Source organism: Vulpes vulpes, chromosome 1, assembly GCF_048418805.1.
Source record: "Vulpes vulpes isolate BD-2025 chromosome 1, VulVul3, whole genome shotgun sequence".
In the NCBI taxonomy this organism is placed as follows: Eukaryota; Metazoa; Chordata; class Mammalia; order Carnivora; family Canidae; genus Vulpes; species Vulpes vulpes.
The window spans coordinates 193,813,710-194,390,425 of record NC_132780.1 but is presented as its reverse complement, the minus strand read 5'-3'; the positions used below and the strand labels follow the sequence as shown (position 1 = coordinate 194,390,425).

Genomic DNA, 576,716 nt, shown 5'->3' with positions numbered 1-576,716 from the left:
GGCCTTCAAAGACACTGGCTGTCCCGACTCCTTCCCTGCTTCATTGGAAGAATGAGAAGTGATGGTGGGAGGCTAACCTGGGGTGATGCATCACAGCCCGTGAACGCTCATGTCTCTCCACACATTTGCTCTGGAGTAGTAGGCTGCCGGCGTGTGACGTCTTAGATCTCATATTTAACTACTATGTGTGTTCTAGTGCAGAAAAACTAAATATAGGTTCTGAACTCAGGAATCTCAAAGGGATACTGAAGTAGCATCAGTGGTGAGCGCCGGAGGAACTGTGAGTTGGAGAGCTGGGCGCCGGGCCAAGAGGGTGGGCTCCCCCCTGAGGACCCGCTCCACGACCAGGGTGTGCCAAGACAGAAAAGAACAGCTTCGATAACTACTGAGAATGAGCATCCTCCCTCCCTGCACTGTCTGAGCAGAGCTGCAGTTCGGTCCTCACACCGAGTTCCACCCAGAACCGTGGAGGCCATTCCTCTCCCCAACCCCGACCCCGGGATCAAATACACCCCTGAAGCAGAAGGGCTGTCCACTCCACTTACCCTCCGGGCCTGAGAACCCAAACACAAAATCTGGCCTCCTCCCTACATAGACCGCTGCCGCAAATCAATGCAGGGGGTGGGGTGGGGGGAATGGTCCAAACCAGGCCACATATGGATCCCATCTGGGCCCTTGGGCATGGGTATGCAGCGGGTATGAAGCCAGAGCTAGAGAGAGAAAGGACGTGCAGGGAGCTTTTAGATCTAAAACAGACTGTGGTTATCCCTGGGTAATAGGGTTATGGAGGACTTTTCCATGTTCTCATCTGCAATTTCTAAATTTCCTAAAAGGAGTTTATGTTGCTAATGTGTAGACTGACGTATTGTGGAAAAACTAAAAAACTTGTCTTGCTGTTTATAAGATATTTCGTTGGATGCGCTTACCCTGATAAGGACCACACCAACCAAGACCAAACAGCGAAGGACTCACCTGGCAGGCAGCTGGAGCTTGAATCCAACACACGGTGCACAACAACGGCCACGTGTAAAAGAGCTTGGTGATTCGGTGTTAGCTTCGCCGGACAGGCACACCCTCTCACTCGCCAAATACAAACAGCCAGAGCCCTAAAACCCAAGAGGATGGGAGAGATGAGAAAGCATCGAAGGCAGTCGTGGTGATGTTCTCATGGGGGAGAGGACACTTAGTGGCCTCTCCAGTCTATGATTCTCCATCTGGAGGATGGAGCGTCCTCCTGGGATTTCCCTGTGAGCAAAAGGTGACGTGACATTGGGGTGGGCCCATATCTCAAGGATCCTGGGCCACCCACCCAACATGTTTCATTTTTGACACTTGGTTCAGGCTGTCGAATTTGAGTGCGGTATCCAAAGTGCCACGCGAGCTTTGACCTGAGCTTTGAGATCATGTTCAAAGACCTCTGGTCTAGGATAAACACATAATGACCTCCGATCAAGGGCAGGGCCTAGATAAAAATGTTAAACAAATGAAATGGATCTTCCGACATCTCCCTAGAAAGGAAAGAGCAGCTACTTCTTACCACGGGACCCCATTTAGCAGAACTCCATGCAGGTACCCGCTGCCCTCCTCCTCCCACCTGACGTCCTGTCTTTCAGGACTCCGCCCCTGGATGGGCTCCTTAATCTCAGTGACTCACACACACGCTGAGGAGGTAGCAGCCCAGTGTGCTCACACCTCTCGCCATATTGAAACTGCATCTGAGCTCGGACCTCTTTCTAGGGAGACATGGCCTTACCCACATAAACCAGATGCTAATGATAGACATTTTAGGTTGACCTGTAGGATGCTAGTAAAGGAGAATTTGGGGGATAGGGTAAAAGGTCAGGAGTCTCTCTAGAATAACAAGACTTGACTTAAACATGTCAACAAGAATGTTGACTTACTGGAAGAGTAAGCCACCTTAAATCCCTCGTGGAACAAAACTTTTAAATGACAAGGAGAAAGGAGGGAAGAGAAGAGAGAAAAAAGGAAATAAGGAGTTAGTAGGATGAGTTACTGATTCTTAAAACACATCTTCACATTGTTTTGTTTGCTTTTCTCTCTTGTCCTTTGCAAGGGGCAAGATAAGACTTAGGCCCATGATAATGCGCTTCGAGTCTTATTTCTTAAATATTATTTTCTAGGACAGCAGTTCTCAAAGGATGTTCCAGGGAACCCAGAGTGGGGGAGGCCTTAGGCCACTTTGGGACATTGTTGAGGTCAAAACTATTGTCCTAATCCTAAGACCCAATCTGTCTTTTTCCCTCGATGGAGGTTTCCAGAGGCCTCATGATACGTGATGACACCATTACATACATCAAAAAGGATTCTCTGGTCCAAAAACTTTAGCACATGCTTTTAGACATTCTTAAGAGTATTCACAATGTCCACTAGCATATTAAAGGCTCTGGGAAGTTCTGTAGTAAAACAAAAACAAAAGCCTATTTAACATGCTTTAATACAGTGTCGCAAATTTATTTGACCATGGAATTTATTCCTGTTTTTGTTTCGGTTGTTTTAATACCTGTTGCTATCATGTTTTTGGCAAATGCTCTTCCAGGGGTAAGATATTAAGCCAGTAATCCTCCGGCCAAGGAACTTATTAAAGATCCTTCATCCAGACCTGGAGCGACTAGTCAAGGACAGGACATCAGTATGTCAGTACGATGCAGCGGTCGAGAACAACGCCATGTTGCCTGAGTTCAGATCCTCCCTCTACCACTTACTAGCTGTGACTTTGGGCAAGTTGCTAAATCTGTGCCTTATAATCTTCATGCATGACATGGGAAAGATATGCAGGCACAAATATGCACGTGCGCACACACATATCTTGCAATGGATCTTACACATAATAAACATTATATAAAAATTCACTATCATTTGTTCCCGTGCCAAACATGCTGGCCTAGGGCCAGGACCTCAGCCAGCGATGTGCCCTGACACAGGTCACCTCTCCGCCATGGACTTCAATTTATCCATGTGTCCAATTAGAAAGTGAGATGATGGGATCCCTGGGTGGCGCAGCGGTTTAGCGCCTGCCTTTGGCCCAGGGCGCGATCCTGGAGACCCGGGATCGAATCCCACGTCAGGCTCCCGGTGCATGGAGCCTGCTTCTCCCTCTGCCTGTGTCTCTGCCTCTCTCTCTCTCTCTGTGTCTATCATAAATTTAAAAAAAAAAAACAAAAATAAATTAAAAAAAAAAAAAAGAAAGTGAGATGAGGCGATCTCAGAGGCTGCCTCTACTGCTGATATTCTCTGATTCCACACATTTGCTGAAGGCAGCACTAACCCGGAGCATGACAGGAGAAGAATGTTGGGGGGTAAAGGGGTAGTCTAGGAGCCCTCAGGCCCCCGACAGTATCATCGGGGGCAGGGGGGTGTGAAAGGGTCTACAAATGATGGCAGGCCTTTGAGGATGGGGTTCATCTGCTCCAGAGTTCTAACACCCCCCGACCTGGCTTCTCAGCCCACCCCGGTATGAAGCAGAAAGAAGGCGGGTTTGCTATTTCTGCCACCACCACCTCCACGGCACCACTACCACTTAAACTGGCTGCTTGAGATGAGAGCCTGGCTACAAAGAGGCGTAGGCTCTTTAAAAGGGGGGTTCGTACCAAATGGGGCTTCTGGCTTTGTGGGCAGCCTTTTCTGGCTTCTTCCGAGGACCCTTCCCACTGCCCCAGCCCCAGAGAAAGCTTTTGGACACCTACTCCTGGTAAGACACCACAGTGACGGCCCCTGTAAAAGCTCCTCCAACGTGACTTCACCACAGTTGGGAGTGAAGAGAATGCACAGACCAAAATCACTAAAAATGTCTGTAGAAAAGAGAGCTTTGAATTGCTGGCAGCTGTGGGCCAAGGTAGAGGCGCCCAGCATTATGCTTAACGGGCTAAATTGGGAACATTTGAATGCTTGGTTTTACTTGTGCTTAAAAAAGCAAGTAGCATCTCAGCTGCCAGATGTTGGAGAACTTCAACGTGGAGCTCATGGCCATGGTGTCAGCAAGGCTTCTGCAGGTGACTACACGTCAAAGGGAAATGATGACTTGCTTTCCTAAAACTGCTTCTCGGGAGGGAGCCCACTGGCTTTCGTGTTTCACTTTCACTGAAGAAGCTAAATTTGGGAACACCAAAAGGGATGTCACTTAACTCAGAGAAGATTGACACTAGGGCTTGTCAGCAAAGGGAAAAATTCTGAGAACTGTGGCTTCAGAAGAGCTCGATTCCCTGTAGCTAAGGCCTTTGAGTATCACTGAACCACCTTCTAATTTGGTGTATCGATTAGGATTGCATCTGGCTGCTAGAAACGGAAACCCGTCTATAGTGGCTTAAACGTACAAAGGCTCTCCCCACCCTCCCATACGTCACGAGAAAGGCAGATTGGCTAATCACAAGTTCAATCAAGAAATCTGGAAAATCAGGCCTGAGTCTTTCTTCCAGTCTTTTCTTCATGGCCTCAGTATGGCTGTGGCAGCTCCAGCCATCAAATCCACACCCCAGACAACAGGAAGCAGGTAGGATGGAATGGCCAAAAAAAAAAAAAAAAAAAAAAAAGCTTTCTCAGTAGTCCCATCCAACAATTTCTGCATCCATCGTCTACAAGCGAGTAGAGAAACAGTCTTTTCCCTGGACATGTGCTACCTAGAACGGCACCGGGACTCTGTGACACAGAGAGTGGAAGGCACTAGAGTTTCCTGGCACTCTCTGCATGGGGCTTCCTAGAGAGACGTGCTGAGACAAGAACTTGCTGCCTGGCCTGAGCCCTCTGGGGTAGCTTGTTACGTGAAAGCGCAGGTATGTGGGGGAGCCTGACTTCACCCAAGAAACCAAGGCTCCTCCCAAGGCTCCTTAGCCAGGACAAGAGGATTCAGAAACCAGGGAAATCTCTGCGAAGTGGTGGCCTCACTTCTTGATCAGCGACAGCCTGCGGGGACAGAGAGAGTTGGATGTGCTCATAGATGGGTAGGTGTCATTTGTGGATGGAGTGGGGCGGGCGGCACATGCAGGGCACATGGTTCTGAACCGCCACGATCCTGCAGCTTGGGAGAGACAGAAAAACACGGGCCCGGTCGGAGAGGCTGCTGGTGGTGAGTATTTGTGCCCTGCGCCCCAAATTCGTCAGTCGCAATGTAGCCCCCTAAGGTGATGGTACTAGGGGGTGGGGCTTCCAGAAGTGGGATGGGGTCCTGAGACTGGAGCCCCCAGGTGGAAGGAGCGCCCTTATTACCCAAGGCAACCCCCAGAGCTCCCGTGGCCCTGGGGCCTGTGAGGGCACAGCGACAAGACAGGCCGTCCACAGGCGGTCCACGGACGTGGAATGGGCCGGCACCTTGATCTGGGACTCCCCAGCTCCCAGGACTGTGGGAAAGAAGTCTCTGCTGCTGGTAAGCCAGCCTCCCAATCTCTGGCATTTCTAATTCCAGAGGCCTGAACAGGGTGGGGGGGCTCTTACACCTACGTGTAGGGGGATGGGGTCAGGGAAAGGGGATGCTTCGTCCTGGACTCTCTTCCCTCCTTAGATCTGGGGGCAAAAACAGCTTAGCAGGACAACGGCGCTGCGGGCTGCGGGTGAGGCGGCCAAGTGGGGAAGCGCCAGTGGCCGGTCTCACCCCGAAGTCTCCACGTTTCCAACTGCCCTTCCGTGCTTCCAGCAGTTACCATATGTTCACGGATTTTTAAATCTCAGTAAACGGCAGTGAGCTGCTATGGAATCATTCCCACCTTTGTTCATTTTCCAGCACCTCCCATCAGATCGCATGGCCTAAATGAGGGCCCACTGCGCCCCAGCGCCCCCCAACCCCGACCCCCACCCCCGGGCTGGCACGCCAAGGTCACAGCGCCCCCGTGTTCACGGCAGTGGCGACGGCCAGTCTTCCCCGGGTGGGAAGAGAGCAGGCTTGCGCACTGACCGCTGAGCTTTGGATAGGTCGTGACCTGTGTAGTCGCTCAAAGGACTTTCTCCGAGGGTCAGAGTTTTAAAATATCTCCCCTCTCTGGAGGCATCTTTTATCGAGCAAACGATCACAGGCTCAACAAGAGCGAAGACCGAGGCCATCGAGTCCTCAGTGCTTGGTTTGCATCCTGAGACGCAGGTGACTCGGGAGGGAGTTGGGGCAGTGCGCTGGCCGGGGCCTATCCAGGTGCAAACCCTGGCTCTGCCACTCATCCGCCGCGTGGAACTGGGCATCTTGTGGGACCAGCCTCTGCTCTGAGTTTCCCATTTGTAAAAGGGACCTGATAAAAACGCCCACCGCAAAGCACTGCGAGGATGAAGGGCATCGATCCACATGAAGTGACCAGTGCCGGGACCAGAGGCCAGTTCTTATTATGGAATGACTAGCCCTGAACTAGGCACGTGCTTGTTTACCTCTGCGGCTTCTTCAAGCTGAACTCCTGCAGGGAACTGCAGTGTGTTCGCCCAGCTGGGTCCTGGACCAGGAAGAGGCCTGGCCCTCTGCATACGTCCCCTGAGCCTTCCCTTCCCAGCCCCAGCCCCAGCCCCAGCATCTTCGGTAGTAGCTGGAGGAGGCCTGCTAGCCAGGGGCAAGTCACTGGCTCACCTGTGCTCAGCAGCAGGGGGGGATAGAAGAGACCCAGGGACGGCATACGACTGAGCGGCGAACAAAAGAAATGTCCTGAGCAGAAATGTCCCCATGCAGAGCACATGGTTCCGAACTGCCACGATCCTACAGCTTGGGAGAGACAGAAAAACACGGGCCCGGTCAGGAGGTTTTCTTTTTTACTTTTCTGCAAGCCTGCTCGAGTTGCCACCTTACCCCATGGCCTTCTGTCCGAGGCATCCGATTATTTGTACATCTGTTTGCAAAGCAGCCTGCTCTTGGGGGCAGGGATGAGGCGGCCTGGCCCCGCTCCTTGTGACACCGAACGGACTAACACTGCTCTTGGGATCCCTGCCCAGTGGTCCGGCCTTGGAGGAGCTGCCAGCTACCCGGAGAGAGCTGGATCTTTTCCATGTAATGAGATTGACTCAAAAAGAACAAAGTTGCTCTCAACACCTGCTCACCCTCTCACAGCTAGGAAGGCCAAGGGGGGAATGGGGAATGGCGGACCACAGGCAATGAAAGACAAAGAAGGGAAAAAAGAATCAGCAGCCCGTGGGTTCACGGGAGGAGACGGATGCCGAACTCGCCGGGTCTGCCCCTGGGTGGAGAGCTGGAAATGGAATGGCTCACAGGGCAGCAGGCGGAAAGGATGGAGGGATCTGGAAAAGGCAGCCCCAGAATAACCTCCTTTTTCGCTTAAGCTGGCTTGAGATGAGTTTCCATGACTTGTACCCACTCTCATTTATAATACACTTTGGTAGAACTGCAACACAGTCCCCCTCGGCATGAGCAGGATAGCCATAGGATCTCTAAGGCACCCCATGGGCCTCACCTCACCCACAGATGGGGCCCTCCCACTTTGGCCTCAATGCCTGGCCATGGCCAGCTTCCGCAGAGCTCACATGTTAGAACTTACAGAAGACAACAGGGACAGGGACACCATGAAAGGTGTCCCTTAAAACCAAATCTTACTCTTTCATTGACTGTTGTAATCCTATCACCAGGTTTTGCACAGTGGTTGTAGAGGGTACCTCTCCTGGAACCTGCCCAGCTCATCCTCTCAGTGATGGCCAAAGGATGGCCGAGTTCATCTCATGTGACTCCTGCCCACACCGGTGACTCTCAGATAAGGGGTAAACCTCCAGCCCAGGCTGAACCAGTCTGAATTAGGACCTGATATAAATGTCTGGGCTCATAGCTTGAATGTAGGGTGTGCAATCACAGTGCCACAGGGTGACCATATTTGGGTCTGTGAGCTAGAAGTACAAAAGCCAGTCTGCAGAGAGAGAGAGAGAGAGAAATGAAAGCCAGGGGAGCCAAAGGGAGTGAGCTGCCTGTGGTCCCAGCCCTCCAGACTCCTTTTCTGGATCCAGTTTTACTTCCTGCCCAGTATCCTTCAACTCAGCGCCTTCCTTTTTGTGTGTTTGTTGGGTTTCTCTTACATGCATCCAGAAGAACTTCCACGAAGGCAGACAGTGATTCACAGTTTACTGAACACTTTCACATGTTATCTTGTTTGGATTTTGTTTCTCATGCTGCTCTAGGGAGAAGGCAAGGGAAGTATCATCATCTGCATTTTATGGCCAAAGAATCCCAGGTGTTGACAGTTGAAGGTCTCCTGGGCAGGGAGGTACGTCTTTGACCCAGACCCAGCATCACCTCCACCTTGAGACCTTGACATTTGGCGGTGTGCTTCCAGGAACAGGGACTCTGGCCTCGAGGTATAATCAAAGGTGAGCTGCTGCATTCCTAAGCACATCAGAGATTCCAGAAAGGAATGGGAGCTTCAGCTTGATCATTAGTTGCCACACCTTCATGAGCCTGTACGGGCAGAGCTGGCCATGCCTCTGACTTTGAAAATAAAGTACATTCAGAAAGCAGAACTGGGCATGAACTTTTGGTGGGGAATCTTCCCTCTTGCAAAAACATGTGGAGCCTGTACTATTATGGTGTCACTCTAGTGTTTACTGTGTTTTATGTCTTTCTTCCTCTAGGGCCCCTGTGAACAATAGGCAGACAGGCTACATTTCTCATCCCTACCTTTGTCTGGTCCTCACAGACATTTTCTCAGAAATTGGCAGTCTCTCCTGTTGCCACACATGTGTGCACACAAACACACCCACACACCCACACACACAGCTTGTGGATACCATTTTTTTAAAAAACAGCTTTTTGACATTTAAATTCAGATACTATATAATTCACCCATTTAAAATATACAGTTCACTCAAACTGTTCGAAAAAAAACAAAACAAAACAAAATAGGAAGGGAAACTTCCAAATTCATTCTATGAGGTCAGAATTACCCTCATAGCAAAACCAAAAGCAGTTCATCTGATGAACATAGATGCAAAGATCCTTGACAAAATATTAGCAAACTGGATCCAACAATACATTAAAAATATCTCTACCCATATAGACAAATGGGATCTATTCCCGGTATGCAGGGGTGATTCAATATTTGCAAATCAATCAATGTGATACATTACATCAATAAGAGAAAGGGTAAGGACCATATAATCATTTCAATGTATACAGAAAAAGCATTTGACAAAGTAGAATGTCCATTCGTGATAAAAACCCTCAACAAAGCAGGTTTAGAGGGAACGTACTCACCATAATAAAGGCCATATGTGAAAAACTCACAGCTAACATCATATTTAATGGTGAGAAACTGAGAACTTTTCCCCTAAAGTCAGGAACAAGACAAGGATGTCCACTCTCACCTCTGTTATTTAACAGAGTACTGGAAGTCCTAGCCACAGAATCAGGCAACAAACAAAAAAGAAATAAAATGCGTCCAAATTGGTAAGAAAGAAGTAAAACTTTCATTATTTGCAGATAACATGATGCTATATATAGAAAACCCAAAAGACTCCACCAAAAAACTGCTAGAACTGATAAATGAACTCAGTAAGTTTGCAGGACACAAAATCAATGTAAAGACACCTCTCGCATTTCTATACATACTAATAATGAAGCAGCAGAAAGAGAAATTAAGAAAACAATCCCATTTACAATTTTACCCAAAATAATAAAATACCTAGGAATAAACTTAACCAAGGAAGCGAAAGGCTGGTACTTTGAAAACAATAAAACACTGATGAAAGAAATTGAAGACACAAACAGAAAGATATTCCATGCTCATGGATTGGAAGAACAAATATAAACTATTGGAACTATTTCAAAATAAAAAGCTTCTGCACAGCGAAGGAAACACTCAAAACTAAAAAACAACCTATTGGATGGGAGAAGATATTTGCAGATGACATATGCAATAAAGGGTTAGTATCCAAAAATGCATAAAGAACTGATACAACTCAATACCCCAAAAACAAATAATCCAATTAAAAAATGAGCAGAAGACATGAAAAGACACTTCTCCAAAAAGACATCCAGGAGGCCAACAGACATGTGAAAAGATGCTCAACATGACTCATCATCAGGGAAATGCGAATCAAAACTACAACAAGGTATTACCTCACACCGGTCAGAATGGCTCAAATCAAAAACACAAGACACAGCAAGTGTTGGCAAGGATGTGGAGGAAAAAAAGAACCCTTGTGCACTGTTGGTGGGAATGTGGAGTGGTGCAGCCACTGTTGGAAATCAGTGTGGAGGTTCCTCAAAAAACTAAAAATAGATCTGCCCTATGATCCAGCAATTGTACTACTGGGTGTTTGCCCAACGAATACGGAAACACTAATTTGAAAAGATATATGCACCCCTATGCTTATTGCACATTATCTACAATAGCTAAACTGTGGAAGCCGCCCAGATATCCATTGATAGATGAATGGATAAAGAAGATGTGATATATATGTACACACACACACAGGAATATTATTCAGCCGTGAAAAGGAATGAAATCTTGCCATTTACAACAACATAGATGGAGCTAGAGAGTATTATGCTAAGCTAAATAAGTCAGAGAAAGACAAATACCATATAATTCCACTTATATGTGGAATTTAAGAAACAAAACAAATGAGCTAAGGAGGAAAAAAGGAGACAAACAAGAAACCACTCTCAACTACAGACAACAAACTGATGGTTACAGAGGGGAGGTGGGGGGGGGGGGTAATAGGTGATGGGGATTAAGAGTACACTCATCGTGACGAGCACCGGGTATTGTGTGGAATTGTGGAATCACTATATTGTACACCTGAAATGAATAGAACACTGTATGTTAACTATACTGGAATAAAAGTAAAAAATCTTAAAAATTAACATAAAAATGTACAGTTTGATGAATTTTGGTATAATATTTTTAAAATTGTGGTAAAATATACATAACGTAAAATTTTCCATTGTAACCATTTTCAAGTGTACAGTTCATGGCATTAAGTACATCCACAGTGTTGTGCAACCATCACCAGTATCTACTTCTCATGGGTACCTTTTTTTTTTTTTTTTTTTTTGCTCTTATACTCCTCTCTCTCTCCCTTTCTCCCTTCTTTCCTTTTTGTTCTTTTTTTTTTTTAAAGATTTTATTTATTCGTGAAAGACACAGAGACACAGGCAGAGGGAGAAGCAGGCTCCATGAGGGGAGCCCAATGTGGGACTCGATCCCAGGTCTCTAGGATCACACCCTGGGCCGAAGGCAGGTGCTAAACTGCTGAGTGAGCCACCCAGGGATCTCCTCCTTTTTGTTCTTAAGGAGAGAAGGAAGCCCATCTCCCCCAAGCCCTGGCTTCCCCAAGCAGGTGATTCCCCACTGAGCAGCTTCACTCTACATCCCTCTACTGAACCAACATAGAAAAGACTCGAAGGCAAGATACGGACTTGATCATAGGTGAATTTCTGCTGCTCCCAAGTCTCCATGACTCAGAGAGGACATAATTCTCCTGGGACACTTCTGACCCCAAGCTCCTCCACCTGAAAGGCAACTGCTTGAGTGGGGGGCTATTTATCCTCAGTCTGAACCCCTGAATTCACCGTAGGGGCTCAGCGAAAGTCTGCAGAATGGCCTTGGGCTCCCTGAAGCTTTCATCGTGTGGCCCAGATGCAAGCATCCACAGGGACTCCTGAAGGAATTTCTTCCCAACTGAATGTTAGAGTTTGCTCTCTCTCCTCTTCAGCACCTTTGCTTGCCTCCTGTTAACTTCTTGCTTGTCCTAGCTGGTAAGAGAAAAGAACCTTCTAGGAATTTGGTCTATTTGGATGTTAATGAGGGCTCAGCATTTTGATACCCTCCCCTGTGGCTGAGAGGGGAAGGTGGGCCCTGAATGGGTATTGGGTGCTGGATCCTTCTTTCTGGGTTCTGCAGAAGGTGCACCCCCTCCTATCAATCTACTGGGAGGGGAAGAAAGAGAGGAAGGATGGTGGCTTTCCGGATGGGAAAGCACGGCTCTCAAGCAGAGCCTCGAAGTCTCTCTGCACAGGGCTGACTTGTGGACCTGTCTGGAAGGCTCCCAACAAGCCCCCTGTCTGGCGCTGCTGCCAAAAGCCATCCTTTGGGGGATGTCATTACTGTCATTCAGCGTGCATATGGGCAATCAACGGCCGAGTCTCTTGTGAGGAGCTTTTGTGTAATTAAATGTACTAGGCTGACAGCCCCCAAAAGAGGGGTAGTATCTCCTAGAGGTAAAATGGCTTTTCTCTAATCCTGAATGACGGCATGCTGTTGCTAGGTGCCTATTTTTCTGCCTTTCAAATAAAAAAGTGACTAATGGGGTATATTTCATAACACATCTGCAAGTATGTAGTTATTCTTATACTTCAATGCCCTTTAAAATATTATTATCTGCCAACACTCGGACTATGTGCTGGTATGCAAATTAGACATAATAAAGGAAGAAGGGAGAAGTTTCTTGCTCTTGAAAAATCATATTTATAAGGTTAACGAGATTTATATATTACATCAGGGAACCGGGGTTAGAAAGCAAGACTTTTAAAATGTAAAGTTGGCAACTCTAAAGATCCTCTGGTGTTTTTCCCCGTACGAGATCAAAACTTTTCATCTACGCCGAGGTTTAATGAGATGAAAAAAATTCCCACAAAATCAAAACACACAGAATCCAACTTCAGGAACAAGGCGGACATTCTAAGTTGAAGGTTTCTGACAGGCAGTGCCGGGAACAGGAGCGGTGTTTTAAAAACATATGACTTTGCATTTAAAAAAATCAAGTTAAATTAGTCATTTCAGTGAGTTATCCATTGAAGCCAGAAAGTGAATACGTCTATTTTTTTTTTTTTTTGATAGAAGGGAAAATAGCAGGAAAATTCAATCTAATAAAAGAAAATATACAAAAAAGTGGGAACAACTCACACACACACACACATACGTATCCACCTTTTGTTGACTTATGAATTACTTTGCAAACAAACAGAAAAATGTTCAGAACTCAGTCTTTCAAATAATGCGTTGTTAGGATTTAGCATATATTCTGATGATAGGGAACCACTTCCGTCTCAGAGCGTGCATCTATTTAGAGTCAAGATAGAAGCATAAGGAAGTTTGTCCTTGCTAAACAATCGGATACCAGCAACGTATACTCAACGCTAAAACAGTTCAGATGATTAAGTTATTAGCAGTGACTCCAAAGGCATGCTGGGATCTTGCAGCAATTGGGACCATTATTACAAACATGAAGCTCTGTCTTTGTAGTCACGCACCCGTGAAGAATAACAGAGTTCCAGCTGACAGGATGGGGAAATAATAAAATAGAGATATTTCAAGAGGTTTCAAGAGGCCAGCATGTGGTGGATCCACCCAGCGTACCCAGAAGAGGGCTGAGTCCAGCCCAGTTTTGCTCCTCCTGGGCACACTGGTACATGCTGGGCGATTGAGGGATACATATTATGAATGAATGGATTAGTGAATACCAGGAAGTTAAATTGGAATGTTTCTGTTGTTTGATGCTTGAAGCTGAGATGGATAACAAGTGACCCCATATTCTAAAGAGATGCAGCTTTCATCCATGTTGGACTTGTTAAGGGAATTCTAGCAAGACGTATTGGGCAATTATTTTTCTTTTCCTCTCAAGTTGGAGGAGGGGAGGGAGTGTTCATCCCATCATCGAGCCAAGTAAAGATAGCCCCAAGAGGACCATTCAGCGAATAGGGGAGCGTGCCAGGAGCGGAGACTAAAATCTCCCTTCCTGGTAGATGCTCGCTCAGCTGCATGGTCTTGTAGGCCTGCCCTGGCTGCCACCACCCTGGGGAACAAAAGTCCTGGGGCAAGGCCTACACTTCCAGAGTTTGCTGCGGCAATGGGTGGAAAGCTTCTCTGTGGGCCATGTGGACTCTACAGATGGTAGCCAGACTTAAGTCCTCTTGATACGACCAGCCAGTGGCCTTACTGCCAGGGACAGGTGCGCCTGGCTTTAGATGGCCATGTGGAGGATCCCAATTGGCACCAGAACTGAAGGGGAGTTATAAGAGTCAACCAGGGAGGGCATCATTCGGAGTGCAGACATTTTAAGGCACCGGCCCTTGGCTGGATTGGGGGGGGGGGGGCACATCCGAGGGACCCAAACTGTGTCTTACAAGAGAAAAACCAGTATCTGAGCATCGGTATTTAGAGGACACCAATGGCTGGATTCCAACAGGGCCCAGCTAAGGAAAAAGCCAATTTTGCTTCTTTTCCTGTTCTCCCCACTTTCCGCCCTACCTGGTGTGGGGTCAGAAGCAGCTAATGAAAAGCCAGAGACAACGCCATGATAAAAGGCAGACGGTGCCACCTTTCTGAGCTGGGGGAAGGGAAATGGCTTTGGGTTCGATGGGAAACAGTTGTAAATGTACAGTGGACTAGGGTTTTTAATATTCCAGCATGCGAACAGTTCGCTAACACCTGAAAGCGGCTATTATGGGATCTGCCTGAGATGCTGACCAGTGAAAGACAGTTTGAAAGGACAGCGATGAAAGAAAAAAAAAAAGAAGCCACTTCCCATTATACCCCAACAAGTCCAGCCCATTGAGTACCATAGCTGTAACCCAATGGAAGGCTGCATGCGTGCACGAACAAAAGGAGTCATTTCGGTGAAGCTTGGTTGGCTCCATGCCCACCGTCCAGGGCCCGCTCAACATTCACCCAGATGACATCCTCCCCTGAGCTGCCAGCGTCGGAGAGGATGAGACCTGGGAAAGGTGTGGCCGGGAAAAGCCACGACGTTGGTGACTCATGGAAGGCTGACCTCCTGCCACCCTTGGTTCTCCCAGGTTCGCTGTGGGTTGATCATTCACCACCCCCTTATCAAACACTAATTACTTTAGTGTGACTTTGGCCCCAATAAGAAACAATTTTCAGCAGGCAAGTGAGCAAGGTGCCCAGGTGTGACATCACCTTCCTTGGGTGCACTTTGGGTTGCTCAGCACTCTCTCTGTACAGCAGGACTCGCTCTGAACCCTACAAAAGTGTACTAACCTCTCCCCCTGGGGCTCTGCATGCTGCAGAGACCAGCCCTGTGTGCGAAGGCCGAGTGGTTCTTGCTTTCAGCACGTCTCCCTAAAGAGCACAGCACAGGCTCTTCTGCAGAGGCGGCAGGGAAATTAAGGTGGCCAGAAGGTCCCTTCAGTCTCTGCTATTGGAGTGCAGGGCTCATGGTGGCCTCCGTGGCTTCATCCCATTTTTCTGTTGTAACCTAACTGCACTGCCCTGCAGCTGACCAATCACTTGCTTGTGTCTTCTTCTAGGGCAGAAGTTTCCTTTCATTCATACCCCTACCCTGAGTGCCAGGCACAGCATAGACCCTCAGCGAGTTGGGCTCAGTGGATGGATGTGATTGGCTCTGATGGGTCTCCCTAAGACAGGTGCAGTCACAGAGCACACCCATTTTCCCGAGGGAATAGCTGAGGCACACAGACAGGTGGCGTGCTTTGGCCGAGGTCCCAGGTGTAGCAGAAGGACAGGTGAGACTAGGACAGCATGAAGTGCCTTGAAAAATAACCGGGGAGCCAAATGTCTCCGCAAACACCTGCCAAAAGCGAGTCGCCTGGAGGCCAGGGCCCTTTCCCGGGGCCCAGACCCTTACGCAGAGCCCCAGATCGTCATAAGGCCACCCACCTCTGTCTGAGAACATTTGATAAGTCACCGAATGTTTTCCTGGCCATGGACCCTCTTCTCCTCCCAGCGATCTGCAGGGCGGGAGAGCTGATGTTATCCAGACCCCACAGGTCCAGGGAGGTTGGGTGACGTTCTGAAGGATGCGCAGCTGCTACAGGAGGAAGGGCGGTGACCCCAGGTCACTTGGGCTCCTCCCCAAACCTGATGGGTCTCCCCAACTGTGCAAGAGCAGTGGCATGAGTGGGCCCCTCGGGATGCTCCTTGCACGGCCCAGGCCAGTGCCGGGAGCTATGTGTCCCCGCTTCCCAGGCGGGTCCCCCTGGTGCCCCCTGAGTGGAGCCTCCGCAGCCTGCGTGGCGTCCGGGGAAGGACAGCTTGCCGGGGTCACCGGCCGCAGAAGTGGCTCCGGAGCCAATGCCCTTGCCCCGTGCAGGACATTAATGTGCCAGCTCTGTCACCTTCTACTCCAGGATGTCGGGGGAGATGTGAGACCCACAGCATCCATGCAGGGGCCTCCGTTCCTACCCACCTGGGCCGCCCAGGGGTCCCCTTCTTTCGGGAGCCACCAAGAGACCTCCCGACATTTGGCATCATCAGGGTCTCGTTTACAAAGCTGGCATCAAGAAGACGGAATGGCTCTCGAGGTTTTGTTCAGGCCGTTAGAAGAGATGCCAAAAAATGTCTTTTTTGCATCCAGTTGGCATCATCTCTTAGTGTCAGTAGCAGCTTCGTGCTGAAGGTACGATGACACCCGGACCGTCTTGCCCGGTGACTTTTTAAAAGCAAATGGAGGGGGAGGGCCTGAAATTACTTACTTGCTTTTCGGGTTTTTGTTTCTTCATTGCAAAGCATACTTAGACAGACTAAATGTGGCAAAATAAATACGTAAACACGAGTTCAGAGACTTCAATTTGCTGAAGCTCATTTTAAAAAGCCAGAGGAGACGGGAAAGGCAAAACTTCCACTCAAATTCAAACAGTTTCCAAGGAAAATTCCCGTAACCTTGAAGAATAATAAAGGCTCACGGATATATTTGGAATTTCTGAATGGTAGGACTGTTTCCCGAGAGCATTTTAAACATCCCAAGTGAAAAATGAGAACAAGGCCTAAATTGTTTGGTAAAGAGCAAAAAGAACCCTTTGGTTTCAGAAAAAAGAGAGAGACTGAAAGAGTCAAAAATGCTATAAAGGCCTGGAGCTTCCCATGAAATATGAACGACAGTAGCTTTTTGCCAGAAAACATTTTACTCTACGCCATATGCAAAGAATGTATATTACAATTTTTTTTCCAATCCATCTCATGCCATCTTGCACCCTGTGGGTTTTCCTTTGCTTCTGGTCCTGCACAGGGTGTCGGGATCTGGGGCTCCGCTGGTGGTTGGGGCTGGGGCAGTGGGGAGCTTTGGCAGCACACACAGCCAAGCCCCCCTCTCGCATCTTTGTAGGACTCCAGGCACCGGTGGTTAACAGGCCCATCCCTGCCCAGATCCCACCAGTCTCGGTAGTTGAGATTTTTCTGCCATTATCATTTATTCTTGCCCACATTTCCCTAAGCCCCTCCAGCCTCATAATTGGCCATTTTCCTGGAGCCAAGGACTATTCATAGTGGGGACACATGGGAGACTGGGGACACCGTCTGCCCTCAAGTCACTTGTCCTCCATTGGCGTGGACAGATATCGCATGACACAGAAGGTGACGTCCTAGCCGGCATCAGATGATGAATATAGGAGAGTCCAAGCACTTGGAAGTTGTTAAGAAGAGAGCAAATACTTCCAGCTGAGAGGGCTGCAGAGGCCCTGGCCCAAGCAGCACGTTGCAAAGGAAAGCTGAGAGGTGGCTGGGGCAGGGGCAGGGAGGGCAGGTGGCAGGAACGCCGGCCCCCAGCCTGCGTGTGGCCACAGCACAAGGAGCTAGGGAGGGAGGGGGGGCCCTGCTGCTGGAGGTTGGAGCACCGTGATGGGGACTCAGAGTTGATTCTGGAGGGGAAGTGAGGCCAAATCTTTGAGAGCAAAGGAATTACGAAGTGCTCAGGACCCACGGGTGGGCTCAGGGGAGCCAGGAAGCCCCTGTATACGTTCCCGTGCTCACGCAGCTAGCTTCCCTAGCTGTTCTGAGGCCACAGTCCAGGGCCACCACCTGTCTCCCCAGCTCCCCATCCTCAGCCCAGACACCGGGCACACAAGTCACTTGGTCGCCTCCCTCCTTGGACACAGATCAGCCGTTGAAACGGAGGCCCGGGCTGCGGCCCTGGGCTCCAGAAGCAGGTGGCCCCACCGGGCCCCTGGGACCTTCTGGGTTACTGGGTTTCCAAACTACCCAACGGTGTTTATTTACACACACATCTTAAGGTCAAACGAGTGGAGAATTGCCGAATAACTCCTGCCACCAGGTTCAGATTTCAAACTTTCCCCCTTTGGCAACATCATCGTAATTGTTGAAAGCAAAGCAGCAAACTCCAGCCGTGATTTCCGGCTCCTCCAGCGGCTCCAAACCAGACCCTGGCCTCTCGGCCTGGCCTCCGCCCTCACGGCCGCCCGGAGCCACCACCGGCAGTCCGCTGGGCCTTTAGGATTTTTCTTTTTGTGAGAGTAAATGTGGCCTCCTCCGCTTCACCCTACTCCTCTCACGCTCCTTCTCAGCCGGCCAGCCTGTAAATCGTGTCCTCAGATCCCTCTGCTCCACAGACCACAGTAGTGATGGACTTCTCCAGAACAAAGCCCATGCCCCACCTGAGATTAATTTTGTCTATTTTACTGCCACCACTGCCCATGGTTGCAAACAGCAGGCCTTGGCTCATTAGAAGCCCTCGGCCTCTAGAGCTGGGGCCAAGAATCCCCGGCCACGGGCTGCGGGAAATGGGAAAGAGGTGCCACAGGATCTGGGGGAGGCCGAGGGCCTGTTTTGGGTTCGAGTCAAGGCCCCCATGAAGACTGGAGAGAGAAGGGGCTCGTCCAAGTGCAGCTTCTAACGTGGGTTGGCTGATTTTTGAAGTACGGAGGCTGGATACCGGAAACACCCTTCAGAAATCTTTGATTGATGGGACACCTGGGGGCCTCAGCGGTTGAGGATCTGCCTTGGGCCCAGGACGTGACCCTGGGGTCCTGGGATCGAGTCCCGCATCACGCTCCCTGCATGGAGCCTGCTTCTCCCTCTGCCTGTGTCTCTGCTTCTCTCTCTCTGTGTCTCTTATGAATAAATAAATAAAACCTTAAAAAAATAACTATTAGATTGAAAACATGCAAACTTAACGAGCAAGTGTTTTATTACCATGCGGATGTGTGCGCATCCGTGTGCACCCGATGGCAGGCGTCATTTCGGCCCCGAGCGCCACCTGACTATGACTTTGCAAGGTGTGGGTGCTGAGTCACCGGGACACTCCTCCTCCCCCGGCAACGCAGTCCTAGGTATGGGCCTTGCACACAGTAGCCATCAGTGACTGTGTGCTAAAGGGAATTTGCTCACTCAGATGCTTGTTGAATTCTCATTATGTACTGGACACCACATCAAGCCCTGAAGACCGACGTAGATAAATAAAGCCAAGTCCCTGTGCTCCAGAAGGCTCTCTAATCATGGCAGACGTGAAGAAGAGAGCTAACATTTAGATTAAATGACCTAAGACCTAAACAAAGGAGGAAGCGAACAAACAAGGAGGCACAGAATGGGTCTGGCCAAACTTAGCCTTGACTGGCAGGGCTAACCTGCTCGGGTTGCCTGGGACTGAGGGCAAGGACCTATTCTACTTACTTCCTCTCCTTCTGGTGGAGCCAATGGGGAAGGAGAAGCACGTCTTAGCCCCAGCAGGAGGCCGTTCCTGGACACCAGCCCCTTCCTCTCTCCCATCCCACCTCGGTGGCTCTGGCAGCTGGGACCCTCACCATCACGGTTTTGCTCAGAAACACAGAAAGGTCAGGACACCCCAAGTGTCCCGGGAACAGATTCATTGGAACAAAGAACACAGGAGGAGGTTGACTGGTGGAGAAAATTCGGAGGCAGAATGGCAAATTTTTAGAACTTTCCCAAGGTTAAACATACACACACACACACACACACACACACACCCTCTTATCTATCCACCCACCCATTGCTTTTTGCTTTTTAGAAGTCAAAATAAGAGAAAATCGAGAACTAGAGTATTTTGGGGGGTGGGAGGAATTGGGGCGGGGGGGAGCTTCCTATTTAATATAAAGTGTAAATGAAGGACCACAGCTCTCTCCTCACACTCTCCCTGGGAGCACATTCCCCCCTTTGCTCTTCTTACAAAAGTCCCTGCCTTTTATGAGAAAAGCAAAACAAAACACATATTACAAAATCTGTACAATCCCATCTAATTTGAGTTTCCTTCTGAGTAACTACCATCATTCCTACACTCGTCACCACATGCCCCCCTCCCCGCAATACTTTCTAATTTTAGAGCTAAGAGCATGGAACTTGACACTGGATATGTTTCCATTTACCATGAAAGGCATGTTTCTCCACAAACAACTGGAGGGCAGGCTTGGAAAACAGGTTTAAAGACCAGACTTGTGGAACTTTGGCACGCCAATTCTCTGGAAACGTCTACCATCCCACCAAGAGGCAGGAAGCATCGAGAACGAATATGTGTTCTGGCTTCTTTCAAATGAAATGATTTGATTTTAAGAGTTTCAATTCATAAAACAGCCCCAGCTAATTTTCTAAGGAAAACGAGCATATTTTGTTTCTCCTCACCCTTTAAAGAATATTGGGGCCATGAAAAGAATTTATACCAAAGACGAAATTGGGCAACGTCGTCTTTGAAGGAATATAGAATGATGAAAGAAAGCAAGTTTGATGGGGAGACAAACTTTTGTGATTTAGAAATTAGAAGTCAGTTTAGCTGCCAGGATATTCACAAACAAAAAAGAAACCAGAAGAAAATTCTTTTGCACGTTATAGTTCATTTCCATCGTTGCATAGAGGTATGGTGTTAGGAGTTATTTCTACAGAAGGAAAAGCAAAGTCTTTATCTGTGAAGCAGATAGTTTCATACCTACATGCATGTCCTCTCTGCCCCAAACTGTCAACTCCTTTTATTGCCACATATATATTCAAACATTAAACATCACCTTATCGGAGTCAGAAAGTGTGGTCAATGCAGTTAAAAGAAAAAAAATCAACAGGACTCCTACCTGTTCCGTCCCCCTGTCACCTCCCTCTCACCTGCCCACCCCCTCCATCACCTGTCCTTCCAGGTGGGCCACACATCTCCTGGTACACAGGCCCCAGGCACTTGACCTGCTTTTCTTTCCATTCCAGAGCTGCTTTCAGGACAAAGAACACTTTTCTTCCCCCATGACCAGCTCCTGGGCAAGGCACAGTCTCCTCAGCTCCTCCCTTCTGCCTCACTCCTCAAAACAAGCAAATCAGCCATCAATTCCCCATGAGGCTAAGGAACTTACTTGCTAACCCCACTGTAGAAATGATGGTGGGAGCCCAAAGTGACAAGCAGGAGGAAGCCGCAGCAGCTTAAGGGATCTCCTCAGCTCTCTAAGGCACGTCCCTGATTGGAGCCTGACTTGTTCTTTTCTATGCGGCCTCCAGGAGCTTCTTTCAGGTGACGGTGGATGTTGGACAAACCTGTGGAGATTGGAGGCCAAGTTAAATTTGATCTGGCTTCTCTGCTGGAAAAATCAGTTGGGAGAATTCTTGGCTATTGTGTAAGGTACACCAACCCAGGATGCCAGATACTGCTGCTCCTTCATCCTGAGCCCACAGCAGACCCAACCGAACAATCGCAGATCTGTTTCCTGGGAGCCTGGAGGATGCTCCCAGAATCCTTCTTAACAAGGTGCTAACACGGCCATTAGAGATTCTTTAGGTTTGGCTATGAGACGAACTTATTTGTCATTCCCATCCCACCCTGTCCCATACCCTCGGTGCTCCGAGTCAGATACATCCATCAGCCAGTTACAAAGGCTGGGCCCACCTTGCGGGAGAGCTTGGCCTCTTTGCCTCTCAGTCTTAAGGGTCTTCCAACAAATAGGCGTTTGGCCTTCTTGCTTCCACTCCACTGCTTGGGTGTGTCAGGCCTGAGGTTATTAGCAAATCTTAACATTTACCAAAATAGTGCATACAAATTAGTCAGGGAAACCTGAGACATTTGGTCTCAGCATGAAAAAGGAGCTCACCTGATTGCAGAAGGAAGAGTTTATTCACATGAATGGAGAAGGCAGCTGGGCCCACTTCCTGCTGGGGCCTCATCAGAATACGTGAGGACCTGGGAGTCAGGCTCCTTGCTGGTAGGAAAGGTTAAGGAAGTGATTAAGGAGGTGAGTCAAGGTCCCCACTGCAGCCAGTTATGGGACACTTGGAAGAAGCGAAAGCAGGTGTGCACATCCAGTCTATTTTAATGCAGGCAAACTCGGAGAGATTTACTAGGTGGCTTCCATCAGCATCAGCATCCTCTCCTGTGGCCCATGTGGCTGTACCTGCCTACGATGATATTGATGACCCGAACGTGCAGCACTGAGGCCGCCGGGGGAAGGAGAGCATCCCTAACGTGAGCGTGCAACTACACAGGCTTCCAGATTCACGTGCGCAGGTGGTTCGAAGAGCAAACAGGAACAGCCTTTCTCTCCCATTTCCAGACTGCTTCGGGTGCCACAAAGTGACAGACTCGAACCACTGCAGAGCTATTGGGTGGAAATAAAGTCACAATTTAAGAAGAGAGTCGTAGATGGAGTGATGTGAATCATGCATAGGCTTCTCTCCCTGCCTCTGGAGTTAATGCGCGGGGGTGTGGCCGTATCACCAAGGGTCTACCGCATGAGGATGACTCCGTTTCATTGGACTGACCACCTAGATGACAGCACAGTTCCAAAAGCCTGAAGATACATTGAAGAACAAACAGTACTTGAACCGTCTGCTGTGAGCCAAGCTCTCTGCCTCATGTATATCAGAGAGCAGCTCGAATAAAGTTAAAACTCGCCACTAGTAACGTAAATCGACATCCAGAATTGAGATTTTTTTTTTTGTTTGTTTGTTTGTTTAATACATCCCATAGTTCTTGAGGATAGTCTTCTAAATACCAATAATCTCCTGACTTGGCCACATCTGATTAAAGAGTAGCTCGAGGCTTCTAAACTCTATAACATGATCTGAAGAAGTGCTTTGACAGTTGTGTTTCTAATAAATATCTACATCTTTGACTAGCTAAAACCGTTTACCCTTAAGACATTTTATGCAGCAGCATGCATTACGTATGGATTTCTGAAAGAATGGCTTACCAAAAAAAAAAAAGAAAGAAAGAAAGAAAGAAAAGAAAAATTTAAACCTTTCTCTCAAAGTCATGCCTGGCCTAATTTTTCTGGATTTGATATATTCTCAATGTGTTTATTCGTTTAACTCACTTTTCTTTCAATTTCCAGCCAAATAGTTTTTATTTAAATTCACTATGTCTTAAGGCTTAGGTTCCTGATTCCAGTGTGGAAAGAAAAGTCCTTATAGCTTCACTGCCATGTGCCAAGCTGGGATGATTGGCACATCCTGTGACTAAGGAGGGCCAGCCTTTCCAGTTTCAGATCCTTAGCCCCTCCTCCCACCTAGGGCCCCCTCAGGTTTTTCTAGAATGACTCACTCTCTTCCACCTCTTATTCCTCACAGGCCCTTCTTCTGGAGGGCTTCCTCTCCTCCACACAAGTGATCCTCTTAAATTACCTTTTAGTGGATATAAATAGAAGGAAAAAATGAACTTTTCTACCAAGAGAAGGAGAGTCTTTTCAGCATATCTTAAAAAAAAAAAAAAAAAAAAAAAAAAGATTTGAGAGAGAGAGAGTGTGCATGCGACCAAGTAGCGGGGAGAGCAGAGGGAGAGAATCCCCAAGCAGACTCCTCATGGAGCACAGAGCCCACCATGAGGCTCAGTCTCACGACCCATGAGATTATGACCTGAGTGGAACCAAGAGTCTGACGCTCAACCAACTGAGCCACCCAGGCGCCCCTTCTCGGAATATCCTTAACAGAAATACCTCAGTCTTTATTCTGAAGCTTCTAAGGACTTGGAAAAATTCCAGTGGTTCATTCCATCTACCCTCTGCCATCTTGCCCTCCATTCCTGGACCCTACATGAGTCCTGACTGGCATTGTCCATCCTGCCAGGCAGAGTTCTCTGGCTTTTCTGGCTTTTCTCCAATCCCTGATGAAGGGATCTTGAGCCCCTAGAAAATATGGCACCTTTCCCCATTCTTACGTATAACAGGAAGAATGGGGAAAAGAATTTATTGAAAAAGAATCCCAGAGAGTACATTCCTGGCTTGCTACTAACTCCCTTGTGGCATTTAGAAGGTCACGTCCAGGGTCTCTGGTTTCACTTCCTCATCTCTCACAGGAGGTATTAGACCAGAAGACTGCCAAGGCCCCACCCAGGTCGAGCAAGATAGAATCTACCCTCACTTGGAGAGCCATGGAAAGTGGCCTCCATAGAACTGAACCCTCATGGCTGTAGGGATCGAGTGTCTGGTCCTACTCTGTGAATGTGGTGGAGGGGCAGTAAGAGGCAAGAGCAGAATTACAGAAGTTGGTGGGACAGCCAACAAATCTTTTTTAAAAAATTATTATTCATGAGAGACACGGAGAGAGGGGCAGAGACATAGGCAGAGGGAGAAGCAGGCTCCCTGAAGGGATCCTGATGCGGAACTCGATCCCAGAACCCCAGGATCACACTCTGAGCCAAAAAAGGATGACCCTCAACCACTGAGCCACCCAGGTGCCCACCGACAGAAGCTTTGAAAAGGGACAAATAAAACAATACAGAGGGAGAAAGACAAATACCGTACGGTCTCACTTATATGTGGAATCTGAAACACCAAACTCGTAGAAGCAGAGAACAGAATGGTGGTTGCCAAGGGTACGGGGAGGGGAAACGGATGAAGATGGTCAAGAGGTACAAACTTCCAGTTATAAGATGAGTAAGTCCTGGGGACGTAACGTACAACGTGAGGACTATAGTTAGCAATATTATATACTTAAAAGTTGCTAAGACAGTAGATTTTTTTTAAAGATTTTATTTATTTATTTATTCTTGAGAGACACAGAGAGAGAGAGAGGCAGAGACACAGGCAGAGGGAGAAGCAGGCTCCACGCAGGGAGCCCATGTGGGACTCAATCCCGGGACTCCAGGATGCGCCCTGGGCTGAAGGTGGCGCTAAACCACTGGGCCACCGGGGATCCCCTAAGACAGTAGATTTTAAAAGTTCTCACCACACATGTGACATGATGGATGTCTTAACTAGCCTTACTGTGATCCTCATTTCGTAATATGCATGTGTGTGCACACACACTGTGTATAAAATCACCACCGTGTTGCACACCTTAAACCTGCACAGTGTTCTACATCAATTATATCTCAGTAAAGCTGGGGGAAATGGGGTGCCTGGGTGGCTTGGGCGGTTAAGTGTCTGCCTTCGGCTCAGGTCATGATCTCAGGGTCCTGGGGTGGAGCCCGGCCTCTGGCTCCCTGCTCAGTGGGGAGTCTGCTTCTCCCTCTTCCCCTGCCCCTCCCTCTGCCCATCCTCTCTCTCTCTCTCTCTCTCTCAAATAAAAAAAATAAAAATCTAGGGGATCCCTGGGTGGCGCAGCGGTTTGGCGCCTGCCTTTGGCCCAGGGCGCGATCCTGGAGACCCGGGATCGAGTCCCACATCGGGCTCCCGGTGCATGGAGCCTGCTTCTACCTCCGCCTGTGTCTCTGCCTCTCTCTCTCTCTCTCTGTGACTATCATAAATAAAAAAATTAAAAAAAAATTTAAAAATCTTTAAAAGAAAAAGTTGGAGGAAGAAAATAAGGTTGAACCTTGGTCTGATACTTCACAGTTATGCCAGGCTTTCATTCACATTATCTCATTTAAAAGTGGAGAAGCACTTTATGGAGTATAATCCCCATTTTATAGACCATAAAACTGAGACTCAGAAGCTACGTGAGCTGTCCTAAGTCACATGAGGAGGGGATGGTAAAGCAGAGTCTAGCCTACAAGCCTGCCATGCTCTTTCCATGGGGCCAGGAAGACTGGCTAAGTTTCTCCTTGACTCTCCAGCTGTTAAACCCCTGACCCCAACCCCTGGGGAGCCAGTAACCTTCACCCTGCCAGGCCACAGGGTGCTTTGTGGAAACATTTCTCTCCTTCTCTTTTGATACGTTTTTACTCTAATTTATTATGATTTACCTTTGATTCCATTCCTCCAAGCTTCTCATCCTGTTCTTGTAGCTCAATTTCACCTCTGTAAGAAAAGTTGTAGCACTTGGGATTTGCCTTCTCCATCTCTAGAGTCCCAATGCCCAGTTATTAGGGTCCTAAAAGGGGAAGTATAAATAGAGCTTGTCTTAAACATAAAAAGTATGTCTCTCTCTGGTTAAACAAGCAAACAACAGCAAACCCTCAAGCCTCTTAGTATCGATTTAAATTATTTTCACCAAGTTTCTTAACTGTGTCCAAACTAAATATAAGCTAGAGTCAATACGTAATCAAAACTTCTTAAATTTTATGGCTGTCAGGTTAGTGTCTGGCTTTGCTGCAACTAAATTGCCAAAGCTAGGTTAAATGTGTGGGTCTGCATTTGTTTCTGCATTTGGCCTTAACTACCACTATCAGCAGATGGTCCCAGGGCACTGGATATATTGTGGGGAAATAGCATTATTCATAACCACAGGGCTCTTTTGCGCCTTCTGGGTCCTCAGACTCCTACTTAACCAAAGCTCTGCCGGGAGCAAGCCTTGAAAGCAACTCTAACTGCGGCCTCTGAACCCTCTGCCTTTTCCACTTGAAGATAAAGTTCACGTCCTGCTGGCCTGTTCTTGCTGCAGGCTGTTAGATAAAAAACAAGGGCAAGATACGGATGTGTGTGACATATCTGCACGCATGTGACTGTGGGCTTTTGAGTCTGGCAGGCTTTTCCTGCCATGGGCTCTGGGCAGGCCCAGGTCTCCCTCACCAGGGCCGATGCCTTCACAGACACAGATGCACTCAGGTCTTGGTCGTCGACCAGGTGATCCGAAGAGGCGCCTATCATTTGAAGGCATCACCTTGGCAGAAATCCCAGTCCTGCACGGACCTGTGGAGACACAGCACTCCAGGGTACAAGCGGTCACATCTTGGGTTCAAGTCCCTGCCGTGCTTTTTGATATCTCTGTCACCCGATCACAAGTCACCTAACCCCCTGCACATCAATGCGTTCATGTAAAAGACTGAAACAATAATGCCTGCTCTTCTAATCCTACAGGATTGCTGCAAGGCAGTGGTTCTCCAGGTGTGGTCCCCAGAACAGCAGAGGCAGCAGCAGCACCTGGGAAATTGTTTAAAATGCAAATCCTCAAGCTCTCCCAGCCCCAGACCTACAGAATCAGAAACTCCGGGTTGTGGGCAAGCAGTCTGTGTTTGAATGAGGCCCCCCCGGGGGGATTCCAGTACCCTCTGATGTCAGAGAAGCACCTGCTACAAAGCCAGGAGGTCATGAACGTGAATGGCGTCTGCCAACTGCGATGCCAACATCCTCACTTTGAGAACCACAGCTCTACAGAAATGTTGGTCGCTACTGTGTCACCCAGGCTCTTATGAAAACACAGACACCCCTGAGGTGACACCTTATGCTTTAACGGGTGTCAGGGACTTGCAACAGGTGTAGCAGGCAGTGAAGAATAAACACGCTCCAAAAGAAAAACGAAGGCTGAGAGTCTCTGTGCGGTGGGTAAGGGGGCTTGGAGCTCTACAGACTCGGGTCAGGTTCTGGCTCTGCTGCTCACCAGCTACATGACCTCAGGCGAGTTACTTAAAGGACACCATCATCACGATAATGACCTCCATAGGCTCACTGGATGAAGTGACACAGTGCATGCAAAGCTCTCAGAACAATGCGTGGTTCACGCAGGCATTCAATAAGCGATACCCATCATTAGTAGGCATCCTGGCGACCTGAGGCTACCACCCAGGGCCAGGCCTCTCTCCCATGTTGCTCACCACCCCCTCCATACCAGCCCACCTATTATTGCTCTTACTATCATCATCACCGCCAACACCCTTCTGCCCACCCCCATCTCAGGCTTCAGACTGCACCCTAAGGTGTCCTGGAAAGCCCAACCTCCAAGCTAGGACAGGCAGGGGCTATTTGGCATGGCTCTCTCAAAGGGCAGCCTGGTCTCCAGAGGTGACACTGGTATGTGCCACAGTTCGAAGCCAGAAAGATGGCAGGTTACCAGAGGAACAAAGTCCTTCCTCTATGTCTGTGCCCTTTTCTGGTCTGGAGGTGTGGCAGGTACGGCCTGAGGTGGGCAAAGCGGGCAGCCTTTGTCCATTGTTAACCACCGGTGGATCCGGCCAGCCCAGATTTTATCTCTTGGGTGGCTCCAGACACCTGTCTGCCCAGGTTCAGGCCTCGGAGATGGGTCATGTGGGCTTGTCTTGTCTTCCTTGAGATGACTCAGGGCCAGGAGGCCAACAGTCGCCCTCAGGTCCCCTCCCAGTAATGAGAGGTCAGATTCCTTCGGATTTAGTAAGGGCACTCCTTGAGGCTGTCTTTTGTCACTCACCCACAGTGGGGACTTTTTAATGAGCAGTGAGCCACGCCCTTCCCCCAGAATGGGGGGCAGGTGGCCATTCCAGGCACGTGAGCAGGGCTGATTTCACAATGGCCAGCCCAAAGGTGAGGGACCGAGGGCAGGCCTGGCCTGAGAGGGACCCGCCTCCTGGGCCTGCTTGGCCGGCCCTCCCCAGCCTCCCTGGCCAGGCTGGAACTCCTCCACACCCCACCTGCCCAAACAGCTCCAGGGGGATGCTGCTGCCGGCGTGGGAGGCAGAGGAATGGTGGAAGAGCTGGGGTACTGAGTGCTCAGTGATCCTTGCCTGGAAACCAAAGTTGCCGCTGGCGAGGCCTTGTCCCACACCAGGGCTCTAGCCGTCACCCCACTTAGAGCCCCAGAGAGGCCTTATCTTCATGCAGGGCCCTATCGTTTACATGTTCACACACTGTCTCACCTCGATCCAGACCCTCCCGACAGCAGGAAAGTAGAATGAACCCTCTCTGCAGCTCAGGGCTATTGAGGGACACACTGGGTCACATGCTGGTAAGGAAAAGAATTTGGATTCCAACCCATCAGGCCTGACTCCCAAACCTATCCATTGTCTTCTGCTACACCATTGGTTTTTAAACTTCTTTAAAAAAGATTTTTTCTTCTAGCATCTCCGTAAAAAGAACGCCTCTCCGTATTATCTTTGTAACTTCCTGTGAATCTAGAATAATTTTAAAATAAAAAGTGAAGGGCACCTGAGCATCTGCCTTTGGCTCAGTCATGATCTCGGGGTCCTGGGATCGATTCCCACATGGGGCTCCCCTCAGGGAGCTTGCTTCTCCCTCTGCCTGTGTCTCTGCCTCTTTCTCTGTGTCTCTCAGGAATAAATAAATAAAATAAATAAATAAATAAATCTTTTTTAAAAAGTGAAAAAATATCTCTGCAGGGCTTGATATATAAAATACATCAGTGAGATACTATGATAAGTCAGAAGAGGGGCTCCCCTTTCGGGGGCAGCGTTGAAAAGGAGCATGGGGGCTCCTGGGGCCTGGAGATGTTCTGTTTCTGGAGCTGTTCTGGTTCTGCAGGTGCATGCAGTTTGTAAAACCCCACTGAGCTGGAGCTTTATGATCAGTGTGTTTTTCTCAATAAATGTTAAACTTGAAAAATTAAAAATCAAAGTGGAGGTGCTCTGGTTGAGAAGGAAGGGGGGCTGGGATCTGCTCAGCTCTCCTACCGTCTCCCCTCCCATAACCCCCTGAAGCCCCCAGGGTTCTGCAGAACCCAGTTTGGAATCTGAGTCCTGGTTCTTCCTACTATAATGTAAATGACTGGGTCAAAGGCCCTCAGCTCCCTGGGGCCTGCGCTGGCTGTTCTATTGCCATTTCCGGTCACCTAGTTACATACTGTGGCCTTCAAGTTAAAAACTACCATTCAGACAAGTGCGATGAAGAGCTTCATCCTGGATGTGGACGATGCCACAAAAGGATGCTGAGTGAGAAAGGAAACAGCAGGCTCTGGGTCTCCCACAGAAAAAGCTGTGGGGCCCCTTGGGTGGGGCAGCCTTAAATAGAAAGCATAAGCTTAGAGTGAAGGATACCCAAAGAAAACCCAGTTTTTATTTTTTTTTAAGATTTTATTTATTCATGAGAGACACAGAGAGAGGCAAAGACACAGGCAGAGGGAGAAGCAGGGAGCCCGATGTGGGACTCAATCCCAGGACCCTGGGATCATGCATGACCTGAGCCGAAGGCAGGCGCTCAACCACTGAGCCACCCAGGTGGCCCGAAAACTGGATTTTTAAAAGAGGCTTTATTTGACAAAAGAAATCGGTTCAGACTTTCTCTAATTACAGGAGCTGGGAAGAATAGCCATTCAACATTTTCTGTAAGTAAAAGGCAACCGACAACATAAAACTAGCAAATCTCACTCACGTTCAAACAGTTGGCCACATACTTCATTTCCACTTGATTTGGCTTGGATGAAGATTTCTGGGGGGATCGTGCACTTCCGATCAGCATGCCTCAGCCGGGTTGTGTGTTCCCTCCCGCTTGGAGGACATGGTTAACATTCTTTCCTGCAAGACCCTAAGTTAGTTGCCATTGTTCCCTGCCCACTACTGTACCTGGAATCAGCGGCAGCTGCCAACACACAGCTAAGGGCAGAAGTTAGCCCAGTGTGAGGTTAATTGGACCAAAATGAAGCCATTACAGTTTAACAGACCCTCTCAGAAGCCTCTGGGAGGATTGCTTACGTGGGCTCCCCCAACACTTCCGAAAGTTTGGAAGTGAACTTGCTCTCACTATTTACAGTAGTCGGGGCTGCTGTGTTTGTGTCAAACGGCCAGTCTCTGGGGCTGCTGTGTGATAAGGCTGTGAGACAAAGGGAAATCCTTTATGAGCTCCTGTTTCTAGAAGAGGCTATTCTCTGAGGTGTGAGGAAATGATAAAAACAGTACATCAGACCAGTGACCCAACCTCGGAGGGGAGGGGGGGTGGGGGAAGAATAATGCATGCAGGTGTCAGGGTCTTCTTGGTTTCATGGCTTTTCTGTGAGGTCCTCTCAGTTCAATAACACTGCACCGAACCTCAAGAACACAGAGTTTTGTTTTACTGAAATTTCAGGATAAGTGGAAAATTCTTGGTGGATATTGCATTTGTCATGGGAGAGCCAGGTACTCTGTGATTCCTGCTCAGAACACTCTGTACCTTGGGACTCCTCCTCTGCAGGAGAATGGCAGGGAAATCCCAGTTGGTCAAAGTATATAAGCAGCCAATTGCAGCACCTAACACTTAGTATCCAATCCCACTTAGACTATCCATCAAAGGGTTCATCTAGCAGAGTAAGGTAGGAGTGTGGTCCCTCTATGCGTTCAGGACATTCGGTTTGTTGGGTGCAATTGTGGGAGTTTATTTTAATGGTGACATATTAGAATTCTTCCAGAAAAGAGACCAGTGTGGTAAAGTATCTGGGAGCTGAGTCAGTTGAAGAGAAGGGGAAGAGGAGAGGAGAGGAGAGGAGAGGAGAGGAGAGGAGAGGAGAGGAGAGGAGAGGAGAGAGGAGAGGAGAGGAGAGGAGAGGAGAGGAGAGGAGAGGAGAGAAGAGAAGAGAAGAGAAGAGAAGAGAAGAGAAGAGAAGAGAAGAGAAGAGAAGAGAAGAGAAGAGAAGAGAAGAGAAGAGAAGAGAAGAAGAGAAAAAGAGAGGAGAGGAGAGGAGAGGAGAGGAGAGGAGAGGAGAGGAGAGGAGAGGAGGAGAGGAGAGGAGAAGAGAAAAGAGAAGAGAAGAGAAGAGAAGAGAAAAGAAGAGAAGAGAAGAGAAGAGAAGAGAAGAGAAGAGGAGAAGAGAAGAGAGAGAAGAGAAGAGAAGAGAAGAGAAGAGAAGAAGAGAAGAGAGAGAAGAGAAGAGAAGAGAAGAGAAGAGAAGAGAAGAAGAGAAGAGAAGAAGAGAAAAAGAGAGAGAGAGGAGAGGAGAGGAGAGGAGAGGAGAGGAGAGGAGAGGAGAGGAGAGGAGGAGAGGAGAGGAGAAGAGAAAAGAGAAGAGAAGAGAAGAGAAGAGGAGAAGAGAAGAGAGAGAAGAGAAGAGAAGAGAAGAGAAGAGAAGAGAAGAGAAGAGAAGAGAAAAAGAGAGGAGAGGAGAGGAGAGGAGAGGAGAGGAGAGGAGAGGAGAGGAGAGGAGAGGAGGAGAGGAGAGGAGAAGAGAAAAGAGAAGAGAAGAGGAGAGGAGAAGAGAAGAGAGAGAAGAGAAGAGAAGAGAAGAGAAGAGAAGAGAAGAGAAGAGAAGAGAAGAGAAGAGAAGAGAAGAAGAGAAGAGAAGAGAGGACTTCTCTGGGGATGGGGTAGTTCCTGGGGAAAGAGCTAGGACTCTTCTGGGTAATGGCCATCTGAGTGATTCTAATGAGGGCTTGTCCAGGACAAACTCCTAGATAGGGTTTCCCATGACCCAGTCACTGATCTGAACACTGGACATGCTATGAACTCATTTAATGCTCCCAACAGCCTTATGTTGTTATCACCCTCATTTTACAGTTGTGGAAACAAACACAGAGAACTAAGTGACTTGCCCAGTGTCACACAACTATAAATGACTGAGCTGGAATTTGCACCCAGCTTTCTTACTAGCTCAGGATTTTTCAACCTTGGTGCTACAAACATTTGGGGCTGGGTGATTCTTTGTTGTGGGGGGATGTCCTGTGCGTTGTAGGATGTTTAGTGACCTTCCTGGCCTCTATCCACCGGATGCCGGTAGCACCCGATGTCGTAGCAATGGAATGTCTCTAGAAATTCACAAATATTTCTTGGAGGGTGAAGTTGCCTTCAGTTGAAAACTAGTGTTGGGTTGGAACAGCCGACTTCGTGCAGGACGGGATCTATGCTGCTGCCTTCCTCTTCCATTCAGTTATGGGGGCTGTGACTAGGGAGGCTTTATCATGCTCCTCCTAACTGTTCAGAGGAGCTCCACCACTGCCTAGGGACATCCTAGCCCTAGAGGTGGTTTGATTTTTAACATGTCCAATATCTCCTAATTTTACTACTATCTGCCTCAGTGTCCCAAAAGTCAAAGGCCAGAAAGCAATTGCAACTCGTTGGGGCAAAAGCTGAGGGAAGGTGTAAACCAAAACCCATACACGTTTTTACAGGGTGCAGGTGGAGGCTCTCAGAGATAAGCTCAGACAAGCAATGCTCACAGTGACACACAGGGACATGGGTAGCCTGAGTGGGAGGGGTGAGTGTGAGGGCAAAGGGTAGGAGGCCTGCTGTTTCCACCCTCCTGGGAGATAGCTTAGTGTCCCAGGCTACTGTGACAGGGTCAAGGACAGGATTAAGGAACACACTATCCAACTCAGGCCCTGGCCCTCTCTCTCCTGGGCCATCAGCCTCCTCTGCCTTCATTCTCTCTCCTTGAAATCCCAGAGCAATCTATTAAAACTCTACACCTGACTATGTCCCTAAATCCTTCATTGCTGCCCTTCTCTCAGAGAGCCAAAGCCCAAATTGTCCAAGGCCAGACTCATCCAGCCCTCTCGGCTCCCCTAATCCCCCTATGCTCTCTCCTTCTTGCTGTTCTGGAATTCCATGTTTTTTTCCTTCTATGTCTCCATGTCAAATCAAGCTTTTGAATGGAATGTTGGTGAGTATATCAATCTCACCTTTCTTGTTCACGCTCCAGTGGCTAGGTCATCTCCTCCATGATCTAACAGGTAGAGTAAGGGCTCCAACTTTGTTCTTTTTAAAGTTAGCTTTGGTTGTAAAGTACATGTCCACATACATTTCCAAATAAGCTTATCAATCTTCACAAAAGATCTTCCTAAGTTGGGGTTTGTTTGTTTTTTCCTAAGATTCCTAAGATTTTTGACTGAAAATATGTTGAATCTGTAGATCAGTTCAGGAAAAATACTGAATCTTCCAATCAATGAACATAGCAGAGTTTCCCATTTAATTATATCTTCTTTAATATCTCCCAGCAGCGATTTGTAGTTCTCAGCCTGGAAGACTTGGACACTTTTATTAGATTCATTTCTTTTTTTTTTTTTAAATATTTTATTTATTTACTCATGAGAGAGAGAGAGAGAGAGAGAGAGAGAGAGAGGCAGAGACACAGGCAGAGGGAGAAGCAGGCTCCTTGCAGGGAGCCTGACGTGGGACTCGATCCCTGCTCTCCAGGATCAGGCCCTGGGCTGAAGGCAGCACTAAACCACTGAGCCACCCAGGATGCCCCTATTAGATTCATTTCTAACTACTTTATGTTTTGTGGTACTATTGTAAATGGAATTGCTTTTTAAAACTTTCATTTTCAAGCTTTTTGCTATCAGTATTTAAGAATACAATTGCTTTTCCTGTAATATCTTTGTATCCTACAACCTTATTAAATTCACTTATTAGTTCCACTAGCTATATTGTAGATTCCTTGGGATTTTACATATAAACAATCATATCATTTGCAAAAAGATACAATTTTATACGTTTCTTCTTGGTTTTTATGCCTTTTATTTATTTTTCTTGCCTGATTGCAATGGTTAGAGCTGCCAGTACAGTATTAAATAAAAGTAAAAGCAGGTATCCTTGCCTTGCTTTTGATCCTAGGGAGAAAGGATTTAGTCTTTCACCATTAAGTATGATATTAGCTGTTGGTTTTCTGGAACTGCTTTTTATCAACTTGAAGAAGTTTCTAATTGCTTAAAGTTTTTGTCATAAAATGGGTGCCGAATCTTATTAAGTGCTTTTTCTGCATTGATTGAAATGGTGAAATGGTTTTCCACCTTTACTAAGGGTCTGAGTCCATTCAGGCTGCTATAACAGAATATCAGATTGGCTTATAAACAATAGACATTCATTTCTCGAAGTTCTGGAGCCTGGGAAATTCAAGATCAAGGTGACAGTAGATTCGATGTCTACTGAGGGCTCACTTCCCGGTTCATAGATGACTGTCTTTTTGTTTTGTCCTCATGGCAGAAGGGACAAGGGAGTTCTCTGGGGCCTCTTTTAGAGGGATACTAATCGCACTCATGAAGGCTCTACCTTCACAACCTCATCACCTCCCAGAGGCCCCATCTCCTGATATCACCACATTGGGGATTAGGTTTCAACATATGAATTTGGGGGGTTCACATACAGTCTGCAGCACTAAGACAGCTAAAATTTTACGGAAGTAAGACAAACGTATGGCACACCACGTAGCATCTAGCACATTTAAACAGTAGACACTGGGGCACCCAGTTAATCATGTGACTCTTGATTTCAGCTCAGGTCATGATCTCAGGGTCAGGGGATTGATCCCCACCTTGGCCAGGGGGGCAGGGGGGCTGGAGTGAGGGGGTAGAGGGAGTGGTGGTCCGTGCTCAGCAGGGAGTCTGCTGGAGATGCTCCCTCTCCCTCTGCCCCTTCCCCCTTCCACTCACATGTTTGTGCTCGCTCTCTCTCTCTCTCTCTCTCAAATAAATAAATAATTATTTAAAAGAATTGTTAAATAAATTAACAATAGACACTGTTGCTCGCATATTCCACTAGATGTGAAACTCTGAGGCATTGATCCTTGAGAGTGAAGATCAAGGGTGCACAGCCCTAATGACAAACACCCCAAAGCACCTTCAGCTCAGGGCAGAGAAAAATACATACATGAATATTTGGATAAAGGCTCCACTATTTCTTTCCTGTGTGCCTTGATGGTCCTGAGTAGCAGGCCAATTCGATAAAAAGCCATTGACATCAAAAAGTGACGTTGTTTTCAATTAAACAAAATGCTCAGATGCTGGAGTATCTGAATCCAAAAGGTGCCAAACCCATGTTTTGCAAGAAGGCCGTCTTTTTAAATCATAGATTAACGAAAATTCCCGATGACCAAATATAGAGAACACTCCCACTTTGGATTTCCAATTCAATTCAAACTCTATCTTTAAAATTATCACAGCAATTAGTGTCATCCAATCCTTGCAATAGCCTACGCTGGGAGGAGGGTAATTTAGCACATCGCAAAGCGTTACATCAAATCAGGGATATTAACAGTGTGACATGAAAAAAGGGTCCTTTTCCTTAAACGGTCAAATAAATGTGCAAATGCAGAGTTAACCGTAGTAAAACATTCTTTTTAAATCACAGGACTTAAAAAAAAATAAATAAATCACAGGACTTGAAGATACTAATGCGCAACGCCAACTTCCAAGAGGAATATATAGGCTGCAGAGTTTCCCCAAACATCACATTTGATTTCAGAACTCTTTTGCAATCACCGTCTCTTTGATTTTTTTTTTAATTTTTATTTATTTATGATAGTCACAGAGAGAGAGAGAGAGAGGCAGAGACACAGGCAGAGGGAGAAGCAGGCTCCATGCTCCGGGAGCCCGACGTGGGATTCGATCCCGGGTCTCCAGGATCGCTCCCTGGGCCAAAGGAGGCGCTAAACTGCTGCGCCACCCAGGGATCCCCTCACCGTCTCTTTGGTTCCAAAAGCACAAACTTTAGGAAAGCCTCGTGCAATTTTACATACGTCTTAGTAACATTATACTTCAGAAGTTTCAACCTCCAAATCAAACATTTTTAGAAAAATTCATGCACGTTCACTCCTTGCAGCTTCCCACACAACTCAACCCTTAGGAGGCTGTTAATAAGTAGGATTATATTGTCGTCAAGTATTACCACCCCTACTTTACACGTGAGAAGACACTTAACAAAGAACGCTAACCACGTGATGTATTTCATCTAAGTGAATCGGCTCAGCATCCGGGTCAGGTAGGCATCACTATCGCCAGGTGACAGCAGTGGAAGGAAATTACATGACTTGTCCAAGGTCACACAGCTAGTGGCAGACAGTATGAAAAGGAGTTATCGTTGCCTCCATCCATCCACCCGAGGTGAGTGGGCCACTGGGGCAGAAACGGACACAGATGCAGATGCAGGTGCTGCTGACTCACCTCCACCCAACATCCCTCCAGGTGGGGCTTTGGGGAGAAGAGAGAATGAAGGTGTAGGTGTTCAAGAGCTTTGAGCTACCGGAACAAGAGGGCTTTGTTTCCTGCAGATCCCAGATAGTAGCAAGGAAACCATCACTCAGATCTGCAATTTTCAGATTTGTAAAGCTTATGTTTGTTTATTTATAAAAGATTTTATTTATTTATTTATTATTTATTTATTCATGAGAGAGATCGAGAGGCAGAGACATAGGCAGAGGGAGAAGCAGGTTCGCTGTAGGGAGCCTGATGTGGGACTCGATCCCAGGACCCCGGGATGACGCCCTGAACCAAAGGCAGACGCTCAACCTCTGAGCCCCCCAGGTGCCCCTGATAAAGCTTTTAATGCAGCCCTCGTTGACCTGACTGCCTAGAGTACCTGCCTGGGACACGGAGGAAGGAGGTACGCAGAAGGCCGTCACCACCCCCAGCCCTGCCCGGTTTTCAGCTGAGTAAGGAGAGGAGAGAGAAGAAAGCCCGGGCCTTGAAAATTCAGGAAATTGTGGGTGGAGGAGAGTGAAGAAAATGTACAACTTGATATTTAAAATGAAAAGTCGTTCACACGGCGGTTACTCGATTGTATTAATTGGCAAGTAATTGCCAGGGTGCGGGGAGGAAAAGGCCTCGTCGGGGGGAGCTGAGTGTAATTTAGTAATCCCACCGAGACACGAAGCAGACAGGGCCCTCGGATGTTTGGAAATGTGACTTTAAATGTAGTTTGGGGGGGGGGGGGACTCGTGTTTGCCTTTATTTTGAAGACACCAAGTGAACGTGTCCACACGATTCCAGGTTTAGACGGGAACATTTTAATACTGGGCCGGGGAGGAGAGGAAGGCAGTGAGGTGTTAGCTTCCCAAACACACGATGCAGTTTCTTTCTAAGCTGCAAGCACAGTTTGATAAGTCATCCGGCAGTTTCCTTGGGTCCAGATACCAGAGCCACCCAGAGTAAGGGGACAAAGCTGAGATGAAAATAGAAAATTAATCAGAGCTTATAGAAATGGACCTACCAGGTGAACGGCACCAAACCCCCAGGTTGGCATTTCTATCTTCTGTAGGGTCATGGATCCACATGGGAATCTGATGGTCATTGATAGAAATGCACAGAACTTTGTGTAAACCTAAGGCACTCACGGTCTGTGGCCTCACCGTGGACCTCTTGGGCATGTAGATACTAGATGAAGAGGCCCTAATCTTGGCAGAAAGCAAACTTAACTGGCAAGTGGCATTATGACTTTCTCCTTTAGTTTTGAGATAATTAGCTGAGACAACTTTTAGAGCAATCTCTGGGACCACTCCAAGAAATCATTTCACTTAATCATCTGAGGTAGTCTATTAAATATTGGCTGTTCTGAAAAATTGGCCTGCAATCTGCCAATTCTGGTGACTTATTAGAAATGATAAAAGACAATCATCTGTAGGGCAGATTTAGATTCCATTAACCCCTGCCTGGATGTGGTGCAAATATTGACCAGCGTGCCCTGGTTTAACTGAGATGGGGTTTGGGATGGGATCTTCAAACACCAGCAACTATTGATTGCTGGGGAATTGATTTTGTCCTTGGCAAAGCACACAGCAAAATAGGATGTGAATTCCTTATACTTAATTTGAAAAGAGTCTTCTTCTCCCATACAGGAGGTCATCAGCAAACACTTGGGGGTGGGGAGAGCTCAGGCTCCAGGGGAAATGTTCGGGGTTCTCCTCCTTAAAGCGGAGCTGATTCTCCCTCCACTTCTAGGCCGTGGACCTCACCCAGATTCCCCACCATGGCCGGGTTGGAAACCTGAAACTGATAAGCTTTACCAATCCACTCAGAGGGCCTGGCTACCTTTGGGGTTGGTGTAAGGAGTGATGGAGAGAAAGAAAACATTGACCAGCAACAGTCTCTTTCCCCATACCTGGGTAAGGAAGGCATTTCCTATATCCTTCCGATGCTTCTAGGTCACTCCAGAACAATGCCCTCCAGGATGTGGGTGGGTCATCCTACCTGGAGCAGGTTCCTCCACCAAGAGGCGGGCTGGGAGGACTCCCGGTCTGGTGTGCAGCCGTAGATGCGGAGGGTCAACGAGCTGGGGCCGGGCTAGTCTGGGACTCTGGGAGTCACCATAACCGCCCCTCACCACGTCTTCCCTCCTAAGATGGAATCTGAACGGCGCATACACGCAGGCGTCTTGGCACACTTCTGAAGCCAAGGGTTTGTGAGCTTGTTTTTAGGGCAGAGTGACTGGAGCCCTGCCACTCAGTGGCACACCTTCAATTATTCCTAAGGAAACTCAGGATAAATCAGATGGCACCTCACGCTGCCGTCTAGATCCTGGCCCACATAAGCATGGCAGGCGATTTGTAAAGAAGAATTAAATAAGAAAATTCTTGAAAATGAAGGAAATTATGCCATGAATCTAACTTCCCACTTCCTCCTCCCTCTCTCACCCCCTCCCATGAATCAGGAAAAGGCCCAAGTTGTTTGCCTTGGGAACAAACAAATCACCCCAATCCAGCTTGTGATGCATGAGCATCGGCTGCGAGCCATTGGTTTAAGGTTTTAAAAGAGAAGTGAAGGAAGAAAACAGAGAGAGAGAGAGAGAGAGAGAGGAAGGGGAGGAGAGAGAATTATCTGCATTGGTATTACACGGATTAAATCTAAAATTGCCTCGTTTTTAGCAGGCATTTCCTTTCAGCCAAGCTTCTCACGTCTCAAAAAACCATAGTGTTTCACCCAGCTTGCCATTCAGCTTAACAATTTAAATCTGTTTCCAGCAGTCTGAATGGAAGTCTGGGGTGGACTCCGTGAGATTTCTTTCTATGCAGATTTTCTGGAAATACTTAAGATGAGAATTTTTTTTAAGCTCTATAAAGTTATTTACGCCTTCCTAGCAATGAGGAGGAGGCTGCTGGGTAATTGGGGTGGTCAGAAGCCACCCCCACCCCAAAACTCTCCTTCCACTGGCTTCCCACACTGCCTCGAATGTTTCCCAACACATTGCCCAAGCAAACACTAAGGCATATTGGAAAGAGAATAGGCTTGGGGGAGAAGCAAACTTAGATTCACATCCTGGCTGGTCCACCACTTATCAGCTGGGAAATCTTAGAAACGTCTATCTGTAGCCTCTTAGACACTCAGTTTTCAGGGCACCTGGGTGGCTCAGTGGTTGAGCGTCTGCCTTTGGCTCAGGGCATGATCCCGGGTCTCAGTTTTCTCTCTACATACGTAAATACTCTCTGCATTAGTGTGGGTCTGAATAGTAAAACTGATGATATGTGAAATCAGGAAAACATAAACCACCTTCTGAGGATATAAAACAGGAGGAATTGAATGTAAGGAATTGATTTCAAGGTGATAAAAAGGTGAAGAGGTCAACGGTGGGGGCAGCAGGGGGCTGGTGATGCAGCCCAGAAATCAACTACAGCTGGATGCCACCAACCCCTGAGGCTGGAGTGACACAGGCCGTAGGCAGGCTCTCCAAGGGCAAGCTCGAAGGTCACCCGAAGGAAAAGTGGGGCCACGGCAGGAGCCAGGGTCATAAGAGAAGCACATGTGCTGCCAGGGACGGCACCCAAGGCAGAGGAGGAGGAGGAGGAGGAGGAGGAGAAGCATGCCTCCTCCTACCCCCAGCCACCCTCCCTTCTCTTGCTGAAGCCCCTGGCCACTGACTGGCACCCCCGGAGTGCTGCCCGCAGGGCCTGCTCCCTGCCTACAGAGCAGAGCTGGCCTCCCAGGAATGTGCCTGAAGACAAGAAGGCCCTCGGCTGTCGCCAGGGACCCGGAGTCCTGACATCCTCGGGCCTCGCCCCGCAGAAGCCCTCAGGGCTCAGGGCCATGTCCCCCTGGCTGCAGGCCCCAGGCATTGCCCCTCTCTCTCAAGCTGTCACCACCGTCTATCTTTCTCTGAACTGACCCTAGGATAGATAGAGTCCCCGTCCTCCTCTAGGCAATGCTCCCGGCAGGCAAGCATATGCCCCCCACCCCCGCCCTAACTCAAGGTGTTGGGCCAGGTAGGCAGGGTCAGCCAGGCCGCAAGCACACCGGCTTTGGCCGGTTCCCAGGCACAGTGCTGCCCTCGGGCTCAGGCTGGGGAGCCCCTGCTCTGGCCTCCTTTTCAAAGGCCAGGATTCTTTTCTTTTTTTTTTTTTAAGATTTATTTATTTATTCATGAGAGACCCAGAGAGAGAGGTAGAGAGAGAAGCAGAGGGAGAAGCAGGCCCCACACAGGGAGCCCAAGGCGGGACTCGATCCCAGGACCCTGGGGTCACGCCCTGGGCCCAAGGCAGGTGTCCCAAAGGCCAGGATTCTCTGGAGCCAAGGGACACTGGCAGCTCCAGTCCCCTCCCTTGTTCTGGGTGTTTAAGACATCAGATTGCCCCCCCCCAGCCGGGAGCACAGTTCCAGGGCCTGACTGCTCTTCCTTCCTGCTCTGTCCTCCTGGGGACGGAGCAAACCTACGGTGCCAGCAGCCTGAGAGCCGAGGCTACCGGTCATGGGGGACGGGGAGGGACAGTTACGGTGACATGGGCCACACCCCACATGCCTGGCCTGGCCACATACCTGTCTGCGAAGTCCCTCCAGGTGAGGGATGCGCCGGGCCGTGCCAGGAGGGGGACGGGCTGCCTGCCCGGGGCTGGGAGGCCGGGGCTGCTCCAGCTCTCCACCTGCCACGATGTCTGCTCTAGAATTTGCAGGCGCTCCCCCTCTGACCCCGGCCTTCCGAGCTGTCTGAAGGTGTGGCCCCCGAGCCCCAGGACAGAACTTACTGCCCTTAGAGGTTGTCGGCTTCACGTGGGACTCTGTGTATTGGGGGCTGCGTGCGTCCTCTGGCCGCTGTCCCCACACTTGCTAAGCGTGGGCCTGGGCCTGACGTAGGCTGGCTCCCAACCCGGAGGGGAGCTCAGGGTGTGAGGGTGTGGGGCTCAGGCGAAGAAGGGAGGAGAGGGCTCCGACCCGCACGTGCCCACAGGCCAGGGGTGCGCACGGGGCTGTCCGCCCACACCGGGTGCCAGGCCGGGCCTCGTGCCCCTGGCACCTGCAGCGCTCCTGAGCAGACTCCTCCCGGCTCTGCAGGGCAGCACGCCCTCTGGTATTCCTAAGCCAACACTCACGGAGTATGGCACATGTTGTCCTAAACACATTCCACGTATTGTCACATAATCCTCCTGTGAGGCAGATAGTATCATTACCTCCATTTCGCAGATAAAGAGACAGACAGGGAGGCTGAGCAATTTGCCCAGGGCACAACCAGGATTCGGGTCCATGGGTCTGAGTCTCAAGCTAGACTCTTAACCACACCCTACACTGCCTCCCACTCCATGAAAGCGTGTGTGTGTGTGTGTGCGCGCGCGTGCGTGTGCCCAGAGCTTCACTGAGTGCTTAAAGAAGTCTCTCCCCCTCCCCCCTAGACAGTGAGGGACCCCCTGTCATTGTCCCAAACATTGAAGGATAGCTGCTGTGTCCTTGGCCCAGCTTTCTCTTCCCTGGCTGGACATCCCCGTCCGTTTGCCTTCCTTCCCATGATAGAACATCTAAACCCTTTACCACCCAGCTTGGGGGTCCCTCCATCCTGTCCCATCGCCTCTTTTGAAGTGTGGGACCCAGAACTGAAATCTGTACTCAAGTTGGCCGATCTTCCCCGTGTGAGCAGAATTTAGGAAATCATTTTTTCCCGTCATTCTTGTACAAACGTAGCAAGAGGCAGGATTAGCCCTTGGCAGGACCCCGTGCACAAGCGTTCACTCTGTGACTGAGAGAGCCCTCGTCCTCGAGGAGTATATAGTCCAGTGCAAGCGACAGACAGGGGAATTGGTCATCTGAACAAAATGTGAGTCACGAGGGGGCCCAGACGAGCAAGCGTTCTGCGGCAGGGGTGGTTGGGAGATGGGCGTTAAAGAGTAAATGGGAATCCATCAGGTGAGCTAGAGGAGGTGGGAACAATGGGCGCAGAGGCGGGGAGGTGTGCAAGGACATGGCACATGCCAGAACCTGTTGCATGACTTGGTAGTCAGACCACATCTCGATCTGATCCTTTGGAGGGATCTGACCTCCTGAAGGTCGAGGGGAGCCATAAACCTTTTACTGTGGCTTAATTTCTATTAATTCATGGAGCTTTTTAAAAGTCCTTTCACCCTGCATCATTGATTTGTTAAACTAAAGCCCAGAACTTTCCATCTATTCCAATTCGGTTTCATCTTATTAGATCCCACCCATTGTTTCAGTCAGTCTGGATCCCATTTCTGCACATCCGAACTCTTCGTCCTCCTTGCCAATGCTGCATCATCTGCCCTTTCTGATATTGATAACAGTATCCAAAGCAACAGGCTTGGGCAGAGACTCGTTGCCCACCCCACTACGGACTTGCTCTGAGTTACCGTGAGTCAGCATCCCTCAGGCTAGGAGCTCTTCTAAATAAAAGGCACATCGAGCTCACAATTTTCCACTTTTGTCTACAAGGAGGTCACGAGAGAGATCGTCAGCTGGTACCTCTGAGTTCTGGATATACCATCATCAACATCTCCCTGGCCTACCCGCCCAACGACCCCATTAGAGCAGGAAATGAGTGAGACCAGTGTGACTTGTTTCCCTGCAGCTCCTATCTCTAGGGTGCGTAAACCATCTGCTTAATTAATAGCGTGGACCATAGTTGTGGTGGGTTCTTTGGTGCTCCCCCTCACACCTGCAGGTATGCAGTTTGCAGAATCCGAGTCCTCTCCCTTTTGAGAACGAGGACTTTTGCCCACCCCAATCTTTGGGTCGCTCTCACATTAGCTGCGGTCTATGAACGATCAACAACCGCCACAGAGCGAGCTGGGCTCCTGTTTTCCCGTGGGCATGGCCGGGGCTGAGGAGCGCTAGGCGGGCACCTGGACTCTCCTCCAAGCCTGTCATGGGCATCTTTGCCCCAACCTTCGGCTCCAATTCCAGCTCAGTAGGGTTACTGTTCCCTTTCCAGACTGAAGATCATTCTTTTTTTTTTTTTTTCTGAAGATCATTCTTGAGAGAGAAAAGAGCAATAGGAGTTTGGCATTTTGTCATACTCTCATGCTCTGCTTTGCAGGCGGAAGAGTTTGAATTTGATCGGGTAAGTAATCGCTGAAGATTTTTGAAAACAGGAGTGATGTGATCCTATTTTAAGGGGAGCGTTCTCAGGTTTGGGGCTCTTTTGCATCAGAAGTATGTTGCTCTCGGCACCAACATTTAACACTAGCAATTGCCTGTAAGCGCAGCAGGCAGAGCAAAACATACTAGCCAAGCACAGTCGTAGAAGATCATTTTATCTTCAGTGTGAGGCAGGAAGGGGAAGCAGCGAGTAGAATTTGCAGCCTGACAGCCCTGGGTTTAAAGTACCAACTCCATCATTTCAAAGCTAGAGGCCTTAAGCAAGCACCTCTGCGCCTCAGTTTTCTCCTCTGTGTAATGGGAACAATAATTATACCCGCCAACTGGAGTCAAATGTAAAGTGCCTTGCTCCATAGACAAAGTGCTCAAGAAGTGGTCCTTTATCCAAATCCATCATCTCTAGGTGCTATGATTACACAGTGGTCACCTTGCAGGACCCCAAAGCTCCCCCAAACCAGGGCACATCCTCCCGAAGTAGCCTGAGGACAGTGGGGTTGTGAGCTCTGTGCAAGGAGATGCCTCCCAGACACAGAGGTGGCGTCTGCTTGCTGCACGGCTCTGAGCTGCCTGCCGAGGCCCCAACCCCGAGTGACCTGCAAGGGAGGCCGGCACCAAATTCCTAGAGTCCTGAGTGCGCATCCCACCCTAATTAGCTCCACTTCCCTGTGTGTTTTTGTCAGGAGTTGCAGGGTTAATAGCTGGAAGAACCGGTTTTAAAATACACCCTCGGGAGCTGGTCTGGGTGATTCTTCAGAGGAAACTGGAGCCTGGGTGGGAGGCGCCAAGGCCCAGAAATGGCAGGTGTCCCTCGGTCCCGCCTGAGGTGCTGGCAGCTTCCTGCACGTGTGGCCCATCCCCTCCCACGCACGGGGCCGCCCCACCCACGGGAGGCACAGTTGGGGAAGTACTGGCCACCTCTCTGTCCCGCTCTCATTCCACCCTGCCCTTCGGCTGGCCTCCCAAGGCTGAGCAAAGTGGCTTTGGATCCTGCACGGTGCCACTCTGCCCTCTGACCTGGGAGTAGCCACATCTTCTTTCCTTTTTTTTTTTTTTTAAGATTTTATTTATTTATTCATGACAGACACACACACACACAGAGGGGCAGAGATACAGGCAGAGGGAGAAGCAGGCCCCATGCAGGGAGCCTGATGTGGGACTCAATCCTGGGTCTCCAGGATCACGCCCTGGGCTGAAGGCAGGCGCTAAACTGCTGAGCCACCCAGGGATCCCCACATCTTCTTTCCACATGTCCCCCCAGAGACCCAGTTCTGCAGACACAACACAAATTCTCCCATCATGCTTTGACCCTGCCAAGAATCCCTGACCTTCCTCAGCATTAACGTAGCACATCGAGCAAGAGTTTGAGGGTTTTCGTAGGATAAGTGTTTAGTCCTCGCTCTATGCTTATGATGCGGGTATTACTGCCCGCATCTTACAGATGAAGAAACTGAGGCCCTCGAGAGCTCAGGGACATTGCTGAAGGCTGCATTGCCGAGTAAATGGCAGAGGTAGGATTTGAACTCATGACAGCTTGCTCAGCATGATATTCTATTTCCTCTCTTGTGATAGAAAGTTGGGGACTTGGAGACCTGGCAGGGACAACCACCAGGCCATGGGCCCCAATTCACTTTGCCTGGGGCCTAGTCCAAGTACATATTGCCCCAGACTCTCTAGAGACCAGGCTAATTTCAACTTCTAGGACCTCTGAAGCAGGATGGAAGCAGAGCAGAACCCAGTCCCTGCCTGCCCCGAGGACCCTGCACCCACATACACACACACACACACACACACACACACACACACCCCTCTCACCTCCTTTTGGGTCCAGGAAGAGATCACAGCCCTTGGCCACTGGAGCCTTAACTCTTTTTTTAAATTGTGGTAAATATATATTATATAATATGTTATACATACCATAACATTTAATGTCAATACTTTTAAGCGTCTATAGGGTTAAGTATATTCACACTCTTGTGAAACAAAACCCCGGAACCATTTCAACTTGCAAATCTGAAACCATACCCGTTGGACAGCAGCTCTTCTTTTCAGTCTCCTTCTTCTCCAGGCCCTAGAAAATACCATTCTCCTTTCTGTGTCTCCAAGTTTAACTATTTTAGATCATATAAATGGAATCATACAGTATTTGTCTTCCTGTGACTGGCTTATTGCATCTAGCTCAAAGTTCCCAAGGCTCATTCGTGTTGTATAGTATGGGATAGGGATTCTCTTCCTTTTTAAAGGCTGAATAATATTCCATGGTCTCTCTATACCGCCTGTTGTTTATCCATCTGCCCGTTGGAGGACATTTGGGTGACCTCCGTCCCTTGGCTATTGTTAATAATGCTGTTATAAGCATGGGTGTGCCAATAACCCTTTGAGATCCCATTTTCGGTTCTTGTGGTTGTAGATCCAAAAGTGGGGATTGCTGTATCACATGGTAATTCTACTTTTAATTTTTTGAGAACCTGCAGGCTATTTTTCGTAGCCATGGCACCATTTTACATTCCTACCGATAATGCACAAAGATTCCAATTTCTCTACATCCATAAGTGATGTTTTTTGTTGTTGTTGTTTATTTTTGTTTGTTTTGGGTAGTGATCATCTTGATGGATGTGAAATATGGAGTCTTACCTTCTGAGCACAGGGTCCAGCTCAGACTGGCAGCGGCCTTGGGCCTCCCAATGCCAGGATTGAGACTCACCTGTGACAGCAATAGGTCCCCAGCAACATTTTTCCCCGTGGCCAAAGAAGCCAAGTGATTCTTGCTGACTTGCTGAAAATCCCTGGGCAGGTTACATCTTCGTCTCCGAGAATCCCTGAGGAACTGCTATGGTGCCGTGGACTATTCCCGGGTGAGCAGTGTTTTCAGTAGGTGTTAAGTAGATAATGATCTACCAGGATATTAATTATGATTTTACATTCTACGATCATTATGCTATGAATGATCGTAGAATGGTAGCTCCATGCAGGCAGAGACATTTGTCTTGATCATCTCTACACTCCCAGCACTTGGCACACAGTCAGCGCTCAGAAACTATCTGTTAAATGAACAAAGAAAAGAATGAACGAAGAGATGAACAAAGAATAAACAAAACAGAGGAATGAATGCTTAGCTTTCCAAGCGTGTACAAAGCAGTCCCTCTGAGCTAAAGTGGCCCAGTGGTGACCGTTAGAAGACCGCCAGCTCCTACCTTTGGTGGCTTGCAGACTCTTTTTCATAGAAGCCACAGCTGTCCCTCCCTCCTTGCGGAAGCATCATGTACCTGGCTTCCAGCCACCAGCCCAGGCCTGTCACTCCTCTCTCTCTCGAAGGACTCGAGACTTTGTTGTTCTGATGGGGCTGTCAAGGAGAGGGTTTAAAATATTTGAGAAGTGATGCCTTAGCAGAAGATTTTGGCAGGCAGTGATAAATTGTCAGCTTTGCTTCAGGAAAAAACAAAATGTATCTCTTCTCGCTCCTCGCAGGGGAGATTTTTAAGGATCTCAGCACTTTTTTGTGCAAACACTGAGATCTAGCAGCCCACCCACCCCACCTCCAGAGAGAAGACACTTAGTGGAGAATGAGAATGAGGGTTTCAAGCGAACACAGGCACAACAAAACTTGTTTTCTCTAGTGTGGCATAAGGAGAGGGCCACAATCATGAGGAGAGTGTGCCAACCCCAGTGCCACACTCTGATGTCACAGTCTGTAAGAAAGGCAGGGAGATAATACTTGCTATGTGCCTGGCACCGTTCTGAACCCTTTACTGACTCGTTTAATACTAACTCATTTCATCCTCTCGTTGACCTTGTGGGATGTCGCACCCATTATACAGATGGGAAAACCAATCTACTGAGAGGTAAGCCCCCAGCCTGTGGTCACATAGGTCCTGGGATTTGGATCCAGGCTTGGGTTCCAGAGTCTAGGCTTTTACGCTGAACTGTACTGGATCTCTTTAGTCATTCATCACCCTGTTTGTTAAGCGAACAGCATTCATAGAGAGCCCACTATGTGGCAGGCTCCACCCCAGGAAGTGAACAAAACACAAGCCTCACCTCCAAGGCTTTTAATCTAACAAAGATGTTCATTCCATATGTGTCTTGTCTGTAAAACTCAACCAGGGTAAGTGGGAACCCAGACTCACAAATTGCCCAACCAAATTCAAATTCACTGAGTGGTCAAGATTCCTGACAAACTACTTCTCAGGAGCCACAATTTAATCTTTTTTTTTTTTTTTTTTTTGCAGAAAACAGCTCTAAGGGTAGGTATGTTTTGGTGACTCTGGCTTCTGGAAGGGCTTTTAGCACATTTGAACCAATAGGAAAAGCTGTTGATACCCTTGCAGTGCCCTTCACCTGGGCACACACCTATCTACCCAAGAACCAGGTAAAGCCAGGGTTTTCCTTATGAAAATAAAGCCATTAGTAATATCAAGTGATACTAATATCAACCAAAGTCCTGCACTGGAGTAGGACCAGTGGAGTTTCTGGGGCTGCCCCTGCCTTCCCTGGAAAACCCAGCCAAGTAGCATTTTCTTGTTGATTCAAATAAGCTATAGATTCTGTGTGTGCAAACTTAAAAACCAGAATGGCAAACACCCTGCGGGCCACAGACATACTGGAGAGAGACGGAACATTTATGGGTCCCTCTGGTTACAGTGTAGTAGGCAGTTCGGAGCTTAGGCCTAGATGAAATCCCAGCTCTGCAGCTCACGCAGGCAAATCACCTTCTGTCCCTCCATCCCCACATTTGTGAAATGGGACTAATAACTAATAACCCCCCTTGTGCATGGGGTGGATATAAGGATCAAAGGAGGGAATCTTGCGGAACACTCAGCACAGCGCTGACCAGAGAAATGCACCCGAAGCATTAGCTATGGTTCTATGACTGTTGACCCTCGAGCACCATGGTTGTACACGGATTTGGGGGGATAAATACAGTATAGTACTATAAACGTATTTGCATCAGTCGACTGTTCACGTTATCGATAAGGCTTCTAGTCAACAGTGAGCTATTAGTAGTTAAGTCTGGGGGAGTCGAAACTCATTCATGAATTATAGACCATGCAGGGTGCAGGAGGTTGGGGCAAAGCCCTTTAACCCCGTGTTGCTCGAAGGTCAACTGTATCTTATTACGATTATCTGCAAATGATTAAATGATGAAAATTCATTACATTTAAATAAAGGTGCTGTGAGTACCTTATGAGACTATTTTCTCTATGTTGCTCGAAGTTACACATTATCCCTGTCAGACACAGGGTACGGCTGAGGCCCCTTTTGGGGGTTTTCAGTGAGGTGACGATAGTAGCATGACCCTACCCTCCAGTGTGAAGCTCTCCTCGGTAGCTCAAACTTCCTTTCTTTCACCCTGACTTCAACCCACCTCACATGTCCAAAATGGGAGCGCGGTGCCCACCCCACATGTCACGCCTTCCAGGCCTGTCTTCGGTTGGCTCCCCCACACCCCAGAAAGCAGATTTGAGGCACAAACAAGTCTCCAAGGCAGTGCTCCCGGAGGTAACCAGTGAGGGCATAGGGGCCTCAGAACAGGGGAAGGGAGAAGACCAAGCAAGAGTGAGGTCTGAGCTGTCTGACAGAGGCCAGCTCGGGCTGCCCCGCTGGGGGACCTGGAGCACGTGATTGTCCCCACCTGAGGGGCAGGGGGGAAAGAGGGCAAGCAATGGAACGGGAGTGGCCCTGTCCCCCATCATCCCGGGGACCTACTTGGGAGAAGTTGTGTTTCCCACTTGCCACAACTCCCTCGGATCTGTGGGTGGTCTGGACGCCCTAATTCCCAGAAGGGTGATGCCACAAAAAGAGTCCCACTAGAGCGAAATCTGTGCAACCACTTGGTCATTTGGAGGCTTGTCAGGCTGGCAGACCGGAGAGGAAAGGAGCTGCCGTCCTGGCAGGGCTAATTACCGATGGGGACGAGGCCCTGTCCCTGCAGGAGCCTGTGGAACTCGGGGCCGGTGTCAGCGGTGACCCGTCGATGGCAGCGAGCGAGCACAGCACGGGAACAGGGGCCCTCGAGGACGAAGGGCAGGGTCACCCCGCCAGGGACCAGCCAGCGGAGGTGCCAGCCCGCCCCGGGTGAGGCTGGAGGACGGCCACGTGACAGTCAGGTGCTTTTCCAGGCCAGCTGGGTGGGGGAGGCCTGCGAATGACCCCACCAATCCTCCCCCTCCACGCTTTCCGCAGACTGTGGTCAAGTCCCCGTCGTGGAGGCTGTGAACCGGACTGTGGGATGCTAGCGGGATCCTCTTCTTTTTGGGGTTTGGTTCCCTCCTGGCTTCCGCGTGCTCCTCTTCCCAGCTGCACTCCTGTGAGCAGCTGCCCCTGTCGGGTCCCCCCGAAGCAAGGCCCAGACAGGGTTGGCACCAGTCAGGGCTGGGGAGCCTGGGGCCTGGCTCTCCCCGCAGGCAGCCAGGGCAGCCCCGAGCCCTGAGGCCCATCTGCCAGAAAGAACCACGGGGCTGCCTTGGAAGCAAAGCACGCCCAGGCCTGGGTGCACAAGAAATGGCAGAAAGGATCGGGGCCGGGGGTGTGGAGGGGGGTGGGGGTGGGGGGTGGGCACTGGCACTTTCTGCTTTCCTGCGGAAATGCTCTTGGAGTTGCTTCACCCTCATGGCAAGCACGACTTCAGGCCCAGGACAGGGCACCCGGGGGGAGAGCAAGTGTGTTCAACAGAGCAGGAGACCACACGTGCCCGGCCTTGCCTCTGAGGGCCAGGGCGCAAGGGAAGGTGTTTCCATGGCCCTGCCCTCCAGAACGTTCCCTCCAGCTGCGGAGGGGAGGAGCCACCTACAGGCTTTTTAAACCCCAGGCCAAGAAGCCCCCGGGCAGCCAACCGTGACAGGCCAGAAGGGAAGTACGTGACCCAGGACATGACAGACTGGGCAAGGTCACTCTGAACCCAAGAGATGAAAAAACAAATAAAATAAAGAATTGGCATTGACAAGTTCATGACACAATTTGTTTCTTCCAATTACACTTCCTCAGTCGGATTGGAGTCATTTTCCAGCCAGGCCGATTTCCAAGGGTCAAAGCTGTTTGGAGAGCGACGGTGCCCGTCGGTTACTTCACTGCCTCTCCTTCAGGACACACTGACGCAAGACCTGCCCCGCAAGCAGGCGCTGGGCTGAGCGGAGGCGGCCGGAAAGGGACACACTGGCCCTGCCCTTGTGGAGCTTATGGTCTAGCAGGGGGACAGTCGCTGAGTGAGTAGACACACGCACAGATATGGAAGTCCCCTTGGGGACCGGTGTCTTGAAGGAAGTGTGGGATGCCATGGGAGGGAACCGCAGGGTGAACTAAACGAAGTTGATTTTGTCAGAAGGACCCCTCTGAAGAAGCTGCGTGGAAGTTGAGGCCTGAAGGGCGAGTGGGAGTTAAGCCATTTCCAGAAAGGAGCCTGGGTGTTGGGTGGGGTGGCCCACTGGAGCAGAAAGAGCAGCCCGTACTACGTAAGGCCTGCAGTTGGGAAAGACAGGGGCCGGCTCGAGGCTGGAACCGAGCAGAACAAGCAACCGAGTGAAAGCACCCCATTTCCCCCAAAGGATCCAAGCAAAAGTTTGAGCGTGTTTCTGTGTGTGCAGTTGGGCCGTGGGGCTCCAGGAGGGGAGTGGGAGCCTGGAGTGGTGATAAACTTTAGGCCTCAAACCTGCTCTGGGTCGGGTACTTAAAGCAGACAGAAATAATGAACCTTCTGAGTCAAGACAAAGTCACGTGGCCTTGGCTCCCAGCACTGCACAGCCCGGGGGGCCACGCACACTGCAAGCTCCATGAAGAGGAGGACCTTCCTGGTACTGGGTAGTGCCGCCATACTATGCATTGGAAAGAGAGCTTGTGGGAAAGAGGCTCTTTGGAGATCACTGGGGACAAAGAAGTTAGCTTAACAGTTGAATTTTTATTTTCTGAAGAAGCTGGAAGCCAGTGAGGCAGGACAGCAGAAATTACAAGGGCGAGATGTATGGAGAAGATATTTTTTTTTTCCTACAACAAAAAATATTTGGGAAACGTTTATATTGAGTCCAATAGGCAAGGCCCTGCCGTCCCCGCTGCCCCAACCTTGTCATCTAGTGAGAGGAGAAAAGACATTAATTTAAATCACACAAAAACAAATGTGTTGGGGCACCTGGGGGGCTCAGTCAGTTAGGCGTCTGCCTTTGGCTCAGGTCATGATCCCAGGGCCCCGGGATGGAGCCAGTGTTGGGCTCTCTGCTCAATGGAGAGTCTGCTTCTCCCTCTCCCTCTGCCATTCCCTCTGCTTGTGCTCTCTGGCTCTATCTCTCTGTCAAATAAATAAAATATTTTTAAAACAAAACAAAAACAAATGCGTAATTGTGGGTTGAGAAGCAGCATGCAGGAGAGGCCCGCGGTGGCAGGGGTGGTTGGATGTGTGTCAGGACAGCTTCCCTGAGGAAGTTGAATTCAAGTGGAGATCTAAAGGTTGAGCGAAGGTTATTTAGGCCAACTGAGTGGAGTGGGGGCCAGGTGAGAACATTCTAGCCATTGGGAAGGGCATGAGTGACGCACTGTCATGGGGACATAAATCAAAGAAACCTGGTTGACCAGGCCACAGAGAATTAAGCGCAAGAAGAAGTGATAAGAAGGTTTCAGGTAGGAATCAGACTTGGATCCTAAAAGCATATCATACTTGCTCATGGAAGGTGGAATTGAAGGGGTGGGAGAGCAAGCAGGGAGACCAGGTAGGGAGCTCTTAGAGGGGTACAGGGTGGCCTGGACCGGGGTGATGACCACAGGGCCTCAGAGAATGGGATGGGTTGGAGTCATATTTAGGTGTAAATTTGGCAAAAGAAAAAAAAAAGCAAAATAAAAAAACCTGTGCTTAGCTGAATGTGGAGGCAATAAGGGATGCGGGGGAGGGAGGCATGAAGGTTTCTCCCTGGGGAATTGGGTGGGTGCTGGGGCTGTTCATTAAGTTAGGGAACCCTTGAAAAGAAGGTACTGATTTTAGACATTTCGGACAGATTAAGCTGGAGGCGCCCTTGAGACCTCCAAGTGGAAGTAATGGGGTGACTAGATCTGAACCTCAGGGGAGAGGCCTGGAATAGCAGTGCCAGTCTGGAAGTTACTGGAGTATGAGGGTTATTGAGGTTGGGGATATGAATGAGGCCACAAAGGCAGAGTATGAAAGTATGAATGTGTACAGAGATGTGGCTTCATTGGTCAAATTTGTCTGGAAAACACGGGGTTAAACATACTTAAACTGGATTCTTTGCAGCAGGACCTCTCAGAGGCCTTTAAAAGGCTGTGATGGGGGCGGGTAACTGGGTGGCTCAGTCAGTTAAGCGTCTGCCTTCAGCTCAGCTGGTGATCCCAGGGTCCTGGGGTCAAGCCCCACATCAGGCTTCCTGCTCAGTGGGGAGTCTGCTTCTCTCTCTTTCTCTCTCTCTCTCTCTGCCCTCCACCTCGTGCAAGCTCTCTTTCTCTCAAATAAACAAAATTAAAAAATAAAAAATAAAAACCTAATCACTGTTTGTATTTCTGGAGGGGATAAGAAAGACTAATGAACACTGGGAATCTCTAAATGCCAAGACACCTTAATTCAGAGATTCCTGAACTTTTTTTGATCACAGAATCCTTCAGTCACAGGGCATCTCACTGCACTAGAAAACTCTTCCTGACAGTAAAGTACGGCAACCAGAGCACTATCTTTTATTTCCTTTGAGGATAAAACCAATAGCAACCCTCACGTTCGAAGTGTGCCACCTTTGACTGAGTGCTTTCATATCACTTCTTATTCAACTCCCAAAATAACCCTGTTCTGGGGGGTGGGGGTGGGGGGGTCTTAGGACCCCAACCTACAGATGAGGTTCAGCTGTGTTACGTGGCATACCCAATGCTCAGTGTCTCAGGCTGGTGAGGGGAAGACCTGGAATTAAAACCAGGACAACCAGGTCACCAAGTTCAATGTCGTGTTCAGCTTTATGACCTTGGCTGTTCCCACATGAAAACACGTGGGCCTATAACGATGTCATGAATTTAATAGTTGTGAGGCTGATGCTTGGATCCTCAGAGCCTTCATCTAGTAGCTGAAAAGCCTCTGCTTCTGAGATGGCTGCTGGCTGGCTTCCTCTTAACAACCTAGGAATGGGGGCCCCTGGGTGGCTCAGTGGTTGAGTGTCTGCCTTTGGCTCAGGTCGTGATCCTGGAGTTCCAGGATCGGGTCCTGCATCAGGTGCCCCACATGGAGCCTGCTTCTCCCTCTGCCTATGCCTCTGCTTCTCTCTGTGTGTCTCTCATGAATAAATAAATAAAATCTTAAAAAAAAAAAAACACACACAACAAATCTGAGAATGGCTACACTGAATCAGACCCAAGGTTCACTGACAGTGGAAGCACCTGGTTGTCCTCAGGAGCTCAACGTGAAAGGCGAGAGCCATACCTCCAACATCCCGGCTTCTCTTTGATAGTCAATTATGGATCTAACACCCATGAATTTATCTAAAATGTACAAAAACTTATTTATTATTTTGATCTTGTATCACCTCTTGAGATGATGAGGTCTCTAAGTTCATCCTTCCTGCTATAAGACCTTTTATTAATCTTTTGTATGTTGATTAAAAATTAGGCTATGAGAAGAAATACATTTCTCCAAGAGGGAAGATTAGCCTTAGAGATAGACAAGCCAAGACTACCGTTCGAACATGAACACAGGACTCCTCTTTCCATAAAATTAAATATATGCCCCTACTAGTGATGTCCTTAAATAGCATCCAGGAGTTACTCCTCTGCTCAGCCAGTCTCTCAACAGACAGACACAGGACTCCTCTTCCTGGCGGAAGTCTGTGCTGGCTGTAGTGGGGGAACATAGAATATATTCCCCATTAAGGAATTTTTGGGATTTTTTATTATATAAATTTTTGTGGAAGTATATTTTCAGAAAGGTACACAATCATAAATGTTCACAAAATACCTATGCTCATGTAATCACCACTCACGTCAAGAAATAGTGTTTATGGGCTCCCCGTAAGCTAGCTGGGCCCACTTCCCAACACCACGTCTTCCCTTCTTCCTAGAGGTAACTGGTCTTCTGACCATGTATTAGCTTCCTATTACTGCTCTAATAAATTAGCACAAACTTCGTGGCTTCAAACAATATTCTCTTATAGTCCTGGAGAACAGAAATCCCAAATCAGCCTCGCTGGGCTAAAATCAAGGTGTTGTTGGCAGGCTTCATTCCTTCTAGAGGCTCTCGGCAGAGTATTTCCTTGTCTTTTCCAGGTTCTGGAGGACACCTACATTGCTTGATTTACGGGCCCCTTCCCACATTTCCAATGCCAGCATCGTAGCATTTTCTCTCTGACTGTGATCCTCCTGCCTTCCTCTTATTAGGACCCTTATAATTAGATTAGGCCTACTTGAATGATCAAGGAAAATCTCCTCATCTCGAAACCTTTAATTTAATCACATCTACAAAATCTCTTTTACCGTATACGGTAATATACTCCAAGGTTCAGGGGATTAGGACACAGATATGTTTGGGGAACCACTGTTCAGCCTACCACAGACCGTAGCACCATAGACTCACGGTGCCTATTTTGAACCTTACGTCAATAGTCATACACTCCTTTCACGAGGTCTTTTGATTTTAAACAGTCTTCAGGTTTAGAGTAGTCTAATTTATCAGTCGTTTGCTTTAAGGTTAGTGCTTTTATGTTTCTTTAAAGAAATATTTACTTACGTACCCCACCCCCCAAAACGAAGATACTCTATGTTTCCTCTGCTTGTTATGTTACCTATCATTTTTAAACCTACAATCCATCTAGAATTAGTTTTTGTGAATGCTGTGAGGTAGTTACTAAGGTTCATTTTTTTCCTGATGCGGATACCCATATGATCCAGTAGGATTTTAAAGACTGCCTTTCCCCCACTGGTCTGCATTACCCCTTTTATCTTCAACATCTGTTTAGGAACCATACCATGCTATCTTAATCATGGTAGCTTTTAAGTAAATCCACATAACCACTGGTGCAAGTTCTCTTATTTGGTCATTCTCCAGTATTATCTTGGCCATTTCTGGCCTTCTGTATTATCATATAAATTTCAGAATCAGTTTTACCAGTTTCTTGGAATTTGACTGGGACTGCACTGAATCTGTAGATTACGTGGGAAAGCATGTTTATTGTAATACCTACATCCTCTAGTCCTTGAACATTTATTTGGGTCTTCTATAACTTAGTTCAGTGACATGATATTCTTTTTGCACAAAGAAAGGGGTTGCACATCTTTCCCTGGATTTATTCTTAGGGGTTTACTGTTTGTTATGTTATTAGAGTTATTATCATTTAAAAGTTTTATTTTCTGATTTTAGTATATATAATGCAATTGATTTTTCATATTGATCTTGTACTCGGCTATCTTGCTAAATTCATTCGCTAATTTACATAGTTTGTAGGTTCTTTTGGATCTTCTCTCAATAGCTATAACTATATAAATATGTATGACTACATACTCATATATATTTCTCCTTAGTATCCATGATGCTGATGAATAATGGCAGTTTTATTTCTTTTTCATTCTTATTTTTCTTGTTTTATTGTACTAGCTGTGAATCTCCAGTGAATAGATGTGATAACAGATATCTTTGTCTCATTTCCAAATTAGGGAGGGATTATGATGTTTGCTGTAGGGTTGTTTACAGATGTCTTTATAAGATTAAGGAAATTCTTTATACTTCTAGTTGGCTAAGAATTTTTTTTTAATCATGAATGAACACTGGATTTTTTAAAGATTCTTCATTCATTTGAGAGAGCAAGTGAGAGCATGAGAAGGGGAGAGGGGCAGAGGGAGAAGGAGAAGCAGGCTCCTCACTGAGCAGGAAGCCTGATGGGCTCAATCCCAGGGCCCCAGATTCATGACCTGAGCCGAACTTACCTGATGGAGCCACCCAGGTGCCCCAATATTGAATTTTTAAAATTGTTTTTTCTATATCTATTAAGATAATCATAAGGTTTTCCTTTTTATTTTGTTCATGTGATGAATTTACATTAATTGAGTTATCTTGCTTTTTAGGTTGAAATAATTTTAGATTTATGGAAGAGTTGCAAAAACAGTACAATTTCCTTATACCCTTCTCCCAACTGCTCCAAATGCTCATTTATACAACTATAGGACAACTGTCAATACTTAAATAACATTGGTATATAATTTTTAATGATACTATGTCCTTTATTCAGATTTTACTAGTTTTTTTCATGAATGTTCATTTCAGGATGGCATATTGCGTTTATTTATTTATTTATTTATTTATTTATTTATTATATTTATTTATGATAGTCACAGAGAGAGAGAGAGAGAGGCAGAGACATAAGCAGAGGGAGAAGCAGGCTCCATGCACCTGGAGCCCGACGTGGGATTCGATCCTGGGTCTCCAGGATTGCGCCCTGGGCCAAAGGCAGGCACCAAACCTCTGCGCCACCCAGGGATCCCGCATATTGCGTTTAGTTGTGGTATTTCCTTAGTCTGTTCTAACCTCTGACAGTTCCTCAATCCTTCCTTGTCTTTCTTGACTTTGACACTTTTGAAGAGAATTGGTCAGGTATTTTGTTAAACTATCCCTCAATTTAGGTTTGTCTGGTGTCTTCTCACAATTAGATTGAAGGCTTTCATGCTTGAGAAGTTTGCTGCAGAGGTGATGAAGCTCAAACTGAGAACCCCTGAGATCAAGAGTTGCATGCTCCACTGACTAAGCCAGCACCACTCCTCACCCCCACCCTCCCCCGGCCCTTGTATTCTCTTTAAAGGTATGATCTTTAGGCAACTGGGTGGCTCTGTGGTTGAGTGTCTGCCTTGGGCTCAGGGTGTGATCCTGGGATCCCAGGATCGAGTCCCACATGGGGCTCTCTGCAGGGAGCCTGCTTCTCCTTCTGCCTGTGTCTCTGCCTCTCTCTGTGTCTCTCATGAATAAATAAATAAAATCTAAAAAAAAAATTAAAAAATAAAAATAAAGGTATGATCTGTGGTGAGGTACTCTTTTTCATTCCTGATATTGATACTTTGTTTCTCATCTTTCTGGATTATTCTTGGTAGAAGTTTATCAGTATTACCAATCTTTTTGTGGAACCAGCCTTTGGGTTTGTTGATTTTCTCATTGTACATCTGTTTACTATTTCATTCATTTTCTGTTTTATGTTTATTGTGTTTCTACTTTCTTGGCTTTAATTTGCTGAGTTCCTCCTTCCCCACCCAATTTCTTGAGATAGATTCTTAGATAACTGATTTCCAGCTTTTCTTCAGCATTTGCATTTAAAGCTACAAATGGCTGTCCCTACTCAAGCACAGCTTGAACTGAATCCCACATGTTTTGATATGTTATATTTTTATTATCATTTAGTTAAAATGTTTTCTCATTTTTCTTTGATGCACAGATAATTTAGAAGTTTGTTTTCTAAAGATGTGGGGATTTTTCTAAGTATCTTTTGCTATTGACTTCTAGCTGATTTTTATTGTGTTCATAGACCAGAAATTCTCCCAAAGAAATAAAAGGTAAGAACACTTACATTCATTTTATGAGAGCAATTTAACGTTAATACCAAAACTGAACAAAGATATTATGTGGGGAGACAAAAGGAACGGAAAAGATGATTTTTTTTTTTACCAGAGGATATGCTCATTTATTCTTCGCGTGAAAAGAAGTAGTCAGGACAGGATGTACGGAGAGTACAAGTCAACTGGTGTTAGTCTTAGCTGCTCAACTCAATCTGGAAGTCAATTTATTTGCAAAGAATCTACCATCATGAGAAAACATTTATGAAAATCTTCATCAGTACAAAGCCCAGAAGCTCCACTTAGGGGCAACAAGCATGGCTGTGATGCTGAACAACTCTGGTCTTTCCCATAAAACAAGTAAGATCTAACTGACAGAGTATACTGACCCTTGAAGCAGCAACCCTCAGGTTTCAATATAGGCCTGGGTATTTTTAAATAAGTAAGGCTAGAATGAGCTATGGAGTTTTTAAGAATATATTGAGTGATAGATGGCAATTACATTGGGTGATCTGAACCAAATGATACTTCCTCTGGGTATAGAAGTTTAGGTTAGCAGTTATTTTAGCCTTTTGTTTTTATTTTTTGAATAGAAAGCTATTTATTGGCCACTTTATTTGCAATAAAGTAAACAAGATACAGTTGGATAACATTCTGACTCCTACAAAGTTAATTGTTTTTCCTAGTTTCCACTGAACCAGGAACTCAAATACTGAGAAATTGAACCTGCATGTCAGGAATAAGTTGCCATAAAGAAAAAACATGCAGGTAAAGAATTTAGATTATAGGAGTTTGTTCACCCATTTATTCCAGCTGGTCCTAAATTGCAAACACCTCTAACCATCTGATTATGATTAGGTTTCCATGAAGGAAGTCCTAGACATTCCATAAATCATGATCTTTTAGTTAATACTGAACAGAGATTTCAACTTCTTGAAAAGGAGTGGTTCACTAAGAAGGAATCTTTAAATATCCGTTTAACTAAGTTTTGCTTACCTAATTAAAACACACCAGGACTCGTCTACTTTTCTCATTTGGGTGGGGTGGTTGTTGGTAGTGATAAAATTTTCCTTTCAGGGATCTTGCAAATAAACTTGTATATGACTATAGATATGGATATGGATTCTGATACAGCTGCTTTAAATTGTCTGATTTAAATTGTTTACATTATATTTAAATTTTCAATTAATTACAACATTTGAAAGGTTAAGGCTTCAAGAAAAATTTCAATTTACTTCAAGTGATTTATTTCTTAGGTTGCTAAAAATGATGGCATCTCAGAAACATGGGCTTATCCATGGTTATGAAATGCCATTTATATTTTGGTGAATGTTTAAAGAAAAAAGAAAAAGAAAGAAAAACCATTTATGTATGCATTTTTTTTAAAAAAGATTTTATTTATTTATTCATGAGAGACACACAGAGAGAGAGGCAGAGACACAGGCAGAGGGAGAAGCAGGCTCCATGCAGGGAGCCTGACGTGAGACTCAATCCCAGTCTCCAGGATCACACCCTGAGCTGAAGGTGGCACTAAACCACTGAGCCACCCGGGCTGCCCATATGTACGCATTTTTATGTACACACACACGTACACACACACAAAATAAAATAAACAAAACACCCAGAATAGTCCTTAGGCATATAGGAGTTAAACACAAATTCTGATTGACTAATGATTTTGAAGATTTCCCCCAACATTGAGAACCATTAGGTGTTCTCGAATGCAGGGGAATAACATCCCATAGTCTCAAATAGTCTCCTATCATAAAGGAAGCAACTACAGAAAGCTTTTATTTTTTCAAAGTAACCAGAGCTATAGATGCAAAAAAACCCCAACAACTCTCCCAATAGTTCTTTAAAACAAGTGTATCAAACTTGATTTTCATTAAAATGTTATTTCTTCACACTAATAAATCAAAAAAGAAGATTCGTATTTTATTTATATGTATATAAATTATTGGAAATGGAAATAATTATTGAGCTTCATCTTCTGGATGAGAATGGCAAATTAGTCTCCCTTCATAAGAAACAATCACCCCTCAAGGACACTCCCCACTTGCCTCTTCTGCCAGCACCAGCAGGGCTTCACCTGAACCTTTCCATTTCAGGACAGACATGAATTCTCTACCACTGCCAGTGGCACTACTTACTCCTTCAGGATCAAGAGCTCTGGCAAAGCTCCTGGGGCTGTCCGCAGAGTCTCTTTTTTTTCTTTGATTTGCTATCATCAGATTCCCGGTCAGATAGAGACTGTCTTCTTGTACCATCTTTTTTTTACCCCCCAGCTTTTTGAGAAGTAAGACATGCTTCAATTAACTCTGGACAATCTAAATTTTCTCCAGGTTTCCAAGTATTGTCAGCAAGTCTCTTCCACTTCAGGGAATCCTCTGCCTTCCCATTTACTATCCCTTGGTCCAGTACATTCCCCCCACAAATTCTTCAGACTTTGCCTCTTCTACTTTTTTTACTCTTTTCTTTCTGTTTCTTCCTCATTTTTTGCAATGTCTTTTTATGGGAGGCCTTTTTTTTTTTTTTTTTTTCAGGTTTGAAAAGCTATTATTCACCAGCCCAGGGCTGTCGCATCTCAGGCCCTACACACCTCAAGCTCCAGCCACATCCTTCTTTCAGCCTTTTAAAGATATCCTTTCATTCTTTGGCTTCCATCGTTTTCAGTGAAAATTTGGCTCTTATTATTGTGCCTCTGAACAAAATGTGTCTTATTATTTTTTGCACTAGCTGTATTTACAGTTTTTATCCTTGATTGGTTTTCACCTGTTTTACCCTGATGGCTCTACTTGTAACTTTCCTTGTATTTATCTGTGGCTCTATGTCTTTTGTCAGTTTTTAATTCTCAGATTGTTTTCTCTTCAAATACTGTTTATGCTGCATTATCTCTCTCCTTCTCTTCCAGGACTCTAATTACACAAATGTTTACACTGGGTCCCATGTATCTCTTAAATCTTCCTTTTCTCTATTTCTTAAAATTTTTATCTTGCTGTAATTGTAGTGAGGTCTATGTGTGTATTTTCTTCTGGTCTATATTCCAGTTCATGAATCATCTCTTCAGTTGAGTCTAATCTGCTTTTAAATCCTTCCACTGAGTTCTTAATTTCAGTCCTAGAATTTTTATTAGGCTATTTTTAAAATATATATTCAGCACGTCTCTTCAAATGACAGCATTTTTTTCTCTTGGTTTTCAGTTATTTGTTCCTATCTCTTGATATGATATGCCCAATTTTATTGTTGTTTAATGCCAGACACCATGCACGAACAATTGTAGTGATAATCTGAGAGTCTGGATGATATCATCTTCCCCCAGAGAAGATTTACTTTGGTTCAGGCAGGCAGTTAGCCAGGAGAATATCTCCTTAGTCTAATCTGAGACTGATTTGAATCATATCTGAGTCTCTGTGAGTGCTGGTCTATTTTCAGACTAGCTTTATTACCAGGGTGTGGTTCTTCAAGGTTCTCAGCTAAAAGACTGAGCTGTTTACCGGGATCCCTCCTTCTGGAAAGCTTTGAATCCTAATTTATGTCTCCTAACCCCTAAGACTGCTGGTAGCCCTGCTCAGCTGCTCAGCATCTCTCCATACGTATTCCGAATCATCAGATGCCTCATGAAGGAAAGTAGCTAATTATGTTAAGCTGCTCACCTCTCTGTATTTCCTTTTTCTCTAACACCTTAGAGATAGAGAGCACAGAACGTGCCAATCCCACTCCAACTTCAGCTCTCAGCCAGCCAGTTTCCAGGGCCTGGTGCTCCTCACCCCTTTGTATCTTTGAGCCTTGGTAATAAACAATGTGAGCCTCCTTCTTGCTATTGGATGGAATTCTATCCAGCTTCCTCTGTACTCCAAAGAATTTTGTTTCCACTGGTGGAAGCCGTCTGAGGTGGGAGACGCAGAGGCTATAAAATAAGTCTGCCTTAGTTCAAGTCTTGGCTATCACTGTCACTTACGGGACTTTGGGCAAATTGTTTAACCTCTCTGAGCCTTGATATTCTCATTGTGAAATGGAGAAGATGATAAAAATAATCAAGATGACATGAGACAATGTTAGTGGAGTGCTTAGCAAAAAAAAACAAAAACAAAAGCAAAATAAAGGTTGACTACGGCCATTATTTAACTTAATTTAGGGTCCTGGAGTGTGTAGGAAGATCTTAGATGATTGTCATTGGATTCCTCGGTTGAGAGGCAGCCTCGGGAGTGTTGTGGGAGGGGAGCGAAGAGGTGGAAGACAGGAGGTTCTGTGGTTCCACGGGTGAGCAGAAGTTTAATCCCATAGTGATGGTGCTCCTAAGGCTGGGATCCAGACCTTTTGGGAGAAACGTTGCACAATGTATGACTATGGGGAGTCATTGGCCAGGTTTCCGGTTTGCGCTTCTCCTTAGCAAGAAACTGGTTCTATTTCAGAGACGTCACAGGTCTCATCTTCCCTGCAGCTCCTCACTCCAGAAACACTGCAGCTGCCACGGTCCGAGGTTGACCATGAATGGATGAGGCCTTCCACCTCGTGTGGTCAGAAGTGCTCCTCCACGGGGCTCAGGGGTCTCCTACTCACCGAAATGTCTCCTCGGGAAAGTACTAAACATCTATTATTTAGCTCTTCACGTGAACCGAAGTCATGTGTCATTCTGCCCGAGTGTATTTGCATTCTATGCCTATTTTTGCTCCGGAACGAAAGCCAAGAGTCAGCAGGAAGAAGGGGAGCCCTGGAAGAGCCATCTTCCAGGCAGATCCTCTCCCCCCATCCCCACTTCCAGTTCTCATTAGGCTTTGGGTAATTTATTTTTCCTCTATCGGCCGTGACATCCTCATTTAAGGGTCTTGGGTTTCCTTCCAGCTCTGAAAACCTTATCCATGAGAGTGGTGTTAGGTGGAGGACCTGAAGCCGGCCCAGAAATCACGCACAGTCACCCCATACCCCGCCTGACCGGGTGTGAACACCCCCCCTCCCTCGTGTGCCCTCGTGAGAGCACACTGCTCCTCCCCCACCCCAGGTGAGTCTTCCCCCTCCTCCCTGAGGACAGGCCCCCCCCCCAAGCCAGGCTCTGAGGGTGGTGGGAACCAGCCCGGCTCCCCATCCCGGTTCCTGTCTAGCAGATTCACAAGGCAGTTCAAAGAAGGAAGGGCTGATAGAACAGCCCTCCTGCTCCCTCCGTCTCCCACCTGGCTGAGGCTAACTGGCCCGGGCCCGGTGGTTTTGGTCTCCACAGCCTCCCGTAAGTAAAAATACTCCAGGCCGCAGCCTCCCGCCTGTGCCATGGCCTCAGCTCCCCAACCCACTGGCCAGGCTTTCGCTCGTGGGCGGGAAGGAGGCAGCCCTGGGCCGCGCTGGAGTCTAATTACGTGCTGAGGAAATAAACCGTGGGCTTCAATTTTAGTGCTGAAAATAGCTACGGCCTAGGATTCCTCTGTCCGGCCTGAGCCGGGGCGGCCCAGGGCTCGCCCTCCGCGCGGCCTTCGGGGTGTGCCACGGAAGCCAGGCGGTGGGCAGGGCAGGACAAGGGTCCGAGGAGCGGCGGCCCACAGAGGCCCCGGGGTTCCGAGGTCTGCGGAGAGGCACACTTCGGGGAGCCGGGACTCGGGCCCAGGGCTCAGGCCCCTCCACACCCCGCATCCCCACTGTGCCTCCTAGCCCCCGGCTCTAGAATGTTCTCGCTCTCGGCCTGCAGGGCATCCAGGACTTCGGGGTCCTGCTGAATGCACCTCTGGAGCCTCGTGTGGCTAAGAATGCGAGGCTCTGGCCAACGCTGAGGTCGTGGTCTAGGCAGGTCATAGGACACACGTCGCGGTTTCGTGTGTGGCCAACCGTCTCGGGCAAGGAGGATGAGGGGACATCGGCAGATGGGCTTGTGGACAGGGAAGCTTCTGCAGGTCTACGGAATGCCTGGGCGGCTCAGACCGGGTCCTGGGCCCCTGGCCGCCGCCTGTGCCTGGAGGGGAGAGCCGGAGCGGCCTGCCGGGGCACAGGCTGCCACCCGGGGCAGGGGCACCACGGGAATGGCACGTCCACAGGGGGCGTCGGCCTTGCCTTCGGGGGTCCTGGGCCGTTGGTCCCAACCCAGCTCTTCTCACAGCTCCGGGTCACCATGAGCTGTCCCCGGCCCGGGGAGCCCGGACAGGGCCCGTCCCCTCCGCGCCCTCCCTGTCACCCAGCGCACGGCAGGGCCCGGCTCCGCGCTTCGGCTCCTTGGCAGGCGCCCGCCCCAGCCCGCAGCGCTGAGCTGCCTCCTGCCGGCCCGCGCGCTCTCACCTCAGCACCGCAGGGCCCGGCCTGAGGCCGCGGCCAAGGACGAGGTCAGCGCGCAGTGAACAAGCGTCCCGGGCCGCCCGGCCGACTGCAGGGGACAGCAGAGCCGAGGGGGGGGCCTTGCCCGCCGTGGCGGCGGCGACAAACATGGCGCGGGCCCACGGCCAGGCCAGTCCGCCCTGCTTCTGGGGAAGGGAGTTTCAGGGCAGAGCACCCTCCAAGGACACCCCAAGGACGGCGGGAGCAAGCGCGGCCGACCGGCCACTCCGGGGGAAGGCAGAGGAGGCCGGGCTCCCCCCGGATGCCACCTGCACGCGCCTCTCGTCTCTTCAGTCCCTCGGCCTCTCCAGCGTGTCCAGAGCAGCTGCCAGAGCTGCACGTGGCAGGTGCTCTGGGGGCGCAGCCAGCCCCCCGGGGTGACGAGGGCTGCACGGAGGAGGGGACACAGGGCCGAGGGCGGGCAGGCCGGAAGGCGCCCGTGGCCGCGTGGTGCACGGACGTAGAAGGTCTCCCAGAGGGTCCTCGGGCCCCCTCCAGGCCTGTCCACCCCTTGACCCCTTGACCCCTTGGCCCTCGCCCAGCGGCCCTTGCTGTGGGACAGGCGGTCAGAGGACCCTGGCAGTCACCCTGGCTCCCTGGTCTCCTGCTCTTGGCTGTCAGGAGGCTGCTGAGGGCCCCGCCTGTCCTCCAGCCACCCCCCCCCCCCCCCCCGGGCCGGGGTCTGAGGCCCCAGCACAGGCTGAAGCTGCCGGGAAGGCGGCAGAGGGACCCCGCTCTCCCCTCCAGCCGCTCCCTGCGGGGAACCGTCTCAGCCCCCACCTGCGCGTGTGGAGGCAGCTGCCTGGTGGCCAGACCACAAAGTCCCCATTTGGAAGATCCCGTTTCCTAACCACCTTGGCCCAACATCAGTAGCAATATTGCCCCACAAGGAGGGCGAGCCATTTGCTGCGGGAGCCACCAGCGCCAGGGCTCGAACACCAAGTCCAGACACGAAGGTCTCCCCTCTGGAGTTAAGGCCGGTTCAGGAAGGAGAAGCACAAAGCTTTCGGCCCAAGTCTCCTCCACGGAGGCCGCTCAGGCCCCCGCCCCCCTCTCCTTAGAACCCAGGGGTCCCCAGCCGTGCCAGCTTCCAGGCCTCCTCTTTAACCCCTTGGTTTCCCCCATCGCTCCCAGAGAAAAGTTAGGCCTCAGGAACCCCGGGGGGTGAGCAGGGGCAGAGGGCACCCACCACGCGGTGCCCGTGGTCTGCGCGCTCTAGAGTCTCTCCTAATTAACACCAAATTAATAATAATTGCAGCCACTTACGGAGAACCTGGTATGACTTACCCGCCGGCATTATTAGCTCGTCTGAGACCTCTCAGCTTTGAGCGCTAACGAGGAGGGAGGAATTGCTTCATCCGTCTTGGGGGAGCATTGAGGCCATGCAGCCAGCAAGCCAAGGTGGGACTGAAACTCGGTTTTGCTCTCTTTCTGCCCACCCTCCACTTTGAGCAAGAGTCGGTTGTCATATGTGCAGATTAAAGACATACTCACCGCTCTTAAAAAACAAACAAACAAACAAAAAACAAAAAACAAAAAAAACTTTAAAACCAGAAAACACTGGATTGAGGATTGAGGATTGGAAAAACCACGGTTTCTCCCTAACCAGGGGGCTCATTGACTTTGGACAAGTGCCAGCTTCCTTGAGCTCCCACAACCTTATCTTCAAAATGGTGCAAGTAAAAGTATCTTCCTTTCTTCCCTCTTGGGCTTGTTGGAAAGTCAGATAGATCCAGTTGGGCAAAAACGTCATGAACCGTAGAGAAAGATGCTTGATGACTGACTCCGCCATGGGACACAGCATCTTCTAAGACAACAGAGGTCCACCCGGGTGATCTCACAGTGACTTCTGGGGCCTGCACGCCAGGAGCCTACCGTCTCGTTTGTCAGAAACAGGCTCTGAGGCACTCTGTAAGACCCTGTTATTTTTATGATTTGGAAGACCAGAGGTTTATCATAAGGACAAACAAGTCCTCTATGACTGAACCTGGCCCATTAAACAGGTGACCCGTGGGATGCCTGGGTGGCTCAGCAGTTGAGCATCTGCCTTTGGCCCAGGGCGCGATCCTGGAGTCCCAGGATCGAGTCCCGCATCAGGCTCCCTGCATGGAGCCTGCTTCTCCCTCTGCCTGTGTCTCTGCCTCTCTCTCTCTCTCTCTGTGTGTGTGTGTGTGTGTTTCTCATGAATAAATAAAATATTAATAAACAAACAAACAAACAGGTGACCCACTGGCAGGAGCCAGATGTGAGCCATTGTCTTCAACCTACAACCCTCCCTTATCACAGGCACCGTTTGAGACTTTTTTACTCTCCCATGGAAAAGAATCAGTTAGTTAAACTTGGATCATTGAGTTTATCACCAAAGCCCAGAAACAACCCCAAAGTCCTTGGGTTGGGAGGATAGACTCATGGTACACTCACACCACAGAGTATTATCAGCAAAAGGGATGAAAGACTTTTACATGCAACAAATGCTTTATGCAAAACGAAGTCAGACTGCAAAGGCTCTGTATTGTATGATTCCATTTATATGACATTCCGGAAAAGGCAAAACCATAGGACGAGGAACAGATCAGTTCCTTATTACCAGAGGTGAGTTTCAGGAAGGATTTGACTAGAAGGGAGTGACACAAACGAGTTTTAGGGGGTGATGGACAAGTTCTGTGTTTTGATTGTGGTGGGGTTAACAGGACTCTTCACATTTGTTAAAACTCCTAGAACCAGGGGCACCTGGTTGAGCATCTGCCTTTGGCTCGGGTCATGTTCCTGGGGTCCTGGAATCAAGTCCAGCATCGGGCTCTCTACAGGGAGCCTGCTTCTCCCTCTGCCTATGTCTCTGCCTCTCTGTGTCTGTCACGAATACATTTTTCTAAAAATCTTAAAAAAAAAAAAAAAAAGAGGAGGAGTTTATTAAAAACAAAAACAAAAACAAAAAAACTCAGAACCATATACCAAAAGAAGTGAATTTTAAGGCAGATAAATTAAAACAAGATTTTTTTTTAAAAGTTCACAAATAAACTACTCAGAATCTTTACAAATGGGTCACCAAGAAAGTAGAGCCTTTTGGCAGGGAGTCCCATAGTATAGTGTGACGTTGTATGAGGTAGAGTAGTGTAGCCTCGAATAGTGGAGTAATCTGGGGATTTGGCCACCAGTTCTCTGGCTTGGGTTGGCAACAACCATCCGGGTAGGATGATAAGAGGGCCCCATTCCCAGGTGACCTGGTTCTCTGGTAAACCCTGGAGTCTACATTTTATTTTATTTTTTTTATTATTATTTATGATAGTCACAGAGAGAGAGAGAGAGAGGCAGAGACACAGGCAGAGGGAGAAGCAGGCTCCATGCACCGGGAGCCCGACGTGGGATTCGATCCCGGGTCTCCAGGATCGTTCCCTGGGCCAAAGGCAGGCGCCAAACCGCTGCACCACCCAGGGATCCCCTGGAGTCTACATTTTAAACAAGCTTCCCAGGTTGTTTGGGTTCAGGTGGCTAAGAGCCCACATTTAGAGGCCCACTATTCAGCTTTTCTTCATTATTTGGGAATTAAATTCTTTTGTGAGCAGGAAACTCTTTCTATGCCTTGTAGTGTCTACCAGTAAGATGAAGCCTCTCTCCTGCTTTACGGGGACTTGGGCTCGAACTCACGACCCCAAGATCAAGAGTCACATTCTCTTCTGACTAAGCCAGTTAAGTGCCCCTCCCCTTTTTTATTTCATCTTTTATTGAACAGACCTACATTTCCCCATTTCTGATGCATAAAGCTAAAATAGGGCTTAAGGGGGCTGGCTCTGTCCATACCCACGTTCAGTATAGAGATTACTTAAAAACAAATCTTGTAAAAAATAAAATAAGACTTTAAGAAGGGGATCCCTGGGTGGCTCAGTGGTTTAGCGCCTGCCTTCGTTTGGCCCAGGGCATGATCCTGGAGGCCCAGGATCGGGTCCCACATTGGGCTCCCTGCATGGAGCCTGCTTCTCCTTCTGCCTGTGTCTCTTCTTCTCTCTCTGTGTGTCTCTTGTGGATAAATAAATAAAATCTTAAAAAAAAAAATAAGACTTTAAGAAGGTCGAATAGTGGGGCACCCGGGTGGCTCAGTCGGTTAAGTGTCTGCCTTCGGCTCAGCTCATGATCTCAGCGTCCTGGGATTGAGTCCCACGCAACGGGGCTCCCTGCTTAGCGGGGAGACTGCTTCTCCCTCTCCCTCTGCCCCATCCCCTGCTCATGCCCACTGACACATGCTCTCTCTCTATCTCAAATAAATAAAATTATAAAGAAAGGAATGTTGAATAGTAAAAGGGGGGCAGTGAAGCCCTATTCACACATTTAGTGAGTAGGCAACTAGGAAAATATAGCAATTTGGGATGGGAGAGCATTCAGGTGTGTGTTGAGGGTGTTCCAAGTGGCAGGGGCTTGGCAGCCTTGACGATCTGCTCCTCTGGGGCCTGCACCCCGAGCATCTCTTCCAGGAACCTAACATCCTGGAATTTACCCAACCTCTTGGAAGTGGTAGCTTTGACCTTAAGGGAATAGTGTTAAGATGAAATTTTCTCTCTCTGAAATGCTTTGAGTTTTTTCACAGAATGAGGTTCAAAGCCAGAGGCATGCCTTCTGGGATCACCCTAATTCTGAGCTCTAGGACTTGAGGCCAGGGTGAGAACCTGGGCTCAAGGCTCTCAGTGCCATTGTTTATGGTCTGTATGGTTGTGGGCAAGTAATTCCATTTTTAGAACCTCAAATTCTTACATTCAAATATTTCAGGGGCTGATAACTGTACTGGCTTCGCAGGGATACTGTGGAATTTGAGAGACATGTGCTGAGGTATGTAGAGGTGTTAGGATGGCTCAACTGCCCAAAGATTTGGCAAAAACAAAACCATATCAAGGGCCTGGGTGGCTCAGTCGGTTAAGCATCTGCCTGCAGCTCAGGTCATGATCTCAGGGTCCTGGGAGGGAGCCCTGCTCAGCGGGGAGTCCTCATCTCCCTCTCCTTCTCCCTCTGCCCCTCCTCCTGCTCTGGAGGCGGCAGACAGAGAGGGAGCAGAGAGGGCTGTGGGCTGGTCCAGGGCCAGAGGAGCTCAAGGAGAGCAAAGGGGTGCCAGAGTCCGGGCAGTGCCCACTCTCAGGGGGCAGTGTGGGCATGAGAACCACCTTTCGTGTTCTCCAGAGAATCGGGGAGTGGGGGAGAGGAGTGCCCCCCTCCACTTGGGAGCTCCTGCATGTTCTTTTCCCTTCCATCAGGGTTCTGGGCATATGCAGGTGCTTCAGGCTCTCCTGGGTGAGGTGGGAAATGTGAGGGGATCCCCTGGGCCTCTGGCTTGTGCGCCCCCACCTGCACCCAAGCCCTGCTCCATAGGTGTCCTGAGCACCAGACAATAAAAGAGCCATGGGGACCGCCCTGGGCCGCAGCGCTGGGCCCCTTCCTTGGGCTCTGCTCGGTCCAGGCATCCCGTCCCCTCGGGCCCACGCCCGGGCCTCACGGGGCTTCCGGATGCCCAGGCCGGCATCCAATGCACTTGAAGAGGCATCCAACATCTGCCTTCCTGCTGCTGCTGTAGCAAATCACCATAAACTGGGGCCTTACAGCAGCACCAGTGATGATGAGCCTGGAGGTGAGAGGCCCAGAGCGGGTTTCATGGGGCTAATCCCCAGCAGGGCTCTGTTCTTTCTGGAAGCTCTAGGGGAGAACCCGTTTCCTCGCCTTTTCCAGCTCCCAGAGGCTGCCTACGTTCCTTGGCTTGTGGCCCTTCCTTCACCCTCAAAGCCAGCGGAGTCTTCCTCACGATGCCCTTCCGCTGGTTCTGACTCTTCCTTCTCCCTCTACTCCAGTTACGGACCCGTGGAGTATGTTGGGCAGACAATCTGCTTGTTTTAAAGTTCACTACTAAAAAAATAAAAAATAAAAAATAAAAAAAAATTAAGGTTCACTACTTAGAGCCTGAACTCACCCCTCTAACCCTGACACATTCGCAGCTTCCAGGAACTCGAACATGGGCATCTGGGGGTGGCACATGGTTCTGTCCACCGCAGAGAATGCCCCTCGGTAGAGGAGCACAGTGACCTTTTGCCCCCAGGAGTTTTCTGACTTTAGAATCATGGAAAACATTTGAAAAGACAGAAAGTCGGGCCCCATTGGAGGCTGATTCCGCACTTCTGAAATGGACCCAAGGAATTTTTAGCAGACTCCCTTCATGCTTTCCTGATACACATGCTCCAAGGGGCACATTTTGAAAGATCTGCTTTCCTTTGTCATTGGAGGGGTATAGTGACTACATTTTAAGGACCTAATTACAAAAATCTATGGTCGATGATTTATTGCATGATTCTGATGTATTAATAAATATAACTAAGTTGATCTAGCACTTACCCTGTGCCGGATACTAAGCGCCATCGTGTATCATCTCATTTAAAGCTCACCGTAACGGGGCCAGGTAGGACAGTTACAGCCATCGCCACCTTGCATGGGTGTAGGGGTGAGGTGACCTAACTAGGTTACACAGGCAAAGCCAACTGCCCATCCATCTCCCTTCTTTTCTTTTTCTAAAGTCTGAGCTCTTTTTTCTTTCTTCTTTCTTTCTTTCTTTCTGTCTTTCTTTCTTTCTTTCTTTCTTTCTTTCTTTCTTTCTTTCCTTCTTCTTTCTTTCTTTCTCTTTCTTCTTTCTCCTTCTTTTTTAAAATGCAATATTCTATGGAGCAGAAGCTCCATGGTGATGAATCACTAAAATGAAAGACCTGAGCTCTTGACCACTAACCAGTCCAGTGCTGCCACATAGTAGGTTCTCAGTAAGTATACGTTGAATTATAGGGTAAATAAATAAGCAGGTGTTTATATGAGTTAACGCTGATCGTCCTAAGAATCCTAAAGAGGGCATTATTATTATCACCAGGAAACAGACCAGGACCCAGAAGATGAGTGGAGAGGATCGGCTCCATCCCCGAGTCTGAGTCCACTGAGTCACTACACCAGGGGCCTTGCAAGCAGCAGTCCACAGGCTCCCACAAAGCAGTATTTTCAAATCCTGCATTTTTTATTATAGAGACTTCTTACTCCTGTAAAAGTTCAATTTGCTTTGGGGTGTCTGGGTGGCTCAGTGGTTGAGCATCTGCCTTCGGCTCAGGGCGTGGTCCTGGGGTCCTGGGATCAAGTTCCGACAGGGCGCCTGCTTCTCCCTCTGCCTGTGTCTCTGTACTTCCCTTTATGTCTCTCATGAATAAATAAAATCATTTTTTCAATATATGTTCTCATTCATTTGGGGAATATAAATAATAGTGAAAGGGAATAGAAGGGAAGGGAGAAGAAATGTGTGGGAAATATCAGAAAGGGAGACAGAACATAAAGACTCCTAACTCTGGGAAATGAACTAGGGGTGGTGGAAGGGGAGGGGGGCGGGGGGTGGGGGTGAATGGGTGACGGGCACTGAGGGGGGCACTTGACGGGATGAGCACTGGGTGTTATTCTATATGTTGGTAAATTGAACACCAATAAAAAATAAATTTATTAAAAAAATAAAATAAATGAGAAAAAAAATAAAAAGTTAAATGTGCTTTGAGTTCTGTAGTTAACAATGGCCTCTATCAACAAGCACCTGAATGTACAAATCCAGGCCCGAATGGCAGCTCCAGCACTGGGGAAGCTTTTGTTGTTGCTCTCTGTCCCTCCATCGGAGTGGGGCTAGCCCCGGGCAGAGCCAAGCCTGATGGAAGAGGCCCAAGGGAGGAGGCCCGAGGGAGGAGGCCCGAGCTCTCACACACAGGGAGGTACAAGCACAGCGATTAGAGGCTTCAGACCACAGGGTAGGTTCTCTCTAATTCAGTTCTCCAAACGCCGGGCAGGGCCCCCCAGCGCCCTGGGCAGGAAGGGGTCTGTGGGGGTGCTGTGGCGGCCCATCTGGGGACAGCCACTCAGAGGCCTCTTTCTCCACACACACACACACACACACACACACACGCACACACGCACACACTCAGGCCCCGGGACAGCTGCCCTTCCTGCAGGCCGCCCCCTCTCCGCCCTCCCTGCCCTTCCTCCCGGGCCTTGCGGGCCCCTTCATCCCGCCCTCTCCCCTGTCTCCAGTTCTTTCCTCGTCTCCTGAGGGTGCTCTGGACCCCCCCCTTGTCCCCCCTCCCCCGCTCTCCCAGCCTAACGTGCGTGGCCTTGGAGGCCTCAGGCGGAGGCCCGGGGTTGTAGCAAGAGACGGGGAGCCTTGACGCCCCCTGGGGCTCTGCCTCGGTGTCCCTCTGGAGACTGAACGCATTCACGTTCACTAACCTCCGACTCCAAAGAACACCTGTGGGGCTGGTCCCCGGCTTTGTGCTTCGTCAGAGGTGTGCTCCGCGCCTGGGCGCATGGTGACAGCCCCACGACGTACGGGATGCTGGTGACTAGATGGGGAGGGTGGGGACACTGAAGTCCAGGGGGCGGGGGAGGACCCCCGCAGGGCCACACCTTGTTTAGGGGCCAAGCCGGGCCGAAGAACCAAGCCTTTCAACACTCTCTTTGTGATAACGATGACGACTCCGTGGTACCCAGCGTGGGCCACGCATGGGCCGCCAACAGCTCCTGAGCAACATCAAAGAAAATGAGAGCAGGACAGCCTTACACGCTGGCTGCCTTTCAGGTGTAATTACCTCGCCATCTAATTACACTGAGGGGGGTCATTAATACGTCACGGTTTGTTTTATGTTTCTATATGATAAAAACCAACACCCACCCCCCCCAACAAAGCAAATGAGCAAACAAACAAACAAAAAGCAGAATCAGACCTATAGATACAGAAAGCAAATGATGGTTTGCCAGAGGGGACAGGGCGGGAAGACAGGACAGGGGGTGAGGGGCAGCGGGAGGCCCAGGCTTCCAGTTGTAGAGTGAGTAGGCCGTGAAAATCAAAGCACAGCACAGGGACCACAGTGGATGGAACTGCGGTAGTGTTGCTCAGTGACAGGCGGTAGCTACACTGGCGGTGAGCGTAGCATGACACATAAACCTGTTGAATCGCTGCATTGTACACCTGGAACGATTGTAGTATTGTGTGTCAACTATATTTCAATTAAAAAAAAAGGAATCCCACATCCCACAGTGTTTGGGCCAATGAGCTGAGTGTGAAGAGACACCACGCTTGGCCAAGGTCTTCTGCTGAGGTGGAAGCGTGCTGCCGAACTTCGCTGGCACGCTCTCAGGGGATCCGCACAACTCACAGCCACACTGGAGGCCTTGTTCCCATTCCACAGAAGAGAAAACAGAGGCCCAGGGAAGCCAACTGACTCACCTAGCATCATTCAGCTAGAGACTAGACAGGGCCGGGTGCAAATCAAGATCCGTCCCATTCCAAAGTTGAGTTTCCTCTCCTACTCCATGATACTGGCTCCCCACAGAGACATCAAGGGCTTAGTCATCAAGTGACTCAGTTTCCTTTTGTGTAAAAGCCTGCTCCTGGTTTCTGTGTTCACTGAGGAGAGCCCCCACCCCTCCCACCCCAGGGGCCCACTGCACGGTAGGGCAGAGGGAGGGCTCATGGGGCGCCAGCCTGCAGGAGAGTGTTGGAGCTGAGCCTTCCTTCGGAGGAGCAAGTTCCCTCCACTTAGGAGGACAGGCCAGTCGGCCCTCTGAGTTTGCCAACCCCCCAGGGACAGCCTTGCTCTGAAAGCTGGAAGGCCAGCCTGGGGCACCGATGGGTCAGGGCCTGGCCCACACGTGGCCCCGCCCTCCCTCCCCATGCCCAGCCGGGCTGCCCTCCAGCTAGTTGTGCAACCTTGCTATGAATAGGTCTAGGTGTGTGGTTTGGTGCCAAAGAGACCAAACTTGTTTCCTTCGGGTGACAGCTCCCTTCTGGAATTCTGGGAGGTGAGGGAGCACAGCTGTGAGGTCAGGCTGCTGACCCTCAGGCTGGGCGGTCCAAGCTGGTGGCGTGAGGGGTGGAGCCTGTGGCCAGACTGGATGGGCAGGTTGGCAGCAGGGTCCCCAGCGTGCTGGCACCAGGATGGCTGCTCAGCTCTCAGTGCCGAGAACTCCTCCTCCCTCCCCAGCAGTCGCCAGGCTGCCAGAGTCTGCCTCCCTGAGCCGCTCCCACCTCCCATCCCTCCCTGTCACCAGGCCCTCGCTACCTCAGCTGGGACTTAAAGAAGCTTGGAGGGGGGAGAGGGAAAGACAGACTTGTTTGTTTGATTTTTTAAGATTTTATTTATTCATGAGAGACAGAGAGAGAGAGAGAGGCAGAGACACAGGCAGAGACAGAAGCAGTCTCCATGTGGGGAGCCCGACGTGGGACTCGATCCTGAGTCTCCAGGATCAGGGCCTGGGCCGAAGGTAGACGCCAACCGCTGAGCAACTGAGGCGTCCTGGAAAAGACTTGTAATTTCATTTTTAAGACCTTAAAAAAATATGAGAAGGTGGGGAAACAGGAGTGCTATATTGTTGGTGACGTGACTTGGGAACTTGGAGGGCAATTTGGTCAATCTTGGTTAAAATCGCAAATGTATGTGTATGCTCTGGCCCAGCGATGCCAAGTTTGACCATTAATCCTACAAAGATTCCTACATGTGTAGGTGATATACACAGATTATTCACTGCAGATGCTGGTAATAAGAAGCAGCGAGAAACAACGTTGTCTGTCAATAGGGGCCCATGGTTCCCTGAGCTACGGTACAATAATACAATGGAGTACTACGTAACTATAAAAGTGAGGAGGCCTCCTCCCGACTGGTATTTTTTCCATGTGTGACAAAATCATTAACAAAGTAAGATGCCTGGATAGTGTGTATGATGTACTTCTTGTGTAATAAAAAAGGAGAAAATAAGAATTTGTGCTTTTATAGCTTGTAGGTGCAGGAGAAATTCTGAAGGGATGAGCAATAACCTTTGAGGGGAGAGGAAAGAGGCTGAGAACCAGACAGGGATGGGAAGGAAACATCCCCTGGGTATCCATATGCTTTTAGGCTTTTAAATCTTGGGCCTGAATTACCTTTCAAAGTATTTAAAAATACAGTGCAACAAAAGGAAAATAATTTTGACAAAAATTTTCATGACCCAATTGCCAGATACAATGGACATTTGTCTTCTGGGGACAGGTCCTTCCTACTTGGAGTGACCCAACAGGTGCATCCCAGTGGGAAGAAGGGCCCCTCCTCGCCTACTGGAGCAGGACTCAGTTCCCGATAGCCCCTGTCAGTGGGGCTCCCACAGCTGATAACTCAGGTGCCCTCTGACTTTGACTCGGTTGGAGAAGCTGAGGAACAGTTCGTGTTGGCAACGGTTGAGGTCCTAAGTGCAGTGTTGAGGACGAAAATGTCCGGGACACAAGAATTATTTCAATTTTTCCTTTTAGGACCTCTCCCCAGCCATAGCTTACACTGGCAGCACTACTTCTATTCTGCTCTTTATTTTTCTTATTAATATATAAGGTTACAAGATGACAGCAGTAATTACATTTCTAAGAGTGTATCTGATATGAGCATTTTCTATATATATGAATAGCTTTCATAATTACTGTTTTAATTGATGCATAATATTCCTTTGTTCTGACGAGGTATTTCCTATACTCATATTCAAGATGCTAATAGGATGAAATTATGGAAATCCGAAGTTATGGAGACACTGCTTTGCAATGATACTATTCACTTATCGGATTCCTTTGAAATAGTGCAGCGACCTCGTTATCTCCACTTTTACACCCCAATACCCTTCTCCCACCTTATTCCTTATTCTTTACGGTCTTAGAAGAGGAATCAAGGCCGGGCTCCGGCCTTTCCACCTTGCCTCACGGGAACGCAAAATGTTTACCTTCCAAAATATTTAAAATTACAATGCAACAAAATGAAGATAATTTTGACCAAAAATTCCATAACCCAACTGCCAGATACAATGGATATTTGTCTTCTGGGGACAGGTCCTGACATGAAACTGTACGTAGGAAAAAAGAAGAAAAAAAGAAAGAAGAAAGAAAGAAGAAAGAAAGAAAGAAAAGAAAGAAGAAAGAAAGAAGAAGAGAAAGAAACCGTATTTATCTTTATAAAAGTAACACACTACAACTTTGATAAAGTAAAATCGCACAGAAGGTAGAGTTGAAAGCCGAAGTGCCTTGCCTGCATCCCACAGACTTGACCAAGGTGTGCGTGTGTGTGTGCGTGTGCATGTGTGTGCATGTGCATGTGTGTGCATGTGTGTGTGCATGTGTGTGTGCATGTGTGTGTGCGTGTGCGTGCACTAGATCGGGGCTCTCGCCTCAGTTGCAGGGTGCAAGGGTGCAGCGAGCTCCTGACCGTCAGCCCTTGGGCGGCCCCTGGGCCTCGGTGTGGGCCGGGGCCTGGGCAGCTGCGCCGGCCTCCCAGCGGGCAGCGCACATCATCATCTTCTGTGGGCAGCACGTTGTGGAGATGGGTCCAGGAGCCCGCGCCCCGTCTGCTCACCATCCGGTGCGCCCTCCGAGAGGCCCTCTGGACTGCCCCGGGCCCTGCCCTCTCCCCTTGCCCGGAGCCCAAGCCCCTTCCTGATTCCCCGGCAGCCGCTCTTGCCTGACTCCGCACCGCTCTTGGGGCCCTAAGCCCCTCAGGCCGGCGCCCGCTGTCTCCCAGACGTGCCCAGACGTGCCCGGGCCTTCCTGGCGGCAGCGGGGAGCCCGACCTGCTCTGCCCTTGGGCGCGCGGGCCCTTCTCCGACCCGCACCTCCGCGGCCTCCGTGGGGCTCGTGCCCGGGGCCACTCCCGCCAGCGCCGCTTCGGGCCCGGCCGTCCGGGCCAAGGCCGAGCCGAGGGAGGCCGCGCTGGGAGGCGGCCGTGCCCACGTGAGGAGGGCTTCGAGGTTCTTCCCGGAGCTGGGAGCGGGCATGTTTGTGGCGTTCCCAGAAAGTCCTCAGGGAGGCAGGCAAATGTGGGGTCGAGCCATGGTGACAGGCCAGACGCGCCAGAAGCACACAGCCCGTCCTGGCCAGGCCCCGGGATTGCGGGTGGCTTTCCTCCTCCCACCTCCCAAGAGGCCTCTTCCTCCCCAGGTCCAGAGGGTTCTAGTCCTCAGACCCAGCACCACAGCCTCCCTTCCGCGGAGACCAAAGCAGAGCCAGGGTGGGGCCCCTCTTCCCTGCACCTTCCGCACCCTTCCCCGGCCGCCCCCTACCTCCCCGGCCTCCCAGCCCCGGGCTCCCGCTGAGGTGTGCTGACTGGGCTGCCGCGGGTGGGATTTGCTAGTCAAAGGTTTACCCTCCTTACTTGATCTGCAAAATCGAATCCCTGAGGCCTTACAGAGAGGAGTTCAAATTCTCCCTCTTTCAAGCAAGAAGCTGAAGCGGGGAGTCAGCAGGAGCCCCCCTTTATTCGTCATCGTGGAGCAGATACCTGAGTACAAACTCATGGGGGCAGGGCCCGGTCCTGGTCCTCCTGGTGCTCATCACAGCTGGCCCACGGCCACCCTTGGCTTAGTAATTGTTGATCATTAACTTTAATTAGCTTTTTGGTTGAATTTTGACTTGGTTTGGGAGAACTCTGTGAATCTTATGATGGCCAGGATTAGATTTCCATCTTTAATCTTTTGGGAAAACAAAATCAAAACTGGGGAGCAATCTCGAATGACACACCTTCTCCCAGATGGCCTTGGTGTTAGAAGACGGTGAGGTTTTACCTTCGTAGGTAATTAAAACAAGGACATTTGTTTAATAGACACTTTAAGGACACTCCTGACAGCATGACTCTCCACCAATATAAAACTCAGCCCAGAGGGCAAACCTTTGATTTTATTTTCCAAAGGGCACACGGTAAAATACTTACCTGATCTGAAATGAGTCCATCACGTTCCTTGGGACTTTGAACCCGATCCTAGGGAGTCTCTAAAACTGAATAATTTGTGTATTAAAATGAAAAATACCACCCAGGCTACGAGGGCTAGTTTTACAATAGGGCGGAGCTCCCCCTCACTTCAAAGAGAGGCCCTAAATGTACAGACCGAGGAAGCATCTATTCCGTTGCCACGAGAGGCCTGATTTCCAATATGCAGGGGCGCCCTGTCGAGGACCCATGTTCACCTGCTGCACTCACATGAGGAGGACCTTATTAGGGCCAAAGCTTTGATAGGTCAAAATCCGACACTCCGTGAAGGCAGAGTCTACATCCCGCTCCTCTCCTTAAAAGCTCCTCCAGGGCAATGTGCCTCCATGGACACCAAAGTGACTATCAGCCACCATGAACAATGCCATAGATCTGATCTACTTTTATTAAATTGTCTGGTTGTCTGCAGAGCTCAAAGATTGGCTGGAGACAAAGTTTGCTAGATCATTCGGTTTAGAGAGCTCATGACAGAGGCTCTCAGCTGCCTGCCTCGACCAGCCCATGAAGTAATTCCACACCAAGACCTTGACGTAGATGCAGCCCTTCCACATCTGAAGTTAAAGGGGGAGGGGGAACAAAAGACTTCTTGGAGTGAGACAGAGTGTCACTGATGCTTTATTTACATGCGTCACCATCTCTTTTACAAACTAGATTACGGTTTTAAATGGAATACACAAGGCAATATCTACAAACACCAAGGAAAGTTAAGTACTGCATCTCTATTTCATTTGGAAAGGGGAAGATTCCCAAATCAAATTGGTTTTGATTCTTGAGAAGAAAGGTGGTAGAGTTAATTCATGGCAACATATGGTTGGACAAAATCCTCAGTAAGAATGCAATATGATAGTGTTCGCTTGGAAAGAAAGGATGAGGTGCTTCAAACCAAAGTATCAACTGCTTGACTCTTAGGTGTTAGAATATGGCCATGCACCATATTTAATTCTAGTCTGAATGGGGTATGAGCAAGAAATTGAAACAGGTAAAGACAATTTTACAGATACTGTATACAGATTTTTTTTTCCATTCATGCAACTTTTTTTTCTTAAAAAAAGTTAAACATGTGAAGCCAAAACGCACAATATATTTTTTTAATATTAACTAATTTTTCTGGTCCTTCTTCACATCTGTTTACATTTCCCGGGTACATAATGTGCTAGGACAAGTATACGAGAGAAGTCTGATTGCCAGGCAATGAGATAATTTTAGAGAAATAAGTGACCAAACACACAGTTTTTTAAAGCGGCCACACAAATTAATTCCGGAGTGTGCCAGAGGCCTCAGAACCAATCACTCATCAAAGAAAAATACACACAAATAAAAAACAAGAGGAAAATATTTCATTCATTCAAACTGCGTAAAATCTTATCCACCGAAGATTTAGATCAAATAGAATATACCCTTTTCAGTTACTTGGCTGTCTGCGTTAAGATCCTAGGTGCAGACGGGACTTCACAAGGGCCCCACATTCCCCTCATTGTGCCTGCTGCCCCCAGTCTTCAGGAGAGGCTGGCTTTCTCGTACCTCTTTGCCAGTGATTGCATTTCTACAAAAAAACTCTGCTAACTCAAAAAACAAAAAACACAACAGTAGGCCTAATCGTACAATGTTCCCCCAAATACATCGAGAAAAAGGAAATCAGGTATAGAGCTATCAGGGTTCTGCTTCTGCTTTCAGAAAGGGTGACATCTGTATTTCCCCTTAGCAGCCCATGGCATCAGCTGTTGGACTGCTTTCCCCTGGACGGTCTTCCCAAGAGATCCAAACGGTCCTTCTTCTGTAAGCGGGGTCCACCGGCTGTAGGCGCAGCCTGTCCCTACCGTCTTTAACCGGATCGCAGCCACCTAAAACGGCATCCTGAGACTGGACAGCGCTGTCCTGAGCTGTGAGCCACGAGGTCCTCACCTCTGGGTGGTGACGTGAGACACACATAATACCCAAACTCAACACCAAACACACACACACACACACACACACACACACACACACACACACAAAGCCCACCTTGTGTCACGTGTGTGTGCACCACCCTCCTGTTAACAGGAAAGACAAACTTCCGAAATTTTTAAAAAATAAGTGTTTCTGCACTCATTACATTGCAGGGGATGCAATAAAGGAGATGGAGCTCGGCTCCATTCACAGTTATCGGGTGTGCTGAACCTGGCAGGCGGGTCTCACGCCAGGACAGGGCAGGCTTATGATAAAGCTCTTTTCTAACTTTGGTCAAAGGTGTCTGGTTCTGGAGCCCGCAGAGAGATACAAGAACCCCAGAGCGCATGTCACATATTCAACATTAGTTACTCTTCTAATTTCCCAGCAAAAAGAGGAAGGCTCCCTAGAGCAGCGTGTTCAGAGGCTGGGGACGGCCTGGAAGAGTGCTCACCAGGATGCAAGCCCTAGAGCTGTCGGGCCCCTGGAGGCTACCGAGTGCTCCAGCTCAGAAAACTTATTGAGGGACCCGTGACACTCAGAATCCACATGGGGGCCAACAGCTGGCCCTCCTTGAAAGCAGGGTCTTGGTATAAGAGACAGAGGCCTTACGCTGCACCTCGGCCCTGTCGGACCCCCGCAGCACCTGGCGAGCCTAAGGGAGCCTGGCCTCTGGGCGGATGGCCAGCTGGCAGTAGCCGGGCTCCAAGTGGCGCTGCTGTGACCCTTCTTGCCGGACTCCCTCGAAACTGAGGCTGGCACTTGACTTTGTCCTGATCTCGGCTCCCCACAATGCTCTCTCTACATGTAGATGCTATTGGCATTATTGAAAACACAAAGCCAACACATTTAAAGCACCCCCCCACCACCACCGCCTTCATTTTCCTGATGCACTCTGTGGCTGCCCTGCTCTCATACCTCCTCTGTCCCTCCCTCAGCTGTTTTAGATTAAATTATAATCTGGTTCTAGGACATTTTGTAAGACATTCTGCCTGAAATCTAACAAACACTGAGAAAAAAGGAGAATAAATGAGATGCCACATGTCCGAAAGGAATTCAACATTTTAAAGTTGAAACATATTTGAGAGTTGCTTTTCTGACTCCCAAAGTAGCTCCCAGGGTCTATAAAACTGCAGAGGCAAATAGCTAACTTTGTTAGTTTGCTTGTTTGTTTGAGTTCAGGAGAGAAATTCTCAGGGCCCTCACACTGTAGTAAGCGCTCTGGGTTCTCCACGTATCTGACCTCCCTCCACCCTTCCCTCCCCTCAGCTGCTGCAGCTGGGTCCCAACTGCATCCCCGACCCGGGCAGCATCACCTAGGAACCCAAGAGGTAGCCTTCTTTCACTGATACCAGACAGTTCCTGTGTACAGCGGACTACCGAAGAGTCAAGGAAGTGGCGAGCATTATCATAAAGGAACACAGTAAGCAAAACGTCTGTCTCACTGACAAGCAGACCACGTGAATAGAATACATATTTTTAAAAATTATACATACTTTTAAAATGAAGATTATAAACGTGTAGCAGTTTAGAAAAGGCAATATGCTACAGGTCTACTATAACCACAATTGCACGACAATTTACAGATTCAGTAAAAGGCAGGGTGAAATCAACAGGGCCATCACTCAAACAGGACGACCCCGGCGAGGCGGGAGAGACGTGTGACAATACCAAATGGAACTTTCATTATGCTAGGAGCTGTTATCACCACCAATATCACCCCCAGAGGAATTATAAAGCAAAGGTGCACAAGGGGGCCCCTGGCGGCGGGTGGTAGGTGCAGGGGGTCGGGTGGCACGTCTGTGTTGGTGGAAGGGAGTCAGTGCCCACTGCACGGTGCAAGCGTCAGCGAGAACTCATGCAGGGAAGTCTGTGCTGAAATACTAGCCTGTATTCCTAACGTCCATGCAGAATGTTCCATTTTTGTACTGTACATGGTAAAATTTATTTATACATTTATATACCTAATGCTTTTTATGCAAAGAAAAGAGTCTTCATATATCACTTTGGAGAAGTATGCATACGCTGTGCTAATCAGAGCTTCATTACATGTACCAAAGGTGTTCCCAACTATTCGGTCTACCAAAGAGAGTAACTAACATAATCACACTTTCCGGGTTAAACAGAAAGCACCTATACAGCACCATAACTTCTTGAAAACAAAACAAAATGAAATCCATAGAAGCAGAAAAGTGGGGGAAAACAAATCAAAACTGCCCTACCTTGTACTTCCATTGTGTCATTTGTACGATTACAATCTAAGCTTTTATATATATATTAGATTGTGTGTGTGTATATATATATAAAAATCAGTTTGTATGCTATTGCCTCTCACTCACACATGTCTAGTAGATCAGATTATACACAGCAAGGCTGAAAATAATCAAGGGTGTTTTAGGAAAATAGTGACTCTGGTTTGTACTTTTCACACATTGCTCGCTGTAGGCTTAATGCTCACCTGTAAGTTCATTTCTTCTGCAAAGCAAAACAGGACTACCTTTTTTTTTTTCTTTTCTCCTTAAAACTAAATCCTTTAGTGGCATTTGGCAATGAGTGGGTAGCTGAGCTGATTTCTTTCTTGAAAAGATCCTAATTTCTAACCACCATACACCTTCACTATTCACTGCATTAGCTGAGGATATTGCCAGGAGACCGGAGGCCCTACTGATCTGGCAACTGCAGACCAGGTGCTGGGGGTCTCACCACCGCCCCCCATCGCCCCCAACCACCTGGCTCAGAACGAAAACACACTGGGTGGCATGCTGCACTCCATTCGTTGTGCCTATGCAGGGGTCAGTCCTGGACTGGTGCGCAAGGCAAACAGTGTGCCATTGTTCAGTTTTTAGAAAAGGATAGTTTTTCTACCAAACAAAAGAAGAAAGAAAATCCCCCTCTGGTTTATGTAATTTGTTAGTTTATGGAGTTCCAAGGGCTCAAATGCTTGTGATGCCCAAAGCCAGAATAGTAACTGGTACAACATTTTCCTTCTGTTTTTAAATTTGCCAGGGGAAGGATGATTAACATTTTAACATAAAAATACTGCAAGTTAATGCATGTGAAAAACTCAGAAAGTCAAAGGAAAACAAACACAAAAACGACACTTAAAACATCCCATAAACCATCGTGATATGAATACACCACAGAATTGCCAACAGGAGCTCACGGTGTGCTCTGAACGAGGGTGGGTGGTGCTGACAGGGTGCTGTCCTTCGCTGGCAGGTGGCTCATCACCCTGTACAAGGAAGATTTTGCATACTTTATATAGAGAGTTCTGTTCCAAGGGTAAGTGCTTCACCCGGGGTAAGGAGCCATTAACAGTCTCTGCTGGGTTAGGAAAATGGTGCAGGATTCACAAAGGTGTTAAGCTGTAAACGGTATCACTGTCCACTTGCTGAGAGCAGATTTGGCAAAGGGTTTCTCTGTAGGTCTTGTGTCAGTTTGAGGGTCTGCAGGAGGAGAAACGAAAACCAGAGATGATTAAGGACATTCAAACAGCAATCGTAGGCACCACTAGGTCATGCTTCACCAGCCTCCTGTCTCCTCTCCTCACCTTCGAACTAAGGGTACTCACAGTAAAGCTGTTCTGCTACACTAGCTTCAAGTCTGAAAACCTAAGGACAAAGCATGGCGACTACTTACCTTATTTCTGGGCTTGATTACAAGATGCCCTCAAGTTGAAAAAGCCTAGAGGAAATGAGGTCAATCATTTTGGGAGGGGGTTAAGGTAAGTTAGGGGTGTTTTAGTAGGCCCTTTTAAAAAATCTTTTTTAAGGATTTATTTATTTACTTGAGAGAAAGAGAGAGAGAGAGAGAGAGAGAGAGAGAAAGAGAATGCAACTGGGGAGAGGGAGAAGGGGAGATGATGAGTCTGTGCTGAGCACAGAGTCCAATGCGGGGCTTGATTTCACTACTCTGAGATCATGATCTGAGCCAAAACAGAGTCAGATGCTTAACTGATTGAGCCACCCAGGTACCCCATTAGTAGATTCTTTTAAGTTAGGGAAGTCCAGGGTGCAGATGGGGTTTTGCTCTAGACTTCTGGACTGAGGGGTGTCCTAGGACATGGAACTTTCGTGATAAAACCAGAAAAGTGGAGCACCTGAGTGGCTCAGTTGGTTAAATGTCTGCCTTTGGCACAGGTCATGATCCTGGGGTCCTGGGATCAAGTTGCATCAGGCTCCCTGCTCAGTAGGGAGTCTGCTTCTCCCTCTCCCTTTCTCCCCTTGCTTGTGTTCTCTTTCTTGCTTGCTCTTGCTCTAATAAATAAATAAATAACATATTTTAAAAAAAAGTTTTAGAAGCCCAGAAAAGTTGGTCACCCTAAGCAGACCAGCTAAGCTTTTCTGGCTCTCTTCCACTGGCTATACAGACTAACCGACCTTGTTCGCCAACAATACCAGGGGAGGGTCACTTTCCACAAAGGCTTATTAATCAATCTACATTCCTGGGTAGAGATCATCTTAACTTCCCTCACTACTAAAGGAGTAAGCAATCTCTAAGTGGTCTTAGGAAATTTTTTTTAGATTAAAAGTCTGCAGAGAAAAAAATTCTATAACACACACACGGCCAAAAAACTCTCCCACAAAACATCCCTTTAACAGTTAACAACCTATTATTATTTTGCCTTCAACAGTCTTTGATGGTGAGACACAAAAGAGGTCCTCTCAGGCCATCTGAATTTACATGTCTTAGCAGACTTCACGTGGCCTCTGAGCCCAGAAAAGGTAAAGGATTAAAAAAAAAGTATACTCAGAGATGTACCTAAAGGAACGGACATAACAGACTTCAAGACATAAGACCTTTATTTATGGAGACAGTGTCAGTTGTCATGGTAGGGAAAAAAAAATGGCTCTAGGCAAAGAAATGGATAGAAAAGTGGACCCTACCTTCTCATCAGAGAGGGAAAGCAAGTCATGAAATGTGCACCAGAAGCTCACATACATGTTACGCTCATCTGTCCCCTCTTTAGACCAGATATTACCGTGAGTTCATTTGGAATTTTCACAAATGTACTTATGACTTCAAACTCTTCTGTGGCTGGACTGCTTGGCAACCTTACCTTTCACTATCAATATTCACAGGACAGCAGGGCTTAGTATTTGTAATGATACATACCCAAGGTCACAAGTACCCCTGTTATAGTTCTAAATAGAAGTACTTAGGTGGTTTTATCAGAGGCAGTGACAAGAAAGAAGGAAAAAAAGGCCCCCCTCCTGCCCATCTCCAGTAGATAGTTTCCCTGGCTGATGGGGATTTTTTGTTTTGTAAAGGTACTAGACAGTATTATCCTGAACTGGTTGATTTCAGAGCAAGAAAAAGCTAAAACAGAGGTTCCTGGCTGCCTCAGTCAGCAGGGCATGTGATCCTTGATCTCAGGGTTGTGAGTTCAAGCCCCATGCTGGAGTAGAGGTTAAAAAAAAAAAAAAAGCGGCTGAAACACATACCAATCTAAGTATCCGTGAGGAATTGGCCTCTAGAGTCAGCCAGTGCTATTCTAGCTGGGACCCTCTGAGGAGTGAATGGACAGGGGTACAGACAGACACGGTTCTTTGGAAGGGTAGGATTTTTTCCTTCACGATAACACTTCATAAGCCACAATCTAACATCACTATGCAATTAGTCATCAAGGGACTACGGTCCCCAGGTGCCAAGGGAGAAGCTGTAAAGCATTACCTAATTCAGGCCCCATCCCATCCTGGTTCCCTCTGGTATTAATTATTCAGCCATGGAAACCAGTGCACACTGGGAAGGTGACACACTTCATTCCCCAAGTATAGAGGCAGAGCATGCTGAAGCTGGGTCAGCATAGGAGAAAAGAAGGCAGAGGGCACCTATAACCCCCTACATGGCATCATCCTAAGCAGAACAGGGCAGCAGCCCTGAAATCAGGGGCAAGAGGCCCACACTGGGCAGTCTGGAGCAACAGCCAACAACAATCCCGAGGCCAAATACACATTCCCTCATCAAAAGGCCCCAAATCTTCAGGGAATATCATCATTAAAAAGGAGATGCACTGATCAGGACTCCTTCCATTTCTGCAGAATGGGCTCAGGGGCCCCTGTGGCACTGAGTCCTGGTGCTCCCTGGGGGTCTCTCAGGCCATGCCTCCCAGCCTGCTCAGGAAACCTCATGTGCTTAGAGGGGAGCCAGGAAAGGAGATGCTCCGGTTCAGAGGCAGCTCTCCCAAGGACAAATGTAATAAGGAAATCCCACTCCATAGGACAGAAAGGTGACCTGTTTTCTCTGCAACAGAAAGCAAACAGACTGTTAAAATATTGTGAAAATATAAAGAAATCAGATAAAGGCTGAACAGAAATACAAGTATTCTTCTAAAAGGAACACAAGAATCATCATTCAGTAGGAAGACCTCATGATTAAAAATAGTCACAAAGAACCCAGCTCCTTATCCGCCTTAGATTTTCAGATTTTCAGCCGTTCTTTGGTGGCTCGCTGTGTGCACATGTTTATCTGACTCCGTCAATGACTGAGAGAACAGAGGGAGACTTTAAATCATGACACCAGCTACTGAGCTGGGAACTTAACGATCCTCAAGATAGGGACAGGTTTCAATGAAGTCCCCCATTCTTAAACGTTATTGAAAGTTAAGATATTTAAGTAAACGGAAGTCTAAGTATGCCGATTCTAAGTTTAAAAACACATCAGATTAAGCAAAATTTCTGGAAGGAAAAGGAAGTGTACAGCTGAAAGGAATTATAGCTATCACTTTGCAGTTATAGGCAATAGGCCAACTAACAATAAATATGAAAATGTCTGAAAAGAAAAGAAAAGAAAAAAGAAAAGAAAAGATAGAAAATATTGTCTTGTCCCATCAGTGACTTTCATTACTAGGGAGAAGATCCCTTCTCTTCCCCCTCCATGCCCAATAAATAAATAAGTTTGAAATCAAACTGTTGATGCAAGGAAAATGAAATGGGGAAGCCAAATGATGAGACTCGTTCTAAAAATATCTATGGATGCTGTCATCTGGTCTCTGGTGAGAGTAAGTCCCTCTATAATCTTGGCATCTGTAGGGAAGACAAGTTTCTGCCTAATTATCACCACTAAATCACATGATGTTCTAAGAAAGGGCAACGCCTCCAAAAAACTCTACACAAAACATAACAACCCCAATCAACTTTAATCTGGGAATAAAACATAGAAGTTCCTAATGCTGTCCTCCCACAACTTAACTCCACTGTGACAAATGTGGATTTCTCAGCAGTGTTTTTATCTTTTTGGCACAGAAGAAAGGAACAGGACCCTAATACCAAATATGACATGGAAGGAAAACACGCCAGTAGCACGAAACTCTCACATCCACAAATTCATGAAGGTTATCCGCTGCCTTCCTAGCTAACTAAAGATGTTTGGAGGAAGTCTGCCTGAAAAACAAAATTAAGGTGAAACACCACTTTCCCTACTCTTTAAACATAATTTAAGCCAAACTGACAATCCCCAGGACAAGCTGGGGACTAAATATGGAACATCCAGGACAGAAAAGCTAATGAATCAATGTTCACTCAATCTGACAGGGAAACCTCACGTGGAGAGGAGAGAACAGGTGTGAGCTCCAGACTATGAGTGTTTCACCCCTGAAGAGAGAGAAAAAAAAAAAAAATGCCGGCCTGCCACCATGTCTGCTTTGCCCTCAGAGGGATCTCTGGGACACCCAATCCATCATGAGCCACAGCCATCTGCCACCATCCACCTAGGCTTTTGTAGCTGGTGTCACCCCGGGAAAAATAGCATTTCTGTGGGTCCTGGGTTGGGCAGTCATGTCTAATTTTGGAGCACGACAATGGCAACAGTTCCCTTGGGGTCTATCTTCGCAGCCAAAACACGGAGCAGCTCAAGAAAACACCTAATGGGTGCAACACTTCAGCCTAATTTGGTAATTTTTCAGCATCTTCCAGGTGGAATGGAAGACAAAGATCTAATGGAAGCATCTGAAAGCCCACCTGGTGGTCACTGTTGACAGTAGGAGCCTGAAAGATTAAAATCTAGCCCTCTGCCTGCCGTGCTGGCCAAATAGTACCATCCTCCATGACTGCCAGAGAAGTGGAATTAGGTGGTGCAGCTCTATAAAAATACATTTTGACAAATGTCAATTTGCCACTTCGGACACTGAATAATAGTTCATGACTGAAACAGAGTAGGCACGGAGGTTTTGGCCAGGCTGGAGGGCAAATCTGTGTTGAGTTTGAGGAGCTTCCGCAAAGGGAAGTTTCTAGAAAATGCAGTCCATGGGCTCTGATGCCTTTTTTCCCTAAAGATTTATTTTATTTATTCTAGAGAGAGCACGTGTGCAAGTGAACTTGCACACATGAGCAAGGGGTGGGAGGGGCAGAGGGAGAAGGAGAGAAATCTCAAGCAGACCCCACCCCTCCCTGAGTGCAGAGTTGGATCTCACAACCCTGAGATCATGACCTGAGCCAGAATCAAGAGTTGGATGCTCAACCGACTGAGCCACCCAGGTGCTCAACTAATGCAATTTCTAAAAAAATTAAAAAATTTAAAACAGTATTTAATATTTACTTTCTCCCATCTTTTCTGTATATCCTACCATATGCATCTCCTTTATTACCCCAAATTTATGGTCTTGCTACTCTCTCAAATTGCTATCATTGCTTTCATGATTCACTACGTACAAACAAGAGGTAACTATAGTACAGGAAGAAATGCATAGAGCCATAAATCATGACCTGAATATCCCATGTTTATGTTTGCCTGTGTGAGTCTTCACTGCATTTACTGGCTGAGGGAGGGGAGATTGGGAGTGTGGGGCTACCTCTTAAGGCTGGGGATGCACTAGATTCCTGGGACTTGGGACTGCGAGTGTAGGTCTGGTGTGCCAGCCCATCTAAGGGTTCCACAATCAGGTACAGAAGAAAAGGGTCTCCAAAGTCTTCTTTTCCTGCTTTAGATACACAGGGTTTTGAAGACAATCTAATTTTTCCAAAAGTGATTCTGAAATTGAAAACACAAAATAGGCTATTTTAGTTCTACCAATAGTCCAAACCGCTCGTCCACCGGTAAGGTACGACGAGGACATGCAGGTGACACAGGTGGTGGCCAAGAAGCAACAATCATACCAGTGCAACAGAAGAAGGAAACCAAGAAGGGAACTGAAAGGAGGGTCTCAGGTGGCTCCAAGATTGACAGAGACAAAGAACTGACCTGAGGTCAGCAGTCTGGCTAGGAGTGTAGACTCCAGGAGCGAGGTAAACCGACACTTTGTATGGCTGTGGGAGGCCCTCATGTCCCTGGCTCAGCCTGGTTAAGGGCCTGGAACTCCCTTCCATGGGGGCCCCTACCCCAGCCAGCCTGAATTGACTAGGACTGAGGCATTCGGGCAGCAGGCAAAGGGACACCTTCTAACAGTACATATGTTGGGCGGTACTGCTTTCTGATTATTTCTGAATGTAGAATGACCAATGGAAGCTCCAATTAATTACAGTGGCATGTATACATGGAGACCCACTGGAAAGTAATTTAAAATTTCAACCTCAGAATCTCTGGCCTTCTCTTCTTGGCCATTGAATTTCTTTAAGGAGTCAAACACTCCACAGACATGAATCTTAGGATCCAGACTTCATCAGAGAGAACGAGATGGAGGAAGGAGGGGGGAGGGAGGAAGGAGAGAAGATAGACAGATATGCAAACCTTCAATCAAGCCAAGACTGGCAATTAACGTTTTATCCTTTGGCAACACTGGAATTACCTTCTGGGGCTTCCATGACTAAGTAATTCTCATCATTTAATAAATGAGTATTAGAGATTTTAGCAAAAAAAAAAAAAAAAAGAGGTTATTAAAAAAAATAGAAAATCCAGAATTACAGAGTACAGTCCACATCTATCCCTGGGGGAGAGGAACAGAGCACAAGACCCGCACCCAAGTGCACAGCAGTTCTTCAGGGAGTGGTGTGCTTCAGTTCCAAGCCGAGTCCCGCTTCTTTGGCAGGAAAGCTCCTAGAGAAGAACAGCCCATTTTCTCTGAGTTTTCACTGAACTTATAATTAGAAGAGATCTTAAGGGCACAGTGACCACAATTTCTGAATTCCAAACTGTGTCACATTGGCCAGTAAGGGGGTAAACCACCAGCCCCAGGGGTGGGGGTGTCCGTGGCCAGACCACTGCCAGCATCAAGCTATTTATTGTATGGCAACCTTTCGGCTCTCAAGAGAGCCCTAGGAGGCTGGAACAGCTCTTTATTTCTCGGCTTTATTTCTGTGGCTTGGGATGAGCTGGCAGTGGGAAGGGGAAGATCAGATTTCCAGGCTCCCTCCCAGCAGGAAGAGGCCACACTACGGGAGCAGGGAAGGGGCAAGGGGAGGCCCTTCCTCAGCGGCGTGCTACCAGCCTTCTGCATACTGACAGGGGGCCCCAGGAAAGCCGAAGCCAGACAGCTAGGACTTCTCAGGCCATCCTTTAAAGACGCTAAGGGAACGCTTCAGGCACCACATACAAACCTCCTCGTTCCACCGAGGTCAGAAGCTCCCTGTCAGTGAAACAAAGGTTTCTCTGGTGGATACCTCCAAACTGGTAGGCAGGACTTCTAGGGGACATCAAAGGTTTCACAGAGCAGGCAACTGCTATACCTTTTTAATAAAAAGAAACCAGACTAATTCTAGTTTATTGGGGAAAGTACTTGCTCTCTCCGCCAACAGTGTAAGATTGGCTTGGTTGCCTCCTTTATTCTGTATTAACCTCTGGAGCCACTCTAAGTGACAATAAACATTAAATAAATTTTTTGAAACTTGCCAAAGGACAGTAGGAATAGTTCTGTGAGGGGTAGGTTTCCACTTTAACTCCATTTCACAGATAAATAAACGGAGACTGAGGGAGATGAGTGACTTGATTCTGACATATAGCCATGAAAACGGCAGCCTTCTGCTACAAATCCCACCGCTCCTCTGCTATGCCACAGGGATGGTACTCAACTTGGAGTGGGTTATAGGGAGAGGCTTTTAAAATCCACGGTTCCCATCAGAGCAGAACCCCAGGGACAGTGAGCTGAAGTGGGTAGCTGGCTCATGTCTTTAGGGGTTTTCTTAGACCACTGGTCCTATGGTTTCTTAGAGAAAAAAAGATTTAACTCAAGATATCAAATAAATTTAGGAAACACTTCAATCCTCTCCCAGAAGGTTCATATAACATCTATTTAACTTTTAAGGCTCTGAGAAGCCCAGCTGGCAACAACCCTATTTCCCTTTGTTTACCATGGTATTCACAGAATGCATTTTCTATTTAATACCCAAGAACACCTTGAGGATCTACTGTCCTATGAAACGCTTTGAGACACGCTGACTAACAGGACCTCCAAATATCAGAAGTGTCACACTAATTTTCAAAACAAAATTTTAATTCATTTTAGTTTTTGGAACCTTAAACTTCAAAACAATTTGGAAGATGAGGGAAAGCAATATTTTACATCAAATGAACACATCAACAAAACCTGGGTGAAGTGGATGATGTCTCTTACAAGATGGGGAATCTCCATCTTGGAATGAAAATCCAGTGTTGAAACCTGCATCTCCAAGTCGGGAAGAGAAAGCAGTCCGCAAACATCCTTCTACCTGCCCCAGAAACAAGGCAGGACCCTGGCCAATCTCTCCAACGACAGCACAGAGGTAGATCCTGACAAGTCCCTTTCACCCATCTCCATAAAGAAAGGGAAGCCTAGGAGAAGCATAGGTGGCACCTGGGGGAAGACTATACTTGAAAAAACGTTATTTATAATATGTCAAATGCTGAGCATTACGAACCCTGGAAAAAGAAGCATTTAATGGGAGCTTAAAGTTTACAAGAATTTCCAGCAGTAATTCAGGTGATTTTTACCCCATTTATTCATGCTCCCACTAGCTCTGTGGCCAAAGAGACCTTGGAGAAAGCCAAGTACAAATGCAACTGCTTGAAGTGAGAGCCACTCAGGCAGAGGTCTCTCCCTGTGTCCCGGAAGAGCAGCCTCAGTACTGCATAGCACTGCTTTCCAGGGAAAAGAATGTAAGTAAGAAGTGTACCAACCTCTACACAGAAAACCCCTTTTCACAGCTGTGTCAATCTTCCTTTACTGTTGTCAACACTAAAAAGATCCAGACAGCCATGCTCTCAATGAGTGACGGTTCAGACTTCAGACTTTTTTAAAAAGTAAGAATGAAGATCCCTGCAGATGCAGAAATTCTTGAGACTGGCATATTGTAACCACAGACTAGACTACAGCCACAAGTGCAAGTAATTGAGTATATTCTCCATGCAATACATACAGATTCATATTTATCATACCTTACATCGCCTAACACAGATATTTCTACATCAAGAAAAGAAATGACACAAATAGCCTACATTGCCTATATTCGGTTAGAATTAGTCCTATTTCCCAACATGAATACGAAATAGAATCACAGCATTCAAATATCAGTTCAACAAGTATCAAAAATTTGCTCCTTTTGGAAAGCAGCCTAAATATGAATTCTAAATGGCCTCCAATACGAGATCCTGCTGTTTCCACACTACTATGCCACTGTATCTTAATAGTTCTGCATCATCACGTATCTCTAATAGGGCCACTTCCCAGACAGAATGTTAGGTTTCGGGTTTAAAATTACGTATACTATGCACTTTTGAAAGCGCATGATTCTACGATTCTATCCTCATCCGACAGATGAGAAACCTACCATTGTGAGATTCGTTGGTGGTGTAGCAGAAGCAGGAAGACTACTGCCCCTCCGCTCCCTGAGCCTTTTCCGGTTGAGGTTTTCCAATCTTTATCACAGAGTGGTTTAAAACTAAATAATGGGCTGCTCGCTAATGGGGTCTCCCAATGCCAAAAGATGAAGATGAATGAAAGGGCTTGTGAACTTAGGCAACTTTTGATCTCAAAAGAATGAGACTAAGGCTGCTTGTCCTCTGAGGAGACACACATCAGACATGGGAGGGCTCACCGGAAGCTTGGTGTTGCAACCGCCATACCAGCTCACAGACATCTCTGCTGCCAATTTGAAGGTACATGCATCAAGCTTTATGACAGAAGACAGTGCCCTTCACACCCCAGTAGCTGGCACTCATAAAAAGGTACGGTTATTTTTTTTCTTTTCCAGATAGACCCATGGGTCAGAGGATTTTACACATGGTCTAAGATGAATGACGTGTGTGAAACACCCAGCCCTCCAGAGAAGCACCTCTCCACGGCTCTCTGGCAAGACTGTCTGTCAACTGGATAGAGCTGCTCCATTAACTCCACAACTAGAGGGTTCTAATTTAGGATCATATGACCTTCTGTTAAGCCAGGAAGGGAGTCTGGAGAATACCATGACTACTAGTTTAAAAAAAAAAAAAGCCAAACCAAAAAAGTCATTATAGAACAACTCTTGGGAAGCTGGGGTGCTTAATTCGGGAGAAGGGCGATCTGAGGTTGTGGCCTCAGGTCTCTTTTGTGAGTTTAGGGGAGGCTTCAACATGATAGCCACAAGCTTAAAAGTAAAGAATATACTTCAGGCCATTTGTGCTACTGGCTTTTTAGAGGAGCAATTTATTCCAAAGCAATATGGAAATCTTAACCCCAGAAACCAGACTCCCTCAAAGCCCTCCCATTGTCTTTAGGATGCTTCTTTTCTTGCTTTAATCACACAGAGCTGGTTCGCTGTTAGGAAATTCTGGTTACTTTTCATTTTCAAATGAAGAAGTTATCTTCTCAAAAAAATCTACCCCAAATGTTCTGAGAAAAAGAACACGACCCTATGGTTCCATTAGGGCATAATAATAAAACACATTATCCCAAAAGTAGTTATTTATCATACAAATAATAATTCATTAAATGTGTTTTTAAAATGTAAGTGTTTAAATATCCCTTAAACTATTTTTACACAATCTTTTAGAATCATACATATACAAGAAAGGTATGCTATTCAACTGCACTTGAAAAAGTAGACAAGAATGGGTAGTACATTTTCTTCAGAATTACCTCTTCTCAATGATTCAGAAAGTGGCTTCCTTACAACTACACCAAAATTAAAACTTACTTGTGTCATTAGAAGACACAATCACATTCCACTTTTTAAAGGAAGACAAACTATTTGTTCTTCTAAGAAGGCAAATATCTAAATTTCTCAAGGCAAGTCTTCCTGAGTCTGAGTTCTGTTATGGTACTGAACTGGCTGGCATGCAAGTGTGTCACCCTATTTAGCTTCCATTACAGTCTTTTTACCATCTCAAGGGCTATTAAATGACTGAAAACAGATGTCTGAGTTCCATTAGGGGCCTGCTTATGCCTGAGAAAGCTGAGAAGCTTTAGCATCACAACACTCTTGACACTCCCCTTTCGACAACTACCCAGTGAGCTGTGCTGAGCTCACCATAGGAGACCCTTGTAATTCCTTCACCGGGGCAGAGGGTTAAACAAGGCTCAGGTCTGAAAGGCTTTGAATCCCATTTCCCTTTTACACCATTTAAAGAAGGGTGTAAACGGCTTGCTGAGATGTTTTTAAAAGAGGAGCTGGGGCACAGAACACAGCCCTTGAACATGGGTAGGGTCTAGGGGTACAAACCTGTCCACAAAATACCCCAGTGCTCATCTTACTTCTTAAGGAGTTTCAGGGCAAGCCGGTGTATTTTCTGCGACACTAGCTCCAGTTCAGAGCACTTCCTTTTATTTATTTATTTATTTATTTATTTATTTATTTATTTATTTATTTATTTATTTATTTATTTATTTATTTATTTATTTATTTATTTTTTTGAGCACTTCCTATTTTTTTCCACCCTGAGAAAATTAGGAAAAACTACCACCGTTCAAGCCATTCAAGAAATACGGATTCTAGGTCCAGCTGTGTGACGTTTGGCAAACTACTTAACCCTCTTGGGCTCCCTGCTTACTCATCTGTCAGTCAGTATGTTTACCTAATTACACTATACATATTTCAGCCCACTGCAGTTTTACAAAGTACTTTCACATACTTCAGGGCATTTGATTCTTATAATAATCCTGTGAAGGAACAAGGGGGCAATTATTCTCTCCTGATAATTTCTAGCCAGAAAGTAGTAGCAGTGGAACTGAACCCTTGATTTCCGATTCCAATAAAATGTTTCTCTTACCACATCATGTTGTATGATCTTTCTGGTTCCAACAGTATTAAAATGCCACAATTAAAAAAAAAAAATCTCTGCTCCCAATCCATGTCACTGTTTGGAACCTGCTATCACTTGTACTTCAGGGAATGAGAAGCACATGAGCAAATGCTCTCCTTCTCACATAAAAACTGTTTTCAACTCAAATCTTTTGCTATTTTATTTTATTTTTTTCTTTTGCTATTTTAAATGCTTAAATGCTGAACACTTAATCAATAAAGATGATTAGGACTTTGGTGAAGAATCTAACAATCTTGCCTTTGGTGGAAATACTCATGTATGAAAGAGTCAGAATATATTTTCTACAGTTAAATTAGAAGTACCTATGAATTATTACTTTACTGAAAAAAAGATGAAGAAACCACAACATAGAAGATCAACAATGGCAGTGTTGGACCTGAGGGTCTGAGAATGTTCTCTGGCTGGGTCCTTAACCTTGAAGTTTGTGTGACTTAAGAACTCCCTCCCCTCCCATCCATCCTCATCCATACATCCAGTAGGGAGACCTGTGTCATGGGTAAGCAAGGGTGACTGGATACAAAGAAGAATAAAATCTCTGAATGTGTGTATGTTCTTTTTACTGGCAGTAAAATTCCTGAGCTGTCAGCAAATTGTGGGGAGGGGCACTTGATGGCCCCATTTGACTTGGAGATGAAATGGTTGGGAGCCACACTTCTGTGTACCACTGCTCCATGGTCCTCTATTTCTCAATGTGGAGGAAAGTTCAAAGTAAATAAAAGTCAACCTCCCCCCATCACCCCCACTTTGTTATTAAATGCCATAGCACTGGGCACTGACCTGCTTTGCCCACTTCCCCTTTCCTCAGTGATCCTTCAGCCTGGCACCCAGCTCTGAGATGAGGCCTGCTTAGCACCAGTGAAGTTCCCCACGTTCAAACCAACAACATTCTGTGTGGAGATGAGGGAATCAAAATTAAAATCCAACCCATCAGCATCCATGAGTTCGCTACGGATAATGGACTCCATGTCACATTCCAAGCTCCCATTGAACATGTCCAGGTCCAAGTCGCTGGGGAACTTCTCATGGCCCATGACGGGAAGGTTTGCACTAGTTGAGTACAAGGAGGAGCCTGAGAGAGAGTCCGAGAGGGTTTGCATAGACTGGCTGACAGGAGACTGTTGCTGGTGTTTAACCGACCCAAGGCTGCTGGAGTCGCTCAAGCCCATGTTGCTGACAGAATTCGACAAGGCACGGCTGCCACCGAGAGCGCCCTGGGTTTGGTGCTGGTGGTGGAGCAAGTTCTGATTGACCAAACTCCCCTGGTTAGGCTGGGCGGCAAAAGACATCATTGGGTCATTTCGAAGCATCACGTTCCGGCGGGAGTTCTGGGCGGACACAGCGGTGCTGGCCTGAGACATCAAGGGGTCCGACTGGGTCATCATGACATCGCTGTGGCTGAGTGAGTCTGAAGTGAGCAGGTCCTGGAGTGTCTGGTTGCCATAGTGTGACATGGAAGAGAAGGTAGCTGGCTTGTTCTCTTGGATGGTCTGCATGGGAGACTGGCGCAGGGAATTCAGAGACGAGGGTCCGAACACCGTGCTGTTAAAGGAGCTAGTTGGAGAACCCAGGCCGGAGCCCTTGGTGGTATATGGGAAGCTAGAGCTCCGCTGCATGAGCCCTCCAGTGGGCGATGGCTGGGACGATGGGAGTGTGATGTTATCCAGCAGGTCATCCATGAGGTTGTCAGAGAGCCCATCATTCAGATTCATGGTGCCTGCCATGTCGGTCAGCCGTGGTAGCTCCACAGTGCATGGCTTACTCACAGAGGGTGAGAGGCTAGCTGAGCTGCTGTAGAGCATGGGGGAGAGTGGTGCGTCATCATCCTGGACGTCATCCAACTCCGTGCTTGCCAAGATGGGTGACAGGCGGCCACTGACGGTGCTGGCATTGGAATTGGTGCGCGAGCGGAAGTCCGTCCACGCATCCAGCTCATCGCTGCTGCGTGACGTGGGGCTGCCGGGCCACTTGGAGAGCTGGGAGGGACTGTCATCTGCTGACTCAGGGGCTGTCTGCAGGGCTGCCTTCTTCTTGGCTGCACGGCCACGGCTCTTGGTATACTTGTTGCTGTTGTCCATGGAGACAGCCCGCCGCCGGGGTGCCTTCCCGCTCTTTCCCCCATCAGGGTTGATGATCCACCAAGAGCTCTTGCCAGTCCCCTCATTCTGGACTCGCATGAACCGACTGTGCAGTGACAAGTTGTGCCGGATAGAGTTCTGTGGAGAGAAAGGAAAATGCAGAATATGAGATAAAATAGCCCCAAGGTAGGCACTCAGAAGAAGTAGTCAATCAGACTCATTTTTGGGGGGGGGGCCTCCTTAATTTTGGAGATTAAAAAAAAGATAAACATTTGTATGATATGCCCCCAACCGGTTGGAATTCAAAGACAACACTGTAAATACACACCAAGTTTGAGGTTTAGGAGGTGGGAGATGGTTTTGTATCCAGGAGATGCTGGAATGTTTAAGTTCAATGATGTTGTTTTCCCCAAATTCCTAAATTTTGTTGTCCTTTGTAATTGCATTTCCTATACCTATACTAAAGTTCACACTTATAATTTATTACCACTGCACTCTCTCCCTGCACTTTGCAACAAACCTCCCTGGCTCTCTAAGGGTACTTAATCACTTGGCGGGGGTGGGGGTGGGGGTGGGGCATTTTATTCTCTTATGGTTTTCTCCTCTGCTAGTATAAAGGCAGCATCCACCTTTTCTCAACCACATCTAATAAACTCAGAACCGGTGTGAATTGTTACTAATCCTTTCTTCGACGTCATCTCTTCCTGCCATAGTTTCACACCTGTCCAACAGGCATAAGAAAAAATGGTAGAGTAGGATTCACTGAGTTGACGGAATAGGTTAAGTCTCCCACTCAGAACAATTCTGAATTGTTTATATAGATACCCTCCCTCGAGGCAATGGTCTGAGCATAGTAACTTCCTTCCAAAGAGTATAGTATAGAAAGGAGAGGCAAAAGTAACTTTAGGGGAGAAACAAACACTATCTCCGGTCATCAAGATCAACATCATTAAGGCTAAGTCATGTTGATAACATACATTCTTGACATGATAAAAATGGCACCCTCGTTTGTAGTCTTCGTTCCAAAACCCATCACCCCAGTCTAATTATGAGAAAAAAACATTAGACAAATCCCAATTAAGGGACATTTTAAAAATGCCTATTCAGTAGTCCTCCAAACTGTCAGACCCATGAGAAATAAGGAAAAATGATGACTAAATGTAAGGTGTATCCTGGATGGGATGCTGCAACAGAAAAAGAACATTAGATAAAAATGAAGGAAATGTGAATAAATATGGGTTTTGGTTAATAACAATAAATCAATTTGGGAACATTAATTGTGACAAATGTACCAAATAAACCATAGATTAAGATAAGATGTTAACACAGGGGAAACTTGATGCTGAGTATATGAGAACTCTGTTCAGTCTTGTAACTTTTCTGTAAATCTAAAACTATTCTATATTAAAGGGTTAAAAAAAGAAATTGGCAAAATATCATCAAAATCCCAACAAACTGCAGCCACCTTGCAAGATCCTCCTCTTGGCTTGGCAGATAAACTTGGTTGGCTAGGATGACCCAGATCCAGTCCTATCTCTGCTACTGATCAACCATGTGACCTTGAGCAAATCATTTAAGCCATCTGCAACAACTTTACTTCTCTATCTTCATTATTGCCATAATAACATCCAAACCATCCCTCCCTGACAGGGATGATGTAAGAATGATATACGATAATATACTTCAGGAACCAGTCATGCTACCAAGTCAGGGAGTTCTTATTGCTATAATAAAACAGAGTCCATGGTGGGAAGAGCTCATCACCTGATGTGGGCTCTTCTAATCTATAAAATGCCTCAGGTGCAGTAAAAGAGAGGAGTTGGTGGTATTCTCCACATCTGCAACAGCACCTACAGGCCAGATTAGTTTTTACTTGCAGGTTAAAGACAAAAGGTATTGCCTGATGCTATATATTAAATACAAACAATCCTAAAAATTACCATAGTTTTCAAAAAATTGGCAATCACCAACTGTATTTATGTAGAAGATGCAAATACATGTGTTCTACCAGAATGTTTCTAAAACACAGAAAGAGAGCAGAATTTTATCATAAGTAATAAATCAAAATACTCAGTGTTTGCCATGTGTATGTTCCCATGCAAGAAGGGCCTCCAGTTCAGGCTGGGCAATGAACATTAACAACCATGGGTCATATGTTGGCACTTCTATGATGGCCATAAAGAGACATCTGAGAGAAAAAAAAAAAAAAAAGCAGGGAACACGGTGAGTATCTGATGAGACAAATGTTGCCCAGGAGACTATATACTCTGATTTCCCTTTACTCTTATGGTTTTTTGAAAGGATAATGGGATCTCTACTAATGGTTCAGAAATCACGTTTCTTTAAAAAAGCAAAATACGTTATAAAATAGATATGAGGCATGCTCTTAAAATTCACTCTGCAGGGTTCAAAAAGCAGGCAAGTGCAAGGTGGTTCTACTACTGAGTACTCAGATGACTAGACCTATTAAATAAAAAACCTCAAACTTCTTGGTAAAAATCAGGAAGGTTCTGAAGCTATGGGGGAGCAATGTGCAACCCTAGGCAGTCCTCTTTGCTCTAGATTTTGGAAAGAGTTCATACCACCAACATCTAAGATTAACAATGACCAATCTTATGTATCTGGTTATCCCCCTTTTAAAAGCACTTAGGGAATAATACATCTTTTTTAAAGACTGTATTATCTGTTTATTTTAGAGAAAGAGAAAATATGAGCAGGGGGAAGGGCAGAGGGAGCAAGAGAATCTCAAGCAGACTCCCCACGGAGTGCTGAGCCCAACATGGGGCTCAAATGCCTGGAGCCTGAAATCATAACCTCAGCCAAAATCAAGAGTCAGATGCTTAACTGAGCCATCCAGTTGCCCCAACAATATATGTTTTTAAATGTATTTTTAGTTTCACTAATTCCAAACCAACTGGAAAAAAAAAAAAGTAATACTTACAGAACTTCAAAATGCCTATGTGGATTTTCTAATGGTCATCTATTACTATAACACTAAACCTCAATGTATATGCATAATTTAATAAAATTACAAGCTGCAATTGGTTAAAATTTGGAGACAGAAATTTAGCTTCTGGAAGGGCACATGGTAAAGGGGCTAAAAAACCCACATCCAGGACAGAACTGCAGGGTGTCAGGGCCCAGGACCCTGATCCCAAGGGTAAAGAAAATGAGAGCCTGCCTGATTAATGCAGTGCCAGTTACTGGGCCATAACTTTTAGATTCATGGTCTCTAATCCTCATAATAAACCTGCAAAATTGGTATCAGTGCCCTCATAAAGGCTCATGCTGAGACATATTAAATAACTTACACTAGGCCACACAGGTAATATATATATTTATAAACCAAAGTAAAATTTGTTTTCCAAACTCCAATGTTTTAACTGTAACTTTTCACAGCTTTGTCACCAATTTAGAAGTCATTGTTTGAGCTATTTGTGCCAACATTTTAAGAAACATTAAAGAAAGAAAGATATAAAAGCACAACCTTATTCTGCTCAGAGAAAAAGATGCCTTTTGTGGCGCCTAGGTGGCCCAATCAGTTAAGCGACCAATTCTTGATTTCGGCTCAGGCCATGACCTCAGTGTCATGAGATGGAGCCCCATCTCTGGGCTCTGTGCAGGGCATGGAATCTGCTTAGGATTCTCTTTACCCCACTCTCCCCTCGTCCCTGCAGGCTCCCACTCTCTTCCTCTCTTAAAGAAAAAAAGGGAAAAAAAGCACAACCTTTTACTATAACTTTATGAAATAGGGATGACTTGATAGGTCTTTCCTAAAGTAAAAATAAAATTCTTTTTTTAAGAAAAGTCTTTCAGAAGAACCAACCTGAAAGTGAAGGCCCACACAGCCCATGTTCAAGTTTCTTTATTAAGATGGCCATAATAGCATTCATTCTAGGGAGAGGGCATTAGCCACTATACAAACCAATGTTAACTTGCCCTTAGACTCTGAAACAAAACCTGACTTCTTAAACCGGTGGTTCAGTTTCCAATCTTTGCTCTACTCTTATTTTAAAGGTTATGAGTAGTAGAATGCATGCCCTAAAGCATATTACCTACATAACACTCAGGTTTTTCCAGTTACATTACTAAGACAACACAAAAACTGCCACCACCATTGTGACAGTCCCAGATTTCAGCAGCTTCTATCCATACAGTCTGGTCTACTTTCCATTTATAAGATCCATAATCTGAAGTTGGGCCATTGACAGAAGCCAATTAATAAGGCCCTTCTGTCTACTTGCAGTTCAAATGCCCCACACCCTAACAAGGTCAGATGCCAGGAATAATAACCTTCACTGGGAGTTGAAAATTATTTGGTAGATTAGCTAAATCAGTAAATTAGATTCTAATGTAAATGATCAAGGCCACAGAGATAAGTAGGATCCCAAAGCGAGTTTAGGAGAGGAGACCTCAGAGGTCATGATTGTAATCACTAGTTTCTTTACCAAAATTTTGGTGAAGCAGGAAAAGGTAAATAATTATAAATGCCAAAATAATATGTCAGAACTGCAATGTTTCCCCACACCTTACCTAATAACAAAAGTTAATGGTGATATGATTTCTGTAAGGTTTCAAAGTGCCTCTCCCCTCATGTCAGTCCCAGGAATGAGAAGTGGGATTTATAAAAATCGACAAGCCAACTGTGAAATTTTCTTATGATCGGTAAGTTAAGTTCTCTAAAGACCTCTGCATTAGGGTCTGTAGTTTCCAACGTACTATGTATATTTTAAACTATAAAACCACTATTAAAAATGTTTTATGGTTTTTCCATTAATTCATTTATCATACCTGCCTATATTTCTAAGACTGAACATTAGTTTGGCAATTGAGAGCTGAAGTAAAGGAGGAATGGTTTAACAGGATTCCAATGAATTTTCTAATATACACTTTTAAATACCTTGTGAGGCAGGCCATTGTTAATTGGCTCAAGCACTAGTGATATGTTTTCATCAATGCTAACGTGGTAAGGTAAATATTAACAACCAGACTCAAGGACAGGCCATCCCGTCATCACATTTACTTATTACTAAAGGAGCCAAGAAGCTACAACAAGCTCAACCAAAATTATGTGAATAGTTTCAGTTACTTAACTCCACTACTAAAATATCTAGATAGTGATGAGTTATAAAGAAGCAAACATCTTCTAAGAAGAAACTTTAGTGTCAGGGACAAATACACCCAGTTTTTCTCCAACCTGGCCCAAAGATTTAGAAAATCCTTGAAGCATCTCTAACACAATGTGTCTGAAGAGAGAGCAGAGATAAGAACACTCTTCATCCCATTTTCTGTCAATGCTTTTTCACAAAATGACTTACACTGAGGCAAGCCCTGTACCAGGCAGAAATGCTTCAGATACAGTCAAATAGTAACAGAACCGGCAACTCTGTGTTCTGTGCGACTGCAGCTGCATTTAGTGGCCTAATCCTTCAAGGAAGTATGTACAGAAGGTGTATGAAGGAGGTAGCATGAGGGAACTCACACTTCACAGTCCTGTTGATGGAGGACCACAGCCTAGAGATTTCTTTGCTTGGGCCTCCTTGAAGAAATTAGCATAAAAATGACTATACTTATCAGAATCTGTTAATTATTTTTCTTGCTATCCTGAAAGACGATTTTCTACTGTAAGATACATTTATTGCTAATATTAAAGTGCACACGGTCACTACAAATATGCCAACGGGTTGGGTTGTGAAGACAGACGGACCCGCAGCAGAGTAGATTTGGCGTCAGAGAGAAGCTGCCTGAAATGAACAAGGATTCTCCACTGACTTTACAACCCGGATAATTCACACATACAGTGTAAGGTGGCCGGGTGGGGAGGACAGTGGGATGCTGAAGGGAGATTACAAGCTTTGGTATCAGTCGGGTCCAGGCTGGAAACCTGGCTCTGACATTTGTCCAGTGACCTTGGGCAATTGAGTTAACCTCGCATGCCTCTTTCATGAAACGAGGATAAAATTACCCTCTCTGCCTAACTCTAGGATCTTCGGGAAGGTTAAATGAAATTACGCATGCAAAGTACCCGTTGGAGTGCCAAGCACAAAGAGGCTCTCAACTGTCAGATCCCACATACGGAAGCAGTGACATCACAAACGTTCACTTACTGTTTTCCGAGCATCGTATAATTTAAGCCAAAAGGTGAGAGGGTGGCTCCTTCCAGGAAAAGATTTCAAACTCTTAAAAGTATTTCAAAGGTGCCATGTCAGTCAGGAGTGACTGGTAATTTCCTAACTGTTGCTGCCCTGTGTCCACTCCAGCCCCTTTCCAACCCGTGTTTACCTTGTGGAGACTGTCCACTAACCCAGACACCAGCTGCATGTGCTTCCCCTGGAACACAGAGAGGGTTTTGTCTGGAAGCAACATGTGGTATCAATTTATCTTTCTCAGCAACAGCAACAAGGAATCCACTGACTTTAAAAATAAAAAGGGAGTTGTGTAATTTAACTCTTAAAGGCCCCTGCCCACTCTCCTTTTTTTTTTTTTTAAAGACAACCCCTCCCTCTCCCTCTTTTTTTTGGTGCTATCTCAAAAGCAGAAAAATGAGGGTCATGGCTGTCAGCTCCTAAGCCAGACCCACTGCTTCCCACCAGGCAGATTGCAGGCATCCACCTGGTCCTTCCAAGGGATTTCAATGGGGACAATCTGCAAAGGATTGCCGTTAGACACAGTACTCATCTACCTTGCACACGGGACCAGCATTTCAAGTAGGTCTCACTGCTTTGACTTGTGGGCAATGACACTTCAGGATGAGGCTGCCAAATGCCGGAATTCTAATATATGCATCTCCTGAGCAGTCGATGATAGAGGTCACGTGAAAAGCCCAATGCAAACCACAAATCACGAGGAGACCCAGGGGGCTGTGTGCCACTGCAGAGTAATGCGAAGATATAGCTTCAGGAGAGGGCCTGGGAAGCTGTCTTTGATTTATAATGACAGGCTCTTTTAAAGGCAGTTCTCTGGACAAGGCCCTGACTTCTCTTAAGTATTAATTCCTCCCCCAGACTGCCCATTAGAATCACCTGGGGAGGCTTTACATACTCTTGCCTCACTCCTAGAGATCTTGATTCAATTGGTGTGGGTAAAGCCTGGGTAGAGGCCAGATTATTCTAATGTGCAATTAGAGCTGAGAATCACTGGAATTTCCCCCTTACCCTTCCACTGACTGAGACTCTAAATCCAATCTAATGGTCCCTACTCTTCCTGGATCTAGTAGTACAGCACAGTTGATGTTGTCTAAGTCCAAGTTCCTCCTATTTAGAAAATAAGGGCAGGAGCCGGGGCTACAGATTCAGGCCGGGATTATATGTGCAGAGTAAAACAGAGCAAGTACTCGGGCCACTGGGATCCAGATATCTTAAAAAAAAAAAAAAAAAAAAAAAAAAAAAAAAAAAAGGGCAAGGGAAAGGATGAAGGGTCCTGGACCTTGCACTGTCTTGTGGGCAGTCATCTCATTCTGTCCTGTGTCACTTGTCCACCCAGCACCAACAGGTATGGAACAGAAAAGAGGGTTATGTGGACATTCACAAAACTAAGGATTGACGTAGGCTGAAGAAAGGATGACCTGCGACAGTAACTGATGCCTATAATTTTCAGGAGCCTCCCTGAATTAGCATGCAATCCCATACAATCTCTTTCACAGACTATCCTTCAAGCAAAATGCCAGAAAGATAGATTGGGTAAAAATTACTACTGAAAAAGCCATACCCTAATCCTTTTTTTTTTTTTTTTTGCCATACCCTAATCCTGAGGTACTTATTAGCTCCCACTGTTAAGAATACAGCAAAGTATTACTTAATGAACTTCCCTGAGGACATATTCAGCCTCAAAAATAACAACCACATACTCCTGTTTCTCATTCCTTCTCATTCCTCAACTGTGCAAAAACACTACAGCATTACATTCGGTGCAAAGATCCCTGGGTGCAAAAAGCCAAGCAGTGCCACCATCTGAGGGAGAAATGTGAAGCTGGTCCTTCCTGTTAGATACCAGTAGAGTCTAGGTTTTAGCTGGCTTATCTTCTTCCACTAGATTTTATCTTCTTTGGGGCTAACTTGCTCAAAAGCAAGTACAGAAAGTATGATAGCACAAAACAGACTTGAAATCAGAAACAACTATTATTTCTGACAATATGGAATACCAGTTGTAATAGCCAAGCAAGCCTTTCAGACTGAGAAGAAAACTTAAATAAACATTCACATAAAGGATTGCACAATCAACCCTGATGTGTAAGACAAGTTCCAGGCTAGCTCTACTCTTTCTCTTGTCTAAAACACTAAGTTTAAACCATTAAGGGACTTATTTTAAAAAGATGATGTTCTAAAATAAATATTGTCAGGAACTTGGCTGAAGGATTAAGTTTCCAGCTAGAAACAAGATTTCCGTTAAATTTGCTAACAATAATCCTCTACCCACAGAGATCTCTTTGAAAACTAACATTTGTTTCAAGTTTTCATGCAGTAAGTGACAGGTTCTGGTATCTCTTTAGAAGACATAAAATAGGGGCGCCTGGGTGGCTGAGTCCCTTAAGCATCTGCCTTCGGCTCAGGTCATGATCTCAGGGTCCTGGGACGGAGCCCCACATACAGCCCCACATACAGCCCCACACATCAAGCCCCGCATTGGGCTCCCTGCTGAGCAGGGAGTCTGCTTCTCCTTCTCCCTGTGTGCTCATGCTCGCTCTGGCAAATAAAATCTTAAAAAAATAAAATTATAACACTCGTCTAATAAATAGCATAATGAACCCATTCTCTAAGCAAAGTAAGTGAGATACATGAGGCTCTCTTAGAAGAGGAAGGGCTGGGCAGACTATCTGTCCTGCCACCCAGTGATAAGAAGAAATTTCTCTTGAAGAGCATGAAAAAGATGGCTACTACTCCACTGCAGTTTTGCTGGGATTTCTATGTGGGTTTTATTTTCATATTAATTTTTTTTTTCACTTAGTAATCTTCTTCTCAAGCTCTTCCACAGCTGTTTCTGTTCTTGGAGGGCAAGAGGGAACATTCCATTCCTTACAGCCAAACCTGCACTTCCGGCACAAAGAACCCTGGCAGCCTTGCAACCTCTGCCCACACCCACTCCCTGCAGCACCCTGCCCCTCCCCACAAACCCTCCTACTTCCAACCCCCTGCCTAACCTCAGACTGAGGGAGAAGGACCTCAAGGCATGCAGTCAACAGAATGATAGTCCCCAGAAAGCAGGTTAAAGTTACAGCATTTGGCAGCCCCTGCTCTCTTCCTCCAAACTTCTTCCCCAATGTTACTGGATCCATTTCCCTTTCCTATGAGGGGCTCAGTAAGCACATGCTATGTAAATTCCCTGGTAAGACCATGCATGACTAGCCACATGGAATGGATGCTTCAGAGGGTTAAAGGCCATGAAGCTGCAGAACAGACTGCCAAGTAGAACAAAGTAGAACAGAAATAGTTTTACTATTAACATGATTTTCATTTAGATTTAAAAAAAAATAAGGTTGTAAATTTTTCCAGTTTGAAAATTTATTGTGGCTGTAAATAAAATAAAAGGGCAATGGAAATACATGACCATAATTCAGGAATACATTAGAGAGTTTAATCACTTTCATGGCATCATATAAGTGATCAGAGCAGAAAGTTCAGTAAAAAGTAAACTAGGGAAAATGGAGAGGACTGTGAAACCCGTCTAGGATCAAGCAGCCTTAACTTCATAGTGAAAGAAACAAAGGACCAAAGATGCAGGGGAGTACCTGAACTCAGCTACCAAGTGGACTCCAAGCTGAGATATACTCCAATCCCCCAGCCTTAAGGTATAATACCTTACCACATCAATTGAAGGGATGAAGTGCAGGGAGCACAAACCTGGGGAGTATCTCCCACCAACCCATCCATCCATTCACCCACCCACCCACCCACCCATCCCATCTACACATCTACCAATCCAACCTCAGTCTGCCTTATTTTACAATCTGAGGAATAGAGGTCTGTCTCCCCCAACACGTATCAAACTCTGTACAACCTGTCACCATATTATAGCTTTAGCATCTAGCACGGGGCCTGGTACATAGTAGTTGCTGAAAAAATGTTTGTTTAATTAATGAATTGGTGGGAAAGGAGCAGCAGTCACAAAATAAATGTGAATTATACTTTGAAATGTTAGAAAACATAATAAGCTCCATGAACAATCCTCAAATGAGTGAAGATGGAAGTAAGCATCCATTGTGAAATGTGAAGTAGCAAGTCTCTCCCTTGAGTATTAACTTCAATTATACAATCCAATTTCCAAAAACAAGATGATAGTCTAATTAGTAGACTTAAGGTTTTCTATAATAAGAGATGCTAAGAAGAGCAAAATGACAGTACGTGAGCTACCTGGTAGAGCAAGAGCTTGGCACAAAAGTCCCATGTCCATCTAGGGAGAAGAGCTGACTCCTTACCTGTCTTGGGATGCTTTGGAGCCTCATTACTTGGTAATGAAGTTGGCCCAGAGCCCTCAGAGGTACACTCAAAATCACAGATAACACACTCCGGTACTAAATCTCCTCCAAGGCACATTCAAAGAAAAACAAGAACAAGAAAAATCCAAAATAAGAGTCTATTTCACCTGCAATCTGAAAGAATTTAATGTACTTGATATCTACCAGGACCAATGCTCTGTGCTTGACAAATCTAATCTCATTTTATTTTCACGATAAGCCTGTCAGGTGGAAACTGAGGTACAGAAAAGTTAAGTAACTTGTCTGGTAGGTGGTGGTGCTGGTAATCAAGCCCGAGGCTAACTCCAAAGTGAAGCTCTCGCCACTGTTCTATGTGTTTCCCTCTGATGTCACTGAAGTGCCTATGGAGAGAGGCATCACTAACTAGTGACCAAGGAACATGTGAGAACAAGAAAAAAAAAAATCTATGTTATTGAATTACCTGTACCCATGTCTAAGCCTCTGCACGTGATCCCTAGGATTACAAAAGCAAGAGAAAGAGTGGAAAAATGACTAGCCATGAAGCGAGCCTTGTTGAAATCAGATCATCTTTAGAAGTGACACCTTTTTTCTCAGATACACCCCAAAAGAGACACTACTGGCATGTCCTAACCTGACCTGGGATCACCACTCTTAGAGAACAACCAAACGTGATTACTGCCACGTTTTAATATGCTATTAAATACCCAGGCCTTCCTCAGTGATGTGTCTGGTGGCTTCTGTGCTCAGAGAATATTAACCGGTGAGTCAGGTCAGTACTACCTGGCTATCCTTGGCAGACGTATCCCGGCCTTCAAACAGCTGGCACCATACTATGGGTCCTCAAGCCAGAGACATCGGGCAAAGCCAGGCAAACGTCTGCTTTGTCCTGACCTTGCTATTAGGAGGCTTAATCTGAAACAGGGACTCAGCTCTGTACTATTTTAAACATATAATTAGTTTATTACAGAGCCAGAAAAGATTAGCTTTCTTTAAATCTATGTGAATTTTAAAAAATGCTTTTTGCCTGCCAACGGACAGCATGATCAGAATGCTTCTGTTTAACCTCAATCAAAAACTAGTCGAACATTGCTTTCAGGTTGTTTATGCACACTATTTTATTATTTGTCTTCTGGCAACAAAACCTGCAGAAACAGAAATCACTGACAATGCATGCAAGCACATTAAAGGGATGGCTGTGGAGGTGCTAAGTGGGTGAGTTAAACAGCTTGAGAGTTTGTCATCTGAAATCCAGGAAAACGGCTTTTCTGTTCTTAGTTTACAATCCCTTCCTTCACATGAAATTCACTGGCTTTAGCATCACGCATACAAACACAACTGTTTCCAGCTCTTCAGATGTTATGGCTCAGAAAAGCCATTCTTTTTTGTCTCGTTATTTCGAGGGCAACTGATTTCTTCTGGGTGGCTCTGAAATATATGCCAGCGTGTGGGCACAGTCACACAGCTAAGCAGAGCCCACACCCTGGAAAGACTGGGAGGGATAGAGGCACATTTTTCAGCTAGGGAAGGAAAAAGTTTGGCCTAGGATTTACAAAACAGACAAGCGTGTATCCATTTGGAAGCAGGCTCTATTCCAGATGTCAGTGTTAATTATTCTAACAGTCATCAAAACTCAAGATGATACTGGTTAAAAGCAGAAGACAAAAACATAAATGCCACATAACAGAATATCTCTGTTGGCTACTGCAAAGAAAACAACTGATGGACTTTCTCTTTATAGGAATAAAAAGCACAGCAGTCAATTCTGAAAAATGACTTAGGCCTACAGTACCCTTCTTTTTGCCTTCTACACCCTAATGCAATTCAGCTAAAAACGAAGCCTCCTGAGGAACAGCTTTCTCTACCCTGTAACCTCACCTGCATGTGCAGCATTTCGTTGTACTGGTTTTGCAAGATTTCTTCTTGTTTAAAACCACAGGGTGCAAAAGTGGCTGATGACCAATGTAATGATACTGCTAAATGCCAAGTGAATCAACTATTCATTCCAGGGCACTTCTGGGTGCCAATTACACATATAGATGAGCACCACACAGCCCAAAAGTCCACATAAAATGATCAAATACAGAGAGAACACTTTCCTCAACTAAGGAATCAGGCACTCATGCCACTGTTCTGGAGGCAAAAACATTTAGATACCCATGCATTTTTAACTTAAAATCTAGGATGTTCTTCCTAAATGTACAAGTGAGTAATAGCACCACTCTCCTAACCATAATGAATTAAAAAGGCTGAATGTACATGGGATAAGTCACAGTTTTTCAAAGGCCATGATAGGAACGCAGTCCTTTTGTATTAATATGTACTCAGCTCTAATCTACTTTGTGTGTGCAGGTGAGCTCAAAAGCACTTTAGAAACTGGCAACAGGAGCATCAGTAGTATAGTATCTATCACCCAAAGGGCAGCAGGGATAATATTAACTGGCAAGGATAAACACATAAAATATGTCTATCTCAGTATGGTGGAGAGTTAGGGGGTGAGCCCACTCCTCACCCAGCAGGTGTCACAGGGCTCCAGGGTTCACTGGTCCTTGCATACCAGCGGTCTGTGATTCCAAGGCCATTCTTGAGGACACAGGACCCCCTGGCCTTTTACCTGCCTTTCTGGCTGAGTCTGACTTGGTAAGTTTAGTACACAGATTTTCTCCTGAACTTCCAGGAACCCATCACCGGGCTCCCTGAAGTATCCAACTCTTTCCCCTTAGGTTGTTCGTCTGCTAATAGGAAATGTGTGTATGAGCTCACAGAATGATCAGATACTAGATATTCCCCTAAAGCATAACAAATCATCGTACATACAGGGGCCTCTGCGATTAATCCCCTCAAATCAAGACAAAGGAAGAAAAATACACAAGGACAGATGTGTTGCTGAGCTATTTTCAGGTTCAAAGGTACCTTCAAATAGTACACTTCTAACTCTCTGAGGCATTATCTGGAGCAATATCACCCTGTATTAGCTTTCTCCAGAAAGTTCATCAGGTTCTTTCAAACAGCCATGATCTCAGTAGCCTTTCCAAGTAAGAAAGAGAGCTGAGTCCTGATGTTAATTTGTGGACAGAAAGAGAAGTCACACAAGCCTCTTATAGGGTTAATAAATCCAAGTTGAGAGACAATTCTCCAAAGGTCTCTGGTGTTTCTGCATGTCTTGCAAGTGAAGTACTAATGGTCTTCTCTTCTGGATTATATTTCTAGGATAGCATCTCCCTCCAGAGTAATGTACAGATACACTTACTGCCCATTATAAAAGATAAAGGATCCTAAACTCAGGGTTCTCCTCCTGTTAACAGAAACGCACCACACTGCAGAGGCATAAATGTGGGCCCATCTGTGGTCACTCCTATGGGACTTGGGGACAAAGAGGAAACTGATGCAAAATCTTCTGCTGCTTGTGCTGTTTGCTGTGCCGTCTGTAATTGATTCCTTTGCCTTGGACCTAAGAGTCTCACAGCTAGTGGGGTCAAATGCAAAAGATGTAACTTGGCAATTCATCTCTAGCTAACCTTCTCCACCCCTACGTAAATGAGAAGGAACACAAGACAAGGGGATGAAGAAGGAAAATGAAGTCACAGGAAGGGGAGGCAGACATGCGTTAGCTTCAGCATTTTGAATATTCTAATCCGGCTCTGCTGAGGACCCATAAGGCTTTATGAAAACAAGCCATTAATAAAAGGGCAGCTCCCCAGACACAGTCACTTTGCAGTGTTTCATCTGCATCAGGTCACCATCTTTTTCAGCTGTTGCTTGATGCTGCTGTTTGCTTGTGAAGGGCAGAGCTGAGTGGGTAGCAGTTTTTGGTTTCTCTTCTTGCCTTTCTCAGCCAAACACAAGAGCAGATCATGTTATGTCCACTCTCTCCATCTCCCTGACAACAGACTGCCCCATCGCATGGCAGTCCTCTAGGTAACATCTGTTGAGTTTCCACGGGGTCCAGATCTCCATTTTGGAGGCCTGGGCCATTCTTGGGAGGAAGGAGCTTCTTAGTCCCCTATACTTGTCTAAGGGCTGCCCCAAATTTAATCCTGATGAAAATGCTTTCGGGCCTTTCTCCTTCCAACAGTGACTTTGTTGTTGTAACAGGTTACACGTGTAGAAACCCAGGATTCCCTCCTCTAGCCATTTTAGCTCTCCCATATCCATTTTCTTCATTTCTCTGAAAGTATTTAGCAGCTTTAGACCTGTAGAAAGGATGATGAACTAGGCAGTGCCGGTGAACCAAAAGCAAACACATGCATATATATATTTATATACCTTCTCCAAGTTTCCAGAAGAGAGTTAATTTTCTAGCTTATTAAATATAAACCAGAAGCCTCTACTACAAAATACAAAAACTTTACAAGATTTCATGCTCTACAGTTTAACTAACTGATTTAAGCCAGGCCTGTTCTGGTACATAGGAAATTGATATTTTCTTTTCCCTACCCTTTCCTCTTGGATAACCTACTTCCATTCTTGGCAAAAGGAGGCATATATTTACTACAGTGTTCACATGCACCTACACGTCTATTGCCTCTGGAATAATACTGAATTGTTGCCACACGGCCAAATAATGTGCTCTTTGAGAAATAATTATCAATTAGAGTGCTATAACATGGGCCAGCAGTTTTACTCGGCTCGCACTGTGTGGTATTTTGGCCACCAAACACAACAAGCTTTCTTTGGTTACTCTTTACATCCATCAGAAAATTACATTAATTTGCTGTGACACTATTTGTGGACAGACGTGGAAAAGAATGCAGACATCCAGGAGTAAATTAGAGCCAACTCACTCTACTTGGGCAACAGGTTCCTCACCCCCCCACTCCCCCAGTTACCGCAGATACTGACATTTTACAGGGACCCCAGCTTGGGCTGGGTGACAAGGGCTGCATAAAAAAGGAAACTATTAGCAACAACTTGCAAGTAATCAATTTCTAGTACTTTTAGCCTAGAGTAGCTGCCAAAAGAACTTGGCAAAAGCCATCATTTAAAAAAACAGCAATTTAAGCTTACAGTGTGGTATTCTTACTACAGTAAAATAGGTTTTACTTTGTCTATCTCAATCTATATATGAGGTCTAAAAATAGAAAAAAATAAAAGTTTAAAATTTAGATACCACTCGGACATTAAAAAAGCCTTCTGGCTTTTCTTTCTTCCTGGCAGTTCTCTTTTATGCAGTATTATGTTTAGTGATGATTATTAAAATATTTCTTGGAAGGAAAAGGTGCATAAAAACATGAATAACTCATATGCATTTATATAAGAAGGCAACTAGGAAGTGTTAAATTGCAAAAGAATGCACAACTACTTCTTATTACTGCTAAAGATGCCTGATATATGAAAGACTCTCATTTCTTGAAATGAACTCCTCTTTTATTTTCTCTTTTGAATTAAACTGCACTGAATAAAGTTAGCACCTGCAATACAATCCTGGAAGTCCAGCTTTAAAGAAATAGACTCTCTTTTCCCAGGTTCTTCATCTCCAAAGAAATCTACGTTCAGCATTGAAAGTCATAGTAAATAAAGCATCACATTGTAAAAAACTAAGCTATTGGCCTTAAACTTCAGAAGCAATTAGAAGTTTATAATGTGGACATTATTTGTTTTATTAGAAATCCTCCTCACGCCTCCAATGGACAATATGATTCAAATACAGGAGAAGATAACATTTTATTTTTAATCACGATTCAGGATTTTTTTAAACTGTTTCAGGATTTTTTTTTTTGTTTCAGGATTTTTAAAAAAAATGTTTATTTAATTCAAATAAACATCTGGATTAACTGGCAAAAGTATTAACCGAATGCAAACTTCAAAAAAATATTGATACCTACTGATATTAAAAATGTACATAACCTCAGACTTAGTGGAACAGACCATTCAATTCTTCTTTCTTATTAACAGAAGGCTGATTTGTAGCTGGGCACATGACTGTCCAGAAGAAGAGAGACTAAATTCTCCACCCTTCCTTGCAGTAAGGTGTGGCCTCACAACAGTTCCAGCCTATGACATATAAGTGGGAGTCCTACAGAACTTTCAGGAACACTGTTTAAAAGTAGCTGACTCAGATGAGACATAGTCCCTTTTGTTCTGCACTTCTTTTTTCCATCTATATCTAGATGAACCATGAGGGGACCTTCAGAATGAAAACCACCTGCAACGACGGAACAGAATCTCAGAGATGAAACCTCAATCACTTCTTAGAATTACTCTAACAGTCCTAGACTTCTTTTACATGAAAATAATTCACTATTAAATATGAGTTCTCTGTTATACATAGCCCAAACCTAATCCTAATTGATAAACCCAAAAATTCTATTTTTAGGAATCTTACTGATATGCCCTTCTACATGTGTTGTCCATGTGTTTTCTCTTTCTCTCAACTTCTGCACATATTGATAAAAATAGCTGATTACAAAATTCCAAGTATTAATAATGGTAATTAGAGGTTCCTATTCCTAATCACATCAAGTAAATAATGCAATAGACACACACACTTAGCAAGAAAGGCTTTTCTGTGCCAGTCTCCCATCTACCTTGATGTACATGTCATCAGGCACTTTGATAGTGCTTTTCAGTGAATGACTGTGTATGTGCTGGACACTGTCATCCTCGATGTTACAAGGTTGGCAGGGTGAGTAGTGATCCTCCTGGCCCCAAAGAAGCTTTGATGTGGAGACCACTGAGGATAGGGACTCAACACATTTGAGTTGAGTGAATGAAGAGGTGTATTATCATGAGGCTCTTAAAACTTGTTTTAAGTCAACCTGGATTTCAAGAGAAAAGCATTTTGGGAGCCATGATACATAAAAATGAGTTGTGGGAAAAATGGCTGAGAGAGACCTATGGCCTTAAAATGCTACTTCTACCAATCGTGGGAATATGCCTGGGCCACTGAGCCAGCAACAATTTTCACAAAACTATCAGAAATAATATCAACAGCCAGTGAGCAAAGAATATATAAAATATACCACAATGTCATAACTTGTACAAAGGTTTACATTCTTCTGACTCTGGAGCAACAAGATATGAGCAGAAAGTAAGGCAGGCATAGTGATGTATCAGTTTTCCACTCAAGCCCAGAGCATCAATTCTAAAAAATAAAAATGCTATCCAATAAGGAAACCAATGGCCTCATATCTGGACAATGTGGGATAGCATCCAGTAAGAGTATTAAAAATAATTCTATATTCCCACTGAACCAAATTGTGGTTAGTTATCCTTCCCTAAAATGAATTTTCAAAAATCAGGAAATGAGCAAATGAAGAAATCTGTCAGAAAGCCATTCCAATATTCTGAATAATGAACACTATACAAGAATAAAAACTATTACATTAAGATACCATTCGACTATCTCAATTTTTCATGTCTAAAATCTAGATACTAAAAACAGTGTCTATGAAGGCCTAGTAAGCAGTGCAGCACTAGGAATATTTAACTACGCTGCCCAATTCTGTCAAAATATAAGAAAGAACATGCCAGGGAAACAGTCCTAAATATTCCTAGTTAGGTATGTACCTGCTGGGTTATAGTCACTGACTGTTAGTGACAAGGCCATCCCCAGGAGAAGAAGAGAAGATGGGCCATTTACTCAGAGGAAAGGGGGTTACTTAGTAATGGATATATTAATTTTTTACTGATAAATACAACATAGTTGTTCTCTAAGCCTCTGTGGAATGAAAAGGGTTTATTTCAGAGTTCAGCTGTCCTCTTGACACCTCTTAACCTCTTGTTATGCTATTGACTCCACTTCTGGCATGTGATAAATAAACCTGTAAAGTCTTGGTTCTGAAATGGCCCCTATGGCACCAACATCCTTGCCGAAGTGTAAGGCCACTGGGCCAGGAGCACCAACTCCTTTGGTGTCTCCCATGAAACTCCTCACACAGGACTGGGCACAAATGTTCTTTCCTAAAGTTAAAACCACACCAAAGGAAATGTTAAAGGGGGAAAAATCCTACAAGTCACAAATGTTTGATGAACTAACAGCTAATTTTGGAAAGTGATGTTAGTTCATTAATATTTTGTCGTTAGGTATAAATGCCCTACATCAAGTCCTGAATTCCTGTTGCTTAGGGATTTCAGCAAACCACCCAGGATGTTCCATCCTAATTGCTTCCCAAGAACTAGCACCTGGTGCTTCTTTTAGTCTTCTGATCATTAACTTTGAGGCTTCTAAAGGAAATGACACAATTCCATACGACTTCCTCTGACACAGAGGTAGATCTACATTGGCACGGAGTAGAAAGAATAACAACAAAGGCTTAGCCTCTCCCCAGTCTCATCAGAACTGCCAGGGCTGGAGCCATGGGGGAAGAAGCAGAGGGGCTTCCCATACATACACAGTATTCAAACAGGTGTTTACTGATGTCCTTCCATGTACCAGGTATATAAGAACAAGTGAACAGACAGAGTCCTTGGTCTCATGATAATTTTGTGGGGTGAAGTTGGAAGTGAGGGACAGACATTAATTACAATGAACAAATACATACATAATTACAAACTGTAAAAAGTACTCTGAAGAAAAACAACAGGGTACCATGAGAGAAAATAATGGGTGGTTTGGATGGATCTAAGACTTAAACTGGAAAGTCAAGAAAGACCTAAGACCTGGAGAATGAGCAACCAAGTAACAAAAGTCATCGGGATGGATGAGTTCACCTAGAGGGAAAAAGGGAGAAGACAAATCTGAGTTTTCTTTGAAATCATGCAACATGAGGTCATGTCAAGATAAGGACCAAACAAAAGAGAAGAGGAGCCACCACACAGGAGGGGACTGTGGTGATCATGGCCATAAGAACATAGTACTTCTAAAAGGAGAGAGAAGTCACCAGTGAAAAATGTAAAAAGAGGAGGAGATGAGTGTCCCTGAGCTTTGGCAACAAAGAGGTTATCACTGGTGACTGAGTGCTAGCGGCAGAAACTGGGAAGATGCCAGCAAGGAATCACAAATCACAACAAAAAAGCTAACATTTATTGAGTGCTTATTACATACTAAGCATTATTCTAACAATGGGGGTAACATTATCCTTCATTTCACAGATGAGAAAATTGAAGCTTGAGGAAAACTTGCCAAGACCACAGGATATGAGTGAAGGATCCAGGACTGGAACTCAAGAGGTCTAGCTCCAGAGCTTAGCACCATATAATGAAGGCCTCAGGGGGTGAGGGAATAGGATACAGGGCCTACAGGTAGGGACTGGCATTGTCCTGGCCTTTGAGTGACACACAGGACTTTCCAAGCAGAGATCATGAGATGAGGTAAGAAGATTCTACAGGCAGATTTTACTGGTGCAATAGCCATGGGATTGTCCTTTCATCTGGAGAAAATAATTACTGTTTAAGGGCTGGTACATCCCAGAACACACACCATGGCAACTTCCAACTTGCTTTTCCACCATTAATCAGTGAGGGATTTCTGAAAATAATTTCAACCTAGAGATGACCTACGGGGCACATAATGCTGCACTCCACACTGAAGTCAGCTGTTATGGCTCCTGCCCCATGGACTCAGTTCTCTGCAGTTCAGCTCTGAACAGTATTACTTTTAGTCTGTGGGCTCCACTGCCAAGGCTGGGCAGGAACAAAGCAAAGCAAAACACACGGCATCGTTCTGGCCATGTGTCCTTTCCTTACATGGTTTAGGCAGGAAGGAAAATGGAGCAATGAGAAGAAAGTGATGGATTGCTGTGGAACAGCTTTTCATTCCATAACAAACACAAAACAAAACAGAGCAGCTGTGCATTTCTTCTGAGGTCTGCTCATCTTGTTTTCAAACCCCAGCAATCCCACGGCCTTCACTTCCACCTGGAATAGTTTTTAGGTACTTGAGAGGAGAGTGCTAGTTTCCGAGGCAACCTCAATGGTGCAAACCAGTAATGAAAGTAAGCTATGGTCCCTGCGTGGCTTCTCTAAGCCTTCCCATTCCCCCTGCCCTGCCTGTCCTTTCTGCCTTCAGCCAGTTTAATGTACACTAAGTCCATACAGGTCAAGCTTGCCCAGGGTAAAGAATTTATTGTTTATACAATAAAATTGTAAGAATAAACAACAAAAAAAAAGAAGTCATCTGCTATAGAACAGCACTGCATAAAAACCAGGGTGAAACCCAATTCCTCCTGAAGTAAAGCTTCCCATATATTACCAAATGTTCTACCAATATGTAAAATATATTTAACATTTAATAAGTTGGTCTCTTTGGATTAGGAAGTAGAGAGCATGGAGAAATTCTTTAGCTGGGATGGTTAGGCCTGTACTTATTATCATGTGAAATCCACATTATGTTTAGATTCTTAGAAATGAGCTCACTCTGTATGCAAAGGATTAGAAACAAACTACAGCAATAACAAAAACTGAAGTTGCAGTAGCTGGGGATGGATTAGCTTTCTGGGACCACTAAAGAGGCTGCATGCTACTCAGCGGGAGAGGAATCAGGCAATCCTATCTGTGACTTTTCTAGCAATTGTCCAAAATGATGCATGTTAAGGGTTAAAATTCTCACCCTTGTGAGAACAGTAATTTAGAGTGCAGTAATTTAGACTGCCATACACAAATTATTCTAATTTTTCAAAATTTTTGTTATTTGCTAGCCTCAAATTGGGTAAAAGTGCTGAACTTTTGTTTTCAGTCTTTAACTTTCCTTTGATTACCAAAGTAACACATGCTTATTCTAATAATCGAGCAATCAGAAAAACTCTGTCAGTTGCTAAGTTAAATGTTATTACCTTATTTAATGCAGAAGAAAAATGGCACAGGGAAGATGAAGCAGAATTCTGGAATGGGAAGAAACATGAGAGATCAACTAACACTGACACTCAAACTACTTAGTGGAGCCGTGGAGGTTCTTTAGGGCTTTAGGTGAGGGAAGCAGATCAACTCACTAAAATTCAATGTGCTAAATGTACCAAAATCCATTGCTTTCAAAGCATTTACAGAGATCTTTTAATACCATTAGTAGGAATTTTTGGTTTTTGCTGTTAATGATGAAATATTTTAAAATAAATTAAATCAATACCTTAAATTCAAAGGCATCACAGGGAAACCAAAATGAGCTAAAACAATCCCATCTCACTAAAATGTTGAATTTTGTTTCTAATCAGTAACAGCATAGAAGGGTCAAATAGATACTTGTTAAATGAACTTATGAATGAATTCCCATTCATTCATCCATCAACTTTGTAGAAAAACCTAGCATGAAATGGTAAAATAATTCAAGGTAGTAGAAAGGAAGTCTGGAAAGTATTAATGAGCTGTGTGATTAATAACTCAAATTCCCTATCTTCTAATTATACATATGAAATTGTGCAAGATCAAAAAACCCAAATTAAAAAAATGCCCTAAACATGTTATATAATGGATGCTAAAAAGTTTACACAACTGAAAATGGATAAAAAAATTTTAGACGTCAGAATAAGTGGAACAATATCACATGAGATACTGACATTTCTGTTACTGATGAAGCATTCCCTGTGAATTTATTTAATATGTGCTTAGTGTTCATAAAAGTCTAGTATGCTGCTGTTAAAGCACTCAGTGTCCTAACACAGAAGCATATGGCTACCTTGAGGGCAGGGGTGAGGAGGAGGGGTACCTCCATTTCAATTCAGCCTACGTGTATTGCTGTCCAAATTATGTCACCTGAAATATTCTATCTTAATGCCTACTGCGCGACAGCTAATCTTTTCTGCAGTCTTGCATGTGTTTTCAAAGCCTCAATCCCAATTACCACATGATGACATCATATCTACCTTTCTTCTCCAAGGAAACCCGCTTGCTTCCTTCCATGAGTCTCTCCGGGAGCACTGCCTCTCCTCCTCCTCATGCCTGTTACTTCCTTCACATTCCAACTTTTAAAACTACTTGCAGTAAGACTGGCTCCATCCCATTCAAATCACGGCTGTGCCCCTCTGCATCTGGAAGCAGGTACCTCATTTTTAAAAGCATAACTGTCTTATACTCAGTGCTTTGCAGTGTTGAAATAGTTTCACAGATGTAGGTTTTTCTGGTTAATGCTGCCTTTCCAAGTTGATTGTAAACGGACACCAACAAGCAAGTTTTCTACCTTTCTGCACCTTGGAGTGAATGACACAGTCTGATGCACATGCAGTGTGGTGTTCAATATATATTCAGAAAGTAAAGCCTATGGTTTTATGCCAATGACCAAGACCTCAATATACTGATCATCTAGGTTCTGTTCTCTTAAAATGGGTTGTATTTTTCAGGGAGAGTTAGTCAACACTTATTCAGGTTAAATAGAAAAGGAAGGTGCCTAAGTAGCTGGATTCTGGAGTGGGGGTTGGGGGAGGAGTGTTAAGCTCAACCTGGGAGCAAAGTCAAACCCACCCAAGACAGGTCCAGCTCCACTTGCTCCTTTCTGAAGGGCCTCTGTTGTTGCTGTCACCTGGGGTCGCTGCACCCATGCTTAAGCAGGGTTTTCTGTCCCCGGAAATGCTTTCTGAAGGCAGAATATAGTAAGAAAACCATCTCATTTGGCTCTCATTTCAGTCCATTGCACTTGTGACCAACTAACTGAGCTTTTTGATTTTGTCTACAAACCACATACTTTATGTACAAGAAGATGAAAGCTTTTCCCCAAATCAAAAAACTAATGAGTGAATTAGTGTAGCAACCAATGGAGTGCTTGTTTCCTTCCCCAGAGGCATTCTGGTGAAGACTTCATGCTTTGCATATGAAAGGGAGCAGGATCCAGGCCTCACCTGCTGTAACTGTGAGAGGCAAGGTCTAAAGGGGGATGCCCTATCCTCAGGTTAGAGGAGCTCTGGATGCCAGGGCTCCAGGCATCTCCAGGGAAAAAGGACAGATCCCTGAGGTCTACTACCCTTCCTCTTGGTCTATTAATGGGAAAGGTCTCCTGTTTTAGACCTGGATATCAGGACAGCCTCCTCACATCCATCTATGGCCATCTAGATAGCACTGACACAGCAGTGGGCAAAGATTCTGGAAATGGACACCCGAGACCTCTTAGCCAGGACAGGGTGCCATTGTTCTGGCTCCTTTCCTACTGTCGATTTGGCATAATTTTAGGATGAGAGAAATCACTGTCCACTTCTAAAGAGCCTGGGCCTCTAATCTAAACCAATAAGTCATCTTTAAAAACAGCAATGCACATTATTGGGCTGGCTCCTATCTCCTCTTGTCCCAACCACATACTCCTATTAGAAAACAAACCACAAGTAAAAACCTCCAGATGGGGGCAGCAGGAGGAGCCTGGGAATCATAGCCCTCTTTTCCTTTTTTAACATCATCTGAATTTAATCCTAAAATGTCAGAGCTATAGGGGACCTTCAGACATCACTTTACCCTAACCTATCACTTCAAACATGGGAACACCAGAGTCCAGAGACCTGAAGCAACCTGCACAAAGTCACACATTGCTGGTTAAGGGTTGGGCCAGGGCCCACGCCCAGGTTCCCTGGCTCTGATGCCAAGATTCACTCTTCTCTCTGTAACAGCTTAGTCAAACCTTGACATATAGTACAAATCATAGTAGATATGGTCTGGTTAAAGGGGGGGGGGAGAAGGCCCAAACCCCCCTTCTAAAGCCCTGCCATCTTCCTTCAGGGTCCTGCAGCCCCCTCTGAGGATTTCCGGGGTCTCTTAGGTCTGCATTTGAAAACAACTCCCCTTACACCACACTCCTTTATACTCCACAGTCCCACACACCTAAAAATGCCATATTGATTGGGGGGGAGTGGGTAAATATAAGCACACATATCATATTACTGAAAATTCAAAAAACAGAGTAAAAGGTTACTCAAATTCCAACTACCCTGCCTTTACCATTGTTGACAGTTTGATATATTCTGTTTTCATTTTTTTCCTTCTAAGCATATTTGTTTTACAAATTTGAAAACATAATTTTCTGTCCTGTTTCCCCAACTTGACATTGGACATATATTTACTGAACAAATTAAATTTTTATTAACATTCATGAGGATTTCAGGATGTTCTTTTTGATAAATGGCTATCTTAGGAAATATGTCAGAAAACTTGGACATTATAATCATGCAACAGAAGTGAGGGGAAAATTTTTAATAAAGATAATATTAGCTATAGCAGAAGATAACCAGAAAGCTGCTGGGGACTGACGAGCCCAGGACAAGAGGGAAGGACATACACTGCTGACTGTCACATGGGGAGAAAGACAGGGGGAAAGAAAGAGATGCTAAGGAAATTCTTGCTGGAAACACAGTCTAACTAGAATTCTAGAAAAGGAACCATCTCTATCTTTACCAGGAATCTGATAGGTACGGTAAGCCCATACAGATTTAACTTATCTATCTTACTTCCATACATCCATGAAAACATTCACAGGCTAAATACAACATTGTTATTAACCAACTTTGTCCCTGCTATTCTGGAGAAAGAAGCACTAGATTTAGATACTTTTAAATCCATAACAAGGTCAAGCAACGTGAGACTTCAGGACAAAGCCCTCTGCCGAGTTCCTAGGCTAGTTTCTAGCTAACTTTGTGGTCTATATTGTGTCACTGGACCCAAGAGCACCTCAAGAAGCTACTGATTCACATGTTCGTATGGAACTCATTAAGCTTAAATATAATTTTTTTCCAAGTGGTGCTAAAGTAGCCAAGCAATTAAGGAAGACAGAAAATAGGTAACAGAAAAATAACCTCTCAGTCATATATGTGTATGTTTTTAATGCCTCAATTAATTTTATTCTTTGCCAGCTTTGGGGAAAACTGTGATAAAGGAAGACATAAAGCTGAGAACTACAGTAAAGGCCAAAGGCAATGTAACCGAACCCTGCCCAGCACTCAGAAACCCACTCACCCTGCAGAAATCTGCGCCTCTCCCCAGTTCCTTCCTGTATATCAAAGGATCTTCCAATCCCTTTACAAGGCTGCTCACTGGGAAGAGCTGGGATTTAAACATGGGCAGTGCAATGGGAGGAAGCTGCAGAGCTGCCTGGGTCTGAGAGCCTCTCAAATTCTTCCAGGAAATGCAAATAAGCCTAGAGAGGTGCAGAACATGTAGTACCCTCAGAAACAGAGCTTCCTCAGTGGCTGCCAGTGCACATGGTCTTTACTTCCTATGGCTTCACACTTGCCATACACCAAAGGTCCCTTCCCAACTGGTGAGCTCACTCCAATCCTCATCCTCACAAACTTCCAGAACATATGCCTAGAGGCCCCCATCCCTACTGAAAGGAGGAGGCCACTTCCAGGACACATAACGGTGAAAGGCAGGGCTGGTCTTCAAGTCACTGGCTTCCTCAAATTCTAGGATACTAAGAAGCACTCTCTAGATGCCTGGTCTCCTGCCCCGTGCACCCCTTTTCCCCAGCCCAACACAGGCTCAATATAATAGGGTGTGCTCTATTAGCAGAATGTTTCACCTGTAAGGCATGTGGGGTTTATGCTTTTTCCTTGTTAAATGAGGTCTCTCAAGCCTAGGAAACAATGATCTCCGTGAATAAAAATACCAAAGAAGTATCTTACATCTGCAATTCCCCAAGAGATCAAGTTAACATTTTATGTGTGCATACTCATATGCTCACTTCCTCCAACATCTATAAATATATTAAATCACACAAAATGGGACCTGGGCACAAGGATCACTCCAGCCTTCAAGTCTTCAGGCTGGGAGGCACAGAGGCACTAGCCACGTTTTGGAAGCAAGCCATGAAGCCAGGCCAGAGAACAATTGGTCTTCTTACTCCCCAAGCTGAGGGCTTGCCTCTCTAGCTGAGGGGTGACACAGCTTAATCCCGCTTTGTGTGGGAAGGCTGACGAGATTACACATGGACAACCAATCAGTAGTAGAAGTCGCTTTCTTTTTTTCTGGTAAGCCTTATCAAGGGAACCAATTATTAAATTATACACAAAAGCTATGGTTTAAAAAAAAAAAAGTCTCCCTTTTTCTTGTTGTCTCTGAACACTGGAGTCATTATAACCAACTCATCCCCCATGACTTAGCCCAAACCTTCTGATGAAGGCAATAGGTCAGCATGTTCCAGAAAACACTAACTCTGCCATGGCTAACTTGTCTTTACTTCTGACTCCCCTACTACCATTTCTCCTGACCCATGAGGGCTCTTCTCCCATTATGCAACTCCCATTAGGGTCAGTATGGAGTAACTGGCCATTTCATTACCCCTGCCAAGTGAAATGCCATGACAGGATGTGACTCTCTCACAGAAGGGGAAGGCACCCCTCCCCTCATACCTCCTACAGCTTGGCTCCTGACATACCTAAAAACACTAGTTGCTATAGAATCATGGCATTTTATTATTCTTTTTATTGTGATAGATTTTAAACACAAAAAACAAATTATACAGAATGTGACACATATCCACATACCCACTACTCAACTTTAACCCAGCTTAGTATTTGCCATATTTGCTTCAAATAACTTGTAAGGAGAAATAAAATATTAGAGAAACACACCATGTGTTCCCTGCTCATTCCACTTCTCTTCCACTCTCCTCATGGGCAATGACTATTCTTAAGTTAGTAGGTATTTTTATAAACTTTAACATTTTTACTACATAAGTATATATGCATAAACAATGCAAATTCCTTGCAGGGTTTAAAACTTTACATAAGTGGTATCACACTATAGCTAAGTAACTTGCATTTTTTACTCAATTTTTACTTTTTCTCATAAAAGTTTCAAACATATGCAAAAGTTAAAAGGTTATAATAAACCCCTATGTATTTATCATCTAGCCTCATGACCAATCTTATTATATCCATATATATAAATTACATCCAACTCCCACTCACTCATCCCCTTCCTGGCCCCCCAACCACTCTGAAATAAATCCCATATAAGTAAAACTTTTAAAGGTCTATTTTCTACTGGAGCTTTCTTTTTTTTTAAGAGAAGCCAAGGCAGAAAGGGGGAAGGGGGCCCTAGGTGGTTTCAACCACCCTAGGAATTATAGCTTAAATCATTAAGCAAATGGATCCAATAAGGCAAAAAGGAATGCCAGCTTTGGTTAAGGCCCAGGAGTCTAAGCATGAGCCTCTCCTTTCCCAGTGGCTTTGAGGCAGGGAGGTCATCTGTGAACCTTTCCACTGCCTACCGTCTTCAGCTCAATCTTCTCTCTGAACACCTTTAACTTCCCAAGATAGTATCTTCTTGACATCTAGAGAAAAACTCCATCCTCCTTCACATACTCAATACCTGAACTGTATCTCCAAATACATTTACACATACATACATGACGGTTAGTTGCTAATGTTTATCATGTGCTTTGTGCCAGGCTCTTTTTTTTTCATGCTTCAGGTTGCACTATTAACTCATTTTACAGATGAGGAAACTGCACAGAGGAGCTAAATAATTTCCCCAAGGTAGCTAATAAGTGAAACCCGATATTGAACTCCAGTGGACCAGCTCCAGGGCCCACAGAACAACCCACATTGCATCCTAAGCAAAACAAACAAACAAACAAACAAACAGTTCCCAGTGGAACTCAAAGAAGCCACATACTTGATGAATGTTTAGAAATCAAAACTCCACCAGCAAATATGTGATAAAAATATGAGTAACTGAGCCAGACTGAAGGTTGGCAATGGATGCTCTGGGCAATTGGTTCTCAGCTCCATGACATTCTTCAACTTAATATTCCTTTTAAGAGGTCACAATCAAATTGACTTCTGTGTAAGAAAAGTAAAAAATTGTACAAAGGTAGACAAAAGCCATTCATTAGCCATTCCCCTCTCCACAGCCACTTACAACACAGAACAGAAAAAGAGATCATGCTCTTAATGCCCCAAAACACGTGGTGACCTTCCTTCATCTTGAGAATGTGGTATCTCCATATCAAAGAACACATTGTACCGCATGCACAAAAAGGGGCAGATTTATAATGACCTAAGTATTTGACCTTTATGCAGTAGTAAATGCATCAAAGTTTAGTGTCTAACAATTTTTGGTCATTTATAATAAAAATTGGTTCCTCAGGAAGAAATGTCACTTTTCTTTCAAGAACAAAATGCAAAATCTTACTCAGCAGTTTTTTAGGCTGTGTATATTAAATGCTATTTCTTTTTATCAACATATAATCTCAAGAAAAAAATCACTTAGCAGATAAATCTTATTTGCCACTGTGCTACACACACACACACACACACACACACACACACACACACACACACCTCTAAGCAACCCTGAATGCTTGAGCCAAAGTTCCTTTACCCAAGGTGGGCTATGGATTTTTTTCATGATCATATTGTTTTCTTGCAATATCTAAGCAGAGTAAATACTATTGCCCCAATGCCTCACTTTATTTATCAATCAGTATTTATTGAGCACTGAGTATCCAGCACTGCATTAAGTGTTGAAATATATCAATGAACAAGATACTCCTCAGGGAACCTTTATTTTGAATACAGACAGGAATTTCCTTTTGCTTAAGTTCTTGACTTATGAATCCTTAACTGAGAGGACATCTTAGTTGAAATTTTACTTTCTTATGGGAAATAAAAATTTACAAGGGGGTGAGGATTGGATAGAGAAGACACAGTAAAAAAAGAAAACAACTATGCTATGATAACATATTCTATTTCATAGGTTTTTAAAAGTTTTATAAAGTCCACATAAATTATTTTAAAGCTTCAGCTTTGATAGTGTAACGTCTCCATAATATCTCTCCAAAAGAAGGGAAAAAGGGAAAAGAAATACTAAGGTAGGTGTTCACTAGAAAGTTGGAAGTTTCTTACACTGTACTATTTGCATGCTCTAAATTAACATAAGTCAGGCAGGCAGAGATGGAGAAACAGCCAGCTGACACTGATGCATCACCAGTTCAAACACGGTGCCAGTTTTCTCTTTTATGGTGAACTTCGCTTGCCTTTTGTATTCCAATGACGAGATATGGGAAGTTATAGGGATGTCTGCAGGTCTTATCCTGACCTAGGTACACTTTAAAAAGCACCTATAACAATGTTCAAATACTTTGAATATGCCTAACGGGGTTAAGGAAAAGATAAAAAATATTCAAAGAATTATGTAAAACTGTCTATAGAAAGAACATAGCTGCTATTATAGACAGAGTTATTCTTTTCTGTATTAACTTTTTTGGAGTGCTAAAATTTCAAAGGTTTCTTAGGCAACCTCTCTTGATAAGAGCTATTTACTTACTAGTTAACTCTTGACTTCCTGGACCCTGGCTACAATTTTCTTATGATCTGTCATGCTGTTGGTCATGGTCAGCTTCCAAAAAGAAATTTGAGGCAACTGGGACTATACTTTCTTCATCTCTGTAGTCCCCAGACTGCCTAGCACCATGTCTAAACCAAACTCTGTGTTCAGTCATAAAATTTTATTTAATTAAGGCAGCTTTCCTTGGTGTGAAGCAATGTGAAGGACATAGCACTATGCAACTAAAACGCCTAAACCTGTATCTAATCAAGCCTCTAGAGCTAATTTCCAGTTTCAGGAAATTCAGGCACTAGAGGAACAAGATAATGGCACTACAAGAAGACAGATATATCCATTCTGTAGGACAACTGACCCAGTTTCCACAACAAGTCAAGGCATGAAAAAAGAAAGGGGGAGCGGAACTGGGGGCTACTCTTGATTAAAGGACCTAACATCTACACCCCATGTGTGGACCTTAATCAGATTCTTATTCTAACAAAAAACACTGTAAAAAAACACAAATATTTTTACACAATTGAGAAAAGCTTTTTTATTACAAACTGGATATTAGATAATACCAACAGAATATGGTAGATATAGTTATGATAATGGCACTATGGTTATGTAAGATTATGCTTATGTCTTTTCAAGGGGGCACTCTGAAGTATGCAGATGTGAAATAACAGGCCTAGCATTTGCTTTAAAATCCTCAAGGAAGGAAAAAAGAAAAAGAAAAAATAGATTAACCAAATGAGGCAAAATCTTAGTAATGTTGGATATATACTCCATATTGCTAAATTTATGTGCTTGAATTTTTTCATAATAATTTTTAAACTTTCAAAAGCAGTAATTCAAAATTATTTTATACAAAAAAGCAAATATTTTCAAACCTAGAAATGAGATATGTTCATTACATGAATAAAATAAGCTTTCTTCTCTGGATTACCTCTACCAAATATTTTTTTACAAGAGCGTGACACTTTACATGCTATCAGATGAATAATAAATAGTAATGCTGTAAGTAGTGTCCATCCTTACACATGGTGTCTTCAGTAGACACTGGCATTTCCTACACCAGGAAAGACAGCAAATATACCCAGGCCTCAGGGGGGCAACTCAAAGAGAAATGCTAAGTACAAAGCAGAAGAAACTTAGGCAGGGTGAGAGAGTGTCACAGAAAGTAGTTTTTCCCTCCTTTTAACTGAAGTATAATTGGCATAGAACATTTTATTAATTTCAGCAAAAAGTACCTTATTGTAGGCACAGCACCATACTTTTCATGGGCTTATTATTTAAATTCTTATCAAAGGTGCTTAATGACAAGTGCTACTTTATTCATTAAAAAAACTTTGGAAAACCACATAAAAACTAGTAGATTCCATACTTAACGATTTCTGTAAGAAAATATGTGTGTTTTTTAAAAAATCATTTAGAGTATAAAAATCCTAGACAAATACTATCCTGTTTTTATGCAGATCAACATGTGCCCTCCTCCTTATTCCCTCTTTCTACCCCTAACCCCAAGAAATAAAATCCCAAACTGCATATGGACTGAGGGACTAGATGTTTGACCATATATGTAAGATCCCTAAAAAGAGAAATACTCCTGTTTACCTGGAGGCAGCCTGACAAAACTGGCACTTTCTACCTTATCCATCCACATCATCATTCAGATATAGACTTAAACTCCAACAGTGCAGGGATGGTGTCTGCTTTGTTCACCGCTATATCCCCAGGTGCCCAGCACATAATACACACTCTGATGAAGGTAAGTAAATATATCCACAATCCTAACTACCTCAGTCTCCTCTTTTCTCAAAATCAGAAGACTTAAAAAATACTGATGTCCATGATGATAAGCTAAGTTCCAGAGATTCAGAATAAAAAAGCAGAATAATTTAATACATTTTAGAAAGTTACTATTAAAATAGAAAGTTACTATTTTCATTTTTTAAACTTCTAATTTCTATAAAAGGGCTGGGGCACTTGCATATGTTTAAAAAACAAAACAAAACACTAAACCTTTATTGAATGAAATGCATGATCCTCAAGTTCATGATTACCTTATGCATTCTGATCAATTTATTAACACACACAGACTTTTGGTAATGGCTCCCGGAGAGGGAGTACGGTGACCCTTTGAGGCAACAGGAAGACAGCAAGGGAAGAAAGGGTAGCAGAACTTGGGAAAGCCTATTCAAGTTTCTTCTTCTTTAAAGTGAAACAAGTCACAAAGAGTGACAGAGAGAAGTGGCAAGACTTACGCATGAGTTGGTCTAAGTTAGAGAAAGGAGGTGGAAATGTAGAACTAGCTGACCCAACAAAGGCACGCCTGAGTCACAAGATCACAAGAAAACTAACATAAAAGGACAGGCAGAGCTGCCTTCTGCTTCCACCTCACTCCAAAGCACAAAAGTTCAGGTGATCCCATTAGACACAAATGCCTAAGCACTGCCTTGCTCAACCATGTTCTGAAAATCACCCTGAACACCCCCCAACTGTGCAAATTCCCTAGGAAGCCTCTTGACTATGAAGCATCCCTTGGGCACTGTCTCCCGCAAACCTAACATGTTCTCCTTTCCACGTTACCCACCTCTACTCTTTCATTTGAACTTCACCTCTACCATTCATAGCTTCTCTTCCTCTATTTTCGCCATCCTGTCCCTCTTCCTCCCTTTCTTTTGCAACCTGCTCTCCCTCTTCTTGATACCTTTCTTACTCTGACAATGGCTCCCACTTTTACTTGTAGCCCCCAAAACTTTCTGTATCTACCCCCCTTTACAGTCCACACCTAGAAGCCATTTCCTGAAGCTAACTGTGTCTGTGACTAATGCAAAACACATACATACACACACATATGCACATACACAAACACAGAACAAAATAAAAAAATTTAGAAGGGGCAAACATGGAGTTTAAACCAATAAAATATTTTTAAAAGTTGGTCATATTAAAAACCAGCTTAAGCAATATCAAGGTTGACCTGGAAAGTAGTAAGGAAGCCCACAAAATTTCGGGAGGGCCTTTCCTTTCTCGGGGCCAGAAGTGCAGAGTTTCTGTAAACATGAGAATGTATCTAAATCAGCCTCTGGTCTGTATTTCTAATCCTTTTATCACAGGTTCATTATCAAGGCCACAGGGACTTACAGATGAAAAAGATCTTTTTTCCCTGGTTTATGATTTAAATTCCTATTCAAAGGTGCCTAAAGACAAGTGTTACTTTATTCATTTTTTAAAAGCCTGAGAAAAGCACATGAATAGCAGATATCTCGATTATTTAATGTCTCCCATCAATTCAAAAAAAAGTTTTTTTAAGATTATAGAATAAAATTGCTGAAAGCTTTTACTACGAAGCAAAAATATTATCTAAATAAAGTGTCAACCCCCTCCTAATCCCTTCTGAAAAGATTACTGCTTATAATATTACCCTTTGACTCTTCAACGGCATCAGAGTACAACATGCTGCGTAAGACCATAAGAGGAGAGAAGTTACAAAGGACTGCCCTCCAAATGGACACTGCAAACTACTAAACCTCTCCCTGCTGCCAGTTCTCCCCCTACCCCTACTAGGTCCCACTGGGTCTCAGATCTTAAGAGACTCAAAGGAAGAAGGTACCAAAAAATTATACAACCCTCATCTTCAACCTTAATTGCCTTTTCTACAGAACAGAACTGAGAGAGGGTTTTAGAAGGGTCCTTCATAATCTAAAAGGCGATTTTGATCTCTCATCCTTGAGAATGCTGTTTCCTGTTCTATCTGTCCTCCTTGGCGCCTCTGATTATCACTGGTGATTACTACGATTACTACCGACACTAACATAAGTTTTCACTTATTTTGCTAGAAACTATGCTAATAAACCCTTACTATGTATACTTTCAATGTAATCCTCAATTGGGATTTTACCTATGAGAAACAGGGGCACAGGGACGCCTGGGTGGCTCAGTGGTTGAGCATCTGCCTTCGGCTCAGGGCATGATCCCGGGTCTGGGGATTGAGTCCCATATCGGGCTCCCTATGAGGAGCTTGCTTCTCCCTCTGGCTATGTCTCTGCCTCTGTGTGTGTGTGTGTGTCTCTATGAATAAATAAATAAAATCTTAAAAAGAAAAGAAAAGAAACGGGTACAGAAAGCTTACAGAACTTGCTCAAGCCAGTAAGTCAAGAAGCTCCAACTGAAACCCAAGTCTGGTTCTGAAACCCAAACTTTTAACCATGACATAACCTTACCCAAAAAGGACCCTCTATGCTTCCATCCCAACTCCAGAAATTGAAGGCCCCCAGAGATCAGAAGACCATCCACACTCACTAGTAAAAGCCTTTACACCCACCCGAGGTTCCTCCCATCTTTTGTGTCCCTTCCTCACAGGGCCCATCAGGGGCCTCCTCATCCTGCCCTAGCGTCGAGTGCTATTCCACTCCTTCCCTATTATATCTGGCTGAGAGTGTAGGTTTAAACTCTTTTAGCACCATGGAACCTGCTTAGATTAGAGCCTTGATGAAGCCTGCTTTCCCATCTCCGTCTCTACCTCACATTCTGGGTAAAGCCAGTGGACCTGGAGGAGAGTCACACAGCAAGCCACAAAGCTCTAAGGTGAAACGGGGCTCTTCCTCCCCACCTCCCCAGTCCCTGTGGGTGACATTCCTTTCAAGGACCACCAAAATGTCCTATCACTGCTAGTTCTTCTCCTGTGTGGGAGAAGAAGATGGAGAAAATAAGTTACTGTGGATTAGCCATTGAAAGCCCCTGCTGAGCTCATGCTTTATCTCAGCTAAGACTTAAATAGGCAAGCCCGAGACTTCAAGCTCATAGAGAGCTTCCAGAGAGGGAAGAGTACATGGAGGTAATCTTGTCATTTTTCTTAGCATGGAGCAGCCCGGTAACAAATGCATATTTTGTACTAAAAAGTAGATTCTGAAACCGAAAGCAAAAATAGATGACTAAAATACAGTCTATCTTCCCATAACTCTACAGAGGGAGAACCAAACAAACTTAGAGCACGCAGCAAGTCTTGTCAGACTCTGTGCTAGGTGCTTTAAGAGAATATTTCACCCAACCTTCACAATTCGGTGAAGCTCTAATTATGAGGAGGAAATGGAGGCTTAGGGACTCTACCCCCAAAGCAATTATATAGCACTTACTGTGTGCCAAACTCTGTTCTAAGCATTTTAAATATGCCTATCTTGACTCACTGAATCCTCCCAACAGCCCTATGAATTAGGTGACACTTTTAACAGATGAGCAAACTGAGGGAGGGAGTCATTAAGTCACTTGACCAAGGTCACATGGCTGATAAATGAAGGTAAGGATTTAAACCTAGGTACTAGGGGATCCCTGGGTGGCGCAGCGGTTTGGCGCCTGCCTTTGGCCCAGGGCGCGATCCTGGAGACCCGGGATCGAATCCCACATCGGGCTCCCGGTGCATGGAGCCTGTTTCTCCCTCTGCCTGTGTCTCTGCCTCTCTCTCTCTGTGTGTGACTATCATAAATAAATAAATAAAAAATAAACCTAGGTACTAAGGAGCCAACATCTGTGCTCTTAGTCGCTGAGCTTTACTACAAATATACACTCCCTGTGTTTCTGTTTTACCATTTTGGGGGGGTGGGTGCTATTTCTCCAACAAGAATGCAAGTTCTGGGAGGACAAGGAGCTCTTTTCACATCCCACTCAGCAGTCAGTACTGTGAACCAGCTAAGGCAGGGTCATCAGTAAATAACCGAGTCTGGTACAATCTACGGGAGGGAGCTTCTCCCCGGCTCAGACCCCAGTCCCTAGCTCCTCCCACCCCAGCAGTCCCCAAAGCCTCCTGGCCAGCCTAAGTGGGTCCACTCTGGGGATATGTGAAGGCTGGTAGAGATGGAAAACAGCCTGATATCAAGATAGGATTCCTCTACTCCTCCCACTTCCAAATCACTGGAGAGCAAACACAGCCACAAGACTGCTCCATTCCCCCTGCCCAATGTCCACACAGCTCAAAGCCCCACTTCCTGTAGGCCCAGGAGTGAGTGACCTCAGGAGCCACCACTAACCAGCACATCAGCCTGCAAGAGGGCAACTACCAACCACCCCTGCCTACAGTAGAAAGAACAAAGCCTCTGGTCTGACACTCTGGGCCTCTCACAGGCTCAGTTTACCTTTGGTTGGTCTGTCCCCTATCTTCCCACCATCCAGCCTTACCTGGGAGTCCCACCACACCATCATTTACTCCTTGGACAGCTCTCAGGGAGTAACCACCGTATGCCAGGGTCTCTGTTAGGGGCTGGAAACACATGTGAGCAAGAGACATGCTTGCCTCATGGACCTTATCCATCCTGTTCCACCTTTAAAAAGATGACATTCAAGGCTCAGCCACCTCCTATGGGAAACCTTTGGCGATACTCCTAGTTTTAAGTATCTGAATGATAGCAAGTTATATCAGAGTTTACAGTAGATTTAAAAATCACCTAAAATCCTAGTAAAAATACTGGCATAGCTAGTTGAGGAACATAAAATTCCAGATTAAAGATTAGTAAGATTATCCTCACAGGACATTTCACTCTGAAATATGCAGAACGGTAAAAGTTAAAAAAAAAAATCCATTAAATCGATGATGCCTGAGGGGGAGGGGGGAGGATCTGAGAAGGCAAAGCATCCTGAACCACTGTAACTTATAAACTGATTTTATCTTTCCCTCTCTGGCTGTATAGTTGTTCTTCATCTCAAAAAAAAAAAAAAAAATCAATGACCTGCCTGTCTGTTTATCTCTGATATATGTGCTCAAGTCATCAAATAACCCAGGAACATGGATTAAAATATCATGGCTTGCCTTAAGGTAATGGCACATATTCCCGAAAACAGGGACCACTTGTTGGGAGGACAATGTGCCACAGGTATCAGAGTTGAGTTCTGACACCCCAGGAAAGGAAACTAGCCTCTTCGGAGATCACACTGGTAACCATGATTCAAACTCTGCCCAGGCCAACTGACACACCTTACTTATCTTCCACCACAGGAAAATAAGGGAATTACACATTAGTGAAATTTTCAAATAACAAATGCTTACTTTTCAATGCCAAAACATTAAAATACTAGTAACTTTAAGAGTGTGGACAAAATTTAACGTTTTCTGGGTGTCCAGGGTCATACTAAAGTGTGCTTCACACTAAATAGCCCCAGACTACTTCCTCTCTTCGGCACCTGCTGTGAGCAGCTTCCTCTCGTCACCCTCAGCCCCACCTCCCTGTAACCAGCTGTGTACCTAGGAAGAACTGAAAGGAAAAGCAGATAACTAAGCTTATGCAACACACCAGCTGAATTGAGACACAATCCTAAACAAAGACGCTCTGGCTCCCCCCTTTACAAGGGGGTTGAAGGCAGGGAAAGAGCCATAACATACCTAACACCTGCACAGGGGAGGCATCACATCAGTATTCCATTCTCTCCATCCTCCCACTGACACAACCCAGCCCATAGCAACACTATCTCTACTTTAAAGATAAGCTGCTGGCTCACCCAATGTTGCACAGATGGTAGGTGGCAGGGTGGGGCAGGGTCCCAGCCTTCTGACTCCAAGGAGCATCATCCTTCCATTACACAGAAGCTGAATCACAGAGGAGTGAAGGCCTCACCAGGAGACCCTGAAGCAGCTCAGAGTGCTCATCACAGTCTTCCAGAGTAAGGATTTCTTTAGTTTTTGAGAAATCCATTTCACTATTACACAGGCTTCCCCCCTTCTTATCTAAAGTTTATTGGTTAAGTGCAAAAAATTGCTGTAGTGAAAACTATCTCATACGAGACAAATGCACCTTTAACAACTGTGAACAACTTACATCTTCACTAGTTTTCACCAAGAAACCTAAATGAAGTAAACTGTTATGACAAACCCAAGAGGGGAGACCATCCACCTAATGATCCAACAAAAATCAGTTTTTCGATCATTATTTCATGATTAAACACTTGAGCAAACTTGCAAAAGAGAACAGAGGGGCTGGGAATGGAACTTTTCACAAGAAACTAACAATTTTAAGAAAACCATAAGTACAAGTTACAGTCACTATGTGTAGTTTTATCAGCACTCCAGCTTAAAGTATAACAAATACCAGATAAAAAGTTTAATCTTGTGCACATGGCATGTGTTCACTAAATAAACTTTTTAATCTGAGTTTTTAAAAATATCAGGTAAAAAATTATATATGTGAGAAACACCAGTACCCATTTCCACTCAGTTGAAGATGCTCTTATGATTACCTCAGCCTCTCCTTTTATACATGGGGGGAAAAGTTCATTTTCAGAAATATAAAATACATCTAAAGCTTTACCAAAATGCAATACTAACTTTAATTTTTTACATTTTGATTATTCCCTGCAAAAATCAAGCAGCAATCTAAATTCTTTCCAAGCCCACATACAGGACATGCCCTACAACTACAAATAATCTTTTCGAAAAAGTCTACTCATTCTGCACCCATAGGCTTTATTTTTTGCTACTATTTATTACGCAAGCAATCTATTGATCTGAAAAGCTTGATACGTTTCCCCTCTCATCTTGAAATAGAATTATAAAACCTAATTCTCACTTGTATGTCCTCAGATTTGTGTCCAAGGAGCTGTATCTTCCTAGAGTAAAATCTAGAGGGTTTTTTTTTCTTTTTTATCATTAGTCTATGTTATAGAAATGTCTCATCAGAACAAAGAAAGGAGATACACCCTAAATTCCATCATCTGTGGGCTTCCAAGTCTTTGGCTCAACACAAGTCCTTGAGAAGCCCAGGTACAACATGATCTGGATTGAAATTCTTTTGCTTGCTCACCAAGCAAGTAAAAAAATTTCCCTCAGAACATTCCCAAAATATCAAACATGTTCATGGAAAGAATAAAATTCCCTTGTCCTTGTGGCCCCAACACTATCTTACAATGTTTTGTCACCATCTCTATACAATCCAGATGTCCGAATCTTGGTAGCATGATGAGTCCTATCCACACCATTTGACACCTATTTTTATTAAGGAATATACATTTCTCTATTACTTTTAAATCCATTTAACAAGGGAGCCAACACACATAGGTCTCTATTTTTTAGCCGAAAGGTAAAAACTCTTGTTATCAACTGTTCATAAAGGAAACGTTAAGAACAGTTAGCATCATCAAATAGGAAAATTTCTCATGTTAAGTCTAGTTTATGAACCCACAGCCCAAGACCTGAATTTCCTTCCTTCCCACATCATTTTAGTAGCTGCAATTCTTTAGTCTTTAATCAAACAGTATAAACTGGTAAATACTTTATTACAACTTTGTTTCCTATAAAGGTCGGAGGCTCCAGAGGGATATATTCCTTTCCCTTCCCCAAAACAGACTGTGATTTTATATTGTAATGACATTAAAAAAAAATACCCAGGACAAAAAGTCTGAGAAGGCCTGCCCAGGGCAAAAAACACGCTTTTCCACAACTGAAGGCCAGGCCCAGCAGTCCACAATGGGGCTGAGCCAGTGTCTATCAGTCCTGAACCTGTGACAGCACTTAATAACCCTTAAGAAGGAACCTAGAGGAGGTGAGACATTAATGAGGAAAGGTTTCACTAAAACCTACCTGCCACGAATATCTTCTACTCCACAAAATATCCCATATTCACCAAGGACCCAGAAATCATGAAAGAAGGCCAGTGTATAAGCTCATTGCAGAAGGCTCCCAAGACATCCAGGACTCCAGATGTCTGCCCTGACCCCTCCTGAGAGAGAGCCTTGATAACACTCCAGAATCTTCCCCTAAACCAGATGCTAGAAGCCATGAGCAGATTCTGGTAGGCTTCTGAGGCTGCTTTTGGTCCTATGACATGGCCAAGATAAGAAAAGGAAGCGTGCCACAAAAGGGAGTTGGACACAAAAGCATCTGCCCGGGCTCAGACCTTCTGTGTCCTCTTCTGTGTCTCTCCCACTGTCCTGGAAGTGACTGACCCTCCTGCTGCTTCCATTACAGTGCAGGGAGGGGAACATTTCCAACTTTAAAAAAAAGGCCCTCTTACACAGGATTCTCTAACTCCAGAGAAGCAAGTTCCTCAAAAGAATGCCCGAGTGGGAGACACAACACAAAGGAGGCCCTGGCTCTCACACACATCATGCAAAATGAGTCACTTCATCTACGTATGCCACTGCTGGTGCTGCTGCCACCCGTCCCCAGAGTAAATGAGTAAAGCAGATGGATCCACATAGATCTATGGAAACTGGACATGTAAGATTATCACAGCAACAGGGAAGGAGGAGTCCAGTGAGAATGCCTGCTGCTTCAACACATGCTGGCTCCTTCCCTACAGGAGCAGAAAGGCTCTTCTCAATATCTATCTGGTTATAGGGGAGGAAGAGGAAGACAGGGAACAAACTAGGAAAGGTAGAAAAGAGAGATGTTGAAAACAAAAAATATCCCAAAGTGTTTGTGTGTGTTTGAAAAAACTCTCAACTCAAACAGCTCCTCGATAATTCCCCAAGGGGCAGGGACTCTGTCCTCTGATTTTGTCCCAGGGGGAAATTAGTCTGGACAAGATCCATCTTCCTTCCCTCCACTACCTTCTCCTGGCTGATTCAAGTGGATTGTCAGGTACATAGCAAACCAGGACAGAAAGCTTCCGCTCTCCCTGACTCTCTTGCTCCCCAAGAGGAATTTAAAGAGAGATGCCTAATCACTCCTCAAAGTTTCAGATAAACACGACTGCATGAGACCCAAGGTCAAATTCAGGATTCCTTCTAGCATGTCCTGCCATTAGACACTGCCTACCTGGCAAGCACTGAAGTGGCCTGACTTAGGAGAACCAAATACCTCTTACCTCCCATCTTCTCCCTAACAAATTGTGAGATGACCTGTACCCTTCACATTGAAGGCAAGGTTTCTCAGCCCTGGCACTAGTGACACTTTGAGCTGAATAAATTTCTCTTGCGGGGGATCCATCTGATATGGTTTAATATGTTTAGAGCATCTCTGGTCTCTACCTACTAGATTCCAGCAGCAGCCACCTCCCCCCCCCCCCCCCCCCCCCCCCGCCAATCTGGTGACAATCAAAAGTGTCTAAACGTCACCTGGGGCAAAACCATGCACACACACCACACATACCTGCCCTGCCCACGTTGAAAACCAATGGCTTAAGGTATCAGCTCTGCATATTCTCTTTGTAAAGTCTCATATTCTTAGAGGAAGAAGTAAGACATGAACAGCACTCCTAATGACTAAGACTTCAGTATGAATTAACCTATGCTCTGAGAAGAATACAGCTTCTTAAGGATATGACTGCACTGAGAGGGCTCGGCCTTTGAGGCAGGGCTGAAGAAGGGCTGAGTAAGGGAGGAGAAGGGAGGATGTTACCAATAGAAAATGGTACAGGAAAGACCTGACCCACCATTCACAGCACAGGACCTGAAGCTGCTTTTCCCCCAATTTATGAGGGAATGGAACTTAATTCAAATCTGTCTTACCAAGGAATATGGACTGGACACTTTAAAAAGTTACAGAACCTCAGAAGACTGAACCTCACCAAACACCCATGACTAAAAGGTCAAACTCAACCTGGCCAATAAAACGAAGCCAAAAATTCCACCATCTCTGCCAGAGAAATGTCTCTAGGAGCACTTGACAAGTGCCCTGGTGCTCCACATAGAAAAACTAGAATAGCTGAAGACACATGCCTTCGATGTAGAATGATTCAGGGACTCAAGAGCACACTGAAAAAGCAACCAACAATTATTATTCTAGGCAATCTACATGATACACGAAAGAATAAGACATGGTTCCTGCCCTCAAATTGCTGACAAGTGCAGAAAAGATAAATTACACATTCACCAACGTCTACACCATCTAATAGCAACAGCTAAAGTTATAGGAAGCTCATAATGCGCCAAGAGGTACGCACACTTCATATCTACCAAGTGGTATGTGCATTTTATATCCATTATCTCTTTTAATTCTTACATAAACCCTTCAACACAGGGATTATTACTATCCCTATTCTATAGCTGGAAAAAAAATTGAGGTTCAAAGAGACGAGGTGACTTGCCCAAAGTCACAGAGCTGATTCACGGTGGAGCTGGAATTCAAATACAGATTCCTTCCATTCCAGACTCATTTAATTCAATGCTAAAGACCACAACACTGCAGGAGTACACAAGGGCCAGAGCGCTCGGTGCTTGTAGACCACTGGAATTCTCAAAGGAAAGCCAAGCCCTAGGGTTGGCAAAGGAGAAGAAAAAGTACTTCCAAGGCAAAAAGTTCTTTAAAAATTAGCTCCATGTCTCACGCAGTAGCCTACAGCTATTGCAAACATTATTGCCCACAAAGGAAATCAAAATTCTTCCTTAAAAGGATTCAAGGCTTGGAGTGAGTGGGGTGTTGCAGGCAAGAACAGATGAAGGTCGATAAATGCTCCTTTTTCTACCAAGGAGGAGTACTGCACTTTCTATCAGATTTAAAACTTTAACTTTCTTTTTACAACCATACTCATCACTCTGGGTCAATGGATCTTCAACATGTGGATTCCTCTGAAAGTCCAGTGAATGCTACGCACCCACTTCCCAGAAAAACACCCATGCACACATCCTCAGCATACCATTTTAAGAACACTGAAAAAACTTTTACACATTACAAGGTCGGAAGGATATGAATACCTAATTTGGCTCCAGGTTTGGATTTCATTTTTTCAGGCATTTTCATCCTGATAATCCATCTAGTTTTTCCAAAACAGGTTTATACTGGACTGATGAGGCCAATGTGGTGAGAGATTCATTCCAATGATCTTGCACTGCAGTAGCTGAGGTACATCATGCACTACACATATAATTACATTTTTTCTTCTGGACATTGCCTTATTAAATAATTGTATTTTGAATGTGATTCCTGTTGTGGCCTTAAAAATGGCCAAGGAAGGTCCTGCTGTGGTTTGATGGCATCTGATGCCTTTGCAACTCACATCAGCAGTCAGTCAGCAAGGCAACTGGCTCATTCACGTGAACACAGGCTCAACGCGTCACCCCAATGACTACAGCCCAGATGAATTGCTGCTCCTCATGGGCAACTCCTAGCTTTTCAGGCAGAGCAAGAACATACAAGCCTGGTTTCCAAAATGCTTAATGGCAATTACACTGGGTTGGTGATTCACTAAGCAGTACAGGATGTGCCCAATTATACACTCTATTTTTTTCCAATCTTATTTCATAAACTCTAATTTCACAAGAACATAGATTCTCCATCCAAACAAAATTATCCAACTTAAACAATTGAAATACTAGTTATCCTCAAAATTCTCTTTGGAAGTAGCAGCATATAAGGTATAATTTTAATAAGCATTTGAATATTTTTGGTTGTGTCATCCACTCAAACACTTAAGTACCTACACTTTGGATACTGTGGGAGGTTTTCTGGATGTGTCATTCATTCAAACATATAAGTACTACATTTTGGATATTATGGGAGGCCGCAGGTACAGAGAGGGAATCATTTGCTGAGTGTCAGTAATAAAAGGGTATGTAATAAAGACACCAGCTGTGTCAAATAAAGCAACTTTTATCAAGTAAAAACATTAAAGGTATTAATTTTGTTCTCCCCTAATCCCACCCCAGATTAAAGACTACAACTTGAAATCTTTAGTAATAAACTGCCAACAGCTGCTATTGAAAAATAAAATTCTTACTATAAACAAATTATTAGTTCTCTCCAAGATAAATAACAAGGTGGTACTCTCATCCTTAGACTCAGAAACATGGCTTCATAATACAAATGATCCTAGCTCCTCCAGAAAAGCATCACACCTTCAAACATACACAACCCCCTTCCATCTATAAAGTACTATGGTTGAAATGCAGGGGTCCCGTCTGCAAAAAAACACTTAACTTTAGTTTTTAGGGGAAACATCTACATCCCATATGAAATAAACTGAGGCCATTTACCATCGTATATTTTCCTCTTAAACAAACTGTCACCCTCTTATTTAAGGAACGGACAAAAAAATATCTACGTGTTAAAAAAAAAAAAAAATCTACGTGTTAAATGTGTTAAGAAAAAATGCTTCACACATAAAAACAAATCAAAAGGCAGCATGAAACCATGTAAGACCTCTAAGAAAGTAATTAGTCAATGATGCTGTGTATTTCTAGGCTCCTGAGTACAAGCATGGTCTGTTTTTCTGACTCCAAAAAAATAATGAAAGGATTTAATTAACTTAAAGATTTAAAAGAGGACACTGTTAGAACTGGGTTTAGGAAATGAACCATGCTCTTAGGCAAAGAATGCTACTTAACTATTCTGTTCCAAGAATGATCTGTGAAGATTTCCTATGAATCCTTGCAAGCTTGGTCCTGTAATTTAACCTGTATGGAACCCAGACAGGCTTAGGAAATGAGGCCCCAAGAAGGCAGTGACTTGTCTTAGCTTGGCATGTACAGAAGACTCATTTGTAAGGCTTTGCAACCAAGCTTAAGTGAGATTTAGGAGTAAGACACGCCAAATTAAAACTCTTAAAGGACCATTAATCACACCCTCATGACTTCAGATACAGCAATACAACATATGCTTATGTAGGTCTGGTCTTTATTCTTAATCAGAGGTATTAGCTTCCTACTGCAACAGCCCTATAGGAGGAACTATTTCAAAAGTGGGGCAAGCATGGTTCAGCCCATTCATTATTTTAAGTAATTAAATAATACAGATATGGCTATGAAATTTTTGTTATTCTTGGAGACAAACAAACAGATGGCCAGTGAGGAAATGAGATCAACTTTACAGCTGAGAATATACTATATTCCTCTCTCCATTTCTGAATGTCAAAGCCTGAGAGATAAATCCAAGAATCTAACTGGTGACCAGAATAGCAAAATTATTTTTATTTCATTTGTTTGGCATATTCCAACTGCTAAGAAGTAAGAATAAGAAATACTGCCTAGCATAGCACCAAGTACTCTGTGGACATTTAATAAATATTACTTGGACGACTACAAGGGGCAATTTTTAAACAGTGACTACTGTGTTGAAAATTCAGGTAACTCTTCTTTAAATTACAAATGCCCTAAATTAACAAGTAAAGGTACCATTTCTAGTATATAGGCAGAACATTGGCTACCTTGGCCCCACAGTTAACACTATTCCTCTTTTTCTCCCTATAACAGGCTCTACTTTAAATGGTTAATGTAGTGGCAGACTTTGGCACTGACATCACATTTATCATGGATTTCAGCTATGATGGAGTAACAGTTAGAAAACCAGATAATATATGAAACCATTATTTTCAGGCACTGAGCAACAGGCAATATAGGACTTAATTCCTGAGGAAAGTTAAACAAATGAGCATGCCCTATGATTGCCTGACTATTGCCAAGAGACAGTTTCCAAACCACAGAACAGAGAAGGGAAAACTCAGAGCATAGCACGGTGGCCATACTGACTTGGGGGGCAGAGATCACTATTGAGGGAGGCTGCACTGGCTAGAATTAACAGGGAGCACACTTAGGAAGGGGAGGCAGTGCAAACATCCCTTAGAATCTTGGTTGAGTTCTGATCTATGTTAGAGAAGACCATCTAAAGTCAGGGAGAAACGCACCAAAAGCAATTTGGTCTAAAACTCAGAGCTCAAAAAGAGCTAGGAATAGTTCATGTTTCTACCAGCAAAAGTAGAAATAATTCATAATATCCTCAGAAGAGTATTGTTTCAGTATTGGAGCTAAATCATCCCTAAACTAATGGCTGCTCTGGACCTTCCCTAATAAAGCCTAACAGCTAGCTTCAAAAATGATACAATGTATTTTCAGTAACTTAACTGCATGCCAGAACAAAGTCAAGTACTATTTAAGGGAATACAACAAAATCTAGCATTCAACAACAGCATCCAAGTCAAAATTACCAGGCATGCAAAGGGAAAAGAAATTATGACCCATAATTAGAGAAAAATCTAAAGAAACGGACCCAAAAATGACAAGAGATGATAGAATTAGTAGACAAGGGCATTAAACAGGTTATTATGAAAGTATAGCTTCTTTGGAAAACAATTAGATAGTTCTTCAAAAGGTTAAACACAGAATAACCATTAGACCCAGAATCCCACTCCTAGGCATATACCCGAGAGAAAGAAAATGCATGTATTATTATGAATAATACAAAAGTATTATTCATAATAGGCCCCAAACTGAAACAATCCAAATGCCCATCAACTTTGAATAAAATGTGGTATATCCATACAAATGGAATATTATTCAACCATAAAAGAATGAAGTACAGATACATGCTACAACATGGATGAACTTAAAACCATTATGCTAAGTGAAAAGAAACAGTTACAAAAGACCACATATTGTATGATTCCATTTATAAGAAATGTGCTGAGTAATCAAACCTATATAGAGACAGAAAGTAGATCAGTGGCTTTGTGAGCTCAAGAGGAGTGAGGGGAATTGATGGGTGAAGAGAGTTTCTTTATAGAGTGATGAAATGTTCTAAAATTAGATTGTGATCATGATGATTGCACAACTCTGTTAATATACTAAAAGCACTGATATATATACTTTAAATGGATAAATTACATACCAATGTGAATTATGTCCCAATACAGCTGTTAAAAGTCATTCTGAATATATTCCAGGTAGAAAAAGGAAAGAGAAAGGATAGATAAAATAAGCAAATCCAGTGGCACCTCCAGTGAAGAAAAATATAATATCTGAAATAAAAAATGTACTAGATAGGATTAACAGATTAGACATTGCAGAAGATCAGTAAACTTTAAGACACAACAGTTAAACTATCCAAAATGAAGCATAAAGAGGAAGAGGCAGAAAAACAAATTAACAAAGTATCAGTGACCTGTAGGACAAATTCAGTTGTTTAACATATGTGTAATTAAGGAAGGGGAAAGGAAAAATAACTGAAATATAAGGGCTAAATTTAAAACATTTTTGCTAAAAACTATAATCTCACAGATCCAAGAAAACTTAAACCCCAAATAGAATAAATATAAACAAAACCACACAAAAGCACATCATATCAAAACTAGTGATAAGGAAAAAAAATTAAAAGCATTCAGAGAAAAAGACACCCTAGGAATAAAGAATACAAAAATACTACTTTAAAGAGATCCATGCACCCCTATGTTTACAGCAGCATTATCTACAGTAGCATTACCTAGGAATTATGGAAACAGCCCAAGTGTTCATAGATTGATGGATGGATAGAGAAGATACAGTGTACACATACACATACATACACATACACACACATTCACACACGCACAATGGAATAATTACTCAGCCAAAAAAAAGGAACACAATCTTGCCATTTGCAACAATACTGATGGAACTAGAGAGTATTATGTTAAGTGAAGTCAGATAAAAACTGTATGATTCCACTCTTACGTGAAATTTAAGAGAAAAAATAAATGAGCAAAGGGGGAGAGAAGAGAAAGGCAAACCAAGAAACGGATTTTTAACTATAGAGAATAAACTGATGGTTACCAGAGGAGAGGTGGGTGGGGGAGGAGTGAAATAGGTGATGGGGATTAAGGAGTGCACCTGTGATGAGCACCGGATGACATATGGATGTGCTGAATCACTATATTGTACACCTGAAACTAATATTATACTGTATGTTAACTATACTTGAATTTAAACAAAAAAAATTTTTTAAGGGTAAAGAGAATGACAGCAAAGTACTTTTCATAAACTACCAAGATAGAAGACAATGGAGGAACACCTTTAATAAAAGAACTAAGGAAACAGAAGCAGCAGCATCCTAGAATTCTATATCCAGTAAAACTATCTTTCAAAAATGAAAAAGTAAAGACTTTCAGAAAAACAAAAGCTGAGAGAATTCACTGCTAGCAGAGTTGCACTGTAAGAAATGTTAAAAGAAAGTTCAGCAAGCAGAAACAGAATGATACCAGATGGACATCTGAATTTAAATAAAGGAATGAAGAGCCAGAAATTATCAGCATATAGGTAAATGCTTTGTTTTTCATTGTTAATCTTTTAAAAAGATAATGACTATTTAAAGCAACCTAATAATATATTGTTTATAACATGTTTATAATATATAGAAGTAAAACAGAACTAAGAATGGTATAGGAGAAATGGCAGCTTATTGTTTCAAGGATGTTACACTATAGGTAAGGTCTTACTTGAAGATTGACTACAATTGGTTAAAGATATACAAACACTAGAACAATGGTTATAAAATAACAAAAGAATGTGGCTAATAAGCTAAGAGTGGAGGTAAATAGGATTCATTGAAACAACAGTAACAAAAGAAAGCAGGAAAAGAGGTGAACAAACACAAAAAACACATAGGACAAATAGAAAACTAATAATAAAATAGTAGATATAAAAAATAATTATATGAAATGGTCTTTTTAAAAGCCTCCTAATAAAAGACAGAGAGTGTCAGACTGGATCAAACAACAACCAACAAAAATAAGACCCAACTATATGCTGTCTACACACATATAAGACAAAGACAAGTTAAATCTAAAGACCCAGATAGATTGATTACATGTATAATACATGTATAAGAGGTACCATACAAATACTACTAAGAGAAAGAGTAGTTTACTAATTAAAAGTAACTGGAGTAGCAGTAGTTTATGAGTTTTATTATACAGATTAAAAAAAAGAAGATTGCCAGTATAAACGGGGACATTCCATAAGAAAAGAGCCAATGTATCAAGAGGATATAGAACAACCTTAAATGTTTATCTGCCAATAACAGAATTTTAAAATACATGAAGCAAAAACAGAACTGAAAAGTAGAAAAATCCACAATTACAGCTTGAATTTCAAAATTCATTTCACAGTAATTAATAAAACAAGTACTCACCAAATAAAGTTGACCACCTTGACCTAACTGGCATTTACAGAACAAATCACCCAAAACAGCATATCAATATTCTTTTCAAATACACAAAACTATTCACAAGAAATACCATATTCTAGGCCACAGAACAAGTCTCAATAAATTTTTAAAACACCAAAATCATACAAAGTAGATTCTCTAACCACAAAATGATTAAGTTAGAAAACAGTAAGAGATGGGCACCTCGCTGGCTCAGTCTGTAGGGCATGCGAATCTTGATCTTAGGGACTGTGAGTTCAAGCCCTTGATTGGTGAAGTTTACTTAAACAATAATAATAATAAAAAGATATCTTGAAAATTCTCCAAATACTTGGAAATTAAATAATTCATTTCTAAATAAATTATAGGTCAAAGAAGAAATCACAAGGTAAATTGGAAAGTATTCTGAACTGAATGTAAAAACAAATACTGTCAGATGTAGCTACTAGAGCAGTTGTTTGCAGGAAATTTATCTTTCAATATCTGTATTAGGAAGGCCTCAAATAAATGACCTCAGCTCCCACCTTAAGTTACCAGAAAAAGTGCAAATTAAACCCACAACCAGCAGAAGAAATAATAAAGAACATAAATTAATGAAACTAAAAACATAAAAATAATAGAGAAAAAAATCAATGATACCAAATGTTGATTCTTTGAAAAGATCAGTAATATCCTATGGCTCTAGCCAGACTAATAAGGAAAAACAGAAGACAAATTATCAATATTGGGAATGAAAAGAAAATCACTACAGGTCATACATGTGTTAAAAGAAAAATAAGGGAATAATATAAACACCTTTATGTTAAAAAATTTGACAACCTAGATGAAACGGACAAATTTCTATAAAGACACAAACTGTTAAAAGTCACTCAACCAAAAAATTTAAAAGCCAATAACAACACTTTTTTAAATAAATTGAATTAGTAATTCAAACCTCACAAAGAAAACCCCAGGTTCTTCAGGATTAACTATTGAATTCCACCAAACATTTAAAAGAGAGAGAATACAAATTCTACCAGAAAGCAGAAGACAACGATTTCTAGCTTATTTTGAGACTATCATTACCTTGACATCAAAACCAAACAAAAATACTATAAGAAATTTATAGATCAATACCCATCATGAAGACAGATACAAAAGTCCTTAACAAAATTTTAGCAACTTGAGTCTAGCAACACAAAAGGTAACACACATATCATGACAAAGTGGGATATACTCCAGCAATGCAAGGTTGGTTTAACACTGAAAATCAATGTTTCTTCATATTAAAAGACTAAAACAAAACAAAAAATCTCAATAATGTGGAAATCAATCTCAATAAATGTGGAAAAAGCATGTAATAAAAATCAATACCTGTTCATGATTTTTAAAAAAAGAAAAAAAAAACACTTGACAAATTAGGAATAAAAGAAACTTCTTCAATCTGAAAAACTCACACCTAACATCATACTACAGTAAAAGACTGAATGTTTTCCCTTAAGACTAGGAACACACAAGTATCTCTGCTGTCACCACTCCTATTCAACAATGTGTCGGACATCTTGGCCAGTGAAATAAGGCAAGAAAACAGAAATAAGATCTCTCTCTCTCTTTCTCTCTCTCTCTCTCACACACACACACACACACACACACAAGAAAACAGAAATAAGATATCTCTCTCTCTCTTTCTCTCTCTCACACACAGAGTATAAAATAGATACAATAAATGTTAAATATATAATAATATATATAAGGAAAGGAATATGTATGTGTATGTAGGTAGGAAAAGAAAAGGAAAACTTCTATTCACAAACATGATCATCCGGGACGCCTGGATGAAGAAGCAGTTGGGCGTCTGCCTTCGGCTCAGGGTGTGATCATCCTGGAGATCTGGGATCAAGTCCCCCATCGGGCTCCTGCATGGAGCCTGCTTCTCCCTCTGCCTGTGTCTCTACCTGTGTGTGTGTGTGTGTGTGTGTGTGTGTGTGTGTCATGAATAAATAAAATCTTAAAAAAAAAACAAATATGATCATCAAAGTAGAAAATTCTAAGGTATCTATAAAAACGATATTAGAACTAATTGGTGAATTTGGCAAAGGTGTAAGAGGTAAGGTCAATAAAGAAAAACCAAATGTATTTCTACATATCAAACAATTAGAAGCCATAATTTTAAAATACTATTTACAAAAGGGATCAACTTTACAAATGATGTGCAAGACCTGTGCTCTGAAATATATAACACACTGCTAGAGAAATTAAAGACTGAATCTAGAATAGTCCAAATGATCTTTAAGGAAAACTAATTTGTAAGACCTATACTATCTGATTTCAAGACTTACTATAAATTCAGAATAACGGCACAGTATAAGAAAAGATATACAGATCAATAGAACCCAGAACCAGAAATATACTAAGGTATCAAGGTAGTTCAATAGATAAATGAACAATATACTAAAACTAACTCCAAATGGATCATACTCAAAAATAAGAGCTATGCAGCTTGTTGAAGAAAAAACAGGGAAGAGAGAGTTGTTGTAAACTTGAATTAGACAAAAATTTCTTAGAAAATGCACAAACTGGACTTGACCAAAATTAAAAACTTGCTCTTCAAAAGACACTTAATAAGGAATCCACAAACAGGAAAAAGAATATTTATAAATTTATTTCTGAAAAAAGATTTGTATTAAAAATGTATAAACAACTCTTATAATTGAATAGTTACGAACACAAATATTCCAAATTTTTTTAATTTTTTTTTTTTATTCATGATAGAGAGAGAAAGAGAGAGAGAGAGAGAGGCAGAGACACAGGCAGAGGGAGAAGCAGGCTCCATGCACCGGGAGCCCGACGTGGGACTCGATCCCGGGTCTCTAGGATCGCGCCCTGGGCCAAAGGCAGGCGCCAAACCGCTGCGCCACCCAGGGATCCCTATTCCAATTTTTTAAAAGGCAAAAGATTTCAACACTTGACCAAAGATACACAAATCAGAAATAATTACATAAAAAGATACTTAACATTGCTAGTTAAACAAATGCAAATTAAAAGTACAAGATAGCTATCATTACATAATCCGTATATTTTATAGCGGATTAAAGTAAAATGACTGATAGATCATTCAAATGTTGGAGAGGAAGGGGAACAACTAGAACTCTCTTACACTCTGATGTTCTGGCAATTTGGCAGTTTCTTATAAAATTAACATACACTGTACATACAACCCAGCAATCCTATTTCTAGGGATTTATCCCAAAGAAATGAAAAAATATATCTCAAAAAGATCTGAATGTGAATTTTCCTGGCAACTTTATTTATAATAGTCAAAAAAAAAAAAAAACCCCTGGGAACAACCCAAAGGCCCATCTACTGGTAAATGGATAAAATACTGTACTATATTTATATCATCAAATATTCACAAAATGGAATACTTCATAGTAATTCCTGATAAAAGGCAGAAATGAATCACACATGCACTATGCTAAGTGAAAAGAACACAAAAAGCTACACACAATATGACTCCATTTATATAAAATTCTAGAAAAGGCCAAAGCAGCTCAGATGTTGCCAGGGGCCAGGAGCAGGAGGAGAATGACTGAAAAGAGGTTACGAGGGCACTATCTGTGGTGACGTAAATGTCTGAAATGTTTTATATGATTATGGTGTTATACAACTGTGTATCTTTATCAAAACTCAAATTCTGCACACAAAATAGCAAATTCTATCATATTCAAATTATACCATTCAATAAATTTAATTACTTTTCCCCCACAGATGAATTTCAAAAGAAATCACCATATATTTTTTTAAAGAGACAATTTTAGTTCAGTGTAAAATTATCCAAATGCTTTAAACAGCAGGGCTGTAGGAAAAAAGTCTTTATCCTCCCTGGGTCTACAAATCAGAGGTGAGATGGGGAGGGAGGAGCAGGAACAAAACCATAAGAAAATGTAAAAAAAAAAAAAAAAAAAGCACAAGCACAAGAAAAATGTGGGGGATGCCCTCTGGACTATTTAAACTGCGCTTACAGGCTTCAGATTTTGCCAACCCCTACCCCTATCACTCACATTTACTTGTAAATTATAGGCCATAGAATGGAAATGTGTTCTATGGCTCTCACAAAAAACAGACACAGACACACACACACACCTCCATCCTTTATTCTTTCCTCCTCTTTGATGCAGAGCACAGAGGTGCTCCTTAGAGGCTCAGCCTACTGCGCTGGGCGGTCCAATCTCATGACTCATTTGTACACACTTATGAACACTGAATTCTCTGCTTAATTCTATTTTCTTGTGGCCAAATTTCTATAGTCAGTTTACTATGAGTTCCTGACCAGGAGGTTCACATTTAGAACCTTAGCAATTTACATGACTTTTAGATGCAGTCCTTTTTATTCTAAAAGTATAAAAAAAAAAAAGTAACTATATTACAAAATATTAAAATAAAGGAAAAAAAAGTGCTCTCCTGCAAAGAAATCGTTAAATAAATTATAAATCCATCCAATCCTTATTCTTTTATAGTAATAAATTATAAAGCCTATGCATGGATTAAAAACAAAACACAGAAAATAAAGAACAGAAAATTTCTTAATGAACCTAAATAAACAGCTCATGTGCAAATGACCAAAACTACAAGGAACGCATAAATTAAGGAGGATTATAACAGGTCTTCTCCAACTTTTTCCTTTTCAAAACTGTGTGTATGTATGTATATATCTTTTTAATCCAATATGCACGTCTCCTGAGTTTAATGAAAGGACTCTAGCCTAGGGAACAAGCAGCCCTGTTGTCAAGTTCAATCCTCTAGGCACATTACCAGCATGTACGTATGTGTGTTTCAGGTTCTAAGCTACAAAAGAAGGACCAGTGATGATGTGTACCACTAAAGTAGTGTGACATAAAGAAACAGGCAAGAACAACACTGCTTTCCAATTTAATAGATCACTTTGTGGTCCCATGTGGCCAACCCAGAAACACAAATACATTCACCCTTAAAGGTGACCCACAGGGGGACACCTGGGTGGCTCGGTCAGTTAGTGTCTGACCCTTGATTTCAGCTCCAGTCATGATCTCAGGGTCATAAGATAGAGCCCCACATTGGGCTCTGCGCTCAGCGAGGAGTCTGCTTGTCCTTTTCCCTCTGCTCCTCCCCCTACTCAGGCATGCACTCTCTCTGTCTCTCAAATACATAAATAAATAAAATCTTAAAAAAAAAAAAAAGGATGATCCATAGCATTATATAGAGACAGGGAAACAAATTCACTCGCCTGTTATATTTAGCCTTCTGTCCTCTCCCCTCCTCTTAATAATACCACCTTCAATCTCAATACTACATCATCACCACCACCTTAAAAGTAGTAGACGGGACATATAGTATTTTGGTTAATTTTTAAACTAAAGAGATCAAGACCCAGAGTTTACAACTCTGCCCAAGGTCACCCAGCTACTGAGTAGCTAAACCTGGTACAGACAGAAGTAGGACCATGGCACCTAACTCCCAGCGCCTCTCTGCTGGACGTTACCCCGAGTCAGCACAACCGTTCCTACCCACTGCCTTCTTCTAGGAGTAACGCTGGGGCTCCATCTTGTCTCTACGCACTCACTGAAACAAAAGCTTCTGGGAGAGACGTGACAATTCACCATTCATTTTTGGGGAAAGGCTAAAAATAGTAAGGCTTAGAGATAATCCATTTACTCAGCTTACCAGTTATAAACCACTGCTTTACTGAATGTGAATTACAGTAGGCTGATCTTAAAGACATTTAAGAACTAACCTCCAATAACCTCTTCTGCATCATGTCCTCTGGTAACTGTCCACTTGGATTAAGGCAAAAATCTTGAGGTCCAGTTAACAAACCTCTGCAGCTGGTGGAAGCACTCTGGCTACCTCAGTGTTAACAAAAGGAAGCATGCTCTACACAGTTGAGCGTTAACTGCTTAAGCAGCTCTCTTCAGAGTGAGACAAATCTGTCCAGGAAACTTAGGGCCAGGTTTCTATCGCGGGGTAGGAGTAAAGAAAAAAAAAGTTAAGATTTTTTTCTCTGTAACCACGTATTCCTCTTCAAACTCTAAAGAACTATTAGAAATGCTAAATGTCATGAAAAGCACCAAGGCCAAAAAGAAGAGCTTTTAAATTGTTTTCCACTTATGATCACACTGGAGTTGTTTTCAAATAAACCCAAAGACAGCTAAAAGGGATCTTAAATGGTACACTCTGTTCAGAACCCATTGATTTGGCTAGCAGGTAGGATATTTGGTTTCCTGATTTCTGTCAGAGTATTTTTGTTTTTGACAGAGAAATTACAGCAGCATCAGAAAAGGATTAGGGTTTGGGTTTTTTTTTTTTTTTTAATCCAACAAGTTCTGAAAAGTTCTCTGATCATTCTTCTACTTTGGACTGTGTCTCTAATCTAGTCCATTGTGTATATACCTCTAGAAGAAAAAAGATAATTCCCAGTTAGAATAAGCCTCTTTGGCAGGACTACTTGTAATACCAGAAAACAGATCTGTGATAGCCAATTCTCAATCGTCTTTAAATAGGATTGTCAATTTAGTCACCCATCAGTTTTTCAAGGGGTTGAACCAGAGATTTCACCCAATTCAAGCATTCTAAAATGATTCTCAGTATTAAACAGGCACTTAACATTTAAACTAGAGAAACTCCATGTGTTCTTGAGACCAACTAGAGTATACATATGAAGTTCTACATTACTCCTAATCAATCAAATGAGGGAACCGGACTAGAATGCCTACCTATGTATCTTTCAACTCTGGCATTCTTTAATCCCAAGGTCCTTGGAAAACAGCACCAAATAGGACAGGAATGAAGGTCAGACCTGCCATCGATGTTCAGAATGCTGCTGTGTTAAATTAAGAAATGATAACGATCAAGATTAGTTCTTCTAGGGTAATCCACTATTAAGGAATACACATTTCAGTGCCTCGCACATAGTAGGCCTCAATAAACATTCATTGAGCCAATGAATAAATTTATTCCTCAGCATTTGTGGTAAGGCATCCAAGGAATTTAATCTGTGAACCTTCCCAAGGATGTTTATGTCTTACTAAGTATCAGGATTTTCAGAAAAAATAAGAATGTGGGGACTCCTTTGGGTTTTGGAGACTGAGCAGAATTTATCCATAAGCATCTAAGGATCTGAATAAAGAAAGAACAGGGTTAAAAATACATTCCATTTTCTTTTTTTTTTTTTTTTTTTTTATTTATGATAGTCACACAGAGAGAGAGAGGCAGAGACACAAGCAGAGGAAGAAGCAGGCTCCATGCACCGGGAGCCCAACGTGGGACTCGATCCCGGGTCTCCAGGATCGCGCCCTGGGCCAAAGGCAGGCGCTAAACCGCTGCGCCACCCAGGGATCCCCTACATTCCATTTTCAAGACATGTCATCTTATCAGAATTAGAAAACTCAGTATTAGTGAAGCAGGTATCTGAAGAGAAAGAATGTAGGAAACATTATTCTTCTGTAGTATTTCAATTTGTGATAAAAAAAAAAACACCCTTTTCTTTCATATCCTAAGTATGCCCTTCAGGGTATGCAAGACAAAACACACAAATTAATAATTCAAAGTCTAGTTAAAAATTCTGTGAGTCTAAGAACCAATGACAACACCTTGCTCCTAAATATTCAAATATCCCAGGGGTCTGTTTTTTAAACATAACAAAACAAAAAACATGGACACCTGCTGGTTGAGCTTGCACTGCCTCCTTCAACATACTCTTGTTGAGCTATCTTTATTTATTTGAGAGAGAGAGAGAGAGAGAGAGAGCGCGCCAGAGAGAGCATGGGGGTAGGGGGGGATAGAGAATCCCAAAGCAGACTCCCTGCTGAGCGCAGAGTCCAACATGGGTGCTCAATCCCAGGACCCTGAGATTATGACCTGATCTGAAACCAAGAGTCAGTCACTTAACTGACTGTGCCACCCAGGGCGGCCCCTCTTTATGGGACTTTTATCCCTACCCCTTTTATCACACAGGCAACAAAAATGAAAACTGCACACAACAGTGGCCAAAGGGTCAATTTTAAAAACAATTAGGCAGGGGCGCCTGGGTGGCTCAGTCAACTAAGCATCTGATTTGGGCTCAAGGCATGATTCCGGGGTCCTGGGATTGAAATCCATGTCAGGTTCCCCTCTCAGTAGGGAGTCCGCTTGTCCCTCTCCCTCTGCCATTCCCCTACTAGTGTTCTCTAATAAATAAAGAGAATCTTTGGGGAAAAAGAACATTTAAAAAAATAAAAGTTATACAAATTAGCACGCACTAAAGGTGGTCAAAATATAAATTCTAATCATTTAAAATGCACACACTGATCACTAAACCCTTGGTAAAAGTAGGACAGGCTGGTAAATGCAATAGAAGTAGTTTGTTGGCTCCCTGGCTTTCTGAACCTGCTTATTCACAAGGCTGCTTCATGGGTAGAAGAAGAAAGTTTTTAGTGGCGTTTCCTTAACCACAGGATGATGGAACTATGCAGACAGATCAAATTCTAGATTTTTTTTTTCCTTTTCTCTCTTTGATTTTTGTTCTACCAGTGGCATTGCCACCGTGCATCAAGAACCCAAAGAGTTTAGGGTGAGGGGGAGGAATGTCACAATTGCAGAGGCCTGATTACTATGCAGAAAACACCGCCCTACCAGACAGACGTGCCAATGAACCGCCCTTGGGAAGAGGAGCCAGGGTACAGTCTGTGGTGGTGAACAAAAGGGGTGATGTACTGTGGAATTAGTTTCAAAAAGAATTCCTCATCTCCAGAGTTTCTGGATTTCTGGGCAAGAGCAGCAATTAGTCATTAACTGAGAACATTATTGACAACTAAGGAAGACACTCTGATCAGCCTCCTGTCAAACTACCAGAACTCTAGTCTTCAAACTGCAATCCCAAATTAGTTGTTTTTTGACCCTGTCTGACCTCTTTTAAATGTATAATTGTTCTGTTTCAGACCAAAGTGGTTTTGTGGCACCAACTGTCTTATTTTACTTGTAAGAATTACATTTAAAATAATCCAAAACTTTTATCAATGACAATTTGCTAAGCAAGTAATTATTGCTCACATTACAAGATAGATTTTGTTTCTTTTCTGTGGGGTTTTTTGAGTGATGTGAAAGCACCATATTTTACAAAATAAATGTATCTTGTGACTTCTCCCTTTAATCAAATTTTCTTCTAATTTGCTGTCTTACTTCAATCTCATGCTACATTCCCATGTTCACTGCCCTGCCCTCACCCATCCCAGCTTGGCCCCTCGTTTTACCTAAGCAGGTTATCAAAACAGGAATCATCCCAATATTCCCTGTGCTAAAACAAAACAAAAACAAATCTTTTTCTAGAGTCATTCCAATCATTCCCAAACCATCTGTGACATTAAGATAATTTGATCTAAAATCCCCCCCTTTTTTTTTTACTAGAAGGTCAATTTTCTTATTGATCCAAGCTTCTGTTTCCTATTTTGAGAAATGAGTCTATACCTTTTAGGGTATAGATTAGAAATATGTATCTGATACATACAGTGTGCACAAAAAATCAGTAGTAAGCAAAAGGACCCCCATAATACAAATGCAACTATGAATTTCACTTATCTCAATTAAAAAGCTTATTATGCCCCAAGGAACATTTCATGCTTAAAAATGAAAATTAGTAAAGCTGAGAAGCCATGCTCACATGGAGCAGCGTGAAGAAAATCCGCAAAACAGAAGCATTTGGCTTTACATATATACCCTTTTCTCTCTTTTCCTTGAGCTGTCATCTTTCACAGGTGAGCAGGGAAGAAGAAAACAGGAGAAGTCTCAACCAAGATAGCTGTTTTCTTTGGCTGAATTCATAGGCTGTTCAGTTCTAACACAGACCCTACAACTATAACATTTATTTGTGGTTCAAATACAGTAATGAACAATGAATGTAAACTAAATATACTTTGTTCACAAATAGGTCAATGTCAAACATAATATTATGTATTAATAAATCATATGAAGCCTCCACACTTCAATACAATTTTAGGTCTCTTCATGCAATTTAGGCAAAAGCAGGTCTCTGTTGAGTGTTATCTAATCCAGAAAGGACACAAAATATGTTGGGAAGTTCTTCCACACAGTCACACAAAGGCATAATGATTCACGAAAACTTAAGCTGCCACCAAAAATGGCAAATGAACCCAATGCCTTTTACCTCATTCATCCTCTAAGAAATATAATGCTATCTTTCACTTCTCTTTACTACTTTTTTTTCTCTTTACTACTTATTACATCCACTGTAATTCTAGATTTTCATGAGCAAATCTTTCCTGAATAAATCTTGTTTGCTTAAAATGTGTTTTACTCTTTAGCACCTTCTGACTTCCTGAGTAAACTAATTCTGCATGATGCTGACTGGTCTGACAACCACTCAGATCAGAATCGAACACCATTTTCATCAAAGAAGTCTGAAGGTTCGATGCTGTATGCATTTGATCATTCTCAACACCACGTTCTTTCAGAGTTGCTTAAGTCATCATTCTTGGGTCAAATTCATAACCAAAACTTCTTCCAGGAGTTCTCAGACCTGCAGATATTTCCATGATTATTATAAAAATACTTCTTCTGAAATTAAAAAAAGTCTAAACATACCACATAGAAAATTTTTTATTTCAAAAACAAAACTAAACTCTGAGCTTCAATCAAGTTGACAGATTCCAGGACCCTTCTACAGCCCAGAAGGAAAATTCTGATAGTCAGTTAGGGAAAAGCCATACAGGCTGAGCTCAAAGAAAATGCTGCATCTAAAACTCCCCCAGTGATCTCTCCTCCATTAAATGGAATTCCCTTCCTGCATGCTCTTTAAACCTAAAGAGTGACATTTTGGAAATATGCTATACCTGGATATAGAATGACCAGCTTGATGTCTGATAAAATACTCTCCTTCCTAGGCCTAAATGTGTGTGAATGTTCTAGATACTCAATGTTAAGACCACTAGTGCTATAAGAATCATGATAAATTGGGAACAATAAAGAGAAGATTTTCTTTATCATACCTGGGAAAGTGACTAGTTTTCATGGATGATGCTTTACTCCATCTGCTCATTTCATTATATTCATTCTTAGTCTCCAGCTACAAACTTGCAGAAGGTATTTAAATGGCCAAATAAGAATTCTTCTAACTTTACAGAGAGAAATACCAAATTCTGCTAGCCTCTTTAATTTGTCTATTTGTAAGAATGGGGTCTTTGTCCCAGGATGCTTACTGAGCACCAAACAAGTTAGTGAGCACAATCTCTTCTGAAATCCTCCAATCTTCTATAAGAGTGATTTGCCATTCTAACAATAAAGCAACTGAAATCAGCCTGATTTATCTCAAATATGGTACCCACATATAAGGAAAACAAATTACATATCTGAAAACACAAAGAGAAAAAATTACATTTGGAAGGAATGTCAGTTTGCCATATGCTACCAGAAAGTAATTTTCAAACCAAAGATTCCATTTATCTCAGAAGACAAATACAGTTTTCAGGTTTTGGTAAATATTCTTCACCCTATATTATTCCTTCAGAATCTCTGCCTAGTCACTCTGAGAAAAACACCAAAACACTTTAGTGTAAGAAGGGAGAAGAAAAGCATCTACCACTCCACTTACTCTTAACAGTTCCATTAAAGGACCATACGCTTCACTCTCATCTCTAAGAGCTACAAATGGGCTACTACCCTGCGTAAGACACACACTCTGTCTCACCTATACTGTGTATATTCATCATTTTTATAAAAAGTGATTCACATCTCAAAGTTTGTCTTTTTTTAAGGCTGTCAGTGTTGGCCACACACCCTTAACTAATTCTTCTGGATGAATAGGAGGTACAAAAGAGACAACATACAACAGGCAGACTCAGGGTGATTTCTTATAATTCTTTGTACCCATCTTTTTTTTTTTTTGAAAATTTTATTTTTTAAGTGATCTCAACACCCAATGTGGGGCTCAAACTTACAACCCTGAGATCAAGAGCCAGATGCTCAACCGACTGAGCCAGCCAAGAGCCAAATATACCAAATCCTCTGAGGCTCTAAAAGCCATTTCAGCAGACAGCAGAGTCTCAAACTTCATATAAAAACAGGATCTTAGTGGTACCTCTACTATTCTGAAAGATTTTCTCAGGCTAAGTGAGAATGGAAAACTAATAGTCAAGGTATAAGTACATGTGTCTAGAGGAGGGTATGATAGAGATTTACAAAAAATTTTTTGAAAGTAATAATGCTCTGTATTGGCAAGGGTATGAGAAATGGGTAAGTGGAAACTTTCATACATTGCTGGTAGGGTTTTAACAGGTTTTTGCATAAGAAAAAGATCTAGAGAAAAAAAGCAAAGTTTTAAACATCTGCATCCTGAGGCATCAATTCCACTTCTAGAAATAAATGCAGATGTGCATTATGGTTTACCTATAAGATTCTCACCAGTGTATTTATAACAGCAGAAAAACTGGATGGATGGGGTGCCTGGGTGGCTCAGCTGGTTGAGCATCCGACTCTTGGTTTTGGCTCAGGTCAGTACTTCATAGGTGGTGAGATCGAGCCCCGCTTTGGCCTCTGTACTCAGTGGGGAGTCTGCTTGAAGATTCTCTCCATCTGCCTCTCCCCTTACTTGCAATCATGCAAGCTCTCTAAGATAAATAAATCAATCTTTAAAAAGAAAGAAACACACACTGGAGGGAAAAGAGCCCTAATCCATCTAGAAATGACCAGATAAATAAATGACATATTTATTTTTATACAATGAAAAGTAATGTCACACAAATGAAATACTATGCCATCATTAAAATGAAGACATTGGGCATTTATCCCAGAGAAAAACTTATGTTCACACAAAAACATATATACAAATGTTCAGAGAAGTTTTATTCAAAATAGCCAAAAGCTGGAAAAACCCAAATATTCAATCAACTGATAAATGGATAAACAAAATGTGATTTATCCATACAGTGGAATACTAGGCAGCAATAATCAGAACCCACTGATATGTGTAGGAACTTGGACAAATCTCCAGAGAATTAGGCTAAATGGAAAAAGCCAGTGCCAAAGATCATATACTATATGATTGCACTTTTGTAACATTCTTGAAATGACATTATGAAAATGGAGAACATATTAGTGGTTGCCAGGGGCCAGGATGGAGGTGAAGGAAAGGAGGTGGGTGTGGCTATAAAAGGCTATAAAAAGGAAGAATCCTCCGAAATTTTCTGATGTTCTGTATCTCAACTACATTAATGACCGTAAACTGAGTATACTATAGTTTTGCAAGATACTATCACTGGGGGAAACCGGGCAATGGTAGACAGGACCACTCTATTTTTTCTTACAATTGTATGTAAACTTACAATTATCTCAAAATAAAACATTTAAGTTTTAAAAATGAAATCATTAGTAATTATCTGATGACATGAAAAAGTATCTATAATCCCTCCTCCTTTATGAAAATCAGCCAAGATATGGAATTACCAAATTCCTGGGGCTTAAAGGAGAAACCAGGTGTTAAAACTATAGGTAAATACATAATCCCAGTCAACTAAACAACCAAATACAAACACAAAGAAATGTTAACAATAAGCAGCAGAATTACAGGTGATTTTTATTTTCTGCATTTTTGCAAATCTACAGGTTTCGATTTTTTTTCAGCGAACACAGGCATTTTAATAATAAAAGGAAATAAACTTTTAAAGGCTTTTATCTATAGAACACCAACTTGTGGTAAGCTCGTCTTCCCAGATAACACAACTAGGTTTTGTCAGTACTCTTTGAAAGTGAATGGTTTAAAGGGGAAAAAAATGTAACTGTGTGGTGATGGATATTAAACTTAATGTAGTAATCATTTTTTCAATCTACAAATATACCAAGTCATTACATTGCATCTAAAACTAATACAACATTGTTAATTATATCTCAATAAAAAATAAAATAAGGGAATGGCTTACCCCCCAGAAGTCTTAAGAGACAGGAATAACTAGGGGCAAGTTGTGCTGGCTAGCAACTCAATCTTGCCCAAACAGAAGGCTGATACAGATTCAGGTGGGTCTTTAAGAAAGAACTTGCCACCCAGTGCTTTCTTACTGGGACATGGCTACAAGGTATTCTATTCTATAGAAGCCCTATAATATTTGCATTCTATTCTGAAAGGAAAAGTGAAATAGGTCAATCCACATTGATAGGAGTAAATGGGATGAAAAGAGGCTGGAATTTGAAGAAATGGGACAGCCCTTAACAGAAACAGCTGTACATGATGAGTGTAGATGGGTAGCTTGCTTCTCAGATACTTATTTTAAAACATTTCTAAGTTTGTGAGTCAGATTTTAATGGGTTAAGTTAGGGTTGTTTTGTTTTGTTTTAAAGGAAAGTGAGAGGAGAGTTTTAGAAAGCCTATAATCTTAAACTATTTATAGTGCTTGACGATTAAACTGACTACTGAACACCATTCAAATAAAAGATACCTGTGTTCAAAGTATAAATCCACCAACTATGGTTCTGATATGCACGCACACACACACAGAATTCTAGGCATAGCTGAGAGCATACAGAAGTACAGAAATTAATATATTTTGGTCCTAGAATAAGCAACAAAGTTAGCATACCCAGCAGGATGATATATTTCTTTTTTAAATAATATTACCCTGTCTTAAAAGAAAATCCAAAATAAAATAAAATTAAATTAAATTAAATTAAAATTTAAAAAATCCCATTATGTTTTTTGATGGGTTGAGTACTAGGTGTTATACTATATGTTGACAAATTGAATTTAAATAAAAAATATTAATAAAAAAGGGTTATGTTTTTAAAGAACATTCCCAAATCTGTTTCAGTTCAGAAGGGTCATTTATTTATTATCTGGAATAATAACGGGGGAAAGGAAGATGGAAGACGGAATAAAAACAACTTGCTTTTGCAGTTATTCTGATCTAGGAATGAGCAAACAACACTCATCCAAGTTTTAATGAACTCAATTTCCACCTCAAGTTTCTTTTTTTAAAATATTTTATTTATTTATTCATGAGAGACACAGAGAGATTGGCAGAGACACAGGCAGAGGGAAAAGCAGGCTGCCTGCATGGAGCCTGGTGCAAGACTCGAGCCCAGGACCCTGGGATCTCAACTGGAGGTGAAGACAGACAATCACTGAGCCACCCAGGTGTCCCCAAGACTTCAAGTTTCTTATATAACTGTTAATAATCTTTTTATGAATTCCATCTAAAAAAGAAAAGGGAGAGAAAAAGAACATGCACATATGAGAATTTGAGAAATTCCTTCAGTTATCAGGAAAAGCTAAAAGTGAAGGAAGTGGAGGGTCATATGTGAAGAGAGAGGGCCCCAGCTCTGGGTTGGAAGTCTCCAACCACCACCAGGTTACATTAACAGGAAAAGAGTCTATCAACCATCCACATCTTGCTATATAATTCTGGTTGGCATTCCTAGAAGTCATTTATTTGCCAAACCAACTCCATGAATGGGAGCCTTCCCAGAACATATTTAGAATTCCTTCCCTAAATTTCTGTTTCCATGATGGTAAATTTCCAATAAGTCAATCACCATAGAATGTATAACACTTCTTCTGCCCCACCCCCACCACCAAATCTGGACAGCCCCAAAACCTTTTGGAATTACGCTTCTGACTCATGTCGGATTTAACGTTCAAGAGAAAGTTCTCGATTTTTTTCCGTTTCCCAGTAGGCTCCAGCACAGGCAGCTGGTTCAGAGCAATGGGTCAGTGTGTCCCAGTGGCTCTTTTGTGTGTATCCTGCGTGTGGTTGCTTCAGTTCAGTTTATCACTCAGCAACTGCTTGGTAATCCCCTGTCATCCCCACCCTACGAATGTCCCTATCAGCAGAGCTGGGTAGCAACAAGTCAGCAGAATTCGGCCAGTCAATCCATTTCTCCTCTGAAACTGAGGTAACTCAAGTAAAGATGAAGAAAGTACTGAAGAACACTATTCTGAGGCAAAAAGACTGCTTCAGACTGAGAGAAGCACAGGGTTTTTTCCCTCCCTACACTGGAAGGACAGAAGAAGGGAGGGTCAGGAGCAAGAAGGCAAGGATTAAAGTAGAAAAAAAAATCTACAAAATGGTATATTATGAAGTGCATGTGAACTGGATCCTTAAAGGAAAAGTATATGCCCCACCAAGTATGGGGAACCTCAAAACTCCATGAGAGGAATTATATTTTTAAGTTTTTTTTCTTGCTTGCTTTATTAGAAGGTTCAAAAATTCCAGCTTAGAATTTATGGATTTAAGAAGAGGTTATTTAACAAATATGGCTGATTGTAAGTAGTTTTAGCAAAGGAAGAAAATCACTAATTTTAACAAACCAAAGCATAAATTCTAATTTTAGGACCTCTTTAGTACTCTAGTAGGTGGCATGTGATGGACTCTGTGATACATCTCAAGAGTCAGGCAGACCTAAGTGCTTATTAAAAATTAGAGGAAACATGAGGTTTGTTCCTGAAATAGCTCTCTGGCTACCGCACATGCTGCGGCGGAACTCAGCCACATAAAGGTCTACAGTATGAGCCACCAAAGCCTATTAATACTGCAGGATATCATGTAAAAAAAACTCCTTGAAACATATTAAAACATGGGAGTACCTAACCAAGAGAATGCTGGGCTCAGGGGACTGATAGCAATGCAGAGTGGTATCAAAGCATCCCTCTGCCCTGCACTTCTAGCTTAAATTTAGCCCAAGGAGTCCCTAATTTCACATCATCATTATCCAGAATGGGTATGAATACCACAAGGCAGCGCAGAGATGTCCTGATCCAATTAAATATAGCACAATCATTTTGTTTAATAAGAAAGCAATTTTTTTTAAAAAAATGAGCATCTTCACAGCTAACAAGGAAAATGCCTTCCACATCCAGAATCACAACCAACTTTTTTATGCCAAAGCCCATTAACTATTCTCAGGCTGGTGGGCTTCTGGACTTAATGGGGACAAAGAAGTTCAAAGAACACATTTCGAGGGCGTCATAATTTCTAATGGCTCAACGAGCAGTCTCAGTCGGCCTCTCTGTCTCATGTAGCCACAGTAAGAACTTACACAACATCTGAGCTGTCATAGCCCAACAGCTCTTCCCCCTTTGGGACAACTGAAGGCACAACTGCATGGCCTAGTTATGTTCTCACTTAGCTGCTGCTCCCTCCAGAGTGAAATCTTCTCTCCAGTCCTTTGGGATGCTCTCTGCTTATTGTGGTTCAAGCTATCATCGACCCCTCAGACTCTAAGAAGTAAGAAAGGACTAATATATCTAGTCCAAACACTTCCAATTCCTAAAGTGTGTTCTGCTAATAACTGTTTTCTGAAAGAAAGAAGAAAAAAAAAAAAGCATCCTTTGGACCTAAAGCTGTTTTGGATATGTTAGGTTAAACCATGTAAAACAGGTTTTTGTTTTTTGTTTTTTTAATTACAGGACTTCTCAGGAACTTCAACCTGCAGAAGCCTCTCAAGGGCAATAGCACATTAAGTATTTTTCAAACTCATTGAAACATAAATTTCTTTTAAAAGAAAATGTGGAAATACTAATACTAAGGATTCTAGATTCTCCCAAACTTCCTCTAATTCTGCCTATGAACAGATGCACACTTACCTTTGCCTTTCACCTAAACATCCCTTCTCAGTGCTCTTATCTTTGATATCCATTTCCTGGCAAACTTGCCCACCCTTTCTCAAACATTTTCCCTTCCTGCTTACAAAATATATTTGAGAAGTTCATACTTTATCAACCCATAATTTTTCAAGTCTTCTAGACATTTCCCCCCAATACCTCTGAGTCTGCATTACTACTTTTATTTGAACATTTTTTAAAATTAAAGAATTAACCAAGAGGCCATGGATGGGATTTAGAGGGTGCTAAACCCCCCAAATCACAGGCAAATCAGATGCAAAATGTCTTATGTAACTACATTTTTCTGGGGATAGGCAGTACAAGTTTTTTGAAGGGGTCAATTACTTCTCAAGATCTCAAATAGCAAACATGGTATTATAAAGATGTTTTTCATGCTAAAGGGATAATGGAATGGAGAGTAGAATTATTAAAAAGTCGTGCATTTGGCCTTTATGGTAAAATAATAAATACTGACAGATTATAAGTTTGGGGGGCAATCTTCAAAGTAAGGAATATTTTAGGAAGAAAAAATAAGGATAGGTTTATAAAAAAAGGACAAGAGGAAGGAAGCAAAGTCCAGGCACGGTGTGACAGAATGATGGGGAACAGGGCTGCCACCATCAAAATATTTATTTTACTAGAATATCAAAATATTCAATACTTGGCTCATTAATGCAAAATCAATTTCTAGCAAAAATATGAAGCTCATCAAGAACAAGGTAAAATGATGACTTGGCATATTAACACCAGCAGGTGCTTCATAATATGTGGTCTTACAGAGGTCACTATGATTTCATGTGCCTGCAAGAACTTCCCCTTAGACAGCAATTACGATCAACAGAAAAGCAGGCTTTGCCCTCAAGGCTTTGGAATAAGAGACATAAGAAGGTAGAGTCTATAAAGTTTCTGCTTTCGTTACTTCTTTCTTTTCTAAAGTAAATAACCAACCTTTGGGAACTGTATTTACAAACCTGCCTTTCCTCCAAAAAAGCATATTTCTACAACAAAAGAAAAAAGATCAAATAATAAAAGGGAGAAAGGGTCCCCTGCAACCAATAGCTTGTGTTGAGTTTTTTAATAACCAAAACTTCCGTTGTAATTCATAAAATGACTATATACTTGGAAAGTTAATTCAATATAATAAGCACCAAAGTTCTTTATTGCTAGTTAAATTCAGTTTAAGTTGAAGAGTTGGAGAGGTGAGTTATAATGAAAAGTATTTTCAGGGTGCCTGGCAGGCTCAGTCTGTAAAACGTGTGACTCTTGATCTCAGGGGCCCATGATGAGGGATCTCTTGAGCCCCATGTTGTGGAAATTACTTAAAAATAAAATCTTAAAAAAAAAAGCAAGCATTTTCACTCTACCTCCTTCTCCAGAAATATTTCCAGTATTCCTGAAAACTCTATTTGCATTCCACATCACTACCTAGAAACACTGTATGTTCACACCTCTCATAAATTCAACAAAAATAAGCAGGAGGCTTTTGGCCTCAACAACTTGTGGCTTGACGAGGATTTGCAAAACCCAGCTGCCTGGGGGAGGCATGTGTGGGAAGGATGGAAGAGATGCCTCCTTCCCACCCCCCTCATCTCTCCTTGAGTAGAACATTAAAATACCGGGAGGATAAACTGAACTCTTGGTTCTTGCTAGTGCTGTTTGAGGAACTACTGTGAAAATACCTTGGATCATGAATGTCTCCACCAAAAATCACATACTAACACATACAGATCACTCTCACACATGTTCTAAAGTGGCTTCTAGAAGCGCACAAAGGAAAAGAGAGCCACTCACAAAACCGCTCAGGTGAAGTGCACTCTTATTTCATTGCATAGGGCTGCTAGGAGTCAGTTTGGAAAGAACTGGACCTCTGCCAGATTCAACAAAGCCAGATCTGGGGATGGGCCAGGCTGTCCTGAATTCCTACAATGGTTTAGTCACTGCGACATCCCACACCACGCCAGACCCAGAGGCCCAAGGGACTCAAGGGGGTAGGGCACCGAAGCCAGGGGCCACCACCAAGGAGGCTGAGTTTATACTTGCCATCTATATTCTTGGAGTTTAGAAAGTAGTAATATGAAAACCATATGGCCCAAATGGAAAGAAGAAGGGGGCCAGAGAAGGAGGCAAGAGCAAAGAGGGAAATGGGAGAGGTAAGGAAGGAGGGAAGGAAGTACTAGATGCCTCTTATCTCAGAAAATTTGGGGAAAATGGATGGTGCTGCCATGGTCCATGAGGCCATTTCATACCTTTGTTCTATTAATAAGAAACGAAATCTCCAGTAACTTGACAGCTTTGTTTTCTTTATTTGGCATCTAAATCTTAGGAGCATGAGACATGCTTTTGATATCCTACAACTCTCCTGAGAAGGAAAAGCAGGGACTCTCCTTTTTTTCTTCTCTAAAGCTCTGCAAATTTCACCTGTTTTCATTTTGTAAAAAAAACAAATGAACAAACAACAAAAAACAAAAAACCAACATAGCTTAAATCAATCTAAGTATCTCAAGTTCTCCTCTCCCTCTCATTTGAAATTAATTTGCCAACAACTCTTTGGGGATGGAGAAAATAAGAAAGAAGGAAGAGTATCAGCATATAGGGTTGTGGTCTCTCTCCTCTCTCTGTGTTAGCAGTTTTAAGAAAAGACAAAGTTAAAAAAAAAAAAAAAAAAACCACAACACAAACACAAAGCCAAAAGATATCCAAAAGAAATACATAGCAAAGGAAAAAAATATTTACTTTTCCCTCCCTGCCCCCCAATTATTTAGCTTTCCTTAGACACAGTTAACCTTCTGGCACAACCTTCACTCAGTCTTTCAAGCTCATCTATTTAAAAACAGTAAGATCTAAAATATCTGCACACCCTATTTCACAATCAACATCTTTTGATAAACTAGGAAATAAAAGAACATCTTGTTACTATAATGTGTAATCCTCCCTTCTAAGAAAAAACACTTGTACCAAATCCAGCTAACATGATCCATTAAGAACAAGCTAGTTCTTTCTCAGATGCTAACTTTGTACATGGAGGACATGAACTTTGAAAACAAACACTCAACACTATTCCCAATACCTGCATGTTCAAATAACCCACTAAATTATACATTCCTAAGCATGCATCCATTTCTCTGAGGATACACTAGAGAAATGCCCTCTCTAGTTTTTTGTTGTTTTTTTTTTAAGATTTTATTTATTTATGAGAGACATGGAGAGAGAGGCAGAGACACAGGCAGAGGGAGGAGCAGGCTCCCTGCGAGGAGCACAATGCAGGACTCAATCCCAGGGCCCTGGGATCACACCCTGAGCCAAAGGCAGACGCTCAACCACTGAGCCACCCAGGTGTTCCCGTCTCTAGTCTTTAATGGTGTTGAGACAGAGATTAAAGACTAGAGAACGGTGAAAGCACTGAGACCCTCCCTCCTCCCCTCACCCACTGAACTACTACTCTCAGTGCCTTCTCAACAAATGGCTTCTCAGACTCCAAAACCACAACAAATGTGCAACCTGAGGCCCCAGCTGTGGCAGACAAATGCCAGAAGCAAAGTTCACGATACTTTTAGCATTCATACAGGAGCTTACACAGGTGTGAGGAACCACAGCACAATTATCTGAGAAACATACACCCTCTTTCTACACACATGCATTCATGCTTCCGCCACACTTCCATTCCAAAAGGCCACCAATGCTCACAGAACCTCCTACTTGAAAAATAATTTCAGGTGAATTTAAAATTCATTCCTGCTTGCTACTAACAAGGACTGTAAGTTCCTGAAAGAATTTCTATTGCTCAAATCATGAAAAGGAGGAGGGAGGCAAAAGAAGGGAAGACTCTTGAGTAAGCATGAATAAAGGAATAGCTGAAGGGGCTTTATTTTTTTTTTTAAGATTTTATTTATTTATTCATGAGATACACAGAGAGAGGGAGAAAGAGGCAGAGACACAGGCAGAGGGAGAAGCAGGCTCCAGGCAGGGATCTTGACGTGGGACTCGATCCTGGGTCTCCAGGATCACACTCTGGGCTGGAGGCAGGTGCTAAACCACTAAGCCACCCAGGAATCCCCTGAAGGCACTTTAAAGCAAAGGAAGGGCCTAGCTTACAATGCTAAAAATCTGGCCAAAATGAACTGTTCTTCAAGAAATTCCAGCCATAGCCTTTCTTAAACTTCCTTTTCTTTTTAAATCAATTTTATTAAAGTATAATTTATCTACCAAAAAAAATGCACCCATTTTAAGTATACAGTTAGATGAATTTGGGCAAATGTATACACCAGTGTAACCACCACAATAATGATACAGAACATCTTCATATCCCTACAAAGTCAAAGTTCCCTTACGCAGTTTCCGCAGCTGCTCCCCTCCTACGCCACCCATGGGCCCTGGCAATCACTGATTTGCCTTACATCACTATGGGTTAGTTTGACCTTTTCTAGAACTTCATATGAAGGAGAATGAATAGTATGTACTCTTCTATGTTTCTGAGACTCACCCATATCTTGTATCAATGGTTTGTTCCTCTTTATTGTTGAAGTATTTCCCTTGTATCAATATACCATACTTTTCCCAACTTTTTTTTTTTTTCCCAACATTTTAAAACAAAAAAAGACAGCAATGGTTAACTTTAAAACACATACAAAAACCAGGGTACCTGGCTAGCTCAGTAAAAGGAGCATGTGACCCTTGATCTTGGGGTTGTGAGTTCAAGCCCCATATTAGTTGTAGAGATTACTATAAATAAATAAATAAATAAAAATATAAATATAAATAACTGATGAAGGGCACCTGGGTGGCTCAGTTGGTTATGCATCTGCCTTCAGCTCAGGTCATGATCCCAAGGTCCTGCATTCCAGCCCTGCATTGGGTTCCCTGCTCAATGGGGAGCCTGCTTCTCCCTTTCTCTCTGCCTGCTGCTCCCTTCTGCTGTGCTCTCTCTCTCTGCCAATTAAATAAATAAAAATCTTAAAAATCAATCAATTCAATCACATACTTAAAACTTTTTAATACCATCATTTCTTTTTCTCAAGGTAACTAGAACCCATAAGTAACCATATAAAGTGCAGACCACAAAACCTCTGGCTTCAGAAACATGAAATTTGGTTTTATTTCACCCCCCTATATCTCATTCAATCAGATGGAAAGAAAAATTATAACCTGAGATTTTTGTTTACTGCCAGCTCAAGATGTCATTCCAAGCTGCTGAAGAACTACGAGGAAACTATCTCCAAGTAAATTTTCATGTGCTGCTTCCTGATTGCCTGACCGGAAAGTGAACTTCAGGGCTACAGTTTAATATGGTTCTGATCCTTCCGTTTTTGCCTCATTAGTGAGAATTTTGGACTTCATTCTGGCTCCTGAGTTACCCTACCACCAAAATGATGTCATGGGATTGCCCCCCAAGAAGTCCTATTTAAAAAAGGAAACATACTGTTTAAATTTTGCATAACCTAACCTAAAATCATGAAGACTAGTACCATTTCCAAGGGAATACAATTTGGGAAACACTGTTCTAACAGTTATAATATACATCCCCCACATGGTACTTAGCTTTAGGATGGTTGCCTGTCTGTAACCACCATGTTATACCCTGAATGTAAATGGACTACCCTTATGCAATTGTTGGATACAAAGATGAAAACAGTTTCTCAAAGATCTCTGGGTGAGTCCCAGCTTGTAACACCTGTGAAATGAAAAACTATAATCCCCAGAAGCGAAAGGAAATCTCTGTACCCTCAGCCCCCACTGTCCTACCCATGCCCAAGCAGGTCTTTGTAACACTTACAAAGGCAGGCAGCAGCATCTTCTAAGGGAGAGGTCCTAGACTGAGAAGACTATTTCCCATCCCTCTGCCTGATCAACCAGCGGGTGCTCTGAGCTCACCACAAAGTTCTGGGCCTCAGTTTCTTTTTTCTATCGAATGAGGCAGCTGACCTAGAATGAGCTCTAATGTACCCTCCAGTCTGAAAGCTAGAATAGGAGTCTCATAAAAGAGCAATAATCCCAAGACTAAAAGGACAAAAGTTGCATATTTTTTTAACCATAACAGAATTTGTGAGCATGACATCCAAAATTCTGACAGAAACATCAGTCTCAGACACCTGGGTGGCTCAGTTGGTTAAGCGTCTGCCTGCACTCAGGTCATGATTCCAGGGTCCTGGACAGAGCCCCACAACAGGTTCCCTGCTCAGCAGGGAGTCTGCTTCTCCCTCACCCTCTCCCTCTGCCCCTTCCCGCTGGCTCCTGCTCTCTCTTGCTTACATTCTTTCTCTAATAAATAAATAAAATCTTAGGGTGCTGGGTGGCTCAGTGGTTGAGCATCTACCTTTGGCTCAGGGTGATCACAGGGTCCTGGAATTGAGTACCATATCAGGCTCCCCACAGGGAGTCTGCTTCTCCCTCTGCCTATGTCTCTGCCTCTCTCTGTCTCTCTCTCATGAGTAAGAGAAAATCTTTAAAAAATAAATAGTCTTTAAAAAAAAAAAAAAGAAACTTCAGTCTCAATTCTCCATTCATAATTCTTGGCTGTTATAGTCTTTAAATAAATCCTTTCATGTCTATCCATTATCTCTTTGCTTTCCTCTAATTTGAGTATTATCCCCCCTCTAAAACAAACAAAAAAACCCCACTGAAATTAAATCTTATTGGGGGATGTGGGTGGCTCAGTGGTTGAGTGTCTGTCTGCCTTTGGCTCGGGTCATGAATAAATAAACATTTTTTAAAAAAAGAAATTAAATCTTATTAATGAGTTACAGTCTTCATATTTAACATATCTGTATGTCTTTTGTCTGAATACTGATGCTTATAAGTTTTTATTATGATACCATATAGAACAGAACATCCTTTGATTAAGAATAAATCTCTAGAGGGTAAAAAGTTTCCTTGGGGAAAAAAGAAAAATGCCACTTTATTTTGCAACAGTCTCTTCCTGGGCAACAAGCTTTTGATTTTTCATCAAATTGCAAAGGATCACTTAAAGCTTGACTAACATTCAGTATGAAACAGGTTGTTTTTTTTTATACACTCACAATTAGAAGGCTGGATCTTAGAATCTACATTAGGCAACCCTGTATAATCCAAAAGCCCCTTAAATTTCCCATAAGTGGCTAAAGAAAGCACTGCTTTCCCAAATATTAGTCACAGACTCTGGTTCCGTACAGCCAGCGACCCTGCTTCAGCAAGATCCACCCCCTGCCGGATTCCTCCTCCTGCTCTTAAAGTTCACAGCAACTGAAGCTGAGTCCCTCCGCTGGACTGGCGTGCAGGGGAGTGGGCCTGCAGGTCCACGCTGCAATCTGTCGGGAAAGGATGGATGGCTGCACTCGAAGAACAAAAGCCTGCCTCATGGATGAAGCACTTTCCAAGACAGGAATGGCAGGGCTGAGAGAACACTGGCAGGAGCGCTTGTGTAGGCGCACGGTCCCTTCTTAGTACTCAATGTCCCCAGCACTTGGAGAGGAAGTAAACAAGGATCCGGGTTATGCAGGCGTCTGTGTGGCCCGGGGCAGCCAAGGCCTGGTCGGTCAAGACTCCCGACTCCCAGTCAGGGGACGCTTACGTCACGAAGCTCCAAAATGTGGGCTGCGTGTGACCAGGAAAAATTACCAAGGCCAGTTTAAATACAGCCTGTATTTCTCTCTACCAGTTAAATTTTTTTTTTTTTATTTTCAAAACCAGTAATTTTCTGAAAAAGTTAAGTAAAGCTGGAACATGGAAAACAGCTAGCTACATGCGGGATGGCCCACAGGGTAGCACACAGGCACCCTGATGCCATCCATTTTTCTCCTCAAGGCACATCTGCATCAAACTATTCCAACTCCACTAGACCGAAAACGGGTTTGGCTATTTGGTCTTAGAAAAGAGCCTCGGGAATGTCAATTTTTAAATGTCCTACTGCAGAACCTTCAACATTATGTTTACTTAATAAATGCTAAGCAACTAAGATGCTATCATTACTTTCCATCAAAAACTGTTTAAATATTCCTTCAAGCTTTTCCATTTGCCAGTTGCACCCGAACAAACTGTGTTCTCTCTTTTTTTTTTTTTTTTTTTGCCTAGTTGCAGAAAATAATCCCAGCGGAGCCCAAAGCATCCTGCTGAGATTTTGAGTGTGAGGGCAAGATCCAGTCAAGCTGTATTTCTCTGTTTTTCCGACCTACTACACTCTGGGAGGACCAGGCCAGGATTTCCCAGTCGGCAGGACACTGCATCTTCACTGACCACAAAGACAGTCTCAGTGTGTCTTGATATTCTAAGTTTCTTCCTAGCCTGTGCCTTTGGGGTGGGGGGTAAGGGACTAGGGAATATAAAGATGTAAAACAGAAGCAGTGCTGACCAGAAGGAAGAAGGGAGAGAGCTTTTTCTGTGCCCTACACATAGAGATCTCATTTTGTATAGCAAATGTATTCTTGTAAAGTTGACTATAACTGAATTTCTGAAATCTGATTCTTTAAAATGTAACAGCTCACTAATTAAATAAATGTGATTGTACAACCTCAGTTCGTATCTTTTTGTAAATCTTAATTTTTCATACAGTTTAGTTTAAAAAGTAATACTATTATGTCCAGGTAATGGTCCGTGCAAATTAATCAGCACACTAGCAAAAGTATAAGTCCAACTGCAGAAAGAAACATGAATTTAATTTTTAAATATATTAAAGAATAGTTCAAAAGTAATTTAAGTACTCAAAAAACAACTCACACCTATCATCTCTACCTTTGCTGTATTTATCAACTTAAAGATGATGAAATAAAACACATTCATAAATAAGGTCACAAGCAAAGCAACTGGTTAGCAGATTACCACAACAACTAGAGCTTTAAGCTATGTTAAAGTTGCCTTAAAAACTGTCTTTCTTCATTTTTAGATGGAACATGTAGGAAGCAGGTCCCTTTTGCTTTACTGTACATGGAGGTCTTAGGAATAATGGCACCAGCAAAAGGCTGCAGGGGTCAGAGGGGAAGCCCTTCTCCAGAGTGTCCTAGTTAATGTTACTAGTTTGGAAACGCTGGTCTGAGTCATGTCAACATCAAAATGCAGGGATCCTTAATTTCTCTATAAAAATATTTGTGTTCTATGACACACTTAATGCAACACAGGTGGGCAAAAGGAAAGTTCCAGGTTTCAGAACCAAATGTATCATCAGGCAAATCAACCAAGCTCAGATAACCTCAAAGAGAAATTAGACATTTTGTCAAGGGTTTCTGATGACAATGCAAAAGCAGGAGAGTACATTGTACTTTAAACAATGCCTTGTCTGTTTGCAGGAACGTGGACTGGCCTAAAATGGATGGGAGAAAAACAAGGGTAGCACTGAGCCACAGCTTTCACTTCAAAGGCAAACTAAGGAGTGTTTGTGTGTGTGTGTGTGTGTGTGTGTGTGTGTGTGTGGTGTATACATTCATGTACATACACATATGTACATTTTTCTATGAATTGGCAAAATATATGTACCACAGGTGGGCACACAAAACTCCTAGTGCTGCCTGACACCCCATTCCCGTCAATCCCTACATGCAATGCCCCTAAATGGAAACACTTCACTCCCTTGGCTGTTTGGGAACCAACTAATTCTGCCCAAGGAGAAGCAGTCTCAGGAACCCTCTGTCGAGTAGAGGTGTATTCAGCCCTGAGGAGCTATTCTAAGTGATAGAGACCTCTAACAGAGGATGGGGACATAGGAGGTGGAGCAGGGCAGGCTGGGTCTGTATTCACTCTGCCCCTGGTAACCTGGGTGTGGAGCTTGAAACACTGGGTACATACAGCAAATACCTGCTGAACCAATAATCAGGGCCAGGCCCAGCTCAGGGTCTCGGCTTTCTTAGCACTTAAATTTTTTTTTTTTTTTGGTGTGCGTGTGTGTGAGGATAATGTCCAGTAAATGTTATCACAGTTTCCTTAATGATCCTTAAGGCCCTTCCCTGGAAACCAGTCTTAGCTCACACCTCGAGCCCTCCTGGAAGCTAGACTGTGCCAGTGCACTTGTGCTGAGCACCAACTACAAGCGGCTCCTTGGCATTCTCCTTGACCACAGCCCCTTCTACTGAGTCCCTACTACTCTTGGTACAGTCAATCCCTTACATCAAGACTTCTGCCTTCCGTCCACCTTTTCCGACTCCTCAGTTTCCCAGCTGCCTTGGTTTTCTCCATGGGCAGCTCTAAGAACGTTCCCAAATAACTTCATCCATACTGCCTTGTATGAACGTCCCAATCACTCCCTAGGTTTGGAGCCACGCGCACTCAACCAAACTCCTGCTATGTCAAAAAAGGATTTACAAGGCTAGACAGACGAATAAATAAACCACTGAGAAAGAACACTCAAACAGACTGGCTCATTACCCTAGAGAACCAAATTTCAAATATGAGAATGTCATCTATTAGATCAGTGTTCTGTTTATGATGTCCTAAGAGAAAAAGTTTCTTAGTAACAGAAAAAGCCATGCTTCTGTGAAACTGATCTGTTTTTATTAAAGGCAGTTATGAAGTTGAAAGCCGAAATATACTTTTTTGCTTCAGCTGCTATGAAACTCAAGAGCACAATCTGTGGTCTGACTCTAATACCTGTCAAGCACTACACTGTCCTTTACTCTCAGATTCATCCTTTTATATAGCATATAGTTTTGTAAGTTGCCACTGTGGTATTATCAGAGAAGCATAAACACACATCAATTTGCAATTAATACCTTTAGGGAAAGATGGTCTTTGCTTCTCTATCAGTTTGGGTCTATTCAGGAACAGCAGATCCACGTTGACTTTTAAAGGCAATAACAAATCAAGGAATCTAGCTTCCCTAGGACGAAACCTAAGCAGAACTTAGGCTTGTACCCTACACCTCTCCCCCTTGCACCTTGAAGGATGGGTGCAACCAGAATGGAGGGTGCAGAGGCTCAGCACAACATACTCCATCACTTGGTGGCAGCCAATTTTGGATGATACTGAGTCCAATATGTATTTAAAGCGGTTTAGATTCTCCATTGGCTAAAACCTTCGAGACTGTAGACTAATAGAATAATAGTTATGATTGCTTTTCCTAAGGTGCCCTGAATAGCTTTAGAAGCACTCTGATGGGGAGATAAAAGGCATCTCTAAATTGTAGGAAAGCAAGAGACACACCTTACAGAGGCTCTCAGTTGTCTTGGGAAGAAGAGGCCAGCCTCATTCTGCTGAAGTGCAGAGAAGTGCAGACAGCCCCCCTAGATGGTGAAGGCCTTGGAAGCATTGACAACTAGGCTCCAAACTCAACAGTCAGCAGCTGTTTCCCAGGCCAAGGGGCCTGTGAACCCCAACCAGCTTTGCGATCTTATCAGACTTGGGTTTAGATATCTTCAGCAGATTTTAAATTCCAGGTGGGAAACCTCTGTTCGCCCGCTGGAAAAATAAGATGACACAGATTCTTCATGGCTTGGAGACTTTGCAGTCAGCAGTGCTTACAGAAAAGCAAGAGCCAAAGCCATAGATTGTGAATTCAACTTTTCATTTCAAAAGAGACAGCTTTATGACCCTGTGCAGGCTACCATGTTTCAAGTTCATCCCTAGGAAATAGAGTAAGATTCCTGCCTTTTATCTCCCATTAGAGTGCTTTTGAGGCTATTCAGGGCTCCTTAGGAAAAGCGATCATTATTATTATTCTATTAGTCTATAACCTCCTAAGTTTTAGCCAAATGAAAATCTAAACCACTTTAAATACACATTGGACTGAGTCTCATCCAAAATTGGCTCTGCATCCTAGTAAATGCAAGTTTCCAGATGGCAAGATTTTAGGTGAAATCATCAAAAGACTACATAAGTGCCACATATTATTACGTGCCTTCCACTCATTAATTCACCCAACACTCTGCATGTTAGGGATGAGCCAAGTTATCGCCTTTACAAAGAGCAGACTCAGTATTCTTTCACGGTTACACAAACAAATGGCCAAGCCAAAGTGAAAGGAAGGACTACTCCCTCCCTTCCCTGTACCCTGCAATTTCTCAAGCAGGGTCTGTGTTTTATCACTTTTCCTTGAGGATTGCAAAAGTTCTGCAAGGAATTCTTTGATTACTGTAATACTTTTATCAACAAAAGAAAATGAACTCCAACAACATACTATACTGTCAGAAATTTTACTATCAGAAGTGAAAACAATGAAGGAGCAGCAGAAATACATGCCAGGATATACAGCTGAGCAAGACTTCCCTTCTTTCCAGGCAAGGTAGGTTCTGCGCCCACATAGGCCTTCCTTAATGCAGTCTCCCAAGAAATAATGCACACACTTTCTGTGCACTTCCCTATTGTTCACCACACTATAAACTCATCAAAGGCAACTTCTACATCCATCTAGATCTTCAACACATCTATACATTTGCTGAATGGAAGCAGATGAATAAATCAGATGAGTAAATAATCATGGCTGTGGTCCAGGCAGCACACTCCCATGCCCTGTCCCCAAACAGTTACTTCACATGGGCCCTGGAGTTAAGCCTAGACCATAGCCCAGGCTATAGAAGCCAGGAACACTGCCACTGATCCACTGCCGAGGGCCCAGGACACTCAACCACTTGTGTTACCAAAAGAACTCTGTTTACAGGAGTGTGACTCAGATAATTTGCAATATTTTTATTCCACCTTTAAAAGACAGATTAATTCACCACAGTATTAGAAATCCTGCCATAAGCCTTTCAATAATCGGTGTCAAGACTGAAATATCCTGGTAACATCAAAAGTGACGAGAAGTGGTACTTTTGCGCTCAGTGCCAAACACACTGCCGGCTCCAAAGACTACCAAATTTCTTCAATGTCTATAAAAAGAGCTCAGCATATCAAGAAGACTCTAAGAGTTACTGAAAGCTGCTTTGGGAACTTAATTCCCTCAAAAAAGATATCCAAGTCTACCAGACACCATTTAATGTATGGCCTGTATAGGATCAAGACTGGTAGAACTGCAAATCTCGCTTGCAGCAAACTGCACTGACCCAGCCAACTGTGTCCACTCCTCTGGCACAAAGTCACCTATTCTTGGAAACACATGCAAAGGAATTCTTACCCCAAGTTACAACCCTTATACAACTACATAGAAAATTCAGGCCCCATCACTCTGGATTATATCTTAAAGGCCTGGAGCATTTGACCATCTGAGAAAGTCTCTCACAGGTACACTTCCAGAGAATGCCTCCACACTGGCCATAGTGCAGTAAAAAGCCCTGGAGAATAACGTAGTGGCGTCTGAAGTAAGGAACACGTCCAGGCAGGTACAGGCAATGTTCACAGACCCTCATGAGGCACTGGGGCAGGTTGTCCTCCGTAAGACTATGGTGACTACTAGGCAGTTCCAAACTAAGAGTGGCCAAACTATGCATTTTCAGATAAGCTCCTTTACATCTCTCATCCATAATTTCCTCATCCAGAAAATAAAAGGATAAACCAGATGACATCCAAGGCCTTTAGTTCTGGAATTCAGAGGTTCCATTGTCAATTTAGGGTTAACTGGCTTCTCACGTCTGTCCTTCCTCTGGAAAATTCCTGAGGAAACAGCCCAGGTAAGATGGACAGAGGAATGTTGGGTACATAAGGGTGCTGAGAAGGGTGCTCTAGGTACTGAGAGTCAGGAGTGAGGCTACTTACACCTAACACAGGTAGTGAGTAACAAGAGATTGACCTACTGCACAGTTTTTTCTGGGTCAGACTTGGCTTTCCCATCTTGATACACAGGAGGCAAGAGAAACCAAATGTCAGGTCTGCCCTGAAAACTGTCTCCTCTAAAAAAAAGAATCTCACTCCTTAACATCTTCTAGAAGGGTCACTCACATCTACATGACAAAAACCTAACTGAAAACTATTAAATTTTTTTTAAAGATTTTATTTATTTATTCATGACAGACACAGACAGAGAGAGAGGCAGAGACACAGGCAGAGGAGAAGCAGGCTCCACGCAGGGAGCCTGACGTGGGACTCGATCCCGGGACTCCAGGATCAGGCCCTGGGCCGAAGGCAGGCGCCAAACCACTGGGCCACGAGGGCTGCCCGAAAACTATTAAATTAAACAGGGTATACGCACTACCTTACAAATGGCTCCTTTCTTTTAGGTCTTTCAGGGCATTTCTGTTTATGTGCAGAATGCAAAACTTTCATTTAAAAAAGTCCAACTTCTTAAAAATATTAGTCAATGACTGAGAAAGAAATGTCTCTGAGTTCTTATAACAAGAGAAAAAGATTCTGACACAACTTCTTAGATAAAAAGCTGTCTCCCACTAAAACACAGGACTGGACTCTTGGGCCTCTTAGCACATGCTTCCCCTTCACTTCCACTCACAAGTTCCATGTCAGGTCATAAGCCGGCTGGGCCTGCTTCCCACATCTGGAAAACAAGATGCTTAGGATGGTCCCTGTATTTAATCTAAAAAGCAGCTGGTAGGTACTTGATTAAGGAGCTAGTAAATAAATGGTCTATGCCAACCAAAAAAGGCTGATTTCTCCTTTTCTCTCTCTCTAAGATCTTATTTATTTATTCATGAAAGACACAGAGAGAGGCAGAGACATAGGCAGAAAGAAAAGCAGGCCCCCTGTGGGGAGCCTGATGCAGGACTCAATCCCATGACCCCAGGATCATGCCCTGAGCCAAAGGCAGATACTCAACCACTGAACCACTCAGGTGCCCCTGACCTTTTTCCATGGGGGTTAAAAGTGCAAGGAAAATATTTTGTCTCTATATGATAGTGAAAACTGTTCATACGATATTCAAAAAATAGCCTCAACTGCTTTTAGGGCTTTTTCTTAGAGAGTGTGCAGCCTATGTTTTAAAGTGTTGAGAAACTTTATCATTAATATAAAAAAAAATAGAGACATTTTATTTTTCATGCAGATGAGAAAGACCAGACAACCAAGTTCTTTTAACAAAGTCTTGGCAGCAAGTCACAGATCATATTTCATTGACAGGGTGATAATGGGAAAAAGATGGCACATACAGTTTCCTACTCCTCTCCTCTCATTCCTTTGCCCCTTAAACACCAGAGACTTTGGGAGAACTGGTTTCCAGACAGAATGCCTCTCCCACTTTGACAAAGAAAAAATTATTCAGAATTCTAAACTCCCTGAAAGACACTGCCAAAACAGAACATTATTACTTTTTTTTTACTATCCCAGAACCACAAATAACTTTGCTTTCCTCTTTTTCCTTCCAGAATAAGAACTACTACGGCTCTCCTTTCTCCCCAAAGGAGTCTCCATGGTTCCATGACTGACACTGAAAGCAAATTATTTACAATTTAATCATAAAATACGTTCATTGATATTACTTCACTAAGAGTATACATAGCGTTGTTTGATAATGTTCTTCGTAGAAATTACGTAACGGCTTAACTGTCCCCAACCCAGCCATTGTCCCTAATATCTCCTCACAATCAACACAACTGCAACCCTTCCTCCAGCTTCTGCCAAGGTATGTTTACTGGGCCATCACCCATGCTCCTAGATCCCTCTTTGCCAATCAAGTCATCACCCACACCCACTACAATTTAGCCTCCTTCTCCTGATGCTTCCATCATTCAACACCTGCTTACTTCAGGTTACCTTCTTAAAACATCACAACACACAGTATCCTGGGGCTCAAAGTGTGGAAAAGAAGGAAAGCTAGACCTAAATGATCCACTGGCTTCCTCCAAAGCCAGGCCACGCAGATATAGCTGTTCACCAGGTGGTGGAACACAATTAGGCTTCTTCCACTTACACAGGGAGAGGCGGAGAAAAAGCAGTCATTGCAGGGAAGTTTAGATGCAGTTCAGAGTCCATGCATCTCTGTGTCTCATTTCTGAATCTGCAAAATAGGACCTGGGTTCACCCTTCTTAGACTATCACTTGCATCTGCTTTGCAGCCTGGAGAAAATAAGCAGTTTGCAGAATCCTATCCCTAAGAATAATTACACTTCAATATGAATGCTTGTCTACAACCTAACACTCAAGGCTGTTCTTCCTGGGCTCCAAAAGAGTGACCGGCCACGTGGAACACATCTGCCTGAATTTTAACAGACGATCATGCAAACTCCCCTCCTTTCTCTAATCTTAAACCCTAGGAGAGAGGTGATAAGGATGAATAGCCCAATGAGGTCTCAGGCAGTATTATAAAATCAAAAATCCCTAAAGTGTAGATAAATCATTGATTTTAGAGTAAAGACCTACTAATGCAGGTATCTCACCTCTACCACTTGCCAAACATATGGCTTTAGCCAAGTCACTTAACCATCCTGTACCTCAGTTTCCTCATCTGTAAAGAAGAGCTGGGCAGCCCGGGTGGCTCAGCGGTTTAGCGCCACCTTTAGCCCAGGTCCTGATCCTGGAGACCTAGGATCAAGTCCCACGTCGGGCTCCCTGCATGGAGTCTGCTTCTCCCTCTGCCTGTGTCTCTGCCTCTCCCTGTCTCTCATGAATAAATCAATATTAAAAAAAAAAAAAAGAAGAGCTAATATGCATAAAGCTCTTGACAGTATCTGGCGCATAATAAATGTTCAACTAATAGCAATTTTAAGTTCTAGCCATGAAAATGATGGCTAAACCAAAGGCTGAGACTGGACATATCACTCCAGTGCAGACTGAAGATGTAACAGTTTTTGCCCTTTCTGTGGGGAGGGGATGAAAGCTTTCCAGCGTCAATGACAACTCTCCCCGTTCAGCAGCATATAGAAGTCAGGGCACAGGGACCTTCTTTTCAAAACCAAAGGCCTCCTCTACAGCCTCCTAGAGGGGATTTTAAAAGAGGGGTCAACCAGACAGATGTCCCTTATTACCATCTTCAGATCTGGGCCACAGGAGCCAAGGACTCAGATCCCTCTGATCCTTGGGCTGGAAGCCAAGACTTCTAGACTGCTGCCAGGCAGGCTTTTTCTTATGAGCCTGACCACTCCTTAAGGCACTTTACTCCTCTGTAAATGCATCCTTGATGCCACCAGATTTTTTTCAAGATACCCCCCTTTCCCTGTCCCCAAAACACGGAAGCAATGACCTATCCTTTTGGAAAACCAAAATGGAAGTGAATTAACACGTTTACACATTTCATCTGTGAGCAGTGACAGCTTTGGGAAACATCCCACCAAGCTGCATCCAACTGACTTCTGATTTTAGAAGTCCCTAGTAATCTCCTGGAGTCCAACTTTGAATGCTACTTACAGTGTTCATGGCACATTTAGGACACTTCTCCAAACGCTGGCCCCAAACAGAAGTCTCTCAGTGCAGCTTTCTCCACCGCTGCGTGAAGTTTCTGACTTGTGAAACACCTGAACCTGTCTTCTTGATCCTTCTCAAAAATCTTGGTAAATCTGAAAAAAGTAACTTGTCTGGCCTCCCCATTCCCATGAAGAAACCTCAGATCACTGGTCCCTCTGAAGCTTAAGCACCCAAGCCCCATTGTCTCAGACAGAGCTTCATGAAGGAAAAGGTATGCTACTAACTGCAGAAGAATTTGTAATCCAAACTATTCCTGTGTTGTTGTTCTCTTTTAATGTGTCAGATATAAGAGTATTTATGAATCTCAGGCAACATTCTGAAGCAGCTGCTAAGAGGTCCTGAAATGAACTTCCAAGTCTGGCCAACCTACTGTTCTTTGCACTATTTATATTCCTAAAGCCATCAGCTATGTTTGATACGGCTGATCATGAGGCCCAACTTAATGGACGACAGAATCCAATGATACTGACAGCAGGAACAACTTGTTTTGATCTTTACCTGGCTTCACCTTGTGGGAGAGGCCGTGCACCTTTCAGAACTCTGAGCCACGATGGACGCCATCTCCTCACCACAGCGTCGCCTCTGACCTCATCACGAGAGCTGCATCACTTTCCCCTTCGCTTCCCTCACCCTCCACACTGATTACACCCAGCACATTTTAATCTTATCTTTCTCCCACATGTCCCACGTCTGTCGGTGGATGAGTCACTGCGACTACTCTGTCTGATGCTAGTCTTAAAACCAAGAACATTCCCAAAAGACCAAAACAAACAAGGGGAAAAGATCACAAAACAACAAGACTCCAACCTCAATACAAATCCTCCGAACACAATTTACGTGCCAGGATGAACACTGGCATCCTCTGTATACCTGAGCAGATCCTTCATTATGGTTATCCAGAAGGGAGGTTGGTGCCCTTGCCCTGTACAGAAAGCTACACAGCACCCAGGATCTGTGGCAGGTCTAGAACACCCAAGGGGCTAGGACCTTTGTTACATTTCAACAGATACCACAATGAGATGGCTGCTCATCTTTTCCCATTCTTGTTGGGATTCTGAAGCCAAGGTGGCATGAGAATTTTGATTTCTGACTCCCTAATCTATCACCAGAGGAATTCCAGTCTTAGCAAATGACTTAAGCAATGGTTCTCAAACTTCGGCTTGCAGAATTACCTGGAGGTCTTGTTACGATACAGACTGTTGGGGGCACCTAGGGGGCTCAGTGGCTGAGCAGCTGCCTTCTGCTCAGGGCATGATCCTGGGGTCCTGGGATTAAGTCCTGCATCGGGCTCCCCACAGCAAGCGTACTTCTCCCTCTGCCTATGACTCTGTGTCTCTCATGAATAAATAAAAATCTTAAAAAAAAAAATAGATTGTTGGGTCCAGAGTTTCTGATCCAGTATGTCTGAGGTGGGCCCAGGAATATGCATTTCCAAGTTCCTACATGATGCTGATACTGCTGATCTGGAGACTACACTTGAAGAACCACTAGCATCAGAATATAGTAGATACCTCCCATCCCAGGTATATCAGGTTAGGTTACACAAAAGGATGGTAAATTTGTGTGTCTCAGCCTCATGCAATGACTTGAACCATGACTCATGCACCATCTATTTTTACAAATTCCTGAAAACTTTAAAATAGATTAACTAGGGTCCGGTGGAAACCTGAAAAATAGGTGGGAGTTGGAAATGTTAAAGAAATCACAATCATCTATATAAAAGAAAGCAGAGGAGGAAACACAGTTAAACACAGTTAAATAACGATGCCCTTGTCTTAGAAACCAACTGTTCTCTTACAGCCCAACTAGACAGCACTCCTTTTTATTTATTTATTTTTAATTTTTAAATTTTTATTTATTTGTGATAGTCACACACAGAGAGAGAGAGAGAGGCAGAGACACAGGCAGAGGGAGAAGCAGGCTCCATGCACCGGGAGCCTGACGTGGGACTTGATCCCGGGTCTCCAGAATCGCGCCCTGGGCCAAAGGCAGGCGCCAAACCGCTGCGCCACCCAGGGATCCCAGACAGCAGCACTCCTTTTTACATGGAGCTTACAGGGAGCAAATTCTACTTGGTGATCATCCCACGGAGAAGGGGGTAGAAATAGGTCTAAAAGTCAATTCTAAAATAGTTGGTAACTTCCACAGTCAAAATCTCATTTCTCTAAGACAATGGTTCTCAGCCCTAATTATACACTATGACCTCCTGGGAGCTTCAAAAAATACAGATGCCCAGGCCCCATACCTAGAGATTCTAACCTGTTTTAGGATGGGACCTAAACACAGATGTTTTTCAAAGCTCCCTAGGGTGATTCTCAAATGCAACTGAGGATGAAAACCATTGATAGAAGAGGAATATCACAGAGAGACAGCAGGCGGATAGGAAAAAGAGAAGGGCAGTGAGCCCCCCCTTTACATAATGCCTAAAGACAAAAAAGGAAAGAGAAAAGAATGGGAGAGCAGGTGGGGATGACTATGACAGGTAAAACTGAGGTTCTTAAGATTCTGAAACTGATCTAAAAACCAACAGCGTTGTTGGCTGTTTCAGGTTCAAAAATCAGAAACGGCTATATGATCAAGGAACTGCTCTCATTTGTCAAAGTCTTAGCAAGAGTCCAAAGGACATATCAGTGAAACCTTTTAACAAAATGTACTTTTTTTTTTTTTTTCAGAAGGGTTTAGTAACTGGGGACTTGAGGCAAATAGCTTTCACTTCTCACAAATCATCTAAAGGTTCAATTTTGAAATCATGTGCCAGATAATTTACTCTCCTGAACAAAAAAAATTTTTTTTAATTTTTAAAGGGGAGGCAAGAGGAAGGAAATTGAAGCAACTCAGAGCATTTGATAATTAAAAATTATCTTCCCAGTAACCACACTGACAAATGAGTTTTCAAAGTTGTAAAATCATGTGATTCAGATGATAAAACCATGTTATTTTCTTCTCTTCCTTCTTGACTAGCATATATGCATGAGGTAACAAGTGGGGGAAAAATGTTTGAAAGCTTTATGATACTGTGTAAGGCAGAATTATGAACCCAAAACAGAACACAGTATTGATAGTCAATGGATAGAGCAGGGAATCTCAGAGCCGGTAACACAGACAGGTATCAGATGAAAATTATCTCTGCTCACACCAGCAGGTCACTGGGAGGAACCCAGAGAGAAAAACTCAGATGTAGTTCCACTGCATTATGAGTTAAAACCAATTCATCAATTTAAAGTTTTTGATTTGATTAGAAAACTAAGTAGGGGTGCCTGGGTGACTTAGTCGGTTAAGCATCTGGTCTGCCTTGGGTTCAGGTCATGATCTCAGGGTCCTGACCCTGCTCAGCAGGGAGCCTGCTTCTCCCCCTCCGTCTTTGCTTATGCTCTCTCCTTCTCACTCTCAAATAAATAAAAATTTAAAAACCTTAAAAAAGGGCAGCCCAGGTGGCTCAGCAGTTTAGTGCCGTCTTCAGCTCAGGGCGTGGTCCTGGGGTCCTGGGATCGAATCCCACATCAGGCTCCCTGCAGGGAGCCTGCTTCTCCCTCTGCTTGTGTCTCTGCCTCTCTATTAATAAATAAATAAAATCTTTTTATAAATAAATAAATAAATATCTTTTAAAAAAAAAAAAAAAGGAAGGGGGCACCTGGGTTGCTCAGTGGTTAAGCGTCTGGCTTTGGCTCAGGTCGCGATCCCAGAGTCCTGAAATAGAGCCTCCACCCCCATCAGCCCCCCTGCAGGGGGCCCACCTCTCCCTCTGCCTATGTCTCTGCCTCTGTGTCATGAATAAATAAATAAAATCTTAAAAAAAAAAAAAAAGAGGTGGGTTAAGTCTGCATCTTAAAAATGAGAACTAGAATTTTTGTTTAAAAACATCCATTTGTTAATTATTTTAAAATCATTTGGAACCCATAGTTTTCACTAACATAAGTTAACTTTCCTAATTTTATACTTCACTTATTCAGTCTGATTACCCACAAATTAGTTCAAAGCATTCCCTGATTTTATGAGACTATCAGAATAAAACTCTCCCTCCTCCCAAAGAACACCCAAGGAAATGATACTTATGGTCAAAGTGCCAAACTTCACCTTAGAAACTAACATGAAGGTTGGATGTGGCAAAGCCAAAAGTATGGCCCAGAACACGTAAGACTTTCAGCCTAAAATAAGGCTCTTTCTTGGAAAGGGAAAAAACTAACAGGGCTGCTTTAGAAAATTCAGTTCAGCAGAGGACATGCATCTATTCAAACAGAAGGCTGTAAGCTTATCTTTATTGGACAGGGTTGGAGATAGAAGGCCTGATCTAGGCCACTAATTTCAAGAAACAGTATACTAAGCTCACCTAGGAAGTTACCTATCAGGAGCTTAAGAACATAAGTGTGCCAAAGCAAGCACACTCACCCTGGAATCAGCTCGAAGATAACCTTAAAATAACAAGGCCCACAATTTTAATAAGCCCATTCCAGGCTTCTCAGGGTTACACAAATGGTACACCTAATCTAACTGCTCATTATTCTTTTAAACAGATTCAGAATGTTTGGGCTCAAAGTTTCAATGTTTACTTTCTAAAAAGTTAACTTACTGAAAATTTAGTCTGTGGTCTGCTGTGTATTTGCAAGATGAGTATATGCATACATGGCAAATTAATGCTCGTAATTGAGACTGAACTGAAAACTAGTGAACAAAGAAAGATACACCCCTTCTCATTCTACCAACTGGGGGGTAAAAAAAAAAAAAGGTACTCAATATAGACAAAGATGCAAATGTATGAGGGCACCTGGGTGCCTCAGTCCACTGAGCATCAGACTCGATTTCAGCTCAGGCCAGAAACTCAGAATCATGAGATCAAGACCCTGGTTGCCTGGGCTCCAAGTTCAGCAGGGAATCACTTGGGATTCTCTCTCTTCCTCTCCCCTCCCCTCTCTTCCATACACAGGCACACTTGCACGCTCTCTAAAAAAAAAAAAATAGATTTTTTTAAAGATGCAAATGGGGTGCCTGGGTGGCTCAGACAGTTAAGTGGGTGCATTAGGCTGAGGTCATAATCCCGAGGTCCTGGGATGGAGCCCGCATGGGGTTCCCTGTTCAGCAGTGACTCTGCTTCTTCGTCTGCCCCTCCCCCTGCTCCTGCACATGTGTGCGCGCTCTCTCTCTTGCTCACATACACACAAATCTTTAAAAAAAAAAAAAAAGAGAGAAAAAGAAAATCCAAATGTATGAAGGGTAAGATTAACAACAAACCCTTGAGTTGGAAATAAATGCTGGCAGGAAGTCCCAAGACAGCTACCCTCCTGTAAGGTAAAAATTCTAGAAGACTTATAGCAACATTGAGTTTTAAATTAGGGGGAAAAATTTTTTTTTAAGATTTTATTTATTTATTCATGAGACACACAGAGAGAGAAGCAGAGACATAGGAAGAGGGAGAAGCAGGCTCCCTGAGGGGAGCCCCATGCGGGACTCAATCCCAGGACCCCGGGCTCACAACCTGAGCCAAAGGCAGACGCTTAACTGTTGAGCCATCCAAGTGCCCAGGGAAAAAAAATTTTAAAGAATTTATGAGAAGGACAAGCTCTAATGGAGAAATTTAGAGAAAGAGTTTTACTTTATAAAACCATTACAGTATTAGAAAAAATTGGAAAGTATCAAGCTTTTAAAAATATTAAAACTTAAAATTTTAGAGGAGAGAAATTGAGCAGGAAGCGTTAATCACTCAGCTGAGCTGAATATGAAATATGGAACTGAGGCAATTATCTAGATAATTTATGATGAAAGAAGTATCATTTTAAAAATCAATTATTAGGACATTGCAGCCTAAAAGCAATTTGAGATTTGAATTATGTGAATTAATGACTCAACTATCCACTGGATCTTTCCAAAGTAGGACCAATTTTGAAAGAGACATCTAACAAGTTCTACAGGATATAATTTTATGCCCACCATAAACTTCAGGTTTACATCCAGAGTTATATCTTTAAAAGTGCACTGTGGCCACTGCCACCTTCTACTGCAACTGCCTCCAGCCCCATCAACCTCCCCAGCACCCCGCTATAGTCAGTTATCAGCCAGAAGCATTTTGCATGCTCCACATTTATCTAGAGTGTTTCAGTCTATCTTCTGGACACTACCCAGACACTGCTCACCTATCTTTACTATGAAACTGAGAGTTCTGAAGTTTTTTCCAATACACATAGGACTAGTATTCCACTAGCCATGTTTTATCTTAGGGCACATGAGTACTGCATTTCCCTGACCAATTAAAACCATCATTTTAGGTCCTCCCCGTACACAGTTTCACCTTGAAGATAAAAGCAGTAAACCTCTTCAGGAGAGAGAAACACTTTAACCTGGGACTTGCATTATGCCACATTTTCTGTCTCTGTCTTGGCAACCTGCCTTTAAACTCGATGGCAACTGCTTTGCAAAGAGTCAACAACCTCACAAGATATTTTAATACTTTTAGTTATGAGATCTGATTTGGCAGCCAGACTCCTGCCAGAAACTTCTTAAAGATTTTTTTCACCAAATCCGTTTTCCTTGGTGGTTTTGTCTCCATTCATCTACCCACCTGAAGTCTACAATATAATAGAAGCACAGATACCCTGTTCTCCCAAAGCAGAAGTTTGTCAGAGATAACCGCCCCACCAAAAGATTTCTACACACCGTGTATCACGCTACTAGTACTACACAGCACGCTTTGTATCTGACCCAGAGCAAACCGTAGCCACGCCAAGGAAGTGACCCATCAGAAATGAGAATCCCCAAGCCAGCAGGTTTTTAACAGAATTCTCAAGCCACTTCTACTCTTCCACTAAAAGCCAGGCACAGACTCCAGTCTTACGTGACTAGCTAATAAAAGGAGCCCAATCATGGATCCAAGTCCACTCCCTCAGTGGCACACACAGAGCTGTTAACCTCAGTCAGCCACAACTCCGAAGACAAACCCTCAAGACAGTATTCTGGAGGATTACTAGGAGGATCAGTGGTTCTATACGTAAAAACGTGGCACATAGAAGCAACTCTTAAAACGGCAGCTGTTTTCTAAAACTACAAACTTTCCGTTATCATAAGTCACAGGAGTGGAAAGTACAACACGGTGACTGGTCAATAATGTTGTAGTGCAGGTTTGAAAGTTGCCAGGAGAGTAAATCTTAAAAGTTCTCACCACAAGAAAAAAAAAAAATTCTGTAACTATGTGTGGTGATAGAGGTTAACTACACTTTTTGTGGTGATCATTTTGCAATATATACAAATACTGAATTATCATGTTATACACCTTAAGTTAATGTTATGTGTCAGATTTACCTGAATTGAAAAAAACACATGAAAACTCAACCCTCCCTGCCAAATGAATAATACAAATAAATGAAATGGCAGCTACTTAATTTTATTGATGTATACCCGCCTCACCCAACCCAAAGTCCCAACCGCAACCCCAGGAGGAGGAAGAGCAAAGCTGAAGAGGCAAAAGTCAAAGAAGCCGAGGTCACATCCCAAAAAAGTTCCTTGAATCATTTCTTTGTCTTTAAATTGGGATTTACATTTAAAGGCCTACCTTGCAAGATCAACATTAAATGTAAAAACCTAGCTGAGCATTTGGTACTGAGCTCAATAAATCATAGCTACTACTATTATAATTATTATAATACCTAGGCATGAAAATGTGGTTGTGTAGACTCCTTTTTCTTGGAAAAATCAAACTGTCTTTCCTGAACCCTTCCCAAAAATATCATTTTGAAATAAAAGATTAAACAGCGCAATTCTGATTCCTAAATACTTCAGAACTTACGACTTACACACCTACTAGGCACCTAGAAAATATCTGCTACTTTTTTTTAGATTTTTTTTTCTTTTCGCAGTTATGTCTATGAACTAAGTGGTGTCAATTACTAAGTGGTAAATTGTACAAGATAGGTATCAAGGTCATTTTTTTTCCCATTACGGACATCAAATTACTTGATTTAATGTCTTTGATCAATTTCTTCAACATCATTTCCTCTGTTTGATATAAATCAAGCAACCCAATATATGGATCTATTTTGGTACTACCCACACTGTTCATCTCTTCTTATGCCAATACTATAGGTCTGTGGCTATTTCTAGGAGGACAACCACTTTGTGTTCTACGCTTCAATAGGATGGCTGGTTTTTTGGACATAGAAGTGCACGGAGGAGACATGAGCCTGATGCCTCAGGTGTGAGGGACTTTGAAACCAAGCACAAGAGGAGCTGAAGAGACTCCAGAGAGATTCTGGATTAGCCTTACTACCTAATCAATGACCATGAACCTGATAGGGTTCTATCCTCTCAAACCACGACAGGGAAGAAAGGATTCTTCTTCAACACTATCCTTCTGCTGAGGACCCCAGGCTCCTCTCTCCCCTCAAATTTGGACTAACTGCTCCAGACCAAAGCACTCAGCCAGAACTCACGGGTTTCAGTGTAAACCTCAAGCCCACAGTCCACAGCAGCTCCAAAAAACAGGCCAAGTAATAAATTCAGTAAGAAAGGAGGGGAAGAGGCATGGCAGGGCAGGGGGAGGGGGAGAGAGGGGCAAGATGTATTAGAAATGGGAGGGGGGAACAAGTTCTAATAGTTCCAACTGGGAAATCAGGTGAATTCATGTCTCCCTTCTGTCCCACACAGCAAGATGAAGTAGAAATTTAAACTATCATAAGGCAGCCTGTGAATGATTAACATTTTAATCTGGATTAAAAATTGGAGGGGGAGGGCCGAATGGGTGAAAGTCATCGAAAGGTACAAGCTTCCAGTTATCAAATAAGAGACAAGTTCTTAAAAGCTCTAATTAAAAGAGAAATTTGTAACCGTGTGTGCTGAGCAGGCTTGCTGTGCTGAACATTTGCTGCATACACAAAAACTGAATCAGTATGTTGTACCCCTGAAACCAATGTTATATGTCAATTATATCTCAATAATAAAAATAAAACAAAACTTTGTATTCTTCTCCTCTATCTGCAGCCCTCTCTTGTATCTTTATGTTCTTCTCTTGTATTTGTTTCCTCAGGCTACCATAACAAATTACAAATTCAGGGTCTTCAAACAACAAAAATGTATTCTCTCACAGTGCTAGAGGCTAGAAGTCCAAAACCAAGGCGTCAGCAGGGCCACACTCCCTCTAAAGGCCCGGGAGTGAGGGGGCGGGGGGGGGGGGAAGGATCCCTTCCCCACCTCTTCTTAGCTCCAGGTGGCTCCCAGCAAGGCCCAGTGCTCTCCGCTAACTTTATCACTCCAACCTTTGCCTCAGTCTTCATGCAGGCCTCTCTGCATCTAGTGCATTTAGCTGTCCTGTCCTTAGAAGGACGTTAGACATTGGGTTTAGGGCCCACCCTAATCCAACATAACTTAATTTTAACTAATTATCCCTTTTACCCTATTTTCAAATAAGGTCACATTTTGAGGTTCCAGATGGACATGAATTTGAGAGGATACTATCCAATCCACCACAACTCGCAAATTAAAATAAAGCACCAAAATGTGTCTCCTGAGTGGCTGAGTTGATTAAGCTTCTGACTCTTGGTATTAGCCCAGATTGTGATCTGGGTTTGAGATGGGGCTCACAAGCAGCACGCAATATGCTGGGATTTCTCTCTCCCTCTCCTTTTGCCCCTCCCCACTACCACGTGCACTCAGGGTCACCTTCTCTATTTATTGGTCACCAATAAATATATAAATCTTTTAAAAAATAAATAAACCACGAACACCAAAATATGAGGCAAAGTGGAAGGAGATGACAAATCGTAACATTACAGAAATATTAAAAAAAAAATTCAAAGTTATGATCATTACTGGACTAATTCCCATCTGAATTAGAAATAATGTGCCCTTTGCCTTTCTCTCACCTGTGGGAAACTGTGAAATCTTGGAAAAGATCAGAAATCCCATTTAAGGGGTGCTTGAGTGGCTCAGTCAGTTGGGCATCTAACTCTTGGTTTCAGCTCAGATCTCATGGGTCTTGGAATTGAGTCCGGAGATTGGCTCCAAGCTCTGCGGAAAGTCTGCTTGAAAGATTCTCTCCTCTGCCCCCTCACTCGCACACTCTCTCTCACTAACATAAATAAAATCTTCACACATACAAAAAAAAAGTCCCATTCAAAACAGCACTAAAAAGCAACATTCCACTGGCCCAGACACTTGACATACTCTGAAAATTTTGGTATTAAGTATAAATACATATATTATCAGGAACGGAACAGCAAAAAAGATGAAAGACAGGGAAGGATATTTTTCAGTTAAAAGTGCTTTTATTTAAGTATTTGGGAATGGAAAAGTAGACCATGGGTCTCAGAAGACCAAGGTTTCCTCTAAAAAAAAAACAAACAAACAAAAAAAAAAAAAACAAAAAAAAAAAACTTAGGTTTTTAACAGCCACCTCCCCCAAATTATCCTTTTCTAATGAGAATATAAACCTACATGAAAGCACTATATAACACAATTCCTTTTATTTTATTAAAGGTATTATTTTAGCTTTCTGGGGGGAAAAATACGTGAGATGAGCTTAAAGACTTGTGTACTCCCTCTGCTGGCTCTAAATTTAAAGTAAATTATCAATGGCTTCAGGAGCCAAGTTATTAATTTCACTAGACATCTAAAACATGATGAAAGATATGATGTGGACTCTCCTCCAACACACACACACATGCAGAGGTCTTCAAAAAAATAAAAAATTCCAAAACAACTACTAAAAACTGCCAAAGGCATCTCTGTTGGAATTATTAGAAGTTTACTCCAAAGGAAAGCTAATGCATTCCATTTGTTTGGAGCAGGAGTCATTTCTGGCATCAGCCTCGCCCCCTACAAGTGTGCCACAAGCTTTCTTTGTTCTGTGCGCACCTCTCCACTGCAGGACTAGGCTACATCTGGACACCCAGACATGTTGAGCCCCTAGAAGATAACCTGGCTTCTTCATCAGAGGCAATTATTAGAGTACCAAATTACTAGAAGGACCACAGCCCGTAAGGGAAGTTAGTCCATTTGCTTTATAATGTTATCCTGTGATAGTAACTGAAAAACTACGAAGAAAAATTCCCAAGATTAAAATCTCAAAAGAAAAAGCCTGAGTAGGAAGGAAAGACACACTCTAGAAAAGCTCAGCTGGAAACATGCACCAATCATACACCTGTGTTTTATCAAGGAATGATCCATCACAGTATTCTGCTACTGGACTTCTTCCAATTGGGGAATTTGTGATACTAAGAAATAAAGGTTTTCTGGTTAAGAATAAAATGGTTAAAGATACTGAGTCTGTCAGTGTAATGATGCCATCAGAATTGGGGTCTTCTCTTTAAGATTTTATTTATTTATTAATGGGGGCGGGGGGGTGCAGAGACACAGGCAGAGGGAGAAGCAGGCTCCATGCAGGGAGCCAGATGCAGGACTCGATCCCGGGACTCCAGGATCACGCCCTGGGCTGAAGGCAAGCGCTAAACCACTGAGCCACCCAGGGATCCCCAGAATTGGGGTCTTCTATCACAATCATAGCCTACCTACCTATTTCAAAAACTCTAAACTCAGAAGAGCTAGACTGACCCTGAAAAGATCCATCTCAGAGTGCTTGCTGTCTCTTCCTCCTTCATATGTGACTTTCTTTTTCCAATCCATGGATATAAAACTTCAAGTACCTCTGGGACTTCTGCCTCCAAATGCAGAACATTATGGATAACTTAGTTTTACATAACAGCTCCTGTAAGAGGTAGGTAAGTGAATTTTAGGCTGAACAATCCTATGGTGACTTTCCAGACAGTGCATATTGATGCAGCATCTGTAGGGTACACACACAGAAAACAGACATGATTTCAACTTTCTCTAAGTCATTCCTAGATCAAGGTTTCCCTCAGTTTCTGTGATGGGTAGTGACTGGCACTAATGAAGTTCGCAGGGACTTCTCACACTCGAAAACAAGACACTGCAAGAAATACCTTGAATAGCAGAGTATCCTTTCATAATTATACTGTATCCTATCAACATTAATGTGAGGAGGTCCAAGATTTCATAGCTCTAAGTAGCCAAAAGGCTCTACACATGTCATCACCTCAGTCCTGATCACATCATCTCCTTTCAGTGTCAGAGTCACAGAACAAGGACATAATGATTCAACGAGCAGCTCCAAGTATCAGACAGGTTTTTGTCTGGTAGGCATGTCTGTACTTTGAAGGCTCTTACCCTGTCCTGGGGAATATACAGGAGTCATAGAAAAATGACAAAAGAATAGGTGGGAGGCAGGAGTGGGCACGGTATGGTGGGGTGGGCTTAAAGCAGATGGCTATTTCAGCAAGGTTAGCTGAGAACAATGATGGAGAACGCTAAAAGAGCAATGCAGCTCATCTAGCATGAGCCAGCCCAAAGGAGGGAGGAGGGGAGGCAGAGGCGAGCAAATGAAGTAAGAGTTTGCAGAAACGGAGGCACTGACATGAACAGCTGTGAAACCACAATGGTTAACAGCAGGCACTACGGAACGGTGGTGCCTAGGGCTCCTGTGGACACATTCTTAGCTCCATCTCTGCTAGCTGTAGGTTCCTGAGCCAGTAGGTCCTGCTTGTCCTGCTCTTGTCCTGCTTCCCAACCTGTAAAATGAAGTATTTGGATGATCTTTAAAACCTCTTTTAGTTCTAAATTTGAGGCAAGAAGCAATGTGGATGAGTCAGCTGTATCAAGGCTCCACCTCCACTCCAGAGGGAGGCCAGTCCTATACCAGGCCCCACAAGACAGAACTGGAGACCCCAGATCAGGCTAGGACCACAGGTGTGCTCTATTCCAGGTGGCCCTGGAAATGCCCCAGCTTCTCCCAAACAGACCCAAACTACAAGAGCCATGCTATAGCTGTCTTGCATCTCTAAAGCAAGCTGCAAATGATCTGCAGAGAATTAAAAAGCAGCTCCAAGCCAGAGTTCACCAACTTTGCCTTTTGTCAGTAACTTCTGCAGAGACCTGAAGTGTCGAGGAAAGCAGAAGTACAGATATGAAAAAAGGCAAAGAGAACGAACAACAACGACAAATTCACAGAACACAGATTTGCATATTTATTTTCTGTCTTCCTCCAATAGAACCTGAATCCTGTGGACTGGAACCTTATCTGCCTTGTGCTACTACTATATCCCTGAGGCCAAGCTGAATGCCCGGTGAACGGTAAACCTTTAATAAATATTTGCTGAATGAATAAAATGGCATGTGATGAAAATATGTAAAAACTTTTTTTCTCTTCCTAATCCATAGTCACTTACTGTATCCAGCTAAATAATTTATGCACATATATGTATATATACATATACACACACACACACACACATAAAATTCACCTATATATGTCATTCCAGGCTCCTCCTATAGCAACAAAAAGCCAAAGTGCTACTTCAGGACCCTTTAATTTGTGATACAGAGAAAGATCAGGAGAAAAATGAGGAATCAAGAATAGGATCAAGGCTGTTCCCTACAGGCAAGATGGGTAAGATACAAAAACAAATTCCATATTCTCTTTAGCCCTGGGAATCTAACCTGGTAAGCAGTCTTACCTTTGCATTTTTATGAAGATCTTTGGACGGACAGTGTTTGCTAAACTTTTTCCAGACCAAATAAATGACTTTTCAGTGGGACAAGGACTCTTCATTAATTTCCCAAATAAAAATATCTTGCAGGTTTTAAGTAAGAATCACACGTATTAAAAGTTTAACTACAAGATGTTCTTCTATGGTGTCATTCTCTTAAAATAGAACCCTCCTAAAATCTCCTAAAAATAAGTCTGCATAGTTTCATTTCATTTTCTAAGACGGAGATAAACATATCAAAACAAACACTTAGCTTCTTTTCTAAAGAGTCTCTGCTACATAGGGCTCACAGATCAAAGTTTAAAAGGGCTAATTTCTTCACTTCGTAGGTCGATGACACAGCTTTGAAAAAGAGGAAAAACAGTCCCCCTAGTGTACTGCTGCTGTAGGAAGAGGAAGTATATTCGTCGAGAATCACTGACGAAGACAGTACTGCCAAAGGAAATTACAAAACAGCATTTTGGCAACACGGGCCAAGCAGAAGACAGATTCCTGACACACGGCCGTAACTGGCCCTTTGGGGACTTACTCCAAAAGGTGACTGGGGCCAAAATTACAAGCCAACGTGGAATTATCACAACTTAGTAGCAGTTAAAACATCATTTTCTTAATACAGTATGTTGGGAAGGAGCTGGATGCAGGAATCTAAAGAACTAGAACAGGGAGGACATCAACAGGCATTATGTGGCAGGTGGGCCCTCATCTTTTTACCCTGGGAAGAAGCTGTAAGAGCCCACATTGTCACATGAAACACAACACACTCTCTTACACACTTACCTCCACAGCAGCAGCAGCAGCAGCAGAGGTCGTCACACACACACACACACACACACACACACAAGATCCTACATTTGTGAAACTGTGAGAACGAGCACAGAAACTCATGACTGCCTAATATAACCATGTTCTAACCCCCCTGGGAGATGCAGGTGTGTGGGGTGTGAGTGGGTGAAGAGGGATAAATAGACCGAAAACCCTGGAGTCCTAGAGGTCTGTCCCACGACAGAAGGACCCGAGACAACATACCAGTTTAATTATGGGTGGTGCAGCGCCAAGCAAGCTGAGTCCGAATTAAAGGAAATGTAACCTTTTCCCCTCTTAACCACATCTGACTGTTCGTTTCTTACTTTAATGCCTGAGGTAAGGGAACCTGTGAGATAGCCATCACCTTTCTCTCTGGCACAATATGCATCTGACAAACCTAAGTTAACCAAGAACTTCCTCCTTTTGTTCAAACTCTTTTTGCCACCTTTATCACTTCATAGTTCCTCAGTACCCATACTGATAGACGCGGGGTGGCTGTACAAACGTGATCAACTCACTCAGCCTGCATCAGTATTCATGTCTTTCTGATGCTAAACTAATAACCAAGACATTTTTAGATTGAGAGGCAAATACGTTTTTCAGGAAAACATCATCTACTTATGTAAGACTACTTATTACTTAGTAAAAAGAAAAAAAAAAAAAAAACCTTTAGAATAGGTCGATTTAAAGAAATAGTGTGCAGAACTGCAGCTACTAACTACCTCTCCACTAACTAGCTGTGTGATCTTAGAAAAGTCCTTACCTTGAAGAATCATGTTCTTCACCTATAAAATAAGGAAGCTGAACTATCTCAGCAAACCTCATCCTGGCTGTACATTAGAATAACCCGAGAAACTTAAAAAACAATAACAAAACAGAACACAAAAGTAACACCAATGCTAAGCCGGAGACCAAACCAATTAAAACCGATTCTCTGGGTACTGGTAGTTTTTAAAAGCTCCCAGGCGATTCTAATATGCAACCAGGGCTGCAGACTGCTAGTCCTGATTCTGATCTCCAAGGCCTCTTTCGTAATTCGTTTATTCTCTAATCTTAGGGTGATAATTCTGGTGACAGGATCTCATAATGCAATAGCCGAAAAACCCACAAAAGAAGTAAGGTGTAAGCCTGCATTCTGTGCCTATGTGCACACAGGACTAAGAGAAGTCAACCTGACTTCTAGACATTTTAAGAAGTTTAAAACCCTAAAGCCTAACTCAGAATGAAAGCGGTGTGGTTTAAATGTACATGCGTGTTCTCAAAATGACTAATCATGATAGGAATCGACTCCTGAAACTTGGACGCCTGGAAATGGGTCACAATTAGCTCCTGACCTCTCCCTTTTCCCTCTTCTTCCACCCCCACTAAACCACAAGCACACACACACACACACACACACACACACACAAAGGTTGGCTATTAGTCATAATCGGAATATGAAACCAGCCCCAGTTTCAAAGAGCTTTCTCCATCATCAAAGATTTGGAAGTCCCTGCATGGGTGCATCTTTTGATGAAGGTCATCTTACAAAAACTCTTTAACTAAATTATATCTCCATAGTCTTCAAGGATTAGTTGCCATGTGATACTCAGAAACAGAACTAACGTAAAATCTTATTACATAAAATATAGGAATATTTTACTTTATGTCCTGTATTAAACACATTAAAACTTGAGTTTGAATTTACAATATTTCATAAGTCTTACAGAGAGATGAAATGGAAACTAATTTAACATCCTATGTTGACTACATTTCAACAAAAAAAAAAAAAGAGAGAGACAGAAAGAGAGAAATGAGATAGCAGAGAAGGAAAAAGAAACCATGAGACAGAAAAAGGTTAAGGTCATAAAACCACGAAGTTTATGATGAGGCCTAAAATCTCTACTGGAAGTCCTGCAAGCTACATGAAAATATAATTAACCGAGTTACGTTTCAAGGCTACTTTTGATAATACTACTTTCTCACCTAGATCTTAAAAAAAAAAAAAAATGTTATTTAACTCTAAATACAATAACAGATGTTATTTGCAAGATTATGAACTACTTGCATACACTTAAAAATCAGAGAAGAGTGAAAACCCCTCCAACATTAACTTTATAACTAGCAGTTCTCTGCAGCAAACTCAAAATATACAGGACTAATTTCAAGTTGAGAAATTTGAAAAATATTCCAAACCCCTATATCCATTTTCTTAGATCCTGCAACTCCCCCCTTTCTGATGCTGTACCCTGAGATTAACCCTTGCTATTCACTTTGAAACTCTGTTTTAAAAGATATCACAGTAGCACTTCCTCGAAATGCTATTCACTCTCAAGCTTTCTGTAAATGGCCCTCATATCACACAACTGGCATTCCTTTGCAAAGCTGTAAAATTAGAGCAAATGTAAGATTCATAATGTCAGCATTTGTTAAAGAAAAGGGGACAGATATGTGGAATAATTTTAAAGCACAGTTTTGCTTTTAAAGTATCTCGGCAAGTCCTCTCCAATACTAGCCAATACGAAATTTTATAAAACCAAAACAGATACTTTGTAAGGGTTTTGTTTTTGGGTTTTTTTTTTCTAAGGAAATGAAGACAATACACAAAATTCTTCAGTTTTTTCACATATAGGTTCTTCTCCAGTGCTCCACCAAGATTAAATTATTCTTACTGAACACACCTACTGGAACCCAAGAAGATACAGGGCTCCCCAAAGACAGTAAGGAAAGGACAAAATGAGGAAGGAACTACCTCATTAATTTAAAAAAAAAAAAAAAAAGCTAACTTGCAAAGAGAAGCAACTGATAAGCCACATATATCTCCAACTGCAAGCACCCTTCTGCCTGGTACTGACACATTCACGTCTTGGGGAAAGAGGCCAGGAGGATGAGGTGCCAGGGAGAGCAAAGCAGCTGGGTATCAGCAGCCCAGCAGGGGCACAGGAGTTAATCTGTTTGGATGCCCAACTGCAGGAAGTCATTACATCATAGGCCTTTCCACACCTCTCTCCCTACCACGTGTCCAGTGCCCCGAGAGGCTGAAAAGGAACAGTAGAGAGCCTCTCTTCTGGCTCACTTATAGGCAGAAGCCATTATGACCCAGCCCCGCCACCACACCTCCCTCCCAAAGGCCTAGGTGAAGCTCCAGGCCTCAGCCCTCCACACCTGGACCGGGCCTCAAACCGCGCGGGGAGTCCAGGCCTCGGCGGGAGCAGCAGGTGTGGCCAGTCCTCCTTCAGGTGGCCGGGCTGGCCCGCTCCGGGACTCGAAACATCCCAAGTTGGGGGGCGGGGAGGGGGGGCAGGTTTACTGCAGAAACATCTCTAAGGAGTAAAGGTGTCCACACAGGCAACCGAAGGAAAGAAAGAAAGAAAGAAAGGCAGCCGGGGGGGGGGGGGGGGGGGGGGGGGGGGGGAAAGGTTTGCAACCACTGCTTTCTTTAATGGGATCGCTGCGCCTGCGGGAACCAACACCCACAAGCCAGAAACTTCGACGCAAGGGCTTTTCTTTCTCATGCAGCTCTACCCACGACGACCATGCCCTGCAAAGCACAAATCCATCCCCTTCCCCGGAGGCGCCCCAAGCACTCCCCCACGTCCTCTCGCTGCACCCGCGGGGCCTTCCCCGCATCCCCACGACGGTGATTCCTGCTTCGAAGTTGGCCGCAGACCTACCTCCTCCGTGCCGTCCCGGGGATCCAGCCAAGGCTCTGCCGTCCGCCGGTCCTTCCCTCGCCGGCATCCCTCGCCCCCTCTCCTCCTCCTCCTCCTCCTCCTCCTCCTCACCTGGCCATGCCCGAGGCCTCCCCGGGGTGGGGGGGCGCCTCCTCTCCCCGCCCCACCCCCCGCGGCCGACCCCAGGTTCCCCTCCTCCGGGGAGGGGAGGGGAGGGGAGGGGGGGCACACGGGTTCCCCCGAAGCCTCACGGCGGAGGCTCGCGCTCCAACCCCTCCCCGGCGCCCGCGGGCGCGCTCCGCGGGATGCAGGCGCGCGCCGCCCTGCGCAGAGGCCCGGCGGGTGCGGCCGCCCGCCCGAGGTGGGTACGCACCTTCCACCCCGCCGAGCTGTTGCTGTCGCCCTTATCCTTGAAGTAGGGCACGCAGCGCACCATCCACTCGTAGATCTGGGACAGAGTGAGCCGTTTGTCGGGCGAGCTCTCGATGGCGCGAGTGATGAGGTCGGCGTAGGACAGGTTGCCCCAGGCGTTCCGCCGCGACGAGCACTTCCTCGGCTGCCCCGAGCCCCCGGCCGCCCCCGGCTGCGGCGGGGCCAGCGCCTGCGGAGGCTGCGGCGGCGCCTGGGTGCCCCCGCTCGGCGCGCCCGCCGCGGGGCCCGGCCCGGCCCCGGGGTCCTGCCCCCCGGGCGCCCGCAGCCGGGCCGCGTCCTCGAGGAGCAGCCCCGAGCCCAGCGCGCCGGCCCCGCCGCCGCCGAGCGCCATGGCCGAGCCGGCCCTCCCGCCGCCGTCCTCGTCGTCGTCGTCGTCGTCCTCCTCGGGGATCATCGAGTCGGCGGCCGCCTCCCCCGAGGGCTTGGCCGGGCTCCCCTGCAGCTCTGGCCTCTGCAGGGGCCACGTACAGGAGCGCGGCCGGCTCTGGGGCTCGAACTCGGGGTCCAGCTCCACTTCGAGCGGGGACAGCGGGCCCGGGGAGGCCGGCGCCTCTGCCATCTTCCCCGCCCGCCCGCCCGCGGCTCGGGCTCTCGGGCGCTCGGGCTCTCGGGCTCTCGGGCTCTCGCGCTCCGCTCTCGCGCCGGGGCGGGGTGCGGCGGGGGAGGCCCGGGGGCGCCGCGCAGGCTCGGGCTCCCGGGAGCCGCTGCCGCTCCTGCCGCCGCCTGGGGAAGCACGGAGGAGAGAGTTGGTTACCCGGCGGCAGCCCAGCCCAGCCCAGCCCTCGGCCCCTCGGCCCCTCGGCCCCTCGGCCCCTCGGCCCCTCGGCCCCTCGGCCCCTCGGCCCTCCGCGCCCGCCGCCGCCGCCGCCGCCTCCCGGGCACAGGCAGACCTGGAGACGTGCGTCCCGCGAACCTGGCGCAGCAGACACCGCCCCCTGCCAGGCCGCGGGGAGCCGGGAGCGAATGGACGCGCTCGCGCGGGGCAGCCCCCTCCCCCCGCCGCCGCCGGGGCCGCCGGCTCGGCAGGTCTCTCCCGGGCGAGGTGGCGGGGCGGGGAGGGGGAGGGGCGGGGCGGGGGAGGGGCGCGGGCCGCGCCTTTAAAGCGGGCAGCGGCCGGGGCCGGCGCAGCGGAGCCGCGGTCGGAGCCGGGGCGGGCGTGCGTTTGTTTATGTTTCGCTCGGGCCCCGCGCGGGCGCTTCCCGCGGCGCCTTCCGCTCCGCCCCGCGCCCCGCGCCCCGCGCCCGCCGCCCCCGCGCCCCCCGCGGACTCCGCTCTCCGCGCCCGGGGGCCGGGGGGCCCGGGCCCCGGGGGGCGGCGCGGGGCCAGGAGGACGAACGTGGGTCCGGGCGCGGACGGGCTCTTGTCACTTCCAGAAAAAAAAAAAAAAAAAGAAAAGAAAAAAAAAAAAAAAGACCAGACGGGAAGCGAGGAGGGGAGGACCGGGGGTGGGGGTAGGGGCGGGGCGGGGCGGGGGCGCAGCGGCTCGGCGGGTGTTTGCAAAGGGTCGAGCCCAGCGGGAACGACCACTTTGGGGTTTTGTGTGCTTCGGTTTGCGGGCGGGCGTTGGACCCTCCACCCCCCCCCCCCCCCTGCCCGGGCAGGGTCGGGACGTAAATCTTCCAACAGGTCAGGAAGCGCCAAGTCTCCCGGGCTGGGCTGCCAGAAAACCCGGACCCGCACGTTCATCACCTCCTCGCTCCCGCTGCTGCCATCTTGACAGTTTTCCCCCCTTCACTCAAGTCCTTTAAAAACACTAGCGGGAGGGAAGGGGGCGCGCACAGCGAGTCACGGGGAGGGAAAGGGAAGCGCCTGGCCCGGCTCGGAAGCAGATCCGGAGTCACCGGGAAGGCGACCGCCCCGCTGCACGGCTCCGGCGCCTACCTCGGTTGCTTCCCTTCAGGGACGAGGGGGCAGGACGCACGGCTCCGCGCGGGCCCGGGGCGCGGCGACGAGGGGGCGCGCAGCCCCGGCCACCGAGAGGCGCTCCGGCCGCCGCCGCCGCCGCCGCAGCCCGCCCGAGGACCCGCCTGTCAGCCTGCGCGCCGCCGCCTGGCACATTCCTCCTCCTCCTCCTCCCCTGCACGAGCTGGGCGGCCGCGGCAGCAGCACAAAGTTATAGACACACGCAGGGCGCCTCAACCTAGGCTGACGGCGGGCGGGTCCCCGCCCAGGGGGAGGGCTGGGCGCCGGGCCGGGTGTGCTGGGTGCGCGCGGGTGTGCGTGTGTGTGTGGCCGGGAGCTCGCGCGCGCCTGCGCGGCCGGGCTCCGCGGGGCTGCGGGCGTGGGTGTCGGGGAGCGCGCGGCGGGCCGGGACCAGGCGGGCTCCCGCAGCCCCCGCCGCGGGGCTCCTGCTCCTCCTCCTCCTCCTCCTCCTCCCTCCCGGGAGCCTCGACGACAACAAAGCGCGGCGCTGGGCCCCGGGAGAGGGAGGGGGCGGCGGAGCCCCGGACGCCCGCCCGGCGCCGGCGCGTGGCCACGGAGCCCCGGGGCAGGGCGCCTGGCACCGGGGGGTCCCCGGCGGGCGCGTCCGTGCGCGCGGCTCTGCGGCCGCCCTGCTGCCGGGGTCCCCGCTAGAATCGGACACCGCGCAACCGCCGAGGGAGGGGCTGCCCGCAGATGGCGGGGAGCGGGACACGGCGAGCACAGTGCCGAGCGGGGGCGGCGGGGCCCCCGGGGCTCCATCGGGCACCCGAGCCCCGCAGCCGAGCCCCTGCCCTCGCAGCGCCCTCCCAGACGCGGCGGGGTCTCACTTTTCGTGGATTTCATCGCAGATGCGGGGGGCGGGGGCGGGGGCGGGGGTGGGGGGGGAGAAGTGTAACTAACTCAGGAGAAACGCACGTTATTCCCCGCTCCTCAACCGAAGAGCCGATTTCGTGCAATTGTGAATGGGAAACAATTGGATCCTAACTTTGCAAATGACTCCAGAACGGCTCATTGGGCTTTTTTTTTTTTTTTTTTTTTTTTGAGTTTTTGGAGAAGATACTTCTTTAGGTTTGGAAAAGCATCTCCACAAGTCCTAACCCTACTACCATCGCTGCCTATAAATTGTTCGTTTGTGCACCAAGAATGCGCTACGTGCGACACGCGCACCGAAAGTCTGTTCGCTCTGCTCCATAAATATCTTCCTCCCCTCGCCCCTCCCTCTTTATTTCTTTCTCTCCACCCCCCCCCCCTTAAATCCTTCTAAGTCCCTGGCGACACCTCGGAGTCTGGAGCTCGCTCCACAACAACCCAATACACAAAAAGGTCCAGCCCCGGGCGCTCAGGAGTCCGCCCACCCCGCGCACTCCAGGCTCCGGGCTTTGCGCAGGGCCCGCCACTCCAGTGACGCGCCGCCCCGCCCCTGCACCAAGCTAGTTCGACGCGTACAAACAGATGATGTCATTGTGGCCCCACGCGCGTGACCGCGGAGCCCTGCGCCGCGTCCCCATTCGCTGCGCCGCCTACTCGTCAAGCCACGCCGCGCGCTGACTGGCCGCGGCCACCAGTCTCCAGGCCCAGACGCCCCTCTCCGCCCCCCGCCCCCGCCCCCCCAGCAAATAATAAACAATCGAGTAAAATTCTAAGGAAGAAAGGAGGGGAGGGAGGAGAGAGGGGGAGGGCGGGCCGGGAGCCAGTCCTCGGCGCGCCGCGGGAGGGTGGGGGGCGGGGGACTCAGGAGGGCCGGGCCGGGCGGGGGGAGGGGAGCCGACCTGGGGCGACGGGCGCTGCCGCGACGTGGCGGTGCCGGTGCCGGTGCCGGTGCCGGGGGAGGAAAGTTGGAGGGCGCCGTGCGGGGCGCGCGGGCGGAGGGGCGGGCGCTAGGGCCCCGCGGCGGCAGGGCCGCGCAGGGGGGAGGCGGGGAGCCACGCGGGAGCGGCGCGGGCGGAGCCGCCAGACACGTGCGGGAGGAGCGCGGGCGCGCGCGGGCTGGCTCGCCCGGGGCGCGCGGTGCGGTGGCCGCGCGCGCTTGTTTACCAGCGCACGTGGGTGTTATTTTTAAATGGCTTGTTGCGCGGCGGGGCGGCGCGCGCTGGCGGGGGGACGCGGCGGGGCGGGCGGGCCCGGGCCTCGGCCTCTCCGGGCGCTGCGCGCTTCCCGCCGAGCGGCCGCCGCGGCCCCGGAGCCCGAGGGCGGGTTTGCGCGCGCTGCCCGAGCCTCTGCCGGGACACGAGCTCCCGCCGCCGAGCGCCGGGCTCGGCTCCCCCGTGCCCATTCCGGGAACAAAGCCGCCGCCTCCTCTCCCCCCCACCCCCACCCCCACCCCGGAGGCCGCGCCAGGCCGGGCCCCGCGGCCACGTACTCCCTCCCTGGCACACGCCCCCCTGGCCGCGAGGTGGACTGCTGGCACCTTGCGTGGTTTGTGACCTCGCTACCTGGCTCCGAAGTCCCCCAGCCCTTACGCGCCCGGCACTTGGGTGGGCCTGCAGCTCTCCCAGGTGCAAAGCTTTTGCTGCCCCGGCATGTCTTTGGAAGGGAACTCTGGGAAAGGGGGGCTCTGACTGCTTCCTGGGGTGGCTCCTGTGCTTGCTCGCTCGGCTCCTCTCGTGGTGGGCCTGCCCTTCCGCGAAGCCCTGACTTTGCATTTGGTTTATAGCGTGGCAACGTGGACGGTGACACAGGACCACAGTACTCAACTGCAGTTGCTCATGGGGCGTGGGAAGGGTGGATCGGAGCTTCAAAGTGCACATGGGGGGGGGTTGCCTTCGGGCATATTAGTGGGAGTCGTGTTCAGCTTGGCGGGGGGAACCCGGAGGCCAGATCACCCGGTGCTTTGCACCGTGATACAGCATAAAATCCAGAGAACTTTCAGGTGCCCCTTCTTAATACTTCCAACACCCTGTAATAGCAACGCGCACGCATTGTCCTCTCTGAATCTAAGCAATCCTTTATCATTAAAATGCAGACATGCAGATTTAGAAAGGGTGCCTCTACACTAGCTGGGCTCTGGGACATTCGATTTTCACTATAAACCTGTTGAGTGTCCCTTTACAGAATGCATATCCCCCCTCCAAGGGCATTCCAAAAAAATGGAAGAGTTAAAGATTCAGTAGATTGTGACCCTCTTGGTGAGGAATGGGGGTTGGGGACGTGAGACAGCTATATCCCTCAAAGAGCTTACAGCCGTGGAGGGGAAAAGCCATTTAAAAAGTTGAGGATTTCAAGAGCTGAAAAGCAGTACAAGACAAAAACACAAGAGGTCATGCGTAGTGAATTGAGGACCAAAACTTCAAATGGAAATACAAGAACAACAAAAACTTCAAATGGCAGTGACTATAAACATTCAGCTTGGTAAATGTGCATCATACCCAGTAGGATTTATCCTTGTAATTTGTCCCTATGGGCAAACCTTTGAAAACTAAGAGGTTGAACCTCAGTAACTTGTATTTTTAGCCTGCAATTGCTGTGACCTTTGCTTTCCCCTCCAAGGCCTCCATGTTCCTTCATTCCTGCTGTCCACCTTTTTTTCCCTAAACTTTTTAGTACCTATAATCCCCAATTTACGATTGTACGATTTAGGATTTTAGGACTTTTTAACTTTATGATAGTGCACAAGCAATTCACGTTCAATAGAAATCCTACTTTAAATTTCAAATGTTAATCTATGCCCCCTCAGCCCCCTCTCCCCACAGCAATAGTGATGCCGGGATGCAGCAGTGAGCCACAGCTCCCAGCCAGCCACCTGATTACAGGTGTTAGCAACCGATATACTTAGAACCATTCTGTACCCATAGGGTCATTCTGTGGTTACTTTCAGTACAGTATTCAATAAATTACATGAGATAGTCAACATTTTATTATAAAACAGGTTTGTGTTAAATGATTTTGCCCAACTGTAGGCTAGTACAAGTGTTCTGAGCATGTTTAAGTTCGGCTAGGCTAAGCTGTGACATTTGACAGGTCAGGTGTATTAAAGACGTTTTCACCTTAATATTTTCAACGTATGCTGGGTTTTTTCAGGACGTAATCCTATCATCAGTCAAGGAAGGCGTGTATAGGAAAGCTGAGTAAGTTATGGTTGTTGATTAAAAAGGAATGCCAACATTACCTTTGTGGTAGAATTTTTGGTCAAAGCATTTCTCACTTCTTAATTTACTTCTTGTTTATTTTTACAAATGACTTAGGGTGGTGATTACTTCATTTTGTAAATTCAGTCACTGGAGAAACAAAACTTTTTTTTTTTTTTTTTTTACCTGGGAGTGCCTGGGTGGCTTAGTTGGTTAAGTGTCTGCCTTCAGCTCAGGTCATGATCCCCGGGTCCAGAGATCCAGCTCCGCGTTGGATCCCTGCTCAGCGGAAGACATCTGCTTCTCCCTCTGTGCCCACCCCCAGCTCGGGCTCTCTCTTGCTCTGCGCTGTCTCTCTCTCTCAAATAAATCTTTTTTTATTTTTTTTTATTTTTTAAAGATTTTATTTATTTATTCATGAGAGACACACAGAGAGAGAGAGAGGCAGAGACACAGGCAGAGGGAGAAGCAGGCCCCATGCAGGAAGCCCGAAGTGGGACTCGATCCTGGGCCTCCAGGATCACACCCTGGGCCGAAGGCAGGCGCTAAACCACTGAGCCACCCAGGGATCCAATAAAATCTTTTTTAAAAGGAAAAAAAAAAATTACCTGAATAAGCTAAATAAATTCACCATTTCCAACATCAAATTGTGAGGCAATTTGTGGTCGATACCAGACCTGCTTCTAAGAGGGCCACCACTAAGCACCTGTGTCCTTGCCCTATTCTCCTCACACCTAGGTTGGCTACAGACCCCAGAGCTCTGACCCCAGAGCCTAGATACTAGGGACTGAGCATGCTACCTGTCAACAAAGTGCTCATTTCCCTCTACGATTGGCTTCTCCAGCCATCTAACAATGCAGACAAAAACAAATGCAGTAGATGCCTCCAAACAAATATGTGAGCCAGCTGGAAAGAAAGAAGGACCTCCCCCCGCCAATATTCAGGTCTCTAGCTGCTCCCCACCCTTTATTTGACACCCCCGGTAGTCCCTTCCTATCTCCCCATTCTTCAGCAAACTACTCACGGGAAAAACATATTGAACACTATGTACTAAAGAGCTTGAACTTTGGCTTTTCTCTCAGGCTGTTAAGGAGACAGCAGGCCCAAAATGGAGTTACTTATGCTAAATCCCACATCACAAACCAAGACCTCATACCTAACCTAATTGTAGTTTCAACTGGCCCGTGTCCCACCCCCAGGAGTGTAACCTTTAATCAAACAACATGGAATTACCTGGTCAGCCACTAATGAGATAACTTTCTAGTCCCCTTAGGAAGACAACCTTGTTTGAAACAATGCATTCTTTCCTAGTAATTTCCTTTGTCCAACCCCTTCCACATTTTTTTAAAGATTTTATTTATTTATTCATTTAAGAGAGAGAGGTAGAGCATGAGCAGGGGGGGAGGGGCAGAGGGAGAAGCAGACTCCCCACTGATCAGGGAGCCTGATGCGGAACTCCCAGGACCGTGGGGCTCCATCGCAGGACCCCAGGATTGTGACCCCAGCTGAAGGCAGATGCTTAACTGACTGAGCCACCCAGGTGCCCTCTCTTCCACCCTTAAACACCTTTCCTTCTCTACAGCTTGGTGGAGCTCCTGCCTATTGCCAGATGGGATGCTGTTCAATGAATCGTTTAACGAAGCCAATTTGATCTTCAAATTTACTCAACTGAATTTTTGTTATTTACAGGGCATCACTTGAGGCAGGTGTCATCACCACCCTCTCGGAGAACCTCTGGAGCTCCTGTCTTCTCTCCTCCTCCTCCTCTCTGCCCTCTTCAGGCATGACATACCCTGACAGACCTCCTCCCCAGGCACTATAGTGACTGCCCTAGGAGTCATTGGGAGGACAACTATGTGTGTTTACAGCAGGGAAGAAGTAGGGGAGCCACAAAACAGTGAAGATTTACCTGAAAGGGCATTGCGTAGAGAAGAGGAAATGGAAAGGAGTCTCTGTTTTGGTATTTTAAGGTAATGATGATAGCTAACCTTTGTCGCTTCCAGGCCCAGAACTAAGCACTTTATTTGCAGCACCTAAGCCCTCCCAAAGACCAGCCGAGGTAGATACAGTAATGCTAAATGACATGGGGTTTAAGAATTCAGGCTCTGAGGTTAAGTCTGATCCCCTCATTTACCAGCTATGTGACTCTGGGCTGTTATTTAATCCTGGGCCTCAGTTCCTCATTCATGAAATGAGAGTAATACTTTCTGGGGTTGTTGGAAAGATTGGGTTAAATGAGATGAATCTACAGCATTTAGGCTTAGAATACTGGGAGGGAGGTGCTTGTAATATAGTGATGTCCAGGCTCCATCTTGGAGCAACTGAATCAGAATCTTTAAGAGTGTGGTCTGGTGTTAATATTTTTTTCTTAATGTTTGCCAAGTGAATCTGAGGCAGTGAAAATTGAGAACACTGAATTAGAGGTCTCTCTTCTTTACACTCCAGGGTTTGTCCTCAGCTATGACTATTGGCTTCTGCTCAAGAATGATGACACAGTTGTTAAGTATGTACAAGGGGGCACGTCCCATACCCATAATATCTCAGTTTGTCTCTAGAATAATCTAGCCCAGCAGGACTGTCCCTCTCATTTCACAGCATTTTTGCCCTGGGTCATACAATGAGTGGCAGGCCCAGAATTTTAACCAAAAGCTATATGAATCCATGGCCTGTGCTCCTTCCCCAACCCTGCAATGCTTCTCCAGCAGTATTTCTCTATGTGGGCCATTTAGCCTAGAGAAACAAAGCTGGAACCAGACAAACAAACATAACCCCAAGCAGTAACTCCACCAGCCCAAAGCTGGTGTTCAGACAAATCTGCATCCATCAGATTTTTGATCAATTGGCAACATTTGAAAAGGAGGATATTTCACCTGAAAGTCAGATTTCTCTTCTTGAAAAATAAGATCTGGTAACATGTGGCAATAGTTAGCTGATATGTGCTCCCCACTTTACTCCATCATCATCAGGCTCTCTTCATTTGTCTTCTGATGGACTGTAGAGATTGGACTTAGCCACCCTAACTTGTATCTCTTGTACAGGAACATGGCAGGGTTGGCTCATTCCAGCTCATGAAAAACAACTGTGCACATCCCTTCCCAACTCTTTGTTCAGTGAATCAAATTGGTCCCTTGAAATGGACTGTTATGGAAGTTGTTACTCCACAGAAATTGGTCAACACTAACAATCAAGTCTTTTGTGGGTTTTGTTGTTTTCTTTTTCCTGAGAGTCAGTTTGCTAGCACACCATTGCACCCACTCCACTCGGCCACTGTCTGGTGTTCTGAAGACAAAGATTTGTTCTGAACAGAGAGGGAAGGAAACAAAAGCATTTGAGAAACTACTTCAATCCTGCTAAGCAATTGATGATACATGTCTAACCTCTTCTTTAAAGAAAAAAAAAAAAAAGAGATTTGTTTATTTTAGAGAGAGAGAGCACTCAAGCATGGGGATGAATTGAGGGTGAAGGAGAGAATCTCAAGAGACTCCCCACTGAGCGAGGAGCCTAACATAGTGCTTGACCCTGAGATCATGACCAGAGCCTAAAATCAGCAGTCAGATGCCTAACTGACTGAGCCACCCAGGCATCCAGCTGACCTTATTTTTAAAGTACTTCAATTTAATATGTGGAGTAGATGCCCAGAACAAACCTTTTGATGAAAACCAAAGTTGGATGAGTTTTTACTATTTTTTTAAATGAGTCATTGAGCTGGCAAAAAAGTGAAGAAAGAACAAAGTCCAAGTAAGACCCCCTAGTACGTGAGCAAGGTCCTAGAACTGTCAAACTGCAGTGTTCTTGAGCTTCCACACTGACAGGTGCAGTGATGGAGACACAGAAGATAAACCCAAGATCATGAGCATAGTAAGAACCAATCCCAATTTAAACTGGCATGACCACTATGGAAAACAGTAAAGAGTTTCCTCAGAACATTAAAAAGAGAACAACTGTGTGATCCAGCAATCTCACTTCTGGAGGTCCAAAGGAAATGAAATCACTATCTCAAAAAGATATCTGCACCTCCCCCATATTCATTGCAGCATAATTCACAATACCCAAGGCATATTTCCCAAGGCACATAAACAACCTAAGTGTCCACTGAAGGATAAAGGAATAAAGGAGACATGGTATATATACAATGGAGTATTACGCAGCCATTAAAAAGAAGGGAGTCCTGCCATTTGTGACAACATGGATGAAACTTGAGGGCACTATGCTAAGCAACAGAAGTCAGACAGAGAAAGGCTGTATTTATATATATATATATATATATATATATATATATAATCTAAAAAAAAAAAACAAATTAATAGAAACAGAGTTGATTGGTGATGGCCAGGGGCTTTTTGTGAGGGAAATGGAGAGATGTTGATCAAGAGATACAAACTTTCAGTTACAAGATCAGTAAGTTCTGGGGATCCAATGTACAGCATGGTGACTATAGTTAACAGCACTGTATTTTTTACTTGAAAGTTGCTGAAAGAGTAAATCTTAAATGTTCTCACCACACACACACACACACACACACACACGGATAACTGTTTGAGGTGATGGATGGGTTAACTAACACAATGGTGATAATCATTGCACAATAGATACACATATCAATAAATCACATTATACCCCCTCTTTAAAAAAAAAAAATATGGAACACTTCACAAACTTGCATGTCACCTTTGCACGGGAGCCATGCTAATTTTCTCTTGATCATTCCAATGTTAGTATATGTGCTGCCAAAGCGAGTACCATTATAATCTTAAACTTACACAATAGTCCATGTCAATTATACCTCAATAAAGTTGGAAGAAAATAATTTCATATAAAATAAAACACAGGGATCCCTGGGTGGCGCAGCGGTTTAGCGCCTGCCTTTGGCCCAGGGCACGATCCTGGAGACCCGGGATCGAATCCCACGTCGGGCTCCCGGTGCATGGAGCCTGCTTCTCCCTCTACCTATGTCTCTGCCTCTCTCTCTCTCTCTCTCTCTCTCTCTGTGACTATCATAAATAAATAAAAAATTTAAAAAAACACACATTTAAAAAAAAATCTCATAAAACTGGAATTCCAAAGAGCCAAAGTAAAGATGAATGTAAAGTTGATTTGCTGTGCAGACCAGAACTCCTGAAAAGTTTGCCTGTATTGATCCTGATGCTGGTTGGAGAAAAACAAAAAAGGGATATAATTTCTTCCTTGAGAGTTCATAGCTATAGTGTGGTCTGCATGGAAGATTGTGATCTAAATTCAAGATACTATGGAATTTTTAAAACTAAATAAGTCCAAGTTTGGGGTGCTCCAAACAACTGGCAAAACAAACACAAATCCTCTCAGAAGATTATCTCGAACTTAGGCCCCAAAGAATACCCACAGATAAAGCTTCAAGAACAGAAGTTTACAATCAGAAAACAAAACAAATAAGGAAGCATGCCTGTATAAGTAAGAGGAAATAGAAAGAAACAAACAACAACAAAAATAATAATAAGATCAAATACACAAAGATTTGGAGTATTACAATAAGCAGACACAGAAAATAAGTGTGTTTAATATATTTCAAGAAATAAAAGAGAACAAGAATCCAAAATTAAAAAAGCTAAATAGATTTGCAATCAAAATCCTTCTTATTTATTTTTAATTTCTTCTTCCCAAGTAGATTTTAGGTCCTTGAAGACATAGGGGCCCGGCTGAACACTTTACAGGCTGTGTGTGCCAGTTGAAGGAAGGAAGTCCTCCCCTCTTCTTTCAAAAGTCAGCAGTAAGAATTGAGTTTGTGACCACAGTTTTTAAAATCCTATTGTAAGAGCCAACAAATCACATCTAAAGGAAAATAAGGCATGAAGGCAGAGTTAATGCAATGCTCCCAGCTGACCAGACTGGGGAGATGGCATTGGGCTAGTGGTCCATCCACTCCATTTCTCATCTTGGGAAAACTAGTCAAGTAAGCCTGGGCCCATGTCCACTTGTTAGAAAAATCTATTTTAAATGCCTAGTAATTGGGGATGCCTGGGTGGCTCGGTGGTTGAGCATCTACTTGGGGCTCTGGTCGTGATCCTGGGGTCCTGGGATCGAGTCCCACATCGGGCTCCCTGCAGGGAGCCTACTTCTCCCTCTGTCTGTGTCTCTGCCTCTCTCTCCATGTCTCTCATTTGTAGATCAATAAAATATTTGTTAAAAAAAATAAATGCCTAGTAATTGGAATCTTAAATACAAATTACTTTAAAATACTGATGTGGTACTTTAAAGAAACCAAGGCCTTATGGAACCATTCATCACTGTATTACATCTACCTGCTGCAATTTGGCATGTCCACTAGAAAGTCAAGTTTTCTAGAAGAGTCTAATACTAAACCCCCCACAGAGTGTGTTTTAGGGTTCACGAGACATTAAATCTGAGTATTGCCTCCCCTACATCTACAGTAGGAAGTGGAGCAAACATGGGGTACAGGAAGATGACAGGAAACATATGAAAGTTTGACAGATTTGGCAAGTCTGAGGTAGACAGCTTAAGGTTCTCAGATTAGCAAGGCGTGAGGCCTGCAGGTACGTTGCAGCGAACCCTGGCAGAGAAAAGTACCAAGTAAGCTGCCGTCGCGGCCACATAAGGATGGTGTATTTGAGTTTGAATGTCATCCATCTGTCAAGTTCAGATGTCTTAGAAGAAAGTTTATCCTTTGTTGAAGGAACTTTCAAGTTCAGGTCCTGGTAGACCTTTGATGGCGGCCTGAGTAGGTGTCCCAGCGGCGTTAGTGGGACCTGCTCTCTGAGTCTGCTCCCAGGCGCTCTGCCCACTCCAGGAAGCATTTGAGGGGGGTCTGGCCCAAGCACCTGGCTTCTTACCAGACAGGAAATTCTGGTTGAGGTTCCATCCACTCCCCTCCCCGTGGTGGAAAGCTCTCACCTTCACTCCTCTGCCCCTCTGGAGAGTTCTCCTCTAAGATCACGTTTCTGTGCCCTCTGAGGGGCTATTTGGGCTCATTTCTGGAGAGACTCCTGATGGGTCAACAAAATGGGTGACAGAATCAGTACTGAGACGCATGTGAAGAAGAAGCGCCCAGGCCTCCAAACACGAGTCGCTTTATGAAAGCACAACACCTGAACCACCTCACACATTTGCACAGCAGCGAGGCCCTTTTGCAACTTCAATTCTCAAATGTGTAATGGGAGGGCTTTTGTTTTTTCTTTTTTTTTTTTTTCACTCTTATAATGACTTTTATAAAATCTGTATTTTGGAAACAAATAAAGAAGCCAAGTGAATAATTCCATAAAAACCCCACAATCCCTAGGGTACATGTCCTGGTTGGAGAACTAACCAATCCCTGTCACTTTGGGTCAGGCTTTCCTATTCACTATGGAAAGTGATGGAAAGCGAAACTCCCTATGGAGTTTGTAGTTTTGCCCACCAAAAAGATGAGGACTGAGCCAACCACCCCCCCCCCTGTTTTTTTCACTTGTTGTGCTATGAAACTATGTTGTCGAAGAGTGGACCGGTTGTCACGACAACCAGCCTGAAGGGCGAGACCCACACGGAGCCTAGAAATGGGAGAGACTGTGGCCTGTGCCTCTGGCCTTTCCCCAGCGCGCAGGCCACGGAGAGGGGAGTCCGACGGCCAAGGAAAGGACAGGGGTCTCGGGAACCAGTCTCAGCTGTCCCCCAGATCTGATGACTCTGCAGGAAGTGCTGAAATCAAGTTTCTTTGCTGATGAGAGTCACGGCTGGTCTGGGGAAAGCACAGATGGAAGAGCTCCATGAGGCTCAGTCTGAAAGAGGTCATGACCCTTCTTCCCTCCCCCTAAAAACTCAATATTATCAAGAAGTCGTTCTTTTTAGACTAATTGATTCCCAGGTGAACAATTAGACCTGCATTCCTTTCTCAAAAGTGTAAGAACTAGTGTATCTGTGTGTGTTGTGAGTGACTACTCCCCTGCTTTCTCATAGTTGTAGTATATTAATCCCAAAATCAGGCCAGTCAGAATTCTGACGTCGGTATTGCTTAACTTCTGGATTCAAGAAATACTCAGAAGATGAGAATGCCTGGAAAATCCCTTCTAGAAGTCCTTAATGTGGCCACGCCTAATGCTTTCATTCTCTCAGATTAAAAAAAAAAAAAAAAGTTTATTAACCTTGAATTTTCGATTTATCCAGTATGAAATCAAGGCACTTAAAATATTTTATTTTATTTATTTATTTTTTAAACACCAATTCTTTTTTTTTTTTTTTTTTTTTTTTAGATTTTATTCATGAGAGAGAGAGAGAGGCAGAAACACAGGCAGAGGGAGAAGCAGGCTCCATGCAGGGAGCCTGACGTGGGACTCGATCCTGGGTCTCCAGGATCAGGCCCTGGGCTGAAGGCAGTGCTAAACCGCTGAGCCACTTAAAATATTTTAAAAGACACCTATATTTTGTACTCGTCCTGTTTCTAGGAGGACGATACGCCTATCTTGTTTTTCAACATATACTTTTTCTTTTCCACTTTTTTGTTGAGAAGTAGAACTTGCTTACAGAAACTCCCAGGAGAGTTTAGTTTATGTGTCAGTACAGTTTGATGAATGCTTGTTGAGAGAACATCATATAACACTCAGGTCAAGAAATAGAACATTACTAGCACCCTACAAATCCCTGGGGTGCCCTTCCCCATCAAAGCCCTCCTCTCTTTCCCTAAAAGTAATCATTTCTACTTTTTGGTAGTAATTTCTTTGCTTCTATTTATAGCTTTCTGCCTATGTTTCCATCCCTAAACATAATCCTTTAATTTTGCCTGTTTTTAATCTTCGTATGAATAGGATCGCACCTCTTACGTGATCTTTTCTTTCTTTCTTTTTGTTTTGTTTCGTTTTTTTTAAGTAGGCTCCATGCCCAATGTGGGGCTCAGACTCACTACCCTGAGATTAGGTGTCGCTCGCTCTAGCGACTGAGCCAGCCAGGTGCCCCATATGTGGTCTTTTCTATGTGTTCTTTTGGATCTTTCTTCTCTCTCTCTCTTGATATTATGTTTGTAAGGTTCACCTGTGTTGCTGTGTGCTGCCGAACTTTGTTCATCTTCATTGCCATATCGTCCGTTGTATGAATAGCTCTCTGTCTAGCTCTAATCTATATATAGTCCGTTTACCTATTCTAATGTTGATGACTCCCTGGGTTGTTTCCAGTCTAGTGCAATAGCAAACGTCGTTGTTCTGACGTCCCTAGGCCTGTGTGCATGAGTTCAGTGTATACCTCAGAGAGGCATTTCTGGGGCATAGGCATGTACATCTTCCACTTTGCGAATGCCGGGCTGTTCTCTGAAGGGGTTGTACCGTTTACACTCTTCCCAGCACTGATAAGTATGCTCCTTGTCCACATTCTCACTAGCGCTTGAAATTCTTGAACTGTTTAATTTTTTAATTTTCTTTTAGTGATGATGGATTTAAACAATTTAGATTTAATTGAGATTTACTGAGCATCTGCTAAGAAGCAGTGCCTGTACTAGGAGCTTCTCTGTGTATTTAATCATCATTAAGTCACAACAGCCCTAGAAAGGAGATGATGTTCTCTCCATTTCATAAATGAGGAAAATGAAAGCCACAAGCTGGAAGTTTCCCAGCAAGGCTAGGACAGAGCTGGGACTAGAACCCAGGTCTGGCTGGCTTACAAAGACCATATTCTCTCTTCACGTTCCTATGCAGTCTCCATCCCTACCCTCTGCTTTCACTCATTGGAATCTGGAAGACAGATGCTTGGGTTGGAAGTACGTTGCCTAGAGCCCACCTATGGCCCTCGCTGGGCGCCAGGCGCTGGCTCTGACCTCATACATACCTGCTTCAGCTCACAGAGTCCACCACCTGAAGGGAACATTACAGGATCTCATGTTGCACTGACCCAGCTGAACCACATTCCTCTTGTTATAAAGAATTCCTCTTAAACACTCTTTTAACTAGTTTATTCTGTTTTGTTTAATGCCCAGAAACCCACTTCCTTCTCCTTCAGCTCAGCCTTCATCCTTTTGCAGTGGCATCTTCCATCCCAGACTCTGGAGATACTTGGAGACACAGACTAAGTTTCAATCCCTTTACAAAAGAGCATATGTTGTGGGAGGTGTCAGTCAAAGGGTATACAGTGTTAGTTATGCAAAATGACTAAATTCTGTACAACCATAGGACCTAGAGTTAACAATTCTGTATCATATACGTAAAATTTTGCTAAGAGGGTAGATCTTATGTTAAGTACTCTTACCACAAAAGAGAAAAAAATTAATATAAAGAAAGAAAGAGGGCAGGAATAAACTTTTAGAAGTGATGACGAATAAGTTTACGGCCTTGATGATCTCATGGGCATATACTTACCTCTAAACTCATCAAGTTGTATACCTTAAATATGTATAGCTTTTTGTACATCAATCATCATTCCTCAGTAAAACAGTTAAAGTAAAATAAAATACGATAAAATTATCAAACGAAAGAAAAAATTATATGTCGAATGCCCAGACCAGGAGCAACACGGGAGAAAAAGCACAAGGACCTTGAGACGTGGCTGCCGCTCCCTGCTCCATCCTCAGCTCACCCAGGCCTCCTGACCTTCCTATGTCTCAAAGTCCTCTTCCATAAAATGAAAAGGCTAGCCTAGAGAATCTCGGAGGCACCGGTGGTGCTAGCATCTGTGACTGTGTTAATTAATGTCTTCAAAAAGCACTTGTCTAACACCTTCTGTCTGCACCCTTTAACAAACAAAGCCTCTGGTCCCTATCACTGACACTCAGATAAAATGCTCCAGAGCTGTTGTGTTTTCCCTTCTTTACATGTTTAGGGGGATTTGTTATTTCCTCATGGTTTTTGGAGCAGAGTCATCTTTGCTAGTTCCCAGCTAGACTGAAAACTCAGTGAGGCCAGGGATTGTGTCGAATTTGTCTTTGTATCTCCAGCACAGAGCAGACATTCAATAAATGTAGGAGGAAGAAAGGAAGGGTGGGCCAGAGGAGGGGAAAAAAGGACTGGTATTTGGAATCTTCCCCTCCTTGTGATGATCAGTGAGCACAGAGAGAGTCGGTATTTAAACCACAGCCCCTGTCCACGGAGGGTGCCACTGGTAGCAAGCTCCGACCTTCTACTGAACCAGCAGGTCATCAGAGCTGTACAAAATTACATTTTTTTTTTTTTTACTGAAGCCTTTTGCAGGTACCTAATGTTATCATGGCCTTGATAAAGGATGCCAAGTGTTCCTGAGTGCAAAGAAAAGTATTATAATAAAATTACCAGACTCATTTGGCTTTTAGCCACAGAAAGTTGACTGCTCTGAGAGATCCTTTATTTCTACTGAATTGGCATTAATGTAAGGCAACCTGCTTTCTGTTTTTGATAGTGTGGTGCAGAGTTACTCCTTAGGGAGGTCTGATTTTCTTTCCCTGGGTCCAGCTCTGGGCTCGGCCAAGCTTCCTGGTGACCTGTGACTTCTTATGAATTAAGCCCCAGTTACATTTCCTACCCATAGTTGCCACCGTGTCCCTAACTCAAGTGTGAAATACAAAATTTTAGTTTGCTCAACCAAGTTCTCCTGTTCTCTACCCTTGCCAGGGTGCTCTCCTGCACTCACATGGCAACCCCCTGCCCTCTGAGAAAGAGGTCGTTGGACTTCCACTTCTGGACCTCTCCCTGGGAGGCCGGCAGGAAGGTACAAAACAGACTTGCCACCTCCCACCCTTCCCTACTCCCCTCCCCCCACAAAAAAAAGTCCAACCCCTGGCTGGTCTTGCAGGATCAGGCTGCTGATTTATTTTTTCTTGACCACTTGCCTCTAAGGTACCCAGGGAAAGAGGACTAATCTCTAAGTAGAAAGGTGAACTCTATTTCTCAAAGCACCAAAGTGAGCCTGTAATAGAGACAGGCTGACTTCAGGCTGTTCCTGTCGACCAGGCTTCACATTTCTCAAGCCAGCTGAGACAAGGTTGTTCAGAAGGAAGGCCCCAGGTGTCAAGCTGCCAACAGCCACTTGCTTCTCTCCCGTGTGGAGCTCGGTCCTGGGGCAGCTTCTGACCACAGGTGATCCCTCTCTTCTGCGTCCCCAGGTATTCAGCAGCACGTCCAGAGGAACTCTGTGGCTGAAAGGTACTGTGTCAAGTGCCAGGAAAATCCCTGACCCGTCCCATAGCTCTGTCTCCCAGGGCTATGCTACTCCCGTCGCTGCGAGGCCACTCATAAAACAAATGATAGAGGTCTTAAGGGTAAGGATGTCTTAGCTTTTTCCCCTCCTCGGTTTCCGGGAGCTGTCACCACGGCTCTGCCAATATCTTCCAGCCATTGCCCGAGACTGAAAAGCACTATCTTATGCATCCCTGTGTTACTGTTTTTGAACGGTATTTGGGCACTGTCATAAACACTTGTCATTCTTAATTTTTCTCAATTAATGGGCAATAAAGTAGAGCCAAAATCATGGGCGAGGCCTTAGTTCCTTTTGACACTGAAAGGAAGGCCTCATATACAGAAAGATTGGACAAAAGACGTCAATAGATATTTTTTTATCTGACTGACAGGCCTTTAGCCCCATTCCGAGATCCCCGGCTTCCCATGCTTTGGGGATTAGGCTAAGGAAAGATGCCAACACTTTCTCATCAGCAAGGGGTTCTGCATTAGCGGGTGAGGGATGGGCTTGGTGTCTTTACACTTCCGCCTTAGAGCGCCTGTAACTGTTGTCGGAGGAAAGATTCAGCTGGGGGGGCGGGGAGAATAAATCCCTTTTTAGAAAAAAAGAGATGAGTTGGGTCACCCAGGTGGCTCAGTGTTTGAGCGGCGGCCTTCAGCCCAGGGCGTGGCCCCAGGGTTCCAGGATCGAGTCCCGCATCGGGCTCCCTGCATGGAGCCTGCCTCTCCCTCTGCCTATGTCTCTGCCTCTCTCTCTCTGGGTGTCTCTCATGAATAGATAAATAAAATCTTTTTTTAAAAAATAAATAAAAAAGGACAGCCCGGATGGCTCAGCGGTTTGGCGCTGCCTTTGGCACAGGGTGTGATCCTGGAGACCCGGGATCGAGTCCCATGTCGGCCTTCCTGCGTGGGAGCCTGCTTCTCCCTCTGCCTGTGTCTCTGCCTGTGTGTGTGTGTGTCTCTCATGAATAAATAAATAAACAAACAAATAAATAAAATAAACCAAAAATAAATAAATAAAAAGAGATGAGCTACCTAAGAAAGCCCCTGACGTTTATTCTGGGTTTTGCAACTACCAGCGCCACCACCCTCATTCTAATCTTGCCTATCTTTAAAAAATGCAACAGTTGCTGAAAAGTGATTCAATCCCTTGAGGGATGAGACCCAAGCCTGGAGCATTTTTCTCCTGAAAGGGCCATTCCGCAGAATAACCTTGAAAGCTAAAACTGAGGGCCCCCCCCCCCCCGGGTGCCTGCTCCAACGCCGCGTGAACCTGGGGCCCGCTGCACCCCAAGCCAAGTGCCCTCCCAGCACCCGGGTACCTAGCCCTTGGCGCGGCCTCCCTGGCCGCCAGCACCCGGGCAGAGCCGTGGGGCATAGTCTCTCCGCGGGGTGGCTGTGGCCCCCCACTCTGGGCCGCCCGCTGCCGTGGTCCCCCAGATCCAGCCCCAGGCCGCCCTGCTAGCCCCCGAGGCCCTGCGGGGAGCCAGCGCCGAGCCACTTTAATTCTCGGTCTCAGGTGCCTCTCCTTGCAGCCACCAGGCTGTCTCCTGGTTCCCATTCCAGAAACGCTCCGATGGAAGAAGAGGGGCCTGTGCTTAGGCCTGGCTTTTCACACTCCCCAAGAGCCAGTAGGGTGGCTCCAGCTGCACTTGGCCAGAACCTTCCACCAGGGCCCGTGCACACTCCCTCCTCCTCCAGGCCTTCCATCCCTCACCGGCCACCAGGCCTTCTGTCCCTCACCGGCCACCTCCAGCCACCAGGCCTTCCGTCCCTCACCGGCCACCTCCGGCCACCAGGCCTTCCGTCCCTCACCGGCCACCAGGCCTTCCGTCCCTCACTGGCCACCTCCGGCCACCAGGCCTAACGCGCCGAGAGGGCAGGAGGGGCACAGAAGGGCCTTTAGTGGAGCAGCAAGAAGAATGTCCTGACCAAAGTGGAAACACACAGCGATCGGGTTATGCTGCTCATCTCTCAGCTTCAACGCCGAGAAATAACAACGATATTTCCGAAGTGGGAGGCGGTTAGTCAGGAGGAGAGGAAAGAGGAGACGGGCTGGCCCTGGCCCCTGGCGCAGAGGGTGCAGGGAGGCTCCCTGCTGAGGACAATCGGTGAAGCTCGGCACGGAGGACCAGGAAGACGGCCTCCGACTGACTATGTACGCGTCACTACGTAGAGTTTGTTCGGACCAGAATCAATGCCTCTTGTCATCTCGGCGGAGCCCTGCGGGGGGCTTCGGGGTCGGCCTCCCTTCATTCCCGGCGCAGAACCGGGCTCAGGGGCAACCAGGCTGGGAACTCACACAGCACCCGCCTCCGCCTCCGAACCGGCCTGCCCCAGCCCTCCCCTCTGAAGGAAACCTCTTCCCTCTGCCCCTGGACTCTTTTGCAAGAGGCAGCGCCTTCTGGCGAGTGACTGTAACTCAGCTGGTGTCACTTAAGCAGACAGCGGTGTCAAAGTGGGAGGCCCATCGAGAGGCCATCCGTGGTCCACGCCCCGGAATACCAGGGCACCCTACACGTGCCCAGAAGGTTCCAGGAGCAACAGAACACGTGGGCCACCGACGCCAGTCTTTCTAGAAAAACATCTCTCCTCCGTGGCTTTCAGGGCATTTTGTGCATCTTACACCAGCTTTTCCCACAATGAGGTGTTCACAGCCAGAGCCCCTGTGTCACGCGTGGAGAAGGGGGGGGGGAGCAGAAACACGCGCCCTCCCCACCGGTTACCGTCACCCCCAAACTTCACAGCCTCTACCCGTGGGCCTCAGCGCCCCTCACTGCTCCACCGGGAACTCCAGGTCATCCAGTCTTCCTGCACTAACCTACCTGCTGGGCGGGCTGGCAGCCTGTGCTCTCCTCGGGGTGGAGCCAGAGGCCCAGGCCCGGCCTGCAGAGCCTGAAGACACGGTGTTCCCTGGTCCCCTCCTGCCATCTTGTGGCTGAGCGCCAAGGTACATGCGAATCCCAGCCTCCGGCTCCGAGCTCTCTGGATAATGGGAGTTTCTATCCCTTGCAGTCCACACCGTGAGAGGAAGAACCCACCAGACCCATAATCCATTTACCCCTTGGTCTGAAACAGGGGGAAAGAAACTGATCGTTTGGGAGCATGGTACAGTTATCAAAAAGGCAGGCGGACAACGGCAGATGCCAACTCCTACCAACTTGAAGTTTTGCTGAAAGTGGGTAGATGAGGTGCCCTGAGAATTGGGGCCTTCCCAGCAATCCAACTTTGTTCTAAAGTGCAGAGCTAACTATGCTTGAGCACGGGCTTTATGAACGAGTCTTCATTTAACCAGCATTGCACCCTTCCCTTAGTGATATTCCAGAACATTTGATGATGTCTCTGTTCCAGAGTTCAGCTAAATTCACTGCTCTCTAAAATGTTTTGATGGGGACTTTCCATGTTTCGAGTAATATAGAATACCAACAAAATAAAAGGAATTTCTTGGCTTATATAACTGAAAAAAACAAAGGGAGGGAAAACTTCAGGCATGGATTGATCCAGAGGTTCGTGTTGCCTTCAGAGTTCTGGGTCCCTGTCTGTGTGATTCTTTCTACCCTGACCCTTCTGTATGTGGGCATCATCCACAGGCTACAGAACTCACTGTAGCAGTGCCAGGCTAGGCCTCATATCTGCTGCTACACTGTCCAGAGGAAGATAAGCTATCTCTACTGATACTGCCTGGAAGATCGAGGAAGCTTCCTGGTCAGAAGCCCCTGGTTAGTATTTCCCTCTGTCTCTATGAGGACCAGACTGGGTCCTGCTCTTATGTCTAGGCCAATCACAATGCCCAAAGGCGGGCGGGATCCTCTAACTAACTTAAGCCAAACGGAGTCCACTCTGGAGTCAGGGTGGATTCATTCTCACACAGTACATATGGCTGCTACAAAGTAGGTGGGAGCATTCTCCAAAGAAAACTGGACTCTGAATTTGGAAAAAGAAAAGGAATAGATGCTAGGGAGGTGGTCAGTAAAAATGTACTACACTCTTACACTGCTGGTGGGGATGCAAGCTGGGTGCAGCCACCGTGGAAAACAGTATGGAAGTTCCCCGAAAAGCTAAAAAATAGAATTACCTTACGATCCAGCAATTGCACTACTGGGTATTTACCCAAAGAATACAGAAATCCTAATTCAAAGGGATACATGCACCCCAAAGTTTATAGCAGCATTATTTACAATAGCCAAGATATGGAAGCAGCCCAAGGGTCCATTATTGATGAATGGATGAGGAAGATGTGGTGTATATATACAATGGAATATTACTCAGCCATAATAAACAATGAAATCTTGCCATTTGCAACCACATGGATGGAGCTAGCGAGTATTATGCCAAGTGAAATAAGTCAGAGAAAGATGAAGACCATATGGTTTCACTCATGTGGAATTTAAGAAACAAATGAGCAAAGGGAGGGAAAAGAGGGAGGCAAAACAAGAAACAGACTCTTAACTGTAGAGAACAAGCTAATGGTTCCCGGAGGGGAGGGGAGTGAGGAGCGCGGGTTAAATAGGTGATGGGGATTAAGGAGCCCCAGGTGATGCACGGAAGTGCTGAGTCACTATATTGTACACCACAAACTAATATTCCACTGTATGTTAACTAACTGAAATTAAAATAAAAACTTAAAAAAAATGTACCACACTAGTAATCTCCAAATTTTTTCATCCTATATCCCAATTAAAAAACGTGATGTATATTTAATACATAAATTATAGACTTGTACTAATGTTGCAATGTATTTGTAGGCTATAATACAGAAATACATTTTATTTTTTATTTTTAATGTATTTTTTTAAAGATTTTATTTATTTATTCATGAAAGACACAGAGAGAGACAGAGGCAGAGACACAGGCAGAGGGAGAAGCAGGCTCCACGCAGGGAGCCTGATGTGGGACTCGATCCCAGGTCTCCAGGATCATGCCCTGGGCCGAAGGCAGACACCAAACTGCTGAGCCACCCAGGGATTCCTTTTTAAAAAAAAAAAAAAAAATTATTTATTCATGAGAAGCACAGAGAGAGAGAGAGGCAGAGACACAGGCAGAGGGAGAAGCAGGCTTCATACAGGGAGCCTGACGTAGGATTCGATCCCGGGACTCCAGGATCATAGCCGGGGCCAAAGGCAGGCGCCGAACCGCTGAGCCACCCAGGGATCCCCACAGAAATACATTTTAGAGGCCAAAATTAAATTTTTTTTCCTCTCAAAACTGTGATCGAAATAGCAAAAAAATCCAGTTAAAACCTGGGCAGATCTGAATAGACATTTTTCCAAAGAACACATACAGTTACATGAAAAAGTACATGCAAAGATACTCACTGTCTTTAATCATGAGGGAAATGCAAATCAAAACCACAGTGAGACATCACCTCACACCTGTCAGAATGGCGAGTATCAAAAACATAGGCAATAACAAATGCAGACGAAGACGTGGAGAAAAGGAAACCCTCATGCACTGTTGGCAGGAATGCAAACTGGCCACCACAGAAAACAGTGTGGAAGTTCCCCCCAAAATTAAAAATGTAATTACCACATGATCTAGCGATCCCATTTCTAGGTATACAGCCAAAGGAAAAAAAAAATGTTCGTGTCAAAGAGACGCCTGCAGCCCCATGTTCACTGCCACCTTATTCACAACAGCCAAGACATGAAAACAATAGAAGTGTCCACTGGCAGATAAATGAATAAAGAAAATGCGGTATATGTGTACAATGCAATAATGCAATATCATTCAGTCATAAAAAGAATGAAATTTTGCCATTTGCAACAGCATGGATGGATCTCAAGGCATTTTGCCGTGTGAAGTAAGTCAGACGGAGGAAGACAAATACCGTGTGATGTGATTTATATGTGGAATTTTAAAAAAATGAACAAACAAAAACCGAGTTCATACATACAGAAAGCAGACTGGTGGTTGCCAGAGGCAAGAGTTCGGAGGATGGAAGAAATGGGTGCAGGTGGTCAAAAGCTACAGCCTTCTAGTTCTGAGGTAAATAAGCCCTGGGGAGGTAGCGTACAGCCCAGTGACTGTGGTCGGTGACCCTGTGCTGTGTATTTGAAAGTTGCTAAGAGGTAGTAGATCTTAATGTTCTCATCACAAGAAAGTTTTTGTGACTGTATACGGTGATGGATATGAACTAGATTCGTTAGGGTGGTCATTTCCCAACACAGTGCATACAAATCCCATTGTGTCGTACCCCTAAAACTAACATAATGTTGGATGTCGGTCATACCTCAATTAAAAAAAAAAAAGACTGTACTTGGAAATGCTTTATTCTCTTTTAAAAATCATCGTTTAGGGCAGCCCCGGTGGTGCAGCGGTTTAGCGCCGCCTGCAGCCCAGGGCGTGATCCTGGAGACCCGGGATCAAGTCCCATGTCAGGCTCCCTGCATGATGCCTGCTTCTCCCTCTGCCTGTGTCTCTGCCTCTCTCTCTCTCTGTCTCTATGAATAAAGAAATAAAAAATCTTTAAAAAAAAATCATCGTTTAATACGTTATGATTCAAAAGCCCAGTCTCAGGTTTATTTCCATACTTGGTTTTAAAACCTGTGGTCGCAGAAAAACATAATATTTAGATTCAAATTAGGAAAATTGTATTAATACCTGCACTTACTAAAGATTAATATACCATGATACCAGTATTTCAGTCCTATCCACCGCTGATGACTGTTTCTCCCCCACCTTCTTGACACCAAGGAGTCTTTTATTTTGTGCATTGTTTTTGTGGGTTTTTTTTTTTTTTTAACAAATGAAACCTTAAGTTGGAAGACTTTGTGTTTTTAAGTGTGCAGATGTGAGAGTTCTTACTGATGAAACTTAACATCATTTTTGGCCGCAAATCCCATCATGATGCAATATTCCCAGACACGTTCAGAACGGTCTCTGCGCGGCAGCGGCGGCTGTGGGAAGGCTGCTTCTTTCTCACATTTGTTTATTTATCTATCTATTTATTTATTTATTTACTTACTTATTAAGATTTTATTTATTTGTGAGACACCACCAGAGAGAGGGGCAGAGACACAGGCAGAGGGAGAAGCAGGCTCCCCACAGGGAGCCCGATGCGGGACTCGATCCCGGGACCCCGGGGTCACGCCCTGGGCCGAAGGCTGATGCTCGACTGCTGAGCACCCCCAGGTACACCCAAAAAAGTCTTTAGATGCAGACGCACAGAGGCTCCTTCTGTCCCTCCCACACCCCCAGTACAGTCCTGCCTGGGGTCCTTGCAGTGGCTTCCCTCTGCCGGGGACACCCTTCCCAGAGGGTCACACTGTGGTCCCCTGTGTCCTTGGGGCTGTGCTCAGATGGTACCTCCTCAAGGGCCTCTCTGACCTGACGGAGGGAAGGGCTCGTCCCCACCAGCCTCTCTGTCCCCCTCCAAGCACGCCCTGCGGCTCCCTTGCTCCGTTCACGGTGGTTAGTCAGCTGTGCACCCCCTCACCCCAACACGCGCGCGTGCACACACACACACACACACACACACACACACACACTGATATGAGGGCCAGGGCTGCCGAGCATGAATATTGAGCAAGAGACTGCCCCCAGGTCCTCTTAAGGTACTGGCTGTCGGGTGGTCACCCCACCTCCACCCCCAGGGGTGCAGAGAGAGGTGGGGAGAGGGAGGAACACAAGAAGTAGAAACTGCTCCGGCGCAACCCGACGCATGAGGTCACCAGGCAGCTTTACTTTAACTTCTTTTTAAATCTAATTTGTTTCATTTGCTTCAGTTAAAAACAAACAAAAAGTCTCGCCGTGTCTCTCTGTGGCCCACAAACGACCCTGACTTTGGTCGGAGGCAAAAGCTGGCAGAACGGATAAATACAGTAAAGTACCTCGGGGCTGTAAGTTCGAGCGTTTGATCTGCCCCCAGATTTCTCCAGAAACGTGAAGGGGCCTACGCCCCTGTTCCGGGCGCCCTGCGGGCCCAGGGCCAGGCCGCAGGGAAGCTGACACCCGGCGGGGCCCTGCCTCCCGCGGCCTCGGGGTGCGGGCTCCCTGGGGTTGGGGACACTAGGGTGACTTACCCGCCCCAGGGGACAGTATCGCCTCCTCGTACCGCTGGAGAGCTCACGCCGTGAGGCAGGGAATGTTCCACAGAGTGAAAGATTGTGGCCGGGGCGGCCCACCCTCCTGCCAGGCTCCTCCAGAGCAGCACCTGGGCCGGGCCGCGCTGGGTTTGGAAGCTTCCAGAAGGCAGGCGGGCACTTGAGGCCCTTCCCTTCCTGGAGAGGCCACTGCACACACCCATGGAGTGACTCCCACCCAGGCCTCCCATCCTGGGGTCCCCGGGGCCCCCGAGAAGCCAGGCAGAGGCCTCAGAGGACGCGTGTGCAGAATGGGCCTTGCTTCCCTTACTCTGGGAAGAGGTTTCTGGGCGCTCACGCCCCCTCTCAAGGAGGCTAACAGGGAAGAGGCTCTCCCTGCCTCAGAGCCCGGGGCTGGGCCTCTCTGGGCGCTGGTCACCCCGGCTCGGGCAGGAGGAAGGGGCTGCCCTCGGCTGGCACCACAGGGCCGCCCTGGGAGCCTCTGCCTTGTGCTCCGGGGGCTCCGGGCGTCAGAGCCTGTCCCCCAACCCCCAGGCCCCCCGAAGGCGGCCTCACGTGGCGGTGTCCTCGCCCATGTGTCTCCTTGCCCCTCGTTACCCTCTGGCGGTTACAGGACTGTTTTTGTGCCATCAAACCTGATCATATCAGTAGCACAGAGGAATAAGCGATTATTTTTAATTCGACAGACTATGTTACTCTAATCGGCAGAAATCAACAGATGCCCTTTTAGCCATTGAGTTAATTAATAGATTTTATTTATTTACCCATGAGAGACACAGAGAGAGAGAGGCAGAGACACAGGCGGAGGGAGAGGCAGGCTCCCTCCAGGGACTCGATCCTGGGACCCCGGGGTCATGGCCTGGGCCGAAGGCAGACGCTCAACCGCTGAGCCACCCAGGCGTCCCTAGCCATTGAATTTAATATCCTACATGTCACAAAATTTGATTAAAAATATGAGAGGTTATTAGTGCAAAATATGGGCACGTTTTAATGATGGCAGCAGTTTTTACACCACGCACCCTGAATTTGGGGTTCTGCAAGGGAGCTAAGTGTGGGCGAACCACATCATAGCCCGCTTCCCCAGCATTCAGAGGAGTAACAGTCGAGCCGGCGTGTCTCCTTCTCCTGAATTTCCAAAGCACCCGAGTGATCGCTCCTGCCCCCCACCACCCTGCGCTCTGCGTCCCCAGACCCCCAGACCGGGCTCATCTCCCCGAGGCCAGGGTCCCCCACCCCATACCTCCGGCTCAGCGCCCCATGTCCGCCACCCTGTCCTTTCTCGGCCTTCTACTAAACCTCCGGGCTGACCTGCCCGCCCTCGGGGTTCCCGGGACCCCCGGAGCAGCCGCCCTCTTGGCACTTACATTGCGTCCCTGCGTTGTCCCCGAAAGGTCCTGGGCACAGCATGGCCAGAGGCTTCGCGCCCCGCGTGCCTAGCTCCCGGCGCAGAGGAGACAGCCAGTAAACGATGAAAGAATGAGTAAGTGGGGCGCCCCTGGGGGGCTCAGGGGTGAGCGTCTGCCTTTGGCTCCGGGCGTGATCCGGGGTCCCGGGTTCGAGTCCCGCATCGGGATCCTCATGGGCAGCCTGCTTCTCCCTCTGCCTGTGTCTCTGCCTCTCTCTGTGTGTCCCTCATGGAAAAAATAAAATCTTTTAAAAAATGAACAAGTGCCTAGTGAACACCTGCACACTATCGTAGCAGCTTTGGGGAGCTCCGGTTCCCGACCCCAGAGCCGCCCCCCGAGCGCACAGTTCAGGATGTTGAAGGACTGAGCGGCGGCCCCGCAGCTGCGGCCCGGCCTCCTGGCAATTCAGCCTCGGGATTGTCCCTCATGAGTCCTCATTCCTGCGCCTCCCCCTCGGCCCTACTTCCCTTCTCTGCGCACCTGCCTCTTCTGAACCCTCCACACACATGGGGTCATGCCACATGTGGCCGTTGTGACCGGCTTCTTTCGTTTGGGGTCAAGTGTCCAAGGTTCCCGCCCGCTGCAGCCCGTTACAGATGCTCCGTTTCTGGAAGGCTGGAAAGCCGGCCCTTGTCTGCACGCACCTCCCATGGCGCCCCGTTCCTCCCGTGGTGGATAGAGCTGTGTTCCCACTTTCTGACGAACACGGGTAAGGCTGCCCTTAAACACTCATGACACATTGTGGGGGGGACACATATCTCCATCTCTCTCAGTAGATGCAAAGGGGTGTAGACGCGCTGGGGCCCGTGGTGCCTTATGTCCAACATCTGGTGGAGCTGCCAGACTTACGTTCAAAAATTGCACCATTTTACATTCTCACCAGTGATGTAGGAGGTTCCACTTTCTCCACATCCTGGTCCACACTTGCTATTGTCATGGGATCCCTGTGTGGCTCAGCGGTTGAGCACCTGCCTTCGGCCCAGGGCGTGATCCTGGAGACCCGGGATCGAGTCCCACGTCGGGCTCCCTGCAAGGAGCCTGCTTATCCTTCTGCCTGGGTCTCTGCCTCTCTCTGGGTCTCTCATAAGTAAATAAACAAAATCTTTAAAAAAAAAAAAACAACCACTCGCTATTGTCTTTCTCTTTGATCCTAGCCACCCCACTGGTGTGGCATGGCATGGCGTGTCACTGTGATTTTGATTGGCCTTTCCTTAGCGAGTGAGGGAGCATTTTCCCGTGTGCTTATGGGCCACTTCTATCTGTAGACTATGGAACCGAATGATAACATGTCAGAGCTTCACAGGAAAACCCCACAGATGAGTCCCAAGGAGTAATGCTAAGTGACTTGCCCACGGTTACGCGCGGCCAGTAGCAGCACAGGGTCTCTGATGTCCCCCTGACTCCTGTTCTTGCCCACCTGACCCTTCTCTCAGGTTGCCTCTGGATTCCTACCCTGTTGGATGAATGAAGTGACTGTGTTCCTTTATGAGTCCCCATAAGCATGCGCTCTGGTGCTTTTGGACTTTATACCCTGTCTTTCCTTCTTTGGTTGGGTTGGTTTCATCCCTGAAAACGGTTTTCCCTGGGTACAGACTTTGTACATGAGCAGATGGGTTGTTGTTGTTGTTGTGTTGTTGGTTTTTTTAATAACTGGCAGCTACTTAAAGTTTTAAGCAACTGCCGACTGAACTCCAAGTGTTAAATAACTTGAAGAGGCTTTCTTAGCCACGGGAGTGCGAGCGAGGATGGGTTTTAAGTCATAGGATAAATTTAAACCTGTCCACCTGATATTTTCACTGTGACCATGGACACACACACACACAAAGTATTAAAAAGATAGCAAGTATTTTTTAAAGTATTTAAAGGTAAGGAATGAGGTGGCGGGGCTGGTGAGGACAGATGGAGCACACGGACGAATGTCGGGGTTTGGGAGATTACAGAGATAAGCTGACAGTGCCCCGGCCTCCCAGGGACACAGCACATGGATCTGGAGATTGAGCTGAAGAGAGAAGCCATTCTTAGCATGAATTCTCAGGGAAGGATGAGGTCCTCAGACAATTAATAAAAATGAAAAGAGCTGACTTGGGGGATGGCTGGTACCGGTCAAAATAGGCTAGTTTACGCTGCAGTAGACCAGCAGCCCCAAAAATCTCCAGGGCTTACCAGAAGGTAGTTTTATTCTTTGCTCACCCAGCATTCACCATGGGTTTCCAGGTCGTGGCTTGGCATTCCAGGCCTCTTCCTTCCTTCCTTCCTTCCTTCCTTCCTTCCTTCCTTCCTTCCTTCCTTCCTTCTTGCTTTCTTGCTTTCTTCTTTCTTTCAGATTTATTTATTTGAGAGAGAGCAGGGGAAGGGGCAGAGGAAGAAGGAGAAGGAGAGAATCCCAAGCAAACTCCATGCTGAGCGCAGAGCCCAACACGGGGCTCGATCTCACCACCCTGAGATCATGAACTGAGTGGATATTAAGAGTCTGATGCTTAACCTACTGAGCCACCCAGGTGCCCCCACGCTACTTTCATCTTGGCTGTATCTGTCTTAATATATTTCCATGTTTTCTACAGCAAGAGAAGAGAAATCTAGAAGATGTCAAACTGACTAATTAGTGGTTCACCTTGGATGTGCCATGGCACATCATTTCTGCTCACAGCCAGTGGCTCAGAACGTAGCCACATGGCCTTACCTAACTGCTGAGGGGCTGGGAGGTGTGATCCTCCCATAAGCTTGGAAGGAAAGGTGAACTGGACAATGGGTAAGTTCTAGTAACATCTCCGACAGCTGTTGAAGGGGTCCTTTCTGGTCTTCCCCAGGGGAGTTCCTGGAGGGATCTTTGTGATTAGAGCGGCCCTTTCTGGTAGGGGTTGGGGAAGGGGTGTGGACTGCGGGGGTGGAGCTGAAGCAAAGGGGAGATGCATGCGGAAGATAATCACAGCAGGTGTGATAAGCCAGGCGATCTAGATTCCAAGCATTTTCTGAGTTTATTATCTGAATCCCCAAACATGAATGGAGTCTTCCTCCTAGCTAAGATTTGGGGCAACTCAACAAGTATGGCTCATCCTTGCCTGGTTCTAGTTTTTATTTTGATTTAAATTAGAGATACCTCCTTAAGGAACAGTTGAGACAATGCACAGAGTCCCTTATCAAAGTAGCCATGATTCTGTAAGCATTTACATCGTCGTGTTCCCATAATGCACTCTTCCCCTGCTCTCTCTCAAATAAATAAATCTGAAAGAAAGAAGAAAGCAAGAAAGCAAGCAAGCAAGAAAGAAAGGAAGAAGAAAGGAAGAGGCCTGGAATGCCGCGCCACTACCTGGAAACCCATGGTGAATACTGGATGAGCAAAGAATAAAATTACCTTCTGGTAAGCCATGGAGATTTTTGGGGGCTGCTGGTCTACTGCAGCGTAATCAAGACTCTCTCCCAGTGGGTCTGTGGGGTCAAAACTATTCTTTCATAATGCACCTGGCCTCACCGCAAGAAGCTCTTAATTCTTTAAGTTAGAGACTGAACAAGAGGAATGAGAACTAACAACTACCTATCGTACTCCTGAAGGCTGGCCTCATTCTCTAAGACTCCAAACTCTACTCACCCCCGGGGGAATGGGGAAGGGGGGGTGGGGGGCAGTGTGGACATCAGACCTAACTCAGTTACTGTGGAAACTCAGGACAAGCCAGAGGCCTTGGGACCATGTTCGCTCAAACGGCTCCTATCTTCAGATTGTTGGATTAGCTACTCATTCCCATAATTAACCATCTACCAGGTGGCGTCCTGTGCAAATACTTGCTTGAACCAGTTTCAAGCCCGTATCGACATGCTCCTGGTGTCTGTCACTTCCCTTCTGCTGCCAGCATCACTGGCCCTTGCTGATTCGTGGGGTATCGGAGTAGTGTGAGTGCCTGGGATAGAATCACGGCAAGAAGATACTGCAGACCTGGAAGACTGGGAGGGAGGAAGTAGCCTTTCAGACACACCGAATCCAAAGAGCGTTCAGGAGGACAGGTCCAGTGGCAACACAGAGTGGGGGGGGGGGGAGTCAGGGAGGGGGCCACACACCTGGGAATCCTCAGCATCGGTATTTGCAGGCGTGGGAATCAAGAAGAGAATATGCAGAAGAGAGGTGTGAAAGTATTTCATCTAATATCGGGTCTTTTATAATTATCATCTTTAATGAAGAAAGAACTTGGGCAGCCCGGGTGGCTCAGTGGTTTAGCACTGCCTTCGGCCCAGGGCATGATCCTGGAGACCCGGGATTGAGTCCCACGTCGGGCTCCCTGCATGGAGCCTGCTTCTCCCTCTGCCTGTGTCTCTGCCTCTCTCTCTCTCTCTCTCTCTCATGAATAAATAAATAAAATCTTAAAAAAAAAAAAAAAAGAACTTAGGAGGTGAGAAAAAGGAAAAGGAGCCAGGAAACTTCGGAGGAGGAGGATGTAAGAGGCAGGAGGAGAAGGGCCCCACGGGGTTCACAGGAGTCCTTTATCCCTTTAGCAATAAACTCAACCTTCTCAAAGTGCAGTCTCAAGACTCTCTCGGTGAGTCTGTGAGGTCAAAACTATTGTTTCATAAGACCGCTAAGGCATTCTGGACCCTTCTCATGCTCCCTCAAGTATACAGTTGAATCTTCCAGGAGCTACACCATGTGTCATATCACAGCCGGAGGAGTGCGTCAGCTGGTAGGAGACTAACTACATCCTATTAAGCCAGGCACCTGCCAAAAAATTTAAACAATGCCATTTACTAAATTTTTTGTTTTGGAAAATATAGCTATTTCTCATAAAGCTGCTTATGGAGATGTCACGGGCTTATTACTTTTAAGATGAATTAATACTTAATAATTTCTCGACTTTAATTTCTAATATAATTAAATAAACACCACACACACACACACATACACGTTTTTTGGAGTCTGCAGTAATTTTAAGAGTGAGCAGCGTTCCTGAAACATTTGTTTACTGCCATCGAGTTCCCTAGTTCTTGGAATCCTCAAGCCTTCTAGGAACCCACTGGGGAGACCGTCATTCCCCCTCCCCGCCCTCCCCACCCCCTGCCCACCTGTTCTGCTGAGCCCACACCCCAGCCCGCCCTGCCTCACCAGTTTCCCACGGGTCCCAGACTTTCCACACAGTCATTGCATCCCCCTAACTGCCTGCTGCCTCTGCACCTCCCTGGAGGCCCTGCCCGCCCCCCTGCCCCCCCTCCCTGCACCCCCTGCCCTCTGCTGCCAGCATCCCCAGCGGGATGCTCACACCCCTCACTCTCCCTCAAACACTCCTCCCAAATATCTCCCACTCTCCTTTCGGGGGACCTCTGGTGCATGGAATCGTGTTGCTCCTACTCCGTGTTGCTCCTACTCCGTGTTGCTCCTACTCCCCAGTTTTCGACACATCCATGTCATTTGCACGTGCAAAGCCCTCCTTTTGCGTATTTTCCCTAGCTCACCTGTCCCCCATCTCACTTCCTCCCCCCCAGGTGGCCATGCTAGTCTATGTCCTTTCCCTCCAACCCATCTGCCATAGATTTAGATCTTGTGTGCCCTAGAAAAATATTGGGTGTTATTTTGTGTGTGAGTTTCCCAACTCCTTTAGGGGCGCTGCGTGTAATTTTCCGTGGGGCCGGTGTTCGGGCTTGTCCGTGGCGCCACCAGAAACCCGGTCGTTGCCTCTCGCCGCCGGGGGTCCCTGTGGGCCGCGCCCCCCCCCCCCCCGCGGTGGGCTCCCCGGGCCTCGGTCTTGGGGTAACAACCCACCTCCTACCTACACAAGGAGACTGGTGGTGACACCTCCTTAGCGGAGTCGCTGCGCCAGCCAGTCGGTGCTTCTGCATCTTGCCAGCCCGGGGACCCGGCCCTCTGCCCTCACCCACCTGCTTCCCACCCCGACTCGGAGCCCGCAGTGACCCGGGAGACGGGAGACGGGGCTCCCCAGGCCCCAGGGCAGCAGGGAAGGCCGCGGGGGGGGGGGGGGGCAGGTGCGTCCAGAAGCCGCGCTCCCCGGTGCTCCCCGGTGCTCCCCGGTGCTGACCCGGGGCCTCCGTTTCCCCCTCCTGGGAAGTAGGAGCAACCAGGTCGGTGGGTGGCCGCGGGCGGGACCACAGGGTGGGAGCGAGGGCCTGGGGGTCGGAAAGGGGGGCGGGGCCCGGACGCCCTGGGACGCCGACCTGGGTCCTGGGTCGAGCAGCGCGAGCAGTGGGGTCAGCGGGGAGGCCCCGGGACCCCTGGGACCCCGACCTGGGCCCCGGCCCCGAGCAGCGAGGGGCTGGGCGGGACCCGCTCCGGGGCGGGCGCTCCCGCGCATCGGGCCCTCGGGCCCCCGGGCCCTGGGGATCAGCCCCTCGCGCCCGCGCCGCGCGCCTCTCGGGCTTATCATTGGGTCGGTTCACCCCACTGACCACGAGATGGTGCTGTCTTTCCGGGAAATCTTTGGTTCGTCAAACAGGCAACCATCTCTTCCCTCTGGGCCTGAAAGAATACATTTGAATTTAACAATCCTCGCAGCATCTCGGCAGGCCAGAATCCGCGTCTCTTTTCCCTTGTGCTTAGAAACCGTATTGGGTTGGGGGGGGGGTGTGCCTGGGGGGCTCCGTTGATCAAGCATCCGCCTTGGGCGCAGGTCATCATCCCGAGGTCCTGGGATGGAGCCCTGGGATGGAGCCCTGGGATGGAGCCCGGCGTCCGGTTTCCTGCTCATTAGGGAGTCTGCTTCTCTCTCTTCCCCTGCCCCTTCCCCACTGCTTGTTCTCTTTCAAATAAATAAAATCTTAAAAAACATAAAACAAAAAAACAAAACCGTTTTGGGTTGGGATGTGTCATCTTCTGGTTGGCATTCGTCCAAGGCGTAATGCAAGGCAGAGCTGGCGTTCATTACTGCTTTGTGATCCTAATCATTCGTATCAACTTCTCTTCATTGAACCCTTTACCATTTGCAAAGCACTTTTCACCAATTACTCTCAGAATAACTCTATGAAATGGGTATTACTGGTCTCATGTATAGATGAGAAAACCGAGGCTCAGAGCACTACTGATTCAAGGTCACAAAGCCAAAGCTGCCAGAACCAGATCCTGAACCCTTCCCATTGCACTCGGATGAGCGGAACAGGTGCATCCTAGAGACCGGCAGCCAACCACTGGGGACCCAAAAAAGTACAGCCCTGAGGCCAGAAACTTCTGGGGATAACCTCCGGGAGACTTGCCGCGCAAGCAGGAAAGACAGACAGGTACCAGGAAAGACAGACAGGCACCCTCCGGAGACTCAGGCTATCACAGACCACAGGGCCTTAGACGTGTTGCTCAGGTGCGCAGCTGGGCAGAGTCCGCAGACGCTCCACGAGAGGACAGATTCTATTAGGTTTATGTTCCGGGAAAATGAACCTGCTTATGCCAGTGGGAAAAACAGATCTTCATTCTGCCTCGAGCCAAAGGTGTAAACTCCATCTCCAAAGACCAACTTTTTCTACCGGCAAGGGCTGTCTTACCGGTTAGGAGATGCGCAGACGATCGTGTACAAGACCACGGGATCCCTTGTTCAGACCTGCTGCCGGGGTCTGGCCAGGAGCCGGGAAGCCCAATGTCAGGGCGCCGGCCCCACCTCCAGGGGCGCTTCTACCCCAGATGAGGGGCTACAGGTGTAGGTTCAGGTACTTGGACTGTTTTCAGCACCGAAGCAGTTACTCGGAAAGTTGAATAAATTAGTATTGGGCCATTTTAGGGCCCCGGTGTCCGTCTTAGCAATTCAGGAAGTCGTTTTACCGTTTCCCGTGCCCGGGCTTCCCCGCGTGTAAAATGGGAAGAGCAGCACCGACCTCACAGGGTTGTTACCAGGATCGAGGAGTTTATAAAGCAGCAGAACCATGCCCAGCACGCAGCGAGCACCACGTGTTTCTTAAATAACATTAATACATGGATTTGGGCACATCAAAATTTAGAGATTTTAACAAGTGAAATCTTAATTTTTTTCAGGATTCCAAGTAATTCAGAATATTATTTGTATACTTGCAGGTAGAAGAAATATACTCCGGGAAAGACTGCGGTATTTCCTTATGATTAAAATTTGATATCCCACTGAAAATGCATAAATGTGATTAGAATGGTACTATCATCTTCTGCATTTTATAAACATCAGAAATAGGTTAAAAATTCTTTAGGTCCACTATGTCTTTCTAAATTTTATTATTACTGGTGTTGGCAAATAAGCCCACCTGGCAAGAATAATGCAGTGATCGGAATTTTTCCTTCTCCTTTTTTAAAGAAATATTTTCCTTTTTCTCCACTTGGTTTCTTCTGAGTTGGGATACTAGGGATCATTTCTGAGGGTGCCCTGGGGCATTTTCCCGACTCTAAAGATAGCCTCGTCTGAGTTTCTAGGTGAGTGGGAATATTCCACAGCAACACTCACCCTGTCTTCAAATTATCAATTTAAAGTTTTTTTTTTCTTTGTTAAAGAGAGAGTGAGCATTTGCTCTCAGAGAGTTCATGCAACCCCAGGAGATAGACTGGAATGTTGAGAATGTAATAGGGACAGGATTTGGAAGAAAAACACATGAATTGAAACATTGCTTTCCAATCTAAAAGTTGTTTTTCATGTCTCATTTTGGCATTAATTTTCTTTTAGCACCATATTGTTTCCTGGTAACAGCTTATTTCATTTTTTTTGTTGTTGTTATAGCTATTCTTTATGATTTTTCTTTTTCTTGCAGGCTGTTTTATAAAACAGACTTTGTGGAGAAGAGATGGGGATAAAGATGTGCCATTTCTAGCCACCACGGAACTCCCTCCTCCCACCCACTCCCAGCTCAGAGAGCCCTCTCACTACAGCCAGGCCCCAGAGGGTGTGGGGGGCACAGGGGAGGGACAGAAGCGGGGACATGATCCAGGTACTCAGGTAAAACCAGAACTACGGCGTTGCCCTACAGAGACAATACTTAAAAGTTGAAGTTCTTCGGTACCAATATTATGGGACAGTTACACTGAGAATCCAGTGGGCTTCTGTGCATCGAGCCAGGGCCCCAACTAACATCACATTGTTTCCAGGCAAAAATAAAATTCTAATTCCAAATACCTGACCTCAACTGAAGTTTTACAACAGAACTTGAGTGGGGACTATTTCACATCGACCCAACACACTCAGAGACAATTCCTCTTTCTATCATTCAGGCTGTCCATCTGTCTGTCCATCCATTCATACTATCTTTTCATTAAGATTTGGCATAATTGCCCAAGAAATGTGAAAAGCAAAAATCTGATAGAAATGAGTTATGCATTTTATATTTATAGAGTTCAAAGCAATGGTTCTGTTGTAAGTTCATCTTCACTGTTTTTTTAAATCAATATTTAAAATAATCTCTTTTTTATAGAGGTGGTGAGGTATAGTGAGTTTTGTAGTTGTGAATCTTAGGTCCAGCTGCTTTCTTTTCTAAGCCTTGGTTCCTTATCTATAAACAGGGACAATTCTAGAACTCTCCAGGATCAATTCTTTACCTGAGCTCATGTAAATGTCTAGCAATAAATCTCTTTTGAACTCTTCTTTGTTTCACTTCAATAAAGATACTTTTATACTCAGCCATTAAAGGGGATGAGGTCTTGTCATTTGCAGCAACATGGATGAACCTGGAGGGTACTATGCTAGTGAAATAAGTCAGACAGAGGGAAAAAAAATAAAACCATGTGATTTCACTTACATGTGGAATCTAAAAAAACAGACTAAAAAACCCCAAAAAGCAGAAACAAATCCATAAATATAGAGAACAAACTGATGGCTGCCAGGGGAGAGGGGATGGGTGGAATGGGTGAAGGGGAGTGGGAGATACAAGCTTCCAGTTATGGAAACGTACAAGTCACAGGAATAAGAGACACAGCACAGGGGATACAGTCAGTGATACTGCAACACTGCGTGTGGGGACAGATGGCAGCTACACCTGTGGTGAACACGGCATAACGTACAGACTGTTGAGTGACGCTGTACACTTGAAACTAAAGTAATATTGTGTCAACTGTATTTCAATTTTAGAAAAATTTAAGGCTTTTAAACCCACATTTAATTTTCAGATGCCATGATTTAAACTTTTCTCTATCCTCAGGTACCCTATCCATCTATCTGCTTGACTTGGGTTAGTGTCTAAAACAGACTAATGTGGGTAATTATTAATTTATAAACTAAACAGATTCAAAGAGCTTACCTGTGTTGACAACTGTAACCATTTTATTTGGGCTGTGCCTACCCATCCCCCCAAATATCTGATTTTTGCGATATTCGATAGATTTCACATTTTTCCTTTTCTCTTTTTCTTCTTGAAGAGGACTTCAGACTCACATAACAGCCTCAACTAAGATCCCTTCTGTGATAAAAGCCAAGTCAGGGTGTACTTGAACGAATCAAGGAATGACCTCAATGAAGGACGAGTCAGATTTTATTTAAGTAGGTTCATCAAGTGTTCTTCCCTATTTACTATTAAGTCCATCTCATCACAGAAGCAGAGGCAAGGATGTGGAGTGGCATTCTGGAGCCAGAGCAAATGCAGGAGCGGTGGGAAGGAGCCGCCTGTCTACTGGGGTTCTGCTGGCCTCAGGTGAAGCAGAGTTCACTCCGCTGCTCGGTGTCCAGGACTCTGTCCCCTCCTGACACTCTCTCACTGGCCCATCTTCCTGGTATCTGTCCTCCTACTGGCACTCAGAATTGCAGGATCTGCCTGTCGATTAGAATTCGACACCCTTGCTCCTTATTCTATGCTGTCATAAGGCCTACGAGATTTAGTAGGATTTATGGCCCCCCCAAATCACATGTATAAGCCCATGTCTTAAAATGTTGTTCTCTTTAGTATATACTAAGATCGGAAAGTTGCTTTGCTTTGTATTGAAATGTAAGATTTTTTTTCTCCCTCTCTTAAAAGATGTGTTTGTATCAACATGTAGCCAAAGCTCCAGAGATGTTCAGAAAGACACTGCATTTAACTGTGTGTGTGTGTGTGTGTGTGTGTTTCAGGTGGCTTATATGAAGCCAGAATGTCTGGTCCTACATTAATCTTCAGGAGTGATGACTTTAATTTTGTGGTGCAGAAATAAAATCAAATAAATAGGCAAAAAGTAAACCTATAAAAATGGTTTTAACTTACTAATCCACTCCATCTTTGACAGCAATTTTAGATAAAATGGTCCAGAGCACAAAGTGCATAATTAATTATGAGAAAAATGATTCCTTCAAGTCCCATAATAAAGAGTTCTCCCTGCCGTAATCATTTGTCCAGAGTTTTAATCAAGCAAAAGCGATGGTTACTTCTTGCTTCTGTCCCCCTCATTCCAGTACTGCTCAGTCTGCATTTCTGTGAGTCGGGAAAGCGTGCGCTGAAATGCGAAGATTTCCTCTTCTCCAGTAAACATAGAGAGTCCTTCTGCTGAGTCCTGGTTACCGAAACACAACACAAAACAAAAAAAACAACCCAGCACCAATTAAAACTACCACAAATCACCATTTATAGAACTAAGGACAGGTTTAAAATGACTTTTTAGGTTTCGCTTTTTAGGTTTAGATTATAAAATGTTCTATACATTTTTTTCATATATGGGCTCCTAAATTAGACTGCAGAATCAACTTAATTTAAACCAATATTCCATAGACGGAACAAATTACCAGGGAGAAAACAACAGGGACAACATGAGAAGAATGATGAAAGCTGAAACAATACCCCAAAATCCAAATATGAAAATGTTTGCAGGAAGAAAGCTGCTGCGTGATGAAAATTTTCTGCAAAACCTGAGGTAAAGACATGTCAGACCGAAAAAGAATTCTTTCTCCAAAAAAGGCCCAGCAGAAATAAGTTAACACGGAAACACAGTAGCTCTGGCAAGTGAGGAAGCCGGAGGCAGGCCCGCATTCCCAACAGGAGGCCCGGAGGTTTGGCCAACGAGCCTTGGGCAGGCAGGGCTGCCTTTTTGGTCTTGAGCTGCTGGACACTTGATCCTGCCAACCAGAGTTAGGTTTGGGGGGGGCAGCAAACAGCCTGGCACTGGTGATACCAACGTGGGCTTGTGGCCAGTAAGTGAGAAAGAGAAATTCTGTCTCTTTCCTTAGGGATCCGTACCACACCTCAGAGAAAACTTCTGGACTCCTTAGTCCGTGCATCACTGGTTGACCCACTGCAAGACCGCACGGCCCTGCGGCCACAAGCTCTCATTTCTTCTTACATCACTAGTCCCACATGCTGAGCTGGCTTGGCCCTATATCTGAACCCTGATCCTAGGGAGAAAACTGGAAGAGCCAGTGATTTAAGGAACTTTAGAAACTGGCCTGATAGAGCCCCTCAAGTACATTCAAATGGCAGAAGACATTACTTGGATATACGTATTGCTCCTGGAGAAACCACCATTTTGAAGGGTCCCAGCATATGGGTTTATAAGCAACTCTTTATTTCTACACACACAGTTAGGTAGTCATGTTTTGAACGGTCACCCTTTTTTAAAAAAGATTTTATTTATTTACTCATGAGAGAAAGAGAGAGAGAGAGACAGGCAGAGGGAGAAGCAGGCTCCATGCAGGGAGCCCGAAGTGGGGAGTCTCGGGATCACACCCCGGACTGAAGGTGGCGCTAAACCGCTGGGCCACCGGGGCTGCCCTGCATGTTCACCTTTTAATGACTTATAAACCTCATTTCCTCCAAACTCCTAAGGATGCAGAATTTCTCTTCCGGTCAGTAAGGAACTGTTTCCTCATTTCAAATGGCCTTTCGCTTTTGGGGTTGGAAGAATGGGGCTCTGCTCACTCTGGAGGTGTTTACGGATAGCTGTAAAATTTTATTTTATTTTTTTAAGATTTTATTTATTTATTCATAGACACACAGAGAGAGGCAGAGACACAGGCAGAGGGAGAAGCAGGCTCCACGCAGGGAGCCCGATGTGGGACTCGATCCCGGGGCCTCCAGGATCACACCCCAGGCTGCAGGCGGCGCCAAACCGCTGTGCCACCGGGGCTGCCCAGCTGTAAAATTTTAACTAATATTTCAACTCCTGAGAAATATGCCCTGTAATGTTTCTACTTAAGAAGGAAAAGTAAAATAATTTCTGTTTGGCCTGTGGCAAATCACCAGACCCCAAGCTCCAGAACTGGGCCAGTGTGGGCTGGTTCTCTGTAGCGTGTCCCCAGAGCCCCCACCATGGGTGCTCCTTAAATGTTCATGGAATGGAGGTTAGCGGATGAATAATGGATTTCTTTTTAAGCCAAGGGCTATGCCAAGCATTCCATGGTCCTGGAAGAGCCAACCCACATACTTGGATACTGTATTTTACACTCCGCAGATCCAGTAGACGTGAAGAACCAGCATGGTGTCGCAGAATGGGCCCAGACACAGGTGCCCAGGTGTCCAGCTCTGGCCCCCCGTTAGTCAGCGGTGTGACCACGGGCCCACTGGTCCACCTCTCTGGTTTTCCTTATATGTAAAAAATGATCACGAAGATTGCTTGCACTCTAAGACTATATTCTCTACATTTCGTGATGCTGAGCAAAAGTCTGCTATATTGACTTTAGAAGAAAACAGCAAATCAATGGTTAAGCATACACCGTGTTTTTCCTCAAAAGGCAGCCACGTTTAAAATCAAAAACAATTAGGCTGTTTTATAATAAAAAGAGATTATGTTAATATTGCCTACCTGGCTCAGCCCCAAATCATCCATCAGTATTCTGCTATGCTCCAACTCACTGTCATGATGTTGATGTAAAAACAAGCTCGCTATAGGAGTCGATGCAGAGCAAATGACGCGCACCTGAAAGACAGGAAAATGAGTAAAGAGCATTACTCCGCACATTTTGCAAGTTGAAGGCCAGAACAAATCTCTCACAAAATAAACATTCTGTTTGTCATCACAGGGAGCTTAGATTTTTGCGCTTTTAAGATGTTCATATTTTTTTGAATACTTTGTGTCCCTTTAAAGTGATATTTTTAAACTGCAGGCCCCTTTTCAGAATATTTCCACACAGCTTGTAACATCTTATAAAGGAGGGAGCTGGAGGGGAGAGCTAAGGTTTTATCGGGTGCCGTTAGGCCTGGATACCAGCTCTGGTCCCCCACTTCGAAGCCCAGTGGTCTTCCCATCACACCCGGGGGTTGATAGGTACACCTGTCTCTGTGCACCCCGATGATGGTCCCCAGATGCACTACACAGGTGACTGGTAAGCTCAGGGCATCGCTACACTAAGTAGACCCTGAATTTCTAGAACCTACCTTTATATCAGCATCCTACCGATACAGTCTTCAGAAAGACAGAGCTTGACCTTAATATTGCTTGATTACGCAAATGTCTGAGTGAGTGCACATATGTGATCATACATTGGAAACAGCTTTTATGTCATCATGAATTTTATGCCCACCAGTTTAAATACAAAACATACTCTTCTTGATGTTTTAATAAGTCCTGAATTTGTTTTCAGGATTCATGGCTACCCGTTAAAAATCGTTAAACAACTATGCCAATGCTTTAAAATAATGTATCGACATTTGGGACTAGTTTTTCCATACCCGGATCACTTTCTACCTCCTCTTGTATGTTCTTTTTAATCACAAATGACACTTTTTTTCATTATTGAGATAAGAATACCCTGATCTCACAAATTTCCACGAATACATTCTAGAATAATGTCTGTTTTAATGCTCCCAATTTCTGAAATAAGATAATTTCAACTGTTCTTTAAAAAAAAAAGAACATAAATGCAAAATATTAGGAAAGAGGTTCTGGTATTCCATCGTATGGCCACAAAACTCTTCCTTCCCATTAACTAAGAAGTGGGACAGTGGGGGTGAAATAGGACCAGGGAGGGGGAGATGGGGGCCATCAGTCTCTTTAAGGTATTCCATGTAATCGAGTCAGAGTTTATCAAACCTCCTACTCTAAGAACCACCTACTGATGCCCCTCTACCATTTTTCTTGAAGCATGAGCCATTTTTAGAGGTAAAAATGGAGGGCCACCTCCAGGCTTCATTCAGGACCCCACACGGTTATTTCAGAGCAGCGTCTGGGAAGTGACAGGACTCGATCCCTGAGCTCTGGTGTTCCCCAACTTCCTGCCTCTCCGCCGCCCTGGGAGTGTGTGGCACATTTAGATGTCACTCACTATGGCAGGCTCCTCTCAGCACTGCTCCTGAGCCAAACTAGCTGCCCTTTGTGCTCAGGCCTGCCACAGGGCCTTTGCTGCAAATGGCCCCCCAGCATTGGAATTTAGGCATCACTTCTCAGCGCTTCTAAGAAGCAGTTGGGGGGCTTTGTGAATATGCAGGTTTTCATACCCACCCCCTTAGGATTAGGGTTCATTTACTGGGCTGGGGGTAGGGTGGGCTCTGGAACATGGATCTTAAGTAGCCCAGAGGATTCTGATGTAGACGGTCCTCAGCAGGACTTCCCCAGATCCACCCCCACCCCCCACAAAGATCGGTCTACTCTCCCCCAGACACGCACAGCGCCATTCTCCTCTCTCAATCCTTCCAAGAGATCAGCCCTCCGGGGTGACTTACATTTAGTTCTGTGGATATTTGATTAATGCTTCTCTGACGCTAGACTATACATTCTATGCAGGCAGGCACCAGATCTGGCTTTGCCTGTCGTTGAATTTCTAGCATTTAACACTGCACTTGGCATGAGAAAGGCTGCTGAATGCATGAATGAATGAAATGTTAAAATCTCACCTCTTCTCAGTGGATTCTGGTACCTTCCCCCTCCCCGCAAAATCCCTTCAATTTTAGAATCACTGCTCTCTCTATTTCTGTTACAATAGGGGGGAAAATTATATCTAACAGTAAAATAATATTTAACTCTATTTTGAGGTTGTACTTATATTTTTACTATATATACTATAGTAAAAATTTATTTAGATTTTAAAAGATTTATTTATTTGTTTGTTTATTTATTTTAAGAGGGAGAGAGAGAGAGAGAGCACGTGTGGGCACACCTGGATGGAGCGGGGGAGAGAGAGAATCTCAAGCAGACCCTCTGTTGACGGTGGAGCCTGACATGGGGCCTGATCCCAGGACCTGAGATCATGACTTTAGCTAAAACCAAGAGTCTGATGCTCAACTGAGCCACCCAGGAGCCCTACAGATACATACTATTAATGCGGCTCACCTTCATGGAAAGCTGGCTCTATGCCACACGACGTTCTGAGGGCCTTACGTGCTCATTTAGTCCAATAACAGCCACATGGAATAACTACCATTATTACCCCCTCTTTTTTCTACAGAAGGTAACTACAGCTCGAAGATATTAAGCTGGTCCTCAAGGCGGACAGCCTGACCCCAAGGCACATTCTTTATTCAGTGGCTGTACGGCCTCTGAGGAATGGACACAGGCTCTGCAACTCATGCGAAAACACATGGCTAAAAGAAACAAGATGATGCAATGCTAGTCACGAGGGTTTCTGGGTCACAGGGAGAGAGAGCTCCAATACTGAGGATGGTCTCTAGTCACTCATTTGTTCGACCATTATTTTCTTCAGTCCAGTCATTTATTCATGCAACACGTGAATTTCCTGAGCACTCAGTCTAGATAAGCACCTGTTGTACATCATCATGGGGTGAGCACATGCTATGTCGAGGTGAATGATGGCATCATTAACCTCACAGTGTCTTCTGACGGAAGCCTTACACCACTACTACTTTTCCTGCTACTACCGATACTATTTATACAGCACTTGGCCTGTGCCAGACGTCTCTTTTTTAAGTGCTTTCCATGGATTAGCATAGTTTGCCCTCGATAATTCTCTGAAATAAATATTATTTTCCTCAATTTGTAGATGAGGACACTGAGGCACAGAGAATAAACCAGGACTCCAGGCAACCTAGCTCCACGGTTCAAAGTGTTTAGTCTTGAGAAAATGTACTACAGACTTACCTTGAAATCATAGAAGTTGTCAATGAGAGTTATGAATCTCCGAGCTTGTGTCCTCTTTGCTAGCGTAAATTGTGGAATGTTTCGTAAAAATACTGTATCAAAATTCTTTGACAGTTCCAGATAGTCACTGGCTCCAAGTGGCTGTAAGTAGAATGAAAATAAAGACTAGAATACTAAAGCCAATTCTGGTTGCCCTGAATTTGAAAATCCCTCTTTTTCTCGTCACAGTCTGATCTAGGTGGTAGGTTGGGGGCGGGGGGTGGGGGGGCACCTTGACCAAATGGAGCAGTGTTGTCACTGTAGGCTAAGGACGGTGTCTGCTGTAATTGTAAGTTATGTAGAAAAGGGGCAAGAGACTGTTGGGGATTTACCCCAAAGACACAGATGCAATGAAATGCCGGGACACCTGCACCCCGATGTTTCTAGCAGCAATGTCCACAATAGCCCAACTGTGGAAGGAGCCTCGGTGTCCATCGAAAGATGAATGGATAAAGAAGCTGTGGTCTATGTGTACAATGGAATATTCCTCAGCCATTAGAAACGACAAATACCCACCATTTGCTTCGACGTGGATGGACCTGGAGGGTATTAAGCTGAGTGAAGTAAGTCAATCGGAGAAGGACAAACATTATATGTTCTCATTCATTTGGGGAATATAAATAATAGTGAAAGGGAATAGAAGGGAAGGGAGAAGAAATGGGTAGGAAATATCAGAGAGGGAGACAGAACATAAGGACTCCTAACGCTGGGAAACGAACTAGGGGTGGTGGAAGGGGAGGAGGGCGGGGGGTGGGGGTGAATGGGTGGCGGGCACTGAGGGGGGCACTTGACGGGATGAGCACTGGGTGTTATTCTGTATGTTGGCAAATTGAACACCAATAAAAAATAAATTTATTATAAAAAAAAGAAAAAAAAGAAAAGGGGCAAGAGAGCAGACAAGAGTGTGGTGGGGAGTGAAAGAATATCTCAAGCCACGTCACCTGGTGCCTTGTAGGTCCCTGTCCTAAACCCAGTCTTCCATTTTATTTATATGACATAAATGAAAACATGTCCCAAGAAATCCTATGGAGCGACAAACTGTCGCTACTGTTGGGTGGAGCGATCTTTAACAGCGTGCCAACTCCTCTGTCATCATTTTGAAACAAAGACTATGTTTCAGTATGAAACAATCAGAAAATATTTTTCACTTAATTGGAAGTACAGCTGTTCAGGTGCAATGCAGTGAACGCTGCTAACTTCTGCAGGAAATACTGCTGTAGGAGGGGTTCGTGAGCAGAAGCAGAGACCTGGAGCGTAACGGGGTGCAGCATGCTCCCTCTTGACGTGAGGAGGGTACAGCGCTCAAGGTTCACAAGATTATCCACACAGGCCCCACCTACGATGCAAAGGCACTTGTTCCTGCAACGTGAGCTTAAACTCATGAAAATTATGAAAACCGCCTGTAAACACAGTCTCTGGGGTTAGGAACAGTCCCAGGAAGCGTTAAGCTCTCTTCATCTGAAGTTGCGTGTGGATGAGTGTTTCTGGCCCCGCTGGAGTGTGGACGAGACCAGGGCCTGGGTGGGCCAGGAGCTACCCTGACGTGCCTCTGGAAGCTCCTGGGCACCAGGACCCATCCCTGGGACACAGGCAGCTGAGCCACCTCAATTTCTAGCAGAACCCATCAACACTGTCCAGAAAGGTCGACACGTGGGGAGCCACTTGCATCGCAACAACTTCCTCCAGAAATGCAGCTATGGCTATGCTCCTGGGGGACCTGGGGACCTGGGAGGAGGGGAGACGGCCACCCCCACGGCCATCCCCACGGCAGGGCCCATCTATTTCCGCCTACGCCCTCCCAACCACCACCTCACAGCAGCCACACACCAGGCACACTTCTCCCGGAGCTGTGGGGAGGGGAGGTAAGGCAGAGAGTGACGCTCTGGGCAAGTGGCTCCCCCGAGGGAGCGGGAGCGCAGCCCTGCGGAGGATGCAGCAGCCGCAGAGCCGGGGCCAAGGGGGGGCACCGAGAGCACAAAGAATGACGGGCTCCTCGGGAAGTCCGCTCCAAGATGTCCCTTCCCCCATGTCCTCTCACCAACCAGGTAACAAATGGGGAGGGGGACCCTTGCCTTTCCCATTTCCCTTCCCTGGCGGGGCAGCCTCTCCGCCCAGGCCCAGGGCCCGGCCTTAGCTGGGCCACACGGGCCTGGGCACGGGGCAGGCGGACCAGCCTGTTCAACGCTGGCGCTCAGGAGGGAGCCCGCTGCCAGGCCTCCTACACCCCGAGGCGCTCGGGGGCCTGTGGCCATTCACGGGGCACCTTCGGGAAGTCCCATCACCTCCTCTTCCTTTGGGTTTCCCATCTATACAACGGGAGTCTGGTTCCTAGCTCACAGGACTGCGAAGCAATACGCGAAACGACTTGTGCAAAGCACCCAGCACAGTGCCGGGGCACCCACGGGCCCTCGGGTCACTCTGGCCGCTTTTCACATCAATTATTTCGAGCTCCAATGATTAGGCTCAGCTCGGACGAGCTGGGGACGCGAAGTGTCACTCTCAGTCGCACGGGTTAGTGGGTTAGTTTTGCTCCACCCCGGGCTATATCCGGAACCCTCGATGGGATGGGTCGTGGCGCATCTGCGAGTCCTCAGGGTCACAGCAGGGACCGCGGGGACCACAGGAGGCAGGACAGGCCTCTGGGATTGAGAATGCGAAGCTCCTCCCACGAGACACACTGGGGCTCTGAGGGGGACACACGCTGCTTTTTTGAGATCAGTTAGAATGTAGTGTCTCATCTTTGCAAATCGGAAAGTATATGTGAAAAAAAATGTACGAGCTCATCTTAGGTATGTAGTTATGTATAATTAAACTCGTTCTTTATGCACGGCTGTGATTTCTATCAGTATAACTACATGCCCAGGGAAAATCATCATCAGGAGAGCCCTGAAGTGCCTAGGGCAACTGAAAATCAGGATTCTGCTCACTCAGCTATTTTTACAAATTATATACCTTTGTCAGTAGGTTCTGCATTTGCCGTTATATTAGCAAGTATCCCCTTCCCTCGCATCCCTAAAACAATTATGTGCTCATTCACGTAAAGAAAATTAAGCTTCATATAGTTGTCTGTCTCCTTTAAAAACAATGGTGATGGGGGGCAATGAGGGGTTGCTGTTTTTTAATAGATACTGAGTTTCCGTCGGGGACGAGGAGAGTTCTGGAAATGGGCAGTGGTGATGGCTGCACAACGATGTGAACGTACTTAATGCCACTGAACTGTGCGCTTAAAAATGGCTAAAAGGGCAAATTTTACACTATGTATTATTTTACCACCACCACCACCACACACACACACACACACACACACACACAAAAGATCATTAATACTAGGAAGTGATATTCATGGGCAGCCGGGGTGGCCCAGCGGTTTAGTGCCGCCTTCTGCCCAGGGCATGATGCTGGAGTCCTGGGATCGAGTCCCACGTCGGGCTCCCTGCATGGAGCCTGCTTCTCCCTCTTGCCTGTGTCTCTGCCTCTCTCTCGCTCTCTCTCTCTGTGTCTCTCATGAATAAATAAAATCTTTAAAAAAATTTTTTTTAAAAAGGAAGTGTTATTCTTTGCTAAAGAAATCTCAGTGCAGGCCACAAAAGAGGTAACCACATTACTGTTTTCTTTAAAAATGTAAGAATGGAGGTGCCTGGGTGGCACAGTCAGTTAAGCATTCGACTCTGGGTGTCAGCTCAGTAGTGATCTCAAGGTGGTGAGATCGAGGCCCTCCTTGGGCTCCATGCTCAGGAAGGAGTCGGCTTAAGACTCTTCCTTTCCCTCTTTCCCCCCAGAATAAATAAATCTTTAAAAAAAATAGAATGAAATGCATTAATTGAAGAAGGATGTCTTTTCTCCAAGGAAACCAGCTCCAATAAGATTAATATTAAATACCAAGTTTTTAGTAGGTATCTAACGAGTGTTTTCTTATACTGACTTTGATGTTGAAGTATCCAGGAAGTGACAAACTTTCAGGATTGGTTTGGGTGAGAGATTGGGGGTTTTCTTATTACTCAAAAACGCGATTTTTAAAAATTACATAAATAAGTTAAACCACTGTGGGCAGAGACATGTTAGACACTTTGGAATCATCGGTCTGTCACTTCAAGTCATGTGACCTTGAGCAATCTCTCTGAACCTCCATTTCCACATCTGTGAATGGGGGATCACGGCAGGACAGGTCTCAGGTTTGTCCTGAGGCTTCGCTATATTGACCGCATGTAAAATCTTATGAGAGTCGCTGTCACATTAAGTGCTCAAGAAATGTTATTTACAGAGTTTGTGTGAAAAGCAGATGAAATGATATATGCATCGTACCCCTCTGGCATACAACGGTCAGATACTTAATGCACAGTAGCTATTCTTTTATTAACCTTCCAATAACCACTTTCTGGGCTCACGAGCCGAGGCCACCTAAACAAGCAAATAGTTTAACCGACTCCAGTCTGCTTCTGCCTTTGTACTCAAGGTAGAAGCCACTTCCTTTGGTCCTTCCTGCTGTCTCTGGGCCACTGAAATATCTGCCAGCCAGACACCTTGGCCCTCCATGAAGTCATATTTATAGATGACAAAATTAGTGTCTCGGGCCTGTCCCTCTCACTTTTTTGGTTACTTAGCACCCGGAGTGGTAGAAGGCCCTGGGCCCACAGAATGAACGGCCCCTACCCCAGCACATCGAAAGTGCTTGATATTTAATGAATGAATTAGTGAATGAATAATGAATAAAACACAATATAGCCTGAGAAGCCGGCTTGCTCCTTCTTTTATACCCATTGTCTCCAAAACAACTAAACTACCTACAAGATAAAAAAAATCCCACTTTTTCTTAGTTGGCGGAAGCCTCTGTTGTATGTCCTAGCATGTATGTAGAACAGGTCTAGGAATATATAGACCAAAATGTTAACAGCAGTCCTCTTTGGGTGGTAGTATAAAAGATGATTTTTTTTTTGTTATACTTTTTGATTGTCTTCCCCACCCCTGCCCCCTGCTCTGTGAACTTGTATTACTTTTAAACAGCAAAAACAATAATGCTTCTTTTTTTGGGGGGGGGGGGTCATTTTTATAATGGGCATCTTATCACTTATCTCATATGTGAGATCATAACATGAGTTTTGTCACGGACAGTTTCTTCCCCCAAGGTGTTCTTAATCTGTAGAATTTTCTCAGGGACATTTAAGAAGAAAAATAAAACACAAGGCTGAACATATATTTTCTCCTTTGCAGAAAGGAGAAATGCTTTGTCTCCTGACAAAAGCATAAAGGATTTCATCTTTGGGGTAAGACTTGACTTTAATTAGTTACTTTCAACTAACGCTTCTTCACCCTAGGGTAGCTAGAGAGACTGGGGGTGAGGTAAATGGTAGCATCTCCCGATAGTTCAAAGTTAGCTCTTGCAGACAAGCACCAGAGGTCCCCAGAGCGAAGGCCTAGTGATGTCAAAACCCACGTCACAGCCCAGGTTGAAATACTCCCATTTAGATCATGTCTTAACTTGAGCAAATTTCCTCCACGCAAGCTTGATGATTAGTGTGCTGTCAGTATCCCTCTTCGCCACGAATAAATGCCAGACAGTAGTACCCAGTCCATCTGTGCGTGCACACTGCCCTCTGCTCCATGCTGGGTCTCTCTTCTTCTGGTCCTCGAAGGGAACCTATAGTAAACTTCATATTCTCTCTCACTTTTATCTTTTATTTTTGTATTTTCCTTTTTTCACTTCTTCATGATTCATTGTGGACAGTTTCCTCTGACCTATGTTCTAGTCCACTGTATTTCTCCTTGGCTGTAATTGATCTACTCTTAAACCCATCCAGTGAGTTATTTTGGTTATTGTGCTTTGCAGGTCTAGAATTTTTTAATGTTTTATTTATTTATTCATAAGAGACATACAGAGAGAGAGAGAGAGGCAGAGACACAGGCAGAGGGAGAAGCAGGCTCCATGCAGGGAGCCCGACGTGGGACTCGATCCCGGGACTCCAGGATCACGCCCTGGGCTGAAGCCGGCGCTAAAACACTGGGCCACCTGGGCTGCCCACAGGTCTAGAATTTTTTATCGATTCTTTCCCAAAGCCGGTATGTGTCTTTTTATAGTCTCTGGATCCCTACACTTATATTTCCAAGCCTTGCTTAAAAAACAAACAAACAAAAAACCTCTTTGAATATGTAAGCTTGTTTAAAATACGAACTTATAATTCCAAATATCTGGAGTTCCTGATTTTATCATTTATTCTTTTTGTTTGTTCACCACCATGGTGTCTCGTGTCCTCATATGTTTGGTTATCTTTGTGTATTAGATTTTATCTCTGAAAAGAAATACTTATAGAATAAAAAATCCAAGTTCAAGGCTTGAAGTACTCTAAGTTATTCAGCTCACTGAATCTGAGCAAAGTCCATGGGAGGGCTGGTTGACTTCTGGTTCATGCTTACTCCTAGCATGCAGTCCTTTGAGGTTCTGTCCAAGCTGGGGATAGTCTACTGGGTCCCCATCCTGGGCTAGCCCTCAACTAGACCATGTTCCCCAGACTCTCTTGCATTTAGGTGTGGCCATGTGATCAGGTTCAGGTCAGTGGAATGTGAAAAAAAGTGATCATGGCTTCTCGATTTGGCCCACAGAATCCTCACATCTTCACATCTTCAGGGTGAACAGAAGGGTTCGGAGGACTTGGAGGGTGGAAGCACAAGGGGGACAGAGCCTGCTTCTGTGAAGGAGCGCATAGGCAGTGACCTGGTCAGCCTACACCAGATGGTGATGTGAGCAAGAAACACACGTTTATTTGGTAAGCCTCTGAGATTTGGGGTTGTTTCGGCAGTTCGCCTAATTCTTATTTCATCCATCTTCCTTCATTGTCCTAATGACAAGGCTGGCACAAATTACTAACAGAGTCCCTCATGAATGCAAGGGAAAAATTTTCTAACATTTCCTACGTGAATAAGGATTCTTGTTCACACAAGATGGTAGCTATCAAAAATTTCAAGTTTTCTTCAGATTATCATTAAAAATTAAATTTTTAATCAGGAACTAAGTCATTTCAAATCAAAGCTGATTTTTTAAGTTATGTTCATGGAGCCAACTTTTCTCATTACAAATTTGAAAAGATTTTATTTAAGTTTTGTTCAAATTTAGTATTTGATATATTTAAAATATCTTTGTAAATTTTTCTGATTATATTATAGAAATTTAGAAAATGTTTTCATCAAAACATGTAGATGCTGACAAATTGTCTTATCTAGCCTTGTGTGCCACCCAAATGATATGTTGCCACAGGACTACTGATGCCCTTTCCTTAGTATTCAGTATGTATGTATGTATGTATGTATTAGTATTCAGTATTTAAATGTGCTTGGGGCATCCAAGTGCATTAAGTTAAAATTTTTCTTAAACAAAATGGTAATTTTAAACCCATTTAAAATATTTTTGGAGAAATGAAGAATGCCTATGTGAGGTTGCCTGATTGCAGTAATGGCTCCAATTATTCTTGCCTCCTCAGCCACACTCTTTGGATTGTGACTTTCCATATGTCCCATTAAGACTCCCATGGAGTCTCCCTAACTCTTCAAACTGGGCTGGACTTCACTCTACTGTAGGAGACGGGGAGTTCCAGAAAGGTCAGTATTCTCTTGTCCACCTTAGTGTCCGTAGCACCCAACAGACCAGGGAACAAGATCTTGTGCAATACAAGACTAGTGAACCAGCGAACGCATTATCGCCAAGTCTTCTTCAGAATCAGTGATAACTCCTGAATGCTCAATAAATCCAAGTTTTGTAACTAAATCTTACAAGAACTTGGCAAAACACAAAGATATGTTTCTCCACTCTCAGGACCTATCATACCACTAAATTGCATGCACAAGATAGCTACAGCAGTTGCCAAGTATTTATACTTTTGTTTGCATTAGTTGATCTTCTTCCGTAAGTAAACCATAGCATAAGACACCTTCTAAAACCGTAATTAGTATTGTAAATTCATGCATTGTGTCCTATGAATAATTAACGCATATGATTATTTTCGAGTACTGAATGCCACTTCAGTTGGTAGCATCCTTGAGTACGTTATTCTAGCTCAGAATTCAAGTAGCATTATCTAATGCAGATTCTTCTTATGACAGATAATGATGACATTCTCCATCTCTCTACCTGAGCAATTAAAAAGTTTAATAGTCTTTGATGTGGCTGGTTATCTGAATAATTTTCTAAACAGAAACAATTAAAATCCACTTATGGGATGGTTTGTGCATTCTCGACTATTGTTTCAAACTCTTTGTTTCTGTGGAAACCTGATGAAAACTTAAAGAACTTTAAATCTATAATGAGTTTGCAAAGAGCATTTGTTTTCCTTAATTACCGGGAGTATACAGCTGGATTATATGTAGTTCTCTAACAAACTTTGAGGAATAAAGAGCTTGTCTGCTGGCTTCTTTCTCCTGTATGAGAACCGGCACAGCTGTCCGCTTTGGTTTGACCCTGGTGCTGAGAGTGGGGATTTTCTCAAAGCCACACCAGTGTGAAATGCACGAGCCTTACCACCGGGCTGCCTTCTGCCCTGCGAGGAGCGGTTGATCCACTTCAGCACACACGAATGAGCTGTCAGCTTGAGTTTCTTTTTTCTCTGCCTGGCTAATGCTTGTTCTGCCACCATTATTTTAGCTCAAGTAGGATGATTATTATTTCAAGCGCTGTCTAGATTATATTGTCCTAAGGGTTACTCTTTATCTCTATAGACGCCTCTTTATAAATTCCTTGTAGTGCTACCCTGATAGCTCCTTGTTAAACAAGTATGTGTGGCATCTTGCTTTGTGTATACAGAAATGACAATACCTCATATCTTAAAGAAAAGTACTTTTTAATAGGAAAAAAAACCAACTTAACGGAATTAGGATAAATGCGTCCTTTGCAAAACAAACTAAAAATACCCCATGAATTTCTTAAAACAACTATGTGCACCAAATTAAAGATAATAATTAGAAAAACAAAGCGCTGAAATGTGTGTATTTGTAGAGTACATAATTTCTCAAGATGGCAATATGGCCCCTTGCTATGAGAAATCTCAGTAATATGAAGTACATAACATCCAACTGGGAAATATCTCACCATTCCAGAAAATACTACCATCTCTTATACATTCTGCTTCAGAAGGTGTTCTCTGGTGTGCTGAAGAAAAGTTTTACTGCCTGACTTACAGAGTCTCAAGGGCAGGAGGCTAGTTCTATCCAAAACTACCAGATCTTTATTAAACTCTGTCGCTCAATGGCCAAATAATAATGGTTAATACAGTACTCTTTTGATGGGGGTGTGTGTGTCATATTTTTAAGAGTTTGTAGAAACAATGACTCAACAAAAAAATTAAAGTGACAAACCAGAGGCGATTGTACTCTTTTCTCACCCTGACTTGACTAGCTTTGTGTATGTGAGAAGTCTCTGAATTGTGGAGATATCAAATTCTGGAGATTCTAGAACTGACAACTTTCATAAAACACAGAGCACATAAAATCGGACTAGGTGCCTGCTATATGGAAAGCACTGTGCTGGGTTTATTCCTAAGGAGTACTTCCAGTTCATTTGGGAAAGAGAAACCAGAGCAACTGGCACAAAGACATTTAATGTAGAGCCTATAGCACAGGAAACCAAAATGAAAAATGTGGAGATTAGTTAAAAACACAAGATTAGAAGAATATGAAGAAGGAGGAGGTCATTAGCATCATCATGACTACTAACAAGCACCCCTGAATGTAAGCACCAACACAGCTCCAGGGAAATAGCATAAACACTACAAAAAAAAATCTCCATGAGATGGTAAGAATTACCATCCATGAGATGGATTACACTAACCACCTGGGATTACGTAAACCAGACTATCATTTGTTAACTGATGAGCTGGTAGCTGACTAGGATGGACTGTTCAATTGTTTAATAGACCCCTAAAATGTCAGGGGACTCAAGAGTTGCTCCTCTTGGAAGTGGGATAAACTGGGCTCAACTGTGCCAAAGGAATTGACAACAATGAATGAATTAGTGTAGCACAGATCCCTCCACTCAGAAAGGCCCTAAATACTTCCAGAATTAGAAAGTCCTGCCTAAGTATTGTATTCAGCTTAAGTTTTCAAGTTAACTATGGTGTGAGGGATAGTGAGAAAGCAGCCTAGAGTCCAATGGTTTCTAAGGCTGAGGGAAATGAACCTTCACAGCCTCCCTCACAGACCTTGGCTAACTTCATCCTAGAATCTGGCTTTACCATGAGATTATTCAACCTGGTGAGACTCTCTTACTAGCCTTCATGGTATCTAAAACCTCTGAGTTAAGGTAACAAGGGGTTTGAGTTTTAGATTTTTTTGAAAAAGTTTATTTATTTTTAGTAATCTCTACACCCAACATGGGACTCAAACTCACAACCCCAAGATCAAGAGTCACATCCTCCACCAACTGAGCCAGCCAGGTGACCTTAAGCTTTAGATTTTATAAGAAGCCATGGGCATACTTTGGATTACAAGGTTTTAGTTCACGTGGCTTCTAAAATTTGTTTAGCTTGGAGCCAACCCTAAGCAAACCAGGTTCTAGAAAAACAGGAACTAAACAAGTTAGTTGAAACAATGCATTATATCAAGCATTTAGCGTAACAAAAGAACCCATTTTCTTCATATCTAGGAACACAGATTGCACAACACTTTCAAAAACATACCATATAGTAACGTGAGTGTGTGTATAACTATTTTCATTGGTTAGTTTTTAAAGAGTTTTTGTTTAGAAGGTACTTAATGTGATCCTCTACTGATAATTGACCATACATAACTAACTCATTAAAACCATAAATAACGAAAGAAAACTTATTTCAGTTGCACAAACAACTAGTTCTTTGAAATGACTCATCCAGATATTAGCAATCCAGCAGACACTGAAAAAAATATTGGTGAGGGCAGAAAAATTGCCCAATTATTACTAGAATTATTTTACAAACTCATTTCTTAAAACAATGCTATAACAACCTGCTTCTAATTTCCCCCTGGCAAAAAAGATTTTACTTAGCTAGTTTAAAACAAATGGAAATTTAAACATCATTATTAATGCGTCAGACATTACAATACCTGATTGTACAGACTACAGAAGGTAATAAATTATGTGGCCAAAGCTGAAATATGTTCCTATCCTGTCTGTTTTCTATTTTTGAATATAATGACTTTAATAAGAATGTATACAGCAATGATGAAGTAATTAATAACATGATTCTACCAAATTCATTGAAACCAGTAGCTGAGGACTAGCACTGGATCATTAACATAATCAAGCCATCCTGAGCATCTCCTCAGTAGAGGGCAGTATTTGCTACATCTCAGTTGGAGGAAACTTCTAAATTCGCCTGGCTGTGAAGATCTAACCAGAAGAAATTTGAAAGATTACTCCCAAATTAGGTTCTATACCTACATGTGCATCTGAAAAGAAAGGTCCATCAATGCAAACTCTTCCTTTGGAAATCAATGTGAAGAGGCATAAAAAGTGATACTTAACACACTACAAAGTAAGAAGAGGCTTTAGAATAACAATTATCTTAAATTTGAGGATGATGACTTCTGGACATGTTAAAATCTTACAAATGCAGAGATTTTGTTATTTTTGTTTTGCTTCTCCTTGTGAGAGTTCCTTGGGTCTCCCCAATCCTCTTAGGTGTGGATATTTAAAAAGCCTAATCAGAGTTAGAAGAGAAGTGGATATCAAAGAAATATTCTTCCTCCCACTCTTTTGCTTTCCAAATCATGGAAATACTTGGTGAAAAATGCTAAATCATCTTCTAAAGATATTAAAAAGTTAATGAGAGCAAGGCTGAATGCTTCCCTGTGCTGCTGGATACACAAAGGGCCGAACCCTTCAAACTGAGTAACAGAATAGAATTTTTTACTCCACCTTCTTACCAAAAAGACCACCTTGAATTATCTGCTGCCCAAGTTTTATTAAAATATATACAACATCTGTGAAAGGCTTGAACATGAGTCTACCCAATCTCTAAGCATTTATCCAATCTCTAAATGATTTCTCTGGATCAAGCCTGATAATACACAGAAAAACTTACTCATAAAGTGCTTTTTTAACCTCTATAGCACTTGCAGGGTCATTTTTCATTCTGCCCCTAGCTTGTATATAAGAATCTGTGCAAACAAACTGGTCTTGGCAGCAGGAATAGAGCTGAGAAAGAGGTCTGCTGGCATCTTTTGGAAGTCCCTGTATGAAAGGTCCAAGTGCGACAAAGACTTTTACTTCTGATTTTTTTGTCTTCTAACTTACTGAACATCTTTCCCCCATTTGACTGAGAGAAAGCTGACAGCTGATATACTTGTCCAAGAGCCTTGTAGAAGTTTATGACATAGATTTATATATACTAACTTTTCCATTCTAACTTATTCTCTATTTCCTCTTTGCCCTGCTTTAAAAAAAAAAACATAATTCTATTTCATATACTTTTCGGAACCAAGTAAGGTATAAACAAATACATGCCTGAATTATTCTTTTTCTATTTATTATTTTTAGAGATGGGGGGGGGGGGAGCAGAGGGACAGGGAGAGAGAGAATCTTAAGCAGGCTCCACGCCCAGTGTGGATCTCAATGCCAGACTTGATCTCACCACCCTGAGATCGTGACCTGAGTCAAAATCAAGTCAGATGCTGAACTGAATGAGCCACCCAGGTGCCCCCTTTTTTCTTACTTCTTTTTAAAACTTTTGTTATTTAGTTTGCTTTTCAAAGGGCATCCAGTGAAATAAATGTAAGAACTTCTGATACTAACCAGCAATACCCTCTTTTGTTAGTTAACTAACTTAAATGCATTTGTATGTGAAATCTAAAGCACAAAAAACACCAAACTCATCGAATAAAAACAGATTTGCGGTTACCAGAGACGGGGAACTGGGAGGAGGGGAAATGGAGGAAGGTGGTCAAAAGGTACAAACTTTCAGTTATGAGACAATAACTTCCTTTTCTTTTTATCTATATGAGAAAGTAGATGTTAACTAAATCTACTATGTTAATCATTTCACAATATCTGTAACTCAAACCATCATGCTGTACACCTTAAACCCTTTAATGGGGAACATATGTCAATTATTTCTCAATAACACTGGGCAGTATAATTTTTTACCTTCATGTAAATGTGAATAATAATTTACATTTTACAGAATTTCTCCATATATATTAAGGCTGGAAAACAATAACCTAATAAAACAGATGAGGTTATTAAGAGCAGAGACTTGTATATATGTCTACTAAGACCTTCTACAAAGTAACCTCCAAATCCCAAGATGTTATCAATCTAGCAAATTACTTCCATTTTAAAAAAATCTTCAAGGGGGCACCTGGGTGGCTCAGTTAAATGTCTGCCTTTGGCTCAGGTCATGATCCTGAAGCCCCTTATCAGGCTCCCTGCTGGGCATGGTGCTTGCTTCTTCCTCTCTCTCCTCCCTGCTTGTGCTCTCTCTCTCTCTCTCTCAAGTAGATAAATAAAATCTAACCAAAAATAACCTTCATGACAATGGTGGGAAATTTTAGTTGCTTCTAACGTAACTTTGATTTAGCTCTATTTCCTTCCACTAAATCTCATGATAGGATTTTCCAATCCCATCTACACCCCTCATCTCTTCCATTTCAAAGTCAGTTCAGGTGATTTCATTGACTCCTTGCAACTTCAAACTAACACATCTCTACTTTGGCTTCCAGATTTGGATCTTCTGTCTTAGATTTCCAGTTGTTTGTAAGTCCCCTTCTCCTACCTCAGGTATCAGTTAAGGGTCCTGCCATTCCACTTGTCATCCAAACTAAAAACATCAGAGCCCGAGGTGGCTTGTTGTTGGCTCTGAGACCTCTCTCCATCCAATCTTACAGATTTCCCTCATATTCATCTTGTTCTTTCTATCTATCATGTATACTTGTTTTAGGGCACAATTGGGAACAGAGATTCAGTTCAATCTCTGTTTGCCACAAGCCATGGACCCGGATGAGGGACAGCATCAATCTTAGAGGAAGGGCCACATAAAGGCATGATAGCTCACTTAGCCCCATGCCCCTCTTGGGGAGCTTTATCTAGTGTACACAAAGGCTCCACGTATGGTAGCACCAGTGCCAATCTTATGCAACTTTACCAGATTATCCAATATAGATCTGTTAAAAAAAATAATGACTAGTTTGTTTTATGCTGATGAAGGTTCTAGTTCAAACTCTACCATCTGGTATGCAAACTCCTTTATATTGACTTCAACCCATCTATCCTGCCTGAGTACATTCTACTCTTCTACATACAATCTAAATTCCAGCCATGACCCTTAAAATCTCTGGAAAAAGAATTCTGGAATATTGGGTATTTCTTCCTTTCAGTAGTTTAAAGATGATATTGCACTGTTTTCAGGTGTTCATTGCTTCTGATGAGAGGTCTTTAATCATACCGTTGTTACCCTGGCTGCATCTTTAGTTTTTATCAGTTTGACTATGATGGGCCTAGGAGTTATTTTCCTTGTATCCACTAAGGGTTTGTTGAGCTCCTGGGATCTATGAATTTATAGCTTTTCTTAAATTTGGAAAAACTTCAGCCATTATTTCTCCAAAATTTTTTTTCCACCCTTTCTCTCTTTTCCTTCTAGGACTCCAATGATATAGTTTGATGTCTGAAATGATTTCTTCTGCCATAAGGCTCTGCCTTTTTTTCCCCTCTGTTGTTCAGATTGTTGCATAATTTCTATCAGTCTATATTCAAATTCACTGACTCTTGTGTTTTCTGCAATTTGGTATTAAGTACATAAAATAAACTTCAAAATTTTTAAATCTAGAATTCTCAATGTTTACTTTTATAGTTTTCACCGGGTTCTTTTTTATAGTTTTCTCTGCTAAGATTTCCTATTTGCTTATTCATTGTCAGTATATTTGTCTTTACATCCTTGAGTATAGATATAAAAGTTACTTTAAAATTCTTGTCTCTAATTCCAACAGCTGTATCTTCTCAGGATCAGTTTCTGTCATCATTTATCCTTTAAAGTGGATCAGATTTTCCTGTGTCTGTATACAACTAGCGATTTTGGATTGTATTTTACATAATGAATGATATATTGTTGGAGACTTGGAATTCTTTTATATTCCACCAAATATGTTGATTTTCTGCTGTTGCCATTTTAGCAGATAATTAACTTGGCTAGTCTCAAACTCCAAACTGTCTCCTTTGTGACAGGCAGCAACTGAAATCTCTGCTGAATATTTTTAGTCTTAGCTGTGCCTATGTAGTTCACAGGTTAGCTCAAGATTTGGGCAGTCTCTGTGAAGAATTTTGGGCTCTTCCTCTGTGGTTCTCTCTCTTTCCACAATTTTCTTATTTTCCAGATGCTATCATCACTGAGATCAAGACCTGAGCTGAGATCGAGTCAGACGCTTAACTAACTGAGCCACTGAGGTGTTCCCAACCCACCTTTATATCATTGCTTAAGCCAGGATATTTCTCATTCCTTAAGCCAGGAATATTGCAGGTTTCTATGAAGTTTTAGATGTTCCATATGAGAACAACTATGATCTGTCCTCTGGCAAAAAACTATAAAAATAAGAAATTTATCAGTGTCAATCCCTTCTTTCAGTGTTGCCAGTGCTCCACTTTCTCCCTGCTTTTGGTTGCTCAACAGTGCCTTCCAGACAGTTATTTCTTAGATTTTGCCCAGAGTTAAAGCAATGATATAAAGGTGGGTTGGGAACACCTCAGTGGCTCAGTTAGTTAAGCGTCTGACTCGATCTCAGCTCAGGTCTTGATCTCAGGGTCATGAGTTCAAGCTCCACGTTGGGCTCCACGTTGGGCATGAAGCCTACTTACAAAATAATAGTAAATAAAGGTAGGTTGGTCAAATCGATGCTACTCTATCATTAATGGAAGTAGAACCCTCCTGAGTCTTCAATTTTCTGAACATACTTTGTAATTTCTTACTTCTGTGTTTTTCATAAAAACACAAAACCTCAGGGGAAGAAAAGATCAAAGATTGCCCTCATGATCCCAATTGCTACCCTCACACTCCCTCCCTCTTTTCCCATACCAGCAGAATCTTCAACCCTCCAGCCCTTAAGGCCTACTTCCTCTTTACCTACTTCATGTTGGTACCCTCTATAGCACCTAGAACTACGCCAACCTTCCATTATGTATTCAGTAAATATCTGTTGAATGACTAGAATGAAGTACTATATAATATATAAAGGGTTAAGCTCTGTTACCTTACATAAAAGGTCACAAACAATTATGTAGCATGTTAGTATATTTAATCAAGTTTTCCCTCTTGACAGGAGGGCATTCTGAGGAGGAGATACTATTTGCTGATTCAATGGAACATGGTGGTGAAAGTCACAAACTTTCCTAGAGTATACTGCCCTACTGATCATTCTATTACCTTATGTACCATGATCCTGCTCAATCTAAAGTGACTTTATGGATCATGATAAGAAATCTTATTTTCAGGCAGCTCGGGTGGCTCAGCGGTTTACCGCTGCCTTCAGCCCAGGGTGTGGTCCTGGAGACGGGGGATCGAGTCCCACGTCAGGCTCCCTGAATGGAATGGAGCCTGCTTCTCTCTCTGCCTGTGTCTGTGCCTCTCTCTCTTTCTCTCTCTCTCTCTCTCTGTGTGTGTGTGTGTGTCTCATGAATAAATAAATTAAATCTTTAAAAAAATCTTATTTTCTCTGCCTGATTTTTATGGCAAATCTAAGATTTTCATTCTTATTTCCTTTTTCTAACATGTATTCTGTTGTCATTAGGCAAGTAACTTCTGTTCCTCCTGAAACATTCAGGGTTTAGCTTCAGATCATGGTTGAAACACTTTCACTATGCTCATCCAAGTTCTATTCACCTATCAAAGTCAAGATCAATTTCCTTCTTAAATCTCATGTCTCCTCACAGTCTTCCCAATCCTCACTATCCTTAATTTTAACTCCTGATGTACTCATTGTATGTATTAATGAGCACAACTCCTCAAAGTAGACTGTTACAGCTCAAGCAAATGAAAGAAGTTAGTTGAACACATTTCACATTTTATGGATAAAATAACCCAGAGAGGTTAAGTGATCTGCCCAAGGCCACTCGGCTACAGAGTATCTGGATAAGATACTCTCTTGATTCAGCTGGACCTCTTTCTATCTTACATACTGTCTGACATTTGTTCATGCTATTTCTTTTACTAAATTACAAAATCTTTGAAAGAAACTTCTTATACTTCTTTTATATTCCCCATACCATAGTAGTATCACAATGTGGATGCACTTAAGAAACAGTTGCTGGCCACTGAATCATTGTAACAATCTTGGAAAAGGTGGAATATTACACAACATATATTTCTTGATTAACAATAAAAGATAAAAGAGCTAAGTAACATTTGACCCTAAAATACACAGAAATCTTACAATTTTTGATACTATAATTCTAGTTTTTCTCAAAATTTTTGCCTGATTTAATATCTTCACCAAGTTATTTTAAGAAACAAAGATAGTATAGTCTAACAATTCTCAAACTTTTTTCCATAAAGTACATTTCAAAGTCACAATATATCTAATAGGATATATCTTACTAATATTCCAATTAGCATGTTCTAAGTAATCACCAATTCAGTCAACTGATCTAATCTAGGGGAAAGGTACTATGGACTATATCAAATCACGGATTTTATGGTGAGAAATAGAAAAACTTGAAAATTAAAAATCAAAGAATTCCTTGATATATAAAGCTTTTTGTTAAAGAAGAGAAAGAGAGAGAGCACCAGTTGGTAGGTAAGCATTAGAAAAGTCATCAGCGGGCAGCCCCGGGTGACAGCAGTTTAGCGCCACCTTCAGCCCAGGGCATGATCCTGGGGACCTGGAATTGAGTCCCACGTCAGGCTCCCTGCATGGAGCCTGCTTTTTCCTCTGCCTCTGTGTGTGTGTGTCTCATGAATAAATAAATAAAATCTAAAAAAACAACAACAACAAAAAAAAAAAACAAAAAAAAAACCCCTCAGTGTTAAAACTTAAAGAAAAAATCAAACAAGGACCTTTAAGGTACCTATAAAGTCTTATTAATTGATTGATCTATATTTCCTCAACACTTTATAAGTCTTTTCATTGTATAGATCTTCTGTTTTGAGAACTATTCCTTTTATTGTCCTCACTTCGTAGGTGGAGAAATTGAAGCACTGAGATGTTGAGTTATTATCCCAAGATCACACAGCTAGTAGGTGGCAGAGTCAAGGACTTGAACTTCTTGGTACTCCAGGAATCAAAAGGTATAGTTTAGGGTTATGATAAATTTATTATTAAATCCAAGTCAGACCACTTACTTTAAAATTAAAAACAAGTTCTAATTTTAAAAAGCTAATGATCACCTTAATTTTTTAAAAATTAATTCATGCTTCTTAATCATTTAGCAGGTAAATGGCACATTACCCTCAAAGACCAAAGTAAATATTAAATATTGGTTTGTCATACTTTCTTACAGAAGTGATCTTATAAGGGGGGATCCCTGGGTGGCTCAGTCATTTAGCGCCTGCCTTCAGCTCAGGGAGTGATCCTGGAGACCCAGGATTGAGTCCCACACCGGATTCCCTGCATGGAACCTGCTTCTCCCTCTGCCTCTCTCTCTCTCTCTTTTTCATGAATAAATAAATAAATAATCTTAAAAAAAAAAAAAAAGAAGTGATCTTAAAGGAACACAAAGAGGTGTCTACAACTACATTTAATCTTCAAAATAATTCTACTCCTAAGACAGGGAACATATTGAAGGTGTACGGTTCTCAGCACATTCATTCTTCCCTTGAGATACTCTGGGAATCCCTAGGGGCTTTCTCTCCATTACAGAGACCAGACACATATTCACAGAAATGAAAACAAGCTTTCTCCCTTGGAGAAGCTTCAGGCAGCTGAGTCTAAGTCATCAAAGGCTTGCAGAGTTTAAAATCCATAGCCATGTACTGCATCTCCTAGGGAGCTGATCTTGCCCTAGTTTGGGAATAGAAGGTGAGCAAGACTGCTCAGCCTCACAATGTGCACTGTAACAGAAAACTTGTCATGTGAAGGAAGTAGGAAGGCGTTTTCTCAACTCAGCTTTTCTTCATTCCTTCTGATTATTCTTCCCCCATCCCCTACCTTTACATCATGGAAATAGCCACATTCCAAGTGACTACAGTTCTTAAATTTCTAATCCAGCCTTGTTTTATGGGCATTTCTGTAAAGTTCTTTTTTCTTTTTCCTTTTAAACCAACAAAATACAAAGAAAAACATAACAACTTATAACCCAATATATAGTTATTTCCTTGGAAGATACAAATCACCATCTACAATTAGTAAAAATTGATCCTTCAATTCAACTTTAAATCTTGCTTTATCTTGAAAAATGTAAATAACACATAAAAATGTTGTTTTAGCTTATTTAACAAAAATATGGGTAATAGTAACTATGAACTAAATTCCTAGAACAAACAATGAACAAATTACTATTTATTTTCAGCATAACTTTCTTGACAAAATTGTAGGATGACAAAATAGTACATCTTGCACTTCACAATTTGGTTGTTCAACTACATAGAAAAATATTTTTATAAAAATATTTAAGGATTTCATCAGGCTTTTCAAAATCCTCTTAATTCATAAATATTTCAATTATTTTCTTTTAAAGCTTTTATGGTGCCATTATCCTTTTTTTTCTTCATCATGTTGGCCAATTTTTATTTGTCAGTGGCTTTGCATGGATAGGTTTACTTTTATCTATCTTGTTATGGTGAGATATTTACTACATCAGACAAGCACTGAATGACTGGCAAAAGACTTTGAAAGATAGGTGGGGCTAGGTACTAGTATTAAGCTGTGAGAGATGTTTGAGGAAGGGCTACATTTTTAAGTGGTCAGTTCATTTGTGACTTTTTTCTTGTTATGATAATTTTGCATTTCTTTTTTTTTAGAGAGAGTACATGTGTATGCAGTGGGAGGAGGGCAGAGGAAGACGGAGAGAAAGAACTTTAAGCAGGCTTCATGCCCCATGTGGAGTCCAACGCGGGGCTTGATCTTAGGACCCTGAGATCATGACCTGAGCTGAAATCAAGAGTTGCACACTTAACCGACTGAGCCAACCAGGCGCCCCAATAATTTTGTGTTTCTTTGCAACATTATAACTGTGGCAATTCAGATACTGAATACTTGAATGAAGAGGACTCTTGAAATCATTCAGTTTCAGATGTAACCTAAAATTCTTAATTAATTATAATGATCTTCTGAGCCGGCTAAATAGTGTAGTAAACAAAAACCACTTAGTAAAGAAAAAAACACATCCAACCCCAAGTGAAAAAGCAGGCATCTGGTATGTCTGGGACAGTCCCAGTTTTAGATGGCACAGATTTCTAGGAGGCTCTTAAAGCTTAAGGCTCATTCAACCACACCTGATACCACCATGAAACAAAACCTCTGGCAAGAAGTGAATGGGTTGATGGTCTGTAAAGATTATTTTTTGAGCCATGGCTCCTTCCAAGAAAAAACAACATATTTACAGATTTATATATTAGGTAGATATTGGTATTAGTGCCATCATAGATAAAAGAAGGTTTCATAACTGTACGCCATTGATGTATGCCATAAGTAAAACTAAAAAAGCCCAGATTATTCCCCTCTTCTCACACCTCTCTCCCTCCCTGCTCCAAGAACATTTCCTCAAATCTGCAAAATTAGAATTTTGGAAAACCTGACAGCTTCCTAATTCTTAAACATTTTTTTCTGATGAGACTCAGGATGATATTAAAGAATCTAATGCTTTTATATTATATAATTAAGTGTGTCAACACTTGGAAGAGCTATATAAACTCAGTCAACCAATATTTTCCAATAACCACTGCATTCATTCACTCTCTTACAAAATCATGCATGACAAAAGATTTAAAGTTCAAGAAGGAGGGGTACCTGGGTGGCTTAGTCAGTTAAATGTCTGCCTTCAGCTAAGGTCATGACCTTGGGTCCTGGATAGAGCTCACATTGAGCTCCCAGTTCAGTGGTGAGTCTACTTCTCCCTCTCCCTCTATCCCTCCCTTTGCCCATATTTTCTCTCAAAGAAATAAATAATCTTTAAAATAAAAATAAAGGTCCAGAAAAATTCATGGATTTTAATATAATAATATATCAAAAATACACTGAAACTGTCTCAGATTCTACACTGTAACCAACATTTTAAATCTACTTCTTGCCAAGTTTTTTTTTTAATTTAAATAGACTCCTTTAGAATAGTTTTAGGTTTACAGAAAAATTGAAAAGATAGTACAGAGTTTTCATATAATCCCCAATCCAGCTTTCCCTATTATTAACATCTTACGTTAGTATGGTACATTTGTTACAATTAATGAACTGATATTAATATACTATTAACTAAAGTCCATATATTGTTCAGATTTTCTTACTTTTTACCTAAGGTCCTTTTTCTGTTCCAGGATCCCATCGAGGATACCGTATTACCTTTTAGTCATCATTAGAGGCTCTTAGGCTCCCCTCTGCTGTGACAGTTTCTCAGACTTTCCTTATTTTTTATAATCTTGACAGTTTTGAAGAATACTGGCCAGTTATTTTGTAGAGTGTCCCTCAACTGGAATTTGCCTGATGTTTTTCTCATGATTAGACTGCAATTATGAATAATGGAAGAAAGACCACAGAGATCAAGTGCTATTTTCATCAAATCGTATCAAGGGCATAAACTATCAATATGAGTTATTGCTGTTGATGTTAACATTGATCACACCTGTCTGAGGTAGTGTTTGTCAGGTTTCTCCACTATAAAGTTACTCTTTCCATACTGTGCTCTTTGGAAGAAGTTATTTTTTTTTAAGATTTTATTTATTTATTCATGAGGGCACAGAGAGAGAGAGAGGCAGAGACACAGGCAGAGGGAGAAGCAGGCTTCATGAAGGAAGCCCGATGTGGGACTCGGCCCCCTAAATCAAATGCAGACGCTCAATTCACCCAGGTCTGCATTTGGGCCACCCAGGCGTCCCTGGAAGGAAGTTCTTATTGAATTTTCATGTAGCATCAAAAAAAGAACATCCACAATTATCTGATAAGGCTATTAAAATATTTTTCCCATTTATAACTACATATCTGAGACCAGATTTTCTTATATACTTCAACATATCATAGTAAACTGAATGCAGAAGCAGAAAGGAGAATGTCCCTATCTTCTATTAAGTCAGATATTAAAGAGCTTTGCAAAAAATATAATGTCACTCTTCCTACTAAATTATTTTCACCTTGGAAAATATTATTTTTTATAAAAATATTTATACTAATTTGATGGGTTGAATATAATGGGTTTTATCATTGTTATTTTAAATCAATTATAAATACTTGAAAATTTTCTGTTTTAACTTCTAATACACAGAGTATATACTGAGAGAGAGAACCCATTAAACAAAAGCTCTTTGGGTTCTTCAATAATTCTTAAGAGTGTAAAGAGGTCCTAAACCAAATAGTTTGAGAACCACTGGCTTTAGGGTTAAGCTTTTGTAGACCAAAATGAAAGAACCTTGCTCAAAGAAAGTGAGCCAAAACTGAATTCTAAAGGCTTAATGAGTAAACTGACTATACCTAAATTTTCCTTATTGAAAAATGTAATTTTTACACCTGCAGAAAATTGTTTCCTCAACTGATAACTGTGCTCACAAGTAACTATTTGCAAGAGTAGTTTGTTATTTGCGTCTTAAAAATAATGATAGGTAGCCAGGTGTGTTTGTAAAAAGTCTAAGCAGAGAAATATATCAGTTGATGCATATGCATGGGTATATACACGTTCACTGTCAACTTCTTTCTTGTTTATTAGCTTTCTTCTTTGGTTTTTAGTATTCAAGGAATGGAGATCCATCAGATATGTGTTTTGGCCTTCATCTATTAATCTTGATTGTATCATATTAGTTTATATGTTGTTAGACTTATAACTGTACTTAACAGTATCTCTTGGGGAATTTTTAAAAAACATTTTGCTTCTCTATCTCTATTTTATGTTTCATTTCATTTCATGTATTCCAACTGAAACCACTGGTTGGGAACTACTTCTGGTCTGTGTCCCGTGCCTGGTACACTCTCAGTAAATACTAAAGGATGAATAGCTTTTATCTCTACTATTTGGCCAAGAGTCAAGGCTGATGGTGTTTGGATGCCAACAGTGGTGATTAGCATCAGGGAATAAGGGCATTAATCACCAGAACTGAGGCAGCCCAGGAATCTCCCTGGCCCTTTACCTTCCCAGCAGCAAAACCATTCCTGCAGCATTGCAGCATTGCTAATTTATGTGTGCCATTTCCCAAATATGCTGACCTGTGGCAATTCCATGTCCAAATAAGGCAGCAGCCAGCCTGGCTGAAGCATAGGAGACAGGTACAGCAGAAGTAAGATTATAAAGGGCTTAGTAGAGAATGGATCAGATCCTTATAGGAAGCATGTGAATCCAATGTCAAAAATTATCCCTAAGTCTTTTTGTCCTCTTTCCCTCCTCGAATTCCTCATCAACCCTTAAGTTAAACAGTCATAATCTTGGTGTTGAAAGGCATTTTGAACGCCATCTTATCCATCTGTTCAAGCAATCTTGAATCCTCCCTACAAACTCTAGTCCTTTAGCTGCCTTGCAATTTATGGCATGCAGTTAAATGTGTGAGAAGGAATTTAGGAGACATGCAGTTAAACATAACATTTCAACACACATACCTGGACCTAGCCTGTTTCACACGGGTCCCACAAATTATATAAAAAGGTGGAATAAAATCTTGTGATTGATCTATACAATAATTTGATTTAAAAAGGTAAGATGTACACTAGTAATCTTTTACCTGAATTTATTTAATCGTTATTAAAACTTTGTAAATAAAGGAAAAAGAATTCTCTGCAACAGTCTTCTTCCCCACCACCTCCTCAGAGTAGACTATAAAGATTTGGGCCCTGAGTAGTGGCCTTTTCCCAGCACTAGGTATCTCCTGAAATAATGAACACATAAAAAATAAAAGTACTCAGTGTCTGCTCCAAGAGACCATCTATGCCCAACAGGTCTGTCCCTCCTCTTTCCTCACTGGGTCCGCTTCTGTGGAAGAAAGAGGAGCCTCATCTTTTCAATATACTAGATTTTTCTCAAGTTTATTTCTCTAGCCAAGTAAGTATAACTTAAATGGAAGCCTTAATAGGTTATTAGGACCTTGATGAAACCCCACAGAAGTGTGACGGGTACATATTACCCAGGATGACTTTCACTACTACCAAGGATAATGTTTTTTGCCCTGTAAGAGGATCTTACTTGATCTTAAACCTTACTGATTTAAAGTGCTTTATTTCTCTAATAACAATTGTAGATTAGATTCATCTCTCTGGTTTAAAAACGACAAATTTATACTGGTTAAAAGTAATCAAGTCATTTGCTTTTGAGAGAAGTACTCACAAAATGGCTGGCAGCTATAAATAAAGACTTACTCTTCCCCCTCACTGAAAAACAATTTTTTTTAGTTATTTTAAACTTAAAAAAATAATAAAAAAATAAAACTTAAGATAAGTCAGAGACCACTTACAGGACAGTTGAGAAATTATGCTTAAAGTTATGTATAATTTGGATTTCTCTCAAGATTTATAGTCAATAAATATATTGAACATCCACTGAGTAATGGGAATTCCAGAGCTTTTAAAAAACAGAATTCATATCTATAATGAATTTGCAATCAAGGACTTTCTCATATATATGAATGTACGTGTCATATACATTTTTTCTGTTGAATATATTATTATATAATAAAGATGACACAGTTATAGAAATTCACTTTCTTCGTTGCCCAAATAGATCAGAAATGACAATCACAGGTGGGCTAGAAATTCTTTCATGTCATGCTTCCTTAGATCATAGTAGTATTACTTCATCTTCTTTGCCCCACACACTAACCTCACCTCAATTTAGGAAAACATAATTTCTCCTATGTTTGACTTTCACAAAACATCCCTAAAGCTGATTTTTGTTTTGCTTCCAGCAACAGTTGATAGTTCTCTCTGTATTTCCAATTTTGCTTTAGCATCCTTCTAAGTGCGAATTTTGAGCCAATGTCTATAAAAGGCACATGACATATACAGATGAGTATTTCCCTTCGTGAGTCTTTTAAATCAGTTCTGACTCTTGTGAACAGTATTTTAAAATCTGAAATACGCAGAAAGGAAAATATGAAGTATTTTAACATGTGAAAAGGCCAATGAGTCTGGACGTGTCTGGATACTTACTCTCTCACACAGCTCTTCAAATGTGCAGTCGGCAACAGTTCCACAGGCTTTATTCAGCCGCAGCTCTCTGCCTTGCACTTTTAGAATCCTTGGTCTAGTTACTATGGGAACATGAACAAAGACTCAATCTTGTCTGGATAATTACTATAAAATTCATCTCTTACAGATAGGAAATGCATAGCTTGATGAATAATAGCACATGATTCAACACATAAATTAGACAAAATGCTGATACAATGACTGCCACTTGAGCGTGGCATCAACCCATATACAGCAATGGAACTTATTAATTGGTCAGTGGAGATTGGGCATTGTGTTCTAAATGTATTCTCTTTCAAGAGAAATTAACTTACGTACAATCATTTTGTTTCTGAGCCAGCTCATCAAACAACTTATCCATGACAGCCTCCACATCAGCTTCACTTGTGCTACAGTGAAAAGAATAATAGAATATGAAATTAATAACACTTGAAGCCAACATCAAACAGCTGCCTGAGCCTGCTTAGCTTTTTGCCCATAAAAAAAGAGAACAGGATGTTATGCTCTAAATACAAACATTAGATTTGGAATACACTTAAAAGCAGAGAATATTAACTCTCAGGTAGATGATCCTGCCTTATTTGCATACACTGAAAGACTTCTGTGCTTCTGGCTGTTTCCAGTAATGAGACGATACAGGCAGAGTAAATCCATTAATACTATGTGTACACAATGAGAAGAAAGGCTTCTGGCTCTCTCTTGCATGCAAAACAAGAGCAAATAGACAAGGCAGTCAAGCATCCAGCAAAGTATCCTTTGAAATCTCCACTGAGAGGGTACATGTGAAATTAAATATTGAAGCTGCTTTAAAAAAAAAAAAATCCAGTCAAGCCACTGACTGAGAGGATCAAACATCCAGAATTAAATTACCAGCTTCGAAATACCGACTTGATCTGCACATCAATAACTTTATCAGACTTTGCCTATAAGGACAATTACAGACCACACAGTTTCTCTCAAAAGTGTCCTTGTCAGAAATTCAAGAAACTCTCTCCTTCTGTGATGCCTACCATTGCAGCTACCAAGAAGTTAGTCTCATCAAAGAATCCTTTGTATTCTAATTACAAATCACCATATGGTTTAGGGAACCCACATATACAAACGTGATAACACTATGCCCTTTTTTCCTATCACTTTTTTTTTTAAAAGAGGGATTTATAAATTAACTGTCAATAAAATAAAATAACTGGCAGAAGAAATAAATGCTGTTAAAAAAAAAAAAGAAACTTCAACTCTACATACAAACTTACACAGGATGACCTGATGATATGCTTGATTTTGATATACAAATCACTCTTATCTAGGTGTGGAAGCAATTAAACTCAATTCTGGACATTCATCTTAATAAAGTCTTTTTGAAAACTAATATGACAAATTATTTTAAGTTTAAATGAAACTAAACTCATTTCTCCCTTGAGATAGTTACCAGGCGGCAGGCATTTAACACACAAGTACCTACTTCCTAATGCTTTTAAAATGCAAGACAGCACATGGTCATTATGAAGGGTTTAGAATTGCCACCTTCCGAGGGATCACCATTCCACCTTGTAGGTCTCTTAAAAACATCATCTGCAATGGTTAACTTTGCAGGGGAAAGCTATTTGACATTTGAATAGGGTAGTATTAAAATAATAAAATGATACTGCAGAAAGCAATTGTAGAGACAAAAAAAAAATTTTAAAGGTACAAAGAAATCACACAAGCCAATGTAAATGCCAATGCCCATACCAAGCACATGTATGTTTAAATGGCTTTGCCAACATTATTCTCAGGAATTCATTTGGTATTGTCTCCACCTTATAATGGTGACATAATCACACACAACCATTGGAGAAGCAAAGGTACTTTTTAAGGGATATAAAAAAGAAGGAGCAAATCCAGCCACCCAGATTATCTGCTGGCTTGCAGAGAGTTAACTTCTCCTTAGGATAGGCATGTTACCCAACAGAGAGGGAGAAATGAATTCTGAAAAATAACCAAGAGAGAACATAGTTACATTTCTCAAAGCACATTTGGTGAATAAACCATTACTAACAAACTTCCTCAGTAGTGATTTCTCCTTTACTCTGTGCTCAAATATACTATAATGTTAAAATGCGGCTCACAAGACTTAGGTCAGGCCACAACTTCTATATTATCTATGAAATTACTATATATGATTTATTTCACTTACAGTGAAATTATATGTGAAATAACACAATTTTCTTTATTATAGCAGTATCTTGTGAAAATTCTATATGGGACGCCTGGATGGCTCAGTAGGTTAAGCATCCGACTCTTGATTTTGGCTCAGGTCATGATCTCAGGGTCGTGAAATTGAGCCCCATGTGGGGCTCCACACTGAGCATGGAGCCTGCTTACGATTCTCTCTCCCCCTCTCTTTGGGCCTCTACCTCCACCCCTGCACACACACGCTCCATTTCTCTCTCTCAAAAATAAATAATAAATAAAAATTATATTAAATTATCATAAAAAGTTACTCAGATGTTACAACTTGCAAAATTAAAATTTTACTGGTGTTAAGTGGCCTAAAAATAAATACTCACAGAAGTAGTTCATGTAACTTAAAACTGAGCAGCCTGTTTTCTATCTAAGCCAAAGTGTACTTGACTTCAGGGAGTGAGTTCTGTTGACCGCTTAAAGAACAGAAACCTCAGCTTCTAATTGTCTTAAGAGCAGAAGGGGCTACTATGTACTTTGTTTTTATTAGATATATTTATATTGCCATGAGAGAAATGAGGATGCTATGAAAGAAATCCTTACCAGAAATGAACTTATTCATAATCTCTTACCAGATAATTTACAAGAAAACAGTAATCTTCTCACCCTCCACTCAGACCAGATTTCCCTACAAGATGATGCATCAATCAGAGCTCATTAACTTTTTTAAGGATGAGAATTAGAAAAGTAAAAAGAGAAATTAAAATTTACCTGTTCATATTAGTTTAATAACTGAATAAAAGATTCAGTTTTACTCATTATACAGGTTCATGACTGTTTTAAACATCTTTGAGTATGTTTCATAATTCTAGTAAAAAATTTAGGTTTCCATGTGAACTATTTCCATGTGTTACACGGGGAATAACAAAAACTATATTTATCAAGCAGCTATTGTGTAACAGTTAGTTTACCTATACTTTCCCTACCTTTCCATGTAGTATTTGTTATTATCCCATTTTTACAGAAGAGAAAACTGAGACTCAGAGAATTAAGCCTTCATATCTAAGATCCAAACATATAAAAATTTAAATTTTCTGTTTAGTAGCATAAAATTGGTACAAGATTTCAGGGCAACCAGATAATATGTAATAAAAACATTTAAGACCATATCACGTAGCTATTCCACTCATAACAATTTCACCTATGGAAATAATAATGGTTAACAACTACAAGGATGTTCATAGTGACACCTCCAACAACAAAGAAACAGGGGGAAAAAAACCCACCTAATGTCCCATAATGGGGCATGAAGTATATTTGAATACGCTCACACAATGAAATACTGTGCAGTTCTTAAGTACAACTTTCCCCTCTTGTCCTGGAAATGTGATTAAGGTCCAAAGTTGATGGCTAGAAGTGCTTGGTGCTCCCAAGTTTCTAAAAAGAACCACCAATGACTGGATCCAGACTCCTACCTCCATGTTTAAATAATGAAGAGAACCAGCCCTATTCCAAATGCCACCCCCTCCTCCACCATCCCCTCCTCTTTACCACACCACAGTGTCTTTATGAGGAGAGGAAAGGGGATCAGAGCTCTATATGTGCAGTATTTGTGATAAGAGCCTTTTTCTTCCCTTCTTCCCCTTAGGATTTTTTCCTTCCAGTTGACTTCTAGTTTCATAATGTTGTGGTCAGAAAAGATGTATGGTATGACTTCGATCTTTTTGAAATTTTTGAGGCTTGTTTTGTGACCTAATATGTAATCTATTCTGGAGAATGTTCCATATGCACTTGAAAAAACATGTATCTGCTGTTTTAAGATGGAATGTCCTGAATATATCTGTTATATTCATCTGGTCCAGTGTGTCATTCAGTCCAGTGTGTCATTCAGAGCTACTGTTTCCTTATTTATTTTCTGTTTAGATGATCTGTATATTGATGTAAGCGCCCTCCCCTTAAGAAAGGAGAGGGTGATTTACCCTCCCCCAAAGACAAGTGATGGGAGGGAAGAGTTCTTTAAAAGACTCACTTGGAAAGATTAGGGGAGCCTCAAAGAAGAAAAATCTGGCATTGTTGTCCTTAGTTGGATGAGTAGGACCTTGGCAGATTGAGAAATCAGAAGGTGGGAAATGGAGGCACCTGGGTGGCTCAGTGGTTGAGCATCTACCTTTAGCTCAGGTTGTGGTCTCAGGGTCCTGGGATCAAGTCCCACATCAGGCTCCCCACAGGGAGCCTGCTTCTCCCTCTGTCTATGTCTCTGCCTCTCTTTCTGTGTCTCTCATGAATAAATGATTAAGTATCTATTTAAAAAAAGAAATTGGGAGATGTGGTGCTAAGCAACATGAAGCAAGCCAGTTCTCACTAAAAACCCTGCAAGGGTTTAGCACAACTAGATATACTTGAAGTTACAGGTGAGGGGGCAGGCTGGAAATAAGGGCACTTGGGAAATAAGGGCACTTGGGAAATAAGACAAAGGCAGTCTTTAGATGCCCTGCCTTTACCTGAATAGCAAGAGTCCGGTACGTCTCCTCCACTCCAGCTGAAACTAAGTTTACCATCTGGGTCAGTTTTAACAAGGAAGAAAGAGGAAGAGACACCATACTGAAATCCTACACACTAAATAGTAAAACCAACAGTCCCTCCCTCTTTAGCATCCAGAACCCTACTAGCCAAACTTCAGCCTTAGGAAGTAGAAAGGTTGAAGGAAACACTCTGGAGGAAACTGAATAACCAAAAGAAAGACTTGCACATACTGACATTTGTGGATTCTTCAATGGAAAACCTGACCTGCCACCTAATCTACCAGCCTCCAGTGGAGACTACCAATCAATAAAACCCTATTTATGCACACAGAACTTCTAATCAGCTTTTTAATGTTTTAGTCTTGTGAATGGACAACCAAGTATTTCTAGGCATTTAAGGAAAGCTTCTAAGATATAAAATAAAGACTAAAATAAAACATAAGAAGAGATCTTGCAGCAAAGAGAAATACACTCTAATACACCTAGAGAGAGAAATATGCATAAACAAAGAAGGATGCTATAAACCAAAAGAATAACTAGTGCATAAGAAAGAGCTCTAATATGACTGTTAAATAAAAAATTCAGGAAAAGAATTAGAAGAAAAAAATGAAGTAACCATTCAGAAAATAGAACAAAAAATGGAAAACAGGGGAGAAAATAAAAGAATCAGAAAATAAATACAGAAGGCTCAATATCTAACCAGGAGAAGCTCCAAAGGGGGGTCGGGGGGGAGCATCAGCAACGAAAAAATTAAATTAAGTTTCCTAGAACTGAAGAGCATGAAGGTCTAAACTGAAAGAGTCCAGTGAACACCCAGCACAAAGAATGGGGGACGGAGGGGGGGCACCCTTCTTGGGCATATTAACAGGAAATTTCAGAAGTCAGGAATAAAGAAAGAATATCCTAAAAACTTCATGAGGAAAAACAGGTTAAATATAAAAGGTCAAGAAACTGATTTGTATCAATTCCCATGAAACTTTGTGACTATAATAATGGAAACATGAAGAGAATGGTGCCCATCTAAAATTTTCTAAAGGAAGCTTTTGTCAAACTATCCATGCCCAAACTATTATTCAAGCAAAGACATTTTTGGTCAGGTGAGTTCTCAAAAAAGCTATTTCCCATGCTGCCTTCTTTGTAAGATTACTAGATAGGCTCTCAGAAGAGGTAGAAGAGTTCTGGGTCTAATAGGACCAAATAAGCTCTACCCCCAAAGGCCCTCCTGCCCATGACAACTGTCAACTCTAGACAAAATACAAAAACAGGTGACCTGAAAGCACTGGGCAGATTCTTGAGGGAGGTGACACTTGGGAAAAGGGAAAAAATGGGGTGAATTACCCATTTTACAGCTTTCAGACTGAAGACCATAAAGTCAGTACTGCTCAGGGCAACTATAACTCTGATAGAAAACTGCAGTCCTGGCCTGAAGACCTGGAGGACAGCTGGGGGTAACCACACAAGGTGGGAAATCTGGGGGAATCCTCAAAAGGGTTTCCAAAGTTCCAAAAGGTACGAGTCTTGAAAATTCCTGAAATCATAGGTTATTCTGTATTTATCACAATACTAATAAACATGAATCATTTTTCTGTTATAGAATTATACTAAAAGTTTCAGTGGTTTTCTATAAAAGAAAAGGCATAAAAATGGCTTATCATGATTACAAATCAATATGCTATGACATATATTTGTATTTTATTATGGATATTATAGTGCATATTGTTAGGTATTTCAATAACAGAAAAATGATCTCTACCAGAAACAGACTTTTGGTAGTAGAAAATATTAAAAGGAAACATTAACACAAAATACATGCAAAATAAGATTATTTTAAAATCTAAGTACCTCCAATATTTAATATGTAAAAGTTATTTTTTAAATTGAAGGTTTTTAAAACATATAGCATGAGCACCGTTTCTGATTGTTCTCATCTTAGCGGGTTGGCAACTATTCCAGACACAGGAAAATGTCATTTTGCACTGACATTGATCAAATCATTAAGAGTGTGCCCTAAATCATTTTCGAGTAGGGAGTTAGGGTACCTATTGCTCAATTATAAACTAATTTCCCTTATTAACATGTATCTGGTTTTGTTTACTCATATTATCCACTTAAAGGCTCTATCCCCAAATACAGTCACACTGGGGGTTTGGACTTCACCTGTAAATTTTGGGGAGGCCACAATTCAGTCCTGAATAATGAACACTTGTGTAGTTTACACTTCAGGGTTACTATGAATAGTGCTACATGAATGTTCTAGCACACATCTTTTGGTGAATTTCTGTATGTATGTCTATCGGGTGTGTAATTAGGAGCTGAATTACTACTCTTCGGGTATACCCAAAGAGTTCGGCTTAGTAAATACTGTCAAAAAATTTTCCAAAGTGGTTGTAGCAGTTCACTCTCTTACTGGTACATAAAAATGTTCTACTTGTTCCACACTGGTTTTTTTTCCCATTTCTTTCATTTTAATCATTTTAGTGGACATATTTTAAGTGATTTTAATGTAAATTGCCTCAAATTATTTTTAGGAATGTGTGCGACATAAAAATACAAATATAGTTAATGCAATAGTCAATCCAGAACCATTTCCTTTTAGTAAGATGTCATTCCGACAAACATAAAATTTGAAAACCATTCTTAAACACATGAAGATCTCTTGATTTTTTTAAAAAGGAAATTTCAAAAACATAACATTATTGTAAAATTTTCAGCCAGAGAAAATGACTGTAACCTCAAAATAGGAAAAGAAAGCTATTAATAATGGAGAGAAACTGGAGTGATGGGAATGAGTCTATGACTCCAGGGCCCTCTAGTCAGTTTTCCAAGGAAACTAAAAAGATAGCAACACTGTCTTACGCTAAAAATCCATACTCAAAAATATGACCATGCCTGTGAAGCTCTAAAGAAGGACCAGGGTCAGATGTATTTAAAAAAAAAAAAAATCAAGTGTTTGGGACTAAGACCTATGGCTGGCAATAGCCATATTCAGAAAACAGATGTACAAAAAATACACAAGGATATATATTATACAAAAATACAAACAGTGATTAAAATGAGACCCAAGTTATAAAGTCAGTTTAAAAATATTCCTTAGCCAGTAAAATTTGAGGAAAGCGTAATACCTGGTAGTCAAGAGCAGTTGTAATAGGAAAGTTGCAGCCTCAACACAGCACTAAATTAAATGATTTTTTTCAGTGTAGAGGGGAGCTAAATTCAGAGTTTTCTTTTGGGGCTACAAGAATATCATGTCACATACCAAGGAAGAAAATGTTCTGTTCAGCTTTGTGTAGTTCAATTTTAACCATAAAGTGGCATATCTTAAGAAAGAATGACTTGGGTAGCAACTCAATGATCAGGAGAAAATACAGGAATTAAGCTCAGATGCTCTGAAGTGTAGCCTTTTCCTCTTGTGGAAACAGAAACAAGCTCCTACAGCTGAGTACGAATAAAGAATTTAAGTGACTTCCTTCAATTCTTGGTAACTGCTCCATCAGTGGGGATGCTAATATATGGCAGTGTTTTGGGGCAGAAAAGATGTGAAACAGAAATTCTGCCCACAGATAATTAAAAGTAAGAGAATTAAAGTCATTTCTGAAGAAAAAAACAACGTTATTCTTTCCAAATGATTTTTGTAGGGGCTAGGAGTGGGGGCAGGTGGTGGTGGAGGATATGGGGCCCAAGCAGAGTGCAGACTATTTTTCTTTTGTTCTATAATGCCCTGGTAAAAATCCACCCATTTCATTGCTTCTGTCACTTTTTGTTAAGCTCAGAAACTGCAGTGGAGAGGCAGGTTTCTATTTTCTGTTAAGTAGTACCACTGTGTCTTTAAGTCAGAAAAGCCCTGGAATCAACCACTGTTTCGTTGCCAGGAAATTTGGCATCAACTCCTACAGGAAACCTGTGAGTACAGTACCCTGGATTAAAAGCCTGATTGCTTTGGAAGTATGAGAATCATGATTTATTTTTCCATATTAAATTAGTAAACAGAGAAGAAAATAATCAGTCATTCCAATTTCAAGAAAATTTCTATAGCTGAAATCAGGCATTCAACATAAAACTTAGAGAAATAGAACATGTCAAAAAAAGACCTTATTATTGCTGGATCATTTGAAATTCTCAACAAAAAATTCCAAAAGAAGTAGAGGTTTCTAGAAGAGGGTCACACATGAATTTAAATGGAAATTAATTTCTTCAAGAACCTCCCACTTCATTAGGATTGACTCAGAGGAACAGAATGCTACCCACACTTTGCCCCTTTATCCCCTTTTTAAAATCAACAGCTTGTTAGGGTATCAACAAGTAGAATAGGGTTGGCTTTCCTTGGTCCCTCTCTCTCCATGTTCTCTATTCCAGAGAGCCAAAGTTGATTCAACGAGGGAGAAATTTCCCCTTCCTCTTAGAGTTCTTGTGCCAAACTTCCCTGGCAGGGAGCCTTCTCACTCTACTGATTCCTTGTGCATTCATGCTGTAGAGCTCTTTGTGCTCTTACCAAACATAATCTGGGGCTGGAGGCAGGTCTAAGATTAAGCTGGTTTATATTTGCCTTAATATAAAACAGACTTGGTTGCATTTCAAATGCTGTAGGTTTGTTTTACATAACGGAATCAGTTGTTAGAATAGATTTTGTCCTACTATTTATCTTCTCAATCATTCAAAGGCTTAATTGACTGTTCAGAGATCCATTTCAATCTCTAAATTTCCCACCGTTCTCAATCACCTGGAGAGTAACTTACCTGGTTCCATTAATCTTGACCTGTGTATAATGCTGAAAGTAGGACCTAGCACCTTTTGCTCTCAAATTCCAGACCTTCACCCCCTTCTTCTCAGCCCAAACTCCATATAAAATTTCTACCAAATCTAAATATTGCTTTCCCCCCGCCAAATAAGTCAGTGGCATAACACACAGAATTACAACTTGTAGATACAATATTTCCTTTTCATATAATTAAGAAAAGCTAGAATGACTGAAGATTACAAAAATAAATAAATAAAAATGAGGAAGAAGCTAGAGAGGAAGAAGCTCTGACTCCTTTCAGGAGAAGAAAATGGTCATATCTGCCTTAGAAAGACAGGCCCAGGAAGTTTTAATAGTTGTTGTTTTTTCTTTTTTAAGGTTTTATTTATTTATTCATGAGAGACACAGAGAGAGAGGCAGAGACACAGGCAGAGGGAGAAGCAGGCTCCATGCAGGGAGCCCAATGTGGGACTTGATCCCGGAACTCCGGGATCACGCCCTGAGTCAAAGGCAGACGCTCAACCACTGAGCCACCCAGGCGTCCCAGGAGTTTTAATAGTTAAAAAAGGTACACAGCAAGAGCTAAAGACGTAGGACATTTGCCAGATCAGCTTTTCTAATGTTGAAGATTGACCCTCATTTATAAATGTGATCTTTCTGAAGATGAAATAAAAGATAAGAATTCTAAGGAAATCTAAAAACTTGATTCTGTACATTTATATATATATGTGTGAGCATACATATCATTTACTCATGTACACATTGTGTATATAACTTATTACATTTTACTAGATGAGTATAGCCATGCAGTTAAATACTTTGTCAATGTGTTCAGCTGGAAATGGTAGGCCAGCTCTATTCTGGTACTTGTCCGGCCTGCTGGCATATAAACACTGTGATGGGGGAACCTGGGTGGCTCCGTGATTGAGTGTCTGCTTTGGCTCAGGTTGTGATCCCAGGTCCTGGGATCAAGTCCCACATTAGGCTCCCGCAGGGAGGGAGCCTGCTTCTCCCTCTGCCTATGTCTCTGCCTCTCTCTCTCTCTCTCTCTCTGTGTCTCTCATGAATAAATAAATAAAATCTTAAAAAAAAAAAAACAGAAACAAAAACAAAACAACATTATGATATGCTATTGTCAAATTACCAGTCAATAAAGAAATGGAAGATAAAAGGTATGCTGAGCACACTGATGGAACCTGATACTGAAGTCTATACAAGGTGAACTTCTTTTGCTTTGTACCACTTTTTTAGGCAGTATTTCAAATAGTTTAAAACCCTTGAAATTGTTAATTCAGTACTCTCTAAAGTAATACAGGGTTAATTAATAAATATTTAAATGTGCATCTAAATGTTATCAAATATGAAAATTTTGTGATTTTAAAAGACACAGCCTACCTGACTATGCCCTACAGGATATAAAGCAGAAAGTTGTTTTTACTAATATAAAGTTATAAGTTTATAATATCACACAGCCTTACTCATTCATAAAGTATCAACAGGAGTTCTTATAAGAAAGATACTGCATATCTACTTCTGAGAACCAAGTATTTTTCCACCATAGAGCCCTTTCCCTACAGGTAGCCTTAGAGTACAGATTCATCACTGTTACTGACCTTTTAATTCTCAAAACACGTAGTAACATACAATGCTTCATTATACATTTGGGACATTTCAGTTTGATGAAACTTTATACTTCTCAGAGCTAAATATGTCTTCACTAAAAAAACAAAAAATTAAAATTTTACACTAAAAATATTCACTTAATGTAAAGACAGTAAGGAGGAACTAAGAAATAAAAAAGGCATGAAACATAAAGAGCAGGTGTGAATCAATATACATATCAATAATAACATACTAATTATTGATAGTGACATATATTATTGCTATATTATTATATTGATATATCAATATTATATATCAATATTATATATCAATAATATCAATATTGTTATATATTGTTATATTATATATAACATAATTTGTGAATGGATTACACAATTCAATCAAAGTCAGAGATTGACTAAATATAAAAGCAAAATCCAAAAATACACTGTTCACAGGAGATATGCTTTAGGTTCCAAGATACAACTAGGTTGAAGGTAAAGGACAAGAAGAAAGACGTATCAATGCAAACAGCAACCACTACTAACATCAGACAACACAGACTTTAAAACAAAAAATGTTTTTAAATATTAAAAGGGACATTTCATAATGATAAAGTTCACTCCATCAGGATAATAATAACAATACAAACATATGCACCTAAAAACAGAATCTCAAAATACAAGAGGTAAAAACTGACCAAGTGAAGGGAGAAACAGTCTTGCAACAATCATAGTTAGAGACTTCAATATCCAACTTTTTTTTATGATTTTATTTTCAAGTAATCTCTACACCCAGTGTGGGGCTCAAAATTAAAACCCCAAGATCAAGAGTTGCACGGCCTACTGACTGAGCTGCCTGGGACCCCCCAAATTTCAATAAGGATTAAAAAAAACTAGAGAGAAGATCAACAGGGTATTTAAAACTTGGACTACAATATATACTAACTAGACTTAACAGACATCTATATAAATACTCCATACACATCATTCTCAAGTGTATATGGAACATTCTCAAGGAAAGATCATATCCTAGTCTTTATAGAGCAAGCCTTAATAATTAAAAAGGATTAAACTATATGAAGTCTGTTCTTTGACTATAATGAAGTGAAATTAGAAATTAATAACAAGGAGGCCCCTTCCAATATTTTGGAAATTCACAAATATATGAAAATTAAGCAGCATATTCCTAAATGACTAATGGGTTAAAAAAAAAAAGAAATCAAAAGGAAATCAGAAAAATACTTTAAGATAACAAAATGAAGACACGACATACCAAAACTTATGCAATATAGCTAAAGTAGTGCTTACAAGGAAAAGTATAACTTTGAGTACTTACATTGAAAAAGAAGAAAAATCTCAAACCAATAACCTAACCTTTCACCATCAGATTCTGGACGAAGAAGAGAAAACTTAACCTAAAGCAAATGGAAGGAATGAAATAATAAATATTAGAGTGGAAAATAATGAAATAGAGAATAGAAAAATAAAACAGCAAAGAAAACAAAAACAAAAACAAAAGTTGTTTCTTTGAAAAAGTGAACGAAATTGACAAATATTTACTTAGACAAACCAAGAAAAGAAGACAAAAGTTATCAAAATCAGGAATGAGAGAATATTAAAAATAAAAGGATTATAAGGGAATACTATTAACAGCTATATACCAACAAATGAGACAGCCTAAATGAAATGGACAAATTCCTAGGACATAAACTATCAAGACTGACTTACGATGAAAGAAAAAATCTATTTAGAGGGAACACTCTCCAATTCATTCTATTAGGCAAGTATTACCTTGAGAGCAAAACTTGACAAAGATGTCATGAAAACTATTGACCAATATCTCTTATGAATTTAAACACAAAAATTCTCATAGCGAACTAAATCAAGCAACATATAAAAAGGATAATATACCATGACCAAGTGGGATTTATTGCAGAAATGCAAGGCTGACTCAAAATCCAAAAACCAATTAATGAAATATTCCATATAAACGGAATAGGCAAGAAAAACATGATCTTCTCAATAGACACAGAAAATGCATTCAATCAAATCATGATTTAAAAAAAAAAAACTCAATAATTAATAGAAGGTAATGTCCTCAACTAAATAAAGGGCATCATCTGTGAAAAACCCAGAGATGATAACATAACTAATGGTGAAAGAATGAAGTTTTTTCTACTAAGCTCAGAAACAAGACAAGGGTCCACTCCCTAATGGAATATACCACTCCTATTTAACATCGCACTGGATGTTCTAGGCAAAGAAATTAGGCAAGAAAAGTAAATAAAAAACATCCAGATTGGAAAGGAAGAACTAAACTATCTCTATTTGCAGATGACATGATCTTATATTTAGAAAATCCTAAGGAATTAGAAACTATCAGAAACTATTAGAACAAATAAACAAGTTCAGCAAGGTTGCAGGTTACAAGATCAATATGCAAAAATCAATTGTATTTCTACATAGTAGCAATAAAGAAACCAAAAATGAAACCAGAAAAACAATTCCATTTATACTAGATTCAAAAAGAATAAAGTATTTATGAATGAATTTAACAAAAGAAATCATGTTAATTTTATTAACAAGATTTATACATTGAAGACTGTAAAGCTTGTTGAAAGGAATCACAGGAGATCAAAATAAATGGAAAGACATCTGTTATGTGTTGAACTGTGTCCTCAATGTCAAACCCCCTAAACTCCAATATCTGCAAATGTGACCTTATTTTGAAATAAGGTCTTTGTAGATATAATCAAGTTAAGATGAGGTCATACTGGTTTAGAATAGTCTCTAATGCAATGACTGGTATCCTTATATGAATAAAAAATTTAGATACAAAGACACATAGGGAGAATGCCATTTGAAGACAGAGGCAGAGATTGGAGTGTGATGTACCTACAAGCCAAGGAATCACCAGAAGCTACAGGGGAAGCTCAGAACAGATTCTCTTTCAGAGTACCCAATGAGAACCAACCTGTCAACATCTTGATTTTGGACTTCTAACCTCAAGAACAATGACAATAAATTTCTGCTATTGTAACACACTCAGTTTGTGGTACTTTGTAGGGTAGTCCTAGAAAACTAGTAAAACACTTCATGTTCGTGAATTAGAATATTTGATGATACTGTATTTCCCAATGTAATTTACAGATTCAATAAAATCCTTATCAAAAGTCCAGCTGCCTTCGACCAGCTGACAAGCTGGTCCTCATATTCTTATGGAAATTCAAAGGACCCAGAATAAGCCAAACAATTTTGGGGGAAGGGGGAGAACAAAGTTGTAGGGCTCATACTTCCTGATTTCAAATCTTATTACAAAACCACAGCAATCAAGACAGCGTGATATTGACATATAGAGAAACAGACTGCTGAGATATAATTGTGACCAGCAATAAATCCTTACATTTACAGCCAATTAATTTTCAACAATGGTATCGATATAATTCAATACGAAAAGAATAGTCTTTTCAACAAATGATGCTGGGACTAGATATCACACGCAAAAGAATGAAGATGGGCCATTATCTCATAGCATGTTAGCTATGAGATAAATTATAAATTAGCTCAAAATTAATCAAATACCTAAATATAAGAGCTAAAAGTATAAAACTCTTAGAAGAAAACATAGGCATAAAGCTTCACAACCTTGGATTTGACAATGGCTTCTTAAATATGACACCAAAAGTATAAAGCAATAAAAGAAAAAAAATAAATTGGACATCATCAAAATTTAAAACTTGTGTGGTTCAAGGACATCATCAACAAAACAAAAAGACAAAAAAGAATACAAAAATATTTTTATAAATCAGATATACAACAAGGGATCTATACCTAGAATGTCTAAAGAATACTTAAGATTCGCTACTAAAATAATAAATGACCCAATTTTAAAATGGCCAAAGTATCTGACCAGACTTTTCTCCTGAAAAGATATACAATGGCCAACAGGGATCCCTGGGTGGCTCAGCAGTTTGGCACCTGCCTTTGGCCCAGGGCAAGATCCTGGAGTCCCGGGATCGAGTCCTGCATCGGGCTCCAGGCATAGAGTCTGCTTCTCCTTCTGCCTGTGTCTCTGCCTCTCTCTCTCTCTCTCTCTCTCTCTCTCTCATAAATAAATAAATACATACATACATACATAAATCTTTAAAAAAAAAATACAATGGCTAACAAGCACATGCAACAATGCTCAATGTCATTAGCCATCAGAGAAATGCAAATGGAAACCCTATGAGATACCATTTCACACTCACTAGGATTGTATTTGTGTTGGATTGTGTTTCCCCAAAAAGATAAGAAGTCCTAAGTCCCAGTACATCAAATGTGCCCTTATTTTTTTTTTAAGATTTTATTTATTTATTCATAAGAGACACAGAAAGAGAGGGGCAGAAACACAGGCAGAGGGAGAAGCAGGCTCCATGCAGGGAGCCTGACGTGGGACTCAATCCTGGAACTCCAGCATCACGTCCCGAGCCAAAGGCAGATGCTCAACCACTGAGCCACCCAGATGTCCCACATGTGCCCCTATTTGGAAATAGGGTCTTTATAGATGTTAACCGGTAAAGTGGGAGGGCCCTTAGTCCCATATGACTAATATCTTTATAAGGAGACACATAGCAAGACCATGTGACAACAGAGGCAGAGATTGGATTGATACATTTACAAAGCCAAGGAACACCAAGTACTGACAGCAAACAACAGAAACTAGAAGAGATAAGGGCAAAATTCTCTCCTAGAAGTTTCAGAGGAGACAAGACCCTGACAAAAACTTGATTTTTTTTTTTTTATCTCCAAAACCGTGAGATAATAAATTTCTGCTGTTTTAAGCCACCCAGATCATGGTACTTTGTAACAACATCCCTAGGGAACTAATACAGATGACTACAAAAACAGATAATAACAAATGATGTCACAGACATGAAGAAATTGAAGCCCTCATATCCTACTGGTGGAGATATAAAATGGTACACTGCTTTGGAAGATAGTCTGGAAGCTCCTCAAAAGACTAAATGTAGAATTAACCACACCTAGAAATTTCACTCCTGGGTATACACAAAAGAAATAAAAATGTAAGTCCACAAAAAAACCCCACAAAAACTTATACATGAATGTTCACAGCAGCATTACTCACAATAGCCAAAAAGCAGAAATAACTCAAATCTCCATCAACTAATGAGTAGACAAATAAAATTTCTACATTTAATGGAATATTATTAAGCAATAATAATATTAATCCTGAAAAAATTATGCTAAGTGAAAGAAGGCAATCACAAAGGACCACATCTTATATGATTCCATTTAAATGAAATATCCATGATGGGCAAATATAGAAAGGCAGAAAGTAGATTAGTGGTTGTCTGGGCTGGTCAGTGGTTGGCTGAGTGATAAAAATATTCTATAATCAACTGTGGTTCTGGTTACATAATTCTCTGAATATCCTAAAAACAATTACTTAATACACTTTAAATGGGTAAACTGTATGACATGTGAATTCTATTTCAATAAAGCTGTTAAAAAATAAGTATTATATCCTTATCACACTTAACAAAGCTAATAATAATTCTTCAAAGTCATTACATGCAGTTAGTGTGTGAATTTCTGATTGTTGTTGCATAGTGTTTTTGTTTTTTGCTTTTGTTCTTACAGTTTGTTTGATTCAGGGTCTAAGTGCGGTCCACACACAGTAATTGGTTGGTATGTTCCTTAAGCCTCTTTTAAACTAAAGGTTTTTTTTTTCTTATTTGTTTAAGAAGCAGACTGTTTATGTCACTAAAAATTCTGCAGTCTACATTTTGATGAATATATTCCCATGATGTTATTTAACATATTCCATTGCACCTAATATTTCCTGTAAATTGATCAAATTCAGGTTCCATTTCTATAGCAATTATTATAGAACTTATGATCATTAACTAGTTCCATTAAATTATGAGGGTTTTATAAAATGGTGAATTCTAATTATTTTTTCATTTGTCATTTAGAAAATCTCTATAAAGATAAGCATCCCTCACTAACTATTTTGTTATACTAAAAGTCAGTTCTTTTAAAACAGGAAAAATAAAAAAAAATTAAATAGGAAAACTTGATTCTTTTATTTACCTGTTTTCAGGATAATGGACTGGAAACTTCCACTTCTGGCCATAATAGAGTAACGGGGCCCAGATTCTTTCCCTCTCCCTCTACTCCTCCCCCTGCTCATGTCTCTTTCTCTCTAAAATAAAATATATAAATCTTTTTAAAAAGCAGGGAAGGATAAAGATCCATCATTAGAAATAGACCCCAAATGACATATATGATAGAATTACTGAACAAAGACATTAAGACATTATATTTTCTGTATGTTTAATAGAGGAAGGCATGAGGACATTAAGAACAGAAAAAGAAGATATAAAAATCTTCTAGAAGTTGAACTTCTACAAAGAAAAAAATACCATGTCTGAGGTGAACAATGGATAGGATTAATAGATTACACACTGTTAAAGAAACTACTAAAAATAAAATGATATTGAAAACAAAGATTGAAAAAGAAATGAACAGAGAATCAGTAAGCTGTGAGACAACATAAAGCAGTTTCATGTAGGCGTAACTGGAATCCCAGAAATTGGAAAGGGGGAGAAGGGACAAAGCATGTGAAGAAATATACTAAAACTCTCCAAATTCAATTAAAACTATAAACTCACAGACCCAAGAAGTACAAGCAACCTTAGAAAAAAGAACCTTAGAAAAAAGAAACAAAAACATCACACCAAGGCACATCATAAACAGCTTAAAACCAATAACAAAGTGAAAACTGTGGAAATAGCTAGTGAAAAGACATCTGATGTAAAGAAGGACAAAAAATTATAGATTTCTCATTAGAAACAATACAAGTCAGAAGATAAGCAACAACATTTAAAGTACTGAAAGGAAAAACAAATCTGTCAACCATAAATTCTCTAGCCAGCAAAAATATCTCTCAGAAATAAAAGCAAAAGACTTTAGAGACATACAAGACATACAGAAGATGAGAAAATTCACCACTAGCAGAGTACCACTGCAAGAAATGTTAAAGACCTTCAAAAAGAAGGAAAATAATATCAGATGGAAATTCCAATCTATGCAACAGAATGAAGAGCATAAGAAATGGTATTCATGTAAGTAAATGTAAAATAATTTTTATTTTAAAAATCTCTTTAAAAGACTATTGACTGTTTAAGCAAAAAATAAAAACACTGCATTGTGCAGTATACAACATAATATAATACATATAGTAGTATTACAAAATTACATAAATATATGAGTACAATAGCACAAAGGCCAGGATAGTGAAAATAGAAGTATACTGTTGTAGGGTTTTTGTATTTGACATCAAGGGGTTACTTGAAAACTAAGTTAAACTTAGGTAAGTTAAAGATGCTAACTCTAAACTGTAACAACCACAAAAACAAAAACAAGAAAGTATAGCAAGTAAGCTAATATAAGAGAGAAAACAAATCTAAAAAAAGAAACATATCAGAAAAAGAAGTAAATGGGAAGAACAGAAAAAACAAATGGCATATTAAAACTCAACCATATCAGTAATCACATTAAATGTAAATGGTTTAAATAACCACATTAAAGATAGAGAATGTCAGACTGCATTAAAAAAAGATTTCCAACTATGTGTTGCTTTCAAGAAACCATTTTAAGTATGACACAGATAGGTTGAAAGTAAAAGGATGGGAAAAGATAGATCATGTAAGTGCTAATTTTAAAACAGCTGAAGTGGCAGGGCACCTGGGTGGCTCAGCAGATAAGCCTCTGCCTTCAGTTCAGATCATGATCCCAGGATTCTGGTGATCAAGCCTTGTATTGGGCTCCCTGCTTAGTAGAGAGTCTGCTTCTCCCTCTCTCTCTGCTCCTCTTCCCATTCCTGTTCTCTCACTCGCGCTCTTAAATAAATAAATAAAATCTTAAAAAAAAAAAAGCTGAAGAGGCTACATTAATACTAAGCATAGATTTCAGAGCAAGCTGTATGGAAAAAGCTCTCAAAATATGTATAGAAAAATCATCAAATGTTTGGAAGCTAAACGATACACTTCTAAATAACTCATAGGTTAAAGAATAAATCACAAGGGAAAGAGGACATACTGAAATGTATGCAATGCAATTAATATGATACTTAGAAGAAAATTTATAGCATTAAAATGCTTATATAAAAAGAGTAGAAAGGTTTAAAATCAAGGACTTCTATATTTTTTTATTTTTAAAGATTTCATTTATTTATTCATGAGAGACTCAGAGAGAGAGAGAGGCAGAGACACAGGCAGAGGGAGAAGCAGGCTCCATGCAGAGAGCCTGATGTGGGACTCGATCCCAGGTCTCCAGGATCATGCTGCGGGCTGAAGACAGTGCTAAACCGCTGAGCCACCCAGGCTGCCTGACTTCTATCTTTAAAAACTAGAAAAAGAGCAAATTAAATCCAAACTAAGCAGAATAAAATTATTAATAAAGTGCAGAAATCAATGAAATAGAAATCAGCAGTGGAGAAAATCAATATAACAAAAGCTATTTCTTTAGAATCATCAGAATTAATAAAATTCCTGCTAGCATTATCAGAAAAAAAAAAGATTCTGCATCTTAAAAAAAAAACCTTTTTATTATGGAAAATTTCACACATATATACATGTAGAGAGAACAGTATAATAAACTCAGTGCAAACAATCACCCACTCAATTTGTGGTCAATGTTTTTTCATCTAAACCATCTCCGTCCCACAATTCCCTCACCCTGGATTATTTTGAAGCAAATCTCACACACTGTATTATTTTATCTGTAAATATTTTAATTTATGAATATGATTATCTCTTAAGTATATAAACCTCTATGTTCTGCGTTACGATACTAAGAAGGAATAAAACTTAATTTGTAAACAATAAAAATGCCCCCAACCATCTTCTTCCCTTCCCCAGGCTTAAGGATTGGCCAAATCAACAGTCTTAACCCCATCCCATGGAAGTAGTTGCTCTCACTGCCAGAGGCAGAAATTCTTTCCCTTAACCCTCTAAGGAACAGACTTCAGGAAGGCCTAGCATTGGTCTTGATGAAGGAATGGAAACTGAGCTTTGATTCACACAAATTGACAGTGGACATTCAGGCACATCCTAGAGTCTGCACTTGGTTACTGTACCTTGTGAGCAGCCATGTAATAGCCAGTCTCCACAATAGTCAAGACTTACCAGGATAGTATAAGCCTCCCTTCTCCCCCACCCACCTACCTACCAACACAAGAATGACAAAGGTGACCTGATGGGTCTATATTCTGATCGGGTGATATTTTTGTCAGCTAACGGGCCCTCAAATGCCAGAAAAACTTAAAACTTCGAATAAGAATATGCCATGCCATCCTCTGTTTTTGTGCAACTATCACCATATGGATATATTTCTGCATCCTTTGCTGTTAAACAAATTTTATATTCCTTAACTTATGTGATATTTTCTTTTCCATTGTGACACCATGAAAATTAGTGTCAGAATAGTTATAATATGAATGTAGAAGACTCTAAAAGATACATGAGGGAATTCAAGGAATTAAAGGGAAAGAATATAGGGGGACCATATTTGGCATTCGACCATAAAAACTTCATTATAGATGAGAGAAAAATTTTTCCAATGGAATATGCACACAGCCTGCTACAGGACTCTGGGCAGCCAGGCACATGGAACTGAAACAAACTAGCTCCTAAAAGGAAAGGAGCTAGACTTAACAATTTTCAAGTTGCTTCTATTGGCAGATGTTTCAGAGGTTCTCCAGTAGGAATTAAACAGGAAATGACTGACCGGCTTGGTATTCTAACTGGTCAGAGAAACTAAGACAGATACTGTAAATTCCAATGTCTAAGACAGAAACACCTGGAATGGTAATGGGGAGAAGGTCCCAAGATGTCCTCTTAGAAACTCTGGTGAACTAGAAGATGGCAACCTTCCAGGCAGAAGACAGATCTCTGCCAATGTTCCAGCTATGAAAAAATGTGACAATTGAGCTAGAAATGTTTTAAATTTTCATTGATCGGGTTCTCTCAGTTGAGGGAGGAGGAGTGTGTGTGTGGACTATCATAGGCAAGAAACATGAAGTTTTAAATTGTGGGGATGGTTTAACATGTATGAGCTCCAGTGTTTGTTTTCACAGACCTTTCTTCTAAAACAGAGCTGTAACCTTAAAGCTATATGGTTTCTGCCAGCAAACTTTTTTTGTAATGTTCAAAGATATATTCCCCCAAATTATTTTCTACTTGGAATAGATATTTCCCAAGTGGGAGATTAAGAGTACTTGAGACATGAACCTTATGTTGGTAAAAGAAGAAACTTCTTTTTGAGATCAGCTCAAAAGACAGATGAATATACGTATTATATTAAGCCAGGTAAAAATATGTGACTATTTGAGCTTTGCCTGAAAGTTGTAACATATTTTTCATCATATCAGTAAGGTCCATGAAAGTGAAATGGTCTTGAGACAATTTAATCGAAATATTAAATAACTGAATAATGCGTTCAGATATAAATTCTGTAGATGTCATAGATGACTTGGTGGATAGGAGCCAAAAGAAATAAAGGGAGAAAGCCTGGCTTCTTAAAGGTTCCCTATATTGGGAGAAACAGTCGTCCATGGGTCTCTTTCTCTCTTGCACATCTTCCTGACCATGCCAAGAACATGTGGCCCTAACCATTTCTCAAGGTTGTATTTGGCACGAGAAACCTTAAAAGATAAGGCAATGTTTCCCTTGAGACAAAAAACAGGTTTGCTTACCTCTGGCTATAAAATGGTCGATTCCCCAAGTTCAGAGTTCCCCTGCTATAATACAATTCACTGCCATGCAGGTATCCATCTGGGCCCTTGGCAAAACTCCATATGCACCCCCCCACACACACACTCACAATGGGACCACAGGGCAAGGAAAGCACTGATAACATGCTCTCTATACCAAAGGTAATAAAATCCTGTCTCTGACCCAGGTCTCTTGTGTCTTCTACCAACATCCATGAAACCGTAACAGGCAAACCTTTTAGCTAGTAAGTAGGGTAAAATCAAATCCCAGTATCAATACCTTGCCCCCATCCCTTTTGGTTCAGTTTAAAGTCTTCCACTGAGGCTATAGCCTCTGCTAGGAGTGGGGTGTAGGATGAACAGGAACTCTCTCCCCATCCCCAACCCCTAGTTCCTTCAAAAGACTTAGAAAAAAGAATCTGTACTACTCAGTTCCTAATGAAAAAATGAGAAAAGGGACAAGGGAGAGTCCCTAGCAATCTCCTCTAGCCATGAAAAACTATAACCCTTCACAGAAGTGGCAGCAAATCACATCCCATGATCCCTCAAGAAGTGGCATTTCCTGTCTGAAAAGAGATGCTCATTGCATATGGAAAATGATAACCTCCAGTGTCACCAGCCTCCAAGCAGAGAACTAATCTGAAGCAGTGAAATTCTCTGGAAAGCATGGGATGGGGCAACCATTGGCAAACACCAGGCAGTTCAAAAAAATTACTGGTCCAAGCCCCCACCCAAATGCAAACAGGAAGCCCAGTGCTTAGTCAATTTGGTTTGGATTTTGGCAAACCATATTCCCCACATGGGATTCCTATTGAGCCCAATCCACCAAGCAACAAGGAAGAGAATGACTTTGTGCTCATGTATGGGGTGATCATGCAGTTACCACAGAATGCAAAACTGGACAACCATGGTGTGTTTTTAATTTCTGCAAAAGTTCAGGTATCTGGGCTCAAGTTTTCTGTCGTTTGTAACTTGATAAACTTAAAGCTTCTGAGTTTATTTTATATGAGATTATATGAGATTTGGATGGGCCAAAAACATCTGGAACTTATTTATAAAGGTACTGTAAGATTTCGATATTTAATGTGATATAAACGTAAAACTACAACTGAAACAGATTACATATGAACATAAAACATCGTGTATGAATTAGTTCTTATGTAACTCAGGCAATATTGTGAACCATAGGAAGTATCCCTGTGTCAACTTTTGGGGTACTTTTAAAAAATCTCTGATGATTCTTGATATTATTTGGATTGTGTAATGGGATATTTTGAGTTAGTTTTTGGAAAGCTAGAGTATTAAAATATTGAATTAATGAATACTTCTATTTCATTATAGATCACATATAGGTTTCTACTTCTATGAAATTCTCAGATAATGCTTGGTGTTCCCCTGGAGGGAAGCTAGAATTTTGTTTTTCTTTTCAGGCAGCTGAGGAAGGCGGGTAATGAGATTGACAATGAGTTCAAGGAGTCTGAACTTGCATGTTCAGGAACAAAGGCCAGATGTTTAGGCAGAGGGTAATAAAGAGAAACACATGCTGTAATAGGGTAATATATAGCATGGTACATTAAAACCTGTTATGGGGGAAATTAATAAGTTTCCCTATAAGAATAAGATCAAAAGAAACCTAATTAAATCAGAAATGTTAACATGACCCTAGGAAATGTTTTTTTGTCATGAAAGAAGTTCTCCCTAAGGGCTCACGTGAGACAATATAAATTACATTCCTGGCACCCTGTCTCTGCATCTAATATTATTCTCCCACTCCCTAGAAGACTTTAATTCCTGATGGTCCTCAGGGACACATAACTGCCTTACCCTCTGAGTGAGCTGTGCCTCTAGGTTCTCTAGTTTTGGTTATCAAATTATGGTGAAGCCCTTTTTGATGCTAAATACATGAACAAAATCTACCTTCCTTGAGGATTAAATGAATTTATATATTTTTAAGAAAGTTGGTCCCCAGAGTTTCATTTCTGGACTCTGGGACATGTTAGATATTCTTTTCCTCCAATGCATGTTTTAAGTACAAACCTGAAGTTCATTGTGTTAAAATTGTATTTTTATCAGGAAAAGGAAGAGGCTGTGCCAGGGAGAAGGTCAGAGAGAAAAATGGCTATGCTCCCAACAAAATTAGCTTTCCATGTCCTGTAAATTCCACCAGGACCTCTCTAGCAATATGAAACAAATTTCATCATTTAGACCCAGACTACCATCTTGATTTAAGGGATTTCCCATTAGGAAAATGTTAATTCTTCCACATAAGGATACATTTTGTGGGAAAACAGAGAACAAGGATTGCCCCCTTTGGAAAAGAATGCAGAGAATAATAAGAAGCTAATTTCTAAGTACCGCACACCTGAATATCATGAAATTGGTAGCAAAGAATTGGGGAAAGATTACAAATATCAGAAAAATTTAAAAACTGTAAAACACAAACAAAAGGAACAGAGTGATAAAAGTCTAAGCTAAAGTAGAAAGAAGAGCTATAAGAATTTTTAAAAATTATAAAGTACTTTAAAGACAAAGTACTTAAGGGCACATGAAGAACCTTCTATAATAATCATCAGAATCTGAATAATAAACTGAAATAGTCCCCCTCCCGATACACTGTAAAGCATGCAATTTTAATTATGTGATTTTTCTAGCTAATTTCTGCTTCAAAAACAGTAAAGTACTTCTGCTTACAAGGTGGTAGAGACAAGAACTTTTCTGAACCTCTCATATACACGCTGTCATCAAAATTTAAATTAGCAGAAATATGCCTTTGAGATAAATCAAAATTAGCCCTTAGAGCTATTTATTGAAAACCCACTATGTGTCCAATAGTGCTGGTATACACTAAATAGCAGTTTACACTTGTAAAGCACTTGTCCCTTTTCAGGTTCTCACAAATGACATTTTAAAACCAACTATTTGTTTTTCAGCATTAACTGCACATGCTGAATACATCTATTGTTATAAATGGCTCCTACTCAGCAGAGTCTTCCTTTTTAAAAGATGAAATATATCCAGTTGTACTTGTGTATATATATTTTACATAGTTACGTATGGAAGTCAATCAACAATGATAAATACAAACAGATTGTCTAACAAATAAAACAACAATTTTTGGGGAACAGAAATGGCACATTTGTCAGGAGATGTCCACAAATAATTAATTACTTTCACACAGTAAAGATATTCTCTTAATACTAGAGTCTCATAAGAGGATTCTCATTACTTTCTAACCATCTGTCATCACTCTTCCCCAAAAAACAAATTAGGGTTTCATCCAATCACACATTATAAATCATGCAAATGTGGATGGCAAAAAACACAGTCTAAAGAAGTTAACATGATAACATTTTGTATTTTAAAAATCACAGACTTCAGAACTAGCCTTTCTTGCTCTAATAATTATCCTGCTTATTTTTCTCATCTTTTCCTGATTATTAGACATTAAACTTAGAAAATTAAATTAAAAAAAAATTGAGAGAGAGAACCTTACAGATAGTAGAGTTTTCCTGCAGCAGGAAGGTCCCTTTTCCGGTAGTCTATCCCAGAATCCAGTTGGACCGTATTACAGTATTTCTATAATTGAAACACACAAACAAGTGGTGGCTTAGAATTATCTCTGTTACCCTTTTACCTTTTTTAATTTTTGAAAATTTTCTTCAATAAAACAATGAGTTTAGGACAAAACAAGAGAAGTAAGAATCACAGAAGTTGAACATTAAATATATCTCAAGTCCCCAAAACGCAGTTGAAAAAGTTAAGATTTGCAGCATGCCTTTCTGAAACTTAGCTAAAACAATACTAATCAGCAAATTCCCCACATAATTACATTATGTTAAAAAAAAAAAAAAAGTAAAGCCTATTTCCAGTTACCAGGAAGTAAGAAGCTATCAGAAAGAATAGCTCATGGGTCTTCAGCATCACAATGGGAGAGCTGGGCCCTGAACAGTAGTATTCACATTTTAAACCAAACGATCTTACTAAAGTAATGCTATATGTATACTTGCCCTTGATTTGTAAATGACAGCCACTGCCCTTTTTCATTATTTAGTTCCCTTTCCAGCCATCAATGTCTTTAGAGTTCTTTCCTGGTGTAGACACCTCCCTTGGCCTGAGTCCTATGCCACTAATGTCCTTCTATTCTCCCAGTTTACTCTTTCTTCTCCATCCCCCCAGGCTGCACATGTGCATGGAAACTCATATACCACATGTACATATACCTCCTCAAACTCCTACTGTAGAGCCTGTGAACTTTTGCTACACCTATCTTGGTCAGTTGGCTTTCTTTTTAGGGGAGAGGGGGCATATATATGTTATACATTATATATACATATGTATTCCAGTAGAACAATGGTGAGCAAGGGTTTTCAGAACAATTCAAGAAATATTTACAGGCTGATCTTTTTGTTTTCATCCGAAATGAAAATTGCTTTATGAAAATTCATGAGGAAAAAATTGTATTTTAACAACTTCATTACCTTTATTAGTGAAAAACTGCTTTTTTGGGCCAAGGTAATTGCGGCAAACTGTATTCTCCAAAAATGGCTGCAATAATCTCTCCATGCCAACATGTTGTGATGTTGATATTCCAACCATCAGGAAATGGGGTCTATGCTCTCCCTCCCCTGAATCTTGTGACAATGACAAGATGATGCCCTGCAATAATATCCTATGTGATATCCAAGGCAGCTCCTTACTTACTGGCTGGAACACTTGCTCTGGAACCCTGAAATGCTAGGTAAGCATCAAACTGCCTGGAGAGAGCTTAAAGCAGTCCATACAGAGACTCGGCCTGGAGAAGCCCTGAGATGACATGAAGACAGAAGTGTCTGATTGGTCCCCAGCTGCTCCAGTTGTTGCCACTATGGTAGTAAGAGAGCCAGAATTGCCAGCTGAGGCTTTCTCAAATCCCTGACCCACAGAAACAGGGAGAGATAATGAAGCAATGTTGTTTTAAGCCTCTAATTTTTTCAGTCATTTGTTACACAGCAATAGATAATCAGAACAGTCATATCTGGGCATATTTAGAATGTAGCAACATTCTTCCTCTCTGAAACTGCATCCTGGGTTGAACTGCTACCCAAGAGCTGAGGGCTGTTTATCATCTGTGTTATGGGGAAGAAACTGTACACAGTGGCAGTGAGAATACATTTCCCCTCCTCCCATGCTGCAGCTGCTAAGTGGCTCAAGAAAGTAAAATAGGGTGATCAACCATCTCCCTGGGACTGAGGGGTTTCCCTGAATGCAGGACTTTTGGTGCTAACACTAGGATAGTCCTGAGCAAACTGGGACAGTTGATCACCTTAGGAATAACCCAGAAATCTGGGCTGAAGGCTGGAGTATTTTGATTTATATATTAGCAATTGTGAAGTTAATTAGTATAAAATAATCTCCAAGAAGAAGCTGGTCCTCTGGAGAAGTCTACAAAGCTGAGCTTCTGAACTAAACCTATGATGAATAACTCCTGAACCTAACAAAGTCATGCCACCCTACAGTGCTAGACCTGAGCAGCCAGTTGGCCTCCCCATACAGACATCCCGAGCTCACCATTCCAAATGGCTCAAACCCACTTCCCAGGCTTCGCTCTCAGGACTCGGAGCCTGTAACCCATCTCACCAGAGAGGAATATAGTATGGCTCAAATACATGCATTCCATGCTCCTCTGGCCTCAGATGACCTGCTGTTTAGTTTTGTTTTTGAAAGGGTATAGCCATATATCTCTCTTCCTCTCAATTTTGAGTAATGTACTAAAACTAAGAAAAGAGATACTTCCCCCCTGTTGCCCGGGGTTTTAATTGTGGGGGCTCAGTCACCCAGTACAATGAGGAGATGCCCTTGTTTAGCTAACACTTCATACTCTTATCTCTCTGAGGGAAATATGTCCTGGTATGGTAAAGGTCAGTTTTTCATAAGCTACCTGTACCACAGACAATATAATAAATAGCACAGCAATATATTATTGTAAGCATATTTAGCCAGGCTATTTCCTTTAAACCACAATTTATCTTATATGACCCAATATTCCTAATTTAGCCAAAATTTTTTCTTCTTTATTTTTTGCTATTAAAAAAATAAGACTAATGGAAGTTATACAAGCTTCAATTTCTCTTTTCTGGGTAACTAACTTCTCTCTCATATAAGTGATTAAGCCCTACCAAATGATTGCATTTGTACATTCACTAATCACCACCGAGGAATACCTAATCAGCAGCAAAAGAACTCCAACCAAAGCCCTTAGATTTTAGCTCTTAATTGTCTGAAAAATACTAACACTCCGTTTATGTTTTTAAAGAAAAATAAACCTCAAATTTTTCAGATTTTATTCACTTAAACTAAGTTCTTCAGAACGCTCTGCAGAAGGATGGAAAAGGGTGAAAGCTAAGCTGTTTCCAAGTTGATGAATCTAGTCAAAAGGGCATGATCTAATTTCTTAATTTCTAGGGGTATTTATAAGACCTGTGACCTCTTATCACCATCCAATTGCAATGAATAAAATTAATCAGCTACCAAAATAAATTTATTTTAAAATAGTTTGTATATTTACATATACAAAGGACAAATACAATTACACAATCTAAAAATGCAAGTAGGAAATTTAGGGAGGAAATGGAGGAAGGTGGGCACACCAGTAGGAGCATATGCATGAATGAAAGGCCTTGACTTTGTAGAGAAAAATGTACTACTAAAAGAATAATATTCTAGAAGTTTGCATTTTCCTCAAGATCTATTGTGTGTATTTTTAGCAACTATGAAGAATACCATCAGAAAAATAGCCATCTTACAAAATAACTTTATACAGCTTCTACTCTAGCTTTTCCCTTCCAAGTTGGAACAAAAGAACAATAAATATTGTTGAGAAAATCCTTTAAAACCACAACATATTAACCTTATAAGCAAAGACTGAAATAATAAAATCTGCCTACCTTAGATACTCTTTATTGTAAAAGTAATATTCCTTACTATGGAAAATTTGGAAAAAGAGAAAAATATGTAAATCAAAGTTTTATGTCTTATCTAAATGATTATATTAAATAGGAACTTAAAAGATACACATTATTGAAGTTTTTCTTGACAATACTGATCAATTCTATACATTTTTAATAAGTAAGCATAAAAGTAAAATATGTTTGAGGCTTTTCTAGTTCCAGGAAATAAAATATTTAAATAACCAAAATCTGTCTTTTAACTTAATGCTTCATTTTTTTCAAGATTTATCTATTTGAGAGAGAGAGAGCAGAGCAAGAGAGAGAGAAAGAGCACACGATGTGGGGGAGGGGCAGAGAGAGGGAGAAGCAGGCTCCCCACTAGAGCAGGGAGCCCTACATTGGCCATGACCTAAGCCTAAGGCAGATACTTAACTGACTGAGCCACCCAGGCTCCCCCTAACGTAATGCTTTAAAATAGTATCTTTTTAAGCTAAAAAAGTGATCCATGCTCATTGTAAACAATTCAAATATTAAAAGTATAAAAGTAGAAATGAAAGTCTATCCCCTTCTCAGAAAAAAGTTTGCTTATAGCTTATATCCTTCCATTTTTTTCTACATGTATAGAGATGATGACAGAGAATGGGGTCATATTTACACACACAGTTCTAAGCTTAATTTTCTGAATGTCTTAAAAGTTCTCTGAGAGAAAGAACTAGATTTACATACAAGAAAGCTACACTGCATACAGCCCTGTTTTGTTCGCTAAGAATATAACGCTATCAGTAAATGACAAGTAAGAGTACAAGAAAGATACTGAACCAAAAAAAAAAGGAGGCAGGGTTGGGGGTATCTTTTTTTTTCTTGAGGCAAGTATACATTCAGATATATGTGTTGGAGCAGATACACATTCTAAAATACCTGCTTCAATCTCATTTAAAATAATCATGTGCTACCACTTTTAACCTTAAGCAATGATATATAAAAATTCAACACATGATAAATTTGGACATGTTTTTAAGCTTCTTGTAGTGTAAGTATAACATAAGTACAGAAAAGTACACAAGTCATAAATGTCCAACTCAATCAAGAAACAGAACATTACCAGCACCTGTGAAGTCCCCCTACTATCCTGTTCTACCTCTTCAAAGGTAATCAGTACCCTGTCACTAGCAACATAGAATTTTGCCTGTTTGGGAAGCTTTTATAAGTGGAACCATCCAGTATGTATTCTTTTGAGATTGGGCTCATCTATGTTTGTAAGATTCATCCATCCATATGCTGTGTACAGTTATAGTTTGATTGCCATGTCATATCTACTATGTGAATAAGCTACAATTTATTGACTCACTCTACTTGATGGGCCATCTGGGTTGTTTCTAGTTATTTGCTCTTTCAAATAATGCAGCCATGAACATTTTTGCATGTGAGTTTTGGTGCACACATGCATGTGCTCTTATTGGATGTAAACCTAGAAAAGTAACTGCTTGACCACGAGAATCCGCTCAGTTTTAGTGAACACTGTCAGGGTTCCAAGGTGACTGTACAACCTACACTCACTAGTAGTGTATGAGCATAAATATGTGTTTACTACCACTATAATGAAATACAACTGATTTTTGAATACTCAATTACTGACGTAATATTTTTGTATGTTAATTTTTCAGGATGATACTAAAGATGTCCTATATTTTCACAAATATGCTACACTGTTTTATATCACAAAAAAATACACACTTATGGTTTAACAAATCCCCTGAAAATTCAATAGTTACTTTGGACTAACTTAAACACTGAACACTATATGCTGGGTACTTCCCTGTTTCCTAGAAATACAATAATGAATAAGCCTTTGCTCTGACAGCCTGATAGAATTCAGATATTTACCTCAAGTTACCATTTTCTTCTTTTCCCAATCACAAACACCATTTTTTTCAAAGTTGCTAAGTTCTCTGCCAATTAACTAGAAGTGTAATTTTACTTAGCTTCCCCCTAAGTTTTCTCCTCTCTAAAATAAAGGAATTGGGGCAGCCCAGGTGGTTTAGCAGTTTAGCGCCGCCTTCAGCCCAGGGCGTGATCCTGGAGACCTGGGATTGAGTCCCGCATCAGGCTTCAGGAATCCAGCGTGGAGCCTGCTTCTCCCTCTGCCTTTGTCTCTGCCTCTCTGTTTCTCGAATAAATAAATAAAATCTTAAAAAAAAAAAAATAAAGGAATTGAATTATGATTTCTTTCAGTCTAAAACTCTTTTTTTTTTTAAAGATTTTATTTATTGGGGTGCCTGGGTGTCTCAGTTCGTTAAGCAATCCACTCTCGATTTCCATTAGGTCATGATCCCAGGGTAGTGAAATTGAGCCCTGAGTTGGGCTCCAAGCTCAGTGGGGGAGTCTGCTTGAGGAATCTCTCTCTCTATCTCTGCTCCTCTCCCTGCTCAGGAGCTCACTCTATTTGAAAGAGAGCACACAGGCATGCACGTAAGCAGGAAGGGGAACAGAAGGGAGAGAGAAACTCAAGCAGGCTCTGCACCAAGTCAGAGCCCAATGAGGGGCTTGATCTCACGACCCTGAGACCCATGACCTGAGCCAAAACCAAGAGTCCAACACTTAACCAACTGAGCCAACCAAGCACCCTTCAGTCTAAAATTCTCAAACTTCATCTCTAAGTTCTTGTTCAAGTTTCTTTATTCTAAGATAGACCCAAGCCTCAGAGTCTACCACAAGCCACTCAGCCTTCTTTGCTTTCTTGTTCATCTCTTCCAAAATATATTTAAAAAACTTTTTTCCCTACTGTGCCACTCTACATCCCTGGTTATCCCACTTGTCTCTAGCTTAAAATACTCACACTCTACCACCTTACTAAGTAAGATCTGCATGCCTTCTTTTTATCAAGCAGTTTCAGAATTTCTCATCCTTTCTAAAAGCAGGAAAGCAAGATACTTTAACCATTGCCAAGTGCTATTATGTCTCACTTGTGCTAGTGCATAATAACCTGAACTTACCTCATATAATCCTCACAATAGTCATACACGGAGTAATCTTTTTTTTAAATCCCCATTTTATAGTTGAGAAAATTTAAGGAGGAGATTACTTTTTTAAAAAATCACTGCGGGCTAAACTATGTTCCCTACAAATTCACATGTTGAAGTCTTAAACCCCAGGATTGCAGAATGTGACTGTATTTGGAGACAGAGGTGATGACATTAAAATGAGGTCTTTGGGGTAAGTCCTAATCCACTATGACTGATGTCCTCATAAGAGGGGGAAATTAGGACACAGACATGAAAAGAGGACCATGAGGGGCAGCCCCAGTGGCGCAGCAGTTTAGTGCCACCTGCAGCCCAGAGCGTGATCCTGGAGACTCTGGATCGAGTCCCACGTCAGGCTCCCTGCATGGAGCCTGTTTCTCCCTCTGCCTGTGTCTCTGCCTCTCTCTCTCTCTCTCTCTGTCTCTATGAATGAATAAACCAAAGTCTTTAAAAAAAAAAAAAGGAGGACCATGTGAAGGCAGAGGGAAAAGATAGTAATCTGCAAGGCACGGAGAGGCCTCAGAAAAAACCCCTGCCAACACCTTGATCTTGGACTTCCAGCCTCCAGAACTGTGAGAAAATATATTTTTGTTGTTTAAGCCACCAGCGTGTGGTATTTTGTTATGGGAGCCCAAGCAAACTAATAATATTAATACTCTTGTTCCATTAATAGGCATACAGTAAGACATTTTTTAAAAACAGTAAAAAAGGAAAGAACAATTGCAACATTAAAAAAAAAAAGCAGGACTGAAGCTAGAAGTTTTATACACTTGCTTATAAGGTGAGCCACTAATCTGCCTCTTTCTGCAGCCACAGTTGGAAGGGAAAATACAGTAATTTCACAATTCATAGACCTCTAGAGAGGCCACATAGTTTGTAGGTGGCTGAGCCATGATTTGCCCAGATTATCCATGCCCCAAATCCACGATCTTCCCACCATGCCACACTGCTTTATTAAATAGCATCCACAGGAGCATTTGTCTTTAGTCTTATACAATTTACATGATTATTTTTTGCTTCCCAATTCCTTCTTTGTCCCAAATCAATTACCTCTGCACAGCCTAACTATGCTAATTGCTCTACTAGAGGTCAATACTGTATGATTCCATTATAATTTCCTTGAAGTGTTTAGCCCAAAACTGTGTATGAGATATGTTCATCCTATACTAAATTCCATACTATACTGGATTGTATTATAGTACTCTTCCATTATATAGGACATTTTCTATGTTTAAAGTATCTGGTCAACTCATAGTCCACTATTTTTGTGACCTTTACCTGATCATCTAAACTGATGTTGCCAGTCTTGGAAGATAAACTCCAAGAGAGCAAGAACTGTCTGCTTAACTCACTACACGGCACCATGTACTCACAGGCCCTACAAAGCAGGATTCGAGTCCTATGATGAGGATGATTTATTTCCTTCTCTCATAGGTGCAAAAAGGGGAACTAAAACTAATCTCAGATGATTACTATCTTCTACAAAATACATATGAAGTTTCTGTTCATATTTTTTATATCTTATAACAAAATTGCCATAAACTTGGTAAGAGAATTTGAGATGTAAACAAATGAGTCCATCTCCATCATCAACATCATTAAATAGCAAAGGTTAAATATAAGGGAGCCAGCAACCATTCCAAACCCCTTAAATATACTCCTCTCACACCCTTTAAGGTTGGTGGTATTATTATTATTATTATTTTATTATTATTATTATTATTATTATTATTATTATTATTATTATTCCCACTTTACAGATAAGGAAACTTAGGCACAAGAGAAGTAACCTTCCATTATCAAAAAGTTCAAAAGTGGGAAAACTATAACAGTACTCCAGCTGGTCTTAAAGGTTAACTTGCTTCAAGTTGATGCACTCCCTTGCCTGCTGACTTGAGGCCCTTGATCTGTAACAGAACTAATTTACTTTCTTTCAGATTGGCAGACCAGTGGCCTTGGGGAATGAAGGACCCAAACATTCCTAGGCCACAGAGGCCAGCAAGTCTGCTTGAAGCTGCCTTGGCTTTCTGATTAGCCCAGAAATCTTTTAATAAAACATGTTTTTCTTTTTAAGGTCACACAATGACTTTGCTGACCTCCCTTTGTGCATCTGTAGATCTTGCCCTCCTTTGCAGACAGAACAGTACTCACAACTGCCCCCAGGTACCAAGGAACCAGACTTTCTTGCACAATCACCCCTGGACACCAAGGAACCATAACTTCCTGCACAACCTCTGAGCACCCAGATAACTCTGTAGCTGGCATCAAGTCTGGACATAATTAAGAAATGTCACAGACCACTCCACTCCCTTAAACCCCTTTAAAAATCTCTGGACCAGGCAGAAATCTCGGAGTTGGCCTTTGGACAAGAGTTTGTGCCTTCTACCCAGGTGGCCAGCTTCCTGAGTAAAGCTCATGCTCCTTTCCAGTCAAAACTCATCTCTTGGTATTGGCCTTTTGAGGAATGGGCAGCTGAACCTGGGTTTTGGTAAGAGAACCAGGATTCCAATCCGAGCATTCTGGTTTCAGCATTCATATTCTTAATTAGTTTGCTATATTGTCTCTATACCCAGGAAACATTCAAGCAACCAGGCCTCTTACTTGGATATACAAAGCAATGCAAAATTCACATGAGCTTTTGGAAAGTCCTTGCAGTACTCTGTCAGCTGCCTTCTGCTCATATGCTAACCAAGTAAGGTCCAGTCATGATGGTTATCTTGAGAAGCAGCTGTTTGGCAGTGAACAGATTCATTTACTTATTATAACCATACCCCATACAAAAATGATATGAGGCAACTTTTCAGAAACCCTGTCCAGTTATGTTACATGGCACATAAAAAATTGGAAGCTTTTTTAGAATGACTGGGATAACAGAAACAGATTTGGGTTTCAAGCTTGTAAGTTCTGAGATAAGGATCATGTTTATGTTGTTCATCACTGTATCCCTAGCACCATATCTAGTACATAGTACATAGCACATACTCAGTAAATACAGATCAACTGAACAAATCATTAGCAAACTTATCTATATGCAAAGCTTAGGTGCAAGTCAGTATGTTAGAAACTACAGGAAAAAGTCAATCAGTACAGTCCCTTTCCCAAGGAGCTTTTATGACAAAATGGAAATTGACTTAGCAAGATTCTTGCTAAAACTACTCAGCAAAGACTGGCATGAACATGGTTGGCCAAGCCTGAGGCTGAGTAGAGGAGAGGGCTTCAAGGAGTTTAACTAAAGTAGAGTCAAGCAGAAAGTCTTTGTTAGAAGTCAGATGCAATAGAAAATTCAGCCAAGGAATTCTATTTTCCTCCAAGTAACATGTTCATCCCATTCAATGACAAAGAGATGAAACTGAGAATATATCCACATTCATAATGCAAAAGTCCTGAGCTATGCTGATTAGGCTGCTTATGCCTACCACAACCATTCATATAGCTTGGGAAAAGACACAAGCTAATTCTGAGCTTCCTAAACCAATGCAAATGGCAGGTAGATGGAAATACCCTGTTGGTAGACCAGTGGTTCTCAACAATGGTTGCATGCAAGCATTACCTGGCAATTATTTATCAAGTACCAATGCCTAGGTCATACTCCCAGATATTTCTGTAGAGGACAGTTTACATTGGCTGATTTTGTTTATTTTATCTTAAGTTCCTTAGTCATTCTTTTTTTTTTAAGGATTTTTATTTATTTATTCATGAGAGATACACAGAGAGAGGCAGAGACATAGGCAGAGGGAGAAGCAAGCTTCCTGCAGGGAGACCAATGTGAGACTTGATCCCAGGAACCCAGGATCATGTCCTGAGCAGAAGGCAGACACTCAATCACTAAGCCACCCATGTGCCCCACACCTTAGGTCATTCTAATAAGCAATCAGTGTTGAGAACCACTGGTTTAACCTAATCTGGCCCCATCTCCAGTTGGTCCCATCCAAATCACATGGCTACTACACAGTAAAAGAGAGGTAGACGGAATTTTGGAGAAAACAACCACAATGTTCATCATAGGTGATAACTAGAGTCATAAGACCACCCAGGGTTGGTGTTTATGGTCCTAGAATCACAGAATCAGATTGGTAGCATTGATTCCTTTCTTGTTTATATTTGGATAAAATGAGATGAAAAAGAAATCACCATTACTTCGCAATGTGGGCAAAGACAAAAAAACATGAGTTATCAAGAACTATGTGAATGAACAAAGGAAATAAATAGAATACTAAGTAAACAAAGGATTGATAAAGCTTAACATAGGTTGGAGAAATATTCTATAATTGGAGTACTTGGATTAGATGAAGAGGATTTGGAATAAATTTCCCTAGGGAAAATAAAAATACGGGAATATACAGAAAAGACAGAAGAAGACTTGAGTGACTGGTCCAGTAGAAGATTCCAACATCTCAAACTAGAAGACCCTAAGTTTATAGTTAGGTTTTTCAACTTACATCTCATATTGTTCCAACTATTTTCTCTTCACATCTCAGGTTGAATTCATAGGTGTTCAGGATGGTTTGAAAGTTACCTAGGTAAGTTTGGGGGACCGATGAAACAAGGATGCCTACTCTTCCACCATCTTGCCTCTACCCCTACATCTCATATTGTTAAGAGGCTACATTCTTATCTTTCTGAGCACCACTGTGACTTGGAACATTCCAATGTTCCTGAAACAATGAGTTTCTGTATATGCCACTAAAAATATTTTCTAAAGAAAGAGGCAAAGCACCAGTAGCTGGTGGCATACCTGATCAAACTTAGCAGGTGTAGCACTGAAGCCCAGCACAACAGTTGTAGGATCTCTCTGTCAGTGTTTGGAACTCAGAGATGAAACCATGGCCCTTCAAAAACACACCTGCACTCTCACCATCTATAAAAGGAAAGGTGAAACATCTGACTGTGACTACTGCTACTATGTAACCAGAGGTCTGTTCAAAAGGCCAACAGACTAGCTTTCCTTTCTACATTCTTTATCTTAGACATATTGATTCTAGAAAATGTTTGGGCTCTAGTAAAATATGGTATTTATCATCTGTAGACTATCAAGAAGTAGGAAATTGTCAAGAACAAGAATCTATTACTGCCTCTGTCTACTTGGTCAACACCTGAGGTGCTGTTAGTATACTGATTTCCCGATAAGACTTCATTTATTTGGTTAATCTAAGATACCAGTTTGTATCTTAAATAGTTATGTGTAAAGATGATGAGCACATCAGAATTGATGAACTTTTGTCCTTATGTTATCAAATTGTTTTGGCATAAGGTGGAAAATAAAACAACCCTAATATTTATATGAAGAGATGTTTCTGTTCATCAGAAAAGTGGTGATCTTTGGGCCATGGGATGCTACATACAGTTTACATGTTTTCTGCTTGTTATACAGAAGATGCTCCACTGCCATATTATATGTTTAATCATATATGTTATGCATAAAATGTTTAATTGTGGTTATCTTTATATTTTATAAAACTGTCACAAGAATAAAAATAACTACAGCCACCATTTATTGAGTACCTAATTTTACAATAACCTTTAAAGATAGGATTATCAGCCTCGATTTACCAATGTAGTACTTAAGATTCAAAAAGAGCAAAAATTCTGCTCTTGACTTGTCTAGAGTTATTTAGCTCTTAGAGGGCAGAGACTGAATTCAGGTCTGCAGACCATGTGCTCCTCACCATTACACATATCTCCTATATTCAGAAAAAGACATAGAACAAAAGTTTAAAAGTTCTACCACCTTTAAATATTTTGGCCATCATGATTTTGCAATAACATGATACTGACTTGATACATCCAAACAACAATAAAATTCTCACACATTAATTCCATGGGATTTCTTATCATTTATTGATTTATATCTAATTGTGTTCTAGAAGGATTAATGTGGCTTCTTTAAAAAAATCATCGGGGAATCCCTGGGTGGCTCAGTGGTTTAGTGCCTGCCTTTGGCCCAGGCGCAATCCTGGAGTCCCAGGATCAAGTCCCATGTCGGGCTCCCGGCATGGAGCCTGCTTCTCCCTCCTCCTGTGTCTCTGCCTCTCTCTCTCTCTCTCTCTCTCTCTATCATAAATAAATAAATAAATAAATAAATAAATAAATACATACATACATACATACATACATACATAAATAAATCTTAAAAAACAGGGATCCCTGGGTGGCGCAGCGGTTTGGCGCCTGCCTTTGGCCCAGGGCGCGATCCTGGAGACCCGGGATCGAATCCCATGTCAGGCTCCCGGTTCATGGAGCCTGCTTCTCCCTCTGCCTGTGTCTCTGCCTCTCTCTCTCTCTCTCTGTGACTATCATAAATAAATAAAAATTTAAAAAAATAAATAAAAAATTAAAAAATAAAAAATAAAAAACAATAAAAAAATCATCTTACAAAAAAAATCATCCATACTGTTTATATATTCAAATTCACCATTTAATTTTCAATGTTATCTAATATACAAGTGTAATTTGACAAAACCTAATAAAGCTTTAATTGCACAGAACCTTTGACCTAGAAACTCTATTTCTGGGAACTTATCCTACAAAAACATTGACTCTTGTGACTAAAAATGCATTTGTAAACAGGTTTTTTAGCATTTTTTAAAGCATTATTTGAAACATAGTAAATTGAAGTACACAAAAATTGCAGATTAGTTTAGAAATACTAACACTTTGCATTAGTAGAAATACAAAGCAGACTCTTAAAAGAAAGAGGTGGAGTTACATCTGATATAAAAAAGATCTCCAGGATATCTCCAAAGTATAAAACCCCAAGTCAGATTAAGATGTAACTATTACTCCATTAATTTACAACAAAACTATATGCTTAGGCATATATAGAGATATGTATGCAAAAAAGTGTACAGAAAACTGCTTGAAAAGATAGATTTTCTTTCAGCTTTACTGAGATATAACTGACATATAATATTTGCAAGGTTAATTTGTACAACTGATAACATATTGCAAAATGATTACCACAGGAGCACTGGTTAAAATCCTATCACCTCACATAATTACCATTTCTTTTTTTTATGGCAAGAATCTAGCAACTTTCAAGCATATAATACATTATTGTTAACTATATTTACCATGCTGTGCATTAGATCCCAAAAACTTAGTCATCTTACAACTGAAGTTTGTACCCATCTCCCCCCTTCCCCCACTCCCCAGCTCTTGGCAACAACCAATCTACTCTGTGACTCTATGAGTTCAGCTTTTTTTAGACTCTACATATAAGTGATATATATATATGGTATTTGTCTTTCTTTGACTTATTTCACTTAGCATAATGCCCTCAAGGTCCATCTATTTTGTCACAAATGGCATCATTTCCTTCTTATGGCTGAAGAATATTCCATTGTGTGTGTGTGTGTGTGTGTGTATGTGTGTGTGTGTGTGTGTGTACCACATCTTTATCCATTGATCCACCAATGGATGCTTAGGGTGTTTCTACATCTTGGCTACTATAAATAATGCTGTGAAGAACCAAGGGCAGGTATCTGTTCAAGATAGTGATTTCATTTCCTTACTCAGAAGTGGAATTACTGATTCACATGCTAGCTCTACTTTTTTGTGTTTTTTTGTACTGTTATCTTCACATTTGAAGTAGCAGTCTTCCTACTCCTTCCTGTCTTTACTAATAACTTTCAGGAGAAAAATATCTTCCATTAGCCTGCTAGGGATTTTGAGGTGTTCTCAGACCTTCTCTGGATACACATGCTACACAATTATTGCTCCTTCTTGAATTCTTAACCTTATATATTTTCTCTCAATCCTGCAACATATAAGGCTGAGTGCTGACAACCTTTCTTTTATTTTCCCAAAAGTAGCACTAAAGCTCATTTGTGATCTCTCCCTGGTGTGCAGATTCAGGCTGGCTTTCTGAACATGTTCACCAGCCATCTACCAAAGCTCACTCTTACCATGACCTTTGGGAGCACAGACAGGGCACTAGCCACAAAGTGAGGGTGTGAGATACGCAGAGCACTGGGGATGCCCTTGAGCCAACAATGGGGATCTGTGGGCAAGGTGTTGCCAGCAATTTGTGAACAGGCTTCTTAATGTGCGTGAAACAGTTAGTAGGACCACCACTCTTTAATGCCTTCAAAGAGCTCTATCTGCTTTTCTCCTAGACTCATCCTACCCTCAGTCATGGAGCTCATGATGCAGTACTCTGGATGCGGCAAAAGAGGAATAAGCCTCTTAGGCAGCCTTCCACACAGCTGAGGAAGCAGGGTGATCATTCACATCCTCTTATGATCCCCTACAGGAGAAATCACAGGCCAAGAAGGTCTCTCTTGGCCCTACGCTGTGCTGCCTTCAGGGAGGAGTGATGCAGGAAAAGTCAAACAGTTCCTCTTACCCTCTCCAATGTGTCCAAACTCCGGTTTTTTGTTTGTTGTTCCCATTGTGTGTTGGAATTTCTCCAGTAGAAACCTGGACATCTACAAAGGCTTTCTCATCCTTGGGTGACTGTTTAAGATAGTGTTTCCAGGGACTCCCAGACCACAGCTGAGAGAGACTAGAGCTGGTTCACAGAACACTGCAAAGTCCACAGCCAGGACCAACGTCTAAATTCCTATTACCTGACACATGGGTAGGAAAGCCTCCTCCCAGGTCCCTTGGCATAAGGTGCTAAATCCAACACCATCCACAAAGGCATTTTTGTCTGTGAACAGATGCCAAATTATTGTTGGTCTGGAGGGAAAGAACAGGAACAAGAGATGTTTTATTCAACCCTGATACTGACGTCATTCCTCCACATTAAATTTTTTAACAGTGGCCACTCCTGAGGAGGGAAGTAGGAATTAGGGTGGAGGAGAGGAGGAAATGGGGAGAGAGGAGAGTACTGAAGGGGGAGCATTTGATATTTAGTAGATATACACTTACGTGACGCTCAGATTTTTTAATAGAGCATGCATTCATTTCTCTTATGAAATTTTATAAAAGGAAAGATCTTAGAGAACTCCGTGTATTGTCCCCAATTAGTGGTACTTGGAAAAAGCTGATAGCTGTCTTATTGAAATCACAGCCATTATACATTTCCAGCTCTGTCATAACCAATAGAATTTTAATTAATCTTCCATTTCTTCTCCCACTGTTTACTTTATCCAAGAAGACCAGAGTCCTCATTCCCGAGGTAAAAAAAAGAAAAACATAAGAATGACATCACAGACTGGAAAGAAGTTAATGATATGCCTTTTGAGAATCTTTTTTAAAACCATGCTACCAACCCATAACTGCAGCACCTGTAAGCTTTCTTTTTCTTCCACAAAAAGGAACTGTGCAATATACCCTCAGGCCAAGAGGAACTTCCCCCTACATCTGCAGCTTTGCAAAATCTGTTTTTTAAAAATCCAGTAAATTTACTCACAAGTTTTTTCCTTCTTCTATACAAACCCTCAGGGGTGAACAATGACTTTCCTATCTTAAAAAATACAACCATATAAATACACAAGGTACATAATGCATGTGATCCATTTATACTATAATCACAACTTCAAGAATGATAAAAACTCATCTAAAAATATTTAGCTTTAAAAATTATTTTCGAAGACTTCATTAAAATTTATAGTATCCAGGACAGCATTTAGAAATATTCTGATCTCTGGTTCTGCTCTTCCTGCCTTGTACTTGCTCAGCTTTTTGTCATTTCACTGTTCATTAGCACTTTTATTTAGAGATGAAAGAGGAAGAGAAAGAAGATGAATTCAGTCAATCTTGTAACTTATTCTATTCTCTGATAAAAGATCTGAAGAATAAATTTGAAGCTGTTCGCTAAAACAAGACTGAACGTCACTATATTTATCATTGTGTACAACTAAAGGTAGATTAGTAGATTATACTTTTATAAAAGAAAAAGAATTCCTTGTTGATATGAGAATATCAAGCAAGTGAGAATATAATTAATTCTACCCAAAGACAAGATTTACAACATGCAAATATAACAAATATATAATGTTAAGACACATACATGCACACACACATATGGAGCAACAAAGTTTGCGGAAAGAACTCCCAGAAGAAAAGCAGGAAATCTAGGTTCTAGATGGGACTCTGCCACTAGCCGGCCAGTCTTAGGCATGAGCCTCAATTGCTCACGCTTTTATAAAGTAATGGATCAATGTTGCTAAGGCTCCTTCAGCATATTCCTTGCTCTGTATTTTTCAGCTCTCATTGTTCATAACTTACTTATTTCCACATCAGGTATCTTCTCCCACATACACTGGAACTATTTTTTGCTTTCTCCCTCTGCCCTCATCTTTCCATTCTAAGTCTTGTCAGCTTTCTCAGGAAAATCTTCACTTAATTCCAATCAGAGCAAAACAAAATCATAAGCATGACTATTAAACTAAGAGTGATGGCAGAGATGCACCTAAGTGAAGAAAACAAAAGGCCTAACAAACAAAAAGGCTCAATTTCATCAACCTCTGAAATTTGCGGACACACACGATTCCATTCAGAATTCACATAAATTTCAATTTCATTCACTTATCCTCCACAATCACCAGCATTATAGAAGGCAGAAAATTTATTTAAAATTTGTGGTTTTATCACTGCTTTATATCATTGCTAGCACTGTAATCTCCCAACACACAGTTAAGCACTCCTAACTCAATCTATATTGAAGTATAATATTTTTCTTATACTATAATTATTTGTTGGTGTGCCTATTTCCTCTACTAGAACATCCTGATTTCCTTGATGGCAGGATTCATTTCAGGACAATTTCATCACTGCAATCCCAGTAGCTAAGCACTTAATAAATACATGTTGAAATCTTAATGTTGTTTTTCTTCTATTTTATCTTATGAAAGGGTAATATTTGAGCTACCTGGGCAACTAGGCTTCTGTAGACTAGCTAGCCTAGGACTTTAACACTATATTTAGAACAATGGAAGAGAAACCTATCATAATTCAAAACAAATAATTTATAAGTAAGCATCTGAAACTTGAACTTTTTGAAAATTTGTAGCACAATAAGAGCCTCGGCAGTCTTGCAGTCCAATCCCATCATTGACAGATGAAAAAAATGTAAATTTATGTGGATTCGAGTGACTTGCCAAAGTCAGGAACAGAGACAGGCTCACAAAGAACTGCCTTCTTAAACCATTGTTTTTCTGCTATATCATGGACACCACATAAATATGTGTGACATGACTATATGGTTTCTTCTACTTTCATTTGTTAAGAATTTTAAAAATTTTATGGCAGACTTTATTCAACTAATCAACTGTATCTTTATAATATGTGAATCCTAATGATCATTATTCATTATTGACTGAAGAATACACTATAAGAATACACTATAAGACTTTCACATGTCTTCAGAGGCAAATTACAAAGTGCACATTTAATAAAAACAGAAACAAATTAAACACTACTGAAACTACATTCCAATTATACATTAAGAAGTCCCTTTTATTAATTCTAATTTTAGTGCCAATCTACATTTTTGTTATTTATTTAATGTTTGTGCATATTCAGAGAGGAGATTGTCTCAATAAGCTGTATATTATTTAACACCAATCTGAAAATGGGAAGTATAAGATACAGTCAATAGTAAAGAACAAAGTATTTTGTACCAAGCACCTCTAATATGCTATGATTTTGAGAGAAAAGCTAAATTCACTAAAGCAGAAAAAGGTTTCTTGGATATCTTGAAGCCTCAAAAACTTGGCCAAACTATTGTTCAGTGTGCACACAGTTTGTGTCTTCATGCTCAGATGTTGTTGAAACAGCAGACTTAAAAGAAATAATGTCAATGAATCCTACCAAGCACTATACATGACCTCTGGGGTAATTAGCAATCATTCAAAAGCAACAAGACTAAAATGTTCTATTCTTTATTACTGTCAGCTCTTATCTTGATCAGCATTTTAATAAAGATGCTTCGTTTCTAAGACAGTTTCATGAATCAGTCATAATTACATTCTGACATGCAGTGAATAGTAAAGCAAAACTAAATATCACTTCATCAACCTTTCTAACCTTTATGCAAGTATTAACTGTAAATAATTTTTACACAATCCTACAACAGAAAATCTGCATATTTCTTAGCTTTGTACATACTTTACCCCAAATGAATTTCCTGTGACCTATACCTGAAAAACACAATCAGCCATAATTATCCAGTTTTGTGAGATGTTCAGGTGTTGCCTTTCAGAGTTCAAATCAACTTCAAGTATAAAAGGCTACTTTATTCTACAAATGGCACAATATGCAAAATGGGTTAAGTAGCCAAAAGCATCTCAGAGCATTGTGGCTTGAAAGAAGTCTATCCAGAATCAAAACGTCAGAACAAAAATATGCTAAAGCAAAATGACACTTATAAAAATAGATTCATAGATTACACATTAAGAAATGGATCCTGATGACTACTGGAGAAAGTCTTATCATTAAAGTATGTTAAAAGAAGAATATTAACTAGAAGGAAATCTGGGCAGTTAAAGAGTAGGGGTTTTTTTAATGTAATACCAGAATAGTTGATGGAAGAGGGTGAAAATTTATCAGAAATAGATATAGAGATACTATTCTGATATTGAGGATGACATGCAAACTCTTTTAACACTAGCAACTCCCCCCACCTAAATACATGCTTTAGAGTTTTGAAATAGCTGATTTCTCTTTTTGCTGAAGATTTTTAAAAATATTTTAGATAGTCAAGGGGAACATCATTCAACTATCAGAATAAATTGATACTACATTTTAGGTGATTTATTGTTTCAGGTTTTAGAAGACTTCAAAATAAATGTAACGCTTTCTCAAGAATAATGTCTGTCTTCTCAGGAGTGGATATAGGATATCCGCACAGAGCTGGGTTCCCAAACCTATATTTTCACTATGTCTCTCAAATAAGTTTATAGTAAATCTACCGAGTGATATTTTTAACCAAGCTAATTTCCATTTAAAAACTTAACTACAGTAAAAAAGGAACATATTTACCATTTTTTACTTTGTGTAAGTTCAATTTGAAAAATAAATTCCTTCTACAATCAATATAAAATCATTCCCTTTATGTTTTATTAGACATTTTATTATAAAATGACCTTCCCAGAATGTTACCAACCTGAGGTAAAAAGGCATCAGCAAGGATCATTTTCATGTGGGACTAAAAACACAAAAATGTAAAAAAAAAAAAAAAAAAAAAAAAAGTATAAATCTTTTATGTGATAATTTTTGTTTAACTCTTCTATTTAGCTTTCTTGATCATTGTTCCTTCCTTTTATTGGAGGTGCAAGCAAAGAAGGGAAAAGAAGTGTTGATTTAAGAAAACAGATTTCCCAGAAAGAAAAAAACTGTGATTAAGATTTAAACAAAAGCTAAAGATGGCTTCCTCTGAGCACTGATGAGGTCCGCTACCTCATTACTAACAACTGAAAACTTGTGATGCATTTTGTTTCAAGAGAATCCAAAAGTCCTTGCTATAAAGCAGACAGGGGGGTGCAGAGTCCATTCACTCTTTCTGTATCACGACCATTATGTAAGAAGTATAAAACACTGCCTTTATGCTGCCAAGCCACAATGACTCTTCCTACATCAAAGGATTTTCACCACCAGGGTTTTTTCTTCAAAATTTATTCAAGCTAAGGGCAGAGAGACAACAATTCATACACGCTAATTACGTCTAATTATCTATTCCCTTTTCTGACCAGCTTCGGCCAGTGTTATTTGCTATCTGGATTTCTCACAACCTCCCTTTGCCCTGTCCATCCAGCCCAACAGTGAAGGCTTTGAAGAAAACAGTTGTGGCTTTTTAGAGTTTTCTCAATATAAAGTTCAACCAAATTAAATAATTATTCTGTTAGTTTTGACACATTTATGCGTTAAATATGAGGACGTCTTGGTTAATTTGGCAAATTCCTCACATCTCTTCATGGTTGGAATCATAGTAACACCCTCTCTTATAGGAGCTTCTCCTCATGCTTTCTTTTCATGATCTAAATGAAATGTTTATTGGATTAAAGTTCTTCTCTGCAGACCTCCATGGTGGCCTATGACAAAGAGCTTAAAAGTTCTATTAATTGGCTTGAGTTTTAAGGGAGGGGAAAGGGAGAATCTGATTTCACATTACATCACTAGCCAAGAAAATTGCCACATGTAATTAAACTAATTTATCTCATGAGTCAAAGAAACAACTAATTCATATTTAAGACACACTTCCTTTCAACCATTTTCATCATTAAAGAACTGATTTTTTTCTAATAGCCCAAAATGATTTTATTATTCTAAGAAAAGAGAATTCAAGATCTAACAGTACATATTTTATATATAATACATATAAGCAATAGTTTTCTGTAGTTCAGTTTGATACAAACATATCATTTTTATATTTTATATATTATATAAATTTAAATGTATAATTTATATATTTAATGGGAAATCTTTGTTTTCATTTTATGTAAGACTATTACAAAAAATATTATTTTAAAAAGCATACACCCAAAATTACTTTTCCATAGGCAGGCCTTGACTAATATAAAGTGTACATTCTGGTATGAAGATAGACAAGAATTACATATTACATCCACATTACAACAACTTTTATTCTAGATATTTATTCATTTTGAGGACACAGTACAAAAACACTGTCACAAAGTTTAATGCCTGTTACTATAGCCAATTTGCTTAAACATATTTTCTCAAACATAGGCGAAATAGGTTAATGAAAATATCTTAGATTTCCTTCATTTCTTCAGCCCAAAACAGCAAAATAAAGGAATGTTTTACAAATCAGTCATTTTTGTATCTTAAAACATTAAATACTAAAGTTTAAATGAACACTTTAGTAGTTTGTGGAGGAAAGTCATAACTTTCTTCAATTCCAGACTGCTACTTTTCTATATTTTGTTTCTTTTGATCTTCAGAGATAAAAAGCTAAGTCATAAGTAAAGATATTATCACACTAACAAAGGGTTAATCCTTGCTACACTGACTCAGGTGACAACAGAGTGGAGGTTAGTAAGTGGGGCTGACACTAACCTCAAACCCTGCTTCTGATTATTTAGCCATCTGAAAGCTCTACTATTGCAAGTTATAATGAGCAAACTGACAAATCAATTTCAACAATGAAATGAAAATTGTGGAGAAAGAAATGGCAAATATACTTAGCCAGTCTATAAATCCCAATGCAGGCAGCTGGGCAATCTGAGCATTAAATTGTTTACCTAAGGGTTATAAACAATCTTTCTGAAGTTTAAGACTAGAAAGCACAATATGGGAATATTCTAAGAGTTCACTATAGATATAAGATTTCTTAGGGAAAAAAAATCCTTCAAGAAACAAAAACAAAACCTAATACATAGCTTTTTGTGTGTGTAAGTTTTAAAGAACATGTAACAACTGAGAAACATTAACAGCCAAGTAAAAGAAATGAAGTTATTACTTGAATATTAAACAAATACTATAAAATGGTTATAGCAAAGCTATTACTACTTTAGATTAGAAAGCATTTTTATGTGTTGCATATTTATACCCAACAAATGTCAAACAATCAGATTAAGATGCTTTCCAAATGGACAATTCTTTATCAGAAAAAGGAAAATTCATATTTATAACAGCTAATGCAGTATCTTATTTTTCTCTAATTGCATCATCTAACATTCGTCAAAGGGAAAATTATACTGTAGAATGCTTTGTTGGTTATTTCTGACCAGCTTATAGTTGTGATTTTGGTAATCTATTAATTACCTAATTAATTTTTTTCTAACTCATTTAATTTTTTTTAAAGATTTTATTCATTTATTCATGAGAGACACAGAGACACAGAGAGGCAGAGGCAGAAGCAGACTCCATGCAGGGCGCCCAACGTGGGACTCGATCCCAAGACCCCGGGATCATGCCCTGGGCTGAAGGCAGGTGCTAAACCACTGAGCCACCAGGCCTGCCCTAACTCATTTAATTTTAAATAAAAATGTTAAAACTTAATAAAGAAGATAGTTTGCTAAAATGTTAGTGTGAATAAAAGTTAAAATGCCACATTAGTGATAATAGAATCTGTCCCCATGTGGCAAAACACTACATACAATATTGCACGGGAACATTTTCCATGGGGGGATTATTTTAAATCTATCCATACTATTAAAGTGATTAAGAAAACCAAAGGGATGCCTAGCTGGCTCAGACGGTAGAGCATGAGACTCTTGATGTCGGGGTTGTTAGTTCCAGCCCCATGCTGGATATAGAGATTACTTAAAAATAAAATCTTTCTTTCTTAAAGATTTTATTGGGAAGCCCGGTGGCTCAGCGGTTTAGCGCCGCCTTCAGCCCAGGGCATGATCCTGAAGACCCGGGATCAAGTTCCATGTCGGGCTCCTTGCATGGAGCCTGCTTCTCCCTCTGCCTGTGTCTCTGTGTCTCTCATGAATAAATAAATAAATAAATCTTAAAAAAAGAAAAGGAGCTGCTTTAAAAAAATAATAAAGATTTTATTTATTTATTTGACAGAGAGAGAGCATAAGCAGGGGGAGCGACAGACAGAGGGGGAGAGAGAGAGAATAAGAGAGAGAGAAACAAGCTCCCCGCTGAGCAAGGAGCCCAATGCGGGGCTTGATCCCAAGACCCTGAATCAAGGAGCTGAAGGCAGACTCTTAACAGACTGAGCCACCATCCAGGTGCCCCTTAAAAATAAAAAGAAAATTGTAAAAAGGTACACTCTGGTTCAATGGGTAGAGTATGCAACTCTTGATCTCAGGGTTGTTAGTTTGAGCCCCGTGTTGAATGTAGAGATTACATAAAAATAAAATCTTAAAAAAAAAAGAAAAGAAAATCATTAAAAAAAAAAAGCTAAAAACTAAATCCACATGGAGAATTTTTTTAACTCTAAAATTATGAATAGCATTTATCTCTTTAAGGGCTCATTAAAGAATACATCAGACACAATAGTTTAAGTGGGATGGAGTAAAGAGAGATTTTTACCCAAATATAAAACAGCTGTCCAAATACCATGGATTACTGGAATTTGATCAGATGAGAAGAGCAATGCTTGCCAGACAATCCATGTATCCAGAAGGCCAGTTGAAATTAACGTAAGAAACTATTCTTCTATTCAAAATGCCAATTGGTCCTCTTTGCCTTTCAACCACAATTTTAAATAATGTTTATAATGGAAAGAGATTATGTTCAATGCGTATTATACAATGAACAAACATTTAAGACGTTACTTTCTTAAGTGTATAAAATTGAGGATATTTCTAAGAAAGCTGATCCGAACAAAGCTGATATTTCTCAACTTACCAAATTATTTGAAATTGATACTGAACCACCCTCTTACCTTTTGGTTCCTCAAGCTTCATGTCTTCTATCAACCATTTATTATAGCAAGCTTTTTAAAATGCCACTTACTACAAGATCGACTAATGTAATGAATCTATGCTGACAAAGGATTTCCATCACATAAAACAAATCATACTTTATAGGAAAACAGTGCTATATACCAATGTTATTTTAAACACTTGTTTCTCTTTCCTTGCATGTTGTATAATTCAGGAATAAGAAAACTTTCTGTAAAAAGCCAGATAATAAATATTTTAGGATTTGAAGGCCATAAGTGCCACAGCTACTTAACTCTGCCACTGTAGTGTGAAAATAGCCATAGACAATACCTAAATGAATAAGCATTAAGTTTTTCAATAAAATTGGCCAATAAAATTGGTATAGATTCCTGGTATAGATTATCACAGTCTAAAATACTGCAGTATGGAATGAGACAGATGTATTTAATTTTGTAGAATAGTGCTGTGTAGATACCAACACATGCTTTCACAATTATATCTGTTCACATACCAAGAAGAACTGCCTAAGTTTTATTAAAATCACAACAAAGATTCTTTAAGAATAAATCAGCAAAATCAGGACATTGTGTCACAGGATCAGCAAGCAGTTTCAAGTTTGAAGCAGGCCCACTAATCATAGTATTAACCATCTTTTTTATATACATAAGGGAATGTTAAGTACTAAATATTTTTTTCTTAATTTACAGTAGTTCCCCTACCTTATCTGTGAGGGATACAATCTAAGATGCCTAAAACTTCAGATAGTACTGAACCCTATGTATACTATGTTTTTCTTATATATACACACCTAAGATAAAGTTTAAATTATAAATTAGAGGGGATCCCTGAGTGGCTCAGTAGTTTAGCACCTGCCTTTGGCCCAGGGTGCGATCCTGGAGTCCCAGGATCCATCGGGCTCCCAGCATGGAGCCTGCTTCTCCCTCCTCCTGTGTCTCTGCCTCTCTCTCTTTATGTCTATCATAAATAAAAAGAAAAAAAAAAGAATATTGACCTCAAAAAAAAAGAAAAAAAATAAATTAGACACAGTAAGAGATTAACAGTAACTAATAATAAAATTGGACATGACAACAATATACTGTAATGAACGTTATGTGAATATGGTCTCTGTCTCTCTCAAAATATCTTATTGTACTCTACCTACCCTTCTTGTGATGAGGTAAGATGATAAAACGCCTATGTGGTAAGATGAAATGAGGTGAGTGGCATAGACACTGTGATGTAGTGTTAAGCTACTAGTGACCTTCTGACAATAGGTCAGAGGGAGGATCATCTGCTTCCAGACCATGGGGGATCCTCAGGTAACTGAAACCAAATAAAGTGAAATTGTGGGTAACAAGGAACTACTATACATATGATATAAACATGTTCTTTTATTTTAGGGGGGGAAATCTGACTTTTAAATAAACTTCCGAGATGCAAGAAAACAGAATAGTGATAGTTACTATTTTATGAAAATGTCAAAGAACTACTAATCACAAAATTTTAAATCTATTAATTCTCATGCTTCTTTCTTTCCCATATGTTTTTTCCTCCATGATGAACACCTTTTGTACTTTGCCTGGTAACTTTTATTTGACTTTTAAGTTCTAATTTAAACATCATTTGTTTGGGCAGCAGCGGTGGTGCAGTGGTTTAGCACCGCCTGCAGCCCAGGGCATGATCCTGGAGACCAGGGATCGAGTCCCACATCGGCCTCCCTGCATGGAGCCTGCTTCTCCCTCTGTCTGTGTCTCTGCCTCTCTCTCTCTCTGTGTCTCTCATTAATAAATAAATAAAAGCTTTTTAAAAAAATAAATAAACATCATTTGGTCTTTGGAAATACTCCTAACATGTATACCATCTACTCCACTCAGACTGCTTAGTGTGGGTTGGGGCCTCTTTTCTATATTCTTTAGAATTCCTTAGTTAATTCAATTACAGAAATTCCCACGTGATTATGAAAAAATTTTACTGATTTACAGACCAGAGTAAGATAATATTTAATCAGATTCAATGATCACCAGTGTTTTCTTACCATAATATTTCGATTTACAAGTTATTAATTTTGGCTTAGTTTGTTCTAGAAGTTTCACAATTTCTACAATTCCTATGACACCACATATCCAAAAATATGTATTTGCAGGCTTAGATTTTCATGATAGCTTAGCTAACAAAAGGGCACATCTATTTTTTTTTTTAGCGAAGTAGAAACTATTCTATTCTACTATCTACTTGTAGCAAACAAGTCTCTATCCAGCTTGATTTTTTTTTCCCACTGATTTTTCTATTTAACTATAGGATTCTTTCTTTATCCTTGAAGTTCAGCTATACACCAGAAAAGTGTATTATTCCTCTGTTCTATTTTTCTCTTTTAGAAATACGAAATATGTGAATGTTTGATCTCTGTTATCTGCTTTCCATACCTACCATTTTCACTACAATAGTTTTCTCTCTCTAACTCTTCTAGATCCATTTTGTGTGATTTTTTTCATAAGTCAGGTCTGTATCATTAATTTCATTTTTAGCACTTTTTATTCTTTACCTTGCTTTTCCTAAGATGCTCTTCACTTTTTTAATGGGTTTCCCTTCGCTCTTTCTTACCTTTGTCGCCTCACTTTCCATCTAATCTTATAGTTATTTCATCTCTGTTCTATTATTTTATTGGGCTCCTAATGTCTTTAATCTCTTTTAAAATACAGAAAAATCTTTTCTGAAAAAGTCTCCCATTTCTTGGGGTAGTTCTTCCAGAGTGTACCCCTCATGTGCTTTTATTGTTGGTGCGTATCTACCTCTCCTATCTGCTCCTGCTGCCTCCTTCCTATGCCTGCCGTTCCACTCTTTTCATAACAGCCTCTGTACACAGGATCTATGTTCATTCCATTTTGCTTTTTGCAAATTCTCAACTTTGAAAGTGAGTAGTCCTATCCATGTCTGCTGACTTCCTAAGAAGGGTAGACAAAAATTTACCCACTTAAAAAAATAGGTTTTATTATAAAAAATAATACAAGATCATTCCAGAAACATCTAATGTTAGAAACCTTAGAAAAGTCTAACAGAGAAAATGTAAATCATCTATAATCTTATTATCCAGAATTAAGTTCTAGTTACATCTTGGAGTACTTATTACCAGTATTTTCCTATGCATGTATATTACCTCCAGAGTTAAGAGAGTAATAGATATACTGTTACATCATATTTTTTTCACTCACATTTTCTATGAGCATTATTATACTATAATTATCAAAAGCCTTTTGGAAAATATCATTCCAAGTAAGTATTCTATATCCCCTCATGTGATTGTACCACCATTTAAAGATTCATCTAAATTTAGAAAAGATGTTCCCATCACTGCTTTTTTAAAATAGTTACCCTATTTTTAAGTATCTATAAAAATATATAGCTCAGAGTTCCTAAATTACAAAATATCCTGTTTTTTTCTTCTTTACAATTAAAAGCCAAGATAATGCAAACTATTAACAAAACAAAAAGGCAACCTACTGAATTTGCAAATGATATATCCAATAAGGGATTATTATCCAAAATACATTAAAAAACTTACATAATTCAACACCAAAAAAAAGCCCCAAATAATCAAATTAAAAGATGGGAAAAGAACCTGAATAGATATTTTTCCAAAGAAGACATACAGATAGCCAAGAGACACATGAAAAGGTGTTCAACAACACTAATCATCAGAAAATGTAAATCTTGAGATTGTGAAGTCAAGCCCCACATTGAGCATAGGGCCTACAAAAGGAAAGAGAGAAAAGGAAGGAGGGAGGGAGGGAAGTAGGGAGAGAAAGAAAGAGCAAACAAACAAATGAACACGTATTGGCAAGGATGTGAAGAACATGAATCCTGATGCTGTGGGAATGTAAATTGGTATAGCCACTGTGGAAAACAGTTTGGAGGTTCCTCAAAAAACTAAAAATAGAAATAGCATACTACTATTTAGTAATTCCACTACTGGGTATTTACCCAAAGAGAACAAAAACACTCATTCAAAAAGACATATGTAGCCCTATATTCACTGCAGCATTATTTACAACAGCCAAGATATGGAAGCAACCCAAGTGTCCCTTAATAAATGGATGGATAAAGAAGATATGGTATATATACACAATGGAATATTATTTGGCCATAAAAAAGAATGAGACCTTCCCTTTTACAACAATATGGATGGACCTCAAGGATATTATGCTAAGAGAAGTCAGAGAAACACAAATACCATATAATCTCACTTATATGTGGAATCTTAAAAAACAAATGAATAAAAAAAACAGAAAAACAAACTCTTAAATACAGAGAACAAACTGATGGTTGCTGACAGGTGGAGGGATGGGTGAAATAGGTTAAAGAGGATTAAGAAGGTGTGCCTGGGTGGCTCAGTCAGTTAAGAATCTGCCTTCAGCTCAGGTCATGATCCCAGGGTCCCAAGATCAAGTCCTGCATCTGGATCCTTGCTCCGTGGGGAGCCTGGTTCTCCCTTTCCCTGCCACTCCTGGTGCTTGTGTGTGCACTCTCTCTCTGTCAAACAAATAAATAAAATCCAAAAAAAAAAAAAAAAGAGGATGAAGAGGTATAAGTTTCCAGTTATGAAATAAATAAGTCATGAAGACGAGAAGTACAGCATAGGGAACATAGTGATTAATACTGTAATAACGTTGTTTGGTTACAGATGGGGACTATACTCATTGTGGTGACACGGAATAATGTACAGAATTGTTGAATCAGTATGTTGTACACCTGAGGCTAATATGTTAAATATACCTCAATTTTAAAAATGTATGTTAATTATACTTTCAAAAAAAATAAGAAAGAGACTTATACTTTTGGCCAAGTCAGAGTATTTAGAACTCAATTTGCCTTCCTGCCATTACACATTAAAACACTGGACAAAACATGTACAACTGCAGTACAGCAGTCTAAATGAGTTGAGGAGACAGTGACCAGAATTTAGGGAAGTTGAGGCAGTTGGGCTTTGCATGGCAGAGTTCAGTAAAAGAGAAAGTATGCAGAGAAAGAGCTCTAGATATCTATAGAGGGAATGTCTGTAATTTCTGGCTGAATATTAAATTGAACGTGCATAAGGTGAAACTTCACGAGAATGGGGAAAGAATAATCCTCAAAAAGCCAGGAGATATGAGCATTCTGAACGTTCTCTATATGAGTAAAGAGATGTCAGTGACACTAAGGGGATTCAGTAGAGACCCTAGAAGGGTTATGTGTAGAAGAAAGGCTAAAATAAAAGCTACTTGAGACACACTATTTGAAGCTTAAAAATAAGTCTCAAAAGGATAAAGCTGATCTGCAAGAAACTTAACCACTTGTTAAAATAAAATTCAACAGCCTTAAAGGAAGTAACACTCAATATAATCACCACAATGTCCAGCATCCAATCATAAATTATTAAACTTCCTGAGAAGTAGGAAGACTCAAAACCAGGGGTGGGAAAATCAGACCACAAAAACAAACCAGAAATGATGGAAGTAGCAGACAAGGACATTTAATAAACTGACTTCTACTTCTGGGAAGATAAAGTAGATGTTCTTTCCCTATCCCTCCTGCTAAGTACAACTTAAAATCCTGGAGATTATATATAAAATAAATATAAGAATATGCTAAAAAGTGAAAAGAAGAAAGAACAGCTAGGGATCTCAAGACCTGACAAACAAAAGAGTGGTGAGTTCTCTGCTTTTCTTTTCAATTCAGAATTTTCAGACTTGGAGTTGAAAAAGCCAGCATCCCAGAAATGCCAATGGACACAGACAATGAGGACCCAACAAAAGTCTGCTCTCTTTGTCCAAAGGGCTAGAAAAACAGCAGTATAACAAAAGAGAAAACTTTTTGACAATAACTTTCACTGAAGCAAATACTGCAGGGACAAACAAACCATGGTGTGACCTCCACCCATTCCAGCCAAGAGAGGAATCTAGAAGTGCATTCTCACAAGGCTGTTATGAGGCACTCCGAACCTCCTGCCAGTGATGTCAGAGAAGGCCGAGTAAGGGGTTGAAACTATCATACCTGCCAGTTAAGAATGAGCACCCCTTCCCTCCCTGATGAGATCAATGGAACCTCTCCACCAACAGAAAGAAGAAGCATCAGTTCAATAGATGCTGAATAAAGAACCTGGACTTCTACCTATATCTGGCAGTAATGAGACAGTGCCTATCCTGTCAGAATAGTGTCCAAAAAAGCCATCTAAAACTAAAGTTCAAAGATGACAAACAGGAGTGCCTGGGTGGCACTGTCAATAGAGTGGCTAACTCTGGGTTTTGGCTCAGGTCATGATCTCAGAGTCATGGGATCCAGCCACACACTGGGCTCTGCACTCAATGTGCAGTCTGCTTGAGATTCTCTCTCCCTCTCCCTTTGCCCCTCCCACTCATGTGTGCGTGTGCTCTCTCTCTCTCTCTCTCTCTCTCTCAAATAAATCTTAAAAAAATAAACTAAAGATGACAAACAAATGGCCAATAAGCACATGAAAAGATGCTACACATCACTAATTACCTGAGAAATATTAATCAAAACTACAATGATTTACCACTTTACATGGGTTAGGGTGGCTATTATAAAAAAAAAACAACAACAACAAAACAAAACAAAACAAAAAAAAAACAAAAAACGATGATGACAAGTGTTGGCAAGGATGTAAAGAAACTGAAAATCTTGTGCATTGCTAGTGGGAATAGAAAATGGTGCAGCTGCTAAGGAAAACAGTATGGCAGTTCCTCAAAAACTTCAATATAGATTTATATAGGACCTAGAAATTCTACTCCCGGGTATATATATATATATATACAGAAGAATTAAAATGACTCAAACTATATTTGTATACAAGTGTTCAGAGCAGCATTATTCACAATAGCCAAAAGGTAGAATCAACCCAATGTCCATCAACAGGTGAATGAATAAACAATTTATGGTATATACATAAAATGGAGTCTTACTCCTTAAAAAGGGATGGAATCTGACACATGCTACAGCATGGATGAACCTTGAAGACATTATGCTAAATGAAAAAAAGCCAGGAACAAAAGGACAAATATTATATGATTCCACTTATATAAGCTATCTAAAAGTAGCAAATTCACATAGAAAGTAGAATGGTGATTACCACAAGTTGGGAGAAGAGAAGAATGGGAACTATTATTTAATGAATAAAGAATTTCAGTTTGGTGAAGATGAAAAAGTTCATTGTTGCCCAACAATGTGAATGTATGTAATGCTACTGAATTGTACACTTAAAAATGGTTAAAATGGTAAATTTTATGTTATATGTACTTTACCACAATAAAAAAATGATTAAAAAATAAGATCCAAAGTCTCATGACAGATTAGGAATATGTCCAAGAGTCCAATGAAATTCATTTACACAAAAAGCCAGGAAGATCTCACAGTAGATGCCAACATCAAGATGATAGAGATGTCAGAATTATCTTATAAAATTACCCTATACCTGCCAATTTAAAGCAATTTAAATTTTACCTTATACCTGCCAATTGAGGGGCGCTTGGCTGGCTCAAAGAGCATGAGACTCTTGATCCCAGGGTTGTGAGTTCAAGCCCCATGTTGGATTGTAGAGATTACTTAAATAAATAAAACTTAAAAAAAAAAAGCAGACATGAAAAAAATGCTTCAACAGGTAATTATGACTACTCTTGAAACAAAGGAGCTTTTTTACTACTTAGTTAAAAATTTCATTATGGAAATTCTATTTATAAGTAATATTTAACAATTTTAAATCTGCATGTAACTTATGACATAGCTTCCAAATATGTAAGGTCAATGACAGAATTATCAGAAAAATAAGACAAATTCACAATAAGAGTAAGTGATGTTTTCCATAAGCTTCATAGTAATTGATGGGGAAAAAAAATAAAACTTAGAACAGCATAATAAAAAATTCTAATCTAATGGGTATGTTATGTTATATATACTGTCATATAAAACTCTAGTGGAGAACTCATTATTTTTAGGACTATAGAGAATATGGGGGGACTGACTGGCTCAGTCAAAAGAACATGTGACTCTTGATCTCAGGGTCATGAATTTGAGCCCCACATGGAATGAAGAGATTAAATTAAAAAGTAAAAATGTTTTAATATTTTTTAAAAGAACACAGAATATTTTTATAAAAATTGCTCACATATAAAGCCATAAAGCAAGTTTCAATAAATTTTAAAGGATTTAAGTTGCACAAAGCATATCCTCAGATGACTATGCAATCAAGCATTTGTTAAGAAAATAATAACAAAAAGTAAAACTAGAAAATTTCATATGTTTGTCTGGAAATTAAGAAACATATTTCTGGGTGGTTCAAAGGTTAAAGAAGAAATCAAAACAGAAATTAGAAAATACTTTAAACTTAATAGCAAAAATACTAAATATCAAAACTTAATGAATATAGCTATTTAGAGGAAAATAAATAGCCTGAAATGCATTTAGCAATGAAGGTTGAAATGAGTTTTAAAAATTAATCTCAGTAAATAAGAAAAAGTCCAGCAAAATAAACTCAAAGAAAGTGCAAGGAAGGGCAAAACAGGAGCCTCCCTTACTTAAAAGGCAGTGGAAATTATGTGTAAGGGTTTTTTGTTCTGTTTTGTTTGGCTTTGCTTTTTTGAAGGGGTCACTCTAGGAAGGCTTTCTAAAGGAAATATATCTGAACATTTTCTGTATCCTTTCCAGTACTGTGACTTTTCTATTTTTGTAATGAATTGTGGTAAAACATACACAACATAATATCTATTATTTTAACCCTTTTAAGTGTGCAATTCAATGCCATTAAGTACATTGACAATGTTGTACAACCATTACTACTGTGTATTTCCAGAAATTTTTCATCATCCCACAGAGAGACTCTACACATGAAACAATAACCACTCATTCCCCTCTGCTCTCAGCCCCAGGTAACCTCTATTTTACTTTCTGTTTTTCTGCCTATGCCTTTTCCAGGTACGTCATATAAGTGGAATCATATAACGTTTGTCATTTTGTTTCTGGCTTCTCTTCCTTAGTATGTTTCCAAAGTTCATCCATCATGTAGCATATGTCAGAATTTCATTCCTTTTATACGGCAGAACAATAATTCATTGTATACCACACTGTTTTTTTAATAGTGCATTAGTCCTCCTCACCATTCCTACTATCTTATAAAAATATTGTTCACTAACAGCTTACACAAGCTCTGGGCTTTTTTTTTTTTTTTCAATGCTCCAAGCAATAAATCACAAATGCTTGTAATGAAATACAGACTTGTTATCACTTGGTTTAAAAAGGAGAACATTAAAAAAAAAAAATAAAAAGGAGAACATAAAGGAAAAAATGGATTTTATACTGTACTTTTTCCCCAAATAAATTTCTATCTGGTTTATGATCTCTTTTTATTAAACCAAGATTCTCTATTTAAGATTGACTTCTGCTATACATTTCCCTCAGCTGGGCCAAAATGCAAGAGTAACACTAGCATATGTGAATAGGTAAAATGTCATCTAAATGAATAAGAAACAACCTTTCCTTACAAGGGAAACTTCATAAGCCCACCAAAAAAGCCCCAGAGAAACCAGCCACAGCATATATTTATTAGGTTGATGTTTTGCTATATGTGAAAAGTCTTTTGAATAAATTAGACATTTTAAACATTTTCTCATCCAATCTAGTATTTAGTACCCTAGGAATTTTAGTTTATGTTCAATTTCAAATTGTACATTATTTATATCAGTTCTTGTTCAATTTCAAATTTGGATTATTTATCTCTTTGATTTTCCTTCTTCTCTCCCCCCCAAAAAAGGGTGAGAAACAGAAAAAAATTAAATTAAATCTAGCTAATTTGGTTGCTTATTAATAATGCTAATAAAGTATGATAAATTACTGGCCAAAAAATAGGGTTTGTGGTTAAAAAAAAAGTATACCTACCAAGTTCCCCGAAAACTTGTTTCATTGTGTGAGCCTTCACTCTTCATATTTCATATATTTCCTGCTACCTGAAGATACTATTTTTATCACTCATTTTTCTCAGCTTCCCTGTTCACATTTTGGTATCTACATATACCAATCACTTTGGATTTCCAGCATGGAGAAAACACTGTAGATTTACCTTCTCTCCAAATGTAAAACTTGATTTATATAAAGGGGAAAAAATTACTAAGAGCATAAATCTTCAAAGAGTACTTTTCCTTATATCTATAAATATCTCACAGAAATTAAAAACCGCTGGGAACTTAAAATTGGTCAAGAAAATAGATGTTTTAATTCTAAGTATAGCACAGGGAATACAGTTTAGTATCAACAACAACTTCAAAAAGATCGTCTGACTTTATCTTTAGAATATTTGAAGAAACAATATTCTCCTTTTTTCAAGTATTTATTTATTTTAGAGAAAGAGAGAGAATACATGCATGAGTGGGGGGAGGGGCAAAGGGCAAGGGAGAGAATCTCCAGTGACTCCCCACTGAGTGCAGAGCTGGCAGAGGCTGGATCCCAGGATCCTGAGACCATGATCTAAGCCAAAATCAAGAATCCACGTTCAATCCAACCAAGCCACCCAAGTGCCCCATTATTTCTAATTCTTGATACGAATTTTTGAGGTTTTAGGTTTTAAAAAATAATACAACTTTATCTCTTCTTCAGTTATATTATTTTAGACCGGGAAAAATTATGTAACTAAGAATTATGGGAATTATATTTGGCACATATGCTTCTCTTTAGTACTTTTATGATACTTCACTTTGCTTTGTGTTATAGATATCTGTGTATGTATTATATGCCCAACTAGATTATAAATGACTTGTATGCAAGAAACAGAAAATTCATGATTGCATTACCCATTATGCCTAATGCAGCACTTTGCACATAGTAGGTTCTCAATAAATGTTGGTAGAATATAGAATTATTGAATAACTGTGTAAAAAATTATTTAAATTAACAGTGAAAAGGAGACTACTTTATTCTTAATCAGATTGTAATGAAGACTATTTCAAACTCTATGCAGTGATGATACACACAAATATTTAAACTATGTGCCTCAACTTGACATAATTTCATGATAACTTGATGGCAATCACATTTAAATATATTAGAATATTTTTGTAATAATGCTACTCTGGAATAGCAACTTTAATAGCTGAGAAAACATGTTAAAGACCATTAACCTAAAAGAAACAGAGAACATTAAATATTTTTTCAGAAATCAATGTATAAGGTTAAACATTCCACTATAATATTTATGAGCAAACCTCAAATTAAAATTTATAAATGCAAACTATCAAATGTTTCAGTTAGACAATAATTTAGACTATATTTTATAATTTCTCCTGTGTACACATTGATGAATACTATATAAAAAACATTCTTTTCTCCTTTACTGTCTTTGACTGTAACTGTCTAATATCAAAATGAATTTTGCTTGAATGCAAGCCCTTAGCAATCCTATAAAAGCCCTTAATTATCAATCAATATGACATTAATCAGTGAACACAAGTAAGTGATTTTCCTTACCTTTAGGACAGCAATGAATGGTACGAAGTTAGCTCTTTGGAGTCCATTTTTATACAGATCTGAAAAAAAAAAAAAAACTGCTATTAGCTTTTTACTTAGACTAAATCCAATGTTAGCTCATATCTTAGCCTGGAAAATGAAGCTTTCTATTTGTAAAAAAGATAAAACACACAAAAGAAAAATAGCCAAAATTGATTTCTATTCTTGTACTACACAAAATTCATTATTTTCTTTAATAAGAGGAAGAACTGACAATTACACAAATAAAATCAAAAGACATTCAATCAAATTAGCTTTAAACTATACTAAAAAGCAATAAAAGAATTTGGAAGATATCACAAATAATCCTAAAGTCAATGATTCAACATAAGATATTTTTAAAAGTACTGAATATTCCAACACATAGAATCTTACTGGGAAAGGAATTATATTGCCCTTTATCTCAACCTATCCTAAAAATTCTCAGTACAGAATTAAAAGTATGTAACAAGATTAGCCTTTTAATAAAACACATCAAAAAACAAAACTAAAAAAAAAAACTAAGCATGTATTTATATCAAGGCTATGCATTTAACATTAAGATAAATGACACTAAGGCCACTTTAAAAGAGATTATCTAAAAATCAAAAATCCATTCTCAAAGGACTGTAAATTTAATGCAGTTATAAGTAATAAACAGCTAGTTTTTTTGCCTTAGAATGGTGGTTTTTATATATACATGTGTCACAGTGTATGTGTGTTCAGACACATATCCATACACATGAACAAATACTTTCAAGAGTAAATAAGTGAAAAGAGATAACAAATTTAAAGTTTTGCATATTTTTTTATATTCTTCCTTTTTTCTAAAAAAAGGATCTGGAATTTATTCAAGAGATTGAAATTTTATTTCATACAAAGCATTTCTTTAAAACCAAAACCTAAAGAAATGAGATTTTTTTTTTTTAAAGTATAAAATGGGAGCAGTAAAAAAGTTTTCTCAATAATAAAATCCATGAATTACATTATGCGTCTCAATTTTCTTTTAAATATGGTTTATAGGATCCTTTCTATATTTCTTTGTTTATTATTTTTAAAGATTTTATTTATTTATTCACAAGAGACAGAGACAGAGAGAGAGGCAGAGACACAGGCAGAGGGAGAAGCAGGCTCCACGCAGGAAGCCCGACGTGGTACTTGATCCCGGGTACCCAGGATCAGGACGCTGGCTAAAGGCGGCGCTAAACCACTGAGCCACCCAGGCTGTCCTATTTCCTTTTTTTTGTTTGTTTGGTTTTTTTAAGATTTTATTTATTTACTCATGAGGGACAGAGAGAGAGAAGCAGAGACACAGGCAGAGAGAGAAGCAGGCCCCATGCAAGGAGCCCGATGTGGGACTCGATCCCGGGTCTCCAGGATCAGGCCCTGGGCTGAAAGTGTGCACTAAACCGCTGAACCACCCGGGCTGCCCTATTTCCTTGTTTAGAGGAAATTAGATAACTGAGATAGTCTTCAACTGTTACATTTACTTATGGAAATAAAATATGGTCATTAGGAAACATTTATTCTCTTTAGAAAAATATTCATCATAACATCATTGCAGTGTCGAATGTTAACTGCAAAGCTCCTTGGTTAATTAAGAACTAGAGGCTTTAATTCAGTTATATTTAATATTCTTATTTAGGAATATTATAAAAGTAAGATAATGCTGGCCAGGCTGTCAGAACTTTCAGATTCAAAATGAGATCTTTCCTTTCCTATAATCAATACCTCAAATGACTAAAATGGGTAAAATGCAGGAAATGGGTTAAGTTAGGTGTTTTCATAATCTTCCCTAATCATCAAGTTGCTGGGGAAAGTGCATAAAAACACTGCTGTATGATAAGAGCTGACAGCCATGAATATCAGTAAGTGGTAGAATTTGAAAATAAAATAATTTTATTTTATTGATTTTTTAAAATAGGTTCCACACCCAATGTGGGACTTGAATTCATGACCCCAAGATAATAGTCACATGGTCCACTGACAGGGCCAGCTAGATGTCCCAAAAACTAAAATACTTTAAATACACTCAAAGTTTACAGCAGCTTTATTTATAATAGCCAAAAACTGGAAACAATCCAAAGGTCCATAATTAGGTGAGTGGATAAGCAAACTGTAGCATTTCTGTACAATGAAATACTACTTAGCAATAAAAAGTAGAAACCAAACACACAACAAAATAGATGAATCTCAAAATAATTATGCAGAGTGAGAGGCCAGACCAAAAGAAGAAAAAAAAAAGGTACATACTATGTGATTCCGCTTATATAAAACTCTAGAAAAAGCAAGCTAAAGCTATACTACCAGAAAGCAAATTAATAATGGTTGCCTAGAGAAGGGGCCAGCAGGACAACACTGACTGGGAGAGATGAAAACAGGGAAAGAGGAAAGCTTTGAGTGTGATGGAAATGTTCATTATATTGATTGTGGTGGGGACTTCACAGATGTATACACATGCCAATATTTTGTAAACTGTACCCTTTAAATGCATGTCATTTATTGTATATCAATTATATCACAGTAAGTTCTTTTAAAACTTATTGGGAAAAATACCAAAGTGAATATCGAAGAACACAATGTTATAAAATTAACACTGAGCTATTACACTAATGAAAGTTTATCTATGTTAAGGTAACCTTTTGGTCTCACAGAATAATATCTTTCTTGTGGACATACAAGGTTCTGAGACGCAACTTAACAAGTATGTACCTTTCAGAAGGTTCATGACAATGAAAGATATAAAAAGCCCACTTGTAATATTCTTGATTGAAAGTTTCCACTTCATCAGCAAAGTTAAAATCTAGTAATAGTCTTCAAGAGTTAATTTTTTAAAGAGTCAACTTTAAAAACAATCTGCCTTTATAAAGATATATAATCCAAACTTTATGCTCTGAGAAGTATTTTCTTAATAGAATTCTAAACAAAATTCATTTGGCTTGAAAACCTTTAGGTTTTTATAGGACACTTAAGTGAAAAAGAACTGTACTCATTAAATTGAAGAGTTTTCTGCAATTCAAATATTATGCTAATTATCAATGCAATAGATCCATCTCCTGAAATGTTAGCTACCAATTTTTTCATACTAGTTGTTTAATATTATTTTTCTTAGACATAAAGATTTTTATAATACATTTATATCAACATTTGTCATTGTTTACTAAATACTATTTAAAAATTCAGCAGAAGTTCTTGCCTACAATTTTTTAATGCTCTCTAAATAGAGTTAAATGAGCACTTGGTCGTATAAGACAGAGTACTGAAATTATGGCACATTCATTTTTCAAGACTGTTATAAGGACCTCTACATTCTCCACAGTGAATATAATAATACTTATAGACGAAATATATGCAAAGAGGATTTTTAAAGTAATTACAAGAATCTAAATACTTTGGAGATGTACATGGATATACTGATCTTTTCCTTAAAAATCCAAGCATCGCAGAAGAGGTTATATACAAACCTAATGTTAACCATATATCAAAAACCACTAATTAAATATGCAAAGAATAAAGAGAAAGAAATATAAACATACCACTAAACAATTCTGCAAAACATGAAAGAAAGACAAGGATCAAAGAAAGTCATTAGATACAACATCACAACAAATAATAAAATGACAATAAATACATACCTATCAATAATTACTCTGATTGTAAATGGAGTAAATTCTCCAATCAAAAGATATAAGGTGACAGAATGAATAAAAAAAAAACAAAAAAACAAGATCCATCTATGTTACCTACAAGAGAATCATTTCAGACCGAAAGACACCTGCGGATTGGAAGTGATGGAACAGAGAAACAGCTATCATGCAAATGGATGTCAAAAGAAGGTCAGAGTAAAAATACTTATATTGCACAAATTAGACTTTAAAACAAAGACTGTAACAAGAGACAAAAAGGACCCTATATACAATAAAGGGGACAGTCTAGCAAGAAGATACAATTGTAAATATTTATGCACCCAACATAGGAGCATTCAAATACATAAAACAGTAACATAGTAACAATAACAAAAATAGAAGAATTAATCGATAATAATACAGTAACAGTAGGGAACCTTAACACCCCACTTGTATCAATGGAAAGATTATTTAATCAAAAATCAACAAGGAAACAATGGCTTTGAATGACACACTGGACCAGATGGATTTAACATATATTCGGAATATTCCATACTAAAACATCAGAATATACATTCAAGTACACATGGAACGTTCTCCAAAACAGTTTACATTTTAGCCCACAAAACAAGCCTCAACAAATTCAAGAAGATTAAAGACATACCATGAACCTTCTAATACCACAAGCCTATAAAATTAGAAGTCAACCACAAGAAAAAGTCTGGAAAGATCACAAATACATGGAGGTTAAATAACCTGCTACTAAACAATGAATGGGTAAACCAAGAAATAAAAGAAGAAATAAAAAGTACATGGACGCAAATGAAAATGATAATACAATGGTCCCAAAACTTTGGAATGCAGCAAAAGTGGTCATAAGAGGAAAATTTACAGCAACACAGGCCTACCTCAAGAAGAAAAATCTCAAACAACCTAACTTTACATCTAAAGGAGCTATAAAAAGAACAACAAACAGAATCTAAAATGAACAGAAGGAAAGAAATAATAAAGACTGGAGCAGAAATAAATGATATAGAAACTAAAACAAACAATAGAATAGATCAATGAAACCAGGAGCTAGTTCTTTGTAAAATATCAATAAAATTGAGAAACTTCCAGCCAGACCTGTCAGGCAAAAAAGATAAAGGATTCAAATAATATCAAAAATGAGAGAGGATAAATAACAACCAAAGCCACAGAAATAAAAATTATGAGAATATTATGAAAAACTATGTGCCAACAAATTGGCCAACCTAGAAGAAATGGAAAATTCCCATAAATATATAAATTACCAAAACTGAACAGGAAGAAATAGATAATTTGAATAGACTGGTAATCAGCAAAGAAATCAGCAATCCAAAAACTCCCCAAAAAACAAAAGTCCAGGACCAGATAGTTTCACAAGCGAATTCTACCAAACATGTAAGGATGAGTTAATACCTATAATTCTCAAATTATTCCAAAAAATATAAAAGGAAGGAAAACTTCCAAATTCATTCTATGAGACCAGCATGACCCTGATACCAAAACCAGATAAAAATACATCACAAAAAAAGAGAACTGTAAGCCAATATATCTGATGAACACAGGTGCAAAAATCCTCAATAAAATACTAGCAAACTGAATACAATAATACATTTTAAAAAATCATTCACCATGATCAAGTTGGATTTATTCCTAGTTTGCAAGGGTGGTTCAATAGTCACAAATCAATCAACATGATACATCACATCAATAAGAGAAAGGATAAGAACTATATGATCATTTCAATAGATGCAGAAAAGGCATTTGACAAAGAGCATCCATTCATGATAAAAACTCTCAACAAAATAGGTTTAAGGGGAATATATCTCAACATAATAAAAGCCAAATATGAAAAACCCTACAGCTAATATCATGCCCAATCAGAAAAAGTGAGAGCTTTTCCCCAAAGGTCAAGAACAAGACAACGATGTCCACTAAATAAGAGGCATCCAAATTGGTAAGGAAGAAGTAAAATACTCATTATTGTAGGTGACATGCTATATATAGAAAACCCAAAAGACTCCACCAAAAAACTGCTAAGACTAATAAATTCAGTAATGTTGTAGGATCTACAGAAATCTGTTGCATTTCTATACACCAATAATGAAGCAGCAGAAAGAGAAATTAAGAAAACAATCCCATTTACAACTGTACCAAAAATAATAAGACACCTAGGAATAAATCTAACCAAAAAGGCGAAGACCTGTTGAAAGAAATTGAAGACAGAAGAAATGGAAAGACATTGCATGCTCATGGATTGAAGAACAAATATTGTTAAAATGTCTATACTACCCAAAGCAATCTACATATTTAATGCAATCTCTATCAAAATACCAACAGCATTTTTCAGAGAACTAGAACAAACAATTTTAAAATTTGTATAGAACCATAAAAGATCCCAAATAGCCAAAGCAATCTTGAAAAAGTAAAACTAGAGGCATCCCAATTCCATTGTTCAAGTTACATTACAAAGCTGTAGTAATCAAAACAGTGTGCTCCTGGCATAAAAGCAGACACACAGATCAATAGAAGAGAATATAAAACCCAGAATGGAACCCACAACTATATGGTCAAATAATCTTTGACAAAGCAGGAAAGAATATTCAGTGAGAAAAAGAGTCTCTTCAGCAAATGGTGTTGGGAAAACTGGACAAAATATGCAAAAGAATGGAACTGGACTACTTTCTTATACCACTCACAAAAATAAATTCAAAATGGATGTGAAACCTGAAACCATTAAAATTCTAGCAAAGAATACAGGCAGTAACTTCTTTGACATTAGCCTTAGCAACTTTTTTCTACATATGTCTCCCAAGGCAAGGGAAACAAAAACAAAAATAAACCATTGGGACTACATCAAATAAAAGGCTTCTGCACAGCCAACAAAACTAAAAGACAATCTATGGAATGGAAGAAGATATTTGCAAATATGACATACGATAAAGGGTTGATATCTAAAATATATAAAGAACTGATATAACTCAACACCCAAAACCAAATAATACAATTAAAAATGAGCATTAGACACGAACAGACCTTTCTCCAAAAAGGTATCAGATGGACAACAAACATGAAAAGATGTTCAACATCACTCATCGTCAGGGATATATGAATCAAAACTACAATGAGATATCACCTCACACCTGTCAGAATGGCTAAAATCAACAATACAAGAAACAGGTGTTGATGAGAATGTGAAAAAAAATGAACCTTTCTGCACTGCTGATGAAAATGCAAACTGGCACACTCAGTATAGACTCTACTTATCCTTCTTCCTCCCCCTCTGCCTCTCCAACCCCCACTTCCCCTGCCACTTGTGCACTCTCTCTCAAATAAATAAAATGTTTTTAGAACATTTTAAAATATAAATGATAACTATTTAAAGCAAACATAACAGCATATTTGGGGATTTATAACATACAGAAATAAAATATATGAAAACAATACCACAAAAGCCGGAAGGAAAAATGAATGTATCATATTAAAAGTAAGGTTCTTACACTATACTAGAAGTGGTATAACATCACTTGAAGGTAGACTGATAAAGTTTTATACTATAAAACCCAAAGCAAATCATAAAACTTTTTTAAAACTCATAAATAAATAAATAAATAAATAAATAAATAAATAAATAAATAAATAAAATCTTTAAAAAAAAATAGGAGAGGGGTGCCTGGATGGCTCAGTCCATTGAGCATCTGCCTTCAGCTCAGGTCGTAATACCAGGGTCCTGGAATGGAGTCCCACTTCGGGCTTCCTGCTCACCAGGGAGGCTGCTTCTCCCTCTACTCTTCCCCATTACTCATTCTCATTCTCTCTCTCTCTCTCTCTCTCTCTCTCATTCTCTCACACTCTCTGTCTCTCTGTCAAATAAATAAATAAAATCTTTGAAAAAAACAAGAGAGATAAAAAGCTTCCAAGACAAACAGAAACTAAATGAATTTGTGATAACCAACCAGCCCTAAAACAAATATTAAAAGGGAACCTTTAAGAGAGGACCCAAAAGTAACACAGACCAGAAAGGAACAGAGACAATATATAGGAACAGTGACTTTACAGGTGATACATGGCACTAAATTCATATCTTTTGATAGTTACTCTGAATGTACCTGGGCTAAATGCCCCAATCAAAAGACACAGGGTATCAGCCTGGATAATAAACAAGACCCATTGATATGCTGTCTGTAAGAGACTCACTTTAGACCCAAAGACACCTCCATATAGAAAGTGAGGGAGTGGAAAACCATTTATCATACTAATGGACATCAAAAGAAAATGAGGGTGGCAACCTTTATATCCGACAAATTAAATTTTAAACCAAAGACTGTAATAAGGGATGACAAAGGACACTATATCATAATTAAAGGGTCTATCCATCAAAATGATCTAACAGTTGTAAATATTTATGCCCCTAACATGGGAGCAGCCAATTATATAAGCCAATTAATACCAAAATTAAAGAAACGCATCAATAATAATACAATAATAGTAGGCGACTTTAACACCCCACACAGAGTAATGGTCAGATCATCTAAGCAGAAGATCAACAAGGAAACAAAGGCTTTGAAAGACCTACTGGACCAGATGGACTTCACAGATATATTCAGAGCATTCCATCCTGGAGCAATGGAATAAACCTTCTCAAGTGCACATGGAATATTATTCAGAACAGATCATACTGGGTCACAAACCAGGTCTCAACCAGTACCAAAAGACAGATCATTCCCTACCTATTTTCAGGTCACAATGCTTTGAAATTGGAACTTGATCACAAAAGGAAATCTGGAAAAAACTCAAATAGCTAAAGAGCATCCTACTAAAGAATGAATGGGCCAACCAGGAAATTAAAGAAGAATTTTTAAAAATTCATGGAAATAAGTGAAAATGAAAACACAACTGTTCAAAACCTTTGGGAGGCATCAAACACAGTCCTTAGAGGGGAGTATATAGCAATACAAACCTTTCTCAAGAAACAAGAAAGGTCTCAAATACACAACCTAACTTTACACCTAAATGAATTTGTGATAACCAACCAGCCCTAAAACAAACAAATATTAAAAGGGAACCTTTAAGAGAGGACCCAAAAGTAACATAGACCAGAAAGGAACAGAGACAATATATAGGAACAGTGACTTTACAGGTGATACATGGCACTAAATTCATATCTTTTGATAGTTACTCTGAATGTACCTGGGCTAAATACCCCAATCAAAAGACACAGGGTTATCAGCCTGGATAATAAACAAGACCCATTGATATGCTGTCTGTAAGACACCTAAAGGACCTGGAGAAAGAAGAGATAATAAAGCATAAACCTAGCAGAAGAGAAATAATAAAAATTAGAACACAAGTCAATGAAATAGAAACCAAAAGAACAATACAACATATCAGTGAAACTAAGAGCTGGTTCTTTGAAAGAATTAATAAGATTGATAAACCCTGGCTAGACTTTCAAAAAGAATGGTCCTGGCACAAAAACAGACACAGAGATCAAAGAAACAGAATAGAGAACCCAGAAATAGACCCTCAACTCTATGGCCAACTAATCTTCAACAAAGTAGGAAAGAATATCCAAAGGAAAAATGACAGTCTCTTCAACAAATGGTGTTGGAAAAAATGGACAGCCACATGCAGAAGAATGAAATTGGACCATTTCCTCACACCATACATAAAAATAGACTCAAAATGGATAGAAGACCTAAATGTGGGCAGCCCAGGTGGCTTAGTGGTTTAGTGCCGCCTTCAGCCCAGGGCGTGATCCTGGAGACCCAGGATCAAGTTCCATGTCAGGCTCCCTGCATGGAGCCTGCTCCTCCCTCTCCCGGTGTCTCTGCTTCTCTCTCTCTCTCTCTCTCTCTCTCTCTCTCTCTCTCTCTCATGAATAAGTAAATAAAATCTTAAAAAAAAAAAAAACCTAAATGTGAGACAGGAATCCATCAAAATTCTAGAGGAGAACACAGGAAGAAACCTTTGTGCCCTCAGCCACAGCAACTTCTTACTAGATGTGTCTCCAAAGGCAAGGGAAACAAAGCAAAATCGAACTACTGGGACTTCACCAAGATAAAAAAACTTTTGCACAGCAAAGAAAACAGTCGACAAAATCAAAAGACAACCTACAGAATGGGAGAAGATATTTGCAAATGACATATGAGATAAAGGGCTAGTATCCAAAATCCATAAAGAACTAATGGAACTCAACAACCAAAAAACAATCCAATTAAAAACGGGCAGAAGACATGAACAGACATTTCTCCAAAGAAGACATACAAATGGCCAACAGACATATGAAAAAAATGCCAACATCACTGGGCATCAGGGAAATAAAATCAAAACCACAATGAGATACCACCTCACACCAGTCCGAATGGCTAAAAATTAACAAGTCGGCAAATGGCAGATGTGGGCAAGGATACAGAGAAAGGGGAACCCTCATACACTGTTGGTGGGAATGCAAACTGGTGCAACCACCTGGAAGACAGATAGTATGGAGGTTCCTCAAAAAGGTGAAAATAGAGCTACTACAACCCAGCAATTGCACTACTGGGTATTTACCCCAAAGGCACAAATGTAGTGATCTGAAGGGGCACCTGCACCCCAATGTTTATAGCAGCAATGTCCACGATAGCCAAACTGTGGAAAGAGCCCAGATGTTCTTTGACAAATGAATGAATAAAGAAAATGTGGTGTGCATACACAAAACACACACACACACACACACACACACTGGAATATTACTCAGTCATCAAAAAAATGAAATCTTGCCATTTGCAACAACGTGAATGGACCTAGAGGAAATTATGCTAAGTTAAATAAGTCAATCAGAGAAAGAAAATTATCATAAGATCTCACACATATGTGGAAGTTAAGAAACAAAACAGAGGATCATAGGGGAAGAGAGAAAAAAATAAAACAAGGCAAAATCAGAGAGGGAGACAAACTATAAGAGACCCCTTTTTTTCTTTTCTTAAAGACTTAATTTATTTATTCATGAGAGACACAAGAGAGAGAGACAGAAACACTGGTAGAGAGAGAAGCAGGCTCCCCTTGAGGAGCCTGATGAAGGATTTGATCCTGGTACACCAGGATCATGCCCTGAGCTGAAGGCAGAGGCTCAACCACTGAACCACCCAGGTGTCCCAAGAGACTTTTAATCATAGGAAATAAACTGAGGACTGCTGGAGGGGAAGGAGATGGGCGGGGGGGGGACATTAAGTGTATTTGAACTGAGGACTGCTGGAGGGGAAGGAGATGGGGAGATGGACATTAAGGAGGGCAGATGATGTAATGAGCACTGAGTGTTATCTAAGACTGATGAATCACTGACCTTTACCTCTGAAACCAGTAATACATTATATGTTAATTAACTGAATTTAAATAAAAGTTTAAAACTTGATATAATTGACAACTTTGTATTAGTTTCAGGTGTACATGATTTGATATTTGTATATATTGCAAAATGATTGCTCATTTTGGTAACTGGTAAGTCCAGTTACCATCATCATAATTTACAATTTTTTTAAAGATCTACCCTTAAAGTAGATCTTAAAGATTACTGTCTTGGCAACTTTCAAATATACAACATGGTATTATTAACTACAGTCATCATGCTATAAATCACATCCCTAGGACTTATTTATTTTATAACTAGAAGTTTGCACCTTTTGACCATCTTCACCCATTTTGTCCACTCTCCACCCTTCACTTCTGGCAACCATCAATCCCTTCCCTGCATCTAAGAGTTCAGTTTCCAGAAGTAGAATTGCTGGAGCATACGGTAGTCTATTTTTAATTTTGTGAGGAACTTCCAGTTTTCCATAATGGCTGCAACAATTTACATTCCTACAAACAGTGCACAAGGGTTCCCTTTCATACACTTCCTCACCAAGATTTGCTATTTTCTGTCTTTTTGATAACAGCCACTCTAAGACATGTGAGGTGACAACTGATTGTGGTTCTGATCTGAATTTCCATGACAATTAGTGATGTTGAGCTCCTTTTCATATACCTGTTGGCCAGCTGTATAGCTTCCTTGGAAAAATATATTTAGATCATTCTGGCCACTTTTTAATCAGATTGTGGTTTTCTTCTATTGAGTTGTATGAGTCCTTTTTATATTTTGGATATTAAACCCTTATCAGATATATGATTTCCAAAGATTTTCTCCCATTTGATAGAATGCTTCTTGCCTTCTTAAGGTAAAATCTTAGGTCACTGATTTTAGAGACTTTTCTTCCTCTAAAAATTTTTTTAATTACAAATTTTCCTCAAAGAACTGTTTTAGCAACTTCCTAAAAATTTCAATGTTACATTTTCATTATATTTTGCTTAAAAACATTTTCTAGGGTGCCTGGGTGGTTCAGTGGTTGAACAACTGAGCCAAAGCTCAGATTGTGATCCCAGGGTCCTGGGATCAAGTCCCACACTAGGTTCCCCACGGGGAGCCTGCTTCTCCCTCTGCCTGTCTCTGCCTCTCTCTGGTGTGTCTCTCATGAATAAATAAATAAAATCTTTAAGAAAAAAAAAGTTAGGGTGATCTACACATCTATCATTGGTTGGTATTGAGTTACTGCATATATCCTTAGCTAATATTTTCAATGAAAACTGCTATAGAGATGGCAGGAAGAAGAAATCCTTCCCATCAATTCTACAAATACACTTGTAAATTAAATCCATTTCTTATTTAAATAATAATTGCCAGCCCTTCACTTTAGATATCCTACAACATTTTAAAGGGTGCTATCCCCTTTAAGAGTGATAATGGGATGCCAAGAAATTACAGGCTCCACAGGGTCTTGGTCTTAAGAACCATGAGAGAGGGATCCCTGGGTGGCGCAGCGGTTTGGCGCCTGCCTTTGGCCCGGGGCGCGATCCTGGAGACCCGGGATCGAATCCCATGTCGGGCTCCCGGTGCATGGAGCCTGCTTCTCCCTCTGCCTATGTCTCTGCTTCTCTCTCTCTCACTGTGTGCCTATCATAAATAAATAAAATTAAAAAAAAAAATTAAAAAAAAAAAAAACCATGAGAGAGAAACTTCACAAAATGTTACATAAAGTCTTGATTATAAAAATACTACCATCCATATACTTACATATTTATTTTCAGTGAAGTCTAACACCCATGAAGTAATTTTCACACTGGAGCTTCCTTTTATAATGGAAGTTACTGGATCACTATCTTGACTGAAGTGTTCAATGAGAGAACAGAACCTCTATATTTCTGGGAATCTTTTGGGCAAGACAACAACCCAACACCAGCCAGGCAAAAATCAGTGGCAGAGACTCCAACCCTCCTGTTAACTTTTAGAACCATCTATTTCATTATCAAGTGTGTGAGTGGCTGAGGCTTAGCTAACAACAGCTTTCACTTGGACTCTAAATAACAGTTGTCTTTGTACTCTGAGGTCCTTACTACCAGATGGAGTATTAGTGTGAATGAATGGATTCTCTAACAAATTTCTTTAGAGTTCATTTAAGTTCATTGTGGTTTTTTTTGCACTGCTCTATATAAAAACTGTATGGATGAGTCAGTGGAGTCCTTAGCATCTCTCTCCATGATTTCCCTTTTATGATAATATCACACTTATTTCCTACAATGTCAACGACAAAATTAGATAGACCTTGCTGTTAAAGATCTCTTAATCGATCCCTTAATGTTGAAAATATTTCCTCTTTTTGGTATCACTAATTATTATAGCTGAAGGTAACTAATAGTACATTCTGGTAAAGCAGAAAATCATTCTTGTGCAGTTATGTCCCAGATTAGGAATTTACATGCTCATTTTGGTACTAGACAAAATATGCCCTCTTGTTGAAATGATCTTAGGCTCAAAACTATTTTCTACAAACTACCATAAAATATGTGATTTACCTACAACTGAAATCCCTAGCAGATGAACTCTCGCACCATGGCCCTGGAGTCAAGGGCACAGGCCTACTGCTGCCATGAACTAAAGAAGGTGAAGCTGAGCCCAGCATAAGCATCCTCTAATGGGGCCACAGGGCCAGCAGTGCCTGCCATAGTCATTTAATCTGACATTAATAAACTCATGCCAGCCTTCATAATGTAACTATTTGTATAGTATATCTTTTGCAACCACTTACTTTCAATCTAACTTTACATTTAAATTATATCTTCTGAAATGTTTAATCCATTCTTATAGTTTGTTTTAATTGGAATGTTTAGTTCATTGATACACAATATTTAGGTCTATATTATTAGTTTTCTTTTTGTCACCCCCATTTTTTTGTCTATTCATTTCTTCCTGACATTTTTGGATTCTTTAAATACATTTTTAAATTCCTTTTTCATTTGTCTCTTGGCCTTTATATTACTTTTGTTGTTGTTTCATGGGTTATAATATATATCCTTAACTTTTCACGTCTACTTAGAATCAATATTTTATCACTTCACAAAAAATGTAGAAAAATTACATCAATATAAGTCCATCTAAACTCCCCACTTTATGTGATAGGTATAATATGCATCATATCTACATATAATTATAAACTCTAGAAGACAATATTATAATTTTACAAAGACACAATTATTTCAATTTTTAAAAAATTAAGAAGGAAAACTAGTTATTTATTTACCCCAATATTTACCATTTCTGATGTTCTTCATTTCTTCTAGAGGATCCAAGTGTCCATCTGTTATCATTTATTTTCTACCTAAAGAACTTCTTTTAAAATATCTTATAGTTCAAGCCCAATGGTGATGAATTCTTTGTTTTTTTTGTCAGAATGTCTTTATTTTGTCTTTATTCTTTTCAATTGAGCTATAGTTGATTGATGTTATATTAGTTTCAAGTGTGCAATATAGTGATTTGACAACTCTCTATATGTATTATATATACACATATACACACAGTAAATCTTCTTTATCCATACCATTATCGATATGCACACTTAGGCTGCTTCCATATCTTGGCTATTGTAAATAATGCTGCAATGAATATAAGGGTGCATTTATCTTCTCAAATTAGTGTTTTCGTTTTCTTTGAGTAAATTCCCAGGAATAAAATTACTGGATCATATGTCATTTTTTATTTTTGAGAATCCTCCATACTGTTTTCCACAGTGGCTGTACCAATTTTCATTCCCACCAACCATGTACAAGGGTGCACATCCCTTACCAATGTTTGCTATTTCTTGTCTTCTTGATACTTGCCATTCTCACAAGCATTTAGATGATATCTCATTGTGGTTTTGATTTACATTTCCCTGATGATTAGTGATGCTGACTACACTTTCATGTGTCTGTTGGCCATCTGTATGACTTCCTTGGAAAAATGTCTATCAGGTCCTCTGCTCATTTTTTAATTGGATGATTGGAGGTTTTTTGGTATTGTTTTTGAGGTTCTCTATGTTCTTTATAGATTTTGGATATTAACCCCTTATTGTATACATCATTTGCAAATATCTTTTCCTATTCAGCAGACTCTCTCATTTAGTGATGGTTTCCTTTACTATGCAGAAACTTTTTTATTTTGGTGAGGTCCCAATATTTTGTCTTTATTCTTGAAGGAAATTTTTGTTTCATATCTAGGTTGATAGGTTTTTTTCCCCCAGTGTAAAGATGTAATTCCACAGTCACTGGCCTCCATAGTTCCTAATGAAGTCACCCAAAGCTAATCATTGTTCCCCTGTATTTAATATGCTATTTTTCTCTAGATGCCTTCTAGATTTTCTTTTTAGCTTAGGTTTTTAGCAGTTTGACTACAACATGCCAACCAGTGCTTTCTTGGTGCTTACTTTGTTTGAACTTCACTGAGCTTCTTGAACCCATAAATTTATGTCTTCCCCAGATTAGGAAATTTTCAGTCATTATTTCTTCAAAAGTTTTTCTGCTTCATTCTGTCTTTTGTCTTCTGGGATTCCAATTAGAAATATGTTAGAAAGCTTGTAATAGTTCTACAAATTCTTAAGACTTTCTTTTCTTCTATCATTTACTCTTCAAGTCTTCATACTGAATAATTTCAAGCTCTCTGGCTACTTGCTTAGTTATCTCATTATCTATTAAGCTCCTCAAGTGAATTTTTACTTAAGATACTGTCCTTTTTAATTCTAAAATTTAAACCTGTTACTTTTTTATAATTTGTTTCTCTGAGGTTTCCTATCTCTTCATTCACTATGAACATATTTTCTTTACCTCATTTCTCTAACAATTATTGTTTTAATTGTTGCTTTAAACTCTAATGCCAATATCTAGGTCATATCAGGGTTGATCTCTGTTGATTGTTTTTCTTTCTCTTGAGGACGGATCATATTTTCCTCATTCTTCACTTTAAGATTGTATCCTGGACCTTGTGGATTCTGTTTCATTTTCTAAAGAGTGTCAATATTTTTGTTTTAGCAAGAAATCACCTTGGATGACTCAAGCTACAGACAGAAATCTCAGTTCAGTACCCTACCTTTATTTTTTTTTTAATATTTTATTTATTTATTTATTTATTTATTTATTTATTTATTTATTTGACAGGGAGAGCAAATACAAGCAAGGGGAGTGGCAGGCAAAGGGACAGGGAGAAGCAGGCTCTAGGAAGCCTAATACAGGGCTCAATCCCAGGACCCTGAGATCATGACCTTAGCCAATGACAGACACTTAACCAACTGAGCCACCCAAGTGCCTCTACCCTAAATTTGTGATTTACCCTGCAAACGTATGGTTCAGAGGTCAGTCAGAGGTTTGGGCAAGATTTATGCATAGAACTTGGGGCTACATCCATAGAGTTCACTTTGGGGTTCACTTCCCATTTTCCTGCAGTAATTCTTGCCCCAGACTCCACCATCTGGTCCTTCAGGCCAGAAAGATTGTAGATTTTCTATCAAAATTTCAGTCACTCAATGTACCACTGACTTGACCTGCCCTAAAGGTGATAGCCATTTAAAAAAAAATGGACAGTCTCTCCAGTTTCGGACTTTATTCCAAGTTTTATCCTCCCTCTAGAATCTGCCTGATATTTTTTACTCTCTAAGACTTCCAGATAGTTTATATATATATATTTTTTTTTTTTACAAATTAATTATTGCCTGCAAAGAAGGCCATTTGGCTAGGAGCTTACTTAGCTATATCAGAAGTTTTAGTTTTTAATAGAGAAATGTAATCCACTTATATTTCCTGTCAACATGCCTGATCTTGTTTTATGTTCTTTACCCACACTTTTTGCTGTTTCTTCTGCTTTCTAGTTTTTGTTCTAAAAATGTTTTTTCTTTTATCTTTGTTCTAGTTATTTGAAAAGTAGAAGGTATATCTTAAATTCTAAAATATTTGACTGTGTATTTCCCTAGTTATAAGTATAACAAATGATGATACAGTCACTCAGGATCTGCAAATACTTTTTCCAAAGGGAACAAAATTTACAAATATCTAAGCAAGCAGTAACTACAAATATTCATTTACATTCCATTCATTGGTATCATCAATTTTCTTATTTCAACCATTTCGTTTTAGTAAGCTCACATTAAGACCTCTTTCCTCCAAGACACTTATTTACTTTTTTTCATCATTTTTATTATCTTTATTCTATTTCTACATAAGTTATTTTCCTACATCACTAATTTCATTTTCTGTAATTTCAATTCTATATTTTAGTGCATCTAATGCTTTTATTAATTTAATTAACTTAATCCTTTTCATTTCACTTAGCTTTCTTTTATTTCAGCTGATTTCTTAATAAAAAAGGTTTCAACTTAATCTGTCTTTTCTCTGTGTAGGTCTTTTATATCACACAGTCTATGTAGGTCTTTTATATCACACAATCTATGTTTTCTTGATTTTTAAAGAACACAAAACAGAAATTTTCTAATAATTCTCTTTTCTACTTATTGTTCCCATGTAATGGTATTTTCTTTTTATATAACCTTGAAAAAGAAATGGTATGACTAATCTCCTAAAATGAAGATACATGGTTTCTCCTTGGTTTCCCTCCCTAACCAGGAGTTGTTCTTACAATGTCTCTGCCTCTAATGTGGTTTAATGTTAAAGAGTGACAATTGGCATCCTTTGTTCATACTTGCAGTAGAAATACCAGTGTATCCACTAAGCATGATTCTGATTTTTGAACTGATATACACATATTTGATATCATATTAAGAAACTACCCATCTGTTTCTGTTTTAGGGAGTGATTCTATTAAGAAAGATGTAGAATTTTGCCAAATGCTTGTAGCTTTTATAGTGAACACAACTGGATTTTTTTTCTCCCTAGAAACATTAATATGACAAATTACATTTGTTGTACGTGTGTGCATAACTCTTAGCCAAGTTTCTAGTAATATCTAGCTTTTTATTTACTGTGGATATGTTGTTTGAGGAAGGATCATATAGTGTTGTTGCCTGATAATCTAAGTAACACAGGACTATTCTTGGGGATTCTAATGCTGCCTGCAGCATTTTCATTGTAATAAACAGTAAATTTAAAATTAGAAAGACCAGAATGCATCAATAGGGTTATTACCACTCTGTTTTACTGTCAAAGAGGCACACTGAAATGAATTTACATATTTTATTCCCCATAAAAATGTATTCTTTTTAAATTAAGTTCTTAAATTTATTAATTTCACATTTCAATTAATTTTTTTAAAGATTTATTTATTTATTCATGAGAGACACAGAAAGAGAGGCAGACACACAGGCAGAGGGAGAAGCAGGCTCTCCATGGGAGACTGACATGGGACTGGGATCACACCCTGAGCAGAAGGCAGGCATCCAATCACTGAAGCACCCAGGCATCTCTATTTCAATTAATTTAATCCATGTGTCTATTATCAACTTATTGCTAGGGTCTACATGCTCTTAAATACCTTTATTCTCTAATAAAACTTCATGTAATTAACAAAATTTTATTTCAGAACCTAAAAACTGAGTAGCATATATATAAAAATTTAATTGTGAATTTTGTTTTTTGGCTTTTCTAATGACCCAACAGCATCATCATTGAAAAGTAAAACTATGTCTATTTGTATATGAGCCATATAAAGTATTTCCCTAGGTGACAAATAAATCATCTAATTGAGGTTTTACAAAGATAAGAAATTAAATACAAACTATATCTAGATCTAGTTTACCTGAAAATTTGCTAGCAATTTCCTATTTCTATGGATCTGACCCAAAATCCTGTTTCACTTTCAAAAGCCTTAACCAGATTATCCTAGAAAATATAAAATAGTTACACTACAAATTTTGCACTACAACTGCTGTTTAAAATATACTAAAAATATTTTGAGCTTGCAAGAAACTAGGAAAATCCCTACAGACCAGCAACAAGCAAACAGGAGGTTAAAAGCTAAAGTAGTAATGATTAGCTGATACTGGTTTGGGTTTTTTTTTTTTTTAAGATTTATTTATTTTATTTATTCATGATAGACATAGAGAGAGAGAGAGAGAGAGGCAGAGACACAGGCAGAGGAGGAAGCAGGCTCCATGCGGGGAGCCCGACGTGGGACTCGATCCTAGGACTCCAGGATCGTGCCCTGGGCCAAAGGCAGGCGCCAAACCGCTGAGCCACCAGGGATCCCGAACATGGTTTGGGGTTTTAAGAACTACATGGGATACAGAGGGTAAGGCCTTGGACCCAAGCAAGATAGGAATTCAAATTTAGGATGAGAAAAAAGTTACATACAGGAAGTTACTCATTGGTACCTTATTCCCTTCACCTCCCCGCCCCCCTCAAGTGTTGCTTCCATTTCTTCTCTTCTACAGGAGTTTTCTCTCTTAGGTTCCTAACCTCTGGTGTTGCCTTTACTTGGCTATCAATTTTTTTCCATTAAAATTATTAGTTGCTTATTAAATGTTTATCATTTTCTACTAAATTTAGTAATTTGTCTATTAATTGACAAATCATAAGCTGTTAATGGATTACGGTATGATAGTAGATTCCATCAACAATAATCCCCATTCTTATCCAATTGATGCTTTACAACTAGAAATGGAGGGAATGAAATGAATGAAGTGGAAAAACACTAAACAGAGAGACTAAAAAAATTAACGAAGGGAGAAAACGTTTTTCTCACTGAGTGCTATCTTCCACCTTTAATCTCCAGATTATACTGTCTGTATTCCATGACAGGCATTACCACTCAGTTGTACAAGCCTAAAATCTTAAAACAATTTGTACATTTCCCTTTCACTTTTCTTCAATATTCACACTATGACCAGGAGCTATTCATTCTACTTCTTGAATATCTTTCAGATCTATCCTCTCCATCCATAATAATAACCCATATATAAGAATTTCTTGACTTCAGAACTACAGACATTTCTGGCTGGATAATTCTTTGTTGTGGGGGGGTAGACCTACAGATTATAGGATGTTCTGGTAGACTTCTTGGCTTCTACAGAACTATGAGAGTCCAGTAGCAGTACCCTTTCCATCCTGCCTAGTTGTTACAACCAAAAATGCCTCAAACATTGCAAATAGCCCCTTGGGTAACAATTACTGCCTTATACCAACCTAACACCATTTCTTACCCAGTATACTGCAAGAGTCTCCTAATATGTCTTCACTGAATCCACCATATTACTAGATCCCATTTCATAACCCATTCTCCACACCACATCCATTGATATTTCTCCTCTGACCTTGTCAGTCCCAACTTGAAGTATTTCAGTAACTTCCCATTTCTCTTAGAATAAAATCCAAAATCCTAACTATTGCTTTATAAGCTCTAGCTGTCACTTCTCCAGATTCATGTTGTACTTCACTGCATCCTCCTTCATGGCACTCCAGCCACACTGGCTACCTTTCAATCCCTCCAAGGGGTCATTCTCTCTCCAGCTCTTGGGAGAGAACCCTCAACAAGAAGATTCTTCCCCCACCTCTTGTAACACTCTGAGAATTAGTAGATGTTATTTTAAAACAGTAACAACGTATGTAGGGGCTCTACATTAAAAGCAGTGACCTAAAGAAAATGTTAAATGTATTTTGATGGTTGGAAAGACACCCGCTTTATCTAGGACAGGATGGACAAAAATCCCTGATGACCAACAAGGAGAGATGATAGAGGGCAATGTATTAAGAGTCACAAAACCTAGGTTCTAATCTCTCTTCTGCCATTGAATATCCATGTGATTTGTTCTTGATTTTACTTAACTTTTCTGGTGTGCAGTTCTATCAGTTTGAATACATGTAACCACAATCACAATCAGGATACAAAACAGCTTCACCATCCCAAAAAATTCTCTCATGTTGCCCCTTTGCAGTGAAATACCTTTCCACTGTAATCTCTAGCAACCACTGACTTTTGTCCTAAACTTTTATCTTTTGCTGGTATAATAGATAAAAGCCATCTTCTTTATATTAAAATAATAAGCCATTTATGATCATGTCTGCCATGGCCAAAAAAAAAAAAAACAATTGTATAACAGTATCCTCTCTATGGTTCATATATTTTTAAAGATTTTATTTATTTATTCATGAGAGACACAGAGAGAGGCAGAGATATAGGCAGAGGGAGAAGCAGGCCCCTCAAGGGGAGTCTGATGTGGGACTTGATCACTGGACCTGGGATTATACCCTGAGCCAAAGGCAGATGCTCAATCACTGAGCCACCTAGGCGTCTGTCTATGGTTTATATTTAAAGAAAGGATTCAAGTTTGTGGCTAAAGCCCAACTTTTGCAATTCTACATCTTGAATTTTCAGTCTTCCCTGGAAAAGTGGTGCTCCACCTCAAATTTCTACGTGCCACCTTGGTGAGCCTGTAACTCACTCCTACAAAGCTTAATAGCTCCAGGGACACCTGAGGGTTCAGGGGCTGAGAGTCTGCCTTCAGCTCAGGGTGTGATCCCAGGGTCCTGGGATGGAGTCCCCATCAGGCTCCCTGCAGGGAGCTTGCCTCTCTCTCTCTCTCTCTCTCTCTCTCTGTCTCTCATGAATAAATAAAAAAAATAAAGTCTTTAAAAACACACACACACACACACACACACACACACACACAAAGCTATTAGCTCCAGAATGGTCATTAACCTTTCCTTGTAACTATCCTTCCTCAGTTTGCCAGAACCAACTGCAATTTTTTTTCAGTAGTCACTATGGGGGCGGGGGGGGGGGGGATGTTCCAAGTTTGTTCTAGCACTTTGCTATTTATGAGCAAACCTTGTCACTAAATGTCTAAAGATAATACTGATGATGGGGCACCTGGATGGCTCAGTCAGTTAAGCATCTGCCTTAGGCTCAGGTCATGATCCCAGAGTCCCGAGATCAAGCCCTTCCCACTGAGCAAGGAGCCTGCTTCTCCCTCTTTTCCTCACTCCTGCTCTCTGTCACTCTGTCTCTCAAATAAATAAAATCTTAAAAAAAAAAAAAAAAGAATACTGATAACACTGTTAACTCAACAGTCAGCTGAAGCAGAGTCTTGATAAATGATATAATATGAAAGAACTCACTGCCTTGTCTCATTGGGTTGCCACCCTGGTAAGTCACAAGAATGCTATCTATAACATTATATAAATTTTAATAAGTGCATCTGACAGAACCATTCATAACTGTCTTATACTATAACAGATTAGATGTAACTGCACTTGTTTGAATAACTGGATTCAAAGTATTAAGTAATTGCAGTGCCTGGATGGCTCAGTCTGTTAAACATCAGATTCTTGGTTTTAGCTGAGGTCATGGTCTCAGGGTCATGGGATGGAGCTCCAAGTCGGGCTCCATGCTCAGCAGGGAGTCTGCTTAAGTTCTCTCCCTCTGTCCCCTCCTCCACTTGCACTCTTTCTAAAACAAATAATTTTTTTAAAAAGTATTAAGTAATTGATGTCTCCCTAAAATAAGAATTCCTGTGGTATACTATTAGACAGGGGTCTAAACTTGGTCCTATCCTATTTACACATTTTAATTAATGAGTGACTGAAAATATAAAGGCATGACTGCCATTTTATAAATGTCATAGTTAGTAGGGATAGCTAAAAATAACTTGTTAGAATGATACTTCAAAAAGATACAAATGTAAATCAAATATAATCAAACATAAATCATAAAATAGAACCATGTAGATAGACTAATAAGTTGAAATGTAATAGGAAGAAAAAAGAAATCAACTACACAAATATAGAATGAGACAGAGCTAGTTTGACAGTGGCTCACAAAGTAAGATCTAGGTGATAACAGACTGCAAATTCAATGTAAGTTATCCAGTGACATGGCTTATTAAAAAAAAAAACTCATACTATTACATTGTTCTTTTCAGGTTCATTAATAATAAACTCCAAGTCACTAATGCCAATAGTCAATTCCCAACCTCATCTTCACCTCTTAGCAGTGTTTAACAAGGGTGACCATGCATTCCTTTCTACACTTTCCTTTTCCTCTCTTGGCACTCTCTTGGTTCTCCTCTTCCTTCACAGGATGCTCTTACCAACTTCCTTTAGTACCAATGACTCCCAAATTTTTATCTCCAGTCCAAACCTTTCCACTGAAATCCAAACTCTTATATGCATCCGCCTCATCATTAGAGAAACCCCTCCTTCCACCTTCTTACCCAAATCAGCTTCTATAGTCTTCCCCATCTCAGGAAATAGTAACTTCATCCTACTAATTGCTCAAGTCAAAACTTCTTGATCCTTATCTCTCTTTTTTTTTAATATCCTATGTTCACTCCATTAGTAAGTCCTTTTTGGCTTTGCTTACAAAATATATCCAGAATCTGACTCCTCTCACCACCTTTACGCCCCATCATTTCCCCTCAGGTTTGCAGCAATGCTCTTGTAAATGGTCTCCTTACTTCCAACCTTGAAATCTCAACCCTATGATCTATTCTTAGTACTGCAACCATAGAGAGCTTTTAAAAACATGCATTCGTTCAATATTCATTCTAAGACTGCTGAGGATCCATCCACGTTCCAGGCACTGTTTGGGGTGCTTAGAATTTATCTGTGAACAGAAGACATAAAAGACGCTGCCCTCACGAATATTTTACACCCTAGAAGAGGGGAGAGAAAAAAACCATATAGGAAATAAATAAATTATATAGTAAGTCCACACATGTAGAAAGAAAGAAAGAAAGAAAGAAAGAAAGAAAGAAAGAAAGAAAGAAAGAAAGAAAGAAAGAAAAGAAAAGAAAGAAAAGAAAAGAGAAAAGAAAAGAAAGAAAAGAAAAAAGAAAAGAAAAGAAAAGAAAAGAAAAGAAAAGAAAAGAAAAGAAAAGAAAAAAGAAGCAGTGCCAGGAAAAAAAAAGGGGGGGGGGGGGGGGTGTTGCAGATTCAAAAAGAAAGGTGGGCAGCCTGGGTGGCTCACTGGTTTAGCGCGGACTTCAGCCCAGGGCGTGATCCTGGAGACTCGGGATCGAGTCCCACGTCAGGCTCCCTGCATGGAGCCTGCTTCTCCCTCTGCCTGTCTCTGCCTCTCTCTCTCTCTCTCTCTCTGTCTCTCATGAATAAATAAATAAAATCTTAAAAAAAAAAAAAAAAGGTAAGTCTAGGCTTCATTAGCAAAATAACTTTTGAGTAAAGACCTCAAAAAGGTAAGGACTTAGCCATGCAGAGAACTGCTGGAAGACCATTCCAGAGTAGAAAGATATTAAGAATGCATAAAACATTAGTTTTGGTTCCTTCAGCCTTCAGTTGACCACATTACAGGCTGAGAGATGTAACATTTTAAACTTGTTTTTATCTAAATATTACTTGCATTTTAATTCTTAAGTAATAAGCCACCAGTGCTTCTTTAGAGATAAATTAAGGATTAGAAACTACATATGCAGGCAAGATTTAAGTCAAAGATTCAATTAGGAGTTTTTTATCTTCATTTCACTGTTTCTTTTATGGCCTCTAAAAAGTAATTTAAAAGGCTTGTGTTTCTGAGAGAGAGAAACTAAAGAATTCCATAAAAATCTGCTTTTTGCTCCTTTTCCTGCTTTTGTTTTCGCTAGGACCTGCTCCCCGACTCCACTTTACACATGCCACAGAATGCAAATAGTGTATGTCCTCCTTGTAAGGGACACAAAGTTAATGATTTCTTCAGAATAAGTAACATCTAAGGAAGGACCAGGTGACAATGACTAGATAAAGCTGTCATGTGCATATTCCAGACCACCAAAGCTAGACATCTCAACACCAGGACCCCCTAGCTCCAAAAAATAATACCTGGGCCTCATCTTCATTCTAACCGGTTCCTTGATGCCTGAAAGGACACATACACTACGCCATGGTCCTTAATAAAAAATCTCAGACCCTGAACAAAGACGAACTCATGCTCTTTTCCTTTCCAACTTTTTCAGTCACTCTGTCTGTATCTGCTCTCTCTATATCTTCAGTAAACTGCTCTCACTTCCTGCTGACTTATATTTAATTTCCATCCTGAATAAAGCTAAGGACCCTCTTGGCTGGTCCTACAGGACCCCCTTTGGGTCCTCCCTCAGACCTGGCCTGCCAGCATCATTTTTTGATATGAACATATGATATATCAAATACTTAGAGAAAAACAGCAAGTTCATCAAACACAGGAAATCACATGGATTTACCTTAAGAATATAAACATTTTTCAAATACAAATATCAACTGACTTTTAGATTTTCTGTTATAAAATTAATCATATGCAAAGTCATCATATTTATTAACACAATAAGATGAGTATAAAAACTATAGATTTTTCAAAGCTTGTTAGTTTCCACCTAATTGGATGAGACTAACACAATGTTTGTTTTTACCTTCCGGTGGCCTGTTGGATGTTGCCACAACGACGACCCCATTTTTGAACAGATTTTCAAAAAGCTGTTTCAGAATCATGGCATCAGCAATGTCAGTGACCTATGGACAACAACACATTTGTTTTATTTTAATTTCACTTCTGCTCTAACAAATTTGCTAATGGCTTATCTCTCTCTCTCTCTCTCTCTCTCTCTTTTTTTAAGGATGGAAGTGAATTCCAAGAGAAAAATTCTAATTATCATCATGAAGAAAAGAGTAGATAATTAAAATCATGAAAGACTGTATGGTAGTCTTTTAAACTTGACTCTTTTTTGCAAGCCTATCATTTCTACACAAATTATCAAATGGTTCGATGTTAACTTCTTTTATAAACTACAGGTGGAAAGCACAGATAATTGTCCTAAACATTTAGGAAGTCTAATTAATTAGAGCTAACATGACCAAATCCCTCCTCCTACTCTTATCACAGACCCGGCACACCAACCACACCCCCAAAAAAAAGAGAAGAGGAAAAAAAAAAAGAAGAAAAAAGAATAATAAACGAGCTGATTGATATTTCTAATACCTTTCTGGCAAAGGTCCCTGAAAAGGTGACTTTAAATGGTTATGGCACTTTAGAAATAAGGACAAATAGCCAGTGAGACATAATCAGCTGCTGTTGAAAATAGAATGATATGACATAGATACTATTGTGCAATTGTTGCACAAAACAATTCAACAGATGGCCCATCACAAAAATAAGCAATTTCATTGTTCTTTTTAAGTGCCTTCTATTACTGTCCATGAATAATCAAAAGGCACTGCAGTCACTTCCAGCACAGCCAGCCTCTGCTAACCTTCGCAAACACAAATATTCCTTCCATTAGGAAAAAAAAAAGAAGAAAAGAAATATCTTATAAGAATGGTTCATGCAGTTCTTTAAAATATTACTTCTGACAAAAGCAGAAATGCATAATATAGATAAAACCATTCCATCCAAGTTATAGAGATACATACAACTATCTTTTCTAAAATTTTTAAAAATCCACAATTAACAAGTAAGCTTAATAACTTCTTAAAAAGCTCTTTAAAAATCACAAAGAAATAGAGGAATTAAGGAGGGAGGGAGTTGAATTCAAAAACAAATGTATAGTGAGGGTAGATATTAATCACTGCACCTTCCCTTATAAATATGATAATATGGGTTTTAGATACTTATGTAAAAACATTTTGATCTTTAATAGTATTTTAGATAATTTAATAAAATTTTTTTATATTCACAAAATATATCACACAATAAATATCACATTGTTATTTTTCAACTATGTTAGAGCTTAAAAACTGGAGGAATTCTTTCAAATTAGAACAAAATACTGAAAGTTACCAACTAAGTGGTTGTAACACAACAAACCACCACCCAGCCTATAGGTCTACATCACTTTTCTCTTTTCAGCTGATGTTTTATGCCAAAGTTTTATTATTTCTTTCCCACCTGAACAAAAAAAAACAACAACAAAACAAAACCAGGAAATAGGGACGTGCAGATCTTTCTTTTACTGTCTCAGGCTATAACTTTAAAACATTAACTAGAAAACTACTGAAGATTCCTTAAATTAAAAAGACTTCGGGAACTTACGAAGTGGTGATTAAAATGAAAAGGAAAGTCGGACTATTTAATTATTTAGGAAAGTGATATTATTTAATTTGGAGCTTAGGATCACTGTCCAATTTTGCTTCCGCAAAAATACTCACAGAGAAGGCCCTTTTCAAATGCTTAAACACCAGTGGCATTTCTGATGAGAGAACAAACAAGCTTGCAAATTTTAGAAGCAAGTGCACTTTTAAATTGGGTTCCCAATACACTGACTTTCAAAGAGAATGATTGCAATTAAAAGTTGCCCAATTTTAGAAAATAAAAATAGCCATTGACTATCTCACTAATGTTTTTGAAAAAAAATTAAAAATAGCTTTTGCGTCCTATGGTTTAGAGACATGAAGAAACCTTCAGCTTATATAACACAGTGCAAAGTTTAAACTGGGAGTTGAAGAAAAGCAAAAAATAAAGACTTGTGGTTGGGTCATAAATTGTTGTTTTTGTATTACAAAATGCTTTTGCTCTATCAGAGTAAATTAACTTGGAGAAGCTATGGCTAATTAATAAAGCAGGAGTCACTTGGGGTAGCCGGGTGCCAATGTGTACTCTTTTGATCTTGTCCCTGCACTTGTTCAGCTTTGCTGGGGAACAGTAATTTTACAGTATAAGTGAACAGAAGACAATTGGCCACACATTCTTGGAGAGTGGGCTTTTTCAGCATCCAGCATTTCATTACCACCAGGAACAAAAGAGAAGGCTACAGATTACCAATAAGGGTAGTCTGCTAATATAGAGAGGGGAGACATTTCATTAGCATTAAAGAGAAAAGATTTTTTATGACCTAGAGTTGCTTTCCATTATGACTCACTTAAGTAAAAAAGAAAAAAAAAATCTAATGGTTAATTTACATATGTAAGTGCTCGAGTCTCAGTCACACACTGATTGGTACAGTGCCATGTAATGAGTGACAAACATAAGCATGCATTATCAGTAATTAGTATTAGCACAAAAATAAGCACCTATTTTTTATTAGCAGTTTTTAATAGCTTTCCTGTTTTACAAAAACGGTCAAAACTATTTTTTAAATGATATTGATAGCTTATGGAGGAGAATTTTGCATGATATTTTGCTCATCAGAATTCTTTTTTTTTTTAGACCATATTAGTAAAACATCTATCCAGTGTCCCTAAAAGCGACAGGAAGAAATAACATTTTTTAAAAAAATCAGTTTCCTTTAGTATTATTCTTCAGAATCATAGATGATTCAACAAAAAACATAAATATTCAAAGTCAACATAATGAAACCCTAAAGAAAACTTTGAGGAAAAGCTACTCTTTTATTTCAGCATAAAACAATCTACCAAGACAAATTTCTCAAACAAAATTACAGTATGTTTGACACAACAGGCAAAACTGAAATACCATACTTAGGAAAGATGACCAAGCTAACAAGGAATATATTCTGCAAATGTATTCTGAATGCTACCAAAACATAATTTTAAAATTCCCCAAATTCAAGAGTACATATGTTCTTGTTTTTAAGCAGCAATAATTCTCATTCAGCTCCCTAGTTAGATAAATATTATATTAATTAACATCACCTAAAGGCCAATAATAACTAGTTAAAAATCAAGACTACTAATAGGATTCAATTTTAAAAGTGAAGTGGTGATTGCAGACATGATTGTTAATAAAATGCCTAAAAAATTATTTTGTAGGGTATCAGCAATGTATTGCACCAGGATTAATAGGCTTAAGGATAATTTTTAGATTCTATCATTTAAAGTATCTACTAAAAGCCTATTCAGCTCCAGAGCCATATAACACAAGACATCATATACCAAAGAGAATATATAGCATAGCTGTTACTACTAGTGAATTAGAGCACCAATGATCAATTCAAACTAAGTTACTAGCTGTGTAACCCTGCACAAGTTACTTAACTTCTCTGACCCTTATTTCTTCAATAGAATGAAAGTAATAATAATTATCTATCTTGCAAAATTGTTATGATCCTTATAGTAAACTCTTATAGTAAAATAAGAAAGTACTTAGCTATGATTATTATCTGTGTATGGTATATATATGCTAGTTTAATTGTATATTATTTATATGTAGCTGAATAGAATTTTAGCTGTAGATGGAATGGTACATAGCATATAGTACAGTAGTTAAGAACATAGGCACACAGTACTCAATAAACAGTAACTAATGTTATTACCGAATACACATAATAGATGGAATGTAAGCATTCCAATAAATGGCATTATCTAAAACAGATTGTACATAAAAGATGGATTTGGGGACACCTGGGTGGCTCAGAGGTTGAGCATCTGCCTTCGGCTCAGGGCGTGATCCCGGGTTTTCGGGATTGAGTCCCATATCGGACTCCATGCAGGGAGCCTGCTTCTCCCTCTGCCTATGTCTTACTTTCTCTCCGTGCCTTTCATGAATAAATAAATAAAATCTTTAAAAATAAATAAAATAAAAGATGGACTTTACTAGTTCAAAAACATAGTAAACAAACAGTATTACTTAAGGAATACACATTCAAACAATGACATACCATTTTTCATCTATTAAGTTAAACAAAAAATGTTAATTCAGAATGTTGGCAAAAAAAATGGTGGGTTGTTAATTAAGGGAAATGGGTCTTAGTTGGGAGACTGCCTCAATATATATCATTTGGTATTAAGATCTATCTTCATTCATTCATTTTTTCACTCACTATTATTCATTCGCTCATCCTCAAACACTGTTCTAGACATTTGAGATACATCAGTTAGCAAAATAAAGATTCCTGCCTTCAAGTTTACATTCTTATGGAGGAATATATATAATAAACAGTAAATATAATAAATAATATATATATATATATATATGCAGAGGGTGATGTTGTTTTAATGGTTTTTAAAAGGACAGTAAGGGACATTGATTAATGACAAATCACAATTTTATAAGAATAGGCCTTGTTAAGGCAATAACTGAGCAGAGATCTGAAGACGTGAGAGACTCTTTGGGGTCTCTGGGGGAGACTGCCCCAGGCAGAAAGTTCAGTGGGAAGGCTCTGCTTGTTTGTTCTAAGTTGTGTGGATGTTGGGAATCAGAGTGCTGCTGCAGCAATATTTTGCGGGTATTCTTTTATCCGCCCCCCAAATTTTAGAAAAAGGGGGCAAACAGAGATTTGGACTAGAAATAATCCAGTTTTGGTGTGCTGGAAGAGCTTTTCTAAGACCAGTAGAAGACAGTTCAGATATTGAAACTAGGAGATGCAGGTTCTGCTTAGTGATCACCTCTGCCCTTAGGGAACATATTCTTGCTCTTATACTCCTGCTGTCTCTGGTTCTCCTCAATGGTGGGTATAATGTTAATAATTGGCCTTTTCTCACATGCAGTGTAAATTCCAGGCTTCAAGCTGAGAATTGTAGAGGATATAAAAGAGCAAAACTACTAACATTTTTCATCCTAGGACATGCAGGACAACTTTGTTCAAAAGCAGAGGGCTCTCATGTTGTTAACTCTAGCATAATAGAATACTACATTCTAGTAGCACTTGCGATCATATAAAAGTAATCAAGTTGATATTCAGTCTTGTTTTATCATCTCTGCATTTGCGTTCTTCAGAGCCCTGGTGGGAAAGAAGCATTTGGTATAACACCCACTATAAGCTATGGTTCCCTAATCCAGGAAGAAAATAGGGTTGGAAATTATTTGCAGTAAGTAAGGCTGAAAGATAGGAGATAAGATCAGAGAGGAAGCAGAAAGGCTTGAGTAAAAGGAATGACACTATCTTATTGTATTTCCACCCCTCTAACTCCACCACCCCCAGCGCGCACGTGCGTGCGTGCACACACACACACACACACACACACAAACAGAGTTTAAGCCTTTTTTAAATTGGGTTTTCTGTTACCTATAGTAGAAAGCAATCTACGAGATACAGCTCTTTGCTCTTTGGTCTTAAGTTCATCAGGTGATTCTCCTTCCATTGGAGGTCCTGGATTTTATATGTAGGAAGGTGACATCTCCTCACAGTACTATTTATGCTATCTTTTACAGGCTATAGGGAAATCCCTCCTGATATAGCAGATAGGAGCAAAACATGAACTAATCCATCCCCATCTAGACTGTTTGCAAGAAACAGGCACAGGAAATTCAGCTAAAGAAAAGGGGTTTACTTGAGACTCCAAGATGTGAACAGCACTGATAGAACCTGCGGGGAACTGGAGCTAAACACAGGCTTAGGAGCTGAGGTAGCTCTGGAGAGCTCAGCAGCTGTCCAGGGAGCAGCCTTGTAGTCCTCCCCCTAATGGGATTCAGTTATTTCCTCTGTCTCTTTGTTCCTGTTTCATTATTGTGCAGGAAGTGCCTTCAGTGCCTTTTAGCTCAAAGACACGAGACAGAGGATATGATTGGCTCAATCCCCAGGGCACATCACACAAGTGCAACGTTGTTGGCAAGCTTGTGGGCTTGCTACTCATAGATCAGATGTCCAGACATGGTCCATTTGACTGTGGGTCACATGAGGTCTTGCAGTATGGGATAAGGCTCTTTAAATAAGGCAACTGGGATGGATGAGTAAACAAATGAATGAACATCAAACCAACTCTGGCTGGACACAGTGGGTGATGACCGATCCATCACAACCACTTTCTCTTTGTTAACAAGCAACTTTCAAGTGAGGGTCCTGTCTCCCCCTTGATCTTCTTTATACTTAATACATAATTTGAAAAATCACTTTTATTGCAAGACTCACTCATGTGGAACATGAGCATCCTGAGAGTTGCTTTTGTTTCCTTCTTCTCAATCATGCATCAACATTCTGAAATCTAAACTCAATGGAGAATGCCCAATGCAACCAGAGATAGTTCTGTTAGGGTCTCACTATCAGGGCAACATTATGACTTTCATGGGTCCTAGGCACCTTCTACCTTCATGAGCCCCTTCCTCAATTAGGAAATGCATTTGAGGGATGCCTGGGTGGCTCAGTTGGTTAAGCATCTAACTTCAATTCAAGTCATGATCCCAGGATCCTGGGATTGAGCACCACATTGAGCTCTGCATTGAGCCCTGCTTTGAGCCCGGTGCTCAGCAGGGAGTCTGCTTTTCTCTCTCCATCTGCCCCTCCTCCGCCCCCACAGCTCATGTGCACACATGCTCTCTCTCTCTCTCTCAAATAAATAAAATATTTTTAAAAAATGCTTCTGAAAATGTTTTTATATATAAATTGTATTTGATGACTGAGTTGGTATAAAATATATATAGACACAGGCTGAATTCATTATGGTATATTTGTTTTTTTCTACAAATTTTAAAAGAAATTAAAATATTCTCATGGGGCCCTGAAAGTATCATGGACTCTAAGTACTATGCCTACTACACCTAATGGGTAATTTGGCCCTGCTTGCTATTAATCTTCTCAGGATCTCTTTGCATGAGCAAATTTTCATCACTTCCTAACCTTCTTAAATAGTCTTGCCAATGTCTTCATGTCACAGAAACAGATGGATCTCTTCTCTGACTGTTTTAAAATTTACATTCTTTAAGTTAAGGGTAATGATTTTTATATGATACCAAGGAAACTCTGATGCCTCATCTATGTGATGAATATGATGGCTATTTTATAGAATTAAATGCATAGCTATTTTATAGATATAAAAACACTTTGTATACCATGGATCATTTTACAAAAGGTTCGACTTTTGTAAAAAAAAAAAAAATCTAACTTCAATGCTTTAATAAAAAATTTAACTGTTAATTCAATTTTATTTAGTGATAATGTGATTAAGAGACTCATAATGAGAAAACAAGAGACATGGTCTTCACTAATTTATCACTGACTTGTTGTTGACAGCATAACTGTTAACTCGTTACTATTTTTAGAACTAAACAAGGCCCTTCTCTTTCTGCAACACATTGGTGCACTTAGAACACTTCTTCAGGGTAGAACATTTCTTTCCCATAAGCCTTTTTTCTGAAGACCTTTGCAGTTCTACAATACAAAAGGTGAATGTGAGGCTGTCTTAATATGACTGCAAGGAGAAAAAAAGATTCCTCCTCCCCAGATGGCTCAGTAACACCATTCCTGGTGAAAATTCTTTCTCACCTATCAGAAATTGAGACCATTGTTAGATAAGTGTATCAAGTTGCTAAAGGCGACCTATCATGCCTCATTTGGGATAAAGGCAACCTGGCCATCTTATCTTCCCATCAACCCAGGTTTTAAACACAGAAGAACAAGAAATAACTCTCTACGAATTTAAATGCATAATTTCATAGAATCTTAAAATTGTGAGAAACTTGACAATTCAACTAGGACAGTTCCCTCACTTCATCACAAATATGTTTGTGAGGCTTAAATAAGATGTGTGACTCACCCAGAGCCCACCTCGGAGTAGGCACAAAACAAATGTTAGCTTCCTACCCCTTGAAAGTTCTCTGGGCCTTTATTCTAAGCAATCAGACACAGGAGTTTATGCACTCAGCTCCAGAAATATTATTCAAAAGCTCTGGGTGTGAAGCCCTATTTTTAAGCTTATATTCAATACTTGTGAATTTTTCTATTTCCATTCCAATAATCAATTGCTCTCATAGTAAGCATTATAGAAAAATCGACTATCACATTTCAGAACTACTAAAGATAGTAAACAAGGAGGGAGTAATTCTTAACCTAGAATATCTATTATTATTATATTATTATTAAACAATGGGAAACAGAAAAAGCATAAGACATGATATTTGCCTGCATGCCATATTTGTTCTCATAAGAAATAAAGATCTGGGATGCCTGGGTGGCTCAGCGGTTGAGCATCTGCCTTTAGTTCAGGGTGTGATCCCGGAGTTTCAGGATCGAGTCCCACATTGAGCTCCCTGCATGGAGCCTACGTCTCCCTCTGCCTATGTCTCTGTCTCTCTCTCTGTGAGTGCGTCTTTCATGAATAAATAAATAAAATCTTTAAAATAAAAGAAATAAATATCAGAAAATAACTTTTTGCCACTTTAAATGTACAGTTTCAGAGAATCCAAAAACTAGGAAAAACTTAGAAAATTCAACTAGGGCCAACTCCCTCCCTTCATCACAAATTGTGAGGCTTAAAAGAGATGTGTGAATCACTTGTTTTTTATATAACATTTTTTTAAAAACCACAAACATCTTTAAAGACATTATTTTGTAATAATGATATTATCTCCAACATGGTATAGGCAAACTGTAACTCCATTGACTATGATATAGGGGTAGGCAAACTTTTCCTATAAAAGAATCAGTAGTAAATATTTTAGGCTTTGCAAGCCACATATGGTCTATATGGCATTTTCTTTTTCTTTTTCAAAAGACTCTTTAAAAATATAAAAATCATTCTTTTCTCACTGGTAATACAAAAGCAGATGGGCCAGATTTGCCCTGTGTGGGCCATAGTTTGCTAAGCCCTGGACTAGACAGTAAAATAAAGTCATAAGAGGTAGCATGTCAAATCAATCTATAAAACAATGATAAAATCAGAAACAGAATTTAAATCTTCACATGTCATTCAGTATACCATTCTATATCTATGAAACATCTGTACCTTACCTGAAACTCATCGAAACATAAGAGACATGCTTCTTCACTGATTTCTTCAGCTATGGGAGCTATTGGATCATAGGATTTAGCCATGAATCCTGGCTTCCTTTTTGGTAAACTCTTTTTAAGGCGGTGAATTCCTTTAATGGATACAATTAAACACAAATTGAATACTGTATTAATAGCATATTTTAGACAACCATAACAAATCTTTTAAATCTGTAAGTGAAACCTTAGTGTGAACATAAAAAGTAAGTTTAAGTGCCACGTAAAATCAAATGTGATTATTGAAAATTGGTTGCATTCTTTCTACCTTAAAATAAGTTGTTTACATCTTCATACATTCCATGGTTGTGAGGACACTTTGTAGTCATTCTATCCCCATCCTTCAATCACTTCAGAGATGACAAAGTGATAGCCTAGATGACCAGATGGTAACTAGAGGATCAACAGATCAATCTTACTGCTGAGGATTTTAGGGATGTAGGCAGAGCAGGTGATTCCATCCTACGTCTAGCGTATGAAATCAGGATGTTCCTTATCTCTAGGCAATCTCACTTTACTCATTATATGTATGCTAAATGCTGAAAGTATTAGAAGGAAAATACAATGTTCCTGGCCTTGTTAGTTACAGTATAGTTGGTAGACAAGTAATATAAAAATGAAATAATCTAAGAACACTGATAAAGCAATAAGGCATATATACATGTACATGAATGCCTACATGCTAGGGTGACACACAGGAAAGGACCTAATCAAAAACAACTTCTTGAAATAAATGAGTTTTTAACTTTTTTTTTTAATTTTAAGATTTTATTTATTTGACACAGAGAGAAAGAGAGAGAGCACGTGGGCAAGCACAGGTAGGGGGGGTGGCAGAGGGAGAAAGAGAAGCAGGATACCCTGCTGACCATCCAGCCCAAGGCAGGGCTCTATCACAAGACTCTGGGTTCAGGACCTGAGCTGTGGGGAGACACTTAACCCCCTGAGCCACTCAGGCATCCCAACATTTCTTATTGATCCTTAGTAGAAAGACAAAATAGTCGACCTTCATATAGTAACTTCTCTTAATGGGAAGTACTGAATTTGTCTTTAGGATCAACTCTAAATACATCATGAAATATATCAGTTGTTTCAGCATAGCACAAAACAAATGAAACCAAATAAAACCTTACTTTAAACAAATTCTAATTTTTTAAAAGATTCAAAGATTAAAAATTTTAAAAGATGAGAAAAACTGTTTTGTAGTGTTTACCCACTTAAAAATTCCTTCTTTTAGACCATTTAACTTACTTTCATGAACATCTAGCATGAAACCATGAAAATGAACCCGTTTCTTCCTCTTCATCTCCACATAATCATAAAACATGTCCATCACCATCGTTTTCCCTGTACCTTAAAAAAAGAAAAAACCAACTATTAAAAAGTATGTACTGATTACTCTAAGGATTGTTCATTAGCTTAGGGATAATGAAACCACCCTCTTCTACTGGAAAACTTGAGACTATGTTACTTTTTTAGGAAGGAGTGTTTATTTTTTGTGTTAAACCAGCTAAAAATAAAATGTTGATATTGCTCTTCTCTATTAAAATCCTGTTATTAGGAAGTATGACATTTAGTTAACATTATAGGAGCTATTTCTCCAGGGAATTATGTAAATAAACTGACGAGAGCTGCAGATTATTCATTCTTCAATTTGTCTTCCAAAAGACATCAATATGAATAAAATAACTTAATCAATTAAGTAAATATTTATTGGGCCATAAGCAAGAGAAGTGGTCTTAGGCACTACAGGAAATTCAAAAATGAAAAATAAAAAAAATAAAGATTAGTAACTAACATCAATGCTGAAAATAAATAATATAGAACTAGAGAATTGCCAATTTTAATGCTTTTTTTGTAGCTTTACCTTTATTTCTCCTGTGTATCATACAGGATTTCCTCTACAAATATTGATACTATGTTCTTTTTTTAATTTTAATTGCAGTACAGTTAACATACAATGTAATACTAGTTTCAATATAATACTAGTTACTATAGTGATTCAACACTTCCATACATCACATGGTACTCATAGAGCTAAGTGCCCTCCTTTCCTTTAATCCCCATCATCTATTTCACCCACTCCTTCACCCACCTCCCCTCTGATATCAGTTTGTTCTCAGTAGTTAAAAGTCTGTTTCTTGCTTTGTCTCTTTTTTTCCTTTGCTTGTTTTGTTTTAGCTTTTAAAGAAAGTGTTCTTAAAATATAACCTTCTTAAAAAGTTGAGAACATAAATCTTACAAAATGAGGCCTACTTGAAGAAATTAAAACCTTAACCCTTATGATTTAATTATCTAATTTTCAACGCTAAAACTTTTAACCACTGTGATTACTTTAGTTATCGAGTCACATTTAACAAAATATGCAGAGAAATTCTTATTCCTTCGCAGAAAGCCCAGAGCTCTGGGGACACTGGCAGTCCTCAAGCTCGGTTCAGACCCAGCATTCCTCAGCAGGCCAAGCCAGGCCATGCTTGTGTTGTCCCTCATCTTCACCGCTTCCTCCACCACCACCACCACACCACCACAGTGCCCATCCTCTCCGCACAGGAGCTACAAGTATTCATAGGCAGCTCGAGATTTAAGATCTGAGTCTTAAATCTGTTTGGCTTTCCTCCATTCCATACAACTTTGAGCCTATGCCATTTGAATCACCAGAAAGTTTTTTGTATATGAAAATACAATTTACCAAACAAATCTGGTCATTGATGAAGAAACTAATTCAATTTAAAAGTAATCTTTTTGCAAAAATATTTAGTGAAATACTTCTTGATACAGTGAGTGGCAACACATCTTAAATTATTACATTTATGCAAAAAATTAATAAAATTTTAAATTCTGCTGCATGAAACACAGTACACTTATAGATCTAGAAAAAAGTCATGATCTAAACAAAAATCTGAATATATATTTGAATGTAATCTTTGTGCTAACTCTTTAAAAACCAGGCTTAAAATATAACAAAACCATCATATAAAAGCTTCTGGGGATAAAAGAAAAAAAAATCATAATGGAAAAAATTGCTACCTGAAATTTAACCTTTTGAATGTCAAAAATTACTACAAATAAAATTAATATCCTTATTTACTTTATCAATACATTGTAACTGAATACCACATGTGAGTCTCTATCCTGGGTGCTCAGGATCTGGTAGTAAACAAAACAGACAAAGATCCCTGCCTTCATGAAACTTGAAAGATTAACCTTACATATTGTTAAATATGAAGGGCTCTTAGAAACTACAATCGTGTTTTTGCTTTGGTTTTGATTTTGTCCATCCTAAAAAAAAAAAAGATACTTCCAATGAATCAAGTTGGCATGTAAGTAACAACTCCATATCAAAATAAAATTCAGTATATAAAAACCATAAATCCTCACATCTGAAAAAATGTTTGAGAAAAGTCAGCACACATTCATGATCAAATTTCTCAGCAAACTAGGAAAAGTAGCATACTTTTCAAACTCATAAAGGACAAAACAAAAAGAAACCTACAATGAAAAGATGCTCAATAGCACTAATCATTTGAGAAACACAAATAAAAACTACACTGAGATACCACTTCAATACCAATTAGAATGGCTATTATTTTTTTAAGAAAAAAATAACAAATATTGGATGTGTGTTGCTGGTGGGAATATAAAATGGTGTAGCTGCTTTGGAAAACAGTATGGCAGTTGCTCAAAAAATTAAACACAGCCTGGGTCTGGGGATCGAGTACTGCATCAGGCTCCCTGCAGGAAGCCTGCTTCTCCCTCTGCCTATGTTTCTGCCTCTCTGTGTCTCTAATAAATTAATTAACTAAAAATCTTTTTTTTCCCCACATACAAAGTTTGACTTAGCACCGTGAATGCACATAAAATCCAAAAAGTCCAATGCAAACTAAATAGATTTGGGGGGAAAAAACATTTAAAAAAAATTGGGGAACCCCAGGTGGCTCAGCGGTTTAGTGCCTGCCTTCAGCCCAGGGCGTGATCCTGGAGTCCCGGATTCGGGTCCCACGTCAGGCTCCCGACATGGAGCCTGCTTCTCCCTCTGCCTATGTCTCTGCCTCTCTCTCTCTCTCTCTCTCTCTCTCTCTCTGTGTGTGTCTCTCATGAATAACTAATTAAATCTTTTTTAAAAATTAAAAAAGAAAGAACAATTGCCAGACAGCCCTCTGAGAAGGCTTACTTAAGGAGGACAAACCCCTTTGGGAAGAGAGGTTTAAGAAATAATAGGAGAAAGTCATGGGGAATTACTGCTACATACCGCAGAAACATGTTGGAAGGAAACATGGTCCAAAGAAAAAAAACCCTACTGAAAAAAAAATGTCAAAAGTGGATTGTAAAACTAGTACCCCTCGAACAATCAAAAGATGAAAAAGACCTGGCCTGATCCCAGGATTAGTAAGGGGCTCGCTCTAGGAAAGAGCTGTGTGTCCATGTCTCCTGAAAGCAAAGAGCCATAGTACTTGAGGGGCAGAATGTCTTGATCAGAGGACCAAATACTCTTGACCTTGATTGAGCCTGAGAGATTCGGTGTAAGCACATGGACCCGCAACTGGCACACCCTGCGTTCACGGGCTCGCCTCACTGAGGGTAGGAGTGACTCACTTACAGCAGCACCTTGATGGAAACTTGGGCTTTCTTCTTCACAAGTCGTAAGGAAACTGAAGGTCTGAACCTGTTATGTGTCCTGAAGTTGAAAGCAACGAAGGATGACTGCCTACAGCCAGTTATTAGGTGTCTCTTCACCTAGGAATTGCCATACCAGCAGGTTTCCATGACAGGAGAAGGGAGGAGGCTCCCAGGGTACCATGGCTGAGCAGACCACAATCATTTCAGCAGTGGCATTGGAAATGAGAAAATCCTCCGGAACAGGGAGTTGGAATTTCTGGTCCAGAGGATGCTCACATGCAGGTAATGCAAGCACATTCAAATACCATGACCAGAAAACCTGTGGGCAGCTGGTGCCACCTGCAAGGGGGGATGGTAGAGGGCCGGAACAGAATAGTATCTTTGAGTTGTTGACAATTTTAGATGTCAGGATACAGTGTCCAGGGCCCACTTCTGAAGGAGCTTTTAAAACAATTACCTTGAGAGAACATGCATGTTCAAAGAGGCCAAACATTTTATCGGAGTAAAGGGATGACTTCACTCAGGAAACCTCACAAGAAAACAACAATTTCCTTGAATATATCTGACTATTAAGGCAAGACATCTTCCCATATAAACCATTATCATGTTCCCACTACTCCAAAGAAATCCAATAAATAAATTTACAGTGAAGGGTTCGAGGAGTCTGCAACTAGAAGTGCCCCAGAGCACCAGCAGCTCCACAGGCTCGCCTGTAGTTTGTCCTTGAATGTGATGCACTGGTGTTTCCAAGCTGCTTCCCAGAATAGTTCCACAGGGTAGAGCCCACTGGTGAGTGAGGCCAAAGCGTACAGCACAAGAAGTGGTCAAAGCCAAAGCTTCCAACAATTCCTCTCTTCTTCTAGGTGGGCTGGAGGGTGGCTTCAGGCCACAAGTTCTCCTGTGGCGCCTGGTCGCCCGTGTGTGGTCTGTCTGTCTCCTGTGCTTGTCAAGTGGGGAAGAGCTCAGGGGGGCTCTCTTCGTAGCAGTGCTTGGCTATGGGGTCCCTATTGGTGTTCTCATGCTGCACGCTCTGGGATGAGGTCCTGCATTTGGCCAGACACAATTCAAAGTGATCTTCGAGGACCATGAAGAGGTTCTGGAATGCCACGGCTGCCTGGTGGGAAGCGCTCCAGGAGAAGCTGCTTGCTGGGCTGCAGGCAGCAGGACACACAATACTCACAGGACCACAGCAGCCATCAGAGCGGTACTGCTTCGTGCCGGGGATGATGACATTACAGCGGCCGTTCACCAGCAAATCCTTCCTTTCACAGATGTATCCTAGCTCATCCGTGAGGAGGTGCTTCCCTTGCATGGAGTTCAGCGCTGGTTGCTGGGCAGACTGCTGCTCCCCAGGTGAACCTGCACCTTCCACGGAACGGGCTGGTCGTGGTCTTGAAGCTGGAGGAGATTCCGAGCTCCCACTGCTCTTTCCTTCTGTTCGAAGGTGCTGCTGAGGAAGTAGATGAGCGAGAGCCCGAGGACCTGAGCGAGCACCCACCTACCTCTTCGGGAGGAGTCGGCACCACACCACGGCCGCCAGGTTCACCCTGCGGGTGCGGAGCAGGATAGGCACAGAGCAGGGCGGGCGCGGAGGCCGGGGCAGGTGTGGAGGCCAGGGCAGGTGCAGAGGCCGGGGCAGGTGCGGAGGCCGGGGGCAGGTGCGGACGCAGGGCGGGCCCAGAGCCACAGGCATGGTCCCTACGCTGCCGGCAGCTCCATTCCCTGAGGCAGGCACCGGCCCCCTGGCCTCCAGCCCAGCCAGCTCCTGGCCATAAATTAAAAATCTTAAAAAAAAAAAAATTAAACACAAAATGTCCATATGATCCACCACTTCCACTTCTGAGTATATACACAAAAGAACTGAAAGCAGGGATTCAAACAGATATAGCAGTATTATTCACAATAGTCAAAAGATGGAAATAGGGGCACCTGGGTGGCTCCATGAGTTAAACATCTGCCTTCAGATCATGATCCTGGGGTCCTGGGATCGAGGCCTGCAGCAGGGAGCCTGCTTCTCCCTCTGCCCCTCCCCCTCTCATGCTCTCTCGCTCACTCGCTCTTTGTCAAATAAATAAATAAAATCTTTTAAAAAAAAACAAGATGGAAATAACCCAAACATCCATCAACAGATGAATAGGCAAAAACTGGATACGTATGCTGGAATATTATTCAGCCTTAAAAAATAATGGAATTCTGACACATAACATAAATGAATCCTGAAGACAATATAGTAGGTGAAATAGGCTAGACACAAAAGTTTAAATAATATATGATTCCATCATATATGATATACCTAAAGTAGTCAAATTCACAGGGACAGAAAATCAAATGGTGGTTATCAGGGCCTGGGAGGGAGGGGCATTTGGAATGGGGAAGTATTGTTTACAGGTACAGGCTTTCAGTTTGGGAAGATGAAAATGTTCTAGAGATGAACGGTGTGATGGTTTCAAAACAATGTTAATGTACTTACTACCACTGAACTTTACAAGTAAAAGTGGTTAAAATGGTAAATTTTATGTTATGTATATTTGCCACATTAAGAAAAATACATTTAAAAAATACCACACAGGGCAGCCTGGGTGGCTCAGTGGTTTAGCCCCTGCCTTCCGCCCAGGGCATGATCCTGGAGACCCGGGATCAAGTCCCACATTGGGCTCCCTGCATGGAGCCTGCTTCTCCCTCTGCCTGTGTTTCTGCCTCTCTCTCTCTCTCTCTCTCTCTCTGTGTTGTCTCTCATGAATAAATAAAATCTTAAAAAAAAAAATACCCCACAACTAACATCATTCTTACTAGTGAAAGACTGAACACTTCTCCCTTAAAATTTCACACAAGGCAAGAACATTCACTCTCACTACTTCCATTCAGCATTATACTGGAGTTCCTAGCTAGTGCAATAAGGCAAGAAAAAGAACTAGAAGACATACAAATTGTAAAGGAAAATTGGTCTTTATTTGCAACAACATGATAGTATACACAAAAATTCCTAAATAATCTATCAAATAACTATTAGAGTTTATAACTGAATATAGCAAAGTTACCAAAAATATCAACTGATTCTATACACTAGCAGCAATCAGTTGGAAATTAAAATTTTAAAATACAATACCATTTGCAGTGATATCAGAAAACATAAAATACACAGGAATAAATTTATCAAAAAATATAGTAGAACTCTGCATTACAACCTACAAAGCAGAAGTGAGAGAAATTAAAGATCTTTAAAATAAACATACCATGCCCATAGATTGGAAGACTAGATCTTTATCAAAAAAATCAGTGTTTATCAAAAATATTAATATTTTAAGTTATCAATTCTCTCCAAATTGATCTATAGATTGAACACATTCCTAAGCAAAATCCCAGAAGGATTTTTTTTTTTTAATTAACCAGCCAGTTCTAAAATGTCTATGGAAACGCAAAAGTCATAGAATAGCCAAAACAACCTTGAAAAAGACAGAGTTGGAAAACTCACATTAAACCACAGGGATGCATCAGCAAAATTCAAGCTGTAGGAAATCCTACAGGAAAAATTAGTTTATGTATGTATGTATGTGTACATACAAGTGTAGAAATGTGAACTTTCCTAAGGCAGCTCTGTGGTATGTTATACACACACACACACACACACACACACACTAAAGACTTAATATATTAAAAACAAACATTTATGACATAATTAGAAATCTGAATAACTGAATATTTAATGAAATTAAAATTAATGTTAATTTTTAGAGTGTGAAAATGGTATATAAATTTCTACTTATTTTGTATTCATTCTTTCTACCAACGTCTACTTTTTTCTCTACTAAAGACTAGTAGATACACCCAAGTAATTATTAATATTTGACTGTCCTCAACACCAAACAGTGCTTAGGGAGAGTATGAGGGAAATAGTAAGTTCATGACACTACCAAAAAAAGAGAAAGATCTTTTCTAAAATGTAAAATTCTTTCAATGTGGCTATAAGCACAATTATATTTAGTATGTTGGTCAAGAAAGTGCCTGTGTATGATGGAATTTCAGAGATGCTGAAAGACTTCTCTGCCCAAAATCATCAAGTGAACAACTCAATCACTACAGTTTTATTCATATACCAAGTTTCAGTGAAATTCTAACTCTTAGAAGACTCTATTTTTTTTTAATTTTTAAAAAAGATTTATTTATTTGAGAGAGAGAGAGAGAGAGAGAGAGCAAGCACATGTGAGGGGGAGGGGCAGTGGGAGAGGGAGAAGCAGACACCCCGCTGAGCAGGGAGCCCAATGTAGGGTTCGAACCCTGGGATCATGACCTGAGCTGAAGGCAGATGCTTAACCTACTCAGCCACTCAGGCACCCCAGAAGACATTTTAAATGCAAATATGCTGGAGAAGTAACCTACTCATCCAATGGATCCCATTAAAAATTTAGCACATAAGTTTAAAATAGTTTAAATTAGAAACAGATTAGAGGTGGTTCAGACATTTAGCTAGAAGGCAGATCCTCGGATAATATGAGTCCAACCAGATTAATTTAACTAGTAGAGGAGAAATCTGTGTCCTATGGAAGATCCAGCATGAAAAATCCTAATGCCCAAAAAGATGAAACAGCAGGAACAAACTCCAGTACACCAAAACGTAGTGATGGATATTAGAGAACCTAGACCAGTGTCCTTCAAATTGCCTGTACAACCAGAAATATTTTTTCTAGAATAGAACAGAAGAGAAAATATCCAAATGTATCACACATAAGTGTAAGTTTTCTTTCATGAAACTATTTTTCGGGCGGGGGGGTGCATGTGTGTGCACGTGTACACACATATACATATGTAGGTCAGAATATTAAAATATTTTTCACTGTGGGTCACGTTCAAAAATATTTCAGAGCCATCACAAGAGTCTGTAAGCTCTGGGTGAGCAGACTGCGTCTTACACAGTATTACATCTGCATTTGCCATTACATCTGCAGAAACAACACACTGCCTCACACACAGCAGATATTCAATAAACTTTGTCAACTGAATGCAAGAATAAGGACAGATATTGAAAAAAATGTGGAGAAGAAACCAATGCTCAATTTTACCTATTTCACAATTTTGCTTTGGTCTCCATAGTGTCCTAGATAAAACCCTGTGTTTTTCTTGAGAAGATTTTTACTAGGGAAGTAATTTATAAAACCTAAAAAACAACTACTTCAGTGGTCCCCTCTAAGGTTCCCTTTTCACAGCCAACCCCCTGTTGAAGGAGCTGAAAGTGCTGTCCTCCATTACCCAAACCCAGAATTTTGCTTCCCAACTCTTCACCTTAAAACCAGCCTACCTTCTGACTGGTGAAAATATCAAAGTGAAACAGGTAAGGTTAAACCAGGAGGCAGCAGAAAAGGGACTGATGAACAAAAATCTACTTTGATTGTCTCCAAATATAAGGGAGAAATCATTAACTCTGCCATCCCCACTGCAGTCTACTAGTCAAGAACTGAAACCTTGTCAGAAAGCCAACTACAGGGTAAGAATGAAGCCACAAAATACTCCCACTGCAGTGTTTGGCTTCTGCTTTGAGATATGCTAAACATTTTATTAAGGAAAACATTTCAGGGTTGAGTCATGATGATGATGCCTCTATCAACTCTACTGGGGTTCCCTGGATTGAGGGTCCATCTGAGTCAATCATCTCCAAACAAGTAAAGTGTTCATGACAGAGCCAGGAATAAGGGGTGGAAGGGGGTGCTAGAAAACAGGAATCTTTCCCATTGAGTCTCTTCAAAAGTGAACACCTGTTTCCCAAGACTATAAAAAAGGAAAACTATAATAAAAAAGAGCTTGTGAGAGCATTCTGAGGCTATTCTTCCAGACAGATAGCTCCCCTCAAATGAAAATCTTTTCCCTTATTACTGTAGAATTCCTTTCTCTTTCCCTCTCTGCATTATAAAGGTGTTCCTAACCAAAGGTTGCCACACACGTATCTCTGTGAATATCTCATGTTACCACATCTTCTCTAATTCTTTCAAGCACTCAGATGAATCCACATTTACCATACCTCCATTTATTAGTATATGGCTGTATTCTTCAAACTAAAATCCATTAACTTTTATAGGTTTGTGGTACTTTTTTAAGTCCTTTTGCAGAAGTGGAAACAGTTGTGTTTTACCAATCATCTCCATTTATGGTTAAGTGGTTAAGGTAATAAGAGAAACAAAAATGTTGATTTTCGCCATGACTAAACATGAAAGTGAAGGTACAGGAAGTAAATGTTCTCCAAAGAGGCAAAGAATGAGAGATGACAACAGAATGAGAACTGCTAGCAGTACCCAGAGGTGTGAACACACAAAACTGCTCAAGCACCTGGTATAAATCGCTTTCTAAATAAGAAGTAAACATACACTGTTCTCAAAAATACCAATTAGCCAATGAACTAAGAAAAACAACAGCTTGAGCTTCTTTGACATTTTTCAAGTCTATAAGCTCCAAGAACATAAAGAATCTTAAGGGGCAAGCTAAACCTGTAAGTGTAAAACAGGCATTCACAAACAAATAAGTAGAGGGTGGACCCAGAAAAAAACAGTCGGATCTTTAAGGTACTATCACTACTAATTCAACTCCTATTATTTTTCTTGTCCTAAAATTATTACTGAGATAATAACCTTTGCCACCACTTCCTCATAACACGAATTTGTTATGACTATAGGGGAGCCTGAGCTTTATCAGTTGAGAAGCAAAACTAATTTTGCTATATGTAAATGTGCATTTTGAGTAAGCCAATAAAAGAAATGACTGACAACCAAAAAGACCAAATAAAGTAAGAGCCATCACCATGACATCAGTGAAGGTGGCTAAATAGGGAGAGGTTTAGAACTAGGAGAAAAGAATGTGTTTGAAGGAAACAGAAACCAAAAAACAGACAACTTCACCAATAATGAGTTCAGAAAAGAAGCAAGACATTCATTGATTAGGAAAGTCTAAACAGTAAGCAATAGCTCATAAGGTTTCCAAGAAAAGGTGAGTCTTTGTACCCAATATATGGATGTGGGAAACCAAGGAAACGTAACCACTCACCCATTAAGAATATCCACTAATAACTAAATTAAAGGTAATAATAACTATATTGAGGACAAGGGTTTAGATTATGAGTGAAAATAGTAGTGGAAGTTAAAGTAAAAAAGAGCAGCTAATTTTTTTTAAGTATTAGCTGAATCAAATAGCACTGAGCAATAAGATTCTGATTTACCTTAATAACCTATTTATAGATAATTCCCTTCCCTGAGATCAACTCAGCTTATACACTAAACAATGTCTGTATCCTACCATGATAACTAATCCAACTTTAAACTAGTCATACCCTCTGAGAAGTAAAAATGAAAACTAAGATAACTGCCCTTCTCTCTCCCCATGCCATTTTACTTGGCCTCATCCTGTTCCCTAACTGGTAGTAGAGTGAGGGGTGGAAACAGAACTATCCCTGAATGAAAGCTGGGAACATCCTACTTGGACCACTCAAAACTTACTTCAACACACTTACCAACATCTCCATAAACATACAGGCCCCTTGGAGGTTTGCTCCTTGAAAAAAGCTGCAAATTAAGAACAAATTATAAATCTCTAACATGCAAATAATTTAATGTTATCATATACACAGTGTCTAACTGTCATATACAGGACTAAAATGGGCTATTGTACACAATAAGTACAAAAAATTTGATGTAAAAGGCTATGAAGACCAACTTACATTTTAATATGGGAGGCAAGAATCATAGTAGCCCAGAGCAAGGGTTCTGAAGTCCCCAACATCATTCAGTAACTTCCCCTCTTTCCCAAATGGACTCCCCAAACAATGACAGCCTAGCTCATTCTCAGCAAGCAAGAGATCAGAAGAATTTTTCTAAAGACACTGAATAGTCTCCAGAAAAAAAAAAAAAAAAATCCTGAAGGCATTTATGTGTGGACTTCTCCCAAAGAAAAAACTGATCCCTATTAGATCACCTTATGGTAGGGCACATCAATCAACCAACCTCTTACGACAGAGTCTTCAATTGGCTTGTTAGTGTCTGAAAAGATTCTATAATGAATTGATGACACACAAGAATCAATAGAAACTAGAAAAGAAAAATGTCCAAGAGGAAAGTTGGAGACCAGAGCAAGAGTACCAAGGATAAAAACTCAGAGGAAACAGGGGTGCCTGGGTGGTTCGGTCAGTTAAGTGTCCACCTCTTTACCTCTTGTTTTCGGCTCAGGCCATGATCTCAGCGTCGTGAGATCCAGTCCCAAGAAGGGCTCTGCCCTCGATGGGGAGTTTGCTTGAGATCCTCTCTCTCTCCCTCTCCCTCTGCCCCTCCCCATTCTTGCACTCATATGCACACTCTCTCCCTAAAAATAAATAAATAAATCTTTAAAAAAATTTCAGAGGAAACAGACTATACAGACAGCTAAAGGAAAACTTCAAAATAAAACTGTAATCTGGGGTACTGGGTGGCTCAGTTGGTTAGGTGACTGACTCTTGATTTTAGCTCAGGTCATGATTTTAGGGTGGTGGGATCAAACCCCATGTGGGGCTTGGTGCTCAGCACAAAGTCTACTTGTCTCTCTCCCCCTGCTCCTCCTCCCACTCTCATATGTGCACACACTCTCTCTCTCAAATAAATAAAGTATTTTAAAAATAAAACTGTAATCAATATAATTAATATGCTGGGGAAAATAAGAGAAGCTATTAAAACTATAAAGCAGGAACAAAATGCAATTTTGAAAAAGGAACATCAAGAACAAAAGAACATTTTGAAATTTAAAATATGGTAGCAGAGGGGCGCCTGGCTGGCTCAGTCAGTAGAGAATGCAGCTCTTGATCTTAGGATTATGATTCAAGCCCCATACTGAATGTAGAGATTACTTAAAAGTTAAAAAAAGTTTTTTTTAATATATGGTAGCAGAAATAAAATTTCAGAAAAAGGATTAGAAGATAAACTTGAAGAAATGCCTCAGAAAATACAACAAATAAGTAGCAACAAGAATAGGTGGAAAATAAAAAAACTACTGGATTAATTCATTAGGAGGTCCAATATCTGACAAAAAAAGGAATTCCAGAAAGAGAAAATAGAGGGGGAAAAGAGAGGAGGAAGTCATCTAAGAAATAATGCAGATTTTTCTCAAATCTGAAGAACCTGATTTCTAAGTTGTGAGGACAAGATAAGTATTCAGCACAGGCAGGGAAATTAAACCTGTATCAAGTCACAATCCTGACTGGTATCATGTACCAGGGATATAAAAGAACATCCTACAAATGTTCAAGGTGGCCACTGGGGACGGTGACAAAGAGGTAGAGGAACAGGTCACAAACAACAAAGAATAAGATTTGAGGGACAATGATATCCAATCTAATCTATTAAATCTACCCATCAAGTATGAAAATGGAAAATTGACATTCCAGACAGAAGGTCTTAAAAACACCCCCCCAACAAAAATAGGAACACCTAGACTCCAGGAAAGACAGGATCCTGGCAAGGAAGCCCTGGTAAGATGGAGGGTTGCTCCAGAAACAGAGGCACAGGCAGATCAAGAAAGCAATCTAGTCCAGACCGACACAGGAGGATGGAGGGCTCCAAGGAAGAAACAAAATGAACTTCTCTGTGCCTGTTATTATTCTCAACCCAAATAACCATCCTAAATTTTGTTCCACTTAGAAGAGTAATCTTCAAACTCTGTAACAGTTTCTAATCATCTGTACAAAAGCCAAGGTTAAGCCAGAGCAGAGAGAATTCAGAGGGTAAAAGCAGAAAGAAGCGAAGGTTTACGCCACTTAGCACAAACTAGATCAGTCAGGATTTTGGCAGAGAACATCCTCAAAGGGTGGATATAATCTAGTACATAACACTTTTGTTTTTACTCTGTGGGTTCACTCCAGCATGTCAGAAACCTCTCTAGCTTTCCTGCTCCTCTTAGCTTTCTCTGTAAACCCAGTGCCTGACTCCAGCACGCCTCATCCAAAAGAACCTTCCCCATGATTTAGGCAAAAGGATCTTCTTTGCTTTGATTTTGCCAGCTGGATGCCTTCCCTCTGTTCCTCTGCACATTAACTCTCCATCTATTCTTAAATCTCAACGGAAAACAGATTCCACTCCTGCCAAAACCTCTTAATTTGTTTTGTTTTAAAATCTTATATGAGCCATTCTTGTACACTGGTTATTCTATTTTCAACTTGCCAGAAAAAAGCATTATGCTCTTAAATAATTTTAGAACAGCTTCAAATTCGAAAACTTGCATAGAACCTCATAATCTCTAAGTATATTCTATGTATCAGAAATCTTTTGAAAGCAACATTCTCTATTAGGTAACTTGAAGTGTCATAGCAATTCATAATTCTTCACAACACATTTTGTAGGAATAGTCCAGGGTCTACTCTAGTACTTTCATATGATATCATCAATATATGCTAAATAAATGAAGTTTGAGAGAAAAATTAAAAAAGATTGGGGAAAAACGATGACACGGAGAGAACTCGATCAATGCTGCCCCTAAAAATAACTTTTGGTCCTATCTTCCATTTTACCCACTCAAACTCAACATATTTTGGAAAGAACATTTTAGCAAATATATTACACCATATATTACATGCATATTTTACAATTATGTAACTATGATATTATATAATTGTAACAATTTAGATACTGTCTACCTCAATAATATATATTCCCAAGTATTTTCACTTGGAGAGGTAAGCTGATTTTCTCCTAATACATTTCAGTCTACCAAAAATTATTGAAATTATTTCAAGGGATTTAAAAATCTATATTTTTAAGGGGAAAATCAGAATTGAATGGCAAACAGTAAGACTATTTAGACTATAAAATGGATCCTAAATGAGTTTTAAAATTCTGTATTCATAGTAGTGAATTCAGGGAAAGTAAAGTTCACAGTTTTCTTCAAAATGACTAACTTACACAGGAACCCACATCATTTACATGTTCCTAATTTACATTTTCTCACAGTTTACCCTATTTTTCAGTTCCATTAAATTTCCTTTGTTAATGTTTTAATTTCTAACATTTGTTCTTAGGTCTCAGAAAACTCCACCCTAAATCATTCCTCAGCAAATGATATTCTCCATTTCCTTCTCCCATACTTTCTCTCTCCTGCTCTGCACCCCAAGAAGCTAACCTTGCTAGCTAGCTGCTAACTGGTCTCAGGCCTGGGGACACACTAGCAGGAGATGGCAGGGAGGGAGCAGAGAAAAATCGGCCTTTTCTTCCTGTTCCCTCTCTGCCTCAGAGCTGTGTCTCTGGCAAAGCTGCATCCCTCCAGGACCATCCATCACGTCCTCATGCTACAACTCCAGCCCACTCCAGGCTCCTCCTTCAGTCCTCTATCCTTTGTTTGCTGTCTTAGGCCTGCCCTGCCCATGACTATGTCATCTGGATTCAGTCTTTATTTGAAACATCTGCTGTGAATGGTTTCCTGCCAGGATGCTGATACTCACCCTACCCTTAAAATGCGCACACTTAACACTTACTAGTTGAAGCCTTGAAACTCTGAACATGAACAAGTTTCCTTAGGGACCAGTTGTAAGATTTGCTATGTTACCTATATTTTTGGAAATTTGTAAAGGAGGATGACAACACCGTCTCTAATGGGGTTTTGACAATATGTTATAGATTGTGTACCTGGTAAGTTTAAAGATGATGTTGGAAGGTAGTGGTAACCTATCACCTATCTCTACTAGTATAAAAGAGCAGAAGAGCACTGGAATTGAACCCAAAAGACCTAGGTAAAAATGCTGGTTCTGCTACTTTACTAGCTTAGTGACTCTGGATAAGCCATATCAACTCACCAACTTGCCATTTCCTTATCTACTAGGTGCAGGGGAAGGTACAGGGGAGTTCCCACACACTGCCCAGCTCAGTATAACTAATCACAAGGTCCACTCACTCATGCTCAAGACCACAAACTTCATGTTTTACTGAGGATTTTGTTTTGTGCCCATCAAAATCTATGTACCATACCAGAAAAAAAAAAAAAAAATGACACTCTTTGAAACACCTCTCTCAAAGATCCGAACACTAACGTGCACTCAAGCTGCTTCTTATCTATATAATAAACTCTATACCAAAGGCATAAAGAAAACATTCAAGAGCACGTAGCACAATTTCAAATATAGTCAATACACTAAGCCATAAAGGAAACCTCAATAAATTCCAAAGAATCACTGTACTCCAACCATAATGTATAAAATTAGAAATAAACAATGGAAGGATAGTAAAAATAGAAAAATATCATCCTAAGAAACCAACCCTCCCATCATGTCCATCCAGACTTTGGAATATTGCTGCAACAAGTCTGAAAGCCCTTCAGAGTGCGCCCTCTCTCCAGTCCCTTCCTATTGCCAACAATTCTTTGATTGGTTAGTTCATTCTCTGTTTCTACAATAATTCTCTGGAACCTTCTCAGCTCCTTCAAGCTATTCTACACTTCCCCCATCACTTTCAGCAGATGTCTCCCACTTCTTCTTAGAGAGAAAACAGAAGGCATTGAGGTGGAACTCCTTCAACTTCCTACATCAAACTGCAATCCCACCCATTTCAGCACCCATCTTTTCCTCTCTCCCTCTTGTAACAAAGTGAGATGATTCCTCTTCCTATGCAACTTTCTTTTCTTTTCTTTTTTTAAGATTTTATTTATTTATTTGACAGAGAGAGAAAGAGGACAAGCAGGGGAAGCAGCAGAGGGAGAGGGAGAAACAGGGAGCCCAATGCAGGGCTCCATCCCAGGACTCCAGGATCACGACCTGAGCCAAAGGCAGATGCTTAACGAGGCTCCCCTCTAAGCAACTTTCTATTTCTGGATCTCAGTTCTCACCCCCACCACCTTCTTAAGAACCATACCCATCAAATTAAATGTTTCACTTCTCTTGTATTCCTTTTCATCAACATCTTTATAAATGTGTTGCTGTGAATTTATTTTTACAATCTTTAAGTATAATGTCTTACAAGCAGGACATAAACCCAAAAACTAAAATGGAAAAGACAGAAACATTAACACCAGTGAAATGAAACATTTCTGTTTTGGGGGGAAAAAATGCTAACAGTAAAAAGGCAAGAAAAAATCCTGCAATATTACAGACAATAATTTTTTCCGTAGTAAACAGGAGTTTTTATAAATCAATAAGAAAACAAATGGCTTAAACATTTGAAAAAATACATTTTCTCCTCCACAATGAAAGAGATGTGTTTTAAAATAACAATGAAATACTGCCATGACAAAAACCTAAAAGTCTGAGAGAATACAGTATTGTAAAAAATGTAGGGAGACAGGCAGGCTCATAAATTAGTAAGAATATGAATTGCTGCCATCTTTTCTTTTTTTTTTTCATAGCACAGTGAATTTTAATGTCCTCCCCAAAGGGGAGGACACATAGCAGATTTCTGGAAATACCCCAAAATTCGTCCAGTAATTCCACTTCTGGGTATTTATCCAAAAGAAATGAAAACACTAACTCAAAAAGATACCCCCCTTCATGTTATTGTGCCACTATTTACAGCAACCAAGACATGAAAATAACCTAGGGATATATATATATATATATATATATATATATATATATATATACACCCCACATTTTCTTATCCATTTTTCAGTTGGTAAATTTCTATATATATATGGATATTACTCAGGTATAAAAAAAAAAAAAAAAGGAAATCTTGCCATCTGTAACAACATGGAGGGATCTCAAGGGCTTTTTACTAAGTGAAACAAATCAGACAGAAACAGACATACACGGGGGATCCCTGGGTGGCTCAGCAGTTTAGCACCTGCCTTTGGCCCAGGGCGCGATCCTGGAGTCCAGGGATCAAGTCCCACATTGGGCTCCCTGGATGGAGCCTGCTTCTCCCTCTGCCTGTGTCTCTGCCTCTCTCTCTATGTCTATCATGAATAAATAAATAAATAAATCTTTTAAAAAAAAGAAAAGAAAGAAAAGAAAAAAGAAAGAAAGAAAGAAAGAAAGAAAGAAAGAAAGAAAGAAAGAAAGAAAGAAAGAAAGAAAAAGACATATACTGGGGTACCTGGTTGGCTCAACTGGAAGAGCCTGTGACTCTTGATCTCGGGGTTGTGAGATTGAGCCCCACATCAACTAGAGATTACTTAAATAAACTTTAAGAAAAAAGGGAAAGAAAAAGACATATACTGAATGATATCAATTATCCATGGAATCTTAAAAAAAAAAAAAAAAAAAAAACCTCCTAGAACTCTCTAGTCAGAGAGCATTCTCAAGTTTAGGATACTTACTGTTAATAACCTAAATCAAAAGAGAGAATAAGAAAAGCAGGCGTCAGAAGAATGTCATTAAAATTTTTTAAAACAATATGACTAAACTGACAACTGTTCAATAAAGAAATATGCTGTGGGGTACCTGGGTGGCAAAGTTGGTTAGGCGTCCAACTTCTGGCTTCGGCTCAGGTCACAGTCTCAGGGTGGGGAGACTGGGCTCCTCACTCAGTGTGGAGTCCAGTTGGGATTCTCTCTCCCTCTGTCCGTCCCCACTGAGCTTGCACTCTCTCCCTCTCTCTCAAATAAATAAATAAATCTTAAAAGGGGGGAGGTACCTGGAAGGCTCAGTTGGTTAAGCATCTGCCTTCACCTCAGGCCATGATCTTGGGGTCCTGGGATGGAGGCCCACATCCAGCTCCCTGCTCAGTGAGGAGTCTGCTTCTCCCTCTCTCTCAGCCCCCTCCCCGCCACTTGTGTTCTCCCTCTGTCAAACAAAATCTTAAAAAAAAAAAAAAAAAAAAAAAAAAAAGAGGACGGTTGATGATACCACCATTGTTTGGAGTCCTGGCTGTTATGTTTGGTGATATACTCCAAACCACTAAATACAGTAAAATTTATGTTTTGAAGTTTATACACAGTATTTAAAGCCCATTTCCACCCAAAGAATCTTTTGAACATGGGGTTTACATTTTAAAAAGTAAATATCCAATCATTATTCTATCAAAATGTTATGAAACATAATCAAATACAAAATGTGAATCCAAACACACACACACACACACACACACACACACACACACACAGAGTTAAAGGGATATTTAGGGGACAACTTAAGAAATGTGAATGTGGGTTTCATATTTAGGGTTGCCAGATAAAATATACAATGCCCAGTTAAATGTGAATTTCAGATTAACATCAAATAATTTTTTATTATACACATGTCCCAAATATTGCAAGAGATATACATCACTAACAAAGTATTATTTATCTGAAACCCAAATTTACTTGGACATTCTGTATTTTTATTTGCTAAATCAGGCAACTATATTTTCGATAATATTATAACAATGTTAAATTTGTTGGGTGTGATAATGGTAATACAGTTATGCAGGAGAAGGTCCTTGTTAGGACATACACAATGATGTTTTTAAGGGTCAAATGTTACTATGTTGCAACCTTCAGGTAATTAAAGAAAATACATATATATGTGTGTGTGTGTACATATATATGCACATATATTTAGAAAAAACAAATGAGGCAAAATGTCAACCATTCATGGATATAAGCAAATTGTTGAAATTTTTCAAAACAAAAAGTTGGGGGGGGGAATATGGTGATTATTTACTAAATTGCTTTTACTTTTTGTTTGGTGGACTGCTTTCACTTTTGAATTAAGTCTAAAATTATTCCAAAAGTATCTGCATATTTAACATTTTAGACAAGTGCTTTCAAAACTGTTGCCAAAACTATTCCTTTAACTGCTGCAAAGTAAACATTTGTCATCCTCAGGAATATTTTGATTTAATCATTTTAACTTATGTTTTGTTCCTTATATTAAAATTTTAGCATTAAAAAGTAATCCAAGGTGACTCTCATCAAACTTATAAATTGAAACAGCATGTCCTCCACCTTTTTGGGATACTACCCACCTGCTACTTTAGCATAATTTCCATTAGGACAATTAGATAATAAGGGTGGTGCTTTAAAATAAAAAGGGTTGTTTTCAATTTGTTTAAAATGCAGGAATACTACTTTTCCTGTTTCTCTCCACTCCCCTCATCATTCCATTATTATCTCCAGAAATGATAGAATCAGAGACAATGATTCCAGCTGGAATGCTGAGCATAATTACATCTTTTAAAAACTAGCATTATATCATTCTCAACATAGACCACTTTCTGATAAAAGTAGATCACTTCAGGTTTCTAAGAAGATCTTTAAAAACTAAAAGACTGAACTATATGTTAGCACCCATAAATTCTCTTTAAATGAAAATCTTTTTTTAAATGCCTTCAGCTGAATTGCAAAAGAACCCTCATAACCTAAAGTACACCAATTTGTTTAGTTTACTAGTATAATTAAGCCTATTTAAGTATCTAAATAACTAGCAAGTGTGGGGAGGGGGGAGCTTAAACCTCTAGAACAACCAGCATAAGAAATGGCTTAATTTCTGACTAACAGAGTTTGAAGATGCAAATGACTTTTTAATGCCTCATGCATTCAAGCAATAAGCATTTATAAGTGTCTATATGTGCCGCTGGGAGACAAAATAACAGCCAGCAATTTCTTCAGCAAATCTTCCATGTTAATTCACTCATGATACTCTGATTCTGGACTGGCTTAGACAAAACTATGCTAGGTGAGATCTATTCCAGTCCACTACTAGTTCAGATGAATGTCCTGAATTATGCTTATGCATTAACTTTCAAACCAATTTGAATTCATCCAAAAGAAAAAAAAGGTGAGAAAAATATCCCTGATTCTTTTTTTTTTCTTTTAATATATTTATCCATTTCAGAGTGAGAAAGAGCATGAGCAGGAGGGGCAGAGGGAAAGGGAGAGAGCATCTCAAGCAGACTCCTCGCTGAGGGCTCAATCCCACAACCACGAGATCAGGACCTGAGCCGAAACCAAGAGCCGGACACTCAATCGACTGAGTCACCCAAGTGCCCCAATATCCCTCATTCTGAACCTGGTTGAGGTTTCTCCTGGATTAGCAAATAACTGATTCTATGGAGGGAATGAGAAAACAAACATATCCATAGAGAGGCAAATGGATCTAGAAACTCCTAGAGACACCAACACTCTCACACAGACACACAGGCTGACAGCCTTCAGAGTCAGCAGAGATTGCTTTGTGCATCTTCACTGATGGCTTGGTTACTCATTTTTCATTTATTCTGCAAGCATGGATTGACCACTGAGCATCTACTTCATAGCAGGCAGTGAGCTGGGCTCTGCAACTTAAAAGACCCAGAAAACAAAGTATTTACTAAAGGAATATTTGGTCACCAGGTGAGCAATATGAGATAAATTAGACGGATGGAGTAAGGGGTAGCCTTGGCAGACCCAGAGATGAGAGAAGGTCCTAGCCTTTTCCAAGGATCTTCAAGTAGTTTGTCACAGCTGGTGCTTTAACAGCAAAGAACTAAGACAGATAAAGTGGGCAAGAGGCAGGGACTAGGTTCTTAAGGACCCTGTAGAACACATCAGTGAGTCTGTACTTCCTCCTGAGAGTACTGAGAAGTCTTAATTAAGCAGAATGGAATAATCAGATTTTGTGTTAGAAATACTGCTCTTGATACATTGGAGAATAGAATGGGAGGAAACCATAGACAAGGACACCGGCACTCACATCTCCAGGCATTCTGGTTGCCAGGTAAAAGTGTGTTTCAGGAAGAAATATTTGTGGGGGTATTTGTGTGGTTCACTGAAGCAAAGACAACTGAAAGTAGAACTGTGGTGGTTTTCATTGCCATGAAGAAGGTACAGATTGCCTTGCAACTGTGCTTTAGGCTTCTCTTAAAGAAACTGTACACAGCATGGCAGTGTGGCTTGAAACATGTGTTCAGATCCTAATATCTGCACATTTCTATGAGAGATGAGGGCATGGGTTGCAATTGCTCAGTTTTTCTTCCCTCATCTCTTGTTTCAAAATAAAGGCTTTCACTCAGTTAAAAAAAAAAAAAAGAATAGTAAGCAGATTTTGCTTTACACAACTTAAACTAAATGAACGCAAATATCTAATTCTTGAAAGGCTTAATATTGTTAAAAGGGAATAACTTCTTAGAGTTATGCTTCAAGGATGCTGCCTTCATAGAGAATCTTCAGGAATAGCAAAATGTAAAAGCAACTAGTGAAGAGCTTAGGAGGGACAACTCTAAACTTCAGGCTGAAATAGATTTTATTGGAAAACAACTGAAAATAAAAGGAAAATTCAGACAATTCCAAACCAGATTAACTGGTGACTTTACAAGAAGAATGAAACTACCAGAACTTGATAAATCATAATCTATTACATCACATGGCTTTCCCAATTAGAGTGTGCCCTTCACCCAAGGGCCTTCATCTAAAAAAAAGATCTCTCACCCTCTACTTAGATTCTCACCCTTGATCCCATGCTTCCCTACCATTGCTTCCTCCAAATCAAATGCCTTATTGCCAGTGCATAGAAGTGAACATTTCTTAAAATGGAAACCTCTGTTTTCTTACTCCTTGAATAATTTCCGCCAAGGGATTTTTCTAGCCTGCCATCTATCCATCCTGATTTTCCTTTACTATGTGATGAATTTTCCCCCACAATCCCCACATCCTGAAAATTATAGGACTGCCTTTAGGTTTCATTCAGTCTTCACACAAACTTCCTGAACATTTTGAACCTAAGAAGAAATTTGAGACTTTTTTCATCTCCAACTTTAATTTTGAATACTCAATTTTAGTTTCAAAAATTGCTATTGTTTAATAACATAAATGGAAGTTTTATAGAATGGTTCTCAGTAGTGTTTTATAAAGTAATTATTAATCTTACCGAGTGTATTATTTACATTTTATTCTCTGTAGATAGTAAATATTACATTTAACAGAAACGTTTAATAATGATTATAAGAATAATACTAAATTTATTTAATACTAAGACAGTCACATGGCCAATTCAGAAACTGGAAACATTTGATATGGTAAAGCCAGTGTCATATGCCTACAGCAATATCTTCATTTATCTTAATAACACAAATGTAAAAGTAATTTAATATATTTTTAATTGGAATATTCTTAAACATGTTGAACACAGTATTTTAAATACAGTAATAGGAGTACATAGTTAATACATATAAACTTAAATATATAAATAGGGGTTTTTTGTGGGTTTTATGCTGTTGATTTTAATGTATATATCCACATTTGGAATCTGGTCCTTTAAGAGTAAATCAATAGTACTCTGATTCATAAAATTTCTTTTTAATTGAGTCAGAATTTTAAGTCCCAAGTGAATTTAAAATTCTTTTATTTAGTCAGCTCTCAAAGACTATTCCCATATGCATTTCATACCCACACGATTTTTTTTAATTCACTGAGTTATAACTGTTTATGATCATTCTTCTACTGAACAAAGTATGACTGAAATCAGTAACCATTACTCTCATTCACATCTGTATGCTCAGTCTCCAGCATGAAGCCTAGCACATAATGAGAACCAACTCTCTTTTTGTTGAATTGAATTTATATATACCAAATTCAGGGTCCTCCAATAAGCAAAGAGATACATTTTCTAGCTAAGCATGATAGACTTTTCTCTTCTTTTTTTTTAAGATTTTATTTATTTATTTGAGAGAAAGTGAAAGAGAGAGAGAGAGAGAGAGAGAGAGAGACAAGCAGGGGGAAGGGCAAAGGGAGAAGCAAACTCCCCACTAAGCAGGGAGCTGATGGAGCTCGATCCCGGGGCCCTGGGATCATGACCTGAGCTAAAGGCAGACACTTAATCGACTGAGCCACCCAGGCACCCGCATGATAACCTCTTTTATAAAACAAAATGATTTGCTTTTCCCAGCTACACAACAGAACTACTTTCCCGTGTCCACTCTGAAGATTTATTAATTCTCCTTTAGAAGACAAAAAAACACTCGGCTCATTATTTCCCCAGTATTTGAAATGAGTACCTTACTTTAAAAAGACAAAACATTACCGAAAGATTAAATCCAATATTAAATGGACACATAGCTACACATATAGAACTCAGAAACATCTGGCATTCATGAAAATGATTTAAGGCCAAGAAAATTCAGCTCATGGAATTTCAGAGAGAGAAAAAAATTTCCATTGCTAAAAAGTCTAAGGTACTTTCTATGCCTTTCTGAACTCTGTGTTAATAATTTCCCCTCCTCAGTCTGTTTGTAAGAACCAAATGATGAACGAGTCTAAAACTACATTATCAAATTGTAATTCCCTCAAAATGATTTAAAAGAACCTGCCAAAATATCTAACAATTACACTTAAAAATATTTTTACTATAAACTGGCTAACTTGGATTAAATACTAACTGGTTACCTACCACCCAGCTTTATCAAATCTCCATATTTTGACATACTTATTTCAAAATTTAAGTAGTAAAACGTTAGATACAATTGAAGCCACCCTTTGTGTCCTAACTCCTGAGAGTTAACAATCCTGACTTTGAAATCATCCCATGCATTCCATTTTAGAAATACATTCTGATTTACTTACCCATTTTTGAGACATCTGCTAATTATCCCCCCAAAACATACTCTTCATCCTTTCTCCTACTGCACTTTTTCTATTTTTGATAATCCTTTATACAGTCTAGATAATAATCCATAGTCAATTATTTTTGATGCAAATACTTTCTCCCAGTCTATGTTCCACCTTTTCACTTTTCCAATGATGTTTTTTTCTTGGCTAAAAGTTTTAAATTTGGGATCCCTGGGTGGCGCAGTGGTTTGGCGCTTGCCTTTGGCCCAGGGCGCGATCCTGGAGACCCCGATCCAATCCCACATCAGGCTCCCGGTGCATGGAGCCTGTTTCTCCCTCTGCCTGTGTCTCTGCCTCTCTCTCTGTCTCTCTGTGACTATCATAAATAAATAAAAATTTAAAAAATAAATAAATAAATAAATAAATAAATAAATAAATAAATAAAAGTTTTAAATTTTAGTACAGCCTAATGTATCCAGCTTTACCTTCATAATTTAGGCTTTCATATATATATTTCTTTTTTTTGAAAGACAGAGAGCTCAAGCAGGAACAGGGGGAGGAATAGAGGGAGAGAAACAAGCAGACTCCTCAATGAGCAGAAAGCGCAACATGAAGCTCTATCCCAGGACCCTGAGATCATGACCTGAGCCAAAATCATGTCGGGTGCTTAACCAACCAAACCACCTAGGTGCCCCTATGCTTTCAATTCTTATATAAGAAATTCTACCTTTTCCCAGGTTCATAAAGATATTCCTCTATATTTCCCTCAAGAAGGTTAAGTATAGGACATTAATTCGATGTAATTTATGTTTATGTGCGTGTCCGGGTGGCTCAGTCAGTTAAGCATCTGCCTTTGACTAGGTCATGATCCCAGAGTTCTGGGATCAAGCCCTGCATCTCTCCCTCTTCCTCGCCCTGTCCCTCTGCTCAGGTTGTCACTCTCAAATAAATGAAATATTTTTAAAATAATAATAATAACTTATATTTATGTTTAGAAGAAAAGGTACCTAATTTTATTTTACTTTTCACATAATCAATTGTCTCACTCCTGTTTATTGACTAGACTATCTTTTCCCCCCACTGATTTGCAGTGCCACTTCAATGGTATGTCAAGTTGTCATGCAACTTCTGAACTTTCTATTTTGTCCCATTTGTTTGCCTATATAATGGAATACTGAATGATTCTGTTGACTAGAGTAACAGGGAATTAGATTGGAAAGCTAGATGAAGACTAAGTACAGTTCAAGTAGAGTAGTGAATATAATAATGGTCTCCCACCAGTCTTCAAAATCTGGTCAGGTAGCAGTCATCTAGCGCAGCAGTCAGTAAATCATGGCTTGTGGGCCAAACTCAACCTGACGCCTGTTTTTGTAAATAAATATTTGCTGGAGTACATTTATATATATTATTTCTGTGGCTGCTTTGATTACAACGGTAGAACTGAGTAATTGGGACAGAGATCATATGGCCCCCTAAGTCTAAAAGCCTTCCTACATGGACCTTTAAAGAAAATATTTGCCAACCCTTGATCTAGAGATCCAACTATATAATCTCAACCTAGATTCCATGGTACTGATATCTCCTTATGACCTATATAATTTTGCTTCCATAACCAAAGTAGACAGTTCTGGGATAAAAACAAAAAATTCTAATCCTAAACATTATGAAGTAGGCCTATACCCCTTCCTTTAAATTCACTTCAAAGGACTGATTAAAAATGTTCTCCATCTATGCTGATGGCATAATTTCACCTTAGGAATTACGACAAAACTTAAAATGTAATTGAATACATTGGTTAATTATTCTAGAGACAGAAACAGGCCTATTACATTGTTTCTCAAAATTCAGAATTTAAATGAATCTGGGATATGTTAGTTTTCAAAAAAACAATGTAGTATGACTCTGATCTCACTTCTTACAGATAATGCCATCACTGGGTTAGGGCATAATGCTTTTGCTTTAGCTGTCATAAAAATTTGATATGAGAAATATTCATTTAAAAATATTCCTGGTCTTGAGGTGCCTGGGTGGCTCAGTTCGTGCAATATGTGACTATTGATCTCGGGGTCATAAGTTTAAGCCCCACCATGGATACAGATATTTTAATTAATTAATTAATTAATTAATTCCTGGTCTTTAATGAAAGTGTAGCAATAGATACTGTCCATTTTGTATTCAACATTGCTTATGATTTTCTAATGGATAAAAGGATCAGGGAAATTTTGCCCAAATCATGCTGTTCAATGTACTTTACCTATAGGAAATGACTGTTCTAAGAAGAGGAATGGAGAGAATAAGTGCTCAGTCCATTAGGTGGAAGAGAGAAGGGGAAAACTGAGAAAAACAGCAAATGGCTTAGTCTTGGATAAATAACTAAAGGGATTCAGACCAGGCCTCCCACATCGTCTAAAAGGCCACAGCTAGCATTCCAGGTATCCTGCTCATAGCCTCCAAGTGCTAGAAGCCAGAACAAAAAAAAAAAACAAAACATCAAGACCTTAGATTAGCTGACTTTAAAGGCAGGACAGGTCTTTTCTATGTGATATACACATTGTTCTTAGGAGGGTAAGTAGAGACATCCAAATAAAAGATGATAGGATGTAAAAGGGAGTTGGAAATAATTTCTCATTAGGGAAACACTGAAAATTATTTTGTAGAGAGCAGGAGGAAAAGGAAAGAATATTGTGCCTTCCACTCCTATTCCCAGGTCTCTTGGGCTATGATGTCGCCTCTCAAGAGATGGAAAAACCCGGCTGTCTGATTAATGGAAACAGAGATTTTCAGAATAGCTCTACACTCTATTTAATTCTCTCCCTCCCTGACTCTAGAAATGCTTGATTTGGCTGTGTAAAAGTAATTCTAATTATAGTGATTTACATGAACTACTTACCATTTATGCCTAATTACCTCACAGCACAATAACAATTATGCATACATTAAATGTGTCAGATTAACCTGGTTGTAAGTTTTATTTGATAACAAAGGTAAAGTGTTCATAAATGCTCATTCCTCATAGTTTGTTGTTTCAATAGCATGGTCATCTGCTCATAATTTTTTTCAAATTTTTATTAGAGAAAACACTGTTATACAGGTAGGAAAAACTGCCTGGTAGACTGCCACCAGTTTTACCCTCATCAAGAATTCAGACATTTTGTGAAGGTGCATTTTAATATTATAGTTTAGCCTTACAGCAAGTTTCTTAGGAGTACAATGAAAAAAAAAAGTACATTCACTGTAATGAATGTTTAAAATTCTGCATTAAAAACAATTGCACAAGGGGAACCTGGGTGGATCAGTCAGTTAAGCCCACAACTCCTGGTTTCCACTCAAGATTGAGACTGAGCCCCACATCAGGCTCCACACTTAGCACAGAGTCTGCTTGAGATACTCTCTCCTTCATCCTTTGCCCCTCTCACTTGTGTACTCTCTCTCTCTCTAAAATAAATAAATCTTTTTAAAAAATGCTCAAGGGCCCCTGTATGGCTCAGCTGGTCCCTTTATGCCCCTGTATGGTGCCTCTTGACCTCAGGGTCATGAGTTCAAGCCCCACAGTGGGCATAAAGCTGACATTAAAGGAAAAACACACACACACACACACAAATGCCCATATTGCTAAGTGAAATATGTCAGACAGAGAAAGACAAATGCTGTATTTTCTCTAAAAACGTCAAATTTGTAGAATGATGGTTACTGGGGGCTGTGGGCAATGACAAGATATTGGTCAAAGAGTACAAAGTGCCAGCTATAAGATGAGTAAGTTCTGGGGATCCATGTACAGTATGGGGACTAAAAATTAACTAAAAAATAAACAGTATGGAGGTCCCTCAAGAAGTTAAAAGTAGAGGTACCCTATGACCCTGCAATTGTACTATTAGATATTTACCCAAAGGATACAAGCATAGTGATTCAAAGGGGCACCTGCACCCCAATGTTTAGAGCATCAATGTCCACAACAATCAAACTATGGAAAGAGCCCAGATGTCTATCAACAGATGAATGGATAAAGAAGATGTGGCCTACATACATACACACACACACACACACACACACACTGGAATATTACTCAACCATCAAAAAGAATGAAATCTTGCCATTTGCAATGACATGGATGGAGCTAGAGAGTATTATGCTAAGCAAAATAAGTCAGAAAAAGACATATCATATGTGGAATTTAAGAAACAAAACCGATGAACACAGGGGAAGGGAGAGAAAAATAAGATGGAAACAGAGTGAGACAAACCATAAGAGACTCTTAACTATAGAAACAAACTGAGGGTTGCTGGAGGGGAGGTGGGTGGTGGATGGGGTAACTAGGTGATGGGCATTAAAGGGAGCACTTGATAGAATGAACACTGGGTATTTTATGCAACTGATGAACCTCTAATTCTACCTGTGAAACTAATACACTACTGTTAATTAAACTGAATTTAAATTAAAATTTTTTAAAAAAGAAAAAATTATATACTCAAAAGTAGTTAAGACAGTAGGTCCTAAATGTTTTCACCATTAAAAAAAATGGTAATTATGTGAAAGGATGCAGATATTAACTAACCTTATTGTGATAATCATTTTGCAATACATGAGTATCAAATTATCACTTTGTATCCCTTGAACTGTAATTTCTCAATAAGCTTAGAGAAAAAATAAAATCATAAATATTAGTTCCCAAAATCAACAAATCTAAAAATAAAGTTCTCCTTTCACTAAAACAACCTAGTAGCCCAAATTTTCCTTCTCTGATTTTTAGAAGAAATAGGTCTCACAATTATATGGTCAATCAATCTTTGACATAGCAGGAAAGAATATCCAATCTCTTAAAGATAGCCTCTTTAACAAATGGTGGTGGGAAAAATGGATACCTATGTGCAAAAGAATGAAAATGGACCACTTTCTTATGCCATACACAAAAAAATAGATTCAAAATGGAAGACCTAAATGTGAGAAAGGAAACCATCAAAATCCTAAAGAGCACAACAATAACCTCTTTGACACCAGCCATAGCAACTTCTTACTAGATAGGTCTTCTAAGACAAGGGAAACAAAAGCAAAAATAAACTACTGGGACTTCATTAAAATAAAAAGCTCTGCACAGTGAAAGAAACAATCAACAAAACTAAAAAGCAACCTACAGAATGAGAGAAGATATTTACAAATGACATGTCCAATAAAGGGTTAGTATCCAAAATACATGAAGAACTTATCAAACTCAACATCAAAAAAACAAATAATCCAGCTAAAAAATGGGCAGAAGACATGAACAGACATTTTTCCAAAGATGATATCCAGATAGCCAATAGGCCCATAAAAAGATATTCAATATCACTCATCATCAGGGAAATACAAATCAACACTACAATGAGATATCCCCTCAGACCAGTCAGAATGGCTAAAATTAACAACACAGGAAACAACAGGTGTTGGCGAGGATGTGGATAAAGGGGAACACTCATACACTGTTGGTGGGAATGCAAACTGGTGCAGCCACTCTAGAAAACAGTATGGAGTTTTCTTAAAAAGTTAAAAAGAGATCTACACTATGATCCAACAATAGCACTAGTAGGTATCTACCCAACAGATACAAAAATACTAATCCAAAGGGATACATGCATCCTGAGGTTTATAACATTATCAGCAAATGCCAAATTATGGAAAGAGCCCAAATGTCCACCAAGTGACAAATGGGTAAAGAGCAGTGGTATATTTATACAATGGAATATTACTCAGCTATAAAAAAGAATGAAATCTTGACATTTGCTATCATGTGGATGGAGCTAAAGAGTATAATGCTAAGCAAAATAAGTCAGAGAAAGATAAATACCATATGATTTCACTTATGTGTGGAATTTAAGAAACGTGTGAACATTGGCGAAAAAAAAAAAAAAAGAGGCAAACCAAGAAATAGATTCTTAACTATAGAAAACAATCTGATAGTTACCAAAGGGGATGGAGAAGGGTGATGAGTTAAATAAGGGATGGGAATTAAGGAGGGCATGTGCTGTGATGAGCACCAGGTATTGTACATAAGTGTCGAATCACTAAATTCTACACCTGAAACTAATATTATGCTGTATGCTAATTAATTGGAATTTAAATTAAAAATTGAAAAAGAAATAGGTCTGTAGCATCTTTACAATTTTCAAAAACTAAAGCTTTTAAGCAGTCTCTCCTATGCTGTGCTGTCCGCTGCTCCCTTCTGGTGTATTCAATAAACTTTTATCTCCTTTGTTCTGCCTTGGGTGAATTCTTTCATTGCCTGCACTGCCGGTTTCCACCTGACCAGCTGCCCCACAGTGGACCTCCCATCTGATCCAAAGAGGCACCACAGTTGGTGGCCCATATGGGGAGACTTTGTGCTTCCAGCCTCAAGCCAAGGTTACTCCTAGATGAGGATCCAAAGCCCCAGAGAGGAACCAGCTAGATCGCCTTAGGGAAGCTTTCTTCCCTCTCCTTTCTCTTTTTGGCCTTCCAGGGGTCAAACCCTAGTACTCCTCAGACAATTAAAGGTCTCTAGCCAGGGTGGCTCCCTGGTCTGAAGGTCTGAGGACAAACAGGTCATACTGCCATGCTTATGAGGGTAAAGGACCCCTTTCCTCTCCTCTATTCAATAAACTTCTATCTCCTTAACAAACAAATACACAAAAACTAAAGCTTTTATCTATGTTTTACTCAAATTATATTAGATGTTTGGGTCTCTTTCAATGTCAAAGATTTAGCAAGCTTAAGGGACTACAGGGCAAATACTACCACAAAGAAATGCTAATCTATCTACAAAAGACTTATTCACATATACATTAGGATTTAACAAATATGAGCTTTCATTAGACACATTTAAAACTACCTGAGAAGGGATCCTGGGTGGCTCAGCGATTTTTAGCACCTGCCTTCGGCCCAGGGCATAATCCTGGAGTCCCGGATCGAGTCCCACATTGGGCTCCCTAACATGGAGCCTGCTTCTCTCTCTGCCTGTGTCTCTGCCTTTCTCTCTTGCTGTCATAAATGAATAAATAAAATCTTAAAAAAATAAAATAAAATAAAACTACCTGAGATGTCAAATCTCTTACATCAGATTACAACCACACATTAAAACCAGAGATTCTACATAGTAAATATTACATTTACTTACTGCTAAATAATTGTAAATTTACCAAGCAGACCCATCATTGCCAATTCAGAAATCACAGGAGGAAGTGTGGGAGAAAAGCCCTGTGAAGAGCCAAATAATTATTTTATGAGAAAAGCGAAACAATAATTTTAAAGAAAAAAAAAACATGTTGTTGAACTGGCAGCCAGATATATTAAGATTAAAGGCTACTTTTCACTGGATATAAGTTCACCAATCACAGTAAGATGAGCCCTACAGATGATACAGAGTGGAGAGGAGGGGAAAAAAAGGACCGTATTTCTAAAAGGACCAGAAAGAGAATAAAACAGAAAATTCGTGAAAGCAATTTAACTCTCAGATAACCAAAAACCCAGTTAAGTAAAACATCCTGCCTCCTGGCTATGACACATAACCAAGCCAATGTTTTATTTGGAAGACCATCTGTATTACAAACTATAATTAGGTACATAGTACATAAGCAGTCTATGCTTTGCAAATTTTTAGTTCTTTCCAGTATTGTGGTAATACTGGAAGATGAAGAAAGGGTGCCCATTGAAAGGGATAAATTCCTTATTATTTCCTATAATAAGTGCTGGACTGGCCAATCACATTGGCCACCACACTCACAGTCTACTTCTGAGGGAAGCACTATAATCACCAGAGCCCTGAATGGTACCTGAGGCAGAGATCTGATCTTTACCCTGAATCGTGGCCTCCAAGAGACTCGGTATGAAAGCTTTGCCCAAACAGGGATAAAGTGATTGGGTTTCCTATCAGATTCTAACTGAGGAATTTAAACCACAGACACAGGAAGAGAATTAATAAATGGGCAGAACAAACTGAAGTGGAAACAGACATGGGGAAGGAACAACATAGTAAGCAAATTACATGAGTGACAGAGCACTGGAGCAAGAATCAGCAGGTACCTGTTACCACTGCCAGTCAAGTCATCAACACTTTCAGAACCACTGATGCAAAGCCCCAGGCTCTGGCTCCGGGAGGCCTGGCTGTATCTTGGAGAGGGCCTTCACTGCTATTTGCATATGTAGTCTTATTTTAAATCTCCATCTCTTGTAACTTAAATGAATCCTCAGTCCATTTAACCAAAAGATTTGTTAATGCAATGACAGCATTTTTCTTTCTTATAAAAATACAACTATGTAAGCATATGCTAAAGTGCTTTTTTAAAAGTAAAATTACTTTGATTAGAGTTTTTAAATAAAGTACTACTAACACATATATTACCTTTTCTCTAAAGAACTCATAATAATAGAATGTTTGTACATGAGGGAGGATGGTTGGCCAGTCAATTAAAAGAAAACTAGTGTCTTCAGTTGAACCATATTCTAACTCTTCTTCTATTAATATCCCTCATAATTTGAAGAGGACACAATTGATGACAATGGCTTTTATAATGGGATAAGGAATGGGAGTTTTCCTGTTGTCTCAGAATTTCAGCAAAAGCTCAAAGCTAAGGACAAGGAAAAACAAGTATTAAAAAAAAAAAAAAAAGAAGTATTAGTCATACCAATGCAGGAATTACTTTAAAAAGAAAAAAGAAGCAAAAACAGCCCCAAAGTCAAAGTGGAACTGAAGAAAGTAATCAAGGTAGAAAGCCACTAGCTAAGTAAGGAATGTGGTGGCACGTACCCCAGATAAACCTCACAGCAAGAGCAAAAGCGAGTGGTCTCCAAGGGAAGCAACCAAAGAGATTAGGAGTGAGTGTAAGACGAGATGGGTATCCCCCTCTCCAGCTGGATGCTTGTTTTGGGGAGGAAATCCACAGGCAGTTACTAAAGCAAGCTGTGGAAATGTCCATGGAAGAACCTGACATAGGTCTCCAAGAGGCTGACTGAAGCTAGAGTAGGGACTGGAGAAAGGAGATGTTAGGCTTTCTGTAGCCTAAATAGACACCATAAAAAAGGTATAGTGGCTAGAACTGTCCTGACAGGAGCCCACTCAAGAAGGTTAAGTGTAAAGGCAAGGGGGACCAGCAAAATGCAGTGGTGCAAGGTGTTCAACTAGAGGCATAAGAGGTCCAAAAGTGGAGCAGTGGGGAGGTCTCCATGGGAGTCCAAAAGAACCCACCAGTGTGCCCCTCCACAAAGCTCTAGCATGTGAGTGTCTACCACACAAAAGGCCCTTAACTGTTTACTTAAGACTTTGCTGTTTTATTCCCATCTTCCATCCCCTTATTCTGACCCTAGAGAAGCCAAGCAAGCAGAGAAAAGAGGAGGAGGAGGGAAAGGAGAAGAACAAATCACTCCACCTTCTGTACTGCTGATCCTGGGACAGGCCTGAGCTAGAGGAAGGGAAAATTTTTAAATTATACAATTTTCATTTACACTAGATGGCATCAATCATTACCTAAATATGAAGCTATTTGAATCCCTCCAAAGGTAAAAGAGAGCTATGGAGCATCAAGAATCCTGATTCCCATCAGGAATGGGGATCTAACACAGCTTGTTTAAAGGAACTGAAAAGGGGCACCTGTGTGGCTCAGTCCCCTGGGTGTCTGCCTTCAGGTCAGGATCCCAGAATCCTGGGATGGAGTCCGGAGTCAGGCTCCCTGCTCAGTGTAGGGCTGGCTTCTCCCTCTCCCCCTGCCCCTTCCACCTATTCATGCTCTCTCAAATAAATAAAATCATTTTTTTAAGATTTTATTTATTTATTCATATAGATACACAGAAGGAGGCAGAGAAGGAGAAGAGGGAGAAGGAGAAGCAGACTCCCTGTAGGGAGCCTGATATGGGATTTGATCCCAGGATCAAGGACTCGATCATGACCAGAGCCAAAGGCAGATGCTCAACCACTGAGCTACCCAGGCACCCTTCAAACAAATAAAATCTTTTAAAAAAGGAACTGGTGAGAAATTTCAAGCAGTTTCATGATTGTATTGACTGCATTTAATCCATTTAATAAAATGCTTACACTTTTAACTGTTCCGTCTTTAATATCACACAAACCTTACCTTTGAAAAAAGGCCTCCCGCGTCTATACTGTATCCTTTAAGGTCCTCATGTAATTTCTGCAAACACTGTATGACTCTTCTTTGATGCTTATCATCCTTCAGCTCATGAGCTTTGATCAGAAAGTCATAGTGATCCAGTGGTCCATGGCAAACAGCCAAAGCTTTTGAATAAACCTCCGTAGCAGCAGTTGAAGACGAAATCTCAGGTGTCTGAACTGTATAGGCTACAAACAAAAATATATATAAAATTTTAGACTTTCTTAAATGAAGATATTTCATAGTACTCCACATGTTTCTTAATAGTCACATTAAAACCTTTCAGATAGGGATCCCTGGGTGGCGCAGCGGTTTGGCGCCTGCCTTTGGCCCGGGGCGCGATCCTGGAGACCCGGGATCGAATCCCACGTCGGGCTTCCGGTGCATGGAGCCTGCTTCTCCCTCTGCCTGTCTCTGCCTCTCTCTCTCTCTCTGTGTGACTATAGTGAATAAATAAATAAAATTTAAAAAAAAAAAAAAAAACCTTTCAGATACAAGTATATGTATGTGAGCAGTTATTGTAAATCTCATTTTGATATAAATAAAACATTTTAGGGTGCCTGGCTGGCTCAGTCAGTGGAGTGCGCAACTCTTGATCTCAGGGTCATGAGTTCGAGCCCCACCTTGGGCGTGAAGCCTACTTAAAAAGAAAATCAAAAGATAAAACACACTTCGAACAATGAATATAATTATCTCATTTTAATAAAAGGGAGCAAACCCCAAACCCATAAGCTATCACTGCAACTCCTCTTCTAGAAAACCTAGCCTTCCATAGAGTCTCAGCTTTACCTCCACTCCATTAAATAGGCCACCTGATTCATCAGATCCTTCCCCACAGCAGGGCTGGCATGTTTGAGTTACACCAACTTCTGGTTCTTGAGTACCAAAGCAGAGACACAGAGACTATCACAAAGGATTTTCTACTGCCCCTTTATTCCCTATCCAAAACTACACAGCATTCAGATATTACCACTTTGATTTCAACACTTACAGGATTCCTTTCCTTTTCTGTAACTTTTAAGTTGAACACACAAAGAGTTGAAACACAACTGTGCCTGTTTCAAAACAGTGAGGTTTTCTGATCCTTTTTTTAGCCTCTCCTGGGAGAGAAATGATTGGCCATAGCAAGACCAAACATAATTCTATTCCTTATCTGGGCCAGGTGCAATGAGCAAGTAACTCCCTTTCTATTTTTATTATTATTTACTCTTTTGTTGAAATATAATTGATATACACTGTTATATTAGTTTCCAGTGGATAACACAGTGATTCAACAATTCTATACCTTAAACGTTCTCACCACAGTAAGTGTAGTTACCATCTGTCACCATACAAAGTTATTATAATATTATTGACACCTCTTTCTGTATTTTTTAGAAGCAACAATAAACAGCAGCAAACTGGCACATTTTTAGACAGGGCTGGCACCTTTCTTTAAGTTAAAGATTTTACAAAAATATGTTGCCAGTATTATCCTTGTTTCATTGAATATCATGTTTCCTTTGTTTCAGTAACATGAAAATTACTTACTTGGGGGAAAAAATTAACAGGCTGTGTTATTTCCATCTTTTTCTGAAGAAAGGAAAGAAAATTCTAAATAAACAATGAGTGTTGGGGATAGGGCAGGATTGTCTTCTAATAACTATTCTTCCTTTCTGACCAGAAGTTTTAGCTGGGTATGAGGCTGCCCAGTTAAATAACCCATTTCTGGCCTCTCAAGCAGCCAGGCACAGCCATATGACCAGTTCTAACCAACAGTATGTGAACAGAAACATGTGCAGCTCTGCTACATTCCCTTAAAGAGGAAGGCATGCCCTGCTTCCCATTCTCCCCTTCTTCTAATTGGAATGTAAGTGTGCTGCCTGCAGCTGGGAGAGACAACCTGGCAAGGGGAGGCCCACAGAATGCTGAGCAAAGCAGAGCAAAGTTCTCCAACACTGCTGAGCTGCCAAACCAGCTTTGGACCACCTAACTGGATTTTTATGTAAAAGATTAATAAACTTCTATCTTGCTCTTCAACCAGTTCCTCAATCACCCATCAAAACTACTCGCTTTATATAGCAAATACTCTATAATCATCCCCCTCCTGCTCTTCCTCATGCTACCATCCTAGCTGGGGCTCTATGATCTCTGGTTTGGCCTCCTTGCCTCTGATCACTTCCACTGCCCCAAATTTACCACTACCACAATCTGTAAAATATCTTTCATCAACTACAGAGATGATCTTGCTAAAATCCAAACTGTGATTGTATTAACATTTTTTCTTAGAACTCATCTCATTGTTTAAAGGAGTAGTTTTCAAAGATAATTTTAACAGTAGCACTTTATGTGTGTGTGTGTGTGTATATATATATATATATACACACACACACACACAAAACCTTCCATGCAATCTTAAATTGATTAAAGAGAAAACTGGGAGAGGAGGTACAAAGTCCCACCCCCTTCCCATCTCCCTCATTTCTACAACTGTACCACCCCCACTTCCAAAGAAGCCTGAAGCCACTTTCCACTTTTTGAATCACTTTAAGTATAAACAGTGTACAGAAATGAGCACAGCAGGCCTGAGATTATGCTCTTAGAAAGGTCTGCTCACAAGGTGGACTCTTGGCTGGGAACTTGGATTCCAAGAGGGTTCCCACTATTCCCAGAAATAGAAAGAGCAACTTACTGTGCCTAAACTGTTTGTACCATGTACAAGTTATGTGGTTTATGCTGAACACCTAGTTTCCTTCTATATGGCCAGAATTTTGGTACATGCTAGGCAAAGAGTAGCTATGTGACTACACCACCCCCCACTACCCTAGGTATTGGGTCTTTAATGAGCTTCTCTAATAGATAATGTTTCACATTTGTTGTCACAGTTCATTGCTAGAGAAATTAAACATGTCTATGTGACTCTACTAGGAGAAGACTCTTAGAAGCCTGCACCTAATTTCTTCCAGACTTTGTTCCACATGCCTTTCCCTTTTGCTAATTGTGTTTGTACCCTTTTGCTGTAATAATTCACAGCCATGAGTACAACTATATGAGTCTTGTGAATCCTCCTAGCAAATCATCAAACCTGGAGGTAGTTTTGGGGATCCCCAAACAGAGTGTCCTCATTCTGGGGTTCAAGAAATTTGTAATAGGGCCCCAGCCTGCATTTCCAGAGTACTCTCCAAAAGATAGCCACTGAAACAAGAAATGATTATCTACAACAGGTAATGTGTAATTGGGTAATAAGAGAATATCAGGGGGGTTTTATATTATTATTTTAAATGACGGTGGAGTGGCAAAAAATTGCAGCAGTAATGTATCAAGATTAACTGGCATTAACAAGTAAAATGAATTTGGGTACAGAGAAACTGGTTATGAAACTATTCTAACTGGGAAACAATCAAGGCCTAAATTATGATGGGCAATAGCAGAAATGTCAGGAAACTGGTTAGAATGGAAAATACAAAGGTAGATTCAATAATGTGAGTTGCCTTCTAGTCAAGTGGATTGCTTACTATTTCTCAAATACTTTCGATTCTTTCATTTCATAGTTATGCCAGAAGATACTCCTCAGCCTTGATATTCCTTTTAACAATCATAAAATATCTAATTTTTATTTTTTAAATTTATTTATTCATAAGAGACACACAGAGAGAGGCAGACACAGGCAGAGGGAGAAGAAGGCTCCCTGCAGGGAGCCTGATGTAAGCCTCAATCCCAGGACCCCGGGATTACACTGAGCCAAAGGCAGTCTCTCAACCACTGCCTAGTGGTGCCTCTAAATATCTAATTTTGAAAGTCAGTCATTGGAAAGATCAGGACTGCAGGCAAAGTACGTTGTTTCTTTTTGCATCTGCTTTAGAGAGGCTTAATATTCTTGGCTTCTACTTTTATTTTTTACGAGCCTAACATCTTTATTTAGTAGTATACACTTCGTTTGCATTTTTCAAAAAAGAAAATCAATGCACACTGAAGACATCACTTTAGCTAACCAGCAGACATAAAAAGAGAAACAGCGGTTATCCAGTTGTGCATATAAGGAGGCTGAAAGTTGCCACTCCACCCCAACAATGAAAAACTGAACAGACTGAAAAAACCAACATCTCTTCTCAGGTCCATAAGAAAAGGGCAGGATGCTGGGCAAACTGCTGTCCCAAGATTAAAGAGAAAGATAGGCAAATACAGAGAGTAATGGCTTATGAGAACAGAGACTCACAAGTGGAAACCAGGCAGGAAAACCTGAACTTGGTTGACAAATTGCTAGAACTTCAATGTGGACAACTCAGAGTTAAAAACTCCAGAGATAACCAGGCATAGAAGGGTCCCCACACTTTTCTGAATTTTACCTAGAGGAGTTCAACCAAGTTCTTAGTGTCAATATGGGGGAAAAATCCCCTTCTGCTTCTGGCATAAGAAGAGGGAAAAAAAACTTAAAAAAATTTTTTTTAGTTAATTTTAAATAATTTTTATTTTTTTTATATAAATTTATTTTTTATTGGTGTTCAATTTGCCACTTTTTTTAACGTAATCTCTACACTCAATGTGGGGCTCAAAATCACAACCTCAAGATCACCAGATCTCTATGCTTGAGGATATCCTTAAAGAAGCCAGAAGAAAAATATATCCACCCTACAGGGAACAAAGATAAAAATTACATCCAACTTCTCCTCAGAAACCATGCAAGCCAGAAGAGAGTACAGTGAAATATTTAAAGTATTGAGAAGAAAACCTAACAACCTAGAATTCTGAACCCTGCAAAATTACCTTTGAAGAATAAAGGAGAAATAAAGACTTTCTCAGACAAAAATTAATCTGTTGCCAGTAGATCTGCCTTGCAAGAAATGTTAAATGAAGTTTTTAGAGAGAATGAATATATAAGTCAGAAACTTAGACATATTGAACTCAGCACTAGCAATCAACTAGCTATAATTGACATTTATAGAATACTTTATCCAACAGTGGAATACACATTCTTCTCAAGCTTACATGGAACATTCACCAAAACACACCACATTCTAGACCATTAGACACATCTTAACAAAGTTAAAAGAAATCATACAAAGTCTGCTCTAGACAACAACAGAATTTACCTAGAAATCAGTAGCAGGAAAATTCTAAAATATATGGCAATTAAACGATACATTTCTAACATATGGGTCAAAGCAGAAATCTTTTTAAAAAGTAAAAAACCACACACCCCATAAAAATCACTTCAAAATGGATCACAGACAAATGTAAAACACAAAACTATCAAATTCCTGAAGGTAACAGAGGAGAAACATAAAAGACATAGAAGAAACCAACATAATTTTGTGTGTGATGATGACTTTTTATATACAACACCAAATGAACAATCCGTGAAAGAAATAATTGATAAGCGGACTTCATTAATATTTAAAACTTTTGTTCTGTGAAAGCCAATGCCATGGTGTCATTAGAAGACAAGACACAGAATGGGAGAAAAATATTTGCAAAAGACCTATCTGATAAAGGACTTTTGGTACAAAATACACAAAGAACTTTTAAAACTCACAATGAGATAACAACCCAATTTAAAAATGAGCCAAAGACTTTAAACACACCCCTCGCCAAAGAAAATATACAGATGGCCAAGAAGCATATGAAAAAAACCTCTACATCCTATATCATCAGAGAAATGCAAAGTAAAACAATAACGAGATACCACTATGCACCTATTAGAATGGCCAAAATTCAGAGCACTAACAAATGCTGACCAGAATGTGGAGTAACAGGAACTCTCATTCATTCCTGGTGGGAATAAAAAAACAGTGGGACGCCTGGGTGGCTCAGCAGTTGGGCGCCTGCCTTCAGCCCAGGGCGTGATCCTGGAGTCTAGGATCGAGTTCCACATCAGGCTCCCTGAATGGAGCCTGCCTCTCTCTCTGCCTATGTCTCTGCCTCTCTCTCTCTTTGTGTCTCTCATGAATAAATAAATAAGTAAATAAGTCGAAAGAAAGAAAGAAAGAAAGAAAGAAAGAAAGAAAGAAAGAAAGAAAGAAAGAAAAAAAGAAAGAAAATACGAAATGGTACAACCACTTTAGAAGACAGTCTATTTCCTAGAAAACTAAACATACTAATCCAGCAATCATGCTCCCTGGTATTTACCGAAAGGGGTTGAAAACTCAAATACAAACACACACACACACACACACACACACACACAGCCAACAAGATGTCTGTCAGTAAGCAAATGGACAAATAAATCGGTATATCTAGACAATGGAATATTATTCAGCACTAAAAAGAAATGAGCTATTGAGCAATGAAAACAGATGGAGAAAATTTAAACATATAAGGATATAATTAAGTGAAAGAGCCAATTAGAAAAGCTGCATATTGTAACATCAGACATTCTAACTATATGACATTCTGGAAAGGGCAAAACTATGGAAACAGTAAAAAGATCAGCAGTAGACAAAGGGTGGGGGAGGCAAGGAGGAAGGAAAAGAAAAGCAGAGAGGATTATGAGGGTAGTAAAAACACTCTGTCTGGTACTATAATGATGGATACATGTTATATCTAACAAATATACCACTCTGGTGGAGGATATTGTAACAGGGGAATCCATGCATGTTGGGGGGTGGAGAGTGGAGGGGAAGGTAAGGAGAATATAGGAAATCTCTGTACTTTCCTCTCAATTTTGTTATGAACGTAAAATTGATCTCTTAAAAAAAAAAGTCTAAAAAAGAGTCAGACAATCAGTCAGACAAGACAAGACACTCAAGGCTGAGATATTGGCCAGCTTAGGCCTGGATAGCAGCTGTATAAATTGAAACACAAAAGACTTCTCAAAAGCTGCACTAAATTCAATCTGTTACTACATCAGTGTACACAAATTATGGGATGCTACTGCCATATTATTTTGATTTGTATTAATTTGTCTTATTGTACTCCAAATGGACAGTGGGAAAATGCCATTCTGAAGATCCACGCACTGATCTACAAACATAAATGGAAGATTTTAGAGGCCCATAAAGCCTGCACTATTCTAGTACCTCAACTTTGTATGTTGTTTTACTACTTTCTCCTAAATAAATTTTAGGAAGATCCCATTAAACTCCACAGAACATGTACTACAAGGCTTATCATGATATTGATGTTGTCCTTCTGGCTGAATGATTATAACTTCCTTATCTGGGAAGTATTTTAACAATTATTTCTATCCACACATACACACACCCCCCAAGGAAAAATTAGTTTCCCCAGTTTTTGACTGCATTTCTAAGTACTTCAATTCCCCTCCCTTTTTGAAGTGAACATAACCTCAAGATTTCATTGTCTTCATATTAAACAAAAGATGAAGTTTAGAACTGGATCACTTGACCTTTTCTCTTCTTATAACCTCCCAGTTCAAAATGCCTGCATGTCTTAATGGCCAGCACTGTCTAGATCTGAAGTTAGGCTCTATGCATTCAGGCATCAACACAATCTCCTTTGTAGTTTTAGCTTTTCCCCAGAAAATCTCCTTAGTCTGCCCACCATAGACTCTCTGCTTCCTGTAATAAGGCTGATGTGGGGAACAAAGGCAAAAGAAAAAATTAAATTTCCTTATAACTTACAGCCCATTGACAAGTCCTTGAGACAGGCAGTGACCTTCCTCTAGGAACTCAACTGCCTCAATATTAATACTTAGCTAAGGGCAAAAGGGAATCTTAGCTTAACATTATACCCAACCTCCAAGATCCTAAAAATCTACTTTAACATATAAAAATCCCTTTGGAAACTTCCCTTATCTCTATCCCCCAAGATATATGTTCACAATCATTCTCCAAGCATATCGCCCACAATACTCATCTGAAGGGTCTCACTAAGGTTTTACTAGATAGTAGTAAAGAACCCCTCAAGGTCCAAGGAAACCTTGCTTCCAAATTCCTTAGAGACTTACGCTATCTCTAACCCCCTCCCAACTTGAAAGCATATAATCAGCCACTCCTCACGACCCCACTGTAGCTCTCTCTGCCCAGGGGCTCTGTCCCTTTGGCTTTAATAAAACCACCTTTGTACACAGAAGACATCTCAAGAATTCTTTCTCCACCGTCTGCTCCAAATCCTAACATTTCCACATCAAAGCCCACTTTCCCTGGGCATACAAAGAATCCTTGCCTTTCTTGTCCCTTGTCTCTCTGTGCCCCATTTCTTTCAAGAAACGCCACCATGTTTGTTTGTTAGGACACTATTAGCAGGGAAAGCAATTGCCCCCAATTTTTTTTCATTGGTTTTAGTTCTGCTTTAAAAGAGTAACATTTGAAAATATACAGATATCCCGGGAAAAAAAAAATAAAGCAGTATGAAGTATTGAGAGCACAACTGTGCTTTAATTTGGGTCTTAAGGGATCCCTGGGTGGCGCAGCGGTTTGGCGCCTGCCTTTGGCCCAGGGCGCAATCCTGGAGACCCGGGATCGAATCCCACGTCGGGCTCCCGGTGCATGGAGCCTGCTTCTCCCTCTGCCTGTGTTTCTGCCTCTCTCTATCTCTCTGTGACTATCATAAATAAATAAAAATTTAAAAAAAAATAATAATTTGGGTCTTAAGTTTCTAATTGTAACAGCAATCACAATTCTCAACAATGTCCACCAGTTCTATAAGCACATGCAATGGTAGCATTAGAACACTTCACACTGGACTTGTCAAATACTCACTTTATAAACTCACCCTGTGTTTCATCTGGATTTTTAATAAGAATTGAGGCATATCTATAATTCAAAATTAGAGTCGGGTTTCTAAAGAGTTAGACATGAAACACTGCCAAAATACTGTCAATTTGCTTCTCAAACTGAATTTTTTTAAAAAGTGTAATTTATTCTTTAAAGCAATTTTATAGACACAGGCAGTTTAATTAATTTCATAGTGATGCTGGTTGAATATGATACAAAGGAAACACAGGTATTTCCCAGGACAATAAGACAGATAAAGGATGCTTTAAGAATTCATTGGGGGAAAAAAGATAAAACCTAAACTCGTTTTTCAGATGTTTTAAAATTTCTACAAAATCTTATGTTCCAAAATTAATTATTTAATTATAGCACATAAAATATATTGAAAACATTGCCTGGCATCAAGATGGAAAACCCTCTCTTTTATATAATAAAATCCTCTTTTCTGGTCCATCTTGGCCCAAGTCCTGGTTGTCTGAGGGCAGATTTCTCTTGAGAGTCCTAAAGTTACTTAAAACACACACACACACACACACACACACACACACTATTTTCATCTACTGGTTTGTATTCTTGTTCAATTTCAGTTAGGAAGCCACTTCCAGATCCTGATCCAGGGCCAGATCCAAAATAGTCCTCAGAAAGAGGGAAGACATCATTCCCTCCGGGATCCTGTCATTGAAGAAGGGTTGAGGGGCTTGGAGGGAAGATTCTGTTGGATTCACCTAGAAGTAGGTTGAACATCAGTCCCTTTTTATCAATGCAGTTTGCAGAACTACTGTCAGGAGAGCAACATATCCACTGATACCTGGCTCTCCACACAAGAGAACCTCTCTCTGGCTCCCGTCCCTGTGTCCTGGCCCCAACTGCGCTATCAAGGCCTGGAGCTCAGCAAGAAGTTGGATTTCTTCTCCCCCAATTTTTTTAAAACTTTTTTTTTTATAATCTTTTTTTTTTTTTAATTTTTATTTATTTATGATAGTCACAGAGAGAGAGAGAGAGAGGCAGAGACACAGGCAGAGGGAGAAGCAGGCTCCATGCACCGGGAGCCCGATGTGGGATTCGATCCCGGGTCTCCAGGATCGCGCCCTGGGCCAAAGGCAGGCGCCAAACCGCTGCGCCACCCAGGGATCCCTTCTCCCCCAATTTTTAAGGTTTCATTTTAAGATAGAAATTTGACTGCTTTCAGCCCAGGGTGTGATCCTGGAGACCTGGGATCGAGTCCCACGTCAGGCTCCCTGCATGGAGCCTGCTTCTCCCTCTGCCTGTGTCCCTGCCTCTCTGTGTGTGTCTCTCATGAATAAATAATAAAATAAAATCTTTACAAAAAAAAAAAAAGATAGAAATTTGGAAGAAAAAAATTCTTCTGAAGTTGTACAGTCAACAAGCTAATATGCTCCACTTAACTAATCTCACTATATTAATAAATAATAAACTACAGTTACACTTATCTTAATGGTACATGGTAGCCTATAATGCAGAAAGAAGAGGTAAATGAACAGGACAATTATAAAAGATTAGAAAAAGACAAATTGCCATCAATAGCATTGACACGGTTGTTACATAACACAGTTCTTTTTTTTTTTTTTCTTTTTTTAACAAGGTCTTAACTTATGGTCCATGACAGGGGTGGGAGTAGAGAGGTCTGGGAGCCTATTAAAAGAAAATTATTTGTATGTGTATGTGTTATGGTGTATTTTTTCTGAGGCAAGGTCTCTAAATATATTACAAACTCCTTTAGATTTTCAATCAAGTTTGTGAACAAAAACTGGTTAAGAACCACTGTTTTAAAGAACTGCCAAAACTCACAGTTTTAGGAGGAAAATCTATTAATAGCTGCTTACTTTTATTGAGCACTCACTGTGTGCCAGAGACTAGACTAACGACATAATTATTTTTATTAATCCTCACAATAATCCTATCATACAAATAACTAAAAAATCCATGGATAAATTTTCATTCACTTATTATTTGTTGAAAACCAACTATATCTGGGGTATTATTCTTAACACCAGTGGAAAAAAAAACACTAAAAACAAAGTCCTTTCCTTATGGAACCTTCACTCCAGTCAAGGGGAAAAGAGATTAAAAAAAAAAAAATTAAAGAAGCAGACAGTTATCAGTACACTGATGAAAATGAAAGTGATATCCTAGGGTCTCTGACCAACAGCATAGGGACCCCAAGGAGTTTAACAGAAAAACAGAATCTCAGGCCCAATGCCAGGGGTCTAAATCAAAATTTGCATTGTAACAAAATACTTGGGCATTTCACATGCACATTAAAGTTTAAAAAGCCCAATGCTAGCGAATGACTGGAGACTCCTTTAAGTTAGAAGAAAAAGCCTTCCTTGGGAGTGACATTTAAGTAGACACCTGAATGCCAAAAGGAGTCAACCCTGAGGAAGATCTGTGAGAACACTCCAGGCAGAGAGAAGAGCTCTGGCAAAAGCCCTCAAGTATAAATGGAAATAAGCTTTACATTTTTGAAGGAGAAAACATATGTTTATGTGGCTGATTTACATGAACAAGATGGAATATATTATAAGATGAAGTTGGAAAGAAGAGCAAGGACCAGACATGTAGGGTCTTATAAGCCATGGTAAACAGTGTAGACTTACAAATAGGATTAAGAACAAGTAGGTTTGGGGCAGCCCGGGTGGCTCAGCGGTTTAGCGCTGCCTTCAGTCCAGGGCCTGGTCCTGGAGACCCGGGATCGAGTCCCACATCAGGCTCCCTGCATGGGGCCTGCTTCTCCCTCTGCCTGTGTCTCTGCCTCTCTCCTCTGTCTCTCATGAATAAATGAATAAAATCTTTAAAAAAAAAAAAAAAAAGAACAAGTAGGTTTTGATCAGTAGTGTGATATGATTTTTTAAAAGATTACTTCTATAGAAAATAAGATGGTAGGATGTTTATAGCAGCAATGTCCACAATAGCCAAACTATGGAAAGAGCCCAGATGTCCATGGACAGATGAATGGATAAAGAAAATGTGGTAAATATATATACATATATACAATGTATATACATATATACATATATATATACACAATGGAGTACTACTTAGTCATCAAAAAAATGAAATCTTGCCATTTGCAATGTGGATGGAACTAGAGGGTATTATGCTAAGTGAAATAAGTCAATCACAGAAAGACAATTATCATATGATCTCCTCAAATGTGGAATTTAAGAAATAATAGAGGATCATAGGGGAATGGAGGGTAAAAAATGAAACAAGACAAAATCGGAGGAGACAAACCATAACAGACTCTTAATCACAGGAAACAAACAGAAGGTTGGAGGGGAGGTGGGTTGGGGGATGGGGTAACAGGGTGATGGGCATAAGGAGGGCATCTGATGTAATGAGCACTGGGTATTATATAAGACTGATGAATCACTGAACTCTACCCTTGAAACTAATAATACACTATATGTTAATTAACTGAATTTAAATTTTAAAAAGAAAGAAGATGGTAAGAATACAAAGTAGAAGCAGAAATAGATGGATTGCATGGTATATGAGTTCTATCTCAATAAAGTTATTACATATGTATTTTTTAAAGTAGTAGCAGAGAGACCAGTTAGGAAACTGTAACAATAGTCTAGTTCCAAAATGTCCATAATTTGGACCATAGTTAGTATTGCAAATTAAGTAAACTGACCAAGATCATGTGGCTAGTAATAGCAGCAGCAACAACTGCCATACTCTACTAAGTACTTACTAGGTACCAGCTACTTTTCTAAGAACTTTACATATATTAACTCATTTAATCTTCACAACCACTCTATGGCATAGGTGCTACCATTATCTTTAAAGATGAAAAAATTTGAGGCATAGAAGTGCTAAGTAACCTGTCCACGTTCCTGTAGTCAGGTAGTGGCAGAACCAACTTCTGTCCCCACAGGTACAGCAAGGGGGCAGGACAGGCTCCAGAGTCAATGCTCAGCCATGGTAATGTTCTCCTTGGCAGACTGGGCACGTGACCACCATCCTAACCAATGATGCCTGATGCCTAAGGAGAAGTCAGCTTCTGCCCGTTTCCCCTAGTGCTCTTCAAAAGGAGGCCAGAACAAGACCTCACTCATTCCTACCTTTATACTTTTCTTTTTTTTAAGACGCATTTATTTGAGACAGACAGGGCAGGGTGGGAGGGGGAGCAAAAGAGGAGGGAAAGGGAGAGACAGTCCTAAGCAGTCTCTGCAGTGACTGTGAAGCCCCATGGGGAGGCTCGATCCTACCACCCTGAGATCAGGACCTGAGATGAAACCAGCAGTGAGACGCTTCACCGACAGTGCCACCCAGGTGCTCCCTTGCCTTTGTACTTTTATCTGTCAAATGGGGATACCTGGACTGCCACAAGCATTTTAAGGACATGAGGGAAAATGGTGACACATGGAGGACAATCATAGTCTTGATATATGTTGCGATGGTTAACTTCCTGTGTCAAGTCGACTGGACCATGAGATGCATGGACCATACATTTGGTCAAACATTATTCTGGACATGTCTGTGAGGGTATTTCTGGACGAGATTAACATCTGACTCAGTAGACTGAGTAAAGCAAACTGCTCTCCCTAATGCGGATGGGCCTCATCCAATTAGCTGAAGGCCTAAATAGAACAAAATGCTGACCCTCCCTGAGTCAGAGAGAATTTCTGTCTGCCTTTCAGCTGAGACATCAGTTTTCTCCTGTCTTTGCTCTCCAACTGAAACACGGGCTCTTCCTGGGTGTTGAGCCTGTTGGTCTTTAGACTAAAATATCACTATCTGCTCTCCTGGTTCACAGGTCTTCAGACTGGGACTAGAATCACACCACAGCCTCTCCTGGGTTTCTGGGTCTCCAACTTGCTGACTGCAAATATTGGGATTTATCGGCCTCCATAATTATATGAATAAATTCCTAACAATAAATCTCTTTCTAAATGTATGTATATTTTACTCTGTTTCTTTAGAGAACCCAAATTCATAGGTTATAAAGCTTAGTTGCATTAACACAGTTTCTACAGAGTTGGAGTGACAATAGCAAAGGGAATAATTATGAATTTTGTATTCTTTGATGCTCTAAATCGGAATGGATTTCTAATTCTATACACAGATAGTTGAGAATATCCTGAAGATGTTCTTTAGGGACTTAAGCAAAACAGTGGGCCAGACTGTCTCAGCAAAAGGTAACCACTTTGCCATTAAGAAATGTTACTCTAGGGGCATCTGGCTGACTCAGTTATGGAGCATGTAACTCTCCATCTTGGAGTCATGGGTTCGAGTCCGAAGCTGGGTGGAAAGATTACTTAAAATAAAAAAATTTTTTAGGGATGCCCGGGTGGCTCAGCGGTTGAGCACCTACCTTTGGCTCAGGTCATGATCCTGGAGTCTCGGGATCGAGTCCCACATGGGGCTCCCTGCATGGAGCCTACTTCTCCCTCTGCCTGTGTCTCTGCCTCTCTCTCTCTCTCTCTCTCTCTCTCACGAATAAATAAAATCTTTAAAAAAAAATTTTTTTTTTATTAAATGTTATTTTAAAAGTCTGCATCAGGGACACCTAGGTGGCTCAATGATCGAGCACCTGAATTTGGCTCCAGACGTGATCCTGGGGTTCTGGGATTGAGTCCTGGGTTCCCTGCAGGCAGCCTGCTTCTCCCTCTGCCTATGTCTCTGCCTCTCTCTGTGTCTCTCATGAATAAATAAAAAATCCTTTAAAAATAATAAAATAAAAAAATGTCTGCTTCATCCTTAAGGCTTGCTAATACTTGAAGTTAAATATTTTTTGAGAACCTATCTCAAAATTAAAACTCAAAATCAATAAATATGTGGTTCAATGTGCAGAACTTTACATGTAACTTGTCAGTAAAGTGGGGTTCAATTCCAAAACTTTCTATAAGGATTTCTCAGCTCAAAAATATCCTAAACTGGGATGCCTGGGTGGCTCAGTGGTTGAGCATCTGCCTTCGGCCCAGGGTGTGATCATGGAGACCCGGGATCGAGTCCCACGTCGGGCTCCCTGCATGCCTGCTTCTCCCTCTACCTGTGTCTCTGCTTCTCTCTCTGTCTCTCATGAATAAATAAATAAAATCTTTAAAAAATATATATCCTATACTTAAAGGAAAGAACTAAAGATATGCAATATGACACACAACCATACAAATATAAAGAGCTTCCAAGGTAACTACCTTTTTGCATTATTTCTTCCTAAACAATTGTATATCCAGAACACTCAATACACTGTGATGAACCTGACCACTTCAAGGCATTATGTGCATTTACCGCAGTAGAACAAAGAGGTTACACAGAATCTACAGGCCACAAGAGGTATTTATATAACCCAGGAAAGCTGTATGCTTTATGTTCATTTTAACAGCTTCAATTTTTCTTTGTAAAACTTGGATCCATTTGAAAATTCATGAGCGACAGAATTCTGAAAGGTAAAGAAAACTGACAGTATGAAATGCCTACCATTGTACTTAGCACACACCACTTTCTGTACATCACGTTCTCTCAAAAACTCTGAGGTAGCTATTGTTATTTCTTACAAATGGGGAAACCAAAATAACTTAAAAGGTTAGGAAACTTAAGTGAATGGCCAAGCCAGGATCTAAACCTAAGTGACCCAACCCCAGGATATCACTCTCAGTGAGATGACCATACGACTGAGAAGTGAAGGCTGTGCTCCCACTTGTCTTCTGGATCTCCATCCTCCCCAGGCCCCGCCAGCGCTCTGCTCTGCCTGCACTCTCAGGTCAGCCTGCCTCTGCTAATAAATGGCACTTCCAAAATACACCAGCAGCAGCTTTTTCTATTAAAAGCCCCAAACTGGGGCATGTGGGTGACTCAACCAGTTAAGCCTCAGACTCTTGGTTTCGGCTCAGGTTATGATCTCAAGGTTGTGAGATTGAGCCCCACATTTGGCTCTGTGCTCAGCATGGAGTCTGCTTAAGATTCCCTCTCTCCCTCTCCTTCTGCCCCTCCCCCTGCTTGCTCGCTAAAGCTCTCTAAAATAAATAAATAAAATCTTAAAAAAAAAAAAGCCCCAAACTGAAGTGTTAGAGGAAGAAATTCCTTTCCCTATAAATCTAAAAACCCTTATATTTCACATTGTTGGCTTTTAAGATTTTGACAAACCAGATTTATGGATACCTTTTTGAGCTTTAATAAAAAAAAAATATTGATATATTTGGCACTAAATAATGACAATGATCTAGTCCTCAAGCATAAATAGGACACAGAGTTGGGAGGCAAATCAATGCTGGATCATAATCCTGATTCAAGATGTTAATGTGCTACAAAAATTGGATGAGGGATGCCTGGGTGGCTAAGTGGATGAGTGTCTGCCTTTAGCTCAGGGCCTGATCCCAGGTTCCTGGGATCGAGTCCCTCATCGGGCTCCCCATGGGGAGCCTGCTTCTCCCTCTGCCTGTCTCTGCCTCTCTCTCTCTGTCTCTCATGAATAAATAAATATTTTTTTAAAAAACTGGATGAAACTAACCAGCATAAAATTTAACTAAGGTGCATTTAAGTTCAAAAGCTTAATTATACTGAAAAAAATCAACTGAAAAATGTATGAAATAAAAGAACTCAGTCAGCAGCTAAACTAAGAGTGCAAAGCTCTGTGCTAAAAACTTCTAATACAATTGGAGGTGAGTTGGAAAAACACTATAACTGCACTCAAAATACTGACAGTGTACTGGGAGAGATACAAACAAGTGGATAAACAACTCTAATAAAATATAATACGTAGTGAAGGAAAGAGGAGGATGCTAGGAAATCCCAGAGCCAAAGCTAGTAACCTAGCCTAGGGAGTTAAGGAAGAGTACTCAGAGGAAATGATATTTCACTAGAGAGCAAAAGGACAAAGGGATGTTAGCCAGGGAAGGAAGGGAGGGAGGGAGTGAAGCAATGAGATGCATTAGCCTGAGAGAAGGTTCTCAAACACAAAGAATATGGCACACACAGAAGCCAAATGAAACAAGTTCAGTATGGCTGAGGTATAAAGTGGAAGGTAGAATGGGGCAAGACATGAGCTACTAAAGAATTATAAAGGAACAAGGTGACACAGCGCCTTGCAATGATAAGTTGAATTTAACCCTGAAGACAACAGGAAGCCACTTAGGAGTTTTGAAGAATGCAGTAGCTTGATTATGTCCCTTCTTAAGCAAAAAAGAAGGTTACTGGAAAAATACTTTAACAGTTTTATCTTTTCTAACATACTTGCAATAATCACTTGGAAAATACAATAGAAAAATAAGGAGATCCTACTTACAACAAAAAGTCTAGAATAAAGATGAACAATATTATCAATTTCTAGGACATAAAAAATCTCAAGGGCATAAGTGTAATTTTGGAAAAATATAATATTATTAGAAACACACACAACTTTACCACCATTACCAATTCTTCAATTCTTTACAATTTACAGATTAAATACAGTTCCACCAAAAATCCTTAGAAAATTGTGAAGAAGTGGGGCACCTAGGTGGCTCAGTGGTTGAGCATCTGCCTTCGGCTCAGGGCATGATCCTAGGGTCCTGGGACTGAGTCCCACATCAGGCTCCCCACAAGGAGCCAGCTTCTCCCTCTGCCTATGTCTCTACCTCTCTGTGTCTCTCATGAATAAATAAATAAAATCTTTAAAAAAAGAAAATTGTGAAGAAGTAACGAGGGGTATCTTGCTTATCAGATGTGAAAGTAAATATAAAACATTATGATCAACACACATCAATGAACAGGGGCACCTGGGTGGCTCAGTTGGTTAAGCGAACGACTCTAGGTTTCAGCTCAGGTCCTGTTCAGGGGTCAGGAGTTTGAGCCCCACTTCGGGCTCTGCACTCAATGCAGTCTGCTGGAGATTCTTTCTCTCCCTCTCTCTCTGCCCTTTCCCTCTCTCATGCGTGCAGACAAACTCTCTCGAAAATAAATAAATCTTAAAAAAAAAAAAAAGATAAATGAATAGAATACTCAAAAAGTATTCATGGTATAAAGTAATATATAATAAAAGAGGGAAGCATACTAAATCTTATCACTGTTCTTTTATCACCTAACTTACATTTTTGTTATTCATCTTGTCTGTCCCTCTCAACTAGACTGCAGGCTACAAGAGGATAGGTTGTTGAATTCACTATATACCTACTACCTACAATACCTGGCATATGACAAGCACACAATAAATATTTGTTGAGTAAGTAAATTATGCACTGGAGGCAACAGATTACTCAACAAATGACTCACCACAGGGAGACAAGGGAAAAAATTGGATTATCCCTTCGTACTACATACCAAAATAAATTCCAGGTGGTTTTAAAATGTAAATATTAAATTCAAACAAGAAACTACACATAAATTTTATTTAGTATAGAAGTCTGCAAACTATGCCTACAGGCCAAACTCTGCCATGCCCATTAGTTTATATACCATCTACAACAGTTTTCACACTACAATTCCAGCTGCAACAAAGACCATATGGCCTGCAAGGCCAAAAATACTTGTTATCTGGTCCTTTACCAAAAAAAAAAGCTTGCCAATCTCTGATCTATTCTCCTAATAGGTGTGGACCTCCTAAGCCAAATCCTGTCTGAACACCACGATTACCTGTGAAATTCAGACTTAATAATTCCCAATTAAATCCCAGTAGGAATGGATCAAAAACCTAAATGTCAAGAACTATAAAATGCTTAGAAGAAAACAATTTTAAATCTTCATGACTATATTAGGCAGTGATTCCTAGATATGATACCAAAAGCAACCAAAAAAATAAAAAATTGAACTTCATCAAAATTAAAACTTTTACACAAAGAATATTGTCAAGAAAACTACCCACAAGGCACCCCCTATGGCTCAGCAGTTTAGCGCCGCCTTCGGCATGGGGTGGGATCCTGGAGACCGGAGATGGAGTCCCATGTTGGGCTCCCTGCACGGAGCCTGCTTCTCCCTCTGCCTGTGTCTCTGCCTCTCTCTCTCTCTCTCTCTCTCTCTCTCTCTCTGTCATGAATAAATAAAATCTTAAAAAAAAAAAAAAAACAAAGAAAACTACCATCAGAATGAGGAAAATATTTGCAAACCACATTTTTGCTACAGAACTTGGCTCCTGAATATATAAATTCTTACAACTCAATTTTATAACTCAATTTTTTAAATAGGGAAAGGATTTGAACATAGATATATGAATGGTCAATAAATACATGAAAAGATGTTCAATATGAGTAGTTGATAGGGAAATGCAAACCCAAAACACAATTCAATACCACTTCACACCCACTAGGAGAGCGAAGATCAAAATGACGGTGTTAAAGAGGAAATGGTGAAAATAGAACCCTCAGATATTACCGGTAGGAATGTAAAATAGTGCAGATATTTTTGAAAACAGTAACAGTTCCTCAAAAAGTTAACAGAGTTATGACATGACCCAGCAATTCTACTCCTAAGTATACACCCAGGAGAAACGAAAACACATATCCACACAAAAATGTACACACAAATGTTGATAATACCATTATTTGGATTAGCCAAAAAGTGGAAACAGCCAAAAGTCCATCAACTGATAAACAAAATGTGGCATATCCATCCATACAATGAATTATTCAGCCATAATAAGGAATTAAGTACTGATATAAGCAATTTGGATAATCCTCAAAAATATTATGCTAAGTGAAAGAAGCCAACATAAGACCACGCATTGTACAATTCCATTTATATGAAAAATCAGTAGGCAAATCCATCCAGACATAAAATAAATTAGTGGCTGTCAGGGCTGGGGGCAGTGGAGGAAGGGGTAGAGGAGAGAAAGAGGTAGTGACTACTAATGAGTATTGGATTTCTTCTTGGGGGCAGTAAAAATGTCATGGAATTTGGGGTGCCTGGTGGCTCAGTCAGTTAAGCATCTGCTTTCGGCTCAGGTCATGGTCCCAGAGTCCTGGGATAGAGCCCCGTGTTGGGCTCTGTACTCAATGCAGAACCTGCTTCTCTCTCTCCCTTTGTTGCTCCCCCTCCTTGTGCTCTCTTGCTCGCTAGCTCTCTCTCAAATAAAATCTAAATAGATAAATAAAGTTATTGAATTGTGTGATGTCTCCACAATTTTGTGAATGTACCAAATATACTGAATTATACACTTTAACAGGGGATCCCTGGATGGCGCAGCGGTTTGGCGCCTGCCTTTGGCCCAGGGCGCGATCCTGGAGACCCGGGATCAAATCCCACATCGGGCTCCCAGTGCATGGAACCTCCTTCTCCCTCTGCCTATGTCTCTGCCTCTCTCTCTTTCTCTCTCTGTGACTATCATAAATAAATTTAAAAAAAAAATTTATACACTTTAACAGGGTGAATTTTGTGGAATATGACTTTGTATAATTTTTTAATTAAAAAGTTCTTCAAAGGGACACCAGGAAAAAAAAAGGGGATGCCTGGGTGGCTCAGGGGTTGAATGTCTGCCTTCAGCTCAGGGCGTGAGCCAAGGATCCAGGATCGAGTCCCACAACAGGCTTGCTGTGAGGAACTTGTGAGGAACTTGCTTCTCCCTCTGCCTGTGTCTCTGCCTCTCTCTCTCTCTCTCTCTCTGTCTCTCATGAATAAATAAATAAATCTTTAAAAATAAAAAATAAATCTTAAAAAAAGTCCTTCAAAAATATTCCAACAGGAATATTCCCAATACATATATATTACCAAAAACAAAACAAAACAAAACCCAAAAAACAGAACTTGTAACCAGTATAAGGAACATCTCCCAATAAGCCCAACAACCCAAATTTAAAAGGGACAGAAGTAGAGAACCTAGGTGGCTCAGCTGGTTAAGCAGCTGACTCTTGATTTCAGGTTAGGTCATGATCTCAGGGTCATGAGATTGAGTCCCGCATCCGGCTCCATATTCACTGCAGAATCTGCTTAAGATTCTCTCTCGCCCTTTCCCTCTGCCCCTCCCACCACTTGCACTCTCATTGTCTCTCTAAATAAATAAAATCTTTAAAATAAATAAATAAATAATAAAAGAGAAGAGCATCAACAGATACTTGATAAAAGACACTTGAACGGTAATAAACACATGAAAATATCACTGAACATCTTTAGTCACTAGGTAGATGCAATTTTTTTTAAATTATCTCTACAGTCAACATGGGGCTCAAACTCACGACAAGATCAAGAGTCACATGTTCTACCAACTGAGCCAGCCAAGTACCCCAGCACTGCAACTTTAAGCCACAGGAAGATAACATTTCCATTCACTAAAATGGTTAAAATTTAAAACCTTGACAACCTCAATTTTTGGTAAAAATATATCGCAACCATAACATTCATACATTATTGAGTGTATAAAATAGCAAAATCACTTTAGACAACAGTATGGCGGTTTCTTATAAACTACACTCCCTATATGAACTAGAAATGCCACTCCTGTTTCCAAAAATGAAAACATACCTAAAAATATGAAATTGTATTTAAGACTATAGCAGCTGGAGACAACTAAAATGTCCACTAAAAGGAGAATGAATAAACAAATTATGGTATATTCATATAATGGAATACTACTCAGCAATAAAAATTGACTCATATGATTTTATGCTTTAGTAGTTTATCTGAAAAACATGTAAAGTAAAAGAAACCAGAAACAAGTATATACTAATAATTCCATTTATGAGTTCCAAGAACAGATAAAATCATTGTGGTCAAAAAATTAATCTATGGGGACAGAAATCAGAACAGTAATCACCTACAAAATATAAAGAATGAATAAAAGGGCAGAATGAATTTTCTAGAGTGATGGAAATGTTCTTTATCAGAAGTCAGCAAGCTATAGACCATGGGCCAATTCCAGCTCACTGTTTTTATAAAGTTTTACTGGAACATGGTCCTGTTCATTTAAACATTATCTGTGGCTGCTTTTGCAACAAGGGCAAGAAAAAAAATGTGATAGAGACTCTATAACCCACAAAGCATAAAATATTTACTATCTGGCCCTTTCCAGGAAAGGTATGTCAACCCTTCTTCTGTATCTTCATTGAGTGCAAGTAACAGTGAAAACATTTGCTAAAACTCATTGAATAATAAATACATTTAAGATCTGTGCATTTCACTCTAGGTAAATTTTACTTCACTTTTTAAAAAGTCCCAACACTTTTTTGAAGAAATTCCTAAACTGATTCTGAAATTTATAAAGCAATGCACAGGACCTAGAATAGCCTAAACCAGTGCTGTACAAAAGAAATATAATGTGAACATATATAACTTAATTTTTTCTAAGAGTTATATTCTTTAAAAAGTTTTTTGAAAGAGGTGAAATTAATTTTAATCACATACTTTAATCCAACATATCCAAAATAGTATTTCATTAGGTAATTTTTCACAGATCTTTTGAATTTTTGCACACCTTTCAGTAGAGGCACAGACACCTTTTGTCCTGGATAGTCTTTCAATAAATATTTGTTGCTGTCTAGTATAATAATGTCTCCCCTACAGGTCAAAATCTAAGATTTACTCACAACATCCTTATAAAAGATAATGGTTTTGTTTCACAATTGAGGAACGCTGAGCTTGGGAAACCCTGAGTATGCCAGCATCCACCTGGGCCAACCCCTGCATCACTGCCATGGGGCTTGAGGGGCAAGGAAAATGGAAGCATACATGACACTCACATGGCCTGCTAAGCCATGAATAACAAAATTCTTTGTCTCTGACCCAGAGTTTCACGTCTTCTGCCAACATTCATGAAATCCTGACAAGCTAACATGTTTCTTGCAAGCAGGATAAAATCTCAGATCCTTCACAGTTCTTGACACCAAGAACTGTAATCAACATGTACTCAGATTTTTACATTTTTAAATATCTTATTTTTCTCAGTATGTATTTTACACTTAGACTATATCTCAATTTGGATGCTAAATTTTCACTGGAAATATTTAATCTGTACTTAGACTTCACAAAAGTTGAAAAAGTAGATTCATATTCCTAAGTTGCTCCAAGAATACTTATGTTAATAATGAGGAAAGCTATGTAAGTATGAGGGCAGGAGGTATCTGAGAAATCTCTGTACTTTCCACTCAATTTTTCTATGAATCTAAAACTGCTCTAAAAATAAAGTCTTTAAAAAAAAAAACATCTTCCAATATCTGAATTAGGTATCCTTCTTAAAATCTGTATTTAACTAAAATTAATAAAATATAAAACTTACTTCCCTAGTCATGTTAGCCACATTTCAAGCACTCAACGTCCATGTGTGTCTAGGTGGCTGTGGTACCAGACAGCCTACTTGGATCTAGTCAATCTTGAAACAGAGTGAAGTTAGAGGACTCATACAGATGGATATTAAAGTTAAAAAGCTAAAAAATTAGGGCACTGTGGCATTCGCATAAAAATAGACTGAAGGAAAAAATAGAAACCCACATATATATGGTCACTGGATTTATGTCAAAGGTAGTGCTGAAGTAGCCTGGTAAAAAGATGCTCTATTCAAAAATATTCCAGGTCAATGAAGATCCACATGAAAAAAAATGAATATTGACCCAATTGAACATCATATACAAAAATTCCAGATGGACCATGGATCAAAGTGTGAAAAGTAAAACAAAACTTCTAAAAACTATCAGAATACCTTCATGACCTAAAGGGAAGCAAAGATTTATTAAATAGGATTACAAAAAAAAAAAAGGCTGAAAAATGGACATTACAATTAATTATTTCTGTTCATGAAAAAAATTCCATTAAAAAAGCTAAAATGAAAAAAAAAAAAAAAAACTTAAAATGCAAGCCACAGACCAGGAGAAAACACACACAGCTTATACATCTGACAAAGGACTAATATCCAAAATATATAAAGAACTACAATTATTAAGAAATAGACAGGGACGCCTGGGTGGCTCAGCGGTTGGGCACCTGCCTTTAGCTCAGGTCATGATCTTGGGATCCAGGACTGGGTCCCACATTGGGCTCCCTGCATGGAGCCTGCTTCTCCCTCTGCCTGTGTCTCTGCCTCTCTCTCTCAGTCTGTGTCTCTCATGAATAAATAAATAAATCTTAAAAAAAAAAAAAGAAAGAAAGAAAGAGACAAAAAATGCATTAGGAAAATGGGCAAATACGTGAAAAGGTATGTCACAGAAGATTCTATCCAAGTGTCCTATAAATATGTAAAAATGATGGTCAATCTCAAAGGTCATCAGGGAAAAGCAAAATAAAACCACAATAAGGTATCACTACACATTCAGTAGAGTGACTACAATTAAAAAGAATACAAGTATTGGGCAGCCCAGGTGGCTCAGTGGTTTAGCGCCTGCCTTCGGCCCAGGGCCTGATCCTGGGGACCCGGGATTGAGTTCCACGTCGGGCTCCCTGCATAGAGCCTGCTCCTCCCTCTGCCTGTGTCTCTGCCTCTCTCTCTGTGTCTCTCATGAATAAATAAATAAAATCTTTAAAGATAAAAAGAACACAAGTATTGATGAGGACACAGGCAGCTAAAATCTCATATACCGCTAGTAGAAATATATATTTATGTAATCATTTTGGAAAACTGGCCTTTTCTACTAAATAGGAAAATATATTGTATGGTCCAGCAATTCTCAAACATCTGCCCAACAGAAAGCATACATATCTACACCAAAATATATGTACAAACACTCAGAACAGTACTATGAATGGCAGTAGCCTAAAACTGGAAACAACCCCAATTATCTAAAACTGTAGAATGGATTTAAAAATTGTGGTAGAACCCTTACATCAGTCAGAATGGCTAGTATCAAAATGACAGGAAACAAGTGTTGGTGAGTATGTGGAGAAAAAGGAACCCTCACGCACTGTTGGTGGGATATAAATTGGTACACCCACTGTAAGAAGCAGTATGAAATAATGCAAAAGATTAAAAATAGAAATGCATACAATCCAGTAATTCCACTAGTATTTACCCAAAGAAAACAAAAACACTAATTTGAAAAAATATATGCACCCCTAGTTTATTGCAGCATTATTTATAATAGCCAAGATATGGAGCAACCTAAATATCCATCAATAGATGAATGGATAAAAAAGATATGGTGTATATACATATACAATAGAATGTTACTTAACTATAAAAAAGAATGAGATCTTTCCATTTGCAACAACATGGATGGACCTCAAAAGTATTATGCTACATGAAATAAGAGAGACGAATATTATATGATTTCACTTATGCATGAAACCTAAAAAACAAAAGAACAACAAAGAAAAAGCAGAAACAGACCCATAAACGCAGAACAAACTGGTGGTTTCCAAAGGACAAGATGGGCAACGGGCAAAATTGGTGAAGAGGATTGGGAGGCACAAGCTTCCAGTTATAGAACATGTAAGTGATGGAGATGAAAGATACAGCACAGGGAATATAATCAATGGTATTGTAATAGCATTGTATAGTGACCAGTAGTAGCTACACTTTTGGTGAGCACAGCAAAACATACAGAGTTGTCCAATCCCTATGGTGTACACCTGGAACTACTGTAATGTTGTGTGCCAACTATACTGCAATTAAAAAAAAATAAAAGACCTTTAAGAAAATTGTGGTATAACTATACAGTGTCATATTATATTCAGCAAATGAATTAGCTGTTGCTATATATAAAAGACTGATGAACCGCACCAACATAATGTTAAGTAAAATATTTCAGAATCATGATTCTTTTTATATAAAATTCAAAAACATGCAAAATAAATCAATAGTAATATTTGTCAGGATGTTGATTACCATTGCAAGTAAAGGATTAGTGACTCAGAGGGTGCACAATAGTTTTCTCAGGCACTATAAATGTTCTATTTCTTTAGTTAGTCTGTATTTACACAGATCTACTCTCTTTGTGAAAATTCAATAGGCTTTAAAACTATGTGTACTTTTCTAAATTAATATTACACCTCAAATAAAATTTAAAAAAAATAAACCAAGAAAAAGTTATTTATTTGAGAGAGAAAGAGAGAGAGTGTGAGCAAAGGGAGGGGCAGAGGGAGAAGTAGTAAACTCCTTGCTGAGCAGGGAGCCCAATGCAGGACTCGATCCCAGGACTCTGGGATCATGACCTGAGCCAAAGGCAGACACTTAACCAACTGAACCACCCTCAGGCACCCCATGACTTTTTAATATTTTAAGTATACTTAATAGTTTTCTATATTTTCTACCACACACATACTGTTATAATATTTATTTAATGAAAAATTTTTATAATATTTTTTAAAAAGAAAAACTTAACCAAGTACAAATTGGAGAGATCTGTCTTAACAGCCCTAGGAGTCTTAAGGTCAGACATGAACATAACAGGCCACAGGAAAGGTAACCTACAACACTACTCCAGCCAGACATATCTGAAGGAATATATTGAGATATGGAGACCATATTTTCAGAGTAACATTCAGAAAGTAGATTGTATTCTCAAGAAGGGAAGTAGTTCTAGGGATCTAGAAACGATGTCATGAGATTTGACTAATAGGACAAGGGACAGTTGACACTGAGAAGCAACATAGTAAGAATATCCAACTCCCCATGTCTAGCATAGAGATGGCACCAAGAAATATTCAGGGGATAAATGAATGAATGGAAGAAATCTAAGTGTTTAATGTTTGAAAGGTTGTCAAATGGAATCAGGACAAGGAAGCACCCAAAAATTTGATGAATGAATGAATAAGTAAATGATATTATCAGTCTTGATCCATTTAAATAACTGTCATATGTGCAATTAGGACTAGTTATATATGTTGTGCCTGAGGAAAGATTCAAAATGAATGAAAGGGGATCCCTGGGTGGCGCAGCGGTTTAGCGCCTGCCTTTGGCCCAGGGCGCGATCCTGGAGACCCGGGATTGAATCCCACGTCGGGCTCCCGGTGCATGGAGCCTGCTTCTCCCTCTGCCTGTGTCTCTGCCTCTCTCTCTCTCTCTGTGTGTGACTATCATAAATAAATAAAAAATTTTTTAAAAAATGAATGAAAGAAGGTAAAGAAAAGCTCAAATTTCATTCTACTTAAACAATTGTGTAGGGGCAACTGGCTGCTCAGTCTGAGGAGCCCAAGACTTTTTGGGGGTCATGAATTCAACTCCCACGTTGAGTATAGAGATTACCTAAAATAAGTAAATAAAATATTTTTAAAAAGAATCTTCTAACATGTAGGGCTACCCAAAAATGAAAGAAATAGTTAAAGTAGAAACTACATGCCTATCTAACATTATTTGACTATATGACACAGAGGTCATGAATTCACCTCTATTATTCTGATTCTATAAAATATTATCTTTTGATATTTTTTTAAGATTCTATTTATTTGAGAGCCCTGGTGGCTCAGAGGTTTAGCGCCGCCTTCAGCCCAGGGCGTGATCCTGGAGACCCGAGATCGAGTCCCACATCGGGCTCCCTGCATGGAGCCTGCTTCTCCCTCTGCCTGTGTCTCTGCCTCTGTGTGTGTGTCTCTCATGAATAAATAAATAAAATCTTTTTTTAAATTCTATTTATTTATTCATGAGAGACACAAAGAGAGAGGCAGATATAGGCAGAGGGAGAAACAGGCTCCCTGCAGGGCACCTGATAAGGGACTCAATCCCAGGACCCCAGGATCACAACCAGAGCCAAAGACAGATGCTCAACACTGAGCCACCCAGGTGCCCCTAAAATATTGTTTATAGCTTTCTGAACAGCAAATAATTCACAACTACTTAAGTTGCTTTTGAAAACAGTATCAATTTCTTACTAAATGAAGATATTTTACTTGCTACTATAAATCAAAGTTAATAGCTTTCTTTGAAACATTATGACAAAGAACCTCTAGGTATTCAAAGTATCCAGAGAAAAGGCAGTAAATCCAGAAGAACAGAAACTATCATTGGTTACCTACAGAAGCCCTTTCCACAACCTTAAAGAAAAAAAAAATCAAAACTGCATTTTCTAGAAGTCAAAGCACTGAAATCAGACTGGGTCCTTTGCCATTGTTAAGATAAGGAGTCCTCCCCAAAGTTAAAATTACTTCAGTAATTCTGTACTTGAATTCATTCCATTTCTACTCGCTGACTGGAATCTACCACCTCTAGCATTTTGATAATATTTCAATTACTCCCAGCATAGGTCCACATTTATTTAACAATTCTTATAGTTGGGCAGCCCGGGTGGCTCAGCAGTTTAGTGCCGCCTTCAGCCCAGGGTGTGATCCTGGAGACCAGGGATAGAGTCCCACATTGGAGTCCCTGCATGGAGCCTGCTTCTCCCTCTGCCTATGTCTCTGCCTCTCTCTGTGTGTCTCTCATGAATAAATAAATTAAATCTTTAAAAAAAAAATTCTTATACTTTCCAAAGTACTTTCTCACATAATAACTTATTTGAGCCTCATAAATGACCTGCAAGGAAGGTAGAGTTAGGATAATTAATCCCATTTCTACAGACGAGAAAATGGAAATACCAAACTAAATTACTGTCCCAATACAATCAATGAAACCAAAATCACAATCTTGTCTTTGCAGGTCACATTTTATTATTCATCTGGTATCCCATATGTTCATCAGTCCTAAGATAGAACTGATCAAAATTCTTCAAAGTAACAGTTATGGAATAAAAGGAGGTTCACTTCTTCACAAAGAGGAAGAAGACTGTTGCCAAAAAAGAACACATGCTTAGTTAAATGAAATCAAAACTATATAAGGAATTTAGATTTCCAGTTTAAAATGTTTACCCAACTGCTGTGAGAAAAATGCACAATCAGGAAAAGCACATTTAATATTTCTAAAGGGCTGGATTAAAATTTCAGCTGTAAACTTCATTACTGTAATTAGATTTTTAATGCATATTTATTAAACATCCATTCAAATACCGTGTTCACAATTATTCATGAGTTATTTGTACATTTGTGTTGATTTTAACAAACTGTAAACAGTGGCCACTGACCAGAAATGTTCTCCTACAATGACAAAAGCCCATACTAAGGTCATAGGCAGCCTATTTACGCTGTTATGTTCTAATCATATCCCAAATATAAATATTCAGCTGTTTTTTTTGAAAACTGCAATGGTCATCAATGACCCAAAATGTCAGACTTACCAGTGACATTAAAGACCCATGTTTGATTCAGTGATGAATAAACAAAGTGCAGAACAGAAGAAAATCAAATCTTAATTAAACTCTTTCTTTAGAAAAACAACATAAGCCATCATCAAGGAATGCATCACAAGATGATTTACTTTATTTATAAAAGGCTGATTTAGGGGCTTTAAAAGGGTGCTTTTGATTTAAATAGAAAAATTATGAAAATTAAAACTAAATGCTTGCTGGTTATCATTCTTTTCCTTTAGAAGCTGGTTAATCTTAATGTGCCAGTGTATAACTTTACAAAAGGAAAAAAAATAGTACTTTAAATTTCATGATAACAAATCAGTAAAATACCGCCTAAAAATCTGAATAAAGCTATTCTGAAGTAATTATAGGCATGGCCTAGCATACTGAGTAACTCCTTAATATTCACTCTGTTCATACACTATTTAATAATGAGATCTAAGGGATCTATTTTCTTTCAAGTGCTAAAGAAAAATAACATTTGTTATGTTCATTTACTTTAAATTTTATATACTCACACTTACATAAGAATTTTTTAATGGAATCTACATGGTTTACATTTAAGATATAGTTGCCTTATGAAGCTATGAAGGAACTACTCTAAGAATTATATACTCAGGCTTTAAAAGTTGTTGAAAACTGCTACCAGGTCAAGAACATGAATAGATAATGCATTGAAAAGTAATTCCTATGGGGATCCCTGGGTGGCTCAGTGGTTTAGCGCCTGCCTTTGGCCCAGGACGGGATCTTGGAGACCCGGGATCAAGTCCTGCATCGAGCTCCTGGCATGGAGCCTGCTTCTCCCTCTGCCTGTGTCTCTGCCTCTCTCTCTCTCTCTCTCTCTCTCTGTGTGTGTGTGTGTGTGTCTCATGAATAAATAAAATCTTTAAAAAAATAAATTTTAAAAAATTAATTAATTTAAAAAAAAAGTAATTCCTAGAATGGGCTTAATGAAGAGAAGAAATAAGGCAGTACAAGCAAGACAATGAACAAAAGCTATGAAAAAGAATCTGAAGGTTAAAGTATCAGGAACTCCAGTAGAGTAGATGCAGAAATGGGACCTCAATCAAGGACCTTAGGTAAAGAAGACATAACACAGCAGGAAGAACAGAGAGAAAGGGGTTTTTAAGAGAGAAATTAGAATAAAACTTAGTTACAGGCCAGAGAAAATTATGAGTGACCTAGGAGAACAAGTATTAAACATATTCAAGTAGAGGCTAGATCACTTGTCAGAGAATTTATGGAACATATTACTATACCAGGCCCAAGGCTGAACTACCAGTTTCTAGACACTTAACACCTATTATTTCTGTGATACTTTTAGTAAAAAGAAAAATCTAAAGAATAGTTATGCCCCCATTTAAATTCTATTTTTTTAAAGAAAATGAAGCTCTTGACGTGTACAGCAGTGCTAATCTACAGATCAATCACCCACTTCTGGACCTCTTATATTCCTTCCTATCAGTTCTATTCTTAGACCCACCCTTGGTTATCTGCCCCTCCCTCCACCCTAGAACTACACCTAGGGTACCAGCTATGCCTATGTGATAAGCTGTGCTATGCTTTTTATTTTTTATTTTTATTTTTTTAATTTTTATTTATTTATGATAGTCACAGAGAGAGAGAGAGAGGCAGAGACACAGGCAGAGGGAGAAGCAGGCTCCATGCACCGGGAGCCCGATGTGGGATTCGATCGCAGGTCTCCAGGATCGCGCCCTGGGCCAAAGGCAGGCGCCAAACAGCTGCGCCACCCAGGGATCCCCTGTGCTATGCTTTTTAAAAACGAATTGGATAAAACCATTATCAGAAAGTTATCAGTGTCAAGAGTAGGCATGAACATTCTTTTCTAATAAATGGATGTTAATGAAATCCAAGAAACATGAGGTTTCACATAAGGATATTCATCTAATCAGGTACTAAAGTCCAAAGCCCATTTCTTAATCACTAATATATACCGCCAATAAATTATACCGATTCCTTTGGTTGAGGTTCATTAGTTCTCATATAAATGCCCAGTCAAGATCTCCTGTATACACCTAGTAAAGAAGAGATTGTGGAGCCAAGGATAAACATGAGTCATCATTTAATAATGAGATACAAAAGGACACTAGAGAGGAAATCACAAGATGTGGCTTCTTGGGAGGCCTGGGTGGCTCAGCGGTTGAACGTCTGCCTTTAGCTCAGGGCATGATCCCAGGGTCCTGGGATTGAGTCCCACATCTGGCTCCCTACATGGAGCCTGCTTCTCCCTCTGCCTGTGTCACTGCCTCTCTCTCTGTGTCTTTCATGAATAAATAAATAAAATCTTTAAAAAAACAAACAAGATGTGGCTTCTCACAGTACCTGCCTCTATGAAACAATTTCTAGCTTAAACAAAATAGAATTTTCAGATACACTAATTTTCAATTTTAGAAAACCTAGAAACATTCTCCTCTTTGGTTTCTCTTCTACTTTTCCTAGGACTCTCTTAATGCTCTCCAACAAGGTCATGTTCTTCTCATAAAATATCAATTTTCCCAAGGACTCACCCTTAGCCTTTTCTCTTTTTCACTTTACAAATATCCCCAGGCTAGTTCTTCCATCCTCATATTTCCTTTCTTAGTCTCAGACCCTCATATTCCCTATAACTAATTAAACTTATTTACCCAGAACTGTCATAACCACCTAAAATTTAACAAGTTCAAAATGGAATCTCTCCCTAAAATGTCTCTGGCCCTACTTTTTGTGTGTTTGGTTTGTTAACCTTGACAGATGGATGTTGATGCCATCAAATTACCCAAACTAGGAAACCTAAGTTGATCCAACTCTTCTCTTTCCTTGTCTCCCCCAATGTCCGGCAATTCTACCAAAGAATTGTCTCTAAATCCCCTTCCTTGCTTCCCACCTCACCACAGCAGTAATTCAGGCTATGAACAGCTCTCTCCAGAACTACAACTTCCTTCTAAATAACCACCATGATAATCATGCTAACACCGATACAACTTTTTTATTTATGAAACCTCCACCAGCGTCCTACTGAGCCTAGATGTCTTCGCACACTATACAGGACTTTTAACCAGACCCAGGCCACCTTCCCAGCTTCATCTCTAGCTGCTCTGAGGGCCAATAAACCAATAAAGGCTTGTACAGCCCACTTCTATGCTTGTACTACAACATCCTCACCTCTCCAAGCAGAGCTTTCACCTCCATAATCCTACAACACTAAAATGAGCCTAAATGATGGGTTATTAATGTCCATTGTTATGTTAAGGAGCTAGAAGACAATGGTTAAGTTTGTGGTTCTGGACCAAAGAGTGCTTGGGTTCACATCCCATTTGGAATGTTTATCTTTCTATGAAATAGAGGTAAAAGTATTTTACAGGGTTTTTATGGATTAAATTATGAGAGAAAAACTGCCAGCAGATCGATCACCTGGAACATAGAAAGGGCTCAATGTTAGCTATTATAATTTCATCACTCTTCCAATACTGTGAGCTATTCAAGGGCTGAGACTCAGTTTCATTCACTTCCTCCTCCGCAACCCACCCCCCCCACACACACACACACAATTAATACAAGGCTTCAACTGAATGGCAAATTTGAGGCATTTTCCACCCACATCATGGCCACTCTAATCTCTAAAAAAATGTTTCCCCTTAACTATCTGGAGGTTGAACAACCTCTACATTACATGAAGATACACTTAGACCTAAAAGAAAATGGGAATAAAATAAAAATTGAGCGTATATATTTAAATTACACTAAAATACCATATTTAAATTTAAATTTTTAATAAACTAATGTAAATACACATATCCCAAAATGGAACTTATAAGGTTGTATTTCCTAAGGAATTTTTTTTTTTTTTCCTAAGGAATTTAAAGTTAGGCAATCAGGTAGGCTGGTTTGGATGAAGAGCATATTATGATCCCTAAATTCTTCATAGTTAGTTTCCAAAACATCTTGGAGCCAGGGCTAGCATAAAGCTTAGATGAGGCATAAAAACAAAGACTATGCTCTTCCTTTCCCCTCATTCCTTTTCTTGGTCTATTTCCTCCTTTAATTTAACATTAAGCCAGTGCTTCTCTCACATTACACAGTAGTAAAAGAGTAGATTTGAAAAGATGAAAAAAATGCAGATGAATACACTAAACAGTAAATACCCCCATGCAAAATTGAGGGATACAAGACCCATTTTAAAATCAGACTCTAAATACTGAAAAACATTTCAATGTAAATTTTCTTTTTATTGGGCACCTGGGTGGCTCAGTGGGGTAAGTGTCTACCTTCAGCTCAGGTCATGATCCTAAATGGCTTAATTCCCTTTAGTTTCACTTTAGAATGGATGGTCAACAGTACCTCATAAGGTCCTATCTACTGAGGTTGGAGCTAGCCCTCCAGGTGCTTGTTTTTCCTGGTCCCTAATAATACCAGGTCTCCAGGATTCAGACAGTATAACGGCACATCAACCTACTGGAAGCAAACTTACATAGCGAACATAACTGAAAGTATTCAATTCCCTAACGTGAGCCCCATGAGGAACTCCTAAGTCATGAAGACTGTAAAGAGAGTCTTCCATGTAACATCTCATAGGAGCTTAAACCAAGCCTACTTCTAGGGGCCACTCTTACCCAAAGCAGAGAAGCCAGCAAAGCTTCTTCTCAAGTTAAGTTGGTTTCTTGGCATACTTTTGCCAAAGTTCATTTTTTTCTGTTTTTCCAATCAGATTCTCCAGGAAGCATGTAATTTCCATTGAATGGTCAAGGCACTCAACACTGCTTGTGTGATTTTGGCACAAATGTCACTCCATTGTTGCTCTGAATTGTTAGTAACCATCCAAACCTAGCAATAATCTTGCTTAGAAGTGTTCCTGACAACTTCTGAGGCCTTCTCTGAACAGCATGGAAAAGCTTCAGTGCAATAAAGGTGTTTACAAATACTAAGAAATACAGAAAACTACCTGTTGTTTTTGGCATAATAGTAAAGTCTACCTGCCAGTCTTCTCCAGGTTTGGTACCTCTAAATTGTACACCTTTTAGAACTGGTGGGGGCCAGTTTTAGAATGGTTTTTAGCACAAATGTCACATTTTTTTAAAAGTTCTCTGAAAATTGGGACCCACAATACACTTTTGAGTAGTATCTTAAACATAATGGGTGCTTTGCTGAATGTGGTTAATCACTTCTTCTATAAGATGTTCTGGGATAAGGATTCACTTTAGTCCCAGCTGACTTTAGTATCAACATGGTGTCCAAATTCCCATTCCTAAAAAAAATAAAAATAAAAATAAAAAATCCCATTCTTTAGCTCTTCTAAGGTTTTCCCAGGATTACTGGGTTGGTATTTAGTTAAGTCTATGTCTGGTACTAAAGCCATCATAATAGAACCTTTTGGAGTCTTTGCCAAATTGGTGGCTTAATCTGACCAATTGTTCCCTTAAGCAAGCAGTCCAATTTCTGGTGTCCTCAGCAATAGACAATAGCTGATAGGTTATGACTGATCAATTCTGGAGAATACAACCCAAAGCGCTGCACGTGAGGATGAAGTTGTCCATTCTCCAATCAGAACACAGCTTGTTTTATTCAAAAGCTGCAGCAACAACAAAAAAATGAAGCCCGGAGTACCACTGTGAATATCAGTTGGGCTTCACAGACTGAACCAAATGGCTTCCTAGTCAGTCTTTTCTTAAGAAAGGGAGACTAAGAGAACCATTATTTGGAGGCAACAGAATGGGAAGAAGAAATCTAAGAGCCAAACCAAACGGGAGGAAGAAATAAACTGACATGCCATCGCACACCAAGGACTACTCACCAAGAAACATCTGTCCAAACTGAATCCAAGAAAATGTTTCCTTGCCACAAGGGTTGAATTAGGTGCCACAGGTCAGAGGCACCCAGTTGGGGTGGGGCCCCAGGGACAGTCCCTAGGGCAAAGAACCTAGGCAGCTCCTTGGACTTGTCACCAGGCCCCTATCACCAACCAGAAGCCAATAAACCACACACAGGCAGGCAAATAACTCCTGGCTAGCTTGCCAAATCTGTAACAAAACCCAAGTTTGGCTGCCCAATGTAGAGCAAAGACCATCAGAGATATCAAGTAGGCAGCAGGAAAAGGGTTTACTCCAGAGGCAGCCACATGAGATGGGAGAGCATGCTTCAAATCCACCTCTCTGAAGGAGGGAAATTTTTTTTTAAGATTTGGGGATCCTTGGGTGGCTCGGCGGTTTAGCAGTTTAGCGCCTGCCTTCAGCCCAGGGTGTGATCCTGGAGTCCCGGGATCCAGTCCCTCATCGGCTTCCTGCATGGAGCCTGCTTCTCCCTCTGCCTGTGTCTCTACCTCTGCCTCTCTCTGTCTCTCATGGATGAATAAATAAAATCATTTTTAAAGATTTTATTTATTCATCCATGGGGGGGGGGGACAAAGACACAGGCAGAAGGAGAAGCAGGCTCCATGTAGAGAGCCCGATGTGGGACTCAGCCCCCCCAGCCAAAGGCAGACGCTCTACTGCTGAACCACCCAGGCTTCCAAGAGGAGGGAAATTTAAAGGCAAATGAAAAAGGTCTGGAGGAAAAGTTGCAGCAGTACTTATTAGCCTGCAGCTGTAATTAGTCCCATTAACCCTTTGGTTTCTAGTGATTTTGAAATTCTATGCGATAATTCTTAAAGCAATAAAAACTTTTTTTTCAAGGTGTTATCTATTTAGATAGAGAAAGAGTACAAGCAGAGGAGAGGGAGAGAAAGAGAGAGAGGAGCAGACTCCCCTATGCAGTGCTTGATGCCAGGACTCTGGGATCATGACCTGAGATAAAGGAAGATGCTTAACCGACTGAGCCACCCAGGTGCCCCAGAAAGCAATAAAATCTCGATTCAATTTTTTAAAAATATGAATACAGGTTAATAGCAAAGCCTTTAGGGTCAGATGTAAATCTAAGTATGGCCTTTACTTGAAGCCACAAGTTCTGACGCTTAACTAGCCATATAACTGCTGCAACCTTAAATTTATCATCCCCAAAATGAGGATACTAAGAATTAAATGAGATAATGGATGTAGAAAGCACTTAGCATACTGCATGGAACAGAATAAGCATTCGGGAAATCTTATGTTATTATGATGATATTCCTTCAATCTTAAGTTTTCATATGGTAGATGCATAGAATAGAATTCTATTTTAACTATTTAAAATGAGGAAATTCCGTATGTATTGATAAGTAATGATTTCCAAGACATACTAAGTGAAAAAAAAGAAAGGTACAAGAGAGTAGGTATGTTAGTACTTCTTTATTTTTTAACCACAGATGCTTATACACATATGTTTGTTCATACAGAGAATGTCTCTGGAAGAATACATAAGAAACTAGTATTAGAGGTTGCCTCTGGGGAGGAAAACTAAGTGGCTAAGGGACGGGGTGGAATATTTTACCATATTCTTTCTTGTATCATTTGCTTTTATAACCTATTTCACAAATTTAAAAAATAAAGTTTGTATTATGACTCAACCCTTATGCTACCAAAATATTCCATTATGTAGTAAGTGATTTATGCTAAGCTTTGCAGAAAAACCTAAGGAGACCTAATCAGAGTTCTAGTATTAATTTCAACTCCATTGATGAGAATTAATAAAGACTGATAGAGTTTCAGCTAGATAAGCCAATGAGTCTCCATTTATTAAGACACCGGGCACCTGGGTGTCAGTGGTTAAGTGTCTGCCTTTGGCTCAGGTCATGATCCTGGGGTCCTGGGATCGAGTCCCACATCAGGCTCCCCACAAGGAGCCTGCCCATCTCTCTGTGTCTCTCATGAATAAACAAAATCCAAAAAAAAAAAAAAAAGACACAGAAGGGGTGCCTCGATGGCTCGGTTGGTTAAGCATCTGCCTTGGGCTCAGGTCACATTGAGGGAGCCTGCTTCTCCCTCTGCCTCTGTCTGCAGCTCTCCCAACTCGTGCTCTGTCTCTCTGTCAAGTAAGACCCAGAAGAAGGGGGCCTGGAGATGAGAAAAAAGAAAACGTGACTATGTGGATGGAAGAGACAATAAGAATAACCTCATTCGTTCAGAAAATATACCTTGCCCACCTGGCCCCCAACCCTGGGCCTCGTGCTGAGGGAGCGAGCCACCTGGCCCCCTGCTTCGGCCGCAGCAGTGCGAGGGGAGCATAGGAGGGCAGCAGTGGAATCAGACTCAGTTGCTCAGGATACATGTTCATTCGCTTACGGACACGTCAGGATTTGAATCAATAACTAACTGGAGCAGGCCCAGTGACAAAAGCCCTCCCACCGAAGCCTCCTCTGGTGACTTGAAAAGAGCTAGAAGAATGGACTCTTCGCTGGGAGATATGTCGACACCCGGGTCCCCAGAATCCCGGGGGCCAGCCCGGCCCGCAGAAGTCCGAGGCGTGGAGCACTCGGAGCACGGATGAGGCGCAGGGGCCCCAGGCTGCAGGGGTGGGGGGCAGAGGGAGTAGGGAGAAGGGGAGGGGGTGGGAGGGAGGGAGAGGGAGGGAGAAGAAAGGAGGGAGGAGAAGGGAGGGAGGAGGAGGGAGAGGGAGAAGGGAGGGAGGGAGAGGGAGAAGGGAGGGAGGGGAGGGAGGGAGGAGGGAGAGGGAGAAGGTAGGGAGGGGGAAGGAAGGGAGAGGGAGAAGAGAGGGAGGGGGAGGGAGAAGAGAGGGAGGGGAGGGAGGGGGAGGGAAGGGGGAGGGAGGGAGAAGGGAGGTTGGGAGGGGGAGGGAGAAGGGAGGGAGGAGGGAGAGGGAGGGAGAAGAGAAGTAAGGGAGGGAGGAGGAGGGACGGGGAAGAAGGGGGGAGGGAGAGGGAGGGAGGGGAGGAGGGGGAAGGGAAGGAGAGGAGGGGGAAGGGAGGGGGAGGGGGAAGAGGAGGGGGAAGGGAGGGAGAGGAGGGGGAAGGGAGGGAGAGGAGGGGGAAGGAAGGGGAAGGAGGGAGAAGGAAGGGGGAGGGAGGGGAGGGAAGGGGGAGGAAGTAGGGGGAGGGGGGAGGAGGAAGGGGGGAGGAGGAAGGGGGGAGGAGGGAGAGGGAGGGGAAGGGGAGCGGGGCTCAGCTTCCTCCAGTGCTGGCCTCGCGGGCGGCCCGACCGGGACGAGGGAGGCTGGAGCGCCCCGGGGGCCCCCCCAAGCCCCGGAAGCCGTGCAATCAGGGGGCAACCGGGGCCGACAGGCGGGAGGGAGGCTGACCGGGGCTTCCCCCTCACAGTGCAGGGGCTCGGCCTACTCGTGGCACAGTCACTGACCTTTCCGAAAGGAGTTTCCCGGGGCGGCGGCCGGCGGGGCGAGGGCAGCGGCCCGGGCCCCGCACCCCACACATCTCCCTCTCAGCCGGGTCTGCACTAAGCGCAGGGTAACCGAGGGCGACCAGGAGGCCGCCATCTTGAGCTCTGAACAAGGGAAGAGGAAAACTTTATTGAAACCCGAGAGAGAAACGGCGGCACAGACGAAGCCGCGCTCACAGAAGGCGACGCCGGAGGGAACGACAGGGAGCCGGAGGAAGAAGGCGACCTCCGCTAGGGAGAGGGCTGCCGGAGACTCCGGGGCCCCATTCCGTCCTTCCGGGCGCCGCCAGCCGGAACTACAACTCCCAGCATGCAGCGCGGCGGCGCCCGGGGTCGCGGGTCAGGGTCGCGGGACGGGGGATGGGCTGGGGAGGCGGGGCATCCTGCGCCCCGCGCGGCCCCCCTCCGCGGCGCTGGACCGCGAGATGCCTGCGCGGGCGAGGGCCTTGGTAGTGATGTGCAGTCACGGAACCACCCCTGGGCTGACCGAGAGTTCGAGACCTAAGTAAGAGGTAGGTGACCCCGTGGGCGCTCGGAGTTTAACGACGTATTGATGTTACCCGGTCACACGCTCCCCCAACGGTAGCCCTGATTAGTTGGCCTCCAGCCTCCAGCCTCCAACTCCTCCTCGTCGGCAGAGCACCTGAAATGGGTTCCTTCCACGTCTGCTTTCTGCATGTGAGGAGCGGACATCGTTTTAAACAGGGCACACGCTCAGATGTCAGGTACAGCTGCCGTGGGAAAGGCCGAGCCCGAGATGCACGATCAGTGGATGGACCGTGTGCATCCGTCCAAAGACGGATTTCTCAGCGGTCGCCCTCATTTCATTAAACAAAACAAAAACAAAACAAAACAAAACAAAAGCATGAGTTACGATGATAAGTGTATGGAGAATACAAACTGCTGTCCATTAAAAAATAATAATAATAATAATAAAATAAAAAATTGCTGTCCAGAAGAGGCTGCAATCCCCCACCCCCACCCCAAGTAGGGATGAAAAAAAAAAAAAAAAAGGCAACACAAGATTGCACCAGATGTGGAATCGATGAAAGAAAGGAGAGCACTTCGAGAGCTCAGGACGGCTTTCTGGAGGCCTTACCTTGAACAGGAGGTGAGGACCTTCCCAGAATAAGAAATAGGTTGAATTAAGGCAGGCAGGTAAGAAAGCCTGAGTTATACAAAAGCCACTTTAGGGTGGACTAAGAATTAAGACAACTACGCTAGAAAACATTCCAGGAAGTTAAGCATTTTTGTCCACAATAGAAAATTCCAAAGAAACAGGAAAAAAAGAGAGCACAGCATAGTATAATAATTTGGAGGCTCTCTATATAACTGTCAAAGTACGAAAAAGCTGTTTTGACTGTATCTTCCGAAATAAGCCCATTTACACTTCCTACGTACTATCTTTAATTCTGTTGTGGGACATGACTATTCCTCCTTGCTACAGTGAATGTTTCTTTCATGTCAGTGTTATTAATTTGGGGTGTGACGCTTTGTGAAAAAAAAAGAAAAACTCTTGAAAAAAGTTGAACTATTCTTCCTTCACTTACATATTTATCACACTCAAAACTTTCAGAGTTTAGGGGCAGCTGGGTGGCTCAGTGGTCGAGCATCTACCCTTGGCTCAGGTTGTGATCCTGGGGTCCTGGGATCGAGTCCCACCTCAGACTCCCTGTAGGGAGCCTGCTTCTTCCTCTGCCTGTGACTTTGCCTCCTCTCTGTGTCTCTCATGAATAAATAAATAAAATCTTTAATAAAAGAAAAAAGATTTTCAGAGATTATGTGTCATTTTGTTTGCTCTGGGAAAACAGTTGCTTGCCTTGGTCAAAGAAATTTTAATAGAGATTCCAACAGCTTAACAATTGAAACAGCACTCGTAGACACAGTTTAATGCCAGATTTGTGGGAAGATCTACAAGAAATTTGTGCAAGTGAAAACAGAAACATGGCACGTGAACTTTATTGTGTGGCCAGTATGAGGTAACTTAGATTACATTTATTGTATTCAGGAGAATTCATTATGACGAGAAGACTAAGTAGCCATTGTAAACCATTTTATTAAAACATCAATCCTATGTTCTGCAGTTCCTGCAATTCCTAAAACAAATGAAAAGCAAAGATAAGCCCAAAAGTAATTTTTTAAACATTGTCAGAAAAAATAATAAAGAAAATCAGAAAACCAGAAAGCATTATCTTGTCCTTACTTTAAAAACCTCCCTAGAAAGAATGCCAAGTAGTTCAGGCATTCATCTCATCTCAAGGACAAAACCAAAGTATCCAGAGAAGGATAATTAAGGAAGGAAGGAAATGGGAAAGAAAGTGATCTGGTCGAGAAAAAGCATACTATGGCAGGAGTCAGAAATTATACTTGGGTTCTGATTTTGTCACAAATTAACCTCTCCCTTTGTTTTCCTTATCTATAAGATTAAGATAGTGTCTATTCTACCTTCCAGAGTTCTTATGAGAATTAAGTCCAATAATGTATGTACACAAAGAGTTAATCAAATACACTGTAAACAGAAACTAAAAAGGGATAAGGTCAAAATCTAAAATAATGAGTCTAGGACAGCATGGATTCATGATATCCAAGAATTATAAAAAATAAAGAATGTACTCTAGGTTTGTAAAATGTAGGGAGAAATTTTTAAAAGTCCTGAAACTTAATACTTCAAGTAACAAATTTATGAAACTCATTAAAAGCAAAAAAAAAAAAAAAAAAAAAGTTAAGTAGGATTTAAATAAATGAGATGATAATCCATAATAAGTATGGGTGATTTGGAATATCTAATTTTTCTCCAGCTCTAATACATTGTGATTTTCCAACCCTAGGTTCAGGGGGTTGTCATTTTAGAGAGTGCCTTTTAGCCACTGTCAGAGACAGCCTGCAGAGGAGCAGATGGAATAGGCCATTGGCATGAAGCAGCCAGGATACCATTTCCTAATACTGTGATTATTATTGTTCTTTATGACCATTTCCTTTGGGGGAAGAGGATTTCCTAATACCACATTCCCACTTCCACTACCCTATCTGTAGCCCCTTCCAGTTGCTCAGGCCATCTTTCTCTCTCATCCCCCATCCAGTCCAACAGTGAATCTGTTGGCTTCACCTTAGAAAGTATTCAGAATCCTATCACTTTACACCATCAACATTGCCACCACCAACACTGGTCTAAGTCACCATCATCTCCCTCTTGGATTGTTGCAGTTGCCTTCCAACTAACTCATCTCTCTGCTCCCATTTTTTGTCCTCTACAATCCATCCTCCACTTAGCAGTCAGATTTATGTTTTAAAATGTTAAGTTGAGGGGCATCTGGGTGGCACAGTTGGTTAAACGTCCAACTCTTGGTTTCAGCTCAGGTCTCGATTGCAGGGTCATGAGACCAAACCTCATGTTGGGAGTCTGCATTCTCTGCATGGAGCCTGCTTGAGATTTTCTTTCCCTCTCCCTCTACCTCTCCCCCTCCAAAAACAAATACAAATCTTTAATATAAAATAAAATGTTAGGTTGAATTGTGTCATTCCTGTGCTTAATATCCACTAGTGCCTTCCCCGATCACTCCATTATTAAAACATCCTACAAGGCCTCATGACTTGGACCTCAACTGGCTTTGTGATATCGTCTCAAGCCACTCTTCCCTACCTTCCCTCAGTCCATCTACATTGGCTTTCTTGCTATTCCTGGAACTGAAAGCCCACTTACCACCCCAAAGCTTTTGTATTTCCTATGCCTTCTGCCTAATATGCTCTCCTCTAAGAGGTCTACTTAGCTTACTTCCTCATGTCCATACTCCTTCTACTCAGTCAAGGCCTTCCCTAGCTACCTCTATAAACTTATACTCTCACCCAGCACTCCTTTATCTCCTTCCCAGCTTTATTTTCTCCACAACGGTTAACCATTATGGCATAATACATACTTTACTAATTTATTAGTTTATTATCTGTTCTTCCCAGAATTTAAGCTCTATGCAAACAGGGATTTATGTCTATTTTGTTTACTGCTGTATTCCCAAGGTTTGGGATAGCACCTGGGTTAGTAGATAATGTTTGTTGAATGACTGAAGGAGCAGTCTTCATAAAAATACAAAATTTATTGTTTTAGTCTCTACAAAAAAGCAAATAACCTGCTCTATGAAATAGGTTATATCCCTAATATTTTGAGCCCATTTTATTTTAAAGATGTATCCATTTATTTTAGAGAGAGTGCATGAGTGGGTGAAGGGGTGGTCAGAGGGAGAGGAAGAAAGAATCTCAAGCAGACTCTCCACTGAGCATCGAGCCTAAGGCAGGGCTCCATCTCATGACCCTGAGATAATAACCTGAGCTGAAATCAAGAGTCAGATACTTAACCAAATGAGCCACCTAGGCACCCCATTTTAAAGATTAAAAACACCATCAAGGAATCCCTGGGTGGCTCAGCAGTTGAGCACCTGCCTTCTGCCCAGGGTGTGATCCTAGAGTCCTGGGATCGAATCCCACATCAGGCTCCCTGGATGGAGCCTGCTTCTCCCTCTGCCTGTGTCTCTGCCTCTCTCTCTCTCTCTCTCTCTCTCTCTGTCTCTCATGAATAAATAAAATAAATAAATAAACACCATCAAACTCAGTATCACAGAAGTGGAATACAACCAAAGAACACTCATTTTCCACTTATTTATTCATGGATTTGTCATTACACTTGGCTCCTCATAATTAAAGCACCTCATAATTATAGGTTCTTCTATGTTAATAAATATTTCAGAACTATAAGAAAATATGGTTCATTTAAAGACACACAAGGAATGATTTAAAACTATAACGACCCATTTTATAAAGTAGAATCAAATACCTAGCTTCTAAATTTGAACATTTGTATATAAAGATTCTGAACCAAAAATATATTTTAAGTTACTTAATTTCAACAAACTCATTAAATATGGTTAAGTGCCTTTTTAACTATGGAAACTTTTAAACAAGATACACCTACTTCAACAACATATTTACATAAAGTGAAAATTTGGGGGGCCCCTGGGTGGTTCAGTTGGTTGAGCATCTGCTTTCAGCTTAGGTCATGATCCCCAGAGTCCTGAGATGGATCCTTGTGTCAGGGCTCCCTGCTTCTCCCACTCCCTCTACTGTTCCCCCTGCTTTTTTTTTTTTTTTAATTTTTATTTATTTGTGATAGTCACACAGAGAGAAAGAGAGAGAGGGAGAGACACAGGCAGAGGGAGAAGCAGGCTCCATGCACCGGGAGCCCGACGTGGGACTGGATCCTGAGTCTCTAGGATCACGCCCTGGGCCAAAGGCAGGCGCCTAAACCACTGCGCCACCCAGGGATCCCTGTTCCCCCTGCTTGTGTGCTTGCATGTGCCCTCTCTGTCAAATAAATAAATTTTAAAAATCTTTTAAATAAATAAATTTTGTTAGAAGCAGTTCATTCCTTCTAATAAGAATTATGTTTGCTAACTTTCCAACAAAAGTTATCATTTTTTTCCGTTACTGAAACATTGTTTAACCTGTAACTAGAGACTGCCCAAGACAAAATATTTGGAAGTCAAGTCCAGTGCTCAAATCTTTATTTACATTCTACTTATTTTCAACAGCAGATTAAAAATAACTGGTTCTGTCTGTTTTTCAGTTTTTAATATCCTTTACTGGAATATTCCTTTTTTTAATTGAACCATAAGACATGTCTTTATTTACCTATGTTTTGCCTCCTTCAATGTTCCTTACCCAACTTTTGAGGGTGGAGTGGAAGCTTTCCTTATATAACTTCTCTACATGCCCTCTCTGCCATCTTTCTATTTAAAAGAGCAGTGACCCCCCAACCTATTCTAACCTCCCACAACCCCACATGCAAATTTGTAATCTGGCAGCCACCTTCAATTAGTTTGTTCCTCATCACTCACAGCCAATCTTTCCCCAGATACTCCTGAATCCTATCATCTTAATATGGCTTAAATCCATCATCACTGGGTCTTCCTTTCTATCTTTCCAAGGCTAAATGCAGTCACCACCTAACTGGCTACATCTCTCACTCCAGCCCACTATCAGATCTGTTTCCAAAAATATGACCTATCTGACCACATCCCATCACAGATTCTAAACTTGCAGTGCCTTCTTACTGTCTACAGAATGAAATACAGTTTTGTTATAAGCCTTTAGAAAATCAAGCTCTGGCTCCTACCTTTCTCATATCGGTCAAAAGACTTAGACTCAGAAAACGTATCATGAGTAATTTACCAAATATCTCATTTGTTTCCATGAACCTCTCTACATATTATTTTGGAAAAACTGGAAAATTGATCCCATCCTCAACCCCCTACCCCCTTCCATTATTTCTAAGTGTGTTCTGGTACTTTCTGTATTTAGGGGAAAAAATCGTATTAATATAAATCATCACAAAAATAATTTACCAAAAAAATTTGAAGTTGAATACTTCCAGGGCAACTCCAAGGATATTCCAGGTTTAATATAGCATATGTGCTCAGTATTCATCATCACAAAAAAAAAAAAAAAAGAAAGAAAGAAAAATCACATAGATGGATATCCAAACTTAATGATAAAAAAATCTAAAGATAACACAGGTACTACTCCTTTTTGAGGTTAAGTGAGTGGTAGTAGGGGCTAAAACTTGCCTATTCAATGAGATAGTTCTTCAAATAGCCCATAAGTCAGGTCTATACATAGAAAAAAGCAGACCATGCTACATAGAATTTTGATTGACACTTAGTGTTGGTCATAACAAATCTCGTTTTGTTGGTTGGTTAGTTGATTGATGTGATGTATCCAGGCAATCAAAGAGACATAATGTTTTTCAGTTCTGTAGACTGCTTATTTAGAGGAACTTAAGTTGGCCTAAAATGCAACCTGTCTTTAAAACTCAAAGATGCAATCATAAAACTGTATGAACTCATTTGTTTAAATCAATATTAGTACTTGCACCAGGTAATTAGTCTCAAAATTTGCTGTGATTTGGCCTACACTTCAAAGGAGTCAGCTGGGTGTTTTGTTTTCAACTGGACATCTTGGGGACATTACTTGGATGAATTTTAAATCAAGGTGAGTTTTATTTATCCAACTTTACTGACAACAGAGGGTTTTTTTTTTTTTTATAATATGGGTTTTTAAAAAGATTTTATTTATTTATTTATTTATTTATTTATTTGAGAGACAGAAAGCAGGGGAGGCAGAGAGAGGAACAAGTAGACTGCACTAAGCATGGAGCCCAAATATGGGGCTTGACCTCACAACCCCAAGAGCCAAAATGGAATCAGGTGCTTAACCTACTCAGTCACCCAGGCGCCCCAACAACAGAGTAGTTCTTATCTAGAGTCTCTGGATGATAAAACCTGAATACCTTTTAGTCATGGGACATACCTAATTCAAGAGGAGTTGAGTGTCTTCTGCCAAAACCAAGACTGTGTGCAGAAAACTAAGGGAACAGATGAGGAAAGTGTCATGAGACCTCTAATGTCTATACACACCAATTGTAAGGACTCAATTTTCCCAGCATGTACCTCACTTAGGCCAAGCAATTCTCATCAACTTCAAAGGGAGAGATGTGCATCCACAGATCCAAGTTTGCAGTATGCAGGGCTTACTCAGCAGGAATACATACTATAATTTCTGGTACCAGGCTTCATTTCTTTAGTCCAAATCAACTCAGCTGGATTTTGAAGCTTTAGTTCTTGCAAATAATCAACTGTCCCTTAAAATATCAAATCCACTTGGCTTTATTTTACACATCAATCCTCTTGATTACCTAGGGTAAGCCATAGTTTGGGTTTGTACATTGATATGCAAGACTTAGAACATATGCTATACTACTATGTAGCGTTATAGTATCAAATTACCAAAATTTTTTCTGGAGGTAATTTTATGCATAGCAAAGAGAGAAGCAGGAGATACAGTTTTCCATGTCTGCTGTTCAACAATCTTTTTAAAATATAAATCTGTTTACAAGTACTATTTTTCAGCTTTAATTTGATACTTTACTACCAGGTAAATTATCTTCTAATGTAATTACTTTTATATAATAATTATGATCTTGAAAGTCTACAAAGTGATTAAAGGGCATTTTCTAAAAAATAGATTTCTGGATTTAAATTATGCAATTTTTCTACTTATAGTTTTAGTATTATCTAATTTATTACCATTATTATTACTATTATTAGTTATGAAGTAGTAAGTATAGAGACAACCTTTACAAATACCTGAGATTTTAGGTCTAAAATATTTTTAATCACAGATTTCAAAAGTTGACACAAGTATATGCCCATTATCTTTTTTTTTTTAGCATTTGTTAGTTTTGACTCACTCTAGCATGTTATACACATCAGCACCTGTGCCCATTTAGCAAAGAATTTCAGTACAAATCATTTCTGAATTGAATAGACATCTCTAAGAAGCATTACAATTGTTGCAATATTTTTAGAAACTGAAACAAGGAAATAAACAACTTCAGTAAAAGTGATTTAAATAACAAATAACGTATCTTTATAAACAGCTTATCTCCTTGAGAACAAAGAATAAACAAGGAGACAAGGTTTTTTTTTTCCTTTCCACTATTAAAGCAGATCACAATATGAATGGGTGAAATGTCATGAATAATTGGAGAAAATCACAGAGTAATCTTCGGCAAAAACATCTGATTTATTTAAATTGTCGCTGTTTGTCTTATTAGAACCTTTATTTAACCTTGTTATCCACAATGCAGTATTCAAGCTGATTTATCAAAAATATACTTTGGAACTAACCATATTTTGAAAATTTTGACTTTCTCAGATGTAAGCTATAAACCTCCTGTGACAGCTGTCTTAATTAAGACCTAATTAAATGACCTTGCGTTACACTGAAATGCCTGTGAAAACCAGTGTTTTGAATCTAAAACACCAGTAAGTAAATCAAGGCTTTGAAAAATTCTGTCAATAGATTTAAGCTCAGATTTCTGGTCAGGAGTATCATCACTACTATATTCCACTCCTAGATTCATCTAGATTCAATATTCGTTCAATATCTTCTCCTCACAAACCTAGCCACACACCATCAGTCACTCCTGATAATGGCTCAGGGCCTTCCCTTATGATTTTCTATCCAATGGACAGAATCCAAGGGGTTTTCTAAATAAACCCATTTCCTTATAGACTCCTATACAGATTTCTGGGCTTAGCGTGTGTCTAGCTCTGTTCTAAATGCTTTACAAACATTAACTCTTTCAATGCCCATAACTACCTTGTGAGGTGGGTACTATTATTTTTCCAGTCTGCTACATGAAGAAATGGAAGCACAGACAAGCATAGTGGTTTTTCTAGGATTACACAGCTATAAGGATTTGCCTGCCCATCTCCTTTACCGAGCTTTAAACAAAATTGATTTGCTATTCTCCCTACTTGTGCTCACTCTCACTTGCTCTCTCTCTCTGTCAAATGAATGAATAAAATCTTTAAATATACTTGTGTGTGTGTGTGTGTATATATATATATATATATATAAATTCTAGTCTAGATATATTTATAATATAAAAACGTATCGGGATGGTAATATGTAAATAATGGATAGCAGAGATGAGAGAAGTCAAAGCAGTATGAAGATCTCTAGTCTAACATTAACCAGAACCAAGATTTGGCAGAGGGGTGGATGAAAAAGAAGACAAAAAAAATGGCTCATAGTGACAAGTCCAAGTGATTAGAAAAATAATGATATAATTACAGCAAAAAGGATATAAATATTAAGAGAGATTGCTTGAGGGTAAATGGGATGAGACTGATTTTAGACATGTAGAGTTTGACTTAGCCAATAGGACAACAAACAGAAATAGCATATAGGAACCTGAGCGAGTGTATGATATGAAGAGTGGCAAACACTACTATGATACACCCACTCCAAGCAGAGGTCTTTATAGATTTGAGAGCATTAAACAGCTTAGTGGATCAAGCCCTGGTCCAGCAGGTTTGGTCAAGCTCTCTAAAAAAACCCAACCCACAGGTTCTGGACAAATACATCTGTTATGCAGATATGTTTCCAAATGAATAGTTAGAAGAGTTTACTTCTTTCACAAATACAATTAGGAACCACCCTGGTATGCCTGGGAATGTATGTCCTGGTGGCTAAGGTCTTTTACTAGAATACTGGCACCAACTCACAGAGATTTGGTGGGTCCTCCAAGTCCCAGTAAGAGTTGTGGTGCTGTTTGCATCCTGATATCCTTCTTTGATGTGGCATCTCCCAAATTTTGGGTCTCAACAGTCTTCAGTTGCTTAGTGCAGTACTTTCTTTGCATCAAACCAGGGAAATGGGGGCAGATTTTTCAAGTCCATTCACTTTTCTACATTCCCACTGCTTACCATCTTACTTCCACCACCATGATCTTTCTAAAGCAAAAATCAAGTCAAATCACTCCTATTTAGTGGTTTCCTTTAGAAAGTCTTTAAATAGTATCTGGAATCATAAACATGGACTGTAATGCCTCCTCATGGCCTTATCCCTCTTGCCTTAGTCCTTCCTATTCCCTTTTCATCCCAGTAGTACTGAACTGTGTGTAGCTACCTAGCTATGCCATGCTTTTTCTTTCTTCTGGGCCTCTGTATATGTTTATCTCTATCTCCAGAATGTACCTCCTACACACATGCACACCCAAATCACAGGCACCTTGCCTCTCAAACACCAACTCTATGCCTTGGTTTTGTTGCTGCTTCCTTCTGGAATTTTCCTTACTACCCTCAAGACTGGGCTAAGTGGCTCCCATCACACTCCACTGACATGGCTTGTTCATTCTTACATCTCTATGACCAGTCTGAAAGACCCTGGAAGCAAAAACTGTATCCTGTTTACCACCCTCCCTCTTCTCCATGCTCACCCTTCCCCCAGCACCAAGCACATTGGTTTATTGTAGGTTCTCAGTATGTATTTGTCACATGGATGGCCAGAGGACCTAAAAGTCCTAAGAGGGACACATCTGTTCAGCTAAAGAGATCATAGGATTCCACTGGTTCTGGAATAGGACTCTCCCCACCCCACCAATTAACGTATCTTGCATTCTTGAGATTCTCTAGATTTTTGCTACTCATTGTGATCTGGAGACCAGCAGCACTGGCATCACCTGGACCTCGTTAGAAATACAAAATCTCAGACTTTATCCTGGAACTCCTGGGTCAGAATCTGCATTTTTACGTGGTCCCTGGTGATCTGTACACACATTAATATTTGAGAAACACTGCTTGAGATAACATTGATGGTTCTTTACTCAGAAAGCTGGTAATCCATTTTCTTGAGAGAAGGCACACAAATGCCTGGTTTCCAGTGCTCCTACAGCTGAGGACCTATTTTTGCCCTGATCCAGGTATACACCAACCTTGCCTGTCCTTACATGTTTGAAATAAGTCACTATGCACGTCAGGGGCCCTTCTATCTCAAAAGGAATCCCATGACTGTCTTCCCCTCCCCCTACCCTGGAAATCAACCACTCAACTGAAAACAGGAGTTGCTCCTTGTCATGGCTGCTGACTTCTAGATATTGAATCCAATGTTATCAGAAGAGTCTCTCCTCTCCCAGGAATGGGCCTTATATCCCTGACGTCTGAGCAATCCTCAAGCCATTGGTTGGGAGCAGCATGTGGGAAATGTGGCCTTGGAGCGAATGCAGTAATAAATTTCAAAGCACAGCAGCTGAGGGCAGAGGTTAATTGTTTCTTGAGGCTGGAGATTTGAGAGGCACATTCTCATGGCTACCACAAAGAATAAGAAGATATAGGAAAAAAGGAATAATTAGTGGAGAAGAACTTGAAAAAAGCAAGAGAGAGTGGTTCTGATGTTAACACAACCAGCTGGGCACTGCCTGATTTACCAGTCCAGAAGAGGCACTAAATCACAAACACACAAATAACAAAATAGAGAATTGTTTGTGTTTTTGGAAGAGGTATTTTGTAAAGGATCTCGGGATGGGGATTAAGACCCCTCAAAGGGCATGCCTAAAACACAACAGGTAATCACTAACCTGTGGGCTGAGAGTGGTTACCTTACTAGCAGGTTTTCTTTGCTGAGTGGGATATGCAACCTGGGCCTGGCTAGCTCCCGCTCCGCCTCCAGCACTTAGCCTCTTTAAATAAAACTGTAGAGAAATATACAAAGAAAATCAGTGTGAAGATGTATCTAGCTCAAGTATAATCCTCCCAGAGATTCCAAACTCTGAGACTAAGAAGCAACCACATGCTGATCTCCTGGACTGCAGAAGTAGAGAAGTTAACCTTTGAAAGGACAGGGACTGTGGGATATACTACTAGAACAGACTAACGCCATCTCCAAAGCCTGATTCTCTGACACCAACTCTGTGTGCAACAGTTCAAATCAATTCTGACACTAATTACCTGAAGTTGGCACAGACCCTACAGGTTAAAGGCCTCAGACCCACAAGACTATTCCCACTTCAGACACCAGCCACTAATGCAGTGCCTAAACTATCTACATCTGCCCAGCCAATTACAGGTTTGGGGGGGTTTCATAATCTCCCTCCCAGGTTTAATCATTTGACTCACAGATACCAGGAAAATTATTTGACTAATGTTTGCTGGTTTATCTCTTCCATTGGGCAGAAACAGCCAAATAGAAGAGTTGCATTGGGCAAGGTCCCGGGGTAAGGATGTGTGGAGCTTTTATTTCCCCTCCTGCCTGCCACCTTCCAGGACATGGCGGGTGGGCTGGAATTTCCCACCCTCTTTCTTCAAGTATTGGGTCTTTCTGGTGACCAGCTCCCAACCTGATGATACCCAGGGGCCCTGCTCTGATTCATTTCATTAACATAAACTCAGGTGTGGTCCAAAGGGGCTCCTTAGGAATAATAAAAGACATTCCTATCACTCAGAAAATTCCAAAGGTTTTAGGACCTCAGTGCTGGAATCCAGAGATAAAAAACAATGTATTTTTTATTATACCAGATAGAGTTACAGATACAGGATTGAAAGAGAAATACAATTCTTATGTGACTTCAAGTATAATAATACAACCATCTCAAATCACTGAGTAACCAATAGATTCTTTTTAAAAATAGGTTGTTTGAGGGGATCCCTGGGTGGCCCAGCGGGTTGGCGCCCGCCTATGGCCCAGGGCGCGATCCTGGAGTCCTGGGATCGAGTCCCACATTGGGATCCCTGCATGGAGCCTGCTTCTCCCTCTGCCTGTGTCTCTGCCTCTCTCTCTATGTCTATCATGAATAAATAAATAAAATAATAGGTTGTTTGATAAATAGTGTTGCAACAACTAGGCAGTCAAATGGGGGGAATATAGATTCATATTTATGCCAAAAGAAATTCTAGATTAAATTCTGGATCAGGGATCCCTGGGTGGCGCAGCGATTTAGCGCCTGCCTTTGGCCCAGGGCGCGATCCTGGAGACCCGGGATCGAATCCCACATCAGGCTCCCGGTGCATGGAGCCTGCTTCTCCCTCTGCCTGTGTCTCTGCCTCTCTCTCTTTCTCTCTGTATGACTATCATAAATAAATAAAATTTAAAAAAAAATTCTGGATCAAATCAAAGTGAAAATTCAGGATCAAATATTTTCTTAAAAACCTATAACTAGTATAGAAAAAAGTGGATTTTTTTTGAGGAGGAGGGCTTTCTAAACATGCCTCAAAACCCTGAAGCCATAAAAGAAAAGATTGATAAATTCAACTACATGAATTTAATTACAAAATACATGGTAAAATCCATCAATTTTGACATGGCAGAGTCAAAAGTTAAACAGGGGAAGATATTTGCCATTTATATCATACAAAATGTTTACATTTTAATATTTAATAAACTCCAACATATCAAGAAAAAGAGCAAGTCAATAGAAAAAATGGGCAAAGAATTTGAATAAATATATCACCAAAAAAAGGAAATATGAATGGCTTGTAAACATATGAAAAGATGCCCAACTGTGCTCAGTTGAATAAGAAATACCCAAATAAAGACATCATTTAGATTAGTGAAGATTAAAAAGTTTGTTAACACCTCATGTTAGTGAAGCTATGGATAAATAGGCACTTTCATACATTGCTGTACAGGATATAAACTGGTTAAACCTGTACAGAGGAAATTTTGCAATATCTCTCATAAATACACATATCCTTTGACCCAGTAATTCCATTTACAGGAGTTTATACTATAAATATAATCCTGCATGTGTAATGATAGCATATGCAGGCTATTCATTGCAGCACTGTCACAGTGAAAGGTTGCCATCCCATATATATTTGCTAATAGGGGGACAAGTTAAATTATGGCACATTATGTAATGGAATACCTCCCTGCAGTACAAATATGAAACTATTTTCAAGATACATTGTTAAGAGAAAGAAGATACAAAAGTGTGTGTATCCTATGATGCCATTTATATACATACATATGTATTTATGCTAGTATACTACTCAAGGGACACAACTCTCATCTCCCATGGTAATACAGGTACACTAACAAATTATTTTAATATACACTAACAAATTATTTTTCTAGAGTTAGGACATTTAGGAAAACATAAAATTGCTAATAGATTTCTAACATCCTAGTCTATCCCTAGAATATGCTGGTGCCTTCCCATTCCTGTCCCCACTGCAAATGCCACTCCCTCTTGAGTTACCAGTGTCAACAGCCCAGCTGTATATGCTTCCATACTTTCTCCCATGCACAGACAAAAATATGAACAGATAGATGTACATATCTTTATATATTTTTGTTCTGTTTGTTTACCCAAATCACATTATACTGGAAAGATTTTTCTGTGATCCTCACCAATACACCAGATATTCATCTTCTAATTCTAATAATTAAACATAGATATATTCTCCATTCTGATGAGACATTGCTCAGAGAAAAACTATAAAGAGGGTCTGTAATCTCATTCAGCCACTAAATTCTCATGTTAATTCTGGTAGCTTATTCTTTTTGGATTTTTCTAGGAATACAATTGTATATCCTGAAAAATAATTTTCCTCCCAAAGTTTATACCAGCTGTATGGTTGCTGTGTTGCTATATTTCTACCCTCTGTAGTTGCTTCCCACTGCAGGTAATTGTTGCTGCTGCCCAAAGCTGCTGTGTGGCCTCCAAGGAATGAGACAGAAGCTTCCTATGAGACTATCCCATGATTACTTTGTTCAAGTGTCATAGATGACAGCACAATACAGTGGTTCTTGGTCTCTCAGCTCTCATATATTCTAATTCAAAGTATCATCTCACAGGGGCCAAAGGCAGGCTGTCCCAAAATGTGCCACCTTGGCATAATATTTTAGATAAAAGTTACTTGGAAAACAGTCTGTGCAAACACACTCAGACTCTCCTCTCTCCCTCTCGAAAGCAAGAAATAAATCTCCCACATGGAAGGTATCATTTCTGTACTAAGAAGTTAAAAAAAAAAAAACCCTTATCATCAGAAAGTCTAGAAAGTCGTAGAAAAAAACCTTGTTAATTTTTACTAATTATCCCAGCCCAAATTCTGCTCAGAATTCCTTACTAATTAAATCTCCCAACCTTCTGTTTTCTATGTCATATCAATTCCTCACAGATTTATCGTCTCATTGTCTAAAAAATCTAAAAATTGGGTAGCCCCGGTGGCTCAGCGGTTTAGAGCCGCCTTCCGCCCAGGGACTGATCCTGGAGGCCCGGGATGGAGTCCCACGTGGGGCTCCCAGCATGGAGCCCGCTTCTCCCTCTACCTGTGTCTTTGCCTCTCTCTCTCTCTATCTCTCATTAATAAATAATTTTTTTTAAAAAGTCTAAAAATTGCCTGCCTTGGTCATTTCTTTGGATCTCAATTTCATTATTGGGTCTCCATGAGCATGGAACTAAACTTTGGGGGTTTTTTCTCCCGTTAATCTGTCTTGTATCGATTTGATTCTCCAAACAGCTGGAAGATCTTGACAGGCAGGAGAAAACTTTTTTCGTCCCCTACAGTCTATACTCCATTCTTGAGCTCACAGCAGCCAAGTTCCCATTTGGTCTCTGGCAACAAGAGGCAGGCTCTGCAGGGAGTCCTGTCTGAGCACTTCTTCTAACAATTACCCTTACTCTTTGAAAGAAGAGATAGAGAGGGCTCCTATGACCACTTTGTCTAAATGAGCTTCACTTAGAATGTTTCATTCTCTATCACATTATCCCAGTTTTATTCTCCTCATAGTACCAATCATATTGGCAGGTATGTCATTTATTGACTTATTACATCTCCCCAAAATAGTCTACATAGCAGACCTGATGGCTTTAAAGAACTTCCATGTCTTATTTACCCTTAGCGCTCTAGCATCTGCAGTTGAAAAACACCTTACTAGACCTTCAATAAATACTTGAGTCAATGAATGTTGAGTTTTACTAGAAAAGAGTCTATATCGGATTTAAGTGATTTCTTTATTCCAAGTATTCTTAGTGTTCCTATGGATGGTTAACGATCTGGGCAACTCTTCACCTTTTCATTTCAAAAGCTGTAGAATACGTTTACTATTTTTTTTTAAAGATTTTATTTATTCATGAGAGACACACAGAAAGAGAGGCAGAGACACAGGCCGAGGGAGAAGCAGGCTCCACGCAGGGAGCCCGACTTGTGGGAAATGAGGGAAGAAAGTTGCAGGTTACCTAAACACAGGTCGTCCAAGGCAGGTTTCGGCCCCCTAACCACGAGATTTTTTTTTTAAATTTTTATTTATTTATGATAGTCACACACACACACAGAGAGAGGCAAAGAAAGACACAGGCAGAGGGAGAAGCAGGCTCCATGCACCGGGAGCCCGACGTGGGATTCGATTCCGGGTCTCCAGGACCGCGCCCTGGGCCAAAGGCAGGCGCTAAACTGCTGCGCCACCCAGGGATCCCCCACGAGATTTTTTTCAACGATTTCATTTATTTATTCATGTGAGACACAGAGAAAGAGAGGCAGAGACACACACAGGCAGAGGGAGAAGCAGGTTCCATGCAGGGAGCCCGACGTGGGACTCGATCCTGGGTCTGGATCCCCTGGGACTCGATCCTGGATCTCCATCCCCTGGGTCTCCATCCCCTGGGACTCGATCCTGGGTCTGGATCCCCTGGGACTCGATCCTGGGTCTGGATCCCCTGGGACTCGATCCTGGGTCTGGATCCCCTGGGACTCGATCCTGGGTCTGGATCCCCTGGGACTCGATCCTGGGTCTGGATCCCCTGGGACTCGATCCTGGGTCTCGATCCCCTGGGACTCGATCCTGGGTCTCCGGGGTCACAGCCGGGGCCGAAGGCAGACGCTCTCCCGCGGAGCCACCCGGGGGTCCCCTAACCACGAGGTTTTCAAGAGCCCACCGTGTCCCGATGGCTTGACCTCAGTGCCGACAAGCGGCAAGGCCTGTTGTCCGTACTGCACTCTCCTACGTATCTCCTCCTACTCATACCCAGACAGGCATAGGGGCAAACGGCCACGAGATGTCAAGGCCCTGGGAGGTATCTGTCAATGGTCCACCTAGAAGGCATTTCCGGCGGTTCCCGGTGGGACGCTGGGTTGGCACGGAGACGGCGGGAGGTTTGTTTCGACTGCGGACAAACCCCGCCCCCCGCGCCCCATTCCCGGCTTTTAACTTTCCTTCCCGCGGCCCCCGAGGCCGCGAAGGCCAGTTCCGCGGTCCCTCCCACCGCCTCGGGCCGCGGCGGCCGCGGGAAGACCGGAAGGAAGCGCCCACCCCCGGACCCCGAGGTCCCGCCGCACCTCCGCGCTCGCCCGATGCATTGTGGGCGCTGTAGTCCGGCGGGGACCCGTGGGCGACTACAAGTCCCGTGACCGCCGCCTCGCCCGCAGTCCCCCTCCGCGGCCTCAGCTGGGGCTCCAGGGCCCAGGGCGCGGCGTCCCGGCGAGTCAGCTGTTCCTCCCCCGCGGGCTTCGAGAGGCGGAAGCCGGAGACACGCAGGGAGGAGCTCCGCGCGCGGGGGGAACGCCCGGCCTACGTGCTCGTTCGCCTCGCGACCGCTGTGCGCGAGCCCGGGGTCCCCGCGGCGGGCGGCGGCGGCGGCGGCGGCGGGGGCGGAGGGAGTCCGCGGCGGCGGCGGCGGCGGCTGCAGGAGAGCAATGGCGGAGACCGTGGCGGACACCCGGCGGCTCATCACCAAGCCGCAGAACCTCAACGATGCCTACGGGCCGCCCAGCAACTTCCTCGAGATCGATGTGAGCAACCCGCAGACGGTGGGGGTCGGCCGGGGCCGCTTCACCACCTACGAAATCAGGGTCAAGGTGAGGCCGGCCTTCTCCCCTTCAGGACCCCTCCCCTCCCCCTCCACCCCTCCACCCCCTCCCCTCCCCTCCCCCTCCACCCCACCTGGGCCGGGAGCCCCGGGCCGACTCGGTCGGGCACAGCCTCGTCCGCGGGCGGGCGGGCGGGGTCTCGGGTCAGCCGCCCCCCCCCCCCCCCCCCGGTGTAGGACCTGGACGGGGGCTGCACGGAGCGAGCTCAGCTCAGCGTTGCTACTTGGAGAAGGTGCTCGAAGAAGAGGGCGTGGGTTGAGCGCCGCTTGCCCCCCGAGCAGCTGATCTGGGAATGACATTTGAGTTGGAAAGGTGCAGATCTTTCGAGAACACGGTGCTCCCTCGGGAGGGGGAGCTAGATGTGCCTGAGACGGGGGTGGGGGCGGGGAGGGGGGGGAAGGTGGTTTGCACCAAGTTTTCCCAGTTTTCTTAACCCTGAAGACTTTTCCCCCAGGGGTGGCCAGAGCCGAGCTGGTGGGTCGCTGCAGGCCCCCCTTCCCCGAGCTGCCAAACTAACCCAGCTTCGTACGCTTTTCGGAGCAAAAAAAAAAAAAAAAAAAAATCTAATGGGTGTTGACAAAAGGCTGACGGATTCGGTGGGGCCGAACCCGCGGAGGACCACGGGGTGACCTTAGCCTTGTGGGCCACCGTGGGTGCCGGAGGGCCGAGGCGTGGCGAGTCGTGGTCTCCCTCACCGTGCAGAACTGCAGCTGCTCCAGGAAAGCCTATTATTCACTTAGGGATCTTGCTCTCTTAATTTCGAGGTGTTCACTTGACTGAATGGAGAAAATCAGCTGAAGGAGACGCACACTTAGGATTTCATAACTAGTATTTGATGGCAATAAGTAATTCAGATGATTTGGAAAGATGCTAATTGAGGCTAGAGCTTCACTTTCACTGTAGTTGGGGATTGAAGAACTTTCTCTCACCTAGGGAGGTATCTTTAAAAATCATAGGAAACGAACCCAGCTGTCAAAAAACAACAAATTGTTTTACTACCAAAAATGAAGTATAATAAGTGTTACTTTGCAGTAACTGAGATTTACATAACAGGTGATTATTAATATTTAAGCCGAGTGCTATTGCTCATTGCCTTGTGCACTTTCTGTGCGTGTGGTTAAAAAACAACCTATGATTTAGCATCTTAACCATTTTTAACTGTGCATTCGTGTTAAGTATATCCCTATCGTGAAATCTGTGCACTTAAAAAATTTGTCATGTATCGCCAAAAATAATTTTAATAATCGGACTTCAAGATGTGAAACTAAAGTTTAATGCTACACGTCACCCTGGTGTCCCTATGGATGAGTAAAATGTGAGCCGTAAGCAATGCTGTCATAGTGAAATTGCAAAATCCAGGCTCCAGTATACTTAAGGAAGTACTTTACCACATAAGCTTTGTGAAAAAGTAAGCCCCCCCCCTTTTTTTTTTTACTTTTGGAATGATTTTAAAATATATGCTCACTAAAAAATTCACTAAAAAGAACTTCCTTTTATTCACCACCATGTTTTCTTTTATTTCTTGTGCTAAAACAGAACTTGGTATTCCTGTTTCTAAACTTCCATAGCTAGTACTTCCTGTCATACAACTGAAGCAAAATCTCCTGCCTACACTTCCTCCATTTAATAACTTTGTGTTTATCTTGCTGAGTGCATTGCATTAAATGCACTCTAGTGTGATTTAATTATTTAAAAAATACATCTGATACTTTATTACTGAATAAAGTACTGATACTTTAAAAATAGTGCTTATGGTGTGCTTTACATTTTTAAGAATAATTCCTTTTAAAAGTGGTAAGTTATGGAATTAGCAAAGAATGCACCCACATTGGTTGTATTACACAAACCAGTTTTTTTCTGTATTAATGATGTTTATAGTCATAAATGCAGGTATCCTAAAAAAGTGTAATTGAGTTTCTAATGCATATGAAATGCCATTGGGGTTTTTCTTAATATGTAATGTGTTAATTTAAAATTCAGGACACCGTATAGTAAGACAATATATCTTATTTAAGCAGCATATGAGTTTTGAGAGTAATTACAATCTTGTGTTAAGGTAAAATAGGCCAGTAAGATGAATACGTAAGTCATATTGTAATTTTACTTATTACTACTTTTCTAAGCTGTTGCTGCTCTCCCTCCTATCGCCTGCCTTTTGCTATTGAATTGCCATGTGGAGTTTAGGCCCTTAAACTATCTCACAGTTACTATCTAATTCTGGTCTTGAGAAAAATGTTCAATTTTATAGGATCTGATTGAAATTACTCTAATTCACAGAGTAATTTTATCTAGATAGTGGCACTTTAGAATGCAAGTTTCCCAATCTCCATTTATCTTTTGGTTTGAAGATAGTGTTTAAGACTATTAGGATCACTTGATTAGTATCTCTGGGCTTTTGAAAATAATTGGTACAGGGTTAATGTTTTTGAAAATTGTTCTAATGGGTAGGTACCGCAGAGAGCACCATATATGATGAAAGGTTTAGGAGAGCTCAGGGTCTAGAATCATTTTGGCATATTAGAGAAAAGTTTAAAGGGGAAATTCAGTCACTGTTTGTGAAGTTTATACTATAATGTAACCTTAATTTTCTGGGGATTGTAAATTAGTTAAGATCTGTTGTAACTAGAGACAGTTATTTCAAACAGGAGTGAAGTTAAGGATCTTTTTTGAGCTGAGTTCAATGAATAGATGTATCATTTATAAGCAAAGTACACAATCTAAGCTCGCACAGCATTCCCTCTGTAAAATAGAAATGCTAGCAGTAGCACCTACCTCATAGGACTAAATGAGTTAATGGACATAAGTCTCTTTAGTATTCACTGGTATATACTAAGCTTTTAAAAGTTACTTCTTTCGAAATGCAGATATGTTCTAATTTTAAAGGCAGTGATCAACTAACTACATTTTCTGTGTTACTGTGCAGTTGAGTTACTAAAATTGTTAGATCTGGAATGGAAGTATACTTTCATCGAGGCAGATACAGTATAAAAGAAGACATCTTGTTTAGTATTTAACCCAATAGCTTTTTTGTTTTAAATTTGTATTTTGTATAACTCCATGTAGAAAGTTCTGATGCCATTTGGAAGGTGGTAAATTTCATACTAAGCCCAAAAATAATTAATAGAATTTATATTTTAAGGTAGCATATTTCCTGTGATTATAGTAGTAGTTTTTCCAGTTTTATTGAGATGTGATTGATACATAATGTTTTTGGGGTTTTTTTGTTGTTGTTTTTTTTTTGAGATTTTAGTTCTATATTCATGAGAGAGTGGGGCAGGGAGACGGAGGGAGAGGCAGGCTTCCCACAGAGCAGGGAGCCACATGTAGTACTCTATCTCAGGACTTTGGGATCATGACCCCAGCTGAAGGCAGAAACTCAACTGATTGAACCACTCAGGCGCCCCTATATATGATGTCTTAAGGTGTATATAGCGTAGTGATATATGCTGTGAAATGATTACCAAAATAAGATTAGCTAATATTCAACTCCTCGCACAGTTATGGAAGTAGCCTTTTAAAACTGAGGCTTATTAAAACATAAAACTGAATACTAAAGTTTGATAAACTTTCTTTTTAAAGATTTTATTGATTTGAGAGAGAGAACACAAGCAGGGGGAGGGGGAATGGCAGAGGGAGAAAGAGGGAGAAGCAGACTCCCCACCCAGCAGGGAACCTAACACAGGGCTCAATATCAGGACCCTGAGATCATGGCCAGAGCTGAAGGCAGTTGCTTAACCAACTGAGCCATCCAGGCGCCCCAATAAACAATTTTTTAAAAAGATTTTATATATTTCAGAGAGAGCCTGTGCACCGTGCAGGGGGGATGTGGAGGGCAAAGGGAGAAGAGAATCCGAAGCAGACTGCATGCTGAGCCCAAAGCCCGATGCAGGGTTTGATTCCAGGACCCTGAAATCACAATCTGAGCTGAAACCAGGAGGGTGGACTCTTAACTGACTGAGCCACCCAGGTGCCCAAAATTTGATAAACATTTTGACAAGAAAGATGGTCAGTAAAAATTATATCTGAACAGTGTTTTCTGTTCTAAACCTGTATTGGTGACTTTACTCTGGGTGAGTCCTCTCATTTTATTTATTTATTTTATTATTATTATTATTATTTTATTTTTAGTCCTCTTTAAGTTGGAAGTTATTAATATCCAGATTGGAAACAAATAAATTCTTAGACTTGGTTCCAGGATTTATAAGAATGTATTAAACGGCCCAAATAATATTTTATTTTCTTTTTATTTTTTCGAAATAATCTTTTAAAGAATCAAGGTATTTGAGTGCCAAAGAACATCTGTAAATCTTTTTTTTTTTTTTTAACATCTGCAAATCTATGTAGCTTTATCAGCTGGCTGTGAGATGTTGTCTGATACACATCTTTGCTGCTAGCTACAGCTGACTTACAGAATCTCCATGAAGGAAGGGCATGTTACTGGCTTTGAGGTTTCTGTTCTTACCTAATCCACGGGGAAAGGGAGGCAGTGACAGTTAAAAAGTCGTCCTGCTATGTTGGGTTACTAGGGACTGTTCTGTATTGTTCACTTTAGTACTTTACAGAACCAAGGCACAGAAGGTTGTCTCTCACCCAAAGTAAGTTAACTAGTGTCAGAGCCAGGGTTAGAGTTGAAGTAGTCTGGTCTTGGTTTAGAATTGCTTCACAGCTGCGGTTCATTTAATTTAAAACAGGACATTAAAACCTTTGTTGTTGACAGCCTAGTTTGGGGGCACCCTAATGTATCTGCACCTTTTGAAAGAAATCCCAAAGTTGGTACTCTTGAGACATGAGTTGACTCTTCAATAATCAGCAGTGGGTAAGATGCAGTCAGGAGGGATGAACAGCTGCAAGAGCTTGCTATTAAATTCTGTGCTCTGATGAGATGATCTGAAGAAAACGTGTTGTTGACCGGCTGGCTAGTGATGTTATAAAAAGGCAAGCTTTTTTTTCTGTGAGTGTTGACGCTGAAGAAGGGATTTATCACTTGAGTACTTCTGTTCAAGAGACTGGTATGTATGTGTGTGTGTATATATATATATATATATGGAACACTTCCTGAATTTGCATGTCATCTTTGCACAGGGGCCATGCTAATCCTGTATCATTCCTATTTTAGTATATGTGCTGAAGCTTATATGTATACACACACACACATATATATATAGGCAGTGCTCATGGCAAATATATATATAAAAAATGTGATCTCTGAGGTAGCTAAAGAGAATAGATAATATTCCTGTTTTGCCAGTATAAAAGCTGGAGTCCCTGTTGATCTGATCCTCATCTCTTGTCCCTCCTTCATTCTTACTTTATGTTCTAGGCCTACTGAACTATTTGTATCTCCTGAATAAGCAGAATTATCTTTTATCCAGGCCTCTTGTGTCTATATATTTCCTCTGCCATTAAAAACAGTCTTCCTGGGCTGCCTCTGGTTGGCTTGGTTGGTGGAGCATGTGACTCTTGATCTTGGGGTTGTGAGTTTGAGCCCCATGTTGGGTGTAGAGATTACTTAAAAAAATAAAATCTTAAAAAAAATAAAACTGTCTTCCTTTAGTAACCTTGTCTGGCTACTGTTACTTGTCCTGCAGGATTTAGCCTTTACCATCATCTTTGAGATTTTGCTGATCCTTGGAATTTAGACTGAATTTCTTTCCTGTGCCCTATTAGGATTAAATTTATTTGGTTGTTTGTGGCTTCCTTTAGTTCCTGTATCTTAATAAGCTCCTAGAGGACAGGAGGACAGGGACTGTCTTAATCACCCTTATTCAGCACCTGGCACTGCACTTAGCACATAGTGGACATTATGAGTAAGTGAAGTTTAGGAAGGTTAAGTAACTTACCCAAAGTCATAGGTATTATAAAAGACAAAACTGGGATTTGAATCTACATTTTCTGATCTTCAGAGCCTATACTGAATATTCTCCTGGGGAGCTTTTGAAATCATTTTGATTCTTATTTCATTGGTTAGTGGTGGGATTTGGAAAATGGTAATTTTAAAAGCACCCCAGCAAGGGCACTTTACTGGTACACAGCAAGGCTCATTTCTGGTTGCACCATGTTCTCTGCCTCTGAGAGGTATGAAAAAAATAAATGGAACCATAGTGGTTGGTAGTCTTGATTGAATTTTAAAAGGCAAATTTTAAGTAAATAGAAATAACTAACCAACCAGAACATAACAGCAGATTCTGACAAATCTGAGAGCACAGAGGAAAACTAGTGATATTTACCAACAATAAAATGCCTTTTGGAGGGCAGGCACTTTAATACTAGTTCAGAGCATAACAACCTGTATAGCTTTGCTTTTTGGGAAGAAGGGAGGCATTGACTGTGTTCAGCCAGGATAGATCTTTTTGCCCCTTGTGCCATCCCTGTCTGTATCCCCATGTAATAATCATGGAGGTATGCCAGGAGTCAGGAAAAAAATATGTATATATCCATCTAAGAAATAATTTTTTTTTTTTTACACGAGAGTGTGTGCGCATGAGTCGAGCTGGGATGGGCGGGGGGGACATGTGCAAAGGGAAAGACAGGGAGAGAGAGAATCTTAAGTAGGGCAGAGCCTGACCTGGGGCTCATCTCACCACCCTGGGATCATGACCTGAGCTGAAAGGAAGAGTCAGATACTTAACCAACTGAGCAACCCAGACGCCCAAGAAAGAAATTCTTCTATTTTGTTACTGTTGCTACTTAGTACCTTTAAAGGGGAAAAATCTAAAAGTGTTTAACTCCTAGCTGTCTTGCTGATTCTTTGTAACAGAGATTTTTTTTTCCCTGTCTTCACGTTCATAATCTTGCTTACCAAAAAGAAGAAAAGGAAAAGAAAAAGACTGAACTGTTTTTAGATATGTCAATGTTTTACCATATTGTGCTGCTTTCATGTGAGCAGAGCCAGCAATTTTTTGAACATCAGATAAAAATGATGGTGTCCAAGAAAAGCAATAGTATAATCTCGGTACTGCTTTACTGATTTCTTAGTTAAGTGACTTAATGCTTTCAACCAGAGTTTTACCTCCTTGAGGAAATATTTAGAATCTAGGAATTTTGACATGGTAGTAAAACGTGACATTTGATGTAATTTTCAAGAAAGGTGGTATCAGGATACGGTTGGGGCTGTGCTCACAAGAAACTTCAGGAAGAATGTTTATTTTTTCATGTGAGAGGTCTCAGTATCATGGCTTGACTGTCAGCCTCCAGCATCACATCCATCTTCTAGCCAAGGGGAAAACATACTCCTGCCTCATTGCCCTTTCCCACAAAGGAAGCTGGGAAATTTAGTCACATTTTCAGCCATGTGAAGAAAGGAAGAACTCTTTGCTTTACCACAGTAGCATAGTGTTCTGGGTGTGGCTTCTAGGGTGTGGCTTTAGCAACATTCTGATCATCTCTCCTAATTCTTTCCTTTTTTTGCTGATGCTTGATATTTCAAAGTTTAGAGAAAAGAGGCCATTTGATTTGTAAGGAATAAAATTCTCATTAGCTTTGACAATATTTGTTTTTTAAGTTTTTTTTTTAAAGATTTTATTTATTTATTCATAGAGACAGAGAGAGGCAGAGACACAGGCAGATGGAGAAGCAGGCTCCATGCAGGGAGCTCGACGTGGGACTCGATCCAGGGCCTCCAGGATCACGCCCTGGGTTGCAGGTGGTGCTAAACCGCTGCGCCAGCCACCGGGGCTGCCCTTTAAGTTTTTTTTTTTTTTTTAAAGATTTTATTTATTAATGAGAGACCAAGGGGTGGGGGGACAGAGACACAGGCAGAGGGAGAAGGAGGCTCCATGCAGAGCCCGATGCAGGATTCAGTCCTGGCACTCCAGGATCACGCCCTGGGCTGAAGGTGGTGCTAAACCCCTGAGCCACCCAGGGAGCCCCAGTTTTGTTGTTTTTTTTGTTTTGTTTTTTTTTATTAGAGCAAGCAAGCGCGAGTGGGGGGAGGGACAGTTGGAGAGGGAGAAGTAGACTCCCCACTGATTAGGGAGCTTGATTTGGGGCTCAATCCCGGGAACCTGACGTTAGCCAAAGGCAGATGCTTAACCTGCTGAGCCATCCAGGTGCCTCAGTTTTGACAGTCTTAAATATGAATTTTGATATCTTCCCGAGAATTAATTTTGATAAGTTGAGAAAGGAGACAACCCTGAAGACATGGCACCTCTGATAAGGGTGTACCTTGGGGTTGGATTAGGGGTCCTTGAAAATAGATGATTAACCCTTTTTTTTCTTCAATGGCTGTTTAAAGCTATGGAGGCAGTTCTACTTAGAACCAGCATTTTAGTTGATGGTATTGAATGATAGAGTATATAATTTGAGTGACCAAAATAAGTGAGATCAGTATCTTTTACCAGAGAATCATAATAAGACTTAAAATAATTTTTATAACATTATTTTGCCTTGACATTATTTGTTATCTTGAAGTGAAACTGAAGTAGTGGGCAGCTGGGAGGGGTGGGGGGTTGCTCAGCCCGTCACCTTCTGCCCGGGGTGTGGTCCTGGAGCCACAGGATCAAGTACCGCCTTGGGTTCTCTGCATGGAGCCTGCTTCTCCCTCTGCCTGTGTCTCTGCCTCTCTCTCTCTCTGTGTCTCTCATGAATAAATAAAATAAAAAAAAATTTATTTAGAGCATGCGCACGAGTGGGAGGATGGGCAGAGGCAAAGAGAGAGAGAGAAGCCGTCTCCCTGTTGAGTGTGGAGCCAGACATGGGGCTTAAATCTCACCACCCTAAGATCTTGACCTGAGCTGAAATGAAGAGTCAGGAAGCCCAACCAGCTGAGCCACCCAGGTGCCCCACTGAGAACATTAAGACACTACTAATATATTTACAGCAGGAGTGAGCAAGCTGTGTGTTTCCCTGTTTTTGTAGCTTTTGGAGCACCTCTAAAATTTTAAGTAATTTGTATTTTAAGCTAAGTTTGTGATCATTTATTACAGCAGCAATAGGAAATTAATAAGAATGACCATACACCTGTACTAAGAATCATTTCCAGGGATATTCATTCACTTCAAAAGAATGAGAGTCAGTATGGATGGGGGTTCAGCCTGACTTAGGCCACAGCTTTATATTTCTTCTCCATCAGAATCTAGCAACATTGGTTCTTATTATCCCTCTCCTTTTACTCTGCCAAGATGTTTTACCAATTGTGTAGAAAAATATTTTTTCTGGGGCACCTGGGTGGTTCACTTGGTTAAATATCTGACTTCGGCTCCTGTTATGATCTCGAGGTTCTGGGATCAAGCTCTGAGTTGGGCTCCATGCTCAGCAGGGAGTCTGCTCGTCCCACTCCCCCCACCCCCCCAACTTGTGCTCTGTCTCTCAAAATCTTTTTAAAAAGAGAGAGATAAGATTCCCATTGCTCATCATCTTTGAAAAAAGAAATCTTTTTTATTTCCCCACATAAAAAGTTAGATGCCTTGGAGTGCCTGGCTGGGTTAGTAGAGTATATGACTCTTGATGTTAGGGTTGTGAATTTGAGCCCCACATTGGGCTGCCTTATTTAATAGGTTATAGAGGATTATTTTTCCAAACTGAAGAGAAAATTACTGAGAGACTAAGTCACTTTGGCTATCCAGGTATAGCTCAAGATTAATATTAAATGGCCAATGCAGTTTTTTTTTTTTTTTAAGATTTTATTTATTTATTCATGAGAGAGAGAGAGAGAGGCAAAGACACAGGCAGAGAAAGAAGCAGGCTCCTATGTAGGGAGCCCGATGTGGGACTCAATCCTAAGATCCTTGGAGCCCAATGTGGTTCTATCCTAGGACTCCAGGATCAATCCCTGGGCCAAAGGCAGACGCCCAACTGCTGTGCCACTCAGGCATCCCCAATGCAGTTTTTTTTTGTTTTGTTTTGTTTTTTTTTAAACTGAGTATAAGAGAAAGAACCACATAATCTTTGATACAGTGGTTTATCCTTGCTGTTGTGATCTGGTGCTCTTGTATGAGAGGGGGCCAACTTCTGAGACTAAACCAGTGTAAGATTATGAGTACTATGTGATGAATACTGTAGAGTATTGGCTCTTGGTTAAAATTTAACTTAGAAAAGGTGTTATTCTTGATTATGAGGCCTCTGAACCTCCATAATGCCAAGCACACAGAAGAGAAAAGTACTTTGACTTTTGCATCTTGTGATTCTGTGTTTCAAAGTCTAAAATATATTTAAGTATTTCAAGCAGTAGATGTATAACTATACAATTTCTTCTGATGTTAAAAATTTTTTCCCTCAGTTTCTATTTTGGAAAGAAACCTCTGCATGTTAACTTCAGGCATTTATCTATAATGAGCAAGAACAATCTGTTCTCTTAAAACATCCAGATCCATTTGTGACAGGATAGATTTTAAAAATCCAACCTAAAAGACTCTGAGGTCTATAAAATATATGTATCAAATACACAGGGCACCCAGAGCTTCTATATGAAGAAAGTTCAAGAAGGTCAAAGCTAAGGACGTATTGTAGAAGAAGGATTCTAATTATAAAATCTGGTAAAAACATTCATAAAATTAGGAAAGGATTTATAGGTTGGAGTAGGCCATTAGTAATAAATACTGTTCAGTGGATTGTTTAGAAGAAATATGTGTTTTGATTTGCTCTTCTCTAGAACTTTTGATATGCCTTTGTCTAAATCTAATATAGTAGCCATTAGCCATACGAGGCTATTTAAATTGAAGTGTTAGATTCACACTACCAGTCGTCTATTTGTCCAGTTTCCTTGGAATTAAAGTTGACTAGTTTGACTGTCTTTAGTTCATTATAAGTAATAATTGGTCTTGAATATGCAGGATGGTTCCATATAAAGGGACCATTGTATATAGGGCTTTCTCTCCTCAGTTTCTTTAATCTTTTTTGCCCCATTTCATTGTGTTTCGAGTCAGTGGTCATTCATAGTCTGTTCGCTGTTAACCCTGGGCCAAACTCCCAAGCATGTAGTGACATACCACCCTCTTCTCTGCTAATTAAGATAGAGAAAATTTCTTAATCCAGTCAAAGGTTAGAGACTTATTTTCTTTATAGCATTATTTTATTTTATATTTTATTTTATTTATTTATTCATGAGAGGCACAGAGGGAGAAGCAGGCTCCCCATGGAGAGTTTGGTGTGGGACTTGATCCCAGGACCCAGGGATCACGCCCTGAGCCAAAGGCAGACGCTCAACTGCTGACCTACCCAGGCGTCCCAGCATAATTTTATTATATTAGGAAGTTGAGCACAAGTTTATAAACTGTAGTTAAACTATAGCTTAACCAAAGAGAACTGGGATGAGTGGTTGCCTTTCAGAGTGTATAGAATCTTCTCTGTAGTCCTGTACAGGTAGATGTAAAGTCTGTGTGGTTCAGAGAGATTTCCGTTAAAAATGCTTTCAGATCTGTTGAGAGCCCTGGGCCTTCCCAAGATTAAACTTAGCTCAGGGCCCCTGAAGTAATTTCCTGTTCTCCAATGGAGTTGCGTCTCTCAAAGGTCTTGCAGTGGCCAGTAGAAGAGGAAATGCTTCCCAAAATCCCTTCCTGCCCTGCTTCCTCAAGGGTTCTTTTTTTATAAAGGCCTCAGAAAAAGTCTGTTAGATTAAAATGTTGAAGTCTTATGACTAAATTCTTACTTAGGCAAACTAAAAGCAACTCACCAGTGGATATTAAATTTAGATTGTAAGGCACTTCCATAAATCAGCGTTGTCCCTCAGTATACACATTAACATACTCTTTTTTTTTTTTTTTAAGATTTTATTTATTCGTGAGAGAGACAGAGAGAGAGGCAGAGACATAGGCAGAGGGAGAAGCAGGTTTCATGTAGGGAGCCCGATGTGGGACTCGATCCCAGGACCCCAGGGTGGCGACCTGAGCCAAAGGCAGATGCTCAACCACTGAGCCACTCAGGCATCCCTAACTTACTCTTCGTAAACACCTGAAGTTGCTGAGGAGTCTGCATGGGCTGGGGTTGAAAGGGTTGAACAAGCTGCAAAGGAAAAACAGCTTCAGTTATAGATTCATTGAAATATCCTAGAAAACTTGTATTTTTATAACTTTCTAACTTAAATTCTTGGTTGTTGAACAAGTCACCTTGTTACGTTGTTTGAATTATTGCAGAACTCCCTTCGGCAGTTTTTGATGGCTTGTGCTTCTGATTAGTGTTTGTCCTATTTATCCTAGTTTCACCTGACTTCATTGAAAGAGCAGTTTCTTATCAGTATCATATGGTTTCAGAGACATCTTGGCGGTTTTTTGCTATCAGTATTGCCAGAAATTCTGTATTATGTGTCAGAATGTGCAGAGAAGTTTTGGGGGGGGGGGGTTGTTTGTTTGTTTTTGTTTTTTTTCATTTAATAAAGTTTTATTTCCCAAAATGTAGTTGGTGGGATCTTGTTCATACATCTTCACCAGCAGCTGGGGCATCTCCACCCTTGGTGTTTCTGGTGTAAATTACTTGAGCTCTGTGCTTTGAAACCAGTTTAATAAGTCCTTTACTGAGGAGCTCCTAAAGGGCTGCCTGGCCAGAGAACCTCGAATATTCAGTCTCTCAGAGACAACAGCTGGAGTTATAAGCTTATAGTTGGGAACTTCCTTACAGAGTTTGTCATATGTCACTATGTCAAACAACACCAGATTATTGAGTTTGTCTCAAACTTTGCCTTTGGACCACTTCTTCTTTTTGGCCTTGCCCCCAGATTTGTTCACCGGGTCTTTGTCCTTTTTGGCCGACTTTCCAGCATCTTTCTTCTTCTCGTTGTCCTTGGGCGGCATAGCGAAGCTCAGAGAGCAACAGCCACCCCTGCAGCCTCACTAAGATGTCGGACAAAAAGCAAGTTTTGTGCTTTTAATTTATAGTTGCTATTATTTACTACTATTAATTCCTACACTTGCCCTGATACTACATTTTGTTTTTCTCCTTCTCCATCAGTCCCTGTGTAGGGCTCCTTACCTGTACCCCACCGACAGACGTCATTTTCATGTTGGGTTTTACCTCTATGTTTATCATATTCAGGTATCATTCTCAAGGAAGCTAGACTTTTTTCTCAGTTGGTCTAAGCATCTGCGGCTATCTTTCCCTACCCAGTGATGGTAGAAAAGAACTGGAAACAGACTTGAGTATTATTATATGTGTGGGGGAGAGGGGACAAGGGAGAGATTGTAGCAGAGAAGCAAAACTCTTGAATACTTGCATGGATTTCCATTTTTTTAGAACTTTCACTAAGTTTTTGTTCTTTGGGAGATAGTGTTTATTAACATAGTCCAAGAACACTTAAATTATGAACTTGAATTCATATCCTAGTTTGCCCAGCCTATTGAGTGCCCTTGGACAATTAACCCCTCTGAACCTGTTACCCATTCTAAAGATGACAGTGTTAACTGTTGTCTTTAGAGTTACATGAGAATTTTATGATGTGTGTTATGAACTTTAAATACTATCTCATTTGGGAACCCTGGGTGGATCAGTTGTTCAACATCTGACTCTTGATTTCAGCTCATGTCTTAATCCCAGGGTTGTGAGCTTAAGCCCCTTGTTGTTAAAAAAAAAAAAAAAAATTCTTATCTCATTTATTTAGTATTAGCTGCTGCTATCATTTAATTACTGAATTGCCTCTAACTTTCTGTTGCACTTTAAAAAAAGAGAAGAGACAGTACTAATTTCAGTGAATGATGGTATTCTGACATAAATTACCAGATCTGCATTTTTTCTCCCAAACTCTGATATATCATTGAAGTGGTTTGTTTGTTTGTTTGTTTAGTTTTATTTATTCGAGAGGGAGAGAGAGAGGCAGAAGGAGAAGCAGGCTCCCTTTGGGGAGCCTGATGCAGGACTCGATCCCTGGACCCAGGGATCATGACCTGAGCCAAAGGCAGACATTCACCCACAGAGCGACCCAGGTACCCTCATTAAAATGTTCTTAAGGAAAAGTCAAAACTTCAGAATCTCTTATATTATTGTAAAGTGTATTATTTAAACATGGCACAATAGATGGTAGTGATGGTTACACAACCATGTGAATTGTTCACATTAATGCTTCAGAATTCTATACACTTAAAATTGTATACTCTGTAACATAAAATGATAAATTTTATGTGTATTTTATCACTATAAAAAATATGGAAACAAATAACAAAGGAGGGACAGTTGTTTAAGTTTATATAATCTTTTCCTTCAAGTTACCAAAGCAGGAGAGGAAACCAATTCTTCGTAACTCTGCCTGCTCGTAATAGTACCAATTTTCAGAACCCTGATACGATTATTCTTGACATGTTTGTCTAGCTTTATCATTGATTTGGCGGTGGGGGGAGAGGGGGTTGCTTAACTCTTCACCATTGCAGCACCTCCCACCCTTACCTTTTTGCATTATACCTTTTTTTGAGGTTTTTATTTTGAAGACATTTTACTGATTCTATTAAGCTTTTAATGTTAACTTAGGTGTGCTCAGAAGCACTTTTTGTGCAATGTTTAAAGGTTTTTAGAGGCCTCTTGATCGAATGTTACTTAGCTTCTTGCACACAGTAGGTTTTTGCATATCAATCGCTTAGTGGAGGTTTTAAAGCTTTATTTATTTAACATCTATTTGGGTCAGGTACTGTAACCATCGTGTGCCTTAAGACCATGAATTTTGAACTTGAAAAAATCCTTCTTCTCTGCCTATTTGTATGCATATGACCCTGAGCAAGTTACTTTACTCCACTTTTTGAGTTTCTTCAGCTGTAAAAACGAAACTTCACAGAGGATTAAATGTGACATGTGGCTATACTACCCAAAGCAGTTTACACATTTAATGCAATCCTTATCAAGATACCACCAGCATTTTTCACAGAGCTAGAGCAAACAATCCTAAAATTTGTATGGAATCATAGAAGATTGAACAGCCAAAGCAATCCTGAAAAAGAAAAACAAAACTGAAGGCATCATAATTCTGCACTTCAAGCTATATTACAAAGCTATAGTCATCAAGACAGTATGATACTGGCACAAAAACAGACACAGAGACCAATGGAACAGAATAGAAAACCTGGAAATAGACCCACAACTATATGGTCAACTAATCTTTAATAAAGGAAAAAAAAAATCCAGTGAAAAAAGACGGTTTCTTCAACAAATGGTATTAGGAACACTGGATGGCAAAATACAGAAGAATGAAACTGGACCACTTTATACACCATAATAAATTCAAAATGGATGAAAGACCTAAATATGAGACAGGAAACCATCAAAATCCTAGAGAACACAGGCAGCCACCTCTTTGACCTTGACTGTAGTAACTTCTTACTAGACACATCTCTGAAGGCTAGGGAAACAAAGCAAAAATGAACTATTGGGACTTCATCCAGAAAAAAAAAAGTTTCTGTACTGTGAAGGAAACAATCAACAAAACTATAAGATAGCCTATGGAATGGGGAAGGATATTTGCAAATGACATGGCTAATAAAGCATTAGTATCCAGAATGTATAAAGAGCTTAACAAACAATCCAGTTAAGAAATGGCAGAAGAGGGCAGCCCCGGTGGCGCAGCGGTTTGGTGCCGCCTGCAGCCCGGGGTGTGATCCTGGGGACCCGGGATCGAGTCCCACATCGGGCTCCTTGCATGGAGCCTGCTTCTCCCTCTGCCTGTGTCTCTGCGCCTCTCTCTCTGTGTTTCTCATGAATAAATAAATAAAATCTTAAAAAAAAAAAAAAAAGAAATGGCAGAAGAGATGAATAGACACTTTTCCAAAGAAGACATCCAGATGACTAGCAGAATGAAAAGATACTCAATATCACTCATTATCACATGAAATACAAATCAAAACCACGTTGAGATACACCTCGCACCTGTCAGAATGGCTAAAATCAACAACAACACAGGAAACAACAGGTGCTGGCAAAGATACGGAGAAAGGGGAACACACTTGCACTGTTGGTGGGAATGCAAACTGGTGTAGTCACTCTGGAGAGCAGTATGGAGGTTCCTCAAAAAGTTATGATCCAGCAGTCCCACTACTAGGTATTTACCTAAAGGATACAAGAATACTGACTCAAGGGGGTACATGCACCCTGATGTTTATAGCAGCATTGTCAATAATAGCCAAACTATGGAGAGAACACAAATGTCCATCGACTGATGAATGGATAAAGAAGTGGTGTGTACACACGCACACACACTGGAATATTACTTAGCCATCAAATAAATGAAATCTTGCCATTTGCAATAATGTGGATGGAGCTAGAATAGAATGTATTATGCTAAGCGAAATAAGTCGGACAAAGACAAATACCACGATTTTACTCATATGTGGAATTTAAGAAATAAAACAGGTGAATATATGGGAAGGGGGACAAAAAAGAGGGAAACAAACCATAAGAGACTTTTAAAGATAGAGAACAAACAGGGTTGATGGAGGTGGGTGGGGGATTGGCTAAATGGATGATGGGTATTAAGGAGGGCACTTGTTATGATGAGCACTGGGTGTTATATGTAAATACAGAATCAGTGAATTCTCCTGAAACCAATATCGCACTGTATGTTACCTAACTAGAATTTAAATAAAAATTTTTAATGTGGCATGATATTTGCCCTACACTCCGTATTCAGTAAGGGCATAATATATGTGAAGTAATAATAGTTCCTATTTAATTATTGAGGTAAATGGCAGTATCTTCATTTTAAAGATGATGCGACTCAGATTTAATGAAGGAAAGTAACTTTTTTTTAAAGATTTATTTACTTTAGAGAGAGAGCCAGAGGAGCAGCAGAGGGAGAGAAGCAGACTCCCTGCTGAGCACAGAGCCTGATGCAGGGCTTGATCTCAGGATCCTGAGATCAGGACCTGAACCAAAACCAAGAGTTGGATGCTCAACCTACTGAACCATCCAGATGCCCCAGGAAATTTTTTTCATTAGTTTTAAAGCCTCTAAGCCTAAAAGGTGGTACATATGTGTCTTTATCATAATAATGTATTCCTCAAATTGTGTTCTATGTTATAGAAACTTGCCCCATGGTATTCTGGTATCCTTAATTTCTCTCTCCTTACCCTTACCTATGTTTGTCTATATTAAAGTCTGCTAATCAGGGATGGATTTAGTCAGTGTTCATGGTAGATTCTTAATTAATACTTTTTATTCTATATAGTTCTTAGCATTCTAAGTAGCATCAGTGGCTTATGAGACTTCATAATTAGTATTTATAAGTGTCATGATTTAAAATATATTATTTGTCGTACTTCCAAGTAGTTTGGGGGCTAGAGGTGAAGGATCTGGAATGATTTCCTTTTCTGACAAACTTCACAACTCAGAGGAGAGGGCAAGGAATGGAAAGTATGAGGAGAAAAGAGGCTAGAGTACTCAGAAGTGAGCTTAAATTATGAGGAACAGAATCCAGAATACCATGCTCTCTAGCCCTACCACAAACACTGATGATGGCCTAACAGTTAAAGAACATATACTGGCAAGAAATTTTAATTACACTAACCTAATTATTAATATATTGAAATATTTGATGACAAGTTACAACTCCTCTTTTGACCTGTGCTTTTTCCAGTGGTTTATTATGAGGGTTCTTACAAGAGTTACTTACTATTTCTAATAAAAGGATTTTGTGTTAGTGATTTGAGTACTTTGGGTCATAAGAACGAAAATCATTCTGTGGGGCTTTATGGAAGGAATTAAATATAGTAATGAGGGACTCCTGGGTGGCCCAGCAGTTGAGCGCCTGCCTTTGGCCCAGGGCATGATCCTGGAGTCCCTGGGATCAAGCCCCACATAGGGCTCCCTGTGGGGGGCCTGCTTCTCCCTCTGCCTTTGTCTCTGCCTCTCTCTCTGTGTCACTCATGAGTAAATAAAATCTTTAAAAAAAAAATTGTAATGACACTGCTGTCTCTAAATTTAAAACATGCATATATGTAGTATTTAATATCATTGTTTAGTTGCTCTTGTTATAGCTAATCAGTCACAAAAAGAAGGGGGTTTATTAATACAAGCATCGCTTATGTCTTAAAGAATTAAGACTCATTAAATACCCATTTTCATGTTTTTGTGTTCCAGGTAATATTTCATTCTTTGAAGAAATACCCCAGTTTCATTCTTATATAATGTAGGTGGCAAATTATTCCATACTCTATTCTTAGAGGTTTATCAGGTTAGTTCAGAGAAAGCAACTTACTAAGTTACAACTTTTATTTTAGGACCTTGCTTCAGTTCATTTTATCAGCTGCTTCAATGTTGCAGGAATACTTCTAATAATTAAATAATCCATAATCAATTAACTATTTTAGATTTTCTGGGCACCTCACCTGCTCAGAGCATGGTCAAGAGCTATTAAGGAAGCAAAAAAGTTAACAGCAGAGTTAAAAATAAAGAAGTCTGTATGCTTGTTAGGTACTGCATTTTTGTATATGAAATACTGTCCTCTCCATATCCTCCATGTTTAGCATAATTCCACCAAAGTCAGATTACTGATTCAGTTACCTGTTACTGTGTAACAAATATCCCCAAAAGTTGGTGACTTAAAACAACTAACATTCATTTTATCACAATTCTGTAGTTTGGTTAGGTCTTAGAAGGAACAGCTTATCTCTGTTTTCCTTGATACTTGCTGGAGTACCACGACTGGGCCTGGAGGATTTATTTCCAAGATGATTCCGTTGTGGCTGGCTGGAGAGTGGGTGCTGGCACCAACTGGGAATTCAGCTGGGGCTATTGATCAGGTCTTGAATTTTCTTCCATGTGGATAGCTAGACTTCTAACAGAATACTGTGACTTCCAAGAGAGAATGTCTTTTTAAGAACAGATGTTCAGGAGGACAAGCCTTAGTTCACAAGAACTTGCTAATATACCATTCATCAAAGGCAGTCACATGGCCCGGTCAATAGAGGAGAGGATACAGAAAGCCTGATTTATTGCAGGTAACCAAAGTAATAGCCAACTACACTTCTGTACTTCCTCAATCTAGAGTGAAGTAGCCTCTCTGGAGGACATTATGAAGCCTTAACATTCATAGTCTTTGTCTCAGTAATTTCACCTTTAGGGTTTTTTGTTTTTTTTTTAAAGATTTATTTATTTGTTCGTGAGAGACATAGAGAGGCAGAGACACAGGCAGAGGGAGAAGCAGGCTCCATGCAGGAGCCTGATGTGGGACTCAATCCCAAAACTCCAGGATCACTCCCTGAGCTGAAGGCAGACGCTCAACCACTGAGCCACCCTGGCGTCCCTGGGGTTTTTCTTAAGGAGGGTATATAAATTCCCTGGATCTGTATATATCAAGGCTTCATCTGACTTTCATCCTTAGCATTTTACCAAGGGTGAGATAGCTGGTTAACGCAGGAGTTGGCGATTAAAACCAGATTGTCTGGTTCCAGAACCATATGATTAATCATTATATTATACTACCTGTCGTGTATATAGTGTCTGTATATAATCATATTAATGATACTAAATGAGAAGCTCATAACATATTTAATAAGTTCTATATATAAAAGTCTAAAAGGACATCAAAATGAAATACCTACAAAGGAATGTGTATTAACTGTTATAGTTTTTTTAATTGTAAGGATACTTTTTATGAGCCTACCATGCAAACTTAACCTAATATGTTCTTCATATACATGTGGCTTATTTTTTTAAAGATTTTTATTTTTAAGTAATTTGCACCCAAATTGGGGCTCAAACTCACAACCCCAAGATCAAGAGTTGCATACTCCACCAACTGAGCCAGCCAGGTGCCCCTTATATCTATTTTATTTCTACTGTACTTCTTTAATCCCTCCCCACCTTCCAATGTCATACTGTAAATATGTCTTGAGGAGATCTTTTTTAGATCTTTGTAGTTTTTATCTGCCTGAAACTGCATATATAGAAGTTTAGAATACATTTACTGAATAGTTTCGTAACTAATACTCTGCTGATTTCCACATTGTAGTTTTACAGCGCCTTTATATCTCACTTCCAGTTATTCTTATAAGGGTTAGTTCCAAATCACTATCCTTGGAGGTAAAATGTTACTGCCCTTAATTACCTTGGCTAAACCAAAATGACTTGGTGATCGTACAGATTCCTTAGCTCCCCTGCCCTGTTTCACAGTTAGTAGGTATAGGATAGTAGTTCTGGGGCAGTGATTCTCAACCCTGGCTGCACCTTAGGATTACCTAAAAAATACCAATGTTCGGGTTCCACTTTAGACTAATTTGAATGAATTTCTGTAGGTGGTGCCATTTTGGGGTGTGTGGGAATGGGTGGGTGTTTAAAACTCTTGAGACAGTTCTTACCATGAGGAAGTTGGGAAGATATAGAAAATAGTTTTGCATTTTTAAAATAGTTCAAAAAAGCCATAGACTATTAATAAGCAGGTTTTTTTCTGAAGCCAATATGGGATTATGTAAACGTTCATGAACAAATTTTTCTTGACAGTAGACTTATTACTGCAGTTTCCTTAGAGGTTGCTCATTGAAAATCTTGCATGAGCTAACAAATGAGTCTTGCTGCCAATTCACAAATGAAGACTATGGTTAAAGTAGGAAAAGTATATGGAATTACTTGATTTGTGCATTAACGCAGTCTAGATAGTTTCTTCTCTACTGTTTTGGGTATTATGCCATAAAGGATACTTCTTTCATGTTGTACACCTGAAACTAATATCATGTTGTATGTCAACTATACTTCAATTAAAAAAAAAAAAAGATACGTCTTTTAAAATAATGGGAAATTGTATCACTGGAAGGCCATGTCCTTATTTTTTTTTTAAAAAAAAAAGAAAGAAACTAAACCAAATACCTTGGCTTAATGACAATCTACATTTCAAAGGTTCTCTGGACTAAAAGCTTATTCTTCACTTAAATGACTTCTCCCCAGCCATATTTAGAGTTCATCTAGGTTATAAACCATATCTCCAGTTATTCATGCTGTTCCAGATTGGGTAAAACAAGTATCAAAAGTACTAACGGGGGAGGTAATAGCTTAAGCACTTCTCAGCTTATCCTTTATCTCTAGATGTAGATATTTGGAGAAATGCAGCCGCTTAATGAGAACCAGAGTGAGGCATCCATTTACATCTCTTAGGATTGGTTAAATACAGTATGGTCTATTGAGTATACTTTTGATGTTGTTGCCAGTCCCTTTTTTCAAATGTACACGTGACACTATCTGAAGAAATACTAGAAACACCTAGTAAACATTTTTCTAGTATCTATTGTTAAGCTATATTCGGGTGATCACATTTTGAGGCTTGGTTTTCTATTTGACTACCAGTGATAATCAGGTTACATATAGGATAGCTGTGAGCTGCTGACTTTAATAGGTCAGCCTGTGTAAGTGTGTAAGACCCAGCTTTTTGGAGACCAGTGTGACGGTTTCCTCTGCTTAAATGTGAAGGGAGCCCTTATTTTTGAGCTCTATACCATGGTTTCAAAAATCTATGCTATAGTATATAATGTCTGTTTGGATTCCTGATGATTTTACTCTATGTCATTAGTAATACCTTCTGGGAAATGGCTGGTTTCAAATGGTAGGGTTTTAAAAATATTTATATTTGTGTATATTTGACAAAATGTTATATTAGTTTGAGGTATACAGCATCATAATGATTCAACATGTCCATAGGTTATGCTATGCTCACTACTAAATAGAATACAAATACCTCATAACATTTCATCTCTTTAGAGTTTTGTTTCTGATATATTATTATTAACAAATAAAAAAACCAGCTAAGTAATAATGAATAGTTTTCTTCAAGTTTTTAGTCTTATTCTTTTCGAATTTTCTGAATGCTCCAGGTATCTTATGTAATTAATGTGCTCTGCAAAATATATTCTCCTGCAAATGAAAAGGCAAAATACACAGAAGCTTGAGAATTGCTCTGAATTTCTCCTAAGGCAAGTACAAATATCCATGGCTTCATTTTAGCCAAGTAGACTATAAATCCTCTTCTGAATCTATTTACTAAATCAAATTGAAAACGTAAGGTACTTAACCTATATACATATATACGTATATATGTATATGTTGGCACTATATTTGGCAGGGAATAAGGCTTTTTTCTGTGATAAGCTAGACTCCTTCTCATGGTTAGTCAGGCAAATAACTTCCCCCAAAAATGTGAATTTCTCCAAGAAGCAGAATTCATTCTGTGCTCTGCAAGTTCTGTAAATTTTAAATTTAGGTGGATAAATTCCAAATGGCACTAAACTTTATTATGAAAACAAATGTAAGAATAAGAAAAAAAAAAACTATTTTAAAGAGGAAAAAAGGTAACTTTACATTGGAGAAATGTGGCTGACTTAACCTTAATTGGGTGATCAGTAATAGGACAGACTGACATCATGTCCTTTCTGATATGATGCATTGAAAATGCTTCAACTTTCTTGCCATTAGGAACAATCCTGCCAGAAATGCAGGACATGAAACTGGTCAGGAGGAAACAAACTCAAAAGTATAATGTATCTCAAATATCTGGCCTTCCCTGTTTAAATTGTCAGTGTCTTGAATGGCAAAACATCAGGAAGACTATTCTAAATTGAGGGAGATTAAAGACACGGCAAAGCAGAGAGCTTGATTCTTAATTGAATTCCATTTTTTTTTTTAATTTTAAAGGGACAACTGGTAAAATATGAATATGGACTGTATATCAATGTTAATGTCCTGTATTTGGTCCTTGTTCTGTGGTTATATAAGAGAATGTTCTTAGGGCATGCACATTGAAGTGCTTAGTTGTAAAGGTTTATGATGTCTGCAGTTCGTTCTCAAATGGTTCAGCAAAAATAACCTTGTGTAGAAGATTGAGAAGGCAAATGTAACAATAACAACAATTGATTAATGGCAAAGGAGAGTATGCTAATATTAGAACTTTTTGCTGAGTTTAAAAAGATACAAAAGGGGTAATGTAAGAAAAACAACTTAGATTTATTGTGCAGTTGTTGGGTGCTAGGTTCAATTCTAGCATGTTTGTGTATATTACCTCATTTCATCATTATAAAAACTATATGAAATCTAAGAACATGGTCTTCCAGAGCTACACATTTAGTTTATTTCAAAATATCCCTTCTATGATTTTCCAAGCAGTAGAAAAGAAATTATCTGGGCTAGTTCAACTTTAACCATCTATTTTGATATACTTTCACACTATTATCTGCAGATTATAGATGAGCAAATTGAAAAACAGATTAACTGACCCACCGTTATATAGGTAAGTGGTGATGCTGGAATTTGAACCCAGACAGAGACTGAGCTCTTAACCACTATCAAGATACAGACTATTTTAAAGTGTGTACTTTTGTATTGAATGAATCTCTGTGAGATTTGACAGAGTGAGAAAGAGTAGGGTTACTGACTTTAACTTTCTTTGACTGTAGAAGGAATAGTATGACTTGTCCAATGTTTTGTAAAACAAGATACTAAAAATAATCTTAAATTTGATTAAAATCTCATTTCTTTATTTGAAGCATTGAATGCTTTTCATTTGTATTTTCTCTGTTTTTCTATTCTCTATTTCCATTGATTTTTATTATTTCCTTTCTTCTACTTGTTTTGTGTTTAGTTTATTCTTCTAGTTTCCTAAGAAGTTTATTCATTTGAGATATTTCCTCTCTTTTAATACGGACATTTACAGCTATAAATTTCCATCTAAGCACTGGTTTAGCTGCTTGTTGGATGATCGTTTGAACCAGTCAGACGTGTTATAGTAACAATGCCTAAACTTTTGTATTAATCATCCGGGAAACTTTTTTTTTTTAAAGATTTTATTTATTTATTTATGAGAGGCACAGATAGAGACGCAGAGACACAGGCAGAAGGAGAAGCAGGCTCCCTGTAGGGAACCCAATGTGGGACTCAATCCCGGGTCTCCAGGATCACGCCGTGGGCTAAAGGCAGGTGCTAAACCACTGAGCCACCCAGGCATCCGGTGAAACCTTTTTTAAAGGGCTCATTGCCAGGGCACTTAGGTGGCTCAGTCAGTTGAGCCTCGGACTCTGATTTCTGCTCAGGTCATGATCTTGTGGTGGCAGATCCCAGACCTGCAGCTTGCTTCACTGCACTGAGTACGGAGTCTGCTTGTCCTTCTCCCTCCCCTCTACACCCCCTTGTGCTCACTCTCTTTCTCTCTCTAGAATAAAATCTTTTAAGGGCCTCTTCCACTAGAAACTGATTTAGTTGCTCCGAGTAGGCCTCAAGACTGTGTGTTTTCAAAGACTACTCAGATTGCTGCCATCTGAAAACTTACCAAGCTATACCCTCAATATCATTTGCTCACTTTTCTATACTTGTGTTGTACCATTTAAGAAATTGTTTCAAGGTACCTAGGTAATCCTGAAGCATAACTGGGTTGAAGAACCAGTGTGATATCTTTGATTTTGTAATAGAAGTAGGATATAGAGTAGAGATTTGGGTTTTTTTTTCCTCTGACTTTTTTATATTGTATCCCATATTTATTTGTCTTTAAGATTTATTTTTGAGAGAATGGTAGGGAGGTGCAGAGGAAAAGGGAGTCTTAAGACTCTGTGGTGAACACAGACCCTCCCTAGAGATTTGATCTTATGACCCTGAGATCACAATCTGAGCCAAAACCAAGAGTCTGATATTCAACTGACAGAGCCACCCAAGCATCCCCCCAAATTGTTAAGTAGTAGTGACATATTAACTAGTATTTGGGTTATGATAATTAAAAAGGCATATTTTAGAATGGTATATAAAATTGGGTTGTTGTTTTTTTTAAGATACTATTTGAGACAGCATGAGCAGAGGGAGAGGGAGAAGCAGGCTCTCCACTGAGCAGGGAGCCAGCCCTACGTGGAACTCAGTCCCAGGACCCTGGGATCATGACCTGAGCTGAAGGCAGACCCTTAACGAACTGAGCCAACCAGGTGCCCCAGTGGATAAAATCGTTTTTATAGACTTTATGAATTCCCAGCAACTTGCTTAACTTTTTGAGAGGCAGATAATTACAATATTTGCTTTTTAAATGTTAGTTTGTACCATAGCCCTGACATAGCTTTAAATTATTTTTAATACGGGGTTTCTTATATAGATCCTATGAGAGAATAGCTGATGTGTTTGTAGGAGCCTCTGTCTTTGCTTTAGATTTATAATGAAACATGAGTTGTACAACTTTCACAGTTCCATGAATGCAGTTGCAAAGACCAAGGTTACTCAAATTCCCCTTCAGCATTATTAATAATACATACCTATACACATAGGTGAAGATTATGGCTTTGTTTATGGCTCTTGCCTGATGGTAGACTTTAGTTTTACTTGTCTCTGATCTTACCTGTCTCTGGTTAGGATTCCTACAAATAAAATATTGTTATTTAATACAAATCATTGAGTTTGACAGTTTTACCTATTAGGTAAAATAACAGTAGTGAGCAGAAAATAGTGTCTTCTAGTTTATGCTCAATCTGAGCAATTTAGAACAGTTTCTGAAATTAGTGGGAAATATCAATGTTGGGATAAGAGAATACTAAATGTTGCCTTTTAAAAGTTTCAGTCAGGGCAGCCCCAGTGGCTCAGCGGTTTAGTGCCGCCTGCAGCCCCAGGGTGTGATCCTGGAGACCCGGGATCGAGTCCCACGTTGGGCTCCCTGCATGGAGCCTGCTTCTCCCTCTGTCTGTGTCTCTGCCTCTCTCTCAATAAATAAATAAATAAATAATCTTTTAAAATAAAAGTTTCAGTCATCTTAATATTTATCATTTATGTTTAATTTCAGAATTCACTTTCTGGGTAAGTCTATAAAGCATGTTTTAATTATTTTTTTTAAGATTTTATTTATTTATTTGATAGCATACATAAGCCAAGGGAGCAGCAGAGATCCCAGGACCCCGGGATCATCACCTTGAGCTGAAGGCAGATGCCTAACTGACTGAGCCACCTAGGGGCCTCATCTATAAAGCATTTTAAATGAAATCCAAAGTAAAACCTTTAAGGAATTTTTGCTATAATTTGTTTCAGTAGTCTGACTCTTGTCCATATTCTTCAAGCAGATAAGCCTTAGAGATGGCTAGAAGTGACTTTTTTTTTTTTTAATAAGATATAATTGACATGGGGCACCTGGCTGGCTCAGTAGGGAGACAGAGCAACTCTTGATCTCACGGTTGTGAGTTTGGGTCCATGCTGGGTGTAGAGATTACTTAAATAAATTTTTTAAAAGATTTAATTGACATACTGCATTAGTTTCAGGTGTACAACATAATGATTCCATATTTGCACGCTTTGTGAAATGTTCACAATAAGTCTAGTTAACATCGCTTATCATACATAATTACAAATTTTTCTTTCTTGTGATGAGAACAGAACCAAATGTTCTGGGCAGCCCCTGTGGCTCAGCGGTTTAGCGCCACCTTCAGCTCAGGTCATGATCCCAGGGTCCCAGGATTGAGTCCCACGTCAGGCTCCCTGCATGGAGCCTACTTCTCCCTCTGCCTGTGTCTCTACCCACCCCCCACCCTCCCATCACCCCGTGAATAAATAAAATCTTTAAAAAAAAGAAAAACAAAAAACCAAATGTTCTCCCCCCTTCCCCAGAACCAAGTGTTCTTAATACCCCTCATGCACAAACCTGTAGCTACTCTGCCTGATTCTGTGGCTTCAACTTTTGTGGTAACTTCTCTGTTCTGTTTTTCTGTTTCAAGGTTATTTTACTGTTCAGAAATGTTTACTCCTGGTGCTCACAGATACACGTATCTTAGCGGCATACTCAGGACACAGTTTAATCTTTTCAGTTTTCCCATGATCTGTGCTTGAGATTACTCAGTGTGTAGTTCATACTGTTTTAACCATTTTCAACTATCTTCCAATAGCATGGCTTTATGTGTTGAAAGAATACCAGCCAAATCCATTATCTGTTCCTTTATGCTTTTATTATATAAATGGTGTCATACTATATATACTGTTCTGAAACTTTTTTTTTTTTAATTTTTATTTATTTATGACAGTCACACAGAGAGAGAGAGAGAGAGAGAGAGAGAGAGGGAGAAGCAGGCTCCATGCACCGGGAGCCCGACGTGGGATTCGATCCCAGGTCTCCAGGATCGCGCCCTGGGCCAAAGGCAGGCGCCAAACCGCTGCGCCACCCAGGGTTCCCTGAAACTTCTTTTTTTAAGATTTTATTTTTTAATGCAATCTCTACCCCCAACGTAGGACTTGAACTCATGGCCCTGAGATCGAGTCCCACGCTTAAAAAAAAAAAAGTCGCATGCTCTGAAACTTATTATACTTAACACATCTCAGGCAGGCTTTTTTTTTTTTTTTTTTTTTAAGATTTTATTTATTTATTCATAGAGCTAGAGAGAGGCAGAGACACAGGCAGAGAGAGAAACAGGCTCCATGCAGGAAGCCCAACATGGGACTCGATCCTTGGTTTCCAGGATCACTCCCCGGACTGAAGGCTGCGCCAAACCCCTGAGCCCCCCGGGCTGCCCTCAGGCCGACTTTCTGATCGGTCTGTGGCTGAATTATATAGTTTGTAAAAGCTGCATAATGTTTCATTTTCTGTTTGTAACAGTTTTATTAGGTTGTTTATTTTACTATTACATGAACAATGCTTAAACTTCTACACACCGATATCTTTTTATATACATGGGAATATTTGTAGGATTAATTCCTAGTGGAATTGTTGGCTTAAAAGATACATGCATTTATTTATTTAGTTTTAGTTTTAAAAAGTAGAACTTAGTGATTCACTAGTTGCATATAACACCCAGTGCCATCGTTAATGCCCATCACCCTGTAACCCATTCTGCCACCTACCTCCCCTGCAGCAACCCTCAGTTTGTTTCCTAGTGTTAAGACTCTCTCATGGGGACAGCCCCGGGGGTGCAGTGGTTTAGCGCCGCCTGCAGCCCAGGGTGTGATCCTGGGGACCCGGGATCAAGTCCCACATCAGGCTCCTTGCATGCAGCCTGCTTCTCCCTCTGCCTGTGTCTCTGCCTCTCTCTCTCTCTCTCTCATGAATAAATAAAAAGTCTTAAAGAAAAAGACTCTCTTATGGTTTGCCTCACTCTGGGTTTTCATCTTATTTTTAAGATACATGCATTTAAGGGGATCCCTGGGTGGCGCAGCGGTTTGGCGCCTGCTTTTGCGCGATCCTGGAGACCCGGGATCGAATCCCACGTTGGACTCCCGGTGCATGGAGCCTGCTTCTCCCTCTGCCTATGTCTCTGCCCCTCTCTCTCTCTCTCTCTCTCTCTCTCTCCCCCCCCCCCCCGTGTGTGACTATCATAAATTAAAAAAAAAAACAAAACATGCATTTAAAAGAGTGATAGATGTCACCAAAATGCTCTCCTTACAGGTTGTACCAGTTTTTACTACCATCAACATAATTTCCTTTTTTTAAGATTTTATTTATTTATTTATTTGAGAGAGAGGGAGAAGCAGGCTCCCTGCTGAGCAGTGAGCCCAAAGTGGGACTTGATCCCAGGACCCTGAGATTATGACCTGAGCTAAATAAAGGCAGATGCTTAACTGCCTGAGCCACGCATGGGCCCCAGCATTTTTTTCAAGTGACTGGCTGGCTGGCTGCTGTCCTCCCCTCACCATCACAAGGTATTTAAATGTAATACCTGCCTGTCTGATGAGTGAAAATGGGATCTTACTCTTTTGACTGGCATTTCTTGTGTGAGTGATGTTTGAACATTACTTGCCATTAGTTATTCCATGTTCTGCCGATTTTTAATTTATTTTCATTCATTCATTCATTCATTCATTTATTCATTCATGAGAGACAGAGAGGCAGAGGGAGAAGCAGAATCCATGAAGGGAGCCCCATGTGGGACTTGATCCCAGGACTCCAGGATCATGCCCATAGCCAAAGGCAAGCGCGAAACCACTAAGCCACCCGGGCGTCCCTGTTCTTTACATTTTAATAAAATTATCCCTTTGTTCTGTGTTGCAAATATTTGTCTACAATTTGTTCTTGGTCTTTCAACTTTTTGTTTAACTACATAAATTTAAACTTTTTATACCCTTATCCTTCAACCTCCCCAATACAAGCTTCAAAAGGGCTAGGGCTCCATCTCAGTCCTCATTATATTCCCTAACTTACCTAGCACTGGCCCTTTTAGAGATGTTCCCAAACTGAAAATAGTTGAATCCTGGGACACCCGGGTGGCTCAGCAGTTGAGCATCTGCCTTCAGCTCAGGGCATGATCCCGGGGTCCGGGATTGAGTAGTATATCAGGCTTCTTGCGGGGAGCCTGCTTCTCCCTCTGCCTGTGTCTCTGCCTCTCTCTGTCTCTGTCTCTCATGAATAAAAAAAATCTTTAATTAAAAAAATAGTTGAATCCTCCTGAACTGGTGTTAAAAAAAAGTAATCATTTTTTCTCTAATACTTAGAAAACAAAAATGGAACATGTTATGTGAGTTAAATAAGTTGAAAGTGACAGATCAAGAGTTTGTAGTCAATGGTGGCTTTTTTTTTTTTTAATTTTTTTTTAATGTTTTTTTTTTTTTTTTTTTTTTTTTTTTTTTATGATAGTCACACAGAGAGAGAGAGAGGCAGAGACACAGGCAGAGGGAGAAGCAGGCTCCATGCGCTGGGAGCCTGATGTGGGATTCGATCCCGGGTCTCCAGGATCACGCCCTGGGCCAAAGGCAGGCGCCAAACCGCTGCGCCACCCAGGGATCCCTCAATGGTGGCTTAAAGAAAACACCTGCACATGTTTTCATTTTTATTTTGGTCCAGTTGGGTTGAAAGATGGTGGTATTGACCAGAAGGAAGTTAACAGGCAAACTTGGCCACTCCAAATGTAAAGGGCAGGTAATATTAAGAGTTAAAGGGTGTGACTTTATCAAAACTTTAAAGCAATCCTCATGTAAAGAGAAATCATAGCCAACTGAGCAAACTAAATAAAAGAATTTTCTTTAACTGTGATCCTTTTTTTTGCTGTATAATCTATCAAATTATTAGCTAATCACAGAAAGGAATGGACTTTTTCTCCTTCCCACTCCCCTTCTATTAAAGTGAATCAGATAGAGTCATGATTGTGTCAAAAGTTCAAAAGGGAAAATGGAAGGTAAAATGAGCCGAATTGGCACTCTTCCCTCAACATTGTACCTGTAAGCTTGATATGTTGTTTCAGAGATTAACTTTATGGACTTCCGTACCCAGAAGTATGAAAATTCGAAGGGAACTCTTTTCACAAGCTTGATCTTAACATATTGAATAAAGAGAGCAGCTAATCCCTTTTGTAAAGTAATTTGAGAGGAGGGAATTCAAAATGTAAAATCTCACCTGCAGAAAACACTCAATTCTATAAAAGCCTTTCTATCTTTAGACACTTACAAAGACTTAATATTTTAATGCGGAAGGGTGAACTTGGTTAAAAAGCCAATGGGTGAAATTAGAGAGAAATAATCCAGTGCTTTCTTTCTGGGAATTATCATCCTGCTCCCTAGGGGACCTAATTTTATTCCCTGTGGGGAATGAGAATACCCTTCTGTACAGCAAGCCAGCATCTCTAAATATAAGCTTGACTTTTAGTATAATAAGAGTCTTGTTAGGTGCAATTTTGCTCTTAGTCATTAATACAATGAACAAATGTTGTGGTTACCTGGGAAAGAAAATTCAAGTGCTTTTAAACCTCTTGTGAGATTTGGTTTCATGCTTGAAACCTATCCAGTGTTATGCCCAATAGCATCTGTAGAAGATTCCAAGCTATAAGGTATACAACATGGAGAAGTTAATACACTTTGGAAAAAAATGAGACCTACTACAAAATGGGTTTAAGGCCCTGAATAAAAAAGCTTTTCTTTTGCTGAATGACAATTACTTACCAGTGGCATTAGGTTTAACAAATGATCGAAATTTTCTTAGGAGTGAAGTTTATGTGATGGATGATGTCCCTTCTGGTGACGCTTAACTTTTTTCTTTTCAGCTGTAAAACAGTTTGCTGTTCTGCCAGCGCAAAGACCAAATTAAAGACAAAATATGATCTAAAAGTATATAGTATTAAATAGCATTTTCCATATGGTATGGCATTGTGTTAGATCATTTCTGTCTCCTGTGAACTTTGTCATATTATGTGCTTTTCGAATTCTATTCTTGATAATAAAATCATGGTGGTATACTGCATCTGCTAATATCCTTAATCATCAACCATTTTAAATTGGGTTTGGTGGTATATTTTCTCATTTTATAGGGATCAGTAAAAGATAATAGAAATCTTTCTTGTTACTTTAAGTTTAGAAGTTGACATAAATGGTCTTTGCAGTCTTATAAAGAACAGTCTCCATTCCAGTGTAACTTCAGAGTCCTGGGCATTATATTTTCAATTCTTAAACTTGCCCTCAGCCTATAAAGCTGTGGATCTATGAACCTGACCTAATGTGTAGGACTTCTGATTTCCTACTAGTAGTAATAGTGCAGGCATTGCACACTTTCCCTGCTAGTTTCTGGCATCTTTTAGAAGACCATTAAGCATAATCCTTTATTCATCCAATATTCAATAAATATTTATTGAGATATTTTGTACTTAATTTCAAGATTGTTAAGGTCTCTTTTCCCTTAGTTTTTCCCTGTGAGCATTATATGCTTAGGTACTATCTAAACTGGTTAGCAATCAGAGCTAGCTTTATCTCACCCCTGTTCAGTTGGCATTTCTACAGCTCAATGAAATAGAAAAAAATGGCCTATATTTATGTAACTGACCTCAGGCAGAATGACATCCTAAAGCCTGTTTGCAGATGTGCATTTAGAAGTTGTACTCCAAAAAAAAAAAAAAAAAGAAGTTGTACTCCAGGATGCCTGGGAGGATCAGTGGTTAAGCGTCTGTCTTTGGCTCAGGTCATGATCCTGGGATCGAGTCCTGCATCAGGCTCCCCATATGGAGCCTGCTTCTCCCTCTTTCCATGTCTCTACCTCTCTCTCTCTCTCTCTCTCTCTCATGAATAAATAAATAATCTTTTTAAAAAATAAAAATAAAAATTTCACTCCAGCGTAAATAATATACCAAGCTTTATTTTGTCGTGAGATGACATTTTATTGTATTTGATATTTTTCTATCTTATTTCTTATTGTTAGGTAACCAGGCTTGCCATATTATCAGTTTGACAGATTCCCCACCTCACCCCCCCCCCTTTTTTTGAAGTCCCTGTCCCATGCTTCAACTTAGAAGTGATTTTTTTTTTTTAATTTCAGACAAATCTGCCTATTTTCAAGCTGAAGGAATCTACTGTTAGAAGAAGATACAGTGACTTTGAATGGCTGCGAAGTGAATTAGAAAGAGAGAGCAAGGTAAGAATTATCTATTTTAATGGCCCAGTTGAGGCTTTTGCTGACTTACACTTGGATAATGCTTCCTTTTTAGAGCTTTTTTGCTATTACTTCCTTCCTTTCCCTCATGTTCCTATTCATTCTTGCCACCCACACACACTCCTTGCCAAGTTTCTCTTCCTTAATATGTCTCATATATGATTATATTTGCAATTTTTTTCTTTTATTGACTCATAATACATTTTTTCATCATCATCACATGTACATAGAACAGAAGTTTCATAAACCAGGACTACTTTTACTCTGTGATACGTGCTGATATTCTTCAGCTTAGTTTTTTAAATGATGGCCATGGTCTAATAGATGATACATAAAAACACTCTTACAAAAAGAAAAAAAAACACTTATATACCTTGGTAAGAGTCATCTTGTCTTAAAATTTAGTGGTTTTGGGTGCAAAAATAATCAGAGCAAGGCAAAGTCTCATTCTAACGTTCCTTATTCTAACCCTATGTTTGGAGGACATCAGAAGTTAATATGTAGAAGCCCTAAAGTAGAGCCTAACTTGTGTTCATTTGTAAAGTGTGCTAAGTTGAAATGGAAGGAAAACTTCCTTAACTAGATATCTGTGGCTGGATGCAAGAGCAATATATTACACAAATCATAGCATTCTATCAAAATGTAAAGGAGAAAATTTTACCCCAAAAAATACCAAAGTATAAAATATTTATGAGTAAAACTAGGAATATAAGACCCATGTAAAGAAAACTTTAAAACTATACAGAAAGACAAAAGCAAAACTTAATAAATAGACTACATTCTTGGTTTGAAATATTCACTTTCGAAGATTCATTATTTAAATATTTGAGAGCAAAAATAAATAAATAAATAAAAGATTTGAGAGCTTATTCTGTGTGTTCTGTGAGTTAGAGCTGTGAACATAGTCCCCACTTTCATGGTCCTTACATTCAGTTGATGAAGTTGGGATGGTGGTGAAGGGAAAACAGAAAAAATAGTAACTGTATAGTATGTCAGATGGTGATAATGCTGTTAAGAAAAAAAAAAAAAAACCAAAACCAAGGCAACCAGGGAGTGCCAGGACAGTACTCTTTTATAGAGTCGTCAAAGGAAGGCCTCATTTAGAGGTGACATTTTAGCAGTAGATGTGATAAAAGTAAAGCGTTATCTTCTAGCTTATTTATAAATTCACGAAATTCTGATAGAAATCTTAGTGATTGTTTTTTTTTTTTTTTTAATAAACTTGCAGATTTATAGATGAGCTTTACAATCAAAGGAAACACCAAGAGGACTCCTAAATTACATTCAGCATATACTGAGCACCTGCAGACATCAGAGTTTCTCCTAAGGCTGTAGTAATTAAAACAGTTTAGTATTGCTTTAGGGACAAGCAGTTAGATTAGCAGAATGTAATAGAACTTAGAATGTAATAGAACTTAGAATGCCGACTTGCATATTTATTGGAAACTTAGTTTATTACAAAAATAACATTGTTAATCAGTAAGGAAAATGATTTTTTTTTCCAGTAAGTGGGGTCGAAACATTTGGCTGTTTATTTAGGAATAAAAATTTTTAACTCACTGTATAGAAATTATAGATGATTTGAAGATCTAAATGTACAAGTTAGGAAAGTTTTGGGTAACAAATTATTTATGACCACAGGGAAGAAGTGTCCCTTTTTTCTCAGTTTTATTGAGATACAGTTGACAGATAACATTGTGCGAGTTTAAGGAATGCAACATTACGATTGGTTATGTTTATATATTATGAAATAATGACCACAATAAACTTAATTAATATATCCATCACCTCACATACTTTTTTTTTTTTTTTTTTGGTGGTGAGAACATTTAAGATCTATCTTAGCAACATGTAAGTGTACAATACAGTATTGTTAACAGTAGTCACCATCCTCTGCATTAGATCCCCAGAACTTATTTTATAACTGGAAGCTTGTACACATTGACCAGCATCCTCCATTTCCCCCCACCCCCAGCCCCTGGCAACAACTAATCTGCTACTATCTGTTGCTGTGAGTTAGATTTTTTTTTGGGGGGGGGGGGGGATTCCACATAAAAGTGAGATTGTACCGTATTTGTCTTTCTCTGTTTGATTTATGGGAAGAAGTGTGTTTATAGGTTTTGGGCTTTGCTTAACTAACGTAGCACATGGTGCACTGCAGTATTTAATAACATTTGGTGAATGTATACATCACTTTTTGAAAAAATAACAGCTGCATTGACATATTAATTCACATGCCATACAGTTCACCCATTTGAAGTAAAATTCATTGGTTCTTAGTATATTCACAGAGTTGTACAGCCATCTCTACAGTAAGTTTTAGAACACCTTAATCACTCCATAAAAGAAATGCCATACCAATTAGTAGTCACTACCAATTTCTCCCTCAACCCCTCCTCACCCAGCCCTATATAACCACTAATTGACTTTCTCTATGGATTTGTCTGTTCTGGACGTTTCATATAAATAGGAGCATAGAATATGTAGTCTTTTGTTTCTGGCTTCTTTCACTGAAGGTGTTTTCAACATTTCAACATTAATTTGGTTTTTCCCACCTAATTAATTTCTTTTTATTGCCAAGTAATATTCTGTTGTATGAGTATACATTTCATTCGTTTTATTTATCCATCCGTTGGTAGACATTTGGATTGATTCTACTTTTAGACTATTGTGAATAATCCTGCTGTGAACATTTGTGTACAGGTTTTTGTTTGGACATAATGTTTTTACTTCTCTTGAGTATATACCTAGGAGTGAATTTGCTAGGTTCTTTGATAACTCTTTAACTTTTAAGAATTCCCAGACTTTACCAAGGCAGCTGTACCATTTTTACATTCCCACCAACAATGTAGGAGAGTTCCACTCTTTTCTCCACATCCTCGTCAACACTTACTATTATCTGTCTTCTTTTTTTTAAGATTTATTTATTTTTATTTGGGAGAGAAAGAGTGCACACATTGGGGGAGGGGTGAAGGGAGAAGGAGAGAGAATCTCTCCAGCAGACTCACTGCTGAGGGCTTGAGAGCTCAGAGCCCCACACAGGGCTCAGTCCCACAACCCTGAGATCATGACCCGAGCCGAAATCAAGAGTCAGGCACTTAAGTGGCTGAGCCACCCAGGTGCCCCTACTATTACAGCTGCCTTAGTATGTAAGGTGCAGTCTCATTGTGGTTTTGATTTTCATCTCCCTGAGGGCTGGTGATGCTGATCATCTTTTCTTGTACTTATTGGTCATTTTTTTATCTTCTGTGGAGAAATACATTTTTTTAGACCCTTTGCCTGTTTAGTTGAGTGTTTTGTCTTTTTATTATTGAGCTGTATCTAGAATATATTAACTCTTACAAGTCCCTTTCAGATAGTAATTTGCAAAAATCTTCCATTCTACAGATTTTCACTTAATTGCTTCCTTTGAAGCATATTAAATATGTGAGGGGCGGGGATCCCTGGGTGGCTCAGCGGTTTAGCGCCTGCCTTTGGCCCAGGGCGTGATCCTGGAGTCCTGGGATCAAGTTCCGCGTAGGGCTCTCGGCATGGAGCCTGCTTCTCCCTCCTCCTGTGTCTGCCTCTCTCTCTCTCTCTCTCTCTCTCTCTCTTCTCTCTATGTCTATCATAAATAAATAAATAAATCTTTAAAAAAATATATGTGAGGGGGTTAACCTATGTGAACGTTGTACTTTTTTTACAGTATTGTTAAGAACAATTAGTCAAGTTATTTTTGTTTATAAATTAGTACTTTTAACCAAAATCTGTTAAACAAGGCTAGAAAGTAGGTGGTAATTATTATGTTTACTGGTCATTATGGTGAAATCCTTTATCTTTTATTTAAGTATGTTTTTCTATATTACGCTAAACCAAGTATCTTCCTGTCTACTTCTGACTCCACACATATACACATATCTTTGGATTAATGACTGTTAGAATGGTAAGAACTCGAACTAGATCTTTTCAGACTGCTTAAGCAAAAATAATTTGATGTTGAAAAGGATCTTTGGAATCTTTGCTAAACAGACCACTCATGATTTTTGTAGATTATTAATCCTGTTACCTACAACCTCACCATTTAAGTGGCTGTTTTGAATATTATGTTAGGAAGAATATATCTCTGCAGATAATACATAGTAATCTCAATATCATACTAAATCATGCCCTGAATTAATGGTAGTTACTTGTTGAGTGCATTGGTTCTAGTTTCTTTTTTTAATAATAGCTTTATAGTTACAGATGTTTTCCCCTGCCCATCAGATAGCCATTCCACTGGGGCTCAGTTACTGGCCATGATCTCCACTTTTCAATTGTAATATCCCTGCAGGTTTTAACTGTCAACTTCAAATGCTAATATAGGAAGAGAGATTCAAGAATGCTATGGAGATAAATCTTTAGATGTCTTAATCGTTGGTCATCTGGGGAGAAGAGTAGATCTAGGAAGAAATTAGGAAGTTTCTGTTGGGCATTTGGTTTTGTGGGGGTTTTTTGCTCTTAATCCTTGCTATTCTAAATAAAGTTGTGTTGATCTTTCCCTTTTTTACCCTGCTGGATCATTGTTTTAGAATAGAAACTGTATCACGGGTTTAAAGTTTAACCTCTTTTAGAAAATGTATAATTTTATTACTGGTGTTTACTATTTATATTTCTTCTTGCCTAATTGTTTGTTTATACCTTTTCTGTTTTGTGTAAGATACGGATCCAGCTAAGTGGTTAGTCATTTACCAGATATTCGAACTTCTGTTGTGTGCCCAGCCTTCCTTAAAAAAGCCATAGGAAGCCTGAGACAGGGTCTTTATTTGAAGGCATCTATAAGATAAATTGGTGGTTTTCCACCAGGGCCAGTTGTGTCCCCCAGGAGACATTTGACAATGTCTGGAGATAGTTTTTATTATCACAAGAAAGGGGTGTTAACTGAGTGCTCCCTGGTCTAGTGGGTAGAGGCCTTGGATATGCTATTAAACATTCTATAGTGCACAAGAAAGCTCTCCCCACCCCACCCCCAAAGAATTAATCTGGCTTAAAATGTTAATAGTGCCATGGTTGAGAAACCAACCTAACTTGTGAAACAAATAGCTAGCTGTGTGCTATTTAACTCCAATATTTGAGCTCCAGATAATTCGTAGAAGAGAGAGATCAGTTTAAGTTAACCCAGGACAACTTTATCTTCCCCTTTTAGGGTTTGAAAGGGAAAATTAGGATATTCCTATGTAGGAAGAAAATGACAGATCCTTGGAGAGAGAGGGGAGTGGATTTGGGAGAAAGTTGACATGTTTCTTAGCCTAGAAAATGGAAGAGTGGTAACAGAATTGTTGATTATTTTATCCTCACTTCAAACACAAGTAGGAATCTACGCAGATGGTGTGAGGTAAAGGAAACAGACCACAGAATTCTTACCTGCCCATGCTGGAAAGAATTGGTTAATATTTCATTTCTTCACGTAATTGAAGGTTGATTTTGTTTTTTTGTTTTGTTTTGTTTTGTTTTGTTTTTTTGTGGTTTTTTGAAGGTTGATTTTTATCTCTGCAGTTTCTATTCTAAAAAAGCATTGTCTCCCCTAAGTGGTGTCCAGACTGTCTAGAGGCATCGCAGCCTTTATTGCAGCATTGCTCGAATGTTCTCTTGGTACACCTGTGCCTCGACAAGTTGAGGAAAAAACGATAAGCTATGGGCCATGCTCTTGAGGAGCCGTGGTCTGATGGGCTGTTCTGCATTTTGGTTCTCTTGCCTCCAAACACTGAATCTTTTTTCAGTATGTTTGTTACTGATTTTCTTTTATATTTAATTTGGTTTAACAGTGGAATGGCTATCCTAGTGAACATATACTTTGTCTTCACGCTCTGTGTGCTCTATAAATTTTCACAACCTAGTCAACATCTTCAAGAACTTTCTTTCCTGTGTTTTTTTTAGGTTGTAGTTCCCCCTCTCCCTGGAAAAGCATTTTTGCGTCAGCTTCCTTTTAGAGGAGATGATGGAATATTTGATGACAATTTTATTGAAGAAAGGAAGCAAGGACTGGAGCAGTTTATAAACAAGTAAGTGCTTTCTATACCTTGCGAGGTGTAAGTGGGAATAGTGATCCAGGACGACTTCGGGTGAATACTAGTAATTTAGGTATTAAGCTAAGCGGTAACAGTGCTTTTCTTTTTGGCCATTTCCTAACTAACTTTTTTGTATCATTTAATAAAGTAAAAGTATATAACAAGTTGAATATCATGTGATAAATATTAACACACTTGAGTATCTTTGCATTGACTTAAGTTCTGTATTTGTTTTTCTTGGTTAATATATGCAAATTATATTTAAAATTGCAGCATTTTTAAAAATACAGTTTTACTTATGATTCTTTTTCATTTAAGGTATGTTCTAGCATGAACAATAAAACTTACAGTATACTTGCAATCATTTTGTTTGATTGCAGATGGAAGTATTATCAGCATGTCTTGTGTGAAGGTACACATTTAAAATTTTCACAGCAAAATCTTTTTTCACAATGTAAGAAAACCTTTTTTTTTTTACTTTAGAAACTCTTAAACCAAAATTTCTAGCTTTTAATTTTTTTTTAATTTTTTTAATCTATTTATTTATGATAGAGAGAGAGAGAGGCAGAGACACAGGCAGAGGGAGAAGCAGGCTCCATGCACCGGGAGCCCGATGTGGGATTCGATCCCGGGTCTCCAGGATCACGCCCTGGGCCAAAGGCAGGCGCCAAACCGCTGCGCCACCCAGGGATCCCCTAGCTTTTAATTTTATTCTTGAAATATAGCCATTTTTATTATTACTATTATTTATAGCCATTTTTTAAAACCAAAGTAATAGAATTATGCCAGGAAAGAGGTCACTATAATTATGCATTGGCCTTAAATTTGACCAAATAGGGGACGCCTGGGTGACTCAGCGTTTGAGCATCTGCCTTTGGCCCAGGGTGTGATCCTGGAGACTTGGGATCAAGTCCCACGTCGGGCTCCCTGCATGGAGCCTGCTTCTCCCTCTGCCTGTGTCTCTGCCTCTCTCTCTCTGTGTGTGTCTCTCATGAATTAATAAAAAAAATCTTTAAAAAAAAACTTTTTGACCAAATAAAGCCAAATGCTGGAGAATATGGTTGTGTGAACTTATGTATTGACCAACACTTCAATTTTAATCTAGTAATAAGCAGTGAAGAACTGTGAATGGTTAAACAAGGAAAGTTGTACAAGCCTATAACTTTTTGTTACCTGCTATACACCTGACCTTCATTGTCTATGAACATGCTTTCCTTTTGGAGAAGGCAGTGCTGGTTGAGGTGTTTTTAATTCAGAAATAGAAATCTCATTACCCATTTTCATCTTACGGTTAGTCTGCAGTGGAAACCTTTAAAGCAAGCCAAAAGAAGAAATAAAAACTGGAAACATGTGTCTCTTAGTTTTTTGAGGTTTTATTGAACTTCAGTGTATTTCTAATTCTGATCCTGTATCTTTTCCTTCTTTAAATGGGTTCTTAGAATTAATGACGTTTCACTTTTAACATTAATATTAATCTAGGTTTCTTGTGCCTATACCAATTAATATATAAAGACATTAACTGGGTACGTATTCCAGAAGCAGTGCAAAGCTAGTGATTGTTGTCTAAATGACCCTTGTGAACCAAAGGAAGGGAAATCTACCATTAGTTGATAGAGCATAGCCTTAGGAGGGTCCAGAATAACACTTAACTATTACTAAATTGTACATGCTTTTTAACCTTAGAATGTATGTTTTGACCCTCAGCCCCAATTTTGAAAAATACTAGACTAAGTTTGTGTTTTTTATTCCTAGGGTCGCTGGTCATCCTCTGGCACAGAATGAACGTTGTCTTCACATGTTTTTACAAGACGAAATTATAGATAAAAGCTATACACCATCTAAAATAAGACATGCCTGAAATTTGGTGAGAAGGGCGCCAAAAAAAAAAATAAAAACTTTCCATGACTATTAATGATTCATATGCACCAGTGAAGAAGTTCTAACTAACTTTTAGCATGCTGCACAGAAACTGGTATAACACGCCTTCAGTATACTAACATTCATATGCTCAGTTTTGTTTTGTTTTGTTTTGGCAGTTGACAAGAAGTTAATTTGCTTTAGTGAAAATCCCTCATCCACCCTTTCTCTATGAATAGCTCTTCCTTGCTGTTTTAATGTGATACACACTATAGCCTCGCAGACCTGTTACTCCAGTATAATCTGCAGTGTCCTAACTAAAGTTACTGACTTGGTCTTATCTGCAGTTTTTGTGTCCTGTTTGCTTCTTGAATCTGATTAACTAGAATATTTCTCTTGCTCCTTTTTAATATGTGATGTCACTTGACCTAATTTATGTGTAGAAGCACTACACCATTGGTTTCCAGTACCCTATGTGTAAGATACACACTTGTGTGCAGAAAGTATCTCCCTTCAGGCTTGTAATACCCTTCACATGGAAGATCAATGAGGGAAATCTTTATATTCTGTATAAAAACAAATCAAATTTATATACTAAAATCATTTGTCTAAAAATTTAAGTTGTTTTCAGATAAAAATAAAAAAGCATTTCTGATATGCACTGATTGTGTTGCCTCCGGCTTCTTTTTTCCCCCTTTATGGCTGTCCTACTTTAACTCACTGTTGAGAGGGATTATTTACTAATTATATACTTCTCATTCCTGTAACTCCATTCCTCTTAAACAGTGGTGATATCAAATATGCTACCACCCTTTGAATTGGGGTATTTTCTTTTATACAACAAAAAAAGTGACGTACTAAAAAAAAGCATTCCTTAAAGCTTACTGAGTTGTTATGAAGCACTTTGTGTATTTGAAAAATGCTTTATAATCTCAAGTCATTCTTCTTAAAAGGCCTTTTTAAGATAAGTCAATACCGTGCCTCCTATTTTTCAGAGGAATTTTTTTCCTAGTTCCTCTGAGTGACTTTTTTAAGCAAACTTAGCAAGGGTATAATAACCCTTTTCTTGGTCAGCAGATCCATGCTTTCTCTTTAATTTGGCTTGGGATACTTTATCTTCTTTAACCAAGGGAGAAGGGCACAGTGTCCTAGCCTGACTGATAGAGATGATAAGAAACCAGAAAACGCATGACTTCTTGCTGCCTAACTTGTGTTGTAGCCAGACCTTTGCAGCCAGAATGTGTTCTCTAATTAGAATCTGTACAACATCTGGTGGTTTGGGGGGACCCGTTGTGACCTAGGGTTAAACCACCAAGTAAAGAAAGCATGTCCTCCCACTTCAGTGGTGTCCCCTGTCTTCTGTGGAGACAGATGATCCATTTGAGAGGAACCCAGCCTAGGTCTGGGCCAAACTTAGGATGTCCACCAAGCAGATTGGAACATTACTAGGAATTAGAGCCACCCTGTAAGGCCTTTTGTTACTTAAATATTTCACAGTTTCATAAAGTGGACATTTCAGTTACTATAAATTAATTACAAAGCTAAACAAAGGTAAGTTTTGTTTCAGTGAGCTAGAGAAGTAAAAAGCTGTCAGTTTATGTTACACAGAACAGAGTAATGGTAGCTCTAAATTAATTCCTCTCTAGCAGTGGTTTTCAAGCAGGGATGATTTTGCTCTCAAGGCATATTTAGCAATATCTCAAGACGTTTTTGGTTGTCACAACTAGGGATTGCTGCTGAATCCAGTGGGCAGAAGTTAGAGATGCTGCTAAAGTTTCTACAACGCACAGGACAGCCACCTTCAGCAGAAAAACACCAGGGGTGTGAAGACTTCCACTCACTGTGGAATTCTTTTGATTTTGATCATTTATAGGCAAGGGCATAACGTGTCTAAGAATGAGTTGTACTGGCCTGCTTACTTTTAGTCTCTACAATTGCCTAGGGGCAGACATGCTCTTAGAAAGTTGAAGGTTTGGGATCCCTGGGTGGCTCAGCGGTTTAGCGCCTGCCTGCCGCTCAGGGCGTGATCCTGGGGTCCCAGGATTGAGTTCTACGTTGGGCTCCCTGCTTGGAGCCCGCTTCTTCCTCCGCCTGTGTCCCTGCCTTTCTCTCTCTCTGTGTCTATCATAAGTAAATAAATAAATCTTTAAAAAAAAAAAAAAAAGTTGAAGATTTAAAGGTGAAAAGTTGCTTATTTCCAGTGACACCTCTTTGCCTGGTATGGAAAAGTACTCCTTAGCATTGTCTCTTAGAGAATTAAAACCATGGTTCATATTAAAATGACACCTTTGGGGTATCTGGGTGGCTTGGTTAAGTATCCCACTCTTGATTTTGGCTCAAGCCATGATCGCAGGGTCCTGGGATCGAGCCCCACACGGGGCTCCATGCCCAGTGGGGAGGGAGAGTCTGCTGCTCCCTCTCCCTCTGCCCCTTCCCCTGCTTGTGCATGTATGTGTATTGTTTCTCTCCCTCTAAAAAGATAAAAGATTTTTAAAAAGATAAAATGACACCTTTAACCCTGTGAAGTAAAAGTGCAGGTGCTGTTAACACGGTATACCCATGTAGAAGGAGGTTCCAGAAGCCCTTAAGGGTCTCCCTTTCTTTTTTAATCTTTTTTTTTTTTTTCTAAGATTCTATTTATTCATGAGAGAGACAGCGAGAGAGAAGCAGAGACACAGGCAGAGAGAGAAGCAGGCTCCATGCAGGGAGCCTGATGTGGGACTCGATCCTGTGACTCCAGGATCACACCCTGGGCGGAAGGCAGGCGCTCAACTACTGAGCCACCCAGGCGTTCCCCTTTAAGGGCCTTCCTGAAAGTCAATGTGGCAGTGAGTTATGTTGCAAGTCTCAGACTCTCGGTCCTCTCAGTAAATAAATGCCTTGGGCAGCCCCGGTGGCACAGCGTTTAGCACACTTTCAGTCCAGGGCATGATCCTGGAGACCTGGGGTCGAGGCCCACGTCGGGCTTCTGCATGGAGCCTGTCTCTGCCTCTCTCTCTCTCTCTCTCTCTCTCTCATGAATAAATAAAATCTTTAAAAAAAAATAAATGCCTTGTCTCAGCAGTGGTAAAGGGTCGGCATCAGTAACTTAGAGTTGTTGAGAACTAAATGTAAAATCCATAGAACAGTGTCTGGGACGTGTAAAGACTTAATAATAGTTATCTGATGGCAGTGGTAGTCATTGATACAGTAGTGGCAGCAGCAAAGCGTGCCATAAACCCATGGCAGCTCCTAGTTAGCTTTCTCTTACCCTGTGGCTTTTCAACTCAGCCCTCTTGTTATGGTCCACTCCAGATTAAGAGTCCTGGTCCTGGGCAGCCCGGGTGGCTCAGTGGTTTGGCGCCTGCCTTCGGCCCAGGGTGTGATCCTGGAAACCCAGGATCGAGTCCCACATCGGGCTCCCTGCGTGGAGCCTGCTTCTCGCTCTGCCTGTGTCTCTGCCTCTCTCTCTCTCTCTCTGTGTCTCTCTCATGAATAAAGAAAGAAAATCTTTAAAAAAAAAGTCCTGGTCCTGTTGCTTCAGCTTGCTTTGTCAATGTTTTGGTTACAGGAGTGAGGATAAATACAGCCAATGGAAGGAGGAGGCTGCTGGCCTCTAGACCTTCACAGATAAAATTTGACATATGGATGGACAGGTAGCATAGCACGCTGCCTGGTGTGTAGCTTAACTGCTCAGCGGGCGCGAGCCGTGATGATTTCAGTGTGTGTGTTTGGACTAGGAGAGGAGTTAGAAACCGTTTTAGGAGGATGGAGTATAAGTCTTCCTCAATACTCCCTTTGCGATCTCTGTCACAGAACTTCCTAGGAAGTAAATGATAGAGATGAGGAGACGGAGGCCCTACAAGTGTAAAGGACATGCTCACGGTTACCCTGGGTGTGATGGCTCTGGATGTAGACCATGAGCATGTCTGACTCTAAAAGCCACATGTTAGTTTGCTTTCTTCTGGACAGGGCTGGTGACTTGCTAACCAGTCCTTACTTGGTGCTCAGTAAATTTATTGAATGAATAAAAGGGTGAATTTTCAATAACATTTCCTGTGTCCTCTAGGCTGAACATGAATGAATGAATGGATAAGTTTGGTTTGGTTTTGTAGTTAGATTTTTATTTTTAAGTACACATATAAAAAGCACTTTTGAACATGAATAGGTTGTTGATCAGAAGTATCTTATTTGGGGGCAGCCCAGGTGGCTCAGCGGTTTAGCGCCACCTTCGGCCCAGGATCGAGTCCCAAGTCAGGCTCCCTGCATGAAGCCTGCTTCTCCCTCTGCCTGTGTCTCTGCCTCTCTCTCTCTCAATCTCTCTCTCTCTCTGTCTCTATGAATAAATAGTCTTTTAAAAAATTTTTTTGAAGTATCTTATTTTTCTACACTTAGCTGTGCACCATAATTACTCCCTAAGACTGAGTGAGTCCCAAGAATTTTTTTTTTTTAAAGCTTCCTAGATAATTCTGAAACAGTTGGTTTGGACACTTAGCTGGAAGGCCCTTTTCCTAGAATTTGCTCAGATTTGATCTTCCCCTTAGCTACTTAAGTCATTACAAAATGAAGTCAAGAAATTGAGAGGAAGACAAATACCATATGATTTCACTCATAGGTGGAATTTAAGAAACAAATGAGCAATGGGTAAAAAGAGGCAAACCAAGAAACAGACTCTTCACTGTAGAGAACAAACTGATGGTTGCCAGAGGGGAGAGGGTACTTGATGGGGTAAATAGGGGATGGGGATTAAGGAGGGCACTTGGCATGGTGAGCACCGGGTGTTGGTGTATATTGTACACCTGAAGCTAATATCACACTGATGCTAACTAACTGGAATTTATTGGGTTTTGTTAATTTGTGTATTAGGCTCCACACCCAACATGGGGCTTAAACGCACCACCCTGGGAATGTGGTGTGCTCTACTGACTGAGCCAGCCAGGCACCCTTGACTAACTGGAATTTTAATAACTTAAATCAAGGGAGACAGGACTTACCAGATCTTGAGAAGTTATTCTGGTAAATCTCAATTTAATGTAAGTGAAATTTGCATTATTCCAACCTTGCTAAGAAAATAAGACCTTGATTCAGAGACTAGGATAATTCATTTAACAGCACAAAGTCCTTGGAATGGAGGCCGCCCATGGAAGCGATCTGATAAAATCAAGCAGCAACACTAAGCATTTCATATGTGCAAAGGGTTAACACAGACACAAGGTTAACCATGGTCCCTCTTCTCAAGAAACAGCCCTCTTAGGACGTCGTCATGAAAAGACACTGATAGTCTAGCCCGAAAGAAAGTGTGATCACTGTGAGGACAAGAAGGGGTCTGGGAGTTCAGAAGGAGGCAAGGAAATAGCTATTCAAAATAAAGGGGACTTGCAGTTTCAAATCTGACATGCAAAGAGCTTGGAAGCTGGCACCCTCACCCTTACAAGATAAAGCTGGACAGGGACCCTGGGGCGGCTCAGTCACGTCCAACTCTTGATTTCAGCTCAGGTCAAAATCCCAGGGTGGTGAGATCGAGCCCTGCACTGGGCATGGAGCCTGTATGAGATTCTCTCTCTCCCCCTCTGCCTCTGCCCACAGGCCTCCCTCCCCCTGCCCATGCCCATGAGTGCTCTAATCTCTCCAAAAAGAAAAAAAAAAAAAAAAGGCTGGACAAACTAAAAAAGAAATGTCTTTTCTTAGACCCACCCATCCGAATTGAGGTTGCAGGGCAAACCATCACCCTTAAATCTAGAGAGAGAGGCTCATCTAGAATTGACAGTTAAAATCTGCTTACATGGAGCAGGAACTGCTGGAGTCATGAGCTGCTAGGAACACTTACACTGAAGTTGAGCGTGGCCTCACATGAGAGTGAGAGGCTCCCGGAGACTGCATTTCTGGGGGACTACATGTGTTCCTGGGCCTACCTCCAGGAACCCCACCAGGTTCCCTCAGTACAGCTCAGGGAAGACCTTACAGCTCTGGCAAGGGAGACAAGATGAATAATCACCGTGAAGCACACCCAACCTTCTTTGTTACAAAGGCCGACTTTGCCAGAGCCAGAATTCCAGTTGGAGGAAGGGCCTTCTTTGTACACCAGCCCCTCTAGCCTTCCTGTCTCACGTAAGGAGGGAAAACTGCACATAACAAGATTGTCAAGACTTCAAGGAAACAAGATTGGGAATGCTGCAGGAAGAGAAGGGAGGAAGCGGGCAGAGGGCCAAGGCTCTAGCACTTTGGAAACACTTGTGAAGGTCACAGGCCCCCCTGAAACCCGGAATGGACCTAATGGAATGCACACGTTCCCCCTACTTGCCCGCCACACCCCCAGGGCTCCAGCATAGTCACAGGGGATTACAGCTGAAAGCTCTAAGACTGAGGAGGAGTAATGAGAGAAACCCAAAGTTGAGAGAGAGACAAAAGCAGACCTAAAGGAATTTGAAGCCTCTGGTACCTATAACTACAGCAAATACCAAACACATCCACTCCCTATCCGATTTCCATAAGTCTCCACAGGGGCCTGTTTACCTCACCTTCTGTTATCCAATGCAACATGCCTGGCTTTCCACAAAAATCTGCAAGGCGTGCCAAAAGGCAAAAAGTCCAGAGAGATAAAGCAATTATCAGAACCAGAGTCACATGTGACATAGATTTCGGCATTTTCAGGCAGGGAATTTAAAATAATTATATTTTAAAAACTATATAATATGTTAAAGGCTTTATTAGAAAAAGACAACATGCAAGAACAGAAGGGTAATATCAGAAATGGAAACCCTTCATCAAAAGGATATGTTACTTGATGGGATGAGCCCTGGGTGTTATACTATATGTTAGCAAATCGAACTTCAATAAAAACAAATGGGAAAAAACAACAACAACAAAAGGATGTGCTATAAAAATCAGAGTGACTGTAATAGAAATGAAGAATGCCTTCCAGGGGCCCATGAGCAGGTTTGACAGTTTAGGAAGAACCTATGCATCTGACAGGTCATCCCAAACTGAAATGCAAAAAAAAAAAAAAGCCCAGAACTCCCCAACACTGTGGGATCCTTCCCAAAGGTATAACTGGAATACAAGAAGGCAAAAAGAACAGAGCAAAAAGAAATACTGATGTAGTAATGGCTGAGAAACTTCCAAAATTAAAGATACCAAACCACAGGTCCAGGGAGCTGAGAAGGTAGCCAGCAGGACAAATTCAAAACCACACATGGGCGTATCATTTTCTAATTGCAGAAAATCACAGACCAACAGAAAATCAGCCAGCGTGGAAGAGTAAAAGGAATGCTGGCTTAACAATTTTTAGATGCTTTTCATCAGCAGTCCGGAGGCCAGAGGAGGTGATATTGTTTAATCTGGAGTCTGAATTTGGGTGGGGAAAAAAGGTTGCACCTCTGTACGTAGTATTTTCCAACTGGGGTTTGGTGTTTCTCCCATTACGAATACAGGAGCAAACCATAGCAGTAGGATAAACAGAACTTGTGACTCAGCACCTTTAAATACAAGTCTGAAAAAAATAAAATAAAATAAAATAAAATAAAATAAAATAAAATAAAATAAAATAAAATAAAATAAAATAAAATAAAATAAAATAAAATAATTAAATTAAATTAAATAAATAAATACAAGTCTGTAGATCACATTTGTTGTTGCAGATCTTGAAGTACACTGATCACTACTTGAAAGTGACTGTAGTTTTTAGACCTGCCCCCGAATCTTGTTTAGTGTGTTAAAGAGAAGGCCCACATATTATTTTATCACAAGTTTTATTTTTTTTTTAATATTTTATTTATTCATGAGAGACACAGGCTGAGAGAGAGGCAGAGACACAGGCAGAGGGAGAAGCAGGTTCCATGCAGGGAGCCCGATGTAGGACTCGATCCTGGGACTCCAGGATCATGCCCTGGACTGAAGGCAGGCACTAAACCGCTGAACCACCCAGGGTTCCCCTTATCACAAGTTTTAAAAAACACTTTAATGGGGCGCCTGGGTGGCTCGGTCAGTTAAGCGCCCGACTCTTGGTTTCGGCCCAGGTCACGATCTCAGGGTTGTGAGATCAAGCCCCACATCAGGCTCCGCACTCAGCGGGGAGTCCGCTAGAGATTCTCTCCTGCCCCTCCCACCACTCACATGGGGGTGTGTGTGTGAGTGTGTGCCCACGTGCACTTGCACAGTCTCAAAAAATCAAAAACACTTTAATAATAAATGTATTAAACAAATTCATCTTCTTTGTACGTTGTGTTTTATTTTATGCTTTTATAAACATCCGTCTGTTGCCTGCTGAGGTTTCAGCCTGGGCTTTCGAATGTATCATCTCATTTAACCCTCAAAGCAGCCTATCGGGTGCCGAATGTCCTCATGATCCCTAGAGAAGTGCTGCGACGGTGTAAGTTGTCCCAGGTGACACAGCCAGTAGAAGGTGAAACTGGCGCCCAAAGCCGGGTCTTCCTCGTCCTGGAACCCGTGCCCGGTGATGCCCACCGCGATGTGGACCTCCCAGGCTGCTGGCGGGTAGGCCAGGCCCCGCGCTGGACACCCGCGCTGGTGTGGGGGCCTGTGGCCTCCTGGCCATCGATGCACCTAGTGCTCACGCAGTTGCCCTGGTACCGGTGTCGTCGTTACCAGAGAGGCCGGTGCAAGCAGAGACTCGTTATCTTGATCTAAAGGAGAGTTAACCGTTTAGGAGAAGTTGGTTACAAAACTGGAGCGTCCGTCCCCGCTTGGCACGCACCACCACGGCGGCTTTGTCATTCCTTAGCTTTCTCGGTACATTTCCTCTCCTTTCTAGCTAGATTATACCTTAATCCAGTTGTTTTCATGTGCAGTAAATCCAAACCGTGTTTAACCGGTTTATTCACTGGAGAATCTCGGAGGTGAAGAGAGTTTTGTCCTTTCAACTGCGCTGGGGATTTGCTGTCTTCTCTCTGTAAAGGGATTTTCCTGGACCTGAAATCTGAACATTCTGACCTGTGGGGTTTTTCCTTCCCCCCACCACGAGCAAGTTTGTGAGGCTTGACCCTTTGTGTGCTGTGGAGCCGAGACAATGGCCCTCTGTGAACGTCTTCTCCTGGGGACGGTGGTGACGGACGTGAGGAAGCCTAACGCCCGGCCCCGGCTCCCCGCGGCCACCCGCTCTGACTCGCGCCGAGGTGACCGCGTCTCGCGGCCCAGTGGCAGGCCCTGCTGCCCACTGGGGCTGGGGCGAGGATAAATCGGCCCAGCGTGCGTGGAAGGCCCCACGGCAGCACCAAGACGGCAAGCCCAGGAACCCGCTTTGAGGAATTTGTCTCCCAGACGCACTTTCTGTTATGAGAAGCGACACTTCTCTGAACATCCCCGAAGGATCCTGTCAAAACAGGCGATGTCGGTTGCACAGTCGGGGGACGCGCTGGGTGGCCCAAGGACAGGGGCGAGGGGACAACATGTCACTATACACTCAACACGAAACAAAACAAAAAAAAAACTTTGCACTTGGAAATAATTTAGATTTACTGAAAAGTTGTCAAGATGATACAAAGAGCCTCCCCCGTTGCCCCTCACGTGGACATCCTACGTGACCGCGGTATTCGGCGCCACACGGAGCACCCAGCGTCGTACATCGCTATGAACTGAGCTCCAAGCTCTGGCTTCCACCAGCTTTGCCACTCACACCCTTTTCCTGTGCCCGGATCCAGTCCTGCAGACCACTGGGGGCATTTGGTGCTCACGTCTCTTTAGTCTCTCGGGTTGGTGACATGTATACCCTTTGGGACTTTTTGAATTGTGTATCGTATGACTATCAACTATTCAAAAAAAAAAAAAAGTGAATTTTCTAAAAGAAAGAGACGTCCAGAGCCAGAGGATGTTAGAACTCTCGGGAACCTCAGAAGCAATCCAGCCCAAGGCTCTCATGAGTCAGGCACAGGAAGGGGCTTGTGCACGGCCCTGCCCTGTCCGCAGACCCAGAGCCCAGGCCAGAAGCCAGGAGGCACGGCCGGGGAGCAGTAGAAAGAGGATAAGCTTCCAGGCCAGCCACGCTGGGGTTCAAACCCCAGCTCTGTGCCCTTGGGCCAGTAGGTACCTTAAAAAAAAACCCACATTTATTCATTTATGAGAGAGAGAGAGAGAAAATCCTCAAGTAGACTCCCTGCTGGGCCCAGACCCCAACGTGGGGCTCAACCCCAGGACCCCGAGGTCCCGACCGGGGCCAGAACCCAACAGTTGGGCGTTCAACCGGCTGAGCCACCCAGGCCTTTCCCCGCACCCCCTCCACCCGCCCCCCACCCCAGGTCTTTTCTTTGTCTAGATTCCTTCACTCAACGTGTTTTAAGATTGAGCTACGCTGTTGCCTGTATCGGTGATTTGTTTAAAAAGAACAAACAAACCATAGTTCTTGGAGGAAGTTGTCATGATTTCTAAGAACTGGCTGAGGAGCCCCACCTGGGCAGAAATGCGACACCGCGGACCACGCTGTCCCTGGACACACGCTCGCACACGGAGAGGGGGGGCCGCACGGCTGGGGGGAGCCCGCGGGCCCGGCCCTCCCCTGAGCCAGGGCCCCAGAAGCTCCGAGCTCCAGGCAGAGGCCCTGAGCACCGCGGCCGCACTCGGCCAGGGCGCTGGCCTCTCTCTCTCTCTCTCTCTCTTTTTTAAGATTTTATTTATTTATTCATGAGAGACACAGAGAGAGAGGCAGAGATGCAGGCAGAGGGAGAAGCAGGCTCCATGCAGGGAGCCCGATGTGGGACTCGATCCCAGGACCCCGGGGTCACAACCTAAGCCAAGGGCAGACGCTCAACCGCTGAGCCCCCCAGGTGTCCCCGGGGCCCTGGCCTCTTACATGGACTGAACACGCAGCTGGAGAACCGGGGACAGCAGGTGTCTGGGGCCAGCCAGCTGTGGGGCCTGTCGGGCCCTCCCACACCTGGGCCTCCCTGTGGGGTTGGGGCCCCCCATGGGGCAGGTCTCCCGCTGTGACTCCGCTCAGCACGCACACCTCTCAGGGATCCCCCACTTCAGCTGCCTGCCCTTGTGTCTCCCGCAGGCATCAATGACACACTGGCCGGGAGACTTCACGCAACCAGCCTGACTTCCCGAGAAGGCAGGCACCTCTTTATCACCTGCACCTGTGCCACGGGCCCTCCAGCACCTGACTCCCCCGAACCAGGACTAAGGCACCCAGTGCTCCGGGCTTGGAAATTTTTTTTTTTTTTTAAGATTTATTGGGATACCTGGGTGGCCCAGGGGTTGAGCATTTGCCTTCGGCTCAGGGTGTGATTCCAGGGTCCCGGGATCGAGTCCCACATCGGGCTCCCTGCATGGAGCCTGCTTCTCCCTCTGCCTGTGTCTCTGCCTCTCTCTGTGTGTCTCTCATGAATAAACAAATAAAATATTTTTAAAAGATGTATTTATTTATTTTACAAAGAGAGAGAGAGAGTGCAAGAGTAGGGGGAGAGGGAGAGGGAGCGAGAAGGAGACTCTCAAGCAGATTCTCCGCTGAGTGTGGAGCCCACGGGCAGGGCTCGATCTTATGACCATGAGATCATGACCCAAGCTGCCGTCTAGAGTAGGAAGCTTCACTGGCTGAGCCATTCCTCTGACTTTGGAAATTTTAAATGAATTTGTTAACTATGAAAATAAATATAGGGGTGCCAGGGTGGCTCAGTTGGTTAAGTATCTGCCTTCAGCCCAGGTCCCGGGGTCCTGGGACGGAGCCCCACGTCCAGCTCCCTGCTCATTGGGGAGTCTGCTTCTCCCTCTGCCCCCTGCTCACACTCTCTCTTGCTCACTCTCTCTCTCTCTCTCAAATAAATAAATAAATAAATAAATAAATAAAATCTTTAAAAAATAAATATAAATAATGCAAAAATGAATACAGATATAAATATAAGGAATACATCAAGCTATTAAAAATAATAAAACCACCTGCTCAGAATATAAAAAAAGCTTTACCCATAATTGCACCATTTTTCGTCTGCAAATTTCCTACACCAATACATCCACATAATTTTGCAGGGACAACAATAAATGTGGAGGGCATGCAAGATGTATTTGTGCTACCTTTTCTATTATTGGATATTTGTATTATTTTCAGTATTATAAAGAACAGTATGATGAGCATCACCATGCATAAAGCTCTGGCTCTGTTTCAGGGTTGTGTGTGATTTGTTTTTTTTTTTTTTGTTTTTTTAAGATTTTATTTATTCATGAGAGACACAGAGAGAGAGGCAGAGACGTAGGCAGTGGGAAGAAACAGGCTCCATGCAGGAGCCCGATGTGGGACTCAATCCTGGGGCCCTGGGATCACGCCCTGAGCCAGAGCCACGGTCAACTGCTGAGTACCCAGGCATCCCCAGGGGAGTCTTTTTGAGCCAGAGTTCTAGAAGTATATCTGAAGACGTGAGTGAATGTCTTTGGCTGTCTCAGTGGGGAGTCTGCTGGTGATTCTCTCTTTCTCTCTTTCAAATAAATAAATAAATAAATAAATAAATAAAATCAGAAAGAAAGAAAGAAAGAAAGAAAGAAAGAGAAGAAAGAAGAAAGAAAGAAAGAAAGAAAGAAAGAAAGAAAGAAAGAAAGAAAGAAAGAAGAAAGAAAGAAAGAAAGAAAGAAAGAAAGAAAGAAAGAAAGAAAGAAAGAAAGAAAGAAGGTAAAGAGCTTTGGGCCAGTGCAGCAGGAAGGGATCCACGAGCACGTGAAATACTGGGCCACGCCGAAGGGTTTGGTGGGAAGCCCAGGTGTCAGCAACTCTGGGAGGGGTTCAAAGTGACCCCAGAAGATTACTGCTGCTATTAGAGACGGCCCTTAGGCCCTCTTTGTTTTGGAATCACACCTGTCAAATGGACCAGCAGGACCTGTCCCCGCAGTGCAGGTGACCCCGCACACTCTGCAGCCACACACCCAGCTCTCTCGTCCACGGACACCCCGCTTTGGGAGTCCAGCACAGGGAAATGGGCGCCTCTGTCTAGTAGGGGACCGAACGCGTGTGGACCTAACAACTCGAGGCAGAAAGTGATCCCTGAAGAGACGTGTCTACACCATCCGGAACCCGACTCCAGGCTTGTTTCCAACATACCTACCCACCCGCAGCCCCTGCCAACACCTCCTCCAGCCTCTGAAGCTTCGACCCCAAGATGCCAGGCATTCGCACACGCTGTTCCAGCTCCACTGCCCTTCCCAGCTGGCTGGCACCTGGAAGAGAGAAGATTGTTCGGCTCTCGTGACCCTTTGGCACAGTGGCCGTGTCTCCCTTTACGATGGCCTTCGTCACTGGGCCCGATTCTTCGTGTATCTGTCTCCCTCGCTGGAGCGCGAACGGGCTCCTTGGGGCTTGGCCGCTCCTCGCTGTGCCCTGACCGTGGACCTCGGGCCCGGCGGACCGTAGGCCCGTGGTGAGCCTTGCTGGCCGGAGAAATGAATGAATGAATGAATGAATGAATGAATGATGAATATCATAACCTCTGGGGTTATGGCCTCTCACTCCCTCGCCCCAGTCAAAAGTCTTATTTTGGATGCCGGCACTGGGAGGCCGGAGTTGGACAGGAGTTTGGAGGTGTGTGTTCACCCCCAGCCCCTGGAGCCCGCATGGAACCCCCGCCAGCGCCTCGAAGCTGCAGACGGACGCCGTAGCCGCACTTTATCTACAGTTGGCCTGGTCTTCGCAAACTCAGCCTTGCTGCTTAGAGATAAAAGTTAATTTTGCATCTTACCCCGTGGGGATAATTAAACAGCCCCCTGGGTAGGTGGCGGCCCCCCTGAGCGTGGCCCCTTCTCCCTGCTTCTCTCCCCGGGCAGGCGTCGGCCCAGGTAACGGGGCTGGTGTAGCAGAAACTGCTCCCAGGCGTTGGGACAACCGGGGTCCTCAGCACAGTGGTCTCTGGGGGGGTCTCTGGGAGGGTCTCTGGGGGGGGTCTCTGGGGAGTCTCTGGGGGGTCTCTGGGAGGGTCTCTGGGGGGTCGCCCCCCGAGGTACGTGCACCGAGCATGGCAGCAGCTGCCCATCGCGGTGTGGGCGCCGGGCCTGGGCCGCCTGCCAGCTCCGGGACCCCAGCCGTGAGCCCCACACCCCCCGGGCCCAGGGACACCACCCCCCCGGCTCAGCTGGCCGGTCGGTGCCCTTGCCTGCTGGCGTGGCTGGGGCCTCGTTCTTGGGTCAGCCTCCCCGTAACGGGACACCCAAGAGAAATCGAAACCTTAGGACCTCACTTCTCTTTCCACAGTTGTGGCCAGGTTGCTCTGGCCACCCCTGGAGCACCGTGGGCTGCCGGGAGCATCGTGGGGTACCAGGAACACCATGGGGGTACTGGGAGCACTGTGGAGTATCAGGAGCACCGTGGGGGTACCGGGAGCACTGAGGGGGTACCAGGAGCATCGTGGGGGTACTGGGAGCACTGTGGGATATAAGGAGCATCGTGGGGTACCGGGAGCACCGAGGCCTGCGGGAGCAGCGAGCTCCCTCTTCCCCAGGAGTCATCCTGACTTCTCCATGTCCCCCCTGCACCACGTCAGGTGTGGAATGGGTCGCAGCTGCGGGCCTGGGGGTTCCGCCCGCCGGGTCCCCTCCCATCACACTCAAGGAGTAGGACAGAAGGAGCCTTTGCTTCCCTCCCCCGGCCTCAGCCATCGAGCAGCCCACCTCGGGGCGTCACTGTCCCCGCCGAGGCAGCACCTCTCTCTACGCAGTTAGGCAGCCGACCTTGGTCTCGGCTCAGGTCGTGATCTCAGGGTCGTGAGATCGAGCCCCACGTCTGGGTCTGCTGGGCGTGCAGGCTGCTTAGGAGTCTCTCTCCCCCTCCCCCTGCCCCCCCCCCCCCCCCCCGCACCTGCTCTCTCACCAGCTCTCTCTCGGGGCGGGGAGGGGGGAGAGGGGGTTGCGGAGACAATGAGAGATTTGGAAAACTCAAAATAATGAGCCTGGTTTGTAACGTTATTATATTATTGTTTAAACCTATATTTCACACCCGGAGCACAACCCTCCTCCGCCTCCCCCTCCCCGCCTTCCATTCCTTTTATAGCAAATCCCAGTATTTCTCTCAGCCAAATGGATATCTCAGCCAGACAAAGGCAAGGGTGAAATGCTCAGAAAGGTATGCAAACAACATATTAAATGATTTTCGTGATGATTCAAATGTGCGGGTACATGGGTAGGAACCAGAAAAAAATAGGCAAATGTGGAAATAATCTTGTGAGGGAGATGGAATTATAGATGATTTTTTCCCCGTCCAGATTTTTCTATATTATTATCTAATAAAAGAGAGGCATGTTTGATGCTGTCATAATGTTTTATTTAAAATAAAAATAGGGGGGGATCCTATTTTTGAGCCTAGGTGGCTCAGCGGTTTAGCGCCACCTTCGGCCCAGGTTGTGATCCTGGAGACCGGGGATCGAGTCCCATGTGGGGCTCCCTGCATGGAGCCTGCTTCTCCCTCTGCCTGTGTCTCTGCCTCTCTCTCTCTGTATCTTTCATGAATAAATAAAATCTCTTAAAATAAAATAAAATAAAATAAAATAAAATAAAATAAAATAAAAATAGCAGGCTGTGTGGCTCAGTTGGTTGAGCGTCTGCCTTCGGCTCGGGTCATGATCCCGGGTCGAGCCCCACATCAGGCTCCTGCTCAGTGGGAGCCTGCTTCTCCCTCTGCCTGCCGCTCCCCACCTGTGCTCTCAGTCTCTCTCAAGTAAATAAATAAAATATTCAAAAATAAAATAAAATAATAAAATAAAATAAACATTACCGCACGGCCTCTGGTCCACAATCTGCCCACCGTGCACGTGTGAGATAACCCACGAGGCAGTGTGCACGCTCGAGGCCGAATCAGCCAGGCCGACCCCTGGCGGTGGGGACCTCCGCTGTGTCCAGGGCCACTCTGAGCAAAGTTCCCTGCAGGTGGGGGTGGGGGGAGCCCGGGGTTCTCTGGGCTGGGGAGAGGGGCACAGGGTGCGCACAGCTCCGGGCCTGGCCACTGCTCCAGGTTGCAAAGTATCCCCGAAGGAAGGGCTGAGGAGGGGTGCTGCTCCCTTGGGCCCGACAGCCTCAGCGCCCCTCCTAAACCGATGGCTGCACCCACTGCCCTTGCCCGACTGGACTCCGAGCTGCCAGGATCTAGAGAAGCCGCTGCTCCCTCCTCCTCCCCCAGCCCCCCCAACCCCCACAGAGGCCCCCAGCGTGGCCTGAAGGGCCGTTGGCAAGAGCTGCCTTCCTCCTTTGGACATCTGGGGCGCACGGAGCGGGGGGCTCGGTGGCCCCGGGGGAGCAGGCCAGAAGAGCTTGAGGAGCTGGTTGGGGGGCCCGGCCCTCCCTGCCCACCAGCCCCCACCCCCCGCAGCCTCCCCCTGCCCCTGGCCGCTGTGCTCTGCATCACAGGCTGCTGCCAATTCCAGAAGGACTCTTAACTCCGAGTCGCAGCCCCTTGATTGATAGCCCTGGGGAGTGAAATTACAAGCCTTGACGATCACGTTAATTTCTGGGGCAAGGGAAGCGGTCAGAAGAGCTTCTCAATCACAAGCGCCACAATCAGCTGGTGAGTTCGGTGACAGGCCCGAGCAGGGAAAGGGGGGAAAGAATTAACTTTCCTCAAGGTCATCAGCGAGGAGTGGGAGAGGAGCCGGGGCTGCAGATCCGGGGCACAGACAGTCCTGGAGCTGGGCACCGCCCCTCCAAGTCCCAGGACTCAGGGTTGACATCCCTGGCCTCGCACCAGAGCCGGAGGCCGGGCTGGGGCCCAGAGCGACCGCTGTCATCGAGCCCGGGACACGGCCGGGCCCTGGCAGCTGTGAGAGCCCCCTCGGGAGTCTCTGAGCAGCCCCGGTGGGGCCCCAGGTGTTTCCACGCGGGGCCTGGGGCCGCCATTGGGCTGGAGCGCGTGGGGAATCCACCCGCCACTCAGGAGGGCACCTGCTCTGCTCTGCGGCCACCTGAGAGCGACAAGGACAGCCACGGGAACCAGAGCTCTGCGCGCCTTGCATGGACGCGGAGGCTAACGGACTCGCCCCACATCACGCTGTTCACCCGGCAAGCCCAGCGTCCTTGTCCTTTCGGTGCTCCTTGCACAGGGCTCGGCGCCGGGCCAGGGGGACATAATGCCCTGGGGACACTCGCTGGGACGGTTGCGGGGGGCCGCTCTCCAGCCTCCGGCCGGCCTTGCTCACAGCCCTGGACACACTAATTGAACAGACACTAGAGGGATGTCCGGGTGGCTCAGCGGTTGAGCATCTGCCTTCGGCCCAGGGTGTGATCCTGGAGACCCGGGATCGAGTCCCACATCAAGCTCCCTGCATGGAGCCTGCTTCTCCCTCTGCCTGTGTCTCTGCATCTCTCTCTCTCTCTCTGTCTCTCAGGAATAAGTAAATAAAATCATTTTTAAAAAAAAGAAAGAAAGACACTAGAGATTCCAGGACGGAGACAGAGTAAGGCCACCTGGCCCTCCTGAGGCTCAAACCTAGGAGCTAGGCCACCTCAGAGCATCGCCCTGCCCCCCAGTTCCCAGCAGAGCATTGCAACAGGGGCGCTGTCAGGAAGCTGGCCAGGCCGTGTGGCAACACCCTGGTTACCCTGCTCGGGAGCCTGGCCTCCGCATGCTGCTGGTGAGCCCCGCTCAGCGGTGGCAGAGGCTCTGGTGACCCTCCCTACGGGTCTCCCCACAGGTCACCAACAGTCAGAGCAAAAAAGTCACGTCATGTTCCCAAATAGGCTACACAAATCTAAAAAATTTGATTTTAACATACAGACTAAAGACAATAAACCATTCGTCATCTGTGGTAAAGGCACTGGAGTTAATCAAAGAGAGTTATTCTTCAATTTTCCTAAGTGATTATAAAAAACGTTATTGTAAAATGAATGGCTTGAGATTCCGAGAGCTGCATCTGAGCAGCAGAAAGGGTCTGCCAAGCTGCTTCTACATGATCATTTATTAAAAGAAAGAAAGAAAGAAAGAAAGAAAGAAAGAAAGAAAGAAAGAAAGAAAGAAAGAAAGAAAGAGAAAGAAAGAAGAAAGAAAGAAAGAAAAAATTAGTATTTATGTACTTTGTCTTAACCTTCCTTGTGACGGAGGTACCCTGGAAAGTTCACAGAAGAGGCTGGGCTGCAACATGGGGGGAAGCAAGCTGTACACCTACGCCCTGTGGGCACAGGGTGAGGCCCACTCAGCCAGCCGGTCAGCAGTGTAGTAGAGGCTTGGGCATAACAGAAACACAGCCATTCTCTGTATTTTTCTAACAGTTTCTGAAGTGTTCATCAAGCCTGTGTCTGATTAAGCACTTTTAAATTCTGAGCAATGAAATGGGCCCTCTCATGCCCTCTTGGCAGGAGTGCAAATTGATACAACCCTTTGGAGAGCCATTTGGTTGTATGTCTCAAAATTAAAAATGCATATCATCTTTGACCCAGAAATGCCACTTCTGAGATTGTATCCTACAGAAATACCCCACGTCCAGGGCATCTGGGTGGCTCAGTTGGTTGAGCGTCTGCCTTGGGCAAGGGTCATGATCTCGGGGTCCTGGGATCAAGTACTGCGTCGGGCTCCCTGCTCGGCGAGGAGCCTGCTTCTCCCTCTCCTCCCTGCTCGTGCTCTCTCTCACTATCTCTGTCTCTCAAATAAATAAAATCTTAAAAAAAAAAAAAAAAGAAATATCCCAAGTCCATGGAAATATACATGGAAAGTTGGTTCTTTGCAGTTTATTACAGTGAAAACCGGTGAGCAACTTAAAGTCTGTCAGTAGGGAACTAGTTGGATAGAGACGCCTGGGTGGCTCAGCAGTTGAGCATCTGCCTTTGGCTCAGGGAGTGACCCCGGGGTCCTGGGATCGAGGCCCACGTGGGACTCCCTGCATGGAGCCTGCTTCTCCCTCTGCCTGTGTCTCTGCCTCTCTCTCATGAATAAATAAATAAAATCTTAAAAAAAAAAAAAAAGAAAGGAACTAGTTGGATAAACTACAGTTAATCTATAAATTGGAATGAAATTCCATAAAATGGAATTGTAGGCAGATGTTAAAAAGAATGAAGTGGAGCCTTATGCACCACCAGAAGAGAGAGCCGCACACACAATAAATAATTTGCAGAAAAGTAGAGGGTTTCCATCTTTATATGGATTAAGGACAGCAACCACAGGGCACATCTCTGATCAAGGGGTTCAGTTCTTGGGCTCCTAAATCGGAGTAGAAACCCTAAACTAGGAGAGATATAATTTGGGAGCCTTAATCTAGCTCTTGAACTCACGTCCTGTTCTTTCTCTTCCCTGACATCGAAGGACAACTAAAAATGACTCAAACACAACGGGTCCTCACCTCATTGTCACAGTGTGCAATTAATACTTTTGAAAAGCAACCTTCCCAGATTTAGAAAAACTGTCAAAAGAGCACCAACGGCTGCTTCTTGGATGCAGTAACCACTCGGCTAGGCCCACCTTCTCTTGTCTGTACATTCAAATCACATGTGCTGCAATGATGTAACCCGATTTTGTATATTCAAACACTACTGTGGCACATCCACTGCGCCCCAACACCCGCCACAGAGGATGCCCACCTTTAAATCCACGCAAGCACCGAAGTTCTCGAAGCACCAAGTTGCATCCAGCAGAGAGATCCCCAAATCCCAGAAGAGAGTGCTTTGGAGTTTTCAATTCTGGGCTTTTTCACGTGTTGAAAGTCAGCTTTGAGGCACGTGTCCAATGGCAGAGGTGCCCAAAACGGAGGCGGTCCCGGCGGGCATCTATGGGGTGGCGTGTCGCGGGAGACCTGCCCCCTTTTAACAGTACTGAGTATATTTTCAATGGATCAAAATAGATCATATGATTGCACCAGATTTTATATGTAGGGTCAGGGCTACCCTTCCGTCCCCATCCTTCATGGGAGGTTGAGTTCGGCCACACGTGTCTGGCTTTGGCCGAATGTGACATGAGCAGCGGTGTCATGTGCTTGCTGAGCCCCTTGCACGTGTGCACCCCGCGGGCCCAGAGTGAGGAAGCACCGGAGCACCTGGAGCCCAAACTCCCGCCTGGAGCCAGGCCCGGACCCCCCCCCCCCCCCCCCCCCCGCCCCCGGCCAGGGTCCGCAGAGCTGGAGCAGGGAATCACAAGTGTGCTGTTGGGGGCGGGGGAGCCCAAGGCTTGTGGCTCGCCTTCACCAGATCTTGTCACTGGTCTCCTCTGTGTTTCCGATCCTCTTTTGTCTCACGAAATAAGTCATTTCAGAGACATTTTAGGATTTCCTTGGCCACCTTTCCCCAATGCCATGCATTCACAAAGGTAAACCACTGTTACGCAGTTCGTGCTTATCCTCCTTGTGTTTGTTTTCTTTATTTTTTAAAAAATATTTTATTTATTTATTCATGGGAGACACAGAGAGAGAGGCAGAGACACAGGCAGAGGGAGAAGCAGGCTCCATGCAGGGAGCCCGACGTGGGACTCGATCCCCGGACTCCAGGATCGCGCCCTGGGCCCAAGGCAGGCGCCAAACCGCTGAGCCACCCAGGGGTCCCCTTGTGTTTATTTTGAATATTTGCGCTGTATTTGTACATCTACAAACACAAACCTGGCGATGCTCTGCGGGTTGTACGACCTCACGTGAACACCAAGCCGTGTGCATCCTTTGGGACCCACTTGCACACTGAACTTCACAACACAGACCGTCATTGAACACACGGGCTCTAGGCCACTCGCTTTCACTCCTCCCCTCACACAGAATACTGTCTACACCGCGACGTACCGACTCTCCGTTGGGGGACGTTTTTCACTGTCAACCATGAAGAGTGTTGCAAGGAATGTCCGTGCACTCGTCTTTGAGTACCTTGCTTTTCTTTAATACCCACTTCTCGGGATGCCTGGGTGGCTCGGGGGTTGGGCATCTGCCTTCCGCCCAGGGGTGTGACCCCCGGGGTCCTGGGATGGAGTCCCGCATCGGGCTCCCCGCAGGGAGCCTGCTTCTCCCTCTGCCTGTGTCTCTGCCTCTCTCTGGGTCTCTCATGAATAAATAAAATCTTTAAAAAAATACCCACCTCTCCTCCCTGTGGACTTAGTAGAGGAGTGCCCGGCTGGTTGAACTTCCACACGTGTGCACTAAGGCCGATGTTAGCCACGGGTTCAAGTACCTGTGCTCCAGCCTTGCCAGAGCCGCTGCCCAGGGGGGGCCCACGGTGCCCCTGGCCTCGGGCACCTGTGATCCCCACCACTGGCCTCGGGCACCCGTGATCCCCACCACTGGCCTCGGGCAGTGGGGCAAGTGCGCGGAGGTTTGCTGGGCACCTCTGAACACACTTTCTACTGCTCCTTCCACATCTTACTCACCAGTACAGATCGCCACCCTTTATCTTTTCCATCACTAAGTGATTTCCAGTTCCTGGTCAGGACTGAAATGCTGGCAAGAGGGTTAGAGGAGTGAGTGAATGAAGACTCCGTTAATCGGCGTCTTTCTTCTCCACACAGCAATTTTTCTAACAGATGCAATTACATTGGAGAGCTGCAGAGAACGGAATCTTATGTTTTATTTCTTTATTCATTTTACAAATGGGATTCACTGTAAAAAAAAAAAAAAAGGAAATCGCCTTTGTGGTTCGTTTCTTCAGGCTGGAGCGCTCTGCTCCTCAGTTTTGACAGCAGCTGCGCCGCCGCCTTGTATCTGGGGGGGTGAGAGCCAGCCGGGCGTGGGGGGCTAAGAACTCAGGTAGCGCTCCTTTAAATCCAATATATTTTTATTCTTTGTAAATACAATGAGTACAACCTTTTAACTTCACAAATCAGTTAATTCACTTTGTACAAGAAAAGTTTTACTCATCCTATGATAGTCCAAGTGCTGAATATTTTTCCTCAGTGCTAGTACCTAATAAATCAAAAATGTGAAAAGTACAGCAGCTATTTTTTAAATGTTTGTTTCTACATTTCCATAAGTATAGATTCATACCAGAGGAGCAGCTTATAGTGTAGGACGGTGTGTGTGTGCGCGAGTGTGTGCGTGCGTGTGTGTGTGTGTGCATGCGCGCATTCAAGGCTTTACTAGAAACCAGTTTTCTGAAAGGCATTGAAGAGTCTCAGGCCGTTAGCAATAGATCAGTCAAGAAACCTTTTAGCCTTCATCTCCTTGTGGTTCCTTGGGGCATCATGTCTCTGTTCATTTACTCTGGCGTGACTCGCTGAAACACGAGTTTGGACCCCCAGCGCCTTTGGTTTCAGCACTTGGTTAACGGGACAGCGATGTGCCTCATCCTTCACCTCCACTTTTTTATTTGGTTTTGCTGTTTTTTTTTTTCTTTAATCCATCCTCCCTCACCTTGTGTTCTTTCAGTAAAGCTCTTCTATTTTTGAGATGTTATCCAACCTGAAGTCCTGGTGAGAATCTCAATTCCGTCCACCAATTCCTTTGACCAGGTTGCCTGGCCTGTGGTGTTGAAGAGAAGAAGGAGGAGGAAGAGGAGGAGGAGGGGAAGAAGGAGAAGGAGAACAAAAGAAAGAGGAAAGGCAAAGAAAAGAGAGAGAGAGAAAAAAAGCAAGTCTCACGGCATAAGCTACCTTTCCTTTTGCTAACTCAGTTCTGAAGGCCACTTCATGTTGTATTACGATAGAAGAAAAACTTTTGATAAAACTTTTGATTTTAAAACCTAACCATTATTTTTTAAAATAAATTCTCCAACATAAAATAGTTCTGAAGGCTGCCGTATGATGTTATACACAGAGCTATATTTGGTTACCCAACTTTATATGCTAAAAAGGGAAAAAGAAAGTTCTAGCGATGCTTCAGCTTTCGAGAGTCCAGCCCGGTCTTCCAAGGTAAGAGGCAGAGTGGCGCGGCCTGCGGGGACCCCCGATTCGGGGCCCCCCCTCCCCGGGGCGGGGCAGCAGGGGGTTCCCTCTGCCCAGGTGGCCCCATGACGCCTCCCTTCCTTCCGGGCTGCCCTACCCCGGGTGAGGCAGCGGGTCAAAGCGACTGGAACGGTGTCGTGTCAATTGGCTTTTCTTTTTTTTTTTTTTCTCCCCAAAGGCTGCACATTCCCAGATTTATGCTTCCTGAAGGGTTTGTTAGTTGAGGCTTGTTCTCCGTGGGTAGAAGTTCATCAGATACTGTCCCCTCCTGCAAAGCGGGGACTCCGGAGCTTAGATATCACTGGATTTGTACATATCTGAGAGCAGTCTTGTAATTGGCACGTTGCCGATGGTCTTTTTGAAGAACACTTCTTCTATGGTGGACGGACTAATAGAACGTAAAGCTGGCAAAAGCAACAGGAGTTTTCCAAAGCGGCAGGGTTGAGTGGGGTATCTGGAAGAGGACAAGGCGGGAGAGCAAGGTAAGATCCATGGCCCGTGGACACTCCTGCCGCGTGCTTGCCCCATCGTCCGCATAATGTCCTGCCTGGGTCTCTGCTCCCCGCCTCCCCCCACCACAGAGGCCCCCCGCGGGCGCTGCTGGCCCCTGGTCTGCAGGCTGACCCGCGGGGGGCATGCAGAGCATCCGTGATGCTGCCAAGATCACGTGCGGACTGTCTCTGGGTTAGCCAACAAGGGGGTTGCACTTTGTTTGGAGAAAAAAATAATAATAATTTTGAGAAGCCTGGTATTAAGCTAGGTCAGATGAGACGCCAAAGGGTAGGAAATAACCCCGCTGGTGACAATACAGGTAGCGCGAACGACCACGTTTTCTGATTTGCAAGGCTCCTTCATCAGCCTGGTTCCCTCAGAAAAAATGCATTCCTTTTCTAAGCAGTTCTCCAAATTATTATTCAGGCATTATACTTAGTCACTCTCAGGAATAATTCTATCCTTATTACCCTGCAAATTAAAGACTAAGTTCTGTTGGGTGGTAGTGCCATCCAACTTTCATGTCAATGAAATTGGCATATAATTAAAGATGTGAGAAATTGCTTAACAATTTCCTCTCTTGATGTCCAACATACGTCTGTGCTCAGATGTGCAAGTTCAATTTTTCTGCTGCCTTTAGATGCCTGTAAGCCACTTCCTCACTGCGGCCCCGATGCTTCCCCAGTCAGGTGTTTGGAATCAGGTATCGACACACTCCACAAGGAGGACTCCCTCCACGACAACAAGCCACCTGGAGGACTGAGCTCCAGGGACAACTACCGGTGACCAAGCTAGGTTTGACCCCTCCCTGGCCACAGGGTGCTAGAAACTGACAGCCATCAACGTTCCTTCGTAGGAGTAAGGCAGCTGAACGCTGAGCTTGATTGACCACCCTGCAAATAGAATCCAGGGGAGCAACTCTCATGGGGGTCTCTGAGCTTTGGGCACCCAGGAGTCCCTCTCTTCAACTGGATACTCGGCTGATCACTCTTTCTGGGCCTCTGGGGACCTCACTGGGCTCTTCTACTGCCCAGCTTCAGCCCAGCTTCATTATCACCCATTGACAAGGACCACCAGACCTTGTTTAACGATGTGGTCTGGAGCTCATCTGCATTTAAAAAATAGCTAAGTCCCATCATTTGCCCTCCTTGCTGATTGTGTCTTCTGTGTTTACTGAGATGTAATCCCAAGACACCACGTCTCCCTTCTATGTTACTCTCTCCAACTGCTCTGTTTCCCCTCCCATGGTCAGGCCAAGGAGCAAGAACCCTGTAAGCCACAAGGCCGAGGCAAGCCTCCACCATATGTGCAGCACTCATCCAACATGCTGGAGGTTTCCCATGGTGAGGAACCACTGTGGGAAATGGTAACTTTCAAAAGGATAGATTTAGGAGAATCCATAGACCATTAACTCTTGATTTTCTGCAAAGCGGATTATCCACTCACCTACTCACCCACTTCTTTCATTTCCTAGTTAGGAAGGGGCTGGTTAGTCAACACGAATTAATTGTCTGTTACATGCGGAGTACTGTACTACCTAGAAACAATAACAATGTATGTGTGCGTGAGAGAGAGAAAGAGAGTCTAACTACGCAATATTATTTTTTAGAATATCTATGTCCCTGATTTCATCCATTAGCATGAATGAATAACTGGAAGTTTTCTTTTCAGGCATAAGTGTTTTGTGTCTGTCGCAGATTTGTGTATTTGATCTTCAATTATAGCATAAAGTTTGTGTGAAATGCCAATTCCCCCTCGCCTTTTCCTTATGTCCTAGACAATTAGAGAAGTAGCCTACAGAGCTGAGTTTGCAATTTTAACAATTAATGTATTAGCTCATTGACTTTTCGTTTCAATTTCACATTTTATTTTTCTAGACAGGAAAGTGCTATAGAGGAGAATGTTCTCTGATTTGAAGGAGCTAAGAAATAAGGCATATGCTGTTTTGGCCTATGTACGATTCCAGGTATGGGTATTACTTACAGGGGTGCCTGGGTGGCTCAGTCAGTTGAGTGTCTGACTCTTGGTTTCAGCTCAGGTCATAATCTCAGGGTCATGGGATGGAGCGTGGAGTCTGCGTGAGATTCTCTCTCCCCCCTTCTATGTGCCCCTCTCCCCTCCCCCTAAAAAATTAAATCATAGCTATAGCTCATATCATGAAATAGCAAATGTGTTCCTTCAATGAATAATTGCCTTGTTTTGAGGCTGGGGGAGAAGTAGTATACTTGCCAATTTTCCTAAAATGGACTTTTTGTTAATCTGTGGTTTAACTCTCTCAGGTGACCCTAGAAGAAGCTCGCTCGGCCCTCTCAGGCTCCCCTTCCTGGACTCTGGCACCTCCATCGTGCCTCTACCAGCCCCTGCCTGGCTCTCCTCACCGTCCTTCTCCCCTCCTGCAGTCCTGCCATTCAAGGATCGGCTCACAGGTTGTCTCCTCCGTTACCCAGCCTTTCCTGACTTTCCCTCGCCACCTAGAATTCATCTCTCCCACTCCCCACTTTGCTTTTTCTCTGTCCTCTGGTATGAATTGAATGAACACTTCTGCCTACTTCACGCAATGATAAGGGGGGAGTGTCTCACTCTTTCTGGTGTCCCACGATGTTTACCGGGAGCCTCACACGAAGTGAGTACTCAGCAAGGCTTGACTGAATCAGTAAGTGGGTATCATAATCTTCTCAGTGTGATGTTCTTCATACCTCAATGATTCTAAATGTCCAAGGTCAGTCATGATATACAAGTTAATTTTTAGTGGGGGGGGGGGTGAGGGAGTACCCAAAGTATATACTGCTCCATTTTATAATTTTGAACAAATATGAAGAGCTTACTATACATTCTGAAATTTAACATGGGTTTAAAATTTTAAAGCCATAGCACTTTAGTTTAAAAGACACGTACACATGCGCTATCACTCAACATAGTTTCAGTGATATTCCACAGACAGGAAACGGTTTCATTCATTAGTTTTCAAAAGAGGATTTGTTAAAGAAATAAGCAGATTCTTAGCAGAAGTGGTATCACCCCCAATGAAGGGGTATCCCACCCCTTAGGTGAGGAAGGCATTAACTGCCTCTACCCACTCAATTTAATTACTCCCAGCACAGAGTCTGCGGGTGATGTTGAAATGATGGAGACAGGCTTCCATGGACTTCCTTTCAAGGTCAGTCTAAGAATTAACAATAATAAACAACTCTATTCTAACCTCAGATCCACTGCAATCCTAACCTAGGAAGCTAGCAGCATTCCACTACTCTTTAAAAGCCTTGCTTTTTTTCATCTGAAAATGGCTCAGTTGGTGAAATGTCTGCCATCAGCTCAGGTCATGATCCCAGAGTCCTGGGATCCAGCCCCATGTTGCGCTCCCTGCTTGGTGGTGGGGAGCCTGCTTCTCCCTCTCCCTTTGCTGCTCCCCCTGCTTGTGTTCTCTCTCTCAAATAAATAAATACAATCTTAAAAAAAGAAAAAAAGAAAGAAAGAAAGAAAGAAGGAAGAAAGAAGAAAGGAAGGAAGGAAGGAAGGAAGGAAGGAAGGAAGGAAGGAAGGAAGGAAGAAAGAAAGAAAGAAAGAAAGAAGAAAGGAAGGAAGGAAGGAAGGAAGGAAGAAAGAAAGAAGAAAGGAAGGAAGGAAGGAAGGAAGGAAGGAAGAAAGAAAGAAAGAAAGAAAGAAAGAAAGAAAGAAAGAAGAAAGAAGAAAGAAAGAAAGAAAAAGTCTATACCTCTTGGTAGACATGTCCATTGGTGGGCCAGGAGGAGCACTGCTTGGAGCCCCAATGCTGAGAGTTTCTAGAACTAGCCAAGAACAGCCTCTGCCACTGGGCTCTGCTTGCCCAGAGTTGCCTGATGGATACTATGACTCAAGATAACTCAACAGATACCAGTCCCCCAAGGCAAACAGCAGTCTGATGGGGCTAAAGATGGGGCCTCTCTGGGATGACATGACCATGATATATTAAGTAATATATCATAACTCCTTGGCCTTCATTTTTTATCTTGCCCATACTGAGGTCCTTTCACACAAATGCATTCAAATGTTTTGATGGATCAATTTTTTTTTTTCGCCAGGATAGCCATAAGGGGTCTGGCCGTGCTTTCACTTTGATAATCACATCTGATCTGCTCCTCCCACCCACCCTGAGAGATAGGTGAGGACACAGAGTATATTAACTGGAGGGCAACAGGATAATTAGCCACAGTGTTTGAACTGGCTGATTACTGCTTGCTCACACATTCACAATGGAAGCAATTTCCTTAAGTACACGGTCAAGGCAAACAAGAGTCACCTGGTATGGATGTAGCTGTTGAGGGTTAGCTGGGCCTCGTCTTGCAGGGCTGCGATGGCAGCAGCATTCCGGAAACTTCTCAGTTCAGAACCACTGTGTGTAGGAACTAGAAGCAAAGATGGGGATACTATGATGAGCAGCACACATAATGCAGATGGGGAAGCACCTCTCTGGAATCGAATGGCCCAGTAGGAGAACAAGTAGGGCCCATGGAAGTTTCCACCATGGAAAATGGGGCCAGCCCAAGAGTATCAGCTCCCTTAAAAACCATCACCTCTTTTTTTGCAATCATCAGTCTGGACTCTGAGGTGGCTGAATGAGCCAGGTGGCAAACCTGGGGAGGTAGAAGAGACCGGGTTGCGTCGGCTTACCAGCTTTGAAAGTGACGATGCATTTTAGACAGGCAAATTCGGTAGCATCTAACCGGAGTTGTCTGAACCGAGCCACCACCTCTTGTAAAGCTTGTATTTCAGATATGATCTTGTTCAGCTTCTGGGAATCTGTGTTGTCACCGTTCATGCCTAGAATAGAAATATGGAATAAATGCTCTAATATGAAGGCATTTTCGTGATTTAATATTGATTTTTGACAGAATTCTGCATATCAATATCTATTCAATTGTCACTCTAAGATATCTGATTCCATGTAAACTGGCTATATTGTATGAAAGTTAATATAAAATCTTCTCTTGGATGATAACAAACACAGTAATTTGCATTTAAATAACAATGCAAGCAGTCATGAATACAACAAAACAACATTATTTGCATTTAAATATAGATTTATAAATGACAGGTATACTCTATTGTTCAGCAGGAATTTGTTATTCTTTACATGTTGTTCTTTTTTCAGTAATGTATTTTTATGGTAATTTCTACAACAAAGTCATTAAATTGTGCAATTCTTACCAGATACAGCCAGTAGAGTGTTAGCATCAACCGGAATGGCCCATTGTGCTATTCCTAGAACAAACAGTTCTCTCCAAGCATCTTCCAAAAGCATCAGCTGTCATACAATAGATGTATAATATAATATAGTGTGTAATTTATAAATTTATAAACAATTTCAATATGTAAATTTCCATTATTTTAAAAAGTGTTTTAAATGCCTATCTTTCCTCTGAATATTCCAGCTTTCCTTTATTTTCCATATTTTCATTTCTGAAAAGGTGCCTATAGATAAGCATCTGAGCATCTCCATCCCAATTCCCCAAACTTTGCTTCCTCTGGTAAAGGGTTTACCCTTCTTGTCCTTGCAGCTATTCATTCCCTACCACCTAGAAACTTCTCCAGAGACCCAGGCTCTACAAAACGCCACCAGCAGCTTAGCAGGCAGAGCCCTTTCATATAAAATGCTGATATTATCAGGGTTGAGGATTATAGACTGAGTGTGCAGATGGGGGGGGGGCCCCCATCTTCCTAGAGGGTTGGGGGGCTGGGCTGGGGGGGGAGAGAGAGAAAGAAAGAGAGAGAGAGAGAGAGAGAGAGAGAGAGAGAGAGAGATCACTAATTCCCAAGAGGCATGCAGGGAAATCAGGGTGTAATTATGTTAATCGGGTTGTGCTGAGTTTACCTCATCTCACTGCCTGATTTTTCTGAGACTCATAAGTGGACAGCATCAAGGTGCTTGTCATTTTTATTCTAATAAAATGTGCTACTGAATATTTTAAAATGAAAATCTGGCTCCTTTTCCAAATTAATATACTGGATTCCACTTCATTGCAGTTTGCTTGTTGTTGAAGGGTTTCCACCGAAGGGCTAAGTGGCAGATAGTAAGTAAATTTTGTTTGTATTAAAGAGTATACAAATACCTGTGCTCAGAGAAAGTAGCCAGTGTACGTACCCGTGTGCGTGTGTGCACGTGCACATACACACACACACACACACACACAGAGAACAAATGGTTAGAGACGATCAGAGAACCTGGTTAAAGACAGAACCTAACTATTTTGGGAAAAAAAATCTGTTTTTGAAAAATCTCTCAAAACCCAGCCAATTCTGGATGATTTATGTGAAGGGATTTCCTTTCGGGAGCTAAGAGCTGAATTGTGAAGGCTTGTAACCAAAATCACAATCAGACCAAAAAGTTTAATTTTGAAAATGCTTTATTTTTAGCTTTATTGCATTAGGTACAGAAAATAATACTTTAAAAATGCAAGGTTAAACAATATCTAATTCTGACCATGTCTGAAAGTCCCGGCTATGGAAAAAAGAACATCCCATGCTAGAAGATTAAATGTTTTGAGCACATTGCTGGGTCTCTCTGTAGGAAACATACTTCATATTAAAGGGCACCATTATGCTTTAATTAGGTATAAAATGAATTAAAGAAAAACCACTTGCTTTCAAAACTACTTATTAGCCTTTTGAGAAATTTGTCATTAATTTCCATGAATGTACCGGTAATAGCCAACGGTTACGAACATTCAGTTTCTCTCTTTCCCTTAAGATTAGAAAAATTCTGGCAGAGGCTGTTTCTGATATTTCTAACAACAAAATTTCTGGCTTTTGGCACGATGTAATTTTTAGCAGCATATAATTTTTCTCCCTCTGAATGTCATGTACAACCACAGAAGTATGCACAATGCCCATTTGTTTACAAAATCTCTAAAGGTATCAAGGGAGATCCTGGCCTGCAGGAAGTGTGCAGTGCACCCCATAACCTTACATGCTGATCAATTAGTGCTCAAGGCTGTGAGTATCACAATGGAAAACATAAAGCTGTGAACATAAAATAATGAGACTCGCTCTGAAAATCTTACAGGTGAATACCTCATCATCTTTTTCTCTCAGTCCCAATATTCTTAAGAAATACTGTTTTATTAGAAATTTTAAATATTAGGATTTTTTAAAATGTGTGATTACATTTGATGTTTCAACTAACCTAAAAAGAGAAAGAGAGGGATAATGTTCTTGTATATTTGTTTTTCATAGACTGGATCCAACTTTCCTGAAATAACATAATTATGTTTCTTAGTAAGGATTCCATAGCCAGATTATTTTGAACCCATAGTAGGAAGCTAATTAAAATTGTTTCCTCATTGCTGTTAAGAACAGGTGCCTGGCCTTCTTGATTTATGCAGGTCACTTCCAGTGTGATAAGGCTAACCACTGTGGGGGGGTTTTCCCCAGCCCCCTGCCCCAAGAGTTCAGCGCCCTCTAGGTCATACCTGGTCCTGCAAAGATAGCGTGGAGAAAGCCGGTACACTCTTAGCCCACTTGATGCTCATAAACAGAAGCCTGGCAGCCGATTCACACACTGACTCTGTGGCCACTTCATACAGATACATTGGGGTCCCATTCACTTCATGGGGGTACTGAGCGGGGAAGAAAGAGAAACACCAGGGAGTGAGGAAACCACTGCTTTGCAAGAAGAGCCAACCTTTTAATTTTCCAATTAGAATAGGGAAGGAGATAGGCATCTGGATGTTCTGCTTAAACATGCAGTTGCCAGTTGGTAGACAAAAAAAAAAAACAAACATCTATATGTATAGAATTTGAGAAATAATAACCATTGGGAAAGGCCCATTTCCAGTCTTTGGGGGCCTGTTCCTTCCAGAGGGGCATCTGGCTTTTCTATCCCCTGCAGCAAATTTTCCTCCGACTGAGCCAAGTGCCAGGCCTGTCTCCCAATTTAGACAAGAGCTGCTTGCATTTGTGTAAATAAAAATAGATGTGAAAAAAGTATAAATTAATAGGCATCCCAAACACAAATATGCATATGAGTATTTTTAGAAAGGATTAGTATATTATGGAAATATTTCAATTAGACATCTTAATCATTCACAGAGCATTCCCATTCATAACTGACAACATATTCATAACACTACTTTCCCAAGCTTATTATACACATCAAGGGTAAGAAAGCAATATTAAATATTGTGCTTGTGCGTGTGCCCAGGTGTTTGGCTTCCCTGCAGTTTGGGGCTGCAGCTGGCCCTCCCCTTCGCGGCCTGGAGTGGGTGCTTTGGGTAGGTACCAGCTGGAAGCTTGGAAGGTAGTCCCTAGGTGGCAGCCTTTTGAAGTGGTTCAGGCTGTGGCCCTGCTAAGTAGAGACTCAATCCTGGTATAAATACATGCATCTCAGGAGGGAGTGCAGGGGAAGTGGAAGAGGAAGCCGGCTTCCTCAAACTGTCCTAACAGGGTGAGCTCCACGTGTTGTGGGTTGAATTAGGGATCCACAGCCTTGCCCAAGAAGACAGATCCCTGAGACCTGCAACACCACGGGGACTCTTCTCTGCCAGCGGTAGCCAACTCCTTTCTCCTAAAAACAAAAGGGCTCTTCTGGTCTGCAGAAACCCCTCGGATGCCTCTCTGTTCAGCCAGGACTTCACATCAGGGCTTTTTTTTTTTTTTTTAAAGATGTGGGTTCCTGGACCCCACCTCAAACCTGTGCAAAGGGACTCTTTGGGGGACTGGGCCAAGGGGTCCACATTTGTAGCCAGCTCAGAGAGCGACTGTAGCACACACTAAAATTTGAACCCTCCTGGCTTAACAGGGCAGAGTGCAGCCCGGGGCCAACAGCTCCCTGCAGAGCCCAACCCAGAACCATGCAAGTTCTCTGTCTTTAGGGTGACCCCATCCCAGCTCAGAAGACATGGGTGCCTCCCACCCCACCCTCCGCTAGCCAGCAGACTCCTCTGGGGCCTGCAAGGACACGGACCTTGGGCGTGGGCTGAGCCAGGCTCACGAGAGTCTGCCGCTCAGGGGTGGCGGACACGGCGGCCAGCTCCAAGCCGTGGGGCTCCAGCTGCGTGACTGCGGTGAAGAAGGCGGGCGCGGGCAGCGCTGCGGAGGGGAAGTGCGCCGCCGCCCCGTTCTCCTCCTTGTGTCCACGGAAGTAGAGGGCCACCTGCTTGCGAATGGTGGACGTCCGAGGGCCCCGCTCGTGCTGCACGGCTGCAGAGACAGACAGATGGACGAATGCCCGCGATCAGGGAGGCTCGACCACCCTTGGTCACTGCCGAGCTCCCGAGCTCCCGGGCCAAACGCCACGTCTGGGCAGGCAGGGTCACTGGGGAGGTGCGGGCAGCGAGGGACAGGGGCTGCGGTGAGGCCACCCCCCCCCAGATGGGCTCTTCGTGGGGACCCCAGGCTGAGCGGGGAGCCTGACCCCAAGTGCCCCAATAATGGCTAAGCCTCCAGACAGACTAGGTGCGCTCGCTGTCGGTCCCGGGCTCTTCCCCACCCAGGGGAGGTCACAGGGAAACCCGAGACCCTCTGGGGGGACAACTTAGGTACCCTGGTCCCCAACAAAGGGGAGAGGGAGCACTGCGCCCAGGCGGGCACAGACCTTCCCCGCTCAGCCAACGACCCCCCCACCTCCACCCCCACCGAAAAGGCGCATTTGGCCTCCGAGGGCCTGGGGAGAAAGGGCCCTGGGCCGGGACACGCGGGGGGATGGAACGAGGGAGAGCTCGTCTTGGAGTGTGCTGGAAGAAGGCAGGGGAGATGTGACAATTACCGCCAACAGTTTAAACAAACAAATTAATTCAGGGCAATCTTCCGCTCGCGGAGCTTGACAACTTGTCAATACACAAGTTCAACAGGTTGGACGTTCCCTCCTGCTTCCTGCGCCGCCGAGGAAGGAGTCTCCCCAGTGGGCGCTGTGCCTCCTGGAGCTGCCACCCGGCCCGGCCCGTCGCCAAGGCACACCCTCCGAGCATCCTGTCCTGAGGCCCCACGCCTCTCCCCGGCCTTGACCCCCGCCCCAGGCCGCCACCGGCCCGCACTTGGACTCGCACTTGGACTGCGCTCTCGCCCAAGAAGCGTCTGATGCCCCAGTTCTTGCTGCGTGTGTTTAAGAGCTTTCTGAATATGGGGGTGTCTGAGGCACCACAGGCATCACCCTACCTCTCCAGCCCCTTTTTGTGGAACCGAGAGAAAAAGGCCAGATCGCCACAATGGCCTTCCTGATTTGGGGATCTTGGTGAATTAGCCAATACCGACCGCCTGGAAATTCTGGCGGGCTTGTGTCTCTGCCCTCCCTCGTTCACACAGTCCCCTCATCCCCACAATCTCCACCCTCATAGACTACCAAGGCAGGGAGGTCCTGCGGAAGGTTAACGGGCTTAGAGGTGGCCACAAGCTGCAAGGAGAGGCGAGAAGAGGTATTAGGATGTGAAGGGGGCGGAAAACTGCACGTGTGTGCCCAGCAGAGCGGGGTCCCGAACGCTGTCTGGGGTGGGGGTGGTTGTGGGGCGCAAGTTTCCCACGTGGGCTCGGGCCACACCTCGGGAGTTCAGTGGGAGGTGGGGGGGGGGGCTCATGCAGAGAGATGGAAGGGTATGACTGAAAGTCCGAGGCCAATTCCCAGCATCTGGAAACAACTGCTGCGGAGATGATTTACATGCATTGGAGCGCCATGTATTTTCTGTACATATAATTTACTTAGTAGTCAACCAACATTAGAGAAATAAAAAGCTGTGCTGATTACCGTCTTTGTTCATGTTGACTTCCAAACACTTCTTCAGCCGACACGCCCTGCACTGGTTTCTGTGCGTCTTGTCCACGGGGCAGCCTCCCTGGAACAGAGCGCAGGCGGTCAGCGGCCCCCAGGGCTTCTAGACGGCGCCGGATGGGAGGGGGGGGTAGGGGTGGGGAAACGTGGAGGAGGAATGGACCCTGCCACCCATCTCGGAGCTGCAAGCCTGGGTCCGAGGAGAAGCTCGAAGGCCTTGGGCACGAGCAGGGCCAGGTAGAGAGAGGGCCGGGATGCCCGGGGCTACTTCAAAGGGAACAGCCCCTGGTCCTGGGAAAGTGGGCTGAGGAAGCTAAGTCCTTGGCCAAGCAGGTGAAGGGTCAAAGCGCCTGGTCTGCCCGGGGCTGCAGCGCTGGGAGGGGAAGCTGCAGCGGAGCCACCGCCGGGGGGCTCGGAGGGGCTGGAGCGCGGGGGCCAGACTTTCAGGACCGAAGACAGCGACCCGGCCCCGCAGGATGCAGGCCCCCGCCGAGCCCCCTCCGCTCACCCTTCCTCCCTCCTTCAGGTCTTGAGTCTACTTCTTTCTGTCACTTTGGGGGTGTGGGGGGCATTTATCTGTCAGATAAATATCTCCCCTTTATTCTTCGCTCTCCTGTCTCCTGACTCTTGCCTTTGTACTTGAAGCCATCCTTATAATCAGCAAGTCAAAGTTGTCTTAAAGGGCTGGCCTCAGCCCAGAATTAATGGAAACAGCCATTCCTGGAAAGTGTGGCAGAAGCCCCAGTGGTTAGTTAGCAGGGCAAGGCCTAGGAGAGGTGAGGATGGGAAGGGAAGAGCCCAAGGCCTTCGCAAAATCTAGAAATGCCCACTGTGTAAATAGGACACAGGCAGGGTGATAATGTGATGGGCGGCGTGACAAAATGATCATATGGACTGAGAACAGTGGCATGATAATTGGGGAAAAAAAGCTAATTACTGCCTTAGAAATATTTATTTGAGATGCATGAGAAAAAATATTTTAACTAATGCAATTTTCTGGAAAAATATTGGCTATCAGAAGAGAAGATTTACAGAGGAACTTTCTTATGGAATTTATTCAGTGTTAGGCGTTATTACTGAGGGAACATATACATAGCTACATAAAGAGTCATATCTATATGTGCATTTTATACATCAAAAGTATGTGAGAAGTTTGGTGCTCTCCTGGGTTTATAGGATTTGCGACTGTTACCTGTGCTGTGGGAAGAAAGAGAATAAAATAAATGTATTTTTATTTTCCTTTATAATCTATAAAGTTCGTAAACCGTGAATTTGGGGTAGGCACATTTTTTGAAGTAGCCCTTGGCAAAAAAAAAAAAATTGTACACTTGAATACACTTTATTTAATGAGATCCCACCTTCTGATTTAAAATATGCTGAGGTATTTAGAACAAAGGCAGGGCAGAGATTCATAACAATTTCTGTATGTTCTCATTCTTTTTTTTTTTTAAGGTTTTATTTATTTACTCATGAGGGACAGAGAGAGAAGCAGAGGCACAGGCAGAGAGAGAAGCAGGCCCCATGCAAGGAGCCCGATGTGGGACTCGATCCCGGGTCTCCAGGATCAGGCCCTGGGCTGAAAGCAGGCACTAAACCGCTGAGCCACCCGGGCTGCAACCATGTTCTCATTCTTGTTAATAATAAATTGGAATATTCCTTACCTAACCTTCAAACAAAAGAGGTAAAGGAAATAATTTTTGCTTTCTAAGTGAATTCTTCAGGGTATCTTTGCTGGCCAGTGTAATAGCTCAACGTAAAGAGGTTTAAAGAACTTGTTATTAAATGCAATCGTATGTCTCTCCTCAAGTGTTATCTTCCTAGTATTCTGATAAACAAGCTAATGCAAAATGGAAACCTTCATTTGTTCTTAGGAGTGTCTTCAAATCAGATCATATGTATATAAATATCTGAAGCTTGAGAGAAAGATGAGTGCTTGAGCTCAGCCCATTTATTCTCTCTGCAAGGAGAGGACACCAAGCCTGATGAGTCTATTATCAGTCCTTTACAAGGACTTGGACTGACATCAATATGTTCGAATTGATAGCCAACCCCTTTGAAAATATCAAGCATAACATCTGAGATTTTGATTCCCCAATTCTGTGCATTGCATAAAATTAAAAGGTAATTTAAGTGGAAGCCTGCTCAAATCTGACTACCCACAGTAATTCCCCATTCCTGTGGGGCTATAGGGAGACAGTCCTGCATGTTATAACGTGCTGTGTCCATGTGGTGAGCTAGAAACTGATACAGAGCTGTGTACCCGATTAAACAGATACCAGGGCTGGAGTTCAAAATAACTTATCCAAATGTAAGTATCTTCTAACTTTTGTTGATAATTCAAATCTATTAGAAATGGATGTGAGCAGACATAGTTTTAGAAAAAGAGTAATTTGCTAGCTCCAGACAACGTGTATGTATATATATATATTCATATATCATATATAAATACTAATTAGTGAAGATGTGTTACCGTTTTGGTTACCAAAGGATGACTTCTGACTAATACACCCTCCAGGGTCTTCTTGGAAGCCAAGGTGGTGGCTTCTGTGCTGAGGGTCTGTGTGCCAGGCTGTGGAGAAGGCAGCGTGGGACCAAAATGACCTAAAATGAGCCTACCACTGAGCTGGAAACTGAGTCAGGGGTCCTACTTGTTCTTTCTGGAACCTTTGGCTCACTCTCAGCCCACGCTCTAACTCCCTTGTCTCTTTGAGACAGTTATGCCTTCTCAAGACCAAAACACAACCAACCAGGCACATCTTCTAAACAGAGAAAGGGGACCTATGAGAACCTTGGAGAGGACCTCAGAGACCCCTTCCTCGAGAGTCTTCTCTTCTTGCCCACTCTCCCCTCTCCTGACCAGGGCTAGCTAGAGTCACATGGGTGCTAAAGCACCACTGCCCAGTCCCAGAGCAGTCCTGCTTCTGCAAAGTTGAAAGTCCTCCGTGTTCCAAATGGTCACGCTCACCTCAGGTGACAACCTTGCCTGGGATGCCTTGGGCCTTTTACTTCGGCCGTGGCAGGCAGTGGTCAGGGCATCGAGCTTGGGGTGCTGCTAGGAATGGAGGGTTAGAGCGCAGGCGACATAATAGAGCCTTTCCTCCAGTGTTCCCGGGTGGTTTAGGTTCTAAAGTTCCTTAGGTCCCCTGAGCTGGCTTTAAGGCCACTGGGTGTGGGCCATTGTGAGTGTCCAAGTCTGTGAGAAGGTTACCAAAAGCGGAGTGGGTGTGCGAGCGCAGGGAGGAGCCCAGATTTCAGCTATGCCCCCCTCCCCTCCGCAGACCCTGGTATCTTCCCTTACCTCTTCCCGCCTGTCCCCTGCAGAAGGGCCTCTGAGAGTCCAGGCGGGAAGGAGGGGAGAGGAAGGGAGAGGTCAGGGCTGGGTCCTCCCTCGGCAGCTTGGAACCTGGGAGGAGGCCTTGGCACGAACAAAGGAGGGGGAGGCAGCAGAGGGGAGCCGGGCGCGCAGCCCCAGCCGAGGTACCTGGTTTCCAGATTTGCAGACATACGTCCGATTCCTCCGGATGCTCCGTTTGAAAAACCCCGAGCAGCCGTCGCAGGCGTAGACCCCGTAGTGTTTCCCCGAGCTGCGGTCGCCACACACTTTACAGGGGATATCTAAGATACGGCCTGAAATCGCAGGAAAGACAGGCAAGGGGGGTGGGGGGGGGGTGGGAAGGGACGAGAGGGAGAGGAGGGTGGAGAAGAGGGAGGCGAGGGGAGCGGGAGAGAGATGCTAAGCAATCTGACCTCTGAAGGGATTAGCACCGAAGCTGCGGTAAAAGCAAATAATGAAGTGATTTTATAGCCAAACTTTTTTTCCTTGAGCAAGTGTCAGTTTCCTACAATGAGCATTATTCATGCACCGCTACATGTATTTGGGTCTCTTCTAATCGCCGAGACCCATTTTGGAATAAAAGATTACAGCAGGCCGGGGCCGCGCGGCCCGCCGCTGCCTTTCTGCTCCGGGAAAGTTGGGCCGCCTCCCTCCCCCGCTCTCGCATTTAACAGGGAAAGTTGTTAGAGCGCGAGGAGACAAACTTGAAATGTAAAAGGGGAAAGAAGAAAAACAAACACGGCTGGAACCGGGGATGGCAGCTGGAAGGCAATCGAGTTTTCTCTGAGCTGCCGGGCGCTTGTTATTATTAGGATTATTATTGTAATGCTAATACTAGGATTATTAATGATAATAAGGGTAGTGGTAATTGCCCAACTTTCGCTTTACCTATTTTAAAAAATGCTTAGTGGATCGCTTTTGAGAAATTATTTCTTTTAGGAAAAAAACACACACATACACACACACACACACAACACAACACACATGTTCCCCCCAAAAGTAACTAGCACCGGGCTGAGCAAATGAGGGAGTGACCCGTGCGCGGTGCCTCGGCAGGTTGGTCCAGGCAAGGCCACCCCCTTCTCCCTCCACTCCCCAAGTTCGGCCTCGGGGACCTACCTCCTCTCACTAGGTCCCGGGTGGGTCCCCTCCTGTCTGCGTTTCCTCTGCTGTGGGAGGCTGATATTTTCAAGGATCTAGCTGGTGTCTCTAGACTGTCCTCCACCCCAGCTGGCCTCGACTGTCGCCTGGCTTAGGAGAACTTTCCTTGGGACCCCCCCACCCCAAGGCCGGAGTGGCTGCAGACCTTGGGGGAACGTCAGGGAGCGGATAGTATTCCCAAATTCCGGAGGGAGGCAACTATTTTCTCAGGTTCAAGAGTCCAACAAGCCTCAAGGGATGCGGAGGGACTTAGAAATCTGTCCTCTGGCAAACCAAGTGCTGAAGTGTCAACACTTTGATGATAGGGTGACGGTCATAATTAACTTCTTTACATGACATTTTTCCCTGTGGCTCCTCCACCCAAGGCCTCAGAGTCCGGGCCGCAGGCCTCGGCCTCGGTGAAACTGGACAGTTGCTCCCCCAGCGCTCAGGCTGGGGTGCGGGGAAGGGAGTCCCAACCCCGGGCCTGGGGGGAACTGAGGAGGGGAGGGTGCCACGTGGAGCCCCCCCCCCCCCCAAGTCTCAGGAGTGGAAACTGGCTGGCGATCCCGAGGCGTCCTGGGAGGGCGCGAATCCCTGAGCAAGGCCCTGGAGAGCTGCTGGGGGCCGGGGAGGAGGGGGGGGGCGGGAGAGCCCAGAGGCCAGGGTGGGGGTGGGGGTCCCGTAACGACCAAGCTCGGCCGGGGTAATTACAACCCCGCCGTAGCACCTGCCTATAGAGCCACCAGTGACCCGTCAAAAAGAGTAGCATGGGAATTCAGACGGCGACAAAGGCCGGTGGGGGAGGCGCGAGGCGCGGCGACCACCGCCTCTGCGCCCCTTTCCGCGAAGGGTGGGAGGAGACGTTGTGCTGGGGGTGGGGGAGGAAGCGGCTGGAGGGAGCCGGGCGAAGCCGCCGCGGGGCTGGGCCCTCACCCCCGGGGCCTGGCTCTGCACCCCTGGGAACCCACAGCCGCGCAGCCGCGGGGCCCAGCCCTGCTGCATCCCGGGCGACAGCCAACTTGGTTCCCTTCTTTTGCAACCATCCTTCCCAGCACGACACGCGCCCTCTGGCAGAGCTGGGGTCCGGGTTTGGGATTCCGCAGTCCTGCCGCCCCCGCTGTCCTCTGCCCGCGGGCACTTTTGGTGGTGCCAAGAGGAGCGCGCAGGAGGCGCCGCGGGGGTGTCTCTCCCCTCCCCTTCCCATCCCGACGGGAGCACGGGGGCACACCACCTCTCCGCAGAACCCCCCGGGGTGCAGGGAGGACCGGGGCGCGCGACTGACCCCTCCGCGGCGGTGGGGGGCGCGGGGGGGCTCCGCAGTCACCCCGCGACTGGCCTGGGCGCAGCGCTCCGAGCGCGCCCCGGGGCAGCGCAGAGCCCGCCGGCCGGGGCGGGGCACGGGAGGGAGGGACGCGCAATTCCGGCCCGAGCGGGTGTGCGCCTCGGCCTGCGCCACCCAGCCACGTTAAGGTGACTTGGGGTCACGAGACAAGCTGGTTGACCCCGTTGCAAAGCTCCTCTCATTTAGCAAACCGAGCGAGCTCCGACGTGAGGCGGGCGGGAGTTTCCTGAGGCTGGAAAACCGTTCTTAACTTCCCTCGCCAGGGGGTCCCCTCGGGGCTTTTTGTGTGTCATAATTGCCTAAAGATATATGGCAGCTTCGATTACTGTAATTACCATCAGAGGCTGTTGAAAGAAGTTAGTCTGGGCTGCAGGGGTGACTGGCCGGGGTCTCGTTACCACCCAGGCGGGGCTCCCGGGTGACACCGCTCTGCCCTCCAGCTGTGCGAAACCGAGCGAGGCGGGGGCTGCAGACCTCGCGGCCCGGCCCGGGCCTGACCTCGCCCGCTGCGCGCCGACCTCCTCGCCGCCCGGGGCCCGAGGGCCGCGGTCTCGGGGCCCGGCTGCCGCCACCTGTCTGGGGACGGCCGGGAGGCCCCGGCGCCGCGGGCGGGGCGGCCTTGCTGCGGCCCGGGCAACCTCAACAGCGGAGGCCGACCCCGCGGCGGGTCCCCGGCTTCCCAGGCCCAACTCGGGCTCTTGGGAAGCTGGAGAGCTCCCAAGTGCCCCCAGCGAGTCACTCAGCCTCCCCCCATCCTCCTGCCACCCGGAGTCCCAGTCCACCGCAGCTGGGGCGGCCCCCAGGGACCCCAGCTTAACGCCCAGCCCTTCCCTCTAACCCGAGGCCTCCTCTCAAGCTCCCCCCGACCCCACACCGACCCCCGCGACTCCGCACCCCAAGTGGGCCAACCAGCCCGAGGCTCCTGACTTCTAGGGAAGGCCTGTCACAGGGCGAGGCAGCCAGGAGGCCTGCCCAAGCCCACCGGCTCTGGTTTTTCCAACAGAGGCTCAGAATGCAGCAGAAAAGGTTTCCTTCTGCGCCTCCTGCAAGGGCCTCACACCCCAGAACGCGGGCCACAAAAAAGCGAGCCCACCTCGCTGCCCAGAGACCCCCGAGCCGCAAGGCCCGGGGTAGGCCCGAGGCTAACTGAAGACACCAGGCCTCCGCAAGGGTCGGCTCCCATTGGGGCGGCGGCAAAGTTTTTCCTTCTCTCTTCCCTCTGCCCTAGTTTTACCATTTCTCCTTTTCTCTCTCTCTCTCTCTCTTTTGGTTCATGTTCACTTTACTTGAATTTCAAAAATGGTACCACCCAAACCAAAGCCAACGGACAACGTGAATTGCTTCCCACTTGAGTGGGACTTGATCATCATCGGTCCTCAGAAGTATCTGGGAATCTCCCAACTTTCAAAGACTCAGGACAATGAGGGCCAGGGAGGGGAGGGGGTGTCGGAGGAAAGCAAGGAGCACCCTAAATGCTATGGGCGGCGGTAACAAGGGAGGCGAGAGGACCCCGGGGTGTGGGGACTGCGACAGGGGCCACCCCCCAGCCTCGGGCCCTGGAAAAGGCAGCTCCAGGCCACCGGAAGGCGGGAACTGAAATGCCCCGGGGAGATCCGAGCCCTGCGACAACGCCCGCCCCACGGCGGCTCGGGCCTCCGCGCTCAGGTTGGGCAGGCTCGGCCCGGAGATGCCCGCGCACACGGCTCAGGCCCGCGCTGTGGCGTCCAGGGGCGGTTAGGGATCCGCCGCGGCTCGGCATCCTGAACCCCGAACGGGAGCCACCAGCGAGGCAAGTTTGAGGAAGGAGAGAAGCCCGCGAAGGGAACAGGCCGCACACTCCTGCCTCTGCCGAGCTCCCGCTCGAAAAATCCTTGGGATTAGGGATTTGGTCCCCTCTTTGCTGGAGCGGTTCGCCATACTTTAAATTCCCCAGTTATGACCTACGCGGATTTAGGATTAAGGAAAATGTGACTTTTAAATTGTTTCGGCTTCCCAGTTTGCAGGATTATTTGAAATAGCTAGAAACGGGGTGCAAAGCATTCCATTCAAATCCGCTTTGCGCAGAGTTGCTTTTGCGCGCTGGAGCTCGGAGTTTTGAGCGAGCGTGTTATTGTGCTGCCGCCTGGAGCTGCGGCCTAGTTCCCGCCCCCGTCGCGCCCCCCCCCCCTCCCCGCACCTGGCGGCCCGGCCGAGGCAACTCGGGGGCCCGGTGGGCTGCAGGGGTCTCAACCTTCCCACCCTACCAAGGCGGGGTGGGCTGGGGTGGGGTGGGGTGGGGCAGGGGTGGGGGGGTGGCTGGGGCAATCAAGCAATCGGGAGGTTAACGAAATTCTTCTTCCCTCTGCACGAAGCATCCCGACTCGCGGGCTGCAAGGAGCTGGGCCAAAGCGCACCCGCCGCCGGACTCCCCTTTCCCGGGCTCGGCGCTGCAGGACCGCCCCGGCCTCCCCTCCCGCCCTCCCCGGGCTGCGCTCCTGAGCCCCGCGGCGGCCCCCAGGGTACCCACTTGTTGATCCGGCCGGCTTGCTCATGCTGGCTGTCCCGGGGCGGAGCGGCTGGTGGGCGCTGCCCGAGTCCCGGCCGGCAGCGCCCGCCTCGCCGCCGGGCGCCGCCGCTCTCCAGCCGCCCTCCAGCCTGCAGGCTCCCGGGCCGGACAGGTGGGTGTCGGCTGCGCGCCGCGCTGCTCCCCGGGCGCTCAGAATTCGTTCCACGGTGGGAATTCAAGCATCCTCAAGTTTCTTCCCGGCTCTTGCAAAACCGCGGCTGCTGGGGATGTTGCTTGGTACGGACACACGCATGGACAGACAAACGGAGGGACGGACAGGCGGGCGGATCGAGGAAGAAGGGTGAGGACAGCGAGAGGGGAAGAGTGAAGGACAGGGGTGGTGACACGCCAACGGTCTTCCTACGGAGCAAACCGGACCGAACCCCGCTCCTTCCCCATTCCGGTCTCGGTCTTCAATTTCTCCTCCTCCGTGAGGCTTGCGGAGCGCGGCCAGCCCCCGACAGACCGCTGCTCTTGCAAGGAAGGAAGGCGAACGCCAGCGCGGGCTCCGGCCGACGGGCTCCTCCGCGCCGCCCAGCCCAGAGCGCGGGGGCCTAGACTGCCCGCAGGTCTCCGGAGCGAGCGCGCGGCCGGGTCCCGGGGTGCGGGGAGAGCCGCGCGCGGAGCGGCCAGGGGTCCCCGAAGTTCATTACCCCGTGACTTTGTGCTTGTCGCTGCGGGCTGGGTCCCCTGTAATATCTCCAGAAGCGCTCTGACAGGCAGCCGCGGGGAGGGGAATAGGGCGTCCCTGGCCCACTTAGCTTTTCCCCCAACTCCTGGCGGGGTCTGACGTCAGCCATGTGCGGGGAGGGGATGGGAAGAGGGAGGGGGTTAAATGCTAATGATATTAATGAACCTCCAAGCGGCTCCCAAAGAAAATGCAGGCGCTGTCGGAGCTGACGAGTTAGAGTGTGAACAGGGGAGTGGGGCTCTGTGCGTGCGCGATGGTGAGGACCGTGCGGCTCCCGTAATAAAAATGAATTATTATATTTCATGGCAAAGGGGGAAGGGGAGGGGAGACGGAGCATTCTCCAAACGCTGCCCCCCCCCCCCTTCTCTCCAGAGCGCCAGACAGATTCGAGGAAGAAACTGGGTGGCTGTGTGTTTGTGTGTGATTGTGCGCACCGGATATGGCCATGTGAGTTGGTTCATTCTTGGGCCCGTGCCCCCTTCTGTTGGGTAAAACTTGGATCTGGTCCGAGGTGAGTAATTATTCATTTTGCAACTATCTACGGAAAGTTGTGGCTGAGCACGCCGCGTGCGGACTTGGGGCCTGGGATGGGGTCTGCTGGAGGCTCCGCTCCTGCGGCCTTCGCGGGGTCCACCTGGGCACCAGCTGCGGGGAGGGCGCCGGCCGCTCCCCCAAAGCCAAGCCCAGCCGGAGCGCGGTGAAGCTCCTGTCGCCCTCGTTATCCACACTGGAGGCGGCTGGAGGGCGCAACTTTCCCTCCTGCAGCCCCCCACCGCACCCCCTGGAGGCTTCGCTGGCTGCCCCTCCCCGGGTCGCGGCCGGGGATTCTGGAGAGCTCCTCCGCCTTGGGCGCCCCATCCCTCCCGCCAGGCGCGGCTCCTCTCCTGTGCTCTCCCGCTCCGGGTCCCTGCGCCGCTCCGGGAGAGCGCACGCCGAGGGAGCGGGAGCCCAGATCTCTAAGAGATTAATTCTTATTTAAGCTCTCCCTGCAGCTTGAACTTGTCGAACAAGAGCTTGCAGCCAGTCCTCCGGGCGTGGGCCGGCTGGAGGTCAGGGGTCGCACCTCCAGCTCTCCCGCCCTCCGCAGCGCTGGGGGGGGGGGGGCGGGGATGGGGGGGCGCGGGGAGCGCGGAGGAGAACTGAGACCCGCGCTCCGCAATCCTCCCCGCCCTCCTCTTAGCCCCACTTTCCGCAGACTCCGGGTCACCCGGGCTTCCGAGGACAGTTAGTGTGTGCAAGCGAGCGCCCGGGTCCCCGAGCCCTCGGAGGGCGCAGCAGCCCCTCCGCCCCGCCGCGTCTCCGGGGCGCGGGCCGTGCGCTCCTGCCCGCGGCCTCCGCACGTGAGCGCAACTTCCCGCAGGAGCCTCGTCCGCAGGGCCCCGCGCACCAGCACCGCGCGCTGCCCCCGCGTGCCCGCCGCGGTCGCAGGGACACGCGGAACCCGCAAGAAAGAGGACGACTCTTTCCCAAGTGAGCCCTCCTCGGGTTTTGGTATTGGGACGAGATTGGGGAATTGTGGCCCAGAACCATAAAGCTGAGGGTATTTCTTTAGGAGACGGGGCAAGACATCAAAATTGTGGACGGCTACGTTGGGCAGTGCGCTGGCCGCACGCGCCAGAAAGGGAATTCCGCGTCCAGGAGGGGAACCGAGCGTCGCTAGAGACACGCAGTTAGTGTGCCAGGCTGGGGTTTGGAGCTTGAGGTTCTGGCTCCCGCTGGAAACCCACTTGCTCCACCGCCGCCACCATCACCACCGCCGCCACCATCACGTGGACGCAGAGTGGGCCACTCGGTTAAGGACAAAGCCTGAGATCCAAGTACAGTAACGGATCTCGGGCAAAAATGAAGGCCAGTGTCAGAGACTAGACCTGGGCCTGTCTCCAGGGGGGAAAAGTTTAGGAGCCGGTGGCAAGAAGGAGACCCAGAAGCCGCCCTTCGGGATGGGGGGCTTGGAAGTAGGAACACTGTGGCTCTCCAGGGGTGAAACTACCTCCCTCCATACTCCCCGACATTTTCGCTCTGCTCGCTCATTTGTAGGGACCAAAACTTGTGGGAAATACTCCTGAGGCTCACCAAACTGTCTCAAATTCAAAATGGGAATGACCCCCTTTTTTTCCTGTCACCAGTCGGTAATCAAGCAGGGTATCCATCCAGAAGGCCATTGAATAGACACACACACACACACACACACACACACCACCACCACCACCACCACCACACCATCCAGCCCTGGCAAAAGGCACCGCACACACACCCACAGCATGTTCGTCCCGTGTTCTGCGCGCCCGGCTGTAATTATCCGCGCGCTTTGCATAAATCACAATGCAATTCTGAAATCATCATGATGACTTTCTGGCATGATTGGTTCGGTGGCAACGGCAGCTACAAGATCCAGGGTGGGCGGGAGGGGCTGGGGTGCACCCGCCCACGGGGTCCAAGAGGAGCCTAGAGCCCAAGGGCCTGCAGGCTTCTGCTGGGTGGAAGCTGCTGCAGGCCACAGGGACCTCGGATCTAAGGTTAGAAACTCGGGACTCTCGTGGGGACAGCTCAGAGAAGAAAGCGTCCACAAAACAGACTGTTATTTTCCGTCTTTCTATCAATGCGTGCAGTGTGAATCATTGTAGATGCTGCATAAATGTTGGGTGGATAAATAAAGGAGGAAAGTCTCCTGCAGAATTCCCAAGAAGCCCCTGGAGGCACAATAAGGCTAACCACTGGAAGCCAGGAGGTGGAGTTCAGACTCTTGTCCCAACTAGCTGTGTAACCTTGGGCAAGTGACCTCCCTGGGTTCCAACTGTCAGTAAATGATTCAACCTTAACTTTCAAAGATTTTTTCCTATGAGTGCAGGACGGGAAATGGTTGCTAAGGGGCAAATGCCACCTAGCTCAGCAATACTTTTTAACAGAGACAAGTTCAAGGATGAGTTTATAGTAGTTGTCTTGGGGAAGGAGTGAAGCCGCATCCCAGAGGTTCCGAAGCCCTTCCGACCACCTCTAAACACAGCCCCTAACTTCCTCTTTAGCCTTTTGTGAGTATGGGACTCTCCACCAAAAATCAAAACCAAAAACATACTTTCATTACAGGATGTTTATATGTTGGCCCAGGAGTTAAGAAATAAAATTATGAGAAGGACCACAGAATCTAAGGGTCTCTCTGTCCATCCATCAATCATCACCCACCCCCTTCATCACATCCTGAGTACCTGCTCTGTGTCACAGATTCATGACATGATCCCTTTCTCAAGGAATCTACAGAGAGAGCAGACACATAAGAGGTGCTAAATGCATTGGCTTGGACTAAAATACAGGACATTCTGGGGAAATACACAAGGGACCCTAAACCAGTGTGGAGTGGAGTAGGCTATCATGGGCTGCCTGGAAAGCTGGTCTTGTGTTAGGGGAATCTGTTGTCTCTGAACCCAGTCTTATATTAGAGCCTACTTTCCCTTACTCCATTATTCTTAGTAATGCCTCTTCCCATCCATTTAAAAAGGGCAGTAGAGTCCTATTAACTAAATGGTGTAAGAGAGGCAAAGGTGCAAGGCAGGCCTCTAGCATCAGGTTATCTGGGTCTCACCCCTACCTCTCTCTTTACTAGCATCGCTAAAAATAGTGCTATCTTCTCCATTAACTGCCCCCCCCCTCCCATTCTTCTTAATTAAAACAGCAAAGGTTTAGAAAGAAACAGCCTTTCCATCAGCAAACAGAGCTGAAGTTGGTATGGAACAGAGAGACGGCCTCCCCAACCAATAATCAACCCCCTCTCAGAGGCCCTTCTACCTGTAGAGATTCCTTTCTTTAAGATGCCCTTTACCTCACTGACAAGCAGAGTTGAGAGATACCCAGACCCGGAAAATGTCTGATAAAATCTACCAGTTGAGCTTGGCGTGGGTTTGATGTTCAGTCTCCGAAAGATGCTTGGACACAAGTTTTGTTTATTTATTTATTTGTTTGTTTACATGAGGAAAAAGCTGATTCTCATTTGTTTCCAAACCATACGTCAACCTCTGGGTTGGTTGTTGCTTTCCCGGTGGATGGGGAAGATGGTCTAGCACAAAGTAGATGCTCAGTGGGGGCTTGCTCTAAGTGATGGAATGAAAGACACCATCTCATCAAACTTGCTCCAGATTCTGCTGAGGGTCTCTCTACAAGCTGTTTGGGTCCTATCTAATTCTACTTAGGAAAGACACACTGAGAACAACCCAGAATAGAGATACAGATGCTCCAGAACCCAATGGTGCTGAATTGTGAAGTTATTCCTTACATTTCCCAGGACTTCTTGGCTAAGAGTTGTCTCTTCTTCCCCACCAGATGGGAAGACAAACACTGTTACCAGTAAAAGGATTAAGACAATGCTTGGTGTGACTGGCTTCTCCCCCAACTCCCCCCCTTTTTTCCCCCCAACCCCCTTAACAAATAACATTGTCTTGGCATTCAGCCACACCCTCCTCCCTTGGAGCCACAGAAGCTGAAGAAATTCAAGTCTAGAGGCAGGCTGAAGATTAGGGGCATCTGAGTCCTACTATAGTTTGACATTCTTCTTGGCCTAAGAATGATCAAATAGAAACATCTTTCTCCATCTCTTATTTTATTTCCTACATAAAATATTCTATTTACTGATAGCCTGCCTTGGTGCCAGAAGAATTTATCAATGGCTCTCTTGTCAAAGTGCTTTAATTTGTGACCTGGGCTCTGTCCTAAAAGAGGACTCACTTGAGATGTATTTAAAACATAAACAACCAAAGATGTTAACAGAAACATAAGCGCAAGAAAATATTGTGGTCTCCTTCTTTTCCCCCAGGAAAATGGGTCAACAGGGACAAAGCTGTCGGTTTCTTATTTCCTAATGGCAAGAGTTAGAGGTTTGGAAGAGACATAAGGGATACCCAGCTCTCCAACTAGCCAGGGAGCTCTTGGAGTAGAGACTACCTGATTCATCTTCGGAGTGTCGGTGTTCGCACTCTGGCACATAATGGTGCTTTATAAATGTGCAATGTCTAAGTGACCCTGCTTCTTGGTACTCACAATGAAAGCTGAGGCTTGAGGTGGGGGGCGAGGGGGGGCTTCCTTTACTTTGTCCCAGCAATGGGGTTGGTGGGGAGTAGAGACAGGTCCTCTAGACCTTCAAACCGTGGGAAGCAATGCAGGTAATTGTTTGGCTTTCTAAAACAAAAAAGAAAGGCTAGGAAGCAGACTACATCCAGGGAGAGATTGGCCACCGAGCCTTCTACAACCTCTTAATTTCCTGTCAATGACACAATGTGACTCAGTAGTTTCCATTTAGCCCAGAACTACAGAGCACACAAGTTGGAAGGGACCTTAGAGATCAGTACTCTTCTAATTCCATCATTTCACAGATGAGAAAAACTGAGATCCCTAGAGACAAAGCTTGTCCTAGGTCACTCACCTAGAGACAGAGGCCATCACCAGAACCCATATCTCTTGATGCTGAGACTAATGCTCTTTGAAATATTAAATCCACTGCAGTGAGCTACCTCCCATTCTTTTTCTCAGAAGGGCTTCTGGAATCTCCAGTGAAGCCAAATTCACTCACAAGTGAAGAATCAGAATTAAGAGAAGTGTTGTATGCATCTTGAAGCAATAGTTTGGTATTTCTAGTGCTTCCAACTCCCCCACTTCCCAAATTTTCCTTCAAATTCCCTCTCTGACAGTCTTTAAAATTTGCTGTGTCCCAATGGAGAGCAGACTCGTGAGGTCTTTTTCCGTTTTTGTGGAGGGAATGATATGAGCTACAAGAGGAACTACTTAGAGATACTAATTGTAGACGCTGAGAAAAAGTCAATGATTAGACTGAACAATTAATTACTAAATTTGATCGGTGTAGATTGCCAATCCGGGCCTTTCAGATTTTAAAAACATCCCTCTAGTCCCTCCACAGCAGGGACCTGCTTTATCCAGATTACTGTTTCAACACTAGTAGAAACAATTGTTATGTAAAACGGGGTAGCCCGTTTAAATGTGGCTAACATATTTGAGAATAAACTACAATTCTTTATAGCATGAATAAGTATATCAGGATCACATATTTGATCTCTGCCAATGCAGTGAAAAGCATCATACATTCTAGTATGCTTTGTTTCCAAATGATCTAGTTCACACAGTACCCTGTTGTCCTCCTATTCTAGTAAGTAATTTCAGAATTCACATCACTTACAAAGATGCCGAGTGGCTATTTAGGGAAGTCTGATTCAAAAAAAAAAAAAAAACCCTCCAAAACAAAACAAACCTCCCCCTCTCTTCTCCCTCCCCCAAACCCCACGCGCTTTGTGCAAGACGGAGTCAACCAGTGGGATTCACAGGAGGTCCCCAAGTCAAATGCTGCAGCTGCGTTTTTAAAAAGGGTTGGATAAACTACAGCCGTTAATAACATCTGTATCTATGCAAGCTAAGATGATGATAGGGGTAATCAGATCTCATGCTTCAGGGCATAAGATGATTGCCTGCTGGGAGGGGGGGGATTTGGCCTTTCAGGTAAAGCAGTTCACAACTCAGGAGGTAGGTTGCTGGTATTTCTCCCAGTTTCTAAAATTTCAGGTATAATTGACATGATTTTGGAGTAGATGAAACAGCGATTTGAAATCAGATCAGGACATTGAATAACGAGATGTTCGAAATACCCACACACGTCACATACAACATATGTGTATCTCTCTATAGATAAATACAAATATTTGGATGCCGTTTTGTGTGTGTGTGAAGGCTGAGGTTCTTTGATGTGTTTTGAACATCTTTTAGTGCAACGTGGAAGCTTAATAAATGTTAAACAACAACAACAATGGAAATAGTGGAAGTAATTCAACTGTAGTCCATGCATTTTTGATTAGCTAAAATAATATATAGCTACCCAAGGTCATAACTGCACGTATTTGGGTCCCTAAATATATCTATTTCCAGTTGCATTAGCTCAATAATGATTGAGTTGCATGTTTGGAGTGTACAAGTAATGCATTCATTTTAATGTCCTGGTTGCTAAAGTAATTTTAAAAACTTAGTCTTTGTCTGGAAGTGAGAAAGGAATTATGCAAGATAATCTTACCTTCTCTTTTGATTTCTTTCCTTTTTAAAAAATATTTATTTATTTATTCATTCATTCATTCATTCATTCATTCATTTGAGACACACACAGAGAGAGAGAGAGAGAGAGAGAGAGAGAGAGAGAGGCAGAGACACAGGCAGAGGGAGAAGCAGGCTCCATGCAGGGAGCCTGATGTGGGACTCGATCCCGGGACCCCAGGATCACACCCTTGGCGGCAGGCAGGCACCAAACCGCTGAGCCACCCGGGCGTCCCTCTTTTGATTTCTTTAACATTTTCAAACCCCAGGAGGGGCACATGTTTAGTACAGTTGCACAATTTAACCAATTTTGAAAACACTTCTGCAAGTGTGAGCAGGGTTAAAGAACTTCCTTTATTTAAACACGTCAACCCATACTGCAGGGCATACAACATCAGACAGCTGTCCACATTTCAGAGAGGTGCAGAAGCTTTTGAAGGAGTAGGTTTCTAGCGGAGTGGTTAGAGTTCTTTTGGCATGAAAGACATTCTTGCCACTGGCTTCATCATTATTACTAAGCCATTCACTTCTGTTCCACACAGAGGGACTGTTCTGAAGGATATGGCTGTTAAATGCAATTTTTAAAATGATGCGCATAAACAGTTTTAAAGGGGGAAAATCCTGCAGCTGTTTGGCTGCAGACAGGCATGGGAAATTAGTCAGAAGCCCAAAGCATCATAGTTAATAACCATTATTCTGTTGTCTGGGATGTTTGTTTAAATACTATTGACACTGTGTATGTATTGTCATCTTCTCTAAATTGTAGCTCTTAGCCACTGAGATCTTGTTAAAGACCACCTAGGGTTTCCTCTGTATGATGCTGAATTGTGTATTCACCTGATGGATAAACAAAAACCAGATTTTTTTTGTTTCAATTTTTCTCTCCTGTGCCACTAGCAGGAAATTTTCTCAACTAAAGCCGGAGATTGCCTGAGTACAGTAGAAATAGCCGCTGGGGGTCCCAACCTTCGTATTTCTCCTCTAGTGATAGAAAATGAACAAACCCATCAACTGATTAATACAATTCAGTTCTGCTTAAAATTCACAGATCTGTTTGGTATGAGACTGTATTTTAAAAGACTCATACTTGCCATTAAGTGTGAAGAAATCAGTAACTATTCTTTTCATCAACAGCATGTTGGTTTTGTTTTGTTTTTTTTTCCTTCCCCCATTTCGGTTTTGCTTATTAAGTGAGGTCATTTGGGAGAAGAGCGGCTCTGGTGGGTGGGAAAAAAAAAAAAAAATCTAACAGCCCGACTCCCAAGTTGAGAGCTCCAGATCACGGGCCATTCAGTACAAAGCGTTTTATATCTTGACTTATGAGGGGACAATAGCCAGTCTTACAAAGGCACCACCTGTGATTTAGCACGGTTGACATCTTTGTTAAGGAGGAGCCGGAGGGCAGAAGAGAAAACAGCACGTGCACAATCCGGAACTGGTGACCGAGACCCACCTTCAAGGGCCGTTTCATAACGTGGCCCAGGCCTCATTAGGTTTTAGGTTTTTTTTTTTGTTTGGTTGGGTTTTTTTAGCTTAGAGTTTTTTTTAATTTAATTTAATTTTTTTTTTATTTTTAGCTTAGAGTCTTAAAAAAGGAAGTGGGGAGAAAGGGAAGGAAGGTTATCCACGCCAAATGACCCAAAGCTCTGCAAAGCTCTGCACTTACGGCCCGCCAGCGCCCGCGCTGTCCCATTTTACAGATGGGTAAGTGGAGGTCAGGTCCGCGGAGGGGCGGGCTCCGCAGGTGCCAGCGGGCTCCGGGGACCCCCGCGGGGCTTTGGGGCGCGTGGGGGGCAGCTCGGCCGCGGGAGGGACGTCGAGGCCCCCCGTCTCCGGCCCAACCTTCGGGCCCGGTGGCTTTTTGCTTCCTTCCCGAAGGTCGTTTCTGACAAATCTATCTATTTGGGGCAAATTGTCAGTGAGAAACTTCCGCTCGAACTGCCCTGGACAAAACCGGCTGTTTGAAAAGGGTAAATCCCGCGGCCCGGCGAGGGGAACAATGGGCCGCTGGTGCTGCTGCGGCGGGGGCGGCCGCGCGGGCCGCACAAAGGGCGGATTAATTGGGGCCGCGGCTGAGCGGTTCGCGCTAGCTCCACTCAGCCCGCGCCGCGGGGCGCCCCATTGACTGGGCCCCGAGCCCCACTTTTCACAAACTCCAAACAAAAGTCAATTTCTTTTTTATAAGGCGGGGGAGGGGCCGCAGCCAAGATTCTCCACTGGCTCCTGCGCCACATTCTTGCAGCGCAGGGGGTGGGGGTGGGGGTGGGGGTGGGGGTGCGCGGGGAGGAGAGGGGTGTCGGGGTGTCGGGGTGTCGGGGCGCCGGGGCGCGGACGGGATCGGCAGGGGACGCGGGTGTGGCTGCGGGGGCCTGCGCTGTCCCTGGTGCCGACCCGAGGCGCGCCCTCCTGGTCGCACCTGACCTCCAGGTGGGAGCTCGGACCCTTGCAGGGGGCCCGGCAGCCGCGGGGAGAGGGCCCAGGTGAGGGTCGGGGCCGTCCAGCTGGGGGGAGTACAGGCAGGTGACCTAGGAGGAGGGAAAAGAGGCCTCTCAGGAGGTGTGACCATTCCTCAGGTATTTATTGAGCAACTACTACTGTTGTTCCCAACTGCGAGAGGGGACAAAAGCGAGTTTGCTCTCAATTTATTTATTTTTTTTAAGATTTTATTTATTTATTCATGAGAGACACACACAGAGAGAGAGACAGAGACACAGGCAGAGAGAGAAGCAGGCTCCGTGCAGGGAGCCCAATGTGGGACTCGATCCTGGGACTCCAGGATCACAGCCTGGGCCAAGGAAGGTAGACGCTCAACCGCTGAGCCACGCAGGCGTCCCTGCTCTCAATTTACACACAAGTGGGAAGGCTGACTCCCAAATCAATTAGCGGGTGTGGGGAGGGGCTTGCCAGCATGGGGGTCCCGAAGGAAGGCCTGAGCACCTCCAGCCTTGTAAAGTTACAAGACAGACTTGCCCATGGAACCTATGGATTTCATAGTCCTACTGATTACCTTGTAGGCCCACCCTACTGTGAGAAGTGGCAGTCATTAAAAATTGTAGGGTCAAGGTGGTGACAGTCTGAAGATCCAGGATGGAGGGGCCAGGAGTTCTCTATAGAGAAATAATCTCCCCTGTTTCTCTCCTTTCAAGATAGGAGAAGGGGTGCAGAGGGGTCTTCAGCAGGACACAGAGAGGCAGGAGATTCCTTTAATAATAAAACTCGATGCAGTCTCTGCCTCCAAGCCTCCGTTCCAAGCTGGGTAGGCAATGGTTGCATACCAGACACCCCAGTCCTCCTGGCTAGTGCAAAGGCCAGTAGTCTTCTTGGAGGACCGGCTTTCCCAGTGAATCCCCTGGGGAGAGGGACCACGCGCAGGTGTAAGGGAAGCCATCTGTTGATGGAGGGCTCGAGCCTCCGCAAAGAGATTAAAGTACAAGGTCTTTATGGAAGATACTTCTTCTCTTGGATCAGCAGGCACTTGCGTGCTCTAAGGCTGGTGCGTTGAAGTCTTCAACAGCTAGGCTTTCCTATAGAGACCCCCTAGAGGCATCAGGCCAGGGTGTTGGCACGCGTCTAGGTGGGCACGCTGGACGGGAGCTCTGATGGCAGGTGCTGAATCTGTGGCAGGCTCAGGAAGAGGGGTGAACAAGCCTTGGAGGGGGGCAGGCTGAAACAAGGCTGCAGGCAGAGAGAGCTGGCCATTGACATCAGGGAGCGACAGCCCAAGAGGGACCTGCTGGTACAATTCGGCCTGGGCTCCTTTTTAACCACAGCGTAGATTGAAAACGATCCTTTCTGGGCCAGACTGGGGACCCTTCCAGATTTCTGTTGAATCAGAGGCTGTGAAAATCAAGGGCAAATATTTATCTAAAGATGTCACAACTTTGAATTTCAATAATAATTTATCTGCTAATCTCTGATGGAAATCTAGAACAGCTGTTATTCCATTGTGTATTTTGAATTTCCAAAAGATAGATTGGGGGGATCAACATCTTTCTTCCACCCGTTCTCAGAGTGCTTTCTTTGAGTTTATTGACGCCTTTGCAAGTTCAAAGCAAATAAATGATAGGACATTCAGCTTATTGTGAACGTTATTAAAGCCTACCAAAAATGTATTTAATATTCAACTTCTATTGGCCAAGTGTGACAATGCTGAGTGTGTTCATGCCGGGGAAAGTTGGGTGAGGGTGGAAAGATTGAGATGTTGCATTATTAGGAAGAAAAAAAGAAAATACAAGTATGAATCAGAGTGATGAAGCTTCCAACCTCAGTGTGTAGGTGTAGACAAAACTGATGATGGGCTCAACTGTCTATTAATGGAAAGCTTATGACCACAGCTTCTAGGAACACCCAGCATGGTTGCTTATCATTTATATTTTACAGAAGAAATTCATCAGAGAAGGGGACACAAGGTGATTTTAATAAGGTCCACTCATGAAAGGGATGATGTACTGGCATTGGGCCGTTTCATCACTCTGGTTAGCTTTGAAGGCCTTGAATTACTACCCTCTGTTTTTTGGAAAGAATTACTTTGGAGTCATTTGATGTGACCATCATTAGAGGAAAAAAACTCCTGGAGATCTGATTATAATTAAACTTCATTTTTTTTTCACTTATACTTGCTGGCTGAGCAAACACTGCTGGAAAGAAAGAATGATCCTGGTACCCTCAGTTAGGTTGCCAGAAAAGTACAGAAATCTGACCTCTGATAATGGCAGCGCAGGGGCAAGTACAGCACTGGACCTAGAATACGGTAGTCATGAGCCAAAAAGAAGGAGCACTCCATCTAGGAGTGGACTAGATTTTTTAAATCAGTAAGGGAATGGTGTTTTCTAATGGCTTTTCCTTGGAGAGGGAAAACAAAGGAGACATAGCCGTTGAGCTTTAGTATAATAGCCAAGATTCGAGAAATAAAATAGCTAACATTTGATCGTGAAATGTATCATATATATAAAATACTATATGAAGGTATCTACACAATTTAAAGAATGAAATAAAAATAAATGCTCATATCCTGGCAGCTACATTAAAAAAAAAAAGATTTTATGCATTTATTTGACAGAGAGACAGAATGAGAGAGCACAAGCAGGGGGAACAGCAGGAGAGGGAGAAGCAGGTTCTCTAGTGAGCAGGGAGCCCAATGCAGGCCAATGCGGGGCTCCATCCCAGGATCCTGGGATCATGACCAGAGCTGAGGGCAGCTGCTTAACAGACTGAGCCACCCAGCTGCTGCCCCCAAACAGCTATGTTTTAAAAATAGGATCTCAAAAAAAATAAAAAATAAAAAATAAATAAAAATAAAAATAGGATCTCAGTAGTAGGGAGGTTTCTTTGTGCCCTCTTGGGTTGCATGCCTTCTCCCCACCAACACATCGTAGAAGTCATCAGCACCTTAAGTTGTGTTTTGCTCATTTGTTTATTTTCTTTATAAGCTTACTACTTATGTACATATCCCTAAGTACTATAGTATGGAGTTTTGCTCTTGAAAAACTTGATATAGGGCAGCCCGGTTGGCTCAGTGGTTTAGCGCCACCTTCAGCCCAGGACCTGATCTTGGAGACCCCAGATCAAGTCCCACGTCGGGCTTCCTGTGTGGAGCCTGCTTCTCCTCTGCCTGTGTCTCTGTGTGTCTCTCATGAATAAATAAATAAAAGTCTTAAAAAAAAAAGAAAAACTTGATATAAACAGAAGCATATATTTTGGAGTTTGCAGTGATGTGTTTTTTCTCTCAACACTGTTTAATGTTGGTATTAAATTAATTGTGGTACATCCATCCAATGTGGTTTCCTCCTTCCCTCTGTTGTATAGAACTCTACTGAGTGAGCATGCCACAGTGATTGGTCCTCACTACTGTGAATTCTTTCTTCTTTCTTTTTTTTTTTTTTTTAAACAGTTTGGCAGTTCCAGACATTAAACTTTTTTTTTTTTAATTTTTATTTATTTATGATAGTCACACAGAGAGAGAGAGAGAGGCAGAGACACAGGCAGAGGGAGAAGCAGGCTCCATGCACCAGGAGCCCGAAGTGGGATTCGATCCCGGGTCTCCAGGATCGCGCCCTGGGCCAAAGGCAGGCGCTAAACTGCTGCGCCACCCAGGGTTCCCTCTTCTTTCTTTCTTTCTTTCTTTCTTTCTTTCTTTCTTTCTTTCTTTCTTTCTTCTTTCTTTCTTTCTCTCTCTCTCTCCCTCTCTCCTTTCTTTCTTTTGTAATTATGATAGATGCTTCTATGTGTGTCTCTTGTGCATGCTTCCTGGTATGCACATATGCCAAAGTTTCTCTAGTATATAAACCCAGACATAGAATTTTTTTTTTAAATTACAGGGCAGGAGGAGGAAGGGGCAGAGGGAGAGGGAGAGAGAGAATCTCCAGCAGACTCCCTGCTGAGCTTGGAGCCCAATGGGGGGGCTCCGTCCCACAACCCTGAGACCATGACCTAGCTAAATCAAGAGTCAGACACTTAACTGACAGAGCCACCCAGGTGCCCTTAGAATTGCTTTCTTATTCAATTTTACTAGGTACTATCAAACTATTTCCCTTAGTGGTTGTATTTATTTACACTCCTACCAGGAAGTGATGAATTATTGTTGCTTCCATCCTTGTTAACACTTATTAGACTTATTTTAAAATTTTTATAATGAGGGCAGCCCCGGTGGCTCAGTGGTTTAATGTCACCTTCAGCCCAGGGTGTGATCCTGGAGACCCAGGATCGAGTCCCACGTCAGGCTCCCTGCATGGAGCCTGCTTCTCCCTCTGCCTGTGTCTCTGTGCATGTCTCTCATGCATAAATAAATAAATCTTTAAAAAATAAAAATAAAAAAATAAAATTTTTATAATGCATATTGGAGAAATAGCTTTTTGTAGTTTTAATTTGCATTTCTCTGATTACTACTAGGGTGGAGTCTTTTTCAGGTGTCTGTGGGCCATTTTTATTTTCTCTTTTATGAACTATGTGATTTTTGCTATTTTCCCATACAGTTGTTTTTCTTTTGATTCATAGAAGCTTTAACAATTTTATCTGGGGGGGCGCCTGGGTGGCTCAGTCGGTTAAGCATCTGCCTTCAACTCAGGCCATGATCTTGGGGTCCTAGGATCCGGCCCTGTGTTGGGCTGCTTAGCAGGGAGTCTGCTTCTCCCTCTCCCTCTCCCTCTGACCCTCCTCCCTGCTTGTGCTCTGTCTCAAATAAATAGATAAAATCTAAAAGAAACCCCAAACTATTTTGGCTAATAATCCTTTGTCTTAATTATATGTATGGCAGGGACACCTGGGTAGCTCAGCAGTTGAGCCTCTGCCTTCAGCTCAGGGCATGATCCCGGGGTCCGGGATCGAGTAGTGCATCAGGCTTCTTGCAGGGAGCCTGCCTCTCCCTCTGCCTAGGTCTCTGTGTGTGTGTGTGTCTCTCATGAATAAATAAATAAAACCCTTTAAAAAATTATATGTATGGAAAATATTTTCTCACCTTCAGTGACTGTCTTTTTACTCTCCTAATGTCTTTGATTTAGGAGAAAGTTTTAATTTTATGTGGTAGAATTTATCAATATTTTCCTCCAGAAACTGATAATTCTGTTTTGTTTTAGAAAGCTTTCCCTTTTATGAGGTTGTAATGGTATTCTCCTGAATTGTTTTCTAAAAGTTTTATGATTTAGGAAGCCTGGGTGGCTCAGTTGGTTAAGCGCCTGCCTTTGGCTCAGGTCATGATCCCAGGGTCCTGGATGGAGCTCCACATTGGGCTCCCTGCTCAGCGGGCAGTCTGCTTCTCCCTCTCCCTCTGCCCCTCCTCCACACTTGTTCTCTGTCTCTCTCTCTCAAATAAATACATAAAAATCTTTAAATAAATAGATTAAATTAAAATATAAATAAATAAAAATTGTATAGGTTTTCCCTCCATGTCTAAGTCTCTAATCCAACTGGAATTGATTTTTGTGCATGGTGTGAGGTAGGGCTCCAATTCTGTTTTTTCAAAGTTGCTTAATACATTTTCCTAGTGTAATTGATTGAATCTTCTATCTCTAGTGCCCACTACATTATAAAAACAAGTCTCTATATATGTATTGATTTGTTTCCAGGTTCTCTATTGTATTCCTTTGGCCCCTCTGTCTAGTCTTCGGCCAGTATCTCATTTTCTTACTATAGCTTACAGACTATGTCTTGATATCTGGGAGGGCAATTATCCTTACCTTATACTTTTTTCTTAGGGAGACTTGACAATTTTTTTCCCTTTCTTCTTTCATTTCAATGATAAATGATAAATGATATTTGTTTGTCAGGTTCCATAAAAAATATTGCTGGGGCTTTTCATTGGAATTGGATTTTGTCAAAATGGGGAGAATTGGCATCTTCATGCTATCGAAGTTTCCTACTAACAACGTGATATTTCTCTATTTATTTAAGTCTTCTTTAATGGTGTTTCAACAAGGGTGCCTTTCATTTGGGGTGCCTTGGTGGTCCAAATGGTTAAGCGTCTGTCATTGGCTCAGGTCATGACCTCTGGGTCCTGGGATTGAGCCCCAGGTGGGGCTCCCTTGCTCAGCGAGGAGTGTGCTTCTCCCTCTCCCTCTGCCCTGCCCCCTCACCTCCACTCATGTGCATGCACTCTCCCTCTCTTTCAAATGAATAAATAAAAAATCTTACAAAAAATAAGGTATAATTTTCCTTTACAAATGAGGTACACAACTTTGATTAAATTATATATATTTGCTCTTATAATGGCATTCTTTTAAAATCAGTTTTCTTATTGTTTTTGCTCTATAGAAATGTATAGTGATTAGAAAAACTCTCTTATGAATTCTAATAATTTATCTGTATTTTGTCTTGAGTTTTCTATGTGGCCAATAATATCATGTGCAAATATGACAGTTTCTTATCTTTCTTTTTTCATCCTTAAATCTGTAATTTAGTTTCTATTCTTTTCATACTTATATGGTTTAGGGACACAAATACAATATTGAATAGTAGTGGTGCTGGCAGTGACTTTACATTTTCCCTGATAGTAAAGAAAAGTATGTGATTGTTGGTGCATATGGGATATGAGTGTAGAATTGGCATATCTTCTGGTGAATTCAGTCTCAATTCATTTCATTTCTAGTAATGTTTTGGCTGTGGTCTGTTTTCTCTGATATTAATTTAGGGAAACTAGCTTGCTTCTTTGGTTTTCCACCCTTTGACTTTCAAACTTTCTTGTATTTGTTTTAAGAATCTTTTGTAAACAGTATATAACTTTTTTTTTTTTTAAATTCAATCTGACAATCTTTGTCATTTAACTGGAGTCTTTAGTACATTTATGTTATTGTACATACTGATATACTTGGATTTATTACTACCATATTTTTGGTGCTTTGTATTTCTATTTTTCATTCCTTTCTTTTTTGCTTCTTTTATATCAGCTGAGGATTTTCCTCCCTCTTAGTAGTTTCCTCCTGCTCTTGTTTGGAAGTTATATTTTTTGAGTATCTACTAATCTACTAATCTTTCTGCCTCTTGAACAATATGAGAACCTTAGAAATCTTTTCATCTCATCTTTTCTAGTTCTGGGATCCAGTTATAGCTTAATCTCTTTCCCTCCACAGAATAGGTATTATTATTAATATAAACAAATTTATTTAGATTACCTAAATATTTACCTATATATTTGCTGATTATATACTTTATAATTTTCTTCATTGCAGATCTGTTGGTGTTAGAGTCTCGTAGTTTTTGGTTGACTGAAAATATGTCTTGCACTCTTTCTTAGGTATTTAACTGGGGCTATAATTCTTGATTTGAAGTTATTTTCTCTCAACACATTGATGATAGGATCAACTATCTTTGGGGTTTTTTTGTTTGGTTCTTTTTACTGCTGTTGAAAAGCATATTTACAGGGTGATCTGTTTTTCTTCTCTATTTTTTTTTTAAGATTTTATTTATTTATTCATGAGAGAGGCAGAGAATAGGCAGAGACATAGCAGAGGGTGAAGCAGGCTTTCCACAGGGAGCCCAATGTCAGACTTGATCCCAGGATCCCGGGATCAGGACCTGAGCCGGAAGGCAGACACTCAACCACTTGAGCCATTCAGGTCTCCCAGTGATTCTCTTTTCTTTTGGGTCTAAGCGGCTGTTTAAGTCCCTCATTTTAAAAAGTAATCATTTTATTTTTCATTTCTTCAAGTACTGTTTGGTTCCATTTTAGATCTGCTTGGATGTTCCTCACCATCTCTTATTCCGTGCTAATATTTACAAGCTCCTTTTATATTTATCATTAACCATATAAAATTTGTATTTGGTCACTAATACTGTCAATATTTGATGGGTGTGAGGGACTGCTTTTGGTGTCTGCTACTTGCTTTTTCTGATTTTCCCTTCATGTTTCTTCTTAGGCTTTGGGATGGTTTTGTCTCCTTTGAGCTTCTCATTGTCTTGGTGCTTTCTTTCTGGGGATTCTTAGAAGCCAAAGTTGAAGATGAATTTGTGCAGAGAGGATTTGCATTTGCCCTTTCTAGTCAGGTCACCTGGTTGTACTACCTGGGATCCTTTTATGTTGAGATACTCTATTATTAGGATTTAACGTTTTTTTGACCACACAAGTGGTATGGGTCCAGATAGAAAAACCTGTGTGAGACCTAGCTGTGCTTCCTAATTCTTAGGGAAGTTTTGTTTTCTTTCTGTCTTCCCAGCATCAACTGTAAGATAGCAAATATCTTTGCTGTGGCACCCCTCTTTGGGTAAATTTTTAAATTTATCTTTACACTGGGGATATAGCCCCTTGTGTTTTTAGTTTTTATGCAAGGATTCTCCTAATCAATTCCTTACCTTGGGCATTCCCTGAGCATTATCTCAAAGTTGAGATTCAGGATCTTCAGAATCTGACAGAAACTCTCAGGGTGAAAGCTGGCTTTGGAACTTGCTTACCTACTAGGGTTCCTGTTTTCAACTTACTTTTTGGGATCCGAAAATCCCTCCTATTTGTGCTGGCTCACTGATGCATTTAAAAAGATGAGGGGTTTTTTGTTGTTGTTTTATATTAAAAAAATTTTTTTGAAGTAATCTCTATGCCCAAAGCGGGGCTCAAACTCACAACCCTGAGATGAAGAGCCACAGGTTCCACTAACAGAGCCAGCCAGGTGCCCCTAAAAAGATGTTTTAAAAATATTTCAATCGAGGGGATCCCTGGGTGGCTCAGTGGTTTAGCACCTGCCTGTGGCCCAGGGAGTGATCCTAGAGACCCAGAATCAGAATAGGTTGGGCTCCCTGCATGGACCCTGCTTCTCCCTCTGCCTGTATCTCTGCCTCTCTCTGTGTGTGTCTCTCATTAATAAATAAATAAAATCTTAAAAGAAAAAATATCTCAGTTGAGGGTGGGAGGTACCTGGCTGGCTCAGTCTATAGAGCATGTGACTCTTGATCCTGGGGTCACGAGTTTGAGCCCGACGTTGTCCTTAGAAATTACTTAAGGAAGTTAAAAACAGAAAGAAACACTTTAAAAAAACCTTTATCAAGCATTTTATTTTAGTTGAGGTTATCTTTTAGGATATCTGTATTAGTCAGGGTTCTCCATATAAAGAGATTACAGTATATATAAGAGACAGAAAAATAGAAGGATTTTAAGGAATTGGCCCACGAGATTGTGAGGGCTGCAAGTCCAAAATCCATGGAGCAGGCCAGCAGGCTGGAAATGCCAGCAAGAGTTGATGCTGTAGTCTAAAATCCAAAGGCAAGTCTGAAGGCAGAGTTCCTTCCTCCTCAGGGAACCTCAGTCTTTTCTCCTAAGGCCTTTAGCCAAGTGGATGAGGCCCACCCATATTATGGAGGGTAATTTGCTTTACTCAAAATCTGCTTTAACCACATCTAAGGAATACCTTCACAGCAACATCTTAGACTGGTGTTTTGGCCAAACACTGGGCACCATTGCCTAACCAAGCTGCCACATAAAATTAACCGTAGCAGCATCTAATCTACCAAAGTGCTGGAAACAGAAGCCAGGAGTATAATTTCTCATGATGACATAATAGCACACTGAAGGGGCACAATAATGTCATGCCTAGAGACCTTGATGCAAATAGGTCTAGGGTGACAGTGGCCATTTTCTGAGGAGACTTACAGACTTCTGTTTTCACAGCACAGTGCTTACTAAGGCTTGAATGCTTACTATACGTGTTACGGGTTGTGGCAAATGTGCTCTTCCCTATAAAATTATAGGAAAAGGAAGATAAACTTAATTGCCTCAAGTTATAAGCCATAATGATGCAATCTATCTTGGAAAAGCATATTATTTACTCAAACTTGCCGAAATTCAGTAAATGTCTTATAAAAATAGAAAGCCAAACTGGAGAGTACTACATGGCAGGGGGATCAGAATGATGATTATTCCTGCTTTAGAATCTAAAAGGTGTTTTCAGGTGATTAAAAAAATTCTTTTTCTTCTCCTTCTCCTCCTTCGTTCACGATTTTTAAAAGGCCTAGAAACAGATGACAATCAAAAATTTAAAATCCACAAATTAGCTAGGTATCCACATACAGAATATTGATACTTTCTTCACACTGAATCACTTATAATGCTTTTCTGGTTTGGAAGAGCTTTTTTTATTCTATTTGATTTGAGGGAATGCCTCTGGGGAGGAAGGTGTGGGGGAATAATGTCAGCCATCAGGAGGACCAGAAGTAAGAGATTCTTGCAGTCTTCCTGTTCTTCTGTCTTGATTTCCCCTCCCTATTGTGAAAAACTGAACAATGCCTTAGCATGAAGTATTACTGCATAAAACAGAATAATAAAAGTTTAAAACAAGGAATAGATGCATAGTCAAGAGACTGGAAGAAAATATGAACAGTGGGGATCTGGAGGAGGAAATCATCAGTCAATTATCTTCTTTATATTCTTTTGTATTTTTTTCAAAGTTTCAACAACAAATGCAACTTTATACTAAGCATATAAATTATCCTTACATTTATTTTACAGAGCAAGAATCTAAAATATCTGGAGGATTTTTTTAAAAACACACATGGGGGATCCCTGGGTGGCGCAGCGGTTTGGCGCCTGCCTTTGGCCCAGGGCGCGATCCTGGAGACCCGGGATCGAGTCCCACGTCGGGCTCCCGGTGCATGGAGCCTGCTTCTCCCTCTGCCTGTGTCTCTGCCTCTCTCTCTCTCTCTCTCTCTCTCTGTGTGACTATCATAAATAAATAAAAATTTAAAAAAAAACACACACATGGATTTTCCCTATCCATGGTGCGTAAGACTAAGTTTTTTTGTTTTGTTTTAATTTTTTTTAAATTTTTATTTATTTATGATAGTCACAGAGAGAGAGAGAGGCAGAGACACAGGCAGAGGGAGAAGCAGGCCCCATGCACCGGGAGCCCGATGTGGGATTCGATCCCGGGTCTCCAGGATCACGCCCCGGGCCAAAGGCAGGCGCCAAACCGCTGCGCCACCCAGGGATCCCAAGACTAAGTTTTTATACAGTATAAAGCCAATTTCAAATAACCATTCTAGTGTCAGAAAACTTATTTTTGTGCTAACCAAAACTGAAAGTCACCACATGGTAAACACATGGAGATCATTTGTTAAATTTGTGTGGAAATTTTTATTTTTATTTTTATTTTTATTTTTTTATTTTTTTGGAAATTTTTAATATTTTAGGTTAATCCTCAAGAATTTATGAACTTTTCATTTTATTAGCAAATTTCAAGACTCTGCTAAAAGAAAAATATTGTTTCCAGCTTCTAATTTAAGCTGATATTTTGTTTTTGAAATATATAACTGTCTCTAATCTTTGTTACCTCTTTCAAATCCCTACAGTTCTATATATAGGCTAACTGAAGTTAGAACTCTTAGAATTCCAAATCAGAAGGTAAGTTCATTTGTAGAAGCTATAATTCTTTGAACTGCATAATTATGGAAAGGCCAGAAAGCTCAGTTCAGAGGTAGAGAGCTCAAGGTAGTTCCTTCTGGGTAGTAATCAAGTAAAACAGGAAATGTATAAATCTGTGAACACAGATACATTCTCTGTAGGGCTGCATTAGAGAGGAATTAGTATTATTGGTAAGACCTCTTAGGACTTGAGTGACTTTTCTTGAAAGGAGAAAAAGAACACTAAAAGGTTAGGTAATAAAAAAAAAATAGTTCTGTGCTGGCATTTCATTGTTCTTCTCTGGAAAGTTATAAGGATGGTGCTCAGTGACCTCTCCGAAATGTCACAAAGAGCAGTGGCATCTGGATTAGTAGAGAAATTAACATGCAGAAGAGACTTCAAAGGCCACTACACAGATCCAGAAAATTCTTTAATGTACCCGTATACATAAATTGCATGTATGCTAAATTCAGCCCTATAAAATACCTCTAGAGAGACATATGACCACCTTGTTTGGTGAGTGGATATGAGAAGGGACACTAAACCACCTGTAGTTCTTAAAGTTAAACTGATCTTTCATCCGGCAAAGCAAAATTCAGAATGAAGACCTCAGACTTTCGGAATTGAGACTTTGTCACTTTGCGGAAATACATCAAATACCCAAACTACAGACTAATGTGCTAAAAGAGGAGGGGAGGAGAGTTGAGAGAAATAAAATGGAGGTGCAAAACAGGAAGAGAGAAGGGAAGAGAATAAGAAAGGGTGAAGGGAGACAGGAAAAGAAAATGAGAATTGAATGAGGGGATTAAATTAGGGGGAATGGGGAATAATGCATCTCCACAGGGCCCCTCTTCCCGTGAACTTTTAAAATAGAGAACCCAACCCATAAACAAGATGTAACCTTTCAGCAGAAAAAACATCCAACTTTCTTAGTTGTTAGGAAGTCTCTTCACACTGGGAGGAAATCTTCCCCCTTGTGGGTGGGTCTCACTGATGTTGAGAACAAAGAAAAAGGAATTGATACTAGGGGTGATGTACAACGGTGAGGTTGCCATCCATTATTTCTGGCCCAGTTTGGTGATATCTAATCCTATTAATGCCTGGTATTAGAAGACTCTTTTATTTTTATCCTACCCTCTGTTCTCTCTGTTTTTGTGGGGTGAGGTGAGGAATAGTTAGGGAGTTGGTGTGAATACATAGAATTGATCCTAACGAGATTTTCTAATCTCTCTTGCAAATCACACGCTTGCTCATCTCCCCTCCACTTTTCCCTGGCCCTTGTATTTTTCTCACAAGAGCGAACAGGAAGACTAATGAAGCATATTGATCTAATGGAAACTTGTGAGCATATAAATGATCAAAACCTGGATTGAAACCCGGAAGAATGCACTTGAAAACTGTGCACTTTTCACTCTCCCCATGCTTGTCCTTTCTCAAAATGTTTGATGTCTTGGCTAGGGGGAAATATTTTGCTGCTTGTCCATTGTTTGTCATGTGTTATGTGATGGAAAGGCTCCTGTGTTGTAGCAGCAGGAAAAAAAAAAAAAAAAGAGCAGCCTGTCCTGGGCTTTCCTTTCAAAGTCCCATTAACAGGTTGTGCGATGCTGGATAAATCATTCAAGTAAGCTTTTCCCAGGGAGATGAGGGATGGGAGGACTGAAGTTTGGCCCCTAGCATACCCCTACCTACCTCCAAACAACCGTTGCTCAATTTGTATCCTATTGGTATCAATATATGTTAAACTTCAGGCAAAGGGAGAAATATCTCACTCAAATAAGGTGCACCTTATAAATTGGTAAGTGAAAAGAACAGGTGAAGGAGACAAACTTATAGGCTGAAAAGCTAACCACGTAACTAAAAGGCCTTTGGTATTATAAACTTATGGAGTAACTGAAAAAATAGTAGAAGTTTAGAAAAAAAAATGATGCTTCACTCTAAGCACATTTATAGGACTTTAAATTATTATATTTTAGTAGATTTTTTCATGTACCCAGACTTTTAAAATCTTACAATTGCTGAATCTGAATTTCTAATTATTTTTGTTTCAGAATCTGAAAGTTGCTAATCTCTTCTTATTTAATTTTTTAACAAGAACAAATACATATTTGAAACATAATTACTCAAGATTTTCTCATGCCAACTGGTAAGAAATTTCCATCTCTTGTGATGAATGGATATAATGTCCCAAATACAGGTCCAGACGGATTACTGACTCTTCTTATGTCCCAGAGACTTTGCAAAATTTTAGTTCTCTTATCACATTTAATCCTCACATACATCCATAAGGTAGTTTCTGCTTTAGCCTCATTTTGCAGGTGAGTAAACAGAGGCCTCTTTTGGGGACTAAACCCATGAGTACTCATGAGAAAATGCACCAAGATCCATTCAATCGGGGCATCTGGATGGCTCAGTTGATTGTCTGCTTTGGGCTCAGGTCATGATCCTGGGGTCCTGGAATTGAACCCCTCTTTGGGTTCCCTCAGCTGGGAGCCTGTTTCCCCCTCTCCCTCTGCCTGCTGCTCCCACTGCTTGTGCTCTCTCTCCCTCTGTCAAAATAAATAAATAAAATCTTAAGAAAGAAAAGATCCATTCATTCACTTATTCTGTAATATTTGTAATCTATTGGCACTGAGACACAGAGGGGGACGCTGCCCTTATGAAGTTTACTATCTACTGGAGGAATGAATCTCCACTCCTTTTTGCTTAAATAACTGCAAAAATGCAGATCTAATTAGATTAAAAATTATCTTTCTTTTAATGAATTGGGCCATATGTATTTTTGAAGGTTGGCTCTTGGTTGTAAGGAAATTTTAGGATTTTTAAAAATAATTATAAATATGGGAGGCATTTAAAAAATTTTTCATAACTTTATTGAGATAAATGGACATTAACATTAAGTTCACCTTTTTTGAAGCATATAATTCAGTAGTTTTTAGTATTTTCACAGAGTTGTGTGCCAAGATTCTCAAATTCCAGAGCATTTTTATCACTCCTCAAAAGAAAATTTATTTCCATTAGCAGTCACTTCCCATTTCCCACTAGTCCCACTAGTCCCCAGAAAACACTAATTTACTTTCTGCCTCTACGGTGCCTGTTCTGGACATTTCATATAAGTGAAATCATATGCTATGTCGCCTTTTGTGTTTGGCTTCTTTCACTTAGCATAATGTTTTCAGGGTTCGACCTGTTGTAGCATGAATCAGGACTTCATTTCTTTTTATTGCCAAATAATATTCCACTGTATGGATGTGGCACATTTTATTTATCCATTTATCAGTTGATAGACATCTGTGTGGTTTCTCCTTTTTGGCTATTATGATAATGCTGCTATGAACATTCCTGTGTGTTTCTGTGTGGGTGAATGTTTTCAATTCCCTTGTGTATATGTCTAGAAGTAGAATCCCTGGGTTATATGGTAACTTTTAAGGAACTGCCAAATGGTTTCCAAAGTGGCTGCAGCATTTTACAATTTCATCAGCGATGTACGAAGGTTCCAGTTTTTTCCCATCATCGGCAAGACTTGTTTTTGTCCATCTATTTGATTATAGCCATTCTAGTGGGTGTGAAATGGTAGGCATCTCATTGTGGCTTTCATTTGCATTTCCCAAATGACTAAAGATATTGAGGAGACATTTATTTTTATGATTTAAAATAATCTTGACTAGAGGAGCACAACGGAATTATTCAACGAGTTTTTTTACAAGACACTACGTGGGCTTCACATCACTTAAAATGGTAAATATATTTGCCAGGACGGCCTACTGATTTTGGAATGTGAGAGAAAACCAATTCAAAATGGCTTAAGCAATGAGGAAAATCATCATTTCATGTAACAAGAAGTACAACGTCAGGAGATTACAGAGCTGTTCTACACAACCACTCTGTACTCTCATGGAGATCCAGCTTCCCTCTGCTTGTCTACTGTGTGACCCTAGCATGCCCATTGTATCTGCCTTTGTAGTAGTGAAATGGTTGCTAGAATTCTGGGTTCGCTCTCTGGACCTGAAAATGTCCAGTGGAAGAGAAATCTGTCTCAGAAGCCGCTAGCTGTCCTTTTTTACATCTTATTGGTCTAGAACTGTATCACATGCTCATATTTAAACCAATCACAGGTAAATGGAAATGGAAATTCCATGTATATGATTTAGTTGCAGTGAGACTTGCCACCCTCCTAAATGGGAACTATATGGGAGTTCTGACAATGGGGAAAAAGGGAAATGGATGTTGGGTGGGCAACTAAGAATGTCTGTGTTGGTGTTGCTCTAGGCTAAAATATGATGATGAAAAATATTAGGTTAAATCTTGAAATTGCCCCTATGGGACCATTGACAACACTAATCTCATATGGTTCAATCTAATCATTTCCAATGCCATTTTGACAGATTGGGCTGAGGAGTGGGGAGAGGATAATATTGGCTTCAGGTTTTAGTTCAATCACTTAGAATAGCTCATAAAGTGTGAATCACTTAAATTGATTGATACAAGTAAATCAGACTCTTGTGAGCAAAATGATTTTGTGTAATACAAGATCTTATTTGATTTCTTTATCTCTTTCTTGGCACATCTCAAATGTTAGGAAATATTTCCACAATCCCAAAGCATTTGTCCTGATGCACGTGCTGATGAAGCCTGTGAATGTTTTATTTATACAGACTTAACAGTTTGTTGAATTTTAATCTTAAACAATTAAATCACTGAATGCATTATTCTGTTTTCATTAAAAAAACATTTAAAGATTTCAAAGAGAAAGTGACTGTGTACCTTCCATTTTAGGGGTCTTTTAAATGAGGCAGACTTTGAGAAGTCTAAAATAAGCTATTTAGGATGTGGAAATGAACAGAAAGCTTTGAAGACTGGGCTACCCCTGGATTGCACAGAAATGTGCACAGAGCAGATTAGAAAATGGCAACCTTTCTCTTTTTAAATTCTTAAATTCATGTATTTATTTTTTTTGAATAGGCAACATATTCACACAGTATAAATTCAAAACATGCAAAAGTTATAGTGATGTCTCCTTCCCACAGCTGCTCCTCAGCCATTCAGTTCTCTTTTCCCAAGACAAATGCTACCAGAAGAAAAATTTTAGGAGTATTCAAACCATGCTTTCCCTACACATAGTAGCATACTGTACATCCTGCTCTGCTCTTTTTTTTTTTTTTAACTGAACAAGGTATTTTAGAGACCAGTCCAAATTGATATACAATGAGCACCCTCATCTCTTTTATGGCTGCCTAATGTTCCACTGAATGGATGTACCGTGTTTCTTTAACCAGTCCCCAACTGAGGGACATTTAGATTGCTTTCAACCTATCATAAGCAGTGCTGCAAAGAATAACTTTATACATATGTCATTTGCACGTGTGCAAGTGTACCTTAGGGAAAGTTCCTACAGAGGAATTGCTGTATCAGAGGATGTATGTTTTTGTAATCTTGCTAAATGATGACAGATTGCTCCCTTTTCCAGAGGGGTAGCAGCAATTTAAATTTGCACAGTAATGCACGAGAGCACTGGTTTTCCCACAAGTGTGGCAGCTTTCCAAAAGAGAGGTCATAAAGGAGCCCCCTGCACCTTCATTCTAGGTGTGTGGGCAGGACCCTAAAAGGATCTTGTTCCCATTTTTAACAACACAGAAAAATGCTCACCGTACATATTAAAGGAACAAAAAAAGCATTCAAATTTGAACTGTGCAAACATTTGGGGATGCATCGAAAAAAGAATGAAAGACAATTAAAATATTGACAGTAAAAAAATAAAATAAAAAAATAAAATAAAATATTGACAGTGTTTAAAGCCTTTGTACTTTTCTACAATTAGCTCTGGTTCTGTGTATAATCGGAAACAATGCTAAAGTCACTGCTGCTGTTGTCTTTGGGTTAGGAATCTCATTCCCTTGCAAGATATCTCAGAAGAGTTCCTTTTCAGTAAAGCTCTCCTATAAAGGAGACTCCAGCTTGGTTTCATTTTAGGCTGAACACCTACCTGGTCTTCCTTCAGTGTCTCCTTCGCTTGGTCAGAGATGCCAAGAAACTGGAGTAGCAGCTACAACTTTATCTGGCACAGTCTGGCAAATCCATCAACACTAAAATTCCAACAGGTATACGTTTTACTTAAAAAAAAAAAAAATCGTTCTGGTTTGTCAATTTCACCGATCACAGTGGTGGTTCATCTTGCTTTTTGGCTTTTCCACCACCATCATTTCCGTTTTTCACTAAGATCATTAAAATATTCCTCTGAGCCCCTCCCCAAACCCCTTCTTTCCAGAAAGAGATCTACTTATATGTGAACAGTCTTTGGGTCCCCCAGGCAGTTCATCCCCCTGGGGGCCTGGGCAAGAGCATTTCCCAAGGGAGGTGACTCAGAGATATCTGAGCCCCTGGCCCTGTCCTGCACTCACACTGCATAAAGGCCTATAGCTGTTGCAGTTGCAATTTTCTCTCTAAACCCCACTCCTTTTGTTGACTTGCAGAGGCTTACATTCCAAGAAAAAAAAAAAAAAAAAAAGGTAATTTGAAAGTGCTGCTGAATTTAGATGCATTTTGCTAATTTGTTTTTATTATGCATAGAAATATTGGTATAAAAGGTGTTTCAATTATTTTCTAAGGGAGGGACCTATGCATTCTCCGCAGCCACAAAGCCTTTAAATGGAGTTATTTTTCTCGGCTTATAATCGTTCTCCCTTTTAAGTACCCCAGCAGAAAAAGTAAGTTTACTGCTCCTCGCACAATGGGTCTCTTCACTTTTTAGGTTTGGGAGACCTGGGTGACCTACGAAAGTTAATTAGAAGGTTAACAAAGACGAAGACAGAGTCGAATCCATCGCCTCTCCTTCAGCCAAAGATGTCATCCATTAATTAGGGAAATCGTTAAGGTGGCCTTTATAGAATCCATAGAAAATCTGCCGTTGGCGGTCGACAGTTTTGATCAGATTTTCCTCTCCCCAATAATACTGCGCTTAATGGTACGAAAAGCAGAGGGCGGGGGCGGGGAGAGGGGCAGGGGCGGGGGGGGGGGGGGATGTGTTGCAGCCGCGGTACAGTTACCAGCCCTGATTGGGGCGGCTTTGATTCTCAGGCTGCCCCGCATACTTGCTCCATGATGTAATCCGTATTGAACCTGGAGGCCGGCGAGCGGGAGGAGGCGGGAGAGGCCGCGGGAGGCCCCGAGGGCCGCGCGGGCCGACGCTCTCCCCGCAGCGCAGACTGTGCGGCGGCCGCGGCGCCCCTGCTGCCCCCAGGGCGCGGGCGGGGCGGGGCGCGCATCCCTCCCCCCGCCCTGATGATGGGCGCCCCCCCACCCCCCCCACCCTGGGGCAAAGCTTCAGTCTCTGCCTCCTTGAAAACCGCGCGGTTCTTAGAAGTCCGGGTGCCTGGCGGTGGTTGCATAGACGTGACCTCCCTGCCTGCCTGCGGTTTCTCGCCTCCTTGCAAACGTGTCTGAGCCTAGAATTTCTGATTTAGACGGGGAGACCTTCGGGATCTTTGTTTTGGCATTACGTATGTATTATTTTTTTAAAAAAATATTTATTTGTTCATGAGAGAGAGGCAGAGACATAGGCGGAGAGAGAAGCAGGCTCCCTGCAGGGACTCGATCTGGGGCCTCCAGGATAGCGCCCTGGGCTGAAGGCAGGTGCTCAACCGCTGCGCCCCCCAAGGCTTCCCTGGCTTTGCCTATTTTTTTTTTAAAGATTTTATTTATTTATTCATTAAAGACACACACACACACACACACACACACACACACAGAGGCAGAGACACAGGCAGAGGGAGAAGCAGGCTCCATGCAAGGAGCCCAAGGTGGGACTCGATCCCGAGTCTCCAGGACCAGGCCCTGGGCTGAAGGCAGGTGCTAAACCGCTGAGCCACCCAGGGATCCCCTGGATCTCCGGCATTACCTATTTAAAGATGATGTTAATTCTGCATATAAGATGCTTTTAGGGTTGTTTTTTTTTTTTTTTTTTTTAAGGTTTTCTTTAGGGGATCCCTGAGTGGCTCAGAGGTTTGGCGCCTGCCTTTGGCCCAGGGCGTGATCCTGGAGTCCCAGGATCGAGTCCTGCATCAGGCTCCCTGCATGGAGCCTGTTTCTCCCTCTGCCTATGTCTGCCTCTCTCTTTGTGTCTCTCATGAACAAATAAATAGAATTAAAAAAAAAGATTTTATTTATTTATTCATGAGAGACACACACACACACAGAGGCAGAGATATGGAGAAATAGGCTCCCGGGAAGCAGCCCGATGTAGCACTCGATCCTGGATCCTGGGATCATGCCCTGAGCCCAAGGCAGACACCCAATGGCTGAGCCACCCAGGCGTCCCACTTGTAGTTTTTAATGTGGAACTTTTTGTGTGTGTATGTGCCATTTAAACCGTTTTTAAGTGTAGAGTTTAGCAGCATTAAGTACATGCACCTTGTTGTACAGCCATCACCACCATCCATCTGCCTGAACTGAAACTCTGTTTGCACTGAGGGACTTATTTTTTGAAATTACGTTGCAGGGTTGGTTCCATGGTTTTCCAAGTTATCAATAAATTCTCTCTGAGGGATTAGCATCTTTTAAGGAGTTGAGAGTTTTTGCATAGTACTTCTTCACGATGAAGGCTGGAGCGATGTAATGCTGCCCTTGTTTGCCATGCAAAACACTTCTATGTACTTTGGCCTCTTTCTGGATTGATATTGAGCAAATACTGCATGAAATCTCACCCAGACAGTAAATGGCCCTTTTGGTGCGCCTTACTAGCAGAGTGAGAAAGAACTGCTGTTCCTCAGAGAAGAGGGAAGCGTCACTCTTAGCATTACAAAGGAAAGGACCAGAACTACTATAAATACACAGAATCATATCTGATGATCACCCACACCCAGGCCTTAGTCTCTTCTTCAGCTAATGTGTTGAGGAGTGTGTCCTCCCTCCTCCCCCATCCTCCCAGGCTCTTCCTCCTCCCCACCCACCCTACAGGAAGCGAAACTCCAGGGCCCAGACCAGGGCGCTGGAACAGAGCAGCTGCCACAGAGGCCCTGCCAGCAGACCCTTTAGTCGAGTCATCCTTCCTTTCCTGGCTGTGGGCACGGCCCTGGGGAAAACGAAGGGTGATGTGCCCCCAACTTCCCAGAAGAAAAAGTAGTAATTATGAAAAATCAGCTAAATGATAAGCGCATGGAATCAAAAGTCCGTAACTTATGAAGTATAAGCCGTGGCTCTATTTGTCACCAACACCAAAGCTTAAAATAAAACCCCACCATTCCCTTGTGCAAAGGATCCCCATTTCCCCCCAAATGCTTTGATCTCAGTTTTACCATGTGTGTACTTCACACCTATATAGTCAAATCGTTGGATATTCCTTTGCTATTACCCCTAGCCCGTATAACAGGCCCTTAACTAATTGAATTAAGAGACTCTCAGTTGTTGGTGGTGGCTGTAGGGCTGAATCACATAAAGTGCTCCCGAGTGGCTTCTCTGCCCCACTAGGTTTGCTTGCTCAAGTACCTCATCTGGCCACCCTGACTGCATATTAGTGCTCCTCCCCCCCACCCCCCCCCCCCAGCTCCTAAAACTCCCAAGACAAGAGCTGCACCTCATACCAACTACATAAGAATTTCTGGCGGTGAGTTTAGCACATGGTATGTTTTTAAAGCTCCCCAGGGCATTTCAGTGTGCACTTATGAATCAGAGGTGACTTACGAGGTTGAGAACTGTGATGGTTTATTTTGTGCGTCAACCTCCCTGGGCCCGCAGAGTGCCTCGCCCCACTTTTGGTCAGCGTTATCCTGGATATGTCTGTGAGGTGAGCATTTGAATAGGTAGACTGGGGAAAGCAGATTGCCCTCCCTAATGTGGGGCTCCTGAATCAGTTGAGGGACTGAATAAAATGGAAAATGCTGAGTCAGAGGGAACTTCTCCTGCCTGACTGCCTTTGAGCCAAGATATCAGTTTTTTTCCTGCCTTTTGACTTAATCTGAAACACTGATGCTTCTGGGATCTTGAGCCGACCAGGGGCTGGACCAGAACCCCACCACTGACTCTCCTGGGTGCTTGTCAGCTTCCATAATCACCAGAACCAATTCCTCATAATAAACCTCCTCCTGTATAGATACATATCTTATTGGTTCTGATTGTTTTGGAGAATCTTGACAAATGCAGATTTTGGTATCATGAAGCGGGGTGTTGCTATAATGAATACTTTAAAATGTGGCAGCAGCTTTGGAACTAGGGAGTGAAAGGAGGCTGGAGGAGTCTGAGGTGCATGCTAGAAAGATGGATGTTAAAGGCAATGCTGGTGAAGGCTCAGAAAGAAAAGAGGAGTGCTGGAGGGAGAGCTTTCATCTTTTTAGGGAACACATCAATAATCGTGAACAGAATGGTGGTAGGAATATGAATGTTAAAGGCCATTCTGATGAGGTCTCATGTAAAAATGACGAACAGGTTATTGAAAACTAGAGGTAAGATGATCCTTGTTACAAAGCGGCAAAGAACTTGGCTCAACTGTGTTCTACTCTTGTGGAAGTTGGAACTTGTGAGTAGTGAAATTGGATATATAGCAGAGGAGATTTCTGAGCAAAGTACTGAGATGTGAGGGGAGAAATGTGTTTTTATTTATTTTTTTTAAATTTTATTTATTTTTTAAGATTTTATTTATTCGTGAGAGACAGAGAGAGAGACAGAGAGGCAGAGACACAGGCGGAGGGAGAAGCAGGCTCCATGCAAGGAGTCTGACTTGGGGCTCCATCCCAGGTCTCCAGAATCAGGCCCTGGGCTGAAGGCGGCGCTAAACCGCTGAGCCACCCGGGCTGCCCGAGAAATGTGTTTGAACAAGGCAAGCTTAAGCAAAAATAAAATCAGAACTTAAAGATTTGGGAAGTTCTCAGCCTATCCATACTGAGAAATGAGGAAGGTGTTCTAACGAGGTATCCTAAGAGTGTGGCCGAACAACGCTTTGATAAGGAGATTAATGTGGTGTGAACTGTGGTTCTAATCAGTCATTTTAGCAGAAGCCACAAATACAGGTGGGATTATACCATCCCAGACACTGACAGCTTCAAGAAAATGAGATAGAATGAAGGAAGACTGTTAACATAGGTTACTGTTCCAGAAAAGGGAAGAACAGCCCTGAAGGGGATTTATAGATCACTAGGACTACTACTCCCACCACAGGGCCAGGGGGCAAGATGATTTCCTTTTTGGTTTCAGAGGGCAGGGTTCTTGAAAAGAACCATGGTGGGGGCCCTCAGCAGAGAGCTGAAGGGGTGGGGCTCCCCACAGAGACTGTCACCCCTGTGACCCTGGAGGGCAGTGCATCAAACCAAAGAGGATTATTCTTAAATCTTAAGAGCTAATGGAATTTGTCTTGCTAGGTTTTAGACTTACTTTGGACTCCCCACCTTTTCCTTCCCTCCTGGTTCTTTCTTTTGGAATGAGAATGTCTGTTGTACACCTGTCCCACCATTGTATTTGGGAATCACATCACTTGTATGGTTTCACAGGTTCACATCTGGAGAGGAAGTTTTGAGTATCACTCATATCTGATTTGGATGCTATTTAGATGACACTTTGGACTTTGGACTCAGAGTTGATGTAAGAATGAGTTAAGACTTTGGGGGGGGTGTTGGAATGGAGTGCATGTACTTGCATGTGAGAAGGACATGAATTTTGGGGGGGTCAGGGGTAGAATGTTATGGACTAAATGTTTGTGTCCCCCCATTCATATGTTGAAGCACTAACCCCCAATATGACTATATTTGGGGATAGGGCCTGTGAAGGGGTAATAAAAGTTAAACAAGGTCATGAAGGTGGGTCCCTAATCCTAAGGGGCTGGTGCCCTTATAAAAAGATGAAGACACACCAGAGCTTTCTCTTCCTTTTTTTTTTTTTTTTTTTTTAAATATATTTTATTTATTTGACAGGGGGAGAGAGCACAAGCCAGGGGAGTGGGAGAGGGAGAAGCAGGCTCTCCGCTGAGCAGGGAACCTGATGTGGGGCTCGATTCCATGACCTTAAAATCATGACCTGAGCCTGCGATCCCATGACCCTAAGATCATGTCCTAAGCCAAAGGCAGCAGCTTAACCAACTGAGCCACCCAGGCACCCAGAGCTTTCTCTTCCTAATGCAAGAGGACACAAAGGGAAAACAGTTATCTATAAGTCAGGAAGAGAGCTCTCACCAGAAACCAAACTGACCAACACCTTTACACTGGGGCTTGCCAGCTTCCACCACTGTGAGAAAATGAATTTGTTGTTTAAGGTACAGAGTTCACAGCATTTTGTTATGGCTGCCAGAGCAGACTAATAAAACAACCATGTAAAGGTGATACCAATCACTGCCATAAACCATGTCCCCTTCTAAAATTGTCCACTCTGGGATGTCTGGCTGGTTCAGTCAGTATAGTGTGCAACTTTTTTTTTTTTTTTTTTTTTTTTTTTTAAGTAGGCTCCAGCTCAATGCCAGGCTTCAACTCAAGACCCTGGGATCAAGACCTGAAATCAAGACCTGAGATCAAGTGTTGGATGCTTAACCAATTGAGCCACCCAGGTGCCCCTAGAATAAGCAACTCTTGATCATGAGGTTGAGCCCCACCATGGATGTAGAGGTTACTTTAAAAATAAAACAAAATTGTCTTCCTTGGCTTGCCCTAAGGGCCATATGCTCCTCTGTCCTCTGCTTTTGGCCAGGGGTGAGCACATGACCCAGGACATTCCATTCATGGGCTCCTGAACCATTTCTGGCATAAAACCCACAAATCAGAGCTTCATTTTGGTTTAGAAGATCTTCTTTTGAATTCTCTGGGGATAACTCAAGTTAGGGTGAGTTAACTGGGTCAGATAACCTTGATACCTACCCAAGAAGCTTGAGGCACTTTCCAAAAAGGATAGGCCTAAGAAGAGTATAGCAGTTAGAACTTTTCAGAAGCAAAGGTCATTATGGGAGTGTAAGCCACCCATGGGGGAGGGGAGTGGGTAAGAAGCAGGCAAGGGTAGGGGGATTGAAGGATGCTAGACAAACTTATTAATATGGAAGTTTCCCCCAAGATTTCTGATTATATAGATTCTCCACCTTTTCCCATCCAATTCATTTTGAGGGTGACCTTTGCCATAGCTGTCCCAAAGTAAATTTAATTTAAGTATAAAAGACCCATTCAAACTTACTTATGCTAGGGAAGAGGTGATGGTTATTGGATGGATATAGGAAAAGTGACTTCTTAGGAAACTGCAGCTATTCCCTACTCATTCTCTCTGTCTCAGTCTCTGTGTCTCTCTGTGGTCCTGTGGCTTCCTGCGTTAGCTGCCCAGGAAGGTTGGCCCACCACCCCCTGTGCCACTATAAAGTGGGATGGGCCTGGTAGGAGGGGTAAGTCATCAAACATCTACTGAGGAAATGCATGCTGAAAATTTCTATTCAGATTGCTAGAAATACCAAAAAAATGTCTTATATTTTTCTATTTTTATATCTTAATTACAGTTAAATTTGGATTAATGAGTAGATTGGGGAATGAAGTATTCTGACTCATTTTCTGATAAAACTTCTGTGTTAACCAGAAAATGCTTTTATTAAAAAAAATTTCACTGGATGATATTTCTAAAATGTTTACTTCATCTCCTTATAAGATTGTGACAATATTTGCTCCCTCTTGGTCACATATGAGTTAAAATAGCAGTTCCTTTCGAAGAGATCTCAGGAAGTACTGCATTTAGGGCGTCAGAACACCCCCTCCATCCCAGCAGTATCACCAGAGGAGCCTCAGGCCCATCACTGAGCCTCTCTGAGCCCCACTTTCCTCATAGGAGAAAGAGAAGATGGAGGTGGTAATACTGTTTTTTCTTTTTATCTCAGGGGTAATTACTTTAAATTTATGGGTGAAATTAATTAGTAAATTAAAAGCATAAGTTATTTTGGGCTCGCTCTATAAATGTTGGCTGAGTGACTTCTATGATGTGAACAATCTCCATATAGGTGATATAGGAAATTGGCTGAATCTGGGCAAGTCCCAGGTCATATTCTGAAAAATTATGATTAGTTTTTTTAATATACTAGAGCTAGTTCTATTAGCTTCTCCTTTCACAAAGTGAGGGTAGGGCATCTCACACCTGTCAGAATGGCCAGAATGAAAATGACAAGAAATAACAAGTGTTGGCGAAGATGTGGAGAAAAAGGAACCCTTGTTCTTGTTACTTTGCACCATATGCGATGCAAACTGGTGTGGCCACTGTGGAAATTGCATGGAGTTTCCTCACAAAATTAAAAATAAAAATGCCACATGGTCCAGTAATTCCACTACTGGAGGGTGGTCGGGTGGCTCAGCTGTTTAGCACCACCTTCAGCCCAGGGCCTGATCCTGGGTCTCCAGGATCGAGTCCCACATGGGGCTCCCTGCATGGAGCCTGCTTTTCCCTCTGCCTGTGTCTCAGTCTCTCTCTCTCCCTCTCTGTCTCTCATGAATAAATAAATAAAATCTAAAAAAAAAAAAAAATCCACTACTGGGTTTTTGCCCAAAGAAAAAGAAAATACTCATTTGAAAAGATACATGCACCCCTATGCTCACTGCAGCATTATTTACAATAGTCAAGATATGGAAGCAACTCAAGTGTCCAGCGATAGATGAATGGATAAAGAAGATGTGGTATGTATATGCAACGGAATATCATTCAGCCATAAAAGAGGATGAGATCTTGCCTTTTGTGACAAAATGGATGGACCTTGAGGGTATTATGCTAAGTGAAATAAGTCAGACAAAGACAAATACCATATGATTTCACTTATATATAGAATCTAAAAAAGGAAACAAATGAATAAACAAAAAGCAGAATCAGACCAATAAATAAAGAGAATAAACTGATGGTTGCCAGAAGGGAGGGAGTACGTCATGTGACTAAAAGGTACAGCATAGCAGATATAGTTGATGATATTGTAATAACGATGTGTAGTGACAGATGTTAACGTGTGGTGAGCACAGCATAATGTATAGAGAGGTTGAATCACAGTGTTGTACACGTGGAACTAAAGTAATATTGTGTGTCAACTCTATTAAAAAAAGTGAGATATAGGGAAAAATCAGGTAAACTGAGGGTTCTATTGAGTTCAGGTCCAACTGAACTGCTCTTGTTCAAGAAAGTCATTAATAATATATTTTGAAAGCTTATTCAACAAATATTAACCAAGGACCCTGGGAATATACTGTTGAACAGAAACAGGCATGAACCCTGCCCTCATGTTCATCCACCATGAAATGGCACATGACACCAAAACAAATGCACCGTGTTTTCTAAATCTGAGTTTTCTCTCTGATTTATTCATTTTTATTTTTTTTAAAGATTGTATTTATTTTTTCATGAGAGACAGAGAGAGAGAGGCAGAGACACAGGCAGAGAGAGAAGCAGGCTCGCTGTGGGGAGCCGGGTGGGGGACTCGATCCCAGGACCCCCGGGATCAAGACCTGAGCCAAAGGCAGCCGCTCAACCAGAGCCACCCATGCATCACTTTCTCTCTAGTTTATGTTCCCAAATGCTAACACTCCCCATAGATATGAGAGTTCTCTTAAAGAGTTAACATCCTTGAAAAGAGGAGCTGAAGAAACCTGGGAGCATTTTCTTTACCAGCTCAGGCAAATGACTGAAAAGTCAAAAACAAATTTTACAAAAAATATTAGGCTTTGGATGTTCACTTCCAGGGACTGGCTATTTGAGTAAATTGGGCAGTGGTATCCCTGATCGGCACCGACCTCACTGGCTCTGCTCTGGGCAAGACAGAGGCAGGAGGCAGCAGGACATGTTGTGAGATCCTGGTCAATTCTAACCTGATGCCACTAAGAACACTCTCCCTCTTTCTGCGTCTGGGAGACACACGAGAGATCTCTGAGGCAGGCTGATGTCCTCAGATATAAACCTAGTTTATGGCTTGGAACCATTAAGGCTGCTTGATAACTACTAATTAAATGAATTAGGTGCATAATACATAATTACCAGTGCTCTACATTTCCCTGTCTTTGCTGCACCACAGGAAAAAGTTTCCATGGCACTTGGTTTGTATAAGCAAAAACCAAAATTAAATTAAGAGGTCACACGCCAGTAGCAAAGACAAAATCAGGAAAACATTTTCTAATCAGAAACTGCAAAGAAATTGGGGCTTTTATATAATAGCGAAATTAGGGTTTGGATGGTGGTATTCTTTCAACCAACTTTTCACAAATATTTTCTGGAACAGGCCCAAGGACTGAATCCTAATTTAGCCCATTCTTTTTCAGATGTAATTGAATTCACTTGTTTAGGTTTCTGCCTCCCCCACCTTCCATCCCGTGGCAAGGGGAGTGCTGCTCTGCTCTCCCAGGCGGGGCACCGGTGCAATCTGTAGACGGTGTTGGGAGGACCGTCCTCCCGGGATCCGAGGCTCCTAATCCCTTCCTCCACAGCTACTATCTTCCCCCACCCCGAGGAAATTCCTCTCCACGCTTTGCTCCCTTGATGCTGCCTACCAAGTTCCCCCTCTGCTACTCTCACCTCCCAGCCCCCAAAGTTACTCTCCTCCAGAAACAAACGACTCTATCAGCTGGGGAGGAGCACTTCGTCTGAAAAATATCCTCTGGGAGGGGTCGAGTGCAAAAAAAGAAAAAAAAAAATTCAGGTCTAGAATCCTTGAACTGAAATCACTTATGGTTGCAAGAGCTGACACTGAGCTGGAGCAACATGCATTCCTTGTGGCTGAGGGATTCCGGCATCAGCAAAAGGGGGAAAGATAGCTTTTGTTGTTATTTGGGGCCCAGGGAGAGGATTTGGCGGTACGCACATCAGGTTGGAGTGAAAAGTCGCTAAGGACGCGTTCGTTCCCACGTTAGCTCCGATGACGGCAGGCCCCTGGTTTGGCAGACACTTAGCCTGCAGACACGAAAGCCATCTCCACGGGGAGGACGTGACTTGCCAAACGATTCCCACCACCCGCCTGGACTACCCCCTCGCGCTCCCGGCGTTCTCCCTGGCGGGTTGGCTGGGCCACTTGGCTTCAGAACTTTACAAATATTAGCTTCTAAGCCTGCTCCTTGAGGTTAAAAAAACGTTCAGATGAAGGCACAACAGGGAGAGGTAAGAAGCCCACGTCTCTCTCCTTTCTGTTCTTAAATGGAAGTTAAGAGACAGGTGGTTTTTTTTTTTTTAATTCAATTTGGGTGTAGAAACTTAAAAACACCTTCCCTTTTGGAAGATTCTTTCCCCCACTATGTTTGGCAGAGGCTGACTATGGTGGTTCGGAACAGAATCTCTCCTCTGTCTCTGTCTCTGTCTCTGTCTCTCGCTCTCTCTCCTGTGCAGACACACCCCAGCATGCTGGCAGTCTCTGCCCTGGTACTCACATCTCCTGCCCAAGGATGTGCGGGCCTCCAGGGGAAGGACTCCACAGTAAATGGGCAGTAGGGCTCGGTGGGCCCCGTCTGCTCTTGCCATGGGTGGTTCTTTTTCCTGCGTTCACAGGGATGAGAGTCTGCGTGACTTCCATGGCCTCCCAGAATCCCGTTGCCCCGTCTCCAAGTGCAGCCTTCTGCACGCAACAGGGGAATTCAGGCTTCTGTGAAACAGGCTTCTCAGAGCAGAAGCACAGGGAGCCAAGTGTGAAGGCTAACACGCCCTGGGGGAAGATGTGGAACCAGCTGGGCTCTGAGCCAACAGCAGCGAGTCAGAGTTCTTCCAGGATCCTGCTTGCGGCCGGACCACCTTTTGTCATTTTAAAGTGGTGCCTACCCCACCGCTCTGGCCCTGGCCCCAGGGCATGCACTAATTTTCATTCATTAATGTGTCCCTTCACAATCAAGTTATTCTCATACAAATGGTATCGCTTAGGCCTCATAACCCATGAAATAAGTAGCATTGTTCCCATTTTATTGATGAAGAAACCAAGGTCTCAGAGGGGTTTAAGTGATGTTTCCCAAGGTAAGGCAATTAGTACCAGCAAAGAGAAGTCTCGGACCTCCTGATTTTCCG

General features: G+C 42.1%; 4 protein-coding genes, 3 long non-coding RNA genes, 2 other non-coding genes and 2 pseudogenes across 14 annotated transcripts; 2 read left to right on the top strand and 9 right to left on the bottom strand.

The window, feature by feature from the left end:
* Positions 1 to 78,805: 78,805 nt before the first annotated feature.
* FOXO3 (forkhead box O3) lies at positions 78,806 to 200,923 on the bottom strand. 5 transcript variants are annotated; one of them, XM_072738363.1, is made up of 4 exons: positions 200,790 to 200,923; positions 198,850 to 199,631; positions 96,054 to 97,489; positions 78,806 to 83,578 (listed from the first exon to the last, which is right to left on the bottom strand). In XM_072738363.1, the coding sequence occupies exons 2-3, from the start codon at positions 199,465 to 199,467 to the stop codon at positions 96,089 to 96,091; spliced, it is 2,019 nt and encodes a 672-aa protein (XP_072594464.1). In that variant the 5' UTR covers positions 199,468 to 199,631; positions 200,790 to 200,923; the 3' UTR covers positions 78,806 to 83,578; positions 96,054 to 96,088. The 5 variants fall into 5 exon arrangements, with proteins under 5 accessions (XP_072594464.1, XP_072594458.1, XP_072594479.1 ...); XM_072738357.1 differs by lacking the exon at positions 200,790 to 200,923 and adding an exon at positions 199,799 to 199,924; XM_072738378.1 differs by lacking the exons at positions 198,850 to 199,631; positions 200,790 to 200,923 and adding exons at positions 197,968 to 198,125; positions 198,477 to 198,595.
* LOC140595618 (uncharacterized) lies at positions 155,146 to 180,128 on the bottom strand. The gene is made up of 2 exons (XR_011997360.1): positions 168,077 to 180,128; positions 155,146 to 160,896 (listed from the first exon to the last, which is right to left on the bottom strand). It is a non-coding gene; the product is annotated as an uncharacterized lncRNA (long non-coding RNA).
* An 8,605-nt stretch (positions 200,924 to 209,528) lies between the features above and the next one.
* LOC112925214 (U6 spliceosomal RNA) lies at positions 209,529 to 209,635 on the bottom strand. The gene has a single exon (XR_003236040.2). It is a non-coding gene; the product is annotated as a U6 spliceosomal RNA (small nuclear RNA).
* Positions 209,636 to 236,812: 27,177 nt separating this feature from the next.
* AFG1L (AFG1 like ATPase) lies at positions 236,813 to 436,729 on the bottom strand. Its single transcript, XM_072738328.1, has 13 exons — positions 436,593 to 436,729; positions 398,673 to 398,896; positions 375,665 to 375,716; positions 364,810 to 364,911; positions 363,526 to 363,656; positions 354,382 to 354,481; positions 329,073 to 329,131; positions 293,866 to 293,948; positions 268,890 to 268,960; positions 268,533 to 268,633; positions 243,288 to 243,428; positions 240,060 to 240,173; positions 236,813 to 237,818 (listed from the first exon to the last, which is right to left on the bottom strand). The coding sequence occupies exons 1-13, from the start codon at positions 436,726 to 436,728 to the stop codon at positions 237,690 to 237,692; spliced, it is 1,443 nt and encodes a 480-aa protein (XP_072594429.1). The 5' UTR covers position 436,729; the 3' UTR covers positions 236,813 to 237,689.
* LOC112925106 (SREBP regulating gene protein pseudogene) lies at positions 369,106 to 369,868 on the bottom strand (annotated as a pseudogene).
* Positions 436,730 to 437,014: 285 nt separating the features above from the next.
* Positions 437,015 to 446,058, top strand: LOC140595616 (uncharacterized). Its single transcript, XR_011997356.1, has 2 exons — positions 437,015 to 437,143; positions 441,790 to 446,058. It is a non-coding gene; the product is annotated as an uncharacterized lncRNA (long non-coding RNA).
* Positions 446,059 to 454,363: 8,305 nt separating this feature from the next.
* SNX3 (sorting nexin 3) lies at positions 454,364 to 495,540 on the top strand. The gene is made up of 4 exons (XM_072738340.1): positions 454,364 to 454,816; positions 486,882 to 486,977; positions 492,888 to 493,012; positions 494,771 to 495,540. Exons 1-4 carry the CDS (start codon positions 454,655 to 454,657, stop codon positions 494,874 to 494,876), a joined length of 489 nt encoding a protein of 162 aa, XP_072594441.1. The 5' UTR covers positions 454,364 to 454,654; the 3' UTR covers positions 494,877 to 495,540.
* Positions 459,866 to 459,973, bottom strand: LOC112925215 (U6 spliceosomal RNA). The gene has a single exon (XR_003236041.2). It is a non-coding gene; the product is annotated as a U6 spliceosomal RNA (small nuclear RNA).
* LOC112925152 (small ribosomal subunit protein eS25 pseudogene) lies at positions 467,163 to 470,465 on the bottom strand (annotated as a pseudogene).
* A 20,938-nt stretch (positions 495,541 to 516,478) lies between the features above and the next one.
* Positions 516,479 to 537,862, bottom strand: NR2E1 (nuclear receptor subfamily 2 group E member 1). Its single transcript, XM_072738310.1, has 9 exons — positions 537,154 to 537,862; positions 532,310 to 532,455; positions 528,805 to 528,892; positions 527,032 to 527,267; positions 525,539 to 525,685; positions 523,278 to 523,374; positions 522,741 to 522,890; positions 522,370 to 522,475; positions 516,479 to 518,055 (listed from the first exon to the last, which is right to left on the bottom strand). The coding sequence occupies exons 1-9, from the start codon at positions 537,176 to 537,178 to the stop codon at positions 517,893 to 517,895; spliced, it is 1,158 nt and encodes a 385-aa protein (XP_072594411.1). The 5' UTR covers positions 537,179 to 537,862; the 3' UTR covers positions 516,479 to 517,892.
* A 9,786-nt stretch (positions 537,863 to 547,648) lies between these two features.
* On the bottom strand, positions 547,649 to 576,228 carry LOC140595614 (uncharacterized). Of its 2 annotated transcripts, none has more exons than XR_011997340.1 (3): positions 576,092 to 576,228; positions 564,751 to 564,850; positions 547,649 to 548,794 (listed from the first exon to the last, which is right to left on the bottom strand). It is a non-coding gene; the product is annotated as an uncharacterized lncRNA (long non-coding RNA). The 2 variants fall into 2 exon arrangements; XR_011997341.1 differs by lacking the exon at positions 547,649 to 548,794 and adding an exon at positions 556,411 to 557,382.
* Between the last annotated feature and the right edge of the window lie 488 nt (positions 576,229 to 576,716).

What these genes read in the sequence shown, in the direction of transcription:
- SNX3 (XM_072738340.1), top strand. Translation starts at nt 454,655, where the DNA reads ATGGCGGAGACCGTGGCGGACACCCGGCGGCTCATCACCAAGCCGCAG. An exon ending in CCTACGAAATCAGGGTCAAG is followed by an intron (nt 454,817 to 486,881) that starts GTGAGGCCGGCC and finishes TTTTAATTTCAG; the next exon opens with ACAAATCTGCCTATTTTCAA. An exon ending in CTGGAGCAGTTTATAAACAA is followed by an intron (nt 493,013 to 494,770) that starts GTAAGTGCTTTC and finishes TTTTATTCCTAG; the next exon opens with GGTCGCTGGTCATCCTCTGG.
- NR2E1 (XM_072738310.1), bottom strand. Translation starts at nt 537,178, where the DNA reads ATGAGCAAGCCGGCCGGATCAACAA. An exon ending in CAAGCCGGCCGGATCAACAA is followed by an intron (nt 532,456 to 537,153) that starts GTGGGTACCCTG and finishes CTGCGATTTCAG; the next exon opens with GCCGTATCTTAGATATCCCC. An exon ending in CACTCTACTGGCTGTATCTG is followed by an intron (nt 522,891 to 523,277) that starts GTAAGAATTGCA and finishes TTTCTATTCTAG; the next exon opens with GCATGAACGGTGACAACACA.
- AFG1L (XM_072738328.1), bottom strand. Translation starts at nt 436,728, where the DNA reads ATGGCGGCCTCCTGGTCGCCCTCGGTTACCCTGCGCTTAGTGCAGACC. An exon ending in ATCCAACAGGCCACCGGAAG is followed by an intron (nt 329,132 to 354,381) that starts GTAAAAACAAAC and finishes TTTTTTTTTCAG; the next exon opens with ATCTGTATAAAAATGGACTC. An exon ending in GGCTCAGAAACAAAATGATT is followed by an intron (nt 268,634 to 268,889) that starts GTACGTAAGTTA and finishes ATGTTCCCATAG; the next exon opens with TAACTAGACCAAGGATTCTA.
- FOXO3 (XM_072738363.1), bottom strand. Translation starts at nt 199,467, where the DNA reads ATGGCAGAGGCGCCGGCCTCCCCGGGCCCGCTGTCCCCGCTCGAAGTG. An exon ending in ACAGCTCGGCGGGGTGGAAG is followed by an intron (nt 97,490 to 198,849) that starts GTGCGTACCCAC and finishes TTCTCTCCACAG; the next exon opens with AACTCTATCCGGCACAACTT.